Source organism: Buteo buteo, chromosome 2 (assembly GCF_964188355.1).
Source record: "Buteo buteo chromosome 2, bButBut1.hap1.1, whole genome shotgun sequence".
Classification (NCBI taxonomy): domain Eukaryota; kingdom Metazoa; phylum Chordata; class Aves; order Accipitriformes; family Accipitridae; genus Buteo; species Buteo buteo.
In genome coordinates this window covers 50,605,552-51,182,267 of record NC_134172.1, presented here as the reverse complement: position 1 = coordinate 51,182,267, position 576,716 = coordinate 50,605,552, and the positions used below count along the sequence as shown (strand labels likewise).

The 576,716-nt window shown below is 42.1% G+C and overlaps 4 protein-coding genes and 1 long non-coding RNA gene across 11 annotated transcripts; 3 read left to right on the top strand and 2 right to left on the bottom strand.

The window, feature by feature from the left end:
- Window positions 1-22,808: 22,808 nt before the first annotated feature.
- MRPL32 (mitochondrial ribosomal protein L32) lies at window positions 22,809-24,639 on the bottom strand. The gene is made up of 3 exons (XM_075054500.1): window positions 24,468-24,639; window positions 24,036-24,217; window positions 22,809-23,447 (listed from the first exon to the last, which is right to left on the bottom strand). Exons 1-3 carry the CDS (start codon window positions 24,589-24,591, stop codon window positions 23,193-23,195), a joined length of 561 nt encoding a protein of 186 aa, XP_074910601.1. The 5' UTR covers window positions 24,592-24,639; the 3' UTR covers window positions 22,809-23,192.
- Window positions 24,640-24,932: 293 nt separating this feature from the next.
- Window positions 24,933-32,545, top strand: PSMA2 (proteasome 20S subunit alpha 2). The gene is made up of 8 exons (XM_075054487.1): window positions 24,933-25,043; window positions 27,369-27,445; window positions 28,064-28,196; window positions 28,615-28,737; window positions 29,139-29,220; window positions 30,337-30,410; window positions 30,865-30,922; window positions 31,002-32,545. The coding sequence occupies exons 1-8, from the start codon at window positions 25,003-25,005 to the stop codon at window positions 31,116-31,118; spliced, it is 705 nt and encodes a 234-aa protein (XP_074910588.1). The 5' UTR covers window positions 24,933-25,002; the 3' UTR covers window positions 31,119-32,545.
- Window positions 32,546-36,072: 3,527 nt separating this feature from the next.
- On the top strand, window positions 36,073-40,023 carry C2H7orf25 (chromosome 2 C7orf25 homolog). Of its 5 annotated transcripts, none has more exons than XM_075054437.1 (2): window positions 36,073-36,194; window positions 38,449-40,023. In XM_075054437.1, the coding sequence occupies exon 2, from the start codon at window positions 38,465-38,467 to the stop codon at window positions 39,731-39,733; it is 1,269 nt and encodes a 422-aa protein (XP_074910538.1). In that variant the 5' UTR covers window positions 36,073-36,194; window positions 38,449-38,464; the 3' UTR covers window positions 39,734-40,023. The 5 variants fall into 5 exon arrangements, with proteins under 5 accessions (XP_074910538.1, XP_074910558.1, XP_074910578.1 ...); XM_075054457.1 differs by having other exon boundaries at window positions 36,132-36,198; XM_075054477.1 differs by lacking the exon at window positions 36,073-36,194 and adding an exon at window positions 36,392-36,526.
- A 232,532-nt stretch (window positions 40,024-272,555) lies between these two features.
- Window positions 272,556-488,688, top strand: GLI3 (GLI family zinc finger 3). Of its 3 annotated transcripts, none has more exons than XM_075054424.1 (15): window positions 272,556-273,493; window positions 288,148-288,310; window positions 341,780-342,022; window positions 390,229-390,334; window positions 414,036-414,241; window positions 419,298-419,444; window positions 427,120-427,321; window positions 444,477-444,693; window positions 446,165-446,278; window positions 447,602-447,742; window positions 473,268-473,417; window positions 474,009-474,173; window positions 476,689-476,979; window positions 480,249-480,576; window positions 481,756-488,688. In XM_075054424.1, exons 2-15 carry the CDS (start codon window positions 288,187-288,189, stop codon window positions 484,044-484,046), a joined length of 4,725 nt encoding a protein of 1,574 aa, XP_074910525.1. In that variant the 5' UTR covers window positions 272,556-273,493; window positions 288,148-288,186; the 3' UTR covers window positions 484,047-488,688. The 3 variants fall into 3 exon arrangements, with proteins under 3 accessions (XP_074910525.1, XP_074910506.1, XP_074910516.1); XM_075054405.1 differs by having other exon boundaries at window positions 446,162-446,278; XM_075054415.1 differs by having other exon boundaries at window positions 272,556-274,136; window positions 446,162-446,278.
- Window positions 488,689-520,756: 32,068 nt separating this feature from the next.
- LOC142043333 (uncharacterized) lies at window positions 520,757-576,030 on the bottom strand. Its single transcript, XR_012654008.1, has 4 exons — window positions 575,881-576,030; window positions 571,984-572,109; window positions 521,891-522,011; window positions 520,757-521,284 (listed from the first exon to the last, which is right to left on the bottom strand). It is a non-coding gene; the product is annotated as an uncharacterized LOC142043333 (long non-coding RNA).
- Between the last annotated feature and the right edge of the window lie 686 nt (window positions 576,031-576,716).

The following is a 576,716-nucleotide window of genomic DNA, read 5'->3' as shown; positions in this document are numbered from 1 at the left end:
TCTGTCACAGGTTTTGTTCTATTTTTCCCCCACTGCCTCACTTTATTATTACAAGTTTCATCACTCCCATTCATTACTGCAACTGTACACCCAAGCTTTGCTGACAGGTAGGAGGACAAAGCCTATGTCTTTATTTCATTTCTCTATATACTCAGCTTGCTTGCAAATCTGGCCCAAATGTGAGGTGACCACTCTGCACTGGATATGCAAAACAACTGTAAGAAACCCAGAAGCTTCTCTTTGGCACTGATTATTTCCTGTCACTGTTTTTAAAAACCTGCTTTCCTAATATTTCCATCTCAGGGACCCTCAACTGCTTTACAGAAGCAGCTGTGAGTGTCATTCTAGTTACATTAAAACTTGAAATTGAGGGTAGCTATGAGTATAAGGTATAAGCATTTTAAAACTGTCATAGCACTGAGTAATGTTGTAGTGCAAATGAAGTTATCAATTACCAGATGTCACGTTCTGCCCCCTTATTCACAGTGAGTAAGCCAAACCCCTAAATTAGGACTTTGACAATTCTGCTCTTTATATTCTGCCAGAATAAATCAGAAGCAAGTCCCCTGAAGATATGAGACAATACCAGTTTCCATGAGATCAAACATACAAGCAAGTGGCATTCTGGATTCACATGATTAAATTGCACATCTCCCCCAGTACCTCAGGTAATTTTTCTCTCTATTTTACTAAAAAGTATATAAAATCTCAAAGATTTTCTTCTTGGGTCTAGCTAATGGAAGTTAAGTGCCTGCATCTGCAGGTAGGCATGAAAATGAGTGTCCTGCTTTCTGTCTTCAGCTTGCACTTCAGAAATAATGATAAAAAAATCTGACTGCTTACCCAGGATCTGCTGCTCCACCACCTGCTGAAACACATGGGAACTGTTTCTTTCATATCAGTGAGCCCTGACTCAGCTCCTGTTGGACCAAACTTCAGGCATGCAGGTTTGGAAATAACAGGAGGTCCCTAAAGGTCACAGAAATTGTCACTGGATGGGTCAGGAGAAAAGTTGAACAGTCTGGTCTTCCAGTTCCATGTCTCACCGTCACAGAGCAATAGCGAGTGAAACCTCCTATTTACATTGTTCTGCTCTTTGGTTTTAAGTTAGTTATTTATTTTGTAAGCAAATTCTCTTTCCTAGGCCAAGAGTGGGGACCCATAAAAGAGGTAAGATACTGTTTATGTAAGAACTGACTGTAAAAAATGTTTCCCAAACTGCAGTGATACTTGCATAGGTGCTCAGGCGAGTTCATATGCAATTGCACAACATGGCACACTAAAGTATGTGAGTGTTACACACAATGATCTTTGCATTGTGGGGACCCTGAACACTGCTGTGATAGCTCTGTCCCTTGGTCACATATCACAATCCTAACAACACCTGTGCTCACCATCTTCAAATGCAAGTGTGGAAGCCAATAATTTCTGTAAACTGTTAGGCTGAGAACTGCTCACAAATACTCTTCCCAACACAGCAAATACCACAATTAGGATTGAAAGTTTTAACAGAGACTGTTGCAACATGCTGCAGTGGTTGCTTAATGCTGCCAGGGGAGCCCTATACTGCGGTCCATGGGCACCTTTGCTTCATGTGGGGGGTGTTTTCCCAGCAGGAAATATTCCTTCTTGATTCACTTGCAGACTACATTATTTCAATACTAGAAAAGCCGAGTTCATGCTATCAATTACATTTTCAAAGCCACTTTATGTTATTTGAGAGAAGTGCTAAGCGCATGATGTGAAACCACAAAAGTGCTTTTTGGCATTCTTTAACTTAGGAAGAAATGGGTATGCTAATTTAAGGTTGTTGTAACTGTCCTCAGACTGAATTTCGTCCCAGGGAAAAGTTATTATTGTTATGTGCCTTTTGGGGAAAAAAAAAAAAAAAAAGCTTTTTTAAGAAGCTAAAATGACCTTCATCAGAAGTAATAGTCACAGTAACACCATCATTGTACTAATGGCACACACAGAAGGGAGGTGCCTAGGGACTAGAAAATTGAAATAGGAAATCTGGACAATTCAGTCAGTCCTTTGCTCTGCTATTGACTTATTATTTGGCCTCAGGCAAGTCCAGGGAAGTTAGTGAAAAAGTTTCTCTGACTCAATTGTCTTTGAGTGATACTCTTAAACATCCTCTACGTGTGTTCAGTTGACCTCTCTGTAGAACTGAGATACTGAATACTCCCAGAAACTAATTGATTAATCTCTACAAAATACTTTCTAATCCTTTGGCAAGACTACTTGATGATTATTGCATACATTAAGTGATATATATGGATATAGACATATCACTATCTATATATCTAGATAGGCATTATTCTCTCTGTGAAATATTTCCAGATAAATTATTGATGTTGGTTTTTAATGGCATATACACTTTTATCAATAAAAAGGAAAACATTTAAGCATACATTTATGTACAGGACCACTTTTAAGCTACATGGGGACAGCGTAAAAGACAACTATATTGTCTCTCAGTGGGTCAGTTCCATAACCACTTTAAACTGGCTTAATGCAGGCTGCCACCACCAAAAAAAGTAGTTTCATCCTCTCCCCTACCATATTTTCCTGTATGCACCCTTGTGCTGGCAGTAATGCCCGTGGACTTTGAAATCTCTTTTTATTTCACGTCCACTCCCGCCCCCCTGGATGTTTTTCGGCCAGATCTGTTCCTCTGCATGGTTGTGTGGCTGCATGACAGCAGGAGTGCTTGAAAGTTAAGGCTCCATATCAACCCTAAGCCAACCTCTATCATCTCAGATGGTGGCTTCAAGACTAGAAGAGAGGTTGTGAACCAGAGCACAGGGGATCTGGAGTCACCGAAGTAACACATCAAACATTTCCTAACCCTCCTTTTCTCACCAGCTTGTGAGCAGCACCAGGTCTGCCTGCCAGCTCAGTAGCAGCCCAGTCTGCATTTCTCTATGGTGTGTGGGAGCTTTCAGCATTGCTATGTGAAATCCATCTCTGAGTACAAATGCCACATGGAGGAACAGCAACATGAGACTAGTGTAAAAGCTGTCTGTGCTGAGAGCCCAAATACACACACAAGCCTTAATAATACAGATTTTAAAAGTAAAATAAAAACATGGCTCATTTTTCCAGACAAATGAAGAAGAACAGTTATCCTGGCAGCATGTGTTTTATTTATAGTAACAGGTAATATCTCTGAGGACTGCCAAATACTCAGCAAAATGCAACCGAGTGCAGTGCAACTATTTAATAAATTTTAACTCTTAGTTGGTCACTTCACTCAGATTCCTTTACTTCTCCTGTTAAAGCAGCAGAGCAAAGCATGCTGACAGCTTCCATAAATAGCAGAGATTTAAATAATTCATCAGCAGGCAAACGGGATGCACATTTATACAGAATGTGAGCATCTCCCTTGCTAGCTCTTAGAGCCCAAGTTAGCTGAATGCATTTCCTTGTAGGCATCAGTCAGCTCCAACATAAAAGAGCAATACAAGAGCACAGAATCAAAGGGAGTATTTTGTCTGTGGTTTTACACAAGGGATCAAAACTTTCTTGATTCTTAAAGCTGACTTTGGCAATGGCTAAACTTCTTGCTTGTACAGTGCAGATAACTATATTTCTTACTTGAAGAGCTCTCCTGCGTATTGAAAGAATGAATGAAAGGTGTTTAGAAGCAGGAAAACTGGCTTTCCAAGGGGCTTTAGATGCTTAGATACACTGCTGAGATGTCACCAACATTCACAAAGCCACCCCTCAAGTAACAACTAACCCTGTACATGTGTAATGATATGCTATAGTAATGCCATATGTTATTTATAATAGCTGTCTGTAAGTAAGGTAAGCTTGGAAATGGAAGATGCGCAGCAGAGCGTGGGGACTCCCAGGCCAATATATGATGCTTCTCCAGAAGGCCAAAAAGAAGCAGAGTGAAATGCCACAGTAACATGTCTAGGCTGCTTCCAAGACCGAGTTAATGTATTCAGCAATGGCTCAGATGTCTTCATGTAACACCACTGCTCAAGTGTTTGCACCACTGTCCAAAAGCCCACAGCACTGAGTTCCTAGGTATCTATCTAGTACACATCTAGGCCCCATCATGAGCCACAAAATACTGTGAATCTGCTGATTTCACCTGCCAGACTCAAACCATGGGGTGTGCTCTCCATGCACCGATCCCCCCGCACTGCCAAGGAAGCATGCAAAGGACGCCTCCACTTCGTTCTGCTCAGTGACTTAGGACATTCACCTGGAAGGCTCCAGGAATTAGTGCAGTGTCTTGGGCTTTGGGAGATATAGGTCAAGTTTTTTAAACAGAGGAAGGTTTTGAACTGAGGTCTCCTATATAGGTGAATGCACTAGCTAACAACCTTTTGGCTACAAGGAGAAGATGCAATGCTGATTCCTCCCTCCTCTGGCCAGCTACTGGGGTAAAGCTTACTCAGAGAGCAGACTCCTGACATGCTCAAGTAGAGCTAGTTGTTTACAGCAAACAAAAGAAAACAGATGCTGCAATCCAGATTTGTACAAGGACCGAAATTTCCTCTCTAATACACAGTCAAGTAGAACTTGCTCCACATAAAAAAACAATTCCAAGAATAAAAAAGGTCCCTCTTAAATTAGCAAGCCTAATATGCAAGGATCCAGCATAGCCCTTGAATATATACAAATATCTGTAAGGATCAATGTGACTTTGCTTGCGCTTAACATTACGCAAATACTTCTTGGGATCAGGGACTAATTTTTCCTCTTGCAAACAAACAACACCATGGTAATTAACAAAAAACAAAAAGAAATATAGGCTACAAGATTGGTCATTTCAACAAAATAACCCTACTATCTGAAAGTGAATGCCTGAATATTCAAGAAAAATGAGTTGAGCAGAATGTGCAATCGCATCGGGAAAATCTATTACTTATTCAGTAGCAAATGCATTAAGGATATCATCACAAGCAGTAGCACTGCCAAGTACTATTAAGAAGCTGTGCATTGAGTCAGGCTGCTCCTCATAATTTATTAAATGAATGCCTTTCTTCATTCCAGCAAAGACTGGCTTCCGAGATTGTGATGTTAAGAATGATCGGGTAAGTTGTTTTCTGCAGGACAGTGTTCCAAACAGCATAATTTCTATTTGCTTCATGCACTCTGGAAACCAGTGCCTGATATTGACGCAGCCCAAATGGGCCTGGCCACTGCTCAGCAGGGTGGCTCCAAGCTCCAGCTAGGAGCTCGGGGCATTTGTCCTCTCTCAGGTGCTGCGTGAGCTACAACCTCCTCCAGAAAAGCCAGCTGACATGCCGGTGGTTGCCTCACCTGCACTGCTGGAGACCTGAAGGCTGGGGACTCCCAGGGACCCACACCAAAGCCAGGACTGTTCAGGTGCACGGCACAGCCCTAGATCCTGTCACCAAGCCTAGAGAATGTAACAGTGTCTCTCCCAGTCTCACTGCTCGCTTTTTTCTGAGTTTTTTCAGGCTATTCAGAACATATGCCATCCAGCAACCCGGCACAGCGCTGGCACAGGAGTTGCTACAGCTGCTGTAACATATACTATGTGAGGATGCCCCTCAGCTGGAGGAGTCCTTAGGCAGCTGCAACCCACCAAATTTACATTTCTTTTAGCATCAGGGAGCCTGTGCAAAATAGCGCCTGGGGATCAGAGAACAGGGCCTTCCAAAGATGACTTCCAGTAAGCACATACATTTTCACAAGTTCTGTTACTCATCTGCACAGGAAAATGCCCCTGAGTCCCCACTGGAGCAAGAGCAAAATCTCAGACCCATAGAATGGTTTGGGTTGGAAGGGACCTTTAAAGATGATCTAGTCCACCCCCCCTGCCACGGGCAGGGACGTCTTTCACTAGATCAGGTTGCTGAAAGCACCATCCAACCTGACCTTGAACATCTTCTCTGGGCAACCTGTTCCAGTGTCTCACCATCCTCCTGTAAAAAATTTCTTTCTTATGTCCAATCTAAATCTACCCTCTTTCAGTTTAAAGCAACTGCCCCTTGTCCTGTCACTACAATCCTTGGTAAAAAGTCTCTCTCTGTCTTTCTTATAAGCTTCCTTTATATATTGAAAGGCCCCAATAAGGTCTCCCCGGAGCCTTCTCTTCTCCAAGCTGAACAACCCCACATGCAAAGCCCTATGTCAGCAGCTCCCTCCGTCTCTCCCAGCCGACTACACACTAACCGCTTGGGTTGACTTCTCTGCTGTTCTAGGCCAATCCTTTAAAAAAATGCAAGAGCAAGACAAAAATCAGGAGCACCCTGCAAAAATATGCAAATCCAGAAGCAGGTAACATGTCAATTCAGACCTTTTTAGGAGAGCCACACTTAATAATGCCCTGCTGCTTACACCTTTTTACAGCACTGTTTTCAGGCAACAGTGAATGCTTCTGGGTCTCAGGAATCATCTGCGCTTTTATTCAAATAATGCTATTACAGGAATCTGAAATTATACATGTCCTGGGAACCCATTCTATTTAGCCTCAACACAAGTAAATGCATCACCTTCAAAACTTTAATATATATACATACAGTTAATTAATTTGGAGTGGTTTGAGTTTGAAGTCTTGCTATAAAAATCCCTTTGTAAAAAACCTAAGCTCTGTGGATTTCCCATCTAGACTGCCACACCCAATTTTTGAGCAGTTGTTGAAATTCTGTAAGAACTTAGGTCTGGGATTTCACCATTTTGGCTTAACCTGGCCTCCTTCCCGTGCAGCATTCTTGATAAGCAGGTCAGTTTGTGGATAAAACTTAATGCTTTGGCAGTTCTATAAACAAACACACACAAGGCAGTCCTCTTGATGGACACCCACAGCTTCCTGAGTTCAGAACGGGATTTCCCTCCATTGTGGTAGCATGCATGCTGCCATTGATCTGTTCACCTCCCTCGGAAGTTACCATAAATGCATCCAGCCACTTTGGCAACAAGTCAATCACTCGAAGAGGGGATCGATGGGCCAAGGCCAATTGTATGAGGTTCAACAAGGCCAAGTGCCGGGTCCTGCACTTCGGTCACAACAACCCCATGCAGCGCTACAAGCTTGGGGAAGAGTGGCTGGAAAGCTGCCCAGCAGAGAAAGACATGGGGGTGCCAGCTGAATGTGAGCCAGCAGTGTGCCCAGGTGGCCAAGAAGGCCAACGGCATCCTGGCCTGTATCAGAAATAGTGTGGCCAGCAGGAGCAGGGAGGTGATTGTTCCCCTGTACTGGGCACTGGTGAGGCCGCACCTCGAGTACTGCATTCAGTTTTGGGCCCCTCACTACAGGAAAGACATTGAGTTGCTGGAGCGTGTCCAGAGAAGGGCAACCAAGCTGGTGAGGGGCCTGGAGCACAAGTCTTATGAGGAGCAGCTGAGGGAACTGGGGCAGTTGAGTCTAGAGAAGAGAAGGCTGAGGGGAGACCTTATCTCTCTCTACAACTACCTGAAAGGAGGTTGCAGTGAGGTGGGTGCTGGTCTCTTCTGTCAGGTGGCTGGAGATAGGACGAGAGGAAATGGCCTCAAGTTGAGGCAAGGGAGATTTAGGTTAGATATTAGGAAAAATTTCTTTACTGAAAGGGTTGTTAGGTATTGGAACAGGCTGCCCAGGGAAGTGGTTGAGTCACTATCCCTGGGGGTATTCAAAAAGCATGTAGACAAGGCACTTCAGAACATGGTTTAGTGGGCATGGTTGACAGCTGGACTCAATGATCTTGAAGGTCTTTTCCAACCTAGATGATTCTATGATTCTAAGCTGCAAAGAAGCAGTGGTATCTGTTTATTTCCAAGCAGATTTGCTGTTATAACCCAAATTACGCTAACTAGTGCTTCTGTAGGCTGCCTCAGTGCAGCAGCTACTGCCTGTGCGGCCTTGAAGATGAACTTGCTTCTCACTCCTCAAAGCACTGCCTCAAACCCAAGATGAGAACTGTTACTGAGACTGTGAGGGACAAGCCTGTACCACCACTGTATACTTTCTTGGGATACATGGGAAATGGCAATATAGAAGACCTCATATAAATCCTATAATTAACAGATTAGCACACATTATTCTGGTTTTCCTCCTAAAAAAATTTTTGCTTTCCCAACACAGAACACAGCACAATGAATTATTAAACCAGAGATTCAGACAACCACATTATTTCCATGTCTTTGCACATCTGAAAATCCGAAAACAAAATTTTCTAAGAGCAAAAATGTCTTTTTCTTTTTTTGTCCCCCAGCTTTTCCCTTCCAACCCTTCATCCTTATTCCAAAGAAGGTCAATTTTTCATGCAAGCTGTACAAGTAACTGGCTCATTGTTTTGATTTTGCATTTCTGAGTTTTCATGATGCTGGCACCTGTGGGAAAAGTTCACTGAACCTGGATAAGAGACAAGAGATCTACCTTGGTGCATTGAAAGAGGGCTGGCTGGAAGCTACATTTTGTTTTTCCTTTTTTCCATGTTTTAAAAATAGAACAAAACCTCAGTGGAGACCTAAGACTTGAAAATACTATTGCAAGGATGGGGGGAGCAGAGATGAAGGGATATGTTCTATATTCTCACTCATCATACATCTTCATTGAGCAGGGTAAGAGGAGAGGGAGATGGAGAAGAGGCAAATATTTTCTTTTGGATTATTTCCTCTAGGAAAATAAAGTTTGGGTTTAAATGAATATTTTTGAAAGCACCCACAAAATGGATGCAGCAGAAAGACCACCCTGGATATTTGAAATTAAATTAAGAGAGTCTCTTTTCTTTCCTCATTCAAGGAGCTTATCTTTGTCCTGAGCAACTGGTTTCTAGTAGATGTGAAAGTCACATTGGCTGTGGGATCTGTTTCTGTTTCTTTTTTCCCCCTGGAGTAAGGAGAGAGTATCCCCAAACTCTCAGACATTAGTTTGTAGCTTCAGATTAAAAATGCCTGCTTATCTAAACATGCTTTCTTGTTTATTTTCTAACAGGTCACTAGAACGGACCTTTCTCGAGCCTGTGGGGGCCAGTTAAGGGACTTCTCTTGCATCTGAGGTGGTCATCCACACCACATTTTACTCACTCCATGGTCTGCAGAATGCAAAAGCAGCACTGAGGACACACTGGGAGAGATGGAGACAAAAGCTGGCATCAAGCAGTATAATCTACAAAATCCCATACAGTTATTATTAGCTTTCTCTACCTAAAGGACAATTGGGCTAAGAGTCTAAGGACAACCAAAGCTGAAAACCTAGCAAGTGTCTGCATAAATGTCTGCAAGAAGAGAAAGCAGCTGGAGGCCTGCTGGCAGACTTTGCAACAGAGTTCTCCATCTTAGAGGCACAGCACAAGAGATCAGAAGAGGCACTAGTGATCTGGAGCTGTGGCTGCGGGATTGTTGCAACCTGGATGAAAGGAAAAAGTTCTGAAGCTTTTCTCATTACAGCTGGCAACAGTTTCATCAAGGGTTCAGCAACTTGCAAGGCTGGTGTGCCAGACCATATCTTTCCCAAATAAGCATGCTGACAAAAGCTCGGTGGGAGATGTGCTGCTGGTATGATGTGCCTCTGTGGAGAACAGCACCTCTCTGTTCTGCCAAGTTTGTCTCTCAGTGGGAGCTGCTGCTTCTTGTAAATGTCTCCCTCAAAATGCTGCAGGTCTCCTGCAAAATCTTCCAGTGTACAGTTTGGCAACGATGCTTGAGGTGCCAGCATCCCAGCCTCAATGACAGTGGAAGGGAACCTTCCCAGCCTTCACCATCACATTCCAGTAAGGCTGCTGGATGAGAGTTCAGCTCAGTAGGAAGTGACTAGGGTCTCTATTGGTATCTGCCTTCAGCTCTTCTGTGTTCATTCTCCCATGCAAGGCTTACCCTTTCTACATTATTCAACATGAGTTTTCTTCTTCCCAGTGCTTACTTTCCTCCCAAGTCTGGCAGCCTTTGTGCCCTGCAATATATTTGGCAGCTGGCTCAGTACAGACTTATACATGATTTTACTGAAGAAGTTTAGTCTAGTCTAGTTTTGAGGGGAAGGTCAGTAGTACAGTAACTAGCTGAAATGTAACAAAGTACAGTGCCCTGTGTAAATGCAGCTTGCCTCTGTTTTATCTCAAGCTAGAGAGGTAAATACCATAAGTTTATCACAAAAGAAACAGGGAAGGAGACTTTTGGAAGAGAGAGAGTTGAGGAAATCATACACTTTTTTTGGGAAACCTGTATAATTGCCTGAAGCACTGAGAATATTTTTCTTCAAGACTTTTGTGGGTCAGATTTCCTCTGCAGAGGCAATTTTAGCTCTGCCAGTTGGTCAGAAATGACCTAAGGAATCTCATATGAGTTTAACTTTTCCACTTTATTCTCTGTTTAAAGTAGTTCCCAGAACCCTTGCTAGGATAGACAATATGATGTTTGTCTTTACATACCTTGGGGGCGAGGAAGCTTAGCTTCTCCTTATGTCACCTGTCCCGTTCCTTACCAACTCACACAATCACAAAATAAACCATATTTCACCTGCCTTTTAACTCTCTCTGGCAACACTTGGTTTTTTGTTATCAAACTACTGCTAGCGTATCTCAGGCCTTGGGATAATTCAACACTTTCCCAAGAGGATCTGGACTGGACATAAACAATCCATTGGATGCTCAGTTGTCATAAACTGTTCAACAAAGTTAAGTCAGATGAAATAGGCAACTGGAGAATATAAGTGAAATTTTCAAAGCAGCCTATGCCTATGAAGATACATTCCTGTTTATTTTAATGTACTTAGACTGTTGTTTGTTTTTTTTAAATTCCAAAGTATTTTGTTTCATTAAGTTCTCTCAACTTCTCCACATCTTTTCACTTCTGCCTTCCTCCCATGACTACAGGTTTCCCCATGGGTTCTGCACAGAATGGGGGTTTCTTCAGCTATTAAATAAAACTAGGAGCTAGACTGTGACTTGGACAAGCCACACTATGATACCAGATCAAATGCTACTTGGACTCTGCTTCAATAACACTGGCAGAGAGAAGGCTACTTCTGTACTGCAGCAAGTGGAGACGCAACAGATAGTCCTCGTGCTTCTCTGACCCAATGTTTTGGGAAGGGAAGGTTGTACCAACAGTACCTTATTAATATAATCTTTCTTCAGAAAGATGGCAAAACCATCCAAGATGGCAAAAGACCCAACGAAAACCAGATAAGCAGCAAAATATGATGTAGGGGAAAAAAAAAAATTAATTCCCTGGGAAATGCCATCTCCTGTTAACTATAGTCAAACTCAAATTTAATGAGGCAAAGCAGGAAAAGATGCATTTTTTAGTTTAAGGTTTTGTCCCACAGAAGCTGGAATAACTTGAAAGGTAGAGACACCCATCACAACTTTGTCACAACATAGCGCTTAGCTGTGGAATGATTAAATCCTAGAATTAAAGCAAGCATTTACTAGACTAAATAAAATCCTGTCAAACCTGATTTCCACAGCTGGATAATGCCTTCTTAGGCTACAGCAAGACAGTCAAGATTAGCCAAAGCCTTTCAAAAAGGAAGCCCACCTAAAATAACCTTTGCTTCATTATCAGGCCTAATGTTACCACGCTGAATTATATCTTTGTCACAATTAAAATCACAACCCTGAAGAACTCTGCTACACATAGGACAAAGTTCTTAGCTCCTTATCTCTACGTTAGAGGAACTCCAGGCATCCAGGAAGCAGTTTCACTGTCTATGTTGATCTTTGCAGTACAGAGGCTGCTAAATTTTTGCATACAATAGCTCAATATCTACCTGGAGCTGTAGGTAGGAGCTGCCTTTAAACAGGAGCTCACCACTGCTACTAAAGAAGATAAAGAAGATGAGAGCTTTTTTTTTCCCTGTAGCATCAGAAGTCAGTCACCTTCCAAACAGCTGGGTGGTTTTGCTGAAAACTCACCATCCATATTCACAACTACTGCGCTGGTGCATCAGCTATGTAATGGAGGGAATGGGAGCAGGTTCTAGGTAGTAACTGAATTTAGCTATGACATTTCATTTCGCAGTAAAACAGATTTGGTTTTTGCTAAGAAAATGCTCACATACTCCCCTCAACTCTTGCCAGTTTAACTACACCTTCAATAATTCAGTCAGTAGTTGCTTAATCTTCCTAGTTAAATTATTAAGTAGAAGAGTGGAAAAACCTGCAACTGAGCATGTGAGATGGAGTGCTCTAGGAATGGAGCTAGGGTTGGGCACACACAACATCTGGGAGAGTGAGTCCTGGAGCTATTCTCCATCTGAGCCTAATCTCACATCTCTGAACACACAGGATTTCCCTTCTTCCCTCCCTCTCTGCCTTTGTGTTTTTCCTTCTTATTAACACTTCCCATCACCTTTCCTGAACAACGCTTTTGGGTGTCCTTGTGGCTTCCTCAGTAAACTGTCTTTTTATATGCTGAATGGAAATGTCAGGTCCCAAACACACTTCAAGACAAGACCTCAGAAGAACAAAGAAAGGTTTGTTTTCAGGAGCTAGGGAAGACCATAAGGTATCTCAAACTTCAGTGGGGGTAAAGATAAGAGTTTCATACAATACCTAAAGATGAAAAAGAGAAATCCTTAGAAGAAAATATGGGAAGAAGGAACATCTAAACAGATGGGTCAGAGACATGGGAATAGTGAAACAAAGCTGATAGCTTCACTGAGACAAAGGAACATGGAAAGCTAGAGGGAGAAGGGATTTGGGATTATACATGAAATGGCAGAAAGTAAAATAGCACTTTTTAACAATGTATTTAACTACCCTTATTGAGTTTTCTTTCAGCTGCTAAACTTGCATATATGCTTCCCATATTGATCCACATTTCTGGTTATTAACTTGAGACAAGGTCATCTACTTGGAAAGAATTTCTGAACAAGGCAATGAAGTAATTAATTTATCTGTTAGAGAACTTGTTTAGCCAATAACAGTTCTTAATATTTTAAGACAATTTTCCCCTACTTAGAAGAATATATGGAACATGTGTGAATAAGTAGTAGAAAAAACCTCACCCCTCAAGGAAAGTAGTAGGCTAATTAAAGCACTTCTTATATGCTTGTACAATATTAAAAAACTAATTAATTACAAAATGTGGCTTTCTGCTGGCTTTGAGAAAACCAGTGCATAAATTAATTGAAAGGTATTGCAGCCAGATACACTACATGGCAAGAGAATCAAAAGCATGCTGGTCATTATGGGATATAAAATCCGCAACTGGTGGTGGTCCACAACTAACAATCCGTGTTCTCTTGCACAACCCTATGAGATCAATGCACTTATGATGAGATCTTGGCACTTAGGAGGTCTCTGCTTTCCCTATAGCAAACCAGCACTGAGTACTCTCCAGCTGCTCATTCCCCTTCCCCCTCCATACACATTTCCATACTGCTGCTTTTCTGATAATCCCCCATGGCCTCAGGACTTCCTCTGTAGCTAAAATAAGATATAAAGCCATATTAGTCTCAGCATAATGAGTGATGCACCAGACCTCTACTTCTTTATGCTGCCCCTGTCTTTCCAGCTGATCAGAAATAGAAAAAAAAATGGATACACATATCTCTGGGTGAGCAAATGGAGGATCACCCTCAGCACGAGCTCTTCACTGTTACTAGTGTTACGTATTGCTGCCGCTGGAGCTTTGCAGACACAAAGCATTCTTTTGTAGGAGCTGAATTTCACAAAAGCACAATGTCCTTTTCTTTAAAGGAAAATACAAACTGGAGAGAAGAAGTCAACAAGGTACAGAGAGTCCTCCATATTTATTGACTGTCTTGGGGACTGAATGCTGAAAGTAATTTGCACCAAGTTGTTCACCAGTTCTTGAGCTTTGACTCAGTAATTTGCTTTACTTGAAAATGACCAAGGAAGAGAGCAGGAATTGTGCCAGTCCAGGATTTCAAACTTAAAATGCAGGAAGCCTGAGAATACTGCTTAATTTCTGCCCTGCATGAATACATTTATTGCAAAATCTGGAGGGACTAACGCAGAGCCCAGCAGTAGGTTGGCTGGAAATATGCAACAATGCTTATACCCATGTACACTGCTTAGATCAATAGTTTACCAAAGACGAAATGAGCCCCAAAGCCATACGCAGAAAATAGGAGGAGGGTACTAAGAAAACTGGGCTGTATAAAATGTAAGATGTTCTTTTAAGAAAGGTGTCCAACAGCTAGTGTTTTCTTAAATTTCAAATGGGGAAAATAAGTGATTAGGTTAGGAATTCACAAGACATGCCAAAGCTATGAATATTTTGGCAGTGGGGTAAGCAGCACAGGGAAGTCCACCATGGCCAAATTATAATGCAAATGTCTAAATATTCAGGCACTGCAGCAAGAATTGCCTTGTGGCTGGAGTCCAGGAAATCAGAGCACCGAGCAGTCCATAGAAAATGATAGCTGGCAGCTCCCGCAGCAGGAACAAGACTAAAAGTTGGTGCCTGGCCCGTCAAACATTCCCCATACTTCTGTCTATTTCACTGATGGAGGAACTATGGTACAATTCAAATAGCTTAAATTTAAAAATCTCAGCTCCATATTCTCTCCAGTAAGGGCAGCAAGAGTGGGTAAGGAAGAATTGCTTCCTGCTGCACTCCATCCTGATCTCTGCACAGATCCAAGAATCTTTATGCCATGTGTTATCCAAGCCCACTGTGGATGGTGGTGGTTGATGGGTGGAAAAAAGGCACTGCAGGGTTCAGTTGCCCTCAGCTAGGGACTGCCTCCGCTCCCTCCCGCCTCCTCAGGACTTAAAAAGGTCAGATCATCCATGATTCCTTCGACCACCTGGTATGGCAGAATCTGTCCCTTACTATACTGGGGCCACAGTGCGTGGCACAGTCAGGAAAACACACAGACGACACACAGACACAAGCCTGCTGCAGGGGGCTGCATACAACCAAACCAAGATGTGGTTTGTGCCATCTCTGTACTTGCTTTTTATTCCCCAGCAATCAGTGGATTATCTTCCATGACTACTCCTCTGAGATGGTCAATGCAGAGCTGCTGTTAGTGCTTGTGTGCAGGCCAGTAACGCTGTGCCGTGCAGGCCAGTGATGCTGTGCTGTGTAGTCTAGAGAGTGAGAAGAGCTGCTTTTCTGTAATGGGCACACTGCATCTAGTGGCATGAGTGTGAAGAGCCTGTAAAATGCGCTATAAGCATGGTTATTTCTATATAGGGTACCCCTCCAGCCTTCCTCTGAAGCTGAAGTGGGCCAACATTTTCAAAACAGGCTTCGTAAGCACTACCCAGTCCACCAGAAAGGTAGACTTCTGTGTGCACCTGGCTTTTCTGTTGAATACACCCATGTCTGCATTCTGGTGATCTTCAGAACGTAGATGGCTTAAGAAAAAAGATTCTTGACAGAGCTCCATGGGCATGTCACGAAATTGATATTATCCCCATTCTGTAGACAGAAAAGAGAGGCACAGAGAGACAGGGACAATTTTCTCTAATTACTGGCAACATACCCACTAAGAACCGTGGCTTACGGTAACCACTTAGTGGAAGATGCTCAGTGGCAAAATGTTAATGTCTATTACTTGACCAAAGTAACTATGGATTTTACGTTGAAGTAGGGGCCTTGTAACTCACATTTTTCTTACAGCTTTTTCTGCTGCTTGCTCTATTAATGAGATGGACATGATTAACACTGACCGCAGACATGTAAGAGGAATTCTGTTGGGACAGGTATATAGTATGCACAAAACATAGCCTGTCTGACAATGCTTTCTATGGCTTTGAATTCAGCAAGGAACTTTCATCTTTTTACTTTTTACCTCCACAGGCTGTGAAAACTTGGTGAAACATATTTATCACTGTTCATCACTTTTTTGTTTCAGCTTTATCTTTGTAAAGAAAGGAATCTTGCTTGAAGTCTCAGATTATCCTTCATATTTCTCAAACCCAAATCTGGCCATAAGATCTGTCAAAGAAGGACATGGAGTCCTTATTTTTGCTCCTCCAAGTGCTATGTTCCTGATACAGATAGTGTTCTTGAAAATCATATTAACAAAGCCAAACTCTATGCTCTTGGGAAGATACAGTCATTGCAATCAGGGCCATTATAACAGCAATAAACTGGAAAGAATTAAATTACTTTTGTTGAAGACTACCTATTCCCAGTCAGTTGCCTGTTGAATCTGATAGTCATATAACCTAAGCAACAGATTCAGGGATCCCAGCATCTGCCAAATCAGCAGGATGAGGAAGATACACTCTGGTGGCTTGGAAGCAAAGTACATCTCTTTGATCTGAAAGAAAAGGGGAAAAATGATGGCAAATTCTCTTCCTTCCTATTTTTCAGCATTAAGTGTCTCAGAAAAAATGTTTCTTTGAGAAGTGATGTAAACCAATTCTTTGCACATTGGTACTGCTGGTTTTGCTGGTGAATGATCTCCAGATCTTATGTTCTTGAGTTTTTTTCAAACAATTTAATTGCTTGTATTGTTTAGGTTGTTTGGTTTTTTTCCTATTAGACAGAATGTCTTGTATATTGCAGATAAAGAAGGCACCTTATTCCTCGACCAAAGGAATCTAATCTGTGGAGGAGAAATCTTTTACTTCTAGGACAACACTTATTTTTAGATTCATACATTAAAAATTCCTGGGGACTGCCATGGCTGTCCAGCTGAGTCATACTCTTATAAATAACCCCACAGGACAGAATGGCTTTTCTTTTAGGGTAAGACACTCTTCCACAGATGAGAAGTGATTGAGTCTGGTCCTTGGAAGCTTCTTGGAAAAATCACACTGTTTTTCCTCCTGTTCTCAAGTGAAAGGAGAAATTAAGAAGGCATTTAGTAATAAACCAGATTTCCAGCTTATCTGAAGAGCTCTCAATAAAGGCCCTCATGGGCCTATGTCCTAACAAACATTTAGATATATAGTATCTTTACAGCAGTTCACTTGATCAAAAGACAAACCTAGCTAGATTAATGGCCGCCACAAGTGTTAATTGTTATTATTTCCTAACCTGTGACACAGCAGAGAATACAAAAGGCTGATAATCTGCAAATAGCTTCAGTTCCTTCCTCTGCCACTGACTGAGGGAGCAATTTTAAGGGATTCACTCGCTCTTTCTGCACCTCAGTTTGCCACCTGTCAAGTAGGAATCATGCCATTTAGCTTCCAAAATAAATTGCTAACATGAAAGTGGTATTTGCTATGCCACCAGTTTCTGCAGTGCCACACACACTGCAGTTATTCACTCAGTTGCACAATGTAGGTATGTTTCTTGCAGTAATTCTTATTGTACTCCTCGTATTACCTACACAGCAACAGGACGTCTCTTACTTCTACATACTTGCCAATGACTGTACCTTCTTGGTCATCAACCCTTCCTCCATTCCTTTTTCATAGTAACTTTGTGATAATCCACTCTGTGCTGGACAAACGTACCTGAGAAGGATTCATCTGGGGCAAGAGAAATTCAAATGTCTCGGCATTCTCCTGAACTCCTAAAAGATTACATTCTTTGTTCATGAATGACCTTATCCAAAGGACTATGGCAGAGCTGGACTCATGGGCTCAAGTGATGTATCATGATGGGTGTTGGCAACTGACAGGTTTAATTTTTATTTCCTTGATTTCAATAAAAAAACGCTTTGATGGCCTCATTAAGTGACTGTAATACAACAACTTGATGCTTTACATCCTGCCTCTCAGTCACTTGGAATTACAATGTCCTTTAAAAGAAATCCTACTGGAATCAATGGCTTCTTGAAGATCAACGTATTATTTATCCTGTTTAAGAGTGACAGAATTATATAACTTTAATTGGACCAAATCTTGATGTTATTCTTCAAAACACCTTAGATGCTTTGCTTGATCTGATTATAACTGAGTAGGAACAGTCAAAAGATGAATGAGTAGGAACTTCCGAACCCAATATACTTAGAACAAACCTTTCCTACAGGACTGGTCTGTCAATTTTGAGCCTTAAGCTCAAATTCATTATAGCCCCTTTAAAACCACTATTCTTTGTATTTAATATTAATCCCAGATTATAAAATGAAACATACATCTTTCCAACAGCCTGTTCAAAATCCTTAGTTCCACTGGAAGTATTTCACATCATGTGCTCTAGAGCTACACCATAACGGAAAATAGAGCTGTAAGCCATATTGCTAGACAAGCCCATGAGCATGCATGATGGGGCTGGGAATAGAAACAGCATTAATATACCTTGGGAATGGATGTAAAACCTATGCCAGCTGTGTAAGTAAGGACTGATTGTCCTTCCCACACCATGACACACACTGCATTTAATGTGTCTATTCCTCTTGAGCTGGTCCCAAATTTAGGACACATAAAGGATTAATCAAGCTTATACCCCTGACATGGCAGACAAAATGTTTCTGTACGCTTGAGTAGTGAGAACAACTCTATCAGAACCACCTTGTATAGAGAAGAGTCTGTGCCCTTTCAAGAAACCAAGGGAAACAGTCAGATGCTTTTGTATTTGGATGGTCAGAACACACTAAGTATATATCCCAAATTTTCAAAATCATAGGATTGGTTTAAAAGGTATGACACTTAAGAAAATAATAATAAAGGATTGGTTTTCTGCCTAGTCATTTTCCAAATCTTTGCTGCTTCATCTTTGACCTACCATCTTAGAACCAGGAAATCTGCTTTATTTTAAAAAAAAATCACATGATCCAGGAGTGAGGCTTTAGAGAAATCCCTGCCAAATATGTACATTGACAACTCCACAAAGGCTTTTGTTTTGGGTCTTCTGCTCCAGCGCAGCTGCAGTTTTGCTTTTGACATGTTTATCCAGCACATTCAACATGAAATTAATCTTATATCCTTTTTTCTAAATATGTACATTGTCCTCAACGAGGGGAAACTTGAAATATAGGATGTTTGAAAGAAATTAAAGTATCAACTGATTAGACTCAATTTACTATATTCATCAAATGCAGTCTTAGTTTTCAGCTGTAAACCCAATCTGGTTGCTATCCAGCAGCAGTTTCACAGTTACATGTTCTGCATTAAAAATATATATACATGCATACATCCATATGTCCAGGGTTTCAGTACATTGGAAAAAATTCTGCCTTGAATTATGCTCCACTGAATTCAACAGAATTTCCTAGGAATATACATAGAGTAGGCAAAACTAGATCCATCACTGCTGCATAGCCTACTTCCTTCTTATTCCTTTCATTGATTTGCCTCCCATTTGGCCCCATTCTTAAAGTCTTTGGCAGGTTAAGAGTTAGGCAAATTATTTGGAAACAACTTGTATTTACTGATCCTCATTCAATGTATAAATTACACAATGCAGTCATGTGAGTTGAAAGAAGGATTTTTGCTAATATCTTATTTAAATACCAATTAACAAGTAAGTTCTAAAGATACAGACACTTTTATCACTCATGTGTTTCCAAAACATTTTAAAACTTTGATGGAGTGCACAAATTTCTATTCCCTTCTGAGCAACTAATATCCATTTAAACACCACATTGTTTTTCTTTTCTTTCCACTTCATGTCTGCTGTTTGCAAATTGATCCTTATGATTATAAAAAGTCAAGGCAGTTATACCTTGAATTGGAATGCCGCCAGACCTATTATTTGCAGGACTTTCTAGCTGCATAAATAGAATGTCAACTACCTGAATATACTAGGCATACAAAGCAACATAGAAAGCCAACTTTAATTAAGAGGCGTAAAAAGAGCTCCACTATTTTGTTAGGGAAAAATGATAGGTACAACTGCAATTTCAAATAATTCACCCAGCAAAGAGCAGAAGTGCATAAATATACACAAAAGCCAGCGCAGTAGTTCTCAGTATAGATCTAATTAAATTTAGTCGGAACAATGAATTACAATAGATTAGTTTATGTCTCGTAACAACTATTGTATCTTTCTTTGTACTTAGCAAATTTAGTCTTTTTGCAGATCTTTTGCTTACACAGGTGCAAATTTCTTGAATCTGACACCGTTTCCTATCTCACTAGTGATCTTTGGCTTTTGTTTTGCACCTACCAGAAAGCTACGCTCCTCTGCCACCTAGTGCTTTACAGAAGTATATTTTATATCAACTGCCAGCTCCTGCTAGCATAGTGTGTTCAACAGAATACATGAGGACTGTGCAGAAACCTTTTATTAAAATTTCCTTGCTAAATGGGCCATTAATTTATCAACCTCTATGGATATCATAATTGATCACTGCCAGAGATCACCCCTATCTTAGTATGATACAAAATCTTTTAGCAACTTGTATTTTAGGACATTACATCATCTTCCTGGTTCTTTCTAAAATGTAAAATAAATTTTTACATAAAATCCTTACAGAAGAAAAACATAATCAAATATAACATGTATTTAATCATATGAAATTTTTAGACAAAAAAGAATGTCTTTTTCAACTACTAGCAGGTTCCCAGTGTATCAAAGTGAAATTCCCGAGGTATGTATTTTTTCTTTTTAAATGGATTCTGGAGTACAGCATTTGTAACAGCCAGTATGCTTTTTGTTAGTTTTAATTTACATTGTTTCAAAAAGTGTATATTTATATATTAGTAGTATTGCAATTTATATTTCTTTCAAAATTACGTATAAACAGGGTTTATTTCAAGTAACAGACTATGCCACATTTTAGAGGAATTCTGGAATATTTTTTTTTAAAGTAATAGAGCTTCATATTGTCAGTGTTAATAAAACAAAGCTATGAAAGTAAGCTTTCTTTTACTCTTCTTTTGAAGGAAAAGTCATTCAAACTAAACTGTTCTGTCTCTCACTGAAGATGATTTCTTTTTTTGAAAATTAACTGGTACTGTATCAGTTGCATATACAAATCTTCAATATTTGTCAGTTGTTTCTAATTTTTCTTTTAGAGACCATGAATACCAGATATTTTAATGACTTTTCCCCCCACATTACTCAAAAATCACTATGAAACATTATCAAGCATGTCCTCTTGTCTGGATTGCACAAATGCAGTACTAACATAAGCAGTATGGCTATGAATCATCACCTAACCATGGCCTGGCAAGTATCTTAAAATGTCTAGTGTTGACACAGCCTAACTTCATTCATGTTTCATAAGAACTCTATTTGTAAAGCACCTTCGTTGCTACACTGATACTATAATTCAATAAACTAAACTAATGCAATATACTGCCAATTATAATTATTACTCCATTAGCAGAAACCACACGTCCTCCTTCATGTTTAGAGAAAGTCTTTTTTTTTTTAATAATACCTCTGTGTTTCTGAGAAATTAACCCATGACTCTCAACATCCCATGTTAATTTAGCTTATTTCTCTACAGAACCTTTGTCAAAAATATATAAAAAGCAGCTAAGACAGTACAGTGTAATTGGTCCTATAATATGCAGACAAAGAAACAAAAAAACCCTACCTCTCCGTAAAATACATATACACCTTTCCCTCGGGACAATATATCTGTCTTACTGCTTGGCTAATCTCACCTCCAATCCCTAAAATACATATACACCTTTCCCTCATGACAATATATCTGTCTTACTGCTTGGCTAATCTCACCTCCAATACGTCAGTCTCATCCCATGCAGCTCTGTCAAAAGAAAGACTTCCACTCTGCATCCTGCTTGCCACCTTTTATTGGCTTCAGTTCTGAATAACTGAAAAACAGATATGACTGCAATAAATCCTGTTTGGACAAATCAAAAAGAACTTATGTTGATTGCTTGGATACTGTCAACTAAATGGCATCAATTTACACTTATCAGCTTTCATTATTCCCTTAGACTATGGAAGAAATATAACATCTCCGCTAACATCTGTTCCTACCAGTTATGTTTCAGAACATGGAATCCAGAGCAAGGAAAGCAGAAGTGAGGTGTTAAACCACACACAAGCCCACTCCTTAAGCAGGCATAATTGGCTCAGCCATGTACATACAAAGGCTATTCTGGAAAGCGTGGTCCTGTGTCCTCCACTTTCATACTCCTACTGTCCACGTTGCCACTTTTCTGACCCTGACATGAGCCAAGCTATAGGGGGGTACCCACTGAAAACCAAGCTGTAGAAAGCCAGGGAACAATTCTTTGTCAGCATAGCTTCCCAAACCAGGACAGCACAGGAGCAGATATGCTCAAGTACCAAGGAAACACAGGGGCAACCTAGCCAGGGTTAGGGTCAGGCTTGCATTTTTTGGCAGCAAACAGCTATTAGACTGGCTGAACTGTAATACCCAACAGTACCGTTGGTATATTAAAATCCCAACCAAAAACCTGAAAACAGCCTTAATCTTAAATGTAACAGTGCTATGGTGTGTCTAAAACCTTAGTGAAAATCCACCGCTAGATGCTGTAACTGCACCACTGAAGAGTACCAATGCACAGCAGAGGGCAGAGTTGCCCCCTCTGCAGAAGACCCAGGATGCTGTTGTATGCTGTTCTGTGTGTTTTTTTCCAAGCAGACACTGACCACCCAGACTACTTACTAGCAATGGCTGCAAAGAATCAGTTTTTGGTCCTTATCAAATTTACAGACTTCCAGTCATTACATTCAAATTCGTTATTTCACTCAAGAAATCACTGTGCACTTTGGGGGCGGGGGGGAGGGGGGGGGAAGTCTTTCCATTTCCCTCATTTCCCTTTAAGACAGAAAATTATTTTGTATACTGACAACTGCAAGAAACACTTCACCTTCAGCCTGGTACAGAAAAAGAGCAAATACTTCATGGCAACCACTAGTTAGCTCAAAACCAGGAATATCTCAAACAGCAGCACTGTGGAGAGCTCCAGGCAGATTCTGCTAAGAGCCATGGAAATAACCAGATAACTGTATCTTTGCTTGTAAATATCCTTTGTTTCTAACCAACATTGGTTTTGAAATTGTGGGGGTTTTGTTTGTTTCTTTTGTTTCTTCCAAAAGAGCAGCCGCCAAAAACAGAAAGCATATTTCCCTAGGATACTTAACATACTTTATTTTACATCTGTGAATGTTTTCCCTTTGTTGAAAAAAAACGTTATTTACAAAACCAGCATAGAACATTAACATACAAATTATTCAGTGTACTGTACACAGATGTCCAAACCCAAGGTAGATCCTGATTTCTCTTTAATTGTTGACTGTTATGATGTATCACTGAGATGCATTTCCCACTGCATGCTATAGAAACAACACCTGACTGCAACACCATATGGCACGACACACGATTCAAGCAGGATTCCCAAAAGTGCATAGGTTATCCATATCAACATTGTGTGAACAAAACAAGGAAAATATTCTTGAAAAACATGATCTTTCTTGCTGTAGCAACTGTTTTTGTTAGCATTAGTTCTAAAGCATCAGTTTTGAACAAACCAAGACGGACGCTTCCTGGCTCTTTCAATGATCCGCTTGCCTTCATCTTTTTCTGTGGGCTTTTCTCCATCATAAAGGACAACAGTCTCTACAGTAGGAGTATTAAATGGTCCTCCCTCCTTTTTACGTATTTCCATCCGTATCAGTTGAGTTTCTGCTTTGACCTTTGCATAACAATAGCCACAAAGGACATGTTTCTGTTTCAAGTTTCCACACTCAGGACAAACATCTATGTTCCTCTGAAAAACAGTAGAAAACAGTAAATTTTGTAATTTGAATAACAACAACAAAAGAAACAGAGAACAATCACAAACTACTAAAAAGGCTAGATGAAATACCAGAGAAATTCAATTGCCTTCTCAAAATTCTTCTATGTATTCTGCAATGCATTGCTACATCAAATGCTTACTATTAAAAATAGCCTATGAAGTCAATACCTAAATCATTATGCCTACTGATGACTGGGAGACCCAATACCTATCAACTCAATTAGATGCACAGAAAGGATAGACCTTTTCCATTTATACCAGCTTTTTAGCTAAAATTCACATTCTGTTGGCTTTCACTTTTTATTTAACCACAAACTACAGTCACACATGATGAATGCACCCGTTGCAAAGTATTTTGAAGATTACAATGTATTCTAAGCTTATTTATAAACAAATTCCAGAAAAGTCCTTCAGTCAGTACTGACCACTATAATGATTCTCTACAATAAGTGAGATGAAAAATGATTGGTGTAAATCTTACTCCAGCATGCTTGTTTCCCATTAACAAAATCATCTGCAGTGAATATGGCGGCAAGCCCATGGAAATTTGGTGATTACCTTTACTTTTATAAGCTTATTGGGATTTCTTCGCCTGCAGCGGTTCACTTCAATGGTGCGCCTTTTCTTTGGTGCCGCCATCCACAAGACGCTATCTAAGAAGCTGGGCACCTCGTTACTTTCTCTAGTGTCGCCTACTGGCTCTGGAAGACAAGCTGGAGCTTGGACAGCTAATGCTGGTCCTGAAGGAAAAAAAAAAGTAATTCATTACAGCCAAGCCCCATTTTCACGTGCAGCTGAGGAAATATGAGACGGATGCTACCGACACCCCCAAAACGAGGAGGGAGGAGCGGCCAGCAGCGCCCCTCGCCCCGTTCCCTCACTGTCCCCAGGGCTGCGCGCTCTCCTGCTCCAGCCCCCTCCCTCCGCTGTTCAACGTTAGAAACAGGTCCCGCCGGCCTTCAGCCGGGACAGGAGCAGGCCGGTACCTACCCCACGGCAGGCTCTGGCCCCCAGAGAAACCCAGCAAGAGGCCGCGCTCCAGCCGCCCCCAGCAGCGCTGAAGGAGTCCGCGAAGCCGCGGCAGCGGACAGAAAACCACTACCAAGGCCGCCATACCGCCACACAGCCCCGCCAAGGCCTTAGAAGAAGGGAAGGCGGTCGCTCCCCCGAGCGCGCACTGGGCATGCGCGCTGTCGCTGAGCCTTCTGGGAAACCGAGTGCCCTGAGCACCTGGCGGCACGGCCGGGACGGAGACCAGGACTTCACGTCCCAGCATTCCTCTCGCTACCAGGAGGGCGGGGCGGCAAGCGGGGCACCCGAGGACTTCAACCCCCAGCATGCCCCACGGCGCGCCTCGTCACCAATCGCGTCCCTCGAGGGCCCGGCGCTCCTTCCCGGCATGCTCCGCTCTGCTCCACCTCCTGGCCAATCAGCGCGCTAGCTGTGTTCGCGTGGAGGAAGCGGGAGGAGAGACTGCGCCTGCGCAGAGGGAGCTGGTGAGGGGAGTGGAGGGGTTTGTTCCAAAATGGCGGAGCGCGGCTACAGCTTCTCCCTCACTACGTTCAGGTGCTCGGCGGGGAGAGGGCTGTAGGCCTGGGCTCTCGGCAGGCGGGCCGGCGGGCGAGGGGGAGAAGGGCGCACAGCCTACGCGGAGCGGTCTTCCGGCGCCGGGGCAGGAGGGAGTGGGTACTTTGCAGAGTCATCGCGTCCCCGGCGGGTCGGCGGAGCCGGGCCTGCCAGCGCTTGGGGGCGGCGGCGGCTGGACCTGGGCAGAAGGGGCGGGCGTAGGGAAGGCGACTGGGATCTGGCGCCTTCGCCTGAGGGGGGCACTCAGCTGGCTGCTGGGAGTCTTCGTGAGCGGAACGGCTGCAGGGGCAGCCGGGGAGAGAAGCGGGGGCTGAGGTGAGAGTCCCGGCTCCCACCTGATCTGTGTCGCTGACCTCGGACCCGAGAGCAGTCGCTGCTTCTATCTTCTGTCGTTGCTGTGAGTCAGAGTCACTGTGGGGCCGACCTAAGGTCTGTCTCGTCACTGGTAGTGCCTTATAGCGAGTGCTTGGTGAAACGGTTTAGCAAACTTAGGGTCCCCACGCACTCGCTTTAGGGTGGGTAGTAATTCCGTAACTCTGAGCTAACTGGAAATGCGTGATGGTAGCTGAGCTGTGGTATCTTGAGAGCTTGCTTCAGAACAAACTTTGCAGATGTGGGAATGAAAGAAGCTTTCGGATGAGTTTTAAATAGTTTATTTTCCTTCCTGCTGCACTTGCAGGTGGTGCTCTCCTTCCACTTTGTGTTGCGCACAGCTAGGTGCGGGATGGTTGCATGCACGGAATGAATATGCTATTGGAGTGATACCTATTAAAGTGTTGATCTAATACATACACTTAAGATTAATTCAGAGAAAAAGAAATTACTTTCCATTCTTTTTTGATGAAACTGTTAAGCTATCCAGAACTATATTTTATATATAGAAGGGAAAACTGAATGCAAGAATCTTTGTGCTGCTTTTGGTAAAGTGTCCCCTTAATCTCAGAGGCGAGTAATGCTGTGTAATTGGAAACTGGGTTACTACAGGCTTGTTGCAGTTAAGCAAACGAAGCAGTTCACAATCTAAAACTCGGAAAAGAATCTTCTTGGTGGATGCCGCCAAATGTGCCTGCTTTACTCAAGTGGGTTAAATTCTTTATTAGCTCTTGGAAGTGGTTTCCTAAGGGAGTTACAAACTTTTTGTACTGTACAGAAGTACTACATGCTCTGAAGCTTGAAGCCATTTGATTTTATACTCACATGGAAGAGAATACACCTACTTACGTTTTCCCTCATTCACCTGTTCCTTGTGCTGAGAATTATTTATTTTAGGTTGTGCTTACTTTTAAAATATTTTGCTAATGTTCTGTATATTTAAATTGCTGGCATAGGAAACTGTTGTTCTGGTTTGTTAGTATTTTGTAGTGGAGAAGCTAGAATTATTACTGTGTCACTTTTATACACTGTTTACTCAGTGTATAAATAACTACACTAATTGATTACTGCTTGCTTTTTTTCCTAACTGCTCTAAGCACTGAGTTACATAATTTTCTATTTTACTTCTGCATCTATTAAAACAACAGTGTCTGAAATACAGCCCAGAGAACAGATCCGACTTGCAAAATCACTTGTCCAGTGAGTGACTGGCTCTGTGCTGTCCTTTTCCCTGGGGATCGAGAGTGGACCCCTTGATCCCCCCTCATTCTGGATGAGTTACTTTGTCAGCCTGACACCTGCTGCTCTGTTCTTATGATTCTGCATCCATGACCAGAATGACATGGATCATTAAAACAAAATGCAGGAATACCTGGGGGTGGAATGGGAGCTGGTTTTGTCTTGTGCCATTGACCCGATATGTGTTTGTCAGTCAAAAAGATTGGCAGTGTTTTGCTCGTACCTTTCAGCAGTGAACATCAGGGTCTTGAAAACTTTTGCAAACCACATGTATAGTGCCATTTCAGTAGAAAGTCATGATGTGCTCTGAAGATTTTTTCCACTGAGTGGAAAACTTGTTTAAAATAGTATGAAGTTGGAGGACGGACTTGTCCTCCTTCAATCTGCATCCCAGTCACTGCTCCCTATCCAAGACACATTAGCTTTCATGAGAGTTGTAGGCGGGTGCTGTTTGAGTATCCCAGTAGCACTGTGCAGCAGTGAGTTCTGTGCTGAACAGGTCCAGTTCTTCTAGAAGCTGTTATGAATCTTCAGACTTGTGGTCTTTTGGGGAGGGGGGGTTAAATTCTGATTAGAATATGCTGATGCTAGGTGTAAAGAGGCTTAAAAAAGCAAGTTAGCATCAGATTGTTGTAGGAAAGATTTGAGCATATCAGAATTATGTTAGGCTTACTTTTGCATTTTCCTTTTTAGTCCTTCTGGAAAGCTTGTTCAGATTGAATATGCTTTGGCTGCAGTGGCTGCAGGAGCTCCATCGGTTGGGATTAAAGGTATGGTGAAGGACTCAGGATTCTGAGTATCATTTGAGAGAACTAAAATTGGTTAGACTATGTACTAGGTCTTTTTTCATCTTGCCTTCTATTACATATTCTGTCTTTCTTTCAGTGGATTTGCACATCTTTTAGTGGGTTTAATATTTCCTTTTTTTTTTCCTGCACCTCAATAATTTTTCTATAAAGAAGGAAGGGAGCTTAGAGCCCCATGCTAGGGGAAGAAAATTGCTTGGGTGATTTTGGAGACACTGAGCTGGTAGAAGTAGACTTTTTTTTTTTTTTTTTTGAGTGCTCCTGTCTCAAGTAAATAATTCCAGCTGTGTGTCCATATATATAGAAATTACACAGAAAATTACCTCAACTGCCTAATTATTAATATCTGCTTCAGAATCTTCAGAATGGGATTATGGGAGCTGTATGATTATTTAAAAGGAGAAACAATGTGTTGGGTGGATTCATCAAAGTATCTCTGTTTAATGTGATTGTAAACTTGAAGAGTTTTTTAAAAAGGGAGGAGCAAAATTCTTTACAGTCCAATAAACTTGTTCTGTGTTTTGACTGCTTTCCATAATTCTAGTTTGATACTAAAAAAAAAAAAATCTTGTTCCTTTCCAGCTGCAAATGGAGTGGTGTTGGCAACTGAGAAGAAGCAGAAATCCATTCTTTATGATGAAAGGAGCGTCCACAAAGTAGAACCAATTACCAAACATATAGGTTTAGTGTACAGTGGTATGGGTCCAGATTACAGGTATTAAAAAATTTTATTTGGTCGCCATTTAGATGCATTTTCATAGAACAAATGTAAGAAACAGATAGCAATTAGCTGTTTCCTTCTAAGTGTATGGCATAATATTATATTGTATTACACAGTATATAAAATTCATGTTAAGGTTTTCTTAATATATTCAGTACCTGGTCAAATAACCTTCTATCTAAAGAACGAGTAGGGAATGAACAGCAGTGTAATTCAACCTTCGTTTCAGTTTAAGTATTTCAGAGATTACTCAGCTGATAAAGATAACCCAGCACAGTGTATTTTTTTTTTTACATTGGTGTTATGCCAGATCTATAATTCCTTAGCATAGTTATTTATTATGAGTTTTCAGTTCTAGCTGTAACAACTGATTGGAATATCTTTGACGTACTAATTTTGTCTTTGTTTCTAGAGTACTTGTGCACAGGGCTCGGAAGCTGGCTCAGCAATATTACTTGGTTTATCATGAGCCCATTCCAACAGCTCAGCTAGTACAGAGAATTGCCTCTGTGATGCAAGAATACACACAATCTGGGTATGTGGTTTTCTGAATTTTGAAGTTGCTTAGAAAGATTATGTTGTTTAAATATAAGGAATAACAACTACCTGGCGATGGAATTTTTTGTGTCAGAAAGGGAGTTTTTCGATGGACAATGTCCACAGAAAGTGGGCCAGTGGGAGGAACACTAACTGGCAGGGGGTGAGATAGGGTCTTCGTATCTTGAAAATAAACATGTCGGGCAAGGCAGCATGCTTTTGGTTTTGTACTGTTGGTTGGCTAGTCATCCCTGATCACAGCTCTGGGCTGGTGGGAAGCATTTGGGGGAAGGTTAACCCATCCAAAATAATTTAGTCATCTTTGGTTTTCGCTGAATAAATTTCACATATCAACTGTGATTTTTTTGGTTTGTTTTTGGTTGGGGTTTTTTTCTGTAGTGGTGTTCGTCCATTTGGTGTATCACTGCTAATTTGTGGCTGGAATGAAGGGCGGCCATATTTATTTCAGTCGGATCCCTCTGTAAGTATCCTATGTTTGTAAATTCTACTGCTTTTTTAAAACATCTAAAGCTGTATATGTGCTCATGAAATACTTTCTGTGATGAGAAGAAGAATGCAGAGCTAGAACAAAAGATCCTGTAACATAACTTCTGAAGTCAGAATGAGCCAATTTCAATAGGTGCTTGGAGGAGGCCTGGATCACTCTGTGCCTGCATGTTGCTCTATTGCTTGAGGGATGGCAGCTGTTTTTGAGGGAGATCACCATCCCTTTTCATGCCTTCCCACCTAGCTGGTAGTGACAAGAGTGGCATTCTGCAGCAGGTACCAGAAAAAAAAAGAATGACTGCTTATGCTGCTCAAATAGTTGTTCCCTAAACTGGATGGAAGTTAGGCCAAAATCTGTTGCATTGTGAAATATAATGCATATGCTTTAGAATTTAATGACAGTTGTTAATTAAAGTGAGTTTATTTGCTGTGTTTACACTGCACTTCTTTGTGCAGTGAAAAACTACCCTTTGATGCATGTGTGGGTTGTAACGCTTTACGTCAAACAAAAAAAGGTCACTGTAGTGATCCTTGATAAGCTTCAGAAATTTGAATTACTACCTGATGCTCAAATGTAAAAAGCAAAATGCAGGTGTCTTGTGTAAGGCAGCTTGATTGAGGCATAGAACTGCTGACGGTCTTCATGCCAGAGGAGAGAATAGAAGTGATGGCTAAATATCCTATTAGCAGCTAAGATAAATCAGATGGTTGATTTGCAACAAGTTACTTAATCTTAAAAAAGAAGAATATATGGAGTGAACCTCAGAAAAGATCTGACTGTATTAATTGCCAAGGGTAAACATACTATTTCTCTTTAAGGAATCCCAAATCAAAACTAGGCTGACTTATTAAATTCATCTTTCAAAGTAGCGGGAGGATTAAAATAGGCAGGCCCTATACAAATGTTTTGTACACTTTCACAGCATATGTTTCCATATCAAATTAGTCTGCATGTGATCCAAATTAGGCTTGTATATTCTCAGTACATTCAGTATTTTCATAATTCCTTCTGTACTTTTTACCAAGTAATTGAATACATAATGTTTGACTAAGTTACACAAAACAATTCAATATATTGTTGCTTTTACAGGGAGCTTACTTTGCATGGAAAGCAACAGCAATGGGAAAAAATTATGTCAATGGAAAAACATTCCTTGAGAAAAGGTAATGTATTTGATACTTGTCTGAAAGGATACTATCTGTTTTGTTCAGGTTCCATGTAAAACAGCCAGATAAAAAATGCACACTTTCAGATTATCAGAACAAAGTTTTAAAATACTTAAGATTGGATGCTTCCAGTTTACTTATTTACACATGCACGGGAAATTTGCTTTATTTAAACTCCAACTTTTGTGTTTATGGAGACTTATTTCAGTGCAGTAAACATTATATTCAACATATTTGCAGCAATAGTTCTACACAGCGTCAGTAGGAAAAGTGGTAAAATACTTTTTTTACAAATAATAACTTTGACTATAAATATCACAGTACTTAAAAATAACATTTGTATGAGAAACAGGAAGATTTTAGTAGTGTTTGGGTTTTTAGAGGCTCTAGGATTATTAGGATTTGGAAAGATCTTTGTCCCATGCTGAAATACATGAACTTCTGTTTACAGATACAATGAAGATTTGGAGCTTGAAGATGCCATTCATACGGCTATCTTAACACTAAAGGTTAACAAAATATTTAAGAAATAAGTTTCTTACTGTTATGACATTGATATGATGCACTGAAGTATATTTTCTTTAATAGGAGAGCTTTGAAGGGCAGATGACAGAAGACAACATTGAAGTTGGAATCTGTAATGAAGCTGGTTTTAGGAGGCTTACTCCAACCGAGGTTAAGGACTACTTGGCTGCGATAGCCTAGTAGAAACTGAGCAAGACTGTGTGATTCACACAAAGGTCTTTTTAATTTTGGCTACTTAAATGTTTTTGTTTGCAGTTTTTGCATACTTATTTCTACATGGTTTGTCTGAGAGATTTTTTAAATATCATGGGTGCAAATGCAACAGTCCTAATATTGTAATACATGGTATCTTATTACAGGTAATTCTTTCCCTTGATACATGGAATTTTTGTACACAAAATACTGTACAAAATGTAAAATTATAATGACAGCTTGAAAAAGGCTGAAGAATAAAATTTGAAGGCCACTGTTTTGGGGGAAGGTGTCTGTGTGTCTTTTTAATCATAGCTTGTTTACCTGCATAAAGCTGAGGTTTTGGTATCTTTATTGTTGAGGAAACAGAATTTTCCATGCAGCCGTGATGAACTCATGTTAGACCTTCTTTTAATGAATTTAAATTTTGAGTGGACAGGATCATTTTTTCACTTTGGAATATTGTTTAAATGTTAAGTAACTTCCAAAAATGGTTTTATCTGGTGTAAAAGATCATGTACTTTCACAAAGAAGCAGAACAGTCTTCCATTTCAGGTGTGACCTGTGATCTACTTGAGCATCTCTGCCCTTGACCCTCTTGGTCTTTGTGTCTCAATAACTTGTTTTCTATTACTTGGGTTATTTTCGTGGCCCTAGAAATTGCACTTTTTCAGCCCTGAAATATTGTTAGAAATAATGGAAGTAGTAGCTCTTAGTGCAAACTAAATGCATTTATCATCATCAATAAAAATCAACAGGAGTTACAAAGCAAAATGAGAGTATGTAATGTAATTACTTTATCCCTTGAATTGTGCTGAAGTGTTTTCCAACTTGCAAGATAACTCAAAAGGTGCAGTAATGAAAAGAGCACTTAATTTATGCATCACAACTTTTACAGGTGTAGAACTAGATGCTTGAATATTATTGTGTGTGGGTGTATGTATTGATACATTTGTTACATGTGTAGAGTCGTCCAGGTTATACAGAAACACAAAATTTACTGCAAAAGAAACAAGATAAATATACTTTTTTCATCAGAAATAATCTGGTCTGCAGCTGTTTAAGTTACTGTTTGCAGATTTTATTACACTTGATTGTAATTTTATTACAGTCTGATCATTAAAATGTTGATAATGAACTGGGAGTGATAGCTGGATCACTCTGCTTTTACGTAAGGCTAAGCACGTATGGGAGCAGCCTGACAGGTTACGTGTTAGCAGCCATAACTAATGAAGAAAATGTAAAGTACGAGTTAGTCTGCAGAAAGCAGTGTATAAGGTGATTGATCTGTTCTTTCCAATGTCTGTCTTCTGATGTTTTATGTTATCATTAGGTAAATAAGAATTTCTGAAGCATGCCATAAATGAAGTTTTATTTCCAAATGTCAGAAATAAAAGCTGTGTCCAAACAGTTCATTAAGACTTAGTCCAGATCACTTTTTTGAGTATTTTACTATGAAAACAAATCCATGCTGATTCTTGTTCTAGAGAAAATTAACATCTAGGAACTGAAACTGGAGACTTGATGTTGCTAGATCTTTTAACTTAAGCTTTCAGAATCATTCGGAAAAGCAGAATGCTACTTGAATATTCATACACATTCAGTCAGTTTTTAATGCTATATAAGTATTTAAAGGAATTTTGTATATGAAAAAGTGCAGCTAGGTACATCAGAAAATGGTTAGCATGAACTGTAGTAGCTTAGTTGCCTCTTCTACTGGAAACAGTTCATTAGCAAAGAACACCTTATGGAAGGTAGTTGAAACCAAAGCAATTTCAAATAAATCATGCTCTCTCACTCCCCAGATAGTAACAATGTAGCAAACAAAAAAATGTTTTAAGGTTTGGGGTGTGTGGTTTGTTTTTTGGTTTGGTGTTGGTTTGGTTTTTTTTTTTTAAATAATTGAACAACTTCCATCTCTGTAGAATTTTACTCACTTTTTACAGGTGGTGAAGGGAAGTGAAAAAAGAGTATCTTCCATCTTTTCCTGGGGTTTAATGTTTTAAATGTAGTAATTGTTCTGTATATTCTATGGAAAATATTGTGCTCTAAGTAAGGAGGGCGCTGCCTTCCAGATACCTGATAATTGGGATAAATGTTGAGGGGGGCATTGTCCACTTCACCACACCCTGTTAGGAGGATGGACAAGTATTACCATGCGGAGTATTTTTACTGAAGCATTTAATGAAGTGCATAGTGGTGTTGGTTTTACTTTGTATTGTTATGGACCAACATTGTAAAGGGGTGGTAGCATGAAGTTAGTACATTTGTCGGATGTTCTGAATGTCCTCTTGTCATGACCCAGACTGGACAGACCAGAGAGTCATGTTTAATTCGAAATTCCCTCGGGCTAAATTAAGGTGAAAGGACACCAAACGATCAGTTAAAGATTTTATTCATGACAGAAGCAAACTGAACTGAGGAGGCGTGGTAGTAGGTGGCAGGGTTTCTCACAACAGGAATTGGCATAAGACTACTTCTGTAAACTGTGTAACCATATACATCAGTTCAGGGAATAAGGAGATCCCTCCCGTTGAGTCACGAGGTACAAAGCAGACCCCCTTGCTTTCCAGACTCCTCCTCAGAGAAGGGTCTAGGGGTGGCTGGATCTACTCTTAGTCTCAGACTTGGTCAGTGGTTTATATCTTGAAACAGATGAGGTGTAGGGATTGTGGAAAAGGAAAGAGAGAAGAAGACAGAGAAAAAGGAAGAGAGAGAGATTTCATGAGTCCTGGGTCCAGCGTTGGTTCAGTCAGCCGAGGGGTCCAGTCCCAGTGGGCTTGCATGCCTGGGGCTTCAGTTGGTGTCCTTTTATCATCCTTGCTCCTCCTTCAGGCGGGCACCTGAACTCGAACTCGTCAGGTTAATCAGCAGTTTGTGAGCCTTTGGGCTTGGGGGTCGTTTGTGGAGTAACTTCTTCCCTGCAGATCCCTGCAGACCGGGCCATTGTTTGATTTTTGTATCAGAACAGCTTATCACAACAGGGAGCTGCGCACCCTCCAGCATGCCCTCCCCCTCCTGTTGCTGATGTCTGAGCTGATGGGCTTTTCACCTTGGTTCCTTGCTGTGCACTGTTTGTCTTTAAGCAGAACTTGCCCCACCACAATGTTTGAGACATTAACTCTTTCAGTCTCTCACACCTCCTGTACCAGCTTGCTCCAGTCAGTGCTTTTAGGAATGTAAACTGTTTGAATTGGTAAAATAATGTGTGATTTGATTATTATTAAAGGTGGCACCTTTTTCTTTTGAGAACAAATAGAAGTGTGCCTTGAGAAAGATGAGAATGCTGTCAGTAGCTATCGCAGCACCATACATTAGTATGTAGTCTCCTTTTACGACAAAAAGCTTAAAAATTATCAGTTTTAAGTTTCCTTTGAGAGTGCTTTTTTCAGGCTGCCTCTAAGGGATGATCTCATAACCCTCATTGTAATTCCTGTGGTAATATGTAATTGTTCCATGCTTTGTGTGAAACGAGGAGGGTAGGTCTATACCATAGTCTAATGGTTCATTGCCAGTTACTCATTTTGATGAGCCACCAAGCTGGTAGTTGAGAAGGATGGCTTTTACACTGTTAAGAACCGAGTCCTAATGCTGCCTGATATACTTGAGCCCTACAGAGAATCATAGTTCATGGGATGTGGTGTAATTTGGAAAGAATATGCATAATATTTTGAACTCAGGCTTTATTTAGAGTATTAGATAATTTTTGTAGTGGTAGGCAGATAGACCTTGATATTATGCTGTTCTAATGGGGAAGGTGATGTGGTGTGGGTTGTTTTTTTTTGAACTGCTTAATCCTACACTGAAGAAAATCATTGCCATGCTCAGGTGACTGCATGTCTAGAACAGTAACTAAATTTTATCTAGTATTTAAAGGGAACCTTTAAACTGCAGGGAACTAATTTACATCTTTTTCCATTCAAAATCCTCGGAATCTAAGGAAATAGTAATTTTGAGATGTATTTCTCAAAATCACTTTAGGTGTGAGAGATACTAGTGCAGTGGAGTAGCAAATTATATGGTGGTTGTGGTCATTTTCAGAAAGTGCAATTAATTTTTATATTTTGTAAAACAACTCGCTACATAAAGGGGGGTAAAGGGGGAATAAAGTGGACAAACACTGTTCATTTGTAAGAAATGGCAAATTACAAGTTTGATTACTTAAGCAGAGCATGAAGTATGACTTTGCTTCATTTTTCTTATGCAGTCATCTGAAAGAAGAAAAAGAGACACTGGTCACTTGAAGTAGGTAATGTCTTGATTTGCATGTCCTAGAAGCTGATGTGCTCTGAGGAACTCAGGATAGTGTGACACCTATGATAACAGAGAATTTCTTTGGGCTTTTGTTCCTTTAGCTAGTAGGATCAGGATCTGAGAACAGCATCACAATTTCACGAGGTTATTACTTCAAGTAGGTTCCAGTGTGACGGACGGTACAGGTGCAGTAAGCCCCTTACAACTTGCTTTAGCTTACTATTGCTTGGCAGAACCTTGTGAAATCATTTAGACAAGTAAAGATAATTACTGGAGGGGCCAGCCACCAGGAGTAGGTGGAGAGAAGGCAAGTTAGGGAGTATCGCTGCAGCCTGGAGAGAGGCTAGAGACCACGGAGATGTCTGCTCGTTGGAAGCAGCAATTCGGGCTGAGCCAGGAGGACGCTTGCTCGCACTTAGCACCAAAGGGTTTAGTAAGGCCCGTTTTGCTTTCTGAACTTCATCAACCCAGCGTGCATTGAGCCATGGGTGCTTCTTCCCCGCTGACGTTCAAGCCCAAGGCTCACTTGCCTCTGGCCTTTCTGACCTAATGTACTGTCTTTGCTCTTTAATAAAGGCTTTTCGGGATAAAACGCGTATTTATTTGAGGACCGCCGTGACTGTGACCGCAGGCAGGCCTCGGAGGAGAGCCGGCCTGGGGCCGGCGGCGCGGCGCAGCGAGGCGGGTGCGGCGGCTGTCCCCGCCCGGCGGCCCCGGGGGAGGTGCTGGGCCGGGCCGGGCCGACCCGCGCCACGCCGGCCCGGGCCGCCTCCTCCCGCTGCCCGGGGCGAAGGCTGTTGCCGCCGGGTTGTGAGTACGGGCTGGGGGGGAAGGCGGTGGCGGGGGAGGGAATGGCGCCCGGGAGCGCCCGGAAAGGCGAGGCGAGCCCGGGCTCGGGCTCGGGCTCGTCGCGTCCCGATGGTGACCGGGGGACAAAGGTGGGCAGGAAGCCCGCGTTCCGCGGCCGCCCGAGTGCCCGCCGCCCGCCCTGCTGGGGAAGGTGTGCCGGGTGACGGCGAGTCAAGGAGGGTGCGGCCGGGGCCGGCCCCGGGGCCCGCCGCCGAGAGGAGCTGCGGACAACCGCCGGGGGCACCCTGCCCTCACCCAAGATGGCGCCGCGACCTTCCCGGCGCCGCTCTCACGTGAGAGCCGGGCCGGGGGCGGCAGAAGCGGCCGTTTCCGCCGCTCCCCGCCGAGGGCGGACGCGGGCCCTGGGGGCGGGGGGGGGGGGAGGGAAGTGGAAGGGGGTAATACGACGCCGGTGCGCGGCTGCTGAGGGTGGGAGGCCGAGGGGGGCGGGCTGCGGGGCGGGCCCGGCCCGGGGGGCGCCCTCAAATGGCGGGCGTGTCTCGCGGGCGTGGGGATGGCTGTCGCCGCGGGACCTCTCTGCGCGCGCGCGGTGGGCTGAGGCCTCCGTCTCAGCAGGTGGCCTGCCTGCCTGCCTGCCTGCCTGCCGGCCGGCGCTCGTTTTGACAGCAAACGTTAAACGTGTGAAGGGTTTTACTTTTCCTTCCTACCTCATTTTAAGGAGTACTTTTTCTTCTGGAGGCCTTGTGGTTGATAGTGAGGCCGCCTCGCGGTTGTTGTGCTGAAAAAGTGGTTGGGTTTGCAGGCTTACTTTCACTGAAAAACTTGAAGTAAGCTTTGTCTTGAAGCCTTTTTATGTTTGTAGAAGTTGAAGCTGCTGTGGTGAGAGGCGCCAAAGAGTAACTGGGGGGTGTTACTCTTGCTTTACATACAGGAATAAATTTGTGGCAGCGGTGAGGACTTTGGTGGGGGAAGGACTGATTTCACTGGCCTCTGACCATGAAGAGAGTCAGTAGGTCGTGCTGGAAGGCATTAGGCTTTTTGGTTGAGAAGGGGGAGATTTTGGTGGTGTTGGGTATTGACTGGACCAGTAGCGGTTAATGCTGACTGTATTTGAACTTGTGCATAATGCAAGGGTGACTTAACTGTTTGAAGCCAGGCTGCACAGCTGCGCTGGCAGAGCCAGTTGTTCTAGGACCCAGGCAGTATGCTGTTGTTCATTTCTCAGCTGAAGCTGCATTTGTCTCGCCCTTTAATACCAGTTTCCTTCAATATGTAGCTTAGGTAAGAATTACAGGAGCATGTGTTTATACATGTAGTTGGGAGTCAAAATAGATTAATTTCACTATTCATAGTGGCTATTTACTGCGTGTCATAAAAAATGGTATTGTTTGCTGTGGTATTGAATCCTACATTTATCAAAGCCAGCCCACGTTCAGTTAAGTAATTCCTGTCATACTTTGCTCAGGAAGACACACTAACGTAATATGGATGCAAAAGAATAGACTTACCAGATGCAACACTGTAAATCTCTAGTAGAACTACAAGACAGAGGTTTCCACATCTTAGCTCTAGAATTACGAATCGTAGTCTGTCATGATGCTGTGTAGTGTTGAAACTTTGCTGGGGGTTGTTAGGGCCTCATTCATGGAGTTGTGCAGTGTAAGTTGGAAGCTGGAGAGAGCAGAGCTGTGCTACTCTTAATTGTAAAATACAATGAGCTTTCTCTATGCTGTGTTAAAATACTTGCTGGGAGCCAGATTTCGTAGTTTTTATGTATGTCTGTAAGTGTGGTGGGTAGCTTTTATATTTTAATGGTTACTGTGATGAGAGAGAGAGGCAAGATCTGGTTACGGCATTAAAAAGATCTTTAATTTTGCTCTGGATGGCAACTTTTGCAAATGAGCTGTGAGAGCTGAGATCTCTCTAAGTGGCTAGTTCAGTGAAGGGCTCACATGTCGGGGGGGAAACCACAAACTTGCAAGGTGTGTGTGGAGACTCGAATGCTGCCGTTCTCCCTTGCTGAGAATGGAGATCTTCTGAGGCTGTAGGTTGGATCGCCAGAAATGAAGGAAAGGGATTGAACTCTTTGGTGGGACTTGCACTGAGGTTCTTGATGCTTGCGCTTTACAATTCCAGTTGCTGTTGCACTAAGTCTATTGGAAAGCTCCGGTGTATACTGCTGCAAAGACCTCTTTTGACTGTCTTTATTCTTGACCATGCAATAACAATATTCTCTTTTGCTTTCACTTGGTAGGAATAATGTTTCCAACATGTCTGTGCAGTCGCTGCTTTGTGAAAGAATTGCTGTTGCCAAAGAATTGATCAAGAGAGCAGAAGCCCTTTCCAAGTCCCAGAAAAGGAGAATAGAAGGTGGGGCAAAACTATGTGGCAAACTGAAGGCTGAGCTGAACTTCTTACACAAGGTGGAGGCAGGGAAGGTGGCCATAAAAGAATCCCATCTGCAGAGTACAAACCTTACCCATCTCCAAGCCATTATTCAGTCAGCAGAGAACCTGGAGGATGTCATCAGTGTCCTCCGAGTCTTTGCTTATGAGGACAGGTTTGGAGACAAACAGACGCTGGTGGTAGATGTAGTTGCAAACGGAGGTCACACGTGGGTGAAGGCCATCGGTCGGAAGGCTGAGGCCCTGCATAACATCTGGCTAGGGAGAGGCCAGTATGGTGACAAAAGCATCATTGAGCAGGCAGAGGACTTCCTGCAAGCAAGCCGTCAGCAGCCAGTGGAGTACAGCAATCCCCACATAATCTTTGCATTCTACAACAGCGTGTCCAGTCCTATGGCAGAGAGACTCAAGGAGATGGGAATATCTGTGCGAGGAGACATTGTGGCTGTGAACTCGCTGGTGGAGCCATCTACAGAAAACCAGCACCTTAGTGCCAGTGAATCAGATGACGAAGGCCCTGAACTCCTGCAGGTGACCAGAGTAGACCGGGAGAATTTAGTGGCCAGGATTGCTTTTCCTACCCAGATCAAAGTAAATGTGTGCAATAGGGTTAACTTGGACATCACTACCTTAATAACCTATGTCTCTGCTCTGAGCTATGGTGGCTGCTACTTCATCTTCAAAGAAAAAGTGCTAATGGAGCAAGCAGCTCAAGAAAGGAGGGAGAGAGTCTTGCCTCAGCTGGAGAAGTTCATGGAGGGGAAAGAGCTCTTTGCCTGTGAATCTGCTATCAGAGATTTTCAGTCCATCTTGGAAACGCTGGGAGGACCTGGGGAGAAAGAGCGAGCTGCGTTGCTTGTTAAAAGAATTAATGTGGTGCCAGATCAGCCATCTGACCGTGCCTTAGGACTAGTGGCTAGTTCAAAAATCAACAGCCGTTCTCTAACCATTTTTGGGACAGGAGACACTTTAAAAGCCATTACCATGACTGCAAATAGTGGTTTTGTGAGGGCAGCGGCTAACCAAGGTGTCAAGTTCAGTGTTTTTGTCCATCAGCCGCGAGCATTGACAGAAAGCAAAGAATCTGTTGCCACACCTTTACCAAAGAGCTGCCCAACTGATAATGGACTGTAAGTTATTTAATGAGTTAGTCATTGAAATATTGCAGGTGCTGCAGTGGAGGCGTTTGGAGAAATAAGAGGTGTCATAATACATTTTTGGGTGTGTATCAGTGAAAACAGTAACTGTAGCAGCAGAAGGGTTCCTCAAGGCATTTGCAATATCTTTACTCAGTTCTTGCTTTCTTTGGTCAGCTGACCATTAATTTATTCACTAAGTTAATATAAGATTTCAGTAATAATTGTTAACTGGTGTACAGTATATTAATTGTATCCATCCCTATTAAAAAGTTCAGTTAAAGCACAGTTACCTTTGTGCCCATGTCATTTTTGTCCTTTTCAGAGAGATTGAATTCAGCACGTTAGATGGACTTCAGGCTTGACTTCTGGGGAGCTTAAATCTTTCTTTCACCTATCCTGTTCAACTGAATTTTTTGTGGATTCAGTGGTACCTTGTGTAGAGACCTATGCCTTTTTGTGTGAATGCTGTTTCCTGCAGACATGACTAGTAGCCATGAATAGAAACCAACTTAAGCCTTCCTCCCAACTTAAGCCTTCCTCCCAACTTAAGCCTTCCTCCCAACTTAAGCCTTCCTCCCAACTTAAGCCTTCCTCCTTTTGCTGGAAGGAACCCCTCTATGTATACCATGTTAGACTGAATTGGGCAACAGCTTTAAAATTCCCAGAAAAAAAATCAGTTGAAATTGGAGTTTATTGGCACTAATATGTTGTGACTCTTGGGCCAAACTGGACAGCCAGTGGTAGCAGACCAAGGAGGCAAATCTGCTTCCCTTTTCTCTCAGCCTTTGCCCAAGTGCAAAGTCTTGCTGTGTGCAAAACCCAGTTTAAGGCTTCAGATTACAGAATCCTCCTAAACTGAACCTGCACCCAGGTAGGTTTTGATACTAGCAAGCTGTCTGCTGAGTACTTGTGGTGAACTTGAATTTGGCTCTGTTTCTTGTGCATTACCTGAAACAAAGCCTCACTGAGTTCCTGTAGTGTTGGTGTGGTGGAGAAGTAGGTTTGTGCGGTTTGTTGTTAAATGCTATTTTGCCCTATAGTAGAGAGAAGCTTTTTCACCGGTGTTGTAATTGCTGGTCTTGCTCAAAGGGTAGAATAAAAAACAGTCGTTGTCATCTCCCCACCCCCTCCACCCCCCCACCCCCCCCCCCCCCAGGAGAGAGTTGCTGGTATAGAAGTTTTCCTAATGTTTTTGTGTATGCTGTAATGACAGCACTTGCTGTTTGGTATTAATTTGCACCAGGTTCCTAGTGGAAAATTTTGAGATGTCAGAATGAACCTCTTGGCCCTGAGCTATACACTTTATCAAGTCGGTGAAAGAGATACCCACATAGTATTTTATCAGTTGTTCAACAAGATAGCATTATTATGCAGTTTATATATACTTCAGACAAAGAACATTCCCTTGCTTCTTGCTACTCCACTCTAAATTTCTTCCTGCAGTACAAAGCAGCTGCAATGCTGCCCTTAGCCATAGTCTCTACCTGTTTCTTTCTGTCTCTGGTACTCTGGTATATTCCAGTGCTGGTGTAAAGATACTGGCATGCCAGCAAAACTACTCTGCATGTCTCCTCCAGCTGAGTAAGCTTAACTCAGAGGAGCAAAACTGTACTTATTGTCAGTATGACTCTTGCTCTGCTCTGTTCTTACTATGCCTGTAGAGTAACCTTTTAGGAGTTGTCGCCAATATCTACATGCTGTGTATCTTTACCTGTAACTTTTAAGAATGCGGAGGGCAGTCTGCTCTCCACCTGCCCCTTGTTTCTGCTGGTCACTGAGGTAGTTCATGGGGTTTAGTTAAGATAGGTGGAACTGGATTTTGGGTTTTGCTGCTTCAGCATCCAGTCTTCTACCTGCCAGTTTCACAGGTCTCCCTTTGTGAGTTGTTCTAACAAAACATCTAGCTTGTTCCTACAGCCTAACGCGGTGTAAGGAAACCTCGTGGCAGGATACATCCCCCACTGTAGCCATTATTTTCCCTCAAAGTTCTTCTGAAGGGAAAGGAGGACCAATGCAATGAAACTATATAAATAATATGTTGGCTGTGCTGCAGAAATGCCAGTCTGCCTTAGTAGTTAACAGTCCCAGCTTCACCATACAGGAGCTTAGGGAGATAGTGGTTTATCATGGTATGGTGGATTGACCAGAGCACAGTCATGGGTGTTTGTGAAATGTTACGGTGCTATAAACAGCTGGAAGGAAACATGCCTTTCATTTCTGCCCCGAGAGCTCTTATTCTGGACACCTGTATGATGTCTTTCCTCTGCCGTAGGTGTGGGAGCAGAGGTGAGAGAGGCCATCTGTGGAGAATAAGAATGAACTGTGTGTCTCAAAACTCTATTTCTGTTTGGTATCAGAAGTCCTGAAAGAAGGTACAAGAAAACTCCTAGTGAATAATTTACAAACAAATAACCTGGGAGAGAGGGGTTCTTTTTGTTTGCAACTCAGCTTTATAAAGCTGAGATTCCAACAGACAGCTTACTATTTATCACAGATTAATCTGTTTTACAAAGTTACAGGATATACTTAAAACTAAGTGCATGATAACTTTGCACTTATGCATGGTAATTTTTAGGGCCTTTTAAGAACTAATCCTTTGTATTTAAGTTACTTTTAATTTGCTTGCAGCCTTTCTACCCTGATGAAGGTTTTGAATGAGTAAATGGGAGAGCTGCTTCATTCCACTTCTTGTTGTGAGTCTAAGAAGTGGGTTTCCATCATTTTCCTTGCTCTACCCCATTCAGTACTCTTGAATATCCTCTTGGGCACCCTCTAAAGAGGTTTTTCCAAACCACAGTAGGGACGGCAGTGACCTGCATTCTTACATGGTAGGTGACTCAGAGAAAGTAGTGAAAAGCAAGTAACCTCTGTATTGCCTAGATAAGAAGTGGGTGAGCTCTGTTTGCTGTATTTCTTCACTCCTGCTGCTGCAGCGCTAGCTGACTTGTTCATAGAAAACTCTCACTACAAAACACTAAATGCAACTCTGTTTAAAAGCCTCTGTATCTGGAGCCATCATGTGGTGATATTCTTCATTACCAGTCATATTTGCCCAACACAGTAGTTATTGAATCCATTTTCTTTCTCTTACCAATTTTTAACAAACACATGAGCAATATTTTAGGAATACGAAACTCCAGGAATTGTCTGCGTGCCACTGTGTGACTTGAGGGGGGTTTATTGTTGTTTTGTGTGTCCTTGTTGCATGGTGCAGTAAAAAGCTCAGAATGTGGGTGTTCTGGAGGTTTTTTTGGTGTTTTGAAGCTTTTTAAAGCTATTTTTGCCTTCAGTGTTTTTTTGGCTTATTGGTCAAACAGAAGTGCAATGCTGGCAGACTGTAAGAATTGCTTTATAAGATGAAACCTGAAACTGAATGCTGGCTTGGAACCAAAATGTGTTTTGATTGTAATACTTCATGGCTTTTGTATTGCCTTCCAAGATATTGGTGATCTACATATATAAAGCAGTGTTCTGGTTTAGTGTGTTTAGATAGCTTCTACTTAATTTTACAAATGGGGGATTAGATGTTGGACTTCCCTTATTTATGACTTTACAAATGAGTAGTTAGAAGATACCAAATTATATTTGAAATTAAGCTGAAAAAAAATGGAAATCCAAGACTGCTTATCCTTTCTTCCAATATCACACTGCTTTGTCTACACTGCATCAGGCACTTGAGGATATGGAGAAATCTCACTTGCTGCAATGGATTCTGTTTGATTATTTTTTTCACTAAATGTTTCAGCATTAAGTTCCTCGGCAAAGATGGATTCCTAAACTGTTTTGGAGAACCTTGTTCTTCTGGCACTTTTAATTTATTTTACATTATTTCTGTATGGCTCCATAGTCTCTGAGGAGAGCCAGCATCTCTGTTCTGTGAAGCAATCAGTCTGTTCTCTGTGCTCCAACAGTGCACAAATGAATACCAAACAAGGAATGCTGTGATTGATGCTAGGCAGTACAAAGCACTTGGATATTATATGAGAAATAAGTAGGTAAGTTATGTTGTTAATACATTTACGTTTCTCATTTGTCTTCTACAGTTTTGTCAAAAGCAAACTTATTTTTGGACACAGCTGTGTATGTTCTTTACTTTCAGTTGTTCTGGCTGACAAAAATTTTCAGGTGAATGACTTGTTTTTCACTGTACCTGCAAGCCATGAAAACACTCAGGTAGTTTTGCATGTTGCAGCCACAGCTGTGTAAAAGTGTTATTCTTTGGTAGGTTAAATGGGCTAAATAGTGGTTTGTGTTTCAAACTGTCCCACTCCTCTGATGATGCCTTCAGCAGACTTAAAGCAGTCTGCTGAAGTCTTCTGCAGCCTGTCTGAAAATAGTTTCACAACCCTGTTCCTAGTTCCTGAAAACTGAACATAGGCTTGGTTGCAACAGTAATAAAACAAGAGAACACAAGCAGCAGTTGTTTGAATTAAGTTTGAGAGGAGACCTAGAAAAAAATACCCTAAAATCTTTTTTGTTAAAGTGGAGCAAGGAAAGTATTTACAGTAATGACAAAGCATGTAGTTGCAATGACATTCTTTATTCAGGTTATTAGGCAAGCAAAACAGCAGAGGTCACCTATTATCTAATTAACCTGGTAAAGCAAGAGAGAATTAGATGGGACTCTTGAACTGAAGGCTATGGTTACAGTTTTCCTGCAAGCTGTAGATTTAGAAACTGCCCCACCATCCAGCTTGCTGCAGGCGTTGTGTGTGTGTTCTTTTGTGGTGAAATCAACTCTGTAGGTATGTGTGGCTGTTGCTTTTCCATCAAGGTTTAATGTTGCAGTTTATTCTAAAGTAAAAACAAAGAGAATGAATGTAAAACTACTACACTGAGTAACAGAACTGCTTGTAATTGCAACTTTGGGGCTTTGCAGATCTTTTCCTGTGAACACTATGCAGATTAAGGTTGTTCCCACATAAACTATTGTAAAGAACAAGCAAACCAAAAAGAAAACCCTCCCCAAGCCTTCATTGTTCAGAAGATCCTTCTGGCCATTGAAAAGATCCTCGCTTATAATGTCTTATGTAAGACATTGCTCTCTTAAAAAAAAAAAAAAAAACCACACAAAAACACAAACAAAAAACCAAACCAACCAACCAAAAAAACCAAACACCCTCCCCCCCAAAACCCCCACACCAAAACCACCCCCCCAACCAAAACAACAAAACCAACAAAAAAAAAACAAAAAAACAAACAAACAAAAGAAAACTAGAAGAATTAGCAACATCTTATAATGATATTGTGTCCCTTTATTCATTAATGGGGCTGAGTGCATGATAGGGCAGCTTGCTGTGGTAATGAGAAACATGGAGATACAGGGTGCAGAAGTTTACACTGCAGTGTAGGTACCAAAATCCAGGGGCTAGAGGAGTGAGTAGCATGAGTGCTTGATAGTACTTTTTTGCTGAGGTTCATCACATCCATTTACTGAAGCATTTGAGGTCTCAACACTGCCTTGGTGGTAACAGTAGTGAAGTTGATAGTTTACAGCAAGCTCAGGAAATTCTACCATAGCACTTCCTAGTTACATTGGTGGTGATAGTGTTGACTAATATCAGGGGTTGCTCCATTTTCTGAAACCACACTGGACGTGATATTATAATTTCCAGTTTTCCTAGCCCAGACATAGTCCTACATGCTATTGAAATAAGTGGGAGAAACAAAGCACAAATGTTTCCAAGGAAATGTTTTCAAGGGAAAACACTCTCAGAAAATGAGGCAGCTGATGTGAACAAGTGTAAAGGAATATGGAAGGTTAAGTCAGTGTCAGATTGTCTTGCTAGCCAGACTAGAAGCATGGCAGGAATTGGTGAGGATGGGGGAAAAGTAGTTCTTTGGTGTATCCCTTTCCATGCACTGTGCCCTGCTGTGAGCTCTGGAGAAGCTGCTGATAGCTCTAAGGGACGAAGTCTTCAAGTGTAACCCTGTTTAAGATAAGATCTCTGGGTGGTGCATCACAACCTTGCAGGTGAGAGCTCCATATGAATGCACGATACAACAGACCCTCTGCTGGTTTGCAGTCCCTGAATTTCTGACTCCTCTTCAGGGTTTTTTTCTGTAGGGGATAATTTGGCCTATCTTTACAGAGATGAGGTGCACCAGAGTGAAACATCGCTCAGGCAGACCACAGGCCTTCATAACAATGAAACTCCACCATATAAATCTGGTTTGGGTTTTTGTGGGTTTTTTTCCACATTAAGAATGCACATTATAAGCCAGCATTAACTAAATCCACAAGAGAAGCCTCTCTGAAGGAGAGGGGAGTTGCGACCTCCTTACTTCACATACATCTGTAAAATGCACTCATCCATAATAACACAATTCATCTTAAGGAGTATATTTATTTCTTATTTATGTTTTTGGAAGGAGGAGAGGAGCAGAAGGTGGCTAGATCTCTGGCATGCCAGATACCCTGCCAGAAATAGACTACAATGAAAAGCAGTATTTTTTATGTCTTGCCCCATTAGTGCAGGAAAGGTAGGAGCACTGGAGTAACAAAACTGAGATAACAATAACATGGACAATCAAAGACAAAATGGGTCTTACCAGATATTTCAGTAGTTGACTCCTGGGTTGTTTCTTTGCTTGGCTCCACACTCGACTTAGGGGTGGATTCAGCACTTGACTCTCCGCTCAGCTCCCAAGTGGCCTGTTCGCCTTCTTGCACTCCAGTGTTCCCAACTTGCTCTGTGCCTTCCTCCTTGTATGGGTCTCTGCTGTAGTCCAGGTGGAGCTCTGTGCTTGGCTGCACGCTGGGATCTTTGCTTTGCTCAACACTCATTACCTCAAGCACAGGGGTAACAGGGGTACCTACAAACAGAATTAAAGGATTTTACATGGATGAGGAGGGTGGTTCGAAAAGCCGTTACTTCTAGAGCTATCTAAACATGTACATAGTTGCTTTATATGGGTCAGAGAGCTCAAGTAGGAGTTTGAGGAGGGGAAAAAATCTAGGAATAAATACACTTGGGAACATGAATCTTACTTCAAATCGACAAAGATTGATATGTCAATGTTTTTGACTTACCTTGTGCCTTTAGCAGATCGACCAGAATCAGAGCCAGCAGTGCTGAAAGAATTGTCATCTTTTTCAGCATGGTGACCCAAATGCCACGTTAAGCATGAGTGTTTGGACTGAAACTTGAAGTACGTAGCAGACAGAAAGCCCTGGGTATTTAAAGGCAAGCTCATACCTCTGGGTGCTTTGGCATCTGCCTGAAAATAACAGGTTGCAAAAACAATATCCAAATTACATTCTCAAAATGAGTTTAGGACCTGTCAGGGACTGTAATCAGTCAGTTCCTGCCCCTTGCTACAGGGTGAGATAGCCTTTGCTGCAAGCAGTAAAGGACATCGGGGGCAGAGAGGTGGGGCAATGGTGGCCCCAGCCTGCAGTAGCATCGATAGTGGTGTCATTGCATGCCTCTGGCAATGCTGGTTTCTCAAGGCAATTGATCCTGCTGATTTTGAATAAGGATCTTCAAAAATCCTTTGATATGACACTTGACAAATTGAATGTGCCTCACAGTAACAGGTGAAAGGTGAGGTGTGACTAAAAAATATGCAGCTGACTTCTGTGTTGTAAGGAAATAATAACAATCTGAAAGAACTGTTTTGGTCAAGGCTGGATGAGCATTTCCTTGGGAAGCCTTCCTTTTTCATTGTTGAAAACTTGTGTGTTTGTGCATGCGTATATCTAGCCTGTGGTATCTCAGGCAGCATCTCAGCCCCAAAGTGATGCATTTGAAAGGTTTGGATAGAACCAGACAAATCTCCAGAGAGGGGTGAGCTCCTTTGTGTGGCTTAATCAGCAACAATCATCAGTTGTTGTTCCAAGGGCCATTTCAGGTGCAGAAAAGATGCTCTGTTTGTGTGGATGTAGTTCCCTATAACCTTTCCCATCACTGCTCACCACTAACCAGGGAAGTGGGTCATGGCAAGACACGTGGAAGTTGTGGCAAATGTAACTAGGTTAGTTATGTTGTGGGGTCTGCTGGGGGAGCAGCGGACCTCTGGTCTGTGTGTCCAACTCTCTGTGATGCAGATAGGGAACTGTGGGCCTGGTTCTGTATATTCCATTCATATGAGCAAGTGGTGTAACTGCTATAACTAGCAAATCTGCAATAATTAGCAGAATTAGGTTAATGTCAAATCAACGTAAAGGAATTCAGAACCTGGGTCTCTAAAGTTCCACCCCCCACCCCCCCGTTTCCCTGATTTCACTTGTTTAATATTGCATCAACTTAGTTTTTCAGCACAGTGTTTCTTTCAAGTTGCTTCTACCTCTAGGGTTTGCCTGAGGCATTATTCTTCTAATCAAGCTTTTTATGGTGCAACAGAAGGATTTTAATTTTTTTCTTGAAGCGAAAAAGAAAAGCTGATGCCCATGAACACCTACAGATACATGGCTACTGCAGCAGATTTCTCCCCTGTTACTAGTTTCAACTGAAGGTTGATGTGTAACATCTTTTTTCAAATGTGAATGAAAGAATTTGTCGCTGACTCACCTATAAGAGGTAACAGCATGATGCACAGGTCAGAAATCTGCAGATAACTAACTATCTGCAATGAGCAAGATTCCTCAGTATAGACTAAGAGCTCTTGTTTTTCATTCTTGAAAATGTTTTTCTAACCCACAGTTGTTTTCATGAGGTGGTGAACCTGCTGTTTGTGAAGGAAGAGCAAACAAACATGCTGCAGATTCTGTTACTCCTACTGAGTTATTACTGTGCAAGGAAAGAGGAATTTTCATGTTACTCTCTCAGCGGATCTCAAATTTGTTTCAAAAGTATTTATCTTCCCTCCTCATGCGGCTCACTGAGCAGAGTTGCCCATCTTGCTCTTCCCAGATCTCTTCTGCATGTTTCATTGTTACTGTTTCTAACAAATTGGAAGCAGTGAATTTAAGCATTTTAAGGCAAGGTTGCAGGTTAGTTGTTTGTCTGGAGACAGTGTTAGATTCACTGGTTTTTCACTGCTGCCAGTCATACTGTTAAGAGTTGTTAAGGAGAAATCTCAAAAAGTAGTAAGCAAGGGGTAAACTTTGAGTGTAGGAGTTCTTGCTGTTTGGGGTTTTGTTTGGGTTTGGGTTTTGTTTTGTTTTGTTTTTAATTGGTACAGAGCCCGTCACTACTCAACATCTTCAGTGACCTGAAAGTAAATACAGTTAACATTGCTGAAAGAATCAACAAATGAGATGAGATTCCTGAAAAATAAATAATGGTGAGGACAGAGGTGTGTTACAGGTTTACTGCACTTAGCTACACTTTTTTCAATAGGCCTTGGACAACAAGGCAACTTATGTGTACAGGATAAAGGAATAAAAGCCATACTTAAGCAATGGAGGCTGTATCCTGGAAAACGGTCTTTCTCCAACTGTTTCTTTCCCCAAATTCCTGAACGTGGCCCTCAGTCCAAATATTAACATCCATTATAGAATATAGCCAAGTTAGAGAGGGTGAAGAAATAAACCATAAATGTTTGTTGCTGGAAAAAATCCCTCCCTATGAAGGGAGGAATCCTTTCAGGTGCTCAATCTGTTAATTTTATCAAAAAGAAGGATACAGGAGTGACTCACGGTTTGTAGTTTCATGGGGGTGTGTGTGGAATGCTAGCTCCTAAAGCAGTCATTAATGGCATGAACAGAGGCTTAACCAGAGACTGTGGCTTGATGCCAAAACAAAATTAACAATTTAGGAACTTATCACTGGACTTACTATGAGGAGACTGAGTGGTATATAAAAACCTGATGGATTAAAAAAAAAACCCTAGGTATGATTATCCAGTGGTTCCTCTTAGCCTTGTGATCTCTTGAGTCTCCATTGTCCAGATTACGTATTGATATTGGACTCCTAGGGAGAAGCAAATATGACTTTAATACTATGGAGATGGGTCACCACCTTCCTCTGTGGGGCGGTGGAAAATGTTTGGTCTCGCTGTTAAAATGCAGAAGGTTACAGCATACCAGGCACAGTTGTACAAACCATTCATACAACTATGTTCGGCTCACTCATGTGCAGAAGATGGAAAACTGTGCAAGTATCCACAGAGCATCTTTAGTCAGGAGAACAAAAGTGAACTCTGCCTTAGTTGAATTAGAGTTTTGAAGCATATCTGACAGAAACCTAATAGTGACCGAAACTGTTTGCTAATCCCTGTACTAGGATAGGATGTGATGATACTGTCTTCCACCATCTCTGTGGAGGGACAACTTCGCTCATTCTCTGTACCCATTTGGTCTGGGTGCCTTGATTGAGGCTGAGACTGGCATCTGGAACTCCAGTAGGTGTGAGACAAGCAATTCTTCTTTCTTACACTTCTGTGCCTGTGCAGTGGCTGGAGGTGAAAACTTATTTTGCATTTTATTAATCCAATGCAAGTATTCCAAAGGTGTGCTGTGCAGGCAAGCACAGTGCTAAGAGATTTTGACAGCAAGTAATGGTAACTGAAGCAGGTTGTGATATGTAGCCTCCCTTCCCCCTCACCTCCAAATTGGGAAATGTAGTGCATGGTATTTATTAAAAGGGTTTTCATGTCCTGAGAATATTGTGAATAAATGATACTATTTAACTTAATAAATTAAAAATAATTTTTTAATATGTATTTTCTTCCCCAGCTGATGTTTTTTATATTTCTTTCACCTAAAAGCAAGCCAGGATCATGAAATGAAGCTCAGTGGAGCTAGGATCAAAGCAAGGGACATTGTTTGTCAAATGGTGGAGGAACTAGCCAGAAGTTTACACAGGCTCAAGAGAAGGCTGCATATAAAAGTAAAACTAAGGGTACCTAAATACATGGAAGAAACGTCCAGCCCAGGAGGTCCTCAGATGAAAAATAGGATCATAGGATAATTCAGCTTGGAAGGAATCTCGGGAGGTCTCTAGTCCAATATCCTGCTGAAAGCAGGGTCAGGTAGCTCATACCAGTTTACTCAGAGCTTTATTCAGTCTGGTTTTGAAAGTTTCCAGGGACAGAGCCTGCACAACCTCTCTGGGCAACCTGCTCCAATGCTTGACAGTCCTCATGGTGAAAAAGTGTTTCCTTATATTCAGTCTGAACTTCCCTTGTTTCAAGTTATGCGTGTTGTCTCTCGTCCTCCCATTGGGTACCACTGTCAAGCCTGGCTTTTGGTAACCTTCATAAATAGCTGGAAAGTGAGAGAGTATTAGTTGGAGGCTGACATTACATGTGTTTATGTGTATATAATATAAAGACGACTTCTAGATTCTTACATTTCTCTGGCCACCTTTGCAAACAGGGCACGAGGCTGGGTGGATCCTTGGACTGGGTTATGTTAAACATATTGACTAGTATGCTTTGTTGGACTACTGTAGGAGGGAAAGATGTTGATCCTAATTTGGGTATCCGAAACAGCTTCAGAATGCTTAAAACAAAATGTAGCTGGTTATTTTCATTGCTGTTTGAACAATAAGCAAATTTTTATACTGCTGTATTTTGTTGTGTTTTTTTCTTTAAGGTGTGGTGGAATAGTTTTTAATTTTGCCATCTTACCAAAGGAGGTCATTTGGGAAATTGTTTAATTTACAGAAGTAGACTCAGTGCTAAAGACTTGTGAGTTTAAATTGCACAACATGAGACAGAAACTACTGTTTTAAAAACCAGCTGGTTTTTTGTTAGCAGCAAGGACAAGATTTTCTGGAAAGATGAAGGATGGTAAGACTATTTCATTCTTTTCTTGTGAGCTGAGGGTTGTAAGTGCCCTAGGGCATCTTGTGTCAGATATAACTATTTACGTTTTGGGAAAAGGATCTGTGGTAGTGTCTCTTCAGGTACTTTATTCGTATTTTGCAAAGAGTTTTCATCTTTTTCATGGAGATTAGCTTGGGAGAAAAGGAAAGTCAAAGATTCTGTTTCTTCAGAGTCAAATTCCACAGGAAGAAGAAGAGTTTCGTGGACTGTACTTAGTGCTTAACGTTCCAGCAAGCTTCATGGAGCTAATTTTTTTGTTTGTTTTGGTTTGTCAATAAGGCAAATCTTGGCCTTTTCTGGAGAATCTGGGAAAAAAATTGAAGTCAGGATCTTTTGTGTATGGATAAGGATAGGCTGAGTTACATATCAGAAGCTCTAAATATAACTGTTTAAAATAATGTTTTGTGATTCAGGCCAGACTTTCAGCACTACTTGGGACCCAGCCACTTTTTTCCCAGAAATCCAATGTAATTTATAAAGGTGAGTAAGTTTTTATCACTTCACAGCTGGGGATACTGAGGCACAGACAAGACTACAAGACTGAATGAATGATAACCTGCTGCCTCTTAGGGATGTCTCAAAATAAAGTATTTATTTCAATTTTTCCAGAGATGGGGGGGAAGCCATGAACAGGAGGTGAAGGAGGTCATGAGAGAAAGATGTTATGGAAAGTTAAGATACCTGGGGTAGGTCAGAAGGAATTGGTGTTTTGAGAGTGTGTTCTTTGTAGGCCATGTCTACAGTTCAGTGTAGAATAACTCAGGAATGGTAAAGTTGAAACAGGTCCTGCTGTCCTCACTTGAGCCCTGTGCAAAGTTGAGGTCTACTTTTATCACAGGGAGGGTAAAGAAGCCATGTAGTAAGCTGTTATTGGACAATTTGCCTACAGAGGGCCCTTCTTTCTAGATGTTATTAATGAGGTGTTTGGGAAGACCTTTCTTTCTGATCGTTGTAGGCGTTATTTGGGTTGTCTCATTCTCTCCAATAGCATTAAGTGCTTTTGGAATCCTGTTACATCCTTGCCCTTATTAAAATCTGATGACAGTGATTTCCATGAGCTAATGATGGAAAAATGAATGAAAAGTTTGAGAAATTAACCCATGATGCATGGTCAGTAGCAAGGTGGAGAGCTGATCTTTGCAGAAAAGCTGTCAGAAATCACCTGTTTTATGTGTCTTAATTTCTAAAGACATTTCAGAGCTGGCTTTGATGTTTGGCTGGCTAAATCAACCCACAGGTCCACTGTGTAAGAATATCCAGCTGCTCAAGTAAGGCAGCTTTAAGCCACTTCAGTGTGTAGAAGAGAATGATCTGGTTCTGTTTTACTTAAATGGTCATCTCCTATCAGTGGTTCATGCAACATCCAGAGAGAATTGTGTGCTATCTATTTAACAACCAGGTACTGTAACACCTAGTCATTTGGTAATGTAACCTCATCTGATGTTATTAGATAGATGAATGTAATGAAAATACTGTAGATAAATAAGAGGCAGCTCTTCTAATGCTCTAAGAACAGAGAAGATGGTTTATACTTTGCTTTTTCTGTTCAGTCTTTCAGTTTATAAGAATGTGGTAAGCTGGGAGCAGTATGAAGCTGTGTAGCCCTTGATTATTCTGTAGAAAGCTTCCACATTGATTAAGCACTTCACCTTGACTTCCTGTTAATTGTACAAACTGAAGGAGTGAAGAAAAGTAAAAGACCGAGCATGTGATTCTTTACTTTTTCTGCCCTTTATTGAGGGGTACTCTAATTTTGGCTGTGTAAATTTGGATGTAAATTTGAATACTTACATCTGGACTGATATAAAAGCCTTTACAGAAGCAGCCTTTACAGAAGCTCCTATTTAATTTTGAGAGTATAATTTGATACAATATAAATCGGATTGGGTTGCGACTTCCATGGATTTAACCTGGGTAAAATAATAAGAGATCATTCAACCAGCTTAACTAACAAAACAGAGATGACGCCCAAAAAGACAGTCTTGATTCCCTCTCCCCTTCTACTCTGTGCCCTGTGCTTTCTTTTCTGTTACCAGTGATGCTTAACTGCCTCCTGGGGAGCTGATTCAACTTGCTGATATGGCAGAAAACAAACTTTTCCTGCTAGACTGAAGAGTTAGAACACCTCAGTAGAGGTCAGATGAGCACTGGAACTAATGTAGGGAAACAGTGGGAGCACATGGCTGAGAACAGAGTCGTGTCACTGGCAGTGAGCTGCTTGGTCACCTTAGTTGATCTCATCTGGTTGCTTCATAACTCACTGGAAAGACATAAGTTGAAATGGTGGGTTGTAGTTACTCTTTTCTCTGTCTGTATAAGGACAAATTGGCAGTAATTAGTCCAAATGGAGCTGATGATGGCAGTTTTCCGCCAGACACAATAATGCTGTCTCAGAGGAGCCCCTGTGCACGTTGTGGCACTAGTGGTCTTGGCAGCACCAGACAGAGCTGTGGCCTGCAGGGTTACAGCTCAAAAGCACAGTTGGGGCTTCCCCCTAAGCCTCATTGTTGTAGTGGAAACTCTCATGCCACCCTAGCCTTGTCCATAGTTACTGACAGTGCCAGGGACTGGCATTTGGTAGCAGTCAGGAAAGTATGAGCCAGCAAAGCAGATGTGCAGTTTGCAGTGGTACTCTGCTGGGGAAAGACAGACGAATGGGATTAGCTGATGCATCGATTTGGTAGTGTGTTTAGAAGGAGATGCAGGCTTGGGTATTCTTCCTGCTTTTATCAACACGATAATTTCCATGCTCTACTTTATATTCTTGTTCCACATCCTTTCATGTCCCAACAGCATCGTGTCCTTTTGGCCTTTCCTTTCTGTGTCCGTTTCTCCTGTCACTGTTTTCTAAATGCATGTTTATCACTGTTTCATAAGACAGCTTTAGTCTCCCTTCCGCGAAGAGCCATCTGAAAGAGGTCAGGAGGGAAGAAGCTCACCTGAACTTTGCCAGGATGGAGTGGACAGAAGTATTTTCTTATCTGTAGAACTTCAGGCTCTCAGCTTTCTGCCAGAGGGCAGAAATGCTTGCTCGGATATAATGTGACCCTGCAAAAATGCTTGCTCAGATATAATGTGACCCTACTCAACCGTTGAGATCTTTGGCTTACCAAGCAGCATATTTGACCCCGTAATGTCACGGCTTCCTGCTGCCTTTGGGAGCTTTTCTGAAATGGAGTGCTTTGTGTAGGGAAGGATCTATGGAAAAACAAGTGCCATAGTGGCAGAGATGCCAGAGCTTGCCTACTCTGTAAAGGGTGTTCAGTGCAGTATCCTAATTCCAGCAGGTTCTGAGAAAATGGGAGAGTGCTTAGCAGAGGCACCTCAGCTCTTCTGCAGGAGCCATGGAGAACACATCTCAGTCAAATGTGGAAGATGCAATGCAAAATGATTTTATTTTCTTCTGTCACTTTTTCAAAATGTTTCAAGTTCTGTAGCTCTCTTAATTTTAAGGTTTTGTATGACACACCAAGTGCTGGCAATATTAATACAACACCACAACGTTGCCTGCAAGAATATCACTTCTGCTCATGAGAGGAACAAACAGAAACGTTGATCAGAAATACACTGTATGCTTTAAAAATGGTTTGTGAGTAGCATAATAAAGTCATATATTTCATGTACAAAAGGATGTTTCTTGTACCAGGGAAGCATGCTCTATTATGAATTGTTTTCCCTTTTTTAGGAATCAGTATTACTAAAGCTAGTGGAAGCTGTGAGGAGTGCCAGAGCTCATATTTTCTGCCTTTTCTAATCTTATGTGAGCGAAGAAGTCATCTTGCCCCCCTTCTAGAATGTTCCTCTTGAGGTAAATATCACACCAGTGATTTGGGTTCATCCAGCATTTTGGTTGTCCATTAATACCTTCTTGGTATGTGCCTTTGCTCCAACTTCATAACTTCATTGTTGGTATCACTCTTGATAAATTTTCCATATCAACAGCCCTTGAGCACAGCAGCTGTTGGATCAAGCAAGAGTTTGCTTTTAGCATCTTGATTAGTCTCTTAGATGTGGGCTTAGATATCCATGGATCCTGCTCAGCTTGCAGTTATGGTAAGCACTCTTTATCTTTTTGAATGCAGGACTGGATGGATATGAAGGATGATTAACCAGCCAAAGGGACAGCATGCACGTATTCAGCGTGTTTTGTGAAACCTTATTGATCTATATTGGGCCCATTGGAAGAATAGGGATACTTTAAACCTTTGCCACTATCAGCACATGAGTGAGAGACCTTCTCATCAGGGTGTTCTTGTAACATGCAGGTCATCCATCTTCAAATCAGTGCCCTGGTCTGTACTATAGTTCAAGAAAGATTTTTTTTTTTTTTTTTTTTTTTTTTTGGGGGAGAGGAGGGATGTTTCAGTAAAGAAGTCAATGATCATCTCTTTTGGGATATTTACCAAAAAGGCCATGCTAAGGCAATAATAGATCCTGTAGAGTGTTGAGATCTATCTCTTTCACTCTGGCTTTGGTCTGGATAGTCATAAGGTTTTCAATGGGATTGCTGTTGCTTGTTCCTGCCTTAAATGTATGTATTGGTTCTGTCAGTCTTGATTCTTTAAGTGCTTCTATTACTATTTGCCTACCATCAGTAGAGGGGTGGGTTGTAGAACTCAGAAACTTCACTCCCCCTTATCTGACTTCCTTTTGGAATTAAGACATTTTTAAATTTTTTGTGGAGCCAGCTGAGTTTTTTGGGTAGAATACTTTCCTACTGGAAAATACTAATTTGCCAGCACTGAAACATTCAGTGTGTCTGTGTTACTGTGTCAAAATGTTTGATAGAAACCGGGAAGAGAGGCTGGGCAGCCTGCATGGTTTCCTGCCAGCCTGCACCCCGTTGGCTCTCTGGAAGAGCCTTTCTGCCTAAGCACTCGGATAACCCGCTGCTGACTTACAGCCTCCCTTGACCAGCTCCCTCAGTTCCTGATTGTCCTAGTAATCATGGGGCTGAAGAGTCTGTCTTGTGAGAAGGGACTAGAAGAGTTTGGCTTGTTCAACCTAAGAAATACAAGGCAGGAGGTGACCTGTTTTGCCACTCTCAAACAAGTCAGGAGGGTAAGTGCCGCAGTTGAAGAGCTGTTTTAGGTGTTGGCACAGGGACAAAAAGCTTTATGTACATTTAGACTGGAAAAGGGAAAAGGAGGACAATTTTGCAAGAGCATTCAGAGGCGAATAGTGAACCAAAAGAACAAATGCTTTTAAGATGAGACATGATAGGTGCATGAAAGGGATTACATGATCTGATGGGGATAACTGGGGGCTGGGTGCAGTGACCCAAAATACCTCTTCCAGCTTCCCCCCCCCCCCCCGCCCCAAGACAGAGCAAGCTGGGCAAAAATTAATATTTCGGAATTTCTTCCTCTTGTAATTTTTACTACATACATCCTGTCTTCCGATGATTTCCCTTTCTCCTCGTTCTGCCCACAGAGGAAGAGAAATGGAGTTTTCACAGAGGCAGGATTACATTTTACAGCCTGATCTAAGCTCCAGTGACATTGAGAAGGGTCTGTCTCTCTCTAGGCCCTTCTTGTTCTCCACTGTTTGGTTACATCCAGTTTTCCTATTAACAGCGTGAAGCAGGAATGGAAATATTGGGCACGTTTGCACTGCGGTGCAGCCTCTAGGTCGTTCATACTCCTAGGTAATGTATAGTCCTCCACGCCCCAACTTTCTTTAGGTTCTTAGAATTTGATATCAAAGCTTCTATTATACCTGTATTTTAGTCTGTGGTTATGCAATTACTTTTTAAATCCAACATAATGCTGTGAATAGCTCTCCAGCACATCAGTATGCCTGACGACTTGTTCCTACCTTCTAACTTTTGCCTCTGTGACATTTGTCTGGCTAGACAGAGGAACTATTTTGCTGAAAAAGGACTCAAAACAAAAAAGTTGATTTCTGCTGGATTTGTTTCCCATCCTGGCTCATTGTGCAGCTTTGTGAATGCCCAAAGGGAAAGGATAGTAATGACTGTAAGAAGGCAGAGGTGTGGAGGATGGACTACACCATTCAGCAGCGATCTGGGTTTATCTGTGACCTTAAAAGCAACTGAGTTGCAGTGAAAATCGAGGCACACAAAGCAGAATGGATGCCAGAAATGGAGGCAGGGCTTGCCTTTCCCTTGTCAACAAAGGAGCTATTTGTAACGCAAGGTGCTGACTCCCACCGGGGAGACAGGAAATTCTGGTCCTATGCAGTGTGCCTGCTACTTAGTAGGTAAAGCTGTTGTGATTTGTGGCTAACCAGAAAGGCACTGTTAGTACAGCAGTTGGGATTTCTGTTGAGAAAAAGCATTAAGGGACTATATTAAAGAAGAAATAATTCTTTGACTTGAAAGTAGGTGTCAGATGACTGGCTAGGAGAACTGTGGTAATCTGCTTTTCTTGGGACTGGAAACTGAGTCCCTGTAATGCAATGTTTGTCTCTTGCAGGTATAAGTACTTTAAAAGAAAATCCTGATGGATTGTGCTGTTTGTGTGGTACTGAAAGAGTTAAGAGGAAACTCTTCATCTCTGCTTAGCTAGCAGCATCCAGTTCAAAAGATAAAAGCACCCCTCAGCATGAACAGGCTGCAAAATGTATTTGAAAATAAATTCTTTAATGCCAATTGTCATTACGAATTTATTTTCAAATATGTTTTGCAGTTTGCTCATGCTGAGAGGTCCTTTTATCTTTGTAACTTCCAGACTGTGGGGCTGAACAAAGTAGGTAGCTTTCCTTTTAAATAAAGTGGAAAATATTGGAGCTAGATTATATCTGTCACAGATTATAATACTTATATGTATTTCTCATCAAACCCAAATTCCCCAGGGACTCTCAGATTTGCATGAGGTCTCAGAGTCCTGGATTTTGCGTCTGGGTATGTGATTGCTTTAATGGAAGACTGTGCTGTTTGCATTTGCTCTACTGATGCTCCGTTATACTTGGTCACATGTACATAAAAGACAGTCTAAAGCTGTTTGTAAGGACGATACTTTAGGTAACACGATGAGTCAATGTGTCATGGCTCAGCCCTGACATTTAGGTTCAAACTTGGCAGTCCTGGCTACCTCTGTTATGATTTGTTAGCAACTTCTTGATTAGGAACTAAGTACTGTAGCTACCTGTGGCTTGCACTCAGAGGTGGAGTGTAGTTTGTGTGTTTCCCCGACTTCTAACATTTTTTTGGACAGCATCAATTGCCTTACATGCTTAAAATCCTGTGAATCCTGTCTGTGCTGGAAAATTATTAATCCCTTTTATCTTCCTCAGAAGTACCAGGGGAAATGTAAAACTCCAGACATTTTCATCACATTTGTAGAACAAATGAATACTGAAGCAAAAATTGGGCACAGTGTTGGCTTCTGGAGGGTCCCAGCCTAGCAGCTTTGCCTGCTGAATTCACTGACATTGGTGGGAGATCTGGAGTCCTCCATGAAGTCAGGTTTGTCATGCAAATGTTTAATCAGCTAAAGTCTTAAATTTTTTTTAATTTATTATTATTTTTTTCTTTTTCCTTGTAGCTCTACAGGAAGACTTCTTGTCTATACTCGGACCTGTTCTTTTTGGGCCAAAACATTGATACTATTCTAGTTTTACTGAATCTTTTCCTAACATGGCTAGAGGGGAATTTGTTACATAATTTACTGCAATTATGCTCAAACAAAATTCTAGGAACTTGAAAAATTCATTGGGAAATATCCCTGAATGTGAACAAAACAAAGGGGAATAAGGGCTTCAGGACCTGACTCCCTGAGAGGTCCTTCCACTTTATTTAAGGTCCTGTGTTAATGGCACCAGTATTTTAACAGAAAAGGACACTTAAGTTGGGCAGACAGGATGGTATAAGCACTATTAGTTTGTGTCTACAAACAAATGCTTTACAAATGTTATTTCCTCTACAATATCAAATAGAGAGAATTATGACACCATCCCTTCAATCTTTTTCACATTACATTAAAAAAAGCGCTTTTTTTCCTGTGAAAATTTATCAACAATAAGGTTGTTCCAGCATTTCTCAGTGAAGTCCGCTGTATACCCAGAACAGTCAAACAAAGATTTTTTTATTTTATTTTTTTTTTATATTTCTGATACTGTGCTGACCTCTAGAGAGGCTAAGCTTGGTAACCATTTAGGAAGTGGAACTGAAGGTTTGGACATAGGACTTCTTGGGGGAGTTTAATCAGTTAAACATTTTGCATTGTAGTAGAGTTCTAAAAGCCCCATTTTAAGTCTCTAGAAAATATAGTTTGAAATAGTCCTACATCATTGGTTTCACAAAATATATTCCAAGCACTCAGGCACTGTAATGGAACTCAGGGTTTGGTCTTGATAGCATATTTGTAAACAGATGCAACAAGAAGGTGCTCCCAAAAGGGGAATCCTGCTTCCCCTGTTTCCTATCATCACAGGCATGTTTCTACCCTTGCCTTAGTGCAAGGCTGCCTGATCCTCTATTGAAACTGTTCAGGGAACTAAACGGACAGAAGACTGCCAGTGCCAATGAGATGGTGGGAACACACAGGTAGGACAGAGACTGTGTCTGCCAAAAGGGGCAGCAACCGGCCATGAAGTTGCTGTAGCTGCGCTGTCAAATTGTACACTCAATCAAGCGAATATGAGCGAGGGGTAGGTTTCAGGATAAGACTGTTTTCTTGCTCTTGTTGATTTGCATTCAACACCGTAGACATGCTGCTTGTATAGAGTTGCCCTTTACAAACTGCTGCTCTAGACCCATGTGGATCAGAGGCCTTGTAGCTAGCAAACACAGTTTTAGGGGCTTTCTGGAGACAAATTCTGCAACTGGTATCTAAAAGAAAGATAAATGTTCGGGTGATATCCTGGAGCGCTTGTGGTTCTTATCTGATTTTTAAGCATCTGATTTATCCAAAGCAGTGGAGACTTTCTGTCCTTCCCCTTTCAGGTTTATTAGAAACTGGTTTTACTGTAGTTTTTTTGGTCTCCAGTTCATTCCATTTGGTTCTCCAGAAGGTGCCCAAATCCCAGCCTTTACATTTGCTGTCACTCTCCTTTTGAAAGACTATCTCATGGTTATGTGGGCAGAACTAAGCAACTTTACTCTTTTCTCAAGTTGGAGAGGTCACTGATATGTCTTTTGTATCCATCTCTTTTTTTATTTCACCTGCTGAAGGTCCAGGGCAGTGAACTGAGAGCAATTGGCTGAGGGTTTGGAGGAGAAATTTGAATCAGAACTGGGAAAAATGTCAAAGAAAAGGGTATGGATTAGCAAAGAAAAGATCTCTACCCCCAGAAAAATAATCTGTGTCCCCATCTCAGAAAGGACTGAGACAGGGACAGGTTGGAGGTAACCCAGTGGAACAGCTGAACTGGATATTCAGAGACCCCAGGTAGGAGGTCTGTGAACTCCTGGATTAGCACCCAGGGCAGAACCCAGAACTCCTACCTTTGACTTTTGGAAATGGCTGAGAAACTTACATTCTCACCCTCCTGTAGCACTAGCAGGAGGTGATTCCTTACTGCTGCTCTCTCCCTTGGGTAGCTCAAGTGAGAGTAACTTGTGGGGCATCTGAATTAAGTGCTCTTATAAGTGCTGGTATGATGCCACATAAGGAAGCTTTGGCATTTTTGGTTTGCTCATTTTCTAGGAAACTTATAAACCAAAAACTGTGCTCATAAAACATTAATATGTTTGCAAAGTCAAAAGTTATGAGATGTCAGAATTTATTTGTGCAACTTTGACTCCTGATTGTAATGCTATCATTTAAATACATGATACAAATTATTTTACTGTGGGCTATCAACCTCATTTATTACATGATGGGAAAGGGTTTGTTGCAGCAACTGACAGGAACATGAGGAAGACAAAGATTTGGTGTCATGACTACACAGCTGAATCTGTCTCGAAAACTAAGATTCTGTCCTTGCCTCTGACAAAGGTACCTTTGAGGGCTGATCTGCAGAAAGCCCTCAAATGCACTGAAAGCACACTTAAAGAAGCAATTGAATTGAAAGGGGTCTGTGCTTTGTATCCAGTACTCACAATTCTGGATCTCTGTGATAACTTGTACATTTTCAACACCTCCCTATTTCTCAGCTGTGGAACTGAGACATGAACATGCATGTTGCAAGTATTTTAGGTAAGTTCATGACGTGCTGGAGGACTCCCACAAAGGAGTGATGAGTACTGTAGAAAAGCCTGTTAGGATTCATAATTCTGTGCTTAGATCAGCAGGGGCAAAGGTGTGCTTTTAATACCACAAACTGAATAATAATGGTAAAATCAAATAGCCATTCTCTAGTTCAGCAATCTGTCATGGGCTCTGGATGAAGCAGGAGACTTATGTTATATAGCTGTGTGGCTCAGAGGACCTGTATAAACATCACACAGGAAAGTCTGTGATCTGCCACTTCCTAAAGATGGAGTGGTTGACTATGCAATGTCCACAGTAATATTTGAATGTAATTTTATGTGTATGATATACATAATGATAGATGTCCAGATGTATGACAGATGTCCAGAAGCATTCCCACAAGCTGGTTTTAAAGCTGAAAGGCACAAAACACAGACATGATGAAGAAAAATGGAAGTTGGAGAGGTTTTCTGCTTCATTATTTACTATACCAGGTACTGTTGAAGTGACTTCCTCATTTCACCCATTAGGAAAAAAGCTTTCTATTGAAATGAATAGGTAACTGCCTACAGAGGAAATAAAAGAGATGTTAAAGAGTGAATATCTCTGTTCTAAACCCTAAGTCATACTCCCACCTCAAAGCCTGACTCTGTGAGGTGACCAGGGATATTGAAACATAGCTCAGAGGAGATGACCTGGACTGGGTGTCCCAAAGGGCTTTCAGCAGAGTGACAGAAAGCAGCAAAGCAGCTAAGAACAGTTTCAGGGACCGAGTCTCAAGGTCTTGCATGGTTAGTAGAATTGATGCAGGCTACCTTAAGGGAATTAAGGGTGACTACAGATGATTAATGTTCTGGTGAACATTCTCCATTTCATACCCTGCCTAGGAAATTTTGCTTTCTCTCCATTATAATGGGAATTAAATTGTAGCACCACCAGCCTTTCCACCATGCAAGGGTTGAAAACAGTAAATCCAATCTTATGAGCTACTAATAAGCATGCTGAGGTCCCCAGCTGGACTCATTCTTAATGTACACAAATATGAGCAAAGGGCAGTTCAGTAAGGGAAACTTCTCATGCCCAATTAGAGAGGCTAGGCACCTCTTCTGGGACCAGGTCTGGTGTTGAATGCTGGATTCATCAATTAGTCAACCATACCAATACATCAACTGTAAGAAAGAGAGAGACCATGCATTTTTTTTGAAACTAGTTCAATTGCTGCAAGCAGCAGAAGAGTTTTGCAAAGCCAAGATCACAGCAGGGATGAAAGAGCTAGTCCTTATCTCCAGAATTAGAGGTACGCTTCCAGGGGAAATGAAAGCACATTTCCATGTTCTACCCTGCTGTTGAGGTTTCTGCCCAGTACTTTCTAATGCTGATGTCTGAAATGGAAAATGCACGTGTCTCCAAAATGTTATGTTTCGTGACTCTGGATATTTCTCTTGTGCCTGGGTTTTGTCCATGGACTGAATGTGCATTCTTTGTTTCAATTTTCTAAAACCATGAGCTGAAGAATCTCTCTTGGGAATCTTAACAAATCTCATTGCAGTTTGTGTGCCTTTATTCCCCTCCCCCACCCCGAGATCATACAATAGTCCATGGCTTTTTGTCTTTCAGTTTTCTTTGCTGTGTTCGAGGTGAATTGCTAAGGGAGTTCTGTGTTGGCTGAGGTCCAACAAACGACAGTGGGGAAAGTCAGGTTGATGCTGACCTACTACTCCCTTGATCACAAAGGAATCTGTTAACTAAAACCAATCCTATTTTCATGATACCTTTTAACATGTGGATACCTGATCTAGTGAGGATGGTATGCATAGTACATGACTGTAGGACTACTAATTTTCTGTGCCCAGAGATTGTAACTCAGACCTTCAAAAACCCCAAGATGTAGTAAAACGCATGTCTTGCCTTGTTTTTTAATTTTGGGGTTTTTTTTAGGGGTGGATGCTCTCAGGATACACTCAAGCCTCATACACTTTCTAACTTGCAGCTGTTGTGCTGGCTGCTTATTGTTTCCACCTCCCACCCCATTTGATTCGCACATCCCCATTAAAAGGCCTCCTGTTCCCCAGTGTCCTGATATCCCTGCACTCTACGATTTTGCAGGGCCAGGGTTGTTCCCAACAGTTTCTGTGTCCCACCTATATCCTACGTTTGCTCCTGGACTCTAAAATAGCAGCCGTGTTGCTGGCCATAGGATTGCAGTAGAGTGAGAGCCAGTTTTATTTCCTCTTGTGAATAATTTGAAGCAACTCTTCAGCTTTTGTGGTATTGACATATTGACATCCATTTTGAATAAGGAAAAAAAGCTATAAATTAGCTATTATTTGTCATATTTTATAAAATATATTAGAAAAAAATTCCAAGTCACTACCTTTGTTACAAAGTTGAAGAAATGACATTGCTATGATGCTCTGGGACCATGGCAACCCTTGTGCTGTGGACGCAGATGGTGGTAGATGCTACTTGATGGCTTGGCCTGTGTCTTTTGATGATGCTGATATAGGGCATAAAAGATGGCAAAGTCTTCCCAGATCTCTGGCTTTCTGTTGTCCCAGTGCCCTGCTGTACCCTGCTGAAATAAATGAGGAAAGAGCAGAAAGGGATCTGTAAGCAACAGAGATGACAGTGCCACAGACCAGTGGGGGCTAGGAAGTGGTGGTGGTGATAATGGTAAGAGTGGAGGTGAGAAGCATGGAAATTAGGAACTATTGGTAAGTGTTGTCGTAGGAGGGTACAACAGAAGAAATGAAGAAAGTAAGTGTTACAAGGACAGTATAGGAATAAGTGAAAGCCCACCCGGGGGCAGGTATGGGAATGGACATCACTACTAATAGCCACAGGGAGGTAGTAGGAAATCTGAAGAGGTTAGGAAGGAATAAGAACCAATCCCTGGCACATGTTTTCACAGCTAATGGGAACCTTGCAAGGAATAAGGGGCAGCTCAGCAGCTCTTCTTGCAGCTAATAGGGCTTTTTTGCCAGCCTGAAGCTTTTTGCCAGCAAAACCCCCATACTGTCTTCTTGAATGAGGTTTTTATGGATATGACAGAATGGAGCTCCTGTGTTTCTCTCAGGAATAATGATGATAAAAACCCCGAGTGATAGCAGTCTAATGAATATGGTATGTGATTTTCCCATGTCAGTGCCTTGGCCATTTGTGGGGAAGGGCAGGAGGAAATAGCTTCCCAGAGAGGTGCTGTGGGATGGGTATTATTTTTGAAAACCTTATTTCTTGTTACAAACTCAGTTTGGTCAGAAGCCCAAGTTACCAGCACAAAGGACTACTCAATATTAAGAATTGCCTTGATTCCTATTGCAGGGTGTGTATTACCAGGCATTGCCTGCAAACAGGCTGACCTGAGATGCATATAGAGGCAGATGTTCTGAGAGAAAGAGAATGCAGATTGTTCTCTCAGATTTCCTCTGTGGGAGAGTTAAGCACGTGACTGATGCCTGTTTAGTTTGTTCTATTGTTTTTAATAGGATTTTTTTTTTAAACACTGTGTGTCACAGAGCTTGTGAAATGGTTAAAGCTGTCATTGCTCTGGAGGGAGCCAACTGCAAGGTCTGCATATGCTAGGCAGATACTCTTAAACACGGGAGGACTGCAGCCCAAAGCCCTAGTGAAGGTTGGTAGCATTGTGCAACTCTGCTCCAAGCAAAGATGAACACAAAGCCTTACTGAAGATAAATTAGGGTGCATCGGAAGAGACTAAAAACTTTTGTTTGGTTTCTCAAAAATGGTCAGTTGTAACACCACCAAGTTATAGGAGTCTGAAAATTAACTTGTTTATTTGCAGCATTGTAGTAAGAAAACAGTAGGGCTTTTTACTTCATTGTTCAATTATTCTCTCAGAATCAAGAGCCATGTTCTTACAACACTGGCCAAATTTGCTGTGATCTTTGTCCTAGCAAAGCTAAGTAATAGGAATTTAGTACACAGCTCAATTTTTCTCCTTCCACATCATTATGACAATAGCAATAAAAAAACATAAAATACCGCCCCCCCCAAACCTACAGGGCAAATCCTTACAGACTTATAGGTGTCCAGTTCAGCAGAAGGGGGAAAAAATGAGCCAACAACATTTTTATTAATAGTGATGACATTAGTTAGAAGTTAGGAACTTGGCTTATAGTTCTTGGGTGTATTTTTTTGTAGTGCTGGAAATTGTGGGGACCTCTTACCCCAAACATCAATTTCTGTGGAAGCTTGAAGTAGCTGCGTTCCAGTGAATGCTTTTTTATGACCCCTTCTGTGACTGTAGCCTCAATTTAAGGGCTGTGGCTCTGTGGAGAGCATTGAGCTTGTTCCCAAGAAGCCTGTGCTCTGTTCCTGGCTTTCCATTCTGTCCGCTGCTTGGCATTAAGCGGATCACTTTCCTTCTGTTTTTCCTCATACCCTTTACACATCTCACCTCTTTGAATGATAAAGCTAGCACTCCTTCTTTTGACATGGCTGCAGAGCACCTAGGGCAGGGAGGCATCTGGCATCAGCTGGGGCTTTTTGAGTTGGTGGTTCCCAAACTAAGGTCTGAGGGCCTGCAGGTGGGTCTGGGAGCTCACTGTAAATGGCCTGTGGATCTCGTAGGCTCCAAATGTTGACATGGCTGATTGCTATTTGCTAATCTGCAGGGAAAAAAAGCCAGGGAACAGTTGGTCTAGGTGAATGCTGTCTTGTGGGTAGTAGCAACATTGGAAGGCAAAGGCCTATGCTATATCTGGAAGAACAGCGTATGATTCTCTGATAAAGGGATGTATAGCTTTTGTCACATCTTCATTGCTAAATTTAAACTCTTTACTTCAAATTGGATTATTATTTGATTTAAACAAAATGCACAGTTGCATTCATTCTCTAAAATCAGAGAGATGTGGCTCTTTGAGGCCACAAAGCACTATGTATTGTTATTAGTATTACTCCATTTTCAGCAAAACTCGGAGTTTTGCTTGCATTCCTGTCCTATTCTGAAATAATGAATTCCCCTCTGGCCACAGTAACAGTCTGTAGCATAGTTTTATAGATGTATTTGCACTGGGGTATTAAACTCTGGCTGTATTAAAGGAAAACCTTCATTGAAGCAGGTTTCTGCCTGAAAAGGTTGTTCTCTAAGAAATGTAAATTACCCAAAGCTGCAGTTTCAGTTTCTAGCAGTCCCACCTGCCATTCAGGAAGTGTCTGTTTTCAGAAGGAATTCCTGTGGGGGAGGAAATTCCCCACAGATTAGGGAGGATTTTTCATGTAAGACTATTTTGATTTGTATAAGGTCTAAAAGGCTATTTTTCATGTCACTGGAGAACTTCCAGCCAAATAGGTATTTTGCTTTTTGAGCTGCTTAACTTGAAGGCATTCTTGTCCAGAAATAGAGTTCCCAGGAATTGTCACAACTAAGGCTATTTCTTAATGATGTAATTCTCCAAAACTTGCATTTGGAAAGCAAGAAAAATGATCATAAGCTAGAGTAAACCCTCACCCTTGTGCCTGGGACATCTGTTAACTTAAATATGCAAATTAAAACCTAAAAACTCAGTGGCAGCTCCCATTATCTCTAGCAGGTCTGTGGGGCAGGTGCAGTCAGAGGTGCTGCCTAAAGCCCAGATGCCCGCAGTGCATGCAGCAGAGGGACTGTTGGACTATGAGAGCACACAGAGGCTCACTCCCTGATCAGTTTTCTATTTGAAAACACCTTTCAATTGCATTGGAAAAAAATAAACTGGTTTGGACTTTGGGAAATATGCTTCAATCAAAATCCAGAAGAGGGAGCCCTCCATCAAAATAAGACTCTGAACTGGATCCTGACCAAGATTCACAGAAGTTTCTACTTTCTCTTCCACCTGCTTATAAATCACTCAGTGGAATTTCTTGCCTGTCTGCCTATTCTTTAAAGACTAACAGCTCACAGTTTCTAGCTTTAAACAATATCATTCAATAGCTGACATGCATGTGTGAGATTTTTTTAAAACTCTGGCTGGACATATCAGATATGGAACTCAGTCCCTATAAAAGAAGGGCTTCCATCATCCTGCAAAGCAAAACATCTTTTTGTCCCATGTTCAGTATATCATGCAGCAAGTCCTGATTTTCACTCACAGCAAAACCTTCCTATGCTTTAAGGAAGCCTGTTGCTATCAACCTTGTTCTTGCTTGGCTGAAGTCAGTGAAGTTTGCTGTTGTCTTTGATGGGACAAGGAGCAGGCCCTTTAGTGTAACAGACTGTGTTTATACAGGAATCTGCCTCAGATCCACACGATGAGTAATTAGCTCTGAGCAAGACCAACATGCAGTATATTGAAGCTAAATGACCTTTTCGGGTACTGTAAGTGCTATTCATAATGTCTGCTGTGCTCACTTTTTAACCTATCCCTAACAGCCCCAAATGTCCACAATTGCTGATTGCCCTAGTTGCATCAATTTCCAGCTGCTGAGACTTTGGTGCTTGGCTGATATTAATTTGCAGATCTCTAGAGTTTACTGCTTGTCCTATCACCCTGGGTGTACTGGACAAGTTAGAGTAGGTTTGGGGTCCATCCCTCTGGTAATCAACTAAGAGTCCTCTGTCACTTATATTTTTACTTCCCCCACCTGAAATATCATGGATAATCTGCCTTATAGTTGCTTGTTCACTCGACAGGATTCTCAGATTTTGGGTATGAGTTACATATGCCTTCTGCCCCTTTACTTAGCTAAAGTAACTTCTCATAAAAAAAAATTATTACTCACAACTAAGGCAAACAGGTCTTCAATTTCTCATCTAAAATGTCTCTCTTCTGCCCTTTCTGACCATCTCCACTGCCTCCCATAGTTCAGGGTAAAATCTGGACTTCAAAATCCTCCCCTTTTTTTTATACATCTAAGTATAGCTGAGAATAGCTCCAAGGTTTGTGTAATTCTCCCATATTACTACAGTGCTCCTCCAGACTGAGCTCCAGTGTGACTAAAAGCCATGAGTTTTGCTTAGGAACTAAATCCCTTTAGCTTCCTTGAATGCTACTGAGAGAAGATGTGACAGTGATGCTGCCTGATAGGACAGGATTTGAGAAAGCAGCACCGAAAGATGCATTGTATTAGGCAGGAGCAAAAAGGTCCATGACTGTGGATTCAGTGGCTAAAAACAGATCCTGGGCGACTTTGCCTTTTTTTTTTCCCCTCTTCTTTTTCCTCTTTTCTTTTTCTCTCTTACCTTTTTCTCTCTTCTCTTTTCCCTCTTTTCTTCTTTTCCCCTCTCTTTTCTTTTTCCGCTTTTCTTCTCTTTTTCTCTCTTCTCTTTCCCTTCTTTATAGGTTTAAGCAAGGTATTCAGCTTTTCATATACCTTCCCAGGGCTGTTACTCTACTTATCTGGACTATGTCCGCATGTTAATTTGTCCCTTGATGTACGGTTGAATTAATACAGCTCAACATTGAATAACTGTAAAGTGAATTTATTGAGATAGTATACATTATATGGAAAAGTCTAATTAGAAAAGGAAGGAATAGTCTAGGTTCCTTGAAATTAAGCTTTCAGCCTATTTGTTATCCTGTGTAATACCTATGAGGTGAATGGTAGCTGCCAGTGTTTTATGCTTACACGTAGTGGCTTGTTTGTGCTGCCTTGAAGAAGACAGTAATGTAAACATATTTAGAGCACAGTATATGTGTGTTTCCTTGAGCTTTAGAAAAATGCATGTGTTTTACTCCTGAGCTGTGTGCTGTGATCATCCATTTCAGAAAAGTCTTCAGAGTAAATTTTGAGGATGGCAGGCACTGTGGCTAATTGGGTAAGTTATGGCCATCCTGAGGTCTGTACGTTATCAGTGGGAAGGCAGCAGTGGACAGGTTACTTCCCTTCCTGTCCCCCTGCCAAAACACAAGGTTAGACAGTCAAACTGCCTTCCCCTTGGGTCTGAGTGCTGGGAGGTGAGATCAGGCTTTCAGATTTCTTTCTGTTGGAAGGTGAAAGTGTATTGGTACATTAGACACCTTCCTGCTGCTAAGAGAGCTTGAATGGGAACACCAGCACTGCCAGCCAGGAGGCAGGTGGGCAGTGGGCAATGTGAAGGCTTACAAGCCAGTCCATAATCAGTACTCTGCCTTCCAGGCCATAGCAGTGTAATAAGAAAGGCTACAGATTCAGTATTTTCACACTGAAATTTGTTGTTGTGTTTTTTTTTTAATAAAACACAGTGTAATTAAAAAAAAATCCTAAATCAAATCAGTTCTATAACAGAGCTCATGGGCTGACTGCAGTTAATGCCCTTAAAATAACCCAGTGACAAATGAAAAAGTCTCCTACTGCCCAAAGACAACCAGTTAACTTCCTTTTATGAAATTGTAGGTCTTTTTATTAGGCTACAAAACCGTTTCAAACAAATGAAAACCAAATGTGTAAAAAATGTGAGTGTTTTTCTTTAAACTCATACCAAAATAGCGTAAGCCACAGGGCTCTTCAAGCGAAGCTCTGCCTCAGTCTCTCCTACAGGCTGGCTTGTGCTTTTGAGAGTGAATACAGGGCTCATCTATTGAGCAAAGTGCTGCATCGCGCTGTTAGATAGAGTATCTATACAGTAACTGTACTGGAGAGATTAAGCAGCCATTCAGTATGAAACTATTCAGAGTAGCGAACCCCGAGATACGCAAAGCATTATGCAACTCAGATTGGCACATGTTGTGTTCTCCAGCCCAAAATAGTTGCTATTGTGGAGACAGGCTATTTTAATATTCACATGCAAAAGCTTTCAACGTGTACTGAACCTATGCCCTGCCTTGTAATATTATTCATTTGAGTACTAAACAGACATGACGCCAAAACCAGCCCTGCTATAAATGAGTGCATCTCCTATTGAGATCGATAAGAATTGCACTTGCTTACACCAGGGCTGAATTTTTGCCTATAAATTACAAACAGTTCCGCTGTGGATGGAAAATATATTAACCTTCTGTGAACATAAAACTCAGTGTGTCATCTGTAGGATTTTGCTTTTCAGTGATTGCTTCCTAACTGGAGAACAATTACATTTCAAGTGGGAAATGTTTTAGCAACAGATCTTTGTGTACTGCCTGAACATGCTCATGTCTTGGCATCAGTGAAAACAATTCATATGTAATGATCATGCTCTGGGTACTTAGGTCTTGAATTATGATAATCTCCTTGTAAAGACTAAAGGCCAGGCTGTTTTGGCCAAGAGAGCAGTAAATGAGGCTGCAGTAAGACATCTTATTACATGGAGCAAGCCTTAACAGGCAAAATACATGGCTTGTTTTACTTCATGTATCAGTGAATCTTGTCTGGTGAATTACTGAGTCTTCCCATTAAACACTACCTCATCTGGCTCATATTTCAGTCAAAGGCTAAATCCCTACTTGTATATTTACCCGACCATGCAGGTAGTACCTGATGCCAAGACCCATCAAGATACGTAAGTTGTCATATCTCCCTGTGAAATGAAGGAGAATCTGGCTCCTAGATGTTCTCGATGCCTTTGGGCTGCACTGGATTTAGGAACTGGTACATGTCAAGTTGCCAACTTCTGCATTTCTGTCTGTGCCACTGCTGCCTGTGAAATTTTTGCTATGTATGTGCTCCATAGGGAGAGAGCTCTTGGAGGGTGAATAGCCAAATGGGTCTAGGACATGAAAATTCCAGAGGAAACCATCTCATTCATTATAGATATTCAGCAAGAGTCACACAGCCTGTGAAGTGTCCACAGAAACTTTTGGGGGTTTTTTGGCTCCCCTTATACTATATGTGTAAACAAGCTTTGTGAGGTCCATGGCAAAAGCAAGCTGATACACAGAAGATAATGTACTTTATGTTAAAAATGAAAGTAATTAGAGAACATGATATTGCATTTGAGAAAAAACTGTGATCTTGCAGTTAAATTGTGTAGCATAACGCGTATCTTTAAGAGGTTGCACCCAGATCCTGAATTTGAAATGTTTTCTGAATATTGTGTTTAATTGTGCGCTCTCTCAATGCAGTTGCTTCTTAAAGGAGTATAGATTATATATTCCACCTAGTTTTCCATGGAATGATGTATGATATTTGGTCAAATGCATTGTGCTCTCAGGATAAATTATAAAGTACTTAAATGTATTTCATTACACATTATACTTCATCTTCAGGCAAAAATGTGTTTTGTCAAAATATTGATTTGTATTATCAGGGCACGTTGTATAAAATCCAAGACTGAATTTCATTTTAGGGAACTGTGCAATTTGTCTAACCATTCCAAGGAAAAGGACATCAAATACATATGAGCAACTGTGTTGGTGAAATGAATTTTAATCATGTTTATCATCCTTCCAGATACACTGTACAATGGGATTTGATAAATTTCACTCCCTAGACCTTAGTCTGATCGCTGATGAGATAGGAATGTTACAACGTCCCAGTGGCATCGAGCTGGATTCCTGCTCTTAATAGGGTGCTGATAATATAGACACTAGTAATTTATCTGCTACTTAAGAAAAATTAAATCTGATTCCATGAAAGGAGGAAAAACAAATAAATGAATATAGGTGAGAATTAATGTAGACATAGCCTGCAGTACGTAACTGGTGTCTAGAGGTTTTAAGGACTAAATGTAAGTATTTGAGGGATTGTTTTTAATTTCAATCTTGTGGTTAAAACTCAAGAGTCATGAAACAGGGAGTCTCTCTCTCTCTCTCTTTTTTTCTTTCTTTTTGTTTAACTTTTCTACAGATTTTCTACATGACCTTGGAAAAGCTGGATGGGGATGGTTCTGCACTGGAAGTCGATGGGCCATATTCTACAAAGAGATGAGGGCTGAAACTGCATCCTTCCTGTATCTCCTGTCTCTTTGCTTGTAAAAAGAGGCTAACAGTGTACTCCTCTCTCCTCGGGGTGCAGCAAAGCTAGATCATCTGGCATTTGAAAAGATTCTAGTATCAGCAAATGTGTGGGCTGCTTCTGCTTGAATCTGCTGAGACTCTCAAGAGCAAGAGCTTTGCTCTGGTTGTGGGTTACCCAGCAGAGGGCAACATCACTCTCGCACATGAAAATGATGCATATGCTACTTGATCCAAAACTTGCCAAAAGCAAGAGGGATCTTTTCTTTGGCCTTTATAGCTCTGTATAAATGCAGATTTTTTACTATATTTCAATATTAGCCTTGAAATGAAATGGCAGTGTGTTAGCGCTCCCATGGCACTGTTGGCAGCTAGCCTTAGAAAAAAGCTTCAAAACCTTCCAGTGCTGGCCAGAAACATGATAGCGGTTTTTATTTTGTTAGTGGTTGATACAGCACTAATATCCTTAACAGCTGTGACTATGTGGTGCTTTGAGTGTTGCATGGCTTTGGCTAACTTTTATCACTCTTGTCTATTTATTTGATATGTGACCCAAGGGCATTTGAGGTGCATGTCATAGGACATGGAAAAGACAGACATCGGACGGATCCTGACATCATGGAAGTCAATGGAAGCATTTTCTTTCATTTTCATGGGGGCAGGACTGTGCCTGAACTTTCCCCCGAAGCCTGTGGCTGTCAGGGTCCTTTGGGCACTAATGAGCTTTACTGGTCTTGACCAGCTTCTACCCTCTGCCTAGGAGCCCTGTTTCAGCTCAGGGCTCGGCACCCAGTCCTTGCCTGAGCTATGCTATGGCCATGTCTATCTCTGACCTTGCCTTCTGGACAGACCCATGTTGTAGTCCTGTCTCCAGTCCTACCTCTTGCCCTTGTCTGCTGGATGGACCTTGGAAGTGGCTGATTCCTTTGCCTTCTCTGAGGCTGTTGATGGGATTCCTTGCAATGACTACCTGGCTCTGCCCCATGCTCAGACCCTGCAGGACTGCACCCTGTCGGGGAGGGCATGGCCTGTGCTGGGTTTCCTGTGGCTCCTGGTTCGTCTCCACTCACGGCACAGCCCTGCTCACGCTGCTCCCTAACACTGCTCCCGCAGAGACGGAATTTATGCCCTGTGAGAAATCCCCAATGAGAAATACAGTCAAACCGTTTAGAGCGCTTGAAGTGAACAGGGGAGTTATAATAAATCTTTGCAAGATCACAGGTTTCTGTAATGCAAAAATGTGCAACCCTGGAAGTAGAAGTAGTTGTATATGGCTTAACTGAGTGGTAACGCAGCTCTTGCACCCATAGGAAGCTGGCCTTTTAGATATCCAGATCTAGTGAAGAAATGGTTAGTCCTCAGCCTTGCAGAGAACAACATGAAAAGTGAAGAACTCTAGAGGTCAAAAGGACAAGAATTGAAAACAGAAATATGTGGACAATCCCACTTACCTTTATTGTGCTTGGAAATTAGGAAATCAGGTGGATTTTAAGCTAACTTCATGATGTATTGTAGTTTATTTCCTGATTCTTGGGTGCCTAGCCAGACATGGAAGATGACAGGCAGTGATATTTTTGTTCACTGTGAGGCAAAAGGGGCAAACTTCAGTCAGTTTTCTATTAAGCTTTCCCCTCCTAGCATCCAAACAACAGATGTGTAGAAACACTGGTATTTAAATTTGAAATTCTGTTGGTGGGGAAACAGGTCTCCCCAGGGTACTTATCTGTAGGCTAACAATTGCTTCACATTTTATATTCTCTTTCTTTTTCTCCATTTTTTGTTTAAGAAATACAGCCCTCAGAATGGTTGGGAATTTCTTTTGGATGTTGTTAATACAAGATGCAAATACATGCATAAAAATTCGGGACTGATAAGTTGATATTTCCTTTTTGAGCTTCTGCGTCCTGTATCCGATAGGTGTCAGGGAAGGGCTTTGTGGAATTCAAGTGTGTTTCTGGGTGATCCCTGCACCGGCTTTGTTTTTTGAGTTAAGTGTCATTGTTTAGTAGCTGGTTGCAGGGAGAAACTTGTCCAGCCCCAAATGGGAACTGCACCATTTAACAGGAACTTCACACTGAAATGGAGCGGATGTAAAATGCCCAAGGCTTGTCTGTTTGGTGTAAATAATGTTTCTTCCAGCTTTGATAGATGCAAGGAGGCAACAGGTTTTGTGTGGAACATGTACCACTGAATTGAAAACAGGGAATTGTTCTCAAACTGACATTTGGAGAAAAGAGGTATAACAAAGTTTAAATTCCCCACTGGCACAGTTCTTCTGAGCATGCTGGGATCTACCAGTCCAGGTCCAGGACCAGAATTTGCCCTGTGAGGTAGGGGATGCCCTGGGTGTGCTTGCACTGTATAATGTACTGCAGGACCAGGAGGGCACAGGAAGACCTACCATACTTCCTGAGTTCAGATGAGTGTAAGAGCCTGTGTTGGATCTCGGAGTAACATGGCCATGCACTTCTGGAAGAAGCTGTGAGTGCAAACTAGCTTGTGTGAGGGACTGCACTGTATCCCTTCGATGTGACTGTATGAATAACAAGCAAGACTGCTAAAAAGTGGTATTCTTTCTTTTCCCCTTAGTAGAAACTCTCTAAGGTTGTGCTAATACTTCAGACAGTTATTTGGTTGTATTTGGCTGGGTGGCTTTGAAAAAGAGTCTTTTTAGAAAGGAAGGTATTATTTATTGCTACTCTTAGGGTTGATCCTGGGGATCCCCTTTGAGACAAGCAGGTCTGTGGTGCTCTACAGTGTAGATGCTCAGCGGGTAGAGGTGAGTCACAGCAAGAGCATTCCTGGTGTAACTGCTGTGACACGTGGGCCAAAGCCAGCAAAAACTTGGGGTTAGGGGAGGGAGCAGGAGATCAAGGTAACAAAATAGCTGCAGTTTAGTAAGATAACAAACTTGACAGATCACAGTTCAACTAATGAATGAAATGGGAATGCTTCTTCCTTGAAGCACATGTGCTGTGGCTCCTACTGCTTTTTTTCTCTTGCTACCTTCCCCCCCCAGTTCTGATAGCAGCTAACAGTTGGTCAGAGAGAACATCTTCTGTGGGACACTGCATTTCATTGCTGTTTTGTCTCCCCCATTTCTTGTTATCCTGTTCTCATGTTGTATTAATGCACAAGATGGTGATTCTGGAATCACTTGACAGAGGCTGCACTGCCTGTTTTACTGATAAACTGTTGCTGATGTGGCAGGGATTAATGTGATTGCATTGATTTGTGAGTCGTACTAACACTTCCAGTTGATGGCTTAAATCAGTAGGTTTTAAGTCTTTTGGTTATCAGATTCACACGTTTCCTATTATAAACTTTTGCATACATAGATTGCTGAATAGCACATATGAAATAACTTATTTCAGTCAACTGTCTTGGACCTCATAGAGTATAAGTCCACCAAGCACAGACTGAAAGCCTTTGATTTAAAACAAAAGTGCCTTCATAGTAAGGTCCCTAACCCTCACAGAGTGGATTAATTAATGGAAATGTTTTTTTAAAAAAAGGTTCTATTTTACAGGAAGGTAAGTATATTTTTCCAGTAGATTTAATTGTCAAGATGTTTTTAGAGAAAATGAGCCCTTGCCACTACTAATGAATAAGACAGCTGAAATTCCTCTATACCCATGACCTAAATTAATGTTCAGCTGCTCAAAGGGTTATGGCAGTCATACTGTGTAAAGCATTCCTGTGAATTGTAGGAGGGTTAGAGAGTAAATTGTTTGGGCCTGCTGGTCTGTGGAGAAGTTGTAAATGTATCAGTGGTGAACAAAAAAAATTATTTGTAATAAGGGGGGCTGTTTTCTGCTTCTGAAGTTGTCGCTATCAAAAAAACATATGGTATGGATGCCACATGCTACTAAGGCTCTCTATCAATATTTTGTATGGTTGATGTCTGTAAAACATCTAAGAGACACTCTCTGGTGATGATATCCTGAACATAAACCAGCACAGCACCCAGCCATAAGATTGTGGGTAGCCCACAATCTTTAGTTCTCTGGAGTGAAAACTGGTCAGTAAAATTTTTCTGAAACTTAGTGCTGTCAATTAAAGTCAGTGTTATCAACTGCATCATATCTACTTAGTATTTCTATCATATGCATGAAGTCCATTATCCAGGAGTGTTTTGCTCGGCTATCACAGCAGTCAAGTCTGTCTGGCATAACACATGGATTTCCTTTAATCAATTCTATCTCAATGACAGCACTAGCTCCTTCCTCAGTATGTTTTTATAAACCACATATTTTCATTTTCCCATTAGGAGATTGTTTCCAGCAAGTGTTGATAGTGTCAGTAAGGCTGTAGTTATGCTTATAAATGAACAAGTCTTTCTTGTCTGTCTTGTGTCTTTCTTTCTTTTTTTTTTCTTTTTTTTGGTGTTTTACTGTAGAGGCTGGCATCATGCAGATATAGGCAGTGAAATTATTTTATACTCTTCACGTTTTGCTGTCTTGACTAATACAGCTCAAAGCCATGATTTTTGGGCCTGTTCTTTTCTGTTACCTTTGTCTTTTGTTTAGTCGAATGGGTCAGTCTGTCCAGAGGAAGTATGATATTCTTCCTGTTCCATAAAATCCTCAACCTTACAGCTCCTGCCTAGTTTGTAGCTGACTCTTCAGATATTTCTGCCTTCTGTCATCTTCTGCTTGCCATACCGAAATGGTTTCTGAGAAGATCAGATGAATACTGCTCTTCTTTAGTGTCTGTCCAACTCTTCTAACATTGTCTGTTGTCTGAAGCACACAGAAATTTCATCTGGAGGAAAGTGCCAGAATGCTAATACATGTTGTCAGAGACATTGTTCCAGTACTCAGAAGTAGACTCTGATATGCCATTCAAGACTGCTATAGCATAAAGCTTGGGGCAGAGATAAAGAGAGATCCTCATCTAAGACACTGGAAGGAAAAGAAAGAAAGAAAAAGAAAGAAAGAAAGAAAGAAAGAAAGAAAGAAAGAAAGAAAGAAAGAAAGAAAGAAAAAACTTAGGAAAAAAAAGTGGCAGATCCTGAGGCAGCTTGCATAATATTTGAGACAGAGATAGATTTTATCAGTGTGGTAAAATAAGTCAGTGTTACAATTAAACTGTGAAGAAGCAAATTATTTATTATAACACTCATTAGGCTTTTAATGAATTTTGAATAAATATACTTGATTTTTTTTCAAATAGTCTAGAAAGATTCAAAGATGTGGATGCAAAACATCCACAGAGCTGGGCAATATTTCCAACAGGGTGCTGGTTATATTAATTATGAGTTTGTTAGTGATGTTTTGCAACTAACATACTTCTGCGGTTCCTGTAGTCAGATAAGTAAATCATTTATAACACATGGATGCAATTTACAGTTTATTGCTATGTTTGACTATCAGTCTTTAATTCTACCTTAAATTAAAACCATTTCAAGCAACTGGCAACACCAAAGTTTTCCCTGATATAAGGAATAGTTTTTGCAGGCATTAGATGTTTCTGAATCGGATGTTTCTGAATCAAAGATGCATTTCTCAAATACATATTGTGTTATTGGGCCAAATCTTGGATCTCAAGAACCCAAGATTTTGAGTGGGTTTGCAGCTAAAATTCTGTTCTGCATATATGGTTTGAAGGATTATTTGTACTTTTTCAGAATATTTCCCATTTGCTACACAAAACTTCTGTACTGTAAACCCTGTTAAAAAGCATGTGTCAGTGAAGATACCCAATTCAATCAATTTACTCAAAGGACTTCAGCTTCAGCAAAGTATAGTTCTTCTAATTCTACTTATTTTTATTTATTATTTAAATAAGAATTTGTTATTCTCTATTTACTTATTATTGAATAAATAATTCACTTCATACCTGATGGGAAGGTAATACCTAATGTAGAGTTAAACTGGCAAAGCTCCTCTGTAAAGTTATTTCCTCGACAGTGAGCGTGCTGTGTGTTTCCAGACACTTCACACTTCATAGCCATTGGGAAATGCAGATTTTTGACAGTAGAATGTGTAAAAGGTCCATAAATGTGAAACATGAGTGTGTCTGAATGCTCCTGGACTCCTTACCTTTTTACATTACTCACATGTGGTGTATTGCACATGGACTTGACTGCACAGCAGGGCAGCAGGGTCCATGGAGCAGAGCAGGCACTGTCCCTTGTGGGCAGGGTGCATTGTGGTGCTGTGCGAGAAGTGGGGACCCTTCTTTTACTAAGCCCCTCTGTGGCTCATTTCCCCACCAGCACCCTGTGTGCCCATGTAGTGGGGCCACGTGGCGCTGAATCCATACTGCAGCTGAACTCTCCTGTGCCTTTTCCTCTCTTTAAGCCTGGAGATTCCTGTGCCTGCTGCAGAGGCACATCCTTTCATTCCCCTGTGATTCATGCTTGGGGAAACAGGATGAAGCAAGTCCTTTACACAGCATCTCCCATCTCCTCAGCTCTGCTGGAGAGGTTCATACAGACTGAAGCTTCTCAAAATCCCCAGACCTCTTGGAAAGTGTGCCTCTCATTCTTCCCCCCCATTATCTGGCTAACATTTTGCCTCTGTCAGCCATGCCTTCTGAGCTATTGTAACCCCAAAGAGTCTGCACAGCAGAAAGCAGGGTGTGGGCAGAAGAGGAGAGCTTTGTGTTCCCCGCAGCTGCCCTGTGGTTGTGGCCACTGAGCCCTCCTGTGCTTCCCTGCTTGCCTTTACACCTGCTCACTTTGCTGTGAAATCTGCACAGAGTGAACAATAAACCATCACAACTTTTGTCATCTTGTGAGTGATTGGGGTTTAGCCTTGAGTGTGTAAAGCAGAATATGACTTCCAGCAAAGCAAGACAAGGAAACAGGAGACCTGGCAGGATGTGAGGGCTGGGCTTAACTCCTCAGCCTTGTGGTGAAGTGGAGGCTGATATGCAGACAGGGGCTGAGGATATATACAAATATGGGTGTATCCCCCTGCCTTACTCAATGAAAGGGTATTTTGTTCTCCAGGACTTTTCCCAAAGGATTTCTTTCCCTGCAGCAGAGATCAGCTCAGAGTTACGCAAGCTTGAGAGGAAAATAATGCAGCAAGGTTTGAGGCACAGCTGGAGCTTCAAAACATCTGTGTGCATAGCTTTAGACCTCTCTGAAGGACCAGAGCTCTGCTTAGGAAAAAAATTCTCTCTTAAAAATTCCCATAGAGAGGTAGTCATTGCTCATATTTGCTGCTGAAGCACCCCTGCATTTTGCATTAGGAGGACATTTACAAGGACTAAGAGGCAAGACATACAGGAGAAAATTGACACCCAAGAAAAGAATAACTATTGCGTTTTGAAGCTTGCAGAGGAACAGGTGTTAGATAAATGCATATGACAAACAGACCCTATTTGATCTCTCTAAGAAGATTTGACAAGTCAGACACAGAGGAGCCATAAATTACCTGTAATGGCAAAAATTACATCAGTTATAACCTTTTAAGCAGTTATGCCTCATACAGCATCAATTCAGAGATAGTAATCTAAGGAGAACCAGTCTCTCTATACACATTTCCCTTGTAATATACAGCTACAAGAGTAAGCTGCGTATGATTTTCATAAGATGTGATAAAAATCTAATGGTTCTAGGCTGCATACCGTAAACCTGTGCAGATAACTGGCTGAGACTCTAACTGATAAACATACTGGGCCAGGAAAACCATTTTTTACTTTAAAAAAGAAATGGAAGTATGATTGAGATGTCATGGTGTGGGGGTACTGCATGAGGAAGATTCCCATAATCAGTCATCAGCCCGTTTCAAAGACAAGCTGTGGAACTGGAGTGGGGTGGGGCTGCCAAACACTGCAGAGCAGCCTGCAGAGAGAGGGCTGTGCTTTTTGCACCCCTGAGACCTCCTGTGCCTTCTTTAGAGGATTTCCCTAGGGGAGTTGCCTTTGCTTTGGTGCCTGGCTTGCAAGCTGTTAACGAAGGTGGGGCGGGAGGGGAGGGAGACCTCCAGCAGATGCAGCAATTAGCACCTGGGTGCTGTGCTGACCACCAGCACCTGAGGAGCTGGCTGGTGCAGCGCAGAGCTGCGTATGACATCTGTGCCAGCAGGGCAGGATAGCGCAGGTCCTGTAGCAATGGTGTCTGCTAGGGGCTTGGTTCTCTTTCTCCCCTAATGGCAGAACTTGATTTCCCCTGGAGCCCAGGAAGAGCAAGTAGAAAAGAATATTTCCACCCTCTGCATGGGCTTGCTTGTGCTCAAGCGGCTGCTCTTGGGGCTGGGGGAAAGACTTCCAGGTCTGGCTTTGCTTTTAAGCAGTCCCTGTGCACATCTCCTGTGTGCATGGCACAAACTCAGTGGGTTGCCTCAGCTGGGAAGGGAGGCAATTTGGCAGTCAGAGGGATGAAGATGAGCTGATTTCAGTGCCAGTACCAGGCAGCGTTGCAGTCCCAGCAGAGAGGTCTGCTGGTGTCGTGGCTTGGAGCGTCTTCTTTTAGCTGGATGGTCATTTTAATTCACTTTTGATTACTGCCTGTTACTTCAGTCCTAAAGGCCAAAATTCTCACAAGGCTGCTTTCCCAGAAACTTCCCTGATGAATTGAATGACACTGGGGAAAGCTGCTGCATGTGTCCCTCCCTAAATAACTTGTTTATATGGTAAGGAAAGCTCTGTTTGTACTGCCTTTTTGAGTAGGAAAGGAGGGAAATATACACTAAGAACTGTAATTTCTGTCTCTGTGCTGCTTTCTGTCAGCGCCCTAACCACATCTTCCAGCAACCAGCCCGGGTGCTGGCAGGCTGTAGGCTGCCTTTGGTGGGAAGGGCCTGCCTTTGCCCCCAGGGACCCCTCGGCTCCCGAGGTTTTGTTGCTAATGGCCCAATAGTTCCACTATCCCCGAAAAGGTGCTGGCCGTCATGTTGCTCTTCAGCATGGCCCTGGATTAGGCCCCGCTGCTGGCGGGGGGCTGCAGGGGTCTCTGTGAGGAGAGGCCGGGCCGGACACGGCCGGCTCCCGCGGCCGGGCACAGCCGAGCCCCTGGGGGAAAGCGCAGCTGAAAGAGGGCAAAACGCTGCCCGGCGGTGAGGGGAAAAGGGCGAGAAACAGCCCTGCGAGCCCCGAGGGGAGAGCGGGAGGAGGGGGCTCCAGCCGCCCCCGGAGAGTCCCCTGGAGAGCCGCCGCCGGAGCAGGTGGACATCCGTCTCCTGAGGGAGCTGCGGCCTGGGGAGAGGCCCCGCTGGGCCAGGGGAGCAGCCTGAGGAGGGAGGACCTGGCACGGACTGACCGCAGCACCCCCTTCCCCGGCACCCCTCCTGCCGGGTCAGGTAAAGGAGTCCCGAATGAAGGAGCGAAGGAATAAAAGGAGGGGGTGGAGGAAGGTGGTGGCTTAATTTTTGTCTCACCATCCAAGTCTATATTTGGCAATAAATTACATTAATTTCCCCAAGTTGAGTCTCCTTTTGCCCAGAAGTGATCTCCTTGACCCACAAGCATTTCCATCTTATTTTCTCCACCTGTCCTGTTGAGGAGGAGGAGTGAGGGAGCAGCTGGGTGGCAGCTGGCCGAGGTCAACCCACCACAGGTCCCAGCAGGGGAATGAAGCCGTGGCCATGCTGTGTCCCACACAGCCGATATGTGGGCCTGGTAAGTCAGGGATCGAGGTCGGGATGTGTTGCTGCAGCTGCTGCACAGGGCTGGCCAGGTCTGCATTTGGGAAGGGGATGCTGCAGCAGTCTTTCCTCCAAGGGGGTCACTTTGAGGTCAGGGTTGAGGTGCCTTTGGGGTCCTGGTGAACAGACAGCTGCCTGGACTGTGATTTAGGTGAATAACCAGGAATATTCTCTCTGCGGGTCATTTCACCCGATGCCTTTGACAGGCACCAGGTCACTCCAAGTACCAGTGCTCTATCAATCTTTCTTTCTGCCTGAAGTGCTTAAATGATACTATGTGAGCAAAATACCTGTTAAATAAACTCTGCAAGAGGTGCTGGCAGGTCAGCCACCCTCCTGCAGTGACTGCTGCGTGAACAGGCGCTGGGGACCCCATGCCCTGCTGCCAACGCTAGGTGCCCAAGGTGGGGCTCCTGAGCCAACACGTATGCAAAGTGTGTGCTTCATCCAAGGGATGCCTGGCAGCATCCTGGCTGCAGAGCTTTGAGAAAAGAAACAGCAGTTTGCTGTAAACTCACAGACTCAGCTGCAACAAATCTGGAGGAATTAGATTTTAACCCTATCCCATGGTCTGGCAGCTTTTTTGCAAAGGAGAGTTTTGTCCAGTAATTCTTAGCAAGATACACCTTGAGTTTGTAACATATGGCCAATGCTAAAAAGGGAGAGGGGAGAAATAAGGCAGGAATCAAAAGTGCAGGTAGTTTCATACACTGAATTAGACCATTTGAAAACTTAATTAAATTTTACCTGCATTTTAGGCTGTGGTCAGTCAGGGATTGAGGAGAAAAGACTTGAGTGTTAAAGGTGTGGTTGTATATTTAATCTGGTCAACACTGCACATAGAAACCTCAGTCACATCTGCTTGTACCTTAGCTAGTTGTTGATTAGGAGAGCAGGACAAATGATTCACTTCATTGTAGCTGAGAAAGGAGGTGGCATGTACAGTGGACGTTAATTTCTCTCTGTCACTCCTGAAAGGTATGAAGAGAGATCTTGTACTGAACACAGTGAAATTGATTTTCTCCTATGTATACAGGTGTAAAGGAGTATGACACAGGGCCAGTAGCTTACTCAAACTATCACTTACTTGAAGCATTAATACTATCCCCAGCTGCCCTAAGATGACTGCTTTAAAAACAAAAAGGGCTCTGGATACCCTATACAGAAAGAAATGGGTCAGCTTTAAAACTGGCTGGCAAAATTCTGTGCACCTATACGGGTGGGCCATTGACCATGTGCAAATCCTTGAACTACTATTGGGGCTTTTTTTTTTCATGTGTCAGTACTGAGACATGTATTGGTAGCTGCCCCTATAGCTCAGGGTCTTCTGAGCTGTGGCGTGGGAGAAGTGGATGTATTGCTGCCCGGGTCCCTCATTAGTCCAAATTTTTCTCCTGGTACAAGGGAAATCAAGAAGAGATGAATCTTAGGTCACTTTCTGTGGATATGTACAGCAGAACAGCATGAAGGTGATGAGACTCAGCTTTCCGGGAAGGTTCAAACATAGCTTCTGATCTGAAACCTAATGTGTAACATCTTTTTTTCCCCCAGCATTTTATTTGACTGCAATCAGTCCATGAAATAGACGTGAACAAATTTCTTCAACGTGCAACAAAATGCAGACAGATGTCTTACTTTTCTTAAAGAAGTGTGCTATCTCCAAAGCACGTATCTGCCTGTCCCTCACAGAAACTTTTAGGGTCTCTGTACAGTTTCTTCTAGACTTGGAAGAGCAGCAGAAGTCTCAAAAGCTTTCATGAAAGGAAGCCTGGAGAGAGGGGAGAGCCCCCAAATAAGAGCAAATGCTGAGGGAAAGATGGGAAATCAACTGCTACATATTCTGGTTGGTAACTACCTATCCACCCCATGCAGGTGTCCTGCATGACTAATTGGAGTGCAGCAAGGTGCAGGCTAGCCCGAGTGTATCCTCCCTCTTGCTGACAGTGGTATTGTAAGAGTAGGTGAGTGGAGTTTGGGAGACAGCACAAATCTATAGGAAGCAAAGCTTTGTTGCTTCTGCTTCTTTGAAAGAACTTAACTTTCTGCTAGTGCCTCAGAAAATGGTTATTTATTTTTATTTTTAGCAGCATGCATTTCACTGCAGTCTGCAGATAGCAAGGGTCATGGTTCTGTGACGTTCTGTGTGTCTACCCTTAATTCTTTTCTTTTGAACTCACCATGACTTGCAGTAGAAGCCTCTGTATTTGCTGATATAAATGGATACAACAGTTCATCTTTCGTGTAAATATCACTTATTTTATTAGCAATAATAAACCAGCAGAAGATTTGATGCCTTTTTTTTTTGGTTTTTTTTTTTTTTTTTTTGAGTTATCAGAAAACTGAACTCTTGCTACCCCAGAAATTTGAGCCTAGGGAGTTCAGTGGTTAGTATATGACTACACTAGGGGAACAAAAGGTACCTTTCCAATTAAAGTTAATAGAGGGATAACTTCAGACACACAAAAGGAAAAAAAGACACCTATAAGTCATGGTGAGTTCAAAAGGAAAGAATTAAGGTAGGCACACAAAGCATCATGGGAAGTGCTATTCAAGCTACCATGTCAAAAAGGCTGATTAACAGCAGTTCCAAGTCTACCTGATCACCAGGGAGTCTTACTGATAAAAATTATTTCCCCTCCAGAGAGAAGAATCTCCCTGAACTGAACAAATGTGTCACTTTTGAATAAGGATTCATGAAAAGGCAGAAAAGGAGAAGAAAAAAGAATAAAGGTACGCATTTACCAAAAGATCTGAAATTTGTAACTTGTGACTGTTTATCAGTCTTTAAGTTCTGAATGAAACTGCAAGTCATACGTCAGTGACCGGGATTCAGATCATTAGCTTTGCATTTCTTTTTTGTTTAAAAGTGGCTGTTTGCAGATAAAATTCATTGGCGTTAGTTGTAATTGCAATCAGGGAAATCTAATGGCTTTCTTTGATGTGTTGCTTAGACCTTCCAGGCTGTAAGGCTTTTCAGTGGAGTCCTTTAAAGACGTTGATTAAATTCTGGAGCTACTGTGTGAAATTTGGTGGTCTATGTTGTGTGTCAAAGTCAGACTAGATGAGTGTAATGGTAAATACTAGACCTAAAATCAAATTATTTCAGGTCACCAATGAATTTTGATTATATCCACCCACCCACCCCCATTTTAGATCCATATGTTGTTTTCAACAATTTGAACTGTGCAGGAGAAAAGACACATGAAAGAAAATGCTATTTGAACGTCTTTTTGTAAGCACGATGTTAAACAAATGCCAAAATTTCTTTTATTTGGCTTTAATCTCTTGTTTGAGTTTTTATAATTCTCATGTATGTTTACAAGATATTTTGGAGGAATTTCTCTTTGAATTGCCTTTTTATGTTTGAATAGCTCAGTCTTCTTCATACCCGTGGTTTGTTCCTCCATTGGTGGTGATGTGGAATGGGTTAGAGAACAGGATTGCCACAGGTAGGGGGCAGTTCAATATGAAAATACAGGCACTTGAGATATGTTATGCAGGGCCGTGTTTGGAAGAATTACAGTGGACTGTGTGTTTGAACTGCTTTGTCTGGGCTACCGTGGTAGATGTATTTTAGGTGTGTCCAATGTTTTGACGGTAATGGATGAAATTTAGGGAAAAGTTTTGCAATGAATGTAGTAGGCTTTGTTGGACTGCAGCAGGCAATTTGAGATACAGCAGGGATGAAACAAACAGGAGCAGTGGGTTCTTTGGCTGCAGCTGGACATCAGAAGATGAGCAAGTCCAGGCTGTGCTATCTGGGCAAAAGTGGGACTACTTTTTGAATTTCACCCAAGTTGTGAGGAGCTTCACTCAGTACCAGAATGAAATTCATGCTGTTTACCTACAAAATGGAAGTAGAAAGGGGACTTTAGGTAGTGAACTTCTACGTAAGCAATATTCTGTCTCGTAAGGGGAAATGAAGATTTTTACCTAGGCTACTGTACATTCTAGATAAAATATTGCCTTCTGAGAAATCATTGAGAGTTTTCCCTCTGTTTATTTGGCTCAGCATTTTCAAAACCAGTGGGTAGTGAGTTTCACGTTACGTTGTGATGTTTCATGAAACGCAAGTTCTAAAACTGTTCATGTTCTTATATTTGTTTTTTCTAGATGACTTATTACTTATGTTCTCATAGTTATTTTTACTTGAAGTTTTTAATCTTATGTGCTGCTATTACTACAATTTAAATGTTAGAGTGGCTTTTGTTAGTTCATTTCCTGACTCTGCTGTTCTTAACACTTTGGGGAGCTGTAGAGTATGAACCTTTTCATTCAGTCTTTCAGCATCTCATCATTTATTCATAATGGCATTGTAAAAATACAGAAAATTATGCAAAGAGCAGTCTAAATGTAGTAAAAACTTCTCCTAAAAAGTGTGTTTGTATGTATAGAAATATGTGCACCTGTATAAAAGATTAATGAAATATCATTTACATTTATACATCATATTACATTACACATTCTATGGAATATTTTGTTAAACCTAGGAAAAATTCTATGTAGAATTAAAAAATATAAATTAGTATCTTAAAACAGATGCATATTGCACACAATTATCTGAAATATATTTATTTCATCTATATATGAACTTGCTGTTGTCCCATGCAAATGAGTGAGTTTAACATTTAGTACTAATTTTCTTTATTTGACTGTAGAAGACTACCACCAGGAAAGCAATTTATATGCATTAAGAGTTAAGTTCATAATCAATAAGCAAGTTACCCAAAAGGGAAAAAGAAGCAATGTTATTTCTGTTCTGTTTGGTTTTTTCCACTCTTGGTATTATTATTTCTTTGACTGGGAATCGGTTACTCTTTGGGGACACAAGGGAACCATCTTTTTACAGCCAACGTGACTACATCATCATAGCAAGCTCTACCATGGTAAAAGCTTGGATGCATCTCTGAGCTCTCCAGTATTCAGCTGGATGACTGGGTCCCCATAGCTGTCAAGGGACCCCTGGGTTATTTGTCTGCTATTTATTTGAGAAAGCATTGTAGGCTTCTGGTGCTGTTGGCTTTCATGCAGAAGTCTCTCTGTCATTGTTCTAGTAAGCAGTTTTAAAACATGAGTATGTTTTGGGAATCCTGCTCAAAAGAAAATGACAAGCATATTTAGTAAATCAGAGCTTTTTTGGAAGGTGAGCTGGCAGCATGCTTCAAATATAATTGATTGGTCGTTGATTTAGCATCAGTAGTTTCAGCACGCTAATATGTTTGACACCCATTTTGTAAGGCATTGTACAGTGAGAATAGTTTCTGCTGAATGAAGAATTTTTTTGTTACAATAAGAAGATGTCAGCCGAAGGTAGGTTAGCTGTGAAGAAAAAAAATTGCTTTTGGTGGAGGTGAGAAGAAATTATATCATTATTTGCTTTAACATGTCATTGGTTTCCTCTCCCTCTCCCCCTGAAAATTTCTATTCCCCAAAATTTCAGAAGTCAAGAGTTTTTCTTCTTGTGAATCCAGATTTTCTTCAATTTCTTTCTTAATAGATTTAATTTCTATCTTTTTCTCTTGGACCTTGAAATTAAAGATACTTTTTAACCTTCTATGTGTTGCTTTAACAACATGAATCTGCCCCCTCCTTGGTGAGGAGATCCCCCCTCCTTGGACCTTCCTGGATTCAGTTGTCTTCTCCCAACACATTTCATTATAACTGTGTTTTTGCTAGAAATAATCATTGTTGTTTAGATTATGTCATACCTTTCTTCCAGCTCCCTGTATTTTATCAGTGTTTAGTTCAAACTCTCCCTTCTCATTTAAGAGCCATGTATCTTTTCTCCTCCTTATTTGCCTTTGTGTATTTACTTCCCTTCTTTGGTCTGTTTTTTGTTCTACCAGGTAGTCAAATTAATTCGTTGTTTTGTGGTCTTCCTGCACAAACTTGGCCATGCTATCTTTCATGCTGCCTGTTATGAAGTAACCTTCTTGAACACATAAGCAACTCTGTCCTTTGTCCCACCGAAGCCTGCGTTGTTACATTCACCTCTATTGTGCTGCCTTAGGGGAAAATTGCTGTCGGTTTCCCATTAAAGCAATGGTGTAATTATGCTGGTTGTAGCTCTGTGTCTTCTCCCAGCTGCAGTTTACTCATCTGGCTTTCTTACAGTTCTTAGATTTGAAAAGTACCTGGGGCGGGTTGTACCTGGTGCACAGAATAAATATTAATTTTTTAAATTATTTGTTAATTATGTTCAGGGCAGTTCACCCTGGGGAGCTGCTTCTGCCTAATTCTTTAATCACAGACACAAAGCTGGGACTCATCAGCAGTGGAAAGGGAGTTTGGGATAGTGCACAGAAAGAGCTGGATGATTTTGAGGACTAGAATTGGAATAAAATTTATGAGTGCAGAAGATAACATCATGCATTTGGGGGCTTTTACTGAAACCTGCTGCTCTAAGCTGGGACATCATCAGCTGAAAACGACCAAGAAATACAGGGAGTTAGTCACAAGCTGACAATAAGCTGCAAAGGTATGAAAGAGGTAAATGCAATCCTAGGATGTCTCAGGAAAGATAACTCCAGTTAGGAGAGTATTACTGGCTGCATACAAGGATCATTAATGAGACCTTGTGTAAGATACCACATAGGGTTTTGACTAGTAGCGTTCAAGAAAGATGACCTGAAACTGAAGCTTGCATAGACAAGGCTGTAGGGATCATCAGGGGAATGGAGAATTTGTTTTACAAACAGAGGCTAGAAAAGGTTGGCTTGTTTAACTTAGCAAGGCACAACCTGAGAGAGTATACAGTTTTTTGTCTTTAAATACACCACGGCAGAAAATAACTTTTTAAGCTGAAGGGCAATGTTGGCAGAGGAACAGAGGGGTATAAAACGGCTAGGAGTACATTTCACCTGGGGTTGAGAAACAAGTTCCTAACTATTAAAGCGGCCAAGCTCTGAACAGACACTTCATGGGAACAGACGGGGCGCAAAATATAACAGAAGTGAAGATGAAGCTCAGTAAATTTATAAAAGGGATTATCTGTAACAAGGCTGCTCCCGAGGGATTAGTCTCCCTGAGCCAGGTGATCATCCTAGGCCTATGGCCCTTAGGACCTCCAGAGTTGACTGTGTGTGTGTGTGTGTGTGTGTGTGCACCTGAGTCATTGTTTCAAATAAATGGGTCGTTTGCTGATAGCAGGATGTGTTTGTAACTGTGGTTACCTTCCAGAAGTAAACAAAGTTATCTTGATGTGGAGTTGGGAGCAAATGCTTTTAAATCTCGTTTGCTCAGCTCAGCTAACTGAACTTGACTGAAACTCTGCTTTTTAAAAACTGAGCCATAGGTATTGAAATGTTTCTACTGAAACAGTCTGTGTAAGCTAATTCAGTCAGTTGAAATGGTTTGGTTGAATAAAGCAGTTTTATGTTACTGACACACATTTTCAGCCCTTTGAATATCATCCACCATCTGATTGGAGCTAAATAAAAATTACTGAAAAAATTTATGTTGGACAACAAACTGTATCTCAAAAAACCCAGAACAAAGCCTCTAATGATTCATAGATTCATCTAAAACCAACTGCTGGATTTATCTATATAAGGCTCTAACTCTTCTTTAAAATAAAGGATTAATAGTGTTGACTTCACTGTTGGACAAATCTCTTGCAAGTGAAAGGAGATTGGGATGCAAGACAATTTCCAGTTACTTCTATCAGAGGACGTAATGAAAGGAGAAAACCATAATAAGAGTCGTAAAAATATTCTCCTCCCATGTGCTCTAAAAGGACAAGTTTGGCATTTGATGGGATGCCAATGTGCTGCAAGTGTTGACTGCTGTTCTTTAAAGCCTTATAAAGAAACAAAACTAACAAAAGACACTACAGACAATATTGCAGCAACGAGTGTTTCTTGGATGTCAAACACCCTCCAGCCCACAGCACTTTGATCTTGGGAACAAACCATAAAGAACAAATAGAGTAATTTTTCTTACATGCTAACACTTAACAGTGAGGTTGATGAACTTCTGGAAAACTAGCATAATGGGCATGCCTTTTCCATTTGTTAAATTGTTTTGACAAGGGCATATTTCATTTAAAGTGCCTGTTTTCTATTCCTTCCCTTTTTGGTCTCTGAAAAAATAAGAGGAACCAATATAGAACTTCACAGCAAGGATCATCTCACCTTCCATATGAGCCAAGTGGAAAAAATATCACTTAAATGTTCTTTTTTGGGGGGGTGGGGTGGGGGGGTGGGGGTGGCAGTGGGTAGGAGGGCAGGGGGAAATAAGAGAAGAGTGCATAGACAGTATAGCTGTGTATTTGTGAGTTTTGGCTCAGTCAGCCTTTTCATTGAAAGCCTCTGTTTCCATTAAACTTGCCAAAGAAAATGTATGAAATATATTAATACACACTGTATACATTAGGGATGGGAGCAGTGACTTAGAGACTACCAAAACCCCTCTAGCGCTCTCTCTGTAACTAGACATGAGTGTATTGGCAGGCTCTACTGTGCTTGGTTAGTATTTCCCATCCGCAAAAGAGGTGCTGCTTTGAAATTTTTGTGTCCCTGTCCTTTCACATTTCCTTAGGAACTGAAATTGCCGAAGTGGAGGAAGTTCCCTCCTGCATTGCTAGTCAAACTCCTACAACAGGTTGTTATACTCCCCCAAACCCTGTTCTTCCAGAATCCCCTTTTCTCAATTTGCAGACTTAGAGCTTTGGTCTGTTTGATAGGCATATAAACTTTTGGTATGTTAAAGCTCAGGCTCCATTCACAGATTCTTCTGAGATATGTTTTGCCAGTGTGTCTCCATCTTCCTAGACACTAAATAAATTTTTTTCAGGGATAGCTTAACATGTTAGAGTAAGAGAGTCTTGGAGTCTTGACTTCTTGGAGTCACGAGTTCAAATTCTGACTAAATTTAACCCAAGCCTTTCACTGTGAGGAGATGCTGATTTATCTGATTTCTTTCTGGTGGAAAAACCTTAGCATGTCCAGGGCTTGTTTGCTCTGTCTGAATGGACACTCACAGTCTCTGGGCATAAGAGTCTGGGTCGTTCCACCAGTCTCATTCTTTCCAACTGTTTGCAGTGTAATGTCTGTGTTTCAGCAGTGCTGTGAGAGACCCCATCTAGATAGACCCTATCTGTTGCCTGAAAGACTTCATCCTTGTTACACAGGCAAATTAATCCACCAGTTTCTCTTCTTCATGGTTTTCCTTTTCAGAGAAGACACTGATGACCAGAACCATTGCTGAGACACGACCATATCCCTAGCCTTTTCCAGGGCAGAAACCACCCACTCACTGGCGGAAACACTGGTGGATCCTTGCGTTTGTTTTCAAGTCCTTATTCAGCTCTGCCCTGCAACATGCTAAAAATGAAACTCAGGATGCCTAGTAGCTATTTTTCAGATTCTGTCCTGACCATTTGCAGAAGGAGTAGTGTTTACACTATCCAACTTCAGGCAGCTGACATGGGCTATGAACAGTTTTGTCTTCTGGATCTAACTGTACTGCTGGACAGGATTACCACCTGCAGCTGGGTATCATACATACGTGTGAGCTTGTGTCTCATTCAGATCTGTGAGCAGAACTGCTACCTAGATTTTCTGCTTACACTGTATAAGCTAGCAAGGCTCATTCTTCTCAGTTTGACACACCTTTTCACATTTATAATAAAACTTAATTGCAAGCAGTTGCATGTTTGCAGTTGCATGTTTTGTTGCAAATGTTTCAACACTTCTGACTAGTTCTGCCTAGGGGAAGTGGTAACTGAGGTATGAAGAAAAGATAGTTCTGCTCGAGGCAAACCTTCTCAACTGACTGTTTTTCCTGTCTTCTGAAACTGCTTTCTGTCTCATGGCAGTTAACAGATGATCTCAGTGGAGCATGGCATCTGCACATAAACCTCTTACCTTCAATTTCTCATACAAACAGAATACAAAAATGACTGGTTAGGAAACAAGTACTAAAAATATCCATAGTTAATTTCCTTTTATGCTTTGACTTGAAGTAGCTTTTGGGCAAGTAAAGAGGAATTATGCGCAACATGATTTCCTGATTTTATTTTTTTTTTAATGTGATTGACTGAAATAGTTTCTGGAAATCACTTAAGTAGGAGGCTTCCAAAGTTACTACAGCTGTTAAAATCCTGCCACATTAGGCCAAAGGACCTAAACTCTATCAGAAAGTCAATTTTGCTTAAAGTTTTATTCTGTGGCGTCTTTCCAGTAGGAAGTCTTTTATGGTTTCTTTAAGATTTTTCCAATGTGGTTCTTTAATGAAAGCATGGTAAACCTTGTGAAACTTCCCTTCAGTCATGTTCATAGGAAATGGATATAGGCTTACCTGTGCCTTTAGGTACAGAAGGAGTATTCACAGGTAATGAGCAAGAGGCACAGATGGCATCTGTGGATGTTACCTGGAAATCTTTCAATTTGACGTGGTATCTTATCCTAACTCTGGATGCACTGGAGCACCACCTCCATCTGGGAAGCTGTGTGCTGATGCCTTTACCTTCACTTTTCATGAAGAACAACTCAAAAAACAAAAGAACAAGTCTCCAGCAGGTACAGATTTGTACAGCTACACTGATTTACCCCTGCATCAATAGTCTGGTTTGGTTATTTACTAATGGTAGAATTGACAGCTTCCATAAACTTTGTAATGAAAACTACTTCACATTAAATAAGTCAAAACACTATTAACAGCATATCCCTAAATGTGTGCTGTTGAATGTTTCAGTGAACAAACTGTGGGGACCTTTCAATTTCCTCAGCTCGTGACTATTTAGACAGTACGTGAGGTATGTCACTGGGGCAGCACAAGGCATCCTGCAGTGCTGCTGAAATGCTACTGCTCTGTGAGAGAGCCGGGCAGCCTCAGCCACCTCAAACAGAAAGCAACATGCCCTATATAAAACTGCACTTGGAGTGAAACTTATCCTTTGATCAAAATGTTCCTTTTGTCAAAAACTCTGGGTGGGTGAATCTGTGGAGCAGAAATTCCTATTTTGTAGGCAAAATTGCTCCCACAGCTGGAGCAGAGGCCTGTTGCTGAGGTTAGCTGGTATCTCTGTGTCACTTGTTGGTTAGGTGACCCTGGCCTGCCATGGCCACCATCCACACCCAGTATGAGGGCTGATCACTGAGCTACATGGCAGCATCTCCCAGTGTACGGCCTGCAATAACAAACTTGCTGCCTTTTGCTTGGTGATTTCTGGACAGGGACCTTAGTGCGAATCCATTGGCTCTTTCACCTGGTCTGGGCTGTGTACTCTCTTGGTACTCATTTTGTATGTATCTCCTTGGGTGATGACTCTCCCTACCTGCCTGCTACTGTTATCAGTCTCTTTCCTACATGTTTTCTCTGAGAGACAGGTCAGCAGTGTGCAAGGTGCTTGGAGGTCTGTGCAGAAGGCTCAGTCACAGATTTGCTGACTTCTTTCCTGGCAAAAGGCTTCCAGTCTTCTCTGTGGAGGACCCGCGGGTAACAGCTGTGGGCTTTGCAGAGGCCTTTAATTAGGAACATTGCTGCTTGGGTGTCTGTCTTCTTCAAAACACAAGAATTTCTTTTAAATGCAGTTTTAATGTTTGATGTTGTGAGCTTGTAATGCTTGTTTTGGGGAGAGTTTTTCTACTGTGGTGGTGTTAGTGGGTTATCTCCCCCCCCCCCCCAATTACTAAAATATTCTTTAATGCTAAGGTAGGCCGGTGTGTTTTGGTCTGTCTGTATTTGTTTAAACTGTGTATGCATTACTGAAGACCAATCTTTCCTCCGGTGAGCAAGGTTAATGATGTGTTAAAGTAACAGTGGTAAATAGTTCAGTACCACGTTGAATCGTGTTCCTCCTTGGTAGATTTTCTCCAGAATTTTGCGTACTCCCTCACTGGGAGCATGAGACTCTTCCACATAACAGGGGTGAGCAACAGCTAAACTGATCAGAACATCACAGATGTTGGGATCTGCTGTCTTTGTGCATTATGGAAAGTCTTCATCCTTCCAGAGGGAAGGTGAATCTCAGTCTTCCTTTGATGGGTAAGATTGAGATCTTAACTGGTTGTGGTAGGCATCAAGCAAGTGAGATATGATAAAGTTAATTTCCCTGCTTTTCTTCAATGTATTTTCCACTCTCTTTAGAGACTGTAGTACCAGGATGCTAGACCAGGATGAACTATTTTTTCAGTGGGGGGCTGTAGCTTGTCATTTTGAGCTTGTCAGTTGGTAGTTATATTACTTTCTCCAGAGTGTTAGGATCATTAGTATTCTTACTTAATGCCTGTCCTCGTATCATGAGAAAAGGATAAGTAATACTATTGAACCTTGTGCTAGTTTGTGTCTTAAGAATGAAAGTGTTAGATGCATACTGTGCCTCACACAAGCTCTGTTTGCAAAGGAGTAAACTAAAATAAAGAAGGACTAAATAACTTTTTGTTAACATGATTCAAGAAGCCTGTAAGAAACTGAAAAGTAGTCTTACCTTGTGACTGAAATTGTGCTTTTTCCATAGAATTACTTTGGCTTTTTAAAAATCATACTAGCTGATGAAAGTGAAAGGAAGAAGAGTAAGAAAATTATATTTAATTTTAAGCAAAGCAATCGCAAAAAATCCCATGGTCCATTTGCTGGCTCGTGTGTAGGTGATATTTGGCAGGTCATGTGAGTTGTGGCTGTTCTTCTAGACAAACTGAGATTATCTATTGGTAACATCCGCTGCAATCAGCGTTGCAGGCACACCACCTCCACGGCTTCTCCAAGGGAAAGATGGGTCCCTTGGTGAGGCACAGATCAAGTCTGCAGTATGCCTTCCTATACCTCCTGTAAAATGTGGATTATGCTTGTCTTCTGCCTTTTGTCTGTCTTATCTCTGACTACAAGTACCTCAGGACAGGAATGATTTTTTCACTCTGTCTATGAATGATGCCACTGCAGGGTTTCAAGTCGCTGCTGTAACAATGTAGGACCTATAAAGCGGCAGTAATTACCTAGAAAAGCCACGCTAAAAAAAAAAAAAAAAAAAAAAAAAGCTAAATTGCTGTGAACTCTTGACTTGCATGGCCGAATTTTGGTACACTCCAAGGAAGTACAACATTTAAAGCTCCAAAAAAGAGGTACCTCCTCTGCCTCTGATATGGTATCTTGAGTAGGAAGAACAGCTTTCTCATGAAAAGGTGTGACACTTTCCTTTGCCCCACCTTATTTTACATTAGCTTCACTTTGTGTCCTTCCCCTTGATTTTGAAAAGGCAAGCATGCCGAATCCTGTTGCAGGTAATGGTTTCTAATCACCGTTAGGAGTGTGAGCATCTTCAGTCCTCGGAGATGCTGTCACACTCAGCCACTGGAGCACCGCGTGCCAAAGTCGGGCGGAAACCATCTGGGAGAAGAACAATGTGGTGCCCTGACAAAGTGTCACAGTCAGCTTGAACATAACTTACTGTGTCAGGAAGAGAGAGCAAGAAAAAAGCATGAGGCATTCTAATAAAAGCACCAGTACAGTGAAGATTCATTTTTCTTAGAAAGAATCTTAAGAAGTTCTTTTTTTTTTTTCCCCGTTTCTTCCCCCCCCCCATCTGCATTATCAACTCTCTGCCTGCTGTGTCTGTCTCTCTTTCTCTGTTACTTTCAATATGCATTACAACTTCTGTCTCCTCCTTTGTTCGTGTTAGCAGGATGAGTCTTTCTAGACGAAGGAAAGGGGACCTTTTGCTGGCCTACATATCAAATAATTTCTCACCTTGTGAAGAGTGGAGGAGGCAATCCAAATCCCTTAGTTCTGAATCTCTCTTTCCTTTCTCTTGGATTGTACTTCGAAGCAGGGATAGGGTGCTGTTGGCTTTGCTGCTGCATGTCATTTGATAGATGCACACAAATCCAGGAAGTGATCCAAATCCTGTATGACTTCTTTTATCCCCAAATGGACTTCCTGCAGAGGAAACAATTAGGGTGGGTTTTGTTGGTTTTGGGTTAAGGAGAAGGCTGCTATCAGATTTTATTTCCACTGGCATCTAAGAAGCAAGTCCTTTAAGATTTCACATCCTGAGTTGATTTGTGAAGAAACCTTGACTGATCAGAATTTTCCAGGGGATGAAGAAGCTGCTCACCCTCAGGTGGCTACAGGTTAGCCTGGAGCAGTTACATCAAGCTTGCTATGGCAGTAGAGGAGCCTGTACAACCTACCATAGGCTTCTGCTTTCTGCACAGACATCTCCCAAAGTAACTGCAGCAATCTGAAGTGCCATATTGTCTTACTGCTCTTTTGCAGGGGGAAATTCCTGACTTCCTTCAGAGCTGCTGTTCTCTATGCCATTGTAATGTTCTTAAACTTGAAAATAATTTTGGGCAGGGGTTAGAGAGCATCAGAAGTGGGGATTAGTGCCCACCTGAGGGACTTTGTGAATCTCTGATGGTCTGTACTGATCACTGGCAATAAATGACTGTTGCACTTAACATGTAGTGAGTGTGCACAGAATTGTGAAAGTGCTGTCATGGAAAGTTAAAAGTACTCTTTATGAAGGTATATGAACTGCAGAATCAAAAGTACTAACTGCAGCTTAAATACGTATTTATTTAGCCTGAGAATTAAATTAGGTGATCATAGTGGTATAAAAGTGAGTGGCCTGCTGTGACTATGTTCTAGGGAAAACCTGTGTGGGTTTTTTTGGTATAGAGGGAAGGTGCAAGTGATCCTTCCCACCTGCCTGTGCTGTAAGAGAGAGGCTTGGCTCAGCTTTCTGCTTGAAGCAGTGCCGGGAAACGTACTTGAAGACCCAGTCTTGAGTCTGGCCAAAGAGGGAGGAGGACACGAGGAACTGTGGTAATACCAAGATTTCAGGCTGGTATTTAAAATCAAACAAACTAAATTTAGGAGCAGCTTAAAAAAAAAATAGATTGATCTATAAATGTTAAGTGTGTCAATGTCATAGGAACTTAATAGCCAGGAGTTTAATTCTACTCAATGTTAAGGTGGATCATTTACAAAAGACCAGTCTGCACTTGAACTATGCATGTCCTCAAAGCTCAGGGACAATCACATTCAGGATTTGAACCTGTGTAAGGAGGTCTTTCAGGCCTTGGATGCGCATACTTCCTGCTCCTTGGAGCTGTTTTCATTGCAGCAGTTGGATAAAGGTTGAGAGAGGATACACTTAAATATTCCTGTTGAGTTATACCTGAAACCACTGATTTAGAGTGCAGGCTGTCATGGAATGCTTTCAATTTCTCCTGAAATAGTATTAACCCCTGTCATATCACCAAGGGCCACAGAACAAATTCATCCACAGAATTTAACGCTGTTTGTTGACATCGTCACACAGAAAACAGATGCAGAAGGCTTGCACAAACTTAAGGAAAGTGTTGCTCTGGCAGGGATAGTGTAGCGTTAGGCCAAAAGTGAATTCCTGCAAGGCAGAACTGAACACTGTAGCCATGTGATAGATGGAGGAGACCAGTATAAATCAGAGGATAAAATAACCGCTGTGAAGAATGCTCCTTGTCCTACAAATGTTGTGCAGTTATGCTCCCTCATAGGATTTATAAACTATTTCAGTCATTTTTTTGCAGAACCTTTCAACAGTCCTGAATTCTCTGAATCAACAGCTCAGGAGAGAATTGAAAATGGCAGTGCACTGATGCTATAAAGGAAACCAGAAGACTTAGGGCATTCATCTCTGATTTAATGCAGTGCAATATACTCTTAGTAAGGCTGGACTGATGTTACTGTGAGCAGAACTTGCCCTTTGCAGTTTAAGATGTGGGGCTTAGGCATCCAGTGGTGTAAGTTACACCCCAGGCAGAAGCACGTGAAGTGGTGTAGTGAGCACAGATGTGATGTTTTGTGGGTGTGCGATGCTGGTTAGAAGACGAAGGAGTGTGTCATGGGAATAACGTGTGTTGATACATTCCTCTGAGGAGATCTGATTTGCTTTTGCATAAATGTCTGCAACCCCTAGGGCAGCTAAGGTGGCTTCCTGACTGAGAGCAGCCCATGCTTGGTCACAGGAGCATTGGGAAGGATGTGAGCACATGCTGAGGTTAGACTTTGCTTGAACTGACACGCAGAAGGAGCAGAGGTCTGATAACTTTGCAACCAACTTGGACTCTTGTGAAAAGCATCATGAACACACTATTTTATCATTTTCATGTGCATTTTGTTTTTAAGTAATGTGTATCAGGAGTTTACTGTATGTAAACTACCTAGGTTACCAGATTTGCCCCAGGTAGTCATCCAGGCTGTGCAGGCTTGTGGCATTGACCCACAAATGCCTTAAAAAGTTTCACTGTATGAGCCTAAATTAGCAATATTGCCTGCCATTGTGTGATGGGTTAACCCTGGCTGGACGCCAGGTGCCCACCAAAGCTGTTCTATCATTCCCCTTTCCTCAGCTGGACAGGGGAGAGAAAAATATACAAAGAGCTTGTGGGTCGAGATAAGGACAGGAGAGATCATTCACCAATTACCGTCACGGGCAAAACAGACTCAGCTTGGGGAAAATTAGCTCAATTTATTACAAATCAACCAGAGTAAGGTAATGAGAAATAAAACTAAATCTCAGAACACCTTCCCTCCACCCCACCCTTCTACCTGGGCACAACTTCACTCCCGGATTTCTCTACCAAACCCCCCCAGCGGCACAGGGGGACGGGGATGGGGTTTATGGTCATCACATGTTATTTTCTGCAGCTTCATCCTCCTCAGGGGGAGGGCTCATCACACTCTTCCCCTGCTCCAGCGTGGGGTCCCACCCATGGGAGACAGTCCTCCACACACTTCTCCAACGTGGGCCCTTCCCACGGGCTGCAGTTCTTCACGAACTGCTCCAGCATAGGTCCTTTCCACGGCATGCAGTCCTTCAGGAGCACACTGCTCCAGCATGAGTCCCCCACGGGGTCACAAGTCCTGCCAGAAAACCTGCTCCGTGGGCTCCTCTCTCCACAGATCCGCAGGTCCTGCCAGGAGCCTGCTCCAGCGTGGGCTTCCCACAGGGTCACAGCCTCCTTTGGGCACCCACCTGCTCCGGCATGGGGTCCTCCACGGGCTGCAGGTGGATATCTGCTCCACCGTGGACCTCCATGGGCTGCAGGGGGACAGCCTGCCTCACCATGGTCTTCACCAGGGGCTGCAGGGGAATCTCCGCTCCAGGGCCTGAAGCATCTCCTCCCCCTCCTTCTTCACTGACCTGGGTGTCCGCAGGGTTGTTTCTCTTACATGTTCTCACTCCTCTCTCCAGGCAGCTGTTTCCCTCTCTCTGTCCCAACTTTTTTTTACCCCCTTCTTAAAAATGTTATCACAGAGGCGTTACCACTATCGCTGATTGGCTCGGCCTTGGCCGGCGGTGGGTCCGTCTTAGAGCCGGCTGGTATGGGCTCTCTTGAACACAGGGGAAGCTTCCAGCAGCTTCTTACAGAAGCCACCCCTGTAACCCCCCCCCGCTACCAAAACCTTGCCACACAAAACCAATACACATTGGCATGTATTTGTGTTGGCATTTCACCCTCTTGATTCCTCTTTGTTGGAATTTCTCCCACCTGAGCTTGATGTATATGCTGTGAATTGGGTCCTGCTGTAGTCTCTCTGTATTTTTTTTTTTTTTTTTTAAAGAGGAAATCCTGCCAGTGGCCTTGCATCACTTCACTGTCATCCTGGTTTTGTGGTGGCAAAGCACAAACGTTTCTGATGGCAGCTGGGCTCCTGGTAATGCTACAGGTGAGAAGGCAAAAGTAGTGAGAGCCAGGCTGTGTCATGGTTATTGCAGAAGGAAGAAAGTCAGCTCATGTGAAGGCATGAAACTTGTGAAAGGATTTGGTAGGCAAGCTGGGACTTTCATTTGTCATTTTACCTTAAGATCCAAGTAGAGCAAAAAGCAAAGGTACATTTGACTTCAAGTACTTGAACACACCCTTATTCACCATCATTCCGGAAATCAAGACTCATTTGTGCTTGGGCCCATTTTCTAATGATAATGGAAAATGGCATTCATCTTGATGATTTGTGCAGGGAAAAATGAATCCAACTGCTTCACAAATGACAAAAAAAAAAATGTTGAGCATAGGTTCAATCCAGTTCTGGCTCTATTCAAATAAATTAGTGCACAGTTAACAGATACTGCTATGGAATAATTGATACAAGTATTTGGAAAACTATGGGTTTCTAGAGCTTATAAACAATTAAATGGTCAATTTTTTAGCAAGCAACCATATGGCACATATAGGAAAACCTCTGAGAGGTCCAAACCAAACCAACCTATCTGTTTATCCCGATAACTTGTCAAGTACACATTACTTTTGTGCTTTACTTACCATATAAGCTTCCTGCCTTGAAGTATCTAGTTCACCGTCTCTGTTCCAGTACTGAGAACTCTTCCTGGGGTTGTCAGCAGTGGCCTGAGATTTTGTCTGCATTCAAGGAAGTCTAGCTGAACTGAGCAAAGTTATGAAGTTAAACCTCATGAAACCTGTGTGTGGCTCCTACTCAGCAGTGCTGCTGCCCCGGGTGTTTGGAATCTCCATGTGCTCTAACCAGCATTCTTGCATTAAAACATTTTTTCTGAAAAATGGATCAGCAAAATTTTTCTGGCTTTCCTTCTTCAATCCTAAGAGTTTCTTTGAAAATTGAACCAGTGGAAAGTGCTGACCACTGGGAGGAACAGTTAATGGGTAAATTCCTGACAAAGATGGGATGCATTATAGCACTTCTCCTCTAAAAGGCAACACCCCCCCCCCCAAACTAAAACGATTACTTTCAGAATTAAAATGCAATGCAGTACCCTTAGACTTTCCTTCAATGATTTCCTCACACAAAGACTCATGCAATAGTCACTGCTTTAAATTAAATTTAAGCTATTTCTCCCCAGTGTGGGAAAGATGAAAGTGTGTTTCCAATTTGTAAACACTAGTGGAAAACTTGTAGAATTTTTATTGCTGAATTTATATTTTAATTAAAAAGGGCGTTATGGAGTGAAAATAAAAAGAGGGTTTGGGCAGAAAATTTTCATGATTTTTAAAATTTCTGGCTTTTTTTGTGGAAAAAAGAATCCAAGCATGAAAATTTGTTCTCCTAATGGTTTATTTTTGTTAATAATATTTTTTGTTTTTAAAAAGTGATTTTTTGGATACTGGAACTGTTCATTTAAAAACAGGGCATTTTTCATTTTTTGATCTGTTTAAAAAAAAACCAAAGAAAGAAAAAAACAACAATCAACCCCTCCAAACCCCAAAATACAACAGACTCATTAATGCTTACACGGGAAATTTTGACTTTTATTTTTTTTAAATATACCATTTTCACTTTAAAAAGATGGCATTTCTCCTTCTGCTTCACTTGAGACATTTTCAGATATTACAGTGATATGGATCATAAAAATGTTTAGCAAAGAAACAAAACTTGTTATCTTAGCTGTTAACTGGCATCAGTTCCAAAACTTCCGCTAAATTCACTAGTCCACATCTGTGATGGAGGAAACGATCTCATGCATTAAGGAGAGTGCTTAACCTGTGTTTATGTCATAGAGGACAGTTCCCTTAAACATGTTTGTAAGGAAAATTGTGTTTGGAAGCTCTTTTTTCTGTCCTCCAGAGTGTTCTTAAACAATTCAATGTTCTGTCATAGGAAAAAAATTGAGATAAATTTTTATTGGTAGGTATCCTTCAGACTTACATGTGTGTCTGTTCTCTGTGACCACTGTGGAATTTTAATTTACTTCTATCCACCCAGCTGGGTGCCTGACTTATAGCCATAGCTCAGAGAAGGGGTTGAAAGAAGTAAAAAGGAGAGAGCATAAATAATACCTGTACTGGTAAACTATAATCTAGGGATGCAGGTCTCTGCTTTCCAGCCATGCCTGGCTGTTTCAGAGCTTGTCAATGGATGAAACAAGAAAATATCCTCTAAAATAAGCACTTAATCTGTTTTTGGCATGTGAGTGTCTAATGAGGAATTCTTTAGAGACATGTAGGAAGTGATTGACCTGCTAACCAACTACTTAGAGAAAACTAATATCTTTTTGGTTAAGAAGGTACTCTAAAAATTGAGAATCTATGTGAGATTTTATTTTTGTATGTCATGGCTCTCCATTTTTAAAGTTAGGACAATAAAACCTCCTCATTTTTGATGAGAAAAGCAAGAACATAGGCATCAATGATTGAGAAAGTTACTAACATTACAATGGCCATGATATTAGATAAGTAATTGAGAAGTACTTTAAGTATCTGTTAATGACCTAAAAAAATTAATAAAGCTAGTGGAAAATATGGTTCATTTAAAATATATAGTGAGAGGATATATTTTCCTGAGTGCCTGGAGGTACCTTCCTGTGTTGCATGTAAGTGTTGCTGGTTTCATCAAGAGTAGCAGTAAAATCCCTCCCCGCCCCCCCCCCCCCCCCCCATTTTGTTGAAGATTGAATTTTCCGGCAGGTAAAGGCAGAGCAGAAGTGCCTGTGTCGCAGAGTGACCAAGGGTTAGAGCTTGTGAAGGACCTGCGTGGGCTGTTTTTGGTACAGGACATGTACGGGAATCTGTAGATTAAGTAAGTTTTTAAAGAACTCAGATTTGAGTTTAAATTTATCTTCTGCCATGGAAGCTGAGTTTTTCAAATATTTTTCTTCCTACGCAGAAGCAAAGTTGCTCAAAGGGAGGATGTAGTAACTTATTCTCTGATATTTTTGGCCTGTTCTAGTCCAGTAGATATTTGGTCTTGTATTTTAAAATAAGACTTATTAAATATTAAATTAGCATTTTTGCAATTATCTTCCTGAAAGAAAAAGAATAGTTACTTTTCAAGGAAATACTTACATTTTCTTTGATATGACTCAATTGGCTGTAGTTCTTACAAGGAAGTCAAACCAGATGCGGCTAGAGTCCTCATCTGCTTCCACTAAGGCTGACATGGACTTAATGTTGGACTATAGCTTTGATGACAATTTGAATGGGAACTTGGAGGCTGTATTTCAGGGTCTGAAGGCTTCAGTACTGATGGAGCCTTAAACTAGGTGGTTTTGTAATTTGAGATTTGAATTGTTCTCTAGAGCTGCACAAGACCAATAAAGTGTTGTAGATAAAATGAATTTAGCTGACAGATATGCAACATGTGCAATATATTTTTATTATTTCTTTACAAAGGTAAAGCCAAACGCTGAAATCTTTATTCATTTGTGTCTCTGTCCTTACCCAGACTAAGCTCCCATTGGCTCTAACCTGTCTCCAATTCATTGAAATCAGTGGAAATGTATCTCCATAAAGACTTTAAGATGTGATCCACTTTGCTTCAGCCTCGCAGGCCAGCATCACTCAGAATTCCATCATAACACTGTCACAGCTGCATGGCAGCTGCATGAGCAACACAGCATTCTTGGGAGGATGTTTGCCCTATTTTGTTAGCTCTCACATCAACATTGTCAGAAGTTCCTGTTTGAACAGTTTCAGTCACTGATTAGTTCTGCAGCTATTACTATATGAAGATTTAAAAAAAAACATTTTCTGGATTTATTGTAAGTTGCATTTCTGCCACTGACTTGCTGGGTCACATAGGCTGTGTCACACTTTCTGGTTATGATCCTGTTTCCTTTCTCGTCTATGCTCACATCTAGTTTTCAGGGACTATTCTGAATTCCACATCTTTTTCTAGGTGATTGTTTGGATCATAAAAAGGTGAAATCACTTGCGTGTGTATTTTGATCCATGTTTCAGTTGGGTATGAATAATTTGTTTCTGTATTTCATAGCAAATGCTACAAGTGTCTCATATCAGTCACAAGATGTGGAAGCGATGTTTGACATGCAGGTATCATTTGTTCTTTGACAGTCTCTTGCATCATGGTTTTCAGGATGCCACTTCTGAGCAAAATTTTCGCAGTGATATTTCCAGCACAGTCAAATGCAAACCTAGGTACCTTGGAAGATTCAATGTTTTCAAATATTTAATATAACTTACCTTTTATATTTGCTATAGCTTACTATGTTGTAATGATGGACACTGATTTTGAGCTCTAGCTGTCTATGTAAGTAAAAGTCCTCCCTCGAGTTCCTATAGTTTGATGCTGCAGTTGAACTCTTAATCCTTTCAAATTGTTTTTAAGAATCTTTTTTTCATCTCTTGTGGTCATGTAAGATCATTGGACGCAGTGAAATTCTTGCTTGTTTTCACTGGTGTAAGAGTAGGATTTGGATCTTGATTTGAAATGGGTTTGGTGGTGGTATTTTTTTTTATTTTTTATTTTTTTTTAATAAGACCAAATTACGATTTGACCACTTTCATTATAGATGATCAAACAGAACTGCAGACACAATTTTCAGATTAACATCCATTACAGCATAAAGTATTCAGTGGCAGCCTTTGCCAAGAGCTGTCCAGAACCTAATTATTCATCATTAAACTGCAGCCTGAAGACACAAAACCAGACCAGAGGTCTGCTGTATAACATTGTCGTACATGCACATAATAAAACAGGGGGTTGGATCCACAGGGGACTTGGGTCTCCATTTCTGCTTCCTGCTCGTCACACTACACACTCAGCAGCTAAAATATATAGTGTTCACAAGGAAGGGCCTTGAACCACTGCTGGCCACCTGCTTCCCCTCCAGGTGACTGCCCTGACTGCCAGGCTGCAGTCATGTTCCCTGCCTTGCTCTCCTTAGCTCCGCCACTTGGGATGGTGTGCAAGGGGTAACAGCTTTGATAGGATGGATGGAAAATGCCTCTGCAGGCTCTCCTGAAAGGTGGGAGGTGTGGGGATGAGCTGCCCCTTAGGAGGGGAAAGCTGACGCCAGTCCTGTCACACACTATGTGACTTTCTGAGTTCAGTACTCTGGGATGCCATTGCCGCAGCCAAGCACCATGGAAATTCCTTGGTAGAAACTTGAGACCCTGGAGGTTGGATGGAGGATGAACCACTTAAGGAAGGCACCTATTTTGCCCTTTTGTTGGTGGTCCCCTCCCCGGTTACAAACCACAGCAGTGGGTAGTGTGAAGGGCCAGGATATATGAATGATGGAGAGGGGAGGAAGGAGGAGCACAGAGGCAGCAAGCACCTGGCCTGGGCTTACACAGCAGGATGGGGCAGAGGCAGGCAGGCAGTGCAGGTTTCCCCACCCTGCAGCAAGGTCCCATCTCCTGGAAAATATTGCCCCTCTTATGACCTGGTGTCATGTGGTTATCTTATTTGGCATCTGAGATTCCGGCGTGCAGAAGTGAGCCACAACATACCAAGGGGTTTTGTTCTGTTTTTGTGTTAGAGAATGTTCTGAGCAGTGGAGGGAGCATGTGGGTAGCCCGGAAGCTGACTCAGTGCACTGGTTTATATTTGGACAGATATTTCCACAACAAAAAAAGTTCATAACTTACTGTCTGCCTTCTAAGAGGAGCTGAGCACCTGCAAACTCAGCATGATAAATGAGAGCTTGGAAAACTCAGCAACGCTGAAAATCCGATCCTCATCAGTTCCAGCTTTCCACATAGTATTAAAAGTAAGTATGTACAAACAGATGCCTCTGCTACTTGACCTGATCAAGGACAGCTTACTGCTTCCCATTTATGCCCCACACTCAAACATTTTACTGGAAATTATTCCTCATAATGAGAAACATGAAAATGTGTTGGGCTGTTCTTCTTTTCAAGGATGGTATGTGATGAATTGGAAATAAGCATAGAAATTAAAACACTTAACTTTTTCATAAAATCACATTCAGTAAGCCTTTAAACTAATCACAGTTTGAAATTGTAATGCCTGGAGCTAAAACAATTGTGTTTAAAGCAACAAGGCAGACTCACAGTATAAACTTCCATCAAGATGTTGAGCCTGTGCTTGCTTTGTGTTTGCTTTCTCTTCTCTTTTAAGCCTTAATCTTCAATAAAAGCTGTGAAATAGGGCCAAGTAACATGGAAAAGCCTGTGTGCTGCTACAAAAGTGAAATCTATAGCAGAAGGAAAAATCTCCTTGATAAACTGTTCAACTGCCTCTGCTAGATGGTGATGGTTCCTGCTGTTATTATGGGAGTAGTAGCTTGCAAAATTTCATGTCTCACTTCTCCTCCCCCCCCCCCCCCGGCCTTAAAGACTCAAATTCAACAGTTTCTTTCTTCTCTCCTCTTTTCTTTTTGGGTAGAGCTGAAGAAAATACGAACTCTCTCTCACCTTTTCTGTATCCTCTGCTTGCTTTCTTTAGACTATTGTATTGCCTTTTTCAGAATTATCTCCTTTTCTTTAAATCTTAAAAGTTTGATTATTACAGCCCAACAAGATTCCTCAGCCAATGGACCTGGGGCTAGAGACCTCTATGCCCTTACCATTTCAAAAGTGTCAATATCTTCACAATCCAAAATGGCTTTCAACTTTTCTTTCTTCCTTTTTTTTATTAATAAAATGATTTCAGTAAAAGTAAGCTCCAGAAATTTCTCCCGCCATCTCTTCTGCCAAATATACATAGATAATTTATATGACTGTGGGTTTTCAACTGCATGCAGCCTTCTTGAAATGTTTGTAATTTGCTGTTTAGAAATCAAATCTGCAATAAAAAAGGATCTGAAATGCTGCTTTCAACATTAGATGTTTCCACTAAAATTATTATATGATGACTGAAGTGCTCGTGCTCTGGAAGTCATTAGAAAAACGTAAGTGATACAGATATATGACTTTAATCTCTTTCACCTCAAAATGCATTTATGGCAGGACATAATGACTTTTCTCCCATTCCTTCTTCTGGGTCAAAGCCTCTTTTCTCTTGGGAAGCTACTTCAGGACTGGAAGACCATTGCTTTTCAGCTGTATCTCTCCCATTAATCATCTGTTTTTCAAAAATCCTACTTTTTTTTTTTTTCCATAGATACTTGGATTGTCTCCTCACCATCTCATCCTGCTGTACACTGGCAGATCATGGCTGGTGCCTCTTTCAGACTTGATTTTTGGGAACCCAACTCCAAATGACCTGGCAGGGTCTGGCTTTTAAAGGGCAGGCCCTCACTCTCACTTGAAACTCCTATGTGTTGAGTGACTGATCTGTGGGTCTTAACAGAAGTGGCTCCTGGGTCTCCCCAGGACTAAAGTTGAGTTTGGCTCCTCTGGAACCGATTGCTACAACCTCAAAGCACTTTTAAGTGATACCTATTTATGGGGACTGCTGTTGTAGTCGTCCCCCATGATAAAACTATTTTTCACTTTGTCGTGGTTTAAGCCCTGCTGGCAACAAAGCACCACAAAGCCGCTCGCTCACTCTTCCACCTGCTGGAATGGGGAGGAGAAAATATAACAAAAGGCTCGTGGGTCAAGAAAGGACAGAGAGGGATCACTCCCCACTTATGGTCACAGACGAGAAACAGACTCAACTTGGGGAAAAAAACCCAAATCAATGTAATTTGTTACCAATCAAATCAAAACAGGATAATGAGAAGTAAACCCAAATCTTAAAACACCTTCCCCCCTTCCCAGGCTCAACTCCACTCCCAGTTTTCTCTACCTCCTCCCCCACAGCAGTGCAGGGGGACAGGGAGTGGGAGTTGGGGTCAGTTCATCACATGTTGCCTCTGCTGCTCCTTCCCCCTTGGGAGGAGGACTCCTTACTCTTCCCCTGCTCCAGCATGGGGTCCCTCCCATCGGAGACAGTCCTTCATGAACTTTTCCTGCATGGGTCCTTCCCACAGGCTGCAGTCCTTCATGAACTGCTCCAGTGTGGGTCCTTTCTGTGGGCTGCAGTCCTTCAGTCACAGACTGTTCCAGCGCGGGCTTTCCCATGGAGTCACAGCCATCTTCGGGGGCATCCCCCTGCTCCGGCGTGGGGTCCTCCCCAGGCTGCAGGTGGGCATCTGCTTCCTCCGTGGGCTGCAGGGGGACAGCCTGCCGTCTCACCATGGGCTGCAGGGGCATCTCCTCCTCTGGCACAACTCCTCGCCTCCTTCTTCATTGACCTTGATATCTCCATAGGTGTTCCTCTCACATTCCAATCCCCTCACTCACTGCAGGTTCCCCTTCTTAAATATGTTCTCCCAGAGGCGCTACCACCATCACTGATGGGGTCAGCCTGGGCCAGAGGTGGGTCCAACTTGGAGCCGGGGAAGCTTCTGGCAGCTTCTCACAGGAACCATCCCTGTAGCCCCTCCCCCATTATCAAAACCCCTCCACACAAACCCAATACACACTTCTTGCTAGGGCTGTATCCAAGAAAGGAATGGAGGATTAAGCATACAATTCCTGCTAGCAGCAATAAACTCTGGCAGACTAGGGAGCAAGCAGGCTCCTTTAACCCTCAGGATGAAACCCTAGGGGCTTGCTTCCTTGCTGAATGCTAGTTTTTGTCCTGTTTCATAAAGATTGTTGTCCTGGCATATATTCCTGTTTCTGTCTGGTAATGCTCAAGGGTACAAGATGAAGAACTATGTGATTCAAATCTTAAAATCATAATCACTTTCTGGTTTAAAAAGCAAGGCTTAGTTTTGTTATTATCAGCAGTAGATCCTCTTTCCTCCTTTTTAAACATAAACTCACCAAATGGAACGTAAATTCAAGCTAAACAAGATAGCGTACATACTCATGCTGATCTGAATTGAGCAGGAAATGGATGTAATAGATTAGATGGAAAGGTCTTTATTAAGGGATGAAAACATATTTTTTTGAGAATTCTTTTTGCTGCTTTCCAGTACATTTTAAAAGGAAGTTGAAGTTTCTCTATTCTGAAGATGAGGAGGGGTTTGGCTTAATTACTTTGAACTGATTACATCTTGAGGTGAACCTGAGTCATTTCAGTGATGTTATGGGGTTTGCATCCATCAGAAGACTTGAGTGTAGCATGGTTAGAAACTGTTCCTGCAGAGCTAATGAAATCAAGTCTTGTACATCTACAGTATTCAGCAATAGCTGCCATTTGTACCTTGCATGGTAGTTTGAAAGTTATCTATATGTATAAATTGTATTGCTTTAATCACACTGATACAGGTGAAATTATACAATAACTCCTAATTTTTCTCTTGTGTCAATATAATTATCTTGGGCCAAAGTATAATGGCGCTTTATATATTTTATCAATAGCTGTATTTCGATGAAGGGAAGGAGAACTAGTTGTGGGACTGTAAAAACTCTTTAAACTGGCATTGCTGCATCTAGAAAAATAGTTGGACTAGGTGCCTTGTCTGTATTTCTCTTTTTTTGGTATAAGGAATGGTCTTGGAGAACAAAGTTAGCAAAGTTAGCTAAATAATCTTTTTGTGCTCAGCTCTTCACTACTGTCCCCCCAGCTGAGGAATGGTTACTGGCTGTGTGACTGTTCCTAGTTTGTTTCAAAGCCAGTAAACCAGGTTAGATTAGATCGCCATCATGAGAGGTGGGTAAATGAGCCCATGCTGGGCCCAGGGCTTTTATACCTGGCCTGTGTCCAGGTCCAGAAATACCTTGTTAAAAGCTGAGCTTGAATGGCTCTGCATTCCAGGCACTTCTGTGACTGGTGTGCACACATGCCCCACAATGGTTTTACCAATTGGACAGTGCTCATTTTTGTATTTAATCACCTAAAAGTTTTTCCTCCTAGGGTTCTTGCTGAGTATGCATGTTTCCATTTCTTTCTCAGATTTTATTTTATTTTTTGGATTGTCTATAAAAGATTGACCTTCTACACTCTCAAATATTCTTGCCATTAGATATAAAGCATATGTATTGGCATAAAAACTACCGTATATGGAATGAAAATTACTGGCAGTTCTTGAAACACATTCTGTGCATGAAAGCCTAATTGTATGTTGGACAGTGGCAATCATAAAAAAATAATCTTGAATAGTTGCGGTTTAAATCAATGACCTTTACTTCTGTGAGTGGTTGCATTGATACTGAGGTTGTCAAGTGCTAAGCCAAGCTGAAACTGTATATTGTGTGAAAACAAAGGTGCATGCCAACACTCCCTGCCAACAAACAGCATGCCCTAAGTGAGGGTGAATGAGGAGACTGGTGAGGAGATTAGGAGGTTAAGGTGCAAGAGTAAGAGCTTGTTCATGTGAGTAAGGACTGATTCCTACAACCCTGAAGGAAATAGTTTGCTAAGATGCATTTGATTCATCTGAAAGGCTTGAGGAATTCCCTTGATAACCAGAGTATCTGAAATCTTCTCCAACCAACTTCCACAAGCTGGAAATGCTTTTAGGATACAAATGTTAGAAACTGGGCCAAATTCAGTTTCCAGAATATTGATGACGTAGCCGTTGATCTAAATGGAGTTTCCTTGGTTTTTTTTTAATGCTACAATGAACAGAACAGATCCCTCAGATACTACTATGTGTTGAATGAAGAGCCTGTGTCTTTCTTGTTTTGGGTACAGAGCAAATCAGGGTGATTCACAAGTAGAGTGTAAATTCACATTAGCTGCCCTGCAGTTGCTTTCTGTCTGGCTGCTCTTGGTCAACTTGCATCACAGGGGCACCCTGAAAGGGAGACCTAGTCAGGGTGGTATAGGCAGTGTGCAAGTAATTTGCACCCAAGTAATTTGCATCTTGCCTCTGTAGACAAGCCTGTCTGCAAGTGCAGATGAGGAGTTAATTTAATCTCAATAGTTAATTTAGATAGGGCCATATGTGGGAAGAGGATCAGACTAGCGTTGCTTTGCAGATGAGTGTCATTTTCCCTGCCTTGTATAGCTTGTCCAGGAAAAAGAGTAACAAACCCAGTGCAATAAAACCCCGTTCACTTCTGTAGTTTTGTGTATTCCCTAGCAGTAATGAGAGCTTGTTTGCTGGTGTTAATGAGAGGTGTTAACAGATAGCTCTGAAAATTGAAGTCCTGTGTTTGTCTCCTGCCTGGGCACAGAGGTTCCCAACTCACCCTGTACTGCTTAAAGCAAGACACTAGAGGGAGGAGGAAGTGCTACTCCAGGAGTCTCTCTGTGCCCCTTACCTATTCATCCCTCTTCTGAGAGCAGAAGCAAGCATGGTAATTAGCAGCATCCATGCTGTGGGTTTTGCAATGCTGGTGTCCGTCTCTCCAGAACAGGACCAGTAACACCTGTTGCTTTGCACCTGTACCCCACAATGGCAATCACAAAGCAACATCTTACTCTTACCGCCAAGCCCCCTGGGTTGTCACCAGCAAAGTAAAGGCAGAGAATGGATAGCCTGGTCAGTGCTTGGGCTGAATTTATACACACATAGCAATAGAGTACGCAGTTCATGGACAACAAAACAGTGCTTTCTAAAGTGAGAATGAATGGGAAACTCAGAAGACAAACAATGTGGTTAGTCCAGATCAAGAGCTCTGGGCTTGTCTGTAGTACACAAAGACCTCTACACCATCAAATCACCTGTGTTTTGTTTTCATTTGCACCAGTGTAGCCCCTGACTACTGCAGATTTAAATCAGTGAGAGATGGCTCAAGGCCGAAGTCAATTTTGTTTTAAAGTTTCTTCTGCCAAAATTTGGCCCTGGAAGCTTGTACTTGGAGTTGTACAAAGTTTCATTTTATTACAGTTCGTTTTCCCCTCTGTCCCCAAATTGGCGACAGCTTATATGAATTTTGGCAGGGGACGAATGATCCTTCACACTCAGCCTGTAATTTACAGCTACATTTGGTTTTACATAATGTACAATTTCAACGTTGTCTAACATTTCTTCATGTATTGCGGAAGACTTTCAGGTTTTATTAAACTGGCATATATAAATTGATTTTCCAGCTGGATGCAGTCACTTGGCAAACTCTGCACATTCTAACTACATATGACCTAAATTACACACTCTAATAGTGTGTTTGAATTATTTTATGTGCAACATATAGTTGCAGGAGCATGTGGCAGTTTCCCAGTGCTTTGCCTAACTAGAGTTTTGCTCCTAGCTAAAGGAACTGTTACAGAGACAGATAGAAATATTTTAGTGAAAGAACAAGCAGGCTGTGCCTTTTGGTAGGAGAGACTCTTGCTAACTTGCGCTTGCTGAGAAGAGGTATTACTGTCTCCCCATGACATGAAGAAGTGTTACTTAGGGCAAGTAAAAGTCTGCAAAATTACCACTTAGAGGGCTTTATGGATATGAAGAAGAATAGAGCTAGTCTGGGGCACCTTCAGTGTCAAGGGAATTTCTTATATAAATAGATGATCCATGAGAGGCAGAAGACTTCTGCAGTCTGGCCTGCAACTGTTTCATGACTGAATGCTGGAAAACCTGAGCATATTGATTGGATTTCCTCTTTGCTAAAATGAGTCAAGATGCCAAGTGAGACACTGTTCACCTCTGATGCACTCACTTCCCAATTTTGCCGTTCTTGCTCATCGAGAGTTGGCTTTAATCCCTGTGTAGCCACATGTTTACATTACTCTTTCTGAAGGATCAGAGTAGAGCTTAATCTCAAACCAGTTACTCAAAAATAAGGACTGGAGAGAGGGCTGTGTTGAACATTTGCTCATTGAAGACAGGCAGATGACTTCAGTCCACATGAACCCCAGTGTGTGTGGCCTGAGATTTATGGCTGAGTTTTGAACTTGAAAAATCATTTTGTGCCACCTGTGTGCTACCTAAAAGGCTTGGCCTGTCAGGGAGGATAGCCACTGGAGTTGGGATTTTTTTAATGATGTTCACATTTACCAGAAAGCTTCAAATATCTCTGTCAAGAAGGTTATCATACTCTGAGGTGTAGTGTTCAACTCAGTAACAGATATTTCTTTCTCATAATTGCCAGTTGTCTTGCTCTTAGGGTGCTCTCATGGAAAGTGGCTAACTGATGGTCACACCTTGTTTTGCTGGAGTCAGCTCCTAGGGTCACCCAGGCCGCAGGCAGATGCAGTAACTCAGAAGGGCAGCGCAGGACTTTGCATTGTGAATTTTTTCTCTTGGAAAGGTTTCACTGTGCATCAGAAACAATGTTGCAGCCTCAACCTCTTTGTAAAATGGAATTTCTAGTTTCGAGCCTCTTTGTGTTGAGATGCTGCAAGGGTTTTATGTCAGGCTGGGAATTCTCTAATGCACATCCTCCTCACCTACAAGACGTGGAGGAAAGGAAAGCTGTATCGTAATGTTGTCACCAACAATATTTTAATTCACCAGATATTTGAATTTTACTGGAGAGTAATGCATTTCCTTATTTCCTGAGAGATTGAATTAGCAATAAATTCTGCCACTGCCTCTCAGAGTTCTGATTTTGTAGCCACTGCACCTCTTACAGTGCTTCAGGTGTCAATTGTGCTACCTATTTACCACATGGATAAACAAATAGCAAGCATTATATCACTTTATTAGGCCACTAATATCTAAGAGCTTCGTCTTATGACATGGTGTAAACAATAAATCATATGCTCATTGCAGTTATTCTTTATGTCAAGTCTTATTTCTACATCCCAGGCAGAATAAAGTGTTCGGTACAGTTTTCTTGTTATGTCTTTCCGCCTCCTCTGTTGTTATTAATAGACAGTGTGCCTGATTATTCTGCCAGGGAGGGCAATATGGGATAAATCGTGGGCTTGGATGAGGGAATCAGAAAGAAATGTCTCAGTTTTTACACGGTATTGATGACTGTAATTTTCTTTGGAAATCAGCGCGCCAAGGATCAGATAGTTGAAGTTCAGCCAGGACTGCTTAGCCTAGTACTTCCTATTGAAAAGGGCGCTCTAGAGCCCAAAGAGTGGAGGTCATGTGTAGCATTTAGGACATGTAAATATGGTCCAAGGTATCACACTGGTAAGAGGTCCTCATCAAAGATTTGCTGTGATAAGCAATCACCTGTCGATCAATCTCCTAAGCTAAAAGCATGCTATACAGTCCCAGACTATGTATTTCTGGTAGAATCATTAGGAAAAAGAACAGATTTGTATTTTAATGAAGAGGTGTATTACCTTTACCACAAAAGAAAGAGGAAGTATTTTATGTCATCACAAACACAGCCATCTGCCATGCAGCATCTACAATTGCTGTCCATCAGAGCTTTCACCTTTGGCTTCCAGGTGCCAGGCAAGACCACAACAGCTTGCTTAGCTGCAGCATGTTGTTTTGTTGGCATCAGTTTTATTCTTTTAGGAGAAGTAGCAAGCAGCCTTTACTTGCCCTTTTTGCCTCTTCCACTGGAGCAGAATGGTGGGGAGGGAAGAGAAACACGGAGACATCAGCTGTGGGGATCCAGAATGCCTTCAGCCTGTCCTTTCACCTACAGCAGGTTTAATCCAGGCTGTGAAGAGAACAGTTCTTGGCTGCCCAAGCTGTCCAGGGCCTTCTGCATGATATTCTTGAAGAATCACTTCAGCCGAGTATTATAACAAAAGTGGCATTGACTTTATCAGCCAGTTCCTTGAGACAAAACTCGCATGACTAAGATTTCTCACCATAGTCGTGGCCAAGCATGCAAAACTTTCCTAAACAGGATTCACTGAAAGCCTTGAATGCCTACCTTTTCAGTTATGGACACTCTCCTATGGAATAACCATACCACCTTGCATATCTCCCAAGACCTATTTCTTGATTGCTATCACACCTATCAGATGATTTTCCAATGGGTAGCTTTAACCATAGAGTACTATAGATATTCCTGGGGACCTGAAGGAATGTTTCATAATAACAATCAAATACTAAAGATCCCAGGATCTTTCTTGCCAAAGATGAACTCATTTTTGCAGGTCTTAGAGGAAGCTATCAGCTCTTCTTGCTGTCCAAAGCCACAACATCCTACAAAAAAACCCAAACAAAATACCCAACCCAACATGGTGTAATCTGAACATCGTAGAGCATTAAAAATCTATGTCAAAGTCTATCTCTCTACATATATTTTCTGCTCGAATTACTTGTTTGTTATCTTTTACATGAAGGTAGTTCACTATCTGAACTGTTTCTGGCCAAGTGGCCAGATAATGTGTGTATCAGACAGAAAATGCTGTACCTGATAGAACCAATGCACGTTTCCACAGGGTGTAGAGAGAGCTGTTGCTTACATGATACAGATCTACAAGGCAGCAACACGGTCCTTCATCTACATATTTATTCTATACTGTGGGTCATTTCTTGATCATTACAGGGTCTTCTATAAGAATACTCTGCCCTACAATGATCCTCTAGTAGATTTCTGTTGCACTAAGGATTTTGCAAGGATAGGAGAAATGGGGTGAATTCTTCTCTGTTTCTGTTGGTGGGTTACTATTTCCTATAGGCATCTGGAATAGGACCCTAAACTCTGTCATTTCTTCTTTGCTGGCAGTGTCTCTCCCAGTTTTGTGTCTGGAGGGTTGTTTGGCCAAGGGACAAAGTACAGTTGTGCAAATGCCTGAACTGAGCTATCTGGTTGGTACTAAAGTTATTCTGACTGATCATGAGCTCATCTCTCTCTCATCACTACATGGTTCTGAAGAAATGGAAAAGGAGGAAGGCTGAGCACTCCATTGCAGTGTTGAACTAACTTGAGGCTGCTCAAAAGACAAGATTTGCGTGACTATGTATCAGGACTGTAAGAGGGACAAGCTACTGTTTGGGAGAGTTTTCCCGTTGCCTTCTCTTATGCCTGTGTGGAGCAGCTGTGGGGAGAAGGAAGAGAAAGGCTTCTCTTCAGAGTACCATCTCCTGCCTGAGCCTAAAATTGGGATTGCCTATCCAGTCTTGCAACTTGAAGGAAAGCAAGAACCACACTATCTAGTATGTAGATCTCATTAGGGCATTACAATATTTGTTCCCTAATTCAGGCCTCTCTTCTCTTTGCAAATCACTCAGAAAGACATCCTGTTTTCAGCAGATTCTTGCCAGACCATTTGGGGGAATGTGATTTCAACCTCTGCTTTGTTTGCAGACTACCCACTCCATCTGTTTGGTGTTTGTGACGAGTGGTTTGTGGCCTAAATTGCATAAAGTCTTGTTCTTAGCAGGAATGAATCAATACACAGCTACCCTCTTTTACTCTTCAAAAAAAGTCTGGCACATTGTTTTGCTTCCAGTCCTTGATTGGTTGCCTGAAATTTTTGGAGAACAGAATAATAACCAATGAATAGTGAACAGTGATTAATACATAAATGGAATTGTTTTCCAAATAAAATCATCATTCAAACAATTTTTACCCTGAAGAGGGGGGAGCACGGTGGTATTGGGTAACTAGCGTCCATAAACTCATCAGGATAGCGTGGCTTTCCCAAAGCCAGCAGCATATATAGTCTTCATTTCCATAAGGCATGGCTTTATCCCACCCTTTTTGTGGGATTTAGGAGCTCTGGACCCAACTTGCCCAAAGGGTAAGAGTTAAGCTGTAGTGGGAGGTGTGTGCAAAGTGAAGGCTCTTCAGTGGGGAGCACTGTAAACAAGAACAGAAGTTTTGTTCACTTGCAGTTACAAGCAGATGAGAAAGTCCAGTGTGCGGCAGAGTAGGTTTGGGAGCAGCGGCTTGCTCGCTGGAAGAAAAGTGTAAAGAGAGCTTGAAGGCGTTGCCAGTTTGGTGGTGGTGGCTTAGACCTTTGTCATCTTCCATAAATATGGACATGTTATGGGCTGTAGGAGCAATGGGCTGAGAATGAGCGTGTGGGGTCATTAAAGGCCATATCCGTCCAGTTTTGCAGCTGCTTCTAGTCCAAGCACTGTTTCCTCTCTTCCCTTCCTCACCCTGCATCAAGGTGCCTTGTGCCTCCCCTGCACTGCAGGGAGATGCTGACAATGTGGTATAGATCAGAAGGCGCGTTGGGAAAGGAAAAATTTGACATTGACTAATGCCCGATTAAATCGTATGTTTGGGATCTCCTGGGTCATGAACTGTGAGAACTTTCCATGAAAATTATGAGCCATAACTCAAGCAGGCAGCTCTGGGACAGTCGCACAGCTGCACAAGGCATGCAAGCTACCCTTTTGCACTCGAGATTGTTGGGTTTGGGGGGTTTCTGCGTTTGTTTTTTTGTTGTTTGTTTTTTGCCCCCACCCCCGGTAACCCTGTCTCCGACTTGCAGGTGAAGCTGACGCTCGTCCTCCGGTACCCGCTCTTGCACTTCGCCGGCAGCTGGGCTGACCCGGGCGGGAGGGCGCGGGCAGGCGGGCCGGGGCAGGGCGCCGGAGCGGAGGGAGCCCTGCGGGGAAGCTGCCGGCTCGGTGCCCGCAGCCTGGGCTGCCGAGCCCAGCCAAGCCTGGAGCCTGCGCTAACGCTGTGAGGTGTGCGGGCCCCTAGAGGGTGCTGAGAGCACAACGGAGAGAGGCTTTGCCTGCACGGCTCCAGCTGCAGGGCAGGGAATTGACTTTATCATTCCTTTCAGATCTTTACCCTGTATCGTTCCCCAAACATCCTTAAATTGGATAGTCAACGCTGCCTGCAGATTGCTTGTCAGCATCGTGCCTCCCGCATCAGGCAGAGAGCAGGATCAGCCAGCTCCGCTGCCTGCTGCCACCTGGAGAGATCGTTGCGCCCAGGGCTGGGGCACAGGGTGGTGTTTTGGGGGACAATGGGGAGGGCCCCTCTTCCTGCAGCGGATGGAGGTCAGTGGCAAACTTGGGGTGGGGTGACAAGTTTTCTCCGTGCACCCCTTCTCCATGCGGGTGGCTGGACAGTCGTATTGCCTGACTGCCTATGCCTGTGCCAAGGATTATGAATCGTAATTCAGTGGGGGAGAGAGCTGGAGGAGCAGCAGGGCACTCCGCTGGCACCCTGTGAGGCTGTCATGCTTGCTCTCTGTTGCAAAGGAATGCAAGACGAACAGAGCTGCAACAAATGTGTTTAAAAAATTTATTAATCAAGGGGACTTAGCTGCAGAAACGTGGTTTCAAAAATCTCAAAGGGTTTTCTCATCAAGACTTTCTGAGGTAAAACAAAAAAATACTATCGGGGATCAAACAATTCACTTTCTCTGTGTCTCGCTTCTCCCACACTGTGTATGAAGGCAAGGAGAAGCATTGGGCAAACACACATTAATCCCCTCCTGCCAAAATTTCTTTAGAAAATGTCTCCGTCTCCTACCTTTACCATTAGACTGTTGGGCTGCTTTGTGGGATTGATTTGATACATTGATTCTATTATGGCAGAGCTTGCAAAGGGTGAAAGAACATGAAATATAGTTCCCTAAAGAGCAGATTTCTTGGTCAAGAAAGATTCTTATAGACTAGCAGCAGAAAGAGAGCGCTAGCAAGTATGCTAAATAAAAGCAGATAGCAATCATAAACAATTACATATGTGCTTAAAAATTCTCCTCCTGACATCTTTACATTTGCTGGTGGAAGTCACCTTATGAATATCAGCAGATGAATTATTCTATATGGGTAAGGAGTTGAAAAAGGAAAGGACATCTCACTTTTTCCTTTAACCTTGGGGAATAGAAAAGATCTGGCTCTTGCATCTCTTTCGAGAATGCAGTCACTGTAAGGGAAAAACCCATATGCATTGGAAGGCTTCTGAATACATCTAAATAACAGGCATATCAATGAAATGCCAGGCTTTGGCTGAACGATAACCCATATATAAATCATACAGTGTGCTGCTGTTTACCTCAGACTTACGCTGAACTGCAAATCTAGCTCTGCTGGGAAGTTTGCACAGACAGACCAAAACAGTCTGGCTAAGAAGTACATCTGCCTCATCCATTTGTATAAGCAGAGCTAAACTGATGGTCTTAAATTCGCAATGGAAACTAGGGATCTTTTTATATTCTGGCTAGAAGAGCATCCCTGTTTATTTGTTTGTAGTTCAAATTAATGTCTTGTGGTCATCCAAATATTAATTTTAAATAATATTTGTTATGAACGTAATTGCCTTTCTGTGATACATACTCTCTTGCAATTGGTCTGGCTTTTTGAGAAGGTAGTAATTATTCTCACTTCTTAGCTAAATAGTTTCGGTGCATAACTTTCAGCCTGCGGTTTGATTGCAAACTTTCTCCTTTGAATATTCGTTATGTGTCTTGGATGTCTAAACATACAGCATGGTATTGTTTCTGGCTGCTGATTGTGTGACTCAGATTTTTAAACAGTAGATGCAAAATTGGCAAGTAACAAACATTCAATACAAATTAATCATTCTGGCATTATGGAAAACGCAGGATTCTCAAGGATTTCCAGAAATACCTACTGGCTATATGAATATTCTGAAATAATGAATAGTATTACTCACAGCCAACTGAAGTCTGGCAGTCATGCCTGCAAAATATTTTTGAATAAGGTTTATGCCTGTTTGTTTTTTGCTATTCAGCTAGAACAAGTGCTATCACTTCCTAACTCGTGATTAATTCAGTGTTGCCAAATCCTGTGGTTTTTATCGCAAGTCTCGTGATACTTGATGGTTTTTTCCCTATAAATTCCCATTCCCGGAGACATTTAATTAGGTGAGAATCTCAGCTTTCATTTTTACAGAAATAAGTTTCTACTCCTCAGACTGTGAAGAAGTTTGAAAGTATGACCCAGGGGCATCCTAAAGACAGCCACAAACCCCAGAAAAAATAGAAATTAATCTAACTTTTTTTCTTTTTTTGTCTTGTGATCTTCAGATAGTTGGTCAAACATCTGATTCCCAATTCATGACTTGAATATTTAGGGATGGAACTACCCTTAACGAATTTTCTGCTTTCCCTCCCTAAATTTAAAACACTGACACATTTTCTTCAAAGGGGAAGGACTGATTGTTATGGAGCTGCAGTGAGGCCACATGGACAATGTTCAAAGTGCTCCCTCGTCACCTGTACTCTTAGCTCAACCTAACTGTGATCTGAGCACATTTTTTTGTTTCATGTTATTTTGCTCAAAGGTCAAATTCTTTGGTTCCCAGGTGCAATGAAACCCATTACACACTGTGCTATTACAAGGTGACCCTCCCTACGGCCTGAAATAGGAGACATATTGCCTTCTCAGTATAACCTGCCATGAACGGTAAAAAGTGAAGCTTTGCATGACAAACCTCGTATGATGTGTGTGAATGTGCAGATATTCATAAGAATTTTTTTCTGTTACAGGAACAGAGGAGATCATCAGGCTTTCCACAGATGAATATTCCTTGAATATCCCCCCCCCCCCGATACTCCCCTCTCATCCCTCTTTTTACTCTATCATGCATGAACCAGTCCCAGTTTCTGTGAATGTACTTGCTGTTTATAAGTGTTTCCAATAGGAAAAGTGTGTATACTGCTAGACTAAATAACGTACAGTTGATGGGTTGTTCAAACTGTTTGATTAGGGTTTTTCAGAGCTGGCTGAAAAGCAGGATTTCCACTTTGTGAGGGTTTTTTTAGTTTTTAGAAATTTGACTTCGGTCCAACTGGCCTGAAAACTTTTTTTTTTTTTTTTCAATTTCCTATGAACTGAAAAAAAGTGCTCTGGAGAGGTTGGCAAGGGATGTCTCAGGCAGTAGTCAAACTGAGGAGAAAGTTGGTCTGATTTTTCAGCCTCTTTCCCCCCCAAATGTTTCACTGGTCTGTTTCCTTGCTGCCAAGCTGTAATGCCACCATCCCTGTAACACAGCCCAGGCTCACTCTGGCCTGGGCAGTCCTGCCCTTCCTCTTCCTCCTGCCCCTTCACCCTCCTCACTGCTGCATCTCTGCTGGAGGGCTTGAGGGGAACCATCTAAAAATAGAAAATTCACTGTGTGGCCCCTCCACAACTGGTGGCCACCCAGGGAACAAGGCAGCACCCAAGCAGGAGAGGAAGATAGTTCCTGCCCTGGCCTGCAAGAAGATGTTTTTAGCCAGGGATGTGGCTTTTCCTTCCTCCCCAACAGGCACTTTCGAAGAAGAAAATTGATGATGAAATGGTTGATTGCTACTGCTCCTGCTGCTTATGCCAAATCTGAAGGAAAGACTGATCTGTTGGATTTTGGATTAAGCCTTTTGCTAGTAGGGCAAAATTAAAATGGATAATTAAGAAAAGAAAGTGATTTTGTCACAGAGCACAGGGCTGAAAAGGGGTCTAGCTAAACTAAACATGACAGGCAAACACATTTATTGCCCTGACCTGCATCTCTGCTTTGACCTGCATGACATTTTCTGCCTCTAGTCTCTCCCTTAAACTTGTGAGAAGTTTTGACCCTGATCTGGCCATTGCAGCTGAAATGGGAAGGGGAAAAAAAAGAAATGCCAGCAAAGGAAAGGCACCATAAAATAGACTATAGTGGAAGGAATTAAAGATAAGGAGAGCTATGAGAGACTCACTGTTGAAATGCGCATTTCACTGACAGAGCGTTCCCAACAAGAAATGATAAAAAGGAGGAGGGGACATATCCTGCCCACATGGGAAGTTCGTGAGCTTTCTTCTAAGTGCAGGAAAAAGCACTGTGTGTGACAGAAGGCCTGCAGCCCTGTCTCCTACCAAAGTGCCCCAAACTGTCGATGGGTCTCATCTTGGATGGTTTGCCCAAGACCTTTTCCCTGCCAGCTATCCAGTGTGCATGGCTGGGCTATGTGATGATGGGAAGGGTGCCCATTCCCTCTTACCGTGGTGTCACTGTGTGACAACCACCTGTGTGCTGGCATACAGATGCCTGTGTCCTCACTTGATGAGTCAGGAAATCCTCCCTCATCCTATGTGCATAAGTAAAAAAAGTGCTGATTTAATGTCTTTTTGGATTTGACTGGAGTAGTTGGGAGGTTTCTTTCCAGTCAAAACAAAACAAAAAACCCAAACCACATTGCCAGATGCTACACTGCTAGTGTATCATAAAACAAAGAAAGCAGTAATTTTGTCACAGATACATGTGGTACAGGGCTGATGGAGTCAGGCTGAGGAATCAGAAGCTTCAAAGAGGCCAGGAAACAGGCCAGGCAATAAGCCTATTTTTTAATATGATTAGAGATGGTTAAGATCGTTAATTTGTATCACAAAAAAAAGTTCCACAGTTCTTTTCTTGATCAGGGACAAAAAGCAATTTTTAAATGGGAAATGTGGAAAGTTGCTGGCCTGATCTGCAGTGTCCCATGCATCTACCGCAGTGACTCATGGAAGCTGCCGTTCTCGTGATCTGCTCTCCTCCAGGGCTGGCGCTCCCTGTTCAGATGACTCTTTCCATCATGAGCTGCGGGAGTCCAAATAAAAGGAATACTGTGTTGCACTGCGGAAAATGTGCTCAAGCCCAAGAACCAAAGTGGAAGGAGAAGGGGGGCTTACAGCACTTGAATTACTGCTCCCATGAGACAATAGGACTAAGAAGATGACTGGAAAATGAGGCTGAAAAGAGACACTATGATTTTTGTTACGACCGCTTTTTGTGATTTGTGTTAGCACATCCTGGAGCTAAAAATTTTACTTTTTGTGATGGGAAATCAAAAACTTCTGAGAAAATCAAAACTTTCTCATGGAAAGTGCATTTGGCAGAATTCACATTTTCTTTTAGCAAAAGCAGTAATGCTTCAATGGGCTTTCTGATCCATTCTGCTTCCCATATTTAGCCCTGTTTCAAGTGGGATTGAGCATGGGGTGCAGTTACTACATCCACAACTACACTTATGTAGATGCCTAATTAACCAGTTTGATCAGCTGTCACTGGGCTTCTATCTGCAAATGTGTTTGCAATTCTTTTTGAAAATGCTGCTTTAAAAGTACTAGCTCCCAAGAGGCTGAACAGTAAGAATAGCATGATATTTCCAGTGATGACATATGGTGTCCCTTCTCTTCCCTCTAGCTGAAGTTCTGAGTCCACATGCTTGCAGCCTGATGCAGCAAACCAGAAGAGGTCTAGTGGAACAGATTTGCTAGAATTTCAGGCTTTTTTGTGCAAGCTCCCATGCCGAAATATGTAACTTGAGTATTCAGTCACAACAAAGCTTGTTCTGGAGTTGCATAGCTTCTAGAGTGAGACATATGCACAGTGTGTAAAAATGGGTCCCTTTATGAGTTCCTGGTCTAGTGGACTTGTAAAAATAATTAATAAGGACATCCACCATGCCGTACCTCTCTGCTTGGTCTGTGAGACATGCCAGCTCTTGCAGTTTTATCAAGCTGGGTGGGATCTAGGGATTTTCCCTAAGCTCTAGCTCAGAAACTGTGTTGGAGTCTCCAATTTCATTTTGAAAAAAAAAACAAAACACCTGACCCTTATACATATATACTTGAAGGTGACTCAGATGAACTTGAAGATTTAGAGTATTAGAAGTATTTCCCTCTCTCTTCCCTGTGGACAGCAGCAGAAAGGGTGAGGAAAGCCTTTCTGTAATAGGTGGCGTAAAGTCCACTGTCTGTAGCATCCTATGCCCTTTCCTCTCTGTAAGTGGCACTCCCCTTCTAAATGGCTCGTTCTATCACAAGTGGCACCAGTTCAACCAGACAGAAGAATGGTGTGCTGTGGAAAATGGAGTTCTGCTGCAGGGCCAAGTGTTTTTTATGGGGAAAAAAAGCCGTCTATTAAGTACACTGCTTAGCCACAGAAAGCAACGTACAATTCTGCCTTTGCTAACAGCACGGAGGGAGTAACTCCTCATGTCGTCATGTTGGCCTTTTTCTTGTGAAATTTATTGTGTTGGGTGTTACACAGTATCTTCTCTTCCCTGGGCAATAGCATTTTAAATATAAATCACATTAAAGAGCAGAACACCATTGCACAGACAAGATCATTCTGTTCTTCTGAGAGCTGGAGTGATCTGCTGTATGCTGCCCCATAGCATCCCTGATACACAGTGAGTGTGCCACCAACAGTCATGGGAGGCTACTAAACCTAACCTTTCTTAGGGTTATTCTGTTGTCCTCCAAATCTAACATTATGTTTTCATATTTGACATGGTCCAAGAGCTTCTTCAAGAGTTTTATAAAATTCCAAGCAGAAAGTGCCTGCAGCATAAAATTAGAAACAGGAAATGACCAATTCAATTGTTTGGCTTTTGACCAAGAGCCACCTCCACTGGGGGTAACACTCAGCTTTCCCAGTGACCAGAGAAGGCAGACAGGGCAAAGCAGATCATTTGCATTGACCAACTACTCTGAGTGACTAGGAACACAGGCTGAAATGGTAGTTTGCTCATTTTATAGATATATGAATTACTTAGTGTAAATTAATAGTAGCATCTTCATATTTTTTCTCTGCTGCACTGAGTAACAATGGAGAACAGAAACATATGGATGACAGGCAAACAAAAGAAATTTGCAAATAAGGGGGAGAGATTTGAAGTGGCTTATAAGAGACAGTGGAGTTTGTCCTACAGGAGAGTGGCTTTTAGAGTTGTGAGTTTGGAGGTTTCAGTTCTTTACACTGAAACTTTGAGTCTTATTTGGACCACAAAACTCCTAAAAAACAGTGAAATGCTACCACAAGAATAAAGGTGGTAAAAACTGAAGGGCAGAGAGGGAAAGAACATATTTTCTAGACTTTGTTTCATGCAGATGAGTGACTAAAACTTGGAAAAGATAACTTGCTTAGCATTTCCATCTCTTCAGTTAACAATGAACATCCTCAAGCTCTCCATAATTCCTTTAGATAAACTAGAACACATCCAAGTTACCCAAGAACTGGGAAGATACCCAGATTTGCAGCTCAGGAGACAGGGAAAGGGAGAGGCAAATGGTTTGGAAGACAGCACGTGAGACCACAAACACTTTCTATGCTTGATCCAGTACTAGAAGGGATCCCTTTTTGTCAGGTAACTGGATTTCTCATCTGTAGGATGGAAGAGCTTCTGAGTGAGTGGGAGCAGTCTTTGGGAATCACTAGTATTGGGTAGCCCAAGAATATTGAATGATGTCCATGTATTTTTTCCTGTTCAGGAGTGATTTCATCTGGCCATTCCTCAGTTTGTTAAGCCATTCAGTGTCTTCTTTGCAGTTGCCTTTATTGTTTTATCTGAGGGTTTGTTTGATGTTGCAGAGATATAAGGTACCACCGAGGAAGGGAAAGTATGAAAAAGTTACCTAACCTTTTCAAAAATAGCTCTATTTTATGAGGCTTTTGTTTTAGAACTGGAGGTTTGATGAGGTGTGAATGTACCAGTTCTGAAAGAGACCCAGAACCCCCATATTTTGGTGGCAAATGGTAAAGGCCAGGGCCCTGGGCTTGGGTGTTATGGGTGTTGCCTTTAAGTGCACAATCGCAAACATCACCAGGAAAAAAACACAGCCGCAACTCAATCAGCAGATTTAACTACGTGACCAGCAGCAAAATTCACAGAGTTGCCCCTGCCCTTCCCTGTTACGTGAGTTTCCATGTTTTGGGGAGGAAAGGAAAAAGAATAGCTAATTACCTTGAATGGTTCATTCTGCAGCAGAGAATAGAAATTAAGTCTTTATGAGAGTTTGGCACTGGGAGAACAGAGGATGCAAAGGCGGCTGAAAAGCAACTCTGGAGTTTGGTTTATTTTGATTCAAAACCTGTGAGAAGTGGGTACTGTCATTTGTGTCATTATTTTTGTTGTTTGCAGGGGAAAAATAGGTTAGGTCCAGAGAGCTCTCTGAGTTGTCCTACACTGAGAGCTTGGGGAGTCTCACAGGAACAGGGCTTACCCTTGCTACCTCCTCTCTGTCACCCACAGCTGCTTTTTCACACCACTCTGCTCCTTCTGCTCCCTTTTCTGGAGGGAAAGGGAAACTGCTGGAGACTCCTCAAGGGACATCAGACCGTCTTTCCTTGTGCTTGGAGAATAGCGGGGGAAAGACATTGAACTGCTTTTCTTGTTCTCTTCCCAGTCCCAAAGAGAGAGATGCAGATGGGGGTCTTTGTTCTTCTCTCCATCAGCGTTAAGGTGGAAGTTGAGAGAAAAACCTGTGCTTCTGGCTTGCTGGTGAACACACTTCACAGTGCTTAGAGGAGGTTTCCCTTGTTATCCCTGCAGAGAGTCCTGGGGGCAAGGGGAGCCCAGCTATGGCTCCCACTGGGTGGTGGTCCTGTCTCCAGTGCCAGCTGAGCACCAGTGGAGGAGTACTGCACAGGAACCAGTCTGCATATGGCCAGGTAGGGTTGCAGGGAACCCAGCCACCAACTTAACTGCTGTTCATGCACTTCAATTCACATATTCAACAGTCTTGAAAAGTACAGAAACAGCCTCAGTTCCAAGCTGTCCCTTTTTGTGTCAGGTAATTTAATGTCTTCCTGGAGGGACCAATGTTCAGATGATGAAAAGCCTTTGTCTTTGCATGGGGCTGTGTGAGATGGCAGCAGATGAAATCTCCCAGAATCAAAGAAAACATGACCACCAACTAGGTCCAAGTTATCATCCTTTGGATTTCTGTGCAGACTGCAGCTGTCCTGCTGGTGCCCTTTCCAAAATCAAAGCCCTCTACTCTGACAGCCAGTTAGTGGGACTACAGCTGCCTCTTGGAGAGGAGTGAAACAAGCTGGCAAGAGTTATCTTGCGTTCTCTCAATGGAAAGTTACGTTTTCCTTCTATGACAGTATCTACTTGGGATACTAAAATAACTTTCTGGTGCCTAATTAAGCTTCCACTTCCTTATTGGGAATAGATGATGGTACAGACAGACTGAGTTCTGCCCAATGCAAATAAGTGGGTAGTCAGGGGATACAAACCAAAAATCCTGACTCCTAGGCCCCCCCAGGCTAATACCAGGCAACTCCAATTTGCCTGGATGTAGGAACAGACACCTTTAGTGGACTGACAGTTATTCAGGGATTGAGGCCCCAAACTGACGAAAGTTAACTGAAACACTTTTTTTGTCAGTAGTAGCCTTTCTTAAAAAAAAAAAAAAAATTAAAAATGCTCCCCACAATTGTTTCTATAATTTCTCTCCCAGATTTTTTCTTTTTTTTTTTTTAATCAAACAAGTAATTTTAAAATTTTTCTTTAATTTTCTTTTTAATGCAGTCACTCGTCCTAAGAATAGAAGAGGGGCAGGAAAAAAGCATGACAGTATTCCAGAAAAAAAGTTCCTTTCTGGACACTGTGGAAAAAAATTCTGCAAAGTCTGTAGCAATTCTTTTCTATGGTTCTAGTCAATGTACAGGAGACGACAACAAAGTTCAGCCCTATATTATGAATTTACACTTCTTCTCTGATGAGTCAAGTGGTTTAAAATAGTAATTGACTCCTCTGGCTTACCCTCCTCACTTCCATTCCTGTGCTGTCTTTATTTGCCATTTTCAGAAACCATGCAATGACTTTGTTTAATTGACCAGAACAATCATTGTCTGCAACAGAACTTGTAATGGAGAACTTCCCTCTGGTTTTGTCTATGAATAGATCAAAACGAGACCAAATAAGTAATTTGGGATTTGTTGTTGATCACTGTAAGCTCTGTGTTGTTATTCATAATACACGCAGTAGTTACATTCATAATTATTCGAGTATATGAATATGTGTAGCACTCCAAGTGTAATCTCCAAAAAGTTAATTTTTCAGGCATATTTATCTATCTGTAGAAAAGCTTTTATGTATAACTCTTCCGTTACATACTTGGCTTTTACAGAAATATTTCTTCATTGAGGTTGATGGAGTTACTCTTGATAAGTATCAGGACATGTTAGGGTCCCCTAGTTTAAGTGGCCCTGAAATACTGATTTTGTGGAGCTAACCAGGTGATCACACAGTTGTATCAAGGCTACAAGTAACTTCTTAAATTGTGAGCATCATGAGACTCCTGAACTTAACCTTGGAAGAAGGTTCATTTTAGAGGTGTAGAACTAGTTATATTTGTGGGTAGAAAAGATAAGCATGAGGATGTGTGACCTTGCAAAAGCAGCATTTAAGTTGAATAAAATCACTCAAACCAGGCCTTCCCACTCAAGGAATTTGGTCTTACCTCTCTTTTAAAAAAAAATTTAAAAAAGCTATGTTAACAGAGGACCTGACTAGAAATGCACTGCAGGCTGCTAATTCATCAAAATAGATTTGGTTTGTTGTTTGTTTGTTGTTTTGTTTTGTTTTAATTTTAGCATCTTAAAGCTTGTCTGTCCTTTGTACCAAATGCACTAGATAAAACTAAATACAAGATGGGGTGGGGTATCTCTTCCTGCTACTGATGGAATTATTCTGTGCTTGAGTGAACCTAATTTCTTACTGACCTAAGAAATTCATCTGTCAAAAGCTGAGATATTTGTATACTTTTCTAAAGATGAACTGCATATCAAATAGCAAGGAAGTCATATCACTTTGTTGAATGAGATTTTAATTTCTCCTCTAAGTTGTTTCCTTGAGTTGGGTGTCACTTTGGAGGCAAAATTTTCATTTTGTCAGGAGGTGTTTCCAGTATATTGCATTCAGACAGGAATTTAGGTGGCAATAAAATGAAACCTTACAAATAAGTCCTGTATTTCCTTTGTAATGCTATTACTTGGTGACAAATCAGTATTGAATACACACTAACTGTTTTTAGAGGACTGATTGTCTACTGATTAGGATGTAGGGCTAAAAGTTAGGAAATCAGGGATGATGCTCTGGGCTCAGTGATTTTGTCAGACAGCTGCTGGTGGTTTTTAGGATTTAAACCCCAGTATTTATTTGCTTAACACCTTGTTTCTGACCTTTTTGGAGGCTGGGAGAGAGTCTGGAGCTGCAGGACCTAATTCTCATACCAGCATCCTGGGCAGCAGATGCCAAAGGGAAGTGAGGTGTCTTAAACTTTCTCCCTTTCTGTGCATCAAGCACAGGCTGACATGGAAGGACCTACGCCAGAGTGGGTTTTACAGCTCTGCAGCCTTTTCTGGAGTTCAACATCTGTACTGCTTCTTCCCAAAAAGGAGGCAAAATTCCCCCCCCTTTTTTAAGTGTTTGTTTTAAATAGAGCAGCAGCTTCAGCTGGTCCCACACTCTCACCCCTTCATATAGACCATTAGTGGTTGGGTCTCTTACCAAAAACCTCCCACCATGAACATCTCCCACTTCCCAGGAAACAGCCTAGCTGCCTGGCTCATCAGCTGTTCCAGGAAGGGCACTTTGCAGCCCTCCTGGCAGATATCCAGCTGGGCAGGACAGGGTTCAGATCCACAGGGAAGGAGATGGAGAAGGGGAAAATAAGGAAGAAAAGTGAGTGTGACTTAGCTTAGAGGGTAGGACATGCCTCTGGGGAGATGGGTGACTGATCTATCATAGTGAAATCACTGAGGAAGGCATTGGATTTGGGTCATGCACTCTAATCCTACTTTCCTATTCTGACTGATAGGCTGATATATAAAAGGCAGGTGCTACCTTTGGCTGTGCTTTAACTGTTAGAAGTGCTATATGTTTGCTCTGATTGCACCTGTGGGATGAAGCTTTACATGGGAAATCAGCAGAGCAAAGCCTAGGAGAAGAGTGCTGATGGGGCTGGGAGGCCCACCACTGGAGCTAGCCCCAGATGTGTGCAAAGGTGGCAGGCACCTAAGAAAACTCTGCTGGCAGAAATACCATCATCTACAGACTTGGGAAATATGTGGTCTACACATGGGCTTGGAGACTCAACCTACTGTCTCTGGGTATGTAAACTCAGCATGGGTGCTTACTTTCATCCATGGATCTGGCCTTAACCTGTGTATGCCTCTGTTTTTGTATCTGTAAAATTTGGAAACTGCTATACCTAAAACATGAGGATAAATAAATATGATTTAAGCCAGACCTTCTTGAAGTTAATATAAAGATACTTGTGAGTTTCACTGACCTTGGAGCAGCTCTTGTGAACAATTACAAAAGTACTCCAGGATCCTTCAAATGGAATGTGCTATAGTTATGTGAGTATCTAAAATATTTATTCTAATAAAAAAAACATTCTAAATTCTGGTGTGTAGGCTATTTTATTAGTAGTAAGAAAATACTTGCATGAGCTTAATCAAAATAGCATGAGAAACAGGGAGAGACAACAACAACACTTGTCTGCTTTTGGAGTTGTGGTGGTGGCTACAGCATCTACCAAATATGTACGTGTTTGTGTGAACTCAAGTGGCATTATTACAGAAGCAGTCACTTTCTTTAGAATAGTACCCGGTTGCTACTGCTGCTTAGTGAACTCAGTGCCACGCCAGAATCCAGGATGGCTGCGCTCTGGTGCCAGCTCTGTCACAGGGCTGCTGAGTGGTCTCAGTCCTGTCACTTCTCTTTGCCTGTCCAGCCTTCTGTGAAATGAAATTTTATTTAACATTTTTTTCAAAGTGCTTTTCAGGGCTCTCTGTAAGAGCAAACTGTTTGCTTTGTTTGCAAGAGAAGAAGGTCTCCCAGTCGAGGCACTGCGGGAAGCCTTGGGGTGTGTTAGAAATATGGCCCAACATAGCCCTGGTCCAACAGAGCATGGGGGCATGGGTACAGCCCTGACTCCTGGGTGGTATCACTGATTCAGTGCATTGCATTTCGCTGCTGCTGGAGACCTGTCTTCACCTAGGGCCTCAAACAGCAGAAATAAGAGCAGGCATCTGCTCAGATCAAAAAGAGGGAGAATAACATTTCACCAGTGAGACCTGTTATGAGGCATTTTGCAAACACATGCAAAGATAGGGTCTGTGGTCTGGGTAGCTCAAAGGTAGGCATAACCAGAAAGTGGAATAGTTAGTTTGGAAAAAAAAATCAGGAAAATGGAAGACTCAAAAAACAATAGTGTTTGCTTTATTTTGGCTGCTTTCATGGGGTATACTTAGACTTTCTCTTCAATTTTTGTGTATGCTAGTACATGCAGAGGCTGAACAGAAATTGTTTGGGTACAACAGTGGCTGGGGAAGAAAGGGTTACCTCAGGTTGAAAAAAATATAATATTTCTTCTTATTGTATCCTGCTGTATCAAAAATATCTTTGAATTCTTCTGGTTTCTTATTGTCTGTTTAGATCATACACAGCACCCATTGTATGTTCTAACCAGCCTTAATTCTTTGCAAATGTTCAGCCCTAAAACTGCCTGTGTTTCCAGTCCCACTGTCATAAAAGTAATTGACTTCATAGGCTTATTATGCATTTGCCTAATTATTGATATTTCTCTCCACCGTATGATGCTAATTTAACTTTTACTTTTTCCATCTTGGATTTATTCCTGATTTTCTTGTATACTTTTTTTTTTGTCCTGGCAGTATGTTGGCTTGGGCTCCAAGTATCAAATTTAACTGTGACAGGGTCTCTATTCAATTCCAAAGTTATTTTCCATTCTTTATTTTCCTCAGTATTGACATGGGACACAGTTCCAATAAACAGTTCGTATAGCATAGTATCTCTGACGACAGACGCATTTCTGCAAGCTGGGTTTTGTTTTTTTTCCATCTCTGCATATATTCCCATATGTGGAAATTGTATTTGTGGGATATTTAGTAATATATCTCCCATAAACCAAATTTTGCCCAAGTTTATTGCTCACTGGTTGCACAATTGTTCTTTATTAAAAAAAACTCCTTCTAGTTTTTTTAAATAACATTCTGTGCACCTCACCTTCAGTAAGTTTTACTATGTGACCTTGCTTAATGAAACCCCTTCAGTACCTCAGATAAATAGCAATGTGCAACTGCTCAACTTCCAGAAAGGTGTTGGGAGATTTAATGCACTAGGTTTGGGATATGCAAACAGCCCTGCTTAGCTCAAAGATAAGATGGCCCAAATAATTCAAAGATAAGGAAATACAAACAGGAGGTTCTTACTAGCAACACAGGGTTGTGAATTAAACAGTTGATCTTGGGTTTTGTTTTTAACTCTGCTTCCTAGAAAATTTCACTTGGAGGAAATTACTGGGCTTTTTTGTTTGCAAAAATGCATGTGAATATTATAGTCATCTGAACATTCATACTTGACATGCTTGGTAGCCATTGCTAAGTTTTACACTTGCTCTAAAATTAATATATTCAGGGGCTTTTGAATTCTGTGTCCAGTCTCACAGAGGTAAAATTGAGTATTGCACATTTAAATTCTGTATTTTGAAGGTGTAAGCAGTACTTAACTGATGCAAGAGCCCTGTGTTGGACCTCTGTGCAGGGACTGGGTAGAAAGTAGTAAGGATCTGAAGCTGGAGTCAAGAATATCTTCTGAATGGTGTCACCTTCTCGGTGAATATGATCACTTGTGTCATTTACTTGCTGCTCTTGAACAAGGGGAAAAATCCCTAGTAAAAATACAAGTCTGTTCATGAACAATTCATAAATACAGAAGGAAGGTAATATCTTATTTAATAAGTGACACCAAATAATTTGCTCCATCCAGACTTTTCCAGCAACATGGTTAACTCAGTTGAATTGCATTTCCTGACATTTAATGAGTAATTTCTGGTATATACATTTAACCAGGAAAAACAGGAAATTCACCTCTATGGAGAAAGCCGACAAAAGACCTGCGTGTTGTGACAAAGTTAAAACTGCAGTAGGAACTTTAACATATTCATTTCCTGGTTCCTTGTTATATTAATTATGCATCCTTTGCCTGCCATTAATTGAAGCCCAAGGCTTTCACAACAGGTGTGTGAAGTTAGGCTTATGTCCATGTCAGACAGACACTCAATTAAATAGTCTGATTTTTCAGAAATACTGGATATACTTCAGCTTCCTTTTGCTGAAAAGCTGCACTTTCAAAAATCACATCATAGGTATTGAATTTGATTTCCCGAGTGGCAGCTGGTTTTAAACACGGGGATTGCAAAAAAAAAAAAAAAAAAAGTTAGTTGAGGTTATTTTGTGAGAACAGAATGTGCTGCTTTTCTTCAGTTTATTAATGCATCTGTGGTCAACCTGGTAGTAGAGCTTGTCTTTGTGCGTGGCTACCATGGCATGCTTCAGAGATGGGGCAACAATAAGGGCAACAAGCTAAGCAACAATAAAATAAGTTCTTCCCTTGCTAGTTCTTTTATCTAACAGCTCTCAGGCAGTGTGTACTGTGTAGCATATGGGCTATAGCCTCTCCAAAATGAGGTTTGGTTATTGTTTTTGATTTTAGCATACAACATTGTGAAAACAATTTTTTTATCCACCTGGCCCCTGGGCTTCGTGGCAATGAGCTACATCTGGGACATCAGAGGGGTCATCATCAAATCCCCATGAAACACCTCCCAGATTGTTTTTTCAGGGTGTTCTCTGTGCATAGTAGCTTTGTGAGCTGTAAAATCAGTGGTCCGCAACAGGAATAATGATTTGTGACTTTTGCTGTACAACTACAAAGGCCTTTCATTTATGTGAAGGGCTGGTGTTACCTGCTCGTGTTGCTGAATGCTTCTGGCATCAAAGGCCAGAGTATTACCAGGCAGACAATGAGGAATCTGTACCCATGAATGTCTCTGTGAAATCAAGAGAAGAGGTCAAAACACACATCCTCAGCCTTCACTAGCTAAAGAAGTGCTCTGATTTGCTGATACTGCTCATGAGGCAGACATGGAACAGCCCTTGGTACTGGCTGCAGCACAGCTTGCTTGGTAAGGTATGATGGATTTTGTGCTCTCAGGAAGTGGTACAAATACCAAGACATTTAAGCAAAACAAGAGCTATAATAAACAAAATTATTAAACTAAATGGTACAAGTTCAAACAAGTCTCAGCAGTTCCTGTTTCAGGATGGAACTGTGGAGATTTTTAAGCATTGGAAGAGTGAAATCCTCAAACAGCCTCTTTATGCAGGTATTGGGGCAAGGAAGCAAAGTTGTCTTTCCACCAGTCTTGGTAAACTCATGATAAGAATTATTTAACAGAAATGAGGTGATCCTGGATTTTTTATTTTATTTTTTTTTAATGTGTTGCTATCCCTCAAAGGATGCTGAAATGAAACTTGGGCACTTCCTGCTTATTAAGTTGTCAAATCGTATTGATATTGTAAGAGTTGCCTTGGCTGGTCTTACCAAAAGCCAAAAAGATACATTTGTCTCCTTAAAGCATAACTTGTGAAGCCTCTTTGCATTCCTCTGAGGAATGGCCAGAGGTTGTGGTAGGAAAGGGCAGGTCACTCCTGGTGATGCTGGGAAACCTCTCAGGTTTTTGGCTGCATGGCCCACCCCATTGGGCGGAGATGGTCAGCTTGGCAGCTGTATGGCCAAGTCACACAGTAACGAGCTGCTGAGATGTTTTGGCCTTCTGTACTAGTATGGGACTAGTATGTTTCCTGTGTTTGTCCAGGCACTTTCACTCCACAGATCTTGTGCTCTGCAGGGAGCCAGCACATGAGTTGTTTTGCCCTGTAGGTGTTGGGGGCACCTGTGTGAATTACAGTGTGTATAAAAGGAGACTTCTGTATCCTTATGGGCAGTTACATGGTTGCTTGTGATTTCAGGAGACTGAATGTGATGATCCACCCATTCTCTGCCAATTGCATACATAATTCTAGATTACAAAATCATTCATAGCTGTTCAACAAGTAAAAGAATGGGGTGAAGATTTTCCTTGAATAACTACAAAAAAACTCACAAATGTTTCTCTTTTTAAAAAAGTCAGTCCACCTCAGTTTTGGCAAATGAAATTAAAGCATTGTATAATTTTTTTAAAGTTAGAGGGCAGATATGCTAGAATTAATAAAATAAGATTCAGTAAAAGGAAGATGTTAAGTGGTTTATAACTATAGAAAAAATCTAGACATTTTGTCTGCAGAAAATGACTAGATTATGCATCTGGAATGGAAAAAAGTGAGTATCTTTACACACAAAGTAATGTGGTAGTTTTGAGTCATCCACACAAGACTTGATTAAACTAATTAGAATTCCCCAAAGAACCATAAGTCCATACCTTGAGTTGTATAAATGGGAATATCCCTTGTACTGCAATCTTCCATAGTCCTTGGCTGCAAAAAAATATTTATTCATTGTGGAGTAGCACAATTCTTTCAAAAGGACATACAGCAGAAAAAACAGTAAACCATGAACAACTAGAATGACAGGTTTGAGGGTAAGAACTAGAAAAGTGATTAAAACTAGGCGAGGTTCAGTGCAGAAAACAGAAGTCTGGGAGGACACAGGCAAATACCTCATCAAACAGGAATGAGTGTGTTAGGCAGATTAGGACTCAGTTGTTCGTTACCCTCAGATAACGAGGGTAGAAGACAGTCCACACTTGGTCAGGGATGCTGTAATGGTAACAAGCTGAGTTCATGCCACTTTCCATGGCTTCAGCAGAGCTGTCGCCAACGTGCTTACCAATGACTTTGGTGCTGTGAATGCTTGAGCAGGGAAAGGGTAGGAAGGTGCAGAGGAGCCAGAGCTGGGGATTTTCAGTGGTAGTGGGCAGGGAGATTTGCATATGCAAAATCCATCAGGTTTAAAATGCTCTTCCTAAATTCATTAGTGGTCCCTTCTGTCCCAGGTGACCCCTCTGTTGAGACGTGCCTTCTCTTCTAATACATATAAAAATTCTCCTAAAACATCGTGATGGAGAGGCACGGTTGTCCATAGACAAAGTCCGTGCTGCAAACAGTCCAAGGCAGGGTTATCATTGCACTTTTAGCATTAAGCCTGGTGGACCCAAGTTAAATCTTCTGACTGCATATGCCACAACTGGGATGAGATGCTCTCTCTTTCCTCCTTCTGTTCCTTTGTTCTCCTTCTGTTCTTTGTTTCAATAAAAGCTACTGCAGCATACGCATATCAAAAACCTGAAAGTTGTCTGGCACTTCAGATCAAGGAATGGATTCAAATTCACTGCCTCGGGATATGTGTCAAGTCACTGCGCTTATCTTGCTCTTATATTACTGACTTTTTAGTTTTCACTGGGGGTAGCTTTCTGCTCTTACTTATTGGTGTTCAAACCACGAGCAAGAGAAGTCAGTGGAGGATAGCACCTCCATGCTGAAATTGGGCAGGGCTCCCTCTTTCCTTTGAGCTGCAAGGAGAGGACAAAAGGAGATTGGGAGCCCTGGGAGGTAAGAGTGAAACTGGTCTGATGTCTGCCTGGTAGCAATAGTCCATTATTACTGTAATTGTTATTATCTCTACTTGCAATTATAAATGAGGGGTACTGTAGATTCCTTTAAATGGCTACTGAAACCAACAAATGTATAAAAAGCACAGGACAGTGTGTGAGGGAGCATGCTGATGCCAGTATTTTCCCAAGAGTTAATTTTTCTGCCTAAATGTAAATGCATTCTGTGACTTCCAGTACATATTCCTGCAGACTACAGAATTTTATTTTTAGCCACTTTCTCCAGAGTTACTTCGATAAGTTTTCAGAGCCCCTTTGGAAAATCTAACAAAACAGAATAATGTAGGATACATCTAAATCCAGCAGACCTTTAGAAACAGAAATTAATGCTCTGAAAATCCTTCTACCAACCCAGCAAAACATGCTAGCTAACAAAATATTTAATCAGACATATTGCATGCAAAGGGGATATGCATGTCTGTGTTTACATTGTGATTCAGGTCTGATTAGAGGCAGTGGGTAGGCAACTTTTTTTGACATTGTATATTTTTTTTTTTATATTTTTATATATATATGTGTGTGTGTGCGTCTATGTAGGCTTTGGAAGATTCCACCTGTATCTGCTTGTAAGTCTAGGAAATTATTTTTTCAAAGTGGGTTTATTTTTAATGTGTGCTTATATGCTTATACATATAAATTAGTAGGAAGTATTAAAAAGAAAAAAAAATTATGAGGAATCAATGTTTCATGAGATGTTGCAATACTGCTCTGTCTGTAGAAGGCCAGATTCTGGATTTGGAGGGTAAATTGACACAGCACTACACCCCAGGCTCCAAAAGTCATGTTGAACACTGCAGGTATCCCCGCCTGTATGGGTTTGCCAGAACTAAGGACAGAACTGGCTTTGTGGTCTGAAGCCAGGTAGCAAAACCCTGGCTCCATGTTAAGGTGCCTATCCCTGACGTGGGGACCCTGTTAGTGTCTCTGTGTGGCTGTGTGTGTTATGCTGTGTTGGTGGACAAGCTCATCTGGAGGTGGCTTGAACGTTTTGAGTGTAGCACTTTTTGCACAGTGTAGATGTGCACTTCAGCTCTGGTGGAACAATCAGTGTGGCAGTACCAATTCCAGCTTAGGCTTTAGAGCCATTGCGAGGTCTGCCCAGGAGGCAAGGAGTCAACTTCTCCTTTATCCATGAGATGTACAATGCACACTTGCACAACATCAATACTTCTTGCATGCTGAGTGAAGATACAGTGGGTTCGAACCTAGATCACTTAGTAATTTGGGGTGTGAAATGAAACACATGAAATGAAATATGTACAATGAAACACAGCACATTCTGGAAAATGAGCAAAGAGTTAAAAGTCTGGAGTTAGAAGTCAGGAGACTTCTGACCCTGCCATGATCTCTCTGTGAGACCTTGCACAACTCCTGTTACCTCTGTTTCTCCATTTATAAATAATTTCCTGCTCTGTGTCATATGAACCAGTTCATGCTTGGGCAGTTTGAACATTAAACACTCTTAAAAAGGCTAAGTAGTATTATATAATAATACCTTTTTCCCTGGTGTGATGAAGCCTGCATCAGTTCTCTGACTTGACAGCAGGAAGGAAGGCTCACTCTGAACAGACCAAAGTACATGAGGGATTGATTAAGAAAAAGAAGTGGGTGAAGGAGGGAGGAGAAAAGTAGTTGAACAGGAGAGGCAAGCAATGGAGAAATGCCGATTAATTGACACATCTTAACACAGTGGAAAGCTGAATCTGACCTTAAGTAAGGTAACATGAGGTTCATATGCAGCAGGAAATCTTAAAAGCAGTTTATTTCAGGAGTTATCCTGAGGCTTGAGTAACAGAGAAGCAGCAGGAGGAAGCAGATGCTTCTTGTTGTTGTATGTTGCTGTATGTTGAGGTTCATCAACCACTGCCCTGACTAGCTGCTCTTACAAGAATGGACTGCTATGTGGAAGATGCTCTTTAAAGCAAATGTGAGCCTCCCCTGGCAAGTCATGCAGTTCTTAGTTTTACCACATCTCACAGCTGAACAACAGCTAGGTACACAAGCAGTTGCTTGTATGTGCAGGTTGGCCCTAGGAGCTATGTCAGATTCTAACATGCTAAGGCTTTTTGCTGTGCACCTTCCCCAGGAGATTTTCTCATGTCAGAAAAAGGGTAAGCTTCTCTTTGGCATATTTTAGAAAAAAATATGATCTGTGTTTAAGGTAGGAATTGCAAAAATAATTTAAATATAATAAATAAGAAGGGATCTTGAGGCATATTTTTATCCTTTCAGTTTAAAAATGTGGGAACATCTGTTCAAAAATATGTGACCAGGACTAGCAGTGTAAGCAGTGTATATCTGGGATTGGAGAGAAACACACACACACACACACGCACACTTCCTATACGTGAAAATGCAATAGTTTAAGGTCTGTGACTGAGGGTGGAAGGGGTTACAACTAGATAGCAACCTAGCGCAGGTAACTGGGAGAGCTATGAATCACTTTGAAGATCAAGACTGGAAGGTTGAACCTGATGCTGTGAAAAAAGGGGCAGTCAGTGAAGATATCTGAAGAGAGTGATTGTGTTTAGGGTAACAGGCAAAGAAGGTAATGTTTTCAATTCTGTTTTACATGGACATCACCCAGGCGAGAGAGGAGGAAGTTGTGGCTGTCAGGAGAGAAATTGCTGAAGGTCTGCATAGGTGAATGGACACGAAGAAATCAGATTTTAGTATTACATAAGGAGTGACAGGAAGATACAAGATGCAGTAAACACGCTTACAGGCCCTATGCAGGTGAAAAGGGGAAGAGCTGGAAGCCTTTCACATATTTAAGTGGGGGTTTGCTAAATTTTGGGTTGATGGTGAGGTGACAAATGCAGGAAAGCAAAATGGCTCTGGAAGATAAGGAAACTTACTTGGACATTTTATGGTTGTTGAAATAGATGAAACTTGAGATTACTTGAAGTAGCCACTGGTATACTATGTCTTGCTTCAGGAAATTACCAACAAGAGGAAATAGCCAGGTCTAAGTAAACATAGCAAATGAAAGCATGAGGAAAAATATGGAACTTCAGGTCTAAATGTAATGTGTGAGAAGCTATTTTGGAGGAAAAAAGTTTAATCTGACCCTAACCCAAACCATCTGTGCCTGTCTTCACTTTCACTACTCTTATCTCTGATCAGAGAGTACTATCACAACACTAAAATTCGGGGTCTGAATCAAAAGTTCAATTAACACTGACTTCACATTCTATGTAATCACTTAAATTCCAGTTTTTTTATCTTCACCTGTGTATACATCTTCTCTTCCCCCTCTGCAAACCCAAGCTGTGTGTGCATACCTGGCGGATTTCCATCCATGGGATTCAAATAAATTTGGGCTTGTTTTGCTTTCCTTGCTGTTACTAGACACCAGTGAGGCAGAGTTTCTTAAAAGTCAGCCCTTGCTGCTCTCCAGCTTCAAGGAAGGGGAGGAAATTATGCACCTTCAGCCTAGAATCAATTGACAATGGCAGCTGAAGCTGGGCAGAGAGACACCACTTACACACTGTAGTAGCAAATCAGTTGCTGCAGCAATGAGCAAGTTGTCTTTCCATTTTCTAGGTGACATTTTGCAGTTACAAACTTGTAGTGGGCTAGCATACCTTCCCTGAGCAGATAGCACCAACTTGTTAAAAGTTGATCATATGGGAGATCTGGTGCCTTTCTAGACCTCGTGGGACTGCAGAGACACACTATTTCTAGCTCCGACCCTGTACAGATATCTGGCTTGGACAAAAGACCTTCTCTGGGCTTTTTCTGTGCACTTTGGACCAGAGTCTCACAGGTCCTGAACACTCCAGCCACCATCCTCGGGGGCCATCTGAGGTTGAGGGTGTACAGAACTCCTTGCCTAACAGTGCCATGCTAAATGAGAAAGATACTTATTGCAGGAGTGCTGCCATAGCCAAATAAACTCTTAACCACAGCCATTATACTCTTAGTGTATTGAAGCACTACAGACCTCTGGAACTCTCATGGCTCCAGAAAGCTTCTAGTCCCATCTTCCTCTTGGGTGAGTCTGAAGTTTATGAAGCCAGATGGGGCCACCTTGCTCCTCTGTCTCCTCCTGCTTGTCCCACTGACTTGGGAATACTGAAAGCAACAACACATGCTGAAGTGATCTCTGCCAAGCACTGCTTTCACAAGTGTTGGCCTCCTCCCTAGTTCTACTGGCATTTCCTCTGTGGAAAACCATTTCTCTACAGGATTCAGAAGCGTAATCATTCAAAGTTGATAGCTACAGGCTGCTGCCTCAATAGGTTCTCAGTCGCAGTCCTTCACCAGAGTGTCAAGCAGCTTTTCGGGGCAGATTTGTTCGCTGGCACATAATTTAATACGTTTATGTTTCTGTTATGTTTGGACATGTGTTCAGTAGAACATGAGGCAGATTTGCCGGTTTAACACAGACATAGTTTGCCCTGTCACACCACCCTCTGAGGGCACATCAGCAGAGACGTGCAGACAGAGCAGTGAAGGGGACCCCAGGTTGCTTTTTGTTTCCAGTTCTTGCTGCTGACCCTGTTGCATGACTCTATAAAATCACTTTAGTTTTCGCTACTGCTCTATGCATTTGCCTTCCTCACCCATTGTGCCTGTCATGCCTTAGGTAATGTATACAACATCCTGCATTGCAACTGCTCCTAGTACCTCAGCTGGGATCTCCAAGTCCCTGTGACACTACTGCAAATAATATTCCTCTCTATCACTGGTCCTTATAATTGCTAACAGGCTGAGTATGAGCATGTGTAAGAGAAGAGTATTGTGCAACTAGATGCATGGCCTCTCCCATACCTTATACCCAAAGCCTTGCATGTGGGGATACTTACGTGTTCTTCATGTCCACATTTTTTGGTAGTACTATCATTGTCTAATATTAAATAAAGGCTATAGGATGGTTGTAAATATACTGTTTACTCAGAGGGAGCTTAGAGGAGGAAATAAGAGAGAAATGTATAGAGCCCTAGTGATTTTCAAGTGAAATGAAAATGTGTAGGCACAACCTGGAAGCCATCCTCTCTTGCCTACACTACGTTCCTGTGTCATCATCTGCTCCCAAGGCATCAGCTCCCCTCTATTTTTCATGTACCTTTCCAGCCACATGCCCTTGTGGCAGCGCCATTTAAAGTCTGTCCTTTGAAATTTGACAGAAGAGCTGTAACTCTAAAATGGCTGGTTCTTGCTTACTGCACCTTCGTTTCTGAAAGGCAGGGAACATTCTTAAATTGTGGTGTGTTTTCCATATCTTATTTTGAAGGAGGTAAAACATTGTCTTATTGTGATTTGCTTCAATGAAGAGTCTTGTTTCATCCTACTCATTTCTCTGTGCTTGCTTACTTCAGCCAAAATGCAATGCGCTTGATTTTGGTAAGATTGAACAACACATTTACAAGCAAGTTGCAGATAGTGAGATGTCCCTCAACTGCCTTCCTGATTATCATCATCTCATGTCACTGCCTTGTTTGTCTTCCTTTGCTTTATAAGAGAGTGAAGGATTTCAATGTTTATGAAAGATGCTGGTTTACTTAACTTCAGAGAGCTTAACCAAGCACAGTCCTTGAAGAGGCCCTTGTGTAAGAATGAAAGCCCAGCCTTACAGAAGGGGCAATAGTTTGAGGTTAAAAGCTCCCTCTAGCCATCACTTGTACTGTTCTCCAGCTGTAATAAGAACAGTAGCTTCAGAGTGAAAAGTTCTAGCACAGAGAGCATAGTATATTTTGCACGTTTGTTCAAGCCCAATCTTTTCCACATCTCCCTGTTTCTGTTTTCTGGGCATGTGGGTTGGGTTTAACTGAGCACTATTTTATGCATCTTTTCAGCCCTTCAGAATGGGGTCCAGCACTGGGAAGTTTTTGGTGCCAAAATAGTCTAGCAGCTACAGTAATTGAATGCATGGAGATCAAGAATGGTTTTTAGAACTGTTTACTTGATTCAAAGTCCAAGGAAATCAGTTGGAAGATTTAATTGATGTTTATTCAGGAGCTCTGACAACGCACTTTTTTTTCACCGTCATTTCCCCTTCTGTCATTTCTGTCTGGAACACAGGATCTGTCCCAGGCCCCACATAGCATCAACTGCAATAAATAAGTGGAGAAACTATTCACACTTCACACGTGAGAATATGCACTCATTTTACAGCCCATCTATCAAACATAAACATACTCCAGCTCAGGTATGGATGCAGACCAGGAGGATTTATGATCCCAACTCCCTGCACACAGTTTTAATAAGTACTACTACAAATATTGCAATAATATAATACATTTTAATGTGTTGGAATGCAGTCCTTGGGGCTCTGTGGGCATTTAAAAAACCCAACCCAAATAACAAAAGCCAGTGTTTTAATAAAGCAGCTAAAAACCCTTGGACTGAGAGCATCTAACACCACTGAACTCAGCATTCATACAGGAATGGTTTGTTGATCTAGGGTTCTAGAGGAGCTGTTCACAGGTGGACAAATTTGTACAGAGATTGAAGCTCTTCCAGCCACAGGCAAGATGAAGGGATATGAAAGTTTTGGCAGAAATAATGTGGGTCTCCTTTATCATTTGCTATATTTGGGTGTAAAGTTCTGTTGAGTAAAGCAGTTACAAGCAGATGGAGAGGACCTCTCTTGCTACAAAGAGCTGCAGTTTCTTCAGTTTTTTTGAATGAATTGGTGAAACAGAGAACACTCGTGTGAGGGTGAGCAAAGGCTATTTTAGGAGTTGTGGAGGAAGAGCTCCTAGGACCTCATGAGCTACCATGGTCCTCACAGTTGAGCACCAGTCACTAACCAGCGTGCTGCAGCAGGGCTTGAAATGTTGCTGGTCAAGCCTGCTGTGCAGCTGGCAGTAGCATTGCCTTATCTACATGGCACTGTGTGGAAGCTTGATGTATTGGGTTTCCATGGCAAGGTTTTGGTAACAGGGAGAACTGCAGGGGTGGCTTCTGTGAGAAGATGCCAGAAGCTGCTCCCATGTTGGACAGAGCTAGTTCCAGCCAGCTCCAAGACAGACCTGCCACTAGCCAAAGCTGAGCCCATCAGCAACGTTGCTAGTGGCTCTGTATGATAACGTATTTAAGAAAGGATAAAAAAATGCCGCACAACAGCAGCTGGAGCAGAGGAGCAAGAATACGTGAGAGAAACAACTATGCAGACACCAAGGTCAGTGAAGAAGGAGGGGGAAGAGGTGCTCCAGGTGGCAAAGTAGACATTCCCCTGCAGCCCGTCACAAAGACCATGGTGAGGCAGGCTGTTCCCCTGCAGCCCATGGAGGTCCATGGTGGAGTAGATATCCATCCTGCAGCCTGTAGAGGACCCCATGCCGGAGCAGGTGGATGTGCCCTGAAGGAAGTTGTGACCCTGTGCCGGAGCAGGTTTCTGGCAGGAACTGCAGCCCCATGGAGAGGAGCCCATGGTAGAGCAGGTTTTCTAGCAGAACCTGTAGCCCTGCAAGGGACCCACACTAGTCTGTTCCTGAAGGACCGTAGCCCATGGAAAGGACCCATGCTGGAGCAGTTCTTCCAAGAACTGCAGCCCATGGGAAGGACCCACATTGGAGAATATAATGACACACTGTCTCCTGTGGGAGGGACCCCATGCTGGAGCAGGGGAAGAGCATGAGGAGGAAGGAGTGGCAGAGACAACATGCAATGAACTGACCGCAACCCCCATTTCTTGTCCCCCTGTGCTGTATGAGGGGAGGAGATAGAGAAGTCGAGAGTGAGGTTGAGCCTGGGAAGAAGGGAGGGGTAGGGGGAATGTGTTTTTAGGTATGTTCTTATTTCTCATTATCCTACTCTGATTTGACTGGCAATAAATTAAATTAATTTCCCCAAGTCTAGTCTGGTTTAGCTGTGATGGTAATTGCTGAGTGATCTCCCTCAGCCCACAAGCCTTTCATTGTATTTTCTCCCCTTGTTCTGTTGGGGAGGGGGAGTGATAGAACAGCTTGATGGGCACCTGGCAGCCAGCCAAGGTCAACCCACCATAATGCACTTCAGCCCTGGGGTAAAACTTCCACAGCTCATTTGTGACTTTAGCCTTTCTGAGAGTTATTTGCCTACCTCACGTTGTGGGAAGATGTTCAGATCTTAGCTTAAAGCCTAGCAAATATCTTTTTCCTTTAGGATTTGGTATTTTGAGTACTGAAAGAGTAAGGAAGGTACTATTCTTGTCATTTTATATATTGGTGCCAAAATTCATATGTATATTCAGACTATGTAAATAAAGGTATTTATAGCATGGACATTCATTTGGTTGTGGTGATGCCAGAGGCAAAAGCAAGGGGTTTGGTCCTCTCTGCATGAACTTTGCAGAGATGTAGAGTGCATGCATGATTTCTTCACTGTTCCTTACCAATACACCAAGGGACATTTGCTACTGCACTGTTTATGTTGAAGTCTTCTTCTTGGAAAGAAGTTCTGAATTGTTTTGTGTTCTTTACCATATTTTTCCTTACACTTCAATAGCTCTTTTCCTCATTTGACCTTTATCCTTGATATCATCCTTGAAAGTAATGGTAGCCCTCTCAGCCTTTCTCTTGCTCCTTGCAGTCATTGTCATCTTCTGTAGGCCCTCCATGCCCCTAATCAACTGCTTTGTCTGTGTTTGCCTTCATTCCAGACAGAATTTGTCTTTCTTGAACACAAGGAATGAGAAATGTCCATAGTGGTACAAGTGAGTTGTCACCAGGGCTTTGCACAATGCTAGTCTTCCTTGCCTGACACATAAGGATGCACTTGCCTGCATCACATTTCGTGGCTCATAGTCACCTTGTGATCTACTCATGCGTCCAGGAACATTTGCCTATTCTGATGTTTCCAAACCATAGCAGAAACTCATGGTGCTCCACCTGATGTTGTGTTACCTATTTCCACCCTGCAGTTCTTCACACAGGGTTTACTGATGTAGGGGATATTTCTTCTGTCAGAGCTTCAGCTGGGAGGGAGGATGGGGGTGTAGAACTATACCATGAGATAGATCTTTTTTCTGCCTTATGGTTGCCATGAAATCCAGAAGATGATGTGGACAAGGAAACCTACATACCTTGAATGATGATTTTCTGCAAACTAAATTTAAAAGACCTGATCATGAACTTCGCTGTTTCCTACATTTGATGACAGCAAAGCATGAAGGGTGGAGCCCGAGAGTTGTGTTAAGGGGGCTTTCACCAATCGGCAGCCTGCAGGAGTCCAGCTCCACACAGTCACCATCAGCAGATCCAGAAGTCTGTGTGGGTGGGCTCTGAACATGAAGATGGTGGTGTCAGTCCAGTCACTTTCAGAATGGATGTCTGCCTCCTAGGGAAGAAATTATCCACAGCTGGCATTAACTGAGCTTCTATTTTGGAAGTTTCATGGGACAAAGTGCCAAATCAGCCCAGATGCTGAAAAAGCTGCAAGGGACGAAACGCTGGTGGGTCAGTGCAATGCAGTTTGTGGCACTGCTGTCTGTGGGGACATGCTTTACTCTCCCAGAGTGTGAACAAAGGTTGCTGATGACTTTTAAAATGAATTCTGCAGGCCTTTGGTGAAGAGGAAGGTTGTTGCTGGTAATGCTGATACAGGTAGAGGAGGTGGCTGGCCAGGTGGCCATCCGATGCTAAAAGGCAACTGCCTCTCTTTAAGAGGCCCTACACACTGGCAAAGTAGCTGCCAAGAAGAACTGAAGATTCTGCTTTTTTTATATGCCCACTTGAAACCACCTGAGAATGTCGGTGTGGTGAAATTACTGATGATGTCCTTCAGATACAAAGGAAATTCTTTTTTTCTTTAATTAATAAAAAACCTATGAAAAAGAGTCTTCTAGCACACACATGGTAATTGCTTTGCAAAACTGGTGCAGTGAGTACAGAAAGCTGCCAGACTATGTCTGCTCAGTTATAGAATCTCCACATTGTGATGTAAGTTCAGTATGACGGGACAGGCCCTTGCACGTATCCAAACGTGGATCTGAGAGATGAGCAGGCAGAGCAAGGCTAGAGATGAATTCCCTTGCCAGGAGTGCCCTCCGTCCAGAGGTCTTTAAGGAGAAAGACAGTCTTTAAGTAGCAAGGATTTCAAACAACATGGGATTTATGAGCTAAAACCTATGCTTTAATTTATGCTTGAAAACAAACTGGTAGCCAGTGCATTTTAAGACCATGCTTTCCTCTTTGCAAAGGGCTGTGCAAGGCAAATGAATGCTGAAGTAGCACATCCTGAAATAATTAACTTAGCTGTACTAATAGCTGTACTGGGGGGGATTAAGCTACACAATTTTAAAAGGATGTTAAGGTATTTAAGTGCATCCAGAGGAGGGCAACAAAGCTGGGAAGGGGCTGGAAGGCATGTCCTCTAAGGAGTAGCTGAGGACATGGGGTTTGTCTAGTTTGGAGAGAAGGAGGCTGAGGGGTGACCTCACTGCTCTCAACAGCTTCCTGAGGAGGGGACGTGGAGACGGAGGCGCTGATCTCTTCTCCCTGGTACCCTGTGCCAGCATGCATAGGAACGGCTCAAAGCTGTGTCCATCAGGGGAGGTTTGGACTTGTCATGAGGAAACATTTCTTTATTGAGGGGGCCATCAAACCCTCAACAGGCTTCCTGGAGAGGTGGTTGATGCCCCATGCCTGTCAGTGTTGAAGAGGCATTTATTTTGACAGTGCCCTTAATATCACGCTTTAACTTTTGGGCAGCCCTGAAGTGGTCAGGCAGTTGGACTAGATGGTTATTGTAGGTCCCTTCCAGCTGAAATAGTCTAGTCTAGTATATTCTTCTTCCTACCTCCTCCTTTCCCTACCAGTACATGCTGAGGAAACCTCTGATGACATTTCTTCCTAGCCCTGCACTAGCAGAAGGCACTGAATAGGCAGTCATGACCCATCCTAGGCATGGCCTCTGTCACGTGTTCTGATGGGGGTGAGAGCTGTGGATTGTCTCAAGATAAATGGACCACCTGCACAAATTTGCAAGAAGCAAGTGTGAAGTGCAGGTTTTGAAAGTCTTCTGTGTTCATCCAGTTGAGCTGGGTTTCCACAGGATGGCAACCCCCCGCATCTCTGACACGAGTGAGGCTCAGAGATCAAGCCCTCAGTCTGAAGCAGGACACGCTCCTCAACTAAAGGGTTGCAAACCTTTTGGAGGTGAGCAGTACCTGTTCATTACCCCTGGGTTTTATTTTTGCTCCTTGGACTCATTTTTAGAAGTGTCTGACCCGTTTCCTGTGCAAAAACATGCCAAAACACACGAGCCTGAGAACAACAGTAGTCCACCAGAGAGAAGGCTCCTCTGGCCCAAAACTCTGTCTCCAAGGTGGCCAACCATCCCTGTCTAAAGGAGGGCGTATGAGCCGTGCAAGTCTGCTTCTGCCAGGGTCCTGGGGGTGCTCATAGGCCTCAATGGCTGGGCCCGGCCTCCCCTGGGACCCCCACCCTGCCCGTCTCCTGCCAAGGGCCCAGGGGACATGTCTCAGCTCAGCCTGGGGCCTTCAGTCCCTGCCTGAGCCATGTTGTAGGTGTGCCCGTCCCTGCCCCTGTCTCCTGGATGGGCCTGGCACCTGCACTGCAGAGAGCTGCTCTCCTGGATGGAGCCCTCAGACCTAGGGCAGAGCTTCTCATGCGGAACTCTGGGCACAACACAGCATAGCTCTTCTGTCCTGTTCTATGCTGTTCTATTCCCTTCCATTCTATCCCCTGCACTCACCATGAGTCGAATGACGATGAGACTGTTATTTGCCTGAAATGCCAGGGCGGTTCAGCTCCAAAACCACTTTCAAGGACGCGTAACACAAAGGTTGCAAGTGGAAACAGGACATTATTTTTATTTTTCTGATTCTGATTCAGAGCCAATGCTCACAAGCATTAACACAACACGCATGTGCAGCCAGGAGCAGGCTGACGCGTTCTTCAGGTGAGCTTTCAAAAACATCCCTTGCAGCCTGGCAAAGGCAAGTCACAGAGCTACAGAAAGTAGCAGCAGGAATACAGGCCAAGCAGTCCCAAGAAGAAGAAGATGCAGAAGAAGCAGAAGAAGGTGGTGTGTGGTACTGTGGGGTATTTTCCAAAGTATGACATTTAGCGATGACAAGCATAGTTTTTTGCCTTCCAGAACTTGCTCCGCTGCTGTGCTGCTTGTGCAGTGATGCTTGAAACGCGCTCTCACACCTGCCCTGCACTTGTATTGCACGCCGGGAGAGCTGAACAGCGGCAGCTCCTGATGGGGCAGCAAGCCTGGAGCCCTTCCAAGCACAGGCTGTTTTGCAGAAGCAAGAACCACTGGGGAAACGGAGCCAAGGGAAGAGCAGAGCTCGCTCCCGCTAGAGACTGGCACTGGACAAGAGAGCCCGAGAGAGGCAGGGCACGAGCGGTGCCTTGGAGGTGCAAGAGCAGCAGGCAAGGACCTACCGAAAGGGCCCAGAGGAGCCCTGACAAGGGGCTGTGCTCAGTGCTACAGAGGACAAGAAGCAACCCCCGGGAGCATCCCTTGGACCCTTCCCTGGGAGTCAGAAAGCTTCCTCCCCATGGATGCGGGGCATGAGGGCCACCTTCGTGGAGCATGAGCAGCGGGCACCTAGCCACAATGGCCCAAAGCAGCCCTGGCAAGGGGCCGTGCTCAGTGCTGCAGAGGAAGGCAAAAAACCCCAGGGACACTTGCTAGCCCACTGTGGGGGAAAAAAAGCCTTCCTTCCCTCAGCTGCAGGGCACAAGAGGCTGTCTTCATGGTGCATGAGCAGCAGGCAGTAACCTAGCCAAAATGGACCGGAGGACCTCTGAGAAGTGGTCATGCTCAGTGCTGCAGAGGAAGGCAAAAAACCCCCGGGGACCAGTGCCAATCTGCCCCGGGGGAAAATTCCTTCCTGACCCCAGAGCTGGCGATCGGCTATTCCCTGAGCACATGAGCAAGACCTGCCTCCTCGTCCCACAGGCTGGTCATGCCTGCCAGAAGATGCCCAAGCCCTGTTCTCCCTCAACCTGGAGCTGTCTCAGGGGCTTCTGAGAGTGGCCAAATGCCCCCAGCCTGATCGACCTTGAGGGGCAAGAATCCTTCCTGTGCCTTTGGGCCACCAGTGGGTGCTCCAAAGGACTGGGACCCCTGGCAACATCTCTGCATCCCATTTCTTACGGCTGCTGCCCCTGGCTCCACAGGGGATGAGGATGGTGAGCTCTGCAATGCTCCTCAAGAAGGCATTCCCTTTGTCTGGCCATGGCTATCCAGCTGAAAAGGCCCAACAGCCTCGGGCACCGCCAGGGCTTGGTGGTTCTTCTCATCTCCTGAGGGGCTTGTGTCTGTTCCCCGAGGGCTGAAGCAGGATTTCCATTCATCAGATGGGCCTTGAACGTGGAAATGGTGTTGCAGTAGAGAAACTCCAGCAGCCTGGTCCAGTCTCTGGTCTTCCTCCCTCAGCCTCCGTCAAGTAATTCCACCAGCTCCTCAAGGACGTCCTCTCGGATGTCTTCGGGCTGTCCCCGGGCCATCTCTGGCAGCGGGGCACGGGAGGCTGCCCCTTTTATACTGCCCCAGGGCATTGTGACTGCTGCACTGCCGGCTGGTGGCACTGTGACACCGGGGTGACGGGGCCCCCCACGTACAGCCCCTCTGCCCAGCATCCTTCGGAGGAAGGCCTTTGGTGTTTGATCAACTGTAGTTATGTCCCTTAAAATGAGACTCTTGAGTGTCACATCCCGACTTTCCCTCTGAGCTCCACCACACCTTAGGAAACATGTACTGTCAAAAAGGAGCAGATGATAAAATTTGGTTCCTGTTGGGAAGACTAAACCACTCTGAAGCACTTTTACAGTATTTTGAAGAGACTCAGTTAATGTTATTCTGCCTTTTGAAAGCATGAATACACAGAAGTTGGTCAAACTGGCAGTAACCTCTCTTCATGTGTCAGGGAACACCAGAGGGCTATAAAATTGCGCTGTGTGGAAAATTCAATTCTAGCAGAAATTACATGGGTATAGCCAGCAACACTAGTGAGATTGGACACTGACCAAAATATTAGAAAAACAAGTGACCACAAACCACAGAGAATTCTCAGACCCACAGCACACCAGAAAGCGCTCCAAAGCAGAACTTATTAAAGCCATACACTCTCAGTTATGAATAAAGTGCACAACTATTTTGAAGGACTTCCAGTACATTTAGCATTTTACAGAGTATCAGGCCAAACAAGCTCACGTTGGGCTTGCCTGAACACATCCTGATGTTGTAGACTCTTCTCTCCCTGCAGTATCACTGAGTGGTTTAGCAAAGACACCAAATGAACTGAGTAGAGAGGCTCCATAGAAGTCAGTAAGGTCTGGAGAAGCAGGAGATGATAAGTGGGCAAGGATGCTCTGGTGCTGCCCTTATTTGTCCTTACTTGTTAAAAGCCTGATTCTATGACTAGCTATATGTTTTCTCTGGTGCTATGGGGGACATTTCTTTGAACCAACTGCTCAGCGGCATAAATCTCCCGCAGTGCTTCCTTTACAGATAAGTATCCCTTTCCTGTCCAGAGTGAATCACTTGATAAGAGCAGCCCTCTGCCATGGCTTCTTCTCCTTACTGCTCCCCTTGATGAGAATTAGGCTGTTTTCATTTTCTTTTTACTCATTGCATGTCCACTTGTCTCAGAGAGCTCTCCCAGCACCATATGGTGTGCTGCACCAATGGCTGCTGGTTGCAGCGGGGCTCCGAACCATGCTGTTGTCATGGCTCTACATACAGGATCTCGGCCTCTTGCTTGCTCTCGCCCTGGGGTGTTTTCAGTTGCTGTGGTCTAAAGTAGCAGCTGTGGCTTCCAAATTCAGAGCGAGGATATTGGAATCATGTGTGTGCGCCTGCCTGGAGTGAAAGGCTTTGCTTTGTACGCTGCTGAACACAGCGCTCCCTGACTCCTTGTAAATGGTCTGGGAGCAGTGCAAACTCCCTTCCCTTGGAAAGGTGCCTTACCGAAAATGAGTAATGGTAAAGATTTCTATACTTAACAAACTACCACTAAATGTGCATATTCCAAGTAGGGCTGGAGCAATGCCAAATGTGGTCCAGCTTATCTGAAACACAAAGTGCCTCCTTCTAAGAGAGAGGGTTAGGGTTGCAGTATTGAAAATCTTCTTTTGATATATGCTGCTCTGGGGTTGGAGGAAGGGAAGAGATTTTTAAAAGGCATTGTTGGAGGCGCTTTTGAAAGAGGCCTCAAACCTATTTGTGTAATAAGGGTGGGATGATAGAGAACTTTGTGGGTATGGCCTTGCCTGTATTAGCATGTTAACCACTGAAAAAATCCAGCTCAGCATGAAGTGTGTGATAGAAGGCACAGAAATCACTGATTCTGTGGCTTGCATTTAGTGGGTCATCCCAGCTCAATGACCATAACATGCTTTCCTGTGCTCTAAGTGTTAATTCTGAAGCTAAGTCTTGTGGCCACAGAGTTTTGCTAAGGATTCTCGACAGTAAGTTGTGGGCTACCCTGTTGCCTTGCTCATAATGTTGCTACATCACAGTCTCATTGCCATTGCTAGAGTTGTGTCAGTGTTTCAGTCAAGAATCCCCATGTTCAGAGTTCTATACAGCTGCAGAACAATTACGTCTGAAATTAATCATGGCAGACAAAACTCAGGGAATTAATTTTTAGTTTTTTTCTTATTATTTTGGCAACATGTTTAATAGAATCATCTGCAGCCTTGTAGTTAAGCAAGGTTTTCTCTGCTTATCCCAGTTTTTTACTCTGGGTGGTGTCTGCAGAAGAAGGATGATTAAGTGATAGAAACTGGGAAAGGAGTATCTTAGTTTGGGTGTGCTGAAAAAGTTCTTCCAAGTACAGGCACTGGGCCAAATGATATTGCATGCATTTTGATTTCAAGGCTCTGTGTCTGCCTAGGATAAGTGAAAGGCATGTCTTAAGCACTTCTAAATAAATAAATGTCATTTAGGTATGCAGTTGCCACCCTCAGAAACTTTCCAGTGCTTCTCTTTGCAATTAGATGTTATCTAAACTTCCCTGCACTTAATATAGAGAATACTAAAGCAATCTGTGAATAATGAAGTATCTTTATTTAGTTACCTCGGGCAATTGAAAAGATTTTAGAGGTGGCTGCTGTAGTACAATGGCTGCTATATCTTAATGAAATAACTTGTCTTTATTACAAGCCTTTTCTGAGGTCAAGGAGCAGATACTTCCACTCCTGAGCATATTATGTCAGGAGTTTCAAAAATTAATTGTAAGACTGATAGTAAAATAATAAGATTTTAAAAAGTAAGACTTTAAATAATTTCATTTCTTTGTGTTGGATAACGTGTTTGTATCCCTTAGATACCACATTTTGAGGACTTTTCTGCACCTACCAGGGCTAGAAATCTTTTCTTTTAAAATGAAAACTGGAATCCTCATGTAACCAGATGACTTCAGGAGTCAGGGCTTTCAGGAAATCCTCACCCATCTCAGTAACCACTCAGTGATCATCAGCAACGGTCAGTAGCATTCAGGACCTCAAAGTCCTCTAAGTCAATTAAAAGCATTTCAGCAGGACCATGGGGTAGGTAAGTCCACCAGTCTCATCTGTGGGCTGATGGCGTGAGATGAGGGTGCTCACAAGTGATCAGAAGGCTTTCTCCTCTCGGTGCTCCATGGGTGAGGGAGGGATGTTTCAGTGAGGGGTGGACATGTGTTTACAGCAACACCAGTCACCCAGCATAGGCACAGCAGATGCACCATGAGGTGTACTGTGCTTTCGGTGAAGGGATGAAGAAAAGCCTGGGCATGGAGGTAGGCAGCAAGTACTCCCCACCCGTCAGCACAGATGCAGGCTTTTGGAGTTTACCGAATGGCTGCTCAGCTCCCATTATTTAGACTGGACTGTGTCCTCCCTTTCATGTTCTGGTTTGTAAAACCACATTGGAAATACAGACATTTTTTCCCTCAGCATGGCAATTGATAGTGGAAGCCAGATTTATTGACCCATCTTCTTATCCCTACAAGACGGTTTGATTATCAGAGGCTGCAACAGTTCGTCTTCCTAAATCTCCATAGCCTGTAAAAATTTCAGTGTTCCTACAGGCTACCATCTAACTTGACAAAATGCTGGCAGCAAAGGTTTTCTCAAATGAAATGGGTCTGATTTCATATTTGTGAAATGAAAGAGGGCATATGTTGTGAAAAGAAATCATTAGCAATGGCAAACAAGTTCATGAGTACGTTCATCTCTTCACCTGGTAGGTGACTGACAATGGCTGCAGTCCTTAATAATTTCCGTTTTGATTCTGACCTTGTCTGATGGGTGGAGTTGTTTCATCAGCATCTCTCATATACCCTGCTTCTCTGACTGGCTGGGCATGCTTCTTGTTATTGTGAGTGTCACCAGAAGACAGCTGACTGATTTTTTTGAGTGTGGCTGCATTGTGCGTGCCCAACCAAAGTTGCCTTAAAGGCTGTTGGTAAAAAAAAGGACGTGTGCTGCTCCTTGTAATTTGTTAAGGGGGGTGGTATGTCTGCTTTCTCCCTGAAGGTCCATACAGGAGGCCCATGGGCAAGACTGTGCATTTGGGCTGATGGCAAGGCTTTCCCCAGAAAGCAGGAGTAGGGATTATTAGAAGCATGGACTTTCCTTCAGTGCCTATAGTTTGGCTAACCTTTTAGAGCTCCCTATCAAAAAGCCAAAGATATGTTGAAGCAAGTTTCATGGGGAATATATCAATGAAATGTTGAGCTTTCAGAACTTTGAAAAATAAATTGAGGGCTTATAAATTACGCAGAATGAATTATAGTATGCTGGAAATGTCAGGAAACCACACTGCTTTCATTAGGTTTTTGTTATAGGATCCTCAAGTTTTCCCAATCAACAGCTAACCTTCAGAACTATTTTATTACCTACATATAAATTCTGGATTGCTTTTATGCAATTCAGATCTGGAAACTACTTACAATATCCAGGAGAAAAACTGTTGAAAAATTTGGATTTTTTAAAAAAATGAAGAGTCAATACTTGTTTCCAACCTGTCCCATGTAGTCCTGAATATGAGATTTCTGTCTCAACACAGTCGAGGTGGGACTGCTATAAATTTACACTGTGGTAGAGCCACGACAGCCAAATTACAAAGGCAAGCTGAGGCACCATCAGGTTTTTGGAATCCACAGCCCAAACTCAGCCTATGGGGCTCCCTTGAAGATAAAAGTCAGAAAAGTTTGAGAAAAGGGTTTGGTTTGAACTCAATTTTGTGACACCTACTCAGCCTGAGATACTTGAAACCACACAGCTTAGGGTATCTCATACTCTGCTTGTGCTTAAACACTTGACAACACACAAAAGTTGCCAGGAGAGAGCTCCAGCACTGATGTTTTTGTTCTGAAGTCCAACTGCCTGGGTAGAGCTATGGAGATCTCTCATGGGGAAGTTGCATCAAGGTGATGGATTGAGAAACAGAGATTAGGCAAAACAGGATGCTTGAAACCTAGCCTAGTAAAGGCCAGACAGGATTTGAACTTTAAACAAATGGTTCTCATTTTCTCTTAGTAACTTAAATTTACACATAATCTGGATAGAGTCAGAAAGATATTCCTAAAATATTCTTCCTTTTGGCAGGGTGCTGTCTTCTGAACCTTGTTTTCTTCTTTACATCTTCAGAAACATGATCTGGGAGGGATGACTTGTAACCAAAATTCCCCACTGCTGGTATTAATAACAAAAAGCCCAACATGTAGCCTCTCCTACTCCCACCCGCCTCTGACAGAATCAGGCCCTAACACGGCTTAGAGACAGATGTTCTAGGAAGTCTCAAGTTGCTTAATATTATTTGTTCACACATCCCAGCTGATGCTAAATCTTGTTAGGGAGGTGTTAAATGTCTGAAGACGACAGAGGCACTATGCATTCCCAGAATGAGTCACTGGGACGGGAGACCTGAGTCCAACTATTACCACCCGCCAGGGCTTCCGAGACTTCCCCCCATTGCTCCCCCTTTTTCATTTTAATGGAGATATTAATTCCAATCTCATGAATTGGGATTTGGACACAATCCCTGATTTTCTTATGACATATTAATAGCAAAACTGGAAAGGAACAGGATTAAAAAAAAATGGTGCATGGTCATAAATGTATAATAAGAAAAAAAAATCTCAGTTTTTCTTAAAGGAATGGAGCTATTCTTCTTCTAATTAAAAAACTCTTCTAAAAATATATGACAGCTCCTTGCATACAAAGAAGTGGTTCTGTGTGGGGAGCTCAAAACGCTTTCCAAACTCTGTATACCTTCCCTGAGGAAAGGGTACCTAATTTGTTTATTCTCCTCACTTCACAGATGGGGAAGCAGAAGCACAGAAGTGAAGAGACTTGCCCGTTGTCAGCTGTGGTCAGGCACCAATCCAAGCAGTCCTGATTTCCAGGCTTTGCTCTAACCTGTCAAGCAGACTCTGGTTCTTCCTCCTCCTCCTCAGCAGTGTCCTTAGTGGTTTTCTGCCTCCCTCCATGCAACCTCTTTCTTAGGTTTAAAATGCGGCCAAATGTCTATCCAGTGTTGTGCATGAGGGAGCAGCCCACCATACAGCTTCCCATGTAGAAAGTAAACATGAAAATGCCGTTGTCCCAGACCTCAGCGTTACACACACATGGTGCGCAGCCCCACTGAAACCCATTTAATGTGTTTAATATGCATCATCCATGACTTATAGGTTGGATGCAGGAAAAGAAAAACAAAACATCACTGTAAAACAAACTATGATTTCAGAGAGTTGCTGAAAACGAAAAGCAGGAACAGGCACCAGGGATCTTTCAACAAATGTAATTTAAAGAGCTCACTTTCAGCTCTCTGGGCACTTTGACAAGCATTTAGTGGGATTCAAGCAACTACTGAGTAGTAACGGGCAGCTGTCTGTGCAGCATGGCTGAGCTGGGGCAGGAGGGAGCAGGACGCATGGGAGGGAGAAGTGGGGGTGACGGGAGGGAGCAGGGCTGAGCGATGTGTGACGGGGTCCTGTGTGAACCCCAGTCTGGAGCGCATACGGCCACCTGTTGTGACTTTCACAAGTCAGGGAGTGAACACCCTCCTTGGTAATGAGTCTGACTGATAGTAAAACTGCCCTTGCCAAGCCAAACAGCACCCCATTTCCAAGGCTGGGGAGGACCCCAAGGGAAGGGCTGCAGCTCCAGGTGGTTGAAGTACAGGAGAAAGTGAGGAGCGGGGAAGCAGCGGGCTGACGGGAGGGAGCAGCTTGGCAACAGTTGAGGTTCGCCCAGAGCCGCAAAATTTCTCTCGGCTGCTCATTCCTTGCAGGAAAACTGCTCCTTTCTGCCTGCCAGAAGGGATTTCTGCCTGATAGCCAGCACTGGGCTCCACTAGTCCCCCATGGCAGCCATTTGCAGCTTCACTAGAATGACTTGTGTGCACCTGGGACACCTTTGTGAAGACTGTCCTATCCACACCTTTATTTGCCACCTCTGCAGAGCCAGTGGCTATGTTGGGCCAGGCTTCCTTCACCTTCTTATCCTTCCCAGCACCTCACACCATCAACAAGGGAGATCCTTCCCTTCCTTTGCTAAGCTGTGCATGGCTTGCGTTTTGCACCTACCTCCACTCACAGTCCTTAAGATCAGGTGTTGAATATAAGTCCAGTTTTCTTTCATGGCTCTTTCACAGAATCACAGAGGTCAGAAGGAGCTTCTGGAGGTTGCCTAGTCCAACCCCTCTGCTCAAAGCAGGGTCATCTACAGTGGGTGGCTCAGGGTTGTGCCTGGTTTTGGTTTTGAATATCTCCAAGTGTAGAGACTCCACAACTTCCCTGGGAAACCTGTCCCAGTGTTCAGTGACCCTCCAATTCCCAGGTGCTCCCAGGTACTTCTCTATTTTCTCTACAGCATGAACTGGGCAAAATGCTGTTGTGGGTTTTCCTGGGACTGGTACTTTGATGGCATAGGGACCATCCTTCTTTATGTCTTGATAGTTGGTATCTTCACCTCCATCTCCTCTCCACCAAATCTGGGTTGTGCATTTTAGGCCCATCTGGGGCTAGAAATGGGCTGCACTGAATATAATTACACCACATCAGTTATGCATCTGTGATTGTGATACACGTATGATTTTTTATTTATTTTTGTCTTCCTAAAGAGATTTTACGTGACACATTCAGACATCAGTGGCTTTTGGCTGGTTATACTCTACTTCCCCACCTGCTTTTCATGTTTCTGTGTCATAAACAAACTTGAAGTTTTCCTAAAAGATTATTCATGTCTCATAACGATTCAAACTTTTGTTAGAAGAAAAATGTTCTCCTTCATTTTCTAAGTAATAAGAGAATCAGATGGCGTTTGATTAGGTGATAATCGAGTTCCTGAGCAAGTAAACTTTGACAACAAAGAGATCAAATGGTTTATGCCACTGCCTGAATAAGACCATTTCCTAGTAAATTGAAGCTCTCCTTCCTGTTTCTGTTGCATTGAGAAATGGACTCAGTGGTGTAAATCTTGCTGTGGAGTTAAACTACCCCATGGTTGGCTCCATCTGGCACAAATGCCAGCGCACCCCTCCAGCCATTGGTCTGGAGAAGCTTCCCTTTGCTATCTCTCCAAGGCAGGAAATACCCCCCCACACTGGATTCGCTCCCTGAGTTATTTCCTGGGACAGGGATCCTTCCTACCCTTCAGGAGGAGATACATCTTCTACGAACGGCCTGGGAGTGCCAAAAACCACCCACTCAGCCAGCCAGCAGGAGAACTCGGTTACTGGCCTCGTTGCCTCCAAGCCCCGTTTGGGTTTGTTTCCCCTGAGTTCAGAGCAGCGGGCGGCAGTCGGGCGGTTTTAACCTTTTGTGCCAGCACAGCAATCTGGTGATGACACACGGTCTCGCGGGGCATCGGCCAGCTGAGGTCACTGCCTTGCAAAAAAACCAAGCAGCTTGTGAGTTTTGAGCGTGATTTCCATGAACCAAACCCATGCTCCTCTTGGTCAGAGTTTGACACCATCTCTGATGGGGGGGAGAGCCTTGCTGGGCCAAATGGTGTAACAGTGCAAAGTTGCTAAGAGGGACAGTAGTCCTTGTTTCACTGTACCGCCTTTGTATTTCTGTGTTTGCATCATGGCATCGCCCACTGCTGCCAAGAGAGTCATAATTCAGAAGCTGGAATACATAGAGGTAAAGTAGGCGTAGGTTAAATGATGTTTGGCAGCTTTTTTTCCCCTTCACTCTGCTTTGTTATGTAAAGCAGCTCAGCACTTCTGCTGCTTTTGTACTGCTTTCCACCAGGCAGAGGCCTAACCACTTTGCATTTTAAAATAAACACCCGTGGGTGATGGAAATAAAGATGTGGGGCACCAAGCATGCCAGGTAGGAGAGATCTTCCTGGGCTCATGTCTCCTGTACAGACACAGGGCAGGTGGAAGTTAGTCTCAGCCAAAGGCAGATCAGAGGCTCTGTGCTTGTGTCCAAGAGATGACTTAGTTTTTAGCCCTTGTTTTTGACCCTTCTGATTAAAAGAAGGAACCAGATCCTTTTGAGAACATGCTGAGTAGTTAAGTAGTATTAAATGGCACTGAGAAAGAGACGAAAGTGGCCAAAAGACTGTGTTCAAAACTTGGTGTGAACTTCAGCCAGGCCAGCACTACAGGAACAGTAGCCTTGAGGGAACCACAAAACCAATGTGCTGCTTGTTTTGTGATGAGAAGGGCCAAAATCAAAACATTTTGAGTGGCATTACCAAGAGAAGCATGGGTTACACACACAGGATCATTTAGTACCTAAGCTGTGCTGAAGACACTTGGATGATTAACTCAAAAGTGTCTCAAAACTTTGAGTGATTAACCGAACTTAGGGAAATGCATTCACTGAACTCCCTGGCTGTGAAAACAGGTACAGACATGGCCCTCCTAGGTATGTAAATTAATTCAGTGAGAGAATACATGCCATGGGGAGTGTATGCATGTATGTGCATACATCAAGATATTTAAAGAGACATGACAGATTTTCAACATGTGCAACATACTGCATGTTGAATATCATTAAAATGTCATCTTGGGAAAGTAATGCTTGTGTGGGATATTCTGAAAATACATTAATCATGTTTATAGCCATATATTAGGTTAAGTGTGTTATATATTTTTCCTGCTTAGGACATGAGGTAATCAACGCCAGATTTGTAAGTTTTCCATTGCTCAATTGAATTAAATAATCAACAGAAAATATTAATTTTATATATACAAGGTTTGCATTAACATTTCTTACATTGGCTAAGAAATAAGCTCTGCAATTATTCTTTGAGTTAAAAATCCAAGGATATACCAAGATAGTTTATGCACGAAATCAGTGAATTAAATTCAATTTAGCTTCATAAATGAAACACAAAGAACCACTCCCATTGAATTTGTAAGCCAAAATCTCTTTGCATTTGAAATTTTAATGGTGGATAACTTCAGGTAATGAATAAATCTTTTTAACAATGTAAAATGTGGGAAAAAGAGGGAAAAAGAAAAAAAAATAAGTATTGGCTGTGAATTATTGCTTTGTTACTGCACCTGCATTATCATGTTTAGTAATGTTACCTTTGGTATTAAGGTGCTCACTCCAGCTTTATATCAAGTAATACTTCAGTAATCAAGTGGGGGATGCAAGTTGTTTGAAGAAGTATCTTTCATTTACTGTAAAAGGGTAAATCAGCTCTGAAATTATTTCTATTCATTGCTAAATTGGCTTTAGTTTCAGCTTTAAGAAGGAAGGGAACCAATTAGTGATAGCCCAAAGAAGAAAAATCATGAATATTCAGAGGCCTAGAAAGCATGACCTCCTGAGGAAAGACTGAAAGATTTGGGGTTATTTAGTCTAAAGAAGAGAAGACTTAGAGAGAAAGATGATCACAGCCTTTCAGTATGTTAAAAGTTGCTCCAGAAGTGAACGGGAATAAACAGCTCTCTGTGTCCTCTCTGGGTACAGCAAGAATTGACGGGCTGACACTGGAGCAAGGACAGTTTGGTTATGACTTTGGAGGAGGTGCCAATGCTGGTCTCTGGGATGGAGATGGCGGAATTACATGTTTTAGGAACAGGTTAGAAAATGTCTGGGATGACGTAGATATTTCTTATTTCTGCTTTAATCATGATCCTTCTGGTTGGCATAGGTGATCTCATAAAATCCCATTCTCAAAAAAATATTTCTCTTTTTGAAATCCTTATTTTCTAAGATCCTGATTCTTTGTAATGAAGTGGGAGGCGAATGTATTCGTATAAATTCTTACCTGTATGTTGTGCAGTATTACTCTGTGAAGTCATGTATTTTAAGGTTTTTGACCATGAACATGCTCTGGACACAAACAGAAAAACTATAAACGTGAGCCATAAAGCTATATTAATCATAGGCATTCAGGTACTGTTAAGTACTGACTAAAGCAGGTTAAGATGGAGACAGTACACAGAACAGAGCTGGAAGGGGCAGAAGTCTGTTCTGGAAGAAAGTTTCAAAGGAGGGAAGCAGTGCTAGCTTTTGGGGGGGGGGGGGGTTACGCTAGGGAAGATTATTTTTCTGCAGAATGCAGGGTAACAGGGAGCAAAAGACATGCAATCAGGAAGGCCAGAGAGGAAAGTGTTACATTAGGGTGAGTGAGAGAGAACAGAGACACAAACCAGGCTGTCAGTAAAGGTGGAGAAAAGGGGTCCAGTTTCAATATATTAACTGGAAAAGAGCAGAGTAGAGCAAAAGACTGATTGTAAAGAAGAAAGGAGGAATCCAAGCTAACACACAGACTGGAAGTAGATGGAAGAAGAGATTAACATAAGCTACCATGGAAAGGGAGTAAAGACAGAAGAACTAGGAGAACAAAGGAGGTGTTTTGTATTTACCGTGTTTATGGAAGTGCTGGGATTTCCAAGCACATATGTCAGTAGCTAGAGAGATATATGAGCTTAAAAGCATGAGAGTCTTGACAAGGTGTGATGACCATGCACACAAACATAAGATCATTTGTTCTAACTAAAACATAGCGAAATACTTTTCATGAGCTAATTTTAATCAAAAATCTGGTTTTGCATTAACATGGTGTCTTGTAGCATATGGTCAGATGCTAGCTGTGTAACACCAAGCAAACAGACTGTACTGTCTGTTAATTAATTATTTTTTCCTGCATTCATTGATAGATTTCAGAAGACTTATACTGCACCTTTTACTCGTGGCCTGAAATTCAGATTGCTAAGGAAACATGAGTCCACAGAGTAATGGAATCTGCAGCCTAACCCCAACAAAGCATTTGTTTATAAATAGGAAGATAATATCCTAATAACAGGAGGCAGATGTTAAACATCTTGATTCATTTCAAATCTACTCAGTCTAACTCAATGAACCCAAAGTCAGGCAACAGTGGACAAACAGCTTTATTTTTGTCCTAGTAGGTCCCATTAAAATATATGTCGTGTTTTCTGCAGCTTGTGCACTGACTACAAAACAGTTTGAACAAATTTTGGAGTGAAATTTTCAGGATTGATTGTTAAAACTATTTAATCATATCCTGATTTTTACTATTATTGTTTGTTTAATATTTTAAACATTCTGCATATTAAAATCCTCAGGAGAGCCTTGGGGTTCGTTACTTTGTTGATTATATTATGCATAGTTTCTCCACCACTATCCCTATTAAAGCCAGTGTTACAACATCATAAATAGTTGAATTTTTATATCGTCAGTGGTTTTGGTGATGGCAATTTAAAAATATTCCTAGTGTTCTTTTTCTGCTTGGCCATGTGTACTCTTTCAGTGCTGTTCGTACACAAATAAACAATTGGAATAATGCTGTAAAGTTATTTTTGAACTGTTGCCTGGGCTTGAAAAAGCTCAATGCACAAAACTTACCGAGGTGAATGGAAACATTCCAGCATATTTCAGTGAGCTCTGGATAAGACTCCTGAGCACAGTGCCGTTTCAAAGACTTTTTTTAAAACATATTGTAATAGGCAATGTTTACTGAACTTATCTAAGGTTTCCAGTGATTAATATACATTCGCTCCAACGTGTTTTGACTGGCTGATGATGAGGTATCACAGGGCAATTTCTTAGGTTTTTTTTTGTTCTGCACTTCGCAGGCATTACACAACACTGCTCCAGCTGTCCCAATGTCCAGATGTTGGCTGTAAAGCTCTCTGAATTTAATATCGTATGCAGTCGTTCCCCCCCCCGCCCCTTTTATTATTTTTCCCCAAACTGGCTGAAGCTGCAATGTCTGTGTTAGCTCTGTTTTCTTACAAGGACTGTTTTGAGGCAGCTATTACTCCAATGTGGTTTGGAGGGAGCTCAGATTTCATCAAAACCTGTGCACAATCACTTCATTTGTTTGAAGCTATCCTTCTCATTCAAGGTGAAAGAGCCTTCTGAACATGCAGGACGCATTCTGCTCCTGCATCAGCTGGTGAGCCTTGCATTTCTGGTTTTAGTCCTGCATCCTTGCCACAGTCCCTAGTCAAGTTTAGCATTACTAGACAAACACTCCCTACAGAGCTTCTGCGTGGGACCCTACACAGGAAAGGCACTGTCTTTGTTTTAACAATTTCTGTCACATTAGGGTGAACAATTTCTTCCACTTGGCTATTTTGCAGCTTATTGTACATTTTTGCTATGCTTTCCCTGATACTTTCTTTTGCATGCCTGTAATGCCTGCCAGTTGAACATCTCGGAGACGATTATAGGTGCTAATCAATCTTCACAACTGTTCTGTAAAATATGTAGGTCTCCTCATTCCCATTTGGCCCTCATTTGAAAGCTGAAGAATGGATAGATGTGCACCCATGAAAGCATGTGGCAAAAAAAGCATTTTCTTCCTTTCAGTTAGTGTCTCTTAACTATACTTGCAAGCTGTTTGTTAAAAAATGTATCTGTTTGGGAGGAAAGCAGTTAATTGTCCACAGATATTTGACAATGCTTTTTGGTGTTGGCAAGGGGCATGTACTTTCAGTGGCTGTATACCACTTATTGCTTTGCAGGTCTCTTGAGAGCTCAAAGAGACTTGAAAAATGTTTCTAATTCCTCTAATCTTTCAGCATAGAGTTGAGATGGGGCATGAAGTATGTCATTCAAAGGATACTTGAGCAATATGATTGGCTAATGGGGAGTCCTAGCAGCAGGTACAACATTTTAAATATGCACTACCAGAACACAGGCTTTTAAAAAGCATTTCTAGTCGCCTTCACCTCAATGTTTGCAACACCGCAGATAGCTTTTCTAATTGTAATAAGTCACAACAGGGCATGCCTTGTTGGGCCATAATCATACTTCTCAGGCTGCTGATAGCACTCCTCCTTCGGGTTCGTGGCTGGCATACACCCGAGGAGTGCAATTATGGTACAACAATGATTGCCCTGTTGTGCCTTATTATTCAAGCAGGGCACTGAAGCAAGTGTTTGTGTGCGTGCACATGCAGAGACAAAGTACATCTGAGCAGGTCCTTACCAGATAATTAACAAACTTGTATTAACCCTATCCCAACATTTCTTTAATCTGAATGTTCTTTTTATAGCTGCCATTTTATCCTACTTGCCAGGTAGCTCCCAGGAAGCCCACCAAGGACTCCCTTTTCCTTTACACTTTGCCATTATTTTTTTTATTTTGTTTTGTTTTTAGCATGAATTTGAGTCCTGACAAGGGTGGCATCCTGTCAGCCTTGGAGTAGGAAGATGCCTGTTCAGCTATAGAGCACATAAATCACAACCTGTGGTAGTAGGAGGTCCCCTCACATCAGGTGGAAGGCTTGAGCTGAGCTTTTGTGTCATGATGGCCCATTGAAGCTATGTTTGCCCAGATCACTAAGAAATGGGTCTTGATAGTGCTAATAACCATGGCAGGTCTTAAGAAGAGCCCTCTGCTCTGCTCCGACCCAGACCAGAAGAGCCAAGATCTCATTTCACAGAAATCCCACTGCTTTTTAATGGATGGACCTGAGCTGACAACAGGAAAATGAAAAGTGCGGCTACTCCACCAAAACCTTGAGTTATCCAGTCCCCTTTAAAACTTTTTGGTGTTATTCTTTAGGTATATTTGGCTACGCAGAATATGAATTGTATTCATGACATATAGAAGTGTGACGTACAACAAGTGATGCCCTTCTCCTGCAATAAAATCTGTAGCAGTGGACTGCTGCACAGGGCTGGAGGACACCCTAGGGTCAGTGCACCATCATTTGTCACTGCAATTTGGAATTGAGGAAGCTGCTTAAACAACAGACAGGGGAAGAGGCACTTCTCTCATTTTTCTAGGCTTATGCTGTCAAATTTTTAAGTCATAAGAATGGAATGAGTTCTATGATCCACATGTTTTTTTGGAATATCTCTTCCAACTCTGAGCATTTTTAATTGCAGATGTTGTTAAGATGTCATTTTTAATGGCCTTATAAAAAACCTCTGCCATTTCCACATTCTTGAGCTTTGAGCAGTGTGCGTTCTTCAGCTGCTCAACAACAACAGCCTGTCTCCTTCGGTCCCAAGGATGCTGAGAATGGGAACACTCTATCTTTGCAGACGAGCTAGTGTTTATCATTGCACCATGGCACATACCCAGTTCAGGGGCTGTAAATTTTCCTTGAGAGGTGCAGCTTTGTGAGAGTTGGTCACAAGTGAGATTCTGTGAAAGTTAATGCAATGTTTCCTGAGATTACAGATTGCTAGGCTGGGGACAGTGTTAGGACCACAAACATAAGGTGTTTGAGCTAAAAATATTTTACGGCATCTGCCAAACTGGTGAAATTTTCCATATTTGCTGCTGTGTTCAGTTCTTGTAATGGTTACAGAGGATCTTGGCTCCCTCTTTATACTCCCTCGATAGCAAAAGTTAATCACTTGCACATGGACTCCCTTGAAAAAAATATGTAATGTTTACTTGTTTTCCTCTCTCGTATTAAATTTCATTTCCTCTGCTCCTACCATTTCTCTGTGCTGTGAACCTATTGCTCATTGGGGTATAACACACAGAGCTGTTTTTCCTGAATGAAAAAGTGATGCTGTTCATTTCTTTTGGAAAGGCTACTCTGCCTGTCTGAAGGCAGAATCTGTGCCCTGATCCCTGCAGCTCTCCTGGATTCTGTCAGTTTCAGTCAAAGGGAGTAAAATTTGAAGAGAGCAAAAGTAATGGTGTGAAGCTGCATGGGTGTTACACCTGCAAGCCATTTCTGCAGAGAGAGGTACAGAAGGACTGGGGGCTGGGATGCCAGATTCACTTAGCAGCACTTTTGCATTCATGGGAAACAGGCTAATGACCTAGTTTGGCTCTTGGAATTTACATCCAGCTGCACAAAACTACCAGGAGGGACCCTGGTGATGGGGAGACCTGGAGCATTTTGGCCTGACTGTTGCTGATCCTGGCTGCAGGGTGGCAGCCCAAGGGAGAGAGATACGGCATCCCTGTGCCCCTGTCAGTCCCAAAGGAGCCCTCTGACCCTCAGAAACCTAGTTTCAGCCAGCCTCCTTTCCCTCTGTGTGCTGCCAGCAGTGTAGGATCCCCCTGACTTCCCTCTAATTCCCTAATGTGCTGTTTCAAAATGTTTTGTCTCTTCCTAACTGTGTTTGGTTATGAGGTATCGCTCCAGTTCTTCCAGGGCGAGCACCTCTAGTCTGCATGCTTTTCATGCACAATTATAGGATTTCAGGGCTCAGTCTGGCATACACCATTCAGGATGGTCTCTTAAATGAAATCTCTGTCTATCACGTATACATCCTCATCAAATTAGTCTCCCCTCCCCTCTGGATATGCATGCCGACCCTGCTGCTTTGATGTTACAGCACTGAGGAATTTATAAGACATGGTATTTTTGCCCAGCAAGAAAACATGAGCAAACCATCTATTATGATAATTACTGAAACTGATTTACATCTTGTGAAAAGATTAGGCGGTGGCTGCTGCTGCTGCTGCCGCCTTGGAAATGTCCCATAATGATATCAAACTTCAGGCCTAAGGAGAAGTACAAAAAGGCAGCTTGAAAACCTCTGGATGTATATCTTCTGATAAGTCTCCATGGATTTGCTGATAAGGCTGCCCCTGGAAGAACTCTTGCTTCTGGTTCTCTCACCAGGCAGAGGGATTTTCCCCTCCTTGCAGTTGTGCTTCCAATGAGCATTTGAATTTGGTAGGACTTAAAAGAATGACAACCAGAGAAAAACTAGATTCAGACACAGCTAATGTTTCAACTGGTTTTACAGCATTAGCCAGCAAGTCACACTGAGAGCTCTTCCACAGACAAATCTGGAAAACATGGTTTCAGAGACAAGTCTGTCTAATGGGTCCTTCAGTATCTCCTCTCTTCTCCAGCTTTTGGAACCTCAACTTGCAGACACGTTTATGCAAATAAATAGCTTCACATGAATAATTTTCTATGACTGTGTAAATCCTTGAAGCATCTTGAGCTTCTGCCATAGATATTAAGGTGAGTTTTGTCTCTGGCTCCTGTTAGTGTATGAAGACAGCTCAGGTACATACTTTGCTTCCTCCCCCTCTGTTTAGACACCTCTCAAGTGAGGTATATGTAGAATTGGGTGAATTATGCAAAATATTTGCAGCCTGTGCACTAAATCTTGCTGTTGTTAGCCCGCTGAGGTATCATAAGCAAATGATTTTTACTTTCAAAAATAACTGAATTTCAAACTTGAAGGGATAAGCATCTTTTGAAAATTACATTATTGCTGAGAAAGCCAAATTCATACAATCTAAGAGAAAATCAATACCAGGTGAGTTGGTTTGGGACTGTCATTAGATAGAGAAGATAAATATATCAAGAGATTATGAAAAACTTTACAATGAAGTACAGTATTAGGGCTTTTTTTATATTCTGATAGTTTAAAACATTGTGAACAGAAGACATTCAATGAAACTGAAGGGCCTTTCAACATCTTAGCATATGAAACTCACAGTCATATAATACTGTGGTTCATTCCAGTGACAGGAGTCTAGCAGGGTTCAAACAATAGTACAAAAACCTATCTGGACTATGATAGGATCACCAAACTGCAATACTATGCATCAAGCAAACTCACTACTTTGCTTCCCACCCTTGCTATCCCCCTGATTAACAAAAATAGTTGTTATACAGAACAGTACTTTGCCATAGACATATGCCACTGTCTGGGTCAGGGAGTGGTTTGGTGCAAAGCTTTGGTATATTCAGCTGTTAGTGTAAGCACTGCCGGGTTTTGCATTCAGTCTTTTAAGCTGTGAGGTACTGTCAGACTGTGCAGACTGAAGAAGATGGGCAACAGTTTTTCAAGTTCCTATGAGTGATGAGAGGTAGGTTTTAGGATGGCTTTGCTGAGAGGGAAATGTGCAGTATTCATTTAGTAATTTTAAACACCACTAAACTGAAGGCAATGGAACACACACAAAATGGATCGTCCATGGGCAAAAAGAGGTAAATTAGTCATATATTTTACTATATGTGTAGTTTACTGTGTAGTGGTGTTTTAAAGGGGTGGTGTAACCCAAAATAGTTTGTCCACTGTTCTTATAATGGATCAAGATAGGGCTATGAACATGGATACCTTTCATAAAATATCTAAATCAACACACTTAAAGTGCTTAAGCCAGTACACACATATTATTCTGTGAGAAAAATAAATCTGAAACAAAAGCTTTGGCCAAAGGTAGCATTTTGGCTGAAGATAGAGGTTAGTGCCCACATGCCTCAGAGACTGCTTTCCAGAGGGTGTCCCAGCCACTGGTATCCCTAGATACTTTGTCCTACTTCATGCAACTCTGTTTATTATCATATTTTAGTCCAAAATTAAGGTTATTCTTTGTGTTTAGCTATTGCATCTATACATCCCTGTAAGGTCCAGTCAGTGCAAAGAGGAAAGGTTGTTATGTAGTGATGACCACGTGCTACCTGGGCACCAGAATGGAAAGTCTCTTCCAAAGCCTCAGTTTCCCTGAGCCGTTTCTAATGTCATAGAGCTTCATGGAGCTGCAGCAGAGTTGCAGAGCTCGGTCTAATGTAGATTATCAGAATTACTTGACTTGTTTGCTTAGGAGCTCACTGGCACCAGGTTTTCCCTGACGGCTGCTAGGATCCGTGTGGGAAAGCCCTACAGGATGTAATAGGAATCTCTGCAGAAACATTAAAAGGCCCTATTTAAACTGCTCTGAAACCTATAGAGTTTAATAGAGAGTAATATCCTTTCTATTGCTGTTTTTAACTGTCCTATATAATTCTATATTAAATTCTTGAGAAAGGCTGTAATTTTCTATTAAATTCTTTCAGGCTTTCCACAAGGGTTCAGTAACATTTTTCATCTTTCCCAGAAGTCAATCACTTCAAGCCGCTAGCCATATGTACACATTATATATATATACACACACACACACGTATGTATGTGTGTTACTCCTCTGGAGTCCCTTACTCAGAGCCAGGTTCAGTTCCCTGAGAAGTGATTGCCCCGAAGAGCTCTCCTGCCTGTGAGCGGTCAGCCCCGGGGAGAACATCACACACTCGTGCTCTGGGTCAAAACCACCCTTGCTGGGCAGATCCCCTTTCTCTGCTCGCCGGGGACAGACCCTCTGCATCTGCTTCCACTAGCTATGGAGTTAACACTGGTAGGTCATTGCCCAGCAGTGGCACCACAAGTGTGCCTCCTGGGGACACTTGCCTTCTCACCAGGGAAAGTCTTTTGCAGGAGAAGGAAAAGCACGCTTATAGGAGGCAGGCAGCCGAAGCTGACAGCCAAGCAGCAGCTCCAGCTGAGCTGCCTGGCTCACATGAATTAATCTACCCTTTTTAAAACATTCACACGCTGATCTGATTTTGACTGCTCCCTGCACCCAAGCGGCTTTACAGCTTGGTGTGGTTTAAAGGGAAATTCCGACGGCACTTTCTCTGCAGATTCAGTTTATCCCAGCGCTGGCACTCAGACCACCTGATGTGCATGTTATGTTTGTTTATTTTGCTGATACCCTGAGAAGGTCGTTGGCAGTCTGTTTCCTGCTCTTTGGATACATATGCTGCTGCAATAGCTCTGCTCAATGTACAGTATGCAGGAAATGTAAAGTTCAGTAAACAAACCAAACACACACAATTTGTGAATTGGAGAATATTTTGTTCTTCGTTCTGGATTGCAGTTTTACTCCCATGCAGCAAGTGTAAAAGGGCCATCCAGCTTCCCTGTGAGAAGTCTAGCATGACCCGACCACAGTGCTTGCAACGGTGCTCTCTTCCACCCAGGGTCTGACACAGAGCCCTAGATCTGCGTGTTTGTCAGGGTTTGATGGTGCTGAGGTCCCAACCTGAACCCCCAGCTGTAGAATCACTCCTTCTCCAGTTTGGCTTTGCAGTTTGACTTTGGGGCCTCTGCCTACTTCCATTGCAAAATGTCTGAGCATGAGTTATCAAAAGACTTATCAGCCAGGCCTGCAGTGATGCACTTTTTGGTTTTGTGCTCCTGTACCTGGAGCTGAGGAAAGAAAACACATATGAAAATTGCTTATGAGGTGTTCATTCTAGGAATCCTCAGCTTGGCAGCTTATTCCCTCCCTTACAGTACGGCACAGCCAAATAGGTAATTTTATCGTGGGTATGGGGACCATTCTGCCACACTGCCATGGGAACCTAACCTCTAGGGTGCCCAGAAAACCTTGGACCCAAGCCTGCAGCCTACCTGTGCAGCACCCATGCGTTCTCAGGAGGTCAGAGGGGTATGTCATTCTTATATACTCTTAGTTAGCTCTTGTGTAGCCACAGCCTAGGTGGTGATTTTGAAGCATGCAAAAGAAAGCATGTCTTATGGTAAGATGCTGGATGCAGAGAGCTTCAGCTGGGAACATCAGTATTTTAGCTGGAGGAATTAGCTTTCTGTAGTAATTTGGGGTGTGATTAGGTTTGGGGTGAATACCTAGGCTGTTTTACTGCAAAGAGAAGCCATTTGGCTTGCTACTGCTCTTCTCATCTTGGTTTCATTATATGACTAATATGCTAGGGTCCCTAGGCTCTGGAGTAGGAACTCTTCTAATGTCTGGGTGTCCAAATCAAAGTGTATAAACAACACTGCGTAAATAAAAATATATGGGTATTTATATATCTATAAATAAATAGGGCATTTGATATGGGCTGTATATTGAGCTGTCCATGCATACCCATCTGCCGGGATCATGCCTGCCAGAGTTGGAGAGTAAAGTACATGAGATGTGGAGCAGCTGGGAATAAACACACTAAGATACACTTATCAAGCCCCCTGACAGCTATTCCGGAGAAATTCCCAGACCTGTGGAGTGTGAATGTCTTGAAAGTTGGGGGAGCAAGGAATAAAGTAGTAAAGTTTACCCATTGGAAAGCGCTGCTCAAGCAGTGGTGAAAGTCTGTGGTGACTCCAGTAAAATTAATGGAGTTGCAGTAATGCAAAACTGTTGTGAGATTGGCATCAAGCACTTTGCTTTTCTAGGAGATATTAATCAAGTTCTGACCTTTTCCCTGGGAAGTTTTATTTCTTTTTAACTCTGTCCATAGGGTTACCAGATGTGCTGTGTTACTGGGATCGTCTTAGCCATGCAAGGCATTCTTGGGCTCCCAGCTGATTTGCTGAAACTGGGGTCTGTCCTGATTTCAATAAAACACTGGGATTTCCCAAGGGCTTTCCCAACTATCTTCTCCATTCTAGCAGCACGCCTATGTGGCCAAGCGCATCTTCTCCTTCTCCAGTAACCTCAAACCCCAGCTGCTGGTCAGCTGAAAGCTTGAGACAGACAATCATATTGCTGCCTTTACAGTGGAAAGGTGTGTACTGTAACAGCAGGAGGTCAGCAACAGCAACAGTTTCAAGCCTGACATGTAGGGGAAAATGTCTTCATCCTTGCTTGCAGGCATTCACAGCAGGGCCATGAAAGGGGCAGAACGAGTACACTGACTGTGGAAGTGATAAAGAAAAGAGAAGAACCAGAAAACCCAGCAGAAGCAAAGCTAGTAGGATAGAAAATTAAGTAGGACTGGGAAGTGAAGGGTAAAAGGAATTACAAATTGAATTTGTGGGGCTTTTTCTCTGCAGAGACATGGTAAAGTTGGAGACAGATAAAGATAATTTATATAAATGATCTGAACTGGCAACACAGGTTTAAAAGCTAGGTCCAGGATCTTCTGACAAATCAAGGAAACTGATCTTTAGGCTTGATATGAGACTCAGACCTGGAATGTTTGGCATGATTTTGCATTTCCTAATAAAAGCTCACAGTGCTTGACATAGCATCCTACTCTTGTTAAAACAGCAGTAGAATTTTTAATGAGCAAGTGTTCAAGAAATTGCTTTAATGTCCTCTTCAAAAAACAGCCCCTCATATCACAGCACTCCTTAACACCGTAACAGGACTGTAACTTTACAGCCTCCCTTGAGCAACGCATGGTGCTTGGCTGTCCCAGACCTGTGCAAGCAATGAGCTGCACAGACCTTGTGCCCCATCTCCTCCCCCTTGCGATCTAGCAGAAAGTAAGTACCTCTTACCCCTTTAAGTGAAGTAAGCTATTGCACCTCATTTTGCATTCTGGCTGAGAAGGAATACGCTCCAAGCTCAGAATATTAAACAGGCTTGAAACTCTTTACATGTGAGATGCCACAGGTGCTCTGGCCAGGTGCAGACAGACTGGCTTCCAGGTGCTCCCCATGAGCTCCTCCAGGTGACAACTCCTTGCCCCTCTGTTCCACCTCCATGCAGGTTGCTACATATAATACAAAAATTAGGCCTGGTAGAGAACTTCTGTGGTCACCTTTTCCAGCTTCTGGAGCCTTCTTTCTTCCAGCTGTGTTTTGTTGGGTTTTTTTTCCCTAGCTATTGGGGCAAAGAACGATGTGGTCTGCCTACGTCATGTGCCACTGCAGCTGATGGGTGGTCAGGTGGCTAAAGCAGCTTCATATAAAAGCTGATGGGAGCAGACTTGCTCCTCTCGTGTTGCCAGCTTGACTCTCAAGTCATGACTTACCAGTCCAAAATGCTGTGACATAAACCTATTTTTCTGAATCCAGCGTTGTAGGCTGAGGCTCATCCCATGTCCCCTAGCCTTGGGTTTATTTGTCCTCCTGTGCTGGATGTCTTTTATTTGCAGTTGCCTTTTGTCTTGCCATTCTGGATCTGTAGCTACCTCATATAACAAGTATTCCAGTGCAACTTGGACATTGCCTTTTGCCCTTATTTTATGTAGCTATTTGACAGCAAGGTAAAAATCCATTTGCACTGTGATTCCAGGTCTTTTGCTTTTTTGTGACAAGCAGGCTGCTGGCTCTCACTCTGTTCCCTTTCCCTGTATGCCTTATACTGCTCCTTCTCTGGGCTCTTCACAGGAAGCTATCATGTTTCCCTGTCCCTTCAGTCAATGCTGAGTAACTATCTAGTCCTTGGGAAAATGCCTCATGTTGGCATGCAATGGTCCATGCTGTTTGATAAGCAACATACTTCTGTCTTCTGTGTCTTTGACATAGATCTCTGGGCTATCTCTACTGCTGATGTTACTTTCTCAGGCATCCAAGGGAAGATGCATTGCACTTGGATTCCCTTTTGGCACTGAATTACACAAATGCTGCTGCAGGGCACAGTGTATGGTTGGTTGAGCAAAGGGTGTTAGGTTATGACCCCCTACAGAAAATGGCATCAGGTCCCTGAGCTTGCCTCTTGCCCTCGTGCACCCCAGAAGACCTTCCTCATGGGTATAAGAGCAGTGATATTCTGTGACCATATAGTCCAATTACTGACAGTGAAAAGGCACCTGTCAGCACTTCCCTAGGTTTAGGTTTGAGTTTTTTGAAGCTGTAGAATCTGAAAATTTGAAAATATGGCTTTATACTCCAAATTCTGTTTTCATGAACAGCATACTGCAAACTTTTTTTGGATCATCTCACATGAGACTCCAGCCCCAGGTGTGAAACACATACCAGCCTCATGAGATAATTCCCAATATCCTGGGATGACTGCCAGTCACCTGAGGTAATGTTACTTTTCCCAATTTAGCTGGAAGCACGGGGTTGCCTCTTGTATGAGTTGTTTCATGTGATCTGATCAGCCCTGGGATTTGCCTCCATTGTGGCCCCTTTAGCAAAGAAGCAAAGGTGTTGCTGCTCCCTCATGCCATGGCACACAGCAGCTTTGATCCCCTATGGAGAAATGCCTCAATGCTGTTCTCAGAAAGGTTTGGGGACATCAAAGCCAGGAGGGGTGTTTCTAGGGGATATTGATATTTCACATGCTAAAGCTGGATTCTCAGCCACATGTGTTGTGGACACATGCATGGCTCCTAAGGCTCAGTCTGAAATCCCATGCAGTAGTTTCCCATGTGTGCTGACTTCAGGTCAGTGCATGCTTACTATTTCTCTTAAGTTTCCCATAGGATGAGGTTCTGCACCTACTCTGGCTATACCGCTGCCCCATGGCTCTCAGTCTTCTGTCTATTGTGCAGCCTCTGGAAAGATGGCTGCCTCTTTCTATATCCCAGGTTTTCTTTTATAACCCCTGCTCTGGTGATTTCCTTAATGCTTTCCGGTTTCTCAGGATGTTTTGATATCATAATCCTGAATTGCTTCTCTGTTGTCAGCTCCTTGTGTAATAGCAATGTCATTAGTTACAGCCTTGGTGGCTGGGAGTTGCTGTAATGAATGATTCAGTTTACCCAGCAGGCTGGGCTGATGCCAGAGACATTTGTGACCAGCCAGGGGACTTGTGTACTTGCCAAAAGGTATAGCAGGGGTTGTCAGGAGAGTTCCTCTAACATAGTATGTATGGGTTCACTTTTTGTCATCACTAGCAGGAATGCTTTGCCCCAAAGACCCTGTGGAGTACTTTTATAATGACACTGGTTTTCAGACTGTGTAATGGTGCGAGCCTGGCATACCTGAAGTCTTCTTTGTCACTGCTAGGCTGGAAGTTACAGTGGGAATAAAGATGTAGCTTTGCCAGCTCTTTCTTTAAAGACTCCATCATGGCTAATGGAGCTCCACATTTCAGTAGGCTCAGGTTGCCAATGGGGATCTGTTTTTAACCTTAGTTTATTCAATGTGTCTGTCCTTGACATACATCTGTATATTCAGCAGCAAAGCTGCATGAGGGACTGTTTTCCCTTCCCTTTCGTGCTGAGAATATCTGGCATGAAACTACAGTCCTATCCAAGGCTTGTCCTGCCCTGCCTACATTTCCTTCTGTAAACCCCAAGTGATAACATCTCCTGCTTGGTGGGTTTCTCACAACAGCCAGAATTTGCCCACTGGCCTTTCAGTGTTTTCCCTGTGCATGGCTAAGGTATGGTTATGTGTCTTCAGTCAGCAATTGTTGCTTATCTGTGTTCATAGGATTGCATTGCAGCTGATTCCACTTTCCAGCTGAAAGCAATTGGTTTAACAGCACACTTGCAAATATGGAAAGTTAAATGCTTAGCTACCTCCTTCTGCAATGTGTGCATACTGATTATCTGTAATGTCTGCAAAGATCTTGCTGCAGTCATCAGCAAAGCTCCTAAGAACGTATCTACCTAGAAAATGAGAGGATGACTATGTAAAGATTGCACAAGAAACAATACCAGTGAAGGCCTGGACACACAAAATGCAGCATAAGTGAACACAAGGTGTGCAGTGGCTTGTACAGCCCTTTGGAGATCTATGCTGTGCGTGTTTGTACAGCTAGCAAAATTAAAGCTGGCATGAAACCATGACTTGCCATATACAACCTACAATGGCATCTCTCTTTTTTTTGCTGTACAGATATATAGTAAGTGTGCCCCCCCCCCCTTATATATATTTTTTTCCCTATTGTAGGATTTTGCCTTTACGTCCTTGGCTGGGTTGGTTATTTCTCATTTCTTTCAGCTATTCTTGCTACCTGGAAGCATTTCTTTGTATTGGACCCTTTTTCCTCAATAGCCTCCTTGGGATATTTGAATCTCATGTCTCACACAAAACCATGGTCTTCATGAGGGAATCCAGATTCACGTGTGGATACCATTATTCTCAATCTGTAATAGCAGTATCTATTCACTCCTCATTATCTTGATGAGTAGGAAGAAGACTAGCAGGAGGGGGATGAGAGAGGACCACTGTCTTTGCATGGTCTCATTCCTCCTGGGGTGACAACCTGCTAATGCCTTTCCCAGCTGCCACAGGGCTCTCAGGACTGCTCATGGCAGCAGTGTTTCACTTGTGTCTTGTTCTTTTTCAGAAAGGAGACAGTCAGAGGCTTTGCTTTCTTTTTCTTATCTTCTGTGATCCACCCTGTTTACAGATTCAGGTTACTCTTCTTCAGGGCTTGTACAGTGATACCAGGCTAGAAATTAATCTCTTTGGTGATCTGTCTCTCCATGCTACCTGCTTGCCTCCTTTTTATGTACTGTATGATTTACCCATAAACACATATTTTTGTTTACTATTGGATTCACTGAAATAACCACTGACACAATATTTCATGTACTTTATTTATGGTGGGAAGCTAGCGTGAATTAAAAGTATGCAGAAGAAAAGCAATTGGAATTTGCCAAAGTCTGTGGCTTTCATAGTGCTTTTTTCTGAAAAACCCTATCTACAGTACATAAAGTGAAATAGGCTTTAATTAAAACAATTGGTCACCGAAGTGCTAGGCCTGAACAGACACAGACTGGTTTCCAATCACTCCTCTGACCCCTTCCCATCCACACTCCACATGCTTTCCTCCAACTTCCAAGAGAGTTGTGACCATCTTGCTGAATAACCAGCTGCCTACACCTGGGATGGAACAGGGCTGCTCTACATCATCAACGGGCAGGAGAGGAGGGAGAGCTGCTGCTTCTCCCTGCTGCTTTGCTCAGGAGTGCCGAGGGAAGAGTCCTGGCTGACTGGTGCGAGCCAGGGCAATGTAGGCAAGGTGGAGCTCTAGGAGAGGTGTAAGTGCCAATGGGAGATTGATGGCTTCTCTGTCCCACTTTCTCCTTTAGGCCTGGAGATATAAAGAGGCTGAAAGTTTAGCCTTATAATACAGTGACATATTCAGTTTTGATACATGCTCCTGATACTGAGGGACATGTAAACCCCACAAATCTTTCCTGTTTTAGCTGTTTGTGACAATAACTCCTGTGTAAGCTTTCCATAGAACTGATCAGTGACCTAAGTCCCCTGAAGTCAGCTGGAAAGCTCTTGTTTTCCTGGCCAGTGCAGGGCAAGGCCACTAGCATGTCTGCTTTTTCTCTTGTGTATGTTACAACACTGGATATAGATTAATTTTTACTCTGTGTTCAGTCCCTTCCAATGTATTATTATTAAATACATAGTATCTGATTATTCTGAGTGCACAATAACTGCAAGTAGAATAGCATTAACTTCTCTGAACGAAAGTAATTTGATAGCTAATTACACAGGAGGGAAATGAATAAACCCTGAGTTAGTTGGAAATTTCTGCTAAAAAGCAGGTATTTTGGATGGATTTAGATATAGGATTTTGCTTATTTGACACAACAATGCATCATGCTGCATTATAGCCTGCATTATAAGAGTACAGCCGGCTGTGGGATAATGAGTCTCCAAATTCATGATTTCCACTTTAATTACACTTTAGATTAATATTTGTTCCTTGGAATTTGCGGGCTTGGGGCAATTTTCTGGGAAAATCTTAAGAAAACAGACCTTATCATAGAAAGACCATCCTTTATGCAGACACTTTGATAAAGACCCACCTAGAGACCCACTTTATTGTTTTAACCTTTCTTCTCTGATGGAGTTTCTTGCATCTGGCATACACACATCCTTCATAGTTTATACTAAAAATGGTAATAAGTGACTGGCCCATGCAGAATCAAGTTCAGTGAGTAGACGTGAATACAGATTTGGGACACAACCTTCCCTTGGCCAGGGCCAATCAAAGATTTTTCTGGAAAGGGTGAATTGTTGTTAATGCCGAAGTTCTTCAGTGATCAAAACATCTAATACACGGCCATTTTTTCAAATTGTCTCAATACGAATCCAAACTTTCAGTTTCTGGTTTAGAAAGTCACTTTCAGTCACCTTGAAGTTTGTTTGCATGGAATTTTCACACCAAGCCTGGAAACAGAAAAATCTTACAATAATCACAACATCTGTTCAGATAGATCAGAGCAGATAGAGTATCTCGAAGGTTTCCATTAACAATGTCTACTAATTTTTGCAAACAGACAATAAATTTTTAGATAGACTTTTAGAGGTCTTTGAGCTACACACCCAAGTTGGAAAAGGGCCTGAGTACAAGAAAACAACCTTGAATGGGAATATTTTCAAGGCTTACAAAGCTGACATCTGGCTATAAACTCCGGGCAGTACTCTGGCCCCTTGCTGTGAGGCTGAAGACAGACTTCAGGCCTGTTGTGGGGTTTATGTTTGCAAGAGTGCTGGATGATTCAAGGCTGCGTGCATTTCACCAAGGTTTCCAGAGCTGGCTCTCGGGGGAAGGGTGGTGGATGTGACAGCAGACCAAGTGCCGCCCCCGCCTCTCCCCTCCGGGCTCCATGTTGCCCTCCTCGTCCCTGTCACTGCCAGAAGCACCCAGTCAGCTTTAGCTGTGTGCAGCCCGTTGGGGCCAGGGAACTCTTTGCACTTGCTCAAATATTGGGTCAGGCCTGTTTGTTTCACTTTTTTAATGAGATCCTGCAGTGCCATCCAGGGCACTGCTTTTTTACACTATCATCTCAGACCCATCCAGTCTGACAGAAAAGCCCTTGACTGACACGTTGTCAGAGCAGCCTTTGGACCAAATCCGCGCTTGTACTGATTTTCATACTGGTGTGAAACTTGACTTCCGCAGAGTTACTCTGGAGTTGTGGCAGCATAATTGAAAGTGGAATCAGGCATCAGAGCCCCCTTTATTCCCCTGGCTGAGGAGAACTGAGTTATCAGTGTGAACATTTGAATGTGAATGAAGCTGAAGAAATGGAATTCTGTAGCCAAAGGCTTCAGTGAAACGCCTTCACCAGCATTTAACGCAGGCTGGCGATCGTCTTCTATTCATAAATTCAGTACCGAGGAGGAGTACACCCTGTCACTTAGTGTATAAAATCACAATTAACATCCTATAATGGACTTTTAAGGGCAAACCCTGTAGAACTGATTTATATCTCATATTACATTAAACCCTTCTCTTTCTCCTGATACTTCTGTTGCATTTCCCCTTACTGCCTATATTTTAAATGCAACTCTATTTCTTGCTTTATGCTTATGCAAAGGTGCAGGACAGTGGAGACAGTGTAGGAAAAGGAGAATTTAGGCAAAACAGCCGTTTTGCAGTAACTGTGATCCTGTTGATGTAGCACATCATTTTCTATTTGCTACCAGCTTTTAAAGAAAAATAATACAGTGAGAGAAGGAGGACAAAATGTAAAGCAGTAAGTTAGGATCTCTCAGTCTTTTCCTTGCTCTTTCCTTCTTTCTTTGGCAGATACAGGAGTAAAATCCCAGTATGACAAACTCTTGCAATACTTATCAGAGGTCCAGTCTGTGGTTGTTAGACCTGTGAAATCCTGCAACATGTGGGAGCCAAACAACGTGCAGCGATAAGACAGCAGGGCCAAGTGAGTTGAAAGGGATGGCAGAAGTGACAGTTCATAATTTACCTACCTCAGCATCATCTGTGTAGGTCCACAAAGGGGGTCTGACATTTGGTGCAATGCAAATGTATATCTAACTGGAGTGTATTTGCCCCAATTGTAAGGAGAATTTCTTCTATTGGTGTATTCACTGGTAATTTATGATGGCAACTTGGAATTTTTACCTGCATCTTTGATACAGATTAGGTGGCTGAGGCTTTTGCATTCAGGAGCACAGAGGAATCACTGAATGAGGGACAATCCACTTCTGTCAAATATTAACACGTGATTAAATATAGATACGGTCTTGAGTTGTACTTGCACATTGTTCAGTTGCAAGATGCTTGGAAAAAATGGGCACAGCTTCTCACTGAAGTAAACTGGCACAATTCCACTGACTCAAGATGAAGCTACCCCAGTTTGAACCACATAAGGATTTAGTCCGTCGTGAAATTTTGTTCTCCGCCCCCCCCCCCCCCCCCCAATACTCCACTAGATTTCCTGGTTTTACAACAGCTACTCAGTGTCTGGTGACCTAAAGGAAACATATAAAAGTAGAGGACTGCATCAGTGGATAAATGTGTAAGGCGCCCTGGCTTGCACCACTCCCAACATAGTGAAGAAGGAAGGTTAGGCAAACACTGTTGAAACTTTGATGCTTTCTCATGTGGTCATACCAAAACATGTCTACTGTCAATGTTGTGGGGATGCTCCAAAACCTGATTATTCCTGCTTGCTCTGACTTTATCATATATGAATAATGCTTATGTGTTGCTAAACCCCTTATTGGATAAGAGCTGTAGACACAATGAATTGATATTTAAAACTGTTGCTTCATTGTAAAGAAGGATATCTGCAATTAGGAGCAGGAGGTGCATGTCAAAGAATGGGACCTCTGATGACTCTGTTATTAAATGAAAATCATGTCTCATTTTAACTCTACTGTTCAGCTTTAAAGGACTGAACAAATCAAACTGAATTCTGATCTAAATAAATGAGAATCCCAGCTGAGAGAGTTAAACAAATTCCTCTTAGGCCTTTCTAGACAGGATCAAGGCTGTCTTCCACTATCCTGGTTCTTGAGACAGGAATATTCATAGCTCTTTGAGATCTTCTTGCTGTGTATGTGTGTATGAGCATATATGTCTTGACATTACAAACAGAAAGGGGAAAGAGAACAATATAACTTGATGTGAAATTCAGGGTTGAGAGGAGGAAAAGAGACCACTGGTTCAGTAAGGTTTTTTTCTCCTCCAGCAGGCAGTATATCGTAGCTGAAATCAAAACCCTATAGCAAACTCCCTGAAGGAAGCTGCATAATAAATAGGTCTTTAAGGTCCTTTCTGAATGACATGGAATGAATGCCCCTCTCTTTCCCCCTCTCCCCTCCCAAGGTAGAATTAGAAAATGATTCTCCACGTAGAGATATGTGATCCGTGCTAATGGCAGCAAATGAGAATGCCAGCTGCTGTTTCACCCTCTCTCGCACCCCTGCCCTGCTCCCACCTCCCCACAGTCACTCTGGCAGTAGTTTCATGCTTTATTTCAGGCTTACTGTTTGAATAATGATAATAATGTCTTGCACTCCTGTAGTGTCTTTCATCTGAGGACTACAAAGCGGTTTTACAAACGTTAGCTCTATAGGGGTTCATTCTGCAATGTACTAAAGATGATCACAGAATGGACATATAGTCATATAATCACACAGTTGATTATTTACCCCTTGCAAATCTATGTCATCTACATCTATATCCATCCCAGAGTAAAAACATCATGACTGTCTTTACAAGGTTACAATGCATATGTGCATGTATAATGCATAGAAAAAATTCAAAGGAAAACTTACTGCAGTGTTCCCAGGAGGAGGAGACCTATTATATTTATTCACTCTCTACTATACTATGAAAAATGGAAAATACTAGGGTATTTGTGCTTCATTATCTACGACAGGTTTGTATTAGTTCCATCAGGAAGTTGTATTCTCTGTACAATCTGATTTAAAATTATTGTGGTCTTGCTGCAAAGTACCAGGTCCAAATAACCCTGAATCATGTGACACAGGAGAGGTTGAACACACACCCTTGAAGCGAGGTCCTCTGTATTCTTGGGAAGTTTGGGATTCCTGATCTGAGCTATGCAGCTTGCAGTTCCCGTCTAATCTAAACTTCGTGTGATGGGTTTTGTTGTGTTTTCCTGTTATTTTCATGCAGGGTAAGGCCAAATTCTGCCCTTTTTGCCATTGATAAGCAAATTGCACTACTTGCAGTTCCCATAAACAAGTACATGTCTGCTTGTTATCTTTACCTCCCAAAGCTATAAATTTTTGCTGGAAAATTCCAGAACTGGGCTTTTTCTGATCAATTTTACATCAGCATAACAGGATCTCTTATGGTATGTCAGAATTTTAATTTCTCCTGTCTCTACCTCAGTAGTAAAGAAGCTGAGTAGAAATGAGAAATAGGCTAGCCAGACATTTTGAATTCAAATTCAGAGAGCAATTTGAGCTAGAAATAAAAGTATATAACCCAGCAGCGTATCTTTTTTACAGCTTAGCTATTGACTCACTTGGTTTTGACCAAGCTATTTAGATCAGGCTTTTCAAAAGAATCTATAAATTTTGGCGCTCTCTGTGTTTAGTGCCCAACTGAAAACGCACCAAAGCTGATTTTCATTGTCACTGTCCCAGGTTATTATGTGCTCAACATCCATAACTGGGCACTGTGTTTTGACAAGATACTGTGCCCACTTAGTCACCTAAATCAAGTCCAGATGAAGCATATGGGCCTTAAGATAAGCCTCATGTATTTTGGTTCCTCAGTGAAAAAAACAGTTCCATAGAGACTTTTGCCATCTTAATGTGTTTTGAGACAGGCCATGCCTTTTGCATGGATTATTGAGCTGTATTTTGTTAAGATCATTAGTAAAAGGTTTCTGGAAAAAGCAGACATAAGGAAAACTGTACTACAATAAGCCACTCCTCCTGAAAGATTTGAGAGGTCTTAGGAGACAGTTACTGGCCTTGAAACTGCCATTCAGCCTGGGATTGCAGTTTGATCAGAGGACTGAATCCCAGATATGCAGGAGAACTCGGCACAGCTCAGGGGAGATGCTTTCTCAAGAAATAGCTGACAGTTGCCAGGAGGAAACAAAATGGAGCCAAAGGAGCTGTGGGGATGCTTGAAGCTTCACCAGGTTGTCCCCTGGAGATAATTTTCTAGACAGATGGACATGCATGTAGATTATTTGTTTCTTTAAAATCTATTTATGTAAAAGTTTAGTTTTTTCATTACACTTTTACTTGTAGGGTGATGGCTGGGCCATGTTATGCCTGTGATCACACTTAGGCCAGTAGCCACAGAGTCTCAGATTTGATCTGCCCTTACAGAGGGCATCGCAGTTAGATCCCAGCCTAGAAAAGAAAGCAGTCCTACCCAAGGGGAGGTGCAGCCTTCGCAACTGGAAGAGGACAAGGTAAACTCTGGCAAAAGATAAAAGGAACATAGCTTCAGCTATCCTGCAACCAAGCAAGTGCAACAAGTATATGTAGGACATTGTTATGATGAAATGTAAAGCTTTTTTAACTGAATGGTCAAACCAGGATGGCTGCCTGGAGTTTACACTATGAAACAAGGACATACTAGTTAGATGCTGTCTGCTTTTGTCAAAATCTTTTTAATTTGTGGCTCTGTCTGTTGAATTAATTCAGTATGTTTTCCGTTCCTCCCCCAAAAAATCCCAAAACAAGGCCCAGAAAAGCCCACCAGAGTTAGCACTAAATGTCTATTGATCCAGCCAGGAAAACTATTTCAGGCTTCTCTCTGTTGGATTTGAATCAGCCTAACCTACCTACTTGGTGTTATGTTACTTGTGACAGCCCCCAGGAAAAAGGGTCATATACAAAACACAGGCAATTCCTACAGCCGTGGCTTAAACAGAGAACAACTGGGATTTCTTTCTTTGAAAAGGTCTAGTAGTGCTTTTCAGAAGACAAATTTTCATAGAAGAGACCCTCAAAATTCACACTTGGAAACATGTCTTGCAGCTGTGTGACAAAAACACCTGCCTGGGATGCCCTCCCACCACCCCTCTCTGAATGTTTGCCTCCAGCCACTTTTGATTTGTGGACCTGTAGGAAGTTTCCCATGTAGGTGTGGGCCCCTGTGTAGGGTCATCAAGCCCGGTGACAGTGGCTTTCTGAAAAGCATATTTATATTTCATGCAGGTGTTCCCCAGGGGTTGTAATTTCCAGCTTGTCCATGCTTCATACACATCTGCAGCTGCATTGCACCCTTAGGTTCGTTAAATGATTCCCTGGCTGGGGAGACCAAATACAAAGTAGGAAGGCAGTGTGCACTGGGGTCTGGTCCCTACACTTGTTCAGGCATAAGGTAGGCTGTATTACTTGAGCAGGGAGCTTCAGGGGACTCAGCTGCATAGCTGAAACCTGAGTTACCTTTTGGAGACCCCTAGGACTTGTCCACAAGGGTGGAAGCCATCCCCCACGGGCCTTGCAAAGCACTTGTTAAAAATCACTGAATTGCACTGAATGACACCAAACACAAGAGTTAGACATGTGGAAGTAAAAGCTGGCTATGGGTGTCTATTGACAGAAGCTAAAGGTGATGAGGTTCACTGAGGGACATACTGGTGCAATGCTGGAGGAGAATGCACTTCGTGCAGCAGCTGTAAAGTTTCATTTTTCCATTACCTTCAGGAAGGCCCCACAGTCCTTGCTGGAAAGGCTTGAGAGTGAAATGTTGTGAGTGGCTGAGCTGTATGGTAATCAAAGCCACCCTTGATATATCAGGATATATATCTGAAAAATTATTCTGCTCCAAGGTCACACTTCCATCCACAGGTCAGTCTCCAGGATGCTTGCTGGAGAAGACTACTGAAATGAATCTCCATGTCATTACAATGTTCTTAGACCATCACTAGCTTCTCAGAGTTCTAGAAGTGCCGTACAGGGAGGTTGGATGGTGCTGGCACATAATAGCTGGACAGATGCATTGAATTACTCTAAATGCCTGAGCAGGCTGGAAGGCCTCCCAAGAAAATGGGAGGTTCAGTACCTAAATTGCCTCAAGGTGCCTGCCGGCATCCTCCTTGCATAAGTAACACAGCATTTAATATGGTCACAGACGAGGTGTGCGCTTAAGCACCCATCTCTCAGGCAAAGAAGTAGTTCTCAGATGTGTGCCTTTACATACTAGCCATGTCCAGTGCAAAATGTATTTCGAGCTATTAATTTCCTTAGCTACTGCTGCCCTGTAAATAATATGGTAGCACCACTATTTTCTAGTATATTTTCCCTACGGGGGAAACAAAATAGTTTGGACTCAGGGCAGAACTTTGCCTTCAAACATACATGCACAACTGTCGTGGATTTCCATGGCACCTTGCCCTGAATGTATAATTGCATTTGGTTTTGAACAGCTTTGTTTATTTGTGTATTTTGTTAATGTGTTTTGCACCTCAGGCGTGTACTTTACAAATGCAAATTCCTTGGCTTACTGTGGTAATTTACGGCTTTTAAAGGTTAATTTTGGACCATTTTGCAATGGTAAAAAGTGCATGTTTCACGAGATCGTTTGCCAGGGTGTACCTTCTGTGTCTCTTGAAAAAGGTGCAGGGCATTTCCACCTCCCACTGAAATCAGCAGGACTCAGAGCGGCCAGAGGGAAGCCCACGGAGCCCTCAGCCTGGCACGTAGGAGAGAAACAACCACTCTCCTCCTTATAAATCGTTATATTGCAAGAATACCCAGGGGAGCAGGGCAGAGAGCAAAGCGCACTGCTGTATCCACTGCCCAAAGCGGGGGGAGGGAGGGGTATGATCCTGCACAAGGGAGACGAGAAGGCAGTGGTTGATTTAGGAAGAGCTGAGAAGATTCGGGGAGGGTTTTCAAGCAGGAGTTAGCTATCATTTTCCCATCACTAGCAAAACCCTGCCGTGGGACTGACAGGAAAGGAAGGACATAGGGGCCACAGCTTTGGTGTTAACAGGTGACTTGGGGTTAGTGGTGCATTGTTCTGCAATAGTGCGGGACTTGTGCAATGCAGGAGGAGGATTAACTCCAAGTTGTAGATGGGTAAATAAGATGAAGAATGGTCTCCAGATTTCTTCAGAGATGTGATATGAAGCCTAAGTCTTATCTCTCATGTTTCTTAAACATGCAGCAGCTTTCCAGCCGCTATTCAATGGCAGTTCTCACTGGGGAAGGAGCAGGCAGGTTTCTGGCCTGAAAACCTGTTAGAAGTGTTTTGTAACTCTGCTGAATTGAGGGCATTAGCCCAGGTGATATACTATAACAAAACTGGGCGCAAGCCTGCTGCATTGCAAAATGTTTCTTTCTATTTGTATAACTGCTTCTTGAGACAAAAACATTCAATTTTAAATTCTAAGTACTTAAGAAATAGGGAATTTTTGTGTAATAGTTTGTTTAAGAAATAAGAAATGGGAAAAGAAGGGCCTCTCAGTTTTTAAAAGAGCCACTGAGGTTTTAGAGCTATTCCAAGCCTTGGGGTTAATTTTAAAAATGAAGTCTTTGAGAAAATAGCTTCTAATAAAATTTTAAAATTTGGAAGCCTCCATTCTCTAGAGTTTTTAGGGAACTTGGTTTATTAAGGAATCTTACCACTAATATTTCTCAGAAATGACTGTGCTGACATATGAAAAGGGCCTTGTGATGACAATGGAGTATACTGGTCACCTTTGCAGCTAAGGACCAGAGGGTCAGAGAAAGTGTGTTAGTTGCTCCGTTTATCCATTCCATTTTGTGATGAGAAAGTTGCTTTAAGCCAGCTCCGCTCAGCCCAAAGCCCTGTTTAGACTTGAGAGTCATATCTCACTGATCCAGCTACTCCCAGCTTGCATCAGCTTTACCTTACAGTGGTGTCTTGTGCTTGTGAAATGAATTGCTGAGGCTCATGCCATTTTGACAAAGAGCTTAAAGCAGCTCAGCAAGTCAGAGTTAGACTAAGTGTGTTAGGGCACACGGGGTCTGATCTGTTAAACTTTTGGCCGTGTAGCTCAGCATAATTGTGTTCTTTCTCTTTACAAGCTGCTAGATTCCTAGAATAGGTTGCTTATATATACTTTTTTTCTCCCTATCTGACTAATAAGATTTTTCAAGGCTCAAAAGCCACAGAGCCTTGAAAGAAATCCTTTCTTAGTTGCTTAACAAAGATATGGCTGGATTTTCTGCAGTGAATGTGAGTAGCTGTCACATTAACCTCTGAAGCTGTTGTCAGGGTTCCTGGTTTATTCTAGAGGAGGGTAGAGGAGAATAATGCCTTGCCCTTATAAGAACAAGACTCATTTGAAGATGGAGTGAAATGTTAAAATTACGGCTGACGATATTTGTAAGACTGAGGGGCTTTTTCACCTCAGACGGCCTCTCAGCTGATATCATCTTTGTTTCACGTGGAGGAAAATGAAAGGCAGGAGATGTAATTCTGCAATTCACTGATGAGTGCACAGCACCATGGTATGAATCTGTTCTCTTGAAGCTGGCACTCAACCCAGGTCACTGCCTCCGAGCCGTGCTTGAGGCACAGGGCTGCACTTCCCCCCCCCCCCCGCCCTTCACAGCCCACAAAATTGTTATGTTTCATTTCCTCCCGTTTGGGGTCGAGTACACAAACAGAAATAATCTGCAAGATTGTACAGTAAGGCTTCAGTCCTCCCTGGAGACTTGCAGGGATCCCGTAGAGGCAGTGCTTCTGAGAAAAGATAACAGCAGTCTCCACACTTGCTACATTTCACCAGCCCTCTAAGCCTTGCTGAAATAGGTGAATAAAATATGAAATGTCAAGTGGTAAAGTTTTAAGGTTGCACTGTTCCTACGGGAGACCCATAGCATGTTGCCAGTGGCATCCCATATCCAGCAGAAAGTTATTTCAAATGGTCAGGGGTTTATTCCTGTGTGTAAAAGCAAATGCTGACCTTGATGATGTGGGAGCTGAATGCCACTGGAGGAGTAAGGAGCTGTAATAGTGCTTAATACTTAAGAGGTAGATTTTTCTTTAAATGTCGATGGAAAACGATTCCTTTCTTTTTTCTTTTTTTCCCCAGTTTTCTTTCTTCATTGGAAACTACTAGAAGAAACTAAATAGGTACGCATCCTTAAATATGGATGAAATGCAAGTGAAAACAGTTGCAGAAGCTAGCCTAGGGCCTAGTTGCCCACATGCCTTATAAAGTTCAGTATATCCAGAATCATGTCTCCTGAAGCTTCAAGTCTAACTCTTGTCATAATACAGTTTGTGGATCTGCAGCATAATAAACTCAGAGATAACAAGCCACCCTTATCCCAGCTTTGAACAGGAGCAGTAGATGCTGACCGTGTTCACCAGCGTCTGATGCTGATCCAGACTTCTTAAATTTCTAGCTTTACTTACATTCAGCCTTCCAAAGGGGATCATCATAAAGCCACACTGCTGAGATTTACCTTGCAAACTCTGATTAAGACTGAGAATCAGACATACACACAGCCTACTGAGATAACTCTAGTGGTCTGAGAAGGCAAAAAGATCTAAGAAATTCAGTGTTAAGGCCCAAACTCTGTCTTTAACCCTGTCCTTCAGATCCTATGCTTTCTGCTTCTAGTAGGTGACATCTGTAGGGATTTTGAGGATCCCTGATAATGTGGGAGCTGTTTGTTAACTTTTTTCACCCAGGCTGAGCTTGCTGAAGGACATATGGTAGTCTCTACTGTGAAAAAGTTAATGGAAAAGATTCAGGGCAATAATCTTATGTGTATTAGTGGTTTCTATTAATTTTGGTTTTCTGTTCTTTGAAAGGGGGGGGAGTAGAGTGACTAATTTGGCTACTCCTTAATATTTAATCTTAAAGACTGGGGTTTGGGTGGGGGGTTTTGTAAAAAATAATAGCACAAAAGCTCTATTGAAAAAGTATTTAATCAGAATACTGACATCAGTGTAAATTTTTTTCTTCTGTACCAAGAGTGTATTTCAGCAGTTTGTTGTAAGTGAAATAACACTGTAGGCATGATGTAATAATTTGTCATGTAGAAGACTTTGGAGGCAATATCTGTTCAAGGATATTGTGCTATTTTAAACTGTGTGGTATCTGCTTTGCATATTCAAGCCAGGAAGTGTGACTTTCTGTCTCTCCTCCTCCCCAGTGTGCTGAGGGTAGATTTTCAGCTGTGGTGTACGTGGTCATAACGGATGGGTTGATCTGAATAGGCCTGGGCCATTTCACACCGACTGAAAATCTGTTAACGGTCTCCCTTTGCGTGCTTTGTGTCATCTTCACTCAGTAGATCATGAATCTAGGCTGTACAGCTCAGCACTGGGAAAGCCCTAACATTTCCAACCCATCTCTTCACCAACATAGAATGTTCCTGCTGTGCTTTTACTTCCCTTTTACAGTCCAAACTATCTCAGTTGTTGGCATCTTTGCTCTGGTGGCCATTCTACAGCCTAACGTATCCCACTGTCAGGAAACTCCTCCGTAACTTCTATCTCATGTTTTTTTGCAACGTTTCTTTGTCTTTTGTGGCATGGCACTGTGCTCTGTGCTGTCTCCTCTCAGCTTGGTGTTCACATCCTGCAGATAGCTGTGCTCTCTCTCCTTGTGCAGTCTGTGCGTCCCCACTCATTGCTCAGTCAGGATGTGCTATTAGCACAGAAAGAGGTCTCTCTTTCTGCGGTAGTTTTGCTGCCCTTCTCAGAATTCTTTCCAGCTAGTTAGTGTTTCAGGTAACAACATGCCCAGAAATTAAGGCTACATTCCAGCATCTGAAATGAAGCTTCTGGTGACTCAACCCAAAACGGCTTTGGTCTGTTTCACTACTGTATTACTCTTTACTGCATGTCCAATTTGCTGCACACTATTACTATTAAATCTCTGTTGACATTACCGCTTTCCAGGTTTCTCCCTCCCATTGTGTGACTATTTCCCATCTGGGCTTTTCTCATGTGGGAAATATTCACACAAATTCAAGACTTCAGCAGAGCTTCCCAGCTGCATTAGGCATTTCACCAATAAATCACTGTTTCCTGTGGCAGAAGAGAAAACCGACTGAAACGGCCTTTCAAATCCCACATGCAGTGATAGCTCACCCTTCCCTATTCCCTTACTCCCAAATCCTGTGTAATATCACAAGCAAAATTTTAAACAGAAAATTGAATCAGGCAGGATTTCAGGGAAGATTCAAAGTAGCAGTGCAAATAGTTGGCAAGGATCCACACGCTACCTCTGAAAGACATTAAAAAACTAACTGCAAAAGCAACATTGAGTTTATTTTTGCTGTGTTAACCCAAGGTTATGACCTACTGTGCAACCACCAGGATCATTTCCCAGTTCCTTAAGTTTTGGCTATTTTGGTGCTGTAGTGTTGTAGTGTTGTTTAGATGTGGTAGAGTTGATTTAGACACCTGGCCACCCCGCAGTGTAACTGCAAGTGATACGGGGTGCTCAGGAGGGACAGCCTCTTCCTGGTGCAGTGCAGGGCCAGGACCCTTCAGAAAACAGAGCAATTCCCATAGGGACGTTGTCAGTGTGATTTCAGCCCTGATGATGAAGAGAGAATATTTCATCCAGAGTCCATCTGTGTCACCAGTGAGGATGTAAAAATGGCCAAGGTGGTTCAGACCCCTGGACTGCCTAGCCCAGTGCTCTGTTCCCAGTAGTGTTCCTAAGAAGGCAAGGGTCAGAGCAGGGCAAGCATACGTGATAATTTCTTCTTTCAGCCTCCAACTATTTTCAGCTCCGGGGATTTCCTGGCCCTGATGAAGTTTGTCTGTTTTGTAACCCAGGGGATTTCTATTTCAAGCACTTGTCCAGTCTCCCCTCAAGCCTGTGTAAACTTTTTTGCATCCACATAGCTCTTTGGTAAAAGCTCTACAGGCTCTCTAATTGCTGGGTGAAAAAACACTTCTCCATGTGACAAACCCAGTTTCATTTAACTTCCTCTGGTGGCTCTGGTTCTTGCATTGGAAGAGGGAGTGAACAGTCATTCGCAATCCAGCCACTCCTTGCTACGCTGGATTTTATAGACCTTCATCATACCCCCACCAAGTCCAGGCGGAAGACTCAGAGACTACTCAGCAATTCCTCATGTGAAGCCATTTCACACCTTTGATCATTCCTGTTTCCTTTCTTTGAGTCCCTCTTCCAGTTCAAGTTGGGTACAGTATTGAAGGTAGAGGGGAATGAAGGAATTTTACAGTGGCACAATGATGTTCCCTGTTTTGCTTTTTATTAATTTTCCAGACTTTCACTGACTTGAATTGCCTTTGGATTGGGCATGCAGTGCTTTTTGGTTCTGGATGCTGATAACTTGCAACAGCCTGTGTTGCAGGAGAAAAAAGATTTTACTGTCTGGTCACTACTAGAATTAAGTTTATTAGCAATAGATCAGATCTAAGTTGAAAGATTACTAACATAATTCAGACCAGTCCCTGGAGTTCTTAGCTCAGAAATAGCTGTAAATTAAGCAGTGCCAAGGCTTGAGCACCGAAGCTCAGTCATTGGCACTGTTGTTAGTGTGCTTCTGGGTATGGTTTTGGCCTGCACCAACCTGCCCTCTCTCAAACAACTCCCGAGCATGCTTCAAGAATTAGCATGGGCCAGGGCTGGTTCCCAAAGCAGTCTGGCTGCAACGCGGATGCTGCTAGTTCCTTTAACTGTGATTTAGAGGATGAAAGTGATTAATAGTATAAACATGGCCAAACCATGCCAGCTGGACTCAGAGCCAGGGAACAGGCCTTGGCTATATCTAAAAGCTTCCTTGTGGGGATGGAATGGTGGTGTTCCACAGCAGCGAGAGCAGGGTCTAGAACAGGCATGGAAATGGCTAGACCTGACTGTGGGATATTGAGAGGTTAATACCAATGTTGGTCATGCTCTCCATTTTCGGGGGCAACAATGAACTTCTGTCTCCAGAACTTTCCACCTGCCCACTTTCCTCAAGCATCCAAAATTGGAGATGATTGAATTATTCTAGATAAGAAGATTTATACATTTATTTTACTGCAGGGCATGAAAGAATCCATGCTGGGGGAACATGTTGATTTAATTGATTTGGTTGCTAAGCCAGTTTAAGGAAATCCGTATATAGCCTGTGTGGAAAGCAGTCCTGAGCTTTGGTTGCTTTTGACTATGAAGAAAGCCTGTTCATGTACTTTACAAAGGTAAACACAGATTGGATGTAGAAAAGTGCAAACCTTCTCCACATACCTCAGTGGTGTGTTACCCTGAAGCATTTCAACTGCTTTAGCTGTTGCCACTGCCATAACCACTTTGCTGATCTATCCCAATGTATCTCTTCTCTTTCATTTGCAGGAGCACTGGCAGCATAAAAACAATTCTCCATTTAAATTTTTTTTACCATCTGGGGTAACAAATAATACATAAGGTAACTGTAATGGAAAGTGATGAGGGACAGGAAGTTTCTCATTTATTGCAGTTAATTTACACTGTGCATCAAAAGCATTTACGTACAGTTAATGCACCGTTGGCAGTGGTTCCCCTGTTTGTGTGAATCTTTTACACGGCAACAGGAAGAAGAGAACATTTGAACAGCTAGAAGAAATTAGGCATAGGGAACAGAGATTCAAATCTAGTAAGTAAAACTTCAGGTGCTGGCAGAGACTAAGATAAGTCTTCTGGAAGAGGATTGCATTGGATGTTTTATGAAGAGTTAGTTGGTTTTATGAAAACTGGTGGAATAATAACTGTATTTATTTATTGATACCGGTTCAGTGAGGAGAGGCCAACATTCCCAGTGAATGATTTGCATTAGGCATCAGTCATTTATTTTATAGCTATAATGTACAAAGAAGCTAAGAGAATGTTAAAGACCTAAAATCAAGAACTCAGCAGTTGGGAAGTGCCAAAATTAAGGTTATTGATTGGAAACATGGATAAAACGGAACAATTTGGAAGTGGTGGAGACAATGTGCACTGGGGGAACAGTAAGAAGCAGATGTTTTCATCCTCTTGTAAAGTGGTGGTTGCCTTTCTACAGCTTCAAAATGTCATACGATCCACAAACTTTTTTGCCAGTCTGAGTCTAAAAAACATGAGTCCTTTATGTTAATATTTTAATGATGAAATCTGGAGCCTCTTGAATGAGAAGAACTTCCTCGTTTACTTGAAACGAGTGCTGCACAATTTTTTGTTACTTTTAGACTCTAGACTCTTGCCAAAATCCCAGAAGCCCTCAGATCATCATGTCCTTTTGGTCCTCCCTTTCCAAAGGACTGGAGTTCTTGTCCTCCTCTGTTTCACTCATCCCCAGTAAACTAAAGGTTGTGTGTGTATTCCCCAGACACATCTCTAGCTGCACAGAGGAGCAATTCCTGGGGATGCTTTTATGAGTCACAGAGCACCTTGGCTGACTAGGACTGGTCACTCTGTGATTTTCCTGATCCATCCTGTCCTGGGGATTTTGTTTTCTGTGCGCTGCCTGCTGCTCTGAGCAACACCTATCTCCTGCTGATGTCTACCAAGTTATTATGGATAGATGAAATCAGGCATCCACAGTTCTCCTTTTCTGAAAGCTACTAGTGCTTGTATAGTGTGTTCAATCCCCGGGTAGCATACATATATAATATCTCCTCTGAGGTCTTCCAGGACCAGAAAGAAAATGAAGTCATAAAGTTTTGTGAAAGAAGGAGGTTTCTGGGGAAAAAAACCCCACCATGTAGTAGTTTCATTCAGTGATGTGTGAAGCATTGTATCCCCAAAGTAAGGACTGGTGTATGTAAAGGCTTTCATCTGCAGCAAGCTGAATTTGGAGCCTGCAAGGGTGGGAACACCTTACGTGAGACTATGTAGCAGGACTGGGAATGACATACACGCCAAGGAGGCCACAACACAAACCCACCTTCTTGCCTGTAAGAGAAAAAGAAGAAAGGAAAAAAAAATGGCTTGACTGTTTAATCTCAAATAATAGGCGAGATTATGTGGTGCATGAAGAAACTTATGTGGAGGGGTCCTTGTTGACCTTGTGAAGATGAAAGCACACTCATCTTTTGCTGAATCTTTGTGTCATTTTGGCTTTCAGGTCTCCTATTGCTGTGAAAGGCAGTGCACTAAGGCATAGGTGTTAGCCAGAGGAGAGGTACTCTCATATCCTTTACTGGAGAGCCAGGTTCAGCACGTGGGTCACGGGTGAATGGCAGTGTGAAGCAGGCAGGTTGTGATGTATCCCCCCGTTAGTAGTTGTGCAGGGTGCAAAGCCCTGCTCTGCTTATATTGCCATAGCAGCACCTAAATCATATGGATGTGTCTGGTACTTTCCTATCCATCTCTTGGATGGTTTCTAGTGATGGGGTACCCTGACATGCTGCACTCGGCAACGTGTCTGAGCAGGTGAATGGTAGTTTAGGGGCCAATTTATTTGATTGTCATAGGAGTGAAGTTCTTTGTTCTTTCCTTACCATTTTTTTCTGTTTGATCATCTGTGAGCTCCGTGGAAGCCAAATGGGCTCTGAAAAGTAAAGTTATCTTCCTTTGCAAGGAGTTTTTTAGCTGTAAGGTGTAGCATTTCTAGCCTCATGCATTTAGAAATGATACTTGAAGCCCTAAAAATTCACGTTTAACTTTTTTTAAAATCATGTTTTTTAAAGTAATATCTTTTAAGATACTTTTCATTTTCTGTCTTTTTTTTTTTTTTTTTCCCAGGCCTTAAGTTCATGTTTTCAGACTTGTCTCTGCAGGCACAAACCCTACTTTTTCTTTTAATGAAAGCTGAGATTTTCTCAACTCCAGAACCTGGAGCCTTGAGCAAAACAAACATTAATTACAATTATGAGAACTGGCAGTACTGAGAAGGCAAAGTCTTCAAAATGCCTTCTTGTCTGCTAGCAAAACCTTTCTCTTGCTGGATTGAGCTAAAACTAGTCACTCTTCACCTAGATTATAATTTAAGTTACACCAAGACAGCTGGGAGGAGATGCAGAGGGTAGCTGATGGTGAGATGTGGACATTGGCACTGTCTCTGTGTTGGTAGCTGATCTGCTTCCCCATGACCATACACAGCCCCAAGAGTACATATGGGTACCTGTGCCTGGGGATGGACAGAGGAGGAAGACAGCTTCAAGATGTTGTAGAAAAGAGCAATTCTGGTCTTTAAGAATTCATCCTGATACTTTCTGAAATTGGTCCATAATTTTATCCGCTTGAAATAGAATATTCGTACTGAGCCAGCAGATGCCTTAGAAAGTTTTAGAAAGAAAAGCATACATGTTCTTCATCAGTGGTTGTTGCTTTTTCTGATTTTTGTACTGCAGATGTATTTATAAACTGCAGTCCAGATCCAAACCACCCTTGGGCTAAATACTGGGCAGGCATATAACAAGTACATACTCTGAGTATATATCTGTGGAAAAAAGGTGGTTTACCCACTACAGTAAAGACCAGTCACCCATTTCCTTAGTCTTCTAGAAACCCTTACTTGTACTTTTATGAAAGTCACAGAATTTGTTATCCAATTATGCATCTATGACTTTCTCCAGTTGGCTGTAATATATGAAGAAATCAAAAGGAAAAAAGGATCTTGTTTATAAATCTAGGCTTATTCAAATATAGTTTTCACTCAGCCCAGAATACTTAAAGAACTTGTTTGCAAAGTTAATTCTGAAATTTCACTCATGTTCAGAGGTGCAACAGTTCAGTGGAGACTAGGCTTTTCAGAAATGTGATTACTGATAAAAACCTGTATCCTGCACTACAGCTGTTATTTATGAGTGACACAATTAGAGGGTTTTGTCTTACAAAATAAAGAGTGTAATAAATTTGTAAGATCCTCAGTGTAACTTCTGCAAATTTCTCTAGGGAGATATTCCACCCCATGGAAACAGTCCTTCATTGTGTGTTTATGCAGGGTTTATGTCTGAGAAATTAATTGAGTCACAGGTGGTAACTGTGATTATCAGTCAGTATACTATTTATCTCCTGTAGTGGTACTAATGTTTCTGCCAGTGTAAGATGTTTTTCTTTTAGTTTCAGAGGCAGCAAGTAAAGGACTGTGAGCATTAAAAATATGCGTATCTGAATATATATACACAAACACATATATATGTCTGTGTACACACCCATATGTTAAAAGTATCTATATTAAAATATATATCTCAATATATTTTATATATATCAAAAGTTTTTCAGAGTTTCTCTTATAAAACTTGAATAATTTGGTGACCCTGGGGGGCTTTTCTGGAGTTTTCCCAAGCCTAAAGCATATGTGGAAAGTACCAGGATTGCCAGTCTAAAAATGTAAATTAACCTCATCTTCCTGCATGCACCCATATGTTCAGATTCACCCCCTATCCCATGCACCCCACTTCCTTTTGTAGTTGCAGTCCCCATCAAGCGGGTGCCGTTCCCACTTCAGCATCAAGCCCTCGGCGTGCATTCCTCTGGAGACACTAAGTTCCAAACCTTTTTTAGAAAGACCCAGCTTGTAATTCTTCCAGCTGTAAATACACGATAGATGGATACCAGGCACCTGTTGCCTAATTCCTTGCCAAGTTTTTCAATTTTAAATTGCATTAGATACTTGTTATGGGGAATCTTTGTAACTTATTAGCTGTCAAATGTGTGGGAAAGTACCGGCCATGTATGGGAATAGCAGAAAACTGCTTTCTGAGGTATCAGAGAAAAGCAATAGCCACACACTTACAGTATAAATATGAAGCACCATCTGGTCTTAATTACTGTTGAGGAACGTACGTATATCATGCATGGAAATTATATCCATCAGAGGAAATTCCTCTCAGTTATATACCAGTGTAATTCAACTGAATCCAAGGGATTTACTCCAGAGTCACCTTGCTTAACTAAGAGTAGAGCTTGGTCCACTGACTAACTGCTGTGATCCTGTGTCACAGGAAGAACATGTAATGAAAATATGTGGCATGCACTTAAACTGGCCATTGCCAAGCTTATACCTCAGCAGAAAAATACATATAAGACAGGGGCAAACACATCAGGGGCCTATTTCGATAATATTTAACTGTCTGAAATGATCACTTTAACTCTTCCTAAGAGTTATTAATATTTATTATTTGCATTTTAGTTGTGTCTGTAGGTCTCAGCTGAGAAAGATAACTATGAGATGTAAATCCCTGTGTTCCTGCAATATCCATTAGAGGATCCCTGTAGCAATGACTGACATTTTAAAAGCTCTGTGGATGGCCAGTATTCAAAGGAAAAAAGTCCAAAATGGCAATCAGAAGGAACTACAGCTTGCCTTGCACAAGGCTTTTCAAAGACATCCTGTAGAAATTCTTGGTATCAGACCCTGAACTTCCTAAATGATAGTCTTTTTAAAAACACATGTATTTTGCCTTCTCTTATTTAATTGTTCCATTTGCATATTGTCAAAAACAAGGCCACCTGCTTGTATCATGTAGTGAAGAAGAGAGTTAGTTCGTATGCTATACATTTTACATATAATAGTGCAAATATATGCATAATTTTTTTAATTAACTGATTTGAAAAACTCAGTCTGCAGTCTGAACCTCTGTAATATTCCTCACAGATGCATGGATTTTTCCAATGCTGCATTACTGCAATTCGTACACATACCAAAAGCTTGTAAGACTGATTCTTCTACCAAGTAGCTCACTGTGATACACAAGAAACTACAGTTATCATTTTGCCATTGTTTCTTCCTTGTGATTTTGTCTATGGCAGAGCATACTTAACTGCTGTTAAAATCCCTCTGTTATGCTCGAAAAGTGTTTCCTAACTGTATGCCTAAATCAACATAGTTATTTTCAGCTTCCTAAAAACAATCTATATAAGCACTTGATGGTCTGCATACTTTTAAGCTGTACTAAATTGGCATATAGGTCACCTGCAGGCAATGCCAGCTTTGATTAGCCACTACAGAATCCCAAACAGACTCTGCTTTCACTGGTCCCTGGGTAAGTTTATATTTCACACCTTCTGTATTATTTATAAATCCTTTTTCTAAATGGATAATATTTCTGAAAACAAAGAGGGTCTTCCTATACTGCCTTGGCTGAAAACTGTTTGCTAACGCAGTGATTTGGCAGATGATCTTCACCCATCAAAATAAAGCAAGTAGAGCAGATGCTTGATGCTGAGTTTCCCTCTGCTTCTCAGAGATGTGACACAACTTTTGTAGCATTCTTCAGATTAGAGAATGTGGTATTTTCTTTCAAATTGGTAGCCTGAAGCTGGGCAGGAAAAAGTCTAGATACTCACTGCTCTTGTTTTGACATTGTAGCTAGGATGATGTAGAGGTATTTCATCTAGTCTCATAAGGCTGCTCCATCAGTTTTAGAAGAAAATGTGTCTTCTTCTGACTCCTTACCATTAGTACATGACTAATAAATAATGTGTCATAGGATGAGTGAGAACGTTGCTGTAGGTAGAAGTCAGCACTCTGTAGGAATGCCAAGGTATCAACCTACTGGTGAATATTTAATTCCTCAGTCCTGTTCACATCAGAAAGCAGTCTCAATACATCCTCCCTATCTCTGTGCTAACTGGCAGCCAAGCACATTTTTTGGTTTTCCTCTTCCAATAAGCAACACTGAAAGCATGTTGTCTAATTTCTTTGTCTTTGCCTAAGGAGATTTGAGAAACTGGCATGATCTCTGCCATGCTTTCTACCAAACATGAGGGTTCTTGAATCTCACCAGGCCTCCATCCCCCATTCTTCATCATGATGCTGGAAGTTGTTATTTTTGTACTTCTAATTAAATCCATACATCTTAAAGAAGCCAAGAGTATAAATTATATCCAAACAGACCTTCTAGTGAAGAAAGCCTTGTGTGTGACTTCCTTTCAGCAAATCACTCCACAACAGCACTAGTGGAAGAGTTCCCATGCATTTTTGAAGGAGGCCTGTGAAACTGCTTTGAGCTTTTTTCTGTATTTGCTCCTGAGCAGACATTCCCATCCCCTCTAATGCTTTGTTTAGCAGAAATGTGGCAGAATGGGATGTCCCAGTAAGCATAAGTTCCTTTTGAATTTTGCATGGATTATTTTCCTCCCATAGGGATAGCTCACTGTATTCTGCATCTCACTATGAATCAACCTTTTTCTACAGTGATGTCTGAGACCTACATCTTACTGCAAAAAAGGGACTGTAAAAGGGAAAATCTTGTGGGTTTTTGGACCTTTATCAGACAAGCTGAGCATATGACAGAAGACTGCCTTGTCCCCAGGATCATTTCTGCGTATGATCAGATAGAAAACAAGGACCAGGTCCCTTCAGAAAATCCATGTTTCACTTAAAGGTTCTGCTGCAAATAGTTTGAGATCAATAACATTTTGAAAGTTGCAGATAGCTAGAGTTGTTTATCTTCTGAAGTTTACATATTAAGTTCATCCCAAGGATCTATCTTCTCTCCTGTGGCCACAGAGACAGGGATGGTTGACTGTGGAGAGCGCTATGAAGAAAATACATAGGGTAATTCCCCTTCATAGGCACCATGGTTGGGCAACTGCTGCTAACTGTGAACATCTTAAAAATGGAAACTGTTTCCACAGACCAGAATATTTGTCAGTCAAAGGGGTTTATGGTTGGCTTTGCCAGTTTTTACAACCACGTATACTCATAATTTGTGATTTTAGGAAAACTAAAGTAATCTATACTATGTCCCCCAAATTCTATTGACTTTTGTCCCTAAGCTGCATTGTATTCTAAAAATCAGACAGTTGGAAAAATGCAGTGAGTCAATAAAAAGAATATGTTAATGAAAAGAAAATGTATACAGTTGTTATATTTAGGGTACAGAACTCTTCTATTTCTGTTACTGCAAAAGAAATCTCTAACTGTGTTAGCTGTGCTTAGCATATGTTTAATTTCTTAATTCTGTTTTCATTTATGGCACATTTCATTTCCTAACCTGTGATTTTCCCCTAAATATGGTCTGCTTTATGGAAAAATTAGGACCTTTACTCTGGAAACTATGAGTGTTCTGTTCCAGTAATGAAGAATCCCTTGTTTCCTGTCCCACACAACTCCTGGTGTATAGCCGACTGGAGTCTTTGCCTGCTTTAGCAGGAATTAAAGGGGAACTCTATTTATTTATTTATACGAATATATTGTTTCTAATGATGTGGCAGCTATTGAGCCTTTTAATCTTTCTGAGCAAATGCAAAATTGACTGTGCTAACAAAAAATGCAAGTTATCTTTGGTAATCAGTTGAAATATCTACTGCTCAAATTCCAGGTTTCCTTTGATTTATCAATGTCACATTTCACATTAAGGCACCCCACTGTCCATTTTCTTCATTTCCTTTCTAATTGCAGCTCCTCAGCTCAGTAATTTGCAGTTGCACCTTTTTTGAAGTCTTGTTTTTAGTTTATTCAGCAAAGTGCGAAAGTAACATGATGGCTGGCCTTTCCGATAGCAAAGAAGTACAAAAAGCTTTCTTCTCCTTCATCTTGCAGTTATGCCTCAGTGCTGAAAAGATGGTTTAGTACTGCGCATGTTAAAAGGAGTTAGCCTGTATTTGTATGTTGTTGTTGATTCTTACATTAATATCTTGCAAACTAAAAATTGTGGTAGTAAAAGCAACATGTGAGCAGTCATGTGAACAGACGAGCAATGCTTTCATTCAGGGAGGTTTAAACATGCTAAATATTGAACTGGGACATGAACGTTTTGCGCTGATAACGTCAGTTGGGCTCTGCTGCAATTTCATTACAGTGTTTCTAATCATATTATTTCATGTTTTTCATTAATCTGAGGTACCATATTCAAGTCTAATGTTTTAGCTGTGTAAGGAAAATATGAGCTGCCTATCTAAGCCCATTGAAAATATCCTTACATGCGCTATGGAAACATACACCTTCATAAACAAAGTGCACATGTTTCTCTGATGCCTAATAATGTCCTCAAAAATAAAATGACGGTGCTATATATGACTCTTAAATAATATAGATAGAAACAAGCTGTTCCATAAGCAATGCAAGTAATGAAGCCTGATTTCCTTAAGATTTGTGTTCTTTGTCCTCAAATCCTCAAATTCAGTTTGCTCTGAGTTTACAGTAACAATGATTCACCCATTGTGGATAATATTAGAAGTAAGTCAGGGCTTAAAGAAAGCCATGTTCCTACAATATGGCATAGCAATGTTTGTTAAATCTCTGCAGGAAATTTCTACTTAATCATCCTACATATAGAACTGGGTAGTATTGTTTAAAACCAGAAGACTCCAAACTCCAACTACAAACTTACAGATAAATGATGTCAAGTGTGCAAAGCAGTTACTCCAAGCCCAGGCAAAGGGCACCCCTTGGATCATGCTGGGAGTGACCTAGTGCTGTCAAGTGACAACTATGAAAGAGCTCCTAGGGCTTCAGCACGTACCTGGGAGATCTACAGCTTTGCACAAGAAGGACGGCAGATACATAAAGGGAGAAAATGGGGGGAAATGAGCCCATTTAGGAGTGCTGTGTCATTTGTCCATTTTGTGCTTAAGTAATTCCATGTTATGGAATATCCATATCACGTAATTCCTGCTGATTTACACACAGGTGCTGAGATCACAGCTGGGCTCAGTCTTATAACTGGCAATATGCCTGCCATCCTTAGATGCAGACCTGTCTAGTCATAGATGCAAATAAGAGATTTATTGTCTTTAAGATCATGTTAGAAGAACTCTGACGAGGGATGAGTCTCAAAGAGATCCGCTGTGAAGTTCCTAGCAAAAGAGAAAAGGGAGCTAAGGATGGCAACACTGGGGTTTGTAATGCTTAGTTTTCAGGAGCCCGTCCTCTTCAGGGATGTTGTCCTTTCCTGAATGGGAAGAATTAGTTTGTGATCCCAAGCAGACTCTGTTGTGAGCAGGCAGTGTGCTTGGAGCTAGCCCCAGAGAAAAGTAGAGGATGTGGGTGTCTGCCCATCTCTAGAGCTTATTCAGAGATGCTGGATAGCATATGAGTCAGGCTGCAGAATCTGAAATCTTTCTCTTGTGGGAAAGATTCCTTTCTCTTTATTTCAAAACTGAAGGAGAGATCCCTCCCCATAGTCATCCAACAATCCCTTTCTGTCAGCATCTTATCTTACAGCTCCCTAGCAGATACAGCACTGATCTACTGGGTGGAGGCCCTCAGTTCAAGTCTCTCCTTTTTCTTTTGGCATCACCCCAGCCAAATATAAAGAACTTTAACCACTAAATTAGAGACTGTTTTGGGTGACGTACTCTTTACTCTTCACTCTTCCCACTACAGCTGTATGCCTTTGTAGAAAATTGGTTAAGACTCGGCCCAGCAGAAGAGACAGCAAGCACTTAGGTGCTCTGTAACACACTCTGGTGCTATGGCTCCGGGCTGAGAACTGGAGCATGGTCCTGGGACTGTGTCACTGTGTTGTGGAAGGCCTATTCTCTGTAAGACAATTGCATCTGAGGGATGAAGAGAGGAGGCAGGTGTGAGTTTCTACCTCATTGGGCAGGGGTGAGAACTGAATGTGGGACCCTGAGAACTGGCAGAAAATGAGGAAGAAGAGAAAGAGGGTGGGAGCACAGCCATGGTCACCACACACTTCCCACAGGCTGTGTCATCAACATGAGTGCTGATACACCTGGGAGGAGTGGGGAGACCAGGTCTGTTCTCAGTCACAGAAGTCTCTGCTGATGCCCAGGTGAACCCTGCAAGGCAGATGCACATGGAAATGCACATCCAGGGAGCTCAGCCAGGCTCAGACATGAGGTAGGTACCCACCTGCTCTTCCCTGGCAAGACAGGTACCCTGGAGGCTGTGCAAAAGTGCAACTTTAAGGAGCAAGCCTGGATTTAAAACTCAGGACTTGGGGACTGGTAGAGTACAGGCAGCAGGGTTAGATAGCAGTAGAGGAGACCTGTGAATACTGTTTATATTAGGGCTAATCCTAATCTTTAATAAAATAACTTCCATCTTGGCACAACTCTTTCTTCTCTGGCCGTGGAAAGAGAGAGAACAACCTGCTTATCAAAACCACGTTCAAACTTGATGTTGGCTTGATAATGGTATGTGCGTGGGTCAAACTTAACCTGTCTGCTGCAACTGAAGTAGTGGAGGACCAGGAGAGGTGGGAAATGTTTTCTGTTGGGAAGCAGGACGAGCAAATGAGACACTCTTTAGACACAAGTTAGAGACAAGTCTCCCCTGTAGTTTCTTCTCTTTCTCCACTTACTCTTCCTTGTCTGGAGTTGCCATTCCTCTTGGGAAGAAGGAAATGCCAACGGATGTCTGAGATCCCATGTCACATCATGTCTCCTCACATTGCCCTCTCAGTAACACTAATAATGAGTCTGGCCTCAACACCCCATTTATTTCCAGCTCACGCTCCTGTCTCCATTAGTTTTCCCTTGATGACTTTTTGTGCATTTCCAGAGCACCTAGCAAATGGGCCACAGATCCTGATTATTGCTCTTTGCACTAACTCATTAATAACAGAAGTACTCAAAAGAAATGAGTGTATTAATCATATATTTTAAAAGCTGCCAGTCCCCATCTCTGAGTTTCCTGGAGTGTTTTGTCCTTCATGTATCTGATTTCAGATTGCTATCTTTCCTTGATATAAACTACCTTTACTTAGTGCATTACCCACTGCCAAGAATGGCACTGATATGAAACAAATAGGTAATAATCTGTAGCCTTGATTAATACCCTATGGTAATAAAAATAAATAATACATTTTGCAGTTTACGAATCCTGACTGCCAGATGGTTTCTTCTGCCATTGCTGATCTCTTTGTGATCTTTGGCTTTATGGGTGTCCCATGAAGTTTGTGTGTGCATTATTACATCTTTGCTTTTTAACTGCTGTTACTATAAGAGTGAACTAATCAGAAGACTCTGAATGCTAGTCCAATAAAACTGGATGAAGATGGATCATGAGAATGACCTGGATGTATAGGGGATGTAACATATGAGAAAACATGTTGGACTACTTGTGACTAATATTTTTGTTTAATTTATGGATTCCGTCATCTTTTATAATCTTTAAATTAATAAAAATCAGAAGACTTCTTAGGCTCTACTAAAACAAAAATACTTTTTCCATTGGCAGACTTTATCTACATGAACTTTTCAAGAATTTTAAAAATCCAGAGTTCCTGAAATTTTTGAGCTAGGTTATAATTCGCTAATCAGGGACCCTATGGGAGAGCTGATTTTTTTCTTCTATTTCATTTGCCCTAACATGTGGGGGTTGGAGTTATTTTTTTAGTTTGTTTTAAATTCTGGGCATGAAACAATACAAATTCTCCCTGTAAAATGTAAAATTTTGTGTTCTTTTTCAAAAATATCATAAAAAATACTTTTTTTGACAAGTGTTTTAATTAACTAACAGTAGTATCTTACAAATCCACGAGATGGGTTTCACAGGAATAGCTTACTCATTTCTGGTTAGAAGTAATTTTAAAAACATAGAGGTAAGAAAAGTCATTTATTCAGGGAGAACTCCTACAATGACTAAAGGAGATGAAAAAAGGGGAGGGGATCTGAAGTCCGTAACTGAAGGAAAAACTGTTATTTAACACCTAAACATATGTGTGCATATAAAAGCGTACCTTATAAAATGCATAGTTTTTAGAACTATATAAAAATTTTTGACATTTTTCGCCTGAAGGAATGTGCAAAAGATGCAAGACCGTGTACCCCAACTGGCTCCTCTCTGTCTGGGAGGTGAGTTGTTTGGGATGTCTGTGAATAATGGGGTTGCTGTACAGAGCTGAGATGGGCTCTGGTGTTGCAACATCAGTGAGCTCTTCGGTAGATAATTACAGTCTGGTTGAAGCCCAAGGGACTGCTGGTCAGATCCATCTGTCTTCCATTCTTTCTCATGGTTTTCTCCAATAAGGATCTTTTTATTTTGCTTTCTGCTGCCTACCACATTTCCTGGAATGAGAGATCTCTTAGGATGCAATGCTCAGAAGTAAGTATGCTGATTGTGCACAGATAAACATATAGTGAAATACAAAGCTAACTGCACATTGCTAACTGCAACTTCCTCTGCTTGGCCAATACTCGATTTGTGTGAAAAGGCTTGTAGGCTTCCAAAGAAGCTAAAAAAAGAATTGGATTGTTTTCAAGTGATTCAAGTTTGTGGATAAGATGAAAATCCACCATGTTTTCACATGGGAATAAAAAATACAAGAGAGTTACTGTTTCATGTCAGCCTTTATTCAGTGTTAGGAAGACATTCATCCTATGAAGAGACCACTTTACTATTACCCATTGTTGGTGTTCTTCCATGTTCATATGAAGGTGGACTTACTACAACAACCTGTGGAGATTGGACACTGCTGTTCTCCTGGTATTATCTTGTAATTTCCAAATTCCTATGATATAGCAAACTTAAGACAACTGTACAATAAACTGGTTCTCAAACTCATAGCAAAATGTTGAAGTGCAAAATAATGCTTCTTGGAAGAACAATTTTGTACAGCAGCTACTGTTGACTGTTGAACCAGTAACGAGTGGCTGAGTACCATAAAACTCCTTTGGAAAAGGCTTTCCTCACATTAAAAATTAATTTTGATTCAGCGTGTCTTTATCCCTTTATTATGTGCCACTGAGGCACATCAGTAAGGGAAGAATTTTGATTGTACAAATATTCATAGCTATTTCAGAGTCAAATGCAAGAATGAAATTCCTTTCTTTTGGGCAGAAACTTCTTATGAATCTCAGTCAGCCAATAAATACAGCATCCCATGACTTAAGTGCCCAACACTGTATCTAAGATGTGGTGTTCAATTCATTGATTATCCTCGGGTTGTCATTAGTTCTCATATCTGCATTGAAAATTGAATTATAATTTGTTTAGGGAAATTTTCAGTAATTCCTAGATATTTTGCTGCCTTTATTTACAGAAGTGTTATGTATTTTTGTGCTTGATGTAGTTACTTCCTGTTAGAAAAATCAATAGGTTTAATGTTAGCACATCAGTAACTATATCTGCTAAAAATGAAATGGTAGTTCAAAAAGAAAACAAAACCATTAACAAGGAATAATTTTGCTTTAGGAACAGAGGGAAAAATAACATGGAAAATATTAGCAGGCTGTTATGTAATTAACTATGTGGCATGTGTTCACTTAGCATGTGGGATACTGTGCCCATATGTGGTGACTGCAGACCAATAAGAAAAAGTAGGAAAAATTCAGGGAAGGGAAATATTAATAGCATATGGAGGAAGGAGCAGCTCTTCTATGGGGAGGGAATACAGCACCTGCTTTTTGTGTGAGGTGCTCCAAGTTATCCAAAGGGAAAAGACACAGCTAAGGACCTTCATCTCTCCATAGCTCCATCATGAATGTGTGCTTGAGACTGCCTTGAAACCACTGGGTTTTCTGAAGAACGGTGCCCCAGGAGAGCCCATTGGCAAAGACAGTCTCAGATTTTCTGTCTACTGAGGGCTTAGCTTCTGTACCACCACTAAGCCAAAGGGTGGATTTCACTGAGGGAAAAAAGAGAGTGTGGTCTCTGGGAGAAGTATACAAAATAGTGGTGAGGTGCATCTGTTTGTCCTTTTTTAGCAATAAAAAGCAGAAGACAATGAAATCAAGAGGAAAGCCATGAGCCCTGTTGTCAGGCAATAGGCAGACCTCAGCTGAGTTCAGTGACTGTTTGGCTCAGTCACTTACACCAGTTAAGAATATAACCCAAGAGACATAAAATAAGACAGTCCTTAGTGAATTATTGTCCTCTGGAAGTTTTTCTGCATTTCAAAGTTGGATATGGTAGTTAAGCGCACACGGGTTTTGGTTCTCCTCTGCCCTGAAGAGCTGAAATAGGATGGAAAATGGTGACAGAGCAGGGCAGTTTGTCTCAGCCACAGTTGCTGGGGGGTTTTTTTTGAGAAACAGAGGAGAGACTGACTCAGAACATGTAATACAGAGTAGATCATAGACTCCACTTCTGCTATGGCCCCCGGGAACTCTGCTGCAGCCTTTTGTTGTTCTGATCTGGTAGCAGTCTACACTTACACTGCATGGGTACAAATGACAAGATGACATGTAGGTACTGGAAGATCAAACCTCAGAAGTTCTTTCCAATTTTTAGGGTGCTACTGGCTCCAGCAATATTTCCTACAGTTAATATCAGAAATAGTTCTACAAAAGGTTATTCTGTCTTAAGAATACATTTTGTAGTAAAGAACAAAATAGATCAAAACCACATAGTATGGACAGAACATTACAAAACATTGTGAAAATAAAATTTAAAATTACTTTCAGGTCTCATGCTTCATGGATTCATTTGTGGCAGTGAATTGTATGTGTTACCATCAGTGGCACCTTTCATTTGGGGTTCTGTGTGCCAGGGGGTGTACCTGTGTGGAGTGAAATGATTGCTCCTAGTGCAGAGATCCTTCAGACTCAGCACCAAGCTAAAAAGGAAGTAATTTCCATTTGCTATCCCAGGGCAGGTATAGTAATGAAAAAGGCTGAGGATGACAGGTGATTCTAAGCTTTCCTTTCAAATAAGGTTCATCAAGTCTTAGTTCAAAAGAATCGGGGGGGGGGCTTGTAAGAGCCGATGAAAAATATGCAAAAATGGGCTATGCTTCAATATTGCAATACTATGTGCCTTGCAAATGTATTCCATTCTTTGCATACATCTAAGAGGAGGTGCATGAGCTGTTCTTCACATACCTAGTGACACATTTACTAGAGGCTCAGACAACCCATCCCGAAGTGACCAGCACTGATCACTGCCATGGAGAAGACCCAGGACAAGGTGAACCTCTGGGGTCACCTCACATGCATCAGGTGAAATTTAATAGGTTTTTTGTTGCTTAACTGTAATTTGTAAATCAGCTTCTGACCCCAGCTTAATTCCTCTAACATCATGTCCATTGTTTTATCTTAATTTGTATTTCTTCAGCAGCTCATTTAGGCAATGAAAGATTTGCCTGGTGACTAATTTGAAGAAGGTGTAGGAAAGCATTGGTTGGAGGGAGAGCAGCATGTGCCACTCTCCAGGTTCCAGCCTGACCGGGACTTGACCCTTTTGTGCTTTGCTATGGTTTTGGTTTTGATTTCAGAAAGTTTTGATGATGATGCTGTTCAGGAAACAGAGCAAAAGCCCATTGTTTTTGCAGATTATCTCCTCAGATGCACTCCTGAAGTATATTGCTTGGTCTGACTGCAGATCAACCACAAATGCTGAAGCAAATAATACTGTGGGAGCCTGGAAGTGCAAATGCCATTCAGAGTAGTCACAGATACTTTGATGTGGGCACTCACTTTATATTTCTTGCATTTCTTCACTCTAAACATAGTTTTGGCTTTAACTGTTTTCACCCAGTCTCTCAGGTCACATCTCTGTGCCATTGAATGACAGTGTATAAATGCTGTGCACCTGATGATTTGGTGCGTATTGTACCATAACATAGGCCACTAGTACCTAAAACGAAGGCATGGATTTGGGAGTATTCAAATGTCAAGTGCATAAGTGGGCCACTAGGGAGTTTGAAGTTCTGGGATTAATTTGTTTGGTTATAGAGACAGGTAGTACTCAGTAATCCAAACCTCCAAACTCAGAAAATTAAGTACTTGATTTTGGATTTTGAGTCTGGCACATGCACAATTTGAGCCAATGTGAGAGGCTTGTTATGGCAGAGAAGCTAAGGATAAAGGAGTGGGAAATGCTTTTGTTATTATGCCTTTGTAGTGGAGGAATTGGAAATATTTGCCTTTCCTCACACTGAACCATTTTCTTAATCTCTATACTGAACTGGTTAAAAACATACTGTAAACCTATTTGAGCAGCAAAAAGGATGATATCTAAAAAGTTATTAATAGCATATGTGGACCAATTCTTGACATGTTCTTGCCACCACTACAGTATCTGTTAATATCTCCCATACCTTAGGTATTACTCTCTCTTTTTCTCTCTCTGAAGGAACAATTTCTTTTCTTATTTCATGCATTATGAATATTTATCATCCACTTACTTATTTCTTCCTTTTGGCAACCATACTTCCAAGTTGCACCAGCCAGATGGATTGGGATGGTCTTTAAAAATACTGTGCAGAATGTAAGAGAATTGAAAAATCCATAGCACAAGGATCATGCCAAAGACCCCCAGAGCCTTCCTTTTTTATTTCATTAATTCTGTCTTTCTTACCACCTATATGAAAGCAAGAATAAAGCTTGTGTGGAAAATGGATGAGTACTGTTCCCATTCTGTGTCCAATCCTACCATAGCCAGATGTTTCTACCTGAGTGGTCAGCAGTGCAAAGCTTGATACAGGCACTTAAATTGTCTCCTCCTTGTCCACTTTTCCCCCCTAAATCTCCCTCATGCCTGTTGTCCTAACTGGACTAATGCCTGCTACAGGGCTAGTGCCAATGTGCCCACCTGCAAACCCAGCAGCTCTGCATTTGGAAGCTTTTCTCTGCAGCTATAGAGGCAACAAAATGAAGGTTGTTTTGGGTAAATAGTAGGATTCAGAAAGCCTAAAACTGAAAGGAAGTGGAAGGACCATCAGAAGAGTGTAAGAATCACCCAGCAGAGTTGTTTTGGCTCAAGCCCAGCTGTGTGGCAAACCTCCTTGGTTACTCTGAAAGCCCCTAGGAAATATCTAGAGCAAAACGTGGAAGACCTAGGGTTGGTCTGTCAAAAACTTTCACAGCATTTTTGCGTAAAGCATGGCTGACAGATGGTTTGGTGGGAACATGGTGTGAAGTAGTATGTGAAGTGAGGCAATAGCCTGGGAGACAGTCCAATTAGCAAGGGCATGTACAGGTAGGAGAAGAGGACCATAGTCCATGGTGGAGGGAAGAAGTCACAAGTAGACTCAATATGTGCAAAACAATGTAGAATATGAAGGAAAAGAATTCATGAAGGGCGAGAGAGAAATAGGGGCACAGTGGATGCCCCAGCATAAGTAGCTTGGTGTAAGTCAGGGCAAAATACAAAGTACTTCCTCTGCTTTGCTTTCAACCTGTTTTTTCATCAGGTGCCTTCACTGGCCAGTTTCAATGGGTGGCTCTTACCTTTTACTGCAATAACCAGAGAACAGCAGTTAATAAACACTATCCATTACTTCATTGGTTTCTGTCATAGCCTTTCACAGTCATCTCCCCTCAGAGATGAAGAATCCTAGTCTATCGAATCCCTCTCTGTCTGGAAGCCACTCCATATTTCTGACTGTCCTCATCTTTTTTTTATTTGTTTTCTGGATCCTTTTTTGAATGGAGGGCCAAGGAAAGGAAAGGACAGATAGCCCAGAACAGCATTCTGTATTATGAATATTCATTGCCATATTGATTCCCTCTATTCCTTTCCTAATCCTTCTCAATTATTGAGAGGTCAATTATACCCTCACCTCTTCCAGTAATGCTGAAGAAAAATTTTTGACAGTCAAACCCCCCTGCCAACCGCAAAAAACACAACCCATGAAAAACTATTTCTTTGATTCTGGAGAAAATATTGTATGTTCAAAACCATGCAACCATTTCCTACAAGAATGTTGACACACATCCATTTTCCTGAAAAGGAAAAAAGAAATGAAAAAAGCTAGCAGAGTCTCCAGTTAATTAAATGGCATTATGTCAGCAGCACACAGGAAAGACGCATAGCAACAAGGAGAGGAGAATCTGATACAGAACTTACCACATTAGTTGTCTGCTTTGTCCATAGGAGACTTGGACAGAAATTAAAGCACCTGCATGGCAGCTAATAATGAAGATTTCATAGCAGAGGAAATAGGCCTAAACTACTTAGTGCCTCACGTTTCAGGGACTGTTTGGATGTAGATTTTTGGCTGAGGTGTAGTTTGGAACAGTTTCCAGCTGTGGCTTTTTTTCTTGTGTTTCAAGGCATTTGGGTTCTATTTTGCTGTAGACTTGGTAGACATGCATATACTACAAGGACTAGCAAAATATATATAAATATATACAGAGAGAGATTGTATATAATGAAAATTTGATGGTGACCTTAAATTCATAGTAAATATCTCAAAGTATATACTCTGTATTTTTTCCTGAGCTACAAAAATACTATAATAGTTTCCTCTCCCTCCAAGGAAGGACATGCAAAAAAGCAATCCCAGTAAGTATGTTGTACTTCATAAAACTTTCCTGAAGCTGGTTGGTTTTGTTTTTTTTTTTCCTTTATAAAACCATAATAATATCCATAATAATAATCCATAATAATGCAGAGAAAGTACTCTGGTTAATATTATTTATACTAAAATAGTGTTTGCTTGTGTATTCTGGCACCCAGTTTATGTTCTTCCTCTAGTTCTTTGAACATACGTAATTATTCTGATCAGCCATGTGTTAGGCAAGTATCTTCTCCTGTGATATCTTTGAAAAACTGTGTTCTTGCTACTTACCGTGAAACTGCTACAAGTCTCTCTCTCAGGAGACACCACACAGTCCAGATTCATTGATTATCTTCTGGGATGCGGTGTCCAGAACATAACCTCTGATTGGGGCATTCCCAGATCTTCAGCCTTGAACATTGGGACCTAAAAAAAAGAGCCTCTTCTCATGGACTGAAGACTTTACCTGCTAGTTAAGAAGCAGGAGAGATAGAGAATCAAATACGCATTCCCTTCATTAAGGTGGGAGACAGGATGAGTTGGGATGGGGGAAAGAGCGAGCCATGGAGTCTGTTGTTTTTCTCCCTTGTGGGAAGCTGCTGAACAATCAGAGTGATTTGAAGTGTGTCAAGATCACAATTGGAAGTGAAGACATTCTTACTCTCCCAAACTCTATCAATAGAATAAAAATCTGATACTGTGTTCCCAGTAGTAAAAATAGAAAGGAGGAGTAGGTACTGGACAGTCAGGGGCATGTGTATTTGTGTATATGTGTGTGTGTGTGTGTGTGTGTGTGTGTGAGAAAGAGAGTACGGGAAGAAGGAAACTTGGTTCTCTTCCCTTCAGAAAGATGACCATGATTAAAAATAGCAATGTGGACAGAAGGGAGAGCGTGCCCATATTACCCCTCATTCCTTCATTATCCTCCCACCCAATAACCAAATATCCTCCTTTCTTTTCACCAGCACCAATGCTTCCAAACCCCATCCTCACACCTCCAAATTCTCCACCATCCAATCCCCAATCCGTCTTAAAATCCCCTCCTAGATCTCCCATTCCTCCTTATATAGAAACCTTCTCTGAATATGCAGCCTTGCACCTAGACACCACCTTGGCAGACATTGTAGTCCTCTCGTCTCTTCCTGTGCCTGCTTTTTCTCTTGTTCTTGGGGTGGCTTCTATAAGTTGAACACCAGTTGCACATATCAAAACAAAACTCAAAAAAAGAGATGACAACAGGGACATATGCAGAATAAAATATATGTGCTGTAGCTCAGTGTTGTGAAGAATGGCTTCCTCCTCTTGGGCCTCAACTGTGCATTCAACATCTGCTAGGTTACTTAGCTCTTTAGTGGACACTGCATCATTGCTTCACCAAAAAGGATATCTTAGCATAAAAACAGGGCTGTCTTACAGTGATACTTGCCCCATATTTCTACCTCCTTTCTGGCAGTCTGCAGCCTAGGCACTGTTTGAACTAGAGGTTATGTCTGTATCTTCCTGTTTAATAGCTCCTTGTGGACTTCCATTAATTTGTTTAATTGTACTTTAAAGCCCTTTGATATTTTAACTTCTACAACATGCTGCGGGAGGGAGTTCCACTGTTTTTCCTGAGCTCAAAAGCCACTTCAGTAAGATGTGCAAGCTTGGCCTCCGTCATGACACTAGAACCAGGACTGCAATGAATGTATGAGGGGAAGCCAAGTTCAGTTTCGGCAATGTGTGGGCCAAGCTGTAGACTATGAAATCAAACGCACAGGATACAGCGCTAGTAAGTGCCAGGATATCTGTTAAAGGAGAGACACAGGTCACATTCTTTTATTAAAAAATTAGCCTGTGGCTTAACAATATTTATCATACTGTCTCCCAGCTACATTCAGCTGACTCCAAAAGCTAGTTGTTGAAGGAAAGCAAATATTTCTCTTCCCCAAAAAGTGAGAATGGAAAAAGGAAAAGTCAGCTCAAGGCATGGCTCAAAAAGCTTCTCTCTGGTGGGGTAACAGAGTCATGCAGACACATACATTGCTTCTTAAATAATGGTATAAAAGTGGCTTTTGTCAGTCACCTGGAGAATGTCGCTGCCTCATCAAGCTACTGGTGAAGCTAATAAAAAGGCAGTAGTGGGTTATGCTGGAATTCCTCAAAAATCCCTGCAAATATTTTCTTTATTGCATTTTGGATGAATTCCTTTTAAAGTTCCCTGCTTGACCGCCCAGAGCATTTCTGTCCTCTAGCCCCTCGAATAATGGTTCAGATAGGAAACTCAGTCCTTGAAAGTCCTTTTCTTTTTTTCTGAGGGAAAATGCGAAGACAAACAACCGCCTAGGATAAGCTTCTTCTTATCTTCATCTTGTAAAACTCCTCCAGGAAAGCTAATTAGAATATGTAAGACAGGGCAAAGAAGCACCAGAAAAGGAAAGGAAAAAGAGGCCTTGAAACCCACAGGCAGTCAGCGGAAAGTCCTGGCCTTTATAGTTCCCGTCAACAGCAGGAGAAGCCTGGAAAAGGTTGCACAGCGAAAACTGCGGCTCTGTGATTCATTACTTTGAGGGGAGGTTTAACATAGTGCAGGAGGCTGAGCGGCCCCAGCATCTCTGTGCCTGGGACAGAGCCACTTGGTCTCGTGGCAGTTGGGCAGTGCTCCAGGATCACGGTCTTTCCCAGGTGACAGACCTGGGCTTTAGGCACCTGGACTTTTCCAAAAAAACCCCACTGGCAGGGTTGCAGCCTCCCTCCTGCACCTACCCTCTGGCATGGCTCCCAGAGCTAGGGTCCATGCGGCAGCAGCTGGGAATCATGGCATTCAGTGACAGCAGAAGGTTACTAATAAAACAAAAAGGGGTTTTATTATTAGTGCTGTCAGTGATACAGCGATAACAGCAATGCATGTTTGTGGACCTTCCTCCAGGACATTTTTGTGTGGCATGAGCAGCTTTCTGTTGAGTTTCTTGACTGGCAATTAGGTGAGGTGCAATTGCACTGTGACATTATTTCCAACTGCATCTTTGAAACCTCGGGTGGATATGATATGTTTATACCAGGAGAAAAAGGGTAGTGATTTTTGAAAATCCTCTTGCTGCGAGGGTGACCCTGGAAGAAGTCACCCTGAATCTCACTCGGGTGCCTGAGAGCTCCCATTACTGGGGAGCTTGCCAGACCTTGCCAGGGAGGGCAGAGGGTAGGCTTCAATGGACAGATCCCCAGGGAAGATCAATCAGCATCTTTCCCTCATCTCACAAGATTTGCACCCTAAATCTGAAGCATGTTTATTTTAAAACAAGGTATTGAAAAAACTTTTTCCCTTTTATTTGCCTGCCAGGATCCTGCTCCCAGGTTTTGCCTTTCTCCTACGAGCACTGCTGGTGTGCCAGATAGCTGAGGTAGAAGGTGTGAGCTTGGGCAAGCCATTAATATTGTGGTGCTTCTGTTTTGCCTCTTGTGTAAAAAGGCCATTGCAATCCTTACCTAATTCACAGTGCATTAAGGGGCTTATTATTTGCCAAAGACTTTGAAATCCTTGGCAACTTAGTGCTATCCCATATCACTGCAGGGTGTGGTAAAGAAAGTGATGTGGTGATGTTGGTCACTGTCTGCTGAATCAATAACAAACCTTCCTCTCTCTATTTGTGGGGTTTTTTTCTTTTTTTTTCTTTTTAATTTATTCAAGCCAGCTCAAGTTCCTGCAGTGCTTTGTAGCCCTCTTTTACTTTTCACGTTTAAAATTTTCCATTTTAAATCATCTTTTGTAGTCTCTCCTTTAGCCCATACTCAGTCCGAATGCGCCAAGTCTCCTCCAATTCCATAAACTCCATGCCTTGCCCATTAATTACCGCTGTGGAGCTTGTCAGATTGCTTTGAGAAATGCCCAGCCCCAGCGATGGCACACCATAGCCCCTTGCCTAGCCCAGCAGTAACATCCGCAAAGAATTCCCCTCTGCTAGTGAGCCATGGTGACCTCCCCTTCCTGAAGCCACACTGGCTATTCTCAGTTAATCTGTGCTTTTCCAAATGTTCTCCCTTTTGACTCTTAAAAGAGTTTCAAAGGCTTTTGCTCACAACTCATGTCAAACTGACTAGTGTGTAGTTTCCTACTATGTCTCTATAGGTTCACTTTTAAAGTTATGGCATTATGTATTAGTCATCTTTTTTCCTCAGAGACCACACCTGAACTCAGTAAACTTATGAAAACATCTACCAAAGTCTTTCCAGTTCCTACTGCTATTCTGTTCAGTAACCTCTGATGTCCTTGGCACTGGAGACCCAAAACCTGGTCTTGTGCAAGGTCCCCAGGCGCTTCTCACTTTGTTATACCCCTGGCGTTCAAAGATTATGTGCAGAGGTTCCAGAGGAGTTATTCTGGCTTTGCACAACTGTTAGTGACATCAAAGTCAGGCCAGATAACACCTGAAATAAAGTTTCTGATACTAGGAACAACAGCAGCCTCTGGAGAGATGCTACAGTTTACTCTAGGCCTTGTGTATCTTCAACTATATCATAAGGCAATAGTTAACTATCTGTTTCTTAGCAGGACTCCAATGTTACTTTTTCTGTCCAAGTAATTAATTTCCCGTCTTCCCTTGTCATTATTTACATCCTTGACAACTTGAATTCTGCCCTTTGGTGACATCAAAAAGAGGAAAAAAAGAGGCAAAATCATTGTCCCCTGAGATCTTTGTCAAGTTCTTTGATTTCTCTACCTCTGCACTTCTCTGTAGCCTGTTCCCATATTCACTACGAATTTCCTGAGTTTATTACATGTGTTTTTTAAGTAATCATCATTCCTATAATATGTTTTGCCTTATGCTACTGAGGTGTTCTCCCACCCTTCATTCAAATGTACTTGCTCTGTAGGATTTCCATATCAACATTGTTGCCTATCTCAGTATTTACATTTCTGTTTTTGCATATAAATATTTATATTCTACAAAAGATCTTTCCCCCCAATGTTTTCAAATCTGAATTTATTTAATAGATGAACCTATGAAACAGTAAGGAGGTATAAATACAGTTGTAAAATTTGTAGTCATGGGTGAGGTTTGGAAGAATGCATTTTAAATTTGGGATCAACAGGAGAAACAAAGAGAAGCAGAATGTACTACTGTAAAGACTGATAATGAAAAATTACTTTGAAGACATGTTTTTTTACTAAAGAGTTAGCAAGAAGGCATCCAGGATGTTTGAGGAATCTGATTTTCCATCTATAGTGTAATAACTTCTTTTCATTTCTTAACAAGGATAAAAAAAATCTTGACATAATTCCTTACAGCTCTTCAGAACTTGAAAAAAAGGCCAATATTTTCCAGACTGAGTACTAACATAGTCTTAGGCGTTCATGGGATCATTTGAGAATCAGTGGATGTTTACAAGCCTTACCTGTAACCTGTCCCAACACCATTTTTAGCAGAAAATATTTTGAAATTATTTCTGCTCTGTCACTCTGTTTATCTTTAATAAGCCAGCAATGATCGCATGGTCTTTGTGGACATTCTCTATTTTTTGATACATTTCTGTACTTCTAGGTGGTAGGGGAAGGCAGGATGTTTGTCTTTTTTTCTTCTGTTTTTGGTAAAAGTCAGTTTGAGTTCAAGGGCAGACTGAACATGTTCTTGGAAGAGAAACTCAGTGAAGATTATTAAATACACAGATACCACACCTCAATCCAGAATTCCCAAACTGAAAATAGTTGGAGAATGGGAGATTACTAATGGGAAGTTTTATATATATATATATATATATGCCTGTCTTGTTCTTTCTCTTCTTTGAGCATCCATTTAACTACCACGGTTGGAGAAAGCGTAGTGTGTTCAATGGACCTTTGCTCTGGTATGTTATGTGTTACTGTGTTTCTTCTAATGCAAAATTTTTTTGATAACGCAAAATGGATTTGGTTTTACCTGGTAATTGCTCCCCTACTAGGAGAGCAATTCAGGTGCCTGGCACCACTGTAGGTGTGCCCAGAGGTATTCAGGACATTTGGACAGGACTGGCAAATGTAGTGAAAATCCTCCTTTAAAAGACAGAGCCCGAGCAGATGATCTACAACAGACTTGTGTCCTTCTGGGGAGGCAGTAAGGGGCCAGGTGGGACACCCTAGGGTGCCTACAATGATGTGATATGTCTGTTTAGGCACTCAAATCTTGCCTAAAGGCTAGGTGTGCAGGCACTCGGTGTGTAGTCAAGAAATATGTGTACTCTAAAAGGTGGGATTTAGCCAGTGTGTCTTAGACATGCATCTTCCCAGTTCATATGTCTGCCTCTCAGTGTTAGGGGAAATAGAAGGCTCCTGGATAACTAGCTAGCTATACAAAGTTTTGGGACATGAATACTACACACCATTGCTTTTGTCTTCTATCAGTGTTGAATCTGCTAAGAAAAGAGAAAGAAACAAGGATTTGACTCTCAGGCCAGGCTCATATGTTGCCTCCCTGACATAGCTGTCCCAGCTGGTCACTCTAATCCCACTCCAGCTGGCCAGATGTGTGACCACTCCTTCCCGTTAAAATGGGTAGGTGTGAAATCCCACCAGGTAGCACAAGTCAGTGAAAAATGCTGGTTTTGGCAGCATCTATAACCAATATACTCACTGAGTCTTTCCCAAAAACATTGAATTTGAACTCTGCTCCAGGTTTCTGCTTGCAGTGCTCTGTGTTCCTATTTATTAAGCTGACTTCCATGTTGTCAGTGTCTTCTTCAAAATCTCCTATGTATATGCATTCAGAAGAGATTTTTCCTCCTTCTTTTCAGAAGCTGAATGGAGACAAATAATAGAACAGAGACCTTAAAGCACTTTTAATGCACTGCATGCTACCCGCAGCCACCTCTTCAATAAAAGTGAGATCTGCTTCTGGATTGTATCCTTATGTGGAGTTCCAGTTTCCAAATCCTCCTTTCAGAGACTCCCTGAACCTGGGATGGTCTCTTTTTCTTCTACTAACTGTTCCAAATTCACCATCTGGCACTTCTCAGTGCTGGAGAGTGAAGATAGTTGTCAGCAGCAATGCAAATCATTGTTGTTTTGTTAAACTAACCTATAGTACATCCCCCTTTTTTTTTTCCTCTTGCTTCCAGAGGGTATAAATAATAATGTTTAAAAATGAATAAACACACACGCAAAGACATATTATATCTCAAACACATTCCAAAGTCCTTGCTCAGGTTTTTCATTCACTTGCAATGCCAATAAAAATGCAGCTGAGGTGAATATGATTTTGGTAGACTAAAAATTGAGTAAAATTTGCAGAAGAAATTTGGAAGAAATTTGCAACAGCAGCATTGGCAATTCAACTCAGAATGCTTATTAAAAGGAAAGCTGAGCTGCCATTTGTGGCTTGGAAAAAATGTCTATTTTGAGGACTTGGCTTTTTTTCCCCCCTCAGTATATTCTTTCTCGGTAGCAGTATAATTATTAACACTTATGGATGAAATTCTGAAAATCTTCCCATGTCTGCTCCCTTTCACAGCAACAATAAGAAATCCACCTCTAGCGGAGTAGTAAGTTCCCTAGCATATGTCGTACAGGGAGCCTGACGGTATCTTTGCTTTTAGTCATTTTGATTAGTGAGTGGGCTGTTTTATTAATTACTTGGTTTAGTTAAACAGTAGTCTTTTTGAATACTGTGTTTGTAAACTCCTTTCCTCAGCAAGGTTGTTCAGGAATATCTGTCCAGGACAGGCTCAGTCACAAAGCGCCCAGCAGAGGTTGTATTTAGCACCTGTGGGTTCCTGCTGCCAGTGACACTGTGAATTAGTGTGATGAGACACTGCGGAGCAGTGGAGCTGCCACCCTTTGTCCCCTGGGACTGTCACTGTGCAAAGTTTTGATCTCCTCCTACCTAACAGGCAAATGAGATCGTTTTCTCAGATACACATCATTGTTAATTATTAGCAGAGATATTTTTAAAAAATGAAATAACAAAATGTAATCTTGAAGAAGGGAGCACCATTAACTGCCACAGAAGCAGTTAAAGATCTGTCTGGAGATCTTTGAAATTTCCCGTTAGTGGGATTTCCACGCTGATACAATCTAACACTTTTTGGGGACTGTGTATTTCTGTTCTGCTAAGATATCCAAATTATCAATCTCTTGATTATAATATTCATGATACTCAAACAGACCAGAAAGAGTACTAAAATAATTTAACCATTTCCACTTTCATATTTCCAAAGTTGCTGACACATTATCCTGGTGCAGTATATCCTCTCATTCTCTCTTTTCCTTTAGAAACACTCCATTCTGCCGTCACATACTGCTCTGTGCATGTTTTTCCCTTTCTACCGTTTTCAGACCTATGGGTTTCATCCTGACCTAAGGTCCACCACTACAAATTCAAAGTACTGCCATTTTTTGCCATTACACAGCTCTAGTTTGCACTGATACAAATCACAGCAGCATCTGACCCTCTGCATGGGGTGTATGCCTCCTGGTAGACGGCGTATGGACGGGTCTAATTCAGCAGAGTTCGCAAAGAGGAACTGCCCTTTGCTTTATCTGTCCTAGTGCTGGTACTGAAGAGGACCTGGGTGACTTTTCTGTTATGATCTCTGTGTACCCTGTGCATGACCGATAACTGTAGCTCAGGCCTGCCAGATCGTCAGGTTCCTGCACCCAAATCGCCCTCTGATGACGTTCCTGCTAACGAAGGGTGGATGTGGCAGACTGCCCTCCTCTTGCACCTCTGCCCCATCCTCCCCCCACCCCCCAAAAGGGAAACCTTGAGAAAGAATACAATAAAAAGCATGGGAAACACAGAGAGACAGAGAGTGCCTGAGGTTCAACAGCACCAAACTAATCTGTCAACAAAATCTCATTACAGTAATATACGGTAAGTCTTTCATTGTACTACCGAGGCAAGCCCATCCTTGCCCCACATTGTTTTGCTACCAGAACTTTTTTCCCTGATCCTACCACCTCTTTCCTAGTGCTGGATGGTCGCAGCCTCTCCCTGTGCACTTGGGGAGGGGTAGGGAGCAAGAGGGGGGCCCAGTAATCCCATGCCTAACTGATCAGTTTGTGGTTCTAGCCAGGAAAGAAGAGTGAAGCAAGGGTTAATTACTGTGGCAGTTCTTAGAGCTGGGTATGGTGCTCACCATTGCTCTCAACTTCTGTTCCTGTAGCTCTTAGCGCTGAGTAACACCCAAAGTTTTGTGTCACTGCAGCTACAGACTTAGCAGCTGCCCTTGCAGCTTCAGACCGCAAGGTATGGACTGACTGACAACTAGTTAAGGAAAGGATTCAGCTGCTTTTCAGTGGCATAATATCTTTGGCACCAAATACATTTTCTATTTCACATTGTCACACATCTTATCCAAAATGAGTGCCAGGCTCTGAAAGCAAAGGTCTGCACCAGAAGATCTTGAAGCTAACAGGAAAACTTTCCCTGCCTGTAAGGACCCCTGGTCATTGCTCTTTGGGACAATAATGGGGAAAACACTGCAAGGCAAACCTCCCAGAAGCCAGCAGGTTCTTCTGAGAGGGAGCTACCTGCTTTACTGAGACCAAAAGTGCAAGTGTAAACCTGATTAGCTAAGGGGTTTCTCCCTTTGCCTGCAAGTCACACTGACTCTCTGATACCTGATAGTGGATTTTTTCACTTACCAAAACCTATGGGTATCAGAGGGCAAGCCATAATAGATCTGATATATTTTTCTCATTTAAAATTCAAAAAAATTAATGAGATTTTAAACACTAGTGAACCCAAGAAAAGAGTGAGCTGAACAATTTTTGAAAAAGTTTATTTGGCTCATTGTGCTCATGATCCAAATGACCTTTGAAGGGGAAGGCAAGAAATGGATAAAAATAGCCGTTGAGTTTTGTGTTCAGTCTGAGCAACTACCTCCTAATCTCTTAAAGAGAAGACACATGTTCTGATCCAGTCATTGAATACAAGAATTTATTAAACTTTTATTTCTTGGGTTCTGCATTCATGAAATACATGAATGCACTATTCAGTTGAAGGTTTATGAATTGGGTTTATGAAAGAGGTAACGGTTTTTGAATCTTGCATTACCTAATGGTTGAAGCTAATCCAGAATGTTGCTGAGTACGTCTGAAGCCACAAATAAAGTTGGTTTTGTGTCTGGCCCTTTTGGGAAGGTAGACTGACTTGTTTTTTTAGACTAAACTATATAGAAAAACCTGGTTTCACAGGTAAGCTTTGGATGGACGTTTCTCTTTTTCCTTTTACTGCTGTTGTCTTAGGTTACATATAAATTAAAAAAACCAAACAAACAAACAACAAAACAACTCTGGATCCTGCAATAAAAAAAAAAAAAGAGCCTAAAGGATGTTCAGAGTGTCATATTATGATTTATTGTTCCCTGTCATTTATAATTTTAGTATTCTTACTGGCTCATCTATGAAGATATTACGTTAATGTCTTTTAAGAAGATTGCCACATAAGCTGTAAGTGTATGCACATAAATATTACTTAACTTTTAATGCAAGGGTATGGAAAAGCTAAGATGCTGCTCAGATAAGACATCAGTGCTGTACCTGGAAGAAACTTGTGCAGACCAAACTTGGCCCAGTTTCCAGTTTTATTGAAACCAGATGCTTTTTCAGCATTTAGCTCCCAAATCTGCAGTGCTTTGTCCAAACCGTGACCCCCAGGAGCTGCTGTCACCCAAGGCACACTATGGGAGGGTGTCCCAGTGGCTCCTACCATAGCCGTGCAGAAATGATGGGCTTGGTGCAAAGGTCTCGCTTTTGGTGTAATTTGTAACAACATTTAACTCTGTGGAAGATTTCTCCAAAGGAGGCTGGGGCTGTAGTCTCTCTGGATATTGGATGATGTGCCTGGACAGACATTTGGAGGCAGATTAGCACTAAGCCCTTTGCAGTCCACTTAAGACACCTTGCAGGACCCAGGGCTGGAGCTACACAGGGCTCAGGAGGAGTCCCTGTGGGGCCAGAGCTTCCCTCCCACCACTGCAAAGGGTATCCCAGGGCAGGGGAAGGCAACAGCCTGACTTGGCTTCTCCCAGCTGCCATATGGTGCCTCGATGACCGTGTCCAGCTGCCACAAATTAAGGCTGTCCCTTGGCCTCAGACTGCTGGAGGCTACAGTGGAAATGGGCAGGGAATCAAAGGAGTGCGCCTGACTGACGCCCCGACTGTACTCTGCCACAGCCGCCCGGCCGAAGCCTCTGTATTTAGCTCAGGATGTGCACATTTGGATGCAACAGAGGTGTCCACTGCCCAGCAGTACTTTTGAGGCTCAAAGTATGTTGGTTAACTTTTTTCCCCCCTCCTAGTCTCTTCCAATTTTACATCCTCACCTGTCTCTGGAAATAGATACTGTCACTTATCACAAAAAGTTGTTCTTGAGGTGTCTTGGTTTGCCAATGGAAACTTTAACAAGACAGTTTTCTTTCATGGGATTTCCCTCTCAGGGTTTGGCCCTTCTGGTTTTTGTTGGTTTTGGTTTTTCTCCCCTTGTGAGTAATGGGACAACTACTCATAGGCAGCTTTCACATGAGAAAGAGCTGCTGTGTAATGGCCTCATTTTGGAGATACAAGGAATGAGATAACTGGTATGTAAGTTACACTGGCTGTCATGTCTGTAAGCACAGCTTGAATGGATCCTACACTAATACAAATAAACTGAGGCAAAGGGGTAAAATTCCTTGTCAGAGCCGTGGAATAATCACAGGAGAAATAGTGTTTAGGGAAAAGAAGACTTGTATAAAGGAAAAGTGTGATGGTGTATGGCCTGAAAGCAATCTGGAACACAGGATCAGAGCATAGGGCTGCAATGTGGCTTCCTTTCAGTGGATATAGTCCCAATTTCTGGAAGGGAACATTTTTGAAGCCAACTCTGAAACTTTCTGTATCCTTGCCCCACTGTGTCTTAAAAGTTACTTACCCTCTGTATAGTAGTATAGAGAACTGGCACATACCCCCCATTGCTGTCTTCAAACCTGATACAGTTGCCCCAGTGGTATAGATCAAGTATCTAGGGTTTTGTATACTGCATTTCAGTAAAGGGAAGCATTTAAGGGGAAAGTAATACGATGCATAACTTGAGACACCAAGGCCAGCAGGATGGAAGTTTAGATGTATTTATTTACATTCAAGATACTGTCTGCAAGACAGGAGAGAAAATAGTCCACAAAACTTGGGGAAAGACTGAATATTTCAGTCACAAAGTTGGACACATTATGTTTTTCTACATTCGTGCATTCTTGGACCTCTAAAACACCTCAAGTCTTCCCCCCACAAAAAAATACATCTTTTAGCCTCTCCCTATCAAGTGCTCTAACACTAAGGTGACTTTCACCCCTACTGGTTGAAATTTTCGTTTCCAAAGGTGCTTCTTTATCTTCTTATTTGTTCTGCTTCCTCTGGCTGAGTTGCTCTGAGGGAGGAAAAAAAAAAATAAATTCTTTTTATGGGTTACATTACTTATGCAGCAGGCATGAAACTGCAAACACCTGGTAGAGTTTCCCTTGTGTGAGCTGCAGCCTACCTCAGCGTACTCTGCAAACATCTGAAACTCATTCTGTGGATCTCAAAGGCCCTCTCCATCACTGATTGAATATTTTTATGGGATTCATTATGGAACAGCTGTGATTGATACTGGTGATCACACAATAGAGGCTATTAATGTTTGAGATGCGGTCACTGTCATCCAGAAGAGTAATTATTAAATTAAGGTAAATACAACATGTACCCCTATTCCACATGTATTATGCCTGCTCTTGGCAGGGAACATCTGGATGAGGTGATGCTCACTGTAGGCATGGGGATAGCTGGAATATTGGCTCACAAGGATGTTAATTTTGGCTAGTGAACTGAGAAGTAAAATATCTGAAAGAATTGCTAAATTAATGACAGATTTAAAATAGCTAAATAAGAAATGAATGGACAACAGAGTATTCTGTGGCTGTGCTTCTGCCTTTCTGTGCATTTCCTGAAATATTTTCTGTTTGGTACCAGGGAAACCCCAAATTTTTCCCATGCCAAGTAGTCTGTAGTATCTGTGGTATCATCTCATACTTGGAAACTCCCTGCCACTATGACTGTGGAAAACAATGAGATTATTTGGATGCAACATGAGTGTCTCTTTCACAGATTAAAGTCCTGTACAAATACAGACCTGATATAAGTATCTGCAGAGTTTTGTGTGTGTGTGTGTATGTGTGTGTGTGTGTATGTAGCATTGTGTGTAGGGGTGTGCATGTATACTTCAGAACCTATTTTAATTGAATAAGACTGTCACACAAGAGCAACATTTAAGGAGCCTATCTTCATATGGGGGCAATCAGCAAGCAAGTTACTTCATAACTTAAAAATGTTTATCTCTGGGACCCAGAGCACAGCCACTAGCAGTTGAATGGTGCTAGACATAACAACAGTTTTATATCAGGGGCACTCTTCGGCAGTAGCACCCTTTGAAGGAGACCATCAAAACGTATATTGAAAAGAAGAGAAAACAAGAACTTAATTTTTTTCTTGCTGACTTGTACCTTCACTAGTTCTTGATATTGAGTCTCAGTTCTTAGTAAGTACTATGGTTTGCATAGGGTTTATATACTGACCAAGAAAACCTCAGCCTCGTCACATGCTGTTTAAACTACTTCATTGATCACAAACTGTCTGTATATTAGGGTTCTAAAATTCACCACTGTAATTAACTTTATTGCTACTGCCTGTTTCATGCTTCACAGTATTGCCCATTTAAAAAAAAAACTTGTCCAGATTGTTTCATTTCAATGGAATTATGTTGTTTTATACCTGGTGGATCATATGACTCTCAGTATGACAGAGGACCGAAATGTCTTTTTAATTTTGACTGCTTTGATCCTTTGTTGATAGTTTTCCTCCAATCTTTTTTCTGTCTAATGAAATGGCTATTGTTAAAAGCCTGAGACGCAATCCCAGAAATTATTAAAAAGGGAAAGCAGCTACCTTTATTCAGCTTTTTATAGGCAGGCTTTACTCTTTTTCTTGTTTCCTACATTTTTTTGTTCTTTAAAGTCAATGGCAATAAGATCTGTAGTTATAAAAACACCCAGTGTTTCTCCACTTTGTATCTTAGTAAGAAATAATAAATCAAATAGAATCTTTCTAGGTTTATTGTTTCTACAAGTAGCCAAATTCTCCTTTCAGTTATATCTGTGTGACTGTATTGAATTCAGGGCTGCTCACTGGTAGAGACAAGAATTTAGCTCATATTTTATAAATGAATGAAGTATTTTACCAGGTTCTCCTTTTCTTCCTGTGTGAGTCAGTTACACAATATATTCAGAGACTGGCTCCAACTGGGACTTTACACAGTAATCCACAGTACTCATATGCCAATCTCAAGTTTATACTAGAAAGAATCTTTAAAGAGTTATAAGTTCAGCAAAACAGAAATTCAGGGTTCAGTGTCAAAGAATTAATCTTTTTCCAGATGCAACAGAATCTGGTCATTGTAGATGATCTAAGTTTATGCAGCTGAAAACTGCATTTCTTCAAAGAGCAATTATGCTTACATTTTACATTTGGCTAAATTAAGGATCCAGTACTTCACATCTCTTTTCTGCATGTCACACTACTAGAGGTGACTACAAATCAACATATGGGTTTTTTCAAACGTAGAGAAAGCCCAATTATGGCAAGGCTGAAGGGTTATTTGATATTTACATAAAGTACACATATCCTAAGGTATGGAAAATTATCATTATTTTCAAATGGGTAATAACTGGCAGACTGTTGAACAATGCCTGTGAGAACCTTTCTTGCACAACCCAACATTCAACTTTGCATTTTGCATTGCTTGCAAGCATGAGTGTTAAAAGACAAACTCAGAGAGAAAAAGCCTCGGTGTGCTACTTCTGTTTCTTTTTTAAAGACAACCAAAATTTCTTTCTGTGCATTCTACAGTGCTTTTAATTTGCAAAATCCTTCTGTGTAGGTGATTGCATCCATCAGCATTTGAATTTTGGTGGTAAGATCCCAGTCACCTTGGCAAGTGTACCCATGCAAAGTTGTACATACTGTGATCTTAATATCCAAAATATTTCTTCTTAGCTTCATTATCTCCAAGGCTTTTCTAATATCCTAGAATAATGTAATCCTAAATGGAAGATGGATAGGGTATTTTCTGTGGCACTTTTCTGCTGGGACCTAGGAGGAGATGAACAGCTGCTGAAAGAAGCCCAGGGGTATGTTGTCTCTTATCACATGTGTATAGGCAGCTATGGCCAACTAGCCAAGCACAGCTTCAGCTTACAAAGCAGTCATCCACCCCAGTGGAAGTACTTGTGTTAGCATCTTCTGTGTTTTGAGGTGTAAACTGAAGGACCTTGCTTTTCAAGGTGCTCAGCCTTGAAAAAAAGAGTTGTTCTTCTACCCTGAAGTCCTAATGAAGGCAATGGGAGTTGGGTGGCCAAAACCAGAGGTCCACCTCTGGAAGTCTCTGGTTTTGTTGGGTATTGTCTTTTAAGTCCTGTTAATATCGCTGTGATTCTTAGTTGCAGTTGACTTTGGGTTGTGAACTGTGAGTTAGAAATACAAGCTGTGTGGGTAGAAGGGACATGAGAGAGGTAGTCCAAAGGCTGTCCCTGAAGAACACGTCCTGATAGTTAGCAAGCAGGCCTGCAATCCCTGAGTCCTTACAGCTACTCAGGTCCCATGCTGCCTTTCCAGCACTGCTGTGTCTTAGGACACCTCCACATCACCAGATAAGGAATGTGGTGTTGCCTCTGCATTTTCCAACCATACTTCACCAGAAATCCAAGCTGTGTTTCCAAAACCTCCAGATTTGAGTGTGCATGTTTTTCTAACCTAATTACATTTCAGAGATGATTTCTTAAACCACCTGAGATTAGATCATATCCACAGCAAATGGACAGGGAGAACTTGTGTTTTATCATAGCAACCAGATGCTTGAAAAGAGTTCTCTTTCAGTCATCCTTTCAAAAATCCTACATGATCTCATACATTTGTGTCCCTTCAACTTAGCTGCATGCTCTTTTAACATGTTTCATTCATTTTTATCTTACAGTATATGATTCAAAGGGAAAAGCAGCACAGAGGAGCTGCAGATAACCTCGCGAGGCCTGATGGTATGCACTGCAGTATGCCTCAGAGGGTCATGTTGAGTTTGAAGTGAGATTCGCGCTCCTCACAGTAGAGATGAAATTCAGTTACAGCAAAACCTCTTCATTCCAATGGACCTAAGATAAGGACGCTCAGAGTTAAGCATGCAAATCAGCTTTATCCAAAGCTTGAACTTAAGAGAAGATGACTCAGGGAGAAGGGAAGGAGAGTGCATACCAGCACGTATGAAAATTTTGATCATATCAGTCCGGATTTTTACTCTGGCTTTCTGTGTTTTTCTAATTCTAAGGCAGAGAGCTGTGCTGCTTCTGTATGTATATTTACTGTCTCCTACAGCACAGGAGTGTGCTGGGTGCTGTAGGTAAACACCCCCAACACAGTAGTACATCCCCATACCACTGCTGAAAGCCTGAAACCTAATAATAAGACCAGTTCCAATGACTTCACTCCGTATTTAGAAGGATGAATATTGGTGGTATTTTGTTCTTGGTAGCAATTAGATGGCATTTTTAAAAATAAGGAGGAGGTGAGGCTATATAAATAGAGCATTTTTCTTGTGTTTACTTGTACACTGGTGTTCAGCCAAGGACCATCTTAGATATAATCCCTCTCAAGCTCTTCCTACTTGGTCTGCATTCTAAAAACCATGACATAGTGTAGAAGAAGACAGAAAACATATGTAAATGGGTATATACACAATTATGTGGTATTATGTGCAGTGCACTATGTTTAATACTGGAATTTAAGAGGTCTGTTTGCCTGCTTGTTATTCTAGTCTTCTGCTAGTGTCACTCCTCTGTGATGCCTTACAATTCAGAGAAGCATCCATTATTTATTTTTATTCCCCCATGTGACATGGTACCCTGGGCCTTATTTAATACATATCATCAGGCCCTCCAGTGAGTACAGAATTGTTAATTTCATTGTAGGCTCACTTGTCAGCTGTTCTGAGAGCAAGAGTTGGGTGAACATTTCACAAATGTTGAGACTGATATTTGAAATATGAGATGCAGTGGTACTGTTATTTCCATTTTACAGATGAGGAAAGGAGGACTGCGATAAAAAAACCCAATCAAAGTCATCCACTAATTTGGGACAGTGAGTTTCAAGAGGACTTCACAACTCTATACAGGTTTGAATATTTAATGCCTGGCTCTGGTTTGTTTTGTTTTCTTCTGTGGAAGGCCAGACTTCCACTAACAGGACCGCAGTGCAGACTTCGTCACATCCTACTTAGGTCCTCACCATGACTACTTTGAGCTGGTAACACTTCTGGCGTCCTTGTCTGGACTTGGAGAGAGGCAGGATCTTCCAAGGAGGGATTCATCAGGTCTGTGTAAGGTGTCCACCTAAGGAAGAACTGAAGGATGTACTACAAGTATGTATTTTTCTCCATGGACTATGAAGGGAGTAAGGACCAGTAGCTCAAAGCTGAGGCCCCGGGTTAGCTGAGGTGAACTCCTCTCAGGGGTCTAATGTTAGCAATGACAAAATGAAGACTCCAGTTCTTTCTGGATAGCTTTTTGGATATCACATTAGGTACAGGTAGCAGTGTTGTATTATATACAGAGTTTTCTATAATAAATACGTATCAGTTTATCATGTATTTATTACATACATACACACACAGATTTTGCAGCCATCCACACATTTTTTATGTATGGACATTGAAACGTAAAGGCATTTCTGAGAAAATGAAGGGCAATTAATGCAGAGCAGAACTATGCTGCTCCTAAATTGAACTTTAGATGTTCTTCAAAAGGATTTTATAAGGAGCAGGTAGAGTTTCATGTTAACCATTTGGGAAAACACTGCAAAGATCTTTATTACTGGCTAGTTGCAGGAACTTACTGGATATAAACCCAGGAATGTCTGCACAGCAATAGGATGGCTACATTTATGTATTGCTTTGTACAAATATTTTTAGTGCCTTTGCACTCATTACTAGCGGTGTTGCCTTTTATGTCAGACATGAAATTTAATTCTGCTCCTTCTTCCTTGATTTACAGCAACAAAAGTTTTACTCAAATAATTGCCTACATGAATTGTAGACAACTAGTTGAGCAACTTACCAGAAGATTATCTGATTTCTTGATTGACACATACTGCTGGTAATTCTCTCCATGGCCAGAGGTCTAAGAAGATGTCTTTTTTTCCAGCAACACAAGCAGAGGAAGTGCTAATCAGTAATGATGTTCTGTTATGTCATTTACTTTCTGCAGTAGGTTGGATTGCATTCCTTGACCTTGTGAAATTTAAATCTTCTCAACTTTCAAGCAATAGAATTGCAGTTATTGCTGCTTCACCTATGGCATTATGGCTTAGTTTCTTCTCCTCCCTACTCCCCTTCTTTTTTTCTAACTAACACATTGTCTGCTGAGTTGGCTGTACATACTTTGGTTGACTGAATTCATTTAACTAATCGATAAATCTGTTGTTCTGATTGCAATTTAAACATTCTTAAGGAAGAAGGGAACAAACAGGACAATGGAGGGGTGTTTCTTGTTATACTGCAAATGAGGTGGCATGTGTGAGGCGACATATCTTAGCAAAGAACTTAAGAGGGAGAAAGTGAGCAATTGCTTCCCCCTCTCGCTCTTCTCTGCTCTCCCAGTTAGTCTGTGAACTGGGAGTGGAAATGATAGTACTGGCATGCCTCAAAAACAATCTTGGTGACTGTAACTTAACAGCAGATAAGTAAAATTTAAAGAGAAAAAAACATGTATCTGTATCCTCAGCAATTACCTTCCACCATGCCAATCCAAGTGCTACCTTCACATCTATTATTCTTCAGTTTCTGACTCCTTTTCATTCCCAGATTATCTCATTCAGGCTTAGACATAAGATTTATTCCAGCTCTGCCCTTTGTTAAGCCTTTTAAAGAAAATTAAGGAGATTCCATATGACTTCCGGGAAGGTATTTCATACCATCTTTTCAGAGGGATTACTAGTGTTGTGTTTACAACCTGGCTTGTTTGATTCAGGATAACTTGAGGGAATATGGTGAAGCCTATTCAGTGAATCTTGACCTGTCAAAATGTAAAACCACAATTTTTTTTTTAGAGCTACTATACTAGTATACGGATTCATTTAGTGTTTTCTGGGACAGCTGAGAAGATGCAGACAATGTTTCTGAGGTTGCCTGCAGAGTAAGCTAAGTACTGGGGGTGTTTACTGAGATCTAAGAATTAACTGGGTTTTTATGACCAGATGAATTGTGGGTACATACTTCCCAAACTCCTGGTTTTACTTTAAATATCCTTAATCAGGAATCCAGAAACTCTTGCCATTCATAGCAATGACCAATTTAGGTTTTTTTCCCCAAAATTGCTCATTGCTTTGCTTTCTTACCATTCTGAGGCCATGAGTTCCATGATCAAATGAGCTTCCTCATTGACCTTCAAATGAGAAAAGGTGTTTCTATGTTGGTTTTCCTTCTGACACTTTTCCAAATCATTGCATGTTCCCTCTTTCACTGAATATTCTAAAAAGGCTGAACATAAATTCCCAGACTATCTACTCTCACGGTTTTTATTTAATCTGTTTTTTAATCATAGCGCCTCTTGCTAATCTCTTATTGAGGTAAAGGAATGATCTGTTAAAAATACCTTTTTAAAGCATTTATCTGAAAGCATTATAACACTCCATCGGATTAAAGCACACTCAGGAAAATACTGAGTGCTTTGAACACCAAAATGAGTCTTTCTACCTGAAGTGTGTAACATCTCTAGTTCATTCTTATTTGTGGTAAAAAGAATTACCTCTTAGCAAAGAGCTTTATTAATTTGCATTGTCCAAACAGAGAAGACAAAGCCCATATTCTTAAATTATTTATCAATCCATGAGGAATTTTAAATTATTAATTAATTTAATAATAACTATCTGCTACATTGATTAAGCAAAGCAAAAGCAAAGTGGATCCAAACAGGAGCAGAACTACTGAATGTGCTTAATGCTGCTCTCTCCCATGGTGCCTACCCATTGCTTTCAGTGGGACAAACCATATGAGCAAAACCTATAGCACTGAGCACTCTTACAACTGACTTAGTATCAATTATAGCTAACAATGGGAAAACTACTCTTGCAAGGAGGGGAAGGTGTCAGAACTGAGGTCTAGGATAGGAGAACACAATTCTGCTCTCAGGTTTCCAAAACTTTCTACAAAGTTTACATATGTTGTATGTGTGGCCAGTGGATCCTTTCCAAAATCCATGGAATTAAAAAAAAAAAGAAAACACTTTTAATGATTCCAGTGGGTTATGGAGCCAGCTCTGTGTTATCAGAGCACTACTAGTATTTAAAACATCATCCATGGGAAACAGAAATTGCTCATTTAGAAATCATTTTCCTTTACAGAATTCTCAGGCTGTAGACTTAAATGCAAATTTCATTAACATAGATGATAAAATAATACAATAAGATACCTTTTTTCTCCAGAATTCTCGGAGTAATAAAAAGAACAGTGGGCAAAAGTGCTTTAAATATATTAACATTTTTTTTAACTCTGCAAGCCTTTGTTCTCAAGAAAGAAAACTGCTCTTTCACTTCCCTGAAGCCATTGGTAATATGATGCAAAAACATCAGAGAAAATCTAATCCAAGATAGGTGCAGTCCCCAAGGGAACATGCTCTTCTTTGTTTTATATTTCCATTGGAAATCTGGGAGATTTTGCATGCAAACATCTTATTTCATGGGGCTGCTTCTCAAATTGAGAGATTAAATCTAGCACAGTATAAAGGGCTTTTCAATAAAGTGGGTTGCACAGTCTTCTGTTTACAGAAAATTGATGCATCATCTGATATATCTGAAATTGCTAACTTCTGTTTCAGTAAAGCTGCAGGAATTTCAACCAGGCCATTATCTAATCAAGAAAAATATTCCCTTAGCATCTTGTCTTAAGGTAGCTGACTGGCAAGCAGTGTTTGGACTACTATATATCACGATTCATTACAGCTGCAAAATGGACTGATTTTCTTGGGAAAGTCATATTTGCAGAACTATCCATCATCCACAAAGTGTTCGCAAATGCCTCAAAAGCTGCAAAACAGCTATTAAATCCTAACTTCATTTCGTTTTTTCTCCCCCCTCATTTCATACACAATCAAAATTTAAATATTTAAGATAAGCGATCATTCTTGTTGAGTGATTGTTGATGGAACTCACTGCAGTAGTGACACTCGGTATGAGCCACAGCCAATTTCTCAGTCCTCGGAGCTTTATGAGCCCCCTGTGCCCCCGACACTTCCCATTATTAACATACCTTCCACCGAGGCAGAAGCCAGCTGAGTTTGCTCAGTCCTCAGCACACCAGTGTGACCAAACACATCACTTGCTTTAAGCCAAATTTTGCAGGGAGCAGGTGGGAAATGTGCCTGCTGGTGAGACACTGCGAGTGTTGGCCCAGCAGTGCAGGGCCAGCACTTCTCTCCTGCTCCTTAGCAATGCCCCATCGGGCATGCAGAGCTCAGGTCCCGCCGGACGGTTGTGCCGGCAGCTGGAGCAGGAGGCTACCAACAGCTTTGCTTGGCAAGTGAGGCAGGGCACGAGCAACCAGAGAGGCCCATGCCGTGTAATGTGTAGATCTGCTTCACCAGGTCTGCACACCTTGGGCAATCCTTTGTTGTCCCCCAGCTGCTCTCAAGCAAGTAATGCTATTTGAAACAAGAGCTACAGAAACTTTTCAACCCAGAATAAGGAAATGAAAGCTGATGTGAGCACGGCTGAGAAGCAGGGCAGGTAGCAATGAGTACAGGACCAGGGTCATGGCCCAACATCTTTACAGCTATTGGGACAGCAAACGCTGACAGATGCATTTCATCTCCTACCAAGTAAGAAAGATATGAAAGCCTTAATTAACAATGCTAAACTTTTCTGCAGGACTTTCCATGAGTAGATCTCAAAGGGCTTCACTAATGAGTTAAGGAAAAAAGTACGCACCTCCTGGGTTCCCTTCCACCCCTCCCAGTGCCGCTTCTTCCTTCCTCACCATTCTTCTTCTCTGTGGTTTCATGGAGAAGAGCAGGTCTCGTATGCTTGCAAGGCAGGGCTGTTGACACTCCCCCACGCCTGGAAAGGGCTCCAACATCCACCGAGGCAAGTGGAACAGAGGATATTTTTCTGGATTTAGCTTTAAGAAATGAAAAGCTGATCCCTGTTCCCAGGAGGTGCAGTGAGAAATGTATCTGAAGCAGAATCTGCTTCCACATATCTACTACCATTTTCATCTCAAGGTTGCTTATATAAGAAAAAGTACATTCCGTGGCAAAGGAGCCAATTAATACAAGAATTTTGAATTTAGATTTTAGATATTTGTTTTAATGAGCAAACCAAACAGAATTCCAAATTCCTGTGATTTTGAACAATTGTTATTTTTTGTCTTATAGCAATACTTCTAGGTACCAAACTTGCACTCGGGCCTTCACGTACTAGGCATGGTGCAAATGTACAGAAGGAGATAAGCTCTTCCCTGATGAGTTTCTGAGCTAAATAGATATATCGAAGTAAAGGGAGCATAAGATTATACATCACGTGCAAGACAGGGCCAGGTCACCTGGCTGACAGTCCGTGTGCTGACTCACACTGCTTCATCTCTTGGGAGGATGTTTCCTTTCAACTAACAAGCTGTTACTTCTGCTAACTGTACCATATGAAAACTATTTAATCCAACAGAAACAAGCTAGTCAAGTATCCATAATAAAAACAATTAAAGCTAACGACAGTGATGAGAGCGGCTTGTCCCGGATGTGGCAGGGTCACGGCGGGAGTGCCCCATGTCCTGCCCTTTCTGCACAAGTCCCTCGGAGAAGCAGATATGCAGCCGGTGGTGAGACTCGCTATGCTGGAAACCCCCGGTCCAGAACAAAGCTCTTCTGTCAGCCTTGCACCAGCATGCACAGACAGACTGACTGTACCAGCAGCGTGGGGAGGTACTGAAGTGCTGGCCGGGATGGCAGGACTACGGCATCCAGGATATCCGATCTCCACTCCGTGATTCAGAGGCACTGGAAATCCACTGGAATTCCTGGCCCTACCTCTTCTCTCTCTCCCCTCACCTTTCCCGCTCAAATATTTTTTTTCATGGCTGCTGAAGATGGTAGGGAAAAATCTGAACATGCAGGTAGTGTGAGGGGTTTCAGGTGTCAATTCAGGTAAATGCCAAAACAACTGGGAAACCAGCTTCAAACCCGGATCCCATTTGAATAGTGCTCTGGAAGTCATCTCTGACAACTACTCCTCTGAGGGTGATGGTGACGGACTGCAGGCTGTCCTCTCCTCCTGCCATCAGCAGTTGCAGCCCCTTTCCCATTCTACTGAAGGCTACTGATGCTTCATTCACTGAAGGAGAAGGGCAAAGACAGACATGGTTTTTTCCAGTGCAATACCACCAGTACATTTTTGAAAAGTTTCACCTGTGAAAGGATTTTGGGGTAAATAAAGGGATACAGGAAGCATTCTGGTAGATTATCTATTTGTATTCAGTGGGGGGAGAAGGGGTTAGGAACTGATTACTGCCCAGGATCCTTGTCCCAGTCAGCTCCATGGGGAGCGTCATCCAGGCCCTGGATCACTGGTGCCATGGGCTACCTAGCAAGGCCAGACCTCACACCAGGTTATACAGTCACTCGGGCACAGTTTTATTCAATTGGAAATCTTTGCTAAGGCAGAACTGAAGCAGAGGCTTAATCCATTGTCATTCGGCATCACAGCAAACCCCCATAGGGTGAGAAGAGAAAATCCCAGACGTGTCCCTCACCAGCAGGTCCCTGTTTCGGTAACTGTTAACTTACTGCATTTATTTATTTTTTCATTTGTTCCTGAAAGTGTCAGTGATGTAAGAAAGAGTTGTGGCCACCTCCACCTCACACGCTGTGGGCTTTGATCCTTGAAGGAGATGGAAGTGATCCATGAAGAGGTGCCTCAGAGGCTGTTGCTGCTGCAAGGGGGAGGCTCCCTCATCGACTGGGAGGTAGCCCTGGGAGAGCTCATGGGCTGGAAATGGAGGATAAGATAGGAATGGGAGCCTGCAGCTGGGGAACAGAGGGTAGAGATTACTTTTTTATTATTTTATTTTAAACATATGTATTAATCATGGCTCAAAGCGGGGATGGCAATGGGAAACTGCAGCTGGAATGGCTAAGGCAGGAGAAGGAGGTGATTTTTATTTCAGACATAAATTATGTATTAATTGTGGCTTGAAGGAGGGGTCAGTGTGGGAATCTGTAGCTTGGGGAGGACAAAAAGGAAAGATGATTTCAATTGCAAGTATATTTATTAAAGAGTAACTCAAAACAGGGACTGGGTGGGGATCTGCAGCTGGAAATGATAGGGCAAAGGGAAATATTGCTTTGGTGGAGGGGTATTATTTTAAACACATGAATAAGTCCTTAGCTCAAAGCAGGCACGAGGGTGGGAATCTGCATTTTGAGGACATCAAGTAACACTTGTGGGAGAGAGGATCTTTATGCCTTTTCAGGTGCATTCAGAGCTGGTGAAGGTTTCAGGTGCATAAAGAGCTGGTGAAGGTTGCTGAGCTGACTTTCGCAGAGCTGAAACCCCATCTATTCCCAGAGCTGGGTAATTCAGGATTCCCCAGCAGCCCTCCACTGCCCTGCTGGCTCTTGAGAGCCAGCTCTGCCTGACAGACACGGACGTTGCCTGTGTGACTGCCGCAGCAGAGCTCATAACCAGTGAGCAAGGCAGCTGGCTCTAAATGCAGTTTGCAGCTCCACTCAGCCTGGCCAGTTTTGCTCGAAGATGGCTGCAGCCATCATTAAACCACAGTTCAGAGCAGTCTTCCTGCCGGGCAGCAGCAGTGTGGGCTGTTGTGTCCCGTCTGCCCTTCCCCTGGCCCGCGGCCAGTGCATCATACCCCCACCACCTTGGTAGGTCACCATCCCTTGTGCAGGTGATACGTGATTTCTGGGCCACGGACTTTCTCCGCAGGTGCTGCCGATGCGTGGACAGTCACATGGGGACGGCTGGGAGCCAGGCTGTGTGCTGCTTGCGCGCGCTCTTGTCTGGGCAACAGGAACAGTCATTCCCCAGGAATTAGCCTAAAGGAGCTGGCTGGTGTGTTCTGGAAAGCCGTTTGGTTGCAGAAGGCAGATCTTTGACTCAAACGTTGCATGGCAGCGGTTAGAAAGAGAATGCTGATCCCATGGAAACATCACCAAACTGCTAGCGCCAATTCGTATTCACATATCCTAGAGACAACAGGCCTTTCCTGTCTGAAGCTCTGGTCTGAAGTCTTGTGTCTGGCCAGTATGTTTTGTATTACAGCCCCGAGCAGGAACGTTACAGCTTTCATAGGCTGATGTATACGAGAGCCACTAAACACCATGGGTTTTTTTCAGTGCATCACTGCAAAACCACCTGTGCTGAGTAACTTTTCACTAACAGACTGTGAAGACTGTTAGAGTACTCAGTGAGCTTCATAACATAATTATTATTTTTTAGATAGTTAGCTTTATTGATTGCTTCTTTGCTTCAAAGAGTAAAAAATACAGAAATTCTTGATTCCAGGCTTTGCTTCACATGCTTTTCATGAGGCATACCAGTGCCTGTTTCTCTCCCAGCTCTACAAAACATGCCACTGTAGTTGTGCTGCTGCTTTCTTTTGAAATTCCCCCAAGTGGAAACCCGCTTTATGCATACTGTGTCAGTGTGTGCATATTTGTGTATATATGTATATTACATAATTGAGCTTTTGATCCATAAAAGTGCATGGCTTCACAATGTCTAGCGCACTCAGGAAAAGTTATTCCTGAAGGAGACTCAAAGTGCCTGAACCATCACGATATAAAACTTCATGGTAGGCTCCAGAGCTTTTTGGTTACCTTGTCCGGCTGGTGCATGGCATGATGCTAAATGGTAAAGGAGGCAGGAGTCCTCGCCATTTTGAGGATGATCAGTGCTGTGCTCATCAGTTGTACCTAACTCTACATTACACATAATTGACCAATACTGACTAATGAGCTGCAAATGAGAAATTGCTCAGGTTTAGTGTGAGCCTGGTTTTGCTTTTGACCAGTTGTTATTCTTGAGGTATGCATGTTTTGAGGTAAATGTTAAATTTACCTTAGATCATGGCAGTTGTGGACACTCTGAAGAGACCTTAAAAGGTCTGTTCTCCTCTGAGTGAGATAGCCGATCTTTGCTGCTTTTCTTGGGCTAAGCAGGGTTGGTATCCATCTTGCTCCCTGTCCTCTAGATCTCAGATCTGTTCACGTCCCAGTGCTTGAGCTCGTTCTTTGCCTGAGTTAGTCTGTGAACTTAAAGTAGGATGAACTAGCCACAGTTTTGGGGCAAGGTACTGTGCCAAACTCACAGTCCAGACCTCGATCCAGTGTCATTCACCTTCAAAAGCTCATTCTGCCTTTCTCGGTCTCACCGAGCAGGGGGACTCAGACAACCTCATAAACTCAGGATGTGGCAAAGGCCTCACTGTATCTCACAGTATCTTGAGTCCCTATTTCAAGCCTCAAAACCTTCCCAAAATTCCATGAACTCCTAACAGTTCAAGCCAAAATTTCTGAAGTTATTCTATGCCTTGCAAATTAGTCAGAATTTCCAAAAATTATAACCAAACTGGCTTTCTCTTATCCTGTTCTTTCCTCGTTCTTCTGAAAAAAATGAGGTAGAGTAGGTTTTTTTCTTATTTTAGGTTTCAACTACAAGCTTGGTTTTTTGCCTCTTTGCAAACTGAAACAAACAGGGGAGAAAAATCACGTTTTTAGTTTAGTTGGGAATGTGTCAGCTGTGAAAACTCAAGAAAATTAAGTGAGTATTTCTTGAATTTCAGACATTAGTAATATCTACTTTCTACTGCAGATTCTCTGATATTACTGTTTTTACTCATTCCACCATTAGGCAAATCTCCTACCTTTATGTTATTCACTTTTTGTTTCAAGGAACAATGCCATTCAGATGATCAGCCACAAAATAATTTTAAATTCCCACCTTCTCCAAAATGACATGACTGTTCTCTGATATTCACACATGGAAGTCAGCAGGCAAACAATGTAAGAGAAAATAAATGAAAAAAACATTCAGACTGTAACCTAATTTTTGCATGGTTGCAAACATAAACTGTCACATTTGATTGTGTAAGTTTCTAAAAGGCTGAGGAGTCCATGGATGATTTTAAAAAGCTTAAGAGCTTTTTTGATTAAAAACAGTCAAGAAACACTTCCCTATATTATTGCTTAATAAAAAAGCAAAGTCGAGCATTTCTGACTGAGATGTATTCATGGTTTTGAGTATTGTTTGGAGATGTCCCAGGGGTGGCTCCTTTTTCATTCATGTCTGCTGTGTAGCTCTGAGTCAGGATGCTTCTGCTTCGGAAGTTTTATAACTGATGATATTTAAGAGAGAAATTTAAAGGGGATGTATTTTCACTTGTGAGTCCGTGGTATCGGGTGTTTAGAAGACAGTTCAAACAGCTGGAGTTGGCTAAAATCAGCGAATGTCCATATGGGACAGATAAGTAACTCGACTGCTGCTGAAATAGATACCAACCACTGTGGGTGGGTTGGAAATAATGTTCTTATCCTCTGCAAATTTCTGAGATTTTTAAAAAAAGTCTCAAATCAAACTGAGGTGAAGAATCTCAAACATTGTATTTGATCACTTGAAATGTTCAAATCAGCAAAATTTTACACTGAAAAGGGCAGTTTTCTTTAAAACTGTCAAAAGACAATATTTTGATATCTTCAAAACTTTTTTCCAAATTTTGTCAAAATGACAAATGTTAAGAACTGATCTTTTTCCATAAAACATTGATTTTTGTGTTTATGAATGTGCATTTGCTAACGAAGCTTCCTAAATTCCTACTAGCCAGTATTTTCTTAAGTTCACATTTTGAGGATGCTCAGGATACTGATGTAGAGAGACAGCTCATCCAGATCTAAGGTTTTTTCTTGGCACTCTCATAGACTTTCTCAGTAGAAGCAAGGGTTTACAGTGAATACTACATCCTTCTCTTGAATTTTATGTATACCTTCAGTTCTTTTCCCATTTTCAAATAGAACTCCAAGCTAACACTTTTTTCTCTTTTGTAAGACAGCAAGCATTGTGCAAGTATACAACTTTAACTGTGCTAACCCCTACATTTCAAGAAACAATCTTTAACTTCCAGAAGCTAAATCAGGGCACAACATAGCTCATATTGGTGCAATTTACACCTTCTCCAACCTTCCCTTGGTTCTCTTTATCATCCTTTTTCAGTTCAGTCAAGTTGTGTGTCAAATCTCCCCATTACCTGGGTTCCCAGGCTTTGAAGTCTTACTGCCCTCCAGTTCTTGGTTCTGCAGTACTCATGCTCAAACCTTTGCTGATCATACTGTCTGTATGATACTTCCCTGGTGCTTCAGACTGCCTATTGATAGTTTCTCTTTCAGATCCTCTTCTCAGCTTCTGCTGTATTTCTCTAAAGCATGAATCCATTCATGTCTTAGTTGCTCCAACTCAAAGATTTGAGAGATATAAGGAACTAGAACCTAATCTTTTTAAACTAGGGTAGTCGTGTAAAACATAATACTCAAAGCATAAGGAAAGCAAATCATGGCAAAAATTACATTCCCCCCTACCTCCCCCTGAACAGAAGCATTATAGCTTTGCAGCATTGTCTAGCTAAGGAGTATGTAAGAGAACTAGACTTCCAAATAATAGTAAGACTCAGACCAGCAAATGACATTAGACATGGGAAGTAATGGGGAAGATGAAGCATACACTTCTGAAGTGTTAGCAATGCAAACATTTATTTCATGGTGATGCTAACAGGCAAATAACCCTGGAGAGAGTGCACTGTGAGCATAATGCAAAGCTCATGTAGGACTAATGCACTAAAATATTAGCTTCCTATCCCCAGAATTGCACAAGGCAAGTACTGTGCTTATCACCCCTGTATCTCATATAAGTTTGCCAGATTGCCAGCACAAACAGCAACACAGGAAAAGCTAGGTGTACAGAAGAAACTCTTGGTGTACATCCAAACAAAAGAAGAAATCCAGGGTGAAGAAGCATGTATGTTAATAATCTTGCCAGAGATCCTTTCTTCAAGGCTAATAGTTCAGTAACCTCCTTTGATGTATGACTTGAATATATCACAGCATCTGTATGCCTGCAGCACCTCCCCTAATGCACGACTGCAGCCAGAATTAATTAGTAAGCAGGAGCGGGAAGGAGCAAATGACCCTATATGATGCAGATCAGTTTGTTCTTACTGGTAATGCAGCGCTACCAATAATTTAAGCAGAATTTTAATAAAGCACACAGAGTGGCTAGCTCCCAGTAGCCAAGAGTCTGTGGTAGACTTGACGCCCTATAGCCTTTAATTATTCATCTCTATGAACAACAGAAAAACAGAGATGCCTAAGGTACTGGACAAATCCCTTGACCTGCTCAGGCAAGAGATGAATGTCCATTGGAATCATTCTTCTATTTACCAGTCAGTTTCATTACTCCAAATCTAATTAATTTTGTTTGCACTGAGGGATAACACTATCCAGCAAGTGATCACATCAGCAATGCAGGGAATTCAGCTGGGTTTAATCTGAGTGGTTTCGAGGGAGAAGTTTGATTCCTTTTGCACTGCTAGAATTAGTGAAAGCTGAAGTGTAACAACCTTTGCCCACCCTCGGCTGCAAGCTCTGTAACCATGAGCTGGGATCTGAAATCAAGCCAAGTTCTCGGTGCCTGTTATGTTTTCTGCCTGTGAATGGGACGTAACTGGTAGTTTGGTTGACTATGTGAGAGAGAAAAAAAGTCCTCTTCATGGCTTTATAATTTTCCTACTCTGGGGATCACAGAAAGATACCCAACATAAAGAGACTATAGTTGGAAGGGAAAGGCAATCTTTCTGTGCACACAGTCTTGCCATTAAGATTCTTTTGCAACAGCCTCAGTGGTCTTTTATGGGGACATCAAGTATTCTCTTCACCATACTTCCTTTTCCATTAAAAACTTTTGTTCTTTTCCCCATGGTACCCTCTTGTCCCTGTTAAGAAAAAGTATGAAACTTCTCTTTCTTCACTTCCTTTCTTAAGGCTTAGGTTTGTGCTGATCTTGGCCAAACATAGCCTGCTGGCCATAGAAAGACCAGTGATGACTCTTCCCCTTTTTTCTCCTTTTCTGCACATGTTCCCCTTGATTGTAACCTTAATTAAAACCAACAAACGGTTTACATCTATGAATCATGTAGCTAGCATAACCCATACCTATTTGCCACAGTATATTGCTATCTACTGTTTCCCTATATTTGTCTGAGGAGAAGGATTCCCTATTCTGACATTATGATAAATACCAAGAAGCCTCAGTCCAACTGCAGCCTTTGAATAGTATTATAAATAACAACAACAACAACAACAATTATTCCTAACAATTATACAAAGAATCACTTTTGTGCCTAAGAAGAAATTCCAAATCTTATATTTTGCCTATTTAATCCTTATTTGATCAGCAAGATTGCTGTGGACCACGTTTATATTTATAAAAGTGGAATCACCACTGTATAGAGATGAACAGGAGAACAATTAAATAGCCTTAAACTCAGTTTTCCCAGTCTAAAGCAGACTAAGGAAAAACCATTTGGGGTCAAAACTATCATTGAAGCAATAAAACTAATTCCCCAGGCTAAACTCAGTGACTTAATTCAGTAGGGTTATACTGGGGTGAGTTTGGCCCATTATTTTTTAATTGTTTCCAAATGTGTCTCTGGCTAGTGAACTATCCTGATAAAAATAAAGGACTCTCATGAACTCCTCAGGCAGCAGCGGTATCCAAGGTACTGCTAAAATGGGTCTATTGGTGAAACCTCATCTCTCTGTCTCTATAAACAGAAAAACGTATAGGCAAAAGGTTGACCCAGAGGAAATATCTGAAGACAAGACACTGGCCAGAGAGTGGTGGTGTAATCACATGGCCAATCCCATGATTGCCATGGAGCAGCCACAACACACAGCCAGGTTAGCCCTCACCAGCTGGACTTTCTCTCCTGTCTTGCTTGGCCCAACACCCTTCAGAGCTGCAGTCATAACCTGGTCTTTTGTAGGATTATAGGTTTAAAAGGCATACTCACCTTTATTGTCTCTGGAGCTCAAATCACCATATCAAACTTCATTTCCTTCCTCCATTTAATTTTTTGTTATTGTTAAATTCTGTGGTATGGTAGCTACTATCATGGTGACATAGGAAAACCAATTGTTTAAGCAAAGCTGGCTACAGCTGAAAACTTTCCTTTAATTCTAATGAACTATTCAATGATCAGTCTCCATATTGTGCCTGCCCCACTGCTAGCCAGCTGGATGCAAAGTGGAAAAAGGCTTATAAGGGAATCCCGGTAACACCTCCAGTGCAAGGCCCCACATGGATTAATTCCCTCAAAATTTGTTTGTGGGATAGGGTGAAAGATGCTTGGAGCTGTAAGCAGCAAGACTTAGGAAAGCATCAAGCCCAGGCAGCACCTGTACAAAATTGTGCCCAAGATCTCTGGGTTGTGATTTGGTTCCTCCTAAGTTGGAGATCTCTTGACCAGGCCTGAGCCAAGGCATGGCTGACCTTTCCACTTAGTATTTTGTTGTATTTTGCCATGGAATCCTCTCTAGGCCTGTCTGAACACAAAGCAGGCTCCCTTCTTTGTTTCCTGTGAATCACGGGCGAAAAACAAGGTGTTGTTTTGATTTGGGATTGCACCAAAAAGGATGCAGTAGGGTACCACTGTCCTCATCAATCCCAAACAGAGTTTGACAACCTCAGATGGTCCTTATTTGAATTTCTGTTGGGCAAAGTAAGTTAAAATGCCTTGCTGCATGCATGCCATACACATTAGACACATGGAGCAGAAACAGGAATGGTTGTTTTGTTCCAACTAAGTGTAATTCCTGGTCCCACAGGTCTCTGGAATGCTCTTCTGATGGTGCAAGCTCTCTTGTGGTTTGAAATCCTGTAGGCCCAAGCAAGAATGGATATTTTTCTCCCTGTTTGCAAAGTTTCATACTGGTAAAAAGGAGATATGTAGATATGATAACAATTTTAGACTTTTAAGAACACTAAAGGGCTTTAAGATGTGGGGCTTTTTAATGACATTCTTTACAGTATTTTATAAAAGAATAATGTATTTCTAAAGCAAACAGTCCAAAAGCCTGTCTATTTTTTTTTGCATCACAAACTCCAGTGACACAGAAACACTTCCTTGATGTCAGTTTTGTTCCTTAAATGCTTGACAGCATCTGCAAGACAAAGTTGCCTGAATCTCAACTCAAATAAAAATGAGAAAGTGCCTGTGAGTCCAAGGAAGCTGCACTGAACATCACCGAAGGCGTTTAAGAGACAAGTCTGTGATATACATATTACTACTGCCACTGCCCTGAAAATGCCAGCCTTCTCTCAAATAACCGTGGCAATAGACATTCACACCTTCGTCACCTTTATGCTGGGTAATTAGGACTTCAAGCTAGGGTGCTACTGCAATGGTGAAACATGGATAGCCATTTCTCTTTGGAGTCAGAGCAGTGGATTCAACAATTTCTTTCCTCTCATACCAGCCCAGGTGATCAATAAGTCAAGATCAATTTAATGAAATCTCTGTAGCAGCTTGGCCATGCAGGCCCTGAGCAACAGTGCAGCCCCTCAAGGCAACTGTCATGGGGGCTGGCTGGGATCAGCAGCCTCCACTCTCTGCTCAGGTTTCCATTTGAATTCAGCGCTGGTCAGAGGCATGGTGCTGTGAAACAAGGATGATGAGTCTACCCGGCCAGTCTGCTGTATGGACACCAGTCAGCTGGTGGGTATGTAGGGAGACTGCTCTGAGATGGTATGTGGGGCTGCAGGCACAGGGAACACCGGACTTGTGTCAGAAGCAGACTGAGACCAGTTCTAGCCTTGCCTGCATGACTCTAGTCTTACTGTGCAGCTAACGAGGGTGTACGCCACGTGCATGCACTCAAATGCCTAAGGTCACCTTGTCTGAGTTAGTTGGGCTGCAGGGCCATCTCTGTTGGCAAATCATGTTTTAGGGAGTTATGTTAGAAAGTATCCTTTGGAGATAGTTGTCTCCATTATTTAAATTCACGCTTGACCATCTTATCTTTCTTCTTCTCATATGCTCTTCCATTTCTATTCCCTGTTTCCATTGCTGATGAGAGGATTGAGTCTTTTCATGTTGGCCATTTTGCCCCCATTCAAGTTCATGAGTTTCGTAAGTATATTGTGGTTAGAGCTACAGGAGCCAGTGAATGCTATTACATGATTATAATACACAGAGTTACCGGTATCTAACTGAATGCTTTTTAAAGTATTGGGATAAAATTTGGGAGCCAAAAGCGATATATTTACTATCAACTTCTCTTCCTTTTGTCAGTGGTATGGAACAAATGTAAAGACTGAACAGGGGAAAGTGTAGTAGCATCAATACTGATTCCAGATGTTCTGCTAAAAGGTGCTATTTATGAGAGGATATTATTGGGAACAGTCCTGACCTAATACCTAAAGGATTACACTAACTGTACATTACACACACACACACACTCACATATATGCATACATATTCCCACCAGCAGTGTGAGAATTCTACAAGTCTGGAGGGGGAAAAGTGAAAAACACTGGATCAGTGAAAATGAAATTGTAAAATCTCTCTCCTCAAGTTTAAAGCAGAAATGTAAAGGCTTAGGTTCCCTAGCTAGGTGCCTTAAATTTCCAAAAGAACACTTGACATTTCTTAGTTCTTACCAAATTTAGCAGAAAGAAGATCTGAACCTCATCTTCAGTTCTGTTCAGTCTACAGATTAGAAAAGCTGAGTTATCTGAAAGTTTCTATCCAATCTGCAAAACCACGTTGGATATTGCAAAAATTCTGAGGTTGCTTCTAGGGCTTTAAAGAGAATTATCTTGAGAACAGATGTGCTGGGTCTTGGATACCCCCCAGTTCTAATCTCAAGTGAAACGAAGACCAAAACTGGAGATTAAAAATGGAAGTGAAGATAAACATTTCCAAAGCCTGAATGAGATTTGCTTAGCTTCTAGGTGAGTTTCAGGACTGAGTGGAGTCTGCAGAATTCAAATGTAATTAAAACTGCGTCATCCATTTTTAATAGATAAGGAACAAATGAAAACTATTTAAAGATTATAGGTGAGGAAGTTAAAGAAAACCTTGACAAAATAGTCAGAGACAGGTGGCCTCTTCACTTTCATATTTCACACTTCCATCTCCTTGTTAGATATCTGAGAACAAAAGTGTGCCTGATGCTTTACAGCCACGTAGGAATATGCTGTCGCTAACTAAAATTTCTCTTAGACTCCTGAGGGTAATGGGACTCCATGTGTGTCTGGACTGCCTGCACAGCACTCATTAAAGATTGCATTTTTTCCTGAACAGCTTGTACCTATTCATGTGCCATAGGATAATCTTCCAATTACCCTGGAATGAAAGAGTGGAAACAATGCTGGGAGATGCACAGTTTCAAACTACATCACACAGGACTCAGAGATTAGATAGAGAAACTGAGGGATATGTGTTTCAGATAAATCCTCATGTATTAAAGAGTGTGTTTGGTTTAATGGCAACTTGAATACTGCATCACCTTCTCTAATAGGGAAGCAATTAAACCTTCAGATATGTCAATTAGCTACTGATGGGCTGATTTCCTGTTTGTTAGTGTACCATTAGAGAGTCATATGGCTCTGGGAAGTTTCAAGACTGCTGTCTGGGGCTTTTTGCACTTCAGGGACATTTCTTGCAGACATTAAACCCCTGCTTGATTCCTGATCATTAAGTATCAGCTAAGTCCAGGAGCAGAGGAGAACTTCAGGCTTGAAAACAGCAAAACTGCAGAAAGTGAGCTGCTGCCTCATTATGATCATACAGTCAATAAAGTCACCTGATGGCAGATTTAGAGGAACTCATTAGGAGATGGAATTTGGTTGTGCAGACAAGCTGCTGTGATTCTGGAACCAGGCCCTTTCATTAAGGTCTTCAAATAGGATACAAGGCAGAGGGAGGGGCAGCCTGCAGGGCATTGCAGCTTAAAAGCACAGCAATAAGGATTCTATATGCATACAGCACTCTGAGTTGTAAGGCAAAGGAGGTAAGTTCTTAGGTGAAATTTAAAAGAAAATAAATGAAAAAGGAATTTAAGACACCTATATCTCCTTAAAAGTGATATTTTGTAATTCTGACTTGGAGTGCAAGCTATGATATCCAATGAGAATACAGTGCAACAGACCTTTTATTGCCTAATCTCTATGTAAATTTACTTATTTCTCTTTCTTGGAACTTAACTTTTTTTAAGCATAATTGAATTAATCTAAGTCAAAACAAACCCAAAGCTTTTCATGTGGCCAATCCATTTTTCCTTTGTTTCTCCACTCTGATGATTGCTGCTAAAGGCAAACATCTAGCACCCAGTTTCTCATCAGTGGGCTCCGTTCCTGCAGCGCTTGGCCTTACCTCAGAAAGGCGAAAAGATGAAGCTCCTATAAAGCACAGGTCTAAGATACACAAGTCATAGAGATGTCCTGTAAAGCCAGCCCAGAGCAGGAGAAATGCTATCTTGTAAGCAGCATGCATCCTAGTGAGCTGGTGAGCTGTGTGTACAAAAGTAGAAATAGGTGCTACAATTTTGAGCCAGAGGGAAAACCACCACTAACTGTTCTCCTTTTGAGAATCACCAATGTAGCAAAAGTCCAGCTATAATGAAAGAGGATAAAGCTCCTGAATTCTTTCACTGTGGATGCTGCAATTTTGGTTACAGTGAACTTAGAAAGAAAGTGAATGGAGGGGAGTGGCTTAATTATAAGAGGGCTCGCTGTGGTTACTTTAAAATCTTGGATATGGTGTAGGGTACTTTTTTTCCCATCCATCTCTTTAAAATTAAGGAAGGCCAGGAGTGTTCTGGACAGTCCCCCAGAAAGCACACAGTCAGTGCAGTGTGTGCTTGAGTTACTATTTTTTTCGCTATCCTATGTCTGCCTTCAAAAAATTTAGCATAAAACTTTGTTCAACAGCATTGCGATGGAAAGAAACACTGAACAATTTAGCTCTGCTAGTGAGATGGGTGCTTGAAAACAGCAGGCAAGTAACAGATTATTATTGTATCACTGACTAGTTTGAAATAATTATCAATCCCAGCCCTGTTTGGAAAAAAAAAAAAGAGAGAAACCTGGAGAAAGAAAGTATGCATCTTTTTATGTGCTGGAAGCTCAAACCAACTTAAACTGATACTCTGTTTGCTGTAACTGACCTGGCTCTGTGAGTATTTCCAAAGCCATGTTTCTAGAAAATACAGTCTGTGTTTAGCTTATAGCCATGAATATGTAAAAGTCTTTACTCGTGTGTTATTTGTCTCCCATGCTCCTGTTCCTGTGCCTAGCTGTCCAGACCAGAACAGGCAGTCTAGTCTTCCTTTCTGCACCGAGTGAAGCCAGCAGGAAGTTTCTTGCAAATATTCATACAAAATGTTAAAAGAAATCACTCTGCACTGCTTGCTCGTTCGCTTCTCGGAGGTAGCCTCATGAACGAGTCTGCTGCTTTTCTTTACACTGAGTTTTTTTCTCATTTGTGTTACCACAGCACCTTGCAGTCCAAATTGTGGTCTAGAACTGCTGTGCACTAAGTGCTGCAGAAACATAAACCAGCCAGCCTCTGTCCCAAAAGACTTGTAATAATATAATCGAAATATAAGACCAGTGACCACAGATGGATAAGAATAAGGGAATAAAAAGATCATACAAGGGGGTGCTTTCCATGCGCCCATAAGCTAACCATTTTCAAGTTTTTGGCAAAGGAAAATTTTAATAAGGGATTCAAAGGAGGATAACAGTTGGTTTTATGAATGCACATGCAGGCTCTTCTCAAGCCTGAGGGGCAGCAAGGGAGAAAGCACAAAAGATGCTTGTTGGAAAATTTAACAAATTGATCAATTGAAGCTGGCATCTGGGGCCGACTGATGCTGGGCATTTATATTTTGATAGTGAATAAAAAGTGACAAGTTGGGAGTAAGCCATGAAGGGCTTTGAAAGTTAAGAGAGTCACAATAAGCTTGATGTCCCAGAGGAAAAAGGAATCATTGAAAGGGTTCAGAGATAATGGGCATAGTCAGAACAACAGGCCAGGAAAATGATGTATATAGCTGGGGCCTGAAATGAGCAGGGCAAGAGTGCTTTTGTGAAGGCCAGAGAAAAGGGCATTGCGCTAATCGAGATGAGCAGCAGGACAAGAACTTCAGCAGTAAGTAGAGACAATAAAGACTGTTGTTTAGAGATAGCATGTGGAAACATGATGCAGACTGAATCAGAACACAGGTGGGAGACTCAGCGAGAAGACAGGATCTGGTGTTTCTGCATGTGAACATCCATGGCTGGAAGCGATCAAAGGTGAAGGTAAGGGAAAGGACCTGTGAACATTCAGGGCTTTTAGTCACCCTAAGTGTGATATCCAGAGACTGACCAACACTCCCATTTGGGTAGAAGGAGACATGTCTGGAATAAATTGGTACGGAACAGAGCTCTGAATCTGTATTATGGAAATTGTGATTTGTATGCATGGGTGTATGAGATTATCCACAATGTATAGAAGAGGAAGAGAAGGGAATCTTGTGGAATGCCTACAGAAAGCAAGAGAAGGGAAGATACTTTGAGGAAAAGACGAATGGGAATATTGGGAATCAAGAAAGGAAAGGTGGTCAAGAGGAGTCTGATAGCGTTAGTGATAGTGACAGGTCCAGGAAGGTGCAGATGGAGCAGGAGTACTGAGATTTAACTAGGGAACTGCCATTATGGTTTCTGCAAGGTGAAAGAGGAAGAGAGCACATGAGGAATATAAGGTAGAACCAGAAGGGAGGAATTCAGGGAGTGATTCTAAAGAGCATCTTCAGTCTTACATGCTTATAGGGAAAAGAGAGATGGGTTGGAAATTATAGATGTAAGTGGGGTGCAAGGCGGGAGATTTTAGATAGGAGAAGAAACAAGGCATTTTTGTAATGTGAGGAAAGAAAAGAGCCAAATGAGAATGAGAGGTGAAGGAAAGAGGAAGGGAGCAGATAAGAGGAAACACTGAGACTGGATGAAAGGGTAGGATGAGGTCACCGTGACAAGCGAAAGGTCAGCTAGAAAGAATGTTAAACAAAATATCTGATTTTTAAATATATCTTACAGGCTATTTGTGGGAAATACATTTGGGAATAGATATCCACAAGAATTTGCCCTGAAGATCTGCTTTGAAGACCTAAGCACATGCAGTCAAGAAACAGAAACATAGACAAATAAGACATGCTAATTGAAGCAGCTCAGTTTTCAGTGCAGGTTTCCAAAGCAGGACATTTGTAAAGAAAAACACATCTTTTGACAGTGAAAGACTATAGAAAAAAAAGGAAAAAAAAGAAGTTCTGAAGGCATATGGGTTTGTGGGTTGGTGTTGACCTGTTTCAAAGGTAGAAGACCATTGGACAGTATAGAACCAGAAATAAATGAGTTCATTTTTCATCAGAATAGTACTGAAGGCCACATTGTGTTCACAGTGATATTCTTCACTAATACAGGTCTTCATGGTTTGGATTTTAAAATCTCAAGCACACCATGGTCTCATCCTTGCTTAAAGTGACACCCTGTTGAATTGCTTCTACACCTTGCTTCAGCAGAAAATTCCTCAAAATCCATCAGAAAAAGGTAGTGTTTTTTAAATAGAATATTTTCCAGAAGGCTACCCGTTTCCAAACCCTTCTGACAAAGTGCTAATGACATCCTGATGAAATCTTGCCTGTTTTCCAAACGTCTTGCCTGAGTGCCTGCTCAGGGAGCCAGGTCTCCAGGACCTCTTGCTCTGTGAGAGCAATTCTTGCTGAAAGAGGGAGGCAGGAGACTCGGGGTTTAACCTTCCAAGTTTCATCTAGGTTTGAAAGCGACGGTTTAAAATACCTTCAAAGAGTTTTCCTTCTTTAGGAGACTTCTGATGTTTATTCAAAAGTGAAATCAATTCCTTTTCCTCGGCACTTCTGAACATGCTGTGGAACACAAATACCAGCTTTCAAACAGCATAAATGCTAAACACCGAAGTGAAAAATCAACACATGTCTTTCAGTCATTAAGAAACAGTATGAAATGAGACAAGTCTTTCTTGCACATTGTCAAATGTGTGCATTTTGGGGAAAATTTCAGCAAATTAATGAATGTGTTGAATTCACATTAAAACTTCCATTGAATAGTGCCTGTATTGCGATACTTAACAAATGTTCCCTGTGTTATATGGAGCAGAAGAAAATTAGCTGCAGTTTGGGGTGAGGGGAATGTATAATTTGGTATTGGTAGTGCTTTTCAGGGATTGGCATAGACATCTGACTTCTTGATTTTATAGTTGGATTTGTGGATGAAACAATTGATCAGGACAAGTAGCCCTACTAAAATTGCAACTTAATATTTTATCTTTGCAGATCACATTTTGTTACATAGTCTTATAAACACATGATATATTAAAGAGAATGCTTTCTGTCTAAACTGCATGAGCTAGGGTATAGAAAGATATGGAAAAAAGACTTACTGACAACAAAGTAAACTACACTGAAATAGGTGAGTTAGGGGAATTTTAAGAACAGAGATTGAAATCAATCCTGTAAACACTGGTAAGTCAGGCAGCTGTGTTGGACCTCTAATGCAGAGTAACAGCTTCGCGTGGCAGTCACTGTTAGTAAGTTGATCTGTATTTCAAGGGACAAAAATGTGCTGTAAGAATAAGCTATTGGGACAACATCTTACTGTTACTATAGTAAAGGTATCTAACACTATACAAAATTGTAATATTGTATGATTGCTTGTGAGTTAAGTGCATGCAGGACAAAAAGGTTGAGCGATCACAATAACTTCTAGTTTAGAAACTGGAGATGAACAAACAGATGACTATAACTGTACAAATTTATGTTAATTTTATTTATTTTAAGGTAAGCTGATCCTAAAGTAAACTAATTTCAAAGTCGCCTGGGAAGGCTATTCTATTTTTTGAAATAAAATCTGAGGAAAGGAGGTCACTGGAAGGGCAACATCATGGAGATGGAAACAGCTTGAGAACCACCGAAAGCATGCAGCATCTCTTCCCAGTACCCCCATTTGCTGCATGGAAATCACAATGTACTACCTATTATCCATCTGCAACCAACTTCGAATGAGTCGGCACCTAACGTAATAGGACCTTGCCCCAAATATTCACTTCTGCTTCCTTCATGATAGTCTCTGCCATGGCTGAACATCTTTTTTAAGTTGCCTCATAAAGTCTGTGTGTGTATTTGTGAAGGGATATATCCCTTAATGTTGAAACGAATTGGAAAGGGAATTGGGAAATGCTTCTAGTTGTTGGGTGATTAGAATACTGTGATGTTTAGCATGGCGTATGTGTATAATTGTGACATTGCTCAGCTTTTATTAAAGTGTATGATAATTATTTTGTATTTAAATAAAATAGCAGAACTGCACAAATATAGTATTTACTGCAGATTCACACCACTGTGCAACAAAGGTCTTTTTCCTTTCTTGCACAAGGTCAAAACTTTCAAAGTTGCAGTAAAGACAATTTTCTTAATATACGTTTCTTCCTTTCACAAAAATCACAGCATTTGATTCTTCAGGAAATGTAAAGATAGAGTGTTTTCCACAGATATATGCACCAGGAGAATGTTTACTTATCTGTATCCTTTCAGGTTGGTTTTTCTGTATATTTGACATAATTAACTAACTCATTTTATTTCTCCAAATAGGATTGCAGTTTGTAAGTGGATTCAGAAAGTCAGAAAAGAAGCCAAAAAAAGATGAGGAAATGAAGTGGGGAAAAAAATCAGGATGGAAACATAGACATGGAGTGGGGGAAAAAAAAAAGGATCCTTCTTCTGGAGTCAAAATCCCATTAGCTGATATACTTTTCATGGGAAAAATGGTAAGAATAATACACCTATATATAATGTTAGAGGAAAAGTAAATCATACATGTATAAGTTAAATGAAAATGAAATTTGCTGCGCAAAATTGTGTACTAGATTGTGCTATCTAACTGTTCCCAGGGATCTCAAAGAAATGTTGCCTCTTTAGTATGAGTTAAACTTATTTTTATTTCTAAGAAGTTGGTGCTACCCATTAAAACTGGTGGATGCTTCAAACAGTGTTTGGGCAAGGACAAAATGGCATATTTGCAGTTTGTAGTTGTTACAAGCTGTAATGTAACCTACAGCAAAAGACCAAGTGCCAATCTGTTGCAAAGTGATGCAGACTCTACAGACATCTTGGTGAATTTCCATGACACCTGCAATAACACCTGAATAGCATAGTCATAACAATTTATTACATTATATGAGCACATTTTTGGCTTTACACAAAAGCTTCCATAATGTCAACAGTATTAAGCTGCTTTCTATATGGAATAAAATACGAACTGTTTAGTATGGACAGTTCTGACACTACGGAAAGAAAGATACCTTGATAAGAAAAGATATTTGTCTTTCACAGTTCATGCAGACCTAAAGATTCCTTGGGGACGGGAGGAAACCCAGAACTAAAATCTCCTTTGACATCAGTATAACCATCTCTTCTGTTTGTTAATCTTCACCTTTTACTTCTAAGACTGTTACAAATGTGGTTCTCTCTTCAACAGAAACAGCATTATTTTACTCTAACTATATAAAAACTTCTAGTGATTTCTAAGGTGTAGCTAGTAGAGTTCATCAGCAGTGTGGGACCTTAATTAATGTTTTTCTTAATGAATGCCACAATTAGATTTGTATTGACAAAGTTTTCTAGACCTTCCAAATTGGAAGGCGTTGATGATATTCGGGAGGATCAGAAGGAATTGCATGAATGAGCGAGGTAGTAGTAATGGGATGATAGTTAACAGTAGAAAATCTTCATTGGGGGTCTAATAACTAGCATTTCTGCCCTAGGCCAGGAGCTCCTGACTTGCTGACAACTGTGGAAAAAGGCTGACGGATACCTGGCCACAGCAGTAACATGCCATCCCAATTGCACTGGTGAGGCATTTCCAGTAGCGATAGGGAACTTGTAATAGTGTTGTGTAAGGTACGAGTAAGAGCCAGTTAGAATTAGTGTGTTTGTAGTTGTGTCCTCACATATTAGGAAACATTAACTGAATCTAGAACAGACACAAAAAAGAACTGGTAGGATGATCCAGGAGTGGCAAGTTCAATGGATGAGATGAAAGGAGGATGGCTTGGCAAAGCAGAGTCTGGGAGGAGAAGCATGTAATTCTATGGAGGTAGGGAGGATAAGGAGCAGGTAGGAAAAGCAGTATTTCAGCATTATGCAGGTCAATGTTGATGCAAAACCAAAGAAATTGCACTGGCCATGAATATATCTGTATTTAAAACTAGAAGCTTTTGAACCATCAGAATGGTGAATATCTAGAATAGCTTTCCCGCAAGAGTTTTTGAAGGCAAGTAACGCAGCTAGTTTTATAGTAAGTTCAGGGTAAGTTCTGAGAAGCTTGGAAAGAGGGCCTAGGGAAAATATTCTGTAGGTTTTGTTTTGATGCTAATTAAGATGTTCTTAACATATTGGTGGTTGGTTGAGACAATAAAGATTTGGACTCACATCACCAGGAGATCCCTGTCAGTCTATGTTTCTATATAAAATGCTGTAAATTTTACATTTATGTAATTTGTCAACACAACAGTGAGGTATTCACTCCTCATGGTAAAAGTCACGGTCCTGGAAACGTAGTCAGAATAATGGAAGAGAAGAACTCTAGGAAAACACCATCAGCGCTGTGAGGAGTTACTTTTATGTTAGTTTTAAGAATTAGTCTGCTGTTCCAGACAATTTGGTGGGATAAAATTTGGCTCTCCACGCACACATATATAAATGGGCACTTAATTTTTTTTTTTCTTCTTTATGATCTTATGTGGAAGACACTCCAAGTATCTCCCAAGGATTGCAACAGCAGAACAGTAAACACTAAACTTAGGTTGCAGCATTTTGATCCCTCTCTTTCCTACAGTACCGCTGGCAGGCCAGGTCATCAGATGATCCTAAAGAGCATGAGGCATACTTTCCAAGGTGCTTCTCCATATTGTTCCTCAGTGCATCCACTCTGGACTGCCACAGGCCTCTTCCACTAGTATAATACATAATGAAAGCCAATATTGCAGTGTCTGTAAATTATAGTTTCTGGTGTGGGAATTGTAACAATGTGAAAGAAGTTGTTCAATTCCCTCTTTTTCTCCCCCCCATAATGGTCACTTAAATGTGCTTAAAATTTTTAAAGCTGTTGCTGTTATGATAATGTTTTATGAAACCTTTTTTCTTTTTCTTTTCTCTAAACCTAAATTTTGGGCCTATTCTAAATTAACAGTGTCCCTTTGACATTCATGGGATTTATGGGCATGCATGAAGAGAAAATACATCTCTGCTGGATTTGAATCAGGAGGATCCCAGAGGCATATACTGTACTACTGAATTTCCTTCTGCTTTTCATGACTGTAATTCTTGTGTCCTCTTTTGCATACATAATTGATTAATCTGTATTTTTAAAGGTTTAATACATTTCCTCTTTTTAATCTGGAGGCACATGATTTCATTTTCATTATACACCCAAAGTCTCTGACTTCTGTTTTCGATTTCCCTACCCTGCCATCTGTGGGAACAAATTAGAGAGAAAATAACACTTTTGGATTATTGGGATAAGGAGAGAATAATACAAGCCACAAAGGAAAAAGGAGAATTAAATGAAAATTTGAAGATATAGGCATGGATTCCCTGAAACAGGGGCAGGGAAATTTAAATTACACTTTGTTGTACCAGCATCTCTCTTGAACTGTGAGGGAAGACAGCCCATATTACTGTCGTTGCCCTATGCTACAATTCCCACTGGGACAGCTGAGTCCAGGATCCTGCAAAATTCCCACTGATGGAAGTCACTTAATCAACAAATTCCTCAGATTCCCTGGCCCTACCTCCCTACCTTTTTAAGGCTTAAGAGAAGATCCATTAAGAGATTTAAGGGCTTTTCAGATGCCTAAGTGTTGCTGGGCCTGTGCTAATCTGTGTAGACATTGTGGTGTCCTAAGCATCCTCTGCTTTCACCCCTAGGACACGTTTTGCAGGGAAGCATGACAAATTTGCCCTGGATCATGACCCACAAAGCCTCACTCAGCGGGCTGCCTGACTTGTGTATTGCATGGCTGAGTACCAAAACCCCAAATCTCTTCATGGAGTATGCCCCTGGCAACCCCCGATACCCTCGGTATGGAGAAAAGCCTATCTTTGTGCCTTGACATGGGAGCACAATCTTCTGGTGAATTCTTAGCCTGTGGGCTTCTGCTTTTGCAGATCACCATGAACCCAGAGTGAGTCTAGCCTGTTCAACAGATCTGACCTAGTATTCTTCCAGGTTTCAGCCCTCACTATTCAAAGGAAAATAAATGGAATGAAGTGTGAGGGAGCAGAGACTGGGGAGGTTTCATCTTCTCCCCGTGAGTTTACCATGAGTCAGATACTGCTAAGAATCAACTTTATCACTAGCCAAGGTGCATTTACTTATGACTTAAAGTAAGAGTTAAAAATGTACATTTACAGTAATGTAAAATTACAGAAATTTAAAAGAACAAAAATGCATTTAGCATAATGCACTATGTGTCGTCTTAATAAACATCTAACAATAATGTTAAGTCATCACACTGTTTCAACTGACTTGTATGGCTGGCTATATGGACTCCATAACCCGTTCAAGGGCTAGCCTGCCTCAGACAGTCCTTCAGCCTACATCTTTCTTCACCTCTTAAAGATAAGTGCAGTAGCCGCTCCAAACAACTGCCCAGAGAAGCTTCTCTAGCCAAAGGTGTAATGACCGCCTCCTTCCTCTCTTTTCCTGTTTACCTGCCCTCGGTCTACATGACTGGGCACTGAGCATTTGGAAATTAGCTCATTTCCTTCCCCCACTGCTTAAGGTTGTTTGATTATTATTTCTATTGTGTTTGCACCTTCCTTCTACCTTCTGAAAACAAGCTGGTACAGCTTTATGTGGGATGTCATGAGGCATATTGAATACATGGTCTTCTTACCAGATCTGTAACTATCACACTACACAAATGTCATATAAAAGCTAGATGTAATACAGGAATGGTGATGGTGAAATGGGGACCCTTGAACATCTGTTCCCAGTGGGAATTTGGGATGGGGGGGGAGGGGGGAGTGAATCCTGCTTCCTGCCCCAAGGATGAATTAAACATTTTCCATTTGGATCATTGAATGATATGTCTAGACAGGACTGGGAGCAGGATGATTCCCCATTTTCCTGACTCAGGGAGCTTTTGTTTTGCTTTATTCTTCTCCCAGTCCGTGTCCAACTCATATTCCTTCACCACCATGGCCCAACTTCACCAAGAGAAAAGAGTGCTCCACCTTTCACTGTTTCATAGTCTGAGCAATATTACTGTGTGTGAGGAATGGTCATCCTCCCCTCCTGTTCCCAGTATCTTCAGCCAATGACATCTAAATACAAATGTATTGGTAGTCCTTGGCAGATGAGCAGAGAATAGGACATGGTACGACCAGGGTGTCACACCAGTGTAAACACCTGTAGTGTGTCTGGTTTTATCTTATCTCCTTACCAAGGTGTGTGAAAGGAATTAGTCAGTAATTTGTACTGTCAACAATGCTGTCTGGCCTGTTAGCCAAACTGCTGAGCTTGGGAAGAGAGACAGGCTTTGTATTATGCATCAAGCTCAACTAATGACATTGGTGTTTTCCTAACATGGATTTATTTCAACTGCTCAGCTGCAAATACACATGCAGGCTCCAAGGCAGTTTAAAGTAGTTCCAGGAACAACTTCTTCATCACATTTCTCAAGCAGATTATCAAGTTACAAATATTACATCATCAACAAAAAGTCTCTTTGGCTGACCACTCTGTAAAACCCAGTCGTTTAGGTTTTGCTATGTAGGCATTTCTGAGTGTCATGCACACTCTACTAGCTCATGTTCTTGGTGACTTTGTAATTCTCCATTGCACAATTGCGGGGGGTTGAATTCTGGAAAAGCTCTTTTCAGGAGTTTTCCCAAGTCTACCTAAGTGAGCCTCCTTCAGTGCTGGTATCCGTCCGATTTCTGTGGTCTGCTGGAGGATGGCTAGTGTTTTTTGCTGGATGCATTCCATTTCCCTTATCTAAATGTAAAAGGAGTATGATTCCTGCTTTATAAGAAAGACAAATTGATTACCTAGTCACGTCAGAGGTGAAAGCGGGAGGTCGTTCCCCCATCATCTTTTAGCTGACTTGAGTTGTCTTCATGAAAAGCAGATGTCGTTCCTGATGATTAAGAAAATTATTTTTTGAAGGAGATGCTATAACCTCCATTTACAAGAAAAGGCAACAGATCCCGCATTTCCTACATGCCCCTCCTCAGTGGCATCCATAGGAGGTTTGGGCATGAATCATGAGACAGGCAGGGCCTGCATTTTAAGCCATTTACAGCTTCAGGTTGAAATACGTCCACTGGAGAAATGCAGCATGAAAGGCGCTACACACTGGTTTTGTTCTGTGTGTCAGTCCCAAAAGCCAGTATCAGTGAGGTCCCATGCACGCAGATGAATGGCATATGACCCAAAGCCTTAATGAAGAACAGATTTTCCTGGGTTTGGGGGCTCCAGTAGGGACTGTATAAGCCTGTACTTAAAAACTGTCTGGTTTTGAACATGGCAAGGAGAATTACTGTTTCTTGCTGGTTTCAGGGTAACATTATCTCACTGCTAATGAGAAAGAGAGGATGATTTTGGGGTCCCATAAAAACAGTCTTGCTGCTCTTGTAAACTATTAAAGTGGGTAGGAGCTTTAAAGCTGGTAGGTGTTAGTCCTGGGCTCTTTGAGACCTCAGAGTCCTCAGCTTCACTGCCTGAGCTGGCTGGTTCTCCTCATGCTCGTCCTCACGTGAAGTCACTGGCCATCCTCACACAGACTGAAAAAGAGCAGTCCTTTTCTTGGTGCCTCTGCAGAGCAGGGGGGTGATGAGGGACGTGGAGGGAGCGGCGGCCTTACTGCCCCGTTGCTGGCCGCAGTAGGTCACCTCGCATAGGCGCTGTCTATCTCAAATGGTTACTGGGTGGATCGGCAGCATGCTGTTGTCCACCGACAACAAAGGAGGCCCCGAGGAACCAAACTTCCTAGGAAGGTGGCATAACACATTTTCTGTTCAAAGACATAATGCAGTCCTAAACGTTTTATACTCCAGTCACATCAATTCTCTATTGCAAGACTTCCTCTTGATTTTGCACCCCTGAAGAGTTCATCAGGTATTTTTTAGAAACATGTTTTGTCTGCTGTTTTTGACAAAGTGGGACTGGCTGGGGCAGGGGGGAAGTGTCTTTATATTAAAAACAAAAAGTTTTTTAAAATTACCATGGGAAATAAAGTATTTTTGCAAGCGGCAGAGCTCCAGAGTGATTCCACTAGGCCCCATCTCCTTTTATTGATGAAACTCAGCTGATTTAAAGTAGGCTGCTTTCCTCTCTTGGGGAAGTCACACAAGATCCTTCAGCTAGCTTTGAAAAACACTTTCTTCTGCATCTCACTATTTCCATTGAAAAGTTATCCTAATTGAATCAGTTTACCTTTTGAAACATTAATTAAATTAAAAAGATCTGGTGTTGCCAACAAAACAGAAGAATGCTTTTTTAATGTACAGCGGAAATCAATTATCCAGTATCTGTGGATACAACTGAAAGAATATTATTGTAGTTTCATTTTGTTTTCTTGGGGGAAAGAAAGACTAATTGTTTTTTAAATGAAATGTTAAGTAGCATAGTTTACCAAGAAGTATAACCACAGACTGGTTTGATGTGTGTTGCACAGCTGGAATTAGAAACACACACACACACAAAAAAAAGGAAGAAACCACAGAGCTATTAAGCTGAGACAGTAAAGAAGCAGCAAAATTGGCCTGGCTTTTCGTTTTCCACTTAAAGATACTACTCACTTGGATAAACAGTATAATCTTTGCAAATAAATAAACTTATGTTTTTTAACAACAACAAAACAAAAAAAGAAACAGAAGAAGGAAATAGGAAAAACCTAAACTAAACAAAAGAGTGAGAACATAGGGATCATTAAGTACGTGATTTCAAACAAAAATGCTGTTAATTAAGGGTGACGCCCAGCAGCAGGAATCTGGGAAAGAGGTTGAAACAAGAAACAAATATCATGTCCTTCAAGTTTAATTAATTTCTTTGGACAATCTCCAAACATGTAGGGGAAAAAAAAAAAGGAGCATAAAATAGCCAAAGGAAGAAAAATATTAAAAGCCAGAGTTCCTGAAATTTGAAATTGTAGCATTTACAGAAATGCAAAAGTGAGTATGTTTTCCTCCCCAAAAGTTGTAACTAGAACCTGAGAGGTTAGGAAAATGAAGTTTAAACTCTTACGTGTCTAAACAAACAGGCTCTTTCGATGTGTTTGTAGCAGCTGGATGCCACGGCAGCCTCTTCATACGGCACAAGGTCGTTTTGCGGCAGAATACTCAGAAAAGTGGTTCCTGCTTGTAGGAAATACGTGCTGCTTCCATGCATTTTAATTGCCTGGGTCATCACTGTCTGCTGTCCTGACCATACCCCCAGCAAAGCTCTTCCCGTTGGCTCAGCAATGCCCCCAAGTCAGTTTATAGCTGGAAATGGGACCAGTGCAACCAGAGAGGAGTAGCACAGTGAAGTGCCCCTGGCAGACCAAATCCCTGCCAGGTCTTGCTGAAAAAAACAAAGGCAAAAGAAGTGAGTCAAAGCAAAGGAATATGTATTCCTTTCTGACTGCATTTGCCTTTCCCCCCCCCCCCCCATATCAAAGTCTTCCTGTTCTTCACGTATTAGATAGCTCCGTCATCCCATATTCATCCTGCTGCTGACACTAACTAATGAAAGTGTGCTAGTCATGGACTAACGTATTTCTAACCTCCCATTTTTTTTGGCTTTAACATTTCCTGAGTTTTCCAGTCAGATATCTGACTCCCTTCCACTCCTATGCCTTCTCTCTTCCTTCCACCCCTAACACTTTCCATCGCTGCCTAAAGAATCCCTCCCATTGTCAGTCACTTCCCTATCTCTGTGCTTGGAGCTGAATTTCCTTGCCTGGCCCCAGCAGCCCTGTTATTCTCCACAAGGTTTTAAGAGCTTTTCCCACTGTAAGTGATGGGGCAAAGCCTGCCAGGGCACAAAGTAGCCAGAGGGTAAAAAATAAATGTATTCAGAAGCTCCAGGTGTATCAGTGGTGCTGCAGATTGCAGGAGGAAGGAAAGAGATAGGCAGTGTGAACAGATACAGTGAACTTGTTTATGGTGAGCACTCATGGGACTGACAAAGATCAGTTGCCTAATGGAAGTGGGTTTCCTATAAACACTGAACAGATTCCTACTGAGTGTCCTGTGTGGCTATTTAGGGCAGAATTGCATTATGCCTATTAAAATATTCATAAATAAGCAAAAATCTTTTCAAAAGACATCTTTTAAAGATGTAAAAAGAATGACTTGGACAATTTATGTCACTGTATTCTGGCTAATTGTGAACGACCCATCCCTTGGATAGATTAACTGCATAAATGTTGGCTGAATCTGCAAGTAGCTGAGGATGCTAAGTGAGTGGCCAGCTTGGTCATCAGCCCTCCAAGGTGCTCCCTGTCTCCTGTAGGACTTGAGGATACTCAGCTTTGAGGATCATTTGACCAAAAATATAAAGTGCATGGTAATGAAGAAGCAGGAATGGAAATAGAATTTCCTTGCCTTGAAAAAATAATAGTTTGATAAGTTGCTCTGAAGAATGTTAACCAGATCTTTTTAAAGTGTTTATTTGTATTTATTATTGTGCAGTCTAAGAGGGGAATTAAACATCTGGATAATGACGTGTTTACAGTTTAAAGAACATCCTAGCGGTCACATTCCTTCCTCTGTAGAAATGCTTGCACACTTCTAAAGAAGATACTTGTTTATCTATCTGTGTTGTTTATTGATCTACTGTCTGGCTAATACACCACTTGAAAAGATTCTGAGCCAAATGTACCGCTAATGTAAGCAGATGCAATGACATCAAAATTGGTTGCGAGTCTGGCCCTCTGAGGTTCCTCATGAAAAACATTAACTTGACAATGACCGGTCAAAAATATCTATTTGCTTTAGTTCAAGTCTGTCTCATTGAAACCAGATTTACACGGAGATAATTTCAATGAGTTCAGCAGAATTGCTCTGAATGTGCTGTAGCATGATGAAAACCAAGCGTACTTGTTTTTAAAGAAGAATCCCTTCCCAACGCCAACACTTTAGAGAATTAAAAATGTTCTTTTTTTTTTTTTTTATGTCACTCACGTTGGAAAGCGAAATGAGAGCAGCCTATTTATACTGAGGTTCTCCTGGTTTGTATGCAGTAACACAATTACAGCAAGGAAAAGTTCTGAGCACTATAAAGGAGAGTTTAGGCTTTTTCAGTCAGATGAGAAAGGAAATCTAGAAACTTATTCACAAAGAGATTAAGGCTGACATTCTCAAAGCCAGCTTGGGTATTTAGATATTCACCTTGCACTAAAATTAACAAGATTTGTTTGTCTAAATACTCTATCTTTGCAAATTTTAACTTTTTAAGCACTTGCCGCTCCCCCACCCCCCACCAGTTTGGACTCTGGCCTAGCCACAAATATATCTGGAACCTTCCTAGTATTAGACTAGAAATATTGCGTATCTTTGTGTGTGCAAATGTGAGTCTGTATACTGTTGTATGTTTGAATCTTCAGTAACAGATGTAACATTTCTATATGATAAGAAAAACCCTAGCCAATGATGTGAGAATGTGGGTGTCAGTCAGGTGGATTACTTTACCTGCCTTTCAAAGGCAATCCATTTGAAATATGATGAAAGGTGGACCATGTCCAGCCTGACACTGTTTGAAAAGCTTTTCCCTACCCCCATCTTTAAACAGCATGAGGGAGATGATGCTTTCAAAGCAATCCTCATCTCAGAGGTCAGTATTGTGGGGAAGGATAACGTTGTTTCAGAGAAATACATATTTATTTTATTTTTCTTGGCAGCCCATTGGTTGTCATCAGGGTTGCCTTGGTGGAAATTTTTTCTATTCTTTTGGTTAAGAGAAACAAATTGTGAAATCTTCAGCTTTTTGAAAGGTGAGGCAAACTAAGATTGGCATTGAAATAGACTAAATGGTATAAGCTTCAGTTTCATGAGTATTGTGTCTGGCAGAGCGGTAGTCTTGGTCTCAGTTGTACACCAAAGAAATTACTCCAGAAGGAACAAAGATTGAGATTTGGTTGTATAAATTCCATAATTCTACATCGTTTATCAGGAAAACATTGCTGTTTAATATATTCTATCCAGGATGATGAAAATCACTATGGGTCTGTTGTACAAGCCAGAACATGTTCAGGGAGCTTTAATGTTCTGAAAAAAAAAAGGGGGGGAGGGGGCGGGGAGAAGAGGCATTATCCCCTATAGAAAGGAGGGGTTTCTCAGCCCATGAAACACAGTCTAAATAGAAGCAGCTTCACAATTGACCAGGGAAGAAGTGCAAAGGAACCTGCTGAAGGCAGAGCTGTACATGAGTGTGCTCTTCAGCTCACCACAAGCTTCTCTGTGGGCAGGACCTTGAGGTCCTTTATCTGTCTAACCCTAAACTCAGGAGGGTTTCTCCTTCACTTTTGGAGCTGACAGACCCACTTTAGGGAGCAGGTTGTTCTATGTGTAGATCGTGTGAGGATGTGTGGGTTGCTGTGTGTCTTTGGTTTTGCAGATAAAAAGCAGTTCTGTTTTTGTCTTTACCGATTTGGTTAGAAGGGTTGATTGTCTCCCCTGGCATGTGAGGTTGGGGCATGGGGGAGGGCCAGCTGGCTGCGGTGCCATCCAGATAAGACCGTGTTGCTGTTAATAACGTGGGGAAAACAATCAGGAATTATGGTAGGGATAATATCTGCCCCTTTGGGAGGGTGTGTACCTGCCACTTATTACTCATGTTCCCAGTTCTGGTTAGCTTTCCATTCTTGCTGGATAACTGGAATCCAAGACTAATTGAGAAGGACATTTTTCTTTATATTTATCTCTGGTTACCTTTTCTCCAAAGCAGACCTCGTTCCTGTGATTCATGCCTTTATTACCTGCAGACTCACCACTGCCTCACTCAGCCCCACCAAGGCCCCGTCTCAAGCATATCTGGAAGGCAGCTCGAAATGCTTGCAGCTGGGCTGCCTTGCTCTGAGCGCCCAGTGCTGGCATTGGCTTTGATTTGTAAAGCCCTACAATGTCCTGAGGCTGGCCTACCTGCGAGGACGGCTCGTATCCTCTGCCAAGGGGCTGCTCAGCATCAGGAGCAGCATTCCTGCTGACATTGCCTCCCTGTAGGAGAGGGAGCCTCCGGCAGAGCCCTGGAGAGGAAGGAGCTCAGTAAGTCCCTGAGCTTCTTCCAGCCCTGAGGGGCTCATGTTCGCTGCTTGCAGGCCACGTTGCAAAGTTCTCTCTTTATACGCTTGGGAAGAGGCAAGGAGTCCTTGTCCTTCTCTGCAGAATAGAGTCCTGTTTTGTTTTTTGCTATCTGGGATGCGTAAAGAGTTGCCGCTAATTTAGCTCTGTGTTTCAGTCTGTGCTGTTCAAAACTCAGGGTCTGGAGAAGCTACAGCCTCATTTTGTTACCACAAGTCTCAACAGATTTTTCAAAAGATAGCAGACCAAATACAGGACCAGTTCTTGAAGTTTTATTCAGCTGTTGTTGCTGAAGGCAAGACATCTTACTGATGTCTCCCAGACGCAGGCAGTAAAAAAAGTGAGAGGCAACTGGGTAAGGACTGCAGAATATGGCCCACTGACCTTAGCCCAGGCAGAAGGAGCAGAGCACACCAATCAATCACAGTTTGATACCTGGGCTTATAAAAAGCTTACTGGAATAGTATGTATAAATGTATAATGCATCTGTGACTCTGAAGCCAACACACTTTCTCCCTGCTCCATAGAAATTGCCTGAGTTAGACCATAAAGATACACTGCTCTTTGTGTGGTATATAAAGAATATCAATACCAAAAGAATTTAAGTATGATCCAAGAATTTTTTAATAAAGTGCGTGTTCTCTGGCCATCGCTTCTGTTCTTTATGAATAGATATAAGGAGTGATACAATTTCATCTAAGATTGTACACCAAAGGTAGATTGCTAGCTGTCTGTAACCTCCTTGAGCAGGCTGGGCTCTGGAAGAAGGAGCTTTTAATGGTTTGATATAGTGAGTGATATCAGACTGCTCACATATCAGGGCTCAGCACATCCTCTTACAGAACCCAACATAGTCGAACAAATTAATCATACTTTGGCCTGCTAAATGGGATTTGGGGGGCCATAACTATAAATTAAGCTTTCCTCTACACCACCTCAGAATGATTCGTCCTCCATACTGCTCATGAGTCGTATCTTTTCCAAGCTCCACAGAGCCGAGTAAACGCTGTTCATTGTCTTACTGCACACAGACTTTGGAGGTCTACCTTGATGGCTGGAGGTTTTCTGTTTGTTTTTAATTGCTTGTGCTTCTCTTCCCTGTATGGAGATGGCAGGTAGAAGCTCGCAGCTTTGCGGTTGGAACAGAAGACAGTAAAGATTGTTTCTCAGTGTTGCCTTACCCCAGTTTCCTATACAAACAAGGTTGACTCTGGTAGGCTCCAGTGTGTCTGAGGGATGATGTTATTATTGTGGTTATCACCTCGAAGCATTAGGCATGTTTTTTAGCCACAGTAAGCTGAGCAATCTCATCTTCTTTGTGATTCTTTGGGAAGCCAGTATAGAGGACAAAGGATAGGCTTGATTTGCTTGCAGTAGTCTATGCTGTTGAGGAGGCTTCATGAGCAGGGTTCTTTTTATGTTATTATAGTAGAAGTACTCTGTGGGGTACTTTTATCAGGCAAAGGTGAAGAAGACAAACGCAGAAGTCAGAGGTGAGGTCACTGGCTGCCAGGAAGGAACCACAGATGGAAGAAAGCACTGCTCAGGGAGCTGGAAGGTCAGAGCCCAGGTGGGATATGTCTCACCAGGCAGCACTGGGACAGCTGGATGCCTGCACCTAACCTCCTCCCATGACTTCCTTGCAGTCGGAAAGATTAATTGGCCCTGGATTTCCAGAGACTGATTCACCTACCCTTAGTCACCTGTTTTAGGAGGGCTGAACTACAATGTGAGGACTGTCAAGCATGTCCAGTGAGAAGTTCAAACTGGAGGATGTTCAACTGAGTTGAGGAGAAGTTCAACTTGGAGTTCAACTGGAGAAGTTCTCCAGTTCAACTGGAGAAGTTCAAACTGAGCTTTAAGCTCAGTAAAGTGGAGTTGACATGATGTCTGCTCACAAGTGCAAGTGAGGAATAAGCTCTTTTGAACAGTGGAGTGCACTGACCAAATGCTTTTATATACATTTAGGTGAAGGAGACAGTATCATGGCTGCAGTTTCTCCATAAAGCTCTCATCTGCTCACCAGCATCACTTCTGTGTTGTTTCTTTACTTTCCTGTTTTCCATCCGTTAGCTGATCTTACCTAAGTCTGGGCTGTGGTATGAGTAGTCATGAAGTTGTATATGGTGAAGGATGAGTAGAGCTCTCTGACATCTTTTGATCATATTACTGTCTTCTGCTTATGAATTTCCTCTGTTTTATCTACTTAGGAAAATGAAAAGTACCTTCCCTTGACTCCTGTCAACCTTGTTAAATTCCCTTGTGCAGTGTCCTCAGATTTCCAATTCTTAGCTCAGGTATCCTGCTATATCATGTGGGTTTTTGTGAGTACTTATTTCTCTCTCTTCAAACTCCAGATCCCAGAATCATACGAGCATCAGATATCATTCTGCTTTAAGTGTGTCTTCCGTCCCTTTGCAGTTGCAAAGCAAAACTTGCAAAGTCTAGTGCAGTTTCAATTTTTATAGCATACTCTTCATTAACTGAATAACCAGAAGGAACTGAGGAGATTTCAGTAGTATTTCAGTTGTATTTTAGTCTTCTTTTTTAAGCACATCTCATCTTACGTATGAGAGCCAAATTCACTGGTTTCGAACACTTTGATGTCTCTATTGTGGTTATGTACTGTGTGGTACAATGTGCATCATTCACACAATATATTCAGAAAGTTATATAAAAATGGAAGTGGTTCAGATCCTATTTGTGCTCCTGTTAACTAATATTTTGAAAGGTAGGAAGAATATGATTTCTAAATCTAGTTTAACAGTTCAACAAACTAAATAAAAAAACCCAAACAAACAAGGGCAGAATAAAAATGAGAGGGTAAAATAATAAATCAAGGAAAAGAGAAAGGACTCATCCATCAGCACTATGGCTATGCTTTTGGAAAGGGAAAAGTTGAAAGCTTGCAATGAACATAGGATAGATGCACATTTATGGTATTTGACATTCTTCCTTTGGATTGTGCTTCACCCTAAATGCATGTAAAATGAATACCTAGAATGATTCTTTGTGGCTTGGGATTTTTTCTAGTTTGTTTGTCTTATTTTTAATAGCTTATTTTTTCAATTCGAGATATTCTGCAAGCTTGCTTTTTCTCTGTAGCTATTTGTGGTGGTTACTTGAACTGATGACAATAATCATAAAACCGTGGTTGGTCTCCATTGTAAAATGTTCTAGTGCCTTTGATGGAGCATTGGTCTTACTGTGCTGGGTAAACGTACAGATCATGAAGTGATATTTCCTGTCTAAAAACTCTGGTGATTATTTTCAAAACTTGTGTTTGGTTTTGTCTTACTGGTTCAAAACGCAGGACTGTATATTATAGCACCTCTCACATTGTTTTCCTTGTCTGATGTTTTCTTGGTTGGCCAATTACTGGGCTGTGTCAGTACCAATAACAAGTTAGCACCAGCCTGCAATGTTTATTCAAGTAAAATTTCACAGACTTTTTGTTTGCTTGAGCACTGCAGGACTGAAACCTTTTAGGTTCAAGCAAAATAACATGCAGCTCTTCCAATTTGTTACGTATTTTTTTAGATATTCCTGCCAACTGTTGACAAATTTGAGGCATGTTGACAAAGTATCATAATCTCATAAGGAAAATGCTCTTCTATTTCTTATTTTCCAAATAGCTTCCTTAGGATGCAATCCTGCAAACATACAAAAAATTACCATTTACTTTAATTGTGCAGGTAACTCCAGTAAATTCAACAGAATTTACTGTTGAAATTATGTCCCTCATGCCCATCAAAGCCTGTGGCAAAAATTCCACTGCCTTCAGTGAAGCCTGGGAGTCTTGAAACTGAATTGGGAAGCAAGATTCGTATTTGACACGAATAGGAAAAAAGTGACATCTGCTTTCACTTAAGACTTGCAGGTCCCTGGATGCCCCAGCTTTGCTGAAGGACATTCAAAAGAGCCAGAAGATTCAGTTACTGTTAGCTACCACCTGGCATTGTATTCGACTTCAGACTGCTAGTGGAGGTGAATTACAGACAGACTGGTACTGGGGACAGGTGGTTTTGATCCATGGGGCTCCTCTCCAAACTTCCACTTTGTAAAACTAACCAGGTATAATTTTGAGAACTATCTGCTTAGCCTTTCAGTCCAGGACCTCATATATGGATGGAGAGAGCTGAACTTTACTGTATTTTATCTTTCTCAGTTTTTGTGACTGAAAAATTTAAAAAGTAGTACCAAAGAACTAAATACGACAATATTTTCAAAAAAGGGGGGCATGTTGTGGGATCACTTGTGATCCTGGGATCCCATGTTTGGCTGGCTTGTTTTGCTAAGGTACTTAGGCAAGCATGTAGCGTTAAGCCCTGGTAAAAGGAACAGGGCACATCAGTTTATAGATTTTATTTTTGTTTCTGAAGTATCAGGTCATTGCTTCCCTTTGAACAACACTGCATGAACTAAAGCCGCCAATTTATTCTTGTCTCCCAATGAGGTGTTACCCAAACCTTCAATCTGGGAAACAGAGAGGAGTAATTCAGGTTACTCCCTTGTGAAACAGTGCAAGTCTCCTGCTAATCAGTTCCTCTCAGGCTCTTGTGAATGCTCTTCATTACAGAAGAGAAAAAGGGAGAACTCAAATAGTCTGATGTAAATGACATGCAAGGAAAAATAGCTATAGGGAAAATGAAAGGCTATAACAGCATTTCTGTATATGTGCATCTATGCATATGTGTACGTGGGACAGTTGTCCTCTGTCATTAATGAGAGCTGTGCATGCTGCTGGGTCACACACCAGCAATAACTTGATCTGCCATGAGTACCTGATCACCTTGCTGCTAAATTAACCAGACAGAGCTTATGCTGGTTTTATGCTGGCTGCAGGGGAACAGAAAATATCTCATCTGGTATAAATCATGACTGTTCAAGCTCATTAGTATTTTTTGATGTCCTGGCTTTCTACCAACAGAATAGCTTTATATTGAAGTGGTGTGGCATTTTTGATCCAGTACTAGAAGCTATAAAGTGAGATTTAGTGTCTTTCTGCACTGTAGCCTGATACGGGGCATGATGCCAGGGGTAAGGGTGGGAGCAAAGTCACTGACAGTCCCTTCAAAGTATCATCTGGTGCAGTATATGCATTTTATTTGATCCACTTGGTGGGTGTACAGCTCAGTGTCCCATTCACAGTGAGACTAAGCCAGCAACTGGTATAGACAGATAGATGTGGGACTGAGAGATTGAGAGGTAGATATAGATAGATATATCACATGAGGTCTTGGTGAATGAGAAATTCATGCTTTAGATTCACTAATCTCAGATGTCTCCTGTCTAGATATCATCAAATATGCTGCACTGTATCTTTCTGTAAGGACAAATGTCCACCAAGGACAGATTAAGGCCAGTAAACTGGCTGGATTCCTGACTAGATAGGAGTTTGCACCCAGGTGGCTGAGAGGATAAACTAGCAGTTCTCAGAGGCTCCTTAATGCCCATGGAATGCTACCTGATTTACAAACATTATTGCCACACTTTACCCATGACAACTTTACCTGGGGATACTCTGCAAGTAGTGTAGTAGTAGAGCATGAACATTTAATGAAAAAGATACTGGCAAATGCTCACTAAGCAGTCTCACTATAGATATGTATGGCCAAGATGAAATTACTTAGATGCTGTTTACCTGTTTTTCCTGTTGCCATTAAAAAAAGCAAACAAAGCCCTTGTATGTGCATTTGAACTGTGACAATGGGCATCCACCAGCTACTGAAATAATTATTTAAGAGGCTGACAAAAAGTCTGAAGACTGCAAGTTTTCCATGGTATTTGAGAATGCTTTAACTTTAAAATGTTGGCTAGTAGATTTAAGGCTTAGGGAAAAACCTAGTCATTTCCTAGGGGAGTGTCTGAATGCCATGTTTCACCTCAGAATGTGTATTTCCAATTCACTGCATCAACAACTGAAAAAAAAAAAAGAAGACATTTTGACGGATCCTTTATGTATGTGATATTTCCCACCCATGACTGACACAACTATACTAGGCAATGTTAAAGTAGGATTGCTAGGAAAAAACTGTCTTTTTTTGTGATAAAGATTATTTCATTCAAAGAACTGGTTTAAATTCTGCCAGAAGAGTCTATATAGCCTGGATGGAGTAGGGCTTGTGACTATACCCTGCAAAATACTGCTAAATCCTTTCACGTGTAGTTCGACGGCTCAGTCGGGAGAGAAGCTGAGACAATTCCCTAGAGAGAGGCTGAAAGTATCCCAGATCATTTAAAGGGGATGTTAATGATGATCTATCTAATTATAACAACGTAAATATCAGCACCGTTAGCAATTTCATTTCTTATTATAGCATGGCAAAAAGGAGATAAACAGATTATTTATGCTTGTTCTGCGTGGAATGTTATGATTTTGGTGTCTTTATTGGATGTAGCCTGTTAGAGAGACCGTGCTTTTCCCCGTATGCTCTCTGCCTGATAATTAACATGTATGGGGTGCTTTTAAATAGCAAACAAGGGAAACTCACTCTGCTTGTTTGTTTGGTATGTTTATGGTCATATACCAAAATACCTCACACAAAACAGCAGCAGTTTAAATTTCCTGGAAGAAGAAAACATTCTTCTTATGAAAATGATGTTCATAACAATGAAGCATTTTAATGCAACCATACATCTGAAGTCAAAAAGGGTAAAAGTATTGTGAACAAAAGTTTATATTTAAGACCTGGAGAGCTCAGACTTTCTATGTAGCCAGCCCAAAAGTACAGAAATTTCTGCAGAAACCAATGCTCTTTTTGTCCATGTGTAAAACCCAGCTCTTTGTCTTAGTTTTCCTTCACCAATCACAGCAGAGTTAAAAAAAAAAACCAACAAAACAAATCCTTACATATTTCAGATGGAAAGGGATAAAAAAAAATCACTGGGCCTTGACCCATTTGTTTTATTGTACAGCATTCAAAAAAAAATAGTGATGAATATGGTATAAATAGCTAGCTAGATTAGTTAGATTAGACATTCAGAGAAAGAGGATGGTGGATAAGAGATAATCTGCTAGAGTAGAAAGATAATCCTGATCACTAGGGATCAGTCCTTCTTCCACTGAAATCTAGCAAGATCCCCAATGTTAGTAGGAGAAGTAGAAAGACACAGAGGTTCCTTGCTAAGGACCACCAGAAGGAATGATGTATGTCAAAGTCTGTGAAGGGCTACAGTGAGCATCCTTAGAAAATTCAGACTCTTGAATGAGGGTTGTTATTCTGAAAAATCTGTATATTTGCTGACAATTTTCCATTTTTCTTGATGGCACTAATAAAAATCAAAAATCCAAATAATGAAAGACTCCAAAGCAAAACAAGAATTCCGTGAGGCTGGAAAGTGAAATGTGTCAGCAAAAGAAATTCTGAAAGCGAAATTGATAGTGAAATTCATAAGACAAGTTTAATCTTATAAGATAAATGAAATGCAAAGAATTATGAGTAAGTAAATAACAAACTTCCCTGACTAATAATTCAGGTCTGCAATATTTATGTAAGTTTAAGTATGTTCCACAACATGACAATGTTATGTTCTATTGCCATTAATCTAGAAGGGTAAAAAATTGCAAGCAGCCTGCAAGAAAAATCATGATACTGGCTCCAATTTTTTTTATTCAAGTTCAGTAGTCTGTCTCCCAGTCTTCCTCCAGGAATATAGCAGGTACTATACTGCCTTTCTCACAGAAAAGTAAAAATTGGCTCCCACTAAGGACCTAAATTAGACTAGTGTGCAGTGGTACATCAGTTTATAATTTCTTTCAAAAATAAGAGATTCCAACTAATTAGTTCTTTCCCTACTCAGGCCCCATCCATCCCATTTGCCTTCCCTACATCAATTCCCTGTCAGTACTGCAGGTAAGGTTTTTGTCTCTCCCAAATGTGGTCACCTCCACACCCCAGTTCCGCATCCCACCTTAGGCCATGCACCTTTCCCTGTACCCCCAGCTGCAACTTCTGCAGACTTTGAGGATTTTGACATGGTACCACCTCATACCCCTCTTTTTCTTCCACCAGCTCCTTCTTGAGACCTCTCTGCTGTACTCGGCAGCCATGCAACAAGGGTGAGCAAGATGTACTGGCCAAGTTCTCTTGTGAGGGATATTGCATAAATGACCAGAAATTGGTGCTATTGTTCCATATTCTAGTGCTCCACCTGAGGTTGCCCCTGGGAAAGCACAGCAGATGTGTCCATTTCACAGAATTTATTCCAATAAGGTATTTGCCTGTTGGCAAAAACATGACTATCTTGATAGCTTTGACTGCTAGTGGGTGACATCTGGATAACCAGCAACAGTTAAGGTCCTTGAATGCATCCAGAGGAGTATTCACTAGGATTGGAGGGAAACTGGAGGGTGGTGCAACTGGGAGTGGTGAGAAGACTGGCTCTTGGTGTGACTTAATATCAGGTCTTTTGCATTGCAGCTTATGTCAGCAGAACGCCTGCTCCTTCTGACTGTGCTTTCCTGGAACAACGGGTGCAGCAAAAAGGGAATATAAGCACGCAGCCTGGAGGCCTGTAATTTTCAAAGCATAGGCTGAGAAGAAGTGGGGACATAAGGTAGGCTGAAGAAATGCAGAAGTATTGTGTGTGATACAACTTATGGCAGAGATGTCCCATGGTTCTGGTATTTTGTCAGAGAAATGGGTTTTGGCACTGTCCAACAGGTCTTCTGCAAGAGCCAATTCCTATTTGCAGGGAAACATTATAGACAAGTCTCAGAGGTCAGTTTCTCTTGGAAGGGCAATCCAGATGTGTGGAAAAATCATTACACTTTATTAATATATACTTTTTGTCTTGCTATCGTGTCTTTCAAGTATGATTCCTCTGAAGCAGACATGAAAGATGTTAAGGAAGGCACCTCCCTAAACAGAGCTGCCTATTTTCATTTTGTTTAGCTGAAGGGTCTTGGACGCTCTAAGCTTCTGCTATGCGCTTCATTGTCAAGGTGTTGAAACATTTACAATACGTTTCAAATGGCAAATGTCACCCACTCTCCCTCGTATTTTATTTTCTGCTTGGCCTGACCATTCAGACAGGCACAGGCAGAAACCTTGGTTGTTTCTGTGTTTCCCTTCTCTCAAGACTTTCACTGCTCAGAAATGCGTCAGGAGTCTTTTTTTATTTTTCATAAGCAGAGCTCAAAGCCTTCTATCTGCTCTTTAGTTTTAAAATTTCTTGTCTGTCTTAATTTTGATGTGAGTTGAGTGTAGTGAAATGTTTAGGTTTTTAAATCTTAAATCAGAAATGTGTGCCTTGAACAGAGCTGGTGTGAATCAGAATTAAAAAAAAAAAAGACAAACAAAAAGAAAGATGAAATGTAGTTTTATGACGTGACAAGATGTCCAAACTCTCAGGAAATAGGAATTTCTTTTTTCAAAAGTCTAAGAGAAATACTGATTCGAAGGGCCACCCTCAAGTTAAAATCATGCCCCTGTTTGAACATCTTTTCTTCCTATTGTTAAAAGTAGTATCTTAAGATCACCAATACTGAATTATAAATGGTTAGAGAAGCAGGATTTTCCACATTAATTTCTTTCTTTCATAAAGTAACATTTTGTATGTTGGTTAATTTCCCCTGTTACTTTTAAGGGCTTTCATTATGCAAAGAGAAAAAAAAAATTAAGAAAAAAATTGATTGCAAAAATACAAAGGAATAGGCAATAAGCAGAAAAAGTGAGTGAGGAACTATGGGCTGAAGGAATCCTATAGCTCTTAAATGGATCGCTAAAGGGACCGGAGGTTTGCCTAAACATTCTGTACACCATCCCCCCTGGTATATATACATATATCTAAAACAAAACATCTGCAGTACCATATCATTATTATTGTAATCTCATGAAACAGCTAACATTCTCCTAGGAAAATGGGACTGGAAAAGGAAGTCACATAAGATGAAAAAAGGTGGAAGAATATCAGCTCTTCGTATCTGTATTCAGATCCTGCTGTTGCACATGCCTCCTCCCCACATAGCGCTACGCCTGTAAGCAGTATCGGTTGGGCAACCAAAGGCGGCTCATTCTGAGCAGGGGCAGATTTGCCCGTTGGTACGCAGTGAGGTCGCTGGCTAGAGAGTCATGGCACCAGGTCACAAGCTGTCATCCTTTCTACTGCATCCCAGCGCTTGCCTTTAACTCTCCGCAGCGCACGGGAGTCGGGTGTTGGGCATCTGCTGGCGCAGGCATGCGTGGCAGATTGGACGACGTGCACCCCTCGCTCACCGTGAAAGCATCTGGCCACTGTGTCTGTCCTGAAAGTCAGGGTGTACCGTCCTGGGGCTGTAAAACTTGCATACAAATAAGCGTGCCTGGGACTGCCAGTGCGATTGGTCTGACCGTGCCTGGGACATCCATAAAATTACAGGCATCTCTCCAAAGCTACCCCTTTGCACCCAGAGAAGATTTCCAGGTGGAAAAGAACAGTGAGTCTGAGGAAATTTGGGTTGAAGTGGCTTTTAGGTCAGGTAAGATTGCCTTCTCTTTCTTTCTAAAAAAACCTCATGAACCCAGTCACCCCAAACCAGAAATACCTCCAGCTTTGTTTTGTAATAAAATGAACACTTTCAGTGGCGAGACTAAGGGAAGCTTTATGAAATGCACAGCATCAAAGGCTTGTCTTTCATTTCCCTCAGCAAACATGCCCTTCTGCAAGAACAACTGATTTTTGTGGGACTTCTCAAATGCTTAGGGTCGCCCGAGCTTAGGTACCTTGCTAAATCATCTGCATCAGTAAGAAATCTTTACTTGGTCTGTTGCGAGCCAGGTGATGAACAAAGGTGCATATGAAGTATTTGACATTGTGATAGCAACAACTGAAATATATACGCTTTTCCTGAGAGCCAGCCCCACCTTTTGACTTGACGGAAAGTGCTTGTGATAACGTTCATCTATGGTTTCTCAGACTTCTTTCAGTGTCAGGGGAGCAATCTGCGGGACTAGGAAAAGGCAAGGTGTCTTGTCAGGACGCATCACTTCCCGAAGGGTGGACGTAGCGGAACGACGAAGTTTCGGCGTCCCAGTTGCTGCTGCTTCTGAACCGCAGCGTGCACTGCTGTGGCAGACCAGCTCACCCGGAGCCCGGGGGCGAGGGGCAGGGATGGAGGGAGGCAGCCGGCAGCCCTGTCGGGCAGGGTGAAGGGAAGGCCGGCGGAGCCCGGCAGGGCGCTGGGGAGGCTGGCGGGCGGGCTGGGCCGGGAGGAGCCGGCGAAGGCACCACCGGCACCCTTCCCCTCGCCCGAGTGCTTGCGTTTTTTTCCCCGAAAGCGCTGGTTTTCAGCGTCACGTGGCTGAGGTGAAACTTTCCTTGAAGTCCGTCAGTCAAGTCAGCCTGCGCCGCCAGAGCACACGGGAACCCAGAAGTCGCGGCGCAGGCAGGCGACCCGCCCGGAGGTGCCCTCCGGGTTTTCCCCCCAAAAGCCCTGATTTTTTGGGGGGTGGGGAAGGCCCCGGCCCCCCAGGACGGGAGGAAAGCGGGTCCGGCGCACCGCCGCGCGGGGAAACGGCGCTGCAGATGCAGGCTGAGCCGAAGGATGGAGCGGGAGAGGAGGAGGAGGAGGAGAGGGAGGAAGCGCGACCCGAGGCGGCAGGGGGCCGCTCCGGGGGGGGCCCGCTCCGGGGGGGGCCCGCCGTCGCCCCGCGCTGCCTCCCAGCTGTGGGCGGGGTGTCGCCGCCTTCGGGCCGCCGCCGGGGCGGGCCGGGCCGGGCCGGGGGGATGGCGGGGGGAGGAGGAGGAGGAGGAGGAGGAGGAAGGGGGGAGCGGGGGTGTCATGCCGAGAGCGCGCGTCGCAGCCCGCCAGGCCGCGGCCCGACCCGCACCCCGGGGCGCAGCCCTCCGCCCTCCGCCGCTCCCCCAGGCAGGCGGCCCCGCTTCCCGGCGGGCCCGGGGCATCCGCGCCCCGGGCGGCAGTCAGCCGCGTCCCGGACGGGCGGAGGGCCGGGGGGAAGGAGAGCGGAGCCCTCTCCGCCGCTTAAAGGAAGGGGAGGGAGGGGGGAAAGTTTAGCGGAGGCTGTTGGAGACCGGGAGTTATCCCTAAAGAGCCTTTCCCCTGCTCCGATCCAGAGGGCAGCGCTGGGAAGAGGGGGCGGCGGCGGCGGGGAGCCCTGCAACATCTGTAAAACTTGGAGGAGGCGGCGGAGAGGAGTGTGCGAGAGGGAGGAAAGCAAAAGGGACAACTTTTCCGACACGTGAGTATCGCGGCGCGATGTGTTTATTCCCCTCCTTCGGTGGCTGCGCCGAACCACAACAATGCCGGGCGGCGGGCGGGCCGGGCCGGGCCGGAGGGGGTCCCCCCTTCCCTCCGAAAACTCTTCTGATACCAGCCGGTGGGTGGTGGGTTTGGGGTTAGGTTGGGGGTTTTTTTGTTTTTTTTTCCTCCCCCTCTTCTTCTTTTTCTCCTCCCCCCCCCCCGCTCTTTTTGTTGAACCAAATCAGAAATGTCAGTCAGTGCGAGTGAGTCAGAAGGGATCAGATTACAAGATCACTGAAACTGATGTCGGGTCCGCGCACACACACACGCACACACACACACGCACACGCACCCACACAGAGGCAGAGGCGCGGGCTGCTCCCCGCGGGAGGCGGTCAGGGATAAAACAACCACCAACAACAGCCGCCGGCCCTCCTCTGCCGCCCCTGTCCCGCGTGTGTCGTGTCCCGTCCCGTCCCCCGTCTCCCCCCCCCCACCCCCCGGAGAATGCCCGCCGGCCGCGGCGGGGGCCGGCCCCGCTAGCCGCGGCGGCGGGGGAGCGGCGCGGGGGCGAGCCGCGGCGGCCCCGGCCCTCGCCCATGGGCAGCGCGGGGGTTCGGCGGCAGCGGCGGCGGCGGCAGGTACGTACCCACTTGGGCGAGAAGTTCTTTGTTCCCCGGGCTCTGCTCCGGGCCACTTTCTTCTCGTCTCCCAGCGCTCCTTCCCCGCTCCCGGCCCCCTTCCCGCTTCCCTAGCTCGGAGGCGGGGGGTAGGGGGGAGCGAGGTGCCTAACCCCCAAAATGGCTGTCAGGGAGCGCGGGAGTTGAGGGTGCGGGGGGAGGCGGGGGCACTCCCCGCTCCGGGCCCGGGCCCGCCCGGGCTCGGCCGCTCACGTCCCGCGGCGGAGCTGCCGATTCGCGAGCGGCGGCTGCTTTTTTATCGCCCCCCCCGCCCCCCCTCCCAGAGCAACTCCCGGGCGTTTTCACGCCGGTGAGGCGGCAGGCCGGCCGCAAACTTTGCAGGGGGAAAGGCGAGAGGAGCGCGGCAGAAGGCGCTGTCACATCTGGCGGGGCGGAGGGGCGCCCGGCCGTTGTTCCCCGCCGGCGGCTCCCCGAGGGCGAGGGGGGGAAGGAAAGTCGCGTCCCGGCCGGGGGTGGGTGCTCGGGGGTGCGTGCGCCTTTTTGTGTGTGTGTGAGTGTGTGTGTGTGGGGGGGGCGTGCGCGGCGCAGGGCGCCGCTCCTCGCTGCTGCCGCCGTTGGCACCGGGTCAAGCTGGGGAGCCGGGCGGCCGGCGGCGGGCCGGGCCGCGGCGGGAGGAGCGGGGCGGCTGCCCGCGGGCGGCGGCGGGGCGGGGGGGCGGAGGAGGCGCCCCCGGGGGAGCTGGCGGGAGCCGCCCCGGGCCGGCCCGGCGGCCCGTCCTCGCGTCGCGCAACTTTGAAGGGTCCGGGGAGAGCGGAGCCTCTGCGGTTTTAATGAGCCGTAAAGTCGGGGTGTTGACACAACTCCTGCGCCTCCGGACGGGCTGGCCGGCGCTCAGCCGCCAGTGCCCGCTCCCAAATCCTCGCACCACGTGAAGAGAGAAGGTAAAAGGAACCCCGCCGCCTCCCCACCGCCCCCCACGCCCCCAATTTTCTTTTTAGCCCTCTGGTGCGTAGTTTTGATCCGGTCCTGTGGGTACGGTGTCCGTGGCCTTCTGCCAGTTTGCGTGTAGATATATTTATGTAAAACATTTTCTCTCAGCTCCTTGCCAGCTGTTCCACATTTTCCAGCTGCCACTTCAGTTTGAAATGATGGACTGTACGGATCTCAAAGAGCCTTTTAGTCAAAGGTAGGGATAGCTGCCCGTTTGATACACAGTGTCACGTTTTAGAGGCTGCTTCGCTAAAGAAGTATTAGGTAGCAACCCGCAGCAAAATACTCATCGCCGTCGCGCCCTTGCGACTTCCCGCTTGATTTTCAAGGCTCAATAAACGTGATTTTTTAAGCTTCAGCGTGCAGACTTCATTTCTTTTGTGTGTGCTACAGAAAAACTTGGAAGCGCAATTTTTCAGAGGCCTTGAGATATGTGGCTGATGAAATCAACAAACATTTTTAAGAGGGCACGGCTGCCCCTCTTTCTGTGCATGAGGAGGGCATCTGTTTTGAAACCGTTTAAGTCAGTGGAATAGTGAGAAATCGCCAAGTTTCTCTGTGTTACAAAATTGTTTTTGATGTGGTGTTCAGCGAGATTACGGATGGAAATTTGCAAGAACTGGCCTTAAGTAGTTTGAATATTTGTGCAATTGCATTGTAATTTGGAAAGGTGCCTCACTGATTGATTCCTATAATTATTTCATTTAGGTCCTTTATTAAAAATTAATAATGATCTGACAGTTTCTTAATTACATATGTCATGATTATTTTGAAGGAAGACGAATGCCGTGTTTTAAAAGTAAAGTAACCTTAAAATGTAAAAACTGCCGTGTCCACACCACTGTATTTCAGTGGAGGAAATGTATATTAAAAGTAATGGTGAATGAGTTTAGCAATGTAAACTGTAGGCAGCCTCCTGAGAGTTTGTTTATATAATGAAGGTTTGGGTTTAACTAGCTAGTATGTAAATACTTCCAGTTTGGTGTATAGCCCAATTCTAAATACATAAATAATAGTAACTATGAGAGAAGGCTATTTTAAGGGGGAGGATTATTTCTTTAAAAGCAGGATTATGTGATTTTGAATGAGTAAGAAGAATGAGTAAGAAAAGAACTCCCTCAGTGTATATATATTCTTTTAAGCAGCAGTGGAAGTAAAACTATGGCTTAAGGTGCCTAAATGAATGCTCTCTTGCATTCCGATAATTGCACATGGTTTTCAGTAGGACATGCTGTTTTCCAAAGCATTTCTGCGGAAGTACTACAAAACAAAGACATCACCTGCATTTTCCTGCTTAAGTGGAGTAATGTTTTTGGCTTGAGAAGGCGTGCGGTGGCCAAGACAGTGTTTACTGCTATAAGTAATCTTCAGTTGTGAAAGATACGTTGTGCATTTTCAAACACAAAAACATTTTGTAACTAAGAAATTAAAGTATCAATGGTTATAAATAATTTCTGTTTATTTTGGAATTGGTGTTAGAGAAACCAAAATACTCAAGTTTTGAGATATCATTAAAATTTGTTCATCTTGCAGATTACTTAATTTTTTAACAAGATAAATGTGTGCATTTGGTACTGACCCATAAAAGTTCCAGTTACACTTCCTGCCTCGTTTTTGGGAAAGCTATTCCATTACCTGCACTCGGTAGCGTGTTTGAATTTCATCCTGCGTATTCAAGGAAGGAATGGCATATTTTTGTGTTTTAGAGTGTTAGTGAAAAGTTAGTCATCTTTGCCTGATAAATAAGGAATCTGATGGTTATTAAAGCAGGATTTATTTGGAGTTATGGAAGGAAGCAGTTTAATGATCAGTGTTGCATGCACTCAACTATATGGAGACAGTAATGTACAAAGAAAAAGCAGACTTGAAGGAAAAGTGAATCAATGAGTCATGAAATCCTCAGGAAAACCTTAGTAATGGAATGTTAATGCTTTTAGACTATAGTAGATTATCTTAAAAGTCAGACTTTTCTTCTTTATGCAATTGTTGTAAATCCCTAGCTAAAGAATACTTTGAAGACGGCTTTAGTTTTTCTGGCACTCATATTCTGTAGTCATTCTGATTGTTTTGGAAGATTCAAGAAATTTTCTGCCAACTTGCAGTTAGGCAATTAAAACGCTAAAATGGCTACAGAGGAAGCTTTTTATTCAACAAAAGGTTCAGCTGTAATAATGATTTCAAGTTGTCTTTTAACCATAGGTTTTATAGACGTCCTCCCTTTAGACTTTGTCATTTTTATAAGGGAATTGATTTGTTATACTTTAAAATCAAATAAAATGAGACAGAATAAACAAAAATAGGGCATGGGTGCTGCTGCAAACTTTTCAAGTTCTTTGAGTGCATTTTTCATCTTTACTTTTATTTGATAGGTCTGTGAAATAGAGCTGTAGACTGGCAAAGACTTTAAATGAAATTTCACACTTTGATGATTTTTTTAAACTTTGATATATTGACAGCAAAAGGAGCTGCAAAGCTTTTATATAACTTGAGCAGTAACGCCAAGCAGCAGTCAAACGTCTCTATGCATTTGTGTTTAACTGCAGAAGAAAAACATGTCCATGGGCAGTAGAGGGTTCTTATCAACTCCCTAATCCCAGATCCCAGCAAACCTTGAGGGCATGCCTCAGATCTTGCTGAAATCATTGTAGACTCTCACAGTTTTCAGATTAAATATGCTATGTGTTCCTGGCTCCAACAACAGTTTTATGAGCTCACTAAGCTTCCTGTTTTAAGATCCTTTTCTGAAGTTTTTAGGAGCTGCTAAAGGCGATGCTGTCTATGGCAAGTGGTACTTGTTAATTTAGAGACACTTTAGATATTTCATTCTGTCTGTAAAAATAGCCAAAATTGCTATTTTCAAATTGGAAGTCGAGTTGCACTGAGAAAAAGGTCCTGTAAAGAGGCATTCTGTTGTTTTAATGTGTTTGTCAGTACACAAGGTTACAAAGTTTATACGAGGCTTGATTTGTTTTATGGGGGCTTGACTTTGACTGGGCTCTTTAAAATGAGACTTTTTCAGTTGTAATTCTAAGCACAATGCAGCTTTTAGTACATAATTTCTGAGCCTCTTTTAACCAATTGTGTTTGTAGCAGCTCATTAAACATACCTTTGAAGTTCTCATTCTCCTTTAAGTGTCAAAGAAGGGAAAATGTATTCTGCCAAGGGTGAATTTCAGTGAGTCAGGTAGTTAACCCTAGGATTTGTTTGACCCTTCTGAAGGAACGGTGTTGCACCTCAAATTCTGGGTCCGGTCTTTTCTAGCTGCTAAATAGTTAACTTATGTTTTATTCACTGTAATCATGTTTATGTATTTGGTGTAATAGTTTTAATTAAAAAGGAAAATACTTATTGTCCAACAACATGTGTCATGTTATTCCCGAGAGAACTTGAGCCAATTTTGTGCTTAAAGGTTATTCAGTGAATGAAATTTTGAAAGCCCATTTGTCAAGGTGCTGCACGGTTTCTGTTAGTTTTCAACCCCCAAATTCATTGTCTGCATGGCCCAGTCATTAGTCATCAGTGTATTAGTGCTGCCTTCAGGCAATGCTGCCCAGCACTTCTTCACACCATTATAGCTCTAAAAGTGTACTCTGCCGACTTGTAGAATTACTGCTCTGATTTCCGCTTGGCTGGGTTTGAGGTAAGTCCCCTCCCTACCTTCCAGCTCACTCTAATCCCTCCTTTCTTTCAAGGCCGCTTTCTGCAGAGATGTAGGGGAAAACTTTCTTAAAGATTGTGCTGGCATCATACTGTGGTTTTGTTGTGGTATACGCTGTACATATAAATTGTACCTGCATTACCTTGAAAGAGTATTAAATTGGCTGCTGATCTGAAGAGTTGGTTTCTTTCTCTTTTTAAGAACAAAACAAGTAACAAGACAATACATTGATCTTAAAAATGCTTGCAAGATTATTTAGATTACAACAAGGGATGAACTAATTGGGATAGAATGCGTTTGTCTCTAAATAGTTGCTGGGTGTCAGAACTGATAATATCAGAATCCACTACCAAGAGATCTGATTGAATAATTTTCTTAGCTGAACTTTCCACTCTAATGTCAAGTTATTTTTTGCACTGATTACCAAGACAGTCCTTTTTTTTTTTTTTTTAAATGATGCTCAAAATGCTGCTGTATTTTTTTGGTATCTGATATTTTCTCAGGGCTAAAGGACCCAAGTAACCTTTTGGTGGTTTAGAGCTGAACCTCCCCCAACTATGTTTGCTGCTTCGTATGATACTGTTTTCTTTACATACAAATCTGTTAATGTCAAGAAAATCAACTACGTGTAAAGAATACTTCATCCAGCTGCCAAGAGGATGAAGCCTTCATTAGACAAGATGTATGAATACCTGGAACCGAATAGTCAGAAACACAGATCAAGTTAGTGTCACTTCAGTACAATGTCTGCTGTTCTGAGCCGCGTATATTAAAATGAAATCCTAGCACTACCGATTCTTAACAGGACATGTGGTTTGGTGTGGTTTTGCTTGGCTCTTCAATTCACTATGGATGTTTTTTCTGGGAAAATAAGACAGCTGTATAATTCTATGATTACACTATTTGAACAGGGATAGTGGATTGTGAAGTAATTTATACTGCAGCAGTTCAGAGTTGTGCTGTTGTATTTTGTCGAGTTACAAAAACGTGAAAGAATCATGATGCAGTTTTACTGCTACTATGAGACAGGTGTAAAACCTAAAGTAAACTGTAAAAGCTGAAGATAAAGTTTTATAAACTACCTCTCACACTTGAAGTTCTTCCTGGATATGGGGAGCTTTCCTAGCTCTTTTACGTGTTAAAACATCTGTGTTGGGTTAGAATGTGAAATTCTGGATGAAGGCATCCCTTAACCTGAGAGTATGCTGCGGATATAAACAGGCTTCCAGAAATGGGACTGGTGATGAAAACACGGCACTTTCAGAAGCATTCTACTTGATTCTTTTTATCTTGTTTTAAAATGCTAATTGTAAAATACGGAATACAGTCTTTTCTTCTTTCATTTGCATATCATAAGTTGGAAACAGAAGGCACATCTTCGCAGTAGATGTTCATTAAATATATTCTTCCTTCAGCTCTGTTCCTGTATAGATTGACATTGATATATAGATCTAGTTTTGATTCTAAGGAAACTTTCATCTCTTGGGATTGATGAGAAGCAAAAAGTGTGAAGAAAGTGGTCATGCCATTGGAATTCACGTTTAGTGCTGGTGCTCTAAATTAGAGTATTTCTGCATTTTTCTGTGGCAGTTGCAGTGACTTCTTATTTGATGAACTAAATAAATCGTGATGCAAAGCACACCCAATACTGATGTTTGTAATTTGCTTTACCAAGCTGTTTGTTGACAAACTGGCATGAAGGGAAAGAAGAAGACATCCTATATCACCACCATAAGTGTTCCTAGTGCTAGTAACAGTATCAGAAGAGGAAGCCATAGGGTATGTTATCAGCACAGCAAGTCTTGCTGGTTGTCCTCGTCTGCATATTTCTGTCCTTTCAAATCTTAAGCATATGAATGCTCTAATTCAGGTTTCATAAAACAAGTGTTTTACAGAAGGAAGTCACAGTGCTGTTACTGAAGTTTGTTTTGGATTTAGTGCTGCTGCATTCCTGAAGAAAGATGGGGCAAAACTGAGTGTAGACTTGGTAGGGAAGTTTGAAGTGTCACTGCTCATTTTAACCTATTGCTACAAACAGTAAAGTCCACAGGAGATTTCCCCCCCCACCCCCACCCCCGCTAATTCTTTTACAGCTAATCTTACTTTGACATAATTATTAGAGTTTTTCCTGCTGCAGAATTTGAAGCACAAGGACATGCAGGATTGCAAAACAAGCAGTAACACAGCTTACGCTGAATTCTCTAGCAATATTAGGCAGTTTAATTGACAGGAGTTCTGATTTCTTAAGGGTAAGTGTATTACTCGTTTTAAACCCACCTGCCTCCCCAAATATATTTACAGATTTGGAGACTTGAAAAATATGTGGCACTTTCTATTTTTTAAGAAATAACCTTTGTTCTTTCCATTGTCTGTATTTAGATAGTTTGTAAGAGAGACAAAATGAGGAATAAAGAAACCCAAGACCATGTGATTAAAATAACAAATGCTTAGATGCAGAGTTAATGACCTGGTTTGGTTCCTTGGTTTTGGTTGTGGGCTTGGGTTTTTGGGGAGGTTTTAGGTTGGGTTTGTTTTTTTGTTTTTTTTTTCATTTTAAAGCTCAGTTACTTATTCTAAAGACTCTTGGGTAATGAATGGATTATAAGTTTTTACCTCAGAGGATACATCATATCTGCATTGTAAAGCCACTAAGATGTGTTGTAAATTCTGGCTCTGTATCCCTCAGCTTTGTCTTGCATGTCCCCAGACAACTTCTGTGAGGGATGAACTGGTTGGATGTGGACAGTTTGACCTGAATCCTTCAGTGTTTTTATCCATTAAACTCTGTTTACTGGGTAAGAAACTATGAATCACTTCTTTCCTGGTGGAAAGCTGTTTTATTTAGATACAGAGTTTAATCTGTTGAAGTAATAGTAAAAACATTTAATTGGGGTTATACTTAACAGCTTTCTAAATCCTGTAACAAAAGTAGAGATAATCTACTTGTAAGAGTATGTGGGTGATGTGTATTAAAAGCAACTGAGGTGCTGCCTCAGTAGAAAGTGCCACTTACTGATCCTACTGTATGTGTATGTTTTAAATATTTTCAGAACTTTGGGTAATCCAGCTTATCTGTAGCAGAAAGATGTAAGCAAATGTAATTCCTCTGGAGTTGGGCAATTATTACACTTGATCAGTAGTTCAGTGTATGCCGTAGAAGAGTTTCTCACTTAGGATCTTAATCACGAGGATGCTAATAGCACTGCTTTGCCTAGCCGATTGCCTTTGTGTTTGTGATCCTGCATTATTGTTGCCACGAGCTATTTAACCTATCAGGAACAGATCAGATCATCATTAACCAGGCTTTAGGTCTAGTTGTTTTTCAGTCTTTATGGGGGGAAGAAATCAAAGGAATGTAACACAGGAGAAGACAGGAGATAGTAATGAATTTGGAAAGATTGTTTTAATACATGTGGTGCCCTATAACTTGGGGTATTTTCTAATTTCAAGTAACAAAGCCATCTATCTGATTCTGTTCGGGGGGGGTGTGGTGGGTTGCTTGTTTTTTTCTTTCTTTCTAATTTTACTTTGCATTTTAAAACAGATGTAGGGGAAGTATGTGGTTAGCAACTAGTGCATGTATAGATCGTGCATGTATAGGTCATGCATGTAATTTAAACGGAGATAAGTATAGCTGGAGATAAGTATAGCGAAGTATAAGATACCTTTTTTCCCAACTTATTAATGGTTTGTTGTGGTTTGTATGTATAGTGGATATAAGACTACTATTTGTGCAGTTTATATCTGTCTTAGTCTTGTTGTGACCAGATGTCTCAACAGGGAAGAATCTGAACAAAATTTGCCCAGGAGTGGTTAATGGGGGTTGCAGAATTCTGATTTAGCTTACAAAGAACTGAGAAAAGGTAAAACTATTTTAAAAATATATAGCATTTAGATTAGTTCCTATAGCTATTATAAAAATGGTGAGATGTACCAAGAGGTTAATGTTACGACTCGAAGATATTTCTTAAAATGTCTGAGCACTTGCGTATTTTTCAGCAAGTACTGTCAGGGGTAACTTTGTCAGTGCAGCTTTGCCAGCAGGTTTGATAGAAAGCACTGCTGAAATCTAGGTGGGTTTTGAAAGTTAAATGTACCTGAATCAAGCCTGTATAAATCAGTGTGAAATAGCTCCTGTATAATAGCATAAGATTGTCTCATGTAAATTTTGCATTTGAATGTATCTGAACAAGACAGATTTTTTTTTTTTCTTATCTTTAAATAATCCCAAGGAACGGTGTAACCGGTTTTGATAAAATTGATAAAGGGTCCTTTATGGTTGAGAGAGACTGTAATTTCCTGATTGTTCTTCATGCCTCCCCTTGTGTTTTTCACTTTCATACAGTTGTGCTGTTCAAGATGTATTGTATCCCCAAAGACTGCTTCCAGTAGTGTGGATCAAGGTAGTACCTATGAACACCCTAACTACCCAGAGTCGTTTCTGAAAAATTAAACATGCTATGTTTGCTTGCACGCTGATTGGGGCACTCTGGTTGCTGATAGCAATCAGTATGAACTTCCCTACTGCTGATGTAATGATGATGAATGCTGTGACACTGCTATTTCAGACAGCTCTTCTCAGCGGATGCAAACCACTTGTTAATGAATTGAATACAACTACAGCAGCATCGAATAAAACAGGGGAAGGATTTATTTATTTTTTCTTTTAAAACCCAACACATTAAAAGATACCCCCTTAAAAAATATAACCAATAAAGGCAGAAGAAGGTTTACGTTTGCAAGAAACAAAAACCAGTCTAACATACAAATTGAGAATTTTAGATGCTGATTCCTGCCCAAGCGGTTAGACTGAAGCAATTAGTCTTGTTGAAGTCAGTGAGCCTGTTCCTATGAATAAATATTTGCATGATCTGGCCTTCAAAACTAACATATGCAATACAAATACAATGATTTAAAAAAGTAACTCAGAGAGGAAAAGGAGCACAGAGCTGAAGATCTCTTGGAATACCAAAGTGTATGTTCAGAAAGGGTCATGTTTCCTGCTCTTCCAGGCAGAGGGGCTGCTCTACTGGTTTTGGTTAGTTGGCACTGGGAGTAAATGAACAAAAAGATTTTTTTTTTCTCCCCAGTATATTAATATGATTATGTTTACTACTGTAAGGCCCAATTTTATGACCAGCATACCTAAGGACCAGAAATTATATAATTTCAAATTGCTTGAAAGAATTTTTTTGTTCGAAATACATTTCCAACATATTGTCATTTGTTGACACTCCTTTTAAGAGAAATGGGTTTCCTCATTTAACTAGTTCATACCAGTAGCTTGTTCCTAAATTTCCTCCAATTTATTATGCAATTGGTGAAAGTTTATATTTATGATTTAAAAAGAAGAGACACACCTGCAGGCAGGTTGCTGTTTTGAGAAGGATTAGGTTTAAAATGGGGATCTGGAATTAATTGTGCAGTGGGTTCAGGCTTTAGGGAAATTACAAAAGGTTCAAGCATGGTTGAATGGGAAAAAAACCATGAATGTTTGCTTTCAGGAAGGAATGTTTATCCCTCTATTTACCTATGAAAGTTCAGGCTTTCGCCCCTATACTGTTATACCGTTTTCTTGCTATTCATATGCACATGGAGATGCTGGATAGCCGACAGAAACTAGCTTTCTGGTTTTTTGAAAGCAGAGCTCCTTTCTGCAGAATAGATACATATTGTCTCAGGCCTGGGGGCAGGAACAGGGAAGTCGCTGACCCACATGCTGGGGAGAGCTGTGTACACCGTAATATAAACCACTTTGTATTTTAATGTGAAGACAATGTCAGGCTGGCTGATTTTCAGAATGCTTTTTGATAGGGATTAGCAGCCAGTGGAAAGAAATCTTCATGTTGTCCTGGACGTTTTTTTTGATAGACTGCAATTCTCGTATTTCAGTACAATTTCTGAGAGAAAATAAAAATCACAGCCAAAATTAAGGAGAATGATTCTAGAAGACATGCGTGTCTGGTTTGTGTTTTCAACTTGGGCTTAAGTTCGCCTTCAGGACAAAAAAGATTTTTGGGGCACCATATTGATTTCCAGTTGAGTGCTTCCCTGTTGGGCATGCGTGGAAAAACATACCAAAACACGTACCGCTAATTACAAGTTGTGCCATCTCTCCTGGCTTTCCTTACTTTCCCAGCCATGCATAGCACCATGTAGTTCATCCAGTACTGGAGTGTAGCTGGAGCTGCTGGAATTCTTGCAGATGCCCTTGCCACACATGTGTGGGTTGGGAGTGGAGGAAGGAAGGCATGGGAGGAAACGGCTGCAGCGCTGGGGCCATCGGCTCGTGCTGCAGGGTATAGAGCAGAGTAAGAAAGTTCACTCTTGCAGTATTCCCTCTTCCATGCTGACGTGAATAAAAGCAGCCTTCTGGGTGTAAACTAAGCAGACGTGAACCAGAACAGGTACCAAGAGCAGATGTTTATATTAGCTCATGGCCAATTCTGCAGTTTTCTGACCAAAAATTCACTTTAAGCTGCTACTTTAGGCCTCTGTTCCGTACCATTGTCCACACTAGGTAGCATGAACGAGGAAAGTGATAGAGTGGTGGGAAATGTGGAATTATATCTGCTAGTCTTCCCTCCGTTAAAGAAAACTCCAAAGTACCAGAAAAATCTCATTGGTAGGCTGTTGGGGAAAGAAAAAAAATAGCAAAGAGAATGGATGGATGCCAGTCTGAGCAGACACATGTTGCTCTTGAATTGCAGATGATCCAAGGATGCTTTTTAGGAGGTTAAAGGTGTGTTAACTCCTTACAGCACCTTCATCTCCTTCCTTTTCTGAGCAGAGGTAGGATCGGATAGTAATGGAGGTCCCGTCCTGCCATGGTGGAGAAGGGAAGGAGGTGGAGGTAAGTGATGGCTCCTTGCTCTTTTCTGCACAGCCATCTGTGTGGCCAGAGGTGGTGGAACCGCTGTAGGTACCTGTCATCATTTGCATGACCCTTGCCACTCCACTGGCCTTGTGAAACGGGGGGGGCAGAGCATGTGGTTTCTTCCTTTCTAATGGAGTGGGGAGCATAATTGTTCTCTTTCATGTCTTTTCGCCAAAAGAAACAGGCTTGTGAACCGAGGAGAGAAGAAAATGGGGGACAAGTTCTGCAGCTTCCCCCTCCAAGCTCTCCAAGTCAAACTCTTTGATATAAATGAAGATGCTGCCTGAACAGCAGACTTGGCCCTTAGAAGGCAAAACAGAAGAAAAATAACCACTACTGAAAACATATAGCTTTTTAAATTCCTTTAGAGACAGCATAGGAAGTTATTCTTTTTAGAGAATAATAAATAACTCAAAGGAGGGTAGTCACAAGAGGGTACGCTGAAGGACTCACTCATGCAGTGGCCAGAGGCTGGGTAGAGGCAGATTTTGGTGTTATGTGGCCAGGGCTGTACAGAGAAAACAAGCATGTTCTTGTCAGTGTGGGGTGAACAGCTTGGCAGCTGTGCCCCCAGTTTCTGCCAATGCAAGGGACTGAAAAGCCTGATATACATGATAAGTGACCAAAGCTGTGGATGCTCTTGCATGAGGTGTGTGAGGGGGAAGGAGGAGAAAGCACATGAGAAATTTGGAAAGGTGCAGTTTGCAAAGCTTGTATGAGATCTCTCCTCAAGGAGATGAGTGCATTGTTGGGTACAGGTGAGGGTTGTTGCAAGTTGTGTATTGTTAGATCTCTCCTGCTTCCTATTTGAAGACACCTGACATTCCCCTTTGTGTTCTGGTAGGAAGTCATTTCACACATCACAATAATATTTATAGCACTTTCACAGATAGATCTTGAAAGTGCTGTTAGAAGTACTCTTCCACTGCATGCAGAGCTTTGTTATTCCTGTTTTTAGCAAGAACTAAACTCGAGGGAAGAAAAACACTTTGCCAAAGGTTAGACCACTAGGTCAGTGGCAGAGTGTCTCTGATATCTAGTCCAATTCCCTGGCTGTGCTGCCTAGCTAAATAATGATTCATTTAGTGATTGGGCTCTTCTTTGATCCCTACTGTATAACAATGAGGCTTTGGAGTGTTTTATTGTGCTATTAAAAAGAACTCCTACTAGGGAGGTGGGAAGGGGAAGGTTTACTAGACAGCTGTGTTTGTGATGAATTGGCTTTGTAGCCTTTTTGGGGGGTTTGTTTTATTTTTTTTTTTTTGACTGTCAGAATTGGGGAAACAGGTTGCTAATGTAATTATACTTCATTATAGTTTACTTTGTGGCTTGTTTTGGAGCCTTTGGTTTTTTTATTTAATTCAAATGTTGTTGCAGAACAGTGCAACTTCCTTCCATTTCAGATCCCTTTTGCTAATGACTGCAGTGCTGCTCAAAGCTGAAAACACTCTATTTATTATTACTTTTTGTTGTTGTTGCATAGGATCCTGTTCAAACTACCGAAGTACCCAGGTACTGTGGTTCTAAGCGTGGTGTGTGCTGAATATTGGATGATTTGTGTAAAGCTTACTTGGACAGACTGGCGTGCGTCAAGTTAAGCTGCAGACCAGTGCTTGGAAAAGCTTGTGTCCTTCACAGCCCAAGATCCCTGCAGTCTCGGGGCCCAGTGTGGATATACTGCTGCGCAAGCAGTGTTAACACTTTCAGAAGCTTGTGGGCTTCTTGGGTTTATGTCAGGAATGTAAAAGCTCTGAGAATATGGAGAAGTGTTCTGCGGGGTATAAAATTAATGTATCACTGGAGATGACACTGAGAACAGCCAGGAAAGGCAGAGTAGCCAGCCACACATCTTTGCGGAGTTTTCCATTTTCAGCATTTTTGTGCAAAAGAAAGTGATCTCATTATCTGCCACCAGCAATAATATTTGCCTTTCCCTGTGGTTTTCAGGGTGCTACTCCAATGCACTTTTGTTTGAGTTAGATTTCTGAACAAACAAAGTGAGAGATGTTTACAGAAGTAAGACAAGGTGTAGAGATAGCCAGGATAATTCTTGCTGCAGTGTATTCAGGTAGCGTGAATGTTGAAATTTAAATATTTGGCTTCTATAGTCAACATGAAGGTCTGTCTTGATTTCTTTTGCATTGTTCCAAAGTGCTCTGGACGTAGGAGAAAAATACTGGATTTTTTCACCTGGGTGCGTTAAAACCCAACAGGCTTTTAAAAAATGGATCTACCCATTAAGCAGCATAGTGGTTTGTGATGCTGAGGCTGTTTAAAGGCAAACATGCTTATTTTTGGTGTTAGTGTTTCCTTAAATTCCTCAGGAATTCATGCATGCAAACATGATTTGATGGGCATCCAGAAATGGCCTGTGGACTGCTAATTCAATTGTGCTGCAGGCTCTTCTTCAGGTGAGAGGTGTGAGAGGTTTTGGGCTAAGCTTTCGAGTAGTATTTAAAGTTTATGACTCTCTTGTTTCATTCAGGTATTAGTACAAGGAGAGCTGAAGTAATGAGAAGTCATCATGGAGGCGCAGTCCCATAGCTCTACCACGACGGAGAAGAAAAAAGTGGAGAATTCCATCGTGAAATGCTCCAGTCGAACAGATGTCAGTGAGAAAGCTGTTGCCTCCAGCACAACTTCCAATGGTGAGTAACAGCAGGGATTTACTAGCAGCCAAACCTACAGTAATTTTATGTTCACTGCATTCCTTGTGAATTGAGCATTTGCACCTGGATCAGTATTTGTTCTAAGGAAAGGCTAAAGAAAATGAACAAGGGGGGGTGGTGGTGGTGGAAAGTGGTAGGATACAATAAGGCCTGTTTTGGCATCAGGCATAGTCTTTTTCTTCCAGATGTTCTAATTTGAGATGTAAATACGCTAAGTTATTTATTATAGGAAGTTCCTGTTTTTGGCCTTTTGGAAATTGTCTTGATTAGCCTGGTGGGGCTTACGAGCGCTTTGCATTTGGCCATTGAAATCTCTTACACTAGTTAGATAATTAGTTATTACAAAAGAGAGAGAAGTAGCTCTGTCAAAATTAATGACAAAGGTTTTTTTTCTTCTCTTCTTTTACAAATAAACTTGCTCCTCGCAAAGGGCTACCCCCACCTCCCCGAAGTACTTTAATGGCCAGGGACAAAACAGCAAGCTAAGAGTGTATACTCCTGTGAATTCATTTCAAAGTTGTGAATGTACAGCTTGTAGATTTGCAAAACTGGAGTAGTTTGCTTAATTCTCCCCAGAGATTACCTCACTTGACAATTTTACATATTCTCTGCCTCTCCGGAGAGTGTGTAGTCCCAGCCCTGGCCCTTTCATTGTTCAGTGTAAGAGGGCTGAGTGTATTGGTCCCTACTAATGCAAAACTCCCTTTGCATTAGGAAAGAAAATTGCTTGAAAAGGTATGGGCAGAGTTTAGACCTGTGGATTTTGGATAGCTGCAGATCAGCTTGGTTTTGCAAATCAGTCTAATAATGGCTAAAAACAGAAGATGTCTTTCTGCATATTTTGGAGTCCTGGTGTATTCCTGGCAAAACGATTTCTGTTCACCCTTTCTGCTTCCATCATGCTCACTCATCTGGGCTTGTGGTCCAGGTCAGGTTCTCACTTTGATATCTTGAAGAAAGGTTTCTACTTTCTCAAAGAAACCTGTATCTCCCACTAGACTAAAGCAGAAAATACATGAACCCTACACCCATACTAGAGGGGAATCCCTGTGGGTCAGTAAAAATGAGATGGCACATGTCCCAGTATCCTTCTGTGTGACTAGACTTCAGATTCAAAGCAAACTCAGCACCTGCTGACCTGCTAGTTGGAGTTGATCCCCATGAGAGTATAGAAACTTTTGAGTAGCTATGGAAAAAGTTGCATCAGTTTTCTAAGGCATATGAAATTAGATCCTCAGCTGGTGTAAGTCAGCACAGATCCATTGCTATCAATAGAATTACAGTGGTTCACATTAGCTGAAGAGCTCTCCATTGTATTTTTTTTTTTTTTCCAATAATAGGATTTTCCACATTGGCCCAACTTCTCAAACAGATGCACACTTAAACACATATGTGTATTCTTTGATGTGTCAGGGGTTCGTACTCAAACTCGATATTGGCACATACCTCTGACTGTTTGGGCTAGCTTTAACATCATTAAACATTTAGATTTAGAGGGCTAAAAATAAAGCCTTCAAGATGTTTTTGCCTAATTCTGACACTGATTTACCCTACGGTCAAATAATTTTCTCTCTCTATTCCACCTATCAGCTTTAACGGTAATATTAGTTCTTAACTACCTGCTTCATCTAGGTAGTGTATTACTGCATGTCAGGGGCATCAAACTCCCCAGAGCTGGAATGTTTCTAAGTCTAATGAAGGACTAGAAATTTTTGTCACTGGAATTGTGTTCTATTAATAGAATGAGATGCTAATGTAGTACATGTCCTGGGGCCTGAGGCTGCATTTGGTTAAGGTAATGACAGTTACTTTTGTCTTCAGTGGGTAAGGATTGGTCTTATTAGTCTTTGTATTTAGGGAAGTCACCAGGATCTCCAAGGTTTGGGTTTCTAATCTACTTTCATGTAAAACCAAGCAAACGACTTTCCAGAGATACAGGGTTGGGCTTCAAAGGGATAAAAAATTCCATTCCTTCCTGGATATGAAAAATTTCCTCTTAGTCTAGAGACTCCATGGAGCATGTACCAAAACAAACACTAATACAAAAACTTTAGGAACTTAAACATGAGTTCTACTGTTGCAATGTTTTAAAGTTTTGATTCTCGCAGTTGTGATTGTCATGATAATGAATTTTGGTTACAAGGACCACTTTGCATGAAAGCTGGAGCTTGCATCACATTTGCATCTTTTGTTTTTAGTGCTGGAATGAGTATTACTACAGGAACATCGTCAGTTGATCTAAGACACCACTCCTACAAAACATGCAGCTTTTGTTGATTCAGTGCCTCTTTTTTGCAGAGGGCTGTGGTAATGTTAAATGGTTGTGATTTGCATTTGAATGCTCTGCTAAACAAGGTAAGGTACCCATAAAAAAACCAAAAAGACAGAATGATCCTTACTGTTTTTATCAGAAGACTGCTGTCACTGCAGAGCAACATCTGCCTGTCATACCAATCTCACCTCATAAGCACGTCTAATAGCAGTGCTTCTCTCCTTCTGGACAACACATTAATTAGCAAAGTTTGCAGGGTAACATGTACTTGAGTGACAGCTGTCTGAGGTGTGATGTAGAAACTCGTATTTTCTCAGTAGCTCTGCTGTCTTCTGAAGGAGTCAGAACCTGGATCATAAATAGATTGAAAGCTGCTTGTTACGGGTTTTATGCAAAGCTTACAATCATGGAGAAACAAAGAAAATGCCATTATTTCAACAGCTCCCGAAAGTGAGTAACACAGTAGCAGAATCTATCTTAAAATGAATATTGAGCATGGAAAACTTTTTAATCATATGATGTACAAACTGTTTATTGAAGAGCCTGTTTATTGGTATAAACCTAGGTGCAAAGGAAAGAAAGGGGGAAAGGTGACCTGGAAGGGCAGCTCATGTGTTAACCCTAATTACACAATGCACATTATGAGGCCCAGACTTGTGGGTGCCCCTTGGAAGGTACCAGCTGCACTGTAGACTCAGACAATAAGCAAGCATGGGCCATAGTTGACCTGTTAGCCACTTCTGCTGAGTTCCTGTAATTACTTAATACAAAAAAGATTTCTGCTGCACTCATCTAACTACAAACTCTGACTATATTGCTAAGATGCTTGCACTGTGTTAGATAAGGGCCTGCCAACGTTTCCATTATAAACCCCTAATTTCAGGGATTTATAACTAAGCCATTAAAATGTGCTCCAGGCCGAAACATGTGGGGAAGGTCTTAGTGCTGGAGCAAATTAAAACTTCTTTTAAAGTACATGTGATCAAAAAAGTAAAAAAAAAAAATAAAAAAAATCATAATTTGTAATGACTAACAGAAGTCTTTGGTGCACTCTGATGCCCAGTGGGCCTTTGTAATTTGGGACCACTCTTGCTTTGTTTTGAATTCATTTTTGCAAGCTTTTGATTTTTTCTCCTTTGTGTTTCATTTTGTGTATCTCAACCAAACTGCATGCAGTTTACATTTCTTTGCAAAGTGTTCGTTTTACTCCTCCTTTGTTTGACTGCTATATTTACTGCTAGGCTAATATCCAAGGGGGAGGAAAACTGCTAAAGAAAACTGCTGATGGATATGTTAATTCACAAAAGGCTGTATAAATAAAAAGTTTGTGCTAGGGTGTAAAGTAAGCTTCCTTTTGTGTATCGTGTGTTTTGATAGCCTCAGACTGATCTGCTTTGGCAAAGTAATAATGACAACAAATAAATACAATGTTTATGTGATGAGCATGTCACTGGTATTACATTGGAGTAATGAGGCCAGTGTCCTGGACCATGTTGCTACCACAGTGCTGTGTTGTCAGGCCTTGTCTTCTCCCACGCACATCCCTACCGCTCTTCTGGAGACAAAGCAGTAAGACCCTGTTCCGTGCCATGTCAGTGCATGGAATTAGGTCATCATCCTGAAAGCTGCTGCATGCACACACAGGTTTCTATCAAGTTGTGCAAGGAATGGCTTTCTGAAGAGAGGTATCCATTGATAAACTCATTAAAATTAGTTCTGTGCTGCCCTTGGAGAGCCTTCGCCTGGTATTGCGGGTCATGAAACCTGTCTTGCTAGACCTCCGTTGGGTAATACGGTACCTCCTGTAACTTCAAGTAACCTCAGGATTAAAAAGAAATCTTCAGGTGAGCACTGTAAGCGTTGCAGGAGTCTGCACGGTGAAGTGAAGGACCTGCCTTGCTGAAGTGTGATGAACGCCAACATGGCGGCTTGTTCTCGGCTGCTCCTCCGTGCTGCTCTGCCAGCGAGCGCCGGGGCTGGTGGGGTGAGCCGTGTGCTGGCTCCTCGGCCGCCGTGCCTCACCGCCTGGCATATCGGCTGTCGCTGAGATCCACAGCACGCCAAGTCGATACGTCAGGCTGAGCACTGCGGTGCCGGCGCAGAAAACCACGCTGGCTCCCCTGCCCACACAGCCGTGCTGCCCGTGCTTGGTGCAGGACCCTCCCCGGCATGGGGATCGCCAGCCCTCCCGAGGCCCGGCACTGCAGTAAAGTCTTGAACTCCTGTCCAGCGAGTACTCAAGCAAACGCCTTGCTTTAGGCGCCAGAATAGCTCTGATGGCCCTAATGTGGGTATTTGCACGCTTACAATTAGGCAGACGCTTTAATGCTTTACGAGGCTGGCCGCTTCGACCCTATGCTCTGCTCTCAAGGTGAATCAGATTTATTGTTAGAGTACTTCCTAAGAGGCGTTGACCAAAAAACCGCATGCTAACCTGACACAGCCCTCAGCTATGTGTGATTTATTTTTTTCACTTAATCTGTAGCATGGATATAATTAATTTTTCACTTTATTTTCTAAGAGGTACAGGGAATTTCTGTGAGGGCTGAATTAATACTTTTACAAGGCAAAAGTGCACTTTGCAGCATTGCTTGGAGAACGTTAGGAGATTGTAATGCTGCGTTCAACCCTTATTTACTTACTGTTTGGCTTCTGAATTCTGTCGGTGACTAAAATGCTTTCCTCTTTTGCACATTTTGGCTCTAAACTGGTATTTTTAATGTTGCATTAAAACAATGCAGTTATTGTATAGGGGCTCCTTCAGTGTTTGACAGGCAAGCACTTACTTGCAGTTTGGTGTGTTTTGTCTAGTTTTTGACCCGTGAGCTTGTCCCAGTGTAATCTGATATTTCTTATTAACCTATTACTCCACCTTAAAAAAAAGCTAATTATAAACGTATGTAGGTTGTGGACTTGACTACCTTTATCAGAATCAGATAGTTATTGAGAACATACTTTAAAGTGATAGAAAGCAGAAATTATCATCTTAATGATGATGTAACTTAAAACCAAGCTTGATAGATGAATAAATGAGAGGAAGTTCATGCGTCCACTTTGATTCTTTCAGAAGAAGAGCCAGCTTCGTCTAGGTCTCCTTTTTTTTTCTTCCCAGTAGTTCTTTCAAAGTTGAATGAGGGAAGTATTCAGCAGTCTCCAACCCCATAAGAATCACATTTCCTGTTTAAACTTTCAGTTGGTTTCTTGTCCTGCTGCTTGCTTTCAAGCTCACCATAAAATAGGTGTTAATCATAATCCTCATGCTTGGCCCCCATCTTGGACTGATGTGCTCAGGGTCCCGTTGAGAGGTCAGGGTTCAAAAGAGGTTGTTAGGTATCAAGAAACATTGCCTGTACTATTTTAGTGGCCTGCAAATTGAGTCCTGCATTGATTATATGAGACCTGATTCTACAAAGTGATCAGGAGATGCCTTCCTCCTCTCCTGAAGTCAAAGGGGACGGAGGGGCCCTCTTCACTTCTCATTTTCAGGTCAAGGAGGAAACAACATCCTGTAGGATTAGATATTGGAAGTGATGACTTCAATGTATAGGTTTTTCTGAGGGTTTTGTTTTTCAGCAAGACAAGTATTGCAAGTAATTCCTATCTGTTATGGTGGCATACAGCAGCATGAAAAGTAAGGGTAGAATGGTCATACGTGGTAGCACAGAAAAGTAAGGGCAAAGACCTGAACTGGTAAGGTTTTGTGTACCCTTCTGTTGTAATAATTGTGGCCAGGTTCTAAGGGGATAAACTAAAATAAGGTACCTATCCTTGGGGAGGATAGGCTCTCCTGATGGTTGGAAGTATTGGAAGCAAAAGTATTGGAGGTTGTAATTAAGTGAGGACTGCATGTCTTGGTATATTGTAATCTGATGTGAGTAGATGATTAAATACATGTTCATTTGGAGTAATGCACCCATGGTCCTTTATGCTTACTAATAAAATTTCAGTCATCAAGTTAGGGTTTATTGTGGACTGTAATAACTCATTCTGCCTGATACTATTTTCTAGTGTTGTTCCTCAGTGAGCCAGCCCTACCCTTACCCTGCTATAAAGCCAATGATCTGCAAGTGCAATACAGTATTGCTTCATTAATTCTGCTGAGATTTCCCTCCTTTTTTCCCCCCTTCTCTCCCCTCCCTGCAGTGGTTAATAGCATAAGGGATATTAAATGTCAATCCTCCTGTATCCCTTTGCAAGTTCCAGAAAGAGATGATTGAGTGGCTTATCCCTGCAATCACTGTAATCAGTTGTCGTGGTTTAACCCCAGCCAGCAACTAAGCACCACGCAGCCGCTCACTCACTTCCCCCCATCCAGTGGGATGGGGGAGAAAATCAGGAAAAGAAGTAAAACTCCTGGGTTGAGATAAGAACGGTTTAATAGAACAGAAAAGAAGAAACTAATAATGATAATGATAACACTAATAAAATGACAACAGTAAGTAATAAAAGGATTGAAATGTACAAATGATGCACAGGGCAATTGCTCACCACCCGCCGACCGACACCCAGCCAGTCCCCGAGCGGCCAAAAAAAACCTGCCTCCCCCCCCTTCCCAGTTCCTAAACTAGATGGGACGTCACATGGTATGGAATACACCGTTGGCCAGTTTGGGTCAGGTGCCCTGGCTGGGCATGAGAAGCTGAAAATCCTTGACTATAGTCTAAACACTACTGAGCAACAACTGAAAACATCAGTGTTATCAACATTCTTCACATACTGAACTCAAAACATAGCACTGTACCAGCTACTAGGAAGACAGTTAACTCCATCCCGGCTGAAACCAGGACATCAGTAAGTAATGACTTAACATCCTGCTGGATAACACGAGGTGGAATCAGGAGAAAACATTAGTTAGCAGCAGAAGCTTGCCACCTGGACAAGGTGGAGGTTAAATTTAAGGAATTATACACTGGGGAGGTTTTTTTCCTGAAAAACAAACAAACAAAAAAAACCCCAAACACCCAAGCAACCATATTACAATTGTACCTGCGTTTTGAAATAGAGTAAGAAGTGATAGTAATAAAAAGGCTTAAAATGGGTCTCTACAGTGTGGCCGTGGTACCATGCTCCGTAGCTTGTGCTTTGCAGGAGTCCAGTATCAATCAGACCTCAAAAAATTCAGGCATTACAGCCCACAGTAGTGGGGAGTATGGGGGGACCAACCAAGAGGTTTGATTCTTAGTAGGAAAAAGGCTGCTGGCAGCTGAAGCTTCAGTGATATTATTAGCCTTCCAGAAAAGGGCTCACTCACTGCCGTTAAGTGCTGGTCTCTGGGGAAGATACCCTAAAAGAGAAAGGGCCTCCTAATGACCTTGCACCGCTGTGCCATCCCCTGCCACCAAAGTGGACAGGCTGCATGGCAGCATGGCAAGGCTCTGTAGCAGCACTGCTGCTCCAAGTGGTGGCATCTTCCTCCCAGCCGCTGGAAATGGGTATCAACAAACACATGGGTGCCAGGCGGCAGGTAACTGTTGGAAGGGCACTAAAAAAATAAAGGTGGAAAACTCTTGCATCCTGAGAGTTTTCCTGGGTTCTGAAAAGAGACCAGACTTGGGAATCTGCAAGTGAAGGAGCTACATGGAGTAGATCTTCTTCTTAAAGCAAATAAAAAGATTTTTAAAAAATCCTTCTAATTGACTTAAAACCAGGCAACCCCTCTGGCAGGCACAGTATTTGGCTTTATGATTTGAGCTGTGTAAATTAAGGCAGTTGAAGTAATTAAATTACTTAACAGGTTTTCAAATGGCATTCGTCTTTTCTCTTCTAGATGTTTTCTATTTCTTATCTGTCTCCAGTTAAAAGGAAATAATCAGGCATCAACGTTGCATTTGATTATATCCCTGCTCTGTATGTTTCTATTTACTTTTTCTCTTTTTTTTTTTTTTCTTTTCCGGAAGATAGAAAACCTTAGCTTCTGCTTACATAGAAATTGTTACTAAATACATATGCCAATAAGTGGGAGAAGTGTGCTTAGAGTATGGTATGTGATTATGTAAAGAAGATACTGTATTAAAAAAACATTCTCTATATTCTTTCCAAGCCATATCTCATTATTTTGGGGTGAGAGTGGGAGGGGAGGGAGATGCATTCTTTTGCCATCCCAACTAAGAGGGAATGAGATGGATTTTATTGCTGTGTTATTATCTTATTTCCTATTAAAAGTCTTTGCCTTTGATGTATACTGCAAGTGGTCACAATTTAATTTGCAGATTCTATTTTTGTTCATAAGGCTGGGAATTCAGAAAAACGTTGATTTACTTGTAAATGTGATCTGGACCTACTGATGAATGTGTATTTCAAGTGCGCAGAGGCACTTTGGAAAAGAGTACACAGGAAATACTGGGTTTTCTGCAGATGATTTTAACATTTGGCTTGTAAGGCTTTATGGGTCAGATTATCAAAAAGCAGTTCCTAATCTTGTGCCTGCAGTCAGCTGGAGTCTTGCTACACAGGAGCTGTGTGTGCACATTCTTTGCACATGCCAGCCGCTTAAAATACGCTGGTTTCCATTCATTTAGTATGACTTTTCATGCATGTTCCACATGCAGCCAAGTGGAAATGCAAAAACTTAAGTCCTACACATGCAATATCTTGAAAATGCACCCAGATATCCCAAACTAAGGGGATTTTTTTTGTTCTGCTTAATAGACCAGATTTGTACTGATAGAGTTTTTCCTAAAATGAGATGATAAATTGCTGAAATGTAAGTTAGTATTACAAACTGTGTGCTCGCTCCCTTGCTCTCTTTCTGTCCTCGTCGTGTGCTTGCTTTTCTCTTCCTTTTCCAGTGTAGGGGTTCATACATAACAACAGAGGATTTTGTAGAAAAGTTCTTTCTGGGCCTGACCGGTAGTGTTTTCCCCTCCTCCCAGTCTCTCTCTTTTCTTTCCTTCTTTCTCTCCTCTCTCTTTTCTTTTCCTTTTTTTTTCTTTCTTTTAGTTTTCAGAAAGTTGAGTTCCATCCCAATTATTAAATCTTCGGAGACCATTCCCACATGGTTCTGTAAATGGTAGCTTCATCCTGAGTTCTTTCATCTCTTTTCCTGCTCTCCTGGCTTGACAGTTGAAAAGGTCTGACTGTGCCACACAATGGTTTGATTGGTTTCTCTAGGGGAGGCTTTACCCTGCCTCATCATTCGCCAGGCAGGTGGACCAGAAAGTCTCTTGATTCTTTTGTTGCCTCTCAAAGTCCGAGGTCTTTGACTGAATAAATCCTCCGTCATGGGATAATTTGCTAAAAGGAGACTGAAAGATGTGAGAGAAAAGCCTCACTACTTGGGTGCTGAATTAATGAAATAACTGGGCCTTGGAGTTTGCAATTGAAAAATCACCAGGAATGCAATGGGTGGAGACAGGCTTCAGAATGCAAGCCCATTACTTCCCTGTAATAAACTATGAGAGCTTTAAATGATATTACTAAATACGCTGGCTCGCCTGGCCGCCTCCGGTTATTTGCATTTGCAGCCCCGTTCGGCGGGGGAAGCCCGAGCAGAATAAAAGCCGTTTTGGTGCAGCGCCTAGTTAGTCATTAGATTATTACGAGGGGCTGGAAAGAATTCCATATGACAGAACTAGGGTTGAGTTAACACAGGACGAAAAGTAATTTACAGATAGGCTGTCCTCAGCCATCTTTGTAGCCCCTGATAAGGTTTCATTTCAGAATGGATAGGCGACATTTCCACTTACGGGCCCATTCTGCGACACCTGTGATAACAGCTTCTGGATCCTAATTGAAATTGGTTTCAAAATGGATTTTCACTTTTCTCTGTCTGTGGAAAATATTGAATGGACTCAGAGCTGCCACAGAGAATCCCAGACCTTGGAAAATGGAGCAAGAAGCCAGGATCATCTTTCATAACTGTGTCGATGATATGACAGTTTTGTTATCTGTCTTATTAATGAAATCATTGATCACCTGATGAGGGAGATAATAAAGTACATTTTTGCGGCTGTTCAGGAAGCTCAATTAGATTTTTTAAAAATACAGATGGGGGAAAACCAAGCCAAAACAACGAAGTGACCATTTTCAGGTCTATTTTCAACTTTGCTTTTCTTGAAGATTTTTAGATGGAAGAAGCCTCTGAGACTGTAAAATGCTGACTACATCTTGAGCTTATTGAAAGTAAAAAGGAAAAAAAAAGCAAACCTGATGCTTATGTTAAGATTTAGTTATTGTTTTTTGTTTTTAACAAACCGCACTAAGTAAATAACACTTAAGTCTTAGTAAGTGCCATGGAAACTCAGATGAACTGAGAAACAATGGAGCTCAATTTTAGCTGAAGTGGGATTAGTGATCCGAACTCTCTGAATGCCCTGACGTGGACAAAGGCCGATGCTAAGTGTAGCGAATGCTTGCCGTGATGCTGGTTCTCCTGAAAATTATGTTTTCTTTAAAAACGGGCATCAGCCTTTAGTTGTTAAAGCTGCTCAGGCGTTTCGGAAAAAAAAGTTCCTTCCTTTTTCTTTTTTTCCTACTAATGGACTTGAGAAGATTTTAAAATGCAATCAAACGTAATAAACCGCCTGCTCAGGATAAAATGTGTGTGTAGGCTTCAAAAATAAAACCTGAAAGGATTTCGTGATGTGTTGTTTCCCTGTTGTTTCCCTGTTTTCTAATTATTGGGGAAAGAGATGAATCTGTTGTTTGTGCTTGGTTGCTCTGGAATGTGTGCTGTATTCCTTGAGGAAGGTGGGAAGGGATAGTTTTTCTGAAGAGGGATGCCGGTGACTTCTCATATTTCACTGTGAATTGTATCCTAGGTGTTTCTTCAGTCCCTCCGCTGGTGTGGGTCAATCTATCCCCCTTCTTAAGCTTGAAAGGGGAGCTCTGATCAAAGGCTTGAATGATGTCACTGATCTCTGGTGATTGATTAGGAACAGAAGTTCTGGAGCATTTTACATGTCTGCCTTTTCCTTATCACTTCAGATCCATTAGTGCCTACCCATTAGGGTAGCTTTCAATCAGGGGAAAAATAACCCACGCACACACACACATATGTGTGTATATATATATGCCCTGTGTATATGCATATATAGAGAAGAGGAATAGGAGAGCATACAGGCTTCATGGTCTGAGTTATAAATGTATTTTTCTTTAATGTAAAAGGAAACAATTTTTATTGGTCTGTGTTGATACAGGGCATATTTATTAATTGCTAAACTCTTGGCTGTAATTCTCCTCTGTTCTGCAGCTGCTCTCACAGATTTAAATCCACATAGGTCTCTGTCGTCCGCGGGTTTTTCGCTGCTTTACCTTCATTTGCTGTAGTTTACCCAGAGAGGAGCCGTCCCCCTGCTGTTATATCTTTGCTGTGCCTGTGATGCACGTTAAGATCCACTGTGTGTGTCAGTGGCTTAGAGATATTTTTTAATTAGAGATTGAAAAATAAATATTTTAAATGCACGTCTCTTGGAAGTTCAGAGTTAGCCAGAACCTATGTTGAGCTGTTAAGAGAAAAGATCTTTCATTCGTAAAGGAGGAGCAGTCCTCTGACTCTCGGTGGTGTGGGAGGTCGGGCAATGGGGTTTACTCGTGTGCATAAGAGAGGTGTGCATGAGCAAGTGGTACAGGACTTGAATCTGACTTCACTTTGGTATAGAGGAGGAAGATGGGTGGTGTGAAGCTGGAGTCCATTCCTAAATATCCCACTTCTAACAGCATGTTGTGATTTAAATGAGTAACTTAAAAACTCTGCACAGGCTTTGAAAATCTGGAGTTAATTAATTATTCTGGTAAATGGAAGCTTTCAGTATGTAGGATAATTCAAAAATGTTAATGTTATTTTTGTGTATCTCTTTTCCCCTTTCTTTTGGGTAGGTTGGCTCATCTCTCTCTCTCTCTCTCTCTCTCTCTCTCTCTCTCCCCCCCCCCCCCTCCTCTCTCTTCTACTGTTGTGCATTTCACACCAGGAGATGACAAGTCTTGTGATTGCAGCAGAGGCAATTGAAAGAAAATAAAAAGAGAGTTCTTTTTCTCTGGTGCTGGCCTATGAACATACCGTAAAAATTGGATTAGACACACCTAGAGTTGGGATTGATTGCATCTTGAATGGGAAATTAGAACATCTGAAAAATTCCTTTTTGGATGGAACAGAAGCACAAGAAGGAAAAGTTGGATGGAAACCAGAGAAGAACTGTAAATCACTATTAAAGTTACTTCCTATGGTTTACCATTGGCTGTCAAAGAAAATTGCCTCGGGCTTGTTTATAGCTAATTCCCTCTATAGAAAACTTCAATTTGTGGACTGGCCTCTGAACGGGATTGATAACTCTGTTTATAGACCAGGATGGGTATCTAAAGATAACAGATAATGCAAATGAGCCATTTTTTGATAAGCCAGGGAAGCAATTATGGATGCAACTTGGTTGATGGATTTCAGAGTGCCTTTTCACAGATTATAGATTTATTTTTTTTTTGCATTATAGTTTTCTTAGCGATGTTGGAAAAAACAAAATCGAAGTCATTCGAATAGAACTAAAAAGATGGAGTGGCTGATATAACCACTTGTAAACATAGCGAATCAGATTAAAAAAATAAACAGGCAGTCCTCAGCCTTCTCTGGGAGAAATATGATTTGATAAAAATGTGTGTTTAATATTCAATTTACAGTTTCATCCGAAGTGTGTAAACCTAGATGTCCTGTGGGAGCTTACAGCCCGCTCCAACTTCAGCTCAGATAAGACGCTCCTCGTAAACTGTCTTCCCGCTTTTATTTTCGGATTTGTGTTTCTGCAGGAGGGGAGGAGGGCGGAGGCCGGACCCCACCAGTTGTTCCAGGCTCCCCGGGGTGCCGGGCACCTGCGACGGTTAAGCCCTTCGCCCTGCGGCGCTGGTTTCAGCGCTAGGAAGCCCTTCGCCCTGCGGCGCTGGTTTCAGCGCTGACCACGAGGCCTAGCTGCGCAGGGCGGGCTCGGCTCAGGAGCTGGCTGCACCGCCTGGCACCTTTCCCTCTCGGCTCCGCGGATTTTCCCGTTGGAAGCGCCGGTGGCTTCTCGCAGCCCGGAGGAGGTCTCGGCGGGGATGGTGGCTGCCGGACAGGAGAGGGGAGGCTCGGCTTCCCCGCCTCGACTTGTTTCGCTCGGCTTGCCTGTAGTCCGGCCTGCTGCTTCTGTGTGTCCCCGGCAGCGTCCCCGTGCGAGGGGCGCGCGCTTTCCTCGCCCCTCCGTGTTTGTGGGGCTGCCCTGGGGAGGCAGAGCTGCCTGCTGCCTGCCAGTCAGGGAACGTCCGCCCGTTCCTGGCACGAGGGCTCAAAAAGGGGAGCACGACTTGCAGGATCCGCAGTGAGGCAGGGATGAGACAAAATTAGCCCCGTAAAAGGTGTGCAGTAGGGTGCATTCGCAGTCGTAATTTCGTGTTCTTTAGTGGTCAGACTGAGCTTTACTTTGTTTAAGGCCCCAGTCCACAACTCACTGAAATACTGAAAGGATTCGTGGCAACTTTTACTAGTCCAGGCTTTAAATATTTAATCATCTTATGTGTCGCTTTCCAGTCTCCTTACTCAAGCCATTGTCTTTTAGTTGGTTCCCTGCAGTGGGACGTCTGGGCTTCCGACACCCTTGGTCACTGAATTATAACCTTCGTCTCTGAAAAGTTGAGATAATTCTCGTGAAGCTATCTCAGGACCTAATCATGGAAATGTGCTTTCTTTTGCAAATGTCCTATTTGAAGGCTCTTCTGTATGATCAGAAAAAAAGAAAAAAGTAATTATGACTTAGTTTCCATGCAGTTGTGATGATTAGAGTGACTCCTTGTAATTTGAACTACTCCAGGTCTCAGGGATTTGGTAAGATACAAACTTTGCTTCTATCATGAAGCCAGCAGCACAGCTGCCATTGACTTCCACAGGAGCAGCATGGGAATCCTTTTATTTCAATTGATATTTAAATATTCAGTCACAAACCACTATAAAACTCTTCTGTTTTTCACAGGCATTTTCAGGGCCTTCATAACGGATCACACCTCTTACTGGAAAGCAAAGCTGAAAACAGCACAATTTTGCTTAGAGGAATGCCAGACTTCTGAGCTGTTACCTGAATATTATTTTAAACCTTTTCTGCATGTGTGTATGATGAATTATGTCTTACCTTCAGAGAGTTTTGGCTGAAGAGTTAGAGTGAATGGACATTGGCAGCTTTCAAACACTAGAATGGGTACAGGATCACAGTGCCTCTGCCAAAAAAGCATGGATCTGGAATCCCTCAAGGGATTTCTCCCAACTTCATTCCCAACATTTGTCCCAGTCTAAGTCAGTGCCATGTTTTCTAAGTATTGGTCAAGGAAAAATATTTACGGTAGGTTTTATTTAATATTTTCAATTTGATGTGCATCAGCATCTTCTTCTGACAGTCTCCTTGAGCTTAAAATATCTATTCCAAGACACCATTTTGTTTGCTGACATGATAGAGTTTAATGTTGCATATATAAGAGCAGAAACAATTTTAAAGTCCTGTTCTCAGCTTTGAACACTCTATTTTGATTGTTCAGAGGATAGAGGGAGGTAGGTTGGTTTTGCTATTTAAATTCCTAAAGACCTTTTTCTTCAGCTTTCTAACTTAAATCAGAATTGAAGCCTTGCATACATTTCCTTTGGCACCACAAAATTATTTACTTTTTCTTCTGAGAAATAACCTCAGTATGAAGAATACCAAAACATCTCAAGTAATAAAAATATTTCAGGGGACTGTGAATTATTGCTACATTTATCTTCAAGGCTCAAAACAGATGCTAAAAATAAGCCTACTCTTAAAAAAATAATACTTATATCTATAAGTGAATGAGAACCTTGAACAAAGATATAAAAAATTCCACCAGGTATTTACAAGAGAGGGAGAGAGAAAGAGTGAAAGAAGGGAAGAAAGGCGGGACCTGAAGGAAGAAGGGAACGAAGGAGAGAAAGAAGGAAAGAAAGAACTCTCTGCTTCACTGTGGTGCTGTCATTTGAACAGATTTCAGGTGAATTTTTTGGTTGTCATAGTTGGACTGAGAACCTGTCAGAATCAGTGTTTTAGCATTGTTAGACAGAAGTAATTGTTGTTCATGGGACCAGTACTTTAACTGCAGAGGTGTAAGAGCTTGTATGTAGGTGCAGAGTAGTTGATACAGAATAACTTAACATGAATTTTTGTAATAGGCGAATCTCAGAAAAACATTGTATTTCAGACTCCCTAATTATGGCGGAAAATGTTACCTTTAGACATAAATGTTAGAAGTGAAAGGAGAGAAACAGGAGTTTTTTGTTTGAGTGTCAGAACATAATTTAGGCTGCTGCTTTTGTCTTTGCATTTGGTCAGGCATACTATGTTGAATTTACATCACTTACCCTCTGAGGTTTGTAGGTTCATTGGGAAGTGAAGGTAGAACCTCAGCCCAGCGCAAGAACAGAGCGGGATGTGGGCACAGAGTTGACTGCTGGCTTTTTGCAGTCCCAGATAAGTCAGACTTACTGACCAGGCGTCTGTGCGAATGAGGTTGCCTTGAGCATGTGTGGCCGTGATGTGACGGGCATCCCTCATATCTGCAGGTCTCAGATGTGATCTGGCTGTTTGCAGTATTGCCTTGTACAGATGCTTCTGGATTTCCAGGAATTTTGGCTGCTGTGGAAACCAAATCCTTGGCAGTCTGGTTGTGAAAGCCCCCTGTCTTGCAGGATTAAACTTATTTTAATGTGGAACGTACCTAAAGAATGAGAAATTCAGAGAAGTCTAAGGAAAATCCTTTGTTTTGTTGGGCTTATATTTTGTTCTAGCAATGAAGAGAGCAGTGAACTTGCTTTTCCTTGGTTCTGCTGGAGGAGTTGCAGAGGGCAGCAGCTGTAATTGAAAGGCAGAGTGTTCACAAGTTAGCAACAGTTGATTCTTCTTCAAAATGTAAAGAGTCCTTGAAGTTAGGTGGGTGTTAACTATAGTAAACACAATCCATGAAGAGATATGAAATGATCTCACTGAAAATCCGTTTCCCAGCTTTCTGTCCCTTCAGGTTGTACGCTTTTCTTTCGCTAGTTCTGGAGGTCAGGCAGAATCAGTATCCAACCTGGAAAGTGAGACTTAAAATAAAAATGTGCAGATGTTGCAAACAACATGGTAACATTGTTCCTTCACATGTTCTCTTCTCCCAGATAGCTGGGTCCAATCTAAACTTTCTCTTAAGAGGTCAGCAAAGAGTATGAAGTTGGCTCATGTGACTACTACCACGTGATCCCAGTTTATTTCAAGGAATGGAATTGAAAGGGAGAGATGGAATGAGCTGGAAAGGGAAAAGGAGGTTCCACTTAGAGTTTACAGTGGTTTCGTTAAACTTTTTTTTTTTTGTTCTACTTTTTTTTTTTTTTAAATTGGTATCTGGTACAACTCTTTTGTTTTTTAAAAACACTGAGAAGGCTTCTATTCATAAACACATATTTATTTTTGTTTCAGTGCTGGAGATGTTGTGAGTGACTTAAAACTAAAAGGGACCATGTAGGCAGGGGAAAGGAGGAGGATGTTTTACATTTCAGCATTTTAGGAAATAAAAATTAGCAAACACTAATAGGTGTTTGTTCTTTCCCATTGTTTATTAAAATGCATGGGATGTGAATCAAATGACTATATTCAGTGCTCAGCATTTCAGCTACCTTGAAATGGGAGACTGCAGGCAGTTGGATAAACTTGCTGGAAAGTTGCCCAGTTTCACTGCTGCTTATATAGGCTTGCCTGTATCCTCTGGGGAATGGTATTTTGTAACATGTTACATCAGGATGAGTATCCCTGTGTTCTCTTTAGCTCTGGGATGACAGAAGTAGATGAGCGGTGGTGGTGGTGGTGATGATGATGATGATGGCTGTCTCTCTCTTTCCTTACTGGGGTTAAGAAGAGACAGTCATTAGGGACCTTTGCCAAATCAGGGTGCAACCCTTCTCTGCTTTGCTATCATCTGAAAATAACATGCAAGGTACATTACTCACAATAAGCAGTTACAATTGAGTTATAAACTATTTTGCAATTGCCATGTTTTTGGAATTGCCTAAATGACAGTTAAACTTCTTGTGGAGCCAACATAATTAAGGATGTGTAAGTGACTCCTGTATTACACTGCCTTCTTGTTGGGTTTCAAGAAACAAGCCATCACAGCTTGTTTATATGCTGATATTTTATCTCTGGAGATGTATGTTCAGCTCTTGGCTGTGCTGCAGTTAAGATGGGATTTGAGGTATTGTCCTTACCTCCGTTGGATAGCTGTTCATGGCAAAAGAAAATTCCTGAGAGTTTCACACGTTTGAGACCTGTACTGTAAATTCACCGTTGGGGCAGATGAGATGGCTGTGAATCTGTAAACACTGCACACTGGACCTTCTTGTCTTTGTCACGTTGGTAGCACTCCGAAACACCTGTTTGTGGAGGTAGACCCTTTCTCTTATGAACGCACATGCAAATTCCTTACTGGAACCTGCAATGAGCACATGTTGGGTGCACCTGCATGTGCTCCAATTTACCACTGTGTCCTTCTGCTTGGGTTACTAAATGCAGAACCATGAAGTCATGCTCTCAAAAGTCTGTACCAGTAGGTAGCCATCTAGCTTCATTATCTACTCGCCTAATTTTATGTCAATAATTGCCCTCAACTTGGCAGTAAATCCTTGCAGTTGGGTATTGAGTCTGATTATGCTAGTTATTTGCATTTTACAGTGCTTGTTGAGGGTTGGGATGCCCTGAGGACTCCTGTGAGGCTTGGAGTGACAAGGACAATACATCCTGTGGTACATTTTGGAGTAAAAAAAACCCTGTTAGGGTATTTATGATCCATAGAGGCATTTAGCATGAAGATCTTCTCAGGCAGAGCAGAGAGATGCTGTTCTGACAGAGTAAGAGAGACTGTGAAGAGGAGGCTGGGAAGCGGGGTTGGATAATGGCAGTGGTTACTGAGCTGAGGTGACACAGGTCACCTCATGGGGTTGTATAGCAATCACTTATGTTATCTTAATTCCTTGCTGTCTCCCTAACTGGTGGGGTCTATTCCTCTTCCTTGAGAAGTCCCTTTTGTTCCTTGCCTGAAACCCACTAAGCCAGGTGGAGGAAATTTCATTGTGTAGCGCTTTCCAAACTGTCATTAATCCAACTGTTTACTGTAAAATTAACTTGAAACAGTGACTGCTTGAAGGTAAGGACCTGACCTAAAAATCCCAGATCCACATAACGTAAAATGGTCTTTGGTTGCTGATGGATGTTACTTACACAGGCTGCTACCCTGGAATCATTTATATGTATGTGTGTTGGCGGGACTGGGATGTTGGATTTAAAATGCCCATTTAGGAATAGAGCTACAGGTTGGATGAAATTAGAAGAGAATCTATTGCCGTTTCGTCGCAGATGTAAGAGGAGATTTCTCTCTCATGATTTATGTGGTTGAACGAGTTAGAATAAAGTGGCAGGTGTCATTCTGAATGCGTGAGTCTGCACTGGCGGAAGCGATCGTTCATATGGCTTTTGCATATGCTCTGGGAGTTGCCGTTAAGTCAATATTTACTTCTCAGGGAGTAAATGCCAGAGCTGTGTCTGAGAGCTGCTACTGCTGCATCAGTGAAAGAGTTATTTGCTATGTCATCAAGTATCCTATGGTGCAGATTCCTGGAGTTTTAGAAGCATTGTGATTATGAGGTTGTGGTAAGTAGCTGAAAATACAAAAGGTGCTTTTCAGCAGCTCTGTACAACTTTCCAGATCATCTATTTACAAATGTTGCACAGTGGCTCTCTAATGTTTCACAAACAGCTTGTCAAGCATTTCTTCTTTAGGATCTTCAACACCATCAAGGAAAGCATATATCAGTTGGCATCACTGAACTTTTGGTTAGAAGTTTTATTTTGTTGGGTGAGGATGATAGGGGAGAGAATTTGGTTGATGACTTCTGGATCTGTTTTAGTTAGTCGCCTTTATATATAGACTACATTTCATCCGTGTAGGACACCCTGCCAGCAGAAAAGCAGTAGGCTTCACTGAAGATAACAAAGGTCTGATGTGAGGTAGGTTGTATAAGATGGTAGCAATACAGTTCTGTCTGAATGCTTTAAAAATGCTCTCTTCTGTATCAGATCACCATTACCTTCCCTGTGGGACCCAGCTGTGCAGCATTTATGCAGATAGGTTCTCTGTCAAGGGTGGGAGCATGCAATCTGCAGGTGCAAATGTGTGCTGCAGTGGCACATCAATGCTGGGCACACCTGCCATGTGTTTTGAGTTTATGCATAAATGCATTATTTCTCCCTCCCTTGCTTTCTGCAGAAGGTGGCTACCACTTTGCAAGTCTGTGGGAGGTAAGCTGGGGCTTATGCAGTATTTAACCTCTGACTGCATTTCATGGGAAGCTTAAAAGTCTTCTGGGAAAGATGCTATAGTGTGAGGCTTGCCCATGTCTTCTCCCTCTGCATATAAAGCCAGGTGGAGCATAACTTTCTTGGAAGCTGGAGACTCCTGTGGAGCTCAGGGCCTGATCCACTGTGTATTGAGGTCAGTGCCTTCCTAATGGGCTTTGGCTGAGTCCCTGTGAGAACAGGAGCAATTGGCCCACAGAAGGGATGCTAACCCATTTTTCACGCTTGCCTCCTCTCTACTGAAGGAATCAGTGGGGAAAAGCATGACTCTTAATGACTGCTGATTATAAATAATTAGGAGTCATTCAACATTCAGGCTAACATATTTAGGTTGTGATGTGTTTTGCATTTATTAAGTGTTGGCTGGTCTCCTGTGGCTTGGTGTCTTTGCTTAGTATCTCTCACCAGTTCCTTGTGTAAATGCTGGGCATTAAATGAGAAGATGGGCCTCCAGTTTGAATGCTTTAGCATCCCGTGGTGGCTGGCTGTTGTGCAAGCCCCTTCTGTGCTGTGTTTCGCTATGGAACAACTAATTAAAAAGTGTTGAATTTTACCTTTAGTGCTTGCGTTTAGCTTCGTTGGATTTTGCACAGAGTGAGAATTACTAGTCTATAGGTAATACAGAGTAGAGAGCTTAGATAATTCAAACAACATTGCTTGTGCAAACACTTAACACACTGAAATGTAGTAAAGCAAAGGATTTTGTTTGTAGTGTAGGGTCCAGTGAAGAGCAACCAGTCCATGTTGCAGTTATGGTGCACCAACCATGGTCTTTTGCATAACTGTAAGTATAATTTTTTCTTTGCAGATCATGTAACAAAATGATAAAAGATGAATCTAATAAATATTCCAGCAAGCACTTTCATGTGCTGTTTACTGTAAAATAAAATTAAAACCTGTAGCGTGTGTTAGTTTTTCAGAGAAATAGGTGGAAAAAAAAAAAGAGAAACACCTCAAAGGCTAGATGTTAGCATTTATATGTACCAAAGAGAATTTTTAACAGACAAAAAAAAAAAATTAAAAAAGTCTGGATTTGCACTTCAGAAATGGTATTGTCTTCATCCAGTTCATAAATGTGAAGCTGAGGTGAAACCACACAGTTAAACTGTGATGTGACAAAGGCAAGGTATAACCTCTTTAAAGTCTATATAAATCAAACCTTTAACCTACTGCTTTTAGAAGGGAATGCCTAGAGGATGCTTTTGTATAACATTTTTTTTTGTATTCCATTTAAATGTAGATTTTTAAGGCCTTTAGTATAGTGGTGCATCTTTTGCAGTGAAATGTTAATCAGGAGTCTTTTGTAGCAACTTGGTTGGAAGATAAAATATTTAGTGCTGTTGTATATTGAGCCCACATTCCTTACATACATACACACACAGGCTCTCTCCCCATCCCCCTTTTCCCTATCCTCTACCCCCTGCCCCCCATCAGAGTTGTAAGGAAGTATTTTAGTTAATATTTGAAGAGCTGATCTGTGCTTTCCATTACTGATAACCTCACTTGGTTATGTTTCTAGCAGACTGCTAGTAGAGAAGTGTAGTACTTGGGTGACTGAATGTAATTAATGTCCAGGATTGGTTCCTTCCCTATTTATCCTGTGTTTCCGAGTAAAAAACAGCAATTTTGGCTATCTCTAGGTAAGTTTCTTTTCTGAGCAAATTTATGATATTATTGGAAATCTGGGCTTCTATTTACATTGACTACAGTAATTCTCAACCAGTAGATAGCTACATCATATGGTCACATAGATTCCTTAGGTTTGGGTTTATAATGCTATAATCAAAATATTGTAACATTCGAGGTAATGTGTGTGTCCTGAAATACACACACCTGCTACTAGGAATTGGGTTATTTAAGTATGTAAATCTAAGTGTACACATAGACTGCTCACAGATTGAGGGCTTAAACAATCCGTTTAGTTACTTAGTAAATCTCTTTTTTCCAAGTTTGTATCTTTTGAATAAAGAAGCATGGAAAGTAAATTTTGTTCTTCCTAATGTCCCATCATAATAAGCCTGAGCTGATTTCCTCTGGTGTAATGGGTCAGAGTTTGGTCCAAGATTAATACTTGTTTCACAGAAGTCATATTTCATTTAAAGTATGATTGTTAATTTTTGTCAGATTTTTCTTGTTGATTTCTTGATGTTTCTGGATTATTTTTTTGACTACTTTGACTTTGTGTGGCTTGATAAAAGCCATAATGGTAGGGCTATTGTAACATTAGACTGAGTTAAACTGGGATTTCCAGAATACCTTAGACTTCACAATACAGGAATGATCTTTCCTGACGTAAGACTTTACTTCAGCTGTGTCTCTTGTGTATCCTTTTCATTTTTTAAAGGAATGTGGTAATAAAAGAGGTCAGGAGTCAGTCTGTCACAGAATGGCAGTGTGGGGTTAAGGGTGTAGGGTCTGCTTTCAGTGAAGTCCAGAGCACAGATTTGGATTGTGAGGATGAGAGAAGGAAGGGAGATTGTCTGGTATTCATGCACTGGCAGGCATTTAGTGTGGGATTATACTTTGTGTTGTCTAAACTCTGCTTCCACAGAAATCAGTGAGTTTTCTACAGCGCAGAGCTGTGTCAGTGCACACAGCCTGATGATACTTCTCTTTAAGCTTCGCGATGGCCACTGCACTGGAAATACTCATCATGTGTTTATTTTTATCTCCTTTTTAACACAGGGAATAAAACCCACCAAAACCCAAGGGGACTCGATAGTGAACGTTTTGACACCTTCTCAAACTTCTATCTGTTAGGCTCTTACCCTGAACACAATGCTGTCTTCCCAGCTTCCCCAAACTATTTGCTGCAGGCGGATGGTACTGTGCAAATGCAAACCAAACTGAATGTTTGAAATAAAAAGACAGGTTGCATCATTATCCTTTGTGTGTAACACACCCCAAAACACTCAAGGGCATCTCCTGTGGGGGTCATTGTGTTAAAGAATTACACTTTGGAAAACTGTGCCAGCCATGTTCAGTTGATCTCATGGTATCACTATATTACACTGGCAAGTTAAAACCAAGGTAATGCCAGGTATTTCAGTTTTGTGTCTAGCAGGAAGCTAGTATAAATATTTTCTGATATTTTTTTTGCCAGTCTCTTCCAGTTCTGCAGGAAACACAGGAGCACCAGGAAAAAACAAGTCCTTGGCTGTGGTATATGTGGACTATTTGTCCCCCCAAAGAATCACTTTTGTACAGAATGAACAGGTTGAACAACCAAGCCATTGCTGTGTAGGCTTCAGATTTTGTTTTGTCCTGATGAGTCCTGAGATTTTGGAAGAATCTGTGCTCTGCAGCTCTGTGAGGAGGAGGTGGTATTTCTTGCTCCGTTTCACTGAGAATTTTACTGGGAAATGTGGACTGAACATCTTCCACCTGGTTTATTACAGTGCAGCTACAGCTCCATTTGTCAGTGACAAAGCACTTTTAATGATATTTTCTTAGTTTTGTAACAAGGAGTCTCGGTCTCCAGACCTGGAAACAAAACAGTGACCAGTAACCTGTGAGTGGAAATTAAGTAGGAAGTGCTGTCATATCAAGGTATGGTAGAAGCCATTGTGTTGGAACACAGGAAAGGTTGGCTTGGGTGCCAGTAAGGAGCTACTGGCATTAGCAGACTAGCTAAGATTGGCTTAGCATCTAAATAAGGGATAGCATGCCCTAGGAAGACTTTATTAAACATATGGTAATTTTTGCTCATGAAACTTTGTGAGAGTCACAATGAAGTCACAATGAGTCAATGAAGTCACAAGTCAGCAGCAAGAACAATGACACTAATTGATTGTAAGCCAGCCCGGGTGAGGGGAAAACTCTCCTTCAGACGCTTGGATCATTTTTATCTTGGTGTTGCTTCACTGGATGGCTCCTCTTGGTTTACATTGGTTTTGAGTGAGAGTGGAAATAAGTTTTTGCAGTTTAGCTCATAGCACTTTGCATGGTGTGCCCTTTGGATGTGCTTTCTGAGACCTTGCTCAGGACTATTTAGGCATGAGGTGGGATCCTTAAATTTTTTAAAAGCAATTGTGATTTGTTCTGGCTGTAATCAGCTCCACCTGGCCTTTCAGTCACTGAGTACAGCTTTACAGAGCCTGTAAATGCTGTTCCTTAATTGCTTCTGAGCAATAAAATGAACTCTTGCGCTAACCAGATCTTCTTAAAAAGTAGCTCTTAAATATTAAGCTGTCTCTTATGGTTTAAATGAGGCAGGCTTGTTTTTAGGGAGCAAAAGCTGGTGACCAAACCAGTTGCAATCTGAGTCTGATCAACTTGCTATGTGACTCAGGTCTTTATTCTTTCAGGGCACATTATTTCCCTCTGTAAAGGGAGGATTACATATCTAACACTTAATCTTCTTCTATTTAGGAAGAGTTTGACTTAGGGTTGTTTGACATACACGTTTAAGATGGTACCTTGATGGGCATGTGGCCTCTTGTCCTGCTTCCCAGAGGACTTTGCTTAATACTCTGAAGCCAGCTATCACACTGCTTCACTTCACCAGAAAAACGAGATCTTTTTCCTTTCCTTACCCACCCTTGCAGAAGGAGGAGGAGAGGACTTGGGACAATAAAACAATTTGCAGTGGTTTCCACTGGCTGCCTACAGGAGGGAAGATGTCTTTAGGCTCTTGCTCCCCCCTGCCTGGAAGCGGAGGAGTGGGAAGCACAGGGTGGTGTGCAGGCTGCATCCCTGTGAAAGACGGCTCTGAGCTCCCGCTGCTCTCCCCTCCCAGGCCTTTTGCCTCCATGGTGTGTTGTCTCTGTGGTAACAGGCAGAAGGTATTACAGCTGGAGGTGTTGGTGGAGGTGGCGGTGTAGATCAAACTGGCCTTGCTCAGAGCAGGGCTAACGCTGTAGATGTTCCTTCTGCTAGGGCGAGGGAGGAGAAACAAGGAGGGACCTACTGTGTGATAAGAGTGGTGCAGGAGGTAGATCCTGTGCTCTCCTAAGACAGCAAAGGTAGCAAGGGCTCCCAAGCTTGGGTGCCTTTGCAGCCGGGGAGCTCCTCCCCTGTTGGAGAAAAGGGAATGGTTTCCCCCCAGTTGGTGGTGGCACCAGCCCAGTTCTGACCTGGGAGATGTGGTTTGGGGCTGTATTTGCTGCCTACTTTGGTTCATCTTCACCTGCCTGTGCTTTGCAGTCCTTGCAGGAGGCATGGCTTGGTCCTGGACTGGGAGGACTGGGCCGCAGGGTTTTGGAAAATGAAATGGGCAGTGGTGTAAGATGGCAGATGAAGAAACAAGGAGACTTCCCTACGGGGTAAGGGACAAATAGGTGGAGGAAGACAGACATAAGCTTACAAGGAAAAGAAAGAAGGATGAGCATGTGAGTGTTTTTTGGGGGAAAGAACATCTGTGGTGAATCACAAGCAAAATGGAACAGAGACTAGAGTGACATAACTGAGGTTAGAAAGAAACAAACAGAAAATCCCCAAGGAGGTAAAAACATACAGGAGAGAGACCTGTGCCTGAAGAAAAAAAACCAGCTTCTAGCCCTACTCTTCCTGCTTCTCAAACTCAGAGTTTCTTTCTGTCTGATTAATAAAGTAATTCAATACTGTGTGTGGAAAAGAGACGGCATTTTTACACCTATAGAAAGAGTGATGTCACGTGTTTTGGTTAGGATGGTGAGAGTTACAAAAATAGTCTGTATGAGTGTTTTTAAGTTGGAGGAGGTGGTGAGATCACAGCTTGAGCTGAAATGCAGACATTCTGCTGAAGTAACCTCATGCATAAGAAGTGGCCTGTAGAATTTTTTTCTTAAGGAAGCCAAACAAACCTGAAACAAAAATAACTTCTCCCATGTTTGGGTTTTTTAATGGCAATCTTCAGGCAGGCCTCAACTGATGACTCTCACTACAGGAAACCTCAGTTTGCAAGTATTTTGGGAGTCACTAGGGTTCTCATTATCCTAAGTCTACAAGTGATGAGTGGTGTAGTGTGTAGTGGTAAACATGGAAGTACAGCAGGATTTACAAAACCAGCATAAATAACTGGCGTTAGCTTTTTGGTGGCAGAGTTCCCAGTGGAGTTGCCCAGCAGAGGATGACAGAAGCTGTTACTAGTGCAGGATGATGCCCTGATGCAGGGAGGGGAGATAAGGCTGCATAAGTGGGAGAGAAGGGAAAAACAACATGCGGATTTGCTGAGTTTGCCAGAATTTGGAACCCTGACTTACCAAGGGCATAATGTGGACCTGGTGCTGAAGATAATGTGCTGCTCTTCCTGCTTTTTTAGTGTAGTTCTTTAAATTTCATTTTTACATTGCACTTCAGGTCTGGTACTTCTAGTTCTTCTCACTGGCCATTTCTGTTTGTGTATGCTGCGGCAAGACTGGCATTTTCCATTTCTTCTGCCTTTATCTCCTTTTCAGCTTTCTTCCCTTCCTTGCTCTATTTTCTCAAGTTACCCTTTTGTCCATCATGTTTGATCTCCTAGCTAACTATTTCTCTTTGCCAGGTTCCTGTTGTTTCCTTGTCTGGTTTGCTCTCTTAATCTTTTTGTGTGTTCTCGTATGCTCATGGTGATTTTTCCATTCCCTCTCATTTCCCTTTCAATTTCTTAAGTTTACCCCATTTAAGACTGCCCTGCACTTCTGAGACCAGTGTCTGCTTTGCCTCTTTCCTCATCTTCACTACAGCCCTCCCCACTGTTCTCTTACTTGTGAAGTTGTCCTGCGTGATTTTCCTTGTATCTCTTAGCCTGGCTGCTTTTCTTAGGTTGCTGCTTTGGCAGCATAAACTTACTTGGTTTCTGATGCTCTATCCACTGCTTGATGTAATTGTAGCAGAATTTACTACCTTCTGTGTTCCTAGAGCTTTCTAGAGCTGTTCTTCAGCTCAGTCTTATTTACGGAAATGGCAATTCTAGTTTTCTTCAGGTGGGCTAGAAATCTACCAAAGATTCCCTTTTTCTGCTACCTAAATAGTGATATTTTAGTTTGCAGCGAGAATGTTGAGTACTAAATTAGTGAGGTGACTCCAGTCACTGTGCAGGATGGAGAGAATGAAATGGGTGACATTGCTAGTACCTTTAAAAAAAAAAGGTGAAAGTATGTATATCAGATTTTCCTTCTGTTCATTCACCATCCCCAAGTCCTTTATGCAATTGGCAAAATGAGAACTCCTTTAATTTATGTTTCTGTTCAAAAATTGGTTGGGATAAGATAAGGTGATGAATGGATGCCTCATGGCTCTGATGAAAAGCTGTATTTTTTTAAAAAAGTCTTCCTATTTAATGGAAACAGGCACCACACAAGCCTGAGCATGCCCTCAAGGTATGCCAACATATACAAAACACACTAAAATCTGTGAATCACATCACATAAATGGTTGCAGGTACTGGCACTGCAGTTTTTCACTGATACATGATGGTGATGCTTACAAGCTGTATGCATTGTGTGACTTCAAACTTGGTTGAGAAATGAATGTGATGTAGATTTTATTGTTGCAAGGTTTGCAGTAAGCAAACAGTATGTGTTGGTGTTTTGTGTTCATTTATTGGTAGTGTGAGTGCCCAAATAAAACTATTTCTCTTTTTATAAACATTTACTTCAATGCCAAATGTTGGTATTAAGATAAGTGGATATCTTAAATGAAGTTCTGCCAAGGCTTGCTAGACTTTGATTATTCCTGTAAATACTGGTCAGCAATTCTGAGGTATTGGTATTGCTGTCATGACTGTGAAGGGGCTGCACTCTGACATGTGGTAAAGATGCTACAAAGTTTGGCACATGTGGAATATGTTTAAAGGCACAATGAAGGGTTATTTCATAATTGTTATTTCCCTCACTGATACTCTGCCTGCTTCTCTGTTCCTGTTGTCATTTATTTTGATGTGCTAATTGGTTGCTCTTTTCCAGATGAAGCTGACAGAGAAACTGTTAATTCCTTTCCCAAAAGCGTCCTGCCCATAAGAGTTGGGAAAAGCTAACAGAAATGTTCCAAAAATAAAATAAGCATTTCCTTTAAGACCACATCCAGGTGTGGAGCAGCTTTTCTCTCTTTTTCTGCTGCTATCCTGGAGGCTGGTTTGGGCTAAGTCAGCAGGCAAGCTGTTAACTTTGAGGATCTCAGATAGGAATATGACTTGTTGAACAGTTCACCTTATTGATGTGTCAGTATGGCAGACATTGTCTGCAGGTACGGCAATGACGAGGAGCACAGCAAAGAGCTACATGAAAGCCAAAATGACTGGACAGGGCTGGTGCTGCTGAGCACCTTCTGTGTAGGTCCGTTGGCCATGATGGGGGTCTGTGTGGCTTATAAACAGAAATGATATAGAACAAATGTGTCATGATTCATAAACTGTTACTGCCAGATTCCTTGGAACATGATGATGAACACAATATAGTTAACTAAAATGTACATGAATCTAAATGTGTTTTATTCTGTGGTATTCTGTGTTTTATTCTGCAAGAGAAAGTCCTTTATGATTTCTGTGTTCTCACGTTTCTAGGAATGATACAACTCCAGAGTAGAATGTCAGCCCTTACTCTGACATACAAAACAAAACATGGAGACAGTTTATCCAAACTGAAATTGGAGTATTTTTTGAGAGGTCATGCTGTAGTATTTGGAGTAGTTTCAGAGATGGAACAGTTCTTCCTCTTTCTTGCTGAGACTGATCATAAATTCAAGAAATAAAGGAGAAAACCTTTATTCTCCTAAAACAGAAAAGGAGTTCCCTTTATTTTTAAATTTCAAGTTCTTCCCACAGCTACCCTCTGTAGCCTGGATGAGGTGAGTGTGGGGAAGAACAGCCTTTGGCTTTCACTGCAAAAAGAGGAGTAATGACGTGTGTAACACTATGAGTTACTAGTGAGGATTTGATATTTGGCTACTTGTGCTTATTAGCATGCCTTTGGGAGGCAAGGAAGCTGAAGACATGACTTCTGTGGAATCCATTGAAAACCTTTAACTTAATATTTCATAACATTTCATTAACTTGCGTAGACAGAATTGTATTTGTAGTTTGCATTGTGTGTGCTGCCTATCTGTACTTATAATATTATAATACAGATGTTAGTGCTTTCTCCATGCTGAAGTCTGTAAAAGAAAGATGTGGGATTATTCACTGTCCTCTATGAACCTCTAATGGTGTGGAGAAAGTGGTACCTGTGTGTATGTGGCAACTTAAGTGTGACTAGTCGTCTGTATTTGAATGGACAAGTCATAAATATTTTGTTAGTCCATACCAGCTTATTTCCAGGAAAAAACTGGTGACCCATTGCTGACTAGCTGTGTCCTCACTGCTGCTCTGCTGACTGGTCACATAATGATGGCTCCTTGCTTGCTTGAAGCTGCTAAAATGCATCAGGCACAGCTAAAAGATGCATGTAGTTATTTGTTCTGGTCAGGTAATTTTTGTAGTTGCTTGTCATGATATTTTATGTAAATATTAAGAATGTTAGTTTTGAAGCCAATCTAATGACTTAAGTTCTGAGCAACCTCATAAGAAGTTTGAGGCACCCTGCTGTATTTTCCTCTGACACGAATGATTTCGGGGGATGTGAGTACTTCTGTGTTTTTTTTAATACTCTGAGGCAACTCTTTGGCTTGTATAAATCAAATATGCATTCTTTGGCTGTCACCTAGATGGTGCTTACTGTGTCAAGCATAAGACTTGCTGAAAACTTCCTCTTCTAAAGGATCAGGCTGCACATTTTGTCTTCACTCAAGAAGGTGGGAAAGTTCTCTAAAACAGCACAGATGTTAAATGAAGAGGTATAATATTGAACAGATAAAGATGTGTTTTCTTTTTGTTTTTCAATGTTTAAGATGTTCTTTCAAATGGAGATCTCACTAGATGATGCTTTTTTACCTTGGCATATGTTAATAGCTGCCCTGAACCCACTTACGCTCCTGTGCAAGAAGAGATTTAATGGTGCATAATCAACTTTTGCCAGATGCTTAACAGTGCAAAGCCTTTAACAATTTGTACAGGAAAGGTATAAAACAAAACATTTGGATTTTGGATACAACAACTCCATCTGACTTGATAAAAATCGATGCAAGAGCAGTTGGCATAAAATGTAGACTGTTCTGAACTAATATTGACCCAGTATATCAAGCTAGTATGTGTCAGAGAAACACACAAGGTCACACAAAGTATGCTGATCTTAAAAGCATTGCATTTGGATCAAGGTATCTTTTGCCTTTTAGCTTGCCAAAAGGTGTGGGACTTAGTTCAAGAACAATTTTTATTGCCACAACAGAGATGAAGATTTTTGACCCCATGGGCTCTAGTAGTTCAAAGATAAGTATTTTGAGTGGGGTTCTGACAAACAGCAGCTGCTGTGGTGTGATTCCAGCTCTGCCACTGATAGTGTCACCTCTCTCTGCTTCAATGTGCACTCCTCCAAACCCTGGGCACTGGCTGATGCTGCTAATGGCCTTCAAAGGCATCCCTGGAGCCGACTGTCACTCTCTTACTGGGAAAACCTAGAAGTCTTGTAGAATGTGGTGCTCTTGGTTGAGGGATCCTCAGTGCTGAGACTTTGCCATAGAAGGGGTGGATTTTATCCCTCACCATTAAAGTGAGCTTTAATAATATGTGAACTTTCTGTATGCATAACCAGGTGATTTATTGTCCTAGAAAGCTGGTCCTGGCAGCTGACATGACAGTTAGAGTAAAATCATATTCTCTAGTTTGCTGGTTTTGGGAAGTGAAAGGATGTAAAGGAGAAAGAAGGGGAGGTAAAAAGGGTGAGTTTATGGGGTAGTACCAATTAAAACAATTCTTCCCTCTTGTTCTCATGTTGGTCCAGGTACTACAGTATCATGAGTGGGAGTATGCTTATTCTAGCCTAGCTGCGGTCTCTTGCTTATTAGTATGCTTCAGGAACACTAGGAGCATTTTGACTTTTTTCCTTGTTGCTCAGTTTCATTCACAAGAATCTCACATTTCTGCAGTTACTACTCGTACTTCAAAGAAGCAACACTTCAAAGTGATGTCCTTATGGATACTGTGACACCAAACTTGCTCTTCCTTTTGCCTCAAATTTTGTCTTTTTGATTCTGAGAAATGTTCGTCTCTGCTAATGAGGGATAGCTGTCAGGGCCTTTGAAGAAGTCCTCTGTTGAACTCTGCCTCCCTCCTCTCTTGCCATCTAAGTTACAGCTTCTAAGAGGAGTTTATAAGCAATGGTGTGATTTGGATCCCGAGAGCTAATGAAGGTCAGTGGCCTAAGAACTGCATGGATCTGTTTTCTGTTACTGGATGGTCATGCCTTTATTTTGATGGGTTTCTCTAACTGTCGTATGTCTGTTTGGGCAGTTTTTCTCTTGCCCATTTTCTTGCAGTGAGACATTCCAGTGTGTGTTGTCACTGGTCTGCTTGCACTCTGCCTTCTGCTAAAAACCTTAGGCGTAGCTGGCCAGGTATTTCCAGAAATGAGTTCAAGAAAAGCACAAGCAGTTTAGCCAGGGCCCTTCCAAATGGTGTGTGGATATAGCTCAGTTGCTCTTGTTACCATCACAGATATGCTGGTGGTCATTTATTTTGAAAGAAATATACTTATTATATGGACAAGACCTCTGACTTAAAGCCTGGCAGTAAAATATACGTGATGATAACATCTGTGGTATACAGTTGTGTGCAAGCCTGGTAAGACAGTGACCTTGTTTATTTGTATCTATTCTGAGAGGGAAGAAACATCATTTGGTTTGTAGTTCTGCCAAGAGGTATACGGTACCCATGAAAACAAGGATGCTCTTGTGATGCTTTTGTGTGCAGTGATGTCTGGGCAGCTTGGCCATGGGAAGAGGAGGTATGGGCAAAGGTTGCAACAGTGTGCTGCATGCTCTTGTTTTGGATGCATGGACAGACAGATGAAAAAGGTTGTTAATGAGAGATCTTCAGGCTTGTCATTATTTAGTATGTGCCTTTTGCTGGGAAAATTGGGTGCTTCAGAGAACGTCGTTGTGATCAGTGTAGTAGCAACTGTGGAAATACCAGAGTGGGAGGCTTTCATAGGACAGTACAATATTGATGCCAAGCTGTGATAACGAAGGTCTAGTTAAGATTAGATAAATGACTGCTGTCTATAGCCCCACAGCACAGCCTCCTCTTGCTGTGCTGTTAGCAAAGCCCAATTAGTATCAAATAACTAGTCTGTCAGAGTTGGGTGGATACATCAGACCTTTTTGTTCAAAATTACTGGCATGTAGTTGTTGTTTTGGCTGTTTCCAAGCTTGTTGTGCTGTATGCAGTTGTTCGTCACCAAGATAATGCTGGATGCCATTACTGTGGCATATTTTGCTTTTGTGTGCATAGCTTTTGGAGTTTATTTGTAGAGCATTTCAACATCATCTCCTTTATAACTGTCTTCCCCAGCATCCTTGTCTTCTACCGCAGGCTTGCACTGCTGGTGAAGTCCAGTGGCATGTACAGGGTATCCCATGTGATTAGGTAGGATTTCCTCTTTGCTGTGTGTCACCCCACCCCCAGTATGCTGTTTTCATACAGCAGAGAGCATTTTTTTGCCTGTATTTGCATAGCTGCCCCAGATCCTGTTATCTCTCTACATCTCTGTTATGCTCTCATTTCACTATTGGGTTTCTGCCAGCTGGGTTTATCCTTAATACTAGCAAGATGTAACTGCAGAATCAGTTTTTACACATTTTTCTATGCAGATTTCTTGGGGTTTTTTTCCACCCTCTGTGTGCAAAATGGACAAATAGCATTACTAGTAATCTGGACTTTTGCATAGCGACTTACATGTGCGGTCAAATTCACTATTGTATTTGAAACCAAGCTGAGGAGGTTGGAGAGGAAATGAAATCCTTCCGAGCCAGTTGTCAGAGCGGGTGCACAATGCTGTGTTACTTTGGAAGCGTGAAGCATGAAAACCTGCGATATTTCATTTGTTAGTTTTGCTTAAAATTGCTACCAACTTTTCTTTCCAAGAGACTGTATTGCCGTCAGGATGGCAGAAGAAGGGGTGATAGGGCAGTGGGAAGGAATTATTTGCTCACATGCTAGCATTTTATATTTTACTCAGCAGTGACTTTTTGATAAGGAAAAAAAGGCAAGTAAGAAAGGGGTGGTGAATAAAAGAAAAAAGTGGAATAAGGAGAAAGGTGGGAAAGCAAGCCTGGAGGGGAAAAGGTAACCGGAGGTATTCATGTCAAGTTAAATTCAGTCTTTGTCAAAGTACTTTTGTGCTAGACACAGAGTTCCTCAAATGCTGGTTGTATAAAAATGAACGAATTTTCACAGGTTTATGTAAGGCTGTATTTTTACCTGTTAGCTCTTACTAAACCATTCTGTTTATGCATATGGTCAGAGAAATTATTTCTTATTTTAAATACCCATGTTCAATCTACATTAAAAGCAGGAAAAGTTTTGTTGTTGTTCTCATAGAAGCCTTGATATGTTTACTAACAGGAAGAAATGTAACTCTGTTTTAAAGAAAAAATAGATGCAAGCCATATGTACTGGGCACGGAAGGAAGCATCTAAAATCTGGTTTGAGTAAAGAACTGTTCTGTGATCTCTTTGTAGAGCTGAAGGGAGAAGTATTTTTTTTGTTAACAATTCCCTTGTCCCAGTTTTGTTCTGTGGTTGATTTTCTCTCCAGATTTGTTAGCTGTTAAGAGATGGCAGCAGTGTTTTAAAACTTATTATCCCTCAATGGTAAATACAGCCTCACCCAAGTTTGAAATGAAACATTTTGGCAATGCAAGTTAAAATTCAAAAGGTGAAATCTAAACCTATACCAGCTATGCACAAATGCTTGCGAATTTTTATGAATTACTGAGGTTACCCTTTGCCTTATTTATAAACACCCACACTTACAACAGTTCTTCCATGATTTTGTCTCCCAGCAGTGGGCTGTTTCAAAGATGTCTTAAGTCAAGCTCTGCAAGTAAAGACATCTAGAGGTTTTCCTGCTTCTTATTTCTACCTGTTTCTCTAACATGGAGGTTGTCCTGACTCTGTAAGAAGAAAGACGGGATGTGATTTAATTACTCCACAGCTCTAATAACTCATCTGAGAACAATGACAATTAATTGTACTGTACAGTTCATCAATCTTTACTGGATCCTGGATTTTAAAAAAAAAAAGTGTTCTCAGCAAGATAGGGTACATGTGCTTTTCCTTCTCCATGTGATCAGGAGACCAGTGGTACTAGACAGCCCTCAACTCAAGTGATGGTCCCCAATTATTATTGGAAGTAACAGAGATGGAGGTAGAGGGAAACACTTAACAGTTTACAACCCTTTGCTGTCCAGGCAAACTACCTCTGCAGCAGTGGGGGAAGGCACATTCAAATGAAAATCAGAAGGGAGGGGTGAATATTCTGACTGTTGCATTCAAGAGATTACTTTGTTAAAACATCAGTGATGCCAGTTAAACAACAAAGGGAGAATTTCTTGCACTTCCTTTGTGAGACTCAACCATGACTGAGACCTCACCATGTTTACACTTAATGGGCAGCACACCAATTTTTGCAAAGGTAACTGTATGCGCATTGGGTAACTGATGCTTAAATATACGCTCTCCAGTAGACCTCTGAGAGACTCAAATTGTGCAGCCTGAAAAACACTTTTGTGGTGCCCTTGAAAGACCCACTCTGAGAGGCATCACTTTGCTCAGTTGTGGGTATATATCTGATAACATACAGTTCCTGCTGTGGAGAGTTTATAGTCTGAACAGTCAAAACACATACATGCAGACAGATGGACAAAGAGTCAGAGAAGTAACTGGCTGTACAACACTCATGGAGATCTTGGTCTCTTGCATCTCCAGTCTTCTGTGCAGGCACAGACTGATACCAGTTGTTCACACCGGTTTTTGAAATTCAGTTGCTAAAGACAGTGTAGAACAGTAAATCATGACTGCAATTACTTTGTGATGCTACAGTCCATATTGTTTTAGGCCTTGACTTTCAGATGCCCAATTTGAGAAGACTCTGAAAGTTTCTGACTGATTCACTGATGTAAATGGTCTTGTGAGCATTCAGTACCATTGGATCTCAGGCACCCAGATGTCTATAGTGAGGTGTCTCTGAAGTGAGACTTTCAACCCAGAGAACGTTTTTGGGAATGGGGCCATCTACCAGTCTTACAAAAAGCCTATCATAGCCATATAAGGCTCAAAGTGTTAGGTATTCTCCTTAGACTTGAGAAAAATGTGGCTGTATTGATTTGGCTGTGTTATCTTACCTTTGTGATTATAGCTCATAGCCCCTTATTACAAAATGGTAGACTATATATTTGATTAAAATAAGCAATCAAGATGAGAAGGCATAATATTCACTTGTAGGAATGATACTGTTTGGTTGCTGTTTCACTGTTGCTGTTCCAGTTTTGGTACTGTTTGGCCTGGCTTCCTTATCTAGCCACTGAGAAGGTGATCTGGTCTGTCCCAAGCAACGGCATGCACCACTGGGACTCAAGCTTTCCCAGTAAAGATGAGATGAATCATTTAAAAGTGATAATTATTCACTGCTCTTCAAATTCCCCTGCAATATTTGGTGGTTGTAATGAAAATAGAGAATGAAATTTGTTAGCTTCAGTTTGGCTGCTTATGTTATTGAAAGATTAAATCAGACCAAACAGTTGCAGAAGTAAATTGAAGATTGGATGCACGTATTATCATTTCTGGATGGCAAATCAGTACCTTTTACAGAAAACTATGAAAAAACAATTTGCATTACCTGGATTTCTAGAAGTTGGGAAGTGAATTCACCTTACCTACCTTTATCTTTCTAAAAGGTAGATGTCCAACTGGTGTTAATCATCCAGGAGATCTATAGTCAGTGATGTATGTCCAAAGGATGAGATAGGCTGAATCACCATCTAGAGGTGTCTTTTCTCAGCTAATGATAGAAGGAGCCTAGACAACTAGATTACATTAGAGTTAGGTGAGATGGATCCTGCTTTATTGCTCTGATTGTATGAGTGGGCACTTCTCGGCTTCCACAGACTTAACTGCAACTGTGAAAGTTGCAGGGGTAATTACTCAAGTATTATTTTCCTTCCTCCTGCAAAGCACGCAAGTGGACCTTAGGTCTGTGTTTTTTATCTGTCACTATTACGAGCCAGCTGCATCAAAGAAAAGGCAATGCTAACAATGTAAAGTAAAAGTGAGAGGAAACTGAAGAAGATCCTACAGGATCCCCACTGTTCTGAATATCATGGGAAAGACACCCTCACCGCTGTTTTCCTGTGCTAGTTCAGGTTTGATGCTGAGAAGGATGGGGGAAAGTTTCTGTTTAACTGAATGTGGGTTGGAGAGTGGTAGCCCTCTCAGAAGGGAGAAAGGGGTGAGAGAGAAAAGATCCCATAAAAGAAGCTGAAGAAAAGAGCCTAAGCTCTGTGCTGAGATTGGACAGGGAGCCTGGAGGGAGAGATGGGGACTTGTCAGGAATGAGGCATGCTGACTGGCATGCATGACTGAAGATTAAGAAAAACAGATCGAGAGAGAAGATGGGAACAGCTGAGCAAGGAGCTTCTTCCCACAAGGAATAGGACAAAGAGCTTAGATTTCACAGCTAACATATACTGGCTGAAGAGAAAGCATCTGGGATAAGAGGTTTGTGAAGAGCAGGGTTGGTAGAGCAAATACGACTGGGAGGAGGAGATAGTAGTGGGAAAGATGCAGCATTTTAAAAATAACAAGGTGAAAGATTGAACAGCAGAAGTATGTTTCAGTGGAAGAAGCAGCAAGTTTGTTCTCACTAGAGCAACCTTCCTCTCCAAAACCTGGGGTGGGGTTCAACATGCAAAATTTGCTGTTATCAGCAACTGTCTGTGAACCCTTGACAAGCTGTCCATTGTCTTCTGCCCTGGGTGTCTTGGGGGATAATAACTTACTAGGATTACAAGGTGTTTTGTTTGCTTGATGTTTCAAAGGGATCAGTGGGTTGAATCAAAAGCACCTGTTTCTTATGGCTGCCATATTCAGCTTTCCATTCTGCTTGTTCCTTTGTTGCTTTTTTTTATAATATATGAAGCTACATGCAAGTCATTACATTCAAGGAATATTATTTATATCACAATCAGGAATGCCAACATAGAATTCTCTGTGCCTGTGCATTATAATGCAGTCTTTACATGATCACATGCATTCATCCTTTCCTAGTGTGGTGGCCTGAAGAAAGAGGACATGTGACTGTAATATTTTTCTCTCTCACCCTGTTTCTCCTCTTACAATAGCCTGTCACCCCCTTGGCCGCCTTTTGCTGCATCGACAGGGAGGTGGAGGTCTCGGTGATATAAATTCCTGTATTTTCACTGAAATACATAACCAAGTAGAAGACAGAGTATCTCTCTGCTACCATAAAAGGAGATGTTACAGACTGAAATCACCTTTGAGATAGTAAAACACTGCTCAGGAGGGAGACTTCGTATAAGTGCCCCAGAAGTGAGGAAATCTTTAGTCACAACTTCTGCTGCTGTTTTAAACATATTAACTGTGAAAGTGTAAATAAGTAGGAACTTCTGCGGTGTCATTGATCACGGCACACCAAGAATTCTGATTACTTGGGGCAAGTTCATACCACCAATATATGGTCTGTTTCTTGTTTTCTTGGTACATGACTTGCAGCTGATTTTCAAAAAGGGAGCACTCGTGCATGCTAACAAATGCAGTCATAGGTAACTCTTGAAAACACAGACTGTATAAAGTAGATCTGATGTGAAATACTCCAAAAACTTGTGTTCTCAGGCTCTTTAGATGGGCACCAACAACTAGGGACGCTAAATGGGTAGCCTGTGTAGGTAGTGGATAACACCATCTCTTCACCTCACAGAACTGTTGTAAAATACATTTTGTTAATATTCATGAGGTCCTCAGGTATTATTGTGATGAATGCCAGAGAAAGCCCAGGAGGAAATTAATAATTTTATCAGGAAGGCTGGGCTTCAATAAAGCACAGCATATGGAGCAGAGGGGGCACACGTTGAACTCCAAGAGGAGAACCAGGTAGTGAGAAGCTGCTTATTAAACACACACTGTCCACCGTGTGCACTGGATGAAGCTGGGATCCTGTAGAACAAAAATGGCATGTTACTTTGTATGCATGTGGAAGCAGATGGTAGTTAAACATGTGAGGTCATAACTAATGGTGCACAGGCAACCTTAATTTTGCCATGTCTGTCCGTTGTGGGCTTGATGTTCAAATTATCCTTTCTTGTATTATTTATGTTCTAATAGCTCTGTGTGTGTGTAAATGTATAATGCTTCATAAACAGTATATCATAGTTCTGGTTTACACTTGGGGCAAAAATGCATACCTACTCTCAAGTTCTTAAAAGTGAAACATTACAATGTGGGAAGAGGAGGGATAAATTAATGACCTACTGCTACGGAGTAGGTAGTTGCAATCATGTAATGACTTCCCTGACTGGTGCTCCTCAGGTAAGTAGCTGCAGGACAGAGTGCTAGGTGATTAAGCAGTGCTAGTTGATTTTTTTTTTCTATCCTCCCATTCAGCCACATTGTTGACACTCTGTGTTCTGTTGCCTAATGATTTAGAAGCCTGCTCGCATTCCATTGAAATTTTAATTACTGACTTCTCAGTAATGAGACAACTTGCTGGGCCTTAGGTATTTTACTGGTTTAAGGTGTAACTTCTTCCCAGCTTCCTTTGGGCCCAATCCTGCCATTGTTTCCTGCTTGTAACTTCCATTGAAGTGAATAGTGGTCTGGTCTTGTGGAAGAGTTGAGAAGGCCCTTTTGCCAGTAAACTCGGCTACTGATATGCAAGTCTAACATTTCTACAACCATGCTTCTGTTCTATGAAGATGACTATGATCACTCCTGGGCCACATTTTTAATTGCTAGCCTTCATTAAGTCTGTATAGTTTTCCTAACTTCCAGTTTGTGACAGATTTTATGGTCACCCTGGCAAAACAGACTCTCTAGTCAGTCTCCATCTTCATGTCTGCATATAGTTTTGCAAGTGGTTGACAAACCCGCTGGGTATATGAAAGCATTCCTGTGTACTGACTTCCTTAGTGGTTGAGCGGGACTGTGGAAGAGAACTGCCTGGTCCTCAGAAGAATACTCAACTTGCAAACACTATGGACACCTTCATCATCCAGATGCTGCCGTAGTGCACAGAACTGCATATGAATCTGTTGCATTCTGGTGTTGTAAGATTTATCCTGGAAACTTGCCCTGAATCACATCCTTAATCAGCAGCTCTGTTTGAAACACAAAGCTGCTTGGAGTAGGAATGGATCTTCCTGGGAATTCATCCAGACCATGGCTTTCTGTCTTGATTCTCTGGTGTCTAACAAGATGCTGTCTCTGATCAAAGATTTTTCTCCTGGTGGGATGCTTATTGCACCTTGCTCCTTAAATACTTTCTTGTATGATAAAGAGAAATCGCTCTGCAACCATGGAGGATCTAGTAATAGAGCGTCTCCTCCACCTGGCTGCCTTTTTTTTTTTTGGTAGAGATCTACTATAGAAACTACTGCCTCAGACAAAAATGCCTTAATCTGATCAGTGGGTTTGAAAGCTATGGAGAGTAGATACCAAACTCCTTTCTGCCTTCCCTTGATAGTTATTATTTAGCCTTGTTTCCTTTGGAAATGAGCAAAAGAAGGATGTGGCATGCAGGAGAGCAGTCCCTCTAAGTACAGTTATGTACTACAGTGTGTTGCTCAGTGTTTTACTACTGCATCACAGCATGCATCCTTGGTTTTGTCTTATTAGTAGAAAACATTAATAGGGTACCAAAAATGCTAAGAATCCAGACTTGAGTGTGTATCTCTTTTTTTTTTTTTTTTTTTTTTCCCCATTTACCCTGAAGTTTGTACTTGTAACTTAAGGTGCATAAGCTACATTAGTTGAATCCCTAATGTGTTGTCCTGGTTAAAGTTGTATGACATTTTATGAGATAACATGTTCTGAGAGTCTTGTGTGGACTTCAATATGAACTAAGCTGGTAAGTTAAAGCATAAGGGAAAGTTAAAAATCAAAAGTGTTGTCCCACCATCTACCTGCATGTTTTGCAGGAGTCATGTTAGCTTAAGTGTGTTCGCTAGCCTTTTGTAAGGTCATGCCTTTAAATTCAGGCCTAGACAAATCTCAATCCAAGTTATGAAGATGGCATTGGAACTGTCTTGAAGAGCAAGTGGGGGAGTGTGTGAATGCTGATGAAAACCCAGGTTTTTATGGGAAATGGTGAAGGTTAGGAAAGAACAAATATTCTTTCTTACTTTTTCAATGAGATAGTTTGAAGCTCTGTTGGGATATGCAGGCTCAGACATGAGTGATGTGTGGTGGGTGTGTGTGATATGTGATATGCAAGTATATTATTGGCATCTTTTTACATAATTTCTTTATGCACTTCTATATTTTTTTCCACTTAATTACTGTTTACCTCAAGTTATGTAAACCAAAGGGTACTGAAGTGATACAGGCCATGGTTTGCCCTCGTGCGAGGGAATTGCTCTGGATGGAGATGTTAAAATTTTAAAAATGTATTAAAGGAAAAGAAACAAATAGAAGGCTTCATGTGTTCAGAAATGTGGACAGATGAATTGTGAAGATGCCAAGAAGTGAATTTGGACTCCTGCTGCTTGCTTGATTGGCAGCTAGTTGTAAAAACATACAGCAATACTGTGCTTTGAAAAGTCGGTGAGCAAATGCAGGCCATGGCGGGGAGCTCAGTTCAGCTGTTTCTGAAATTACATAGACACCCCTGATTTGTGCCAGTTAGATTGCTGGTTCAAGGCTTTGGTTAATATCAAAAGTAGTGCATGTACTTTGATGTTAACACTCTTTAATGTCCAAGTTTACATCTTTGTTTCCGTGATTTTTGAAGATAAGACCCGAAAGAGAGGGAAGTACGTAGTTCAGTGCAGCTGACAGTGGTAACCTTACTGCTCTGGAAAAGATTTTTTTTCTAGTCTTTAGAAAGGAGTTGCAACAAGCAGGCCCAATATATATTCTGCTGTGAGAATGCTGTAGACTGTCAGTCTTTTTGCCATGAAAACCCAGCATTTTCTAATGGGAATTTCTTCTTTACAGCTAGCCAGTTTTGATGTTGCAATTCTGGTGCATCTAAAAAGGCTAATTGAATTTTATAGGACAAGTGTGTTAAATCTCATATCCTCTGCAAGGAGGATATGTTAATGCAGCAAATGGTTGTGGCAGAGGTGACAACATTGTCACAAATAACTGTAAAAGTACCTTAAGGTGTTTAGACTACAGGTTATCTTCTGCTATTTTTCATGTTTACAAGACTTGTGGTAAAACTGGTCAAAACAATGAGATTAGCATAAAAGTATTATTCTTAATCTGAAAGATATGGCTGTATTATATGAGAGGTATCTGTATTATAGCTCCAAAAGACTATGGTTCTCTATAAAGGAAAAAAATGAATTCTTGTTGGTGCTGGCAAGATGGACCTTCTCTCCTGTACTGGGGAAGAAAGAACATGGCCAATATTCAGAAAAAAGCTTCTTCAAATATTTAGCAGTCTGTAGGGGACAGTGGTAAATGAGGTCCACTGCTGCTGTTCAGTTTTTTCAGGAAGCTTATTAAAAGCCATAATTCAGAACTTAAGGTAGTTTAGATGTAGCATTTGCTACATATCAAGGTGCCACGCTTAGATCACTGGTCGGCCCGGACCAGGGAAAGAGACAGATAACACACACAGTGTGAGCACCAACTTCCCCCTTTTATTGCGCAGTTAATTCCTTTTATACTAACAAGGGGAGGCGGGATTACAGGTACATCACAAGGCTGCGACTAACCCTCTAACTTTCCGTGACATCGCGAGATCTTCCGAACGTCGAACCCTACATTTAGATACGAAGAGGGGGAAGCACTGTGGTTTTGGTGAGATTTCTCTGCTAATGATATAATAGGAGGGTTGGATGGGGTAGGCATTGTGAATTCAGGGCAGTAATATTTTAAAGATTGATTTTTGTTTTTTTCCGATTTGTCATTTTTTAAAACTTCTTCCTTCCCTATGGAGGGATGTGGTAAATGGTTATTAGTCAATAGTTACGTATCTGTAGACAAGTTGTGCAAGTTGTAGACAACCATTTCATGTAATAGAAATGGGAGGCATGCTGTGTTTTGCAGAATTGGAACATTTAACATACAGGGTGATTTGCTGGGCAGCTTCGGGCTGACTGTTCAACATATTCTGCCTTCAGATTTAACTGGATGTTTCTGTGTATAAATCAAATGGACCTTGAATCCTTCCATCATTATTGTGCTTATTTGCTATATAAAAATACTTTTATGAATTCAGTTATCAGTATTTTACCCATTTGGTGAGTGAAGTAGACAACGTTGTGAGAAGTGGCTTATGGAAGACCAGGGTGAGATTTGACAAGCAGAAAGATCTTCAAGTCCAGAGTCCACTGTGAATTCTCCTGTAATTTTACTTGTGCAAGAACTTGGAGGTTCAGTCCCTCATGACAGTCACGTGTGAAATGCTTGCAGAGGTTGCATTTTCATTTAAAAAATGTTCTGGTTCTTTTTCTTTGTTTTTCAAGAGGAAGCACTCTTTCTGACATCTATTTTATTTTTGCCTCGCTTCTGTTCAATGCAACAGTGCTGCACCTTTTTATCACACAAAGCTTATTAAGAGAAATGGAGGAAAATGGTTTTTAGTTTTGATTCTGCCATGATGGGGGAAAAAGTCTGTGGCATGCTTAGAAATAGTTAGGATTCTTAGTGGGACATTTAAGAGGCAGTCCTGCTTTGTTTTTTAAAAATAGGCCCTTTCAGTAAAATTTAGTAATTCTCTTTTGTTGTTGGAATACTTTCTGGATTTGGAATGGATTCTTCTTTACTGGCTACAGTTTTGCATTCTTTCTCAGCACACAGAAGTGATTATACTCCTGGGCAGTGTGCAGTGATTTGTATTTTATTTTGCTTGTTTGTATATAGCCAAGTGAACTTTTCAGGTGATTCCCTTTGCCTTCCCCAACCTCCTTCCCATACAAATCATGCTTATTTAACTTTGGGGTAGGGATGAAAGTTAGTTTATTTTTCTATGAAATGAATGTTGCCTGAAAACCTAGGTAGGTAAAAATAATAAGGAAAAATAATGCAGAAACATTGAAATCTCCTTTTGCCAGATTGCACATGGATAAAGCCACCAAAACATGATTAATGAGTTAAGAATGCTCTTTCTGAGCTGCCATAGCTAGTGTAGTAGGAAGAGAGGGTGCTGCTTTAATAAAATTGTTCTGACTCTTTCTGAACATGTGATTGTTTTTCTGACTTGGCTATCTTTCTGATCTCAGGTGTCCATTGCGTAATGATAAATGGAAATATATAATACGGTTATAAGCACTTAAGTACCTGCATGCAGTTGGATTGTTAGAAGCTTGCGGCAATATTCCAGTGTCTTTTAAAAACTGTTATACAGCATTAAGGTTAGAAAGACAAATGCAGAAGTAGTCAAAAAAGTGAAGTCTAAAAACCAGTTTTGCTGATCCCTAGAACTCAACAGAAAAATGTTAACGATTAACTTGTTTTAATCCATGAAATGATCTGTTTGGCATGCAGTTCTTCCTGCTGTGGGGTTGTATTGAGAAGCTGGAAAAAGCTGGTGTGTCTGAGGCTTTCATGCCTCTTCTCAAATATAGCAGGCAAGGCTGGCGGGTGGACCCAGCCAGAGGCTGGAAAGCCTGGCCAGAGGTGTCCAGGGGAAGTGAAGAAGGGAGGAGAGAGGCACTGGCAAGGACGAACCCACTGTCCTGGGAAGGGGACCCCAGAGGCTAGTGAGCTGTAGTCAATTATCTTAACTCTCCAACTCCATGCAAGCTGCCTCTCCAAAGCTTTTAAGAGTATTCCTTCCCCTACGTGAGGGGAGTGGTGATCATGGTATAAAGAATTTGCGCCTTCCTTTCCTTCCAGGCTCTCTACTCTCCATCCCCCTTTGCCTACTACTCACATGCACCAATCCTTGGACCCAGTCTGACACTTGCTTGTGGCTGGCAGTAGTATTTTTGATGACTAAAACGTGGGGACGGTAACTATGTGAGGTAGTATGGCAGTGTGCATCTTTGGCAGAGCTCGTGCATCTTCCTTAGTGGAGACAACTGAGAAGAAAGTGAGCAGAGGAGGGTAAAAAAAAAACCCCAAAAATAAACCCAGGTTGGTCTTTGGGAAGGTCAAGCACTTTTTAAGGCCTAAGGAGAGATTTTTTTCCTTTGTAAGGAGGTGTCTCCAGGCAGGGAAGACAGCCTCTGAACTTGAACACTTACTGCATCTACTTGATAGGTAAACAGATGGTGTCAGGATTGGTGTTCTCAGAGTATGAAATTCTTGGGGGAGAAGCAGCATTGATAAAATGAATATTTGACGAACTAGCTCTGTAGTTTTTAACTAATGCACTAATGTCCAGAAGATCATTCAAAGCATTAAATTGTTTCGTGTACAGGACTCAGAGTTTTCTGGGGAGGTTTTTTCTTTGCTTGAAAACATACTTCGCTGTAAGTCTTGCATTTGTTTTACAGCATTCTTTTCCTGAATTACTTAGACTACTGATGAGGAATGTGAAAATTTCATTTCTGTGTTCAGGTTTCCAGCGTGCCTATGTGGATGCTTATGCGCAGACATCCATGTATCACACAGCCTCATCTGAAATCGGTTGGATTTTTATGGAAGTAGGAGCTGAATTTGTGAGTGCATGTGACCACATGTGTATATACATATCTGTGTATAGAAATACACATACATATACATCTGCACACAAAAAAACTTATATGGCATTCAAATTTTGCCCTGAGACCTTGATGAAATCATTGTTCACGAATGAGATTGCAGCCACTGTAAATCAGGGCAGAGTAACCCATAACATATTTTTAAACAACTGGTATGCTTCAGAGGCCCGAAGTACAGGGATATAATGGAAACACTGACTTTTACTGCAACTGTGCAAAAGGATGCAGCAATAAATAAATTTTGCAATGAAATAGGTGATAATCTGCCATCTAAACTAAAGGGTTGCCATGGCTCTGGGTTGTTGCAAACCACTTAGTGATTGGCTAATGATTGCATTTAGCAGTTTGAACCCACTGAAGGAAAAAGGGAAGAAGTATCAACTCTGTTTGTATGTAACACTAATTAAAGTAACTTTTTTTATTCTGTCAAGGCCAAGGTGTCTGGGCTGTAGATGTTACAAAGGGAGATGGTGCACCAAAGGGTTTATAACTCCTCTTTCACTCTTTTGTGGCTTCTAAGCGTGGCTAACCAAATTTACATCAGGCTACAAACAGCTTTGTAAAACAGCTTTAAGGCCTGGTGTTGCTGCTGGCTTGGTAGAAAGTGACAGCACTGCAGAATATGTCCCCCAGTGTCTGAGTGAAATGAGGCAGTTACCCTCAGATAGGCATAAATGCGCTATTAGATGGTTGAGAAATACATTTCCCCCCCCCCCCCCGCCAAAACCCTTCTGGGAATTTATTGTAGTGCCTTTGATGTAACTAATTAGCCTGCTCAAAGTAAGCAGTGACTAACAGTCTAATAACTGGCTAATGGAAGGAACTTCATAATGTTTTCAAATCAGGATCCTTTTGAGTGTTTTGCAAGAGGCTGAGGAGCTTTTCCCTTCTGAGAAATGCTTGCCAATAGTCAGATCCTGATGTCCATAGTTGTCTTTCTCTAAGTTATATTTGAGTCTGCTGGCTCTTTGAAGAGGCTAGATATTAGAGAAGAGCAATAATCCTGGAGGTACTCTGAAAGTGCAAAGCTTGAGTTTTAGCCCTGATCAGCAGACTTGGAGCAAATGTTCTAGTTTGCTGGGGCTGTCACACAGTAAGTTGCAGTCTTTACTGATTTTTGTAAGGTGGAACACTATATTTAAACAGGGAAATGAAAAAGATTGTTTTTTGGAAGAGATTTTTTTTTCTTGTGTGAGTTTCCCAATCTTCAAGTAGCAAAACCAAACCACAAAATTTACTATACGAAGAAAGGGAGATGTTTTTGCCTGCCTTCTAGTTCTGCGAATTTAAAAGGAGAAATCACACACTACATGTTAATTTTGCCAATTAATTCTACCTTCAAATGTCATCTTCTTCTGCATTAAGGCTTTCTTTTTTTCTTGTCTGGAAAGAAAACTGGAACTACAAAGCACTTCTACTACCAAGAGTCCCTTTCTCATCAAGCTAATGATACAGCATTTCCACGTGCTAACAAACATCTCCAATACATTCTCCAGGCACAGACCATTTGTGCCCAATGGTTGGAGCATTTCTGATGCTGGATATGAATCCCTCTTGCTCTACTTGCACAAGTAGTTTCACTGAATCCCCTGGATTGCGGTGCAAGTAAAGCAAGCAGGATTTGGGCCTGGTAGGCCCTGTAAAGGTAAACTTAAAAGCTTACCACCTGCTCTGTACCTGGGTGCAGGGTTTAGTGTTTCTCCTGCAGCAGTCAATGTCGTCACTAACACCTAAACCAGAGTGCTGGGGGCTGTGCTTGTGAGTGGTGTTAAGTATCACTGCAATAATCCACTGTCTGCCATGGGAGAAACATGTAGCCCTGAACTTGGGAAGGGAGAAAATGGTTTTCAGCTGTTTTGATTTAAATTGTTTGTTTTTGTTATTTTAAAGCCTGTGTGGAAATGGGCTGGGAGAGGACTTGTTCAAAAGTGAGACTCCCACTTCTCTGGAGTCTGACCTTGCAAGTTGCTGAGAATTAGTGCCTCCATTAGCTTCCCTGAGACTCCCAGCCCTGTGGGCTGGGGCTGGGCATTGCAGGGGCTCAGGCTCTGTGTATCGGCTGGCTGGCTGTTCACCTGGGCAGCTCTAGGCAAACTTGGCCAACAGGATGCCATGGGAATCTAGCTTGCAGCAATCAACTTCTGCGGCTTGATCTGAAGTCATTGAAGTCAGTGGGATGGCTCGAGTGTCAGGTCAGTAACTTCAGGCATGCACCCAAATGCTGCTCCTTTTCTTCCCCATGTTCTGCATGATCAGTGAGATGTAGGATCAGGTTCAAGGCAGCCCAGCTCTGCCTCCTGCCCTCCGTATCTGCCTTCTGAAGGTGAGAGTCCTGGGACTGACAAGGAGATTTCCACAGCACCCTGTGCCTTTGTGTGTAGGTAGCTGTGTCCGCAGCTACCTCTTGTGTTCCTTCAGTAGGATTATTTTTTTTTTTTAGCATCTCCCTATAGGTCTGATACTGGGGTTTGTAGATGCAGACTCCTGGTTAAATCTGGTAGGTGTTTGCTTGTATGAAATGGTAAAGGTGGTTTTAGTTTGTGTAATTTCATATATGTCTGTTTACCTTCAGCCACTTGGCTTTAGTTGGGAGCAGCTGGGGAGGCACCAAGCAGTGTAAATTCATCTGGATGATCAAGAAATTGAGGTAAAGACTTTGCTATTAATAAGGCTCTCTCTGATCTAGGTGTCTGAAAAAGTTTACCTGAATTTCAAGCTGCTTCATACCATTAGTAGGTTCGCCAGCAGTCTTGGGGAAGAGTTACGTGCACAGCTGGAAAAGCCTATGAGCCATGTTCAGCTGATAGCAATGCATTGCTGACCTAGTGTTGGAGCAATGTGAGCTTTGTACAGGCCCAGTCTTGCCTCCTCCAGGTCGGTGGGAGCTCTGCCATCAACCCAGAGGAGCACAGGATCAGGCTCTGTTTTGAAAGTCGTAGAAACTGTATTCATGCACTGTATTGTGGCTTCCTCTGTACTTTCAAGAAAGACTGAACTGAGTTGTGCTGTAGGTGCAACAAAAATGAACACATATCTCGCTTGTGGAAAATAATGATGGCGGGGCAGAGTATTATGTAGGTATTGTCAGGATTGGGTCTGCTTTCTGCCTTGCTGATAAATCCTTTTTCTTCCAGTGAAAGTTAAAGATGACAAACAAAAGAATATAACAGGTTTCTCAAAACAAACAAAAAAAAACAGAGAAAAGAGCTCTGTGTTCATGTTCCAAAGGTCACAAATCAGTTCTTGGAAAATACTATACATATGGTAATGGGAAAATAACTAAGCTGAAAATCCATTACAAACGGGAATATAAATCTATACATTTTCAGTGGTAAGCTCAGCTAATGTATGCTATTTATAAGGACAAAAGTCTTATATAAGGTATGCTTAAGCATTGCAAATAAAGTGAGTACTGTACTTGTTATCTAATAGATTTTGTAGCCTCTCATATGGTTGGAGTCTATTTTTAAAACCAATTATGAGCATTGTGCTTCATATCTGTGTTAGTGTTTCCAGAGTGTGTACTTCATGTGCAGTTGCTCCAAATGCAGGAAAATAACAAACTTTGGACCAAGAGTGCCCAATTTAAATGACTGTACCCACCCAAACCAAAACTTTGGTTACAATATGCACCGTTTTTAAAGGCAGGCACAGTCCTACAGATGTGTTTCCTCCTGCTTGGCTCTTAATGTGGTCAGAGTAGTGATCAGTGTGTGTATGCAAGAAGGTGCAGATACGCATGTCCTAATGAGCCTGGCAATTGCTCTATTGCATCATTTCAAGGAAGAAAATATCGAGTCTCAAAAACTTAAACCGTCTTAAATGTGAGGGAAATTGCTTTCTTACTTGGGTGTCTATTCTATTAAGAATCTAAGTAGTCAATCTTTTTTACATTGTATCTTCCCCTTTACTTCTGGCTCACAGCAACCTAAAATGCTACTTTTCTGGGAAAGACTGATATTCTGACTTCAGTTTTGTAATTTAATGATGGAGAGTTTCCTTAGTAAACCAAATTTAGAGTACTAGAATGCTTATCTTATATCCAGACCTTGAACATAAAAGGCATTTTATACCAGCAATTGTTCATTTAATGAGCAATTGCAGAGTGCAGGACGGTTAAGGGATTGAGCTATATGCACCATTATTGCAAGAAGTATTCTGAAATACCAGAAATAGGACGTAAGCTCTGATCAGGGGGACTGTGAGCACAATTACCTTCTTTTCAAATCCTTCTGTGACACTGCGGGAGGAAAAAGGACTTTGAAACTTGAAAGGAAAGAGCTTGCTTTCAACCTCAAAAGCTAGGAGGAAAGGGCTCTGAAATTTGCTCAGTATTCCCAATTCACCATTAGCCTGTTTCTTCCTTTAGCCTCAAGGCATTCTCCGCTTTTTGAAAAGATGTTAAGAAATTCAGTCACAATAGAGAGCCTAGTTTTGAACATGTTTCACTCGGTCCATTGAGGTCTGGTCTTCAGCCTTTGTGTGGGGTGAATTGAGCTGAGCAGCAAGCTGGTTGGGGAGAGGTGAATGAGCAGTCTCTGTGCAGTCACAAATTCTGGCAAAGAAAAGATTACCCTTTCCTTTATTTTACAATATGCATTCCTGTACAATCCTGCTAGTGGCAATACGCAGAGCTGAGCTTGTACTTAGGTCAATATGGAGCACTTGGTTTATAGCAACTCTTGTTAAGTTTGTCTTGTAATTGAAGCTGCTGTTGACCTTGCTTGGAGACCATTTGTAAAACCGTTTATTTAGCATAAACTGAAATAATAAACCCTCCTTCTCTTAGGCCGATTGTGATAGGGTGACATTAGTTTGATTTAATGATTAGCCGCCTGACCCCTCAGCTAGAGAGAGCTGCTTGAATAGGGAGAGTTCACTAGGAAGCACACAGGAAGAATACTAATGAGCTTGTTAAATTTAGCATGGCACCAACCACTCTTAATTCCTCTAATGGGAGAAGCACTGCCTCTGAGAGGGAGGGAGGGAGATGGGGAGAGGGGGGGGAAGAGAGGGAAAAGAGAGGGAGGAATGCCCATGTCCTGGTAGCCAGAGAATTTTGGTCAAGAGAAGAGGTTGGAGGGACCGTCAGCCAGGGTCTCTTGGACTGAGTTGTAAGTACCTTGTCTCTTCTCTTACCCAGCCAAAGTGTGTCGGCAGATCGCTCTTGAGACAGTAATGCTCTCTGCAAGTTGCATGCAGAAATGTGGTGATGAAACTTAACACCAGCTGAGTTAAATCTGTTTACGTATTGTCTTGTTTAAGTAGGGGTCTCTCTGAAGTGTGTTGAGACTTAATTTTTCGTGTGGTGTATCAATAGATTTCAACTTTTTTTTTAGTTGCTGACTGTAAGAGGTTTAAAGTAAAAAAGCTTCTACTTTGTCTTGGTCTACAATAAAAAAAAAAGGCAAAAAAATTGGAAGTTCAACAGGGAAAGAAAGTTTAATGGGTTTTTGCAGTATGTTTTGGTTTGTCCTGATTTTTAATTTTCTGGGTAAATCAGCTGAGCAATTAAAAGTGTGTTTATTCAGGCATGCCGTCCAGTGTGAGTTTTTTGAAAAAGCTTGTTGATTAAGTGAGGTGCTCCTTGGTGCTCAGCACTTGTAGTAAAAACTGCTTCTGATCAGAATAGCAGGACTAAATCAGGTATTTCTCAGTGGATGGGAAAATCTTGGATTAATGTGATCATTCCAGGCTGGGCACTTGTAACATGTCTCAGGGTACTGGCTTGCTAAGAGTCGAGTATACATGAAGAAGGAGAAGCTTACGCAGATTGCTCTTGGGGCCCAATTACTTTTTTTTCTCTTCTTATTTAACCCCCTCTCTCTTACACCTGCAAAAGGTGGGGTGAATTATGCTGGAGTCAGTGGGGTCCCACCAGTGGGAAGCAGGTGGAGATGAGGGAGTATCAGTGCCTTTAACTTTGGTATTCATCTCTGCAAGATTTTAGTAAATCGGATGTTTCTTTTGACCCTAAAGCTGGCCGCTTCTAAAATGTGAGCAGAGCAGTAACAGTTGTCACGTATTTGGCTGTAAACCCCTTTGGCAGATGCTGCTGGAGAAGTGGGCTGTTTGCTTACATTTTTGCTGTAGAGTCCCACTTGTTGCCATGGTGGACAGTATGTTTCTGTCAATAATTTGGCCTGGCACAGCTTGCCTGCACTTACTCTTAAAACTTTATTGAACGATTCAGCTGAAACAGAACAAGATGAGACAGTTTTCACCTTTTGGTGCATTGGAGTGGCTCGCCTGCTGTTGTGAGAGTCAGTAGCATTACTGCAAGAGGAGTTTCCCGCTCAGTGCCAGGGGAGCTCCTGCAAACCGCTTGCCTGTTCGTGTCCTGGAGCGCGGGTGCTGTCAAGCTTCTCATCTGCTCCCTATTAAAAGCAGCTCAGTGGTGCGGAGCCTGAAGTAAATGCTTAGCGAGATGTTTGGCTGTTGAATATGCCTTATTGCAAAAATGCCATCCTGTTTACTTAAAAATTCTTCTGGGGAAATTTTTACATGGCAGACAATGTACAGAAGTGTTTGACTTCTAACAGCACATGGCAGTAATTTCATAACGGGGAGAGAGATGGTGGTTGCAGAAGGAAAAATACTGCTTTTTTCTCTCCCCTCTCCCTCCCCCAAGGAACCAAAAAAAGGAAAGCTTATTAAAACAAAACACATTTTTCCTGAAGTTTCAAAGTTACTGAAAGTAGGTTTTGAATTTCATTCAGCAATTTGGAAAATGAGCTTGTTCTATAGCAGTCACTAGTATCTTGATTCATGACACATGCGTGTTTTGAGAAGGAAAGAATAAAAGTGGAGCCTGCAGACAGACGTCAGCTTCTTGTTGTATCCCAGGATGGCGGTTTTAACAAATATTATCTTTATATGGAAGCGTAAAAGAACTGAAATCTTATCTGATCCTCAGATTGATTATACAGCCCCACAAATCCCTCCAGCTTGCTGCTTTCTGTACTGTGATAGCACAGGTTAGCTTGCGCTGCTTAAGAGTCTGTCAGGATTTCAAATGGAGTGTAATCCCCTATTTTTACAAGAGTTTACATCTCATCAGTGAAAGTTCACTCTAGGTTGAAATTTAACATAAAAGAATTGGGCTAGAGAGAAATGTGATGGAAAATATGACTTTGGGGTGACTAATTTTTTATTTTTTAGTTATACAAGCAGCTTTCTAAAAACCTCATATAAGTTTTAAAGTTTTAGACTCCCTTTTGCAGTTCTCTAACTAAAACCAGCTTCAGTGTAAAAAGTTGAAACCTTAAACCCTGCTAATCCAGAGCAGGGACCGGTGCCTGTGCATATTAATAAAAAGTAGAAAAGGGCAAAGGGTTTAAACTCTGCAGTGTTGTTGTCCATTTCCATTAACTCTTTCTGCTCAGACCCAACCCTTGAAATGCTCTGTATGGAGAATTACTGCTGGCTATAAAAAGAATTCAGTCCCCGGAAGACGCTGATAAGTCAGCAGACCCTGGATGCTGTAATACTTGGAGATAGAAAAATAATTAAGCACTGAATAGGCTATGCTGCTGGGTTTTCTTGTTGTTATTTGGGATGAGAGGGGGCAGGGAGAAGCCTAGTGAGCACTGCATTCAAAGCAATGGTGTAGCTAGTTTATGCTCATAATGGCCAAAATTCAACTCCAGGTATCTATACGTATGGAGCCTGTTTCTAATCTGATTCATAGGAAGGCAAACAGGTTGAGTTATGCTGGTGTCAGGCTTGGTGAAAGTAGTCTCTTGGTGAATTGCTGGCTGGTGCTTTCTCTGTGTGAATGTGTACACCAGGGCAAGGTGCAAGTGAAAATTTAGCCCTGACCTCAAATCTCTTGACAACTGTAGTGCAATCTTGGCACTGTTGTCAATGATCCTTCCTTCCATGTGGGTTATAGAGTAATTGTACTTTAGTTTTATTTCTTAGGGGTGTTTTCATTTCCTTTCTAGTTACCTTTTTTTGTGCCTGGTGTTTAGTAATCTGAGGTTCCTCATGTACTTCTAGAACTGCTGAGCAACTTCTGAAGCTAAGCATATTTATCACTTAAAGATGTATTGGTGTACAGCCACATGTGCAGTGTGGTTGAACAAGGCTGTACCTGGAGCATGGGTATTGGCCAAGGATTACAGCCCTCAATTGTGCTTGTTTAGAGAAATGTCTGTGTATTTTAAAGCAATAATGCAACTTAAGGAAAGCATTTACAGTAGCTAACAAAATCCCTCTGCCACATGGCATGTGTGAAATGTACATGGGAACATGAATCTGGCTTTTCAGAAACAGAACCATTTGGTCTGGTTTTTGAAGGATGCACATGGTCCTCGGGGGTTAAAATCCATGTGGGAGAAGAGGGCTGGTTCAGCACCTGGTTCTGGGGCTGTCTGCAAGGGAGGCTGGTGGAGCCATGGTCAGGAGGCCCTTTTCTCCTCACAAGTGGTACCACAGCCCTAGAGGCTTACTCCAGACTAGGGCTTGGGTTTGACCCTCCTAATTGTTTCTTTTCCCCTTGTTCATTAAGAGTTTTTGGGTTTGTGTGAATATGGGAAGAGGAGGGAAGGGGAGCGTGCACATGTGTCTATGTGGTGACAGTGTTAGAGTGGTGGCCTCACTTGTGCCTGCCTGATACTGCTGCTGTATCTTGAGCAATTTTACCCATTTTATTGTTGCCCACCTTACTTCTGATTGCTAACGACCTTCCTGCAAGGCTCCAGCCTCTTGCACAAGCAAACCTCCAGGGACTGGAGCTGGGCTGCAGAGCAGCGGTGGGTGGCTAAGTTTGATTTAGGTCCAGCCGGCAGGGTTCATCATCTCCTCTTTGTGACAAATTGTTTTTTGCCTCCCCATCAGGCAGCCCAAACTCCCAGTCTCCTTGTCCCAGAGGCAAGAAAACAGCAAGCCTGTGTCTGTTACCACATGATTGATAGCCCTGCCGATAGGAGCATCGGCGCATGGGTGACGATGATCTACTGCTCAGCAGCTGCCTGCTCTGAACAGGCGGGCTTCCCCAGACCATCTCTCATAGCCACACGTGCACCTACTCTCACAAACTTACACCGTGAGGAGGGGGTAGTGAGGAGGAGGGACGGGGAGGGGGAGAACTTTCCTTTATTGCATTTGCTATAAATGGGCTAAAAGTGCTCTTTCTCATTCCCTTCTCTCTTTCTTCTCCCTCGTTTTTTTGCAGAGGATGAAAGTCCTGGGCAGACCTATCACAGAGAGAGAAGGAACGCGATCACAATGCAGCCGCAGGGTGGGCAAGGCCTCGGCAAGATCAGTGAAGAGCCTTCCACGTCGAGCGAGGAAAGGGCCTCATTAATCAAGAAGGAGATCCATGGATCTATATCGCACCTTCCCGAACCTTCTGTACCTTACCGTGGGACGCTTTTTACCATGGACCCTCGAAACGGTTACATGGACCCTCATTACCGTGAGTATCGACTGCCAGTTCGTTTTGGGATGCAAAGTTGGAAGGCTGTCAAATCTAATGCAATTTTATTTGTTGCCTTGCATCGTCCCCAGGGAGAACTGCTTTGTCAGGGTGGGGAAGGGGGAGGGTTAAGGTAATGCAATCTTTTTTCTGAAGTTAAAAACCAGGGGGCAGTTGCATTGCAGATCAAAACTCTCACAGGCCTCTGCAAAGCAACTTCCGCAGGACATCTCATCTGTTGCTAATCCTTCTCAGCCATCCAGGGTTGCATTTGCTCCACCTTCTTAATATATGAAGAAAAAAAGCCTCATTAAAGAAGGCACAGAAGGAAAATGAAACAGGCCTTAAAATCCGCTCTTTTAAAACACTGTTAAAGTATGATATTAAGAGGAGGAAGGTCTGCCTTGTACAGTGAGAATTTGGTGTGGAGGAGTTGATGGAATGCTTATTGCTGTGTTTCTGGGGTTTTTGTTTTGTTTTGGAGGGTTTTTTAGGGATTCACGTGTGTGTTTATGTGGGCTGATGGAGTGGTTTTCCAATTTTCTTTCCGAGCTACAGTTCCCTGAAGTTGGGGGGGAGTGGGGGGGTGGGAAGGCAAATGGTTTCAACTTCTGAATTCCTGCTCAGGCATTAATAAAAAAGTAAGAAATTAACTGACACTTGAACACAGATGTGGAATGGATTTCTCCACAGGCAAAATGTGAGGGATTTAGGCAATTTTTTTCATCTGCTTCTAGTTTACGAAAAAGAGGGGAAAAAAATCATTTAGTTGTGTAGTAATGAAGTACATCTTGAGGTGTCAAGGCTTGTGCCTTTTGATTATAGATTTATCGCCCAGTCAGGATACAGATTTGCCATTTAACCTTCCAGTCTCCACTTCCAGATGATAGGCTTAAGACCCGCAAAGAGGGGCCAGTCTGTGTTGGGATTTTTTTCTTCTACATCATTCAGAAATTTTAGTGTTTTAAGGCAAAAGGTCATTAGCCAGACAACTGATTAGTGAGGATGGCTGATTAGTGCATGTTTTTTTGCTAAAGAAAGTGCCAGGGATAAAAGCTAATTTTATCCCTTCATTAGTTGGGCTAGCAGCAAAGGGGAATGTTCACTCATCAGGGTGCAGATCAAAGTATGTCTTGCACAACCTTAAGTCTCACCAACCTCCTTTTTTAAAAAAAAAAAGAGACTGATTGTTAATAAGGATGGAGGTATTATGAGAAAATGATCACTTGTTGTCTTTATAGTTTAGATCAGTATTTAGGGGAAAAGTTTGCAGTTAAGCTTTTGAACTCTATTCCACTGTAGGCAGTTGGTTTCTGTACATCTTTCTCCTCCTCTCACACAGCCCTGCTCAAATGCTCTGTGGGAGTTAACTCATCTTTCTGCTGAGGAGGATGTGCTGCAGCATACCAGCAGCAGGCTTGTCTGCCAGAGAGGCATGAACGTGCAGAGCAAATGACCGCTCATGAGCAGCAGCACATGGAAATATTAGTGTGCAGATTGGAGACACCATTTATAGCTTACGGTTTGTTTTGTTAATGCAACCCCCAAATCTCACTTAAAAAAAAAAAAATTCTTATTGGGGAAGCAAAATAGCTTCTGTTTGTAGGCAGTAGAGCTAGGGAGAGATGAAATGTGTACAGAAGAACCCCCCAAGCAAGCAACAAACCTTATGCTGTGAATTTAGAAGTGACGATTGCCTTTTTGACCATTTGCCAGCTCACCCCTTAAATCTAGTTCAAAGTGTTATTGATACTACTGAAGATTCAGACTGAAGAAAAAGAGCTGGCTGGCCAGAATGAGTCTGAGTGGTTTCCATTTAGTTTATTTTGTTTTATTGCATTTGCCTCTTGACAAGAGTTTGCAAGATTTGATGAAGCTACTGTGTCTGTATTGTGACCAATAATGCTAGCTAGTTAGGATGTGTGGGCTACTAGAAAAACATTGATGTCAGAAGTTGATAGAACAGCAGAAGTTACCCAGCATACAACAGTAGAGAAACAGGAGATGAGTTAATTTCAAATGAGCAGTGTGATCTTAAAGCTGAAGTCTAAGTCAGAAAATGTCAGATGGGCAGACTTGCTTCACTGCTGCCGTAGCGAGTTGTACATTCGTACTCACCGATTTATAAAATCTCTCAAGCTATTAATGTCATATAAAGAGCCATCATGCTTTTATTTACCTTTAATACCTGTGATACAGAAGGACAACTAAAGAGACAAATGTCTAGTTAGATTTATAGGAAAGCAGACAGGCTTACTGAAATTTTCATAGTAGTTGTAGCATTTATATATGTAAGACATGCTTTCATCAAAGTGGTGACTCTATTCAGGCTGACACTTATAGTGGTCCATATGAAGAAGGCTGAATAATGTAAACATACCCAGTCCCACTGTAGCAACAGGTGAAGAATCAGCAAGGCCGTTGTTCCCTCCCTTAGTTTCTTGGCAGTTTTGCTGGGCATATGGATAGAAAATACTGTTTTAATTCAACATAGTTGGGTATGTAAACACTCACAGTAATTCTTTAGTTTCCCTGTGGTTGGAAAATATAGACTTTTCAAGATGCCTAATTTGTGCTTCTATTTATACCCACTTTGTATTTAAAAGTGTGGGCAGGCTTCCTGTAACACAGGAAAAGGGAAAATAATTTTTTTGAAGGAAGACATCTGTATATTTTTATGGCAAGAAAAGGAGCATTTAAGTCAATTGTGTGTGGAATGCATGTCCCCTCCAGGAGCTGCAGTTATTAGAAACAACTTGAATGCTTTGCATTTCTACATGTAAATATGCATGTTTCTGTGTATGTGCGTTGCAGGCTTTTTTGTTATAATTTTTTTCCTAATTAAAATGACTGTTGTAAATGTTGGAAATAATAGTTACCATATATGTGGAATAAATACCTCATTGAGGGGGAGTTTGCTCTCCTGCGGAGTGTGGGTGGGGATAATGGTTGTGTTTCAAGTGGACCAGCTTTTCAAACAGCTGGGATGAAACATGCTATGGAGCTGGCAGCCCTTCTGCACTGCCAGAGAGCCCCTCAACCATTTAGCAACTGAGAATGAGAGTGGCTTTGTGCTCAGCTCACAGCCCTCTATCCTCCCAGAGATAAAAGGGAAAACATACAGGCCTAAACCAGAAATTTTTGGTTTCTTTGTTATGGATTTCTTAAGCACTGTTTAAACACTGCTCAAAGTGTAGGGTTTTTGTTTTTTTTAACTTTTTAAAAACTTTATTTTCCTTTTAAAAGCTTTAGGGCAGATGACAAAAATGCTGGAGTTGCCTTTCATGTGTTGCACCTTTATTGAGGAGCGCAAGGTTACTGAACTTAATCATAGTGTTTCTTCAATGGATTTAAAACCCTGTGTTTGTCAAACACTGATTGCAGTGGTAGTTCGAGCCCCTTATTAATGTAGATTCTGTCTGTAGAGGTTGGGTTGAGGCAAGGGAGGTGGGGATAACCACTTCCCTTTGTTATTCTCTTCCCCAATTTTAATTCCCACACAGATTTATGGCAGTGCTGAGACTGCCTGCCTCACAAGTCATTCCTCATGGAAAAAATGAATCATTCCTGATGTAAACACTTTGATTTAAAACATACTGCTGGTATTCTTCCCTGGGTTCCACAGCCCATCTGAGAGAATTGTTAGTACCTAATTAGTAAAGCCTGATGAATTATCTTAAGTAAAAAGCAGTGACAGTTCAGTTGGCTCTGACCTGAGAATTCTTGTATACAGGAATGGCCCTGGCAGGATTCTCTTTCTGGTACATCACTTCATCTCAAAGAGGTTGCACTGAATGTAGCTGAAAGCAGGAGCTCACTCTGTTTTTGTTTTGTTTGGTTTTTTTTCTTCCCTCCTTACTAGGAATTTATTCTGCTGGTTTTGTAGCTTGTGTATCTATCTGGGGAAGTGGGAACTGCTTATTGCACATTTCATAGGATTAACCCTCCAAAGGTATTGATTGCCCTCAGTTCCCACTGACTGTGCCTGCACTTGTGCTTCGTAAGGATCAGGCCCTGCATAACTGCCCAGATTAGTGTTAGTGTCATCTCAAAATCAATTTGCAACATGAACAAAAGACCACACCAAGAAAAATACAGTGCTGGTTCACTAGGTGTACTTGTTTGTTTACTGTGTTTTAATTTCTGTTGACAAGAATTCCCTTTCCTTTTTCTCCCCATAGAAAAGGAAAAAGGAGAGAAGAGGAAAAAAAAAAAAAGGAAATTAAATTTTGTTTCTGCAAATGCAAACTGGTAACTGGAAACACTGCCTTAAAATGCAGTAATTAGAAAGCAATGACTTTTCATGGCAACGTGGCTTGAACCATGATGGCCAGCTACATGTGGCACATTGGACATTGAGAGCAGTTCAGGTTGCCACCAGCAGATGAGTGTATGGAAGGGGGTCCCCATTTGCTTTGTAGAGGGGGGAGCTGGTGGCCTCCTTCGTCATCTCCCTGGCACATTCTGGAACTCCAGAGGGAGAATCAAGGCACTTTTGGATAGTCCCAAAGCAGGCACTTCTCTTAGCTCACCTCTAAGCTTCCCAACACCACTGGATGGCATGAGACTGGGACAGCTTTTTTAGAGGGTTTCCCCACAGCCTTGTTGTAGAGCGGTAGGAGAGTGACAGTGATAAATCCTTGTAAAGATTTAGGGCTGGGGTCTCTAAAGACATTTAGGGGCTCTTCAATTTCAAAGTGAGTTTGGCCTCTTAAATACCTCTGAAAATCTGGGTCCTGGTTCTTCAGCTCTTTCTGCAGCATTTTGTAGGGGAGGGGCTCAATCGCTCTAGTAACAAAACTTTCCGCTGACAGTGATTTATGGGGTGGTTTCCCAGTGTTGTCAAGGAGGGGTAGCTGAAAAAAGTAAAATCTAAAGCTTTTAATAAAACTTACAGGGGAAAAAAAGCCTCTAGTATAAAAGTGAATGTCTGATTCCTGGTGTCAGCTGAGTGACTGAAATGTTGGTCTTCAAGAAAATTAGCATGTTTGCAAAAAAAAAATGTTTTTTGGGATAAAAATCCAAAATGTAATAGTATCTTTCAATAGCCTCCAACAAAAAATGTTACTGCTCTCAAAATCAAACTTAGGGTCAGAGGCAACTTCAGTTTGAAATTTAGGAAGGTGCTGCAGACCTTGAAGCTTAACAGCAGCTTATAAATGGCAATATCTTCTCCAAGATGCCTCCCAAACCTCCCAGGTTGTGTTTGGGAAGTCCTGCTCCTTACAAGTACTCCTGCCCATTTCTCTGGAGCCCTTCTGTGGAATAAGCAGGGTCTCGAGAGCCCTGCAGTTGCTGCCCCTGCATGATGCTCTTATGTGGAAGTATCAATTGCAGTCATAGATTTACAGCTAGAAGTGGCACATAGAGATGTCTTGTCTTCCACTGGATTTTTCTCTCTTCTCAGCGTGAGACAGACTGCAGAATTGCCAATATATGAAAGGCCTTGAAATGTAATGTGGTTGAGAAGCCAAAAGGTGATCTTTTAGGTTTTTTTCTTTTGTTTTGTTTTTAAGTTTAGGTGAATACATATCTTCAAATACTGACTTTTTTCTTGTCATTACCAGTAGTATTAATTTCAGCTGGAAACTATAGGCAATGATATGGAAAGAGGTGATCCTGTTTGTGTGGAGGGTAGAACAGGATATTTATGAGATCTCTTATGGCCCTATAATTCTGTTGGACTTCAAAATTTTAAAAATGTCTTCAGGATCGCATTTTAAAAAAAAAAAGTCCCTCTGGCACCTGTAAGAATTTACCTGCCAGGCACTACCAGGTATGGAGCCTTCTGAGAAGCAGATGGGTTCTGTAAATCTCTTCTGGTTTTGGTGGTTCAAGTGCATGTAAGCTGTGGGGTGAGGTTTTTTGTTTTGGGGTGTGGGGCTTTTTTGTTGTTGTTTTGGTTTGGTTTTTTTGTTTGTGGGTTTTTTGTTTTTTGGGTTTTTTGTTTTTTAGGAATAGGGAAGATAAAGACAGAGGACAAATGCACGAACACCTCTTTCACAGATATGATTTGGTTTGTCAGCTAAAGCTTTTTTAGATGCTTTACAGTATGTATTTGTTGTATATTGCCTTCATGGAAGGAGACGGAATACATTGCTCAGAGCCATAGAATCATAGTTAAGAAATCTGGGGGAAAAAAAAAAGCCAAGAAATAATGTAATCCATCTTTTTAGCCTCAAGGCAGATCAGCTGTCCCTACATCAGGAGAGAATGAAAAGCTTCTTCAAAGTTGCTGTGTCCCTTGATATGTGGACATTTCTGTCTTTAAGAGCCTTGTGACAAGATCTGTAGTGGGTTTGGACTGATCTTGTGTCCCTACGTGGTAACTTGTGTAGCATCAGCAGCTGGAAGGAGCAGGGGGGGTGGAATTTAAAAGCCATGAAGTCTGGGTTAAAAAGTTTTGGTAGTTTCCTCTTCCCTCTGAGAGATCCGCTAGCGTGCAGGAGATATGGTATTTTCAATTGCTGTGTTCTCTGAAAAAACCCAACCCAACAACAAACAACCCCAGCAAAACGCAACCACCACCACCCACCCACCCCCAAACCCCCCAAAACCCCACAGCCGGATGTGTAACTGTTGTGCTTATTACTGCCATTTCAACAGGCAAGATCATTAGTTTTCTCTTTTTATTAGTTATCAGAGTGATCTTTGTGCTGTTGAGGCTGTGTAGTGCAAGGGGTTAGCCAAGTATGACAGGTATGTAGATAACTAGTGGCCAAAGGAAGATAAGCATCATTTGTTGCAAATTTTGAAGCATCCCATAATGCTGGAGGTTGCTGTCTGTCAGTCAGCTTTTTGAGTGCTTTGCCATGTGAGCATTTCTTGGCCAGGGGGACATGGTTTGAAAAGTAGCCTCTTTGACTTGGCTGCTTAGAGCTTTAAAAAAGGTTAGCCAGAACTCAGCCTCACGCAGCTTTTGGCGTTAGATGTGTGTTACCTGTATCTGTAAGGAGCTTTGTGGCTGCAACAACTCAAGTCTTTGTGGCAAAGCATGGGGAACATGTAAACCAGGTACTGGTTTAGTGATCATGATTTTCATCAAGAACTGAAGCAGATTCTCCTAAGTTGGTGACTACAAGCCACGTACTTAACTGCTGTGCAGTGCTTTATGCTGCCAGGGAGATGCTTCTCTTGCATTGGTGGCCTTCCATCTGGCCAATGTGATAGAGGGAATTCAGTTGCCTAAGAGGTTTCAAGTGCCATTTTCATGCCTGGGAGGATCCTAGTTGGTCTGTGTCTGTCACCCTGAAAGACTGGTCTTCAGTATGTCCTGTGTCACATCTGTTAACTCTCTATGAGCACCTTGGATACCTTAGGGGTCTAAGATTGGCAGTATGTGTCTGTGTTTACACAGCTGAATCCTCATCAGTTCTGTAACTGTGCGTTTAAATCAGTATGTCCAAATGTAGAAAATAATAATTTAACTTCAGTTCTTTTTTATCCCTGTCTCTGCTGCTATCCTCCAGCTCTTGTGAAGAAATCTGTGGCAATAACTGGATTGCAGAGTAGCTAACATCTACAAGGTGATCCTTTTTCATGGTTTCCTTGTGTTAATTTTCTTGCATCCTGGGTGCTTGCCACTGAAATCTGGATGTCTGCTATCCTTCCTTGTTGCTGCCCTTGGGGGGAGGGGGAAGCCTGAATGTGTGGGCACTGGAGGAGGGTGTTGTGTCCCAGAGGGTGCTTCAGGCTGGGCAGTGGGGGTAATGGCAGTGTGGGGGCACCACCCGCTCTCCCTGTAGCATGAAAGGCAGCATGGTTCCTGTTGACAAGATGCAGTTTCAAGATCGTCCCATGGAAGTCTCTCAGCACCAGCTTTGGCCTCCTGTTGGAGTCCAGGGTTGAACAGGCCTTTGCTTTTAAGACGGTTTAAATGCTTTGGTTGCTGAACCATTTTCAGGATTACTAGCGGATACAGCTTTATTCCTGTTGATTGAGCTCAGCACTTAGGAGGAGAGCTTCTTAGCCATAGCCTCTGCTTCCTTTTATTCACACCTAGCAACCCAATTAGCTTCCTCTTAGCCTGGCTCTTGGGTAGTTTACACAGTACTCTCTCAACTCTTATTGAAACACTGCTCAAATTACTTACAACTGGGGCTCTTGAGCTCACTCGGTGGGTCACATCTGAGTTTGGAGATCCTGTCAGGCATGCTTCCCCCTTCAGTCAGGTTATACTGGCTACCTTATTTTCATTTGTGATCATATAACTTGCAGCCAAGGCAGCAACCACCAGTGCAGGGAACCAGTACTGTAGTAAGTATCAATGTATTGGTAGCTGTGTTTCATATTGCCGTGTGGTGGTGGCTGGTATGCAGCAGCAGGAAAGGCAGTACATGCATGGGAGTGTTTGTATGTACAGATTTGTACATCATCTTCATAATTCCTTTTAAAAATAAGAGTAATCACTTGAAAAAGAGCAAAAGAATGTTTTGTATTGCCTTTCAGAATTTGTAATGCTGAGTTTTTGGACTTCAGCACAGATAGCTCCCCAGAAAATGGAATTGCTTTCTAATCTAAATTGCGCTTGTTTCCTGCTTCATACTGGATAAAGTAGCAGAGAGGGTCCCCCATTGTTCATTCTGGTTTCCCTTTCATATTTCAGTGCTGCTCCAAGCCATCATTTTTCCCAAACAGTGCTGATCCAGAACCCAATGAATTCAATGAATCAACAGCTGCTGGCTTCAATGAACTTTGTAATAATCCCCAGTTGCCTTGTGTTCTACCCTGTCATCCTACCTGCTCCTCATGCTAGTTGTAATTCAAAATCGTAATTCCCAAGGATCCATGTTACCATTTTGCAAATGAAGAGCTGAACATTGTTATTGTTCTATCTACAGTCCACTGTTGAAGTAGCTTATGGTAACAAGCCACAAGTAATGGCATATGACATACTTTAAAATAAATGGCTGATTATGGTAACAGCTCAGTGTAACACCATACCAAGTGTTGAAGCAAATAACTAATGAGGTAGAACGTGTTGAAATAAATTTCATTCCAGCATGTTACACTCCTTAGTGTAAAAAGGTACTGCATTTGATTTGTATGTTTTTTCACCAACCTGCCTGCAGATACAACTGTGAAAGCCTCCAGCTTTGGCCTTCACTTCTGTTAGATGTCATTGTTGAAATGAAATTGGGTTACTTGGGTGAATAAGGTTTGTTGAATCAAGGCCTCTGTTATGTAGAAACAGTGGTTGCTCACTTTACCGGGATGGACTAGCATGGTACGGTGATAGGAAGCTGTTGGCACCAAAGCCATGTTTCATGCCAGAGGATATTTGAGTTGGCATCAACACCAGTGATTTTAACAATAAAATTGGTGCCAGATATTGAAAACATTAATTGCTGCTATGATAGGAGTGGAATTTTTTCTTCTTTTAACTAGAAGGGAGAAGAGCACTAGTCATATATCACTGGCTAATCATTTAGCTGCCCAGTACTTGGGGTGTTTGATTTGGAAAGTCTGATGTATGGCCTGCTCATATATGCCCCTACTTTGCCTGAGACTGGCAGTGACCATGGTCTATGCTTATTTTCACTCTTAGGGGTTTTCAGTTTTTCTTGATTTGTTAACTTGAGTACAGAAAATTTAAACAAGCTTATAGGCATATAAAGCCAACTGGAAGAAACTCCTTATAAATAAAGATCAAAGGCCTCCTATGGCTTTTTCTGCTCTCATGGAAAAAATTATAAAACCTGAATGAAACCCAAAATGCTGGCCTGTGAAAGCATTTCTAGGTTCTTGTGGGGAAGTGGCACATCATCTCTTCAAAGGTGGTAGTTATTTATCATGTATGTCACAGATTAACACACATCCTACGGTTAGTAGCACCTTCTGTCCTCTGTGCATTATAAAGCAGAAAGGCAGGTTGAGGACATGGGCTGCTGTAGTGGTTCCTCCCATAGATGTTAGTTTTGTGTGTATACTGCTCTGAAAAGGTGGTCTGTACAGGGAGGTTAAAGTAAGCCATGCTTCTGTGTCCTGACCAGCCTCCCTTTCTGGGATTTTTTTGGTAGACAGCCTGTGGGAGTGTTGCCTGTATTGTGCTAATGCATGGGCTTGCCTGAGCATGCAGGGTCCTGCTGGACCAGAGGGATGTAGGCCAGTTGCTGCTGAGGCCATGCTTGAAGGCTGGTAAAGCGCAAGGCTGATGTGCCTTATCTTAAGGGGGTGGCCTCTGGGCTGCTTTTAAGAAATGATGTAGACAAGGATCCTGCTTGTTAAGGCTACGCAAGGTATTGACCCAGCACTCAGAGGAATACAGTCATCAGAAATGGTGTGTTCTGCTGGCTGTTGAGAAGTGACTGTTGTATTTTCTTTTGGGAAGCTGGTGCTAACCTTGATATCGTTCTGTGGTCCTGAAGCACAATACCCTGTTGTGGGAATTGTCATACAGATGGGAAGAGGTCATCTTCAGTTTTAAATTCCTTCTGAACGTGCCTTTAGGCCAGGTTAATTTGGCAACATCTGCCAATAGGTCTTAGCTCCAGAAAATGCTGTGGTCTGCTCAGTGTTTTCTATGCAATGCCTTTTTTAAATAACATTCAGACCTTATATATCTGCTCCTTGTTTGCTGTAGTCTTTGCTTGTTTGTGTAATGATGAGAGATCAAGCATCCAGCTCAGCTGTTTGATGCAGAATCTCACCATTTATATGGTTGGTTGAATTCTAGCTGTGATTTCCCAGGAGGCTTCAAAAGCAGAAGGTGCTTTCTCTTTCCTGCTTCCATTCTGCTGCGTAATTCTTCGAGCCCCACCTAACTGCAACTAATGACACCCTTTTATTTTGTCAGTGCAGGGAACTGAGAGGTGCTGCCGGCAGGCAACATCCTCTTCAGCCTAGCTATGCTTTGCTTCTTGTTCTTCTGATAGTGTCATGCACTTAGAAAAGGACTTAAAAATTGGTCCAGAATTGATTGAGTGGGAAACCAGAGGTGGGAGCTGTAGCAGCATTCTTCCTCAGCCCAGCCCTTTTAGGACCATGGTGACTTGTACACTGTGGCTTGTGGCTATCAGAATAAAATCTAATGACAAACCCCTGAACCCATCTTCAGCTCTGTAACTCTGGCTGATACCTACTAGAAGTACATGTCATGAAGATGGTGGGAGCATGGTTGCCAGTGTATCACTGTTTACAAACTGAAACCCTGATGCGTGACATTCATGGTAAAGACACATCCCTTTGTGTGAGCTGGGTGTATGCTTTATGTCAGTGTATGCACGTGTCTCAGGTAGCAGAGCTGCTATCTTATTCAAACAGGCCAACTCTTTTTTTTAATCTAGGACAAATTCGGCACTGTTACAGTATGCTGGACACTGGTATTATAGGATATTTGTGTGCAATATGGGATGCATGCATATACTACGGTAATTTGGTATTTTCTCTGAGGCGTGTTGCTTCCTGGTTATTTTCCTGTTTATTTTTATAATGTGATTTTTCATATACTTCAGTATTATGAACCTTTTTGTTTTTAAGCTATCTCTGATATGCAGCTTTCATATCTTGGCTCCCAGCAACATTGAACCTCATTGTAAAGTCCCTTCGTGTAAAAGCCATCTAGTTATAACTCTCAAAAATAAGAGGCTTGTCTCCTGAGGACAGCTCCATATTGCGGGTGGAGTATAATCCTTAACATTGTTTTTTGCTTTCAAATAGCTGGGGACAGTAAGTCAAGGAGTGAGAACTCCCTTTGTTTCATGTAGTGTGCGTTGCAGGGAAAGAATGTAACAGAGCAGAAAATGAAGAAAGACATAAAAGAATCTCAGCTCAAGGAGGTCAGATCCATCACAGGCTTAGCGTTGCCTTCAAAGATGCCTGGGACAGGTGGCAGTTCAAGACAATCAGAGGAGAAGCATCCGCTAGCGCTGAGATAAGGGATTCTTGCAGAATCCTGCTATCTGGTCCCAGTTTGCTTTGATGTAACTCTGCTAGAGAAGACTTCTGGGAGCAGGCTACTGCTTCCCTCTGTGATAGGCTGCTGTTGTTCAGCCTTTTAAGGTCTCATTACAGTGGTCCTTGAGGATTAATCCTCTTTAAGGTTTACATGGGGATGGTTTTGTCTGAAGGCCCAGCCAGGGACCTCGGTACCACCTGTAGAAAGCATTGCATTCTTTCATTCTATTTTTTTAAGTGGCTCATATTTAACAGTATTTGACAGAAAGTAAAACCAAACATCTTGCCTTTTTTTTGCTTCCCTCTTTGGCTGTTACTGAGTTTTTGTTGAGCACAGCTTGAGCAGTCCTGTGCAGACACTGAACCATTAGCAGTAAATTGTACGCTTCCGGTTACTCTACTTAGCCTGCTGGTTTTGGCAGTCCTTCTTTTTCTTTTCTTCTCTTGCGCCCACCCTGCTTTCTCCTTTTTAAAGGAGGGGAGCGATAATGTTTGGCTTCAGAATCAGAAATCATCCCATTGCCAGTTTATTCCTGTGCTTGCACTAGTGGATTTTGCATTCATGCCATCCTGCTCAGGGAGGAGGGTTCAGGATATGGGAATGTTGTAAATTATCAGGATTAATTTATTAAAAAGATGCATCTGCATTTATAAGGGTTTATGAAAAACATTTACCATTTTCTTCAAGGGGCAAAGCCTGCTCTTAGTGAAATAGCAGCAGGCAGAGTGCAGCAATGACGCATGTGGGAATCATACCCTGGGTTTGGTGATGCAATGAGAAGCAAGTGCCTTCCAGCTCCTTTATATATTCTGTTATTGGTACCGTTTCTGTGAAACTCTGTTATAGATCTACGTCTTGGAGATGCATGCAGCCTTGATTCCAAAGGAAGGAACATTAAACTGGATTTTTTTTTTCTTCAGTGTCATTCATTATTTCCCTAATTGAACAAAGTGTTACAAAGTCATTTTCATACTATAGCTTTAAGATGGTGATTGAGGTAAAAGAAAGACAAAGGTTCATGTTGGGTAAGTGAAAACTGTATTGGTGACCCTGACAGGTAAAAGTAAACTTACTGCTCTAAGGGTAATAAATAGCTTAAGGGACTCATCTCTTATCTTGCAGTAGAAGTCCTTAAGTTTAGCTCTTCTGAACCCATATTAAGCAGCTTGATGACCCTAATTCAGATTATTATGAAAGGTGATAGTGTGTTTTATTAAAAAAAAAAATAAATAAAAATTTCTACCAAAACTCAGCAATAGCTATAAGTTGAATCCTTTTGGGTAAAATAATGAGTTGTGCGTTGTTGCCTACAGAGTACCTGGTCATTAGTTATGTAGTGATTTTACCTTATAAAGAAAAAGCAAGCAAAAGAGTGCCTCCACAAGCCTTCTAGGTTGTTTTTTTTTGAGTGTTCTGTTTGGAAGTTATATGGTATGTTGAAAAGTGGTTGTAATGCATGTATAGCATATTAGTTTTCTTTATATATAAAAATATTATAGGAAACCCTATAGCTAATGCTGGCTATATAAAACTGTATGGTGCCATTATTACCATGAATATGCCTGTGACCTTCATATACTCTTACATTTCCAAACTGCACATAATTTAAGAGTAATGCACATATTTAACTTTTACTGTATTTGCGAAGATCGTTAAATTCTGCCCATATGAATTTTTTCCTTAATAGCTAATTCTGAAAGGGTGGGAGGATGGGAGAAGCAGAAACTAAGGAAAAAAAGATTAACTAAAATGAAGGTAATAAAATATGTCATGATGTGAGGTGCTTAGTTCCCTTCAAAAAGACCTATCTTCTGAAGAAATACAGGCAAATTCTTGGCAGCCTAACTTCATACACAGACACACCTCTCTGATTTATATATCCACATGCAATCAAGTGCTCTAGCTGTAGTCTTGATGCATATATTGAATATGGATATAAATAGAATAATCTATACATACTGTCTCTAAGATACAAATACTTTGAATAACGTGATGTTAAATTTACGTCCCCTTCTTTAATTTCATGTTAGAGCTAGTTGTCAGCAATTTAGACTTCTATAGAACTATTCTGAAGGTTGCTGTTATGTTTCTGACTTCATAAAATACTGGGAATGTGAGATTTTTTTTTTTCCACCTGATGACAAATGCATGAAAATTGCCAGTGCAAAGTATTTAATTGAATTTAATGGCTGTTGGTGTCATTTCAATGTAAGGTGCCGTTATGAAGCATCTTCTCAAACAAAGTCAACACTGCAGTTTAACAATGGTTCAGCATAGAGTTGAGTGTGTTTCAGGTAGAAAAATGTGCTTGGCTACTTTGAGCCAAATTGTGACCTGTTCTGTAAAAAGTCCTGGCACCTCCTTCATCCTAAACATAGGTGGGCTGGATGGGACAAAGGAGAGGTGCTAATTTCAGGCAGCTTGATGGGAACATGATACTGCAGTGCAAGGATTCAACTGTGTAGTCTGCAGTGAGGCAAGAAATGGATAGAGTTGCCTTCTGGGCCTTGGGGCTGAATCCTGGGCTTGTCTTTACCCAGATTCTAAGAAATAAAGTCTTTTGGAGACAGGGAAGTAAAATGCCCAGCTCTTGCACTGTTTGTACATATACCATGGTAACATCTACTAATATTAGCATTAGTGTTTTCTAAATAACAGAAGTGCCTAGTAATCAGTGGGGGTCAGCCATCCTGGAAGTTCAAACCGTGAAGTTCAGCCATTCTTTCATTGTGAAAAGAAAACAATATATGAAAATGAAAACCTGTTGGGTTTTTTTGTTTTTGTTTTTGTTTTTTTTTCCTGCTGTGGCATAAACCAAAAATATGGTACTTGATTTTGCTCAGTAGGAGAACAAGCATGCAAAAACAAATCCTGAAAAAGAAGCTTCCAGAAAGTTATAATCAGTTAAAAATAGGGTCCTATAAGTCCTTATATAAACCTACGAGAGCAGGTGCTACCCAAACCTCTGTCTATGTGTATAAACATATAGATGTGTGTGTATATATATTTGTATTGCATATATTAAAATTTTCTTTGCAGCTTTGGGGCTTTATACCTCTCATTAGTCTAAAATTTTAAAATGGTAGTACATTCCGTATTTTGTATTAGTAGCAGTAGAATCTTACCTTTTTTTATTAGGAAGGAACAAAATTGTAATTGAAACTGATCTTGGGCTAACAAGTGTGGAATGGACTAGGAGTTGTTCAAAGTAAGTCTGATGGTTACACCAGATTGTCTTTATTTGTATTTAGAAAATACCAATCTGAAAATGAAAAAAAAGTAATAGAACAGCAGTGTGTGTGTATTGAGTATTTGCATACATACATGCCATACAGCAGCTGAATGCTGTTAGCATGTATACATTTTTCGTAAGTGGCATAGCAATTGTAGGTACTAGCCCTGCAAGAAGCAGCTTATAGTCAACAAGTCTATTCAATGCAATGCGATCTGTGAGAATTGTAGGAATTCACCTCAGTTAAATTGTTTCAGTGAATTTTAGCTGTCAGCTGTTGTGTTAAACAGTTAGTATAGATCCAAATCATATTAACAAAGCATTTGATTAGGAAAAAAAAAGCTGGATGGATTTCCAAATTGTCTTCCTTCAGAGCCTTTTAGGGTCTCCTTGTGCACAACTCTTTCTTTGGTCTTCTCTTTCCATCAAGGTAATCCAAACTTTTCTCCTTATTTCCTGTGCAATCTTGTGCACTCTCCCTTACCTTCCAGACTTAGTTTCATCCGTGCTTGAATACCCACAGGACCATCCATTTTCCTAGCCTCTCTATGCTCTCTTCCTGGCCCCTGTCTCCCAAAGCTAGAGCCACATGGGATTTACTTGTCTGTCTTCTGTTCATGCTGTAAGAAGAGAAAACCTTTGAAACTTAAGTTATTTCTGTGCATTCTGTCCTGTTAGATCCTGTATGAAGCTTGCATGTGCTGCAAAGCTTTCAGTCTTGGGAAAGACAGCATAAGCGTAGCCTGTAAGATATAGCAAGGATCTGAATACTGGGTGGCAGAGCAGTATCAGAATGTCATTCAAGCAGCTCTGACAGGGTTTGGGCACTCAACAGGTGTCAGCTCAATTCCCCAGTGTCTATCTGATCACTGGCTGCAGCTTTGGAAGAATGTACAGGTCCCGGGTGTAAGGTGGCAAACGGGTTTTCCTTGGTTGGGTGGTATGGTATGAAACAGTGGGGTCTGGCCTTGGCTCTGCAGGTAGGCAAAACTCATTCAGCAAGGCTGAGGGCCTCATACTCTAAAGCACACAAACTGATTTTGGACTTTAGGGATGAAACCCCTCCCCATGCCACCCAAAACAGCTGAAGGCTTGCGAGTTATGTTCAGGATTAGATCCTATAATTTTATAAAAAGAAGAAAACAGATGAAGTACTTCTAAAAATATCTCTCTTAGAAGTGATCCCTTTTTGATATTTTGGTCTCTTGTCTGTTTCGTTGTTTCTTGGTATGTACCCTATTTTTTTACAAGGTATAATTTTTGAAGGGAAGAAGGAAAGTAAATCTTTCCATCTGCTCAAGAAAGCAGTTTTCTAAGATACTAAAGGACTTGTTAAACATGTTTTCTCATAAATAAAGTCAATATAGAGCAGCTACTAGTGGAGAATGTTTTCATCATTGACCCACATTATATTTTCAAAAAATGAAACAAAACTCCAGGGGTTGATTAAGAGAGGCCCCATGTCATGTGTTCTGTATGAAGTGCTATTTTTCTCTCAAAGCAGTATGCACAGACCCATTTCCCACTTGTAGCAACTGACAGGCAGAGAGGTTGAGATTTGTTGGAGATCTCCAAGGAAGTTTGTAGCAAAGCCACAAATAAAAATCTTTGTCTAATGTGCTAAGCCCATGCCTTACTAATTAACTAGAAAGACTTTCAAAGTGGATTCAGATCTCTGTTCCTAGCCTGGCTTTCAATCTGAGTAATTTTTTTTAACCCTTCATTTTATAGACACTCTTTCAAAGTGTTTTCATTGGCCACAGTTTTTTCACATGAAGCTGCTTAAGAACTGAGACTGGGTAGTAGTCTGATAGTTAATTACTGTTTAAGCTGTAAACATTGCTTCAAGAACCATGTGAAGTCAAACTACAGCTTGATGCAGCAATGTAAATAAATGGCTGGATTTTCAGAAGTGCTAAGCTTCAAAGTTTTTTGGTTTTTTTTTGGAAGCTCTTGGGTGCTTGGCAATTTGAATATGAAGAATGTTTTCTCTAACTTAATCAGGTCTTAGATTAATAGGATTTACACTCTGAATTCCTAGTAAGGTGAGTATTTTGGAAGATCCCATTCTTAAAGCTTAACTTAGAGTTCTGATTTCTGAAAATCTTGGCCCTAACTTCTAGTCTTGAATTTGGATATCTTCTTTGTGTGTATTTTGCCAGTAACCAAGGTGAAAATAGGCTGTGCTGTAATGCATGTGGTTAATTTTGCTTCATAATGAAAGTGCAGGTGTTGTCAGGTGTGCAGTGAATGGGGCAGGTCTCAGAGGAGCAATTATCAGCCTGGCCAGCTCTACTCACAGCTAGATTTACATGATGGGCCCATTTTTTTCCCCACTTACTGAAAAAGTTTTTTCTAAAAAACCAAATACTCTTAAGATTATTGTTATATTGCAGCATTTACTCATGTCCTTGGGTTCCACAAATTGCAGGTTGTTACAAAAAGTCTCTTGAAGTTGAGCATCTGCTTAATTGTTGTCCTAATAAAGTGTTTTTGTGCAGCAAGGCTGAAACTTTGGGTACCTCCACACAAGAAAAAAAGGAACTTGGATGGAGAAGGTAGTGCAGGGACCTCATGGGAAATTCCCCAAAGAAAACAGTAATTTTAATAGCTGGTTACAGTTGCTAAGTGACAACAGCGGAGTTAACCGGTCTCAAATTTTAATACAATCCCAGCACTTATAAATATGAAAAGTAATAGTTAAGGCTGTCATAAATCTTACACTACCCACATAGTAAATAATCACATTATTCTTATCAACTTTAAACTATGTTAACTCAACCCTGAGTAATTACTAGTTGAAATTTTTATTTTGTAGTAGGAGGAGATGGGCTAAATTCTGACTTGGTTTGAAAACCCCAAGTGCTGCTCTTGTAGCTGTAATGTCAAAATACTAAGAACTACACAAAAATCTTGCATGAAGGAGTAATAAAACTGGTGTATTATGCTAAGTACTTGTTAATGATATGTTCCTTAAAACCCCAAGTACAAGTCATAGCTATACATTAAATTTTTACCAAAAGTCTGTGTTACAAACATTTCCTTTTGAACTCTCTGTACAGGATTGTATAGGAAAATCTTTGTTGGACATTGTAAGTGCTAATATTTGCTTTCAAATAAACTTAAACAGAGAATGTGCCCTCTTATACCACATTATCAAAATGTTTTAATACAATTGTAAAATCTCATCAGTTTAGGCTGTGATGCTGTAGCTCCAGGTACGTGGGGAATGTATGTTCCCTTACCTGATGAGGATACAAGGACGGAGTCAAATCTATGTCCACAGCCACTCCTTTCTTTACTTTTAAATTGTGAGGGTTTTGGAAGTGATGTGTTAGCTAGATGCGCCTCTGTCACCTAGCAACATCAAACAGACTTTTGAAAAAAATTGTGTTTGGAATAGGCAGATTTAGACTATCACTGGGTGGAATAAATCTGTGTATCCCTGGCATTCTCCAAAATCAGGTATTGCTGCAACTTCTCCAGGTGTCCCCCCTGTTAGGAAACCTTTGGAAAGTGAATGGCTTCCAAGGTGGCTTAACTTCAGCTCAAACTTGAGCTTTGACAAAACTTCTGAAGAAGTAAATACTGTGAAGGGAGATCCTGCTCTTCCAAAAAACCCACCTGTGTTGCAGTTAAATGGGGATCCCACCATGACAATTAAATGTATTGATCTTTAGTGCCATATTCCTGCTCACTGAATGAAGTGATCTCCAAAGTAACTAGTGCTCCAGCCCCCTAAGGCTTTACCAGTACTGGCTAAACCAACAGTTCAAACCACAGCAATAATTAAACAATGTTGTTGCAGAACGTGTACCTGCAGAGTGTGTAGGTACTAATGAAATACATGGGTAATTCTGTCTGTAGCAAGAAACACAAAAGGTAGGTAATGGTAAGGTTGAGTATCTCACAGTTACTTTCCAAAGGTGACGGTTAGTGACGATGCATATTCTCCAGGAGATTTTTGTTCTTGATAAATAGAGCAGGTGGGAGTACTGTATTTCCTGTCTGCTCATTGGCAGCAATTATAATATTCTATTTAATTACAGATAGGGGTTGTGTACATTATAACCTCCATAAACAGCAGGCATCAATCAATGAACCTGATTTTCTTGCCGCCTTTTGTTAGCTCTCTTGCTCTGAAAGAATAAAGGAAAAAAACCCCAAACAAACCTTCACTACAACCTTGCAAGAAGAGACTGGGAAGGGTGTAATGAGCAGTACTGTGCTGATATGTTTTAATAAATATTAGTTTACTGCATACCACAACAGAGAGCAAATACATGCAATTACTTGCAAATTTCTTCACTGTTTGTACTTATAAATCTCTGCCTAAATCTTCCCAGCTGGGAGTTAGGCTGGTCTTTCTGCTGTGGAAGCAGGGCTTTGTTCTCATGTTCAGCTTTGGCTCAGTCTGGAATAATTCAGAAACGTATTAGATAGATTGCTGCTCCCAAAAGGCATAATGAAATAACCTTCACTCCCAGCCTTAGGGAAATAAGCACACAATCAGGGTTTGGGCAGATTTCTCGATTAAACAAAGAACTAACTGTGCACAAATTGCTCCATAACAATTTGTAAAGAGTCCACTTTATAAATTTCTTGCAGATGTAAAGCTGATATTTTTTAATCAGAATGGCAGGGCTGTTAAAGTTGAAATGTCTTCGACATTTTCCCTTTGCTCCATAATTAGTATCAGAAATATTTAGATTTAAAATGGAATTGGTAACACATCCTAGGTTATTTTTTGATTTGTTTTTGGGAGTCATTTAAATGCAATGTCAAACCCAAGCTAAAATCTCCATTTAATACATACAGTGAACTTAATCCATCTGGAATAGATTCAGGATAACTTGGTGCTGTCAATTTTTATTTTGTTTAATTTCATATGGTGTTCAGCAAAGGAATGAAAAGTTATTGCACTTAATGTTGTTGTGACTTAAGGTGTTCTCTGGTCAAATTATTCAATAAATCAAAATCAGGCTTGGGTTGTAGCTGCTAAGCGTTGTTTAGAATAGGATATTTAGGAGATTTTTAGCAGCTTTCCATTGATTGAACAAGACACATGTGTCATGCAAAAAGCATGCAGTATTTTGATGAATAGCTGTATTAGATGGCAAGTCTAGGGACCCAGTAAACACAACCTCTTATTTTACTGGCCTTTGTTTTTAACTTGAGGGCTTCAGTGTAGAAGAAAATACCACTCGAGTATCGCTCTGATGCCTTACTGCTTATCTACAACTCATGCTCTTATCCTCTGAAATCTCCCCTGACATTTAAAAACATGTACCTATTTTCTATACATTAGCTTGCTGCAGATTACCTCATTATTCAGCTAATTAGATGGTTCAAAGTCCTATTCTCACCTAAACACGCAAGGATATTACTACAGTTCGTGGAGAATGGTAGATATCAGACCTTCCTTTCCGTGGAGTAACATTCCTGCTCTTTAGGCTGGTGTCTGCCTGCATCTCTGGCTCTGGTTCTTGGTCTCCTATGTCCAGATACCAGAGCTGAAGTCAGTAGACCTGCAGTCACATAACAGAAAGCAGAATCTGTTCCCTGGTTTCCAATGTCATGCACTGAGGAGGAGCTGAGCTTGCATCAGCACAGCTGTCAGCAGATGCTGGTAGGTCCTGTTTCTACAAGTACAATGTTCAATTTCAGTTTAAACAGACCTGATTTTTTTTTTTTAAAAAAAGTGAACTCTCCTCAAAATGCATGCAGCTACTTGCCATGAAGTTGCACTGCTTTCTAAACCAGCGCAGCTGGAGTAGTACGCAGCCAGCTGCTGCCGGGACCAGTGCTCACAGACCAAAGGTGTCAGTGCAGCCTGGGGAGCTGTTCCTGCAGAGCTCGGGCTGAGCCTGTGGCATGCTTCGTGTTCTCCCTCAGAACCTCATCTGTCCACTGCTCTGCACCGATGGTACATTATCAGTCGGGAAGGTTTTGACTTGGAAGCTCTCTGCAGTGTTTCACCCTTGGTGGGTAACATGTAGCTCCTTATGCAGGCCCAGCTGGCCTGATACCACCTATCCCTTTCAAAGGAAATATGTGAGACATAAGCAGGAAGCCTGCTCCTGTACTCCATTAAATTAATGACAGAATTGGAGTTTCTAATTGTGTAAGTTTAGCTGTGGTTTGGGTGCATGTTATAAATGGGGAGATAAAAAAAAATACCTCCTCACTGAAGAATGGACTTGCCACACTTCCATGTTAAGTGCGTAGCACCCGTGCTCATCTTGTTTACTTCATGCACCTGGGTCAGTGTATGACCTTGTGTGTAAAAAGAGTAGAAAAATACTAAAATGGTTTCAGGAGGGACGACTGCTAGGGCTGTGTGCTAGGGCTGCTCACTGTGAAGGGAAACAGCAAAATGGTAACCAGCTAAAGAGAAAAAAAGGCGCAACTGAATTTACTGGGAAATTCATCTTATCTTTTACTCTGTTTCACGTTTGACAGGACCTTCTGACAGCTTTTACCCATCAAGCAGATATGAAACACTGTTCAAACTACTTGTATTCTGATAACTGAACCCAGAGTTAGGAAATGAACTTTACAGTTATAGTGGACATTTAATTAAATACAGTGTCGTTCTGCCAATAGAGGCTGTAACAACTTCTTGAGGTGCTCTGCTTTTACGCTGGAGAATCTGCAGTGGCATGTTGAACAGGAAGGCCCCAGCTTGGTTTTCTTTTAAAATTGCATTTAAATGTACACTAGATACACATTCATCACTTTAATCTAAACTCTACTGTAAATTAACATGTATAGCCTCTGAGATCATACACTTTCACAGAAGTACTCTAATGAAACTTGGCAGCTTTTGCCCCGTAACATCATTTGTTCCATTCACTAGCAAAAGCAGACCTCAAACAAGTCAAAACTGTGCTCAGTAATGAGTTCCATTATTTTTCTTCATGTTTTGGGAGTCTCAAAAGCCTCCTGTCCTGTGTCTTTATTTTACAATAAGTCAAAAAAGCACGACAAGTCTGCAGATGTATCAAAGGAAAGCTCTCATGTAAGATCCTGAGATGTTTGTCATTTACTGTAACCAAGCGTGGTACTTCAATTAGCATGAGTGACTTGTCAGTAAGGAAGCTTTCTTCTCAAAACCGGTACATTAGCTGCTTGATGTTCATGGATGCTGTTACATGTACAGTTGCCTGTTGCCTGGATGATTCTGTTGTAGTCTTTTGCATCCCTATTGATACTCACATAATGCTGACATGAAAACCAAGTGCCAAAGTAAGCTCATAAATATAAAGGTTTTGTTTCAATTAACCATTTCTGTTGAACTCATGGAAAAGTACATGCTATTTATCACAGAAGCACCACTAAGGCTAGGCTGGTGAATGACTTGGTTACAACCATATGTTGTCAACAGGAAATGAGGTGACTTGCTCAGTTTTGGGGTGGAATGGGGAGGATAAAACTTGGCATGCTGCATTTCTCCTCTGTAAGGTGAAACCAGTGTAACCTAGTTTTGGCCATCTTGACCTATAGCAATGAGGAAAAAAAAACCCCAACCCTATAGGAAAAACCCATTAATGCAGCCTATATATCTGGGAGAAAGTAAAGAAGCATTTCTGTGCAGTTTGTCTGTTATGCAAACTGTGATGTCTGATCTGTCTCAGCTCAGAGCTCCAACTTGAGCTCACGACATAGTGGGGCAAGCCTGAGAGAGAGTGGACTGTTTCACTGCACCTTGGGTTGCTTAATTTCTACAGTCTTAAGGTTTGCACTAAAGAAGGCAGATAGACTTTAAGTTTATCCTGTGCCAAACTGCCCTCCTTAATTGTGTAGGTGCCACTAATAAGAAACAGATGTTAAAAAGCTCTGGACTTCCATATTTTCAAGCAAGTTTTTTTCTTATGTTCTCATAGTTAAATCTAATAAATCTAATGTCATTCAACTTCAAGATTAAAAAAAAAAATCATGGTAGCAGTCATATCTGCATAGAAAAAAAAATACTGGAATGCATTCAGTACCAATCTTTCACCTTCACTAAGCAAGTGATTTTGTAGTCATTCACTAGTTGATAGGTTTTATTGCACTGAATTAACCTATTATGCCAGCTAAAAATAATCAGGAAGTGTTTGCTACATCCTTACCTGTCTTTTTTTTTTTCACCCCTAGATACACGTTTATATTTATTTTAAAATCAATTAATATAGGAAAATCTTTCATGAGTTCTGTTGTTTTTCTAATGTTGGAGAAAGCACTAAGTATTAGTAAACTGAAATAGAACTCTAGTTGGAAGGGAAAGAAAATGTATTCCCCTTAAAAAATGTGACCTAATTCAACATACGGGCTGATTACCCACTGAAGTCTTTCACAGAAGTCAGTGTTGGTCTGCAAGCCGTCAATAGGGCAGTCAATGGCTTTTAGCATATCTGTATGGATTAACCTCACTGTGTCTTCTGGGGCTATTCTGATGAGCTCTCTAGATCCATATTTCTGGAAGCAGGATCAGCTGCCCAAGAAGTCAGAGGAGAGCATTTGCCTTAATAGTAATTCATTAAATGCCTCTGTGTGTGTGTATAAATTCTGAAGTAATCAAGAAAAAAAACCCAGAAGATATAGTAGAACCATGCTGATGTGACCTGGGATTTATAGTATGCTTGGGGTTCCCACCAATTATGCCATGTTGCCTAATTGAGTTGTGTTACAGACCAGCTAGAAGCTGGGGAGGAGGATACAAAGCCTCTCAGCAGAACTGATGTCTTCTTGATAGCAGAAGTGAGGAATGTCCATTCTAGTTTCCAACTATTCTGACTTGGATTGCTTTTGTTCCTATTTGTTTTTTCTTGTCTTCTGCTCACTTTGTACTTTATTTCTGTCAGACCTTTTTCCTTCTCTTTTCATACAGTGTCTCTGCAGCCTGCTTACATGGTAATTAATGGGAACCCTGACTCTGAACACCTGGCTACAGTGAGTCTTTCGTTTAATAAGGGATAAGCCAGCAAACTTTAGGGCAAAGAGCTCATGTACCTCATTGTGGTGATCAAGTTTAACCACCAATGTCCTATAATCAGACCCCACCATGTAGGGGAAAACCGCATATGCAGCTGATATGTGTGCATTTGTTGTCAGTTGCTTTCAGCTTGGGTATCTGTAGTGCCCCACAGGCTTTATTTTATGTGTCACTCTGTTTTGTCTTTACTTGCCATGTATCTCCCCCCTTTTCTATGTGAGAGAAGCTGAAGGTGCCCCATGTGTTTTCTGTGGCTCTGCCTGTGGTTAGTCATTTCCACAAGTCAGAACCAACTTGCTGGTGTGGGAATACCTCTGCTGCCTGTTTCTGTTGCTCTGGACATTTATGTTTGTGTCTTGTATTGTACAGCTTTCATTACATGGCCTGTGTTTTGGTTGTTCCTTTTTTCCTTTGGTTTGTCCTTATTGAGAAAGGAATGGTTGAAAGACAAAGTCTAAGAATTAAGATGAACATAATGAGGTGAGGTAGAGGCTGGTGACTGGTGTAAGGTTTGGGTTTTCTATTAGCTAGTGCTGAGAGTTGGAAATGTTCAGAGCAGCCTGTGGCATGTGGACACCTTCATTAAGATGGAGTGAATTGGTCTTGCAGGTGCTTGAGTCTTTGACTTTTCTGGCAGCATAGAAAAAACACCTTAGACTGAGCACTAAATTTTTGGATGGGTCAACTTAGCTGTCAGTCTTCTCACTCATTCAAGTGCCTAATCTAAGGCATGTAGAAGTGGATGTAAACAGCATTGAAGAAATGGAATACCCATCCTAGGAATGAAAACATCAGCACTCCAGATGGCAATCTTGTCTTCAAACTCTCAGATGCCCATTGTATGGGCATATTCATATATATGTGTGTGTGTATATATAAATACATATATAAGCTGTTCTACTCAGTGGTTCACACTTTACATGACTAGGTTTTCTTGTGGAACTCTGTTTCCAATTTACCTGTAAGTAAAAAGGGATTCATCTGTGTTCAGGGCTTTATTTCACCAAGTATCCTTTAAACTCTTCTTACAAAGCAATTCTTCTGCATTATTTTGGACACATACTGGTTTTAGTCTTTTTTTCTGTAGCTTTTACCAAAACTTTTAAAAACCTTGTTGTTCCTGTCCACAGGCTGGATGCTTCCTATGGCTGTGTTTGCTTCTGCTGTACATACAACCATGATTCCTGCTGCCTCTTGCAGGGTCATGCTCTTGGCATTTTGCAAGCTCCTTGGAGGATTGCTTCTGCTCGCCCCAACAGATCTGAGGCTTGTTACCCTTGGTACTTTGTGATTGTTTTGTTTTCCCTCTAGAACTTGAATTCAAATCTGGCCTGGTCTCGTCTGCAGACAGAATGGCAAATTCTCACTGTTTTTTGTAAGTATTAATCATAGGGTGGTTTTGGAGCTTCTGATCCCTGCTGTCATCTGATCTCAGATATTCCACAGGCCCTCCAAACCTGCATGTTTAACTCATCTGTCTCAAAAGAGTAAGAAATTAATTTAAAGCTTTTCCCCTTAGGAAGCTTTTATAGCAAGTGGTATCTCTCAGAAGTTTGTTTCAATAGTCTTTATGGTTCTGTAATACAGTTGTGTACTTGTACTTCTCCATGCAACTGTCAACTAGGAAACAAACCCAATTCTTCTGACCAGAAATAGTGAACTTCAGTCATTAAGATAGGTCTTGGTGCCTGTAACATGCCTGCTACTCAATGCTTAGGAAATGAGCCATTGTCATGATGCAGAATTCAGGTAAAATTTGTTTGCAGTTGGGAATTCAAACACAATGCATATTCACCAGGATGCCTTTGAAACAGGAACTGTCAGGAAGGGTGTTTGGCAAAACCCCCACCTGGCAACAAAGGCAGAATAGGCAGAAGTGATGCCTGCCCGATGAACTCTGGGGAGCAGAGAGGATTGCTGATCCATGGGTTAGTTTTGAGAATCTGGCCTTTGCTTCCAGCAAGAATTGCAGTGCTACAGTGCTGGGAGAAACGATGGAAAGAATGAAGAAGTGGATGTGGAAAAAAAAAAGGGGGGAAAAAAAAGGTTAAAACCAGTCCTCTACACTGAGGATCCCAAAGACTTCTTGATGTCACTAGACTTTTGTCTATGTCCAGCAGACAAATAAGCAACAAAAGACAATAGGAAAGGGAATGCCCTGATGTAAGCAGTAGCAAGACACAATTCATGAAGAAGCTATGGGTTCATAATAATTAAAGGGCAAAGAGCAAATTAGCTTTGTAGAAGGCTGTGCCACATCTTGACGCAAAGGAGAAAGAGGACTAAGCAGAAGGCTCATCAAGTGGCCTTCCTGTTGTAGGAAGGTAAGAAGAAATTAGATATATCAGCAACACACATGAATAATGTGAATTCTCCCAAAGTAGTGAAGATGGCCACAGAGTGGTAACATCACCTAAAGGTATTAACACAGACAAGAGAGTGGGAAGACTAAGAGGATGCAATAGGAATGTGGCAAAAGGCATATTGCATGCCAGTCCCAATAGGTCAACAAATTTTGTGGAAAAGATACAGGAATAAGGAATTGATTTATTAAAAAAAGCTGTTAAACGATCACTAAAGTTGAAGATGGGAGCAGAGGTTTTTGGTTTGGTAAGGAACAGCTGGGTGGACACACTGATATACCAGTCTATCGGGACATGTCTAAAGTGATAGGTGTATCTGTAGTCCCAGCTACCTTACAGATATTTTTCCTCAGTAAAACATCCATTTCACTTTAGAAGCATGGAGTCTTCTCAGACTGACTGATGTCACCTTTCAGAATATACCATGATAATGTCTGTTCAGTATGGAAGGTCACATCCTGCTGGTTGAATGAACTTATGCTGAACTGAAAATAAGAGTATTTTTATCAGTGAATGATGGACAACATCTATGCTATACCCTAGTTAAGTGTACACAGCTTACCAGATCCATCTGTAATAATGATAATGGATATATGTTTAAAAAAAAAACCAAAACACAACAAAATAGGCTGTGCCAGAAACATCAGTAGCCATCAGGGACTGAATATGTATTTCTTTTTAAATAGTCTTGCCAACGGAATTTCTTCTTTTCTATGTCTGTACTTGAATAAAAATTAAATTCATGCAAGGTGGCAGGGCAGCACCAAAATACATAACCTGTTCTGAAGGTAAGATATTGGAAGAAAAATAAATTGTTTGTAAGAAATTCATACCCTTGAGAGGAAGATTGAAGAGATGCAAGGAGAACTTTGATCTGTGTGGCCGTTCTATGCTTCTGTCAGCCAAGCCCAAGGTGACAAGTTGTTGACTCAAAAGGCTCTGCAGGAATGTTAAATGGTTATCGTTATTTAATACTTACACTGTATTAAGTGACAGCCTCTTCTTTACATCTTCAAAACACTTTTCAAGCTTGCACTAGTTTGCAAGGCTGGAGGCTGCTCTTTTTTACAGGCAAGCCTCAAGGTCCTACTTAAGTCCTGCAGTGGAGCTGAGGTGGAGTTACAAATGGAGTTTCTGCTTTCACTGGTCCCTGCTTGCTCTTTGTTGTGCAGAAACAGACAAATAGGTTGGCTTACTCTGGGGGTTGTGGCTGATGAGCAGAAGTCCCCTTTTACCTGTGATTACTGAGGACCGTTCATTTAGAAGCTCTTTTATGAAGCTGTTGGTGTACAAACTAAACAAACAGCTCCTGGAGTCCCCACAGGGCAATCCTGCTGGATAAGGGAAACATAAAACCCCTTCCTTTTGCGGGGCTAGGGCTAAGTTATATTTTTTTTTGATGTTCACCCTGAATAAATGCCGTTCTCTTATTCTAACCTCTTATTGGAGTTTTACAGTTCATACTGAACACTGAAAGCAGCATGCTTTCTAAAAACCTGTATTAGGAGGTTTGGAAAATTAACTATCAATAATGGTGAAGTTTGGAGTTGATTAGTATCTGAGTAATAAATATATTTGAAAATCAGAGCTGAAAATTTACCCCCTTGAAGTCAGACAGCTCCCCCCCCCCCCCCGCCTCCCTTTAGCAAGTTGACTTTAGGGAACTGTAACTTTAGGAAATCTATGACTTGTGTAACTTAATCTCTGCTGAGAACCCTAATTTTAGGCCCTTCTCTTTCAGTCTTGGCTCTAATTATTGTCTACTCCTTTCTCTTAAATTTGGTCCCTCCTCTGAGTTCTGTGACATATTCTGAACAGTTTTGCTTCCTTTGTTTTGCAGCTAACTTCCAAACTGCTGTAATCTGTTCAATGTTACATGATTATTTCAGCTTAGAATATCTCCACTACACAATTCACATGCTTTATAATTAAGAAACATTCATAATGAAAAACTAGATCCAAACAATGAAAGGCAAGGGCAAGGCTTGATCACATAGCTAGGGAAAAAACAACATCCCAAACCTTGCCATATTAGAGCTCTGATTTTTTTTTTTCATGTGTTTAGTTCATTGTTTTCGTCATCAGATGTTCTTCTTTGTTTTGCCAGCAATGCAGTAAAATATTTATGCTTCAAACATACTTTAGAGAAACTGTAATTTTTGCAACACCTGTGAAATTGCCCATTAGACCCTCTTGCAACACCCCTTGCTGTCTCTTTATGCTGGAAGAAGAAAATGTTAGCTTGGCAGAAATCAGCATGAGAATTTAAGACAGTTAAAGTACATTAAAGTCTTTTATACTCATAAATTCAGAATTTTTCACTTGAATACATTCAGCACATGATGAAAAATACCTTTGTTAAGAAAGAAGAAGTTGGGCTCCTAGAAAATACTCATAATACTAGGAAAATATCAAATTATGTGACAGTAGTTGCACATTTTTGAAGCATGACCAAATAACATATCACCCGAAGCATTTCCCTACCCTCTTGTTGTTTTTTCCCCCCTGGAACTGGGAGGAAATGGATACTACACACCCACCCATTCACAAAAATCCTGGCAGCAGGCCAGCTTCCCCCTCACTCTTCATCCCTGAGCCAAGCTGCTGTCTCTTTTCCCATTCTCCTTTCTTACTCCTCTTTGCGGTTCCTGCCTGCCAGATTTGTACCTAGTTCAGCAACAGATGAGCTCTATGAGGCCTTCTCGCAGAGGTCTCCTAGTATTGCTCATTATCCACACGGATCCTCTTCCCTGTGCTTCCTAAAACCTGTGTTTATGCTGGACTCTGGCTTGTTGGGGATTTTTTTTTCTTTTTAGCTGTTACTTTATTTCCTGCTTCTTCTTCAGCTTTCTCTGTGTTCTGGTCTGTTGTTTCAAAGCGCCTATACTGGCATAGGCTGCTGCCAGCAAGGCCGGGGCGGGGGGGAGTTCAAAAGCCCTTGCACACATCCGTATGCCAGATCTTTGCCAGTACCTCTTTCCTCAGCTGGTTTGGCAGCAAAAATAATACCTGTTATGGCAGCAGTGGCTGCTGCAACTGCTCCAGATGCTGTGGCTGGAGCAGTGTGGCAGGATCTAAACGTGCAGTTCAACATGCCAGCGCCTGGGGGTTTGAGTCTGAAGCTGTCAAATGAAAAACAGTGTGTACTGAATTGTCCCCATAGTGATTCTCAGCTGCTTTTGGAATGTGGGTTTTGGATCATGTCCAAAGTTTGATTATTTTTTTTTTTCTTTTTCTCTTTTCCATGGTGGGGTTTACACCATATAAAAAGGCACTGGGTTATTAAATAGAGAACATTGGCTGGAAAAGCTCTTCCCAGCAGATACCTCTATATTTTATTTGATGGGCTGGAAACTCCCTGGCCTGCTTCAGCCTTCAGTCTGCTAAGGGCTGGTAAGGTACGAGCCTCTATAGGAGGGTGAATGTGTCCGTATATGTCGAAGAGTGCCTAGTACAGCCATACCCTGCTGGAGGTGCTGGCTCTGCTCACCGCTGCCCTGGGAGCATAATTGGAGCATTAGTTTAGCATCCTGCTGTCTGCAGCTGGGCTTGTTCCCACTTACCCTCAGGCCTGGGGGTTAGCATGGACCTTGTGAGTCCGTTGCAGTCAGAAGTATGGCTGGTGCTCGTGCCCACCGGCGTCCCGCCAGCTTAGGTGTTGACACTGAGTGTGGTGGGCGCTGTGCAGGCTACCCTGGCTCTGGGCTTGCTGCCTGAATAAACAGGCCAGGACTGTAGCTGTGATGCCAGGATTTGTATTACCACTGCTCCGGTCTTGCGGGCACCTTGTGAACCTGACTGGGCGGGTACAGTGCAAGCACGGCTTTGCTCGTGGGGGTCAGTGGCTCCAGGCTCCTCATCCTGTGCTACTGTCCCTGCTGTACTAGCAATGGCAGGGGGATGTGGTGAGGGAACAGGAGAGGAGGGTTGCCAGAGCAGAGGAGAGAGGCCATAGCCTTTTTCTGTGGCTGCAGGGGATACTCCCCGAGACAGCTGTTCTTGCCATTTTAGGGCTGTGGGAGTGTACCAGGTCATTGTGTGGCTTGTGCATGGGAGACACAGCTCTCAGTCCTCAGGAGGGTTTTGCCATTCCCCAATGTCTGCACGTGCTGGTCACATCTCCCGCGTACAAGCAAAGCCTCAGTGGGCTGCTCCATACATGTACCAAATGTCCCTGGTCCTGGTAGAAATGCTTTCCTTAAAGAACCGAATACACAACGCAGTGTGTCAGACTCGTTTCAGTCTTATCATGTATACAGCTGACCATCAGTGCAAATCAGGACTTATGCACATCCCCTTAATGTAGCTCTCGTTTCAGTGAGGTCTTCACGCTCCTCTTTGCCTGCCAGCTCAGCACTAGGGAACAAGGAGTTTCTCTCTGCTCAAAGCACAAAGCTTCAAGCCAGGGATTTCCCTCTGCTGAGCTCACGTGCACAGGAGAAACACCACCTGCCTATAAGCCAAGTGCTTCACTTAAGAACGAACTTAATTGGGGATTACTTACAGAGGGTTTGCTGACCCCCACCCCGTTATGTGCAGCTCAGGAGAGGGGAGAGGAAGGAGCATGAGGCTTCTGTTTTCTCTCTAAGCCTGTGTCTGAAAAGGAGACTCTCTCTTGAATTTTTTTTCAAAAAGCAAATTCTACACCAAATCTGTAATCAGATACAAATAGGAACAAATGCCAGAAGCAGAGGCAGCTGAAGGGAGCTTTTCATCCTGAAGACCGCTTTCCCAGCCAGCTGAGAAGTCCCTGCATGTGTCTGGTATGATGGGTCAGCCCTCCCTGAGTCGCCCGTGAGGGCCTGCCTGGTGCTTAAATGTTGACTCTCAACTCCCTTGAGTCCTGGTTGTTGCTGCATCACTTTGACTTTCCCAGAATCTTTCAGGTGAGTCACATACCTCTTGTGGCGTGTAAATCCTCAGGACATCTACTGGAATGGAGCTTATAGCCTGGGTGCTTTAGGAAGTAGCTTAGATTTCTGCCAGAACAGACTAGCTTTGTGTGTGAAGGAGAAGACAGCATTTTGCTAGTCCTTTTGAAACATCTTCTGTTGGTTTCAGCTTCTATTGTACCTCATCATAGGATCATTCAGTGCGTCCCAGTTTAAGGTTTATTGTTGGCAATTGTCGTTGGTTCCCCCCAAGTTCTACCCATGATGTACTAATGAATCTGCAGGCCTATGAAAAACAGCTTTCCAGCTCCCATCTGCTTTAACCATTTCAGACTGTTCAGCAAGTCTGGAGATCCATTTTGGTGAACTGAAGAAAATGCTAAATATACTTGTTGCTGCTTTATAGCCTTGATTGTGTTTGCACACGAGAAAGGGACAAGCCCCTCTTATTTGCTCTTAGCCTGCACTGAAAAGCAGCTTGTGCCACCATTTTTGTAAACATCAGTGAGGTGTTGCCATCTCATTGTGACTAATGAGAATGTCACCAAGAGGAATCTAGGAGCATAGGCTATTGTTGATGCTGCTTGTTCACACTCCTCTATCAAGAAGGCTGCTGAACTCAAGCGTGATTGAGAGTCTCTTGAGGATGACCCTGGGCTTGGGCATCGAATGTGACAGGTCATTTTTTCCAAAGAGATGTCACCCCAAGTTAAACACTTGGGAAAGACAAGCCATGGTGATCTCTTGTGGAGCTAAAACAGAGACCTGGATTTCTTCAGTTACATATTTCACTCTTTAAAGTACATTCATAAGATGCTTATGTGAGTTGTTCTCTTTAACTCATTTGAGGTTTTTATTGCTGCAGTATGGGTAGATGAAATGAAACAAAACTAATTGGAGACTGCTCAAGTAAAGAAAGGAGCAGAAATAACACTTGCAGAGAAAGATGAGATAATGCTTCTGTGTACCTTCTCTGTGTTTGTGAGTAAGAGGATGTGTGATTTCCTTATCTCTGAACTGACTCTTCCATGGAGCTTGTCCGTTTGTGGCAAGAGGTTGTACTGGATGTGGAAGGAAACCTGTAGTCTGTTGGCTGGTGCCTGAGATGGAGCTTAGATTAACTCTGGCACTTTGAACCACCAACCCAACAAAACCATGTGCTGTTTGGGTAGGCGTAAGTTCTTGCAGAAGCTGAGCAACATCACTCCCAAGAAATGAAATTTAGGAGCTGTCTTTTTAAATACCAGGGCAGGCTGGTGCATCTCCTCCTTGATTCGGGTGATCAGATGGAAGGTAGAAGTGGGACTTGTACATGCAAACTATTCTTATTTTGCTATTAATCATATATGAAATAAATATGTGCAATAAAGGAATAGACAATGTTGTTGTCTGTTAAGTCTTGTACAACTTAGCTATTCCTACCAAAGATGCTTAATGAGAATGGCTAGGCAAATTTCATCTAGTAGCTGAATGTGCTAGGGAACAAAAAACTGCAACAGAGGACTCACTGGATTGTTGTAAAAAACTTCTACAGAAGTGGTCTGTTGCAAGTTGAAGATTGGGGAATGGCATAATAAAAAAATAAATTGTTTTTCCCCTTTTTGTATTAGAAAGGCCTCAGGCCATAAACATCTTAAAAGAAATGGATTTTTTTTTTTACCCTTTTGAATGGATCAGAGTTGCTTGAAAAAAAATCATATTGTTTTTACATAAGCCACAAGAGCAGCAGGATTTGGATTCCTATTTTTAGTATCAGTAAGTCAACCAGCTTGGTATGCTGGGAAATCCCCAACTCCTGGCACCTAAAGGTTAATATTATCAGCTCTCCAAGAACTGGTTTAGAAGATATTTTAGTTCCATTAGCTCAGCTTGTGTTATCAGTAGTAATAATAATAGTAAATTTATTGCTTGTATTATCATAGCCCCTCAAAGAGCTGGCTACGACTGTTATTTTCTCTAGTTCATGCTGAAACTTAGGGTTTTTTATTTGCACTTTAAACCTAAATTCAGCCTTTCCGCTAAAATGCTCAGAAAGGATCTTTCTACCTCACGTCTTTTAGTAAACAATCCTCATAAACCCAGATTATATTCTTAAAGCAGAATGCAGAAGAATCCTCAACTCTTAATATGAGAGAGGACAAAAAATACCTTTTGTACAGGAAGCATCTATGTAGTCAAAAAATCATTGGTATGTGATGTGCAATTCTGGTATGGAATGTGTACCCAAAAACCCTACCCAAAACCTGTGCTAACAACTTTAAACTTGATCACAGTTAAAACCCACAGATTTTAATGCCAACAGATACCATTTGTAATACAGATGTGCTGTCCTGCCATCTCCAAGTATTTAGGTGTTCAAAATAATCACTTCATGTATGTGAGCATGCAAAACACTCACATACCTGCTCATGTGTGGTTTTGTTGGATCTTTTTATTTGCTCACAGGTTATGAAACCTGGGGCTTTCTCATTTTCCAGCTTTTCTCTGCAACTATAACAGCTGGAAACATACATGTAGATTTTTTGGCTTTTTTTTTTTTTTTAAATGAAAGCTGAGAGTCTTTCTTAGTGATATGACTGAAAAGACTGGAGCTTTAAAACAAAACAAAACCAAACCAACACACTGAAAAGAAAAATAAGACTCATGATAAAATCGCAAGAGCTGGCTCCACTGACTCCACTGAAATTAATGATAAAACAGTCATTGACTTAGTGGGAGTTAGTTTCACCCTGAGAATGAAAATAACTGAAAATTATGTTTTGAGCCACTGCAAGGTTAAAGCTATGGTTGCTGAGGTGTCCTAACCTTCATGTCCATACTTGACAATACTTGATTCCCCCTAGTAAAAATGTTATCTGTTCCTCTTCTCTTCATATGATAACTGGAATAACTTCAGCACTGTCACAGCTTGTGAACCCTCACCGTCCAGCCAGTTGCAGTCAGTCCCTGCTTATGAACATTCTGGAGGATTTTTAGATTTTTCGTTGCTTATTTTTGCTTGAGAATGGATTTAAGAGCGTATGGATATTTGGTAATTTATTTTTTAAGGTTATGCTAAGGTTCTGGGCATACCAAGGGGTCTGTGCTTTATGACTGATGCCAAGAGACGCTGTCCCTCCTGGTAGCTTGCTGTGATCGCTCCGACGACGACAGTAGCGATGGACGTGGCGAGACCGCCCGTACTTGTAATGAGCTGCGTCGTGCCCTTTCCCTCAAACGTGCAAGTGGCAGTATTTTGATTAAAGCTTTTCAGTTGGCACAAAGCAGTAAAAGTGGCAGGGAGTGACAGCACACTCCGTTTCTGAGCTGGTTTGCTCTCTTGAGGGTGTATTCCCTCCTCGGCGGCAAGCATCCCCAGGAGCCGCATGGGCATGCAGAGGGGGGCAGGGGGCGGGAGGTTCCCAGCACTGGCTGCTTTCCATCTCCTCTCCGTGTCCAGTTGTCTTTTTTCCTTCTTCCTCCTCGTTTCGTACTTGTTTCTGGGACTTGAGAGTGTGTCGTGCACTCCTGAGGCATTCAAACCGCCATGTGTATTTTGTCCAGAAGGAAATAGCTTAGTGCTTTATCTGGTGATTTGTTGGCTATGCAGCTTTCTCGCTCTTTTGTACAACTCTCTGCTGTGTGCCAATTCAGCGACTCCGTTAAATAACGACGGAGCTGCAGTAACCTTTCCATTGCTAAGGGTAAAACTCGCTTCCCTTTGTGGAGCCAGCTACACCAAAGCAGGCTACCAAAGCAGCACCGCTTTTCCAGTTTAACAGGTTTAGCTGATGTTGCCACCGAGTTTATTATAGTTTAAGAATTCACCCGGGTCTGGCAGCAAACATTTTGGCTTTTCTTTCTTCGCCTGTGCAGCGGTAGTGATAGTCATCGGGGCTCTCAGCCCTGCAGATTATCTCTTCAGGGTTATCATTTACTTACACACAGACGTGTGAAGTATTTGTGAAAAGGCTTTTGAAGTGGCGTTGTAGCCGGATGCTGCCCGGAGCTGTAGAGCAGGCGGTGTTTACACAGGGGCAGAGGATTTCTCTGCCCGGCATGGTTCTCCTCAAGTGCTCGTATTCTGTGGCTATGCTGTTTGCCTTTTTAATGAAGTGAACTGTTTGTTTGAAATATGTGGTAGAAGTATTTAAACAGAGACTAAAGTAAACTTTCGGGCTGTTCAAATAAGCCATGCATATCTGGTTTGTGAAGTGAAGGAAAACAATCTGGCTGCAGCTTGCCTCTGGGAAGGGCAGTTAGGAGCTGTTTAAATAATGAACTGGGCTGCAGCGGATGTTGCTGCAGCCTCTTATGGGCCTTTGGTGATGACTGCTGCTCATGTAGGCATTCCTCGGGATGCTGCCTCGATGGAGAGCTCAAAATTACTGTCGTTATTTAAAAAGGGGATTTATTCATTAGCTGTGAAAACTTGGGTACATTCATATTTGATTAAAACCATCCCAATTAGACAATGGACTGTTGAGAGCCAACATATGCTATTGCCTTTATAACGTCATTAGTAACCCAGAGTCCCCACTTTGAAATAAGATCATGCCTGAGTGCGCAGACATCTGTTTCTGCCTAGCCAGATGGAGGTCAGCAACATAACTTAAACTGCTAATCCTCATTGTGGAGAGGGGAACAGGAATCTGAGGAAGGTAGTAACAAATGAACTTGGATCCTGCTCCTGGCAAGGCGCGAGGTATCGATGGCTGATACAATGCTTGGAACATGCACTGCAGAGCTCTGGTAATAAGTTTCTGCCTAACCGCAAACAGAAGTTCAGAGAGCAAAGGAGGGCTGGGAGAAGTGATACTCTTTGTGGTTATGGCATAACAATTCATCTTGGAGAACCTCACTGCTGTTCCCAGCTCCGCCACAGTTGTGCCTAATGGGAGCATTAGTCGGCTATGGCACAACATTTCTCAACAATGACTGGCAAAATGGAGATCTTGATGATGAGGAGCACTCTTCACCCCCTGCCATAGCACAAAACAATTAAAACTGGTAATGTGGGGAGTTCAGGAGCAGAGATTTCCAGCGCTGTCCAATAAAGACCATATGTTTCCATCCATCATTTATGTTTTTTGGTGGGGAAGAAAGTGCCAGGTTGGTTGGGACTACAATGCTGCATCCTCTGGCATTGTTTCCCCGCGCATTCTCTTTGGGAGTGAGGGGAGTCGCAACACTTCAGACTCCTTGGGTTTAGCATAGAGATTAAAACAAACAAAAAGTCCTTATGCTCCTGGAGTGCAATAAATATGCTAGAATTTCAATAGGATCCAAACAAGCAACAATAGTAGCATTAAGAGCTGGCAAATCCTTTGATGTTATTGACCAGAAGAGGACTGCTGTCGTCTCTGTCACGAACATTTAAACTTTTGACCTCCAACCTTTGTGTCAAATGGCTTTTCCATATGGAGGGTTACTATACCTCTCCGAGAGCCTCTGCATTTAGTAGAGCATCAAACACTTCACTGGCGGGAAACTGATGCTTAATGCGTTGGAAATGTTCCAAGATTGCCAGAGGGTGGGACTGAGGAGAGCTGTCTCCTCCTCTTCTGTTGGAGGGTAAATGAAGTCCCCCACAAAGTCCCCCGATTTCCTGTAGCCAGATTGCATCTGAACTCCACACAGAAACACTGAAGGGAGGATTGCGTCTCGGTGTGCAGGGGACAGACATCTTAAGTTATTTTTATTACCACCATGTGCTTGATGTTAGCTGTAGACCAAAGCCCTCTGTTGTGCAGCATGTTGTGCAAACGTACAACTGAAAGATGGGCGTTTACAGGCTTGGGAAGTCTTAATGCTCGTGCCATGGAACTGTGTAGGCTGAAGTCCCGCAGCTTGGGCACTGCTCTTGGTGATGTGACGGCTGAGTGTCAGGGGAAGGGGTTTGCAGCCATCTTGGCCTTGGGTAACATGCCAGGAGTGCGCAGAGCATGAGGGGCCATACCGACCCACACCACAGGTCTGTCTAGCCTGCTATCCTTTCCCAGCAATGACCAAAAGCAGATGCCCAGGAGTTAAGGTAAGAACATGGCAGGTGATTCTACTCTCCTTTTGCCCCCAAGCATTCTCCCAACTTCCCAAAATTGTTTTGTGCCAGGAATTTCCTGGTCTGTAAGTGGATTCTACACATTTGCACCCTTACTGCATTTCTCTTCTGTGACTTTCCCCTTGAGGCCATTTAAACTTTTGGTTTCTGTAGCCTCCTGTGGCAGCATGTCGTGTGGCAGGGAATGGTGGTCTCTGCACCTTATCCTCATTTGGCCATCATTCCCCTTTTCTGTCTCCTGCTGTCTCGTGGGAGCACCCTTGGCTTCTCCTCTAGGATGTAAAGAGGGGAATGAAAAGCAGTGGCCTCCTCTTTAGTGCCCCCTTACCCACCCGGGAGTGCAGAATAATGGTCCTTTCCCACTTCTCTCATATTTGTGAGGTTGTGCTCCACTTAATTCTACGTTTTCTCCCATCTTGCCCCTTAATCACCAAGCTGAAGAACATGGCTGTGCATAGGCAGGTAATGTAACTTTTTCTCTGGTCTGCCTGGACTGGAGGCTGGAGAAGGCAATGCTGTTGTAATCATCTATGGTAGTGCCAAAAAGCTCAGTCAGAGACTGGGGCCCTATTGTGGTAAGCACTGTAGATAGGTGATGTAAAGATGGAAACTGCCCTGAAGAGTTTGCTTTTGTGCTGTTGCTACGCAGAAAAATCTTTGCTAATGCCATGGGCTGCTTTGCCTGCTACTGCATTTGTATACCTCTGCCTGTTCATGTCTCCGTTCTTCCATTTTTCCTCTTCTGTCATTACTGGGAGTGTTTTTCCTCCCTGGTGAGGCTGGACCTACCCACGCAGTCCGTGACACTCGAGTCCTAGCAGTGAGGCTTATGGAAGTAGGATTCAGTGTGGGCAGGATTGCTCAGGAGATGCTGGAGCTGGTTCTGCAGCCAGGTGCCTGCTACAGTTGTGTGCCCATACTCTGCAGTTCTGCTGCGTCCAGGTGCAGCGTCTGGTTTTGACACATCACGCTGCTAACTTGGGGCTGTCCTCGTGGCGTGTAAGGACCATAAGCGTTAATTGAGCTGAGGTTGTCAACTGATTTTTTTTTTTTTTTTTAACAAGTATGGTCATACATATGTGCCCTTCATCCCATTTCTCAGTGGTGGTGCTAGCTATAAGTGGGTGATGTAAAGGCTTGGATGCTTTTGGTAAGCAGCACTTAGTTCCCAAAGCAAGAGGGGCGTAGACCATATCCTGCCACGGTGTCTGCAGAGAACAAGATGGGATGAAGGTGAAGGTGTCGATAAGACGTTGTGAGGAACTTCCCATACACTGTAGAGAGAAAAGCCCTTTGGTGGGAAAGAGGAAATGGGGGGATCCTAACAATAATCCTAAAAACCCAACAAAAAGCATGGTTATATCTAACGCTGATACTCTCACCCTTTGTCTGAGTAATAGGAAACAAAGATGATGTTGCCTGTAAAGAAAAACAAACGTAAGAAAAGATCAGGAGGAAAACCCGAGAGAGATTAGTAAAGAACAAGCAGTTTTAGGCAATTGAACCACTCTTTTTAAGGAATGAAAGAAATAATGGGTAGTGGATAAAATACTGTCCCAGCTCTTGTTGGGACTTTTCACTGAAGAGGGTCAGAGTGTCTCAGAAAGGATATCTCTACCAGACTGGGGCACAGGGAAGTGATGTAATTTGACTATGGCCCTTTTCGTTAAAAATATTCGTCTCAAAAGCTTGGCTTGAAAAAACTAATTCGGATTGACTAGAATATCGACAATATGACATTCTCAAAAATAGGCTGAATGAGCACTTAGGATAAATGTCAATAGGGCAAATTAAGGGAACTCGCCATTCTTTGCATCTTCAGTAATGATCTGAAACAAAAAGTACCCAGCATAAAAATGAACTGTTGCATGATGAAGGCATTGTCTCATAGTGGGGAAAATGAAAGGTAATGGTATTTGAGACTGTGTATAAGAAACACATACCCCTGCTGGAAAGAGAAATTTGCAGAAATAGGTTATTTGTACTATAAATTTTTAAGGCTGCCTCCTCCTGAACAGTGTCATGTCAGCCTGCCTGAAAACCTGATGCCCAAGAGTGAAGGGGTGACAACTATATCTCTCCCAAGTTGGAAGAAACCCAGCGAGAAAAACAAGTGACTGTGATTAATTTAGAATATGGATATAGAGATTAAAGGATGTGATAAATGTATATTATTGAGTGGCCTGACAGCACATGTGATAACTATCTGCTCATCTGCAAGAGCTTGAAGAGTGTAAACACCACAGAAGGAGAGTAATTGCTAAGGATGGTACAGAGTGAAGCTAAATAATTATGAATATTTGGATGAAATTTTTAAAAATCAGGTTGAACAGCAGGGAAAAAGAAATCTCTCCAAGTCTTCATCTGCTTGTGCATCCCATAGAATCTGAACTGTTTTAATATCTAAAAATAGATGTAATTGATCTAATTATACTTTTCCCTGTCTAATTCCTATCATGCCACAAATTGATCAAAGCTGCTAAGTATAACCTATTTCCAAGTCTTTCACCCTGTGGTCCAGACCTTCAGCTGCTGGAAATCTGTTTAGCTACAGTGATTTGCGTCGTGCTATACTGGTACCCAACTGTTCGAGGTTTGGCCTTTCAAACAGCTTTTAAACTTTATTCTGGTACACAGAAGGGCACACAAGTCTCCAAAGCATCATTTAAACAAATAATGTTTCCAGACTGACTCACGCTGCTGCTTTATGAACTTCTAAGGATGTCACCAAAGCTTGTTGAATTACCCGACTTGTCTTTATTTGTTCCCACATCAAATCAGCAGCAATATAAGGATATTTCTAGATTTTTTCCTAGTTTCTAGCTTTCTGTTACCTCTCCTTAGCCACATTTACCTTTGCAACTTACAGATGTTTGTTATTGCTGAGTTAATGTGTGCAGCTGATAGGGCATTTGAATACTTTGCTTGAGCTGTGCTGAGCTGAGGGAGTAACCAAGCTGTTCTGTGGCAGCTCCTTGTTCCCGCTGGTCAGGAGGCGCACGTTAAACCTCTGCTTAGGAGTAGTTTGGAGTTGAGACCCTTGATGTGAGATTTCTCCTTTAGTTCTCTCCAGTGCAGATCAGGATTTATGTCTTTCATAGTCTTTTCATTTCTTTAGTTTCCACTTTGTAGCTCGCTTTCAACCACTGGAATTTGCTGTATGTTACAGAAAGGGGTATGCACACGCACATAGGTACAAATTATTTGTGTATATATTGTGGTTATGCATGCCGTTACTTGCTGCTCGTGGAGGTGGAAACGCTAAGGATGTGATCCTTCATACACAGGTGTAATCAAAGGTGGGAAGCATTCCAGATTAGCTGGGTGAAACCACTTGTCTGGGGGTGTTGAGAGTTAAACACGGATGCTTGTTTTGTTTTCCATAATTCCTTGGGGAGGATTTTTAAGCAGTGGAGGATTCACTGATGCATGGTGGCATGAGAAGTTAGGGGGAGCAACAGCAAAACTGCAAGCACTTTGCAAGGCAGAAGCTGAATTATTTTTTCACTGCAGTGTCCATCGGAGGTGGCAGAGGGAGGGATTTCTTTTGTCAGCGTCCTGGCAGAGGACAATTTGTCATTTTCTTGCGGAGACCATATTATTAAGTTTGTTAAGAAGTGCTGCTTGGGATCCAGAGGTTATGAAAAAGATAAGCTGTGCTGTACCAAGAGCCAGCCGTGTTAGATGAAACAATTTTCCCTCCACCTAACATGGTGATGAGGCTAAGATGTCTCATCGTCTTTGTCTTTTCCTGAAAGCATGGGCCAATGTACAGATGCTGGCTATATGCAACTGTTGCTCATGTTCAGGAGGGTTTTCTCAGGTTGCTTTATAGGATGAAGCAGCCAGTGTTGTTTGGATGGAAGAAGCTACTGAGGCAGGATATTCCTGGTGCATTTCCACCAATTTGCTGTTTGTTCTTGGGCACACTGTGCTGGTGGAGTGCTGTGGCTTTCCTCCTCTGAAAATGTGTGTCCTGGGGGGGCCTTGGGGCAGCAATGCTGTGCCCACCCCGCTTACTGGGCAAGTTCATGACTGCATGATCAGGGGAGCACAAGGAGTCCTTCCTTTGCTTACTGGTGAGTCCGTCCCAGTGGAAACAGTCATTTGTAAGTCACTGGGCTGTGATGAATCACAAAATTATGTTCTTAAAGAATTTGAGACTCTTCAGTCCAAGGTGTTTTGTACATGCAGTATGTTTATTACCCCGCAAGTCTGTCTCTTGCTACATTTTTTTCTTTCTGTTTTTCGGATGGGCAAACAGCAGGGAGCACTGGAGTCAGTTGAATGGACTTGAAGTTTAGTTAGTATTCCAGAAGGCAGTCCTGCTCCTCAGATAGTAGAGTTGCAGTGACTGGGAGAAATAATAAGGCGTTCAAACTGAAATCAATCCAGCAGTTATTTAGCCGATACCTGCAGCAAATTTGGCATATTAAAGACCTCTCAGTGCCAGCTGACGAAACAATTTCCAGCCACTTTTCTTTCAGCACACCGATAACTGCTCCTCCTTCATGTATTTGGCATGATGGTTGTTGTGGAACTACTAAAAACAATAAAACATGTTCCCACAAGGTGTTTTAAGTTTACAAACTAAGAAGTGGTAAAATGGATGGCAGGGATGTAAGATGCCCTGAAGTCTTAATTTTTGGTTTTGCAAAAGTAGAAATTATTTTTCAGCCATAACAAGAGGCACAGAGCTGGAGCTGTGATCTAGTTCATGAGGTTGGCCTGCAACTCGTGATCCTTTATTTTTAAGATCAGTGTATAGGCTGTGCAAGCACAAGCAGAGGGTGGGGGGGGAAGTCTGATCATCGTTAATACACACAGACACATGGAAGGGATGTGATCTGATTGAAAATTGTGTTTTTCTCTGACAGTGTTATATCTACTGTATGTTATCACAATTAACATTTAGTGTTACTGGAGAGGACTTACCAATTAAAAATTCTTTTCTCCCTCTCCCTCTGTCCATTTCTTGGCTTTATCTGTTTATTTGCCCCTCCTTTTTTTTTTCAGTTTTGCCATGGCTTTTTCTTCTTCCAATTTAAAATCTCCTTCTCGCTGAAGTCAGATAGCGAGCATTCGCGTCCATGCCAACACGACGGTTGCCACATAGGAAGTGTGCACGTGCATGCACACAGACACACATGCATGGAAAAGCCTCCTCAGATAACTGGCTGTAGTCCATCTGTGGATCAGCCTGCAAATAAGCAGTGCTTCAGATGGCAACCAGCCACGCTGAAGCAGCAACCTCAGTCACCGTAGGGAGACTCTTCAAAGTGCACGAAGTTAAGTGCATGCATTAACGTGTGGCTGTGGCTCAGTCATTTTTCTTCCTGATTAAAGCCTCTGTATAAGCATACGTAGAGAACATAACTCACCCTTTTTTGAAAGAGAACTAAAAAACCCCCCAAAGACAGCATGTGCTCTTACTGAGCCCTAACGCAAGCTGTAATTAAACAGAAATCCAAAATAAGATCTTTGCTTGGCAAAAAAGAACCTAATTCTTGCCATAAAACCTGGCAATACCATTAAGTTCAGATCAGTTGAAGCGAATGTACATGAAGAAACAGTGGTGCCCTTAGGGACTCTGCAAACCTGAATATTAGAAAATTCCCATCTGGTGATCAGCTTATGAACCAAAGGAAGTGTAGAAATTTGCTGGCAAACTCTTCAAAACTGTTCTGCGTATTGAAAAGACATTAGTGGGGAGGCTATATTTTGCTTGATATTGTTTCTGTTACATCTGGTGTGAAAGCTTGGTACCACTGAGTTCAGCATCAAGACCTTAATGAATTTAAGTGGGAAGGAGATTTCACCTCAAATGAGGTTATATCTGAGATAGTTTTGCACCTGGCTCAGCTCTGACATTTAATTTGGTGAGCTGATCGTCCTGGGGACAGATCTGCTAAAACATGAGTGCTTCCTGTGTTGGGCTTGAGTCCTGTGTTTGCTTGGCCCTGATGTCATGACACAGGTGCAGGCATTGGGGCCACACTGTGCGTGTTCAAGCTGATGCAGGCATTTTCTACAGTAGCAAATGTTTTCTTCAGGTGCTGAAAAATGCAGCCTGTCATTTCAGCAGCCGTCTTCCTCAAGGGTTTGGCAGCAATCACAAGGTGCTTAAGCAAGTCGGTAAGCTGAAGGCAGAGTGTTTTACTAGCCTTACCACTGCAGCCGAATTTTCCAAATGTAGTGATCCCCAAACTGAGTAAAGCTTATTTGAGAGACTACAGAGTCTACAGAAAAGTTATCCTTAACTTTACTGAGCTTTGGAGCAGCCTACCTCTTTGCTGTTGTCTCAAGGTGTTGCACAGCACCTTTGAACCAGCTGGCATCGTCTGCCTTTCCACCAACTCTTGCAGTGAATTGCTGCTGCCTGCTACATCTCATCAGACTTCAGGTTTGCTGTTCAGCAGCAAGGACCATACCTGTCATTTCTCCCAGTTTCTTTCCCTTGATGCTGCAGCAGAGCCCTAGGTTGCTGGCTTTCAGAGAAAAGTGTAGGTCTCTTCTTTTTTCTTGTATGGGAGTGATTGTAATTTGAGAGAGATGATCCTATTCACTTTCTTTAAGAAGGCAAGAAAGGTTCTTGAAGAAGAAATAAAAAGGCACGTTTTACACAACAAAGAGTTGGCATAAATTGACATATTTTCCAGAAAATCTCACAGAGCTAAAATTGATGAGTTTGTAGCATTTCAGGCAGTTGTATCTCCCATTTTGTTTTGAGGAGACCCTGCTAGGTATGCAGGAGCCAGGAGAGCATCTGAAGGAAGCTTACAGTAGTAGACAGCAGAGAATTCAGAAGGTGGCAACAGATACCAAATTCAGCAATGCATAAGGAATGTGTTTAAGTGTATTTCCAGTGCTTTGGCATGTCCTTACAAGTTCTTGAAAATGGTGAAGTTTAAGCACAGAGTCAGATACTTCTGCTGAATTGGAGCTGAGGGCTCCAAATATACAGGCAGCATCTGGCCGTCTCAACTCCTGTACTGTACACTTGCATCAGGGAGTCTGTGCAAGAATGTAATTGAAGGATTGGTCCAGCAATTCACAGTTGCCTTCAGATCTCTGTAAGAAAACTGCCTGGCATATGCTGTGGCAGTTTGCATCTCAGCCAGAATTTTTAAGAAGTTGCAAATGATAAGAAGTAATTTCCCTAGCAGAATAGGAAGTTAGATTTTGTCGATTCGTTTTGGTGAGAGGAGTTCCTCTTTGCTAAGGGTAAGAGTTTTGTTCTTCACACTTTAAATGAGAAACATGAAAATGTCATTATAGTCAGAGCAGGTATCCTGTCTTTTACACTAAGTTGCCCCTTGGTTTTCTAGATAGGTAGAGCATCTCTCACAAACAGCCAGGAGCCAGGTAGGTCCTGATTCAATTCTAGCCTGTGAGTAGTCTCACTCATTCTTTACTCAGCTGCAGCATAAATAATAGTGGCAGAATGTGCCTGTAATATTCTGATGGTGCTTTTAATAAAATAGTTACTGGGTGGCATACGAAAAAGCAATGTGAAACTGGCTACAGCCCGAGTTACTGCTTTGCAAACTTCTTACTATGTATTTCCATATAAATACATGTCAACCGATTACATTTGTATGGAGTTTCAAGTGAATTCCAAGTGAAGCCCTGGATGGTGGATGCTTTGGCAGGTGTCTGTTTGATCTAAGAGTCTTTCTGTATAAATATTCAATGCTCTTCAAAGTGGAGTGGTTTTGGACCCCCAAGCACGTAGAATTTACTGTCTACCTCTGCGTTGAGGGCTGACCCAAACATGGCAGAATGTGAATTCCTTCCGTAAAATTGACTCCACTAGTTCTGCACATTATTCTCCCTGTCCCCCATTTAGCATGTTAGTCTGCTGACAGTAGAGTACACAGCACTTAGCAGCTGGTTTGTGGAACCATCAGTCAGGAAATTATATGATAAATAGGAGGTAGCCAGGTTTAGTGGCACTTTATTCTGCTTCAGCAGTTTTAGCCTCACTTTGGAAAAGTCATCATGTGGTTTTTCTTAAGGGTTGCAACAGGAGATGGCTACAGTGCAGTAACTTATTACACATACAGTTGAGTTATGATGTTCACCAGCTGTATTGCTCATGTGTAAATAATAAACTGTGAGATGGATAATTATGTTGGGTTTTGATATGCAGCTCTGCTCTGGTCGGCGCAGGGCTGACGGAGACAGCTCCCTGTGCTGTGATGGAGTACGGCTGTTCCCCAGATGGAAACTGCAAACAAGATGCCACCAAGATATACAAAGGAGCTTAATGTGAGAGGACTCAAAAAGGTGTTCTTGGAGATTTATATCCCATGTGTTAAATACAATTTGTTGGTGCTCTGCACTGCATAGGTCCCACAAAGGGGAATACTCTTTTGGGGTTGTTTAATACTCATTTTCCATTTCCCAGTTAGGGGAAGATAGATGATTGCATTCAGGAGGGTTAAATGCTGTTTCGCTGCATTAATACTGGGACTGCTTTTAATGGATAGGTGCTCAGGCTGGGTGAGGGTGGGATGGTGAGGAGGCTTGATGTCCTGAGCAGGATTGCTTGCCTTGGCCACGTGGAACCTCTCCTGTCTGACATGAATAAGGGTGACAAAATCTCTGTCATCTCACCTGTGCTCCCCAGACCCACTCTTTGGAGACACATAGGGCAGAGAAGGACTTGTGCATCTACGAGGGTGTGAGTGACTTCCTTCTTCACTGAAAAAATGGTGGCAGAGTTTTTATGGTAAAATGCCAGACATCTGCTTTAAAACCTCCTCCCTTCGGCTTATGCTGCTGCAGTCAAATACCAGTGAAGTAGGGAACAGGGCAGGCAGGCTAAAACACTCTTCTCATGCCCCTTTTCCACTCCTCCACCTTGGCGGCTGGTGAGGAATGTGTTTCAGGAGGTGGCAGCAAGCATCCTCCACTCAGACAATGACAGTGTTCACAGGGATACCTGGTCATCTGTGACCCACCTTTACTCCTGCTGAAGCCCAGGAGTGCTCGGCATGGGGAGTGAAGCTTGTAACAGATTGCATGCCAAGGTCCAGTTGGTGTAGCAGAACCGGAATTAAAGCTACCACAAGTTTGAGCTCCCAGCTCCCAATAGTAAGCCACAATTATTTTTCATTTATGGTTGCCTAAGCCCTGAGTCAGTAAATGGCAGAAATGTGCTGTGGCTGATCACATTCTGGTGATGTTTCACAAAATCAAGCCGTGAAGCTGGACAGGCCGTATCAGATGTTTCCAGATTTTCCTGAAATATTGGGAATATTTCCTCAGAATTTATGCGATTTCCCCTTTGCGCCCTCTGTTTACTCCCTCAGGGCCATGAGCATTGTTCCTCTAGTTCTTTCTCCTGCTTCAAAATATAATAATAAACCAACCCAACTTTTGACAAACACCAAGGGGAAAAAATCCTTTTTTTTTTGTTGTTTTGTTTTAACCATCTCTAGTTGGCATAAGGGAATTTCTTTCACAGATAACATCATCTGAGAGGAGAATTGCGTTTTGCTGAATAGGAAGGGCAGGAAATACAAAGAGAAGATACCTTCAAGAGTCAGCAGGCAAAACCAAAGTAGGCTTAGTTTTACTGCCAGTGCATAATTGAAGTTTTCTTTCTTTCTAGAAGCATTTTAGTAAATCCATGACATGACCTAATGTCTGTACTTCTCAGCTTTTGGTGTCGGATAAACACGTGACTTCATCCAAAGTGGCAATCGGGTGATAATTGGGCAGGATAGGTTTGTTTTGTGCTGCTGGAGATGCTCAGCATCTCGTTTGAATTTTGAGCATTTGGGAGGCAGCAGTGGGCAGCACGGTCAGCAATAAGCTCCTTTAGGCACTCAAATCACACCTGCGTGCTGGTGCAGAGAGCTGTGGTTTGTGTGCATGGTGTCCTCCAAAGGTGGGAGGCAATCCTGCTGCAGAAGTGGTGGGGAGCTGCAGGGTGGGCTTGCACTTGGCCCCTCAGGGCAGAGCCCGTGGGGGCGGCGGGGGCACATTCCCCCTTTTGTCAGCCTTGTTGCTGAGGCTTTCCAGAAAGAGCAGGGAACAGGAGCCCTGGCAGCTGCAAACCTCCCTGTCCTGCAAAAGCCTTGGAGGAGACCAGGCAGGGGAACTTACTGCAGCCGTGGGTCCCCAGGTCTCCAGCTGTGGGGACAAAGAAAGCACCCTTCCTTTTTAAGGGTGGTGTATGAAGTGAGTCCCCCTGTCCTCAGATACATTCCTCCGGATGAAGCCATTGGTGTGACACAGTTAAGCATCTCCAGCACTACCGTTCCCAACTGCATTTCCCTTTTAACTCTCTTGTCTGATTTACTCCATATAGTCATTTGTCAGCATGCTGCTTCAGTTTTGCTTTCCATTGTAGGATTGTGTGTACATTTCTGAGGATATACTTTTTTTTATTGTATTGTATTCTCTCCTTAGGCTTTGGGTCCTCGGATGATTTTTTTTTCCTTGTTTTAATAAAAAATAAATAAATCAGGAATGCTTATGAAAGCCTTGATGTTCCTTTTGATCTGACACTTCACATATGGGCACATAATTATTTATTAAAGACTTCTTTACGTCCCCTTCCATTTAAGCTATAAAAAGAGAATATTAAAATTAGTAAATACATATTCATGCAAACACTGTGGGCCAGACTCTCCTCAGACAGACCTGACTGACTGCAGCAGGGAAGGGGAACGCGACCCATAAGTTGTAGCACTGTTGACATATGCTTTTCAATACCTGTTCCATCTTTATGAATGTTGTTTTTAAAGAGTCGTTGGAGATACTCAGATCCAGGAACCTCGCTTGTTTTTTCAGATCCGCCTCACCTTTTTCCAGCATTCCACCCTCCTGTACCAATTGATGCAAGACATCATGAGGGACGCTACCATTATGAACCATCTCCCATTCCTCCTCTGCATGTGTGAGTATTCAGTATTTCCCCTCACTTCAGCTGCCTGGAAGAACGGGCAAGTATACAAACCTTTGCAGTGCTTAAAGCCATGCACCTGGAGCACTTCGCCAGTGTTACTGGAGAGCAAGATTTACTTTTGGAAAACATCAAGGTTATCTGCTTGTGAAGCAAAACCCAGGCTGGTGCCTGAGGAATTCATGTTATAATAGGTGGCTGGCAAGTGTTACCTATATGTTTTGCTGATGTTTATTCTGTGTGCTGTTGTTCTATAAATACTAAATTAAAAAGTGCTGAACCCTGTGAAATACAGTCAGACAAAACATGTATTTTGCCTGTATTAGGCTTGGGATTCTTCATAGCTAAAATTTCCTTTCATGCCGAAGTTGGGTTTTTTGCCAGTGACTGCTGTGAAGCATAATGAAATTTTTGGTAAATTTTCATAGTCCCTGTTGTGTGCATGCACAGGCAATCGGTTGATTGATGGGAATGTCACCCAAACAAAATGGCAAATGTGATAGAGCACATGGTTTACACAAAGATAAAAGAAATGAGTACCAGTGATAACGTGCATTAGAAAAGGGTGGTAGTAGTGAAATCCTGTAGAAATAAATATTATCCTATTCTATATGGGGAGACAGATACCAGCATTGTGGAATAAAACAGTTGTGTCCAGAAAACTGCTATATACCATTAAAAATGGAGCCAAAAAACAGGGCTTGGTAGTTTGCTAAAAGGCTTGATATATACATTTAATCATATCTACTAATCACCTCTCATACTGAGAAAATACAAGAAGAAAAGCACAAGTAATACTTTGAAGAATAATGCTAGTTGTTTAGATGGCAGATTGCTTTGCTATGGCTATTAGTTACAGCTGTGTAATTACATATATGCAGAAGAAAAATGAAGTTGTTTTAAAACAAGTCCTCCTCTGTGAGCAGAATTAATTGATATTAACAATCCTAACTACATGCCCAAGTACACACACAATATTTTACTAACAGGTTTTTTGGGTCAGTCTTCTATTACTGAATTGTAATTTCAGAACAGATTTGCCTGGAGGTAAGTAATAAATCTGTGTTGCAGTCTTCTTGGGCATTAGAGGAAAAGTGGGTATTTGTAGAAAGAGAGAGTACAGAAACTTGTGATTTATTCCTCAGAGTTCCTCTGATGCATCACCATTTACACCACAGCAACCATATCACAAAATACACGCTTAAATTTGCTGCTGAAAACTGTTGTAAGCTGAAGGTGGCAGGCTCAGACAGAGTCATTACATGGTAATCCTAGCTTTTGCAGTGCAGTGAATGTTCTGCCTGGATGTTTTTGGGAGCTGGGGGGATGATCCTGGCCCTTCTGAAGCTAGTGGGAAATTTGCCTTTGTCTTCGGTGTGAGGCAGATGGGATAGGGAGCCCCAGGAATTGTTTTAACCTGCATCAGCAGAGGACTGTCGTCCAAAACCTGGGTACCACCTGTGAGCCTTCACCGAGGCTTCTGGATCCTGTGCCATGTGGAATCCTGCCTGGCTGCACTTGCTGTGCTGAGCCCTCTCCAGAGCCTGAGCCCCATGAACCCAGCCCATACCGTGACACTGCACCCGTGGGCAGGGCTTTTGGGTGGGTAGACCACCATTCCCCACTTTGGATGACAGTGGGAAATCTGGACTAGCAGCCTACACTGCTAAAAGTGCCAGGACTTCTGTAAGAGCCCCAAAAGATGTTGAAAATGCCTGCTTCATGCCTCATTTGGCATTCAGCAGAGTCTGCTCTGATGCTGAAATCAACATCCCTCCTATGGAAAGGTGCCACGCACTGTGTGCTGCACGCCCCCACTCCCCGCCATACCCTGTGGTGTAGCGGTGATTCAACCGGGCCCTGCAGAGGCTTGTTAGAGATGACAAGATCTTAGTGTGATGTGATACGACTGCAAGCAACTGCTTTAGAAATACACTCTGATATCAGCCCAAGCTTTAAACTCAGTTTCCTTGATACTGGCTGTTTATTTTTCCATTAATTTCTGTCGATTATTCCACTCATTTGGTTTGTGTTGCTATTGGAATGATGAGCTGTGGTGGACTTTTGGAGCCATTGTGCTTGGTGTAATTAAATGTAAATATGCAGTTTAGCAACTTAAAAAAAAAATCAGTTGGACTCCAACAGCTTCTTTGTAGATGTTAAAGTTTGTCATGCTTTTGCTGTTTTCAGTAATATGTTTTAATGTATGTATGAGGTAGACACCCAGCAGTTTTCTTGCAAGTTTTACAGAGCCTGGTGTGAGTATCGCTTACGAGTGTTAAATTTGGGATCATTTGGAGCCATTACTTGAACTGCTGTTCCAACACCCATGTAAAAAAAAAAAAAAAAAAAGGAAGAAGAAAGAACAGGGTCTGAGAAGTTATTTGAGAATTCTGAGAGAAAATGGCAAGAACACCAGTCAGGATACAAATGTTTGCACATGGCTTCATCAGTGACTTCGTTGTATGAGTGGTGTTCTCCTCAGCTTCATAATGCTCTTAAATGTGTCTGTGGGGTGGGGGGGAATATAAATAAAAAAGGGGGCAAAAAATTGGCATCATTGCAGTTATCCAAGCTCTTAGAAACGTGTTCCAGAACCTGTGGAGCCTTAGTGGAATTAGTTTAGGTATAATATAGGTGCAGAAGAAATGTGGAGAGGGCCTTGTCTACATGATACCTACAGTGTGTGCATGTAATTTTGAACAATGACCAAGTGAAAAAGAAAAAAGGAGGAATTTTTAAGGTGTTACAGGGCTCTTATGTACTTGCAGCTCTAAAGATGTGTATGTATTTATACGTATAATTCTTGTAGTTTAATTGCCGATGGGCAGAACTGTTGTATCCCAAATTTCAGCCTGGAGCCAAATTTTATAATTTGAGTTATAAACCTCTAAAATAAGGGTTTATGTTTATGATGGAATTGCTGACAGATGCTTATGTGTAGTAGGACTAGCAGGCATTGCTGTAATTATGCTATCGTATCCTATCATTAAAGATTTCAATTGAAAGAGGTTTATAAATTGCTCTTCTTCTTAGATAAACCACCCTACATTAAGGCATCAACGATATGGTGCAGAATTAAATTAAAATCTCATAAAATGAAATATGTTCTGTATTAGCTGTTTGACACTTAATTTGCCTCTGAATGAGTAGAGGAAATCACAAATTAACCTGCCTTTGTTTTTCTAGCCATGGCTTATTAGGTGTTAGAACAACTGCAATTACAGCCCAATAATAACCCCCAACCCTTATGAATATGTACTGAAATGTGTCACTTTGTGTTACCAAAACCTGTTTGTTAGGACTGTGTAGCTATCCTGGAATTTCTACAGTGCATCTTTGGTTTATACTTCAGGGAAGATGTATGAACCTTAAATTGTTCTTTAGTGGCAACATATGAACAGTGTAATTGGAGCTGGAGCTTGTGTTCCCCCCCCCCCCATTCAAGGGATGAATCTTAGTTTTAGAAAAATATTACAGTAAACTGTGATTCAGTTTTGCTACTTTTCATTGAACTAGCAAGTTAAATTACTTGTTAAATACTAAAAGAAGCATGGCTTTAGTAATCCCACTTCTTGCTTTGTTTTTCTTTGTTGTTTTTGTGTAGCTCTTTCTTAATTTTCAAAACTGATTTCTAAAGTAAGGTACTAAAGGAGAAACTGAAGCTAAACTATGTTTTGACATTTGACATTGGATGGCAATGTCCTTGACATTTGCTAGGCTATCCAATAGAGTATGATGCCTCATCCGTTTTGTGTGCAGTGATTCAAAATCATGCTGCTAATAAGGGTATTTATTTGAACATAAACTAATACCTTGAGCATGCTATTTTTTTTTTTTACTCCCCAGGAACCAAGTAACAAATTTGCTATTGGCTAACTCTTCCAGTTGCCCGATGTCTTTCTTGACATTGACTTTGTTGGAATGAGAGCTGTTAGAAGTGAGCACAGGAAGAATAAGGATGTCTTGACTCTTTTTATGACAGTGCAAATGTAGATAACTTTATAGTCCCACAACTTTTAAAATCTGACTTAGGCAGGATGAGAGTATTTATTAATTTAAAAAAAAAAGCTTCTAAGGCAGAGGCAAACTTCTACAGACGGATTTAACCGCGGTGATTTAGGAAGCTGCCATTCTTGGTCATTGATTCATTACCACGCCTTTATAGAGTTGTGTTAGTAGGTTGCTCCCAACCTGCTTCATTTCAAAGTTGGGTTGGACAGCCTTTGAAGGCAACCTAATGTACTATTTCCAGGTGCTGTTGATGTGGCTGTGAAGGAAGCATGCTCCTGCAGAGGTGGGGCAGGGGACAACTGCCAAGTGACAATATCAGAAGTGGCTTCAGGGTGGTGGCCTGTGTACGTCTCAGAGCGGTTAATGCACATGTCGTAGGTAGAAAGTTAAAGTTTCAGGGCTGAATGTACTACAAGATATACCATGCATGTTCCAAAACATTCACCCATTTAGTCTCCATCTCTTTGTTGCCATCTCATTTGACGTTAGCCGTGGACTGTGAATAAGGGAGCGTGAGCAGGTAAATCTAAGGGAAGGTGCACTGATATTACCTATATGCTTGTGGCCCAGGGAGGCTGTCCTTGCAAGGAAAAAGCTGCAAGGTAAAGCTGCTGTCTCGTAGCTTCCTAGGATCAACAATACTCTAAGCTCCTTCTTTTCTAACTCTGGATTGAGGTTAGCAGCATCCGAGTTTGGCAGTCTTAGCCCTGCAGTGATGCACGTGCAGATAATTGTGCATGTGCCTAACATGAATGCCTTGAACAGACATTTTGAACTGTGTAAATGCACCGGTACTAAAGCAAAGCATGTTTTTGCTTGCAGTCAGCTTCAAGTTGATAAAAAGGGAGTCCGATTATTAGATACGTTATTTCGTATCTAATTTATACAGACATCAGTTAAACAAGGGTGAAAAGGAAAGGAAAGTCAGGCCCAGACTCTTAGCTTTCATCAACTTCTGATTTTGGACCATGCAGTACGATGGGGAATGTCCAAATGCAAGAAGATTAAAGCGTTGGCTCCGCAAAATATCCTTGATGATGAGAGAAACTGCTTGCCATACGTTTGATAGGACATTTACATTTTCACAGCCCCATCACTGACATTTTGGTTTTTGCTTTGCGCTTTCATTCCTAAGCTCTTATTTCTTTTAAAAATCTTAGTGTTTAAACCTCTTAAATATTTTACGTGCTGCTTTACCTCAATGTCCTTCTAAGCTGGAGACTTGGCAAGGAGTCCCACAGCTTGCCAGAGCATTCATTGATCCTTTCACAGTGGGAAGGGGAGCCCCACCCAGTGTGAAAAACATCACTCATTGAGTTAGCTTTAATTACTTTAAGACTTGGAACGGGTTTTATGGTTGAGCCAGGAGCCATAGAAGAAGAAAGACTGGGAAGCTCTTGGGACATGAGAAAGATGATTGTAGTTACAGCTTTCCAAAATCATCCATGAAAGTATTTTCTGTAAGCAGGGAGAAATCTTGTATTAAATGAGAAGCACCCCAAGAAACCTGTCCCTGGAAGTGAAGTGCAGCATCGAGAATAAGTAGCTGCTAATAGCCTGGAGGATTTTTATAGCAAGTCTCTTGAGAAGGAAGCAGCATGGTCTGGTGACTCCTTAAGGTTATTCAGAGTTTGTTACATGCCATGGATATGGCTGTTGTACGCTCTGCAAGCAACAAGTATGCCTCTTAGTGACAGAGCAGTGTGATGATAGTAATTCACAGAAGTAAAATAGCATGGCCAGATGCCCGCACATAAGCTTCAGCAGATAATTTTCATTCAGTGCCAGGCCTTTTACGAAGCGGCTAAGAGGAAGCCTGAGTCTAGAACAGAACTGTGATCTCTCACTCAGTAAATAGTGTTGCATCATTTAAAATAGTGAATCATTGTTTTGTTTAGCTTTTGGTACTACTTTAGTAATTCTTACCTTAAGACTTGTAAATCATAAATTCTCCTTTGCAAGCGCGTTTGCAGAGTACCTTCAGAAACAGACTTTTTAAAAACTATCTGAAACTGGGAAAAGTTTGGAAAGCAAATTATTGGTGGCATATATTGAATTTCAGAAAAAAAGGATATGTGATTCTCTTAAAGTTTTGATTGAGAGACACTTGGGAAAAAAAAGTGAAAATGTGGGCAAAAATAAGTGAATATTTTTGAATGTAGCTGTTTTACGTAAGTCCAGTTACATTGATTTGTTTAGGTAAGCTGTAGTCTGAAGTTTCTGCACACTCAACTCAACTATTCTGTTTCTCACAGATTTGCTCTCTTCCTACTAGGAAAAAGCAGTATTGAGAAAAGAGTATCTTATTTAATTTCTGCTGGCAAATAAATTCTAGATCAAATAAGGATTCACTGCTAAAAATCATCCCTGTTTTTAGTAAGCATATTTACATGAAAGTCAACAGAATTGCCTCTAAGCGCACCAGATTACGTTTGGTTCACATCATTCATCTGTTTCTGTGGCGGATAATACTTTGTGACATAATCATTTTCTCTGGAGTAGCTAATTGTAATGCCAAGGAACTACAGATTTATAAAGGAGTAACAATAGCAGCAGATAAATATTGCGTTAACAGAGGCTCTTTGTTCTTCTCTTACAGCCAGCTTGATTTCAGGAGGGCTGGGGAAGTTACAGCTATTGAAATAAGAGGAAAATTTTGGTGAGATTTTTAATGTAGAAGGAAAAGCTTGTAAAACACAATGGTTTGTTATGTTAAAAATCCTTTGGTAGAAACTTCTCCCAAATCTTCCATTCATTTGTTTTTTATGTTGAGAAAAGTACTTGAGAGGCAGCAGCCCCCAGCCTTGATGAGAAAGGCTTGCTACCTCTGGCTGGCTGCTGGCTGACCACCTCTCATGATACAGTCACTTGGTAGTAGCAACAACTCACAGCGCAACTTCCCAGGGCAACGTGGAGGGCAGAAGAAAGAGGGGAAAGCCCTCGGTGGTCCTTGGGAATGCTCTCTGCTGGTCTAAATGGAATCTGTTGCCTGAACCCCACCTGAGAGGCAGAGTGGCACAGGTTCATCTGGTGGGGCCCAATCCAGTGAAAGGGATTCTTAAAGAGCTTTATATGGATTATGTTGTTGCAGAGAAACAGTTCCTAGGTTTATCAGCAGTAAGGTATCTGTTGGCACTGGACAGCACTGCCACTTAACTGACTTACCCTGTCTGGGCAGTTAATGGTGTTTAGGTGAATTCTCAGCTGCCAGTGGGAAGTGGTTCCCTAAGGCGATCTTTCAAACCAGCATGAATTAAGAGATGATGGAAGCAAAATGAATGGCCAGCAAAGTCATGCCTCAGGACACTGTGTTGTATGTACCATTTTTCTGTACACTGAGGAATAACTAGGCATGACTTCAAGCTTTTGGGGCGCTCCCTGTGTACAGATGTGTATACAAGTGTGCATATTTGTGTGTGTGTATATGCATGCATCCTCTTTACATAATAGGGTGAATATCTTTGCTTGCATTTATCAGGGACTGAGTAATTCTAGATCTTTATAGTTAAAGCTGATGGAAGGAGCTGCACAGAGCCTGAGAAAGGTGGAACATTATAGGGAAAATGTGAACGAAACAAGCAGGAAAAATATTTGTGGGCAAAAACATTGAGAACGTGGGTCATTACCTTAATTTAACATTTAACCAAAAATACATAGAATAGCTGCAATGCTAGAGTTCTGCAGCTTGAAATTTCTATTATCTCATTCTGTTATCAGCTGCAAAGAATGCAAGCTCTAAATATAGTGCACATGCAGAGGCTCTGAGCCTGTGGTTTCTTGGACAAAATTCCTGTGTTCTTTGTGCTGTAGTCAGCAGTATTAGTCGAGTGAGCAGATATTGACTGTGGTATTCACGTGCAGTGAACCAGAAGCAAGCCAACTCTATAGAGGCTGCTGTCAAACTTGTTGCAGTGGCCTGTGAGGTACTGGACTGTGACAGACTCCTTTTTTTCAGTACAATTCTTCCACTCATGTTAAATCTTGCTTCAAAGGGAACTGAAATGTTACAGTCTTAGCATTCTTTCTTTTTCTCTTTTTTTTTGCTTTCTTTTTTTAAAGTGGTACTGGTGAGATTTCTGTGTTGTGAATTGGAAGTCCCTAAAGCCAGAGTAGGTATAAACTGGAAGAAATGCGAGCAATGAGTACATCTGCACTGTAGGAGCACCGAGCATCTTCATCATACTCTCACGCGATCTTTCCCTGACTTAAACTCTCTCGTCCCCCAACAAAGACATCACATCCTATAATCTTGCAGTACAGACTGAATTTAGTTCAGATTTTTTTCCCAAAGGAAGAAAAAACAGAAGTTAAATAATACCTTGTTTCCCTTTTTGTCACCCCTTGCTCAAGCCACTATATAATATATATCTACGTGTATTTATTTGCATGTTTGTAACAAAAAGCAGGCTCTCAAGCTGGTGTTGGCTGTGCTTCTGAGATGTAGGAGACTAACTAGCTGTCCCTTGCACATTCTCTATTATATGATGCTAGGGAAAAAAAAAGACAGGACCCTAATTCCACCCAAAGGAATATGCTCAATGGGTGTTTTATCTGTGTGCCTCAGGGTAGGCTGGGCCAACATTTGTGACTGATGTTATTGATTAATAGAGGAAATGATTTAAAGAAGAATGTTACAGTGTTCGATTTTTGCTCTTAGGATGCTTTACGTGACCAAGGAAGGACTTGGGACCTTATTTTAGAAGAAGCTTTCATTGTAGATGGGCCCTATGAGGTTGCTATTAAAGACCAGGCAAGAATATATGCTTTAGTCACTTCCAGTACTGAATGTGTAGGTCTGAACCTCCAGTAGATTATGACTGCATTTATAGTCAACTCTATAGGGGTGTTGGTAATTTTCTGGACACCCCCAGAGGTTAGACACAGAGGCAAAACATCCTGAAGCCCATGAGCCAGGAATACAAAGCTTCTGAAGGAATGAACTGACCTGTCATCCTCTTGAAAGCATTATTTATGAGGTGCTGTGACCATTGGTGTTAAGGATCAACAGAAAATTAGGGAGTATCTCACATGAGGGAGAATTTCTAAACATATCAGATTTAAGCGGCTATCTCTTTAAAGATACACATCTTTCAGTCCTGTATCTCCTGTTGAAATTCAGCCTAGATTTATCATGCCTTTTCCCCTGGCCTGTGGAAGAAAAGATTGATAGTCTAGTCCAGTTTATAGAGGCCACCAACATAAATAGCCCCATTTAACAACATTGTAGACAGATTTGGTGGGGAGGACAGGAGCTGAATGACCAGGGGCAATCAGGTGTTCTCTGCTTCACCCTGGAAGATCACTATCAGCGTACATCATCGAGACAGTACCAACAAAGCTTGCCTTGCTGCCTCTGTCTTGGTTTGCTATACTCGTTCCTTGGATGTCAGGTTTCCATCTTGACACCTTTTCTGGGAACTGTGTTTCTACTCCTGTGATTAGATTGAATTGCAGAGGTGCTGAGCGAGCAAATGTGCAGGTTGTCCTGCTGGTGCAGGTGTGTCCCGAGTTGGCCAGTTTGTTCCCCTTGGGGTTTTCATCTGCATGCCTAGCTACCTACTCTGTTTAGGGAACTCATAACACTTCCAGCATATAGATAGTGCATTTACCTCAAAGACTTCAAAACTGAATTTACTACTTCTCTAAAAAATGTGCAGCTGGAGCATTCATTTGCTTTACACTTAGTGCTTGTTTTTCACTTATTTCCCCCTACAGTCACATTGGAAGTGGTTTCCCCACCCATTTCTGGTTCTTGAGGTTGTTCAAAGTTACAGCTTTGCCCAAGAAATGCTTTTTTAACTCCAGTTTTTCACACAAGTAGAGCAAGAACAGCAGTGTGAAGTCTTTATCTCTTGTTTATTCTGATGGCTATGGTATTCCAGCCATTATATATTCACTATTCGTGAGTACCGACTTGTAGTGCAGATAACGTAGCACCATAATGGTTTTCAGCGGCTGCAGAATCAAATAAGGAAGCTGGCCTGGCTGAGACAAAACTTAGCCCAACATGAGAACTGAGTATTTTCCCACTCTGATTTGGTTGCACCCCAGCCAGCTCCCACACCTGGACCTTCAATACTGGCAGAGAAAATACAAAAAGTGACTGTTAGCAGAATTATCTTTCTTCCCCCCTCCTAACTTAGCAGCATTCACCTTTGATATAAGTTGTGCTTCATACACCTGTGAATCCTACTGCCCTCATGTATGTTGGTGCTAATCTGTGGCTTGCCTGCTCTTTGCACTGGTGCTTGGAGGATTGGAGAAGCTGGGAAGCCGTTGTGTTTTCATAGGGTCACTCCTTGACTCACAGTCCTGGGTACAGCATACACCTGTATGGTACATCTGGTACTGTCACTGAGGTGCGCTCTCAAAATGGTTTTTCTTCCCCAAATCATGGATTTGTTTGGGGGGGTGGGGATGGGAAGAGGGAGGCGGCATTTCAGAAAATAATATGTGTATTTTATACAGGAATGTATATACATAAAATTTTATACAGAAATTTCTGTACATCTGTATAATGTTTTTTTTTCTGCTGCCAGTAGTAGTGTTAGGTGAGAAATTCTAGCTGGTACTCTGTTCAGTAATAGTCACTAATCCTTGTGAACATCTATTTGTGGCTGTCTGCTAGTGTTAATACAAAGATGTGAAGCAAATCCAGCCATACCTCAACAGAAATGGTTAATGCTGAACCTTCACATCGCTGTTTGTGTCAAGATTATAGTCCTTTAAAGTTAGAATTCTAGGCAAATGTTCCCTTCCCAACCAAATTTAGGTAGCAAGTGCAATAGGAGAGATATTCAGTCACTGAATTTGTCTTTTGTTATTGCCAATTTGCTTTTGATTTAAATAGTTGAGATCTTATTTCAGTGTATAAAATTAGAATTGAAGAAAAGCTTTTTCTCTTCCCCCAAATGTCAATTTTGTAATATCGTGGACGTGACTTACAGTAGGCACGGGAAATGAAAGCTGAGGGGTTTGTTTTGCTTTGGTTTTGAATTTGGAAAAAGAGTGTTTCTTGGCATCACAGAACAGACATTGAGGAGAGTGTTCATTTGAGGTAATGTGAGAGGCTTTTTGGGTGCTTTGCCAGGAGAAGGAATGCCTGCCTTAGCAGTATGAAGGACTTAAGGGAGGAAGAGAAGCTGAAATTTGCTGAAACAATAGTGAGAATGGCATTCTCGAGTGTGAGGTAAGGAGGGCTTAGAAAAATCATCACTGAATGAATGAAATGAGGAGAGAGGTACTTAAGTACTAAAAATGCTAAAAGCTTCATTCTCTAAAAATTTAAAAACATTATATTATGGGAGTAAAAGCCCATTAGTTGAAAATACTGTTTTTTGAGAGAACAGAGTATTTGTGAAATTCATGTATCGGTTGATTTCAAGTTTGATTTTACTGTCATGGGTCATACTTATCACAAGAAGAACTTGCCGTGAATACCACGAGTTTTATTGAGATTTGGGACCAGCCTCAAACTCTTCTTTCTGGTTAGGTAATCCCCCTGGTGGATGCAGTAATCTGGTCCTCATGCTGCGGGAGTGGATCCCAATTAGCGATGCCTTTCCACCGAGAGTATTGCTGCACATAGGCAGGAGTGCTCTTTGCATGTAGGCTGTATCCTCTTCTAATCTGTGAACGGTAGAGAGAGAAATCAGGAGTAAATGTAGAAACCATTTAAACTCTTAGCTTTGTACCATTTGGGTATTTTTCTTCTTCTCCCACTCATGCATACACATACATATGTGCACATTCTCTGTTGTACATAATGACTTCAAGGTTATTTTTTAAAGACCTTCAGGCATTTTCTGAGTGTTTTTGAACCAGTGCACCATTCACCGGTGTATTGCTTGTATAGAGGTCGTCTTTGATGAGGTTTTTGTCATATGCACCCACTGAAGTTTCAGTGTACTCAAGCATTAGAAAAGCCACTATTTGAGTGTCTTTGTTTTCTTTGTTGAGCTGTTTATTTTGCTTTCTTCCCACACAGTTCCCTGGCCTCGCTCTGACAACTGCTTTTCTGCATGAATTACATTCCTCGGGGCCGCAAGTCTCCTAATTCTTCCAGTCGATTTGATTCCTGCCTGTGTGATTAGTCCTCTGCTCCAACACACAGTTGGTCTTTGCCAAGCAAACTGCTTGCTAAGTGCCTTTAACATGAAGACCTAACTACATTTTTTAACCTCATTAGTGTGTAGGGCACTGCTTCATTCCAGCTTAATAACATGGCCACTATTGAATCATCACTTGCTCTAAAACAGGTTACAAAAAGGTTACCTAAATTGTCTGGTTTTCTTTTTGTATGACTGTGCTTTTGCTGGATAACAGTTTCTTTCAGCACATGTCCAGTTTAGAAAGGAGACCCATAGGTTCTGCTCAGGTAGATTTGTGATGCTGAGAAATTTCATATTTGTATGTTCAAAAAGAAACTCAGCACCTATTTGGATATAGCAAATCTAAGTAATAAAACTGGTAAGAAAACGTGGTTTGGGGAGAAAAGAGGAAGAGGGCTTGGGGGAGCTGATAAAATTTTCCTACTTGTTTCAGCTTTAGAATTACAAAGATCTTATCCTCACCAGTTTAAATACCGACTTCTCACTGTAACGCTGGATTTAAAGCAATGTGGCCACAGTCTGCATTGGTTCATTTTGTCTCATGGGATCAATTTTTAGCTGAATGTATCATCACTGAAATTTAGATTTCAGTTGCAATCGCACATGAACTCGAATGGAAAAGATATTACAGGACTTCCAAATGTTGTAAAGGCAGTAAAAAAAATAAAAGTTTCCTAAGAAGACGGTGTCACCAGGGAGCCAGGGGAAGAAAGGAGGCACTGGGTCACATGCCACTTGTGATGGTGCATTTGTGCAGTTGCATAGCGCAGACACTCAGGGTGAGACTTCATGATTAATGGTGTTTATTCTTGACAGAAGCCTCCTTTATTTATCTGCAATACACTTTAGTGATTTTATCAGTCACCTGAATGAAAAATATTCAGTCATACCAATATTGCAGTGTAAATTGAGTAGAGTCACTTTTTATTATATCTTTCAGCCTTATCATCTGCACAGTAATTTTCTAGCAGGGGTTTGATATAGAAAGGCTGGATTTAGCTGTACTTGACACAAAGCCTCTTCAATTTCCCCGAAAAGTTCAGGCTACTCTTAGAAATGTGTATAAATATATATATAAAACCCTCTTATCCAAGCAATTTCAGGATTTGAAAGAATAAAGATAAAATGCACAAACTTGTATGTGAGAAATGTTGTTCGTATGAAAACATCTCGTAGCTCTGAAGCCACTGGTGAAATGCTCTTTAGTGTTTAAGCTTGTGGCTTAGTGCAGTTCTTTTTGCATGGCTACGTAGTCTGACTTTCTTCTAATCAATCATCATCCAACTCCAATCAGCATACAGGCAGAGCCTATCGTGCATCCTGGGTGTAATTTCAGAGTTGAAGACTATAATGGCCACATACAGCACATTAGTCACTGCGATAACAGCTAGTGGCACTCCTGAGGAAGGGGGAGGACAGGGGAGAAGGGGAATAAAATTCTTCTCATTCTCACAGTGCATTAGTGAAATAGGAGCAAATGTTAAACAAATGTTTATTGAATTAGCTGACTTGACGGCATTAAGTGTGAGAAAGCTTCTGACACTCCATTGACCCCCTCTTTTGCGGGAGGAGAGGAAGGAGAAAGGGAAGGAAGAAAGGGGTACGTGAATGCCATAAGGGTTCATATATGCCCACATACTCATATGGTGGTGCTGCTGTGGTTGAACACCTCAAGAGATGGCAGGCACTGCTTTTAACCAAGAGGAGGCTAAAATTTGAATAGCAAATGAGACCGCCTCTAGAGTATCAAAAGAGAATTGCAGAGCAGGGAAGTTTGCTGTAGGAATGCAGTTGGTAATTTCACTGTCCAGTCTGTTACTAACAGGTAATGAGTATGCTGTAGACCTTTTAGATTTTCCTGCTGCGCTTTGTGCTACAGCATAGTTTGAAGAGGGAATGGTATGTGGAGGTCCGTGGCAAGTCTCTCCTCTAACGTGTAGCAACGCTTTTCCAAGGCTTCTTCGAATAACATTTGCTTGTCCTGCGCATCTGTTTTTATATTCATGATGATGAGTTCTGCATTAAATGCAGCATTGGTACATTATCCTCGTTACATTAAGGAACACAAGTCAATAGGCTTGGAACCTGCTGAAGACAAGGGAGGAAAAATTTACCAGCACTGAGACTGGGCTGTGCTATGCAGATAGAGGGTCTTACCCTACTTGGGGTTCGTAGAAGTCAGTGTGAACTGAGCAAAGTAAGGCAATGCCTTGGGAAAGCTCTAGCAGAAGCAAGCGATGGAAATCACAGCGTATCTTGTTAGCCTTACTTTTATTTACTGTTTACATTGCTGCAATGTCCAACAGCTCTGGGCAGGATCAGAGCTTTGCTGAGTGTTGTGCAAATACAAGGAGCTCTGCCAGGAAGAGCTCGGGGTCGGACCTCTTGGCAAAAGAACTCCAGTGAGTCAGCTCTGACAGCCTCGGGGGTTACCAGCCCCAGCTGTTTTCCTTGCTCTGAAGGTTATCCCTTGTCCCTCAGCAGGGTCAGACGGTGTGGCTTTGCCCCATTTGCAGTCTGGCAACTTTGCTGTGGCTCACTGAAACCGGGCACTGAAGTGGTTAGAGCCAGAGATGTGCTGCCTGTGCTGGAAGGGGCACCAGCTGGGTAGGTGAGGGCAGTAAAAGCTTATACAGCTGCCGCAAAATTTGGAAGAGGACATCTGCTAGAAGCCTAAAAGGCAAGTGGCATTTGGAGGGAGTAGTTGTAGTCAGTCACGTTTTTGTATGTTTGCACCCTTTGTTTGTACAAGCAAAGAAATTGCCAAGTAAGTCCATGTAATCATCCCTCAGTCACCGATTTCTTTGCAGCAGTACTGAGAGGGATTTGGAGGAAGGAGAGGCAAGCTTGATTGCTCTGTATGCAAAGGCCAAGTGGACAGTGTTTCGGAGGAGTGTTGGGGGGCAGTGACAGCGGTTGGTGGCAGGATGGAAGGAGGAGGAAAAGGAGGGGCAAGTTGCTGTGGGGAGATTACCATTGTGTGAGGAGGAGAACAAGAAGCCAGGGCTTGACTTGGAGAAATACTGGGAGACAGTATATGGTTTTATTTGCATTTTGCGTAAAGAAGAAAAAAATAAATCAGTCAAAACTGTATCTGCATACACATTTAAGGAACGCGCGTCAAGACTTGTGTAATGAAATTAATATACCTTGACTCAGTGGCATCTGAAGCAGCAGTTGCTCACTGTAGTCAATACAAGTGTTAATACTGTGGGCTGAAGGTCACCAATGTTACAGCTGACCTTACGGAAACAAAATGTTAAATAATGGAATGAATATTCATTGCTTTTTACAGCATAAACTCTTCTTGAGGGAATCCACAAGCTGATGGTTGGGTTATTTATGAAGTATTACAAGTAGCAGAGGGTGTATGTTAAAAAGCTGGATCTGCGTTCAGGCAGTCTGTCAGTTGAAAAATAGGAATACAGTCACTGAGTAAGAATTTAGTGCCTTGATTAATGTAGCCAATTTTTAACTGTAACTACCTCATGTTAACACTTCTCAAAGAAGGAAAGGGGAACCAGAGTAATATTCTTCTGCTGTCGGTCATCAGCTAATTGTTGTGCATGATTTCCAGCACCATGAAGATCTCTTGTGCAGTCATTTGTGTCTTTTTCTTTTTTTCTGCAATGTTACCTAACTTTAGGGGGGAGAAACATTTTGTTCTAACTGAAAGGGAGGTTATTTTTATATTTTAGGAATTCACATTCCAGAACTGCACACATTTTGTAAGGCATTGTCCTTGCCTCCATGGGAAAATATTAATAACATAGTATCTGCTCGTCTGACCTTTCCACTGTAGATACCGAACACTTTCTGAGTGCTTTACCACAGTTTTAAAGATGGGGAGACACCAGATGAGGAAGTCAACAAACTTGTCCAAGCTGGCATAGCAGATAAGTGATGAAAAGCAAACCAGAGCCTGTGTACTTTAAACCCTGATCTAGCTCCTCATATGCGTAAACTGCATAGGCACTGACCCATTCATGATTTATTTTTACATATATCTACTGAATGGAAGGTTACTACCAAATCCGATTCTGTGACTTACTTCCCCATTCTGACTACAGTTCCAGTGTGAATTTTGGAGGAAAAGTGAGCAAAATATTGACTAGATCTTGGAACATGGAAAGGAGTATAGGAAACCAAGGTTCGTTCTTGTATTAGGACTTAAGCATGTTCTTGTTTTCCCTCTTCTTCATTTGCACCGCTAAGAAAATAGTTAACAGTGCTTACATTTTTGTAGTACTTGAGCTCTTTTACATGAAGTGTGCTCTGACATTTCTATGTATTCAATTAATTCTTTAAGTGTTCCAAATAATTTGCTTAGCTTTCCAAAATCCAAGAATGCAATACAGCAGCTTTGAGCCAGTGAGTGATTTTAGGGGAATGGACTGCCTATTAAGACACAATTTCTGAAAAAAAAAATAAGTATTAAAAGATGGTATTGTTGATTTCCCATACTATGTATTTATGAGTTTGATTGTTTACAAATTCAGTTAGAAGTGCAAAGAGAAAAGGGACCATGGAATTGCATTTTAAAAATACTTGGTGCTGGCCTCACTCTCCTTGCATTGAAGTAGGTGGAAGCTTTACTGGTGGTGCTTGGGGAGAGCAGAATTGGGTCAGCACTTTGTGCTTATGATCACTTAAGGATTTTATCAATTAAGTCAGTGGACAGTTTCCCATCAACTGCAGTTTATGTAGGGTTGAACCCTACAATAGCAACTAAAGATTTTAAGAAGCAGGATGATTATTTGACTGTTAATTTTTCTGTATCGTTTAGGCATATAGTTAGCTGCCTGAGCCTGATTTATTGAGCACCTACAACCATGTATGTACTTGTAACAGTGAGGAGTAACTTGATAATTTGGGCTAGTCACAACTATTAGAATTGTTCTCACTTTTATTTTCAGGACCAAGCCTTACTATCTTAGACTCAGCTTTCTTAATGTAAAAAACTTATTAGTCAGTTGTTGACTGCTGGTGCTGAAGGGTCAGTCTATACAAGCAACTATGGCATTAAATAAACAATACTTATTTAACATGGGAGATACTTCCAAAGGAATTGAGCCATGTGCTTTAAAATAGGAGTCATTATATAACAAGAAAGTCCTTATTGTTTGTTCATCTTCCAGGATCTACTAGAAATAAAAATGTTAATGTTTTGGGAGCAGCCATCAGAAGATTGTTGCAGAAGAAAAAGAAAAAAGAAAAAGATCATAGGCAGTTTAATGAGTTTAACATTTTTCAATTCTCCAGGCAGGGCTGAATTGAACAGGTATCAGAGAAACAGTGTAGATATCATTGGTATGAGAGTTATGCCATAAATGCTTGCTCCAGCATTGAATAACGTACTGTTAAATGATTAAATATCGAGGTTTGAACTTTGACACTTTCGTAATATAACAAGATGGATGAAAAGGCAATAATAAATTAGGTTATGTTACAGTATTTCATCCCACTTCGTTGACAAGCTTTGTTCTGTGAGATAGATTATTGTTCCATCTGTAACCTCAGCTCAGTGTCATATTTACAATGTTATAGTTAAGGATCACTTGCTGTTTTCAATATAAATGTATTTTTCAACAGATTCATAAGAAAGCCATTTAAAAATTTATCAGGACAAAACTTGGCATTAAAATTTCTAGCCCTGGAGTTATGGTGTACTTTAAAATCAGGAAATGCTTAAATTGCCATGATTTTTTTTTTTTTAAGGATAGGTTGTGCTTAGAAGAGGTTTTTGCCCAAGCGTGGCTTAAAGCTATTTGGAAACCATTTATGACAGACCACTTCTCTAACACCAAACCAACCTCAGAATTTTCATCCATATTTTCCTGTGACACAGACCTTTGTGGTTGTCCTGAGCGGCTTTACATCTGCTTCCAGAAAACACTGCTATTGAAGAGCGCTCTCTGACAAGTGTGGGCATTGCAGTATGCCCCAGGGCCCCCTGTACTTTTCACAGTTGCAAGAGATGCAAAAACAGGGACAATGTGTGCTGTATTGGTATTCTGGCATGTCTTAGAACAGTTCAAAGATTCCAAAGCAAAGAAACCCAGTGTGAGGACCCTGAGGCCACTAATAGGCCATAATTGCCTTAAACAGCCTCATCTGGGACCTCCACCCACACCCCATGCACCCAGGAGTCCTCTTTAAGCTCAGACTGGGGTCTTTAGTCCCTGCCTGAGCTATGTTTGTAGGTAGCGTACATCTTGGGACCTGCACTGTAGGTAGCCGTTCTCCTGGATGGACCCCTCAGAGCCATGGTGTAGCTTGTCTCCTGTCCAGTCTTTGGCCCTATCTCCTTCTGCACTTGAGTGGCCCCACTGGACGTGGTTTGTCACTTTGCCTTGTCTCAGACTGCTGATGGACCCTGTTATCAGCACCTGGCTCCGGTCGCTCAGCTCGGATCTGGTGGCATGGAGTGCATTGTGTGTGCGGGGGTTAACCTTGGCTCCTGACTTGCCTACCCTTAGAAAGCAGCTGGCCCTTGCTGCTCCCCAGGACCCTGAACTGGGTGTCTTTTCTTCCTATCCCCTCCCCTCCAATTCCTGGGCTAACCACCCTTACTCAGGTACAAGCATAAATCCATGTAAGATGGTTTCATGGTACTTTGTTCTGGTCCTCTGCCTGGCTTTTCACTAGGTCAACATGAATGATAATGCTGTGTGACTTAGGAAGGGGAAAAAGGAGAATGGGAAATTGGAGTTCAGTGTTCTTGTTTTGTTATGAAATGTCTGAACAGTTACAGGTTGGAAAATAAACACCCATTAATATTTTTGTTAGTCTTCATTTTTCAGAGGCTCAAAATCACCAGATATTTTAGGTTTTTGAACATACAGAATTAAAGAAAGTTGTATATTCCCACCTGTGGTTTTCTTCTGCCTCGTGCCACAGGAGCAGTTCAGGCACATAGGTGGGAGAAAAGGTGCAAGTTAGAAGGGAAAAATGAGGTAAGGTAGGGAATACTCTGTGCCTTCTCTATCCTAATATCTGGAGCTAATCTGGCACCTGTCACACCTCACACTACTGCACCAGGGACATGGGCAGAGACTGGAAATCGTGATTCTGAATCCTGTCAGTATGGCACTGAGAAGAGAGGGTGGCTGATGGGCCCACGTAGTCAGCAAGCTCTGTGCTTGCTTACCTACCTGGGGATTTTTACCTCTAGTCATAGGCAGACAGCGGTATTTCACCTGCACAAGTTAGCCACTCTGTTACTACCAAAGAAGGGGATAGGATTTCCACTTGAATTTGGAGCATCTGATCTTCTTCATTGTAAACCTGGCTAATGCTTAGGTGCAAAAACCATCCTAAAGTATGTGGTATGAGCCCCCCCACCCCCGTTCTCTCTGCTGATAGAAAAATGTGTGATCCTTTCAGGTTAATAGTGGGCAATGATCTGTGCATGCAGATCATTTTGAAATATGTATAACTCACTCATGCTTGCTATATCAACTCTCAGATTCCCATGATCTTCCTTCCCCAGTTAAAAAAAGGGCTGCACGGGCTGAAAAGGGAATTGCACTTTGTTCAGTTTTTCTGGTGGCTAAAATCCAAACCTGCTGCTGGTCAGTCTTCTTGTGCAGAGTTCATCTGTTGCAGCTGTAAGCAACAAAACAAAATGACACAGTTTTCATGAGTAATAACTGAAATCTTACATACAGCTCACCTGTGGTTCAGCAGTGGTCAGAAAAAGCATTAAAAAAAAAAAAGTGGCTTCATGCATTTTGTGATTTGCCATACATCTGATGCTGTTCACAGCTGCTGAACTGGTGTGACCACATAAGTTTTTATGACTGTCCAGACACCTCTGCAACATTCATCAAAAAAAAGTGTCATGACTAATAGGAAAAAATACACCTGTTTGCCCTTACACTGATCTCACTGCCTCGGCACGTGTCCAGCATGCTCGTGCTGAGTAGTTGAGATTCTCCAGAGCATCAGAGTTGGGACAGGGAGGAGTTGGCAGGATGGAGATGAGTGGGGAGTGGGAAGACCCGAGTTAGATAAGGAAGCTGTGTGGCAGTCACGGTATTTCCGCACCTTAGCGGTGAGCAGGAAGGCAGTCTGGACAGAAAGGAGGAGACGCCTTCACAGCCGGCCCTGTGCTCTGCTGCTTCTCTTTTGCGTCAAGGGTGTAGATGTAATCAAAGCTACTGAGAAAATAATAAAATAGCCTAATGTACCAGGATAAAAATTTGCAGTGATAAAACACGGTCATAGGATCTCTCTTACTCCCAAACCTGGAGCCCTCCAACTTCAAATAAGTATTGAAAGTATGATAAGCTTTGTGTCAAATTTGAGTTGAGTTTGTAGGATCTCTGGGAGTAGACAGAAAGGTCCTGATTCAGAAAAGAGTGTGCATCTGCTTTGGTCCCTCTCTCTCTGAAGGAGGCCTTAGTGCCCAGAGTATGTCATTGAACAGGAAAACCCCTGTGTAGGAGAGGATGCAGAGCAAATTCTGCCTTCCCTTGGTTTACAGGTAAGGCATAAAGTTCGAAGCAGTATGTATCACTGAAAATGTTTCTGCCTTTTCTCATGCTGAAGCCTCGTTGCATCCCACATAGTAGTCTCAGACCCAGGGCAGAACACTATTTGCCAAGGCTGGTGACAAAGTAAATGTGAAATAAAGATGATGGGGGTGGACTGCCACCCACATTTGGAGATTTGATTTGCTTGTCACTGAGTGAGTGTCTGCAGAGCCACTCCTGGGCTGTACTGTTTGTTGTTTACAGGACAAAAGTAATTCTTTATTGGTATGCAAAGAGGCTGCAAAGCAATAGCTACTAGTAAGTGTGTTTGGCTGCATCCTTTCTAAAAGTCACATTTTAGTTTGAAGGAGGGAGTTAAACACTACTTTTGAAAGATGCTTGTAGTGAAGTTTAATCATGGAGGGAAAGGAAGGGAAGAATATGTGATGTTTATTGGAATAAATCAGGAGGGCTCAAACAGTGGGAGCTCTGAGAGCAGATGGAGGCAGGAGGGAAAATGGGACTGCAGGGAAAGGAGGGTCTGGAAACACAAAGGAGTGAGAAAAGTACAAGCTGGAAGTAAGCAGAGAAGTTAGCAGCACATTTAAATCAGATGTTGGAGAGAGATTAGTAAACATTAGAGTCCAGAGCTGGGAATTTTATGTGGAATCTGATGACTCCTTATTTCTGCCTCTGATAATGCAGCTTATATGCCTGTTGTCAATTGATGTTACCCAGGTCGGCATCCTTTCCCTAGCATCCTTGGAAAACTTAGGAGCTCAGAGGAGCAGAGAGAGGAAGAGGCAGTGCTGAGGAGGAGAAGTGGTTGAGTCCCAGTGTCCTTGAATGGCTCCCATTGGATCTGGAGGGACAAGCTGACAGCCTGGCTCTTAATCTTGCTCCTGCGGCTGTGTTTGGCTGCTGGCCAGCTGGAGAGTGAATCACTGAGGCTGATACAGACTTTCAGCCTTCTTGCAAAAGCTTTTAAACAGTTTTCTGTTCGATATGTGCCAGATAAGGCCAGGACTCATGCTTACCGGCATGCTCTTCAGGTTTCTAACTCTTTCTGCCTTGAGATCACATTAGAAAAAAATGACTTGTAAAATGTCATCCAAACTTAGTTTCTTTGTTACTCATGTATTAAATTTGCTATACTACTGTATTTTCCTCAGTGCCAGGATGGGAAATTCATTCTGTAATGTGATATCCAGCTGTGGTATTTTTGCTTCCTACATCACCATGAGTTTTAAGGCTCCTGCCTTCCACACTTGGCCTGGCAGGGAACCGCGAGACAGCAAATGCTTCATGGCTGGTCAGTTTTCACTGTACCAACAAGAGTAAAGCTGCGGTTCCATCGTAAAACAAAGGTGCTTCAAAACCATGCAGACAAAAAGTGCTCTGAGGAAAGGAGATGCCTGTTTTGCACAGTGGTGGAAAACGGCTTCTGGTTTCAGGTTCTTGGTGCATTTTAAATATGGTGAAGGTGTACCAGTGAGTGGCTGGGCTTCATGTGGGTCGCTTGGTCGGGTGCCAAAGGAGTGATTGCACTGCCGGTACCTGCTGCTAGCACGCAACAAATGCAGCTCTCTAACAAACTTTGGAGCTAGGAGGTAATTTCATACGGGAAGGCTAAATAGGCTTACCTTGTAGAAAGCCGTAGGAGGGCAAGAAACACAAAAAAGCCAAATAGGGAAGGGAAAAGAGGGAGAAAAGCACGACAGGAAAAATCTTGGTTCCCCAGATTTTATGAGCCCTCATGGATTTTGTGGTAGGGAAGCCAGCATTGCGTTAGGAATGCATAACTTTGATCTTTATCCCGCTTATACTCTAGCATTTCCGAGCTGATGGCAGGACAGAATTGGCTCCTATGTAATATTCTGTTCTGTTGGCCTTTTAGGTGACAACAACTATGTCCATTGATCATGGTATGTGTATGTTAAAGGAAAAAAGATACATTTCTTGTTTTATTATTCTTTGTAAGCCAGCAGCATCAAAGGAACAGGCTGCCCTCACTGCTCTCACAGCTGCTGCCTGTGTCTGTGCTGTATATATGCTAAATTAATTGGAAAAACAGGGACAAAAAGGCATTTAGTTCAGGTCAACCAGTTGGACTACAGCAAGTGCATGACAGGCTTAATCATTGTCTTTTGCCAAAGAGCAGGTTGGCAAGGGCAGGCACTCCAACCCCTTCTGATGAAATTTGGACTTTTTCCAGTGCCTTTGGAGGCAGGATGCTGTGAGAGAAAGGTCTCCATGCAGAGCCTGGACGCTGTCATATCGACAGGGTGGGATGATGGGGAGAGTTATGGCAGGTTATTTATCTTTTGTCAGCTGTGAACTGGCCTTTCAGCCTTGGTTCATCATACACATAGCCTAAGAAGGCACCACAGCTCTCCTTTCACAAGAATGAGGTAGTTAATTAATGTGGTCTTGTTAAAGGCATTGGTCTCTGGTGCTATGCTAAAAACAAACATATGCATCTTTTTCCTTTGCCACCAAGTTTTCTGCATCTTTCATGGGAAGGGACATCAGCAAAAAAATGCTCCAAAAGACCCAGCTGTCTTAATGGCTTACAAAGTTTGGGTCTTCTGAAATGAATTCTGTATAAATGTGCAATCTTGCACTTTCAGGAAGAATAAGCAGGCAAATGAAGGGAGTGGGCACAGTGTAGCTCTCAAAACTCTGTTTTCCAATAGTCATGTGGTTTTGAAGATGCAAATGATTCAGCATGTCAGTATGTTTTCCATGTTGCAGCAAGAATTAATTTGTGCTATATAGGGTGCATATTTCACACTAATTAAAGTGATTTTCTGCTGAACTCCATTGGGAATGGGTATTAAGGGATGTAAAGATTAAACCAAATATAAACTTATGGTAAAGTTGGTCAGAGAAATGTTGCTAATAATGGGTACAGAGAAGAATTCATTTCCTATCCTTTTGCTTTCCAGGCAGTTGACTTCAGTGGAAGTTATTACATGTGCAACCCAGTTGTTGTTCTTCAAGAAATGAATGTGTTACCTTTACAGTATTTTTCTTTATCGTATAGATAACCTGGATGGTTTTTTATTTGTTTTTCTTTCTTTTTTCTTCCAGGCCTTCTGCCTTATCTAGTAGCCCAACATACTCGGAGCTTCCGTTCCTTAGAATTTCCCCGCACCGAAATCCTGCTGCAACATCAGAGTCTCCCTTCAGCACCCCACACCCATACATTAACCCCTACATGGACTACATCAGGTCCCTGCACAGCAGCCCATCCCTCTCCATGATCTCAGCAGCCCGTGGACTCAGCCCAACAGACGGTGGGTTAAGACAGGCTTCCTGTTTTCTGTCATTGTAGCAACTTAATATTATATTAATCTTGTCAGCATTTTTTCCCCCTTGTTCAAAGCAGCTTCAGCAGGTTTGTCAGACATATTCATTATGTCATAAATGTTTCAATACTTCATCAGCCGATCACGGCTCATTTGTACATCTCACAAATGTTGAAACTTCAGGGAGAAGAGGAAAAAAAAAGCCCTGCCTCATTCAAAATTTAAGCTGGAAGGGTGGTGTATGTCTTGTGATATCTTTTGTTTGTGGAGCTGACCCAGGGTGTGATTCTGATCTCCTAAGGAATCCGCTGTATCTGCACTGAATCTAGCCAGATTCTTCATGAGTGTACCTCAGTGTATAACCATGGAGTTCTTCAGGTGCGAAAGGCTTGTTAATTAAAATAGTATTTTCAATCATGTAAAGCATGCACTGACTTGTTACATTTAGTCAATAGTTCTGTTAAAGTTATGTAGAATTATTTCGGTTTACCCTAGCCAATGATATGGCCAAATGAAATGATGCTGATACAGAAGAAGGGGCTGGTGATCAGGACTGGCCCCTTTAGTTTAAATGGTGGGCAGTATACTTGAAATACCAATGCTTTAGGTCTTGGTGTGACCATGGCTATTACTTTCCAGGTTATTTGGGTTGAAGTGAACACCTGCAATCGCTCTTGTCATTATTCTGGCACATTTCCTATTCATTTCAATGGGAATTTTGCTGAAGTGAGCAATGAATAGAGTTGCAGAAAGGCTCAGTCTTGTTAGCAATGTGTTTTTCTCTAATAGAGTAAGCAGTCTGACATTTCAGAATTGTAGCATTTGCTGAAGAGAGCTAAAATATAACATACTCGGAAACATGTATGTAGTGAAAATAATTAAACTATTATTTTAACTATGGGAAAGATCTTCCCCTGTATGCAGAAACTTACCAAACGGAGTTAAACTGCCTTTAGCTGAATTTGAAAAATGAGCAGTGCACCCTATCCAAACGGATAACTAATTAATCCTCGCTTATAAGAACATATAACTTTACGGTTAATCCATTAGTTATGGGCACATATTCTTATGAGAATAAATTTTAATGACCTGTTGTCAGTCAAGGTATGTGGCATGCACGTAGGGCTTTCCTAGCAGCACTTTGCATGTTGTATGAATGCTTGCTAATTCTACCCTTTTTATTTTAGCCAAAGTATTAAAAAAAATATTTTGAAGAAACAATTTGAATGCTCAGAAATACATATTTTGACTCAAGGAGCTTTGGAGCTTTTGATACAGGAAAAACATGATAGAGCTGTAATGTAATGGCATAAATTGGGAAAACTCTTCCTATGTATATTTGGGTTTTTCACATAAACTAATATGCAGAACACTTTACTATCTTTCCTTCAATAATTTTCAGATCACATTCCTGCAGAATTTCATTTATGCTTAAGGTGTGCTCCAGTTGCACATACAAAGAAGAGAGGGAAGGAAACCACGTATTACACAACCATGTGACATTAACCTGTGTATGTTCTTGGTCTCAGGTACACAACGCTGAATTCACTTGCATATGCGTAGGCACATAGTGCTATCTGAGATGCACTAGGGTGTCTGACCTGGCACCCAGCTGACACTCCAGAAAGGCAGAGATCTCCTAGAAGTGCTTTGCTGTATTCACCAGGCCAGTGGTAATCTCTCTGAAACTCTAGGATGTCCTAGGGTAGAATTTGGGTTCAGATTCTGACATCTAAATTTAGGTCTCTACAGTATAGAAATCTGTCTGTGATCTTGGTGTGCTGTTTTGCCATTATAGTCCAGTGAGTTCTAGGTAGGGCAGCCAGGGGAGCCTTGGAGAACTATTCACTTCACCCAAATACAGACACTTGCACGTTACCAGCTGAGTCTGGAGCGCTGTCGTAACTATGATGGTGCGAAGATTCATCTGTCTACAGTGTAGGTGTTTGGTGTCAGTTCAGGTCTGTGAAATACCTTGCCTCAACTCCAGCTGCCACCTCAGAAAGGCATTTTTCTCTTCTGAGGCCTGTCTTATACCTGCCAGCCTCATGTAGGTGGCTTGGATACCCACGGGCTTTCAGATGGCACGAGACACTCAGGTGTGGACAACACAGTTGAGTACACTCTGTCTTAATGCTCATCCCCTGAGCTTTGGTTGTTGACTGTATACACAACCTTAACCTTTCATAAGTACAAGCTAAACTTACTAGCTTAAGCTTCTTTCTTTGGGTTTTAAACAAATACATGTTACTTCTTGTTTCCTCTAGGCTCACAGCTCATCTTTGATCAGTTACCACAGCCCAGGTGTTGAGCAGCACCTCGTGAAAATACACTAAGTTGATTGAAGCATTGGAGATATAGTTTGTTGTGCGATCAGTCAAGTATACAATGAAATGGTTTTTTCAGTTGTAGGTTCTTGGGATCAGATAGTCCAAGTCATGGCTTGGGCACTACTAAAATGCAAATAAAAAACCCCTGTGATTTAAAGGGGTATATACATATAATGCACTAATGATATAATGGACATCATGGCTTAAGTTGTGTAGCATTTGAACTATGAAAACTTCGAAGTTGTTGTTCTTCTGAAAGTCATAGCAAGATTTCTCTTGCTACCCTAATTGCTTTAGGCCAGTTAGATAATTAGGTCAGTGTACTATTGGGCTTGGTCTGTCGACTCACAGATCTGGGGATGGCCAGGAGCCAAAACAATCTGGAACATAATGAAGAGCAGTTTCATGTTCACTGCAAGTTTTGCCAGCTGTAATTAATGACTGCCACAGCAGCAGCAATGGTAGAGTGTCTTCTGTCTTGTCTCTTCACCTTACCCAGTAGAATTGGTGGGCCGGGAGTGGCCAAGAACTCCTGAGAAACACAGAGGGTTTGGGACAGGGGTAAGAATTGAGTTGTTGGTGTGTGTAAAGCAGACTGCTCAAATGAAGCTCGGCAGTGCCCACAATGCAGAAGCAAATGCCTCCCCTTGTAAAAAAAGCTTCGGACAAAGCTGAAGCTACCCAGGAATAAACAGGAGAAAATTCAGGGCTGCAGGCCTTCCTGTTCACCCTTCATTTACCCTTCAAGCAATACATCATTTAGTAGGCTAATTTTTTATGTTTGAAGAAGGTAGTAAAGAATGATCTTTAAAGAGCACCAGAGCATTTCTCAGCATATGGAACATTTAGTAATGCAATTATGTGCTCACTATGTTTTCTGCAGCAGTTCATTTTAACGTTTGCATCCAATGTTATTGTTAGTTAACCCAGACACTTATGTCAGAAAGCTCAGGAAGTATTTTAAGTGTGTCTGGAAAGATACAATGATTACCTACTACTGTGAAACTTTTAAAATCAGTGATTCAGTGTGAGTTACTCCTCTTTTAAAATTTGGTCTGAATATTTTTCTTGCCATTTCACAGAAAGTGGTGGGGGCTGAAGTAGATTATATTTAATTGAGAAATCAGTTTGTAATTTGGAAAAAATACCAATAACCTTTAATTTATCTTAGCTCGTTTTTTATGCCATTCCTGTTCCTGTTTGATGTACTTTTATTTTTCTGAACCTTTCCTGAAATTAGTTATATTTAACATTATAACATCAAAAGCACATTCTTCCATTTTCTTTGGTAAAAATAAAGACGGATTATACACTTTAGAAATCTGTTGCTGAATAAACTTTTCTCCAAACTCCAATGACATGTTTATCTCCTTTTAGTGTCAGTGTCAATTCTTTGCTTCTAAGGTTTGCATTTAGGATCTGATTCTCTTAATGTAAACATAAATTATCCTTTTTAGTAATACTGTGTAAGTAACAACATTCAGGTTAAGTTGGTAATTCAGAGAATTTCAGCTTAAAATTTTGTTTCCATTCAAGATTAAGTTGCTGGGATCAAAGAAAAATATCATTAAATAATATGAAAGAATATAAAAATAATCTGTTGAGGTATAGCCCATTAATCTAAGGAACTTGGAAGTGTTTTAGGCAAACTTACATACTATCTTCTGGTGAACAGAGTATAAGGAAATTTCAACTGTTTTGCAAGTGGGACAAGTAGAGAGCAGAGAGGAAGGCTGCTCACCTCAGGTCACATTGCAAGTCAGAGTCAGGATCAAGGGGGTGGAGCTCAGCTTATTTTATGAGTACTTCTCACACAAGCCCATGAAACAACCCTCTACCTACTGTAGCATCTGAAGCCTGCTGAGATGAGATGATACTAAAATTATGTGGATTTTTGTGTTTGTCTGGAGTTACCCATTAGTTGATGGCATGCTTGAAAACTGCAGGGGAACAGAAAGCTCATGTATTATTTTTACAGGAGAGAAAGACTAATATAAGTCAGTATCAGAGGACTGCATCGCTTATGATCTCACTGACGGAATGTAGAGCCTATCTGGTCTGTGGTTTTGACTCTGCAAACATGCTCATGTGTCAAGTACACATATATGAATTTTGAAGGGTGGGATGGCCACATTCATTGACTTCAGTCTGTTCTCCCAGAAAACTGCCCCTATGTTATTCATGGACAACTAGTATTTGTCCTGAGAACATGCTTTGTCCTCATTTACTCCTAAACTTATACATAAACTGCCACTGTGAGCAAAAATCTTCTTGTCCTCTAAGCAGACTCCAGAAACTTGTAGGCTTATGAAAGTTCAGCCACATTGTTACCTTAGAGATGGAGTCCTTTGGGCCATGGATAAGGTAAATAGGAATAAAGCTCTAGAAAGGTTTTCCTGCTTTTTTATGTCAGTAAATAAATTATACTAGTTTCCATTGCTGTCAGCCTGTCACTTCTTGAGTCACTTAATAATAAATACAAAAATATGAGATCACTGAGCTCATTAATATTTTATGCCTTGCTGTTTCTTGAATGGTGTCTTTGCAGTATCATTGGTTGAAATACATTGACTGGTGGTGGCATACTGCAGACATTGCATTATATTAAAAAATAAACAAGCTGTTTTAATAGCCAGAGAAACCAGCAATGTGATAAAACTTTCCTTCCTGTTTATCTTACGTCATTAACGGTCCTTTTTATGTTGTGTTTTTAGCTCCACATGCTGGCGTCAGTCCAGCTGAATATTATCATCAGATGGCTCTGTTGGCAGGCCAGCGCAGCCCATATGCAGACATCATTCCTTCAGGTGCCACTGCAGGAGCTGGTGCTTTTCATATGGAGTATCTTCACGCCATGGATAGTAAGTGACATTTTCTAGAAATATAGACAGTTCTACAAAGGGAACTACGTGAGTTGTTCCTGGTCTGACCCAAAAGGCGTCCACGCAGACAGAGAAGTGGGAGTCAACATAAGCCTCCTCATGAGGCTGGAGGGCCAAAGCATTGATTGCCAAATGTACAAGGGTTACATCAAGTCTGAGAGTAAACTTTGAAAGTAAGTAGGGAGAGGAACAGGACTGCTCCTGAAAACAGGTTATAAATTTTATTTCCAGCAGGGCTTGAGTGCTTTTGAAAATGTCCTTTTCTATTCACAATCAGTAACTCACTTTCATCATTAGGGTGAGTATTTCCCTGATGAGCTCCCTGTTAATAAAAAGTTTACATCTGTTTTTCTGTGAGGAGAGCGTGCTCCCCTCGTTTTCAGAGAGTGTTAGCCATCCTTACAAGTTGTGTATCATATACCGATAGACTTTGAAACCACTTCTAAGGAGAAGCAGTTTGCTGAATTCTGAAGGATCCTGACTTAGTTTTCCCTAATATTAATAGCCTTCTTTTCCCACTTCAGCATCTTTCAGACATCTAATCTGTCTCCATTTCTCTAGTGAAGGAGGAAAAGAGAGCACCCCATTCCAAACTGCTCACTACTGCTGCTTTTGATCAGCCAGAAGGGATTATGCAGACCATTCGCCTCTGGTCATAAGATGCTTACATGCTTTTTGGGATGTACTTGGTTCCTTCCAACAAGGGAAATAAAAGGTGGTGACTGTTGACTCTTGCTTGAAAGTATGAGCAACACAATAGCGTTAGACCACCTTGTTGTCCTACAGCTTTTTAAAATCTTTGTTAGCATGAAGTTTCTCTTCCCTGCTGTTGGCTGCATACCATAGCTGTGGATCTCAAGGAGTGTGGGATTTGGGAGATTCAACTCTGGAATGCATGAGAATATGGATAGCTACCCCTGCATAACACATGCCAGGGAGCGTGAAGTAGTTGACTGACCAACAATTTTTACAAGAATCAGGCAAGACAGATAGTTGTGGAACTGGGCAGGGAAACTATTTTCATTCTGTTATCTTGATAGTGAAGGATTTTTAAATTCAGTTTCTGTTACCAGTCTCACTGCACTGGTAGCATGCATAGGGATTTTACAGTAATGTAACATACCTTGAACCCACTTCAGAAACAAACCCACGTAAGTAGTCTGGACTAAAATCAGAAATTACTGTGCAGGCTTCAGTGCTTGAAAGCTTAAGAATATGATACCTCCTGATTTGGATTTTGAGGGGAATAGGGAGAGATGAGGTATACTGCTAATGCATTTGATGCATATTAATAATATCTTGCAGAATGGAAACTCTTTTATGCATGGTTCAGGTAATGTAGATCTGCTGCTATGTTCCAGTTGCGAGGACAAATCCCCAGCTTGTATGAATGGACATGATTTCATTGAAGTAAAAGGATCATAGAATCATAGAATAGTTTCCATTGGAAGGGACCTTTAAAGGTCATCTTGTCCAAACCCGCCTGCAATGAGCAGGGATATTTTATGCTTTCAATGTTTTTGGTTTCTATTGGGAGAGAGTTTCGGAATGTGTGTAGGTAGCAGTAGCAAACCACATATTTGGATGTAGACTTGATTGAATGGGTCTGTTCAGTCTATAGGAAGATAGATACCCAGATGTATGCCAGAAAACTTAAGAAAAACAGAAGACATTGCAGTACTCATACAAATAATGACATTTGCATAAAGGACCTTCATGTGTTAGTAGAGATTGTGTATGTGTTAATCTACATAGAATTACAGCTTTTGCATCCCAAGAATTTTATTACTTCTTAAGGGAAAATGTTTTGACCTTTGCCCATAACTTCAGCCCATTCATAAAAGGTACCCAACAGTATCTCTAATAAGGATATTTGCTGTCACCAGGTTTAGCTACAATATATTTGAAATGCACTCTTTAATTGTTTTGTGTTTGTTTTTAAAAATTAAGATCACACATTTCAGATTCATTATAGCAGCAACTTTTCAATTAGGGATTATTTCAGAGTTAAAGACAAAAAATGTGTAGCACTATTATGCAAATGGGTTATTTTTAAACAGTAAATAGAGAATTAAAATAAGAATGAATCCTAGTAGGGTCACTCAGCTCACCTTCTATATTTGATGAGAATGTGTTTAGTCAGGCAATAGCTGCTTTTATCTAAATAGAGTATGAAGTTACCCTTTTACTTTGTAAAAACTAATTAAAACTATCTTAACTTGCATGGATATACAGTAAATTAATTGTCATTAAGTAGGAATCTGAATGTCCTATCATTCATCATGCTAAAGAAAACCCCTTTCTTCTTTGTCAGAATTTTAGATTAGAAACAAGAACAAAACAATTAGCAGGAAGCCGATATTAAGACTTTTTTAAAAAAAACCAATAAGAATGTCCCTGTTTGCGTTTAATAACAAAGTACAGCAATGCCATTTGTTTGGATTGTTCTTCTTAAGGGTTTGTATGGTGATCTTAAAAGTACTCTTTCACCTTTGCCCAGTCTTGTCAAAGGAAACAGAAGAGAGATTGGTAGTTTCCCTCATTATCTGCTATCAAGTTCTGAGCAAGTTGACTCAACTCTCTCAAAGACTACTGCTCATTTATTCCACACAACAACCAAATAGATACAAGCAGGACATTGTTCTTCTGTGAAGCAAGTCTGTCTCCTAATTATGTGTTTGTACAGCATCTAGCACAGTAATTTGGCATCTCTACCCTCTCCTGTAGTACGTATAATAATGCCAACACCAGCATGCACTGGGCTGAAAAGCATGTTACATACAGTTTGTGCAGTTTTGGGCCTTTTGTTTTGCTCTGTGGTGCTGGAAAACTGATTTCAAAATGGGGATGATATGAGTGGGAGAAGCATTAATCAGAAAGTTAGATCTTGGCTAAAGAGCAGTAGACTTCTTGAAGCTCTGAACTTCACTGTCCATGAACTGTCTAATATATTGTGGAAGAATACGGCCAAGATTTTCTATGCTTGATTGTCATTTTTCCTCATCCTGTCCTGTGTGGCATGAAAAGTGGACCAGAATTTTCTTTGCTGCTATGAAGCTTTTCTACAGTTTTGGTGGCCAGAATCCCTGACCAAGTCTTCCGATCTTCTTGCTTGATCTAAAAGGGTCAGATGTGCTACCTTTAAGTATAACATCAAAATAACCAGGGGACAGTATCACAGTAGCAGCAACTGAAATTCCTTGTTGTGGCTGTAAAGATACTGTGTGCCAGAACTGTCGTAAGCACTTGAAAAATTCCAAAAATCACAGCCTTTTGGGTTTGATACCTCCATTTTTCACTTGGGGAGTATGTTTTACTCTGCTTCTGAATGGTGTTCAGTAGAAAGACAAGCATGTTCCCTGAGGCCACTAGATTGACCCTGAGAGTATTAATATTCTCACTCTGATTAACTTTTGCCTATGTTCACTCAGAATGGGAGGTTTTTCTTTTTCAAAGGTATTCAGCATTGACCTACCCCTTTGGCATTAGAGACACTGATAGGAACCCAACTGATGTAAAGAATTTGGCCAGCCTGAAGAGTTAAGGCTGAAGAGTTAAGCCAATGTGAGAAGCTTTGGATTGGGTTTGACTTCTGATTTTCAGGCACAGTTGGGGAATGAGGGTGGAGTAGCAAAGCCATTCCTTTTCCTCTTATACTGATGACAGACTTACCATTTTGAAAACTAAGACAAAAATTATGACAAACTTTCATGAAGTGAAAAGAAAGTTTACACATCTGTGAGTAGAAACTGGAAGGAAAAGAAAGAAAGAAAAAAAAGCTTTAATGTAAAAACAAAATCAAACTTCCCATGTTCACAGCCTTCAACAAAAACTAGTGCCTGAGACAAGTTCAGAGAAGTTTGATTTAAAGGGATGGAATAAATGATACATGTCTGAAGATTGCCTTATAAATGATTAAGCAATGCTAAAAACTTCAACTCAGAAATCAAATTCATGGGCAAATTTGCTGGATGGCATATTCCATTTTTGAAATTTATGATGTAGACAGATATCTGTTATTTTAGAATTGATCTCCACCCGAGGAATAAGATCTTTTCTTCTGACACCTGATGGATTTTTTTTGTCGGCACACTCAAGTCTTTACTATCAACTACTGACTTTTTATTACTATAACGTCTACTCCAAAAAGGGGACATTCCTAAACAAATCTTCACTGTCAGCTTCCATTTGCATGTTTTGCCAAAGCTGATGGGTTTTTTTCACCACTTGCACAGAGGTAAATGGATTTTTAGTGAATCAGTGCTCCTGCATTTTTTGGTTTTAAAGCATTATTGAGCAGGGAATGTAATGCTTCAGTGGGAGAACACTGTGAGCAGATGAACATCTCAAATTCCCAAATAAATATTGAAGTGTTTGTTTTTAAAATAAATGCCTGCGTAAGGCTGAGAAGTTTGGTTCAGAATATTCAGAGGCACTGGCGAATTGTGACCTATTCCTTTTTATAGTAATATACTAACTAAGACTGATGTTATGCTAAATGAATGGTTTAGAAAATGTCCTGCAGCGTAACCAGTGGTCAGCTCATGCTTAAGACTTTTTAGGCATGTGAAACCTAATTAAACCACGATGATCTGAAAAAACAGTAATTCCATTTAATTGTATTTTCAATTTTGAAAGTCGTGACCTCCCTTGAACCGAATCCCCTTCTCCTGTGGTCAGACTCTGTAGAGCTCTTGCCCAGCCTCAGCCATTGGCTCCTGCTGTGAAGCAGAAATATTCTCTTTTTGCAGGAGACTGTTGGCCCTTAGGAGGTTGTTCCCATCCCAGGTAGATGGAGGGGACTGCCGAATTCCCAGATCTAGGTGAGGCTTGAAACAGGCGCTGCCTGGAGGGGAAGAGGAGGCCTGAGACTGCTGCGTGGTGTGGCTGAAGCCCTCCTGTGTGATCTGTCAAGGTGACCGTGCTTCTCTTCAAGATCATAAGAGCTTTGAACAGTTGTCGGTAATGCTTGTTCCATCCTCTCTGAAATGCAGGAGTACCAACGAGTCCACTCAGGCGGTTGGGGCACAGAAAATAAATGGTGTCTAATTGCAGAGGCAGCAAAACATAACTGTCGTCTCCTGTTTTTATTGCCCAGTCTAGCTTCAAAAGAGAGATGCTCGGGTGCTAGCATTCTTAACAGTTCCTCCACTTTTTTGATCAAACCTATGCACCCCCTCTCTAGTTAGCATCAGTAGCCATCAGTCCATGTTTAGCAGGCTTGTAATGAATTTCTCAAATAAGTGGCAATCCCTTTGCAGTTTTGCAGATTCAAAACTGGACTTCAGATCCGTAAGAAGTAGTTTTTCTAAAATGTTTCTCCTGGAAATCATACTTGAAACTGTTCATACATGGCCATCAGTAGCACATGGTGACTCTTAGTTGTAAACACAGAAATTTAACTAGGTCTTGCTTATCAAAAGAGAGGAAGCTGTGCTTGTCCACTCTGAGCATCTCTGCTGCCTTCTTGCTCACATGATGAGGTCTCTGCCCATCAGTTTGAGGAAAACAGGGGGTTTGTAATTATGTTCACATGACTGCAAACTGTTGCTGTCATATATAGCACACCATTAGGATGACTGGTAGTAACACAGAATACTGCGGTAGCAGTGCTTGAGTAACATCTAATTTTGCTGGTCAGCCAATGTCTAGCAGGTCTCCCTTGTCCCCTTCACTTGCTGTTTAACCAGGAACACCTGTACTTAGCTATCCCCTTGTAAAACCATAATAACAGAGTTTATTCACCTATAAAGCACTTGAATTGTATCCTCAGCTGAGGCAAATTATGTTACCACTAGTGACTTCAGAGGCATTGTTCTCATTCATGCTCACTGAACAGTCAGCAGAGGAGAGTTGTGGATGAAGGATGTAAGTGCAAAGTATTACTGTTTTTATTTTACCATGACATATATCTTGTATTTCCCTATTAAATATGTTGCAGCTTATAGCTGCTGATCTCTGCCTTTGAAAGACATGAAGCACAGGACTAACAAAATATCAAGCAGACACAGTACAATAGCAAGCTCATAAAAAGAGATAAAACAGTTTACATAAAATAACATGTAGTAGCTTTTAGGAAGAAATAAATGGCTATGCCTAAGTTTTAAATGATGAATCAAGAGCATGAATATTCATTGAAAGACTGAAGCAGTATGAGCTAAGGCCTATTGCAGAGAGAGAACACGAAGGAAAAACAACTCTGTATTAGCCAGATGCCAAAGAGAATTGACACACACGTTGGCTAGTTGAGGCAAATCTAAGCATAGATTAGGATAAGGACTATGGATGGAGATCTGATCACACAGTCACAGCAGCAATAAAATGGCAGCTTTTAATACCAGATGAAAATCTTGGATAGCATGCACAGAAAGAAGGGCAACCTACTCAGGTGTGTAAGGAAAATGTAATTGCAGATTCTAATCCAGCTCTGTCCTTGAGGTGAGTCTAATTGGAGTCAGTTGTGCTCTTCTCCTGGTTAATGTTAGGCACGTAAACTTAAATACCCTGCTGAAAAATGGTCCTGGACACCAAGACATGAGCAAGAATTTGGAAAGGCAGACCTATACTGGAGGCTTGTGGTCAACTGTGAATTATTAGCAAGTTACAGAGAACGTCAGGGACTCTGGGAGAACCCAAGACCTGCATGACCCTGGCTGTCAGGATCATTAGGACTCAGTCCTTTACCACAGGTTAAAGGGATTAAAAAGGTAGAAGTGACAGTACTGTTAAAGGAAATAGTTCAGTACGCAGTGGGGAAGCTAATTCTCTTCTTCTCAGTCTCAACCAAGATTGAAAATAATTAAATAAGGGGAAGAACTTTAAGGTGATATATCTTCTGTCAGGACTGCAGAGAGTTGGGATGACATGGTGAGACAGACCAGAAGAGGTAAACATTTTCAGAGCAGCACAGAAAATCTAGAAATGTAATATGTATTTATTTAAATGGTATATGTATGGTTGTCTTCTCTTTGCTGTTTCGAAAAGCTTAATCTCTAGTTTTAAAGAAATTTGGCAATTGTAGGCCCCTGTACACCCCAACACAAGAATATCACGGGATCCTGAACAAATTTGAATAAAGCGTACTGTTTCTCAGTCTAATGCTGTGAATTTGACTTCTGCTGATAGAGCTGGCCTTCATAGTATTTTTTCAGTCCTGATTTTTAGTTTTGCATCAGGTACCAACCAGGCAGAATTATGGTCAACAAAGGAAAAGCTGCCTTTTCATTTCTACACTGTATTTTACAAGTTTAGCTTTGGCTGTATGTATTAAAGTGATCCAAGTTTGGGTTTCCTGGTAGCCCAGATCTGAACCACTGTCTCATTGCTCATGGTTGAATTAATGATGTGAACGTCTAAGAAGCCATCAGATTCATAAATCACCAGAAATGAGAGGGATAACTCATAAAAGTCTTTTCCTTTTGTTTAGCAATTTATCATTTTGCTTGCACATTAATAAACAGAGCTCCCCTGAGGTAAGCCACAGGAAGATAGATTTTTCTTCCTAATTTTCCTCAATCGTAGCCAGTAGATCACAAGTGGAGAGAGTGGGCTTGTCACAGCATGTTGGTGCCTTGCGACTCCCTCTACCCATCACTGATAGCAAATAAATGCGATTAAGTACCCTGGTGGATAATTATTTGTGTTTACATAACAGGCGCCAGGTTTCCAAGTCCGAGATTGTCAGCTAGACCAAGCCGAAAGCGCACGTTGTCCATATCTCCCCTATCTGATCACAGCTTTGACCTTCAGACCATGATACGGACATCTCCAAATTCCTTGGTCACGATTCTCAATAATTCTCGTAGCAGTTCCTCAGCCAGTGGTTCGTATGGCCACTTATCTGCAAGTGCAATAAGGTAAGAATAGCATTTTCTGCCTATCTTATATATTCTCATTTGTGTGTCATACACACACATGCAAATGTGACTGTATAGTCACATCTTTAAGTAGCTGTTTTGTTTTGTGAATATGTGTATTTTGCAGTCTCTGTAATGTTTGTTCACTGGAGCTTAATTTAAAATACAAAATACTTTTTTTTCTTGCTCAGAAAGGTAACCACAAGGGACTTCTTCACATATTATTGTCCAGTGCAAGTACTTCATCTGACCAGCAGTAACAGTGTGTATATGTGTGCTAAGGAATCTGTTTTCAAAGAAGCTCTGAGATATGTTTGTGACTTAAGTCACTTGGGTTCTTCTGGCCATAGATACAATGGACAGTGAAATGTTCCCACATTACAATCATCAGAGAGTAAAGCATAGATGCGTGGTACTGTTCAATTAAAATGTTTGGCTAGAACTTAGAATCATAGAATCATTTAGGTTGGAAAAGACCTTCAAGATCAAGTCCAACCATCAACCATGCCCAGTAAACCATGTCCTGAAGTACCCCATCTACTCACTTTTTGAATACCTCCAGGGATGGTGACTCAACTGCTTCCCTGGACAGCCTATTCCAATGTCTGACAACCCTCTCAGTAAAAAAATTTTCCTAATATCTAACCTAAATCTCCCTTGCTGCAACTTGAGGCCATTTCCTCTCGTCCTGTCTCCAGCCACCTGACAGAAGAGACCAGCACCCACCTCACTGCAACCTCCTTTCAGGTAGTTGTAGAGAGAGATAAGGTCTCCCCTCAGCCTTCTCTTCTCTAGACTCAACTGCCCCAGTTCCCTCAGCTGCTCCTCATAAGACTTGTGCTCCAGGCCCCTCACCAGCTTGGTTGCCCTTCTCTGGACACGCTCCAGCAACTCAATGTCTTTCCTGTAGTGAGGGGCCCAAAACTGAATGCAGTACTCGAGGTGCGGCCTCACCAGTGCCCAGTACAGGGGAACAATCACCTCCCTGCTCCTGCTGGCCACACTATTTCTGATACAGGCCAGGATGCCGTTGGCCTTCTTGGCCACCTGGGCACGCTGCTGGCTCATATTCAGCCGGCTGTCAACCAGCACACCCAGGTCTTTCTCTGCTGGGCAGCTTTCCAGCCACTCTTCCCCAAGCCTGTGGTGCTGCATGGGGTTGCTGTGATCGAAGTGCAGGACCCGGCACTTGGCCTTGTTGAACTTCATACAATTGACCTCAGCCCATCGATCCAGCCTGTCCAGATCTCTCTGTAGAGCCTCCCTACCCTCAAGCAGATCGACCCTGCCTCCCAACTCGGTGTCGTCTGCAAACTTACTGAGGGTGCACTCAATCTCCTCATCCAAATCATTGATAAAGATATTAAACAGAACAGGGCCCAACACTGAGCCCTGGGGAACACCACTTGTGACCCGCTGCCAACTGGATTTCACCCCATTCACCACAACCCTCTGGGCTCATCCATCCATCCAGTTTTTCACCCAGTGAAGAGTACACTTGTCCAAGCCATGAGACACCAGCTTCTCAAGGAGTATGCCATGAGAGACAGTGCCAAAGGCCTTGCTGAAGTCAAGGAAGATAACACCCACAGCCTTTCCCTCATCCACTAGTTGGGTCACCTTGTCATAGAAGATCAGGTTGGTCAAGCAGGACCTGCCTTTCATAAACCCATGCTGACTGGGCCTGATCCCCTTCTTATCTTGGACTTGCCATGTGAGTGCTCTCAAGACAAACTGTTCCATAATCTTCCCCGGTACTGAGGTCAGACTTACAGGCCTATAGCTCCCTGGATCCTTCTTGGTATCCAAGTTTTTTTTCATATGCTAGTTTGTATATTGAAAGATTAGACTTTCTGTGGCTAAATTATCTTTTTTTTGTACCAAGGAAGTACTGTTATTATTCAGTATCATTAGAAATGCTGTGATTTTCACTTGGCTGCTTTACTTGCAGGTGAAAGAAAACAGCGAAAAATGGTTGTTCTGGAGGCAGAAGAACAGAGTAGCAAGGGAAGAGGTGGGCAGAGGCTGTAGAAGAAAGGGAAGCAAACAGGGCACAGAGAGAGGGAATAAAAGCAAGAATTTCAAAAAAAGGGAGTAGAAGAAAATTAAGAGAAGCAGCAGAAAAAATAGAGACGCGACCGCAGAACATTCTTGTATTTGTGACATTGCTATATGTTAACTGAGAAAAGTTCCTTTTGGTATTCCAAAAAAATCCCCTGCCTCCCAAGTCTCAGAAAATACTGGTTTTGCACTTATGGCACTCAAACAAAGAGTGCTGCTTGTCCCTGGCTTAAAAGCAGCCTCTACCTTCAATTTGCAATGAGGCAAAGGGGCGAGTCCCCACAGCAATTTCTTGATATCTAAAAGACCCATTTTTGGCAAGGCTCAGACATGCCTCTCCAGCAAAAATGACACACTTACAACTTCAAAAACTGGCTGTGGGGATTTGCACTTCTGGAGAAAACGGGGCATACAACTGGTGTGTTAGAAACCCTGAGCCTGCCAAACTTTGAAAGTGACAGCACTGTAAATATTTGGTATTAGTATAAGGGCTGTTGGTTTGTTTTTTTTTTAAGCACTTCTTTTAAACGGTTGTGCTTCACAGCTCTGATGTACTTGAGTAGCTGTATAGTATTTCACAGGTATGATATCATAGCTCTGCAATACAACTCTGCAATCTATGTAACCATGATCCCAATTACAAAGCTCCATAATGTGGCATAGGATTTATGTCAATAGCTGGCAGCAGTTTTGGACCACATCTGTTAAATACATGTACTATGTAGAGGTGTACTATCCCCACTGTCATTAAGATGGGATGGCACTTCAATTATTAACCTCCTTTTCCATAGCTTGTAACTTTGGTAAAGCAAATAGTGCATGAAAGTTGGCATAGTCTCTACAGTGGAGTAAGTCTTCCCTCCTTTTACTCTTCCTCCACAGCTGGAAATGGTTGGTATATGGTTTTGACACATAGAATCACAAACCTAAGGATCATTCCTGCAAAGCCAGAGTCAGATGAATAGTTTTGTTGAAGACAGTTGTGGAGCTGGAGTGAGTTATGGACAGAGACCGAGTAAGAATGCTAAGGAGTAGAACAGTGAGTCTTGTGAACCAGCATCACTGAAGAAAGCAAGGCTTATGTGACTGAGTCTATGGCTGATTGAATCTTTCAGCACTTCCTGGTCATACTTTCCAGGAATGCATAATCCAAAATTTCACATGATTCTGAATTAGTAATTTTTTTCTTTTTCATAAGAATATGCCTGTTCAATGTGAAAAGTTGGAAACGTACATCTCCATTCTTCCTGGTCGAAAGGAGGAAAAGGGAGAGAGCTAGCTCTTTTTCCAGCTTTGCAACTCACCTCTGTTGGTGCCCTTTAACTTCTCCCATGTGAACCTGTCTATAAAAGAGTTACACCAAAATAAACAGTGATGTAAGGTATTAAACCTAAGCCACATTTCATTGCTTTAATAAGTACCAAGACTAAATAGCAACAAGACTACCAGTAAAACTTAATTTATTGCAGCTCACTGTCTTGTAAATAATGCATTCAGCACAAGAACTGCTGTACTGAATCAAACTGTAGGTTCATCCCATTTAATATCCTGTCTGCAACAGTGATCAAAGGGTAGAAAAAACTTTTCCTAGTGTAAATCCCAGCTTATGGAAACTTGCAGGTAAATCTCATAGGAGTTGCTGCAAGAAAATGGTACGGTTCAGCAGGCCACTAGATGGAATTGCGAGACAGGAAGGATTTGTATTTTAGGCAATGTCAGTAGCATTAACTATACTTAACACTACACAATCCTTCTACTTTTAGGTCTTGTTTCCAATCACTTTTAACTTAGTCCAGTTTACACTTAGCAGCATTTTTCATGGCAGATACCTATCTAATGCTGAGTATTTCCAAAAAGCAATCAGCAAAGTTACTAATTTATCAGAAGGAAGTTAGGGAAGAAGAGACTTTCCTGTACAAAATAAAAGACCTCTTTTTACCTCTTCACTGAGAAGCTAAAATTTGCCAGGAATGTTGCCTAGATGCTATAGATACGATCTTTGCTGTGCTTGAGAAATTGTCCCATTCAGCCAAATGATAAGCCCTTAAGAGGTTTCTATTAGCATGTGTTAAGTAGTCTAAGCATTCAGCATGTTCCAGTCCAGGGCCCACAGAGGGGAAAGAGAACCTTTCCCTGCAGCTGCAGCTCTGGTTAATCTGGTACCTCCTTGGGAAGCCTGCGGAGGCTAAACTGTCTGCCCAGCCATAACAGTCTTGTGAAAAAGAAAGCAGTCTTCAGAGGAGACAGGAATCAGACCAGGAACTGTCCAGGTTAAGCAAGCTGGGACAAAATGCTTTTATATAACACAACATAGGACTGCACTAGAAACAAAAAGCTGCAAAATAAAGCATGCAGAAGCCAGTCATTAAGGAGAATGAAGGTACTGCCCCCTTGTGATTTTGCTTTGATACCATCTTTAATTTCAGGGTTGCACAGTATTTTTTCACAGGGCCCCTGCCTTCTTCAATGCACAGGCTGAGCATCCTCTCTGGATCAGTCAGAGCCTCAGGACCCTGCCTCACCTGTCCTAGGAAGCTGTAGAAGAGGAGAGAGCCTCTTACCTGGTGGTTTGCTGCCTGGGGTGGACCCTGCTCTTGCAACAGGATCCCAGTCTGATGCTGGCCAAACTGAACTAGTTGGAAGTGACCACCAGCCTCATACAGTTTCTCTTCTGGAGGCCCAGCCTGCCGCCCTTAATTCTGCAGAGGAGCCAAATTGCTCACAGCCATGGCTTGAAGCTACTGACAGCTGTTTTGAGCATTTCATGCACTGTGTCTTGTTAACTAACCTGGGAGATCTGGTCTCTATGTCTGAAATTGGGCAACCACAATGAGTGGCACTTTTTACCTTCACCTTTCTTTGATTCACATTCTTGTGCAAAATGAGTCCTTCCCCTTCACCTCAGAGGGAGGCTGAAAGCATTACTGTTTTGTGAAGCACTTAGCTTATACAGTGATGAGCACAGTAGAGAAGCTCAGGAGGGTATCAGTAATTATGTATTGACTGATGGTTTAAATACAATGGAAGGAAGGCCCATGGGCAGTACTCTGGGCAAGGAGAAGAAAAATACCAAGAGGGTCTCTCACTGAAGATTATTGTGCATCTTGTGCACTGAACGAGTTACGAATCCTGCAGGGGGGAAAAGGGGTGCGTGGTCACATAACTAAAAGCTGATGAGCCAGCACATGAAGTCACAGGCAGGTTTAGTTCTGGTATGTTTGATTTTGCAGGCTCAATGCTCTTTTAGCCTGTTTTTGCAAAGGTGCTACTTGTGTTAAGAAAGTGTCTCCAGGACCTCGCTGGTCTTTGCATTGGCTAAAAAAAGTACATCCTCTAGCTAAAGGATTACATCCTGTGCTTCACACAGCTTTTCAGCATAGGACCCTCTATATGAGCACTGTGGGATGTTGAGGGTGAAATCAACTGAAAGGAGCCGCATTTTGGGGTCTGTTTTTACAGAGCCAAGCACAGAAGGGCTTTGGTCCTTAACATGGGTACTACTGCAGTTCAAAAAATAAATTATAATAGTTTAGCACAATCCAGATAGGGCTTGACTTAGCGGGCACTTTGTCATTGTCAGCTGGCAGTGTAATGCTGTATCCTGACTACTGGCTGAGTACTTGAAAAGAAGATGTCGCTCCTGCTGACAGCTAATAGTGGATGTCCTTTAGCACACCAGGTAGAGCTTCTACTTTGTGCATTTGAAAACACCTGGTTTAGGTCTCAGCTGGGAGAGATTATGCAGAAAGGAGATGTATGAAATAGCATCAAATGAGGATAATCCTTCATTTGACATTTACTCATTTGGTTACCTGCCTCAGTCCTGCAGTGCAGCACCCCTGCTATTAATCTTTTGTCAGGATGTACTTAATGTTATATCTGCTACCTGTGACAATTATTAGACTTTGCACTTCAGCAGCACTTCTTTTTGAGAGGCAGCATGGCCTAGAGTGAGTATAGAGGGGGTAATCACTTCCCATGATATTAAGAGTACCAATTCAAAACCTTTACAAAAGATTAGCTGGTCTTTAATAAACACAGAAGGTTGGGACTTCATGTTCTATATGATCTGAAATTCAGAACCTCTGTATTTTTCTAGTCCCTTAGCAGGGCAGTGATACCAAATTTACAAAGTTAGTTTTCAGAAAATGAGTGAAATTCCCTGTCAGCTACAAGGTGTTTAACTCAGGAGTAGTTCTGCCTACTGCAAGAGACTTTCTTTGGGTCTAGGCAGATGTAACTGTGAATAGACCGTAGCTATCTCATAATGTGTTAAAATTCAGTTTCATGTGAGCATGGGAGCCCTTTGGGATCTCCTCCAAGGTTTGAAGGAAACTGAGAAAGCACAGCAGCAGCATTCCCCACCCCACCTCACACACCCCCGCCAGGCTCTGCCCCTGCTTCCCTGATGTCATCAGAACAGGAAGGAGCAATTAACATGGCGTAGTTAATTGCAGCCAGATCCTGGCTGTTCTGGCTCCTATCACTTTGCTCTGGGCTGACCCGGAGCTGAGCGTCAGGGTGGTGAGGGTACTTTCACAAAGAGCACTAGAAAGGGATAGCTAGGTTTGTAGGGGGAGCTTAGGCAGCAGTGGATTAATATCAGTGAGGAAGACCAAGAGTGTGTGTTTCTGCAAGCAGGTGTTGGGTTCTCAATGTTTTCCTCACCTCATATAAGCTCCTTGTATAGAGCGTTTGTTGTATAATTAGTCAGTGCCGTCCTCTCTGAACTGCTTTCTATCTAGAGACAAGTGGCCATGTATTAATTTCTCCAGTTTCCCTTGGCAAACACGGAGAGAAAAGCAAAGAGAAAAATAAAACCAGAGTTAAGATATACAAATGAAGTATAAGGTTATCACAGAGAAAAGTGGAAGTATCTCCAGCAGAGCGCCCAACAGTCTAATTATGCACTGTATAAAAAAAGCAGAGTATCCTTTTATCAGGTTTAAGTTATCCAGGTTTTGAATTTAACAGAATGTCTCATAGTTATAAGACAGGGAGCCCTCATGTTCTCAGACTTCCTTCTTTATTCAATATTTTATGTATTCTGATTATGTCTCCTCTTATTCATCTCCTTTCTGAGGCAAATGGTTGTTTTCAGTCTGCTCTTTAGAGAGTTCTTGCATTGTCATTTCTGCCGATACTGTCTGAAACAGTCTCCCTCTAGTACATGCAATAATATTCCAGAAGAGGACCAGCAATTCAAATGCACCATGATTTTCTGTGTTCTGTTTCCCATTCCGTTTGTCTTAACATGTTTTTGCCATAGGTTCATGTTGATCAAATTTTCATTCCTCCATTGAATTCTGCATTGAGACAAGCAAGTGCTTCTCGTGAGTTGGCTCAGCTAATTTAGAACCAGTGTATGATTAGTTCAGACTCCCCTTCAGTATCGATATGCATCTTGCTATCAGTATTGCTCATTCATCAGCATACTTGGCTCTAAAGATAACCTCTTAGCTCTTCACCATGCTGCTTAAGATAATTTTGCCATATATGCAGATTTCATTTTTTCTTTGCTTGAATCCATGCCTAGATTGCTGACAATTGCACTAAAAAACAGAAGACCTCATCTGAAGATTTGTATCTAACTTTTGCTAAAAACCAACTGCTCAATTCTTATGTCTGATTTCTGTTTTAGACTTTAAGTTTTAAGTTTGTATATTTAATGTAATTAAATCTGTGTAAAAGGACACAATCAAATGCTGCTTAACGAAATGAATCTTAAAAAGGATGTATTTAGAGTAGAACACAATATATTCAGCAATGTTTTGCAAGAAGCTCCTTATGATAGGATGTACAGGATAAAAAGTGTGTTAATTATGTAAGCATTACAGGTGTTTTGCTGTTTTATTATCACTCTTATTGGGATCTGCCTAAGTAAGATGTAAAGCTGAGTGAGTGAGAGCTCTTCTTGCATTAAAAGTCTCTAGTTAATTGCATGTAGTATGTTGTAAATGAAGGCTTAGTTGCAGTTCAGACTGAGTCAAATTCAGACCAGGTGTAGCCCCACTGAAACAGGTTCTATTATAACTAGACACGTCACATGCGCAGCACAGAGCTTTATTCTCCATGGTCTTGTACTGTGTATGGTTAACCTACAGAAGGGAATATAATGCTTTATCATGCCATAATAGCTTCATTTATACCCTCTTTCAGGAAGTGTGAATGGCAGAGAAGTGCTACAAAGTGAATAAAAATGAAATTCATCAGTATTACAGAAAGTTGCATCTAATTCAGGCTCTGTTGAAATTTAATTCTGCAGCTAGCCTCCTACAGAAAGCTCATATAGTTTATAGGATGGTGACATTAAGGGAGATTGTTTTGGAGATCACCTGCATCTTGCATTAGAAAGTGGTGGATGTCTTTCACCACATATACACCTGAATGGCAAGATTTCTGCCTTCAGAAAGTATATAATGTAAGAAGTCAAGCAACGTAAAGAATATAGACTGTGCAGGTGCATGTTGCATGCACATTTATATGTACAGATATACATATATACAAGTGTGATTGTGTGTATGCCTGTAATTGTGTTATGTCACAGATCTTGTAATTAAAAGTCAATTTGAAGCAACTTGCTCCAGACTAGTTCAGTGTTACTCGAGTTTAAAGTCATTGGACCCAGCACGTTATTAATTCCAGGAAAGTTCTGGAGCTAAGAGAAGTGTGCTGTAGTTTAACACTTCATTACTTCATTTTCAGACCCTAAAAGCAAGAATTAATTAGCACTTTCCATGTAATTAATGATACCAGTTTTAGAAACCAAAAAATGCTTAGCCATGAATCTAATTCAAAATGATGTTTGCCAGAAGTGTCATGAGCTTGCATGGAGGGAGCACAGATGAATTATGCAAAGTACTGTTAATACAAAGTCCAGTTTGGATGCTAAGGATTCCTGAACAGGAATATCCTAGTGAGAAGGACAAAGCTGTCAGTGCTGTCTGAGCACATAAGGTTAATCAGTGTGGTTCTGTTGCTCTCAGTGAAACTATTCCATTTTACTCTAGTATATGGCAATGTATTCATGAAGAAAAATTTCACCTAGCGTAGCAGATAAAACAGAATAGATAATATGGTAAGCTGAAGAGGAAGTACAAACCACAGACTCTGTTAATTTTAAACTGGTAATAGAAAAGTGAAAAAAGAGGCAATGATGTATGTGAGTTAAATACAATTGTAAAACCATGACTATTATCTGATGAAAACTGGAAGAAAAAAATAGTATAATATATGCTATACTTTATTAGATGCAGAATACGTCTTTTTACAAATTCAGTTAGATGACTTGTCTCTAAGTTAGTGATTTTTAATGAAATGTGTCAACATTACAAATGCAGAGGGATATTCATGAAACCTAGACAGTTTTGAAAAATTATTTCAAAGGATTTCAAGTCTCATACCTGCCTTTAAGATCACACCACATGTCTGGTTTCATAGCCACAGTTTGATACTGCTTTCCCCTGTACTTAAGCGACAAGCCATAAAAGCAACTGATGACTTGTCTGCATTGTCTACTCACAGCTCAGTGTTGTCAGTTAGAAAGTAGATGGAAAAGAACAGGATTTAAAGCAAAACTCTTATTTCGTGTTACTAAAAATGTTACATATATTGTGGGTAAAATGATCCAAACAGAATTACATTTTTAAAGTCTCCCTTCCTGTAAAACCATTTGGTTTTCATTTTGCATCTAAAATACTTGAAGCAGTAGGAGTTTCACAAAGCTCTTCAGGTTGCTGAGTGCGTTGTCACTCATGTGACCTGAGTAATTTGTCAGCAGTCACTCTTGCAGGTTGTTTCCATCAGGAGAAGTAGATGACAGAGTTGGAAACTTACTTTTATTCATTACTGTTTGTTTACAAAGAACGTACACAAATTCCTGTTTCTGCCAACTCAGACAACGGAAGACAGTTTTCTTACGTGATGGTCCTGGCTGCTGCTTCGCTTCTGGGTCCTGTCCAAGGAGAACTCATTGGCTTTCTCTCTTCTACATCTCTGTTGGGGTCAGACTACGAGTCTGTCCTGCTGACTGACCGCAGCTTTCCACATCTGACTGAGCAATGTTCCTGGCTGCATATTACACATATACTTAGTTCCATCAAAATATATACATAAACTTCTGTCTATGAAGTCAGCTTATGCAGACCCCCTCAGAAACCATGGCTCAACTCCCAGCCACCCTTACATATGTCCCACGTTTTGGACAGTGGCACCTACATGTCAGTTTACTGTGGGGTGAATGAAGCTCTTTCTTACATTACTCCTTATTAAAAAAAGAGCATCTGAGCATGTGAAAAGCAGTATTTGATCACTGTTAACTTAATTATGACTTGTATTATTATTTAATTCAGTTAAGATTGCAATGTCTGTAGGGCCCAGGTTTTAGGACAGGACTTAAGGACTTGCTGCAGTCAGTCCCTCTTCAGAAGTATTTAAGAGTTATTAGGGGTGCTTTCCTGAAGAGTAGCTGGGTACATTTGTAAAATGGGAAAGGTACTTGTTTGCCCCTTAACAACATTCCTAAACAATAAAGAAGGACTTTGAAAATCCAAATAAAAAACTAAAGGTGAAATCCTGGCCTGGTGTAAGGAAAGGATAAAAACTCCATTGAATTCAGTGAGTGCAGGTATTCATCCAATGGGTATTAGTGGGTTTCTGCACCCTGGTTTCTCATTTTCACTTGCTGACAGTCTTCACGCAACTCTTCAGGGAGAGTAAGACAAAGTAGTGACATCTGTACCTACTTGAGCATGAGCTAAGAAGCCATGGTGTTATCCTAATACTTGATGATCAGCTTTATTGAACATGAAGACAGTCCACCTACAAATTACCTCTCCCTTCATGAACTGAGGTCCTTTTTGGAGGGTCTTGGATCATTTGGTCTGCCTAGCGTCAGTCGCTGATGGCAGGAAGAACTGATGGAGGCTACAGAGTGATCTGGGAGTGCCAGGGCTTTTCTACCAGTCGGAAAGGGCCTGTGTGCTCCTTTGCAGTCCAGGGTGCACCCTCCCTCATGGAGCAAGCACTTGGGCTGTGTCTGTACCACCCATACATCAAAGACGCTTCAGGCCAAAGGGCCTGAAGCCTTCTCCTGCACGGTGGTGTAGATGGAGCCAGCGTGTCTCACTATGACACATTACTGTACTGCGACCAGTTCTTGACCTATTTCGTCCAGATTAAAGATGAGAAGACTGTACAGGAAGAGGGTATAGTAATAATTTCAAATATGCAAAAGAGAAAAGAAAGGAAGAGACTGCGAAGAGGAGGATGCATGATGGTAGAATAACAAAGTGCTGGTCTTGAATTGCTGCAAGAAAGAATTAGGATAGAGGATAGGAAAGAAAACTTTAATATGGTAAACATAACATTGTTCTATGTGAATAAATAAAGATATCCCAAAGAAACAAATCTATCCTTTTGAAATTTAAAAAAAAGAAAAAAAGATATTTTAAAACATAAGAAAGGTCCCACTGGGTCAAACTAGAGGTGTTAGATACTATCTAGTCACACAGTCTGTCTCTGATGGTGCAAACAGTGGATGCTATTTAATAAACACATGAACCTTCCTGCTTTTTGACTTTTGTTCTCTCTGTGCTCTCTCAACACCAATAATCATTAGATTAGTGATCCCAAAGCATATGCTCTTGCTTGTTCCTTTTAGTATTTCTTTATGAACCTGTTATCTTTGGACTTGTCTAGTCCCATGTGAACCTGCTGGCTATGTCTGCTTCCCGGGGCAGCTGTTCCAGAAGTCCACCAATGATTTTTTTTAATCTCTTTTAAGTTGTTCACCTATGGCTTTCATTGAATGCCCCCTAGTTTACATGCTTGAAAAGCTGTTTTCCTAACACCTTGCAAAGCAGAACCAGAAAGGGGAAAGCACTCTGTTACTTTTGCAAGACTTATATGCATCAGATCTTGCAGAACTGCATGTGTTTTGTGATACAAGGAAGGTATCTGCACAGTTTTTGTGAAGAAAAGAAAACTATCGTGATATGACAAAACTATCTTCACAGTATTCACAGAGCTGGGATCTCCTCGGCATTTTTGCATCAGCCTGTCTCCTTAGGCATGCCTATGCAATGTATAGGAAAGAAGGAATTTTTCCTGACTCCAATTCACAGCTGTTTTGTGGTAAATTCTGCAGCTGTGACCAGAAACTGGATGACCTTGTTAGTAGGACAGCCACAAAGTAGCCACAAAGTTTGGTTTTGATTATAATGTCTGTTTTTCTTCTTGAAGTCTGTTCCTTAAAATTTGATGTGCTCATGTAATTGCAATGTAGTTTACTGCCCTGCTTTACCTCCGGTGAAGGGAGTTTGAGACTTCGCAGAGGAGGAGAAGAGAAAGAGAGGGAGAGATAGACTGACAGACACAGAAGCCCACAGTATGGAAAATTAAATGATATCACTGATAGGCTTTTCTGTCAGTGTATATGAGTTATTGAATGCTTAAGCAGAAGTATTACATGGTTTTTCTATCCCTTATCCCCCATAAACTTAACAACTAAAAAGATAACCTGCATGTAGTTTATTAGTGGTCTTACATGCATTCATCTTTTTCTTTTTTTCCTTTTCTACTTTGTTTAAAACAAAAAGTCTATAACAGAAATACAAGTCAGATTCCCTCCAGTGGAGTAGATTTTCATTTCTCAGTAGGAAGATGGAAGAAAAAGATTCATCATTCACTTACACTTCTGTGAATCCAACATTTTTTGGAAGTGACTGGTGTTTTGTACAATGTGAACGATTGGGGCAGACATCTTGCGTTCTTCTGGCATCCGGATTTTGAAAGTATTGAGCACCCCTTATCTGAAATGCAGCCCCTTTAAGCTATCTTAAAAGAAACATGTTGCAAAATGAGGCCTCTGAAACCACTCATCGCTTTTGAAAAACCTGGTTGTTGGTTTTAGTAGTTCTGGACTCTAAAGATGATTACTTTCAGGTCTTGTTTACTGCCTCTCGGCATGAGTTTTAGACAGTTACTGAGCTACACCGGGCCCATCTTGGTGGACGTTTCTGAGCAGATGTGGCTGGATCGGCTGGGCAAGGCCAGGTGGTGCTGCTGCCCACCCTTCCTCCTGATGCTGGCCTCCTGGCTAGAAAGCAACGTGAGCTTGTTGGGGCCAGCAAGAGGCCATATGGCTGCCAGTCAAGGCAGAGGGTTCCCATGGGATCTGAAGGGCCTCTGGGCTACAGGGATTCTTCACATGTCCTGTATTCAAGAGTTATTGAACAAAGTGTGTTAAAAACTTTGGGAAGAAGGGCAGGAATCCAGGTCTCCCCAACAGGGCGCTACATGTCAGCAATGTTGCGAGCTTTGATTTCTTTTTCTTCTTTTTGGCCCACATCCACTTTATTGTTGAGCAGCTTGAATGGTTTCTGAAAGGCAGAGAAAGACCTGCCACCTTCTGTTCTCTTCAGATCCTTCTGATCTTTTCAGATCAGAAAAATCGTCCAGGCTGCCCTGTGACAGCATCTTGCATGAGGGTGACATTAAACCCAGCCAGGTCATCTTGCCTTATGAAGAGCTCTCCAGAAACAGTTGGAGAGAATTATTTGAAGGCAGCTATCTGAGCTATTTAAGAAATCACCCTGGTGGCTGAACCGTTGTCACCATTTCTGTGTACTCCCCTTAGCTGTGCTGGCTAGTTGATACCTGTTCTTCTGCTCCCTCATGATCTCCTTTTCATTTCAATCTGAGGTGTTTGAAGTTTGGAGGCAGAAGGAATGGAGTGCAGGTTGCCAGGCTCCATAGAAAAATCCTAGTACCTCAGACTCAACCCTTGGTGCTGAGCATGGGGCAAAAGAAAGATAATGAAGAAATAAGGATTCTTCCTTTACTTAGCACATCTGTCCAGCTGTGTCTTAATGCATCTGCTGCTGGTGTCATTGATTTCCAGTCAAGGCCCCTAGCTAAGATGATGTCTGTCTCCTCGGCTGTACCCTGCAAGTTTGCTTGCTTCCAAATTGGACAAAAGTCAACAATGCCTGGCTTAGCATCCTCCTTCCGGAGGCTCCATATGGTGTTAGAGCATATGTAGAGAAAGAGGACATCTCTATGAGGTAAAATCTATCCTTTTGGTGGAAGTAATTTTTATTTATATAGGGAGGGGAATTTCAAATATACTTAACGTTTAAGCACTTGCACTGTACTGGTGTAAGGCACATCACTGCAGGCCAGTGAAGCTAGCTTCTGTATTTGTTAAAGCAGAACTGCTTTTGTCCTTTAGTTAGAAAGGTATTTTGCCACTGGGGAGGCATCATCACTTTTTATGTTGCTCTATGTGGGGTAGAGAATGTGAAGGAGGCATGCTTGACCAAAAATACCCTATTGACACAGTAGTCTTTTCTCATCTTTGGAGGGACTGAGTGGAGAATATTGCCAAATTCCAGTAAATATGTGAGCTGCATTAAGTGCAAGTCGTGTGTGTACATACATCTTGGGGCTTCTACAGTCTGTTTCCTACTCGGTGCCAAAGGTTCCTCTTCAGCATCCAAGTCCCCAAGTCTCTAGTCAGTGGCACCTTAACAGCCTCCAGCTGAGATAAAAATATATTCAGATCACAGCAGTTCCTTCCTGCCTCTCCCAAACTGGGAGGCATCTCCTGTGCTCTTGCTTTGCATAGGTTGAAAAATTAATGTTAGATGCAGGTTCTCATGTAACTGTAGTCACAGAGCAGTGATGGGCAGGATCTACATCTCTGAGCTGAGGCCTTAAGTCAGTCATGTCTTGTGGCTGAATCGTAAGTTTGTCTTTTTACCATGTAGGATCTGAAGAATATTACCAAAGTTTTGGACCTGGACTTGCAAAGCTAGGTATTGTGCATGCTTAAACACCTAGAAAGGAAAAAAAAACCTCCTGTATTTCCAACCTGTATTTCCAAGGGTGCTGTGTGCTTGGAGCTCCCAATGAAATCAGTCCACTTATTTTTTTCTTTTAAACTGATTCAGCTGAAGGGTGAAGATGTCCTAGGTGTTAACCACTCACAGAAAAATAAAATACTTCATACAAACTGTTTCTGTTGTGTTTGTTGATCATGGTGAATTTGATAGCATCTTCATGATGGTGCCGTCTAGCGTTCGAAGTATATGAGATGAACTCACAGTATATATATCAAAGCAAAAAATGCTGGCGTATAGTAAGGAGGCATTGTTTCAGCTTCATGTATGACATTGTAATTGTATGTTTTTTAATGAACAGGCCAGAGTAGTTACACTTAGCAATGTTTGTTCACTAAAAAGGAAAAGGGGTGTTAAATCATTGTGTTCTTTGATGAATGGCTTGTACACTGAAGAATAAATTGAACAAACTGGCATAGAGCTCACTGAACATGAAATCAGCTATTAGAAGAAAGCTTGTGAACAAATTCTGAGTCTGATATGCATCTTTTGATTAATGTCCTATCAATCATCCATAGTGGCTACCTTAGCTAAGTCGTGCTGTAATCATTCATGGTTGCTTACAGGAACACTAGCAGGGACTATAGAGCTGCAATAACTGAATATTATTACTGATTTCTCCCTAACCCTTGCTGTGAACAATTACTGTTTTCACTACATTTCTGCCTCCCTTTATTAAAAAGAATACAATGCAAAATGAAAAGAGAGTTCCTCAAAGACCAGTAAAATTCTCCCAGGGTATTCTTAATGATATTCTGTCCTAAATGGGCAAACTATTGTAATGCAGAGTTCTCACCAGGAATAATAGTAATGTAATCACATTGAAGCTGTCTCTTTATGGATTGTAGTCAAACAGACAAAATGTATAGTCAGATTAATGAACACAGAATTTCTGTAGAATTATTACTTAAAATGGTTGAAATGATTTTAGCTCTTTTTGTATCACGGTATTTTCAGTTAATGCACTTAACAGCAACAGCAATTAAGACTCCAGACTGTAAATTTGGACTAAATCCACCCTTTTGACATTAGAAGAAGCCTTGATTCTTAAAAGGTATTATGTTTGCACCCCTCTCTTTTCAGATGTTTTAAATTTGTATGGCTGTTTTGGACTGTAGTTGTTCGCTGGGTTTTTTTTAAGGAAAAAAAATCAATGAATACACTTTTTCCTCCTTTTTAAAATTTTTTGAAATATTTTTTTTTTCCTTTATGATTGTAAGTTATTGGCAAACATTGCCAGGAGAATCTCATACTCTTGTGTGTGAAGATTTAGTTCCACACCACTTATTTCTCGAGTGTGACACAAAGAATGCTTTGGCACTACCCACAAAATAGGTCCTTAGATGGCAGTGTAATTTCCTCCAAAGTCACTGTAGTCTGGGAAATACGGTGAAGTAATGAAGTGATGACAGGTATTAACATGCATAATGGGCTTTAATAGACATTTAATGTTGTTTAACTGGAAGAAGGAGAAGTGCTTTCCCATTGGAATATTTCTACGTTGAAACTCATTGATCACCAATTTCAGGGGGGAAAGGTTAATCCATCAGTTTCTGTAACCAAACAGCACTGATGGAAATTCTTTAGGTGACATTCTGGACGAACTGAGCTTTCCATCTTTGCAAACAAATGAGTGATATGACAAGCATGGTGTTCAGAACACATTTAACCAATTGATTTTCTCTCCTCTTGTAATAAGATCTAGAGACATATGAAAGAGCGTAGCATGAGCCAAGATTAAAGGAACTGCTTCATACACGTGAACATAGGGGAACTGCATTATCAATAAAAGTACTATAAAGCATGTAGGCACCCATTCTTTTTCTTTATATAAAGTTTGTTATTGCAATAAATAGCTGTTATTGAACTGCTTTCCTTTTATTTCAGTTTTTCTGAATTTTATTTCGGTCAGCTTTCTGTGGTTTCCTAGTAAATGTTAGGAAAAAATGTTATGTTTTGTTATGGTATCATTTTTGCACTCACTAGTAAATCTAGGCCAACTCTGGATTTAAAACCAGGATTTATCCTCCTTTGGGGCACGAAGAAAGATATGAGGGGGAGGGAGGGAGGGACCTGACTTCAATTAGTGTAAATATATCAAATATATTTTAAAGGTTTAATCTATATGGTTCCATACTGTAACGACCCTCATCATTTTCCTCCCTCTTCCCTCCTTTTTCTCCCAAATTCAGCCCTGCTCTGAGTTTCACATACCCTCCTACACCGGTATCCCTCCAGCAAATGCATCAGCAAATTATAAGTCGTCAGCAAACCCTAGGTTCAGCCTTTGGACACAGTCCTCCACTCATCCATCCTGCTCCAACTTTTCCTACCCAGAGACCTATCCCTGGCATCCCCAGTGTCCTGAACCCTGTCCAGGTCAGCTCTGGACCTTCTGAGTCCACACAGGTGAGAGACAACAGAAGAAACCTTTGTACCCCATTAATTTAAAACTGAAATAAATTAAATAAATGACATTGTCTTGATGGCAATTAATCACCACTGTCACCGAGACCCTTCGATAACAGTTTTCTTGCAGCTATAGCATTTGCAGTCCCCTTATTATAAATCATAGGAGTGTATCCACAGTTCCTGATTGGTAGTGTGCTTTTTAGTCCTCATAAATATTTCAGTGTGCTGCAGCAGCTTCTCATTCCAAACTGTCTCTCCTGGATCTTACACAGGAAGTTAACAGAGGTAGGGAGTAAGAAAAGGGGGAAAAAACACATCAAAATACTAACATTTTAAAGATTAGCAGATTTCACCTCCAAATCAGGCTGACTGTAATATGACACAGGGTCCTATTCTGCCCTCCTGACACAGGTGCGAGTAACTCGAAGTGAGTAACTCAGTCTGTGAGCAACAGAGGAACTTGAAGATAGTGCAGAGGTTTGAAGGTTTTTTTCTTTGATTTGTGCAAAATTGGACTTACTGAGTTTGAATTAATCATTTCAGTAAACCAAGGTGTATTCTCAAAAGCTGGGCATGTGCAGCAGTGAATCAGGCCCATAATGTAGAGTTTATCACAGTTCGTGCTTTTCCTGTTATTAACTAGTGCTATTTGTTTCCAGATGACCTGGGATAGGTTATTTATCAGTCTGGGAGCTGTTTATCTCCTAGCTAGCTTTTACAAATGTAGAAGCAGAACATGCTGCTGTAGAAAGCATATTGATTTTTTGTGGGGTCCGTGCAAGTTCAGATATCTCTAAAAGATCTCTGGATTCCTACAAGATCCATTTGCGGGTGTAGATAATGGTGTTCAATCTAGCACAGCAGGAGAAAAACAAGATTCTGGCCTGTTTATGTCAGCAGTAGTTTTGCTATTGACTTGGGAGAATCCAGGACTTCATCTAGGATTTTTTGGCTGAGTCTCACACTAGTGTTCAATTTTTCTTCCTATCCACCATTATAATGGGAAATGCAGTAAAAGAGCTGAGATCTTGTGGGCAGATGTTAAGTGCAAAACCTTTCCTCCAACTGTGAAAAAATAAATCTTTCTCTTGTGTTTATTTGAATGAGCGCACAGTGATTTTGCTTTTCAAAATTGCCTTTCTGAAGTCGTCACTATGTGGAAAATCAAATTCCTCCTACCCCTCCCTGGCCTGACAAAAACAGCATTGGTTTGTAGCAAGGAATTACATCAAATGCCATCCTTCCTGTTCCCTCCCTGCTCCATTACAAGGTTGAGCGATGCAGCTCTTCCACAAGTTAATGCTATGTAATTGAAGCACAATGTAATTGCATATCCTATATAATTAACAGTGTAGCTTCTCCAAATAAAGTTGCTGAGCAGATGCTGCATATTTTTGTTTGGAGCTACGTATTTATCACAGTCTAATTTTGTCTTCTTTTGGGGGAAAAAAAACCCTGCCTACAGCAGAATAAACCCACAAGCGAATCTGCAGTGAGCAGCACTGGAGATCCCATGCACAACAAGCGCTCCAAGATAAAGCCTGACGAGGACCTCCCCAGCCCGGGAGCGGGAAGCGTGCAGGTATGGCGGTCAGATACAGTCATAAGCCTTTCATCTTGCTGCCAGAGGGAACATGCACCTTCCCCGTAGCTTGTGTTTTCAGGCTTCCTGCGCTCGTATGGCCCTTCATCTAGTGCATACACGGGCAGTCTCAGCTCACAGTGGCAAGGGTTAAACGTGAGCGGTGAGGGGCTGCTGGGGTACAGGGTCTGTTGCAGAATGAGGGCAGAGAGGAAAGAGGCTGATGGAGAGGCTCCTGTGATCAGTCAGAGCGCGCTCAACCCTCTGTTTGCCATGGGAAAGTGAACAAGAGACATTCAAGTCTTCACTGAGGACGTATTTTCTGTGCAGCAAAAATACTTATGCCACCTTGACTTTTTACCAGGTCTTAACACTGTACTGCACTGAGGCCTCAGTGTCGGGCTCCAGTCTCATTTAAGCTTCCTATATACTATACTTCCTATACCAGTTAATGCCACTGGTTTTAGTAGAGCAACTCCTGATTTACAGTGACTCAGGGGAGATGAGAATCAGAGCCTCGATCTTGTGAGTGAATCCATGAAAACAAAGCAGAGGTCTGTCTAAATCCTTCAGCGCGTTCGAAATGGAAAAATAGCAAGAGTGCATAATGTGAACCAAATGCTTACGGTAACATCTGACTCCTACTCTGAGCAAATAACAAGGTGGTGAGAATGAGGCACCTTGAGCAACTGAAGGTGTAAAGTCAAAAAAACAAAATTAAATGTTCTCTTTCCCTGCTTACCCCTTTCATGCACACGTTGTGGGCAAGAACAGACTAACAAGTAGCGTGAAAATTACCAGTCTGTTCTTGGAAAGGTTTTAGTGTGCAAAACTGTCACTGGATTAACAATGAAAACACACTTTGGATTGCCAGTGATCCGGTTTATGTCTAACCCTAGTACTAAAGTCAAATTCCAATTATTCAACTGTATTGAATAGTGCATTTTTCACTAGTGGTGCTACTGAATAATAAGGGGCAAGTGTACAAATAACAAGCTGCTTAAATATAGGAGAGAGAAGCCAAGCCTTTATGATTTGCTTTTAATTGAAATGTAAAGGGATTTTTTTTTTTTAGAAATTCTCTGCAGTGAGTACCTGTGGGGAGGAAAAATTTATTTTACACATATAGTCTGCAAATGACTTTGGGCTTACCAGGCCTGTTTTGGGCTTCTGTATTTTGTAGAACAGAGTAACATAGCAAACTGAGAGTAAAATAATCCCCCCCCATCATCTTTCTTTTAATGCTGAAGTAATTCACTTTTCTTCCTCCTCAGTTTCAGAATTTCCTCTCTCTTTTCACCCCTGTTTTTTTCCTCTCTCCAGGAACAGCCAGAAGGAATGACCCTGGTAAAAGAGGAAGGGGACAAAGATGAAAGCAAACAGGAGCCTGAAGTGGTCTATGAGACAAACTGCCACTGGGAAGGCTGTTCCCGGGAGTTTGACACGCAGGAACAGCTAGTGCATGTAAGTTAATGGTATTCAGGAACTGGGTTTTAAAACTATGTGACCTTTTTCATAGGGGTTGGGTTCTCTGACCCTGTGCTGAGTCAAGTTTCTTAGCTAACAGCGCTGCAAACTGGAGAGGGGTTTATGAGTTTCTGAGAATAAAGAAAACTCAGAGCCACAGTGCTTGACCTGTTCATTCAGCTAAAGCTTAGTGTAAAATTCAATAAAGTCTTCAATAGAGATTGTAATGGCTCTGATCCTGTAAGCCAGCAAACGCTATTTTGAGTTAGAGACTTTGATAGTTATTGAGTAATAGTAAGCTGGACATGAATTATTATTAACCTTTAGCCAAGTTTGATTTTTTTCTCCTCAAAGGGACTGTAACAGTAGAAATGGGTGAGGGGATTTCTTCCCCTTCCCTAAGGGGGGGGGTGGTGGTGGTATCAACTTACTGTTGGGTGTAAAACTGAAGGGGGTTATTTGGCTAAATGCATGGAGACTGAGTTATTTCATGTTTTTAGCAAAAGCAAACTATGGTCTTTTTTATGCTACACCAAATATTAGTCATATCTGCCTTGTTTTTTCTTCCTCTCTGCCACCTCTCCAAAAGAAATTATTTTTACTGTTTTGTAATATTGTAAGCTAGAAAATGAACAGTCAAAATCTAGAATATAACCTGGCAAGTACAGTGTCCCCCCCATTTCCAACCTCCTTAGCTAGCAGCATCTCTCTTAATTACCGGCATCACAGAATATAGCAAATACTCGGAAAAAAAAGGAATTCCTAGTACAGATTAGAGAGAAACATCTTCAGCAAATGATCAGTGTGTCAGAATCATATTTATTGTAGAAAACTGTTTAATACTTTCCTGGAGATCATGCAAAATCGATTGCGAAATGTGGCCAGTACTACTGAAATAGCTTGTTGAAAAATGTACTTTTCCACCCAGAATAAATAAAAAAACCTCACCATCTATTTCCAAACACTATGCAAAATGGTAAACTGATGCTGCAAAGCTGACTTTAGTAAAGCAATGCCAGCTTTCACTTGCTGGAGTGTGAGAGCCTCTTGGTGTTGCAGTTATTCATCAAGCTGTATTTTCAGTTTCTTGTTATTATTAGGTAGTAGTAGTAACAGTAACAAAATAATAATATGTGAAAGACTATCAAAACTAAAATAATGGCAGAATTGTGGCATTTTTTAAGAATCCTTTGGACACGTTTTGCACAAATAATTCCCCAACTTTTTAATAGGCCAAAATGAAATGTAAGGAGAGACTCTGTTGGTGTCACCGTATCTTTTGGGGAAGAAATGCCATATAAACAGCTGCTACAAAGGGTTGGACACATTTAAAAGATCAAGTGTTGGTCTTGCAATTGATTCCATGCAAACAGACCAATTGACATCATCTGGGGCTCTGCACAGGCACAGTCTTTATATCTGCGAATAATTGTAAGGCTGAAGCTTTATGATGCCTGGCAAACCTTTCTCAATATTCAGAAATGATCCTAGTGATGATGATAAATAATTTACACCAAAATATGTGAAATAGAAGAGAATTGCAGAATAAAGGTGCCCTTGGTAATGCAAAAAAGGAAGAGGATTTTTTGACATTTCAGATGTAAAAATTAATTGAATTCCACTGTGCCTGTTAGCTACTAGCTAATGTTTTGTAGTTTAAGGTGAATTAAATGGACAGCGTGATTGGTTGTTTGGGGTTTTTTTAAAATGCATTTGTTGATTCTGGTGTGATTTTTATAGCAAATCTGACTGTATTATAAGGGTCAACAGCAAGACTCCTCTGAAAAAAATGTATTTCTTATGTTTCTGCACAATGGCAACATCTGAAATGGGTTTCTCTAGACATAAAAAGGGGATATAAAAAATGTTTCTATGATACATGGAGTTCTTTTTGGCAGGGCTTAGGATTCAGATATGTTATGATGGCATTTAAGATTACGAGGTGCAAGCCCTGACTCGATACCCTGAAGACAATAAATTCATCATCGCAACCATCACATTCAAGTAGCACAAATCATGCTGTAAGAGTCAGCGTGACTCAGTGATGGGGCCCTGGTTTGTGATTTCTTCTGCTGCTCCGACAGAGCCCTGCTGTGGGGACTTGAGCGAGTTATTTCTGTCCAGAATTGCAAAGGTCTTTAGACATCCAACTCTGTTTGAAAGTCTGGCCCTTCACCCTGGTCTGTCTCTCCCATATTTTGTCTGCCCTTGATTGCCAGAGCCCTCTGATGTACACCTGCAGCAACTAGGGAAATCAAGTCTGAGTCTTGGTAGGCCTTCACAGGAAGGTAGTCCTGGTTTTGCTTAGGTCTGTGACTCCGGCAGAAAGCGTTCAGTCCCCAAGCAGCAGTTCGGTCCTCGAAAATCTCCCCACTGATGTGGCTCGTGTATGCCTCCTGCCCAAATACTGGCGCGTAAATCCAAGTAGATACAAGCTGCTGTAAATGCGCTTACCTCAGCGCCTTTGCGCTGCATGAGTTCCTGACTTGACATGTGCACGTGTGCACCTGAACTAGGAACAGAGAGAGTGTGTGTCTCAGTGGCATGAGTACATCCTTTACTCAGTAATATTTACACTGCAGTAGCAGCTGGAGGCCTCGTCAAGCCCAGAGTCCCGTGGTGCTAGACGCTGCTCAAACGCAAGAGAAGGAAGGACCCCGATATGGGCACGAGCTCTTCACTCTGCAGCTCCAGGGCCATGTACATCAGGCTGTTCGGTGCTGTCTGGAGGTACCTGAGCTAGCCTGTGTACAGGTAGGGCTGTAGCTAGCACCACGCTATTAACCTTCAAGTCTTGCAGCAGAGCTCTGCCACGTTGTCTCTCCTGGCCGCATGCACTGCTGCTCTGTGGGTGATTCCCAACCTGCTGGCAGACTCAGCAGAGCCTCAGTTGCTCCAGCCGAGCTTGAAGGGGGTTTTGAATAAGATGCTGGACTGCCATGTAGGTAATCAAAAGTACAGATAACCATCCTGTTTTGTTGACTCTACTGTGGCATAGTAATCTTCAAGGCAGGGGCAACTGGCATAGATAAAGGCAATAAAGGCTTAAATTGCCCTAGCAAGACTCATCCAGGTAACGTCTGCTGACTTCCCTGTATTCCCTGGCACTCAGAAAGGATGATTAGCATGAGCAGAGAGCTACAGTCACGTGTTCAGAAGTTGGGTGGGTGTGATACAGCACTACACATGATACTACATCATATTGCATACGCACACCTACTTGCCCATACTATGGGTAGTCAAGTGAACTGTATAGTGAAACTGAGAGCGAGCTGTGTAGGTCTTCACAAAGGATTGCACGAAGACCCTTCCCCGTTACCCACTTTGTTGAGTACGTGGTGTGTAGCATATATTCAGTAGAAAGGAAAATGCATTTGTATATTTGACTTGGAAGCATTTAGAGTATTCTTTCACCTGTACAACTCTCTAAACCAGTTCCCTGGGCTTTGGAAATTCAGCTGAGAAGAAGAAATTTGTAAAATGCAGAGTTTCAGAAAAAAGACCTAAAAAGCATTCTTACACATCCTGATAAGGCTAAATTTTCAGGATCTACGCAGGCTAGCAGTAAGTCTTTTAATGAATGTGGAGTTTTCTTTCAGGGGAATAAAGCTACTGTTTGTAGCCATGCATAATAGTAAGATATCAGACCCAAAACATCTGATGGCACAGAACAGACTGTTATCCAAGCCTTGCATCCCAAAGCACTGGAATCTTAGAGGAACTGCAGTGTTTAGGGAAAAGATGGAAGTATATTTCTACCTGTTTGTTTTGTTTCCTAAAGTATTAGGTACCTCAGTGTGAATTCTAGTTGCGCCAGGTTGAGCAGAGCTCAGGAGAGCTTTTCCACAATACGCAATGCACACAGTTCACATTATAGATGTCATTACTCCCTTCATGTATAGGGTGTATATGCAAGCACGTATGCATGTGTTTCAAAAGAGATAAATATGAATTTGTGTATATTTTGGTCTTCCTGTCACATGAGCATAGCTTTATTACCTTTTGGGGACTGATGGGACCCGATTTACTTTGAAATCAACTGTAGGTGAATCAGATTCTAGCAATATCTGGATTACAAAGTAATGTGTAATATAGCATGTATGGAATGGTAAATAGAAAGATAATCTGTGTCTGAATATGTGGTATAGCTTTAGAGCAGAAATTGCAATTGTGGGCACAATAGTCAGCATCTGATCACATTTTTCTGCATTACTTTCTGTAGCAAAATCCTGCTGTTATTAGTGTGAAATGTGGGCACTAGTGAAAGTGTGCTTAGGCTCCAAGAGACAATGTTTTCTGACTGAATTTATGAACAGAACCTGGGCTGCTATGAATAAATAACTGAAAAGCTACATAAAAGAATTGTTATTGACCCACCCAGAAGGGTTTGACACTGGAATGATTTTGAAGCAGGAGCTCTTATTTTCAAGTGATATGTGCCACTTATAATTCAGCATGGTTAAATTTTCATGATACATACACCAAAAGGCAAGGTGTTAAACCATTCAGATGCTCTGCCTTATTTATAGCACCTATCCATCCTTTTCCCCCCCTTCTCTTACAGTTAATAGAAAGATTCATGATTCTTCATGGTTGTCTATCTAGCGTCTGACAGTACCGACTGCCCTGCTAAAGCAAGTCACTATCTATAATTGATATCCTTCTATGGAATAGGGTACTGGCTGCAATTGAGGGGTTTTGCTGAAAGCTCTTAAATCCTGACAAGTTCTGCCCTTGTTCTGGTTCAGTCGCTGAGCTGCACTGTTAGGATCCCAGGGTTATTTGAAGTTGGTGCAAAAGGCAGCGGGGGGGTGGTGGCACATTAGCAAATCACAAAGTTGGAGAGCTGCGTTAGAGCCACCACTGCATTCACCTGCCAGGTAGTCTTATTTACAGTGCGTTGCACTCCTGAAAAGATAGCTTACGTTACTGCTTGAACAAGTGTATTAAAGGTTTCTTTCTCTCCCTCTTCTTCTTAACAAAAAACCAAACTTATTTATTTTAAAGCTTCAGTTTGCTGCTGGGGTCTTTATCATTCAGCTGTTTAATTAATTTCTCTGCCCAGCGAGATATTATAATTGGGCTTAGCTGAGCTCAAGTTTGTTTTAAATATGTGATAAATGCACTTGAGCGCCCAGAAGCTAATAAGATATTGTATATTTTTATAAATCTGCTTTTTGTTGCAGTTTGTCTTTTTTTCCCCCCGAAATCAGTTTAAGAATAAAATATTGCAGAAGGGCTAGACACTAAAGATAAAAGTTTGTTTAAGGAAATTATCCTTCAAGGAAATGACTGAAGTTATTGTTAAATATTAATACAATGGCAATCAGAAAAACGCAGTGCTGCCTATTTCTCATCCCCCTTGCTGTGTAGCCTTGATGATAATTATTTTTTATTCAAAAACATGCTTGAAGAACTGTAGAGCTATTTTTTGTTAGTGTTTTCTCCATAATTGTACAGCAATAAAATTCTCTCATTGTTGTTACATTTGATTAGATGAGATCAAAAAGCCCTAAACTGACAGCAATGGCTTACAGTCAGGATTTCATTTGCTGAGGTCTTCCCGCCTGTTTGCAAAGCCCCGGTGACGGAGCGCTCCCCCAGCAATCCCCAGGGCAGCTGCTGTAATGCTCCACCAGGCTCTGTTACCGCACCAGTGGAAAGTTTCTTGTGTTTCTCAGGTACCCACATGTTCCCAAGGTAATCACGGTGCACTGAGGATACCCAGAAGAACCATTACATGAAGTTCCGTGACTTGAGTTTCTTAATCTTTTTGCCCTCCTCTCCTACAGAAGAGGGTGGGTTCAGCTCTGACCAACAGAAGTTTGCCAGCGATCCATGGAGACCCATATAAAACCTGGGCTGTGACCACAGCCTGCCTCAGCTGAGGTTTTGCAGCATCTGTCGTGATAGGAGGTGCCTTAATCAATGATGTGCACCTCGAAGCACTGAAGAACATGTCTGATTGGGAGGTGAGGAGCACATCACTCTCTGAAGGACTAGACCTCTGTGGAGCAGGTTGTTTTGGATGCCCAGAAATAAGGACACTCAAAGTCAATAGACTTGAAAGTCTCGCTCCCTCTGCTACCATGCTGCCTTTGGCCTGTGGCTTCTTCCTCAACTCCTCTGCTGTAGGAGAGTGGTAGGTAAGGACTGGAGAGAGCTCCACCCCTCTTCTCTAAAAAAAGATCCAGCTGCCATAGGAGAATAAGCCAGATGAGAGCAGTTCCCCTGAGTAGTAGCTGCAGTGGCAGAGCTGTAGATGACCTGAGAGTCATGCATTGCCCACCGCTTGCAGGAGGAGAAACTGCCCCGTGAGCAAATAGCCTCGAGCTGCCAAAGCCAACAGGGTGCTACTCGCAGCTGTGCAGGTAGGCATCTGTGCCTGAAAGGAGGCAATTACACACAGCTGCCCCAAAAGGCAGATTATCCTTCAAGCATTAGCGATTTCTTTTCTCTGGGTGCTGGAGGTGTGCTTGCAGACTGGTCGTGATGCAGGTGAAGTCCCAGCTATGTGAAGCAAGTCCATTCACAATCCCAAAGGGGTGTAATTACACATCCCAGTTTGCCTGCATCTCCACATATGTGCAGGGATTTATTTAATTTTTAATTCTTCCTTGCAGAGGCAGTTTTCAGTGCATTTTCATTATAGTTTTATTTGGCACTTGTACAGTAACACAGAGAGGCTTCAGCCTGTTCGCAGGCTCATTGTGCGTGGCAGTGACAGCTACTGCTGTGAAAGGTTCAGAAATGTTTCCTTTAAATTGAAAAGAGTAAGGAATAGATAAGAACATGAAATCCATTATAGTAATCATTTTTTTTCCTGACAAAGGAGAATGTTTTATGTACAACAGCAAAGGGATTTTTGGTGGTGGTTTTATTCTATTTCATCTTATTTTATTTTTTACTTACTGGGGTCTGGACCCTAATCCATATTTGGAGAAGCAATGCTGTGGACAAAAGAAATCATTCTTCCAAGTGAGACAAGCCCAGGGCTTGGGCTGAAGGTTGGAACAACATGGAGAAGGCAGGGAGTTGTTTCAGAGGCAAGCAACTGCCATGAAAAGGTTTTTTCCAGTTTGTGCATCCCCTCAGTATATTTGACCTTTGTAGCTGTGAGGAAACAAGGGAGAGGAGGGAGAGAGAGATTATAGCAAATAATCATGAGAAACATCTGTCCAGAAGTTTTTAGATTTTGAAATCTCTTCCTAGCTGCCTGTTTAAAGGCTTAGTTATAATTAAGACACCACCTTACTGTGCTGGATTATAGGTTGCTGAACCCATAGTTTTGAACTGTGCCGGAATGGTAGCATCATTTATAGGCCAGCAATTCATTACATGGCGTAGGAGAGCTAGTAAGCAGATCTGTGCCCCTGAGTGCATGTTTATTTTCTCTTGGTTTCTGTATGGGTACCTAACACAGACTTGTTTAAATGAAGCAAGTCTTTAACCCCCCCATCAAAGGTAACCATCTAAGTGCTGTCAGGTTTTAAGGTTAAGTAACCACAGACGGACCTCACTGCTGTTCTGTAGCCTCAGTAGCCCTTGGGGTCTGGCATGGCTCCTGTTTGCCCAGCACATCCTTGCTCTGCGCCAGCCACGGTGATGCCCTCTGCCTTCCAGCCGTGTTAAAAGTCAGCACTGCTGTCTTGTGAAGAGATCTTACTCACTCTGGGCTTGACCCAAAGGCCAGCTGTGCTTTGGCTCAGGTCCTCTTAAGCACTCCACTACACAAGCACATTGGCAGTTCCCCTACCTACAGTTTGGCTTTTGATGAATCACAGAGGAGAAGGGGAAAAAAAAATAAAGTGGGGATTTCTTTTTTTCATAGAGAAAGGTTTACAAAAAAATAAATCCACCCTAATCTGTGAAGTATTAAGAGGGGATTTAGAGAGAGAAATGTAATCATTTTTTTATTTTAATTCCTCTGTAATTAGCATTTCTTTCACAGCATTAGGAAAACTTGTTGTTAGTCTGCTGCTACTACAGCTACTGTTCATATGAGTTGCCAAAGTCATTGTCCTCGAATTGGTGTCCCTGAAAGAGGTTGCTAAACTATGACGTGTCATTTAAATAGCACTTTTTTTTCACTGGTGTAGGTAAGGATGAACAGTGCTGCTCCTGTGCCCTGAGAATTTACTCTAGCGATTTAGATTGAAATTGTAACAAGTGGGCGCATGAGTGGAAAGGGCTGTGCGTGGCAGGGAGCAGCGTTCAGCCTCTGTCCGTGCTTTTAATCACAAAGCGCTATTTAGGTGGTTTGTGGATATACATACTTACTTGAAGTGTTTATTTTGCCTGAAAGTTCAACTAGTGAACTCTTCCAGGTTAGTGATGTTATCATAGGTGCCTTCCAGTTTGGGGGAGAAGTGCAGGATAAGAAGCTGCCAGCCCAGTCCCAGAGGAGCCCACGCTGACTGAGCGACAAATGCGTAGGCAAGAATAAAGCTGCAGACTGAGTTGGCTCTTTGGCTCCTGACTGTTGTTGGCATATCATGGAGAAGAGAGAAAAGGGAAGTCCTTGCCTGCTTTTTTTGCTGCCTCCGAGCTGCAAGGAAGGTTGGGGTTGTGCATTGACTCCAGGTACTTTTCAGTCCTCACCAATGGGCCAGGACAAAGCAGATTCACTGGGACAGAGCTGCGCTTTCTGTGCAGCATTTTCCTGCCTTGCTACTGCTGACTAAGTGATTGCTGGTTTGTAGCCTGTGTTACTATGGTGAACCAGTGGAAGATCTACTTCAAGCTTTCTGGAGTCCCTGTTGGGTGTCGTCTGTCTCAGCACTGCTTTTGTTGTCTTACAGTGAATAGGATTTTATCCAGCCCATCTTCATATCTTTGTCACAAGTGCCATGTTCTCCCTTGTAGCTGCCCATATTCAACCCAAAAGGTTTGCCCATAAAAACCAGATGCCTGGAAGAATAGAAATCTATGAGTGCTGGCCCAGCTATTGCATGTGGAAGTGCTTTTTCTCAGACAGAAGTGGCAGATCAGCATGCAAGAACGGAGGCAGGGACAGGCAAGCTAAATAGAGGCGCAAATGCAGCTTCTGCATTTGGTTTTGAGTGGGCTGGGCTGCATGGATTCATTTTTGCAGTCTCTTTTGTTTGTGTAACCTCTTAATAGAAAAAAAAGAAAGCAGATTAGCCTTTTATCATGGTGAAACAAATTTAGTGTTTTCCAGTGCTTAAACTTTCGTGTGAGCCTGACTTTTCTTCAAGGTGTCGGGTACCTAATCTATAAAATGAATGGGTGGTGGTTTTGTCAGGAGTGGGTCCTCTGGTGGCTTGCACTGTAGGTATGAGGTCTGCATATACCGTTCTTACGTGTATCGCAGGGCTGAGATGCTGCAGTTCTCCGTGAGATAAAGTAGTCAAGCTGAAAATGAAACAAAGCTCTAACTGTATCCCTCCTTGTGTTTAGCAGAGATAAACTACAGTGGAGTCTCAGTGCTGCTCCGTTTGGCTTCTGGCAGCAGCTTTAATTGGTAAAATGCAGATTTTTTTTTTGATCAAGAGAGGATTATTCTTGTTATCAGTCTGGAGCATCTTATTTCAAGATGAAAAGGCTTCGCTGAATTACAGATGCCAACATTTTTACAAAGCACTTTGGCGATTGACATCTCAAAGAGAAAGTATGATTTATTAGCCTATAATGGCTAACACTGAGCACTGGGCTAGGTCCCACTGATTTGTGAAATTGCTTAATATGAATTGCCTTTTTGTGTAATTCAAGCCCCAGGTTTTTCAAATAAACTTAGAATATAAAGTGTATGAAACATTACATACCTGGAAAGGGAGAAGGGTAATGGGGCTGCGTAGCTAAAAAGAAAAGAAAGGCAAAGGAAGAAAGGGAGAAAGAAAAGGAGAAAGAAAAAAGAGAGAAAGAAAAGAAGGAAAGGGGAAAAAAAAGAAAGACCTACTTCTAAATCCATCTTGGTGGTGCTTTTTTACAGTAGTTTGGTTGATATGTTGGCAGGGTAAAGATTAATAACAAGCCTTGTCGCTATCAGTAGCTGCTTGTCGATTCTCTGTAACAGGGCTGTCTGTTCAGCATGGAAATTATTGATTAAATAAAAATTGCTATTAGATTGTGATGTGATCCATAATCACAAACAATGGTGGACATTCCTCTTTCAGATCCCAAGCCATGCATCAAGTTTTTCCTTGCAGTAATTTATATTGTGCTGACACTCGCACCCATTAGGCTTTTATCCTCTCCTACATGTGTCAAGAAAGCACTAAAAAAAAGAACAGCAGCAGCACAGCAGCAGGTAGGCACTCACTAAATTTTCAGAGAGAAGCACAACACAGCTAAGTCCGTCCTTTGCTTCTAGTTAGCACCTCACCTCAGCAGTGATTTCTCCCAGGTAAGGGCAACACCCCTTGAATTCAGGGATCTTTTTCAGAGTGTTTTCAGTGAGGGCAAGAGCTTGCTCCACAAGTATTTGTACCTAAAATGCTCATCGTCCTTTTTTTCTTCTGTTGTTCCCTTGGCACTGGTTTTATTTATGATCCTTGTTTAAGGTACACCTATGGGTAGGCCCTCCATGTCAGGACAATGTGGAAAGGGGATGCATCCAGGGAGATCCAGTATGGTTTTGGGGGGGTGGGGGGGCTTAGCATTCTGGAGTGTGAAGGACAAGTGGCTTTCCTGTATTTATTTAGCTCTAATGCTTCCTGATCTGAGGAATCCAGGATTGGAGCGCTTCAGTTAAGACTGCATCATTTTAGGCTGAGTTAATTAAAAAGATAGTATCTCACTCTTTCCAGCACATGTGAGCACAGTACCAACTTTCTTCCTCCTGTGAGCGCCTTTGTCTAAAACTAAAGGAAACCTAGTCAAAATGTTTTCGAGAGTTTGGCCGCTAATAGGAATTATGCCCACACAGCTTCTCTGTCCCTTTGTCTCAGAAGACCTGAAACAATATATATATGTCAAAAATGATCAAGCCCACCTGGCCTGGCTGCTAGGGAGAGGCATCCCTGTAGCTCTGGACTGTGCATTGTAGATTGTTTTGCCAGTTACCAGCACTAGGCAGGATTACAAGAGTTTTGTACCTCTCTACAAGAGCTGAGAATATAGAAGCTTAATACGCTATGAGTATGCAGTGATTTTTTTTTTTTTTTTGGTTAGTGTAATTTTTCTTAAAGTTAGTAAAATAAAGGCTTTATCCTTTAAACTGTTATCAGTGCTAATTATCATACAATGTATATTTTTGTATCTCACTACTGTTAGGATAGTTTCTGCATATCTTTCTTGTGTCTAAACTATTTCTAATATTACCACAGATAACCAAGAAAACTCTACCTGCAGTATTTGACTGTTTGCCACATTACACTCAGCTTAAAGACTGTTTAACAGTGAGCTTAGCTTACTTCATTATACAGAGCAAATAAGTTTTCAGGCTTGGCTGCTGTCATTTAAATCAAGAGACCACTTCATTTCGCAAAGCCAGAGTGTGTACCTCACACACCTCCCTCTAGTGCAGCCACTTTCTCTGCGTGGATCAGAGCCAAGGGATTACCAGCCAGGAAATTAATTGCTAAGGGGATTCCAAAACTTATGGTTAGTAAAACAAGCCTGAATAAAGAAGTGTGGTTTATATCACATTCCGGAGGTGCCAGGCTCCAGCTCTGATAGTTTTTGGATGAGGGAGAATTACAGAGATACAGGACTGCCCTTTGGTTTACTCCTGCAGACTTCTGGGGTTGACTGCCAGCACAAGTCTGTCCCGTTCAGGTGGTGCCACAGCGGTATATGGGAGGAAAGATGAATCTTTGAGATAAACCAGACTATTTAGGATTGATTTTTAGTTACCAGAAGCACCTGTAAGTTCACTGCAAGTCAATTAAAGTTAGTGGGTGGAATGCAGGGCAGAAAAAAATTTGGCCTTGGCTCTTTTCTAAGTTTGTTAGGTGATACCCCCGTGTTCTACTATGAGATTCTGCACAGTTTTCATTCCAACAGCTCAAACATATGTCTGTGGTCTAGCTACAACACAAGACTGTCTATCAGACCATCTACAAGAGAATAAAATATGTTAGCCCATGGCAAGAGAGAGATGAAAGAAGGTATCTCTGCTGCCACTCCCTGGAGCATCGAGGGCAACTAACCTGTAACATGTGACAGAGACCTTTGCTAACCGCAATTTTGCTAGGATGTGACAGGGACAACCAAGCTTAGCACAGATGTGAAAAGTAAATTCTAAATGGATGTCCCATGGAAAAAAAGCCAAGGGAGGTCTCAGAGGAGCAATAAACTGTTGCACATGCTGAAGCTTGTTAGAAATGTTTCTTAGAGATGTTAGGAAGGAGGCGCCCCAAATACTTTCTCCAGTTCAGTTGTGATGTCATGGCTTTAACACACTGCTACTTCTGTCACCTACCGATGTTGGATTAATTCTACCAGGATCTCCTCTGTGATGAAACAAATGTTAAAACGTACATTGCCTAGTAAAGATTTTGGTAATGCTTATCACTGCCATCATTTTTCTTTGTAGTTTCTGTGAAAAGTGTTGTGCGTTTTTAAGTCATTACATTCCCAGCTTTCTTAGGATTTTTTGTGCATTTCATTGCAAAAAGTGGATCAGGCATTATCTCCTAATCTGAACTGCAGCTTTTTTAGATTATGTGTAAGGAGACACTAAGTGCATTTTTTGAAAAAAATCCTGCTATTCAACAGTCTCTTTCTGCAGACAAAGCATTGGTATTTTTATCATACAGGCAATTTGAGTATGTGCATGTGGTAAGCATAGGACTCTCTTTAAAAAAATGAAAAAGACTTACTGATTGATTTACACAGGAAGATCCTGCTGAGGAATATCTTTTCTTTCATTTTAAGTGGATCGGTGTTAGCTGGGCTCTAATCGTTAACAAAGTACTAAGAGTAGAAGTGCATGATATTACAAAATCTGGTCCAAGGTTGACCTAAGCAAAGTGCACATTGTGCAGCAAGTCCTGTCAACATGTTTAGTGTTTGTGGCCATATGCTTAATACACCCTGAAGAGCAGATCCCATTTAGTTGTGACAATTACCTTACTATTTTGCCCCATTAGGACTGTAGGATTTTCAGTGAAAGAAGGCAATGGTTTAACTTTTTTTGTAAGGGATCAAGTATTTTGCTAATCTTCCTGCGTAGATAGATGACCCATTGTACCAGTCTGGGAGTTTGGAAGACTTCAAAGTCTTGTTAAAATGGTACTTTTTAGCTTTTCCTTATTCTATCTTGCTATAGCCTTTCATAGATTCATAAGTTGGCTCATGGGATTAAGCCGTTTGTCTCTGGTAATATAAAATGATATAAAGCTGCTGTAATATAGGGTTACATTTCAACTCAAAAGAGCCTGTTGGTACTAACCTGCTTGCAGTGTATTTCCAAACCCATGCACTGAAAGGCAGTGTAAATTTTAACAGATTTTTGTCATTAAAGCCATACAATTTTTATAAAACAGCTCTGGCTTTATATATTCATTTAGTGCATGACAGTTGTTGGGATATTTTCCTGGGTACTTTTTTACTTCCATTTTTTTCTGCTCTAGGCATCTTTACTGTTGAGCAGTTATTTCTTGGCTCCACCAATCTGGCCTGTGCTGTGGAATGTAAAGATTAGAAATCTCTTCCCATTTTATTTTCTTGTGAACATGCCCTCTTTTAAAGGAAAATATTATTACTTTAAGCATGGTTTGAACCCACAACTCAATAACTAACTATAAGAGCTGCTAAAGCCCCACTCCTGCAGAGAGCTCAGTGCGTTTGGACCCAATCGAATTTAACAGGCTCCAGGCTGCCGTAAGAGCCTGTTTGAGCAGAGCAGCTCGCAGAACCAAGATCTGTGCATCTTGGCTAGGAGCAATGGCTGGAATTTATCAAAGCCAAACAATATGGGGGAAGAATAGTTAATTTCAGGTTTAATATATACAGCAGGTCTGATTTCCATTGAAGTCAGATGAGTTATGGTGGCATGAAGGAGGCCTATAGATTTTTGTCTTCTGCAGCAATGTGGGAAAACATCCAAAGTATTTAGTTCTTCTGCCTCGTGTGTGCTGATGTGCTGCTTACAAAATCAGGACGGCATTCTCCTCCTTATACTATTTGCAAATAAGATGAAATGCCTTGTTGTAATGCCTCTTTATGATGACTTCTTTCTCAAGTGTGCTGGCAGGAGTCCTCTGTGGTCTTCTTTTGCCAGTGAGAAAAATCCAGAAATAGAATATATGCTTTTAAGTGTGTTACACTTAACATCTGTAAGCAGCGCTAAGTGCTGGGCCATTTTGTGGGTTTTTTAAGGTAAGGCTTGTTTTTCATATATGTTTTTGTTAAAGATTGTACACAGCTGTATGTGAGTTCAGATTTGTAAAGACAGAAGTCAGCCATTGCTCACATTGGGTACTGAGTGTGAGGGAGTTTTATTGTGGTTTAACTTGGTTTTCCTGGAAATTCTGTAGCAGTTGCATGTAAAATGAATTTTTATCCCTAAATGCAAAAATCACGAAGCAGCAAATTTTGAAGGTGAGCCTCAAGTGGTTTTCTCTCCTTCCATATTCAGTCACTTCTAGAAGGTATCAGACAGTGCATTTTCTAGGCAATGTTCACTGGTAATCTCAGACCTAGAGAAGGGCAGAAGTTTGGTTTCAGGCCAGGCTTTACCCTCTTCCCCATCCAACTGTAGGAAAAACTCTGCCCTTGTTTGTGCTTTGACTAGGTTGAGAAAGGAATGTGTAACAGATTTGAGAGGAATGTGGAGTTCTTTGCAATGAGGATCTCCTCTCCTGTGAGCTTATGGCAGGAACAGGCATTGCACCTCCTCACAGTCATGCCGTAGAGTTGTTTCCTGAAGCCAGGAATCCTTCCTGCACTTCAAGTTGTACCGCTCCTGCCTGTAGCCAGCTCTCAGAAAGCCTGTGGGGAGAGCTTGTGTGCATGTGTGATGGAGAAAAAAGGAAGGAAAGCAGGCAGAGCAGGCTGAAGATCATCCGTACAGGGCTACGGTATAGGATTTGGGAGAAGACCACCTTCAGCTGCTATTGCATCGTAAAGGCCAACATGACGGTTTCATCACTTAGTCAGCAGTGGGTCTTAAACCCTTCAGCAAGCAGCCTTTGTTCAGTCTTTTCTTCCAACCCTGGCCTTTTGAGCCAAGTTTGAATTCTTCATCACTGGTGCACATATTGCCTGGCTTCTTTTTCCCTCTGCTTTTCTCCTTGCTAGTCTGTCTTGAGTCTCTTGGTTTATGCTGCAGGCACCAAATTACCCTAAATTTTTCTCATGTGATCTTAACACAGGAGACAGGTAAAATGTGGGTGTAATTTGGGGACCTGAACTTGAAGAGCATAAAAAACACAAAGTAAAAGTGAGCCAAACATGGATATGTAAGGTTATTTTTCTTGAAGTGATTCCGGTGCATTGCTGAAGTCTTGGTGAAGGTGAAAGATGTAATAGGGTTCTACCTGTCAGGTTGCCTTTTCCAGAAGGGATTACCCTCCAGCAAAAGGCTTTCTTGCTGTTAGCGTAGCAGTTACATGCTCAGCGCAGCTCTCAAAATGTGCATCCAAACATGCACAGTTTGCACCAAGAAAGGTGCTGGAGTGAGTGGAAGTTGGAGGAGAGTTTACCAGCATCCATGCAGCAGGGTGGAGCGCGGAATACAAACTGCAGGAGTTGTGCACAGGAGTGCACTGTGGTGGGGGCGACCAGGTTGGCAGGCAGAGCAGGGGAGTAATGCAGACGGCAGACAAGTAGGAGAAGGTGGTTGGAAGAAATGCCAGGAGTGGTCAGCTTGCAGTTGGCCCCTTGTACTCTTTTGGGAGCAGTGGGGAGGCACTTCTTCCCTGTGGGCTCCTTTATCCCAGTGCCCCAAGAACTTAGTCATCCTCATGGTAACCCTGTTCCATCTTTCCCTGCTTCAGCAGTTCTCAGGCAAGCAGGGCCTACCCTTGGAGGGCAAAGACATAACCAAAACATCCCCATCTGAGAACAGTTGACTTGAGCATCTGGTTTGTGGTTTCCACTTCCAGTTCCTTCACTTCACTGCTGCAGCTCCTTCACACAAATGCAATTAGCCCTGTCCTTGGGCAGGTCACAGATTCAGGTGGTTGAAGAGAGAGGTGGAGCTTTATTTTTTTTGTTAACATCACAAAATATGGAAGCTGTGATACCTTGCTTGAACTATGGCAAATGCAATGCAGACCATCAGCCCTGGAGAAACTGGCAAAGCCCAGTTATCACAGCAGCACACATTGAAAAATTATTTCCATACACTCAGAAAAAAAAAGAGTAAAGAAAGCTGGAATTCCTGTAACATACTAGCTTCACCTATTAACCTCCCAGCTAGTAATACAAGAATGCAACCTTCAAGAAAGAGATGGCACTTGATTTTAGACAGTTATGGAAGAGAACATCAGAGAAGAAACAAAGCTGAAAGTCATCAAAGCATCTTTCCTACCACTGTAAAAGTGGAACGATTAATGTCCACAACATTTATGTTGATGTTCTGGCAGAATCTCATTTATTAAACTTTCAGGTTTAGGAAATAAAGATGCAATTTCTGCCCGTTGCTTTATAGCTGCATGCTATTACACAGGAAATCAAGGGAGAGCTGTAAAACATTGCCCTTGATGGAGCTGCATTTTGCTGCTAACAGACTTAACTGTACTGTATACGTGAATATATGTATATTAAATGAAACAAGAGCAAGATGTGATCTTACTGGGAAAGAATCCCTGCAATACCCATAAGTTCCATTCCCTCCACAGAATATCCCAAAGCCTACCAAAAAGCTGTCCAAAACCTGGAAACATAGATACAGGCCGAGGGAGTTGGTTCCCAGCCTGACGAGCAAGCTGTGTTTGCCCTGTTGGTATTATATCACATCCATACTGTATAACTACTATATCAGAGATTAAAAGAAGGTCATGCTGTATTATGAACTGCTGTCTTTATTTTTAGGATTAGATAACTTTTCTCTTTTTTTCTCCCCACTGATTCTTTTTATGTCCTAAGGGCAGATCCTTTCTCTTGGGTCAGGAATGTAATAAGGCAGGTTTTCCTCTCTCCAGGATATTGTGTCTGTCTCACTGTGTTTAAATTGCCACAGAAAGCTCTTCTGAGCAAAATACAGTATTTTCTTTGTACCAGAGCCAACGATTGACGTATCCTTGGGGACTTCTCTGTCTTCAGCATTTAAACATACAAGTTGGATATGTTTAACCTATTGATAGGCAACGAAGACAACTACAGAATTTATTGCAAGAGAACAAAAGGAGAAGCAGAAAGAAAACATCTTTTTTTTTTTTTTAGCTTGGGGATTGAGAACTTTTATAGCTGTTGTTAGTGCAAAGAGATGAAAAAAAATAAACAGACCTATATTTTCAGCTGAAATGAGGAGGTGAGAAGGAAACAGTCCTGCTGGGTTATGTCCTTTGAATTAGCGTATTCCTGTTTATTAGTAATACAGTTTCACATTTAGAAAACAAGACTTCTCCAAGCCCATACATAAAAAAATCATCTGATTCACCATGGCTTGGTTAAACAGCATTTGGGGCAAAAAGATGACTCCTGCTCAGGCTTATAGTAAACGCCACAAAATGAAAATGTTCATTAATTATTATTGGTTTGACTGCTCTTGGTCTTTGTGCATTCCTTGCTTCTGAACTTGTATGCCTCATGAGACAAGAACAGTCTCTTTCCATGTGTTGCACTGACCCCAGATCTTTAACAGGTTTTGAAATATGACTATAAACTCGGTCTTCTCCCAGCGGCAGCTGTGCTGGCCCAAGACAGCTGTTGACCCCAACTGCAACATCTCTGAGGTTCCCCTCAGTCTGCCCTTCACATGAGACTGCTCCCTCGGACGCTGGAGTCAAAATAGCCAGATTAACCCAAGCCCTTCAGACTGAGGCAGGTGATTAAGCAGTTTATGAGCTATTGAGGCAGTGATATTGGAAGTACGGCAACATCTTGCGAAGAAAAGGTGATGACCTGTTACAGGGCAGAACCATGCAGTGTCTCAGCATGGCCAGAACATGGTGTGATTCCCCCCACCTGCCACTTTCCTCCTTTCTTACTGTTTCCATCCTCTCTTCCAGCCATTGGTTTCCATGCTGCCCTTCTCCTGTGCCTGTCATCCCTGTCCATCTACTTCTGTGGGCTGTCTCAAGTTATAAATCATTATTATTTTTCAGTTGACTTGGGCTTCTAATTTTGATCCCTCCGTTTCTTCATTGACTGCTATTGCCAATTCTCAAGGGACAGAGATGGGAATCCAGAACGGCACAGTAATAAATGAGCTTCAAGCATGAATTCAGCTGGAGTGCTGACTGAGGTCTAATTTTTTTCTTATAATTAAGTATTAACAGTCATGGACACAGAGTTCATATATTAAGTTTGTAAAATAGTGTAAGTTATGTTTCCTGTTTTCCGCATACTTCACTCCCTTTTGAAATAACCATCTTTTTGACTGAAACTTTCTTTATTTAGTGATTTGATTTTTTTTTAATGAGTAAAACCTTTTTAGTTTTATAACACTGGAGTTATAAACATTTGCAGTATGTATTTTTTTAATACTGCTTAAAAAAGTCACTCTCTTCTCTCTCATATGTAACCCCAAAATACCTGCTTACTGAAATGTGGTATGCCACTAGTCCTCATTTAGGTTTACAATCATGACCAAATCTAGGGGGAGTGGGGGGCTTCATTTGTTAGTAGTGGAAAACTTTGAAAATTAAGTATTGAGATTGAATGACAAGATCAAACACTGCAAGGTGAGGAGTGCAGTGTGCAGACAGAGTATTTAGTGCATTCATTATACACAGAGGAAATTGCTGTGCAGTGCTTTTAAGATCCAGCTGACTTTAACTGTGGGTATTCCATTTCAGCAAAGGTGTCAAGACTGTCGAGGTGCTGACCTGCTTTGGGCCAGATCAGTGGATTGTATAAATTGTCATGTTGCTAATCAGCGTTAGCAGAGATCTGTCACAACAGCATTTCTTAAATCTTCCATAAAGTATGCAAGACAGCCACAGGAACTCTAATAGAATAACAATAAATGCATCCAAAGGAAAGGGAGCAGGAGTGGAGATAGTTATCTGAGCTTCTCCACGGGCATGTGCCTATGCAGAAGTGCAGAGTTCTTCATGTATAGCTATAGCTTCAACTTGGCTTTAGGAACTGCAACCGGCTTAAGCGTTTATGCCACCATAAAGGTTTAAAGCAGCTTAAGTGCTTCTTCCGTCTCAGGAACTAAAAATGGCTTAAGTACTTATATCACCCTAAGGACACAAGGTCAAAAGCGTACTCTTGACTTGCGCAGCAGGGAGGAGACATTAGGCTCTTGTGGTTGTTTAGCCTGGTTGTGCCTGCAAATGATCTTTACTAGGGAAAGGACAGATGGGATCCTTACCTATTTTCCAGCAGATAAGAGGAAATTAAAATGCATGCGTTGTTCTAACAGAGCGTCACAGAGGTTAGAGAGAGACACGACTGCAGTGATTGTAATGTGTCCAAAAAGTCTGCTGGGGATTTCACTCCATGGAGATGCAGGGGTTTTTTTTTCCTCATCACAATGGGGTTTCTATTGTGGCAGGATATTTCCTGCCTCACCAGGACCTCCTTTATATCCTGACTTCTTTACAAAGCTTTTGTCTGTCCATCTTGCTGTGGATCGTGGAGTTAATCTTTATCGAGATATTAATGAGATGGTAGGGAGGCCTGCCTGATGTCATCTCTTAGTTGCCTGACTACCTAAAATGGTAGCGAGGAGCAGTGAGGAGCAGTGATGAGCTGTGGATTGCATCCCTGGGGAGCAGGCAAGCATGGGTACTTGCTTAAGTGCTGCCCTGTCACTTTTCTGAATGCTGATACTCTTTTTACAATCACTTGGCTATCTCAGGAAGCTGTGTGGGTCAAGAACCTGGAAAGTGTGCACACCACTCATGAACAAGTGACTACTTTTACTGGGAATCAGAGAGCAAAATACTTCTATGCATGTGGGCTTTAGCTTTCCTGAGCCTTAAGTCTCCACCTCTACTGTGGCCGTAGTAGTAGATACTCTTTCCCAAGGTTTCTTGTTAGGAGGGGTACATTCGCAAGCTATGAAGTACTCGGATGCTTTGGTAATTGTCTCAAGTCCAAAGTGAAGAAGAGATCTATACTTATACCTAAGTGAGGACAGGGATATGTGAATTCTGTTACGCCAAGTCTGGCGAGCTCTGGTGTACTTCCCACTATTCTGGTCAAGAAGGCTGAAGTGATACTAGAGTAGGTGAAGAGGAGGGCTGAGAGGACCACTGAGGAGGGATGGACTAATGCACTCCTGGAAGTGGCAATGAGGAGCCTGGGAACAAAATGACAGGCAGAACACAGACACTTCCACACCGCAAGCCCCAAAGCAGGGTAAGAGCGGTAAAGAGGACTTGGTCATCCTAGAGAACACCAGAAGGAACCAGCTTATTTAATTCAACAAATGAAGGCAGAGAGAGGAGTGCTGTGTGTCAATTAGTTGGGGTGGGGGAGGGAGAGAAATAAACACTGTGCAGGGAAGCAGAGCTGTTTAAGCTAAAGGATAGTGTTGGCACAAGAACAAATGAATATAAATTGGCTGTGAATAAATCAAAGCTAGAAATTAGTTGCTAACCAGCAGAGGAGTGAGTTCCTAGAAGAGCCTTCCACTGGGAGCAGAGGGAGCGGATCACCAGTGTACTTAGAAGACGAAGCTTGCTCCTGTCGTGACCAGGATTATGTGTAGCGGCACTTGTCACAGCAAGGGATGGGCCTGATGACCAGGAAACCTCCTCCTGTTTCTAACTGTATGTGGGCTTAAGGACAAATCTACATCCCCTATGCAAAACACATAAATAAGCAAGTTCCCTGCAGGACTTGCGGGTCAGGGACAGCTAATCCCCTTCCAAACCAGTCTCAGAGCTATCCAGTCTGTTACTGCCGGACACAATCTCTGCATGTTTCCTCTCTGCAGCCCATGGGCTCCGCGACTCCCTCGTGCAGCTGTGGGATGAGCTGTGTTTAGCAGCCGTTCCACTGCAATGCCTCTTCGCCATTTGCGCTTCATCTCCTGCACAACAAATGCAGTGGCTCTGCTGGTTTGAGGGACTTTCTGTGGCAGTACAGTCCAGGGGGAGATTTGTGCTAGAAAGTGGCTTAAATGCTGCTTCTGCTTGTTGTCAGTAGTGAGATTTAGTGAGAAGTTATTTAGCGCTTCCTTTTTAAATCTTTAAAATACAGGGAAATAATTGTGAGAAGATCAGTGTCCAAAATTGTCATTGTATAATTGAAATTAAACCAATTTTTGGCAATGGTGATATGCCTTCCGTTGTGCCACTAACTTAGCACATTACAGCATGGTCTTTTCCCAGTTTTCTCCTAGCATGCGCTAGGGTAGTGTGTCTAGGTTAGAAAGCAGAATCGGGAGATTTTCCAAATATTTTCTGCTTTATCCACCAAATAACACTTTGCTTTCAGATGCAATCTCAGTTGCAGGTGACAATCATTCTTTTTCTGTTGTTCCTAACTCATTCCACCAGTATGAAGAGGCCTTCCTCCTGCTGTTTGACTACTGTGAGAGCACATTTGGCTTTTGTTTATGTATTGAATAGTTAATGGGTAGCAAGCAGTCAGCTAGGATATGCTTTCTTCTAAAAAACACATGGAGGAGGGAAATGGAACACTAAGATTATTGCAGATCCTACTTCCAGTGTTACCTCACATCATCTGCTGCAATACGGAATAGCACGTATGGTGTGCGTTGATTATATAAGAACACATATGATTTAAGGTGTTCCCTTTTCAAATAGCATCTCTTACCATGTAAGCATTTATGCTTCCAGGACACTGCAGGTTGTGCTGTCTGTTTTTTGAGCTTCCCCAGTAAAGATGACAGGCCAACTTCAGCCTTGATTTCAATGAATTTGGTGGCTTTCTTGCTCTGGAACTGAAATTCATCTCAGAGCTTCCTCCTTCAAAGCCAGGGCATTCCGAGACCAAAAATCAGTATTTAGGTCAGCTCCCTCTGTTCATTTTAGGGTATTTTTGAGCCGAATGATAATAGCAACATTTTTTAAAGAAAAAAAAATGAGCCAGGACAGACTGAGGTTTGGTAATGAGCATTGAAGTGGCATGAAAGTGACTGGTATTCTGCAAATGACCCCTGTTTAGCAGCTTTTTGGAGCTCTGTGCAGTGGGAGATAGCTAGTAGAATTCCAGCTTTTAATGGGGGCTTTTTTTTTCAGATCAAAAATTCTTAATAATACAGAGCTGGTGCTTCAGAGCCTTATGTTAGCAAACCTGACACTAGGGAGTAATATCATTGGCTTTCATGCGCCTATTTACTGTAATAAGGATTACCAACGTAAGTAAAACTTGCAGGTTTGGGCCTACAAAATTAAAAGAGAAGCCTTTTCACACCCTGAAACTGCATCAAAATTCAATTTCACCAGAAAAAAAAAAATTCCTTCTGATCTAGTCCCTGGAATGTGACATTTCATGGGTGTAATAAGGTTACAAACAGATTATAAATTGAAACCCTATAAATCCTTATTGTACTGTACCAAAGCTTCTGCTTTGCATAATACTCTTATTCCTGACTGTTCTTTGTTTTACAAGCTCAAAACTATTCATTCCCTCTCATAATAGAGACCAGGGAGCCAAAAACACCGTGCAAAATCCGAAGGTAATTATCTGAGTCAAAGAACTTGAATGCCAGAGTTCAGAAACTTCTGAACTTTTCTAATTGATGTTGTTTGCACAATGAGACCTCCCTCTTCCTTTAAACATGTTGTAAATATTGTACATTGTTTCTGCCAAATTATAATGATAAAAAAATCCCGATGTAGATTTAGGTCCTGTTTTATATGTGTATAGTTCTGCCTACACGTCCATAGCAGATGACTGATCAGTTTTCAAATCACAGCTTGAGCAAGTGAGCCTACATGGTCAGGATTACAAATGCTGTGAATCTCCTTACCTGAGCGCACTGCTGGTTTCTGCTCTTGGCCTCTTACTTGTGCTGATTTAATGTCTAGCAAGTGTCTTCTTCCAGACCAGCCTTCCAGTATTTGGGCACATTTATAGGTCTGCTAAAATATCACCCCTCTGCAAAAAAACAATTGAGCAGCTCACCTGGGAGCAAAAGAAATTACCCAGATTAGCAGATGATGTCATGGGCTCATTTCTTCTAGGCTTTACCTGAAAGTGAGGATACTCAGAGGGATTGAGTGAGAATGAGATGGCTTTGCAGGTGAGCTCTCAGAGGCCTCTTGGAGCATCAGAGCAATGAGGGGAAAAATGGCGCAAAGAGGGGTTTGATTGTAGGAAGAGCAGAGGGGATAGGAAAGGAGTGACAGGATAAGAGAGCAGGGCAGACGAGTATGGAGGGACACAGCTGTGCAGTGACCTGAGGGTGATCATAAGATACTTGACAGGTGAGCCAGTGGAGTGACGGAGAGAGGCAAATGATCAAGTTACCATCCTGGGCCAGCTTTGTCAGCTGCTGCAGTGAGCCTGGGCTGGGGAGGGGGTGAGGAAGGGGGTTTTACACCCATGAGAAAGGCCAGTTTTAGAGGATGCTCACGCTGATAAAGGCTAGGGGTCTGGAGGGCAAGGAGGAAGCTCATTTGCAGGGACAAAGAGGAAAAGTGTCCTCTGAGAATTTCTCTAAGAGAGCATCCATGGGTGTCCACACAGTGGGAGGTAAAGGGAGGTGCTGTTGTGAACTGATTGAACCAGTCTTGAAGTTTTTGTATCAAAGGGAAAGCCTGTGTCACACACTCAATTTTCATTTCCCTCTTGGCCATGTAGGTTTAACCACGTTAACTCACAGTCTGTAATGTTTACAGAAAAACTTGGCCAAGAATTACTTCAGTGCATTGAGTTTGGTCCTGTTACTTCTTTCTCTTTCAGGAAAGAAGAGTGCACATTAACCTCATTGTACTTTTCCAATGCCATTTCACAGCGCAGGGCATCTGTACGCTTTTTGGTACAGGCATGTGTAGTTACAAATGGACTAGAGATCTGCACTTGAAACATAAACTCCTGCAGATTACATGTTGTACGTTGTCCAGCACATCTGCTCTGTTCATGCGCTCTGTGCCCCATCACAACTTTAAAGAAATGGCAATAAAGTTTCAGAAAGAGAAAAAGAGCAGTCATCTTTTATAGGCAATGCACATGTGTTTGCCATGGTGATGCTGCATAATGGTGAACATGAGTGATTTTATTTGGTTTTCTGATTGTTTTCAGGACTTTAGAAAAGACTGGGATTATCTTCTTTGTGTTCCAGTATGAACTACTGAGTTTCTGTACGGCTGGCTTTTTCTGTGAGCTACTTACAGAGTAGATACATATTTCATCCCTGTCCTGTGTTCAAATATAAACTCTGGAAGGATTTTGTCTAGTACCTTAATGGAATAATTGCATTTGCTGAGAAATGCAGCCATCTAGTGGCACAGCTAGCAAGCTGTGGTAGAAGGTACAGCACCGGGGAAGTCTCTGAGGCACCATTTCTCCAAGAGAGTGCAGGAGGATGAGTCAGGTAGCTCCTGCTGAAATTCCAGCCTTCATAAACCTTTGAAAGGCCAGGTGCAGGGCGCTTTCGTTGTTTTCTGAAGCTGTGCAAAAATTCATACAGTTAAACCTGGAAAAAACAAAGCAATCTTGAGGCTGGCTCTGATTCATCTGCCCGTTTCTGCTCAGAAACACAGCGAGAATTAAGTCCATATTTAAATGCTCTGCTGAACTGGATGTTAGTGAAGGGAACAGAGCAAGCTACTTTTCTGGAAGAGTAAAAGGTACACAGCCCCAGCCTGTCTCTGGATGCACTCACGCAGATGACGCCACAGCAAGACATGTGCATGTGTGTCAACAGGCCTGGGGCAGGTGTCACTCCCAGAGACTTTCGGCCAGAGCTGTACTTGCCAATGGCAAAAGCTGGCTTGATGGATGCTTCGGTGCTTGGAGTTTTTTGTTACTGCAGTGTGTAGGGTTTTGTTTTGCCTGCCACAACGTGTACGCTAACCCAATACCTTTACTGAAAGAAAATATGGGTAGTGGGGAGTGACTTAAAAGTTTTGGTGGAAACTTGGTTTAACAGTTCTGTTGATTTTTCAGGTTGCAGGACATGTTTTTAAAGGCCTGATTTTGTAAACCTTATTTGTGTTGAATGGCACTTAAGTAAGGCTTCCCTGATCCGAGAAAGCATTACTCAATGTGAATCATGCAAGTGGTGCCATGCATGAGATTGTCTGGGATGCATTTAACAGCCTGTATCCCTGAGGTCTGATCCAAAGCCCGTTGACGTCAGTAGAAACAAATTCATGGGCCTTAGTGGACTTCCAAAGGGATCTGTAATTTGAACCCCGTGATCGCTTTGGAGCGCAGACAATCTTCTTACTCTTTTAATACTGCGGGATCCTGGTTTACACCTGAGCCTCTGGTGCTGTTCCAATACAAAGTTACAGTAAGGCTGATGACGATGTTACATTTCTGTAAAGCTGTAATCTCTCTTCTACCCAAACAGCATATAAACAATGACCATATACACGGTGAAAAGAAAGAGTTTGTGTGCCGATGGCTGGACTGTTCCCGGGAGCAGAAACCATTCAAAGCCCAGTATATGCTGGTGGTCCACATGAGGAGACATACAGGGGAAAAGCCACACAAATGCACTGTGAGTAAAGGGGGCTGAGCTCCAGGCTTGGACAGGGTTGCTGGGGCTGTGCAGAGAACAGAGCAGTGCAGATGCTGCATTCCCTGATCTCTTGTCTGTCGGACATTTGTTGGAGAAGAGAATACCATGTCTGCTTCCTTATCGAGCTCGCCCAGATGACAAGAGCTTTAGGAAGGGGGATTCACTGGATAATTTGGCCCACTTCATCAAGTTTAAAGTGCAAAGAAGCCCCAAAAGACATTATTAAACAGGGCTGAGTTTGCTTAATTATTTAAAAGCACTTTGTTTTACAGAGCTGGGTATTATTGCTGGCCACCAGCCTCCTAATGACTTTGCAATGGATTTCTGTCTTAGACGGTGTACACAAATACTGTGCTCTCCTGTAAGAGAAGATTTAGATAATGCTGGAAGCATTTTAACTTGAACTGTGATGGGGTTTGCCTGGGTAAAATTAAAATCCAACAAATCAAAACAAAGTTACATTGGGCAAGGTTATGAAGGCTTGGAAAGTTTCTAAACTTTTATAGGTCAGCTTCTACTGTTTCCTGCAAGTCCAAAGATTAAAATTAATCCAGACTTACTTGTCTGCAGTTTGAAGGTTGTACAAAGGCCTATTCCAGACTAGAAAACTTGAAAACGCACTTGAGATCTCACACTGGAGAGAAACCATATGTGTGTGAACATGAAGGCTGCAACAAAGCTTTCTCCAACGCGTCCGACAGGGCCAAGCACCAAAACAGGACTCATTCCAATGAGGTAAGTAAGCACAGCTTCAAAAGAACAATAAAATTTGGTGTTGAACAGACTTACAATGTGGTCATAGCAATTTATTACAGAGGACAGGCACAAAAACCCTCAGCAACCTGAAAGGAATGTAAGTTCTAAATGGCTTTTACCAGCACAATCATTCCATGTCATACACACCTAGAGAGGCTGCGGGTCATTTTATTAAGTGTAAGAGAGGTTTGAAGGAGGGGTCTAATGGAAACACATGGTTTCCCTGAAAAGCTGGGATGGTTTTTCCCTCCCTCTTCTTGCCTTGTCCCTATTTTATTGCCCTATTTCAGGTTACACAGGGAGTGACATCATCTCAGTCTCATATCTTGGAGCCCAGTCTCTCCTCCTTGACCTGTCCCTATACTCCTTCACCTCTAGCCTAAACCTGGAAGTACTGGAAGGGCAGGACATACCAGCATGGTGACTGTGTGGTGTGGAAACCATAGCAGCTCTATCCATTTCCACAAGGCTTGTATCCTTCTCTAGCTGTCTGTCGCAGGCATTCACTAGGGCTGGCAGAATCTCCTGGGAGCATCCATCTTCTTCCAGTCCCCTGGTCCCTGCAGCATCTCTTGAGTCATAAGGGAAGCAGAGAGCATTGCACATCTCTGAGTTTGCCCTGTGCCTGCAGTGTGTGCTCTCAGCAGCCCAACTAACAACTGCACTGAAGCCCAGCAGCAATTTTGTGAATTGTCACCAAGGTAAAAGGAAGTTCACCAAGTCTCACCAATAGCTGACTGAGCTTTTTTTTCATTCAGTGTCTGAACCAATCTGTTTATTGCCTAGTTGATGAGTAAGATCCTCTCAAACTTAAAGACATGACCCGTACTGCCTGTTTTTTAAGATCAGGATTTCATGTCTAACAGTAAGTCACCAAGAAAAATTCTCTGCTGCGCATCATTTCTGGTAGGTACAGCCACAAGGGCAAATGAAAAATTGCCTTCACCATTATTTCACAAAGACACAGGCTAGTATTCTTAGGCAGTGTATACTGATGGACTGCCATAAATCCTGTGGAAAGCGCAGACCCGATTCAGCACTTCCTTGCAGTGCCATTTTGGTTGTAAGTAGGTAACCTATAGACAGATTTAAAAGCAGCTGATATGTCTTGATGCAGGTGTGCCTTACACATGTAGAAGAGAGCTAGCTGACTCATACTTCCATGGCATCTTGAGAAAACCTGCTTCAGTAGCTCAGCATCAACTTTAAATTGCTCATGATTGACATTTTTGCTCATATTCAAGTCAATGGGAGTGTTTTCCTGCTGACATCAGTGGAAGCAGGCTCAGGCCTTAGACATTCATGAAAAAACTACATTTGTCAAAGGCTCCACAGTGCCATGTGTAAGCAGACAGAGAACCCTTTTGAGGAACTCTACATGAGGGTCCTATTTTTTTTTTTTTTTCTTGAGGGCTAGTACAAATAAGACTTTAAAATAGTAGTTTTTTGGTAACAATTCAGTAATAAAAGTGAGTGAATGATACTTTGTTTCCTGAGGCAATTGAAGAAGGGCTCAACTCTTCTTTCTAATCCTCTCATAATACAAGAACAAAGTCTTTGTTAAATTATAAGACAGTAAATTTACTTTATTCTACATTGCTTAGTGAACTAGAGAAATTCACAGACAAAGGAAGCAAGCTTTAAAAAAACCTGAGTGATTATTATGCTAGCAGCACTAATAGTAGCAGCGCCTATATTGCTGCATCGTGAAAATGCTTATGGTACTGTATCCTGTGCTTTGACATTATACTGGTGATCTGAAGGAGCCAGGAAAAAATGCTTCCTCAGATAATTCTGCCTGAACAAATGTCCCAAAGTGTTTTGAAGGGGGTTGTTTGCCTCTGAATGTCAAGGAGTAGGTACTGGGCATACTAGAAACGGAATCAAACTGCTGAGGGCAATGGATAGGATAGAAATTAGGCCAGTCTTCATAAATTGCCATAGCTCTGTTGATTCTTCTGCTATGATAAATCAGAGCTGTGCCAGTTCATATCATGAGAGGCTCTGCCCTCTGTAAACTATGCAGCATTAATGGGTACCTTCACAACTAAGGGGAATTAATAGGTTTGACTAGGTGCAGTCACAACTTGATAGGACAAGGGGTAATGGCTTTAAACTGAAAGAAGGTAGATTTAGATTAGATGTAAGGAAGAAATCCTTTACTGTGAGGGTGGTGAGGCACTGGAACAGGTTGCCCAGAGAAGTTGTGGATGCCCCCATCCCTGTAAGTGTTCAAAGCCAGGTTGGGTGGGGCTTTGAGCAACCTGGTGTAGTGACAGATGTACCTCCGCATGGCAGGGAGGTTGGAACTAGGTGATCTTTAAGGTCCCTTCCAACCCAAACCATTCTTGATTCAGTCACTGTAAAGACCATAAATGAGATAACAAATTCACTGTGAAAGCGTGTAACTGTAACATCAGCTGTGCTCTAAGTTGCTCTTCAGGAGTCCCACTTGGAATTAAATCTAATTCAAGTGTTTTTCCTGTCTTGGCAGAAACCGTATGTTTGCAAGATACCAGGCTGCACAAAGCGCTACACAGACCCCAGTTCTCTCCGGAAACACGTGAAGACCGTGCATGGCCCGGAGGCACATGTCACCAAGAAGCAGCGGGGAGATATCCACCCAAGGCCTCCGCCACCGAGAGACCCAGGCAGCCACTCTCAGACCCGGTCACCAGGCCATCAGACTCAGGGTGCAATTGGTGAGCAGAAGGACCTCAGCAACACTACCTCAAAGCGTGAAGAATGCCTCCAAGTGAAAGCAGTCAAGTCAGAAAAACCAATGGTATGCAACACACTGTGCCGCTCCCTTTGTCCTTTTTCTTCTTGCAACCAGTTAATAATCCCTTTATGAAATGCTCCAGCCCATAAACTCTAGCTCACAAGGTTAGGTTTTGTGAGGTTTTCTTTTTCCTTTACATTGTAAAATGTTTTCAAAGCCTAAGAAATAGCAAATAAAAAGATTACATCTAGTCTGTACAATATGCAGTAAGTGCAGTGTTGGCAACTCTCACAATAATTGTTTCTCTTAAAGCTCCATCTTTTGGAATCAGCATATTATGAGAAAATCACAGTTTTCATTTTTAAAAAGGCATTTTTTTCCACTCTCCTGTTTACAGAAGTTAAGAGAACGTGAATCCTGCAAGCTCAAAACCAGAATGCAAAAAAAAACAAGTCCAAAAGACTAAAATTATGATATTGATGATGATAATTTTTGGAGAACCTGGGGAAACAATCAGATTTTAGGGGCTTGAGGTTGTCGGGTCATGGATCAAACTGAAGCAGGATAAATTGACTTTCTAAAACAGCAGGAGGAGATCTTTTGATAACATTTGATCTCTATCGTGATGTGACCTCTTATGTTAATCTGATACTTAATTTAACTTGACCAAGTTAACCTAATTCCAATTTAACTAAATTGAGCTGAACTAAGAGTCTCTGCAGGTCTTTTCACTGGTTTACCTTAATGTATTTCATTAAACCAGTATAGCCTTGAACATTGAAAGGACCTTATTCCATTTTTTGACATGCTATCTTAAATAAAGAAGTTCTTCTTTCATTTGCCTGCATTTCATGTGCCATCCATCCTCTCCACAAGGCTTAAAACTAGTGAAGACAGTCACTCCATCCTCTTCCAAATCTGGGTCTACAATTCAACTGGACCCAACCCTTGGGAACTAAAAATATGAGCCCTCCAAATTCTGCTTGTACTGTTAATCATGCTCCCATTCAAAGTGATTACTCACTGAAATACGAGTTTACTGCTATATTGTGCCTAAGGCTTATACCCAAACTGTGGAGTATTAATCCTAAATTCAGAAACTTCCAAGGCCCCAGGGTTAACTCCCACTGAAGTCTAAAGGAGATCCTCTGCCATCTTTGGTGATAGCTACCATAGATTACGAAGGAACAAAACCCATTCCCCTCTTGCTTAGCTAGGTAAATCTGTAGCATTATTGAGGCATGTTGAGCGTAGATGGTTTTAACATAAATAAAATTTGCAGGAGAGGGGTATTGATGCTGATTGCTTACATAGTATTAAATATTTCTCACTGAAAAATATCTTCTAAAAACAATTCTGTATTTCCTGCTTTTCATTGCTTGTATGAATTAAGATATATTTTCTATTTTTCAACTAATCCAATGTCTTTTCTGTCTAATGCTCTTAAATGTCTTGTTCTAACTTCCTAAGGACAGTGGGTAATAAGGTGAGGGCATTTTAACTTCTCTGCTGTTTTTCTTATTGCAACATTATTTATGTCTTTATTTTAGCCTTCTGCCTGTTGTCCAATCATTCCTTTATTTAGTAATGTGCAATCCATCAAACTCATTCCCAAATGTAATGTGCTGTGAGCATTTTGCAACACTTGACATGTGAAAATCTTATATTGGTGACATGTCTTCAGAAATGTCTTCACACCTTCCCCTGTAGATGAGACATCCATTTTTTTCTGTATTGCACATCTAGAAATGTATGTTCCCCATAACACAGTTCTTATTTCTGTAACCTGCCTCACTGTGATTTTGACATGTGGCTACAAGAACAGGCTTCTGACCATTATTAGTCTTCTTCATATGGCATGGAACTATTGTCCAGAAGCACAAACTCTCTTCTGTATAATCACTGTTATTTCTATTCTTGTCACCAAATGTGCCGTGGCCAGGATTTGCAAATGAACTTGCTCAGTGTAGCCTCATAAATTCTAAATATCATCATTCAAGTTAGAAATAATAAAGTAGTTATTGCATCTTAATAGACTCCTCAGGGACATATGAAGCTACAGTAGTGCCATGAATCTGTGTCTTCATTCACTGATGTTAAAAGTGAGAGCCATCACTGCTACTTCAGAAATCTAGCTAGCATTTGTCGGTGAAATGTACATAAAAATCACAGGCTGGCAGAAGAAAATTAACAAAAACACAGCAGAAACCCCAAAAGTGAATTACTTATATGAAACTGTTCTTGGGAGCAAAATGATACTGCATGCCCCGCTGATTTGTGATCACACTGATACAACCTACAGTGAGATACTACGTCCAGAGACTTCTGTCTGTCTTGCTGTCTGTTTTGGCTGTCAGTCTGTCTGAGTGTTTCAGTTTGTCAGAGAAATTTTCCCATTCTTTTACAAGAACTTGTTGAGTATAAAAAATAAATCAAGCCCGTATTACCCCACAGCAAGAATTCTGCTAGAGCAGCAGGGAACACTGTCTGTTAAGAAAGAAGCTATTGTGGCGGGTTTATATCCCTGTAGATTAGCAGCAGTCTGTACTGTGTGCTTAAATTCTTAAATTTAAAATCTTAAATTCTAATGAAACAAAGGATTTGATTGAGTAGATGATCACCTTCTTGATTCAGGGCAGGGGTGGTATAAGTTAGGTATAAGAGGAAGTATAAGTTAGACCCTAGTGCTGCTAGGGTCACAGGACGCTGATAGTATGATCTAGTCTTTTTTTTCACTGACGCTCTGTCCCTGTTTCATTACATGCCAACATTTCAGGCCAACCACTGCTCGTAACAATGAGCCTTAAGCCTGGAAAATACGTATGTTCTTTAGCCACAAGTCTAATTAAAAAAACCCGAATTCCAGTGTTGTTGGAGTCTTGTTTGTTTGTTTGCTTGCTGCAAGCCTAGCAGTGTAAATTAGACCTCGTAACATGGCTGAATTCTGATTTGGTTTATTGAGCTGCAGCTTCAATTGGGAACAGCACATATCCAAGTTAAAGTATCCATACATACATGCTCACGAATGACATGAAGTGGTAGAAGCAATTATGGGAATAACTGAAATAAATGTCCCATGTAGATATAATGTATACTATCAGCAAGATATTAAAGTGGACTTTAATCTCGAGTTTTTCAATGGCATTCACTGCAGTTAAAATCAGTATCTAGAAAGCCTCTTAATGAATGATCACTGTAATCATTTAATGCTAAACTTTTCTTTACATTTGGTTTTCTTTGGCTCAATTTAGACCCACATTTGATGCAAGTGCTCTTGTTAACATTGTTTGCTTAATCCTCATGTTCTTTTGTTACTTACTTCACTCCAACAGACATCTCAGCCAAGCCCTGGTGGTCAGTCTACATGCAGCAGCGAACAGTCCCCCATCAGCAACTATTCCAACAATGGGATCGAGCTTACTCTGACCGGTGGTGGTAGTGTAGGAGACCTCAGTGTCATCGACGAAACCCCAATCATGGATTCTACCATTTCCACAGCCACCACAGCACTTGGCTTACAGGCCAGGAGGAATATGACAGGGACCAAATGGATGGAGCAAGTGAAATTAGAAAGGTTGAAACAAGTTAATGGAATGCTTCCAAGACTGAACCCCGTTCCACCTTCCAAAGCCCCAACCTTGCCGCCTCTCATAGGAAATGGTGAGATACACATAACAGGAGCAGTAACACTTTTTGTCCTTAAATTCGTTGCTTCCCAGCTCAAACTTGCAACCCTTGCAAAAGAGTAGTGCAGCTTATGAAACTCGGGAGCTGTGAGAATTGTTCATAAATTGATCACTTTCTGTTTGTCCCCTCATCACAAGTCCTACTACCCACCCTAAGAGAAGTCTGATAGTCCCATGTTTTACAGAACAGGGGGCAGCAAGGGAGCCATGCATCATGTTTTAAATATTCCCTACAGTTAAAGGTTTGGACCTGAGATCATCATAATCCTGTCTTGTTTTGAGGCAAGGCAGATGAAATAAATACCTGCCAGTTTATCGTATGGAAGTGTTTCAGATGAGGCCTTAGCAAGGCACCCTTTGCATAGATGTGTTGGGCTGCCCTTTAAATAAACCGTTTCCACACATATGGATAATCATATGTACAGATACTACTGCTACAAAGGGCAGATATCCATGACTGGGAGCAAGGCGAGATTGAACTCTGAATAGTTGTTTTCATACAAGGAGCTGCTCTTTGCCAAAATGTATGTCCCTGCTGCCTCTACATTGCCTACGACGTGCCTGTAGGTTTCTGCACTCCACCCAGCAGTGACAGCTCAGGTTTTCTGAAACCTGTTCAATCGAAAGAAACCACGTAAAATTAAGAAATGTATTCTGTTTGCTTAAAAACAAATCAAAACAAGGAAACCAGCAAAGATGTTTTGCAGTTGTTAGGAGTTATTTCAAGAATATTTCAAGATGTCTTAGAAATGACCTTGAATAGCCTCCAATTTGTATATTTTGCCATTCCATGCAAATGCCTGTTCAATTATATTTTGCCTATAAAAAGCTCCCTTATGAATGTGTCTTTCTGGCACATCAGTCAGCATAGCTGCACTGCAGTCTGGAGCACTACACCAGCTGATGACAGTTTGTGGCTATGGCCTATAAATTTTGTGTTGGGATTCACACTGAAATGTTACTCTTGAGTCTCTGAATTAGCTTTTAACCTAAGGACACAGTTTTTATCCCTACTTCTTTCTTGAAAGAGCACTGCTATGAGTTGCTGTGATGATGCAGGCTCTTCCTCTACTCCCCTTACTACTTTACTGGGTGTTTTCTGTACCAGTTTCTGGGTGGTGCCCCTTTGTTTAACTGTGAATTTTACCTCTAGGTACCCAGTCGAACAGCAGCTGCAGTGTAGGAGGATCCATAACTATTCTGCCGAACAGGAATGAACTTTCAAGTACGGACATCACTGTGTTGAACATGCTGAACAGGAGGGACAGCAATACTAGCACAATCAGTTCAGCCTACTTGAGCAGCCGCAGGTCCTCTGGAATCTCACCTTGCTTCTCCAGCCGGAGGTCCAGCGATGCCTCCCAGGCGGAGGGAAGACCGCAGAACGTGAGTGTTGCAGACTCCTATGACCCCATCTCAACGGATGCCTCCCGGCGCTCCAGTGAAGCGAGCCAGTGTGATGACCTGCCAAGTCTTCTCAGCCTCACCCCCGCCCAGCAATACAGGCTGAAAGCTAAATATGCAGCAGCTACTGGTGGACCCCCACCAACTCCACTGCCTAACATGGAGAGGATGAGCCTCAAAACAAGGATGGCACTCTTGGGTGACTGCAGGGAGTCTGGAGTATCTCCACTGCCTCCAGTGAATGCCCCTCGAAGATGTAGTGATGGTGGGGCAAATGGTTACAGCAGGAGGCATTTTCTGTCTCATGATGCTCTAGGAAACGGGACGAGGAGAGCCAGTGATCCAGTAAGAATGGCCTCCGACAACCTCTCTGTCCCTAGAGTCCAGCGTTTCAACAGTCTTAATAGCTTTAACCCTCCTGCTTTGCCTCCATCCATGGAAAAGCGCAACCTTGTTCTTCAGAACTATACCCGTTCTGAGGGTGGCGTCTTCCGTGGCTTCAGCTCCCCCTGTCCTCCAAGCATCAGTGAGAACGTTGCCCTGGAGGCTGCTACAATGGAAGCGGGTGGCAGTCTGAATGATGAGGATTTCCTGCCAGATGACGTGGTTCAGTATCTGAATTCCCAGAACCAGGGCATGTATGACCACTTGTTGAACAATGTCCTAGACAGCAACAAAATGCATCACAGCTCAGTGTTAGGAAACAACAACCCCAGCAACTTTGACCAAGCCCCTCCACCGAGCAGTCAGCAGGCAGGTTCCGAGGCAAACAAGAGTGACTTGCCCATTCAGTGGAATGAAGTAAGCTCAGGAAGTTCTGACTTATCTCCTTCGAAACTGAAATGCGGTCAGCGCTCAGCGGTGCAGCAGTCGCGGGCCTTTGGACTGTATAACAATATGATGGTTCAGCAGCAGAACCTGGAGAGAAGCAATGTGGCCCAGCAAAATGGCTATCAGAACCTGGTGGAGAACAATGGTTCCTACGGTTTACAGCAAAACACGGTTCTTGGCAGCGGAGCCGGTAATTCTTTCAGCGTGCAGCCCAATAAGCCTTACAGTGAAAGTATCGGCAGGCAAGCAATGATGTCTGGGGCAATGGACAATTCCTGTGGTATGGCAGTTCAAGGGCAGAAGCTAAGAAGCAGCAACGTGCCAGTGAGTGGGAACCAACAAAATTTCGGCCATCCCATGGCATCCAGTGATCAAGCCACCAGTATGGCAAATGGGATGCAGAACAGGAATATCATTGAACAGGAGTATTTGCAAAACCAACCAGTCGGAGATGGCATTCCTTACCAGGGAGTCAATCAGTCCGGTCAAATGATGCTAGGGCAGGTTAGTCCTACCTCACAAAGCAGCCTGTATCAAGGGCCTCAGAGTTGTCCACCAGTGTCTCACACCATTGGTAGCCAGCCTTCAGGTTTGTTGGTGGCCAAAAGTTACCAGCCGTGCTCTAATTACAGTGGCAACAGACGGCAAAACATGTTGAGAAACAACCTGGCACAACAGCAAGGACATATAAGTGATGGCAACCAGACATACAGGGTAAACACCATTAAGATGGAGATGCAAGGTCAATCACAGCAGTTCTGCTCTAACATGCAGAATTACTCTGGTCAGTTATATGACCAAACCACAGGCTTTAGCCACCAAGCTATGAAAACAGGTTCTTTCTTTGGTTCAGAAGCTAACTGCCTGCTGCAGGGGACTGCTACTGCAAACGCATCTGAGCTTCTTTCCCCGGGGGCTAACCAAGTGTCGAGCACAGTTGACAGCATTGACAGCAACAGCCTAGAGGGTGTGCAGATTGATTTCGATGCTATCATAGATGATGGGGACCATGTCAGCTTAATTTCGGGAGCCCTGAGCCCGAGTATCATTCAGAATCTCTCCCGCAATTCCTCACGCCTCACCACTCCCCGAGCGTCTCTTACATTCCCAGCTATGCCCGTAAGCACAACCAACATGGCTATTGGGGACATGAGCTCTTTGTTGACCTCACTTGCAGAAGAAAGCAAGTTTCTTGCTGTTATGCAATAGACTTAAAAAAAAAAAAAAAAACAAACAAAAACAAAAAACAGAAAACCCTTAGGAGATAACAGATGAAAAAAAAAGACTCATATTTTTTAGTTGTGTATGTATTTTAGCAATCTCATCTCACCTAAATGGGATGTGTTTCAAGTATATTCCTTTTATGGAATAAGGACTCTGAAAACCCTAAAGTGTTCTAGGGAGAAACTGTCTTCCATTTCAGTTTTGAATCAGTATTGCTACACCCATTCCCCCTCTCTCTCTCTTTTCTCTTTCCCCCTTTTTGAACGTCTGTATGCTTCCTTTTTCTTTTTTTTTAATTGTAAACCAATGTAAACGTGTGAAGTGCATGTTTTTGTTTTGTTTTGGGTTGTTTTTTTAAAGAAAGGTCTGATGAAATGACTTTGCAATTTTCTGTTACTCAAAAGAATCTAGACCTTGTAAAACTGTTGCAACTTTTCCCCTTAAACGTATAGGCACAAAATAACCAGGCACAATGTGAAGTGAGCATACAGTGATTAAATCCTTTCTGGATGCATGGGACACATCGCACTGAGGTGGACAACCAGTTTAGAAATGCACTGCCATGGTACCCTAGGCTGTAGTTTCAGAGTCATGGAGCACAAGAAATTAGGAGGTTCAGGCAAATAAGAAATGTAAAACCATCAGCCCTTTGATGCCTAGCAAATGTTTAACACATTTGTAAACACACACACTGATAGCTGTCACTGCCTTGCATAATGATACTGAGATTGTGTCATGTTTAATCCATTTCAGAGGAAGGGAAGGACCAGAAATCTATTCTTAGTCCAACTCTCATCTTTTGCAGTATTTGGTATTCTGTTTTCCAGCCTTCTTTTTTAAATGACTGGATAGTAAAATTATGGGCATGTTTGGTGATTTGGGTAGTCTATAATGCCTTCATTGCATACCACATTTGTGGAGAGACTATCGGGGTCTTATGGAGTATTTAATACAGTGAAATAACAAAATTGCAGTATTCCATACTGGGGACTTGGGGTTTTTTTAAATGCAAATTGTTGAGATGTAATTTGCTGAGCCACTGGTTCTTATTCACAGTAACAAATCCTTTGCCAGGAGAACTGTCTTGTACATCCCTTCTGGCACATACAGCTTCGTGGATGGATCGTATGTTTTCAAATACGTTAATACCCATTGACATAACACACAGTTACGGCTTCAAGAGCATCATGGTCATGGCATGTAAAACAAGTAGAAAACGAATGGCCCAGTTCTCAGACTAGCCAAATAAATCAAAGTGATTGCAAGCAATCTGAGAATCCTAAATGTTTTTCCACTGTATCCAGGCTTTACAAAATTAAGACATTTAAACTGCCATTAAAAATAGCAAAGAAACAAGCGGAACAGCAAGTATGTCTGGTAAACTAATTAAAACTGAAAAAGACCAGCCCAACCTCTCTCTCTTGGTGACACCAACATGCATTTCTTTTCTTTTCAAAGCAAACCAGTGGGTCAATGCCCAAGCTTAGTTACACCAGCAAAAATTGGAACTAACACACTGTGGTCATGAAGCTATTTGCTGGTAGAGGTGAATGGCATTTGCTCCATAAGTGCTAGGTCTTCTAGCATGTTTTTTGCTGTGCTGGGCTCCATGTCTGCAGCCCTGAACACACAGTGCTCCTGGGTAAACAGGTTGGGATGGAGAACAGTTACAAGCCCAAGGTTTAAGTTCACCCACTCCTAGAAGCTGCATGCAAGTCCAGCCCTTCCAGACTTCTCAGTTAAATCCTGTTAGTAAAATGCTGCTACAGGATGTAAATGGTGCAGGCATTTACAGTCATGGATTTGATGTCTGTAAGGAGCTGGTGTTAGAGTAGACATACAATGAAAAGGGAGTGTGGTCAACTTTGAAATAAAGATAAACTGTAGCCCAGTCAAAATTAGGATTAGCACCAGAAGGTGATTTCTGCAGGCTAGAAGGCCATAGCACTCATTTTTTTGACTGTAAAAAAAAGGTGAAATACCAGCTGATTCAGGGCATGGCATTTGAGGAATGTATAGGAATACAACCTCAGTGAAGCTGTTGGGTAACACTGATCCATTATCAGCTGTTAGAATCAGAGGAAGAAGCTGTAAATCAGTAGGAAAACATCACAGGAATCCGGTGCTGAGGCCATATTTGGGCTTATCATAGCACATACCAAGTGATTTGCACTGTGAGCTGGAATGTTGGAAGTGGAGACAAATGTAAATATCCTATAGTTTTTATCATCATCCAGCTGCTGTCTTTCTCCGCATCTTTAGTAAGCATTTCTTCCTTCCTCTGTCTCATGCACGCATATTCCCCTGTCCTGCTCTTTGCCCTTTGCTGGTTCCCCTCCCGACCTCCCTGCCCATGACCAGCTATCACAGCCCTCCTGCAGTGGTCCCTGGGCTGCACGGGGAATCGGGCACAGCTCACCACGGCAAATGGTTGGTTTGCTGTTGCAGCGTGGCAAAGCTGCTCCCTGTTGCGCTTCCATCGCCCGGCAGCAGCCCTGTAGAGACCCGCTGCCTATAGGCAGCCCTTGCCCCTGCCCTGCTGCAGGGGTGAGGAGGGATGTGTCCGGCCAGGCAGGTCACCACCGGCGGAGGGATGCGTGGGTGGCCTCGCCGTACACTGCAGCGCTACGATACGGCTCACACCCCTGCGGAGAAACGGCAGTGTATGCATGAGGAAAGGCTGTGCTGGACGTGTTTCAGCTGGTTCTCTCGGTAACCAATCGCTGGCTGTTTATTAAGCCATCAATTACATGTTTATAAACAATTTCAACAGGGAAACTTATGACCAGCTTGGGAGTAGGTGGCTTGGAAGAGAAGCCTTTTATTGTTATAGAGCCAATACATTTTAAAAAAAAATATAAAAAGAACCAAACTATTTTTTTAAACTCAATTTTCCAGTTCATAATTGTATTTGCTGGTCCAATTGAAGCTGGGAGGCTATTAACAGATGTGATCCATCAGAGCTTAGAAGGAGCCATTTGTATTGCTCAAGGCTAAAAGGGATTGAGTAGCTAATTTGCCTTCCTGGATTTGACAAACCTTCGTCACTCACTTACCCCTGTCTTGGGCCAACAGTGTGTCTCGGCTGAAACCACATGCTCCAAAAAGGCATCCCGTTTTGCTTTGGTGAAATTGAAGAACCAGATACTCCACCATGTCCCCAGGGAGTTTGTGCAAATGGTTTATCATTTTCACCGTTAAGTGTTTGTGCCACTTCTTACATTCATGTGTCACTTTTCGGCTTTTAGTATCTTCTTGTGCTTTTCTGGTTTATGTTTTTGGCACCTGTGAAGGTAGCAATACAGTGCAGCCCAGCTGTGTTGGGTTTTGGTTTTGTTTTGATAAGGTAGACTGGGGTCTCTGAGCATGGCACTATTAGGCTGGACACCAGCTTTCACTTGTCAGCCTCCTTCTCAATGTATGGCAGTCTGGGGAAAGTCCCACCAACATTGCTCACGTTTACTGGCACCCTTCTGCTCCTGCTCTTCCAGTTACAGAGCCAAAGCTTGCTTTTATGTATCTGGCCATCAGCTGGCATTGCCACAGCAGTTGGAAACCCACTGCTCACCCTAGAGTACTAGAAAATGCAGAAAATGTTGTGGAATTCCTATTTTTAAAGCATTGCAGCCTGAGTCTAAGTCACCTTTTCTTCTCATGGCTCTGGGGGGGTCTTCCAGATAAGTTACTGTTGTCCTTGGGTGCATCCACCTCACTCAGCCTGCATGAAGCATGCATATTTCTCCAGGCCGTTTTACGTTCCACAGAATGGGAGTCACCAGTGGGAGTTCATCCATCAGGTACACCCCCGTGGAGGAAAGGTGGTTTTGCAGAGAAGTCAGTGGGCTTCCAGCGGGGCTTTGCTGGTGAGTACGATGGCCCCATACATCCGCATGGCAGATGATGTTATGCTCTCCTTGGAGAATGGCTCCAAATGATATGTGCATTAAGATGCTGGCTGGCTCGCTCACATCCAGTCATTGCTTCCCCCCAACCCCTTGACGAAATGGCCGGTCAGCTCGCCCATGCCTGTTGCGCAGTGGCTCGTCCTTCTGAACACCAGTGTTTATATTCTCGCAATGTATGTGCCTTATTTTGCGTTGATCCTGCAAAAGAGAGGGACCAAGATGTGTTGCCAAATTTTCCTGATGAGGCTGTACTCGCCATTCAGCTAATAGCACATACCACTGTTAATAGTGTCCAAAACGTCTTGTAAACCTCTGGTATTCACGTGTTATTGTCCTTGGATTGGTGGAATGTCTCCTATGGAACAGTTACTGTTGTCAGTCCTGCAGAAGTGTAAGATAAAAATGTGTTCATTTTTTTTTCAGTTGTTTGGGCGTTTTTTTTAGTTTTTTTTTATAAAGCTTGTAATCCTTTTTTTTTTTAAAAAAAGAAAATGTGTAAATACATTTACGTACAGTAGGAATAGTGTTCGGCTGTCACGGGCCTTAGTGGTCTTCATTTGATAAACCTGCAGTTATGATCTGATGTTTCTCGAGCCTTAGGTTGATCTGAAGGGTCTGTAGAACTGTGTACATACAAACTGTACTTCTGCTTTCAGAACCACTTAGCTCTTTTGTAACAAAGAAAAAAAAATGTTTCTTACAATGTCAATAAAAACACAAAAGCCTTTGTACTTAAGTGCTTAGCTCTCAGCTTTTAAAATATCTCCTTGGGGGAGGGAGTTATTTTTTTCATTCGGCCAGAGAGCCTGGTTGCAATCAGCGTGTGTATCACTTCCACTCATGGTCGCTCGCTTTTCTGTTTCTGCTTCCCAGCCTGTTGCTTCACTTCATTCACGTTTTAAAAACCAACAGGGAAGCAAAACAGGGTGTTTACGTTCTCTCTGAAGAAAAATGGCTGAGGGGTGCTGGGTGGAGAAATAAATGAAAATGTGGTGTCACACAGATAAAATGATGGAAAGGAGGAGAGACCGACCTGGTTAATTCTGCTGCAAGAGCAGTCGTTTCAGAGGTCAAAGCCAACCTGCATTGGACTCTGGGCTGTTTGTACAGGAGCTGCGTTTTCATACCTCACTTACTGAGGGTCTCTTGCAAAGGCTCAGCCACCCATGAAGAAGCACAGAAGGATGAGGAGAAGCTCCTCTGGCTGGGTTAGCCTGTGTCCGTTCTGGTGGGTTATTGCGTGATTTGCAGAAGAACTAGATGCAGTCTTTTTCAAAGCTGGACATACTTAGTGAGTGTTCCTGTTGAGTATAGCAGTCGTGGGCGATGTCAAGTTAGTTGTGGCAAACAGTACAGAAGAAGCTGTAGCGCTGCTTAGTTTGAAGGTGACTGAGCCGTTCTCATTTCAAGACCTTTTGTTTTCATTGCTCATACCTCAGCAAGACCTGGACCACTCTTTTGAGTTGTCAGTGCTCGGCGTCTGCTTTACTCCTTCCTTGGCCAAAATAGATGAGCCATTCCCAAGGCCAAGGCAGGTAACCTTGCATTGTTATTTGCTCATCTTAACTTCTTTTTTGTTGTTGTTTTGGTTTGGATTTTTTGGGTCACTCTTCAGCCATTATTAAGTGTTTGTCATTTAGCACAGAACTTAGATTTGAGAGGGACGAAGGGTGCAAGGGAGAGGTGTAGCATGCCCAGCTGAGAAGCCAGTGAGTGAGGCAGGAGGAGAGGACGGAGAGCGGTCTGATAGGGGTGAAGGAGACCCTGCAGCAGGACAGGGGGCCTGATGGTGGCCGTGATGCCTTATCTCATGTGCTGCAACCCCAAATCCTCCCAGAGTCTGGCAGTGCTCCAGCACCAGCTTACTCTTTGGGGGGGTGGGGGACGGGGAGGGTGGCAATGGCTTCCCCCCAGCTTCCTCCACCAACAGGAGGTCAGCAGCAGGGATGGGACAAACCTCGGACAAAAACACAACAGAGCAACGGGGAAACGAGCAGGCCTGTGGGGATGGGGAGTGTCAGCAGCAGGATCCATGCTGACCACACAGCACGTCCGCCAGGGGCTTAGGAGTGAACGCGGTGCTTCTCGGCCTTACCAGCCACCTGCAGGTAGTGGGAGATGAGGGACTCCCACCTCTTAAATGCTAACCACGTAGAGACATGCACACATGTGCGTGCACGGAGCGTCGTGCTAAACAAGTGTCAGCAGGGTTGCATACCTGCTCCAATAAGGGAGCCCACGCGCGTGCACTGCCAGCCCCTCTCCGTGCTCCTTGCACCGTGCTGTCAGGCCACCACCTTTAACCATCCCCGTGCATGCTTGTTTTTCAGTTGCATCTCCTCCACCAGCTGGATCTACCTCAGGATGAATGTCAAGAAGGCAGGAGATGCCGTGGGGACCCCTGGCCTGTTTGTCCCCGTGGTTGCATGCTGCGTTGAGGATGCAGCTGAAGATGCTGCTAGGCCGTGCGAGGTCAGGCACCGGGGCCACAGCATTTGCAGAGGTGAGCACTGCTAGGGGAAGGGCTGGGCTGCAGGGCATATTTCTGGTCCTCCAGCCTGGCTTGAGACCGGGCTGATGAAGAGCTGCATGTGCAAAGCTGCAGTTGGGGGCAGGAGGACCTGTGTTTCCATGTGGTAAAACTCAGAATAATGCCAAGTGCTCAGGAAAACAAAAAATAGCAGGGCAGTCGTGGTTCGTACCATCCAAAATTAGCGGATGCTGTTGACCTTTTGTCTGTGCTTTAGTGCCAAGGCTGTAAATGAATTAATTGAATTCATTAAATTGGTTTCTTACTTCAGAAAGACATGTACCTGAGAGAACTGCAGTTTGCAAAGCCTGAAAAAAAAACAGAACAGAGAGATAAAGCACTGATCAGCGAGGCAGGAAAAACCTACCCCACAGCCCCGCCACTATCCTAAACAGGTGATGTGACATTACTACATCCAAACACAAGGGCAACACAAAATCACCCATAATGCCGGGGCCAGACCTGCCAGGGTTGGGGATGAAGCAGGGGAGCTGTGGGGGAAAAGCAGGCAGTGTGGGCCCAAGGTGGTGGTGGAGTTACCTGGCTGACTGAGTGTAAGTGATGGCACTGTAGGACAGGCCAATGTCATTTTTTTTTTCCTTTCCCAATTTTTGTGGGCTCGACTGTGCAATCTTCATACTGGTTTTTTTTTTCAGAGAGGGTAATGGGAAGGAGACGGCTTGTTCTCTGCAGGCTGAAACACAAGCCATTTGTGTTAGGAACAGGGCTTTGTTACATGATTAGTGCAATGGGAGCCCCTAGGCACCACTTCCCAGTACAAATAACTAGTATTAATAACTCTTGCTAAAATTGCCTGCTATTTAATAACCTGGGCCTCTTTCCACCCCGAGAAGCACATAACCGTTTTGTGTTTCCACCCCTCGTGTTCCCACCGTCTCCACCCATCTTCCCTCGCTGGCTTCAGAGTGGCCCCATGCATTTCCCTGGAAAAAAAGGAGCAGGTTTGGGCAAGGAAGAAGGAAGGGATGGCATTTAACAGGAATCCCCGCACCCTGTGTCTGCCTTCACGTGCACCTCCTTGCCTGCCCCCTTCATGGGGTACATCCCCTGCATCTGATGCGAGGCTGCTCATAGCTGCCATGTCTTGCAATCTTGGTCCCCTGTTTCACCCGTGTCCTGGGGACAGAGTGACCTATTTGATGCCTCGCCAGGGAAGCAGCCACCCTTCCTCTGATCTGCCCCGGCTGGCAGAGATGTGGTAGATCAACACTGTTACTCATGAGTGGGAGGCCCATGTGAGTCACACTTCCCTTTGCATGCGGGGTGGCTGTGGCGGGAGAGCAGGGAGCAAGCGGGCTGGACTCCATCTCCCGGCCCGGCTCAGCATGGCCGAGCATGGCGGCGGCAGCACAGTTGGGCCCAGGTGGGAGCGAGAAGCAGTGGGTAGATCAGATGGTGATGAACCATAAAACAGGATTGTTTCCCAGGGGCTGGCTGAGCTGCTCCAGCCTTTGCCAGCAGCACTAGGATGGCTGTCAGGTCTGCGAGGCGGTCTCTAAGCCACCCTGCTCTGCAGAAAAACATTTCTAATGTTCCCACGACCGGAGCGACAGAAGAGACAAATAACTTGGACAGCAACATGAAACAGTGGCAAAAATCTGGAAGACAGAGGAGAGAGAAAAAAAACAAAAACAAAAACAAGAGAGTGGAAAGCTCTATAATGACTTAAAAGAGCCCCAGATGGATATGAACCAAGAGAAGGCCAAAGACGGAAATAGTAGCACTAATTAGCTGAGCTGAACGACCCCACTCCTGCTGTACCTGAGCATCCTCCACTGTCCTCAGAGCCCCGGTGCTGCCAGCCCCATGCTAGCAAGGGGGAGTGGGAGCAGGGAGATGCTCAGGCCTGGATGCACAGAAGTACTTAAGTTCCTATAGCAACCCTTAGTGAAAACCGCAAAGCAGAGGCACCTATAGGGCTGGGCAGAGAAAGGGTCGTGGCTCCAGACAGCATCTCCTGAGGGAGGACCATGGGAAACATGTGCTTCCCACTCCTAAGGATCATTCCTGCTGCACCTTTGCTGCTGGAAGACTTCCCATTTCCATGACATGAGCAGCCAGGACTCCTAAGCCATAGGAAAAACTCAATTTGCCTGTCTTGCCTTGCGGCAGTTTTGTTTTGAGGACCTACAGCATATCCTGCAGTGCCAAAGGGTCATGGCAATGTTTTCACTGGCTAAATTCTTCATCTGCCTAGAAGGCTTTTGCTGGGAAAGGGCAGGTATGTCTCATTCCTGACCACTTCAGCCCCCAGTTCATTGCTTTCAGTAAACTCCTTCAGCTTTGGCCACACAATGGCATTGCCAGAATATGGCTCTTTGGATGGAGCTTCAAAGAAAAAAAATGGTCAGAGGCATCCCTACCCCTGCCCATCCCTCGTCCTGCTGCAGAAGCTGAACTTGAGTTCTCATCAGAGGGTTACAGAGGTAAAAGAGGGCTAAAAAAACCCAGCTCATACCTTGTGTGAAAGCAGTCATCAGCACTGAACCCTCAGAGTTGTGGAGCTCAGTGGCAAATAGGTACTTGTCAGAAGCTCCCCAAAAGAGGTGGCTGCACATCAGGCTCTTGCTTGCATGACCTGGAAGCCTCCTCAGCTGCACTGAATCCCTTGCATTCATCGCTACCCGGTGGCACAGCATCAGCGGGAGAAGGTCCCAGTGCCCATGGTGAGGCCAGGGGCTGGGGCAGCAGAAAGTGGAGGTCTGCAGGGCCACAGTATGTGGCAAGTGTGCCACAGCATGTGTGGGGATCGGGGTTGGTTCCCTTCCAGCAACACTAAATGCCAAGCTCTCCTTTGCAGTCACGCAGGGAGAAGCAACATGGCCGGTCCCCCAGGGCTGCTGTCTCCTCTTCACATCACCCTTGGAGCAGGCAAGCACCCACTGCTGACCCAGCCAGCAAGTGCGATCCCTTGGGCACCACTACTGGGGACACACCGTGCCACGCTTGGTTCTTTTATTGCTAAACTCAAATTTGTGTCACTTTGAAGTCCGCAGTGTGGTGTTCCCAACCCATGCCCACCACGTGGCCTCGCTGCAGGCTGGCACAGTGTGAGCGAGCCGGTGGCACAGCTTCTACACCTGCCCTGCATCCAGCCCTTCCCCTGCCTTGGATGCCTCTCCCTGCCCTTCCCTCCTCTTCTCAAGGCTGGGCTGTGGCATAGGGGATAAACAAAAATATTGCATGGTATTTTTTCCTTTCCTTAGCTGGTCCCTTGGAGATTGCTGCTGTTTTCTCCCAATTACAGAAAATGCTTGAAGCTGCGCAAAGGCTAGCCACACAATTAGGGAGGCAGCAATGCCTTTTTTAGCTCTGTGGAGTGCAGTCTTGAACCAGTATAACATTTCTTACTTACCTTCATGCACTGAAATAGCTTGGGTTTCAATCAGCTCTTCACCTGAGCTCTGCTTGGCATGGGCAGCCGGAAAGTGCCCAGCTCTGCTTTATCTGGAGCATCAGCAGCAGAGAAAAAGTGGGCTGGAGCACTGGCCAGCAAAATGCAACAGAGAATCCTCCTCTGCCCAGCAACCTCTCTGCTGCTGATGAAGCCAGGGCCTCTTTTGAGATGTGAGATGTCCACTTTGACTGGGATCTGTGATCACAGTCTTTGCATCTTCTGTTTGAAACACATCTGGGGTTGCCTGCGGCAGGCTCAGCTCTGCCTTTAGCAGCTCCCATAGTTTCAGCAGCTTGTGTGCAAACCCTCTCTGCCAAGCTTCATTTAGAAGCACTGGTGCAAAGGGCCTCATTTTGCAGAAACCCTGGGAAATTACAAAATCTCCTTGGACTTTTCATTGTGGAGGAGCTGCTGGTCACAAAAAAATCAAATGAAATACCAAAGCAAGTATTAAAGGCTTTGATTTATCCAGTTAAATATGAGCACTGCTGAATTTGATCCTTCTTTCTTTGTGCATATTCTCAAATAAAGTATTTTCCTTCAGGAGAGCAGGCTGCAGAGTGACAGCCCGCTCCTACACCAGGTGATGAGTTTTATGTCAATATCGCCCTGAAAACTTCAGGGTTTCCATCAGTTTTGGATGCAAATTTCCTCACTTTAAGAGAGACATGTATGGGCACATGAAAGTCAGCTCATGCCTGGCTGGTCTTGCACTGAAAAACAGAGAGCCTCAAAAAACCCAAATGCTGTTCCCAGTGTGCCCTAGATAGTGGCATTGCTTAGATTTGCTGGTGCCGCTGTGGTGTGTTTGCTGAGCATGAGTATTTGGTCAAAGTCTTTTTGCTGGTAAATGCTGGTTCACTGCAACAAAACCATCAAATTTAGAGGAAGAAAATCAAAGCAAAAGAACAGCATTTAGTCATTTTAGAGCCACCACATGCACTCAGCAAAAATGGGGCCAGCCCAGTTTCAAATCAGAGATGTCCTTGAAGGCTGCAGCCATGTATGACATCCTCAGGGCTGTGGCAGCTGGCCTCCAGGGCTAGCTCTTCCTCCTCCACCTGGGGACTATTTCATGCTTTTTGCAATACAGGAGGGCTCCAAAAAGCACGTCTGAGACACCTGGGAGGTGAGCAGCACAGCTGCCTCACCACTACTGGTACTGGCATAGCTGGACCTTGGCTCCTGGCTTTCAGGTAGCGCAGCTGGGGCAGGGAGCTGCCCCGTGCCACCCTGCTCCCAGGGCTGGAAAACCCCGGCTCTAGCTTAGGTCAGGGCAGGAATGAAAGGAAAACCTTCCTGAAAGGTAAACAAATGGCAAAAGCGAAACGATGAGCCAGCTGCCTCCCAGGAAAATCCCCCAGCTGCCGCGTGGATGGTGTGGCAACATGGCCCTGTCTACCGAGAAGCCGGGGTCCTACCTGGCAGCCAGGGAGCCGAGGGCACGGCAGCGATGCTGGCCGAGGAGAACACATCCAGCACAGCCCGGCCAGGCGCTGTCCCCATGAGTTAAGTTCAGTGGGGAAGGACTGGGGCACCTGTGTGGGACGTTTTGTGTGGGCAGCCCGGCTCAGAGCTGCAGGTTTTGATGGCAGGAGGGAAGGCATTCGCCTTGCCTCCGTCCTTCCATCCGGGAACAGAGCCAGGTGCCTGGTTCGTGCCACAGTACTGCTCGCTGTGCTGCCGCATCTCGCTCAGTTTCACGCACGTCTCCATCACACGTTGGCTTTCTGTCTTTTCATTAATCCTCTTCCAGCATTTGATGCTCACCTCTGAGGGTCAGCGGTGACCCCATCTCCCCTAGAGGTGTGTTGTCCGCCTGGGCCACAGTGATGCTCACGCATTTGAAGCAGCAGGGAAAGAGCCATCTTTGCGACCGAGGTCCCGTGGCAGCATGAGCAGTTCGGTGCTGCCACGCTGTGGGAGTCCGGCCTCACTGTGCGGTGCCGTCCCGGCTGCAGAGCCGACCTGCCCACAGAATCCCCGCCGGCCAGGGCATCCCACTCCCGCCCCGTGGGCTCTGCTCGGGACCGCTGTCCCTGTGCGAAGTGAGATCCTTAATTAACTAACTGGGGCTCTGATGCAGGGTACTGATGTGCCTCTCACTCCCTCCTTAGCCCCACTTCTGGTCTGCACCCAAGTTGTCAACCCATCGCCTGGCAAGGCTTCAGCCGCACGTTCCCAGGGGTGAGACCTCTCCAGCCTCCACCACCACCTTCCTGCCTTCCTTTTTAGTTGGTCAAACACCAGCCAGGTCAAATGCTGTGCCACAGGAGCACAGCAGAAGGTGGTGCAGGAGTCTGGCCAGGGGACACGAGTGTTATTTTGCCCTGCCATCACGCCTTCTCCGCAGGAGCATCCAGACAAGTGAATGAGGCATCCCTAGCAAACCTCCCGCTGCCTCCCAGCAGCAGCAGCAGCTCTGCCACCAAGAGGAATTTGGCAGCCATGTAGCAGCTTCTTGCAGATGCTCTAAACAGCCTTTGGGGATGGCAAGTAAGGAAAAAACACGGTTTTGCCCTGGAAGGGCCAGGGGTGACAGTTAGGCTGAGTGCAGTTACCTAAGCTGGCTGCTGGCCAGCAGAGGTAATTAATAGTGACTGCTGTATGTAAAGTAGCAGGAGGAGCAGCTTGCTTTCCCCCTGCTCCCAGAAGAGCCGGGTGGTGGCACTGCTGCTGGGACGGAGGGCTCCCGGCCGGAGGAGCAGCACCGCTCACAGCAACACCCGCGGGGCGATTTGCCGCCTCTCCCTGAGCCACACAGTGCTGCCTTGAAGGCAAACCACCAGCCGCGGCCAGCTCGGCTTGGGAAAGCTGATGGGCTGGCAGCCCAAAGCAGTGTGGAGTTTTCCGTGGTCAGTTATTGTGCTGGCGTGGCCAGGAGCTGCTATTATTAGATGGCATATGAATCACCCACACAACGGGAGTTAGCAGCCTCAGCCTGAGCTGGGCTGGACGTTTATCGGAAAAGCCCCTTTTACAGTCCAGCCAAGAGCTGAAAGTGAGCAGGGCTCAGAGAAGCCGTCTGCCCAACACCCACGTTGGCCCTGGCTGCTGCCTATTCCAGCTAAGTGGGAAGCACCGGCGCTGGGGATCTCACATGGCCCCGATGGTGTGACAGGGGGAAGAAAGGAGCGGCAAAACTGCAGCCCTCTTCATGGACTGTCAACCCCATGCAAAACATGGCAAGAGAAAAAACTACAGAGGATGTAAGCTCACATGATGGTCTGACAGGTTTGGTTGAAAGGTCACAGCCTGACAAAATGTGTTTGAATGAAATGCGAAGGAAAGCACTGAGTTTAGCAGAGTTGAAGCCTAAGGGCCTGCGTGCCGGCAGGGAGAGGGGTTTCCCACACCTTAAAGCTGAGGGCAGGGGAAGCATTTTGGTCTGTGTGGATGCATGTCTGCCCCCCACCACCCCAGCCCCTCTCATACAGGCAAAAGGCTTACGGCTGCCATGCCTGTGCCATGGCTGGGTCTGCCACAAAGCGACACCAACACGTGACACAAGCCGAGGCTGAGCAGGGTAACAGGGCTCTGCAGCTGTAGGGCCAAAACTGGCAGATTACCAGGAGCTTGCTGGGTGCAGAGCAAAAGAAAGAAGGGAAGGAGCTGGAAACATGTTTGCTTTTCTGGATGGGAAAACACTGATGCCCCTTGATTCCTGTTTTGACTCATTTAAGCCTGGAACTGCAAAAAGACAGCCCAGTAAGTAACACAACTTGTAGGAATTGCAGCTGCTAAAGTTTTTCCTCAGTCTCCTCACTAGTAATTTCACTCATGTTGTTCCTCATTTACCCTGTTGCAAATAAGAGAAAGTCCAGTGTCTGGGTCCTCTCGTATGACCGTGAATCAAATGCATCAACAATAAAGTTCAATCATCAGAGCTGCGCTTATGATCTTTGCTTCACCCTGTGCTTTTCCTACTGAAATTAACCCACTATGTCATCTTTTCACAGGACATGAAATACAGTTTTATAGGCATTGCAAAGTCACACCAAGGTGCATTGTGAAGAGTGGTGGAGTACACACCGTTTCTTATAGACTAACAAAGGAGCCTTTATTTAATAATGAACTATTACAGCACAGTACAAAGATTTGCTTTGTTCAGTGACTAGAAATTGTTTGCAGATTTTTCTAGCCACCGGGAGTTGACAGTTCACTTACTTAGGAAATCAGTTCTTAAAGCGAGAGTGCCTACATGCCTGCTTGGCTCTTGGAGCGCTGCAAGCCCAGAGCTGCACGGCGCCCAGTCCAGCTCTCTTTTTCAGTGGACTGAAATAGTGAAACATTTCTGGACGTATTTCTCAGTGGAGGAAACAGATCCACGGTTTCAGCTATTGCCCCTCATCACCTCCAGGAAAGCTTCAAGCTTCTTAGCCAAACTGCTGAAAGCAAGGGACAAGAGGATGCACCTTGGAGCAAATTCACACAGGCTGGTCACCTCAGCGCGAGGCAAACACACCACTCGTGTGCCACAGAGGGTTGAGCTGCGTGGGCTTGACTCTCAGCTCTCTGCAGCCAGAACTGCCCCCCCCCCCCCCCCCCCCCCATGTCCTAGTATAGAAGTTAGAAAGAAAGGTGTACAATGACTGGGGTGATGCACTGCAGTGAACCAGCAGCACGGGGCAGGCTTTCCGCCTGAGCAGAGCTAGGCACTGTCGGGAAAGTGCTGTGATTTTCTTCCTTCCTAATCCCTTCCTCTATTAATAGGCACTGGTACCAGTCCAGCCACGGGGCGCAGGCACGCAGGGTCCCTGGGGATCCCACCCCATGCACTTGCACCTCCGGCGAGGGAGGTGATTGTCTGGGACAGCTTGTTTGAATCATACAGGGCAGGTCAGATGGTGCCACTTGGCTCGAACACACAAATCCCACAGCCAGGGTGTTAATGAATGAGGAGCAAAGACGTTATTTTCCCAGACAGGGACCGTGGCGTGGCCGGAGGGAGGGAACAAGAACCGGCATTCACCCAGGGCTGTACCTCGATACCTGTGACCGGCAGCCACCCCACCCTGGGGGTAACGCAATTACCAGGCTGTTTTCTCATCATGCATTTTTAACCATTTTTTTTGTCCCAGTGAGCTTCTTGTAGCAGGGTGAAGAAGCAGAAGCATGCTTGGCCCTTTAACTCCAAGTGAGGGCACTTAATGAACATACCTCTCCTGACCTCCCAGCAGGCTTTCCCAGAAATATCCAAGCACAGAGCTAGGAGCCGCCTTGATACAAAATCCTTTGGCAGGTTTAAAGGCACCAACACCCCAGTTCTGCCTAGCAGCTAGAGAAGGGGCATGTCTGAAAAGCCCCAGCACAAAATTGTCCATCAGCATGCTGCTGAGGCTGAGGAACCCAAGCCCCGAGTTCAGGAGAGTCCTAAATTCCCACATCAGCTTCTGAGGACTTCCACTCATTAGGTCTTTCCAAAGTACATCACCTGCATGTGCAAACACATATGTGTAAACACATGCGGGGTTTTTTTGTTTGTTTGTCTGTTTTTAAACAAATTAACTCACTTTTCTGATTTTTCTGGGAGGGAAACTAAAGGCCCCTCCAGCAGTCAATGACCTACAGCAGGGAGTTGGAAATTTGGCACTTGGCCCATGCATTAGCTTCAGGTTAGCACTGAGTGGAACCAGTTGCAGTAGATCTGAAATGCCTCATCTCTCCTCTGCACCCAGCTTTGTACGGCTGGGCTCTGCTGTAATTTCTGCATGTGCCACCTCTGGCAAATGCAAAGACAGTGACAGTAAATGGGCTTATTGCGTACTGGGACACAGCAGCAAGAAACTTGCCAAACGCATGGCCCCATGACATCACTTGAGCTTTTGTTTGTCTCTCAATGGTGAGAAAGGAAAAGAAAAAAGTGGGGGAGGAATTTGACTTGGAGCAGCTCCCTCTAACCATTTATTTACCTTCTGTGCATGCTTCATGCTCTTACTCATGGGTTATAGTCATGGGTGCACATAAGGTCTTGAGGGTCCTCAGCAGTAATCCCTCGACAAAGGAGCTGGCTCATGGCATGCTCAAAGCATTTTTGCTTCATTACTTTTCTTATCAGATAACAACATAAAGTAATTTCATTGGTGCTTCTGGCAACTGCTGCACTTCCTTTCCCCACGCGTCCCTGATGCATACGTAGCATGGGAAATGCTCCTCTATTTCAACACACAGCTCAGCACTAGGCCAGGCAGCTGGGCCAGGGACATGGGCAGAGCTGAGCCATCAGCAGCTACAGCACAGGGCGCAGACAGCCAGCAGCTGGAAGACGCCCAAGTGTCTGTGGCACTTGGAAGTGCCCTAGACTCACAGCTTCGCCATCGATGGTGAACGTCCTTTGCCCCAGGCCTGCCTGGGGGTGTGAGCACTCAGCAGCACCCCCATGCTCTGTGGGGATGTGAAGATGGGCCCGCTGTATTGAAGTCTGGAAAGGAGAGGTGGGAAGGAAAGAGAGGCCGGGAGCGGGAAAGTAACTGGTCACGGAGCGAGTTGCAGTGGTGTCAGGAAGGCAGTAACTCTAGCCTGCAAACAGAAAAGCAGAGGTACATGCTCTGGTTCAAAACAAACATAGTCTTGGCACTAGGGTGACATCCCACGGTGACTTTTACAGGCATTTTTCTTAGGCCATTTCCTTTCCAGCATTGCACTCTTTGCCTCCTGGCCCACAGTGAAATAAGCTCCGGCTGAGCCAATTTACCTCACTCTGCTGTGGTTACTCGGCATTTGCTGGCAATGCCCTCCTCACAGCTTGGCCCTTCGGTCCCAGATCAAATAATTTGGTTTGGACACCAGATAAAGGATGGGCTTCATCTAACTTTGCAGACCTACACTTGGCCTCTTCATTGCAGCTCCTTTTACCAGTAAAGGAGAGAAATGGGCAAGATTCGCCTGACCTGTTTTAGACACTGACCTGGGGAGGGGATGACTCATAGCTGTGCCTGTATTTCCCCATATTCTTCTCCATAAAGGGAGCCTAGCGTGACTAGCTCAGATGGAGACATCTATGTTTAGTCAGATGAATCCCACCCAAAGTGACTGCAGCTGCTGGAGGAACATGAGATTTTTCATAATCGCTTCCCTTCCCCATAGTTTTGGGGCACAGAGAATTACTTGAGCTGATGAGTCCTTGAAGGATTCCTTGAAAATTGCACAAAATCTGCTCGGAAGGATGTGTGTGTGCTTGCATCAGGCCTAAATGTGGTTCAGTGGGCTGTGGAGGTCCCAGGCAGTAGGGTATTCAGAGGGCAGCACAATACTGGCGTTATCATGCAGTCTGCTAGCAGGCAGCCTGAAAATGGAAAAAGCAAAGACAGTAACAGAAGGAGCATCCAAGACATCTCCTGGGTTTGGACAGCTACTAAGTTGGCTACATCCCAAGAGAAACAACTTCCGCTCTGTCCCCTGGCTCCCACCCTTACCTCCGCCTCGCCTTCCTCCTTTCCCTGTGCTTTCTTCAGTCATTTCCCTCCTGAATAGAAACTTTGGGGAGGCTTATTTCCTTGCACCTGTTTCAGCTGTGATGTAACTGTGGTAATAACTCAACCACTGTTGGATGGAAGGTTGCAGTTATTTCTTGGTTTCTTTTTTTTTTTTTTTTTTAATTTTATTGCATTATGGATATATTTAGAGATGGGCCCAGATCAGAGCTGTGCAAGAGCAGCACTCCCACGGTTTGGGAAGGTCTGGAGCAGGAGTCAGACCCCTTCATCTCAGCTGGTCTTCCTCTTGCTAAAGCGTGGATCCAAAACCCAAGGTCCAAAGCTGGAAAAGTTCAAATATAAGTTGTAGTGCAAACTCTGTAGGTGAGGCCAGTCTGTGGTTGTGGTGGGACAAAGCAATGTGCAAAGATTTAAATTCTGCTGTAGCATGAAATATCTTTCTGCACTCCTTGAAGGGAAAGAAGGTCAGCTGCTGCCTTGTCTTCCAGAAGTAGTAAATGAGACAACACAGAGATCAAAGCTAATGGCAATAAAATAGGACTCTGTCCCAGGAATATTGCCTAGGTGGCATTAATCCCTCTCTGCGTACTTTAAGATCTTGTGTCCTTTAGTCACAGAGAAAACCACATTTTTGGACCTGTTGTTTGATATGGCTAGATGCTTTCTTCAATGTCATGTTTTGACCTCCTAGCTCTCAGGGTTGAAGATGAGCCTGTTATGACCAACTGATAGGAGCTCCTGTGCTGCCCAGGCTGCTCAGCAGTGCCGTTATTGAGCCTGAAGGCTTCAGCTAGATTAAGGCAGCACAATCCTTTGAAAGCAAAGCTGCTCCGTGCCACAGGTAACGACCAGGAAAGACCAAAGCAGGGAGCTGGCTCATGCAATGTGCCCAAGTGATTTTGGCAGGTGATTCAGAGGCCATGCTGCAGGGCAATGCAGGCCTCCCCCGAACTATGCAAGTCCTCAGGGAGGTGGCAATCACAGGCAGGACCACAGGCAGGTCCCAAAGGGAGAGAGATGTACTGTGCCAGCTCACACTTTCCATTCACGCCATCTATTTCCAAAGCTGCAGAAGAAGGTGAAGAAAAGCCAGTGATACTGCCTGTTTTGTACTGGAGGAGAAAAGCCTCTGGCCTGTTGTGGCCCAAAACCTGAAAGCTGAAAGCTGGGCACTGGCACTGTCTCAGTGCAGAGCTGCAGCGATGAGCAAATTGAGGGAAAGCAGATTATTCTTGTTGGTTTTTTTTTCCCCACCACCATGACAGAAAGGGACAGGAATGAGAATTCAGAGATAATAATCCCAATTAAACTTTACATACTTATGCTGGAGAGTTTCCTTCCTACGGTGGACTCAGGCATGTCTGTTAAGGTAATCCCCTGAGGCGATTTTACCATCTCCTGCCTGGTCAGCATTACCCACTGTTAGGAAGTAAGGTCTCATGTCACAGCCGAATTAGAGTAACTTCAGTGTGCCCTCACTGCAATGCTGTGATGCAGTGTCACAAAGACATACCAAACCTTGCCTTAGAAAAGCTGACTGCACGCTTTAACCCTTACATGACAAAAAGGCTTTTATTTTCCTAGCCACCATGTCAGTGGTCCTCCCTGGTGTTTCCATGTTCTCACTAAGATGCAGACACCCGGTGGTGAGACCACCACCTGGTGCTGCAGCCCAGGGATGCTCCTGCCCATGCTTCTGCCATCCCTGAGTCCCATTATTTGCTTCTAGGTTGCCAGAGTCAGCTGAGCCCTCTTAGCCCCATTGAACTAGCAGCTATTGTGGAGGTAGTTACCACAATGACCCCATAATCCTGTTTTCCAAGGCAGAGTGTCCTGTCCTGTAGGTACTGCCTGAACTCTTTGTTCCCAGATGTATTACTTTTCATTTAGCTAAATTAAAACACATTTTCTTGGATTGTGACCATTCAGCCAGGCAATTCCGATCCCTCTGTAACAGTAAACTATCCTTGCCATTATTTACTGGGCTGCAGGTGGACAGACTGAAACACTAGCTCTGCACGGGCTGCCCCCATTCAGCTCAATGGACTGTTGATGCTGTACAATAATGACAACTATTTTGGTGTCTGGGGAAAGGATTATTTCATAGCTGACTCCTTCAGCTGAAATATTCAGCTCTTCTGAGATTTGCGAGCACATTTGGGATTGCTGAAGGAGTAGCATCTTTTTCTCCACAGCCTGTCTCATCACTGCATGATAACAACCTCTCACTGCCTCCCCCTCTCCATTTCCTCTGTATGTGGAAAATCACAGATAAGAAAGAGAGAGAGAAGGAAAACAGATTTACTTCATTAGTTTATGCTCCGAGTCATGCAATAACAGAGCTGCTGAACTGACATCAACCCCTTCCCTGTCTGCCCCACCACAGCTGCATCCTACCCTGAGCCATGCAATGTGGCCAAGTGGGGAAACTGAGGAACAGGACAGATGAAAAATCAAACTAACACCTTCCACGCTAATGCACACAAACTGTTGCAGTGATGTTTCCTTTGCAGTGTAACAGCTCCTGGTACAATGTAGGCAGGTAGAGAGAGGCCTGGAAGACCTCTCCATGGGAAGTTTAATGCCCTAAAGCAATTACAGACAAATTACATACATTTATTGGGTTTGGGGGGTTTTTTTTGGCCTACTCTCTATATCCACAGAATATCCAATATGACAACAGGATAATTACTCTTTCCATGCAGCTCCAGTAAGGTCAGTAAACTTATCCTAGGAATGAGTTTGACTTCCTTTGGGGCAGAGCTACCCTACAAAGACATTACTGCTAACAACTCTGGCTCAAGTGTGCAGGCAGATCAGCTCTTTTACCCTTCCTGCACTGCATGGCCTGAATGCATTGCAGCCTGCTGAAGAGATGACATGGCTTTTCAGATCTTCTCCTGGGTTATGGCACGGAGGAGCTGTACAAATCAGGAGAATAAGACAAACCTAAGTAAGTGATCTGCCAAAGGTCAGATCCCATTCCTGTTCCCAGAGTAGGATGAGCCACCGGGTCAGGGAACTCGCCCTCTGTGTGTGACAACTCATTAAGCAGTTTTCCAGGAAAATCATTCTGCTATGACCACATCTAAACCATAGCGTTAGTAAGAAACATGCATCCTTATAGAACGAGCTTTAAAAACAGACCACACTGCATTCGCTCGGCTACAGAGATGCATCATAAACATGGTGTGTGTGGCTTACCACCTAGTCTCTTATCCCTCCATTTATTGAATCAGAGGGTGGTGTCGTCATAGCACATGCTGCAAAGGCCACTGGGCCACACACACGTACCTTTCTTGTGCACGTTGCCTAAATCCCATTGATCAATGACTTCCTGCACAGTTACTGGAATGCTGTGGGAAGAGGCACATAAAATTCCCTGCTCTCATTTAGCCCTCCTGTCAAAGCTAGAGAAGTCCTGGCCCAGCTTCAGCTACAAAAACATATGAAATATATCAGCTGAGGCTGAACGGAATAGAAACCGATGGCCAGTCCGGATATTGCTGCTATTTTGCTGAGAAGGTTTACTTCTGAAGCCAGTGTGGATGATTCATTCGAGAGTCCAGGTGCTCAGGCAAGCACCAGGTACTATGGTAAAAAGGGGGCCAAAGCCAGGCTAAAGGTAAATCACTATAAATCCACTATCTATAGGCATAACTTGCCAATGGTTAAAACTCCTCAAGGACGATGAAAAGCCCAATTAATTTTCTAGCATTTGTACATCTGTCTTCTTTTCACGGCTTCATCTTGGGCACTCATGATAAAGTAACCAGAGAACTGCACGAAGAATGGAAGCCCTATCTTGCAAAGGACTTCCAGATTTTGGTATCTGGCTTCATTTCAAACAAGAATGGAAAACAAAAATGTTCACATGCTTCGAATGGGGGCCTGTTTAAAAACAAAAAAACAATGGAATGGCTAATAGTTATTGATTGCTTCAGCTCTATGGGACTCAAAACACTTTAAAGCAACCCAACTGCAAGCAGTTAGATAGTTAGTGCCTTCAGAAAATCAGGTTCTTTACCTGATTTTGTGCACACAAACCTGAGTGCACAAAATGGAGACATGAAAAACCATCACTCACAAACCCTCACTAGAAACATAAAAGTCTGAGAGATGGCTGGTGAAACTTTGGCAGAATCAGACTCCATAAGAAACATACAGTTTCTTTTTTCCCTTTCTAGACAGTTTTAAAGTTGGGTTTTCCTATTCACATTGAGCATCATTTGCATGGAAACAACTGCAGGGAACTGCTAACTAGTAAAAGGAAAAAATCAACAACAATTTCAGTTGTGATTGTAAAGTACAAATAATGATAGAAATGCCTACATAGATCTCAAAATCAGTAAAATACTTGGTTATGCTTTTTTTAAACAAAACATGTATGTGGTTTTTTTTCTTTCACTTATAAGTTCATGCAATTAGGTTATAGTCTTACTTGGCTAGAAGTATTTGTTAAAAGATAAATGCAAGGAAAAATCTTATTCCACAGCTGGATTAGTTTAATCATATGTATTGCAGCAGCATGTGCATCACCATGATAGGAAGAAGCCTAGCCTGAAACCCCAAGTCTGTAGGGCTGGATTTTTTTGTTGTTGTTGTTGTTAAAATGTTGAAAGATGGTGTTCACTGGGACTTTCGTAACAGCTTGGAAACTCAATGTACAAAACTATTCATTTCAAATACACTTTAATAAACCACTTAGCTGTTGCCAGCCAGCACCAAAGCTGTTTAGGTTCTTTAGGCAGGTCAAAAAAAGAGGGGAAAAGCTTCAAAAAGTTTCATCTGTGGTGTTTACTTTTTTGTATAAACAAAGCATTGTAACTATTTTTGTCAAAGGTATCCTCTCCATATGGAAGTGTGCAGGAATACCAGACTGGGGATGAAGAAGAAAAGTACTCAAGCAATAGTGACAGAGATTTCTGGTTCTTTTTGAACGTGACACTAAAGATGGCAGAAAATAGTGGGGCTGCATTGGCTGGTATGAAGCTGACTGTGTTTGTGTTGTTGAACACACATTGCAGCAGGAAGACCAGGTGGGGTGCCTTGCATCTCAGACCACGGGGCTTGGATCTGCCCCGTTTTATTTTCTGCATGATTTTAAATCAGTGACTCAAGGCAAGTAGAGAGGAATCTCAAATTTGGCATAACAAAAATGAATCAAGCTGATCTGATAACGAACTCAACGAATGAACAATTTTTTTTCAGATGCTTACAGATTAATTCTGGGAATTGGGGTAACTGGCAAGGGGAAATGAGATAAAAAATGGCATTAGCCTGGCTGAAAAACCTCCAACATCAGGATGTTGTAATTTCATCAGGGATGGAAGAAGCAATAAGACAAATGTTTTCTGGGTGCCATCGCCTTCCGGGGACTCACTAAGAGCAGAGAATCTTGAATTTGGGTGACTGCTTTCATAGAGAAAACCCAAGAGGAAATACAAATTGCTCTCAGGATCACTTGACCAAGGAAAAGAAAAGGCTGATTTATTCCTTCAGCAGTTGTCTTTTACACAGGAAAGAAAAACGTGTGGTGTTATAGGTGATTTGAGGTTGAGAAAAATATTTTTGAGGTCCCATTGATACAGTGGTAAAACAGTCTACAGTTTCTAAAACTAGCAGATAATACTTACACAGCAATTGCACACAGAATGAGGTGACTTTACTATGGATCTCATTAAGGCAGATAACAGCTGATTGATTGATTCCTGAGCTGGAAGTGGCTGGTTGCATTGGGACTGTTAATTGTGGCATATTATTTTCTGTATGGCCAAAGACAGGAGATTTGCAAGTAGTGATTAATATACCCAACTATTGTATTAAAGAGGTTTCCCAAAGTTTCTGAAAACTACAAGCCAAATTAGTTAGGATGCAAAATCAAAATAGAAGAAATTTGAATGAAAATTGTGCAGGAATAATAAAAATAAAAGAGAGATAGTTAGTCAATCCCCCTCCCTAAAACTTATCCAAATTCAGCAGCAAATGGAAATTACTAACTAAATATGTAACAAAGAAGTAGGAAAAAGTAAACAATACTGATGACACTCTGAAATACAGAAATGCAGCGAGGGAAGTTGTGGGCCTTAATGATAGAAACAGTCCTTCATTGGGGAACATATTTAGGTTCCCCATGTTTACAAAGAACAAGGAGTTTACATTAAGAACAAAAAAATAATCCTAGCAATGACAGACAGAAATTGCAAAACTGGTAATGTTCATGCAGAAAAGACTGATATAGTTACCTATTACTTCTGTATTGGAAAGGAGTGGCAAGGAGTTTATTTTATGTGAGAAGGCAAAATATCTTCCAGTCCTTTAGGAGACAGATAACTTTTTAAATTCAGCAGCGTCGTCTTCTGCCTGAGAGCTGTGCTGAAGGGGTCTCAAGAGGCATCCTGCAAAGAGCTCTGCTTCAGCAATACCAGGCTGTAATACATGGTTGGGCTGTAGGTAAGCAGAAAACCCCCAAGCCAATATCCCTCTGCCCTGGTCTGGGAGCAGGAGGTGGGATGGAGGAGAAGTGGGGGGCAGAGGAGAAGCAGGGCACTGTAGCCTTGCTTTCTGGCCCTGGAGCACTGGCGGCGGCTGCAAGCCATGACTGCCAAAGGAGTGTTAAAAACCTGCCAAAAAGCCACACAATAAATAGCAAAACTGCATCTGAGCGAGAGACTTTCGGAGAGGAGTTTATTTCTGTCATCACAAAGAAGATTCAGAGGCACCTCGATTTCTCCATGAAGGACGGAAATGGTCCCTACTAAATCTTTCTCCATCTAGCAGAGAAAGCCATTGCAACAGTTCAAGGAGGAGAACTCAAACCAGATAATATGAGAGAGCTGGCACCAAGTGTTAAGAATGCGGGCGAATAAATTACTTAGAGAGGTCATGGATGGCTCTGTTTCTTGATGTTTTCATTGGCTTCAGCAAGGAGAGATTTCACACCACCAACTGTGGTCAGCGGAGTTACTCAGCCAATCTCTCTAGCCTCTCCCCAGTCCATGGAGAAAGAGAAAAGCTCTTGCAGGGGATGATTCAGTGTACCTAAATTAAGCATCTGCTTTGAATTGCCCTCTGGAGGGGCCTATCTCCTCCTCCCTCCCCTTCCCCGCCATGATTACAGAGAGATCCTAGGGAGACCAGGTGTGTGCCAGGTAAGCAGTGGGGTAGCACAAAAGTCCTGCCTACCTCTACAGCCAAATCAGTGCAACAGTCCCTCTTAAGGTCAGGATTCAGGCACTGGTGCAGATGATGCATGTGACCATTTGTGCAGATCCAGCAATGACCTATAAAATTCAGAGCCCGAATAGAGCACTTGCCCCAAACAGGTCACAAAAAAAGCACAGGCTTGAATCCATTTATAAAGTATTTGTTCAGTATTACAGACAGGCAACTAACTAACTTCTGCAGTTTGCTTCCAGCTCACAAATGGCTCATATCACAGAGAAAGTGAAAGTCATAAAGCAATCAGTACCCACAGTAAATAGGTAAACCCAGTCTCATAAGCATTGTAGCAGGAAGAATTTTTGCACCAAAAATCTTGAGCTGGACAGAGCAAGGTCTAATTGCATTTGTTTATATCCAGGTGAGAAAATCTGGACTGTGGATTTGTCTGTGTTTTGCTTTGCTTTCAGAAGTGATGTGAAAAGACACTTTTTTTTTTGCTCTTATTAGCTCTCTACTAGGAGTGGTCATTTTTCTCCATCTCTGCAAACACCTGTATTTCTTTCTTTATAGAGGGCTCGGCAGATGCCTTTTAATTTATTCCATCTGGCTCCTGTTAAAGTGCCATTTATCAGCTGACTTCTTCAAAACTGCTTGCTAGGGATGGATTGCAATCCATCACTGAAGATGGTGAAGAAGTCACAAGTGTGCAGCTTTCCAGCTACTGGCTGCCCAGGTAAAACCTGAAAACCTTAGCGGGCCCGTGTGCAGTAGAAGCCACTCCAAGGAGCCTGGGGGCCAGGGGGCAGGGGAGCCTGTGGGTCTCTGTGGCTCACAGGGAGTGGAAGTGAGCCCACTCATACTTGTAGATTGTTCTCTGTAATGAACATCTGCACATCGCAGGCAGGAGGCGTCCATTTTATGTGTAGCGTTTGGAAAGGTGGCCCCGCTCTTTCTATTCATCCAGTCTACACTCACTGCTTGTAAATCTCCTTTTTCTTGAGTTGCAGTTTAGTAGTATGAAGCATACAGCTAGTCAAGGCTAAGGTCTCCATGCTAAAAATCTCAGTGATTTTACTGCAATCCATTTCTAAACTGGTTCAGTTAAACCATTGAAAACTCCAGGAGGAACACTTCTTCTTTGGCTGATTTTGGTTAGCCCATCCGGATTCCCAGCCGATTAAAGCTACACTGAAATAAGCACGGTGTAAATCCGTGCTAAGAGGATGCAACTGGAGATTGCTCTCCTTCAACTGAAGTGGTTTACTAGACTCGAGTTGTTCATTCATGGGAAAAAAATGTAACGTATTCCTACGTACACACAAAGTGGAGAGCTGCAAAAACATTTTGTCTCTCATTCTTAGTCTCTCATTAAGGGCCACACATTGATTATTTATTTATTTCTAATTTAGCAACAGCAGTAACACGAATTGCCTCCTTGACCCGAGGTAGTTGCCAAACGTTTAGTTCAGAACCAATTTCAGTGCTACTGTAATCCCCTGAACTGGAGAGCTGGAGCAGAAGTAAAGCTGAGCCAACCTGAAACTGTAGCTGCATGAATGGCGCCAATCTAATTAAGTTATGAAAAACTGTCCCTCTGGAGATGAGTCTCTTGCAGCTCACAAGCAAAAAGGTGGAGAATATGTGAATCTGGCCACAAGCCTCAGCTGTTGACAACCCAACTTACAAAGCATCTGTACACATGCCCTTTGGGAAGAAAGATAAGTGGTACTCGGGGGAACCACACATTTGTTTAACTCTTTGTTCCACACTCGTCCAGGCAAGGAGAAAATGTTTCATATTATGCTGAATACCATCTCAGATTCTGGCAGGATTACTTGTCAATATTATTACAGCCTCTTCAGTTACAGTGCTTCAGCAATAAAGTAGTTAGACTGGCTTTGAAATACAGAAATTCAGGCAATACAATCGCACTATGAAAGAGTGCTCATTAGCCTTTGGCTGACCTTGAAAAATTGCGTTTCTCTCCAATTCTTCCACAAATTGCCTTTAAGGAGACCTCCTTAGTTCTACCAAGTCACAAGGTTCAACTGTGTGACTCATGTTTTTCAGCCACTCTCTCACGATCACAAGGCATGCTTGCCTTTTACACGCAGCCACAATTGCTACAAGGAGGATATGTAAAAATGCACTGACGGCCTTATTAAGAGTGGCATGTTCTTATTTGTTTGGGATTTTTTTTTTTCCAACCTCAAAAGTTTCATAATGAAACAGTAGGTCTTATAAAAAGTGTCACTCATCAAGTCAAATTTTATGGCTAGGTCACCGTAAGGACTTTGACAGATTGTGACTGGGCATGATAAAATTTTGTAGCTGTGGAAGCTGAATTAAGTGTAATCAGATACTTCTGGGGGCATGAGCTGGCTCTCAAAGGGATGTGTTCTCTTGTTTGAGACAAATAGCACCATTACATGTTTCCTCCAAGATCTGACTGTTGCTGGACACAGGCCACCCAATACATTGAACCAGTAGGTTGACCCATATCCTGAAGCTATGTCTCTGCTAACAACAGCCCTTGCAGCTGCGGAGGAGCCCTCCAGCAAAGCACTTGGACGAAGGAGTCGAGATCAGCTCAAGGTGCGCCTAGCCCTGACGTACCGAGTTTCGACACCTCCATGGTGAAGGTCTCAGATGTACTGTTTTCAGCAGAACTTGGCACCAGAGTGCAACACCTGAAATAATTACCTGCCTGCAGTGAGGCCAGAGCCAAAAACTGCTTAGCCATTCTTCCGTTCCTCTTGCACAGCAGATGACAGGACACAGCAGCGCTGGAGATGGGGAAAAGCACTGCCTGAAGGAACTGCGGCTTTGGTGGCACAGCTCACAGAAGGAGCTGGAGCCTGTCTGAGGTGCCTGCCACAGCTGGCTCAGAGCATGCCAGCAGACTGAGGTGCCACATCTGTAATGCCACGGCCACGGTGCCGTCAACCACCACCCTTGCTGAGCAGAGCCTCCCCGCCTTGGCATCGTGCTGCTCAGCTCTTCTCAGGGGAGGACCACTGTCAGCATCGCTGCAGGAGCGGTCCCTCTTCTTTGCAACCAGGCGACGCAGCAGCATGTGCTGATGGATGAAGCAGAAGCACAGGTCTGATTCCACCCAAAAGAGGGCAGTGGTGCTTGCGGACACACAGACACGCAGGCAAGACAGTAGTTTACTCTCCAGCTGCTCGACTTTCCCAACCAGCTGACAGAAACTCTCCCCGGCTCTTGGCACAGGCAGAGCAGTCCACAGAGCTCTCTCTTTCACACACTCGTAGTTAGCCTCTGCTCTCACTTCCTCCCTTTGACTCATTAGCTGTTTTACCATCATTTCTCTTGAAATTCAATGGAAGAAATCACATGGATCCATCCATGCCAGTGCTGAGAGCCCTGTACCAGGTGCCTCTGTGTCACCCCCGTTTATCAGTTACTTGGCTGCCAGCTGGTACATGTCTTCTGCAGAAGCAGCTTTTCAGATGAACTGTGGCTTGGGCGTAGCTGGGAATGGAAAATTGGATGGACCGCAGTTTATGGCAATCAGGCAATGTTCAGAAGCTTGATGTCACAGGAAACCACTGATATTGTGAATAATTCAGAGCAATTAAAAAAATCCCCAATACACCAACTGTTTTTCCCCTGTTCTAGCGGCTATGTATTTTCAAGTAGCCTGTTTGTCCAATGCTTATGTTCTCACCTTCAGCAGGTGTGGTTTACAAAACAATATAATAAAAACCAAGCACCTGCTGTTAACACTGGTACTTACCATGGTTGTCACTCAGCCACAGGGCTGTGTGGGTTTCCATGGTTTAAAGCCAACACAGGTCACAGACTTGAAGTGGGGAGAGATGCTCGCTTTGTTTCCCAGCATCAGAGGGTTTCTCAACCTGGCAATCTCTGCTGTCTTGAGGTTGTTCAGTTAATGCTCTTTTCTTGGCTCCCACGCTAAAAACACCAGACATAATAGCAGCAGCCAAGGTATTAACAACAAAAACAGCAGCAAAGACAATAGCAACACAAGTGTAGCTCATGAGCTTAGCTTTGTTTAATGGTACAGGATCTGCACAGCCTCTGGGAGCTGGACCCAAAGCAAAAACCACAGCCAACTTTCCCTCCTCTACTGCTCTTGACAGTTGGGACTGACCCTGCTCCAGACCAGCACAGCCTTTTACTCCTGGGTGAAATGAAACACGACCCCAACATGCTGTGGCAAACATGGGCCTGGAGGTGTGATTTCTTACACAAACATGTTTGTACAGAATTTTGTGCCGTAGGTGCAACACAGCCTTTACGAAGGCTGGGTTGATAGCATTGCACAGCAGTCCTCCCAGTGATGCACCTCTGCCTCCATGTGGTACTATGACCCCCTCACCAGTTTCCAAACAGGAGGATGTGAGCCTGCCACTGTCTGCACTGACAGATCAGGGTCTCTGTGCTGAGAAGAAATTTTAAGTTCTCCTTCAGGTTAAATGCTGAGACTGGCCCTCCTGCCAGTCTCCAGAGAAATCTGGTTAGGGGACCATCAAGCTTGACTGCGGGTAGATGGGTAACACCTGCGCAGGTCCTGGTCACCCTCTGGTGAGACAACCCTTTCAGAAAGTCTCTTCTGGGTAGCAGTGTCACCCCTTCATTGGCAAATGTCAGATGCTATCCTTTAAGACTGTTTCTTGCACTGACAGAGAAACCAATAGAGCAGGGTCAGGTCCTTAAATCACAGATGTGCCTGCCCTGAAATGATCTGATTGTATCGCATGTAACCCACTTGTTTCTTCAACACCTAGGCAATGCTGTTGCAGTGTGAAACCCATGTAAGTAGACATAGGTGCCTTAGCATGGGCATGTGGCACTTCTGGGGTACCTGGTAGGACCTCAGGCATCAGCTTGGAGCTGGGACATGCCCTCTACTGGCACTTAGAAGGACACCCTAGGGCATTTAAAATGTGACTCTTGCATTTGAGATAGACTGTCATCTAAGTAAAGAGTAAAGTCTATCGCACTTCCTGCACATTCCCTTCTTTCCTGAGGCTGCCTGGACACACACCCTTCTAAGTAAACAACTAAAAACTTATTAGGTCTCTTCAAGGGGAAAACCCTTCTTGCACCTTCAGAGCAAGACCTACCACCCTTAGTGGCGCATGGTGCCAATAACTGAGCTGGTAGATCTGCTCAGCATGGATCCATGGGGAGAGACTAGTGTGACTCTTGAAAGAAAAGCCAGGTTATTAGTACTGCACCCAAGACAAGAAGTCCCGGTCCCCAATGGCTCTGTAGTACTCCCAGCTTTGGAGCTGGTGGTGGAGTCAGTAACTGACGCATCCATTGCTTGATGTTGATGTGTTCTCCAATGCCTGTTTTACTTGGTGGCACTTACCAATAGATATCTGCAGGCAGAACTTCAGCTTGGCCTGCAGCTTTATGAGTGCCATAGGCAAAAACCTGTGTTTGCTTTTATTTCTGGTTCTTAAGCAGATGGTTAGATGCACTTTCTACTTACTCTCCACTTCACTGCAGAGGTGGTAGAACCAGGACAAGGATCCTCATAGGCAGTACAATGCAATATGGAAAATCTGGGCCTTTTTCTCCAGAGACAGAGAGAAAAGTTATTGCTATTGAGTGTTAGGAGAAGATGAGCAATGTCAGTATTACCGCATTTGGGAAAATGCAAATATGAAATTCTTTCCCAGTGAATAGTGACAGTACCGTGCTATGTAGAAATGCGGGGAATTAGGCAGTGTCATCCCATGTGATTTGTACATACTTAAGAGGGAATTAAATCCTTGTGAACCTATCCAGATTTACAGATGTTGAGGCCTGATTTGGCTTGCTGATGTGCCAGTTTTACATGGAGGCAACTCCACTGAGACCTGTGGAGTCATTAAACACTGACAGAAGAAAGCAGAGGCTCAGATGCTGCCACCGTACTTACCATGCCAAGAAACAGCATGCATTTCCCAAACACTTCATCCATTGAGCAATAGCAGCAGCACTAGCAAGGTCTTCCGTGACCTGCTTTGCCCATTGCCTTACCCATGAGTCCAGGGGGGACCACCTCCAGGAGTAAGAGGTCAGCAGTTTATCTGGACCCATTCTGGTCTGGGCTTCCCTGCAGTATTACAAGGATGTCAGCATCTGTGTTCTGCCATTTGCACATCATCACAGCTCACAGGCTTTAAAGGGTCCTTTGCAGTACCATTTGGTGCCCAGATTTCCCTTCCCTCTTAAATTACTGTCATATACTGCAACCACTTTAATGCCGGAGCTAATGCAGCACCCTCTCTGCTGAAAGGCTCTGTTTCCGGTATCCTAATTGCAATATACCCCATCGTAATCATTATCACCCCTGTTGAGGGATTGCCTTTCCACCACATACTGGGCCGAATGTTCTGGTTTACAGTGGTGCTACGCCCCCTGACCTTCCTCCTCATTTACGCTGGCAAGAGAAAAGTCAAGGCTAAAGCAACGTTCTTTTAAGTAGGCCTTTCTGAATATGCAGGGACCAGTGACATTAGGGCTGTGAGCCTTCCCATCTGTGTGCTGAAAGGATTGCTGCATCATGCAAAAGAAGCTAGGCATGTAAATTATGCGGGGTGCAAGCCATGTTGAACACGAAGAACAGCCTTTGAGCAAATGTCAGTCTGAGCATCTACTTTCCACCCCCATCCATGGAGGAAGGGTGGAGCAGGCTAGACTGGGATGGGAATGTGATCTGTATCATGCTACTGAGGCATTTACATGCCTACTGATTTTACTCATGCAACCACGTCGGGTCTCCCCAACTCCCTGCCCTTGATTAACTTTTAGCAGAAGAGTAGGCGTAGGGACATGAATGACACCGGCCAAGTGCATAAAGCTAAGCGTGTGCATGCTGTGTGGAGGATCCAGGCTTCACTTGTGATTCATGCTGTTCCCTGGGAGCAATCTGGCAGCCCTGCAGCCATGCAGCCAGGTGTCCATCCTAGGCCTTGTGAATGCAGCCTTGCAGTCTTTTCTTCTCTTGGCCCTTGGAATCAAGCCATGGGTGCTGGGAGAAAGGATTGGGTTTCCTTTTTGGTTTTTTATATTTTCCTATGAACCCACCCAATTTTGCAACATTGCAAAATGAAGGCTTTGCCTGTTGTTTCTTTTGTGTCCTGCTGAGGGGAGGGACAGAAAGAGCTGGGTGAGATAAAACAATGGAAATTAGAGTGGAATGGAGGAGTGTGAAAAACAAGAAGGTTGAGGTTGTGAAAAGCAGGATCAGGCTTGGGAGAGAAAAGCCCTTTTATGTATTTAGACATTGTCTTACAGGCATGCTACATATGCATCAAATACAAACCCAGTATGTATGGAAAGCACAGACAGGTATAGAGTTGCTAACAGAGCTTTTGTAAGCTACCATTCAGCCTAAGGTGCAAACTGGGTGACCTCGCCTTTAGCTAAAATCTATTAAATACACATAGGCATGTGTAAATTTAATTGCCTTTAAAAAAAAAAAAAGAAGAAAAACAACCCTTGGATTAAAAATGACAGCAAGATCACATCAGGTAATCTTACAGAGTCTGGCAAACTCTACAACTGCTTTTGAGTTACTCCTGAGCCTGGCAGTTCCCCATTCAGTGTGTGGTCCTTGGCTGGGGCAGCTGTGCCACTGATCTCAGTGCTCCCAGGCCTCCGGCTCACTTGCCTATTCTCCCCTGTTGCGCTCTCTTTCATTATAATGGGGTAATACGGAGTAGTGGTTGAGTTCAGCAAAAACACAAAAATCAAAGACTTTAATGTTTGACAGCCCTGCTTGGGATGGACTAGCGGGGCCTGATTCTTGGGGGGTGATGAGTACCTTGTCTTTATGAATTTTGTGCATGAGGGGCTCCTGAGACTCCCATGAGATGCCCATCTCCTTCTTCACTGCCCAAATCCATTTTAAAACACAGCACTCATTTTCATGTTTTCATAACACCTCATTTGCAGGCATGTGATTAGACCTAATTAATGCTTGTAATCAATGAATGCTTAATCACTGCTGGTGAAAAATGCTGGATAAATGCAGAGCACTGCTTGATTGAATGCTCTTTGATTGGCTAATGGATCACTCTATTACTCTTTCAGATTCTGCTTAAGCAGGCAAAATATCTGGGCTGGTGTAAAACAATCCTGCATTGATCTCTCCAGCCAAGTGGGGTCTTTCCAGTAATTAGAAGGGTGGTGACAGGAACAGACTTGGCTGTCTGGAGGACCAGGGGGCTGGAAAGAGGGTTTTTTTCTTGGTTTTGTTGTGTTGGGTTTTTTTAAAATTTTTAATTTGAAAGCTACGCAGCAAACAGCAAGGAGAAGACTGGTCAGATCTTTTGACTTTCAGCTGTAAAAAAACATTCCCTGATAAGCCTCTTGATTTAAACAGAGAAGAAATTTCTGCTCCCTGGGAGTTCCATTTGAGTAAGTCTGGCCCCAAAACTTCACAGGCTCAAATCTCTGGAACCAAATTCCAGGAAACATTCATATGTGGATGATGCATCTGTAACAGATACAAAGGGGAGAGGGGAAGCATTTGGCAATTAGGAGCTGGAATAATTTATAACTCCAGCTGGTACTTCTCTTTTTTCAGGTGAAATGTCTCGAGGGGAGGAGGAGAACCTGTCAGTGGCATGTTTTGCACTATGTCTTGCCTTTTCTGCATATTAAGGCTTTCCCTTATGAACTCTTCTAAATGAGGCTAGTTTCACGAGCATGGAGAACCAGCACTAGTTTGTGCTCTGCTCTCCAACACCCTGCACAAAGGCTACTGAGGAGCATCCTCACTGCTTTTCTCTGGATTCACACTTGTGGGCATGAGAGCAAACTGTGAGCCACTCTCGTAATGGGACCACATACCAGACATGGGTCCTAATTCCTTGGTTGACTGTGCCTTTCTGCATTCTGTGAGAGCAGGACCATCCAGTGCTAAGCACGCACAGGGCACAGATCCCAGCAGGTTTGGGGAGGGAGCAGAGGACCACAGGGATCCCCCCTGCATCCTGCAGGCTCACTTACACTGTGATGATGTTGCTGACGCTCTGTGTAGATCAGTAGTGAATCTTTTCCATAGAAAGAAGAGGGCATTAAGAAAAGAAATAGAGATGTTAGCTATGAGAAACTGCTTTTCAGTTTTCTTATAAATCCAGATGAGCTTTGTGGCATCCAGATAACAGATCATCTAGTACTTAATTGCAAGGCTAGGCACCTACAGCATCAGCACACATAAGTCTCGGAGTGCAAGCAAGGTTTCCACAGTCTAGCTCATTGTCTCTTTAACTTTACACTCTGTTCAAATGTTCAGGCCTGTGCTCCAACATAAATACATTGCCTGAATGTCCCTCCCCCTACATTACTCCTCTTGAGCTGTGGAAGATTATACGCAATAGATAAAAAAGTGCTTGTTTCTTTGACAAATGCAAGGCTTAAAGACCACCCTCTGTTCTTGAGCAAAATTAGCTTATCTTTGCCCCAAAAAATGTTGTTACTAAATATGAGCCATCATTTGTGTGTGGCCTGAATGAGACGCTCAATTCATCTTATTAGAGGTTATCCTTTGAGGAGCTTTAAAAGGAAATGCATTGTTCTTAATTATTCTTATCTCAACAGCTGTATAATTCCTGGTTTTGATTTAAAAAAAAAGAATACCCAAAGAAAGATTATACTGAAAGCTGGAGATGGGCCTGAACCCAGATTGCAGAGTTGAACTGCAGCTCTTAGTCTGTGCTAAACTGTCTTCCTCTTTCCTTTGAGAAGGTGTGTGTCTTTTCTCTTCTCCCAAAGTTAAAACATGAATCTGTGCAGAAAATGACAGAAAATCTCAGAAGAATAGATTTTGTATCTCTTTCTGGTTTTAAACTTGTCCTAATAATGTTCTTTTTGTTGTATCAGAAAACAGTAAACAAGACTTGGTGAGGAAACGCTACTTTCCTCTGTCATTCCTGCACCCCAAGTTACCCTGAAAAATTTTGTAAATATTTTCATCAGAAAGGCCCAAGCCCAACATTTCTTTTCCATTCAGTGAAAATTCTAAAAAAAATCAAAGCAAATTGAAATTTGGGTGAAATTTACTACCACGCTAAAAAGCCGCTTTCTGTTGGTTAAATGTTTGCACAAAAAGTGACATTTGCTGTGATGCTGTATGGTTGTCACAAGCTGCTACCCACTTTGAAGTGGAGCAGCATATAATGGATCAAATTCTCCACAGAGCTCAATGCCAGAGTTTCAAGTGCTTGGCATCTCGCGTTTGGTCCAGCTCCTCTGAAGTGGTCAGCATCCAGCAGCTTCTATTGTGACAATAAGTGGCAAGATGTTTTGCAAAAGGGCTTAGCTACCAAGCTGCTGAATTCTTCTGAAAAATCTGGTCCAGGATGGTATTGAAGGCAGTTTCAGCTGGTTTGATTGAACCAGCTGTTGAATCACAGTGGATTCCTTGAACTTCTTATTATAACATGCCTCTACCACAAAACTCTGCCCCCTCTCCCAACAACCAGGTAGTCAGTAGATCCTGCTTCCCACTGGTACCATTTTATTGTCCCAGAAATACAGATGGATCCTTCTTTTTCTTCCATCCTGTCTGCTCAGGCTCAGCCCCAATCCCTCTGTTTACGTATAGACAGGTTTTTTTCCCCATGGTTCAAGGCTGAACCCAGTAATATTAAGAGGACAATATGTCTCTCTTTTGGTTTCTTACTAAATGACATGTTGAAAGATGAGCATTGTTTCAAGCTGTGAGTGTTGGACTCCACTGGAAACATTAGTCCATGCACACACTGTACTGAGATGCATGTGGAATATGTGTGTGCCATGAAAAGGCTACAGGAAGGAGCAGAACTATGAACAAATGGGAACCTTACATGTACCAAGGAAGCTTTTTGTTGATAGCTTATATAAACAGCCTGAAGGAGAGTCTTAGTTTCAACTGGGATATTTAGTGCTCATTGCATTTGAAAACCAGACTGCCTTGGTGCCACAATATGGAAGGAGGCTCTGATTTTCACAAGCATTTGAGATCAAAAGGAATTAGACACCCCTAATAGCATGACTGTAGAAGCCTTATTTTATCCAATTTAGCAAACCTTGGCCACACCTTCTTTACACTCCAAATACCAATTTAAAGGTGTAAAATAAGTTAAGCAGCTGCCACAACTGCTAACCATGCTGCCTTCCTCTTGGCCATGACATAGGAAGTTGGAAGATACGCTACCATGTTTGGCTTGCCAAGCAGCTGCACATCCTGCAGGGGCTCTTTTCAGCCAGAGAGAAGCACAGCTCATGCATCCCTTTCTAGTACGTCCTCAGTATCTTATCCAGGAGGATTTGGTCAGTTGGACATGGGCAGTCAGAGATCTTCTTCCCACAACAAGATGTTTGAATGTTTCCAGGGATGAGGCATCTACAACGTCTCTGGGCAACCCATTCCAGGGTTTCACCACCCTCATTGTAAAAAATTTCTTCTTTGTATCTAGTGTGAATCTACCTTCTTTTAGTTTAAAACCATTACCCCTTGTCCTATTGCTACAGGCCCTACTAAAAAGTCTGTCCTCATCTTTCTTATAAGCCCCTTTTAAGTATTGAAAGGCTGCAATAAGGTCTCCCCAGAGCCTTCTCTTCTCCAGGCTCAACAACGCCAACTCTCTCAGCCTCTCCTCACAGGAGAGGTGCTCCAGCCCATTGATAATTTTTGTGGCCCTCCTCTGGACCCACTCAAGCAGGTCCATGTCTTTCCCGTACTGAGGACTCCAGAGCTGGGTACAGTACTGCAGGTGGGGTCTTACCAGAGCAGACTAGAGGGGGAGAATCACCTCCCTTGACCTGCTAGCCACACTTGTTTTGATGCAGCCCGGGATATGGTTGGGTTTCCGGGCTCCGAGCACAAGTTGCCGGCTCATGTCCAGCTTTTCATCCACCTGTACCCCCAAGTCCTTCTCCACAGGGCTGCTCTCAATCCCTTCATCCCCCAGCCTGTATTGATACTAGGGGTTGCCCTGACCTAGGTGCAGGACCTTGCACTTGTCCTTGTTGAACCTCATGAGGTTCACATGGGCCCACTTCTCAAGCTTGTCCAGGTCCCTCTGAATGGCAATCTGCCCCTCAGATGTGTCAACCACACCTGTCGTGGTTTCAGCCCAGCCAGTAACAAAGCACCACACAGCTGCTCACTCACTGTCCCCCCACTGCCCCCACCCACGGTGGGATGAGGAGAAAATATAAAGGCAGGCTTGTGGGTCAAGACAAGGACTGGGAGGGATCACTCACAACTTATGGTCACAGGCAAAAGACAGGCTCAACTTGGGGAAGAAACAAAATCAATTTAATTGACTACAAATCAAATCAAAACAAGGATATTAGGAAGTAAACCCAAACCTTAGAACACCTTCCCCCCACCTCTCCCTCCTTCCCGGCTCAACTCGACTCCCGCTTTTCTCTACCTCCTCCCCTGCAGCAGCGCAGGGAGACGGGATGGGGTTGGGGTCAGCTCCCCACACCTTGTCTCTGCCGCTCCTTCCTCCTCAGGGGGAGGACTTCTCACCCGTCCCCTGCTCCACCGTGGGGTCCCTCCCACGGGAGACAGCCCTTCATGAACGTCTCCAACGTGGGTCCTTTCCGCGGGCTGCAGTTCCTCACAAATTTCCCTGGCGTGGGTCCTTTCCGTGGGCTTCAGTTCCTCCCAAACTTCCCTGGCATGGGTCCTTTCCGCGGGCCGATCTTCAGCCACAGGCTGCTCCGGCGCGGGCTTTCCCATGGAGTCCCGGCCATCCTGGGGGGCCTCCGCTCCTCTCCGTGGGCTGCAGGGGGACAGCCCGCCGTCTTACCACGGGCTGCAGGGGCATCAACCTCCTGCGGCGCACCTCCTCCCCTCCTTCTGCACTGACCTACCTCGGTGTCTGCAGAGGGGCTCCTCTCACATTCCAATCCCACTACTCACTGCCGGTTCCCTTTCTTAAATCTGTTCTCCCAGAGGCGCTACCACCGTCACTGATGGGCTCGGCCTGGGCCAGAGGCCGGTCCGACTTGGAGCCGGGGAAGCTTCCAGCAGCTTCTCACAGGAGCCACCCCTGCGGCCCCTCCCCTGCTACCACCACCCCCCCCCCACCACACAAACCCATAACAGCACCACTGAGCTTGGTGTCATCAGCAAATTTGCTGAGGGCGCACTCCATCCCACTGTCTATGTCATTGATGAAGATATTAAACAGTACTAGTCCCAGTATAGACCCCTGAGGGACACCCACTCATCTCTGATCTCCATCCAGACATTGAGCCGTTGACCACTACTATCTGGATGCGACCATCCAGGCAATTCCTTACCCACCAAATAGTCTATCCATCAAATCCATATCCCTCCAATTTAGAGAGAAGAATGTTGTGGGGCACCATGTCAAAGGCCTTACAGAAGTCCAGATAGATGACATCTGTAGCACTTCCCTTGTCCACTGATGTGGTCACTCCATCATGGAAGGTCACTAGCTTGGTCTGTGTTTCCCATAGCACATTCAGGAGTTCACAGATGTGCTGAAAAAGGCATGTGCAAAAGATATCTTATGAAGTGGGGCTGTCAAGAGGCCACATAGGACAACCAGAGCACTATGCATGTTACATGACATGTGACATGGTCCAATGGCTAGGAGTCAGAACCCACCTTAATCAGTTTGTCCTGAGGACCTCAGGGTGAAACAGCTGCCCAGTTTGCATGGTGTATCACCATTGCACACACAATAGGCTTGCTAGGCATCCAGGGCACTCACTTTCCTCCCACAGAGCACATGGTAAATTGCTAGAATATCCTGACTGCCTGTTGTCTTTCTTATGTGGCATTTCCCAAAGAGCTAATCTTGAACTGAACATGCTGTGAAGAACTTCTGTAGGTGTCCCTGTAGATATATTGCCAGCTTAATCTCTGGCAGATAGGAGCAAGTGACTGCTATCCAGCCAGTGGTAGTATAGAGCAGCACAGAGCACATTGTTCGTGTTTCTCATACATTATTGGGTTTGGAAGGTATGTTTTTCTTTCCAGTAGATCTTAAAATTTCAAGCAAGTATAAAGCATGATGTTTGTAAATATCTAAATCATGATGATTTTTTTCATTACAATCATTCCGTGGTGTACTAGCTGCATAATTATAATGGACGGGATAATAAACCAGCTTGTGATGGGAGCTCTCTATTGGCATTCATACAGTTATGATCAGGCTCTGGCTGCTGGTAGGTTCAGCAAGGGCTGGTTATTTTGTACACCACCACCTCCCAGTTAATATGAATGTACATCTGAAGGTCACCTCTTGTCCAAAACACAGCAACTACTGAAAGCACCTAGAGACTCTTTCTCTGCAAGAGATACTACTCATTAAGTGGTGTTAGCTCAGAAGACCAAGCTTCATCTGAAAAGATACTCAGCTACTATCAGTAGTGGATTTGGGTTTTCCCTCCTGAATGGCACGGTCTCCATTTCTAATCCCCAAATGGTGATGTTCTTGCTTTTATTTCTCATTAATGAATGGCTACAGGAGGAGTACAAGATTAATGACTGCAGCACAGCCTCACTCAGTACCTACAGAAACGGCAGCTGTTACCTCATATGAAACTATTTTTCTGCTGGGTACTCATTCTACTTACACCAGCAACAGAGATAAGGACATTTACAGTTTCCCAAATTCCTTATCTTTATTTCTAGACATTCTTAGTGAATGTATAAAGCACCACTGCTAGGCATGAAACAGAGAGAGAAAAAAAAAAACCTCCACAAAGCTTAAAGATGCACTACAGCCAGATTTAAAACAAACAGCAAGGGGGTATGGCAATAGGCCATCTCTTCCAAAACCAGCTCTGACTCCTATCCAGACATATGCTTCACAAAAAGTGAAACTGCCAAACAGGTATTGATAACAGAGGAATTATTTTAAAATACTTATTTTCATTTAAAAAGATAATATCTGCAGCTGAAGAGAACCTGACCATTAACGGGAACTTTAATGCACCATCCACGCAGAAATAACCATTCGCCAGGACCGCAGAGATCAGACATGACAAAAAATAGCTTGACTCATCCAAACAGTAATTCAAAGCAGCAAAATATATCCAATCCTACCCAAAACCCCATCATGCATTTTCCACGTGGAAAGTAGACGGCTCCCACAGAGAATATCTTGTTGTCCTAAGCACTTCTGAAGTTGCACTAGAAAAATCTCTCTTCCACCAAGTCACGCAATATTAATGGACATATTGCTACTTATCACACACATACATCATTTTGTACAGCTTTGTACATTTATGTTGTTGCTAGTGTTACCATTTAGCAAGGACTTGACCTGAGGAATGACTGAGCAATCTCTGTACATGCAATGATCCCAGCAAAGGGCTGGGGGTGCCCAGTGCCTCTCATGAGCCAGCCCGTGCTGTACACAGTTGTCCTACATCCTGCAAAGCATGCAGGTGATTTATAGCAATAGCTTGAGTGCAAAGTGATATGGATAAGGCTTGTTCCTGTGGTGGAGTCCCAGCAGTGTCTGGTTCAGACTTCACTGAAGATGTAATACTGTTTGAGTATCATTGGTCTCATTTTATGACCTTGGGTGAAGCACCGGGCTGACTCTAAATGTGTGCTTGTAACTGACTATTATCCACCACTCAGCATCCAGAAGAGACGAGAACAAATCACCCACTCTTCACTGGCCCAATGTTTCTAGCAGCTAACAAGCCTCTGCTAACTGGAAAGGAAGGACTGTGCATTTCTGAAACAAGAGGATCTCTCACATCATAAACACAAAGTTGTGAATGTCATTTTACCAGAGGATACAGCTCCCTTTTCTTTTAAATTAGAGATGGGTGAAATAGGTTGGACAAAATAAAACCTGATCCAGATTTCCTCTGAAGCCTTGAGATGGCCTTAGCAGAGAATTAGATATAATGGACATGTTAAAGTAAGTAGATCTCATTTGAAAACATCAAAGAAACAGAAACACCACAGGCCACATCTTAAAAACTGGCTGCCTGAACAGTGAAAGGAAAACTGTGTAAGCACCACCTCATATACCAAATATGCACTGATGTGTGCGAAAAAGGATACTCACATACTCTACCACCATTCCTCCTCAGGCAGTTGTCCATTCCTTTACAAAAACCTGGTCTTGTACAGACAGAAAGTAATCAAATCCATTTGTAAGAACATTTTGGTTATCTAATTTTGAAAACATATCCCCAAACGATACACTCTGCCCAAAGAGGATTGGTATGCTCTACCAACATGCAGAGCTGTTGCTAATATTAGCATTCAGGCTGATTGAAATTTCTGTACAAAGCTCGATTTTAAGTACATTCATTTCTGAGTGCCCAAATGGAAACACTGACTTTTGTAGGGCAGGTTTTCAGTACTCTCTTCTTCAAAAGAGCCCTTCAGGATGTCTCCTGCTAGACCTCTCCCAGAGTCACTGTAGGCGGTTTTGGAAAGGTAATGCATGTTCCTCAATCAAGTATTTTCTCTCTACCTTTTGTGAAGGAATCCATGGTCCTTCTTACAGTGCTTCCTGGCAGGAGTGTTGCAGTGAAGTTTCCACATATTGCACAGCATGGCTAAATAAACTCTCTCGGAAAAATTTCAGTCTGACAGCATCAGGCTCTAGACTACAGCTGTGTCTGCTGCAAGAACAGAGGAGAGATGCAAAAATTATTTTAGTGCATCTTTCCACCCTGTTATCTTTCCACTGTCCTCAGCTGCCTCAGCATGAGGACAAACATGCTCCAGGGAGCCTGAGGTGTGCTGGCTGATGCCCACCCGCCCAGCCACCCCAGGCCACAGCCCTTGCAGGGCCCCTGGGGATCTGCTGCCTGCCCTGGGCATGCATCAAGGGAAAATGGGTTGGGAGGATGGGTGTGAAGCTGGCTGAGCAGCCCAGAGGCTCCAGCCCAAGATTTTGCCAGTCAGCTTTATTACAAACATTTGTAATGTCCCAATGAAAACACTTCAAAATGCTAGAGCTCACACCGCAGGCAACAACTGCAGAATGCAGTGCTTATTTATTTATTGTTATTTATTAAATGAAAATGAATCTGCTTCTATGCTTTTTAAATGCGGTGTGTGTGTGTGTGTGTGTGTGTGTGTGTGTGTTATAAAAAAATACTCCTTGCCCTGTGCAGTGGAAGGAGCTATATTTCCACTGGGGGAAGAAAGGAGCATGCTGAACAGGGGCACTGCATAGCCATGGCACCAGCTCCTGCAGGCTGTGTCCATCACAAGCTGACCTTTTTTAAAGCTCGGGAATCAGTTATAGTGCTCAAGAAAGTGAGGAGCAAGTAGCACAGATGTGTTGTCCAAGCTTCCCTGCAGAGCTCTGCCAGCACAGTGCATCTTAGCCATGTCCTGCAATAACCTTGTTATCCCAGTCCCTGGGAAGAGACTTTTGTAATTTTCCCATGATTTGATTTCTTGTATAGACTTTTCTACAGCCTGCCACACCAAACACAGTCAGGGTCTCTAATCATTGAGCCATTACTTCTTTCCATGGTGTCTGTCAGATTGAGCAGTGGTATTATTTCCATTTTTCAGATGCAGAGAGAGGCTCCAGCATAAGCACCAGCATCACCCCAGGAGCCTGAACAAAACTGGGAAGAAGTGGGCTCTGGGTGCAGGCAGGGGTGCAGGCGAGAGGATCCTGGCACTGTGTCAGGATGCATGAAGGTTGACCTGGAGCTGCCAGAGCCACAGTTCACAAAAGCCATGGGGGTGAAAGCTAGCACATCCCAAACCCTGACAAGTAGAAGGAGAGGCAGCTTCCTTGGTTGGTCCATTTTCAAATCCTATGGACCTGAAAAGTCTGAAAGGTCAGTGCTCCATAGAGGGAATATCTGGCAACATCAGCTTTCAGCAGCAGTGACACCTGACTGAACAATGATGTCTTGAAAAGTCCTAAACATCTGCAAAATTCTGAAGTTCTGCTCTTGTATTTGCCAGGCACAGGCAAAATTTTCTACACTTGTCCAATTTCTGTTCTCTTTGAATTATTGCAATTTTAAAATGCAGCAGTAGCATCCATGAACATTCAGAAGAAAAGCTAAAAATAAATATAAGAAAATAACCCAAGTATTGAAGGGTGTGCATGTCTCTAAAAAACAAGACTCCAACCCTGATCTAAACCAGACTGTTTCTCTCCTTACCCCCACCCCCCTCTTATTTAAAGAGAACTGGAAGGGAAAAGACTCCATCAGTCTCTGAGTCTGTAAACCTTTCCCCTCCCTAATATCTGAGACAAGACTTAAAGAAGAACCAGTCTGTAACAGAACATGAAAAACCCTTCTGAAAAATGACTAGAGGCCTAATGCTGTCACTGTCCCATGTTTATTTTTCTTTCTTTGATGTCTGATGTCAAAGAGAAAATAATGTCATCTGCTGGAAACTCAAACATGTTTGCATTTTGAGGTAATTAGAATTAATGTTGGAGGGCAAAACTAACACCGAGCCACTCCAGTCTTTCCCATGTGAGGAAAACATTCCGTAATGACTTACATTTAATCTAGGAGCTGGCAGGCGGTCAGGAGCAGCCCGGATTCAGGCAACAGGGTAATATTTCAAAAACATTTTCTTAAAGAAAAAAAAAAAAAGCTATCTATATATGCTCTGATTTATAAATGATGGCAGCCTGACTGTGCTGCTCCAATTCCAAAAGGGTGTAACTCTGCTGAAAATCAATGGCTGACAAGGGTGTAAATCAGGGAGTAATGGCAGCCCTGGTTCAAGACCACCACTGCTTCCTAAGTACTCAGCACCCACAATTGCAGCCAGATTTTTCTAAAGAGCTCAAGCCCCCATTCACATCCAAACAAGGGCCAGATTTTTGTAAGTGCTTAGCACGCAGTCTTTTCCCATTGTGACATTAATGGCAACATGCTGAGCTCTTTCGGAAAATTGGTCATACATGTTTGTTTTGGACCAGATCTTGTCACCCTTATACATGTTGAGTAGCATCTTACTCAGTGAAAAATCCTACTAAGCAGTGCCTCTCTGTGCGAATATTGCTGTAGAAGGACTCTCTCTTAAAAGGCAAATGCAAGCCATGTTGCTCAATGCCCTGCTGGACGAGTCTCAGATACCATGGTTATTACCAAGCTATGAAAACGTGACCTGAATATAATCAGACTGAACTGAGTAGGTATGGGTTAAAGCTTGGCTCATGAGAAACTGGGTTTGGTCCTCATAGGGTGAAAAGAAAAAAAGGTTATTTCTGGACCAAGGACTTTCATTTGAATTACTCAGCCGTCTTCAGGGGTTAAAAATAGAAAAGCAACCTTTTCTAGTTCAAAGAAAATAAATGGCTACACTTATCTGTGTGGGTAATTAAAAACAGCTGAATTCCAAGAGCTGAAACCTTCTACACAGCTAGTCCTCACTGAGGAGTAGCCTCCTAGCAACATTTGACATATTAGAAAAAAATTATATTATTAAGGATTGCTCTGGGGTAAGTGTAATGCAGATTGTTGTTACATTCAAAGGCAGGTTATTGGTGATGGAACTCTGGAACAGATTAAAACATTCAAAAAACAAAACAAAAAAGCTCTTCCTTTCACAGGGGTTGATTGTGACTCTATGGACATCAACTGTAAAGTGCAGAACAAATGCTGTATTTTCCCTTCTGCAACTCTGCAGAGGTGTGTGCCCTGGCCCTTGGCATTGCACAGCTGCAGTGGCAACCCAAATGACTGCAAGTATGGCTAATGCACTCACATGATGTGCCTGGTGCTGCAATTCCACCTCATTGGTTCCACAAGACCCACAGGGACTTCACTGGTTCAATGATCATTTTCCCTTTTTCATGCACTGTCACTGAGTTTCTCTTTTTCTGCCTTCTCTGACAGGTCATGTGGTCCAACAGATACACATGAAAGAGAAATGAAGTAAGGCCATTTCTGTTGGCTGGCCTGTGTCTGGCTTTAGCAAACTTGGCCAGAATGTTTGTGTGTTCAAAGAAGAAGTGACAGCGTGGTGGAGGAGTTGCTCTCACTGCATCTTGCTCTGCTGTCTATGGTCATTTCACGTCTCTCCTCAAACTGTCTGTGTAGCTGAAGCCCTGATCTTACACTAGTGTAGTTCAGTGGAGTTACTCTTGCTCTGTACCACTATCATGGCACGGAGAGTTCTTGTGGAGGTAGGTGGGTATCACATGCTGTCATCCTGTGGGCTGCCTTTCCAGCCCCTCCACCATGCTATTGCAGCACATCATTCTATTGACTTCTACTTGACAGCCAGCTAGCAATTGCAAAGGCAGCAGATCAGCAGAAAGAATCAGCAATGTCTTTCTGCACAAAGGACAACATTTAAAAGGCAATTTTTCTTCATGTTTCATCAAAGCAGCCTATAGGAAAATGAAATCTCAAACTTTGATTATTATCCAGATCATCAGTCTTTTTAAGCCTGCAAAGCTGAAAGTAGATACCTCTTATATTTGCAACATATTTTCTTTATTTAGCTGTGGCCAAAAAAAGTAAAACAATAGCATCCTGTCCTTTTCAAATTTACATTGGCCCATACAGACAAATCCAAAGACAATTTCCCTAATCTGTGACTGCCTCCCAGGCCTGGACTTAACCAGGCCATTTCCCATGTTGACAAGACAAAAGCATCTCTAACAACTGTAGAAGGCATATTCCTGAGAATGTCAAGGCCATACAAATTCCTGGGCCCTGAGTACTGCCTACACATCAGATGTGCTCCAGCCACAGCCAAGCAGGAGGCTAGAAGAGAAGGAAGGCCATGGAATGAATGTATTGCTGTTTTCTTCAGCCCTGGCTTTCTCCACTGCTTCCCATCTTCTCTACCCTTTTCACCTTCCACCATTTTCCTCACTGTCCTTTCAAATACAGGGTTGCTCACTCGGAGCAAGCGACTTGCTGCTCAATATCAATTTATGCAGCTATGGGAAGAGCCAAGTGCTGATCAGGAGCTGAGGGGGAATTGCATATACATGTTAAACCAAACTGGGAGCTCTTCTTTTAGAAGAGCATTTGCCCATTGACTCTAGCCACTCATTCTCAGGAAAAGCTGATGACTAGTGGTGCAAAATGGATTGTCAGGAAGCAAGTTCTCACACAGAGGAAAAGCAACTCCAAATTTCTAGGTCTTTTTTATCTGCAAAGAAATATTTCCCTCTGTTTTCTTCTTTTCTAAGAACAGCGCTGATATCACAGCCTGCCTGCTGCTTGGTGCTCCTCTCTCCCTAGCTTTTTACCTCCCCATCTTCTCCATTGCTTCTCTCCTTTGTTGCCTTTCTTCTATTTCTTGTGCTTTTGCTTCCCCTGTCTCCACTTCATTTACAGCAGCCGGGGTTTGCACAGCAAGGGTATGGTGAGATTAACCAGGTTTGGAAAGTTTGCTTTTGCTGTGCACACATGCTCTGTTTTCTTCCTTCCACTCCCAATGAAGAAAAATGTGTCCAAAACTGCTGTGAAGTTCCTCAGTGAAGAGCTGGCACAAAGCTCCCCAGCCAGAGCAGTGCCATGCCTTTGTCTTGCACAGGAACCCACACACAGCTTACAACAAACAGAATGCCAACTGTTCATAAGATAAAAAAAGTCTCCGCACACAACATGCTAGCACTTTATTTAAAGGAAAGAAAAAAAAAGGTAATTAAATAAGGTATCACACAAATCACAAGTCTTTCATTGCTTAATGTAGATATATTGTACCCAAAACTCGTTTCACTTCATTTGGTGTGAAGCTGTGGTAAGTCCATTAAAGCTGAAGGAATTGCATCTGCCTAGAATTGGCACAAGCCAGATCACAATCAGATCCATTACATCCATTGCTATAATATCAGCACCTTCCATATGGTGCTGCAACTAGTCCGTATGCTGAACTGAGTGCTGCCTAAAATCTGTTCATCCCAAAAGCTGCATTTATCTTAGCCTCTCTTATACCAAGAGAAGAACCTCTCCCCTGACCCGCAAAGACACAGACATTGTCACAGGGCTGTTTAAAAGTTCCAGTGCATTATGGAGGATTCACCACTCATCCTCACCTACTTCTGAACACAGATACTCAGATCAGGCTCTCTGGCAAAGAGCAGAGCTGAATTTCCTTAGTAGAGTCTGTGTGGCCTTGGTCCTTTGTAAACTGTACACTGCAAATACGGTCTTTCACTCTATTGCTAACTCACTCCTCACTTTCCTGAGGATTCATGGGAAGCTTACCCCTTTGAAGTAAAAGGTTTCCAGCTTCTTCCTCTGATCTATTACAAATAGTCACTGTGTGGACTTTCTAGTGTTGGTTAATAACAGGTATATCTAATTACTTAGAAAATGTATCTGTGCCAGTATGCCACCTATTATTTCACACTTCACTTCCTTTGGATGAGTACTCTGGTATCCCATTACTTTACTGAATATGAGTTTCTACCAAGTTCCTCCAACCCGAGAGTCTTCAACCCTGATCATACCTTACATCTTTGCAAGTAGAGTGTTGGAAACAGGAATATTTGAACAACAAAGGACCAACACACAAATGTATTTATCTATCTGCTCCAAAATCCTCTTTCACTGGCATTCAACTGTCATACATGGTATCCAACAAGGAGCATTTATCTCTGTGGACTTACCCTCATGTCCTCTCCTACCTTTATCCACTGTCATGGCCCAGTTCATTTCTCATTTAAACCTCACCTTCCTTGGGTGAAGTGGTTTGTTTGTTAGTCTTGTAGAGTAAGCTGGAGCAGATTCCCCTTTAACCACACATCATAGCTGACCTTTTAGTTCTCCTTCACTTTACTTTCCAAATGAGATTGTCTCACCTGATCTTCAGGTTAAATCTCTGACCTAAGGGGGAGAGGGATTTGCTGCTGTGTTCTTTAAATTTTTTGCCCCACTGGAATTTCTTCATATTTATTCTAATCAAGTTCCCCACTTTTAAGTTATCAAATCTAAATTGCCAGTGATCAATACTGTCCAGTGGAGCACGTACGCTCACTGTCTGTATTAACTCCTGCTTTTTCCTTAGTGGTAAACTGAACCTCCCCCAAACTATGCATCAAAACGAGTGGCTTTAAATAGCAGTCATCTGTGGTATTAATCAAGTTTCTTCTTAAAACCATCCCAGATGTGCCACTCAACCAGCTTATACTGGTTTCTGTAAGAACACCCACTGTTATTATTGTACCAACAGATTTTGCAACTTCCTTAATTTCTTTTAACACATGAAGATCTTGAGCTGAGATCTTTTGCAGCAATGAGGGTGTGCTAACAGCAGAGGGTTGCATAAATCTGTGCAGTGGGCCAGCAGACCGTGAGGGCTGTAGGTACAGTGTGGATGAGGGCAGGGTTGCTTTAAATAGCTTACAAGCTCTGTAATGTAGCTGACCATTTTCTTCAGTCTGGAAGCTACTGGAAACAGGACAGAGGGGAAGGATGTAAGCTTGGCCTTACACAGCTACATAGGCATGTGAACACAGACTGTGTGAACCCAACTGCACTTGCCTGATTCCTTTTTTTCACTGTTTGAGGGAGAGGGAGTGTGTCAGGAAACCTGTTAGAAAAGGCGAGCGGATGGGCAGGAATTCACAGCCACTCCTTACCAAAGCGGTGAGGAAAAAAGGTGTTTGGCAGAGGATGAGATCCTCTAAAAGAGCTCTCCGTCTGGGCCTGGGACGCTTGGGACATTCTGAGCATTTTTCTTTCCACCACCCTCAGGCAGTGGGAAATTACTACATCTTGTGTGAGTGGAGAGAAAACAACTAGGCAGTCTCCATTTTAGCATGAAGGAGGTAGGTGGGTCACCTTGCCAAAGGGGTACCTTTTAGTTATATCGATAGACAGGTATCTCCATTCTAGCAATGCTCTGGGGATGCATTTTGTACTCAGTTTTTACCCTGCATGGTCCAAGGAGCATTAGGGCAATACTTCCCTCTGTTACAAGTCCCCACATTTATCTTGTGGATTCCTTGATCAAAGCAGTCCCCAAACTGCTCTCTGTAAGATGACCTGATGATCTCTAGATGCAAAAGTCTAGCTATGAATTACCATATGTTCTGTGTCTGGTTTTTATTGGATTTGCCACATTAAAAATTTGAGATTAACACACTTAAATCAAAATGGCAAAAGCAAAGTCTGAGGAAGGCCCAGTGAAATGACAGCATACGTAGCTGAAAAGTCTTTGTACTGCAGGCCTTCTGCAGTCATATCCCTAATACAAACATCAAACTCAGCCCTACAACATTAGAGAAATCCAATAACGGTTTCTCATGCAATGGAAACATTTTTGTAGAGACTTAAATTTTATTTGGGAACTGGCTATCTGTTACAACCAGCAATTCAAGTCAAAGCAATGGAGTAATATTTCAAAAATGATTAGAGCAAAACAAATAATCACATGAATGGTATTATTTTGCAAAACATGCGATCCTCAGTAATTTGTGGGTTTTGGTCCCTGGTGCTAAAATTGTTCTGTGTCTTTAATCAAGCTAATTATGCAAAACTCTCTGAAGGTCACAAAAGGTTCAGGCAGGCTGAAATGCAGACCAAGCACCCATAGTACATTGTTCTGATTAGAAACTAAGCACTGCTTTCTTCAGACTAATACTGTGTTTGAAATTCCACTGTGAAATACCAGCATTTATACCTTACATACCCCGAGACTGCTTTGCACACCACTGCAAAAATCAAATTACCCCCTCCTGCTCTCTAACATGGATATGGAAACGAGCCTTCTCTTTCCATCACCATGCCCTCTAAAAACATTACATTATACTTACAGCATTTATTTATTTTTGGCAGCCAGCCAGAAGAAAAAAATATAATCCTGTTTCAAAAATACCCCTCCCTGTGAATTGGATTACGTTGTAATCTGTTCTGGATCTACCCCAGGCCTGCTTGCCTTCTGGGGTAAAATGACAACGTTTTGGACAGTCTGCAGGGCTGGGTGGAGGGGGTGGACCACCAGGAGACTATGATACAGCCCAGGTTTCTCTCCCACTCCTTAATTTTACAGCCACAAGGAAAAAACTTGTACACAGAGTGGGCTTTGTCCGTCTGTGAAACACACGCTCGCCCAGGTTGCTGCCACTCATGAGGTCATGGTGCAGGACACTGCGAAATGGTTAGCAATGCTGGCAAAGCAGTGACGCTGGCCCTGCCTGACATGACCGGCACAGGGTGGGTGCGGAGTGATTTGGGGGCATTTCTACCCCACTGGCATTACTTGGGGCTGCCAACCAGGGCAGAAGCCATTGGTGCCATACCCCACTGCCACGGGACAGCACAGCTCCCAGCACTCCTAGGAGGGTTTGCCGTGGCTCTTCTTCCCCCAGAGCCACTGCTTATGCAGTTTTGCTGTCATTTTACGTTGCTCTTTCCCTGGAAACTGCCATTCTCCTTGATTTTCTTCTTCTTCCTGAGTGGTCTCCATGGCCACTCTTCTCCATCTGACTTTGTGGTGAGTTGGGGATTTCTGGTGTTCTGGAAACCCAATAGCCACGTCTCTGGCTACGGTGTAGGGAACAGAACTCTCTTCAACTTAAATTGAGGGCAACTCGATGACAAACTGAAGGGACTTCAGAGAGGGGAAAAAATGATCCAAGGCTTAGATGTGGGCTGAAGGAAAATGAAGGGAATGGGCTTTGCACATATCTTGGCTGAATGATATCTAATTGGGGTATGATAATTCCCCATAAGTCTTAGGAGGATATAAACACTTAAGAGGCAAAGGAATTGATTAGGACCAGAGAAGGGAGTATAAGTGGAATTAATGAGATGAAACTGAGAGCAGGAAAATTTATGCTTTAGAGTAACATTTCCTATTAACAAGATCTACTACAGTGTGGGGTAGGATTCCAAGGAAAAGCAATGGAAACCTTGTTGCTTACGTTATTTCAGAGAAGACTGGACAAAACACTTGAGAACACACTGTAGGGAACAATTTCACAGTGACAGGAGGATGGAAAAGATGATTTAATAGTAGCTCTTTCCATTTCTAATTTATATGGTGACTTTATGTTAGAGGGGGCTTTTTTTGAGCTGCCAACCAGTCATCAGTAAAAGAAACATGCTAAAAGTTCCTTCTGGTATTCCGTAACAGTCCCATATTTCCCTCCTTCCCAAGTCCTGTCTATTACACATATACACAATAGACCTGATGATTTATAGCAGAAACGTCATCTTCCATTCATCCTATTTTGCTGAGTTATTGCAGGGTCTCTGAACAGTGGTTATCTTGTGTGTCATACAAGCTAAACCATCGCAGCACAGCACAACAAATTCAGTCAGATGATTGAATATTAATTTCCTGTCTTTGAAAAGTAAAATCTTCAGTGTCATTTGAAAACCATTTCTTTTTCCTATTACTTTTTCTTCATGTACACAGGCAGTTGTGTAGAATAACATCTAGAAAATCTTTGTAAATAGAGTCTTATTAGGAGAAAGGCAGAACCAGGTGTTATTCAGTAAAAATAGGTGGGAAAAAGGCTCTTTGTATTGCAAAAGGTACCATAAGAGAAAGGGAATTCTTGCTGAAGACACATTTACTTCTGTACCATTGACTCCATAATACATACTATTCCATATTGCATGAGCTTTATTTTTTGACTGCTTTACATCATATACATGAGTGACACACTCTCATTTCGATGAGGGAGGGCAATAAAGGTTCCCTTAATGTCTAACCTAATAATTTGAGTTGTGAAGTGATAAGACAGATTGCCTGGGGAGGTAGAGGATAGAAGTTGAGTTGCCTGCTAGAAATGATGTAGATAAAACCCATCCTGCTTTAGATGAGGATAGATTAGATGCCTGCTCAAGCTCCTTTTCAGCCATATTTTCTGTTTTTTACAATATCTTCCATCGGTCTCTCTGCAAAATTTCCAGACAACTATCTGCCAAAATATGTGCAGATGCATATAGATCAGCTAAATCCAAACATCGGTAGAGTCTAAAGTCAAAATAGATTGTTAAGTTTATCTTGTCCAGTGTTTCTGAACATTTTTCAAACTATGATCTCATATTACTACAGAACAGAATAATGGACCCTTTCCCCTCTTCTTGACTGTAAAGGAAGGGCAGCTGAAATCCTGTTGGAGGTCTCAGGATCCAAAGACTGAGAATGAAGGCTGTAGTTCAGCCCCTGAATAGAACTGTACACACCAACTCCCAGTGCAGATGGGAGCACAGCTGCATGACTTAAGTGTGCAAATAGTGATATGCACAGACAGGACACAAGGCACGCAAAGTGAGGGACTCAAGGTCTGCTGTCTGACACATACCAAATGAATTGCTGGTAGAAGGTGACTGATTTTCACAGACTCATACTAATGTATACTAACACTGTTCAGAGACTCATACTAGCATATACCACAGCTAATGCTGACTTCATTAAAGCTCTCTGGTCAATGAAAGCAATTGTTTGTTGTCTAGTGGTTGGACTAGAAGACAGGAAAGGATTTGATTCAATGCTAGCTGTGCTACTGACTCATGGCTTACCCTCCAAGTAAGTCATTTGACCTTTCTGTAGTTCAGTCAATTGGGCTGGAAAAGTGTGCGGGAAGAAGGGAAAAGCACTATTCTTACTGAAAACCACAGATGGAATCTGAGCTGAGTTTTCCTAGGGTTAAAAAGAAAGAGACAATATCAGAACGTGAGTCAGTATCAGAACCTCCCTGGCCTTTTCCACTCAGGACGTCTGGTAGTATCATCATTATCATAGCAGAAAATAATTTACTTCAAGTCTTACTTCTAGCTCAGAACCAAAAGGAAATACTCGGTGCCTGTGCCAGGTACACTCAGCTCCTGAATAGATTGAAGGACTATCTGAACAGATTTAATAACTTTGGACTTCTCTACATGGATCATATTTAAAGGGTATAAATAACCAGAGCAAAAACTGGAACAGAGATGAATTTATATTACTAATATTTTTTTAAAAATTTTTCTGATGGGAAAATGGAAAAAAGTATGGACTTAAAAATACCTTTTTTCCTTGTGTTATGCTTTCTGTCAGATTTTGTACTATAGAGACCTAAAGAACATTTTTTGGCAAAATACCAAACTAAATACAACGTGGTGTAAGTTCCTAATAATGGAAAGAAAGTTGTGGTGGGAAAGTGTCTAGAGCAGATTTTGTAGACAGAAGGTCCCTAAATTGGCTGCAAAACCAATTTCTTTTTCAGAATGTCTTCCTCATTTTGAAAATATAAATAGCTCTAATTAAATGCCCCAATCTTTTTCTTTTAGTATGTGTAGGAAGTGGAGTTGTAAAAGATTGATTTTGGCCAGTACTGCCATAAAGTGGTGAAAACAATAATGACCTGTAAGGGAAACTGAAATTCAATGGGGGCTGGATTTGTGGTTCTGGGTATCTTGAAAATACCTCTATTTTTGTGAGAAACCTCTATGAGACCAATGAAATCAGACCTCCCTCTGCATTTCAGGAACGTTTGAACTAGAGCGAAAGGCCCTTATTCTGACAGATTACTCAGGCTGAGAACTACTGTATGAATGGTACTACTGAAGACACATCCATCCATACAGCACCACTCAATGTACAGTGGGTCTCAAGGGGATAACTGAATCAAAACCCATAAGTGGTCTCTAGTGAGCGAATCACATGCAAAATGCTGAAGGTGAGTGGGGCTGAATTTTCAGTTCTGAGATAGCCCTTAATGGAAAGAGAGTCTGTTTCCAGTTTGATATCAGGTGAAATACTGAGATGGTTTGACTTGATGGTAGAAATATCACTAGAAGCATGGCTTTAGCATTGTAGCCATCACATTGCTGACCTGCTGGTCATTTATCAAAGGGCCTACAAAAGACCTGCCTTATAAAAAAATGGTATATATTTGCATGGATCCAAGTGTTTCACTTAGGTCTTCTGAACTTCTTTTCAGAAATCCTGAGAAGTATCTAGCTCTTTCTCAGTCTAGATACAGGGATTATCAGAGCTTTTAGGTTAGTAAGACCCAGTAACTATAATGACAGCATTGCACAATGGGTGTCATTAGTGGGGAGGAGCTGGAACATGGAGATGGGTTTTCTCCATCACAAGTTTTATTGTTATAAAATGTGGTACAGATAGGAACATTTCTGAGTCCCAGGGATACCACTTCTCCATCAGTACCATGAGAAGAAAAGAAGTGTCTCAACTTTCTTTTCAATTAGGTGATAAAACATGATCAAGAGGCTCCTTGTGGGCTTCTGTGAATTAATCACCATCACTGAACTGTTGTGTTAAAAGACATGGAGGACATAACAGACAATAGAGGTCTCGCAAGATTTCACAGTAAACAAGTCTGAACTGAAACTTTAGACTTCTTTGAACTCATACCTGACCTTGACCTGAGCTGGATTTGCATTCAGAAATTATTCTCTTGGCTTATACACAGAAAGTCAGAACTTTACTGCTAGACATGAAGCACTGTGAACTCTGATGCCCTGAAATAGAGCCACGCATCTGTATCACCTGGAAAGTTAAAAATATTTGGAGTTAGAGTTTGACAGGAGTTGTCAACATTGTAGGCATGTCTCATCTGTTAGAGTTCTGAATAGTTTCAAAAGTTTTGCTTTCAATCTGTGCAGACACTTCATTTTTAAAATTCCCCTCTGTTACTTCTTGTGTGTAGGAGACGACTGTTTCTCAAATGGCTATTTTTTTCTCATATGATGCAATCTAGAGGGGAATATTGTCTCTTTCTCACATGCTCTTATCTTGTAAATAAATTAACTTTGTACATTCAGATCATAGTGATATCGTAACTTCACGGAATTAACAGTTTGGTCATAAAGTACAAGTGCAACATGACCACACTACAGGAACAACATTCCTGAAGCAACACCAAGTTTTCTTATTTCTTTCAACCTCACTTTTACAGTAGTACTGCATAAATTGCCTTACATTGCAACAAGCAAAAGCAACTGAGCCAAGTCCAAAGGGACAAATGCAACAAAACTTTTCTTTTTTCCATGTGTTGAACTGGTCAAATGCAAGCCAGCTGCATGCTAGAAGCAATGGATGCATGGCAATTATGTGTGAGCTAAATATGCCCTGAATTCTTCATGTCCAGCTTTAGAATAAAGAGAGCACATAAATGTACCTGCACATATGAAGATTTAGCCTTGCTCTTATCTTGAAGGCCAAGCATTTAAATGAAGAATTTGCCTTCGGAAGATGAACAGCCAGATTAACTTTCAACTTAGTGTAGGTACTCTAGCATCATATTAGTGCTGTCTAAAACACAGTGCAGTCAGAAGGCCCTAAATGGCCTGTGGTATGCCAAATCTGACGTCAAATTGTGTTCTGTCATCATGACTCTACACTTCTTATACAATAGTGTGGTGGTTTTTATTCTCTCCATCTAGGGAAGACTGGAAAAGTTGAGACTGTTGCTGGTTTTTGCACTTTCCTGTTTTTCCTGTTCTCCATGTGAAAACATTCCCACTTCTCACCAAGGTAGGATAAGACAAGTGTTTCTAAGAAAGTTTCTTTCCCAATTCTCCTTTGTCCTGGAGCTCATCAAGATTCTCTATAGCCAGAATTTTCTCTTCTGTTTGAATTTGTATTAGTGCATCAAGTTGTCAGATAATTTTTCTAAGTCATCTTTCCAGAAGGCTGCTGTGACCATGCAAGTCATGCTTCAGAACCATAGCGCTCAATATTGTATGCTTATGTAATTATACAGATAATATACTAGAAAGCATTTAAAGATCCTGCTTTTACAGTGAGCAAAAAAGGGGCCAAGATGAGAAAGAAATGAGAAAACATGGCAGGTAAAGCAGATGGAAGTAGGCTTATATGAAATTGCGTACCAAATGCAGATGAACATCCAGTAGTTTATGAGATTCTAGTCCCTAATATTTGAAATTATTCATACTAATACCTTGAGGTATCTAGAAAAAAAACACCGATATCTCTTGGCAAATTCAGGAGTGAACCATGTAATTTTCTAAACCACTTCATAATAAAATACAGTGAATGAGGGCCAGTCCTTTAGATCAGAAGCTCCGTTTGCTCAAGCAGTGTCAAACAGCATTGTTATGGTGACAGTCTGGCATCTCACAATCTGCCACAATTAGAGTGCAATGGTGCTTCTGGTTGGAAACTGCAGTGGGGAAGTTGCTAGTTTCTCTTCTTTGCTATGAAGCACCCATTTCTTGCTAGATGATTCATAAGATAATGGAACTTCATCCTGTAATTAATCCAGCATTTAACATAGACTTTGTTGCAGCACACGCCACTTTAATTGGAGAATTTCACATTTGGAAAGTAAGAAGGAAATGATTTTGTGGCAGGTTTTCTTCCTTTCTTTTTCTTTCTTTCTTTCTTTCTTTCTTTCTTTCTTTCTTTCTTTCTTTCTTTCTCTTTCTTTCTTTCTTTCTTTCTTTCTTTCTTTCTTTCTTTCTTTCTTTCTTTTTCTTTTTTAATAATTTGAAAACTGCTGCCAGCTCTGGAATGTGGGAAGTGTTCCCACATGTAGGGGTATGATACAGTGGAGGTCAAAGCAATATGCTTTGGTGCCAAATATACCTTTGTGCTTTTGAGGAACTGACCTGAGCCTTGCTCTCTCTGCCACCACCAGTGTCACAGCTAACTTTCTGAGCATTTGCCAGGCAGGCAAAGGTTTAATAAATGAGAACTTTGCTGCAAAATAAGTTTCTACCTTTGTTCCAATCCTAGTAAAAACTCCTCTCCCTCATCTCAAATGTCACTGTTCTGGGCTATAAGTTGTTATTCTGGTAACTGTATAATCAGTGATGGGCATTTTGTTACAAATAGCATCAACTGTGCATTTCCATAAAGTTCAACAACCCACCCACCCCCCATTTTAAGAACTGTGCCTCATCACTGTTCCTAAAAATGAAGCTATCCTCTACCATCCCACCATTCTCAGACTTTCCTCAAATTAGAGAAATAGTCCCCCAAAATATTGCCTTAGCAAAAAGGAGCAATCAGATTAAAGCCTAGTATTGGAGGGAAGTAATTTTCTGCGTGACCTTGAGGGTTAGGCGTGGGCAGAATAGAAAGGGGAGATTCCTGTTTTTCTACACAACCCTGTAATTATACTTGGAAGGTCCCAAGAAATCAGACTGGAAAGTTGGGTTGCTTCTAGTCACAGTATCACTACAGGGGTATTTTTAGTGACTTACTTATTTCTCCAAAATCCCCCTAAAGAATAAATACCAGAGAACCCTCCTGGAGCATTACAGGTAAACAGAGAAGAGACGATGTCCAATAACATTTCAAAAAATTTGTCTGGAGTAGTTGTCCAGGTAGTTGGTACAGCATAAGCTATTGGTACTCATGTAGGTTAGTCTCACTTATGAATAATCTCAAACCCATGCCAATAAAAGATTTATCATGCAATGCTATGTCTTTCCCCCCTTCCACTCGGACCAAACGAAGTGAAATCAAAATTAATCAGTATATTACTTTAACCTCAGTAAGGTTTCTCATTAATTTGTGGTTTCTCATTTCCCACATCCCCATCGCTGTATAAAACTTCCCTTTTTACAGACAGTTCACTGTTTACATGATAAACATACTCCCTGCATTACCCTTCTGGACTTGAATTGCTCAAGCGTGAGAGCTTCAGTACATCCCACTTCCTTACCAGCCCCTTGAAACCTCCTTGATGACAGTGCTTGGTGACCACAACAGGCAGTGAGTACTAATATTGCAGTACAGAGAATTTCCCCCCACCAATGAAGCATAACATTCAGTTTCTCCAGCTGTTCTTCTCATTCCTGGAAACCTGCTGGAAAAAGCCACTGTGGAGGTAAATGGACTATCTTGGCACAGAGGCATCACCCACATCTGTAAAAAATTGACTGAAGAGGATGGGGCTCTTGCCCTGAGACTGGCAGCTCCTTTTGTTGCACTGCTGGGATAGAAAAATGCTTTAAAGTGTGTGTATTATCTGGAAGCTCACCAAAGAGGAGGACATTTCTCTGGAGGTTTAGCTGGGACAACTGACTCCCCAAGACTGGCTGGCATGGAGGGTGTGCCTGCAAAAAAAAAAGGCTTCATGGCCAATGCTCACCTTTGCCCTGCTGTCCCTGGTTCCCTGAGCCATTGCAGGTCCACAAAATGCTGGTTTGCATCCGACAAGCACAGCCCTTCCCCAAGTGGCAGCCTGCACCCCAAAGCACAGCCATGAACCCAATCTACGCATTTGTCCCACTGGCACAGGGGTGTCCACCAGTGTTGGCGGAGGGTGGGTATTTCTGTCTCTTTCTTTCTTTCTTAACTATGTAAAAGATCTCAGGCATCAGCCTCAGAAATCAGACTGCCAGCCTACCTGACAAAAAGATATGTTACTTCAGTGATTATCTTTGCTGTGGAAAAATACACTCCACCAAGTCAGTTTTCCTATGAGGACTTGCTAAAGATAAACCTGCTGAGGTACATATTAACACCAGGAATGTCTCTATCCCATCAGTCCTGCCTATCCAATAAACGAAATTAGCTCATAGGTCTTTTAGCAGTGTCCTTCCAGAATTACTTCTGTGAATCAACTGACAAGGGCCAGGAGAAAAACACTACAATTACCAGCAACTTAGATTATAGTTGTCATTTTACTCCAGCATAGGATTCAAGCTATCTACAACCCAGAGGGTTTTACACTGTATTCACAATTTACCAAGTTATTTTATATGTTCCTCCCAATTAATTAACTAAACAGTAAGAGCCAGGACCCAGTCTCAGATCCAGGGATACCATCTGTCACAACCTGGCTCAGTCCCATTGTGTAAGGTCACCAGTCTGCTGTGAGTGGGCTCAATCCATGGGGTCCCACCTGCTTCAAACCCAGCCATTTCTGAGGCAAATGGCCCCTCCTTGAGCTCCCTGTGGCCCTGGAGCTCCTCCGACCCCTTTCCAGGGAGGCAAAACTCTGCAGGGCAGCCAGCACCCCCATGCTGCCCAGGGCCACACACACTTCTTGGGACACTCATCTGGGGCTTCAGGGGAGCATTTCCACACTTCCAGTTTAACACCCCCTCCCCCAGGACAACGTGATGGGAAAGCAAGGAGCAAAGTTTAAGCAGAAGAATGTCTGAATCAGAGACATGGTGCTCTTGAAAGGAATCAAAAATCACAGACTTCTGAAAAAGGGCAAAGTCCTGGCTTAGTCATGCCTTCTGTGAATGCAAGGGCTGGGATAAGCCCATCCTTGTTTTCCACACACTCTCACACAGGACTCACCCATGTTCAGCTGCTGTCCTTTGCAGTGTCCCCACCAGAAACCCTTGGCCCTTTTCTCTCCAATTTCCTCTGTAAAAGAAAAGTGTCCCTGGGAAAGGCCAATACCTAGAAGACGATTAGCATGCTTAGCCCTAATTTAGCATCATGGTGTCCACTGAGCATATTTCTGACACAGAGCCAACCCAGCAAGCTGCCTAGATGATGTCTAGATATGTGTCCAGGAAGATACAAAATAAAGTCATTCTATCTGACCCAAATACACACTTAGCACTCTAGGAGAAGGCTCCCTGCCGGAACGCTGCCACGGGGTGTGATGTCACAGAGTGGGAAGTCACTGTCAATGAGGATCCCTCTTCCACGCCGTACAGCAATGTGCCCACAACGCATTGCTTAAAGATTGGCAAGGTGAAGCCCCAGCATTACAGAGCTCAAAGGAAGATCTGACTTCAGTTTTGCTGGATTCAAAGTTTCAGTCATGGGCTACAAACGCTACAAGGGTGTGCCTACAGATAGATGTATTTTCTAGATTGCACTCAGGGCAATCAGCATGCAGATCTTCATGCTGGTTTTGACATCATCTGAATTATTGTACTTATTTCTGAAACCAGTTAACTGCCTGGAAGTGTTCTTGACAAAAAACAATGAAACTCTGAAGAGACTTGAAAGAATGATTTGTGATGAGAAATTAAAAGCAAGTATCTCACCTACCCACAGAAGGATATGGTCTTTAGTGAAAAGTCTGCCTTTTAAGCTGTGTTGAATTTAAACATACTTCTGAAATGCATGTATTATATAATGGGAATGATGCTGAAATGGACATTACAAATACTACATAATAAAAATAGATTTTAACGTGTGTGTTTTTACCATATCAAGCAAAATGCACAGCCCTTATGTGTAATCGCCTAAACAATAATTATGGGTGTACATGTATGTGTATGGGCACATGTACATGTATGTATTTTTAGTAACAAATTTGAAAAGTGAAAATAGCAAATATGAAGAGGGACATTTAGGATGGATCAAGGAATAGTGGAGGAAATCAAACCTTCCTCAAAGTTAAGAAAAGGAGTATTTATCAATGTAACCTAAATCTGAAATTAAAGATGGAAGATACAAATATAGCTAGAGAAGCTGTAGATAGTTTTGCCTGCATTTACAGAAAAGCAAATGAAGATACAAAATAGATTAAAAATAATTAGGGACTTCAGGTGCCTGCTCTTTGGAGTGCCAAATTTTATTCACTGTAACAGCACCTAGAATTCTGAAGGTGACTCGCTTAGCATTAAAAATTGGCCCTTTTTACTGTCTGAAGTTCGGCACCCCAACAACATAGTTGGAAATGTTAGACAAAGGACCAGATGTGTGAATTATCTAATTTCCATTGATGTAAATGGGAGTTAAATGCCTAAAGAAGGAATGATGTGCCTCTTTGCTACAGCCTTGTGTTTTAATGGATTCAGCAGAGACGTAAAACTTGCGCCAAAGATTTAGAGCTTACAGATTTTTTCAACCAAAATCTCCAACAACTAATGAATAAATAAAAGCCTCTACTGTCATTCAGCATGATATTTCTTTTTTCATCAGTGTAATGCTTTTAGACTTTCCAAAGGTGCCTTAAGCTGTAGGACATTTCTCTCATCCTCTGCCTAGGGGAGAGCTGTGTGTGCAGTGTCATGTTTTAACTTAGGTAAGGTTTGGGATTATGCTGACAGGCACAGCATGGTGGAGGGAAAGGGCTGAAGAGAAAATGTCCATGTGGATCCTTGCTTGGTTTAGACAGGATTTGCTTTCAAGGCCAGAATGAAACTGGGATCAAAATTTAGACTATTCTTCAGCAGCCCACCATGGATTTGAATATATGTCCTGTTGGCATTTTTCCCCTCTCCTGGCAGTCCACAGGGTCACTTGGACCACTTGCCTCTATTCTTAGGAATACCAACCTTTTTGCATTGCTTTTGAGGATGTAAGGAAAAAAAATCCCATTGGTTTTGAAGGCTGAAATGAAGCAGAAACCTTTTGCTGCTGGCTGCAATGCAAGTACATAGACATGGCCCAAAGCCCAAGCCATGCATTTTTTTTTCCTTTGGGACCTTACAATTTGAGAAACCTGGACAGTCTTGCAGCTCATTGGTTTGGTAATCCCTCCACTTCAATAACAGAAGCAGAGGGGGATGTGACTCATTTCCCAACCACCACTACCTCTGGCAGCTGGAAACAAATTAGTGCCCAGTCTCTGGGCCAGCAACTTAGTTGTCTATAAGTTCATCCGTGCCAGGCTTGTGGAGAAAAGGTGATGCCACCTCAGTGCATGCAACAGCCATGCCCTTTTCCCTCAAGATTTTCCATCATAAAGTAGAGTGGAACAATTATCCAATTCTAAATTTATCAGCAATCTACAGTCTTCTACTAGCTAGGGGGAAAGAAGGGTCAGGAAAACTTTGATGTAAATAAACAGCCATTGCATTTTTCTTTCTTTCTTTTTTTTTTTTTTCCCCAGGCAGAAGCATGTTTCTTATTTATCTGAAAACATCCTGTTCAAATTTAAGATTTTCTGTGGTTAGTTGCTGTTCATTATTATCTGTTCTCAAACCAGTCAGGATGGGAATCATTTCTGATGGGTGACCAATAGGGAAAATAAAACAAATGAGGAGAGAAGATGTATGGAGAATCCTTGCATGGTGTGGTTGATGTTATGATCTGTATTTGAAATGGGATACGATATGAAGGGTCTACCAGTGCTTCTGAGAAAATCAGCTAGGTAGCCTGAGATCTGCAGGACATCTGCAGGGCAAATAATACATCCACGTGTCCTTTTTTGATTATTACTCATTACTGCAGTTTAAAATGTGTGCATCGTGAAATGATCTCGGTAACCTTACGTTCTAGCTGTTATACATGATGTGCCTTGTGCCTTTCCTTGAATATATCATAAAGATTTTTAATCAGACATACATCACAACAGCAATTATTTGACTCCTCCTTTGGAAGATATTTCTACATGTGCATTTCAAGCATTCTTCAACATTTTGTTTAGCAAAATGTTCTGAATCCAACATCTAAAGTTAGGTTTCCTAAAGTTTGCAAAATACTCTGTGGAAATGCTGACTATCTACAAACCCTACCCGACTTAGTGGAAGCAGCAGGGCATGCAGAATAATTTTGCTTTTGTTTCTGCTTTAGTAATGGTAATTTTTTGTTCTTCAGCTTATGTAGACCCTCTTCAGCTCGGAGAGGCTTGCTGTGCATTGTGGAGCGTTACCACAAGAAGAATGCTGAAAGAGTTACACTGCATTGCCTTTCGGTTTTTGTACATATAAATCAACATTTGATCATAAAACACAACCTGTAATAACAATCACCAATATTTAATAAATTTCTGACTAGTTTGAAAACCTGTTCAAATACTTTGTACCACCCACAAAAACATTTGTAATAAATTGCAAAGCAATAAAAATCACATAACACATAATTACTGGCATTATTGTATACTTCAGGTTTTTTGAGGAGGGAGGAGCTGGGTAGAGAGAGGAAGAGGCTGGGTTTAAGGAAAAAAGGGAACTTTTCAGTTGTATTTCCTGAGCTAATTCATTACATGACTTCTTAAATAATACATTTTAAGCAGTGCTAAATATGGAAAAGGGCTTTTTCAAACAGCTCACAAGTTCTGTTGCTGAATGAGTCATTACTTATCAGTAGTATTCTCTTAACAGGGGATTTACAGCAGAAGAACCAAAACCTATTCCCATTTAAATCAGTGGCAAATTTCCACTGACTTCAACGGAGGATTGACCCAGCAGACGTATTAGAGCCAGGGATGGAAAAACTTGGAGAGGTGGTGGGTTTTTTTAATAAATCTGCAAGGACTCTTTCAATTCAATTTCCACAGCTTTCGGTATATTTTATCATTCTAGTTTGCATACAGGAATGAGGCATAAAGGTGTAAATGGTTTAAATATATATAAACACTAAATCCATGTTTACTTTTGCACTAATGCAAGCTTATCCCCTCTTACCTGTGGCTTGAGGTGAATTTACAAGACTTGTGTGTTAGTTCGTTTTACCAAGAAGTGGGTTACTGCCCACTTAAGACTATTCTGTTTGAGGTTCAAAAAAAGAAAAGGAAGCCAGTTCTATCAAGCGAGGAAGAGACCAGCAAATCTATTAGCCCCACCCCAAAAGAACAGAACACAGGTTTTCAGGTGAAAATACAAGCTTTTGTGCTTAAAATAAGGACAGATGTAATTGGAATGTAACATTTGCAAAGCACCAGAAATGACTTAGAAGCATCAATTTTTGGTTGGTTTTTTTTTTTTTTCTGTTCTTAAAATACCTAGCAAGCCTAATTCCCATGGAAAATCCTGGGAACTTAGGAACTTGCATGCCTCTTGGAAAAGGACTCAGATTCTTCTGAATGTGTTACATGTGAGCATTTAGACATTTGAACTAAATTACCTATTCAGTTTTAAAAATAATCAGCTATAAGCTTTACTTATGATCTAGATTCACTCCTTTTCAAAAACTGATTTATTCCTCAATAGATTCCTTGATAGTTATTACTTGCCTAAGATATTACAAAATTAAAGCCATTCATTTTTGCAATTAACTGTAATTAACTCAATCTGATCAAAGGTATAATATAGGAGAGATTCAAAATGCTACAAGGATTTACAGACATGCATGGTTAGAGATGGTGCCTCAGGAGACGGATACAAGCGCATCTCTCAGATGGGAGCTGCAAGACAGGGCTCAGTGCTTCTGGAAATGTTCTCACTATCTCTAACCTGGATTCTGTTTCGCCCAGGGATTTGTGTGATTTAAGCAAACCAGGGTAGATCATGTTTAACTTTATAAGTATATATAATGTGGTTTATACACATATATATAAAAAACTTTTACTATCACAAAAAACTGGCCTTCAGCAATTGAACTGACAAACTAGTTGAAAAGCACTTACAGACAGCTGGGGTCCCTTCTGCAGTGGCAGAATAGGAAAAGCAAAAAACCAAAATTCTCTCTGCTTTGCCCAGGACATATACACACACATGCACACACACACATTAATTTGAGATGTTTCTAAAGCATTATCTTGCAGGGCCTTGTCACTGGGCATGTTCTGTTACTAATGGGGTCTGAAAAGAAACTGCTTATACTTGGAGGAGTGGGTAGAAATGGCTTGCAGGCCCAGTCCCAAATATTAATCTTGGCTCTGATTTCACAAGGTGCATGCATCCCTTGGGGTGTGGTGATGCTACCAAGTGGAAGAAAAAAAGGCAAGAAGTAAAGACCAGGTACTGAACCTTGTCATGAACGTCTTTGTCCCTGGCAGATATTCCAGGATCTCTATGGCTCTCAGAAAGACTTGCATTCGCTTTGGAGTGTAAACTGACAGCTCATTTGAAGGGAAGCAAACTGTCTTTACTTCCCTAAAAATAGGATTAAAAAGAACACAGCATGTGGAACTCCGCAGTTTCTTACCTCCTCCTTTTTCCCAACTATTGTATTTTCATCTTTAAACAAATGTTTTGAAAAATGCAGTTTAAAAAAGTAAAGCAAGCAATTAGAAAAACATTTATTTCAATACTGCTGAAATGCTTTTCCTGTCTCTAATTTAAAGTCCTGCAGGTGAAAATGCAAGCAAAACAACTTGGGGCACTTCCACAGACAGTCACAAGATCAAGTAAGACAAATTGTGGGCAAAGGGAGGAACAGCCTCTGCCAACTGCAGCAGCTGAGTTAGAAAGTTACATTCTTTCACCAAGTACTTTTCCCATTGTTAACATGTGTACCAAGGCATTCGGGGATGATATGCATGCGCTGCACACAGACAGTCACGGGATTAAACAGAGCCACTCACAGAATAAATTAGCCTCAGTATTAATTGCACAAAACTTTCAGTCCTGCTGTCAAACCAGTCTCTTCTGGTTTACAAAGGTTACAAGGAGTAGAGGATGGCATGCGAAGAAATTTTAAGTATTGGCCTCAGCATCAGGGTTACATTCATTTTCTAACAATAAACGTTGTATGCATGCACAGGACAGTACTTGTAGATCATTCCGGGATCACCAATGAGCAAGCAGTGGGTTGACAGTGCGGTTGAAGCAAAGATAAAAAAACCAACTCTGCTGAATGGTATTAATAAAAACATGGAACCAAATTTTTAACAGACTGAGACGGAGGAAGTAAACTGGAATTTAGTGTACACTTGAGATGCAAGATTAATGCTCCCATAGCAAAAACATTGAGTCCAAATGTCTAAGCTAGTAAAGGCATATTTAGACACCTAAACAAAAATGGCCTGATCTGCGTGTTGCTGAGCACCTGTGCTTCCCAGTGAAATCAGTGGATTTAGCAGGCTAGCTTTAGGAACACAGGTTTGAAACTTGTGAATATGCAGTGGAATAACAAAGGGGGAGAGCAAAAGCTGCATCAGCAGATGCACTGGTCTTTGCCATAGTAGTGTCCTGCAGATGTTACAGAGACGAAAGCAATTTTCCACGATAGATGATACATTCAATATATATACAATTAAAGTAATGGGAAACAAAATGAGAAATGGGGTCACGCTCATCTGCTCTTTTGAAGATGTTTTTTCCATAGAAAGAAGCAGCTGAATGCAACTGTCGTTTAGTTACATCAAAACAACATAACATGTGCGAGCGAGGGAATCCTGGCACGTTAATTGGCAGTATAGCTGGTAATGTGCTGCATGCTGGACACTGATGCCTCCCTCTCTCTCCACCCCCCATCCCACCCCCCCACCCCCCCTTTTCCCTTCTTAATAAGAAAAGTAAACTCAAGAGAAGGCTTCCAGAACACAAATAGGCATTGTTCCCTGAATCGTAGATACGTGGGATGTACACAACAGATTTTGTTCCACTGGGTATGGGAAGATGAACAAGTCACTGCAGGGTAAGCCAGTATGTTGGATTGACAGCACACAAGCTGCTCTATAATAATAATCCTTATGCACCCTGCAGGACACTGCAGTAAATGCAAAATACTTCACCTCTCAAAGGACTTGGATGCCTAAAGACACTCTATCTCCATGCGTCTAACCCATACTGAAATCCATGGGAATCTGGCACATGAGTGCTTTTGTAAACATTCCTAGCTGTCCACCTGCAACTTTATGTACCTAAATTCCTTTGAAAAACCTGACCTTGGATCTCAGGCAGGTAATGAACCATTTTCATACTCATTTCATTTGATGCATGTAGCGCATGTAGGCCATTAGGAGAACTATTAACTTGCTCGCCACTGCGTGAGTTTCTGGTCCTTATGGCCTCTGCTGCTGAGGGAAAAGCAGGCGGCTCCTGGGGTGGGTGGAAGGGATCAGCATCCTATTGCATTTGGCAATACAGCTCTTCCACATCCACCTGCATCCAGTCTTTCTGCCAAACTACGAGCCCTAGTTTTTTCCTGGTCCAGTTACATCTCCCAAAGTGCAGGTGGACGGGTAATATAGTAGACTGGAATTTCCTCAAGTTCAGCTCTGAAATCAATATGCTCCAATCGTACCTAAAGGGGCCTGATTTTCAAAGTTGAGCAACTCCTACTGAGGTCAGGGGACTGAAAGTCAGTCCAACAGAAAGTCTGAGATGTGAACCGCTGAGTGAGGTGTGTGGGTTCAACCCTCCTCCTTTCACGGTAAGACCACTGCTATGGGAATTAGGGATCCTTCAATCTCTGTGGAGTTGGCTCTTTGCTAATGTTTCCTCTTGCTCTTTTGCCCATATGACACCACTGGTGCTGCCTGTAAGCCTCCCCTTTTGAACAGTGGGGAGTATCTGGTGGAAACTACAGACACATCAGCCCAAACGAGAAGACTGGCACACGTTGTTTTCAGGCAGTGGTTAAGGGAACTCCCGTGAACAGCATTACAAGCTTCAGGGTCTTTGTCCAGGAACGACAAATTAGGAGAGCAGCATGATGGCACAGGAGGATTCAGAAGTCTGAAATGAGTGTATTTTCTACTGCAAATATACTTTGCTGTGATATTGTGCCTCACCCAGCTCTGACATTGCTCTCTTAGACTAACACGCTGTGACACATAATATTAATATAATAAAAATTGTACGTGTTGCATAAATGAAAGGCTTCATAGGTATTAAAGCACCTAGTCCTTATCATTTCCACTCTAAACTAGAGCCTTAAAACCTTGAATGATGTAAGCTTAAAATTTATTTGTTGGTTTGTATTTTTCCAGCATTATTAAATAAGTTGGTATCCATCTCTTATGCATTTAAACTCCATTATCTACAGTTCCAGATTAACCATTTAGATTAAATACATATAAACAAACAAACAAAATACAATGGTTGAGAAGGTACTCAACCACTGAAATCATGAACTTTGCAATGAGGATCCTTTAATTTCTCTTTTAAAAATATGAACTAAGCCTGTACTGTTCTACGCATACCAAGAAACAATGACCCAAAGAAGTATTGCATAGGTTATTTAAGCCTGAGCCTTACTGCTAAATGTACCTGTGATCATGAAATGCTTCATTTAATTTGATGGGTTGAGAAGCCGGAGTACGAGGAGATAGTAGCTAGTTATGGGCCTTACAGCCTTTCTTGTTACCAGAGGAATTTTCTCTCTAAGCAGTTTGGCACAAATAAGGAAAAAACCCCTCCTGTCTCCCATCTCTTAAGCTGCACTTTAGCCACACATCCCTTCCCTCCCTATCTTTGTGAAAGCTGGAAGACCACAGTGTCTGGCAAAATATTTAATGATAATAATACTAAAACATTTCCCACTGACTGAGGGAACTACAGAAGTAACACATAGTGTGTGTAGGCCTCTGTCCAGGAATAATAAACTATAGGTTTCAGTCTGATGGTGAAAAAGAGCTCAGATAGCAGTGAAACAAATACATTTATCCTTATAAGACTGAAAGATAGCTGTGCCGGGCCAAATATTAAGTGATAATTACTAGGGATAAGCAAACCCTGTGGAGCTGGAGGTTTTGTAAGCACCTCAGGCTTTTAATGTGTTTTGGAGTTAGAGTTTTATAAAATCCCAGGCTTAGGAAAAAAAGAAGTTGGAGAGAGTTGGAAAACTTGTAACTCTCCTTTTTCTGTTCCTAGTCCACTGCTTCTGTTGGAATAATGGCAATGGTCATGTAGGTCCCACAAGAAGGAGAACTAAAATATTGGTGTCCCTCTCCAACCTCTAAATCTTGGTCACCTTGTGGGACACTGAGGCTGACCCACTGCCTCTCCCACACCCAAGCAGCTCTGAGGGAGTGCTTTTTCCTCAGCTGAGCAGGAAGAATGGCTGGCAAATGTGAAGGTTTTCAAGCCTCTCAGTTTTTATTGTGCCCGTAACAATAGCTGGTGTTTCTTTCTGAAGTTCTCGGCTGCTGCAACTGGCTTATTACCTAGGAGTCTTTGCATTCTTCTAGGAAAAAGAAAGAAAAGATAAAGAAACTAAAATAAAATCTAGGTGCCATGTCTTCTGAAAGAGGCTGTCCTGAGTCATGACTTCTCCACTTGAGAGGTTTGCATTGCTGATTGTACCACACATCTGCAAGGAACTATGATGCTACCTATAAGCACATCACCAAAGCAGTCTCTGAGCTGCGGCTCAGCTTTCTGAGCCCCAAGCAGAGAAAAAAAAAAAATAAGAGCAGAAGCACAGAAGTTGTGCTGGCAGCAGCAGCAGCAGCTGGGAGCAGGGAGTTCCTACTCTCCAGAGATATCCAGCTGTCTCAGCAGATAGCTCCATCGTGCCAGCTGCTTTGCCCTCACCCACTGTTACCTAGCTTCACCTCTGTTAATTTGAGGCCACAGCTGCAAGCCCCGCTGCTATTGCCCCAACTTCATTGCGCAGTGGCAAGAGGCAGTGACCTTAAGCTGAAGTGGAGGGGCAAATAGTGTGTACAGTTATTGCAAATATGCAGATTTTTAAGAGGTAATTTGGACAGCTGCAAAAAATAAGTCACGTAAATCATCACATGGGGAGCTACACAGGCCTGCCTCCTTCCAAAATTTCTTCTCTTCATCTGTTGTGAAAAAAAGCAGCCTAGTTCTGCAAGTGGATGCTTTATTCTTTATCTGTTCAGAGAGAAATAAATGAAAGAAAACCAGGCTTGCTCTGCTACATACAAGACTTTACCACCCATTCTGAAATCCAGCAGCAGCAAAGGCACAAAGGTAAGGTGCCGTAAGACAGGAAAACTCAAGGTATATGCCACCACAAACAAATGCACACTGGCTTTGCTCTGACACAACCAAGCCCCTGCTTTTGAAGGACACTGCTTTCCCAAAGAGCCTAACAAGAAAGTTTCATACTACTGGCATGACCAGAAACATTTTGCCCAGAGCTGCAGCTGAGTATTTTGGCATCCATACTCCCTTCAGGTGTAAACATGCTCCATTTACCCTGCATGCAGTTTATATTCCTGGGCAACAGTGGCAGCAGCAGCAGCAGCAGCAGCAGTAGCAGACAGGGCTTGGGCATAATTCTACTACTCAACTTCTCCCACTTGCTCTGCCCTTGCTCTGCTCCAGATTCCACCAACCCAAAAATGAAATGACCAGAGTTAGGGACTCCTGAAAACAGACCTTTCAAAGCACATGAATGTAGCAACTGCCTTGCTATAGAGAGGACAAGTTGCCATTACTTCTTCCATCCAGAAATGAATAAACATGAGGACTACAATTTGTGTCCACAGCAGAACTGCTTGCTAGAAGAATGGGAAGAATGGGAGAGCTCTCCAGAAGTTGTGGGGTGCAGTTGTAAGAAGTGGGATCCACTGATAATATGGGATTTTTCCCCTCTTCATAACTCAGCCAGGGGGGAGAGTGTCTGGCCACAGCTAGGAACTCATACATTGTTAATTCAGGACTTCCTTCTCTTCACAGCAGCCCAAATTGGCATTTTGCCCCCTTTAAAAGGAAAACAAATCTAATCCTTTTGGAGTTCTGTTCCTCATTTCAAAAGTGTGTGAGTGGGTTTGAGATGAAACAAAATATGTCCACCTCTTCTTAGTAATGCCAAATTACTGGAACTGATTGGAGGAAGGAGTGATCAGAGGGCACATTGCATGAACTCTGCACAGATTGCATGAAATAAACCTCTCTCTGTAAAACAATGCAGCTCAGGGACCAGTGAGTTGAGCATAATCCCCTGAGAGAAACACCAGGCCAAATACATCACTACAGTATTGCTGTTTTCAAAGGAACTGAAAGATGCAATCCATGCATTTATCAGAGAGTATTTGCTGGAGCCTGCCAGTCTGAATTCTACTTGAACTGGTCCAAATTGGGTGTAGCGGTGTTTGAATCAATGATCTGATGTCAGCAGAAATTAAATCCTACACAGGACTAGAGTCTAGGAATAAACCCCCCACCACCACCTTCACCCTGTTTTGTTTTCTTCTCTTCTCCCTCTGCCCTTCCTCCCTGCCCCAAGCTGAATCAGAGAACTCAGCTGAATGGTATCTTGTCACTGAAAAAACTAACTGAAAATGGCTTCTGCTGAGCAGGGTTAACCATGGGAACATAGCTGTGTAAGCCAAACAACAAACAAGTAATTTCTAAGCAAAATTCTCCTATCTGAGGTCTTAACACCATCTGAAAAGGGTGCAAACCGTACCAATATTGTGTAGGTTGCTTCAGTCTTTCTTTAAAGATGTAGCAACATGCACAGAGTGTGAGCTAGAGGAGAAGAAAGTCTGGAGGAGGCACCAGTCTGTTTGCATTATGTAGTCATAGTGCTAGCTGGAGTTGACTTGCAGCATCTGTGAACAGGCTTCTCCTATTAAAGAGCCTCTTTAACTGAGGGATAATGAAATCCTGCCATTTTATTATCTAGGATAGAATTGATGGGGGAGTGACGCTCACACTGAAGAAGGGTGCGTGTTTAAGAAGAGAACAAGGCAACATTTATGGAGACAAGCAATACGACTCGCTCCACAGGAAAGCTGGATTTCTAGACAAATACTATTGCATAATCATTGAAACAGTACAAAGGAAAAAGGGATCCATAATACAGAACTGACCATAAGGATTAATAAGGCAAAGATTTGTCCCTATCTCATACCCCATGCACTGGCTGGGAAATACAGGAATATAATTGTACGTGATTTTAGGCAGAAAGATACTGTGGACAGGTATTGGGGTTGGGATGGACATGGGGAAAGTATTTTGGTTTTACCTGGGATCAAGAAGAAGAGGGTAACTTAGATATGTGAGTTACACAATGGAGAGCTCTGGTATCCACATGTAACTCCGGAGACAAAAAAGATTCTCTAATCAGAAACAGCATCATTTGTGAGACATGTGATTTCAGTGTGCAGGAGAAAATATCAAGAGAAATATCTCCAATCCTGGGGAAACACATACAAATGTCAACAGCACAGGAGCTGTCCAAGGGAAAAATCAAAACAGTGACAGCCATTAGTGTGTAGAACAAGTACATAGATGCAAGATAAAGAAGCCAATGACTCAGGACACAGCCAGACTGAAAATCATGGCTCAGTGTACATACTGTGGGAAGAACATGAAAGGCAGAAATTAACATTCTCAGCCACTGAATACAAGTGCAAAGAGTGTAAGAAATCTGTCCTAGCATATAGCCAGTTGAGAAGGAAGAACAGCTTTCGGCAGATGAAGAGATTGGAAGAGCACTGGAGGTGTCAGGATTTATGGCAAGATTGGGAAAAGTAGTATTAAGGTTGGTGACAGCATTAGGGTTTGAAAAAGAAGAGCTCAGTTTCATTGCCAGATCCTGCAACACTCACAGAGCTAGACTACACTGTTAGCACTGGCAAAAGGCTTCTGGTTTGGGAGATAAGGGGTCAAAAAGCTATGTTACAGCTTTGGGCAAGTGTTGGTATTAGAGATGTGAAAAGTGCAGATGAAAAAAGCATGGTTATTGCTATATCCTTCAAGACTTAGCAGGAACAAGGTAAGGAAGGGTGACAGATGAAGATTCTTTCTGAGGCACCTTTAGTTCTTGCTACAACTACAGTACCTGCTTAAACTTCAGAATGACAGTGTCTGAGAAGCTATATTCAATCCTTCATTGCATGGCTTTCAAAGAAAAGTGAATTATAACTAGTGTCCCAGGTTCATGGGACATGCTAAGGTCAGGGTTAGGATTTGGGAGAGCAGGGACAGGCCAGTTTGATTTGCTCCTGGGCTCTTAGCTCAGCTTGGTTAGGAAATGGATTTGATATGGCAGGTGGAAACAGTTTTTCCCTGTGGCTGCATCTGTGGCTCTTTCAGATCACTGGCCACACTTGATAAAGCCATGTAGGGCTTGGACTTGAGAACATAGAACGATCATAGGGAGATGCGTAGAGTATAAAACAGAGTAAGCCTGATAATACACCCCCAACATTCAGCCATGAATTTAATTTTCATGGTCTTGTCTAGTCTCACCTCATGTTGAGTGCATGTAAACAGTATCCACAGGTCATCCAGCAAAGGATTCTGTGCCTTAGTTATACAATCTGAAAAGAAGCAACTTCCTCAACATTTTGAAATATGCCTCTTTCTGGTTTCATTTGATTATCCTAGGTTTGTACTGAAAGAGACAGTGAATAAATTATCACCATTGATCCTTTCCATTCTGCCAAAGATCTTATAAACCCTTATCATGCTGTCCCTGTATGTTCTCCTTTCTAGAATAAAAATGCCTAACTTATATGGCCCTTGTATGTCCCAGTTCTATTACATTTTTATCCATAAGCCAATACTCAACATCAAATTAGGTTACAGCTCTTCAGCTTTCCAAAACGAAAGGAAGAGTTAGGTTGGGTTTGCTTTGGAATAAGAAGATAACCTGCTATTGCCAGATCCTATGAGGCCCACCACTGCCAGAAGGTCTGTAGCATTTGGGAGCTGCTAAGATGTGGTTAAGTCTAGGTTTTGAAGGCAGGTTCTGAAAGAGCTGTCTTTTTTTGCCTGTAAGTTCTGTCCGTGTGGGCAGAATCAGATGTGGTTCATGGTTGCTCTTGGGACAGGCCTAGGTTTGTTTTGGAATTCAGAAACCAGACACAGGAGAGGTAGGATTTCTGATGCATCCAGCAGGTCCTGCAGGGTCAGGAAGAGGACTGGAATGAGGAGGAATCTATGCCACCAATGCCTTCAGCTTCAGAGGAAATTGCTACAGATTAATTTTTATCTCTAAAGCTACATGAACACCAATAAACGAAATTGTTCCTGGACACTGGAAAATACTCTTCTACAGTATGAAACTGCTAGAAACAGGTGATTTTGGCCTGCTGTCGGGCAACTCTGGGGCACACTTTGGTAGCTAGGACGCTGCAGGAAACACTCCCACTTCTCTGCACAGATTTTGGCACGCTTCCTCTGCCAGGGCTCCCAGCACCGTGCCATGGTCAGTTGGAAAGAGGAGGCAGTGGACACCACAGTGTGGACAGCCTCTGGGCCCCCCTCACACCACCCGAGGAAGGCCCTTGGCCATGACAGCCTCTGGCCCTGTGTCCTTCACAGGCCTGGAGCTCAAGGCCAGAGCTCCAGAGAGTGGCCATTGAGTTTCCACACTTCCTGCTACCAGGGGACAGGGGAAATACAGATGTGTTTGGGTGTCTTATGTCTTATGACAAAGGACAATAAAGAGAATAAGGCGACATGCCTTGGAGAAGGAGTTAATTTGCAATTGCCTGAAAAAAAGGGTTTCCCATGACAACTTCAGCAGATGAAACTAGGAACTAGCTAGGAAGGACATCTTTACTACCTATTGTATGCTCAGGGAGCAGCTGCAGCAACCAGTTACATGTGTCTCCCTAGAAAGATCAACACCAGCAGGCACTTCTACTTAGCTAGCCATGTGTATATGGGCTGCTTTAGTAAACTTCACCTCCTTCCCCCAGCTGCTCACCTGCTGTCTTGCCAGAGCACTCATGGGGCTGCCTGGGGGCATTGTGGCACAGAGTAGCAGCACAGCAGTCGTGTTTCTGGCAAGGGTTGGTATTAGGAAGCAAGGAGCTTTCCTTCCTAAATATTGGCATTTCAAATGAGCAGGTGAAGGATACAGCTTAAAAATGTGGGTTTGCAATGTAAAATATGTTTACATTGTAAACTGTCTTGGATTACTTTCACTGCCTTTAGGCTGGGGTTGGGGTCAGCTCAAAGGTTGGAATTTAGTACAAGCAAATCTAGAATGAAACACAAGCCTAAATCTTGCAGATGCTAGTAGAGAAGGATGAAGAAAGTAGTTGTTAGTGTGGAGAAAGGGTGTATGATTGATTTTTTTCTGTCTAGCCTCTGAGTCAGCTCAGAATGAATACTATAGTTGGGATCAGGTTTTAAGAAAAGAAAAGCAGTAGAGCTAGTTCTAACATCAAACCTTGGAATGTCACATAACTTCTCTTCACTTGTAAGCATCTCTTTCAGATGCTTAGGATTTGTAGGACAGGAAGAGATTTCTTCTCTAAAATGAGGTTTATTTCTAAGTTTTACTATGATAAAGACAGAGAGATGTAGTTAGTGGGAAGAATTAGTTAACAATTAACTTTTTTTTTCTCTAGTAGTTTGTGATTTCTGCTTCAGATCATGGTTAGGAATACGGTTAGGTGTACTGATAGAATTTTTCAGAAAAGAAGAATTAACAATATTACTCTTAAATATTACAAGTTGTGCCAGAGTCATGTGTTCCTTTGACAGAAATTATTTGTTTCTGTAAGGAGGCAAACCTCCCTTTCAGTGTTGAAGCTGAGGGGGAGGAAGTCTCCGAATAGTTTTATGCTTGTACCTTACAAGTCATAACAGGTAAGATTAAGGACAGAGTTAGCAGGAAGAAATAACTGATGAGTAATTTCAGCACTTCAAGAACCTGTCTTTTGGGGCAGGGGTAAGATGGGGGAGAGGAAGTCTAGAACTTCAGGGACTTTTCTTATTCTGGGAACTTGCCAACATGACCAACATGAGGTAAGTAGCCTGCAGGTCAAATAGTTTATGATTAATTTTATGGTTCCCATGAGCTGCAGGTTGTTTAGTCCTAGTCTATTTTAATCTAGTCACATCTGATGAGGGATAAGAAATTAGTCATAACTTTTCCCCTACTAACTTCATCCCACATCTTACCCTCTCAGTGGCTGTAAGATTCAGGAACAAATCTAGCTTCACAGTTCTCACTGCCTAAACCCTACCCTGAAGGAGGGGCCTGAAACCCATGGCAGGAATTACACCCATTGTAAGACTTTTGTCTCTGCTAGCTACATCCATCATCTTTCCTCACTGGAAACTGGGAGTTTCAGAAATAAAGCTAAAGCTAGGATTCCTCAGTCCTAAGCCTTGCCCAAACCTGAAGAAAGAACTGCAATTTACAATAGGCTTAAATGAATTATAAGCCATTTCTCTGCAACCTTAACAAACTTTTGGGGCTTGCAAGATTTGGGCAAGTAGAATTTCTCTGTAAAGTAAGCCACAGAATTTCTCACTTTCTGAAGCTACCTGTAAACCTAAACTAAATTCTAACATTCAGAACAACTCATATTCAAACCCAAACTAGAAGGCATCTTTTCCCCTCGCCAGCATAGGGAAACTGCTGGGTTAGGTTTAGCATTCAGAGTAGCATGGACTGGGCATTTTATGTTGTTATTACCTAGCAGGTCTTATTACAGAACTGAAGATTTGCCATGTTCAAAGACTAAGCACTAGAGAAGATACCAGAAGGGTCTTTACTAGTTCTTGGCCTCTATACTAGCATTAAGACAACATTAGCATTTGGAATAGGGAAAGATGTCAAGCAAGAGACACTATGGGGCAATTTTTTTTCTTCATTCTGCAAGTCCTCCAGGCAAAGGGTGATGGACAGCTCAGGAAGAGCATGTAGTTTAGTATTCTTGGCCATTTGGAGGTAGGGTGGATTAGGTCTAGGGCTTTGAAGACAAACTGTAGTTTTCTGTAGCTTGCAAGGCTGGAGAGGATTGTTTCAGTGTAGGTACTGGAATAAGGATCAGGTCAGCATTACGTATTTAAGATTAGATTCTTCAGGTCAGTATTTTCAGTTCTGAAGAATATGGCAGCATCTGTCCATGTTGCCTCTAGGTCTCTTCTTTGTTTCCAGCACTAGAAGATTCTGGCTCCAGATCTTTTCTTTGCCTCATTGAAGAGGAAATGATCCAGTTGTAAAGCTAATTCATCAGTTCCTCATTTTCTATACCCAGACCTACTCCTAATTATAACCTGCCAACTTATCACAGCCACAAAACTAAGTATGTCTGCCAGCTAGTTTCAGTTGCAATTCTAACCATAACAACAGCAGAAATTATCCTTCCTCATTCAGACTTGCTGTCATGAGTCCATGGGCTAACATGGAAATTTACAGCAGGTAACCGTAAGCCATTATTTTTCAGTTTCTGATGTCATCAACACCAAGGCTAACCAACGATATCTCTTCACTGTACCACAGACTAAAGATTCATGGTTAATTCAGGATCAGATATTGGTTTTCAGGTTAGGTTAAAAGTTAGGGTTACAGTTCAGAATGCTTTGGGGACAGCAAGGACTAAAGAGATAGTTTTATTGTTGGGTACTACATGACCTGTAGGACTAGAAGCTAGGCTATCAGAGACAAATGGCTTGTGATTAATTCTCTTGCTGTTAGGGGTCTCTGGACTATTAACCTTAATTTTAAGGTTAGGGTTCAGAAGATCTGGGTCATCAGAGCTAGATTTATTGCTGGATTCTGCAAAGCCCAAAGGGCTAGACTGATGGCTTGAACAGGAATGAGCAAATGATTTGTGGTTCGGGGCAGTTAGGGATGACTAGGCCATGGGAATAATGTAGCAAATGGTTCGCAGAGATGCCAGTTTTGGCCTCAGCAAAGATCTGGACCGGTAGCAAGCAAACAGTAAGTTAAAGTGTCTTTTACTTTTAATTAACCTACCACCAAAAAAGGTTTCTATGAATATATTAGATTAACAACCTTATCAGACTTACTTCCAGTCTGTTGGAAATACAACATTGTTAAGCAAGCAATATAAGACAGGATTAATTTATCAGTTCCTGAAAATTTGCACTGAATAAGAATTAATGAAGAAACAAACACATTCATATACACAAGAACATATCAGAGTGCAAAGTTTGGTGTCACCGACAGGCCAACCCGTTAACAGCAGGTCAGCACAAATCATGCAAGTAATCAGAATTTTTTTCTCAGGAACAATATTTGTTCAATATTCTCAACAATTTGTTCAATATTCTCCAGCATATAAAGGCACATTTCAAGAAGACACATACAAGACAAGCTGAAGCCAGAAATTACTTTCCATGTGCAGCTCAAAATGTAGCCATGATAAAGTCACTAACAGTAGTTCTACAAATGACAGTAACCATTACAGCCAAAACCCAGAAAAAAACCCCCAACAGTGGTCTACTAATCAAAAGAAAGCCTTCAAAGCAAGGTGGAAGGGTGCTACATAACAGAATGCTGAAAAGATTTCCATCCCCCAGTAAGGTGGAGTGTTACTACCAAAACTGCTTTGGGCAAAAGTGCTCAGTGATACTGGACCCATTGCCAGTCACGTGACTATTTGTCATCACATTCAGCATTTATCATTAGTCTCAATATTATTGTCAGTTTTCTGATAAGAACTAAACCTGTCACTAACTAGAGGGCCTCAGAGGCACTAAGCGTGTAGTTCACCACAGTCCTGTTGCAGTAGCCAAAGGTGGTAACAAGAACAGGCTATCCACTTAATCACACGATAACAATCACAACCAATTCCAAAGCAAGTACTAGGAGTGTAATGTATATGAATGCAGACAAGATGAAGCCAGACATCTTTTGATCTCTGAGAGATACTGGTCAGACCTGAGAAAGAGAGAGATAAAAGCAATGCCTAGACCAGGAGATGAAAGGGGCAATCCACTGATTTACATGCATGGCACTTTGATTTTCTGGGTTCTGCTTTCTCCTAGCTCTGCCTTAGACAATTAACATACAATGGATGCCACACAGGGGTGGTCCTGAATGGACCTGGAAAAAAGTAAGAATATCCTAAAGTGCCTCGGTCTGCGGGGCAGAGAAGGCAGCAGCTCTCAGATGGGCGTAGCTCACTTGTGTGGACTCAAGACAACTGCAAGAAAGAGGAGGGAAAGAGGCAACTCAAGTTTGTCTCTCATTTTCTTGCTTGCTTTTGCTTTTTTTCCTTCCTCGACACTTTCTCCCCTTCTCTGACAGGCACTTGAAAATGAGGGCATTCACTTTGAGCCAGTGGTGGCACAGGGATAGGAAGCTGACAGGACCAAAGGTTGTGGCTACGCTGAAGGTCTCTGTGCATACAGCTACCAGATGGATGCCTACTCCTTCCCATGCCTTTCCTTCCCTGCGCAATCGCGAGCTGAGCAAGGCTGAGGGGATAAGCTGTGTCTCTTGTGTTGACAACACGGATAGGGCTACATTTCCTCTTTTGGGAGGTGTTCAAGATCATCAGCTCGAGGATGGCTGCTTTGCGGAATAGTTACGATGGCTATGCCAGGGAAGTTAATATAGGTAAGGGAATGCAAGGGCAGGAGACAGCAAGGAGGAGACACCCCAGGACTTTGGGAGTAGAAATACATTAAAAAAGGTAGGAAGTAATGATGTACCAGGAGCTGGCAAGCAAAGGTTGGAAAGGGTGGGGAGAGATAGACTAGACAGGCCCTGATCTGCTAGCATTTGAAGTTACAAGACTTGTTGTTAGGAAGAGATTTCTTTTTTAGAGCTATGTTTGTTATACTTGGGATGGCGGCACTCAAGATGGGGTGAAAGGGTCTGCAGAAGGCCAGACAGGATGTATGCATACAGGGAAAGGGACTGAAAAGGAAAAGGGAGTGGCAGAAAGAAGTAAGGGAGGAACAGGGACAATGTTAAGCACCTTGAAGAAATCTGCAAAGCTGGCAGCTCAGAGCACTACTTCGAGCACTGGACAGAGCCACATTAAAGGCTCAAAACCAAAACACCACCTGACTGAGCTCTTGGGAATTCAAGGGTGCTATCAGTTCACCTTTCAGTACTGGATGGATATGAAATCCCAGTACAAACTGCCACAGTAGGAAACTACTGTCCACTACACCCAAACAATTAGTAAATCTGGTAAACGTACAGAGCAGGATACCAAGGCTGACAAAAGTTATGGACTAGCTTCCATCTAAGGAATGATTAAATAGACTAAGACCCTTCAGTCCAAGGGACAATATGACAGATGTCTGTAAAATCACAAGTGGCATAAGCATGGTAAATAGGAAACAACTACACACTGTTTCTTCTGGTATACAAGCCAGAGGGCATCAAAAGAAAAGCAGGAAGCATTTTTCAAACAAATAAAAGGTAGCTTTTCCCTTTCTTAACTCATAGAAAAGCCAGCTAACCCCTTGCCACAGGATGTTGTGGGATACCACAAGTTAACATGCATTTAAAAATTCATGAACGAATTCACAGAAGAAAAATCCATCAGAGCTCTTAAAAACAAAGGCCCCATCTCTGGCTCAGGAATTACCCGAGCCACAAATTCCTGGAGCCTGAAGAGTGTTTTGAGGAAGTCTCACTACATTTGCCCTCTTCCCACAGCCTTCTTCAGTCATCTGGCCCTGACCATCCTCAGAAATGAGATACTGGGTTAGGGATGGACCTTCAAGCTTAACCCAGCCCATTGTTGTGGGCAAATGCAAGACAGAGGTTGAGAAAAACATGAATATTACTATGGAATAAGTGCAGAAAGTCTGTGTGTCACGATAAATGGAATCAAGCCCAGAATTTGGAAATGCTGAGCTTTAGCCATCACTGGAAATAAGATACGCCAGTCACGCAAACAACCATGAAAGCACCACCGAACAATAAAGGGAAGCCAGATAGGGTGGAGGCAGGTCCTTCACTAGCAGCAATAATTCAACCACATAGTGGGAGTTTCATTTCAAAACCAATATATTTGAACATCTGTGAGACTTATGAGGCTGTAATGGGCTGGCAAGACAAGATTCCTTGTCTCTTCTGTGACTTATGTGCTTGCAATGTCTGGCCTCAGAAAATCAGCAAGTACTGGCACAAAGGACATGACAACAACAAACATTTTTAAAAGGGAACATGTAGCAACCTGCGTGGAGCTTGGAGGGAGGAATCCAGGCTGCTACCTGTCAGAGGGAGAGAAAGCAGGAGGAAAGTCAGTATGCACTGGAGGGGTGCTAGCTACAGCTGTGGTACAGCATTTTTGCTCACCTCTCTTCTACCAGAAGCTTTTCAGTAGCCTTCTGATACTCAAAAAGCTCATCCCAGTTCCTAGGCTAACACATACACATGTAATTCATATCTGTGCATTCTTTTGCTCTTAATTTTCTTCAGCTTGGAGAACTCTTCCTGAAATCCAATATTGACTATTCCTTCTCACTGGCCCCATACCTTCAAACCAGCTCCACCTCTTCACATGGATTTAAAGAGATTAACAATTTCCTGCCTCAGACTCTTTTTCTACCAGGCAAAGCAGGCAAAGCTGGTTTTGTTTTCTCCCCTAAAATAGACATAGGTTCTAGTTTAAATTCATCATTCTTCACCTTACAGGGCCAGAACTGTACATGGTATACCCTTCTTGGATCTCACCTGTGCCTTGTAAAATAGAATTAATTCTTCCCGATCTTTACTGAAGTCACCTTTGACATAGTTTAAGGGTTTCATTTGCTACTTCCTGGGCTCCTTCAAATGACATGAACATTTGTTGTCACAATGTAACCCAAACCCCCAGGCCTTTTTCCTCCTCATGCATAGGAAAATTGATGAGTTCTCAGCCTAAAGCAGAAATTTCTGGCTTTAGCTCTTTAAGTGCATGACCTCACAAACGGCCCAGTCCTCAGTGTCATATGATTCTTTGTATATGATATTTGGATCTCTCCTTCTTTTGACAGTGCCTCCCATCCTGAACTCAAGAGCAGATTTTATTAGCATACAGTTAATTATGAGCCAGCACCATTAATGCAAATATTCCAGTAGGTAAGGACCAAAACCATCTTTGCAAATGTCTGCTTGTGTTCTCTTGTCAGCTGTCCTTCACCTATGAGTATCACCCATTCCTGCATACCCTTTTACCTACCTTGAAGCTTCAGTGTTAAACCCTGTCTGTTGCCTCTTAACTACTTATATTATCCATATATAATCTACAGGAAATTTTCAGTGAAGTACACACAGACAAAATCCACTGAGTATCAAACACAGTATCAGGTTATCCTGGCATGACAAAATTGATATACCCCAGCTGCAATTTAGCTCTTTCCCCCACCATTTCTAATTGTCCTTATCTTTAAAATATAATCTAAAATGCTGCATATTAGGGAGATAAGCCTTGAAGGCAAGTAATTCCCCAAATCAGATTTCCTCCCTTACAGCAGCACTAAACTTGTGCTTTCAATTTACCAGAAATATTAAACATAATTTCATAGTAATGTGTCATTTACTCTTGTTAGTTACCTGGCACCAGCCCTTTTATAGATTTATTAAATTACTTTGCCTGTGACCTGCAATTTCATGTGCCAGCTCTTTCAGCATTCAGAAGTGGAGATTATCTACTCTCCTCACTTGATTGTAGTATGCATTTTGAATTTTGCTTCACCTCATTATGGTTTCTCCAGATCGTCATTCCTGTTTGTCATCCTGCCATCATCACCCTTATTTGAAAACTGAGTTATTTACTCACTTTTTTGGATTACACTTTAAGAATCAAATCCCTGCCATATCTTTAGTTCATATAGCATTCCAATTTAATCTTTCTTCTCTTGTTCTCTTTCATTTCTATAACTGAAGAACTTCTTGCTGCTTGCTTTAATTTTCTTTTCAAGGTTCAACTTAGTCTGATTCCTGGCAGTTCTCACTTTGCCTGTATACTTCCCGACATCCAAGACATAGCTTTCTTTGCTGGTTGATTCTTTTTTGCATCCCTTGTAAGCTCCCTGCTTACTCTTAATAACCCCTTCGAGATGGTTATTCATCCAGCTAGGGCTGGGGCCCTCTTGGTAAGTCTTTTCCACCCACCCTGTTGGGGTCCAAATTACAGATAGTTTTGTACCTTTGACTTGAGAAATTCCAAACTTCCTCCACATTCAAATCCCTATATTTTTCATGCCAGTTGACTTCACTAACCAGTTCCCTTAAAACTTATCATATGAATATTTCAGAGTATATAAGGTTACATAGACCATTATGTGTTTAAAACACAAGTACCACTAACTTCAGTTGCAGCTGTGAATGCTCAGCACTTCTGCAAACCAGACCCTGGAGTCTCCTGTCAGGACCCCAGAAATGAAGAACACACAATTAGTGACCACCTGTGGAAAAGTGTGATGCCTGGCAAGGCACAGGGACTGAATGGTAAAGGGAGAGAATCCAACTGTGTGAGCCAGTATTCAACTATCGTAGCCATATGACTTGTTCTTTTTCTTCCTACAGCCGCCTTGTTCCATCACTGTACATCTCACAGGTTTTTGTAACAAATGAAGAAAGAGTATTAAAGACAATATGTTGTGCCAGTACTCATTCCTGATTCACTCCCAAAGCAGGTCAGTGAGTAAATGGCCTGTGGAGAAAAAATACCCAACAACCCCCCCCCCAAAACAGTATGTCTGCAATTAAAGATGGTATCAGAGAGCAAATTTATGGGATAGGGCAGGGAAATGTAATCATGATTGCAAAGTTCAGAGTGCTTTGGAAATTTTAAAACTTCCAGGTGCTTAAATGAAACTTTAATAGTACTCTCAATATGTATTTTTCTGTGCAATTTGCCTTGATTTTTATGTTTTTTTGAAAGCAAAGTGAAAAAACAGAAGTTCTATCATGTAAGCACTTGTAAGCACTGCACTGTCAACCATATGAATTTTCCACACAGGTCTAAGTAATTTAATTTAATGGAGTAGCTTATAGCAGTATGTTGTTGACCTCTTTACTGGCAACACTCAAGTGGGATGACACACACTGCTAGCATTTAAACAGACTTTTGCTGACAGCAGAGGAACTGTGAGAAGACCTAAATATCACATGTACTATTCCATGTTCCTCAGCTATTGTCAGCATTACCTCTCCTGTCTTACCTTCTCTGACACAGCTTTGCCTTCATTAATCTCTTCCCTGCTGCTGCCTCAGGATCCAAATTTCATCTCTCTCCTAAAACCTTTCCACTTGCTGCTCCCAGCCCATCTCTCTCCTTGCCTAACAAATCTAAGTCCTCTGGATGCTTATGCACAGTCCCTTTTCTTCTCCCAATCCTAGTCTTACTGTCCGACAGCCTTAATTCCCATTTTACATTGTAGCACCTCATCATTCTCACCTTCATTCTTGCTGCTCTATGACAACTTCCCCTGACCATCTACCTTTCCTTGTTGCTGTATCTTCCTTTCCTGTGTTCCAACACATAGGATATATACAGTCTTTGTACCTACCTTCTCATCAGCTGTTTGCCCTCAAGTCATTACCCAGCCAGTTAATTCCAGTTTTCCCCTGCTTCATGATCTAGACTCCTCCTTAGCACACCTCTCCCTCCCTCTCTTCCTTCCCCTGCCCAGCTATCTTCTAATCCTGTTTTTATTTCCCAGCCAGCACTAGGTTCTTCCAGCTTCTCATCCACTATCACTTCCCTTCTTTCTCCTGGTGGTTCCTGCTCTCCCCTCATCATTCCTCCAACTGATGCATTGTCCCTTTCCCCAGATAGTTTGAGGTTTTCTTCTTAATCTCAAGAACATCTTGTGGCAGTGATTGTGACAGAACAATTTATACATTCAAGATCAAAAGATTTCTTTTAATCAGTTTTAGATGTTTTTCTTTTGTGATCAATATATGTCCCAATCTGCAAATAATATTCTGATGCTTGTTGTTAGACATACGTGCATCAAATATTCTACTTCCTTCTTAAGTACATCTTCCCATTCTTTCTCCCCCCTCTCACTAAGAAGGAAACAGCTCAGCCTCTCAGCCATGCAGGAAAAATTTTTTTTTACTTCTTCTACGTGACCCATTACAGTGCAATAAACTTGATCAGAACGTCAAGAATGGAAAGTTGGACATCTTCTAAATATATAGATAAACTAAGGTATTGGGAGAGAAAGAGAGGAAAATATTTTGCACAGACAGTTTACAAACCCACAGCACTCTTAGAAGCGACTACTGCTCCATGGATACAGCTGAACTGAAAGAGGGCTGGCTTCTTTGATAACTCTGTTTCAAATCAAATAAGTCACCTCATACCAGTTTCTACCACTTTTAAAGATATGTTTTATTTTTACATGGGATGCCTTGCAAGTGCTGTCACACTAACTAGGGTGAGAGGTGACAGACTACAGCATTACTCAGTCTCATTCATACTTGCCAGCCAGAATTAGCTTCAACAGTGCCACAACCAATACTAGATTTAGTGCCTCTCCCAGACTTAGTTTCCCTTCACATACAGTCTGCCTATTTTGGCTTCCTGTGTAGTATGAGTTGGTATGAGGAACAACAGCTTTGGAGCTAGCATGCATAGGGACAAAAAAACCCCAAACAAACCCCCCAACGCTCATTTAAATATGCACTGTGCTGCCAGGTAACAAACCTACTGACCGTAAGCTCTGCATATGGTGAAATGACACTATCCCAGCAGAATGCTGCTTCTGCAGGATCCTGCCATGTCCTAATGAAGACAGTCTGCCAGAGAACAAAGATTAGCCATGTCTGAGACCTTGACGGGTCAATTCAATCAAACAAATTCAAAGGCATGTTGGGTGGGTAATTCTGGAGCAGACTATTACTATCACTAATGTAAGCCACACGGCAGTATTTCACTGCCAAGGCTTTCATCTGGTGATAAAACAATGTCTCAGGAATATAACACCAGGAGAGACAAAAAACAAAAGCAAAAGTATCTCTGTCATGCATACACACCCCTGCACACTGAATGCTGTAATGGTGAGAGTTGTTTCAGAGCATTAAAACTGGGGGTGAGGGGAGTTTTCTTTTCTAATCAGCTTATTTAGAAGTTAAAATTGTCATTCTGTTCTGAATATGTAACTAACTGAGCAGTAACTTAAAACCTCAAGCTCTGAGTACCCTTGGATGGAGACCAAGAAGCCTGAACACTATATCCATGCAGCTCTGATTAGCTAGTTCTATGCCTGTACTGAGAATGAGGCATGTTTCAAAATAATTTGAAATGGGTCTTTCAGTGCTGTGCTCCAACATAGGTTAACCACCTGAGAGGTAAAGAGTGCCAGACCGCGCTACAAATTTTCTTCAGAAGCAGAGGCTAAGTGGAGGCTTGGTTTGTCTGGTTGGCTTAGCCAAAGACCTGGGAAATGCATCAGCAGGAGCCATCTTCAACCTGGTTTTCAGACATGCCTCTGCCCTTTAGAAGTGGGGTTAATCAAAATAGGGCCAAAGTTTGTTTGCAAGGTTTGTGAACCTTAACAAACCATTTCCTCAGCAGACCATCCTGGTCTGAATTTTGAGTTCATAATGAAAACTGAAACCTGGCCGGTGTTTGGTGGTTTGGGATTTGACAGAGAGTATTTCACATGGCCCTATTTATTGGCTAAGGAAATACAGTGTGGCTGTGTATACAAAAGAGAACTAAATCCCTAAAAACTGGATTGGTAAAATAGCAACGGTGTTATTAGAAAAAGTGTTATGTGCAATGGCAGCCTAAGTATTTTTGTGATGCTTCTGCAAAAAACCTGTACTTAGGATGGATTTGGCACCATTTCAACCTCACTATCCTTTAATTGTCTAGTCCACAGCTTTCACCACAACTACCTGAAGATCTGGCTTCTGGCTAAATAGGAACATCTTCCAAGAGTCCAGGGTAACTGTGGAAGAATAGTCAGTACTCTTGGGAAAGAAACATGAATCTCTGATAGGTCTGTTAAAGCTTCAGGAAGGAAGCAGACCTTTGACACATACGCTTTTCTTACAGCCAGCATTATACAATGTTTGTAAATGGTGCTCATGAAGTGAAGCACAGCTTGTGTCCACAAATAGTAACAGACAGGAAAACAGTGCATAAATTCTTATGTCTGACATGAAATATAACTCATACACAAATGAAATGTCAATTTTTCAGTGTGCGTAATAAACCTTGTACCTGGCATAACAGTGGAGATCATCCTGTGAAAGGGGGCTGTAGATATTGTGGACTCAGCACTTTTCCAGCTGTTGCTTTATATACCTTTTGACAGAGACAATGAGGCCAATGGACATCACTAGCCCTGATCAGTTTGGATTCAGGCTGCTAGTTCTGACAGAGGAAAAAACCCCCTCTATTTCAGAGTCTAATATGTATTGTTCTGACTCCAGCTTTATAAGGTACATTGAAATGGATTCTCCCTCTCCTCCACCATTATCTTAGGAAGTATACTGAAATTACATTGATCAAAGAACTGACAAAAACAATTTGGACACAGCCAGCAAATGAAGGACACTGACTACAAGCCACATTGGCTGGTGCAAATCAGTGTTGTTCTGTATGCTTCACTGAGGTTAGGGACAACCAGGTGATGATTTTCCTCTATATCCCTATGCTGAAGCATGCAGATGGAGTCTGATGAGTGACTCTCCCAAACAAGAATGGGATTTAAGTGCGTAAATCTTTATGCATTATGATGAAATATATCCCATGAAAAAATCAGACTTCTATTTTGTGCTTGTGTCATAAAACTTAAAAGAAGTGCAAATTTTAGCTGGGAGGGAACTTTTATGACCTAGTTATAAATCTCTGCAAGGAGCGGTTTGCAATTGAAACACTGACAAACTCTCAAGCAGAACAGTGCAAGTGGGTGCGCCAATAACATCCCCTCCAAATTCTACTCCAGTGCAGTCAGTGTGTCTCATGCCAGCATTTAGAGTCCACAATGAAATAACCAGTACAAAGAGAGGAAAATAGTCATTTCTGAATTACTGTCCCTCTTCAGAAAATAACCACAAAAACAGGGTTATTTTGTTACTAGAATGTTGTGGTTCATATGTTCTAACAAGAGACTGTCAAAGAGAAAGCAACATATTCCCTGTCGTATATGTAAGCAGGAGAAGGGGAAGACTAAGAAATTGGCTACAACAGTACTGGTGTGACAAAGAGAAAGCATTCTGTGTTGTGCTTAGAGAAAATTAAATGTTTTTTAGATTCTTCTTTGTCTATTTCATAAGACTGTTTCATCATTTTTTTCCCCCTCTAGGTCTGTTTCATTGCTACTTAAATCATATTTCTGTTTTTTAATTTTCCTTTTTTTTTTTATTATAGACACGAATCTTAATGAGTCTAACAAAACCGAGCTTTTTAAAAAATCTCAACGTTAACATCTTTATCACATCAAGGTGCCCTGATCAATGAATCAGCCTTTTTTTACAGTTTGTCTCCTGTGCCCTTTCCTGGCCCAACTGCTCTTAAGACAGAATGACATTTCTGTTTTACAACCCACTGATGGAATTAATGACTATGCTTATTAATTAGGATTATTGGAATTTCCCGTCTTTCTGTTTCATAGTAGCACTCCACCTCTGCTTGCCAATCATAATTATAACTACTGACTCTATCACATTTTGCTTTTTTAAATGAAATAAAATGTTTGGCTTGGCCCTGTGCCAAGAATGGGGTCATTCCCAAACTTGTAATAACATAACCTTAGCTGATGTTTCTTAGTAACACGTGTAAATAGGAAAAAACAGTTGCACTGCGGGGGTTTAGCTTGGCCACATGTGACTACAGTTAAAGAACATGGGAAGAAAATCAGTGGTCTTTCCATGATAGCTGTCCAGTTCAGGAACAAGCACACTGCACAGAGACAGAAGTGCAGACATATGCAAAGTTAACCACTTTCTTTGCTCAGCAGCAAGCTAGTGCAGCATATCCTTTTTTTGCTATGAAGCAGCCGTGCAACCTCTGCCTGGAGCTGAGCTGAGGAGCTGACTCTCAAAGATGAGTCTAGCAAAAATACGATGAAGTCTACCAGAATATTCCTTCCAGTATCTTCTATTTACCTCTGGCAACACTAAGCTTCTGTAACAATTAAAAACATATCTTGGGATTAATGACATTACAAGTGGTTTCTTGGTAGCGCCCTCTGGATAAAAGCAGAATGTTAGATGTCACTATGAGAGATGGGCTAAAGCTGTGAAGCTTGGGCCGGAGTTTGGATCTTGGATAAGCCAAGATGTTTGAGATCAAGGGTTCTCCTCTGACCGTTACAAAAATGGGCTGCCCTTCAGCTTGGCTCAGACTTTGATGATCCTAGCAACTAAAGTTCAGGAATTTGTGAACTGAGGGTATTCAGATTCACAGAAAAAATTCTCCCCATGCTTTGCTGCAGAGTAAAATGTTATATGGAAATAAAACATAAAGCAGCAAATACACTGAACATGTGAAGTTACCTTAAAATTATTTTTCCTTCCAGAGGCCCCAATGACTTTCATTATTCAGTTTTCTACTGGTTGTTTCAGATTAAGTGGGTTTAACGTAGGCATTCTGCAGTGGAAACAGTTGCAGGCTGAACATTGCTATTAGGACAAAAAGAAAGAAATTACTGTCAGTGCAAAACATTTCATCTAGCAGGTACCCCTAATACTCTGTATAGCAACAAGTCTGGTAGAGGGACTGACCAGCTCTACACTGGACATACAGAATCTTTCCTGCTGCTGACTCTGTTCATTCAGGATCACCTACAGCTCCTCAGCCTCATAGAGCTACCCACCCTCCTGCCTGAAACCTTTAATCAGGGAAAGCTGGAGGCCACATACCATAGCTTCCCCCTTCAAGGGCCAGGTGCCCATACAGAGGTATGAATACAGCCTTTGGAAAACACTGTGATCAGCCTGAGATGGAATTTGGCAATGTAGAAAATAACAGGTTGGTAAAGGAAGAAAAAACCCAGACCTGTAAGCTAAAGATGTTTTAAAAGGGTCTTATCTGAGGTTTTTCCCCCTGCCCTTCCAATGTCATGATCACTCCATTTGCAACAGCAAAGAAAATGTTTTTTGCCTTGCTGCTGTGTGTAGGGACAATATATCCCTGATCTGCCCACGAGATTTAAACAGAAAGGCACTGTATACTTTTCTTCATTATGAATATTTCTTTGACTCTTAGTGACTAGAGTGACTTCGTCTAAAGATGATCCAGTTGCAACAGGACTATATTTCCAAGGCCAAATGAGTACACCACATACTGGGAGGAATCCTTCGTGTGTGGTTTGGTGGTTATGGCAGGAAACTGGCAGACGCGACTCCTGGGAATTGACAATTGCTGAGATGCTGGTGTGCAGCAAAGCAGATTTATGGCAGGTGGAAAATGAAGAACCAGCGATCAAAAATGATGTGCTTGGATTATCATTCCTACTGTGCAATAGGACACAAAGCACAACCTCTTGACTGGTCCTGGATGAAGTAGTGAACATTTTGTTTTTCACATAAGCCCAGCAGAACTTTAACAAAACTTGTATAGAAGCAGGTGTCCCCTCTATTTTTCACATACTATAAAGTTTCCCATATGGGAAACTGGAAAGTAAGTCCAGATCTTGGCCCAGGATGTGGTGGTTGTTTTTTTTTAATCAGTCTGCTGGCACAAAGGCATTGCAAAAATGGTTTAGCAGGATATCCAAGTATTTCCCTGTCATGGATCTACCAATGGGAGTTAGCTGGAGATCCGTTTCAGTCAAGGCAAGCTAGGGTAAGCATGAGGCCAATCTCATTTTCATGCAGGGTTGATCTGAGTAGAACAGGTCTACAACCACCATTGCCAAAGAATCTCAAAATCTCTAAAATTTTTAACATTCTCTCTCCACTCCTTTCTCTTATTCTTTCATACTTTTGCTACATTATGGACTCCATATTAGTTATAGTAAAATTGAGATGTCGTACAAAACTATGCACTGCACTGTCACAACATAAGAGACAGTGGGAATAATTCCCAAAAGCTCACTGGGTTAAAAGCAATAACAACAGCTGGAGCTATCCAAGTTTCCCATATTCAGTGGATGCCTCTGAAGATGATGTATATTACATGGTGTGAACACTGTAAATATAGGTACCATGATACTAGAATGGGAATTGTTATGCTATTAAATCAATGACAAAAGTTTCACAGTGAGTTAATAAGGGTGCCCAGCATGAGCTGCAGGTTCCCAGAAGCTAGGCAGAATACATTTAAGCTGAGTGCTTATCCCCTAAATAAATATGATGTGCTCTCTCTGAAGCACAGCAGTCCTGACTTTTTTGAGGGGGCAGATATTTTATTCCAGCAAGGCTGGAGCTAGCAATCTAGTCAGAGCCCGCTACAGTTGGAAGGAACTAAAGCAGGAAAATGGGAACAATTTACAGTGGCAGTTTATGTACCTTTCCTCACCGAGAAGGCTTCTCACATGGACATAATGACATTTCTTCATGTGATGGCCCTTCTGCTGGTACATACACAGCACTTTCACACGAGAAAAGGATAAAGACCACGTGAGAGAGGTTACGACACACATAAGTGGCAAAGTAATCTCAGGAACTATATCACATGTCTGTCACCTTTGTCCTTCACTTGCCACCATGGACACTGTGGTATGGCTGATTCATGTTACTGCCTTAAAACTTGGAATTCAAACATGATTTTAAGGGAACCGTGTAACTCTATTACAAGGAGATATTCAGTGTTTAGATAGCTGCTTGGCACTTGACACAGACATCTCTGAACAGACATCTCTGAACAGACAGGAATAAAATGAAGGGTCATATGCAGAATATAGAATGAATCAACGATGTTTTCTCTGACTGCTGTGAAAAGCTGATTTAACCTTGACCAGAGATGCTGGAAGAGAGCCTGTGTGAAATTAAAGCAGCAGAGATCAGGGCCAAATCCTCAGCTGGTAAAACTGTCAGAGCTGTGCTGAGGTAAATGGTGTTAAATCCCCACTATCAAATGGGACGGTCCATGTTACATCATCCAAAAAACACTTTAAAGTATGAAAAGTCAGCTAGCAAGCTCAACAAGAACAAATGGTTTACAGAGCAGGAAAAGCTCCTATTCATTAAATAAGGGTCAAGCATATGGGCCAGTAAACTTCATTTGATCAATTATGCTTTAAAAATCAAATGAAAACCATTCTTAAGGATATGTCAAACAGTTAAAGCCACAAGAATGTCCCACGGTTGGGTAACAGTAAGGCAGTAAATCAGATCTTTTTGTAGGCCTAGCGAATGCAGGGCAAACAATAACAAAACAGACAATGGCAGCAGAGCTGTATCCTTTGAACCAGGCACTGTAACAGATATATACTGTGTTTTGCAAAAGCAGCACAATAGCATGTTGCTGAGAGCATACAGAAAGCTAAGACAAAAAAAAATATTCTGGCTTTTTTCCACTTTCAGTCACAAAAAGCCACAAGGAAGTTGAGATACGAGGACATTGCAACTGCTTGCAAACAGGTCATTCTGCTACGTGAGGTCAGCAGTACTGCTGCTATTGACTTCAGCTGAAGTCTGGTTTTGGCATATAGGTTTTAATTTATCACATTACTGAAGCTGCACACTGATATAAATCCACACCAGAGCAAAAGTGGAATAATGCTGTAGTTAATCAGGCCTAATGAAACAATGGTCCTCTAGGTCAGAAATACAGCTGTATCTCTGATGTTAGGATTAATACTTACTCAGCTTTGAAATTAGTTAAAAAGATTCTTGCTATGGATGTCATAGATCGCATACAGAGAGGCTAACCAGCACAATCCTCAGATCTAAGTGATCTGGAAAAAAAATGCCACATAAAGAGGTGCAAATCAGTAATGCTGATGACCCATCTGCCAAAAGAAATTCCATTGGCTAAGCACTAATATAAAAAATCAGCTTGATAATATGGATGAAGCCTAACACCAAAAATATCTGCAGATTCATAAAACTCTTCTTGCAGTCCAGGCGATAAAAGAGCAATACTTGTTGCGCATATTACTGAAGAGGAGGAACGACATACATGTGCCATCTGCCCAAAGTCAGAGTATTCATATATTCTGACCAACCTGCTGCAGATACATTTAAAAAACTCACTGATTAACCTTCAGGAAAAAATTATCTACATTCCCAGAAATTATAAGGTATTTAAAATAAAGTCTGCTGACTTAAGTTAGTATTAATCTTCCCCTAAGACACTGTCAAAAGCAGTACCAGAGATCCCCGAGGAATGAAGGAAGTGATGGATTTATAATGGCTGATGATTTAATTTACAAAAGAGGTTTGATCATATTGAAAGACACAGACAATTTTTCCATATAATAGAGAGACATAACGCTGAAATTCTACCTGGTTGAATAGACACCATCTACCCAGGAATAGAAACCAAGCAGAAAGAGTTCATTTACAGCAGCAATTCTTCTTACTAACTCAGGCATCTCCTTGTTTCAGCATGCTCCGTACCGTGCCCATAGCTCATTCCTATAGCAGTATGCTGACTCCAGCCTCAACAATCCCTGCTGGGGTATTTTCTCCCACAGTCACAACTGTCCAGTCCTCTGTTCCCTGGCCTGTGCTCACACCCTGGCATGTGAATGAGGTCACTCATGCAATCCATGCTTGAAATGTTCACAAGTTATTGACTGGCACTCTTTGCCCTGCAACACCTAGCGCTCTCTGGTATGATTGGGAGAAATGCTAAAGCAAATACACCACTTTGACAACAGTGGTAATTCTCACTAACCTATATGGGTGACTCCAGCTGAGGTAAGTTACACAGGAATGTTCTGTGCCTTACTGAAGATATTCCTGTAAAAAGTAGCATTTGTGTAGCATTAAGAGATACATATAAACAAACATTTCAGTCACCAAGAATTCTGTTAATTTAAAATATTTTTGTTTGACCATGCTCCTTTCTTGTTCATGCACCTCTTAAAGGAACAGGTACTTAGTGCAGGAAGGACAGTGATTTATTTATACCAACAACTCTCAGCAACACTGCAGCCACCGTTTGCTCCTAAATGGAACACAAATACTATGCCTGTATTGATATAGAGAATTTTGGCAAGCCATTTCAAGATTTATTGATGTAGCATTATACTTTACCTACATAAATTAACTGCATTCTAACTGAAAATGTATTTTACAAACTTTTTATTTGTCTTTAGCTGCAACTAGAACACAGA

What these genes read in the sequence shown, in the direction of transcription:
- MRPL32 (XM_075054500.1), bottom strand. Translation starts at nt 24,591, where the DNA reads ATGGCGGCCTTGGTAGTGGTTTTCTGTCCGCTGCCGCGGCTTCGCGGA. An exon ending in GGGCCAGAGCCTGCCGTGGG is followed by an intron (nt 24,218 to 24,467) that starts GTAGGTACCGGC and finishes TTTTTCCTTCAG; the next exon opens with GACCAGCATTAGCTGTCCAA. An exon ending in ATAAGCTTATAAAAGTAAAG is followed by an intron (nt 23,448 to 24,035) that starts GTAATCACCAAA and finishes ACTGTTTTTCAG; the next exon opens with AGGAACATAGATGTTTGTCC.
- PSMA2 (XM_075054487.1), top strand. Translation starts at nt 25,003, where the DNA reads ATGGCGGAGCGCGGCTACAGCTTCTCCCTCACTACGTTCAG. An exon ending in GGTATGGGTCCAGATTACAG is followed by an intron (nt 28,197 to 28,614) that starts GTATTAAAAAAT and finishes CTTTGTTTCTAG; the next exon opens with AGTACTTGTGCACAGGGCTC. An exon ending in TATTTCAGTCGGATCCCTCT is followed by an intron (nt 29,221 to 30,336) that starts GTAAGTATCCTA and finishes TTGCTTTTACAG; the next exon opens with GGAGCTTACTTTGCATGGAA.
- C2H7orf25 (XM_075054437.1), top strand. Translation starts at nt 38,465, where the DNA reads ATGTCTGTGCAGTCGCTGCTTTGTGAAAGAATTGCTGTTGCCAAAGAA.
- GLI3 (XM_075054405.1), top strand. Translation starts at nt 288,187, where the DNA reads ATGGAGGCGCAGTCCCATAGCTCTACCACGACGGAGAAGAAAAAAGTG. An exon ending in TTACATGGACCCTCATTACC is followed by an intron (nt 342,023 to 390,228) that starts GTGAGTATCGAC and finishes TTGTTTTTTCAG; the next exon opens with ATCCGCCTCACCTTTTTCCA. An exon ending in CCCATTCCTCCTCTGCATGT is followed by an intron (nt 390,335 to 414,035) that starts GTGAGTATTCAG and finishes TTTTTCTTCCAG; the next exon opens with GCCTTCTGCCTTATCTAGTA.